General features: G+C 41.2%; 1 protein-coding gene, 3 long non-coding RNA genes, 1 other non-coding gene and 5 pseudogenes across 13 annotated transcripts, besides 14 other annotated features; 2 read left to right on the top strand and 8 right to left on the bottom strand.

Annotated features, from left to right (window-relative positions):
* Window positions 1-48,039: 48,039 nt before the first annotated feature.
* LOC124904392 (uncharacterized) lies at window positions 48,040-50,785 on the bottom strand. The gene is made up of 2 exons (XR_007066510.1): window positions 50,370-50,785; window positions 48,040-48,184 (listed from the first exon to the last, which is right to left on the bottom strand). It is a non-coding gene; the product is annotated as an uncharacterized LOC124904392 (long non-coding RNA).
* Window positions 50,670-246,478, top strand: PDE4DIPP2 (PDE4DIP pseudogene 2; annotated as a pseudogene). 2 transcript variants are annotated; one of them, NR_144516.1, is made up of 44 exons: window positions 50,670-51,043; window positions 69,178-69,233; window positions 72,342-72,433; window positions 74,347-74,498; window positions 95,641-95,751; window positions 136,912-137,035; window positions 137,225-137,400; window positions 142,917-143,034; window positions 165,830-165,961; window positions 167,014-167,133; window positions 167,373-167,465; window positions 167,605-167,817; window positions 170,667-170,825; window positions 171,726-171,839; window positions 172,022-172,159; window positions 172,910-173,089; window positions 174,020-174,214; window positions 177,371-177,535; window positions 177,702-177,783; window positions 179,704-179,795; window positions 184,017-184,228; window positions 185,722-185,810; window positions 191,980-192,212; window positions 195,437-195,872; window positions 196,696-196,888; window positions 197,457-197,576; window positions 198,754-199,282; window positions 201,046-201,281; window positions 202,289-202,340; window positions 203,413-203,636; window positions 204,288-204,440; window positions 206,436-206,621; window positions 210,144-210,395; window positions 211,593-211,724; window positions 212,387-212,506; window positions 213,989-214,178; window positions 214,872-214,996; window positions 218,685-218,924; window positions 220,960-221,076; window positions 221,646-221,872; window positions 222,805-222,948; window positions 224,033-224,524; window positions 226,190-226,295; window positions 245,073-246,478. The product of NR_144516.1 is annotated as a PDE4DIP pseudogene 2, transcript variant 1 (transcript). The 2 variants fall into 2 exon arrangements; NR_144517.1 differs by lacking the exons at window positions 72,342-72,433; window positions 206,436-206,621 and having other exon boundaries at window positions 196,285-196,888; window positions 224,033-224,171.
* LOC124904641 (uncharacterized) lies at window positions 144,842-144,986 on the bottom strand (annotated as a pseudogene).
* LOC107985524 (uncharacterized) lies at window positions 154,839-157,421 on the bottom strand. The gene is made up of 2 exons (NR_168400.1): window positions 157,190-157,421; window positions 154,839-155,531 (listed from the first exon to the last, which is right to left on the bottom strand). It is a non-coding gene; the product is annotated as an uncharacterized LOC107985524 (long non-coding RNA).
* Window positions 157,406-157,585: an enhancer, noted in NCBI's record as "active region_1601". NCBI's record gives its function as "activates an Ori minimal core promoter by ATAC-STARR-seq in GM12878 lymphoblastoid cells {active_cell/tissue: GM12878}" and the evidence as "EXISTENCE:reporter gene assay evidence [ECO:0000049][PMID:35858748]".
* Window positions 246,430-301,079, bottom strand: NBPF8 (NBPF member 8). 5 transcript variants are annotated; one of them, XM_047429836.1, is made up of 28 exons: window positions 298,295-299,514; window positions 295,988-296,256; window positions 288,259-288,400; window positions 279,409-279,618; window positions 277,460-277,562; window positions 276,416-276,630; window positions 275,292-275,364; window positions 274,617-274,828; window positions 273,056-273,265; window positions 271,107-271,209; window positions 270,063-270,277; window positions 268,940-269,012; window positions 268,265-268,476; window positions 266,704-266,913; window positions 264,824-264,926; window positions 263,775-263,989; window positions 262,662-262,734; window positions 261,992-262,197; window positions 260,646-260,697; window positions 256,576-256,739; window positions 255,482-255,533; window positions 254,680-254,852; window positions 253,909-253,960; window positions 253,140-253,312; window positions 252,379-252,430; window positions 251,558-251,730; window positions 250,735-250,843; window positions 248,367-250,128 (listed from the first exon to the last, which is right to left on the bottom strand). In XM_047429836.1, the coding sequence occupies exons 2-28, from the start codon at window positions 296,228-296,230 to the stop codon at window positions 249,885-249,887; spliced, it is 4,062 nt and encodes a 1,353-aa protein (XP_047285792.1). In that variant the 5' UTR covers window positions 296,231-296,256; window positions 298,295-299,514; the 3' UTR covers window positions 248,367-249,884. The 5 variants fall into 5 exon arrangements, 3 of the variants coding, with proteins under 3 accessions (NP_001032590.2, XP_047285792.1, XP_047285799.1); NR_102404.3 differs by lacking the exons at window positions 256,576-256,739; window positions 268,265-268,476; window positions 268,940-269,012; ... (1 more) ...; window positions 271,107-271,209; window positions 273,056-273,265 and adding exons at window positions 299,991-300,060; window positions 300,802-301,079 and having other exon boundaries at window positions 246,430-250,128; window positions 279,409-279,874; window positions 298,295-298,484; NM_001037501.5 differs by lacking the exons at window positions 268,265-268,476; window positions 268,940-269,012; window positions 270,063-270,277; ... (1 more) ...; window positions 273,056-273,265; window positions 298,295-299,514 and adding an exon at window positions 300,802-301,071 and having other exon boundaries at window positions 246,430-250,128; window positions 279,409-279,874.
* Window positions 281,997-283,902, top strand: PFN1P2 (profilin 1 pseudogene 2; annotated as a pseudogene). The gene has a single exon (NR_003242.3). The product of NR_003242.3 is annotated as a profilin 1 pseudogene 2 (transcript).
* Window positions 289,730-290,285: an enhancer, noted in NCBI's record as "NANOG-H3K27ac hESC enhancer chr1:144604484-144605039 (GRCh37/hg19 assembly coordinates)". NCBI's record gives its function as "activates a minimal SCP1, AML or CMV promoter by ChIP-STARR-seq in naive H9 embryonic stem cells {active_cell/tissue: H9 hESC(naive)}" and the evidence as "EXISTENCE:reporter gene assay evidence [ECO:0000049][PMID:30033119]".
* Window positions 290,286-290,842: an enhancer, noted in NCBI's record as "NANOG-H3K27ac hESC enhancer chr1:144603927-144604483 (GRCh37/hg19 assembly coordinates)". NCBI's record gives its function as "activates a minimal SCP1, AML or CMV promoter by ChIP-STARR-seq in naive H9 embryonic stem cells {active_cell/tissue: H9 hESC(naive)}" and the evidence as "EXISTENCE:reporter gene assay evidence [ECO:0000049][PMID:30033119]".
* Window positions 290,843-291,398: an enhancer, noted in NCBI's record as "OCT4-NANOG-H3K27ac hESC enhancer chr1:144603371-144603926 (GRCh37/hg19 assembly coordinates)". NCBI's record gives its function as "activates a minimal SCP1, AML or CMV promoter by ChIP-STARR-seq in naive H9 embryonic stem cells {active_cell/tissue: H9 hESC(naive)}" and the evidence as "EXISTENCE:reporter gene assay evidence [ECO:0000049][PMID:30033119]".
* Window positions 299,991-300,912: an enhancer, noted in NCBI's record as "H3K27ac-H3K4me1 hESC enhancer chr1:144593855-144594776 (GRCh37/hg19 assembly coordinates)". NCBI's record gives its function as "activates a minimal SCP1, AML or CMV promoter by ChIP-STARR-seq in primed H9 embryonic stem cells {active_cell/tissue: H9 hESC(primed)}" and the evidence as "EXISTENCE:reporter gene assay evidence [ECO:0000049][PMID:30033119]".
* Window positions 300,913-301,836: an enhancer, noted in NCBI's record as "H3K27ac-H3K4me1 hESC enhancer chr1:144592931-144593854 (GRCh37/hg19 assembly coordinates)". NCBI's record gives its function as "activates a minimal SCP1, AML or CMV promoter by ChIP-STARR-seq in naive and primed H9 embryonic stem cells {active_cell/tissue: H9 hESC(naive and primed)}" and the evidence as "EXISTENCE:reporter gene assay evidence [ECO:0000049][PMID:30033119]".
* On the bottom strand, window positions 304,750-322,561 carry LOC101929788 (uncharacterized). The gene is made up of 6 exons (XR_254376.2): window positions 322,472-322,561; window positions 319,627-319,787; window positions 318,748-318,804; window positions 311,011-311,247; window positions 308,836-309,049; window positions 304,750-305,269 (listed from the first exon to the last, which is right to left on the bottom strand). It is a non-coding gene; the product is annotated as an uncharacterized LOC101929788 (long non-coding RNA).
* Window positions 311,042-311,543: an enhancer, noted in NCBI's record as "H3K27ac-H3K4me1 hESC enhancer chr1:144583221-144583722 (GRCh37/hg19 assembly coordinates)". NCBI's record gives its function as "activates a minimal SCP1, AML or CMV promoter by ChIP-STARR-seq in primed H9 embryonic stem cells {active_cell/tissue: H9 hESC(primed)}" and the evidence as "EXISTENCE:reporter gene assay evidence [ECO:0000049][PMID:30033119]".
* Window positions 311,544-312,044: an enhancer, noted in NCBI's record as "H3K4me1 hESC enhancer chr1:144582720-144583220 (GRCh37/hg19 assembly coordinates)". NCBI's record gives its function as "activates a minimal SCP1, AML or CMV promoter by ChIP-STARR-seq in primed H9 embryonic stem cells {active_cell/tissue: H9 hESC(primed)}" and the evidence as "EXISTENCE:reporter gene assay evidence [ECO:0000049][PMID:30033119]".
* Window positions 355,340-355,901: an enhancer, noted in NCBI's record as "H3K4me1 hESC enhancer chr1:144539249-144539810 (GRCh37/hg19 assembly coordinates)". NCBI's record gives its function as "activates a minimal SCP1, AML or CMV promoter by ChIP-STARR-seq in naive H9 embryonic stem cells {active_cell/tissue: H9 hESC(naive)}" and the evidence as "EXISTENCE:reporter gene assay evidence [ECO:0000049][PMID:30033119]".
* Window positions 356,494-357,065: an enhancer, noted in NCBI's record as "H3K4me1 hESC enhancer chr1:144538085-144538656 (GRCh37/hg19 assembly coordinates)". NCBI's record gives its function as "activates a minimal SCP1, AML or CMV promoter by ChIP-STARR-seq in primed H9 embryonic stem cells {active_cell/tissue: H9 hESC(primed)}" and the evidence as "EXISTENCE:reporter gene assay evidence [ECO:0000049][PMID:30033119]".
* Window positions 360,242-361,246: an enhancer, noted in NCBI's record as "NANOG-H3K27ac hESC enhancer chr1:144533911-144534909 (GRCh37/hg19 assembly coordinates)". NCBI's record gives its function as "activates a minimal SCP1, AML or CMV promoter by ChIP-STARR-seq in naive H9 embryonic stem cells {active_cell/tissue: H9 hESC(naive)}" and the evidence as "EXISTENCE:reporter gene assay evidence [ECO:0000049][PMID:30033119]".
* Window positions 360,958-361,119, bottom strand: LOC124904631 (U1 spliceosomal RNA). Its single transcript, XR_007067132.1, has one exon. It is a non-coding gene; the product is annotated as a U1 spliceosomal RNA (small nuclear RNA).
* Window positions 361,240-361,570: a silencer, noted in NCBI's record as "fragment chr1:144533587-144533917 (GRCh37/hg19 assembly coordinates)". NCBI's record gives its function as "represses an EF-1alpha promoter that drives an FKBP-Casp9 reporter gene in an ReSE screen in HepG2 liver carcinoma cells {active_cell/tissue: HepG2}" and the evidence as "EXISTENCE:reporter gene assay evidence [ECO:0000049][PMID:32094911]".
* Window positions 373,466-396,529, bottom strand: LOC124904391 (uncharacterized; annotated as a pseudogene). The gene is made up of 2 exons (XR_007066509.1): window positions 396,427-396,529; window positions 373,466-389,081 (listed from the first exon to the last, which is right to left on the bottom strand). The product of XR_007066509.1 is annotated as an uncharacterized LOC124904391 (transcript).
* Window positions 390,005-390,549: an enhancer, noted in NCBI's record as "OCT4-NANOG hESC enhancer chr1:144504660-144505204 (GRCh37/hg19 assembly coordinates)". NCBI's record gives its function as "activates a minimal SCP1, AML or CMV promoter by ChIP-STARR-seq in naive H9 embryonic stem cells {active_cell/tissue: H9 hESC(naive)}" and the evidence as "EXISTENCE:reporter gene assay evidence [ECO:0000049][PMID:30033119]".
* Window positions 395,987-519,092, bottom strand: LOC100996723 (uncharacterized; annotated as a pseudogene).
* Window positions 408,492-408,993: an enhancer, noted in NCBI's record as "NANOG hESC enhancer chr1:144689698-144690199 (GRCh37/hg19 assembly coordinates)". NCBI's record gives its function as "activates a minimal SCP1, AML or CMV promoter by ChIP-STARR-seq in primed H9 embryonic stem cells {active_cell/tissue: H9 hESC(primed)}" and the evidence as "EXISTENCE:reporter gene assay evidence [ECO:0000049][PMID:30033119]".
* Window positions 519,093-520,098: the final 1,006 nt, after the last annotated feature.

Raw genomic sequence — 520,098 nt, 5'->3', positions numbered from 1 at the left:
TCGTGGCATCCAACCTCTTGCTTGTCAGCTTCCAACTCTGGTTCAACTTAAGGACTTCTTTTCCTGGCATCTGCCCCTTATATGGGAGGTGTTCATACAATTCTACTGATTGTTTTCACCTTACAACTTTTTATTTTGAAATACTCTCTTCTAAGTGTTCCTAGTAAATTTTTTAAAGCCAGCAAGGAAAAAAAATTCTATTTATTGCCAACTAATTATAAACATTAAAACATCAATTTAAAATTTAAAGGAAAAATGACCTATAATACCACCACTAATAGCATTTTCATGTGTTTTATTCATTTGTTCTTCATATGTATGTTCTTACAGAGTTGTAATCAAGACATACATATAGTTTTGTTTTGTTTTGTTTTGTTTTGTTTTTTTAAGATGGAGTCTTGCTCTGTCGCCCAGGCTGGAGTGCAGTGGTGCGATCTCGGCTCACTGCAACCCCCACCTCCCAGGTTCAAGTGACTCTCCTGCCTCAGCCTCCCTAGTAACTGGGATTACAGGCGCACGTGACTATGCCTGGCTAATTTTTGTATTTTTAGTAGAGACAGGGTTTCACCATGTTGACCAGGCTGGTCTCGAACTCCTGACCTTAGGTGATCCACCTGCCTTGGCCTCCCAAAGTGCTGGGATTACAGGCATGAGCCACCATACCTGGCCGACATACATATAGTTTTTATCCAGATTTCTTAGGCAATTCATATACCATAAATATTTTCCTTTGTTGTACATAGTTGCCATACATAGCATTGTTATTGTCTGCAAAATATTCCAGCCTTAATTAATATATAGAGCTAGAATACTTTCTATATTAGTATTGGGATCTGTATCCAGAAGTTGTCCATCTTATTTCAAAGACAGCCTTTGGGGACAATCCCTCCATACTTCTTTTATTGCCAATCACAATTGGATGAATAAGTGGACTCTTTCTTTGTCTTGAATCAGGGAGATGGATCAGCCCAAAAGAATCCCCTGCTGTTGTTCTCCAATCCCCTCCCTAGCATTTACAAGTCTTCACCTCTCTGCTGTAACCTCTTTCCTTCTTTCTGTTCCCCATTTTCTTCCCAGCAAAAGGCTTCACTTCCTACTTCACTAAAGACATCTCCTAGTTCAAATATCACCTCCCCTGCAAAACCTTCCCTAGCCCTCACCATTTCTACACTGACAGGCCATCTAAGGACTCCCTACCATCTCCCATCTCAACCTCACAACTCATCACTTATGTACCCACCTTTACTTCCTTGTGTTGTATCTCAGAAAAAAAGAGTCTTTCCTTCTTTCAATGCTAATTCTTCAGCATTGGCCATTGATTTAATTCCCTTCTGCCTTCTCCAGGACCATTTTGCATTCAATACCCACTGATTCCCACTGTCTCATCATTCATCTTTCCCTCTCTACTGGCTTAATCCCTCAGCCAACAGTTTTCTTCCAGACACACACACACACACACACACACACACACACACACACACACACACACATTTTCTATTGTATTTCTATTTCAAATTCATCTTTCACTTCCAAACCTCTTAAAACAGTGGTTTGTCCCTTGCTGTTTTTATTTCTGCAATTTATTACAGCTTCCTCTTCTTACATTTATTGAGCACTTAAGATGTAAAAACAATATGGAAATAGAGATCGATAAAGCAGTCCCTACTCCCGAAGAGCTTCTAGTTAGTAGGGAAGATAGTAAACCAAATCAACACAACAAATAAAATACATTTTATGACATAAATATGTGCACAAGTATCCATGGGGGGCTGCCTGGAGGAAATTGGAGAGACTTCCTAGGGAGGTGACATTTGAGTTAGGCCTTGAACAATGAGTTCAATATTACCAGGCAGAGACTGTACATATATTGCACATGACTGACAGGAACAATTTATGCAGATAACTGAGAAACCATATTAATGATTACTTAGGAAATATCAAATAATTCAGGTGTCATCAGAGTAAGGAACATCTGGGGAAGAGATGAAGAGTCATTTAGGCTAGTTGTTCTCAAACTTTAGCATTTATCAGAATCATCCAGAAGACTTGTAAAAATGCCAATTGCTAGGCTTCATTCCCAAAGTTTTGAAAGGGATGTGGGTTGAGCCAGATAATTTACATTTATAACATTCTCAAGTGATGCCAGTGCTGCTGATCTAGGGACCACACTTTGAGAACCACTGGCTTAGTAATCCAGCTTCTGCTTCAGTCGTTATAGTGAAATTACTTTTAGATGTCACCAAAGATCTCCAACTGTCAAATGCAATGAACTCATTCTCAGTCTTCATTTTCCTTGATGAGTTTGCAGCATTTGACATCATTGGCAATTTCAGTGAGCTCTTAACTGTCTCCCAGCTTTTAGCCTCTCTTTTAGTCCATTCAGTACTCTGAAGCCCACAGGATTGTCCAAAATACAAGTATAAACCCATCACTTCATACTTAAAACTCACCAATGGCTCCCCATTCTCTACAGTTACAGCCCAAACTGGACAGATGGCATGGAAAATCGTTGGCATTCTGACCACATTTACCTCTCCCCCTGCTGCTGCCCAGGATTGCATAGCCTTTGTTCCAGGCACATCAAGCTACCAGCCAGTCCCCAGACATGCTGGGGGCTCATGTCCTCTTCACCTTCATATGTGCACTTCCCTTTGCCTATAATGCCCTTGCTGCCTCCCCTCCCCTATCCCATCCTCCCCTGGATCCATAGTGATATAGTGGACCCATAGTGATATATGGTTTGGATGTGTGTCCCCTCCAAATCTCATGTTGAAATGTGATCCCCAATGTTGGAAGTGGGGCCCAATGGGAGGTGTTGGATCTTGAGGGCAGATCCCTCATGGATGGCTTAGCGCCATCCCCTTGGTGATAAGCAAGTTCTCACTCTTTTATTTCACAGTAGACCTGGTTGTTTACAAGGAGCCTGACACCCCCCCCCCCGTCTTGCTCCGTCTCTTGCCATATGACACACTGGCTCCCCTTTGCCTTCCAGCATGAATGTAAGCTTCCCAAGGCCCTCACCAGAAGCAGATGCCAGCACTCTGCTTCACCTACAGCCTGCAGAACTGTGAGCCAAACATACCTCTTTTTTTCTTTTTTTCTTTTTTTTCGTGACAAATTCTTGCTCTGTTTCCCAGTCTGGAGTGCCCTGGTGCAAGCTCCGCTCACTGCAACCTCTGCCTCCCAGGTTCAAACAATTCTCATCCCTCAGCCTCCTGGGTAAGTGGGATTACAGGCTTGTGCCACCACACCCAGCTAATTTTTCTATGTTTAGTAGAGACAGGCTCTTGCCATGTTGGGGAGGCTGGTCTCAAACTCCTGACCTCAAGTGATCCACCCGCTTCAGCCTCCCAAAGTTCTGGGATAATAGATGTGAGCCACCAGTCCTGGCCAAAATAAACCCCTTTTCCCCTTAAATTACCCAGTCTCAGGTATTCCTTTATAGCAATGCAAAATGGACCAACACCTATGGAATTTTGGGTGAAGGCCTAGCTCCAATGTCATCTTCTCTCCAAAGCCTTCCTCAGCTTCCTGGCTCCTTTCCCTGAGGTCCTCCACGGTTGGTTTCTATGTATTATATATACCACTTAACAACTAGTTGAACATGTGATTACTATATGGGGACTTGCTTCAGTCTCTGAATCTTACTCTGAATCTATCTTGTTATTTTTGTTATTCTCATAAAAGGCTTTCAATATAGGTGTATTGAATGAATGTTGGGAACATAGTACACATTTGATAAATAATGATTTGAATAGGCACTTGCTGCTTACCCAGTGGAACAGGCAAGCAGGCAAAGAGGAGGAGGAGGACACAAAGAGAAACTATGTTAATGAGCAAGAATCAAATGTGCCACCTCACAGCCTCCTGACTCCCTGCCTTAGAGGGTGAACCACAGGCTATTTCCCATGATTCCCTCTTCTTTGATGACACAGTGATTTGTTAGCTCTGTGGACTGGAGAGTTATGCAGCTGCCTTTCTCGCTTTCAACAAGGTACTTGCTGGAGGACTTATCCAAAGCTGAGAAGCAACACCTGTGGGGACTGGGCAGGAAACACTTTAGTAGTTTGTCTTGGTGCATGCACCACAAGCAGACAGCCATTTGCCTTCCATTTAGTTTCTGCAACTGAAGGAATACTGGGGGATTCTCTGCCGTCAGGAAGAAGAGAGCCGCCCCCCCCCACCATCCATTCTTCCTCTCTCTCTCTCTTCCTTAGTCTTACCCCTGCACATTCTGATTGTTGTGGTGACCAGATCCTGCGGAAATAAAACAGGCCTGAGTTCCTATGTGGCTGGGCTGTATCCTCCTCCTTCTCTAATAAAGCTATGACGTTAAGGAAGCCCTATCAACTGATGAGCTCAGAATGCCCATGCCTTTTGTCACCTAGCCTTTCCCCATCTCTGTGCAAATGGCTACTAGAACAGCCATTTATAAAGTGACAACTATGTGTTGGGTGTTTTGCATACATGATCTCATTAGATCCATACAACATTCCTGCAAGAAAGATATCTTTATCTCCATTTAACAAATAAAGATACTGATGCTCAAAGAAGTCAAATAACTTATCCAATGTTGACAAGCTAACAAGTGGTAGGGGTCAGATTTGAACCTATGTTGCAACCATTTTAGAGTCCTATATGTTTTCCATTATTTATATCATCTTGGAGAACTAAAAAAGGTGAAAGTTACAGAGTCAGCCAATGTCATAGCAGGAATTAAATTCAAGGTGTTCTGATTTCCAGGGCAGCTTACAAATATCCACCATATTGAAAGAACTGTTTGAATGGATATGTTTAATGTTCCAAGAATTTATGAAACTTAAAAATATATGTTGATACTACAGTTTGAAAAGGACCCAGAATTGGAAAAGCTGCTTGTTCATGAGTGTCCCTTGTCTCTACTGTCCTGTAGTCAGTGCCCCCTCAAAATTGGATGCATCTGAGTGGAGATGCTTTTCTGTCACCTAAAGTCACACATTTACCTTTGATCCAGACCCTCCCCAGAAGCAGTGCTTTTGAAATCTCTTCTCCTCTTCTTTTTGTTTGACAAAATATAAATGATAGTTTATTTCTAGAATGATGCCAAATTCAATAAAGCAATGATGGAGTTGTGTTTTGTTTTCTGGTCAAGTTGACACCATAAAGTGGGTTTTCCTGAATATTTCCCTGTTCCACTGGTGTTCTTGGCATTGTGAATAAACAGAGATGGTGATAACATCCATCATAGAGTTAAGCACATTGAGTGGGTGATAAAGTCAACAAGAAGCTGAAACAAGAATTACCACGGATAAGCTGCCAAGAGTTGGCTGTAGATTCTAAGTGGACACTGTGGCTCATTCATCTTCGCCCTTCAGCTTTCCACCCCAACATCATCCCTGCCTCAGCACTCATGACAAGAGTAGGAAAGTAGGAGAGAAGGAAAGCACAGGGATCAAGTACAGGGGACAAATACATAGCATTGATCTGCCTGAGATAAAATCTAAAGACGCAGTAGTAAATTCTTAATGAGTACTGAGAGAGAACAAAGAAAAATGTTGTGGGTTTTGTTGTTGTTGTTGTTGTTGTTGTTTTCTGAGACAGAGTCTCCCCCTGTCGCCCAGGTTGGAGTGCAGTGGAGCAATCTCGGCTCACTGCAAGCTCCGCCTCCCAGGTTCATGCCATTCTCCTGCCTCAGCCTCCCGAGTAGCTGGGACTACAGGCGCCCGTCAACACACCTGGCTAATTTTTTGTATTTTCAATAGAGGCGGGGTTTCACCATGTTAGCCAGGATGGTCTCGATCTCCTGACCTTGTGATCTGCCCACCTCGGCCTCCCAAAGTGCTGGTATTACAGGTGTGAGCCACCGCACCTGGCTGAAAAACACTTTTTAAGTCAAAATGAACCAACTAACAAACAAAAGTCATATTCCAGAAGTGCAAGTAGACACAAATGATCACTGGGCTTCTTTTAAGCAACATTCTGTTTTCTTGTCCTAACCTATCTCAAGCTAAGGAAATTCTAGGGTCTATTGTTCAAAGACTTGAAATGTTTTCCTTGGATTATTCCCACTCTTATATTTTTCTTGCCTCTTTCCAAAAGTGTGTTAAAAATGTCCAGGTTTTTTAACTCATTAAGATGCTCATCAAGCATCTTAATGAGTTAGTCACGATTACAACTGCATCTTTTAAATTACCCAAACTGTTGAAAGGCTGCCATGAAAGGAGCTTCTACAAACAAAATCTGGGCTGTATTTCTCATTATCTTATGTTGCAAAAAGTGAATGAGGAGTTACTTCCAAAACAGTAATTAGCATAAAGGCTGCTGAAGCAGAGGAGAGATAGGTGCGCTACTGTCTCAATGGAAAATGTCACTGTTTTTTCTGCAAGGAATATGTACATTACTACTAAAGGAGAAGCTCTTTGCTAACAAATGTGAAAGGGTTTCACACAGTTCATGGCACATAATAAGTGCTCATAATTTGTTTGCTTCATCGGAATTCTCTCTGTAGTCTACTTCTCAGTCAAATAACTGTGACTACCTCCATTTCCTCACAATCCATTCTCCTTATGTTCCTTCTGTTACAGGAATTGCAGCCTCATCACCTATCACAATATTTCTCAACCCTTTTCTTTTCATTATTGCCTTCCTAAGGAGGCTTTTCAGATGTTTTTAAAAATTGCTCTCCTCTATCAAATTTTGGTACCATAGTGTGATGGTTAATTTTGTGTGTCAACTTTAGCGGGCTACGGATTGCTGAGATCACTGGTAAAACATTATTTGTGGGTGTGTCTGGGAGGGTGTTCTTGGAAAAGGTTAGCATTTGAATTGGTAGAGTGAGTAAAAGATCACCCTTGGCAGTGTGAGTGGGCATCATGCAATCCCTTGAAGGCCTGAATAAAACAGAGAGGTGGAGGAAGCACAAGTTCACTCTCTCTTCTGGAGCTGGGACATCCATCTCCTCCTGCCCTTGGATATCAGTAGTGTTTCTGGTTTTGGGGCCTTTGGACTTGGACTGGGACTTACAGGATTGGCTCTCCTGGTTCTCAGGCCTTCTGGCTTGGACTGGAGTCATAATACACCACTAACTTTCCTGGGCTTCCAATTTGCAGACAGCTGATCATGGGACTTCACAGGTTCCATAATTGCATGAGCCAATCTCTCGTAATAAATCTATTTCTGTGTATCTATATATAATATATGCTATCAGTTCTGTTTCTCTGGAGAGCCCTAATACACGCAGATATATTGTGATATCAGTTTATGCATTGTATGTATATCTGCACTTTGTACATTTAAAAAATTAAGTTGTTTTTTATCCCCCAAGATCAATTCTCACTCCCATTGAGAATGTGCAACCTATCAGACCACAGCAGACTGATTCAGGACACAGCAGAAGCAGATCACAGAAATAGATGCTAGACAATTGATTTGGGCAAAAATCAGTGCAGATGTCCGGCATAGAAGTTTGTCTAGATCAGGCTTTGTAAAGGTAAAGACAGACAGTTGGCCATACAGGTTAGCCAAACAAGACACAGGTGGGAGAATACAGCTGACAGCAGTGTTGATGGAAGATAGGAGGGCAAGGTTCAAGGCAGGCAGAGATGTGAGAAATATTTGTCCACTGGGTCAGAGAATGCTTTATATAGAGAAATATCATCATCCAGAAAAGTTCCGTGAAAGAGAAATTATTCTCAGTTCTGAAGCCAGATTTAGACATTTTGCCTTTGTTCCTCAGGAGCCTGGACCACCCAGCCAACTGTGCCCTATTGATGAAAATCTCTGATTATTATAGGGGAATACATTATGTTGGCTTCTGTATTCCCTGAGAACCATCTACATCTCCTAGTACTTTGAAGTCGTGGTATCAGATGAAAGAACCAAGCCTTCCAAACTGACTTGGAGCTGTGCTGAGGTGTTCATGGCCTCAAGCATTCAAGCAGGTTGATCGGATATGAGGTGTGATATTCCTTTTCCTCAAGTCATTTATCCTCTGGAGATCCTAACCTAACCTAATCTCTCCTAACCTAAAAACAGGAGCAGACCCAGGGTCCTGACTGGGCATTCTCATTATGCTTCCTAAAACCATTAGGATCTCTTCGTGGTCACATCCAACAGCCTTTCTCTTTCTCAGGCCTGCAGCTCACTGCATGTGGTTCTGCCTCTCACATTCTCCTCTTTAATTAGAGGTCAGCCACTCTAACTCCAGCCTTCATCACACTCTGCCTCTAGGGTCTTCTGAATGCTGTCTTTGAGGGTCTTCTCAGTCTCTTCCTTCCTCTTTATCTTTTATCAAAGGCACTCTTTTAATCTTTTGGTTCCTTTCTGTTGCCCCTCCATTCTCATCTGTTTATATGTTCGCTTTAAGGTCATAAACATTATTGAGTGCTTGCTACATGCCTAGTACTGATATAAACAAGATATGGCTTTTGTGCATTCTTGTGATGGAACAGATATATATATAAAACCAAGCAAAACACAATGTGAAATATGTAATACAGATCTGTACAAAATGTCTTAGCAACTCAAAAGAGGAAGTGATGAATTCTGTCTTGAGAAAAATAAAAGGCATTGCAGAAGGAAAAAGTTTTGATTTGTGCTTTGAGAATGAATTAGGGATTTATGAAAAGAAAAGTTGGAGGAAGGGCATTACAGACAGAGAGATGAGGATGGGACAGGAACAGCATGACCAAGGAAGGTTAGAAAGGCCATGTGACTGGAGGGGAAGCAGACAAGCGTGGGCAGGGAGAGTGGTAGGCAACGACCCTGCAAAGTTAGGAATGCACCGCAACTGTAGTCACCATTTAAACCTACATGTCTAGTTAACATTCAAATGGATCATTGCACTGCCTGGGACATTCATTTTTAAAAAGTACAATTTAGCTCCTACTACTTGCTATATACCATGTAACATGCTTACTGCTGGTAATACAAAGATAAATAAGCTGTCCCCTCAAGAAATCAAAATATAATAGAGAGGTAGATGTGTTTTAAAAGTTATTATGTGCAATACAAGCCAACCCATGCAGTGAAGGTAGTATGTATATGACACAAAATAGAGAGTGATTAGCTCTGAGCAGAACATGTTTCAGAGAAAAAGTGATAGCAGAGCTTTAAGAGATTAATTGGGGTTGGGTGGTGCAGTAAGCAGAATAATGGCTTCTCAGAGATATCCACATCCCAAACTTGTAAATGTTACCGTACATGTCAATGAGGACTTTGCAGATATGACTACGTTTAAGGAAGATGGGAAGATTAGATTATTCAGACGAACCTGATGTAATCACAGGGGTCCCTATAGAAAAAGGAGGCAGGAGTGTCAGAGAAAGAGATGTGACAATGAGGGACCATCAGCCAAAACCAAAAACAAACAAAAAAAACAAAAACTGTGGTTAGAAGCTGGAAGAGGCAAAGAACAGTATCTCTCCTCCAGCTCCAGGAGGTATGAAGGTCTGCCAATGCTTTAATTTTAGCCTCATGAAATAGCCTCATTTCAGACTTCTGACCTCAAAAAGAGTAAGTTTGTGATAGTTTGTTATAGCAGCAACAGGAAATGAATACAGATGGAAAAGCAGCCAGGGTGTTGGGAGTGAGAGCATTTCAGGCAGAAGGAATAGCATAAGCAAAGGCACAGAGGCATGAAATAGCATGGCAAACCCTTGGGGCAGGGGTTACCAGTTGTTTAGTGTTGGTCTGGTTTAAGAACCACCAAGTAAGGAGCAGAAGAATGCACTGGCATGCAAAGCAAGTGCCAGATGACACAAGGCCTGGTAAGGAGCAGCCCTACCATGAAGCTTAGGTATGCTGAAGCTTAGAAGGTAAATCAGGAGCCATTTCATGGTTTCACACAAAAAAGGAAAAACACTGAATTTTCAATTTTGGAAGAAAAGCTTAATGGGGAAGAACCCAGGGCAGGGAGACCATTTAAGGAAGCTATAACAAAGTCCTGGAGGGACGTGGTGGGGCTTGAACTAAAGCAGTGTGAATAGCAGGAGAAGGCAGGGTAGCGATATTTAGGATTCAGAGAGTGACCAAATATGAGGAGCAAGAGAAAGAGAAGAGTCAAGGATGACCCCACATTTCTGATTTGGACTTTGGTGAATGTCCATGTGCTTACTGACATGGGAAAAAATGGAAGTTCCTCCCAATATTTCTTAGATTCATATTTTCTGAATCTCTGTATCCACTAGGCTAATCCACCCATCAACCTATGTCTAGACAGTCTTTAAAGTCTTCCTAGCCGCTTTTTCTGATTCTAGCCTTTACCCTTCTCAAGCTATTCTCCACGATGTTGTTAGAACAACTAATTCAATATTCATAAAATATTTATTTAGTGCCTGTCATGTTCCAGGTTCTGATATAGACTCTGTTCATATCATATGAACAAAACAATTTTAAGAATAAGTTAGCTTGCATTTAATCTAGAAGATCCTTATAGATGGTAATTTTGGGTAGTTCCATCTCCAATTCGTATCTTCTACAATGGCTTCAAATTTCCCGTCACTTTATATCTAAATTTTTTGGTGTATGCTCAAGCTCTCTTAGTGTTTAGTCATTTGGATTTGATCTTTTGCATGGCTCATAATTATTTTGTATTGGATCCCAGATATTGTATAAGACAAAATTGTAGACTCTGGATAATGTTACCTACCTCCATAGAGTTTCTACTTTCTACTCCTGGAAAGTAGAAAGAATAGTGGCAGATAACTTTGATCCTGAAAAGGCTTGGTTTCAAGCTTTGTTAGATCTATTTTATTTCAGTATTATATTGCTCTTACTCCAAGGATGTGCTGAGATCTCAACTGAAAACCCTGGGTATCTAGGTACCTTATCAAGGCTTGAAGTCCAACTTCTATTGGATGCTGAAATCTTCACTTACCTCATTAGACCCTAAACTGCTGTTTTCTGATTTTTTTTTTTTTTTTGGCATCTTTCTTTGTGCATGCTGAGTGTAGGAACTTAGATCACTATCATGATGGCAATTTGCATAGATTGTTGAGCTCCTCTGCAATTCTCCCCTCTTGGAGTTTGCCCTCAATCAGAGGCACTTTGGTAGCCCTCAACTTTGGCCTTTGATATGATTTGGCTCTGTGTTCCCACCCAAATCTCATGCTGTATTGTAATTCCCACTGCTGGGGGAGAGACCTGGTATTAGGTGATTGGATCATGGGGGCAGATTTCCCCCAGGCTATTCTCATGATAGTGAGAGTGAGTTCTCATGAGACCTGATGGTTTCAAAGTGTGTGGCACTTCCCGCCTCACTCTCTTTTTCCTGCTCCACCATGGTAAAACGTGCTTGCTTCCCCTTCACCTTCCACCATGCTTGTAAGTTTCCTGAGGCCTCCCAGTCATTCTTCCTGTTAAACCTGAAGAACTGTGAGTCAATTAAATCTCTTTTCTTCATAAATTATCCAATCTCAGGTAGTTCTTTATGGCAGTGTGAGAACAGACTAATACAGCCTCTTATTCCTCAGCCCAGAAAAACTGCTGTATTTTTTTTTTTTTGGCTTTTATTGTCTTGCACTTAGTTTTGAGCATTCCCTCAGGAGAAATATTCCAGGGTAAACACTGAGTTCACCTCATGTGCCTTCTCTCCAGGATCATAGCTTTAAGTTCCACCTGCTTTAGTTACTCTTCAATGCCTCCAAAGAATTATAGATATAGATATATAGATACTCCTAGGCTTATGATGGGGTTATATCCCAATAAACCTAAGTTGAAAATATTGTAAGTCAAAAATGCACTTAATACACCTAACCTACCAAACATCATAGCTTAACTTACCTTACCTTAAATGTGCTCAGAACACTTATGTTAGCCTACAGTTGGGCAAAATTATCTAATGCAAAGCCTATTTTACAATAAAGTGTTGATTATGTAATTTGTTGAATACTGTAGTGAAAATGAAAAATAGAGTGGTTGTATGGGTATTCAAAGTACAGTTTCTACTGAATGTTTATCACTTTCACACCATCATAAAGGCAAAAAAATTTAAGTCAAACTATTGTAAGTTGGGGACCATCCGTATATGTATAAAGTCATGTATTACTTAATGACAGGGATACATTCTGAGTAATGCATCATCAGACAATTTTATTGTTGTATGAACATTCAGAATATATTTACACAAACCTAGATGGTATAGCCTACTACACACCCAGCCTATTGCTCCTTGGCTGGAAACCTGTACAGCATGGTACTGTACTAAATATTGTGGGCAATTTTAACCTAATGGTAGGTATTTGTACATCTAAACTTGGAAAATGTATAGCAAGTCATATGCAACTGCATATGACCACCAGTTGCATATGCAGTCTGTCTTTGATCAAAACTTGGTTATGCATTGCATGACTATATATATATATATATATATATATATATACACACACACACATATAAATATATACAAATATGTAAATATTTATGTATATTTTATCCCACTTTCCCCCTGAAGTGGGAGGTTTAGTTTGATATATACTACTACATCTTGGCTGGAGTTGGAGGTCTCAGTACTTCATAGCAGTAATGAATGCTGTGGGTTTGCAGTAACTTCACTGAACTGTTTATCTGCCACAACTACAAAAGATGGCTTATTCTCTTTAAGTTATGGAGCCCTATTCCTTTTAATTTGTGTGTTAGATAAAATCTACCACGTATCTATGGGCAAAACCAAAGTCTGAATCTCTAAAATCTAAGGCCATAATCAAAACTAGGTAATTTATCAATCTAGAGTCATATAATGGGGATTCCTCTTCAGCCTGCGTTTGGATAAACTGCATGAACCCAAGAGTTTAGCCCTACCACTCAAGGCCATTGTTTTTAGTTGTGCAGGCTTCAGTGGGTAAGGTGCTATTTATGTAGGTTAAATGGTGGTTGAGTGCTCTGCAATGTGGTGGCCTTGATACCACAGGTTTTTTGTTTTTTTTTTTTCTTAGATCTGAATTCGTTTGTTGCGGGGAGAAAAACTAGGGGCAACTGATCTGGCATTGCCTACCTATGCCTGACATGAAATTCGCCAGGACCTCTGGGAGAATACCTCTAGTTAAGCAATAGGATTAGAAGCCTGATTGCAGAAAATTAGGAGGTAAAGAATGATTGGGAAGTCAGAAAGTGTGGACATCAAATGAACACAATATATTAAACAAATTGGATGTGAAGGGAAGTGAGAGATATGGTGATAGGTAGAGACGGAAGGACTTTGTTTTAAGAGTGAGGAGAGTTAAGCATGTTTGTGGGCTGGGGATGAAGCTAATGGAAAAGGAGAGGAAGAAGATACAAAACAATAAGAGATAATTAAGAATTTTCTGGTAGAGGTTGTTAGACAAAGAGCCCAGATAAGACAGATTGGACAAAGATAAGGAGAGGTAAAGATGAAGCTTAAGTTAGGAGGCTTAAAAGAAAGAATGGGCCAGGTGAGTGGCTCACGCCTGTAATCCTAGCAATTTGGGAGGCTGAGACGGGAGGATCACTTGAGGTCAGCAGTTCGAGACCAGCCTGGCCAACATGGCGAAACCCCATCTCTACTAAAAATACAAAAATTAGCCAGGCGTGGTGGCAGGTGCCTGTAATCCGAGCTGCTCAGGAGATTGAGGCAGGAGAATCGCTTGAACCCAGGAGGCAGAGCTTGCAGTAGGCCAAGATCATGCCACTGCACTCCAGCCTGCTGGGTGATAGAGTGAGAATCCGTCTCAAAAAAAAAAATCTATCTATCTATCTATCTATCTATAGAGAGAGAGAGAGAGGGAGAGAGTAAAAAAGTAGAATTAATGACTGGATGAGATGGGTAAAAGAGAAATAGGTCCCTGACAAATTCTAGGTTTGGGGATTGAGCAGCTGGGTAGATAGGGCTGGGGTTAAAACACAGAACTGAGCAACAGATTTGGAAGGATGAGCTGAGATGAATTCAGCTTTGTCTGCATTCAGTCAGTCAACAATAATAGCTGTTGCCTATGAACCTTGAGATCCACAGTGCCCAACTACAAAGACAAACATTGCTCCCCCTCCCCTGCTGAACTTATGCTATATGCAATAGTGTTGCAGAAACATTTTGCTTTGCTGGATACAAAAGCAAACTAGTCTCTGTTTTCAAGGACATATGTAGGATATAAGAACTGGATTTTCAGAATGAATATTTATGGGATAATTTATTTAACTGACCAACTTTAAAAAAAGGTTAAAACACTTTCTTGGTTTATGGTGGATACCAAGCTATATATGCTTTACTATGAGTTCATGGAAAACTGCAATCAGTCTCAACTGAAAGGAAAATGTAGGCTGTTTGGGAGAAAGTTTTTACAATTGAAAAACTCAAGGGAAAATTGAAAGGAAAAGATTTTAGGAAAGAGAAAGAAACAGGGAGAGGAAGAAAAGAGGCTAGCCAACAACCTGCAGTAGTGATTCTGAGGAACTAATAGGAGACGAAAAACTGGATAAATTATAAAAGGATGACTGATACGGGGGCGCGGGGAGGAGGATGAAACCGGGGAAAATATTGAGAGAGACAGAAAGAAAAGGAGAAACTTATCTGAGGTTGGAAATAAAGAGAAAGTGACATTGGAGCGGATAGAAAGGAAGAAACGGCGTGGGATCTGGGAATGAGGCAGTGGGTGGAGAGAGAATGGGGAGACGACAGAGGATGAAGGGCAGCTGAGTGTGTCTGCGAGAGAAGGACCAAAGCAATCTGGGCGGAGCAGGTGGCAGAGGCAGCCGCGGAGGAGGCCCAGGGAACTGACGGGGATGCTCAGCCAGGCCCAGAGGATGCGCCCTGGCAGTCCCGGAAGACACCAGGAAAACAAGCAGGAACCGTAGCTAGGACTGGGGTGGCCAGGCCCAGGAAATCCATGAAGGGGACAGACAGCGGGTCCTGCTGCCGCCGCCGATGCGACTTTGGCTGCTGCTGTCGCGCGTCCCGCCGGGCTCACTACACGTCTTACCGGTCCGGGGACGCGACGCGAACCCCTCAGTCCCCACGGCAGACCCCGAGCCGGGAAAGACGGCGCCCGGAGCCAGCCGGGAGCTGGGCAGCAGCGGCCGAGGAGGAAGAAGCAGCTGCGGCGGCCACACCCTGGATGAGGTGAGAGCATGGCCAGCTCCTGCCTCTGGAGCCCGGGAGGCTGAGGAACGCGATGGGGGTGGCAACGCACGGTGCGCTGGGCAGGAGAACCGCGCGGAGGGCTGGGGCCCCGGACTGAAGATCCCGACGCCTGAGAGGGGTTGGCGCTGAGTGACTACTGCTTGGAGAAGGGTAGGGAGGTAATGGGGCCCGTGGTGGAGGCAGGAGGAGGGACAGTGTTGAGTTGCCCAGAAATAAAGGTGTGCCCCTGGAAGGGTTAAAGCATAGGAAGCTCTATCTCGAGGTCTTTGAGACACAGACATTTGCTGTGTTGATGGAGGTGAGATTGCAGGCTGTGTCTGTTGGGTTGAGCCAAAGGAGAGATGAACACATGACTCAGAAGGCTATACCAGGATAGAAACATCAGAGATGGGCATGAAAGATGAAGGATCGGGAAGTGCACCCGGACGAAAGCACACACTGCCATCTCTTATAGCTCTTCTTTTCAGGGTTATTTCTCTTAGATACAGATCGCAGGGTGGGGTGGGTGGTGATTCCCTCTTCCTGGGCTATCTCTTTTTCCCCTGCAGAGCTGGAGCCCTGCCTGATGGCTGGATGGAGGCCATGCAGGACAAGTTCCTTCTAAAATCAATCCTTTGCTTTGGCCTGGAAGACTGAACATATTAGGCTCAATTTTCTTCGTGTAGCAGCAGTAACATAAAAATCTGTCATACATACGATTTTTGGGAGAAGAGATAGATTGTGCTGCAGGCTTTTTAGAAATAAACATGTCCTCATCACAGCATTTTTAGCTTTTTATCTCATGGAAGGTAGTACTCATAAATCAAACTACCAGGCCTAGTGATTCCAGCCTCTGAGCTAACGGGTCTGTAAAAAGTTACTTCATTTCTCTAGGCCTCAGTTTCCCATGCATAAAATTGGAATTTGGATTAAAACAGTGCTAATTATAAAACTAAATGTTCATTGGATCTGTATTCTATGTTCAGGATAGCTATATTTGTGAACTATGAAATTTAGCCTATTCACTGACAATTTTATTTTTTCATAACACTATCCACTGTTTATGTCAGAAAACAGACTCACATTCAGTTAATAGAGCTTAAATAAATCACATGTCTTCTAAGGAACCCATAAGAAATTACTGCTCCTAAGAAAGAATTAAGCAAAAAGTATTCATTGTTTGATTTTTTTATAAAGTAAAATTTTTATTGCCTTATACAAATTACTTTTATAGACATAATTACTTTTTTAAAAAAGCATATCTATGGGATGTTAATTATTTTATAAAATACTTTGAAATTTTATTTAAAGCTTAGAACAAAAAAATTAATCTGAATATGTATTTATAATTTCAAGGCTCCTTAAACACTTTACGCACACGGGGTGAATTCTTCTTATCTGGAAAGCAGCATTAATCCTGCAGAATTTAAAATGAATTATGACTCCTTATCACAAGAGTATGATTTTTCTTCCTGTCTTTGGTTAAAAAAAAGTTTGTAGGGTTAGAATTTGATCCTCTAAATTGTGGTTTAATTGTGAAAGTAGATACCAAACATTCATGGTTTCCTTAATAGTTACTCATCTGACAAACTACACCTATATTCATCTTCGTTGATGTAATGATAAGTCTTGAAATGTTTTTAAAAAATTTCACAATTCCCAAATGAAACACTTACAGCAACTTGACTGAGGTTAGTGCTACTTTGCCCTTTATTTAAAAATCAATTCCCCAGTTTAGCGTACTTTAAAAAATGTAACAACTTTAGCTATAGTGTTAGAGGTTTAATGAATGTTAGCGTATTAGAGGTTATACTTGGGGAGTGGTGTTTTTGGTACGATTTTCTAACTCTCAATCAACTAAAAAATGTAAAAAAGCAGCTTTGCACGTTATCCAAATTCAGTTCAGTTCAGTGTTACTTATTGAGCAATGATGGTGGAGGCCAGCACAAACTGGATACAAAACTACCCTCAGGTAACTCAGAATCTGTAGTTCTGTAATATGCTTCAGTAACTGGAGTATGGAGTAAGTGCTGTAACAGAAAGATGAACTGTAGACCTCTCTCTCTCTCTCTCTCTCTCTCTCTCTATCTATCTCTCCAAGGAAAGCTGACTTCCCTAACAGGCCATAGAAAGTGGCATTATCTTGGAAAATATGTTGAAATCTGGTCTTTAACTTGTTAAGTCTGTTTCTTTTCTTTTTCTTTCTTTCTTTTTTTTTTTTTTCAGAGATGGAGTCTCACTGTGTTGCCTAGGTTGGAGTGAAGTGGTGCAATCATAGCTCCCTGCAGTCTCCAACTCCTGGGCTCAAGGGATCCTCTTGCCTTGGCCTCCCAAGTAGCTGAGATCACAGTTGTGTACCATCATTTCCGGCTACTTTTAAAAAATTATTTTGTGTAGAGATGGAGTCTTGCTATGTTGCCTAGGCTGGTCTCAAACTCCCGGCTTCAAGCAATCCTACCACCCCACCCTCCCAAAGTGCTGAGACTATAGGCATGAGCCACTTCACCCAGCCAAGTCTGCTTCTTAAACTGATAAATCACAGGACTACTATATAAACCCAGAATAACAAATTACTAATTTATAATGAGAATTTTAACATCTTAGGGAACTAGACTCTCTTTTATGATCCCAGCAAAATATCTCTTGGTATATGTGCCACATTTGAGAGCCAAATTACAGCCAAAAGGTTGTTTTTGAAACTTGAATCTAGAGCAAGAGGAATTAATTAGTGGATTCTAAATTTCAAATAATTTGATAGCTTCAGAGCATCAAGGTGTACACATAGGTTCTTTTTTCCTGGACAGTAAGTGTCCACTGATGATTGTCCTCCCTTCTTAGGTACATCTCTTTTTCTATCTCTGATATGCTAATATTTTCAGTCAGATTATAATCTGGTTTGGGGATCCTTGTGACTGTTTCAAGTGTCTACATTTATTCTCTAAATCAGTTTATCTTAATTGTAAAGTTTAAATTCTAAGTGGCAAGCTTATTTTCTTTAAGAAAAAATAATGATGGGGTAGGGAGGTGGGGCTGGGGTACCATATTACAGCCCCTACATGCTGGCAATATAAACCAGGTGGTTAATGGCACCTCTCTATGGTGCTAAAAGGCAGATGAGGCCGGTCACGGTGGCTCATGCCTGTTAATCCCAGCAGTTTGGGAGGCCAAGGCCGGTGGATCACTTGAGGTCGGGAGTTTGAGATCAGTCTGGTCGACATTGTAAAACTCCATCACTAATGAAAATACAAAGAATTAGCTGGGTGTGGTGGTGCGCCTGTCATCCCAGCTACTCAGAAGGCTGAGGAAGGAGGATCACTTGAACCAGGGAGGCGGAGGTTGCAGTGAGCCGAGATTGCACCACTGCACTCCAACCTGGGTGGCAGAGTGAGACTCCATCTCAAAAAAGAAAAATTAAAAAATTTAAAAATTTAAAAAGGCAGATGATCAGAGACGGCTTTATACAGGAGGTGAATTTTTGTCTGGCTTGACAAGATAACAAAGCCAGGTTGAGTGGGAAGAAAATTTTGCCAAAAGAACACAAGCAGATTTATGACAGTGGGAAGATGCTTTATTGAAGTGAATCCCATGCTGTGATAGAAATTTTCTGTGAGGATTTAATTCAAACTCGATCCTTTTTCAAGTATATAACTATTTAAAAAGAGAAATTAAGTGAATTGTCAGCTGTTGGCCATCTGCCTCAATGTGTGCTTTTGAAGCCCAGCAGATTGCACATTCTGTGTAGGTGGATAGCTTGAAACCTGCAGACAACTGTCAGAGGACAATGACTTCAGAGAAGATTCAGTGAATTTCTAACATCAAACTTCAACTACTGTAATATGCTTGTCTAGCCATCTCTTTGTTGTTGCTGTTCTACAGCTTTATTGAGATATAACTGACATACAATAAACTGGGCAAATTTAAAGTGTGCAATTTGAAGTTTCAACGTATGTATATACCTGTGAAATCATCACCACAATCAAGATGACGAACTTATCCATGATCCCAAAAAGTTTCCTTCTGCCCTTTTTAAATTCCTCCTTCCCGCCCCTCTGCTTTTGTCATTATATATTACTTTGCATTTCCTAGAATTTCATATAAATGGAATCATACAGTATCTACTCTTTGTTGTTGTCTGGCTTCTTTCACTCAGCATAATTATTTTGAAACTTATCTATGCTGTTGTGGGTATCAGTAGCTCATTTCCTTTTGTTGCTGAGTAGTATTTCATCGTATGAATGTGCTACACGTTATTGATTCACCATTCTTTGAGTTGTTTCCAGTTTTATGGCTATTACAAATAAAGTTGCTATAATTATTTGTGCACATGTCTTTCATTTCTCTTGGGCACATTTCTCGAGGTATATAACACTAGGCACGCTTTTAAAGAAACTGCCAAATCGTTTTCCAAAAGGGTTGTACCTTTTACATTCCCACTAGCAATGTATGAAGGTTCTCATTTCTCCACATCCTTCTCAATACTTGTTACTGTACATCTTTTATATTATAGCCATTCTAGTGGGTGTGAAATCTTATTATGGTTTTTTGACTTAAATTTCCCTAATGATTAATGATATTGAGCTTTTTTTTCATGAGCTTGATTATTATCTACATATTTTTGGTAAAGTGTCTGTTGAAATATTTTGCCCATTTTCCATTGAGTTGTTTGGGTTTCACTGAGTTCATTGGGTTCATTTCATATTCTAAATGCAAGTTTTATTATATATGTTCTTTGCAAATATTTTCTCCCACTGTGCAGATTGTCTTTCCATTTTAGTAACAGTGTCTTTTGAAGACCAGACATTTTAAAATTTTGCTGTGGTAAATAAACATTATCAGTTTTTTCTTTTATGGTTCTGCTTTTAATGTCATATCTAAGAAATCATTACTTAATCCAGATTACAAAAATATTCTATTTTTTTCTAGAAGTTTTATAGTTTTGCATTTTTACATTTAGGCTTATGATCCATTTGAGTTAACTTTTGTATATTGTGATCAAGGTGTTTTTTTTTTCTTTTTTATCTTTTTTTTTTTTTTGCATGTAGATGTACAGTTGCTCTAACACTGTTTGTTAAGAGCACTATCCTTTTTCCATTTAATTGCCTTAGCACCTTTGTTCAAATCAATTGACCACATATATAATCGTCTGTATCTGGGTTTCTATTGTGTTTGACTGATTTATTTATCTGCCTTTTTTTTTTTCTTTTTCTTTTTTTGAGATGGAGTCTAACTCTGTTGCCCAGGCTGGAGTGCAGTGGCACGATCTTGGCTCACGGCAACCTTCGCCTCCTGGGTTCAAGCAATTCTACTGCCTCAGCCTCCCTTATCCATCTTTAGACTAATACCAAACTGATTTGGTTACAGTAGCTTTATACGTTTTGAAATCACGTAGTCAAATTCTTGAGCTTTGCTCTTCTTATTCAAAATTGTTTTCATTGTGTTAGGTTCTTTGAATTTCCATATACATTTCAGAATTCACTTGTAAATGTAGACAAAAAGCCAGTGGGGTATTTGATTGGGGTTACATTGAGTCTATAGATCAACTTATAGAGAATTGATATCTTAACAACATTGGGTCTTCTGATGCATGAACATGACATATTATTTCATTTATTTTGGTTAATGGTTCTCCGCTAAGGGCAATTGTGCATCACAAGGGACATTTGACAGTATCTAGACACAAACAACTAGAGCATCAGAGCCCTTTTGCTGTACCCACAGTCTTGTATTTACAGTCTATACTTCCATTCTTTCAGGAGGTTTGCTCCCAGAACTGGTGATATAAAGAAGGAAAGTAGCAGTATGAGCACTTTGAGGGCTAAGCAATGGGATAATATCTTTCTAAGGGAACAGTTAAATCAACTTCATTTGGTCTTCCATGGACATGAGTTTCAAGTGGCTTTCTGGCCTTTCTTCTGTTGGCCTCTTCGCTATTATGTGAAGACTTCATTTATACTCAATCTAATTCAGCTACCATGGGCCATATCACCAGTGCCCATTGTGTTCTATGCATCCTAATATTTTCATTAATCTGAAGGGGAGAGGGTTTTAACTTTGAAGGATACTCAAGAGGACTTTCTTATGAACTCAGATGGAAAGTGTCCTGAAATTTGTCCTTTTAAAAATATCTGTGCATTTTTTTGTGCTATGACATTCTTACATGTATCATTCTGTGATCAAATCTCCAGCTTACTATAAATGATACCTACATTCTAAAGAGCCAATTCTAGTTGTACCAGCATGGCCTTAGAGAAAAGTAAGGGAATACAATTTTTATTTATCTTCTATTTGGTTGGAGTTAAGTATTTAAAACAGTAAGGTAGATCTCAGATCCACCACCATTAAAAATAAATAAATAAATAAATAAATAAAATAGTAAAGTAGAAAGAAGAGACAAAGATCCAAACCTTTCAAAATGAAAAATGAATTTTAAATATAAGGTTATATTTTATTACCTACTGCTGAGACCATCATTGCATAAATGAATAAATAGAACTAAATAGTCCAGTCACAGTGGCTCACGCCTGTAATCCCAGCACTTTTGGAGGCCGAGGCACGCAGATCACGAGGTCAGGAGACAGAGACCATCCTGGCCAACATGGTGAAACCCTGTCTCTGTTAAAAATACAAAAGTTAGCTGGGCGTGGTGGCATGCGCCTGTAATCCCAGCTACTCGGGAGGCTGAGGCAGGAGAATCGCTTGAACCAGGGAGGCAGAGGTTGCAGTGAGCCAAGATCACACCACTGCACTCCAGCCTGGTGACACAGCGAGACTCTGTCTCAAAAAAAAAAAAAAGAACTAAATAAACTCTTCTTCCCCCACAAATTTACCAGTTTAGCCATTTTAAGTGTACAGGTCAGTAGTTGCATTAAGTACATTCACATTATTATGCAACAAGTACCACCATCCATCTCCAAAATTTTCTCTTTTTCCAAAACTGAAACTCTGTATCCATTAAACAGTAGCTACCCATTCTCCCTCCCCTACCTCCTGGTAACCACTATTCTACTTTCTGGCTCAATGAATTTGACTACTCTAGCCACCTTTTATAAGTGGGATCATATATTTGTTGTTTTGTCTCCAGCCTATTTCACTTGGCATAATCTCTTTTAGGGTCATCCGTGTTGTAGCATGTGTTGTAATTACGTACTTTTTTGTGTGTGAGATAGTCTTACTCTATCATTCAGGCTGGAGTGCACTGGCACAATCATGGTTCAATGCAGCTTTGACCTCCTGGGCTCAATCGATCCTCCCACATTGGCCTCCCAAATGGCTGGGATTACAAGCAATTTTTTTGATATTTTTGTAGAGATGGGGTCTCAGTTTGTTGCTCAGGCTTATAATGATGTACCTTTTAAAAGGCCAAATCATATTCCATTGTATGTTTATACAACATTTTATTAATCCATTCATCTGTTAATGGAAATTTCAGTTGTTTCCACCTTTTGCCACTGTGAATAATGCTGCAACAGATATGGATGTACAGATGTCTCTTTGTGTCCCTGTTTGCAATGCTTTTGGGTTGCAAAAGAAGAGGGATTTTTGCATATATGGTAATTCTATATTTAATTTTTTGGAACGACCATACTGTTCTCTACAGCAGCTGCACCATTTTACATTTCCATCAACAGTGTACAAGGGTTTCAGTTTCCCCATATCTTCATGAACACTGATATTTTCTGTTTTTGTTTTTTAAAATAATTGACATCCTAATGGGTATAAAGTGAAATATCATTGTGGTTTTGATTTGCATTTCCTTACTGATTAGTGATGTAAAAGATATTTTTAAAGTTTCATATTTACTGACATATTTACCATTTCCAATATTCTTCATTATTTTCATCTGGTATCATTTTCCTTCTGCCTGAAAGAATTTCTTTAATCCTTCTTATTCTTGTGCAGATTTGCTGGTGGGAAAATTCTTTCAGCTTTTGTATGTGAAAAAGTCTTTATTTCACCTTCATGTTTGAAAGATATTCTTGCTGGTTATCAGGACTGACTACATACTTTGTGGGGCTCAATGCAAAATAAAAATGTAGACCCCTCTGTTCAAATATTATTAAGAATTTCAAGTCATCAACAACAGAGCATTAAACCAAGCCCGTCCTTCTGAGTGCAAAGCCCTGTGTGACTACACGGGTTGTATGCACAAGAAACCTACTCTGCTGGTTGTAGAATTCCAGGTGACTGCTCTTTTTTTCCTTCAGCTCTTTAAAGATGTTGCTCTGTTGTCTTTTTTTTTTTTTCTGAGATGGAGTTTCGCTCTTGTTGCCCAGGCTAGAGTGCAATGATGCCATCTCGGCTCACCGCAACCTCGACCTCCCGGGTTCAAGTGATTCTCCTGCCTCAGCCTCCTGAGTAGCTGGGATTACAGGCATACGTCACCATGCCCAGCCAATTTTGTATTTTTAGTAGAGATGGGGTTTCTCCATGTTGGTCAGGCTGGTCTCGAACTGCTGACCTCAGGTGATCTGCCCTCCTCAGCCTCCCAAAGTGCTGGAATTACAGGCACGAGTCACTGCGCCTGGCTTCTCTGTTGTCTTTTAATTTTCAAGTTATGCTCTCATTCTTATCCTTGTTTCTCTCTATATAATGTTCTTTTTTCTCCTGAATACTTATAAATTTTTCTCTTTATCACTGATCTTAAGCAATTTGATTAAAATGTGCCTAGGTGTGGTTACTTTCATGTTTCTCGTGCTTTGGATTTGTTACACTTACCGGATCTGTGTGTTTACAGTTTTCATTATACTTGGACAATTTTCAGCCATTATTTTTTCAAAAATTTTTGTTGCCCTCTATAACTCCTTTCCTTTAGGGACTTCAGTTACATATATATTAGGTCATTTAAATTTTTCCCATTGATCACTGATGCTCTGTTCACTTTTTGTTTTCTTTTCCTTGTTTTATTTTTGGATCATTTTCATTGCTATGTCTTTAAGTTCACTAACTTTTTCTTCTACAGTGTCTAATCTGTTGTTAATTCCATCCAGTGTATTCTTCATCTCAGATATTGTCTTTTTCATCTCTAGAAGTTTGTAACTTTCATGTATTAATTTTTTTTCTTTTTTTTTGAGATGGAGTTTCACTCTTGTCAATGTTACGGTCTCAGCTCCTTGCAACCTGCAATCTCTGCCTCCCGGGTACAAGCAATTCTCCTGTCTCAGCCTCCTGAGTAGCTGGGATTACAGGCACCCACCACCACGCCTGGCTAATTTTTGTATTTTTAGTAGAGATGGGGTTTCACCATGTTGGCCAGGGTGGTCTCAAACTTCTGACCTCAGGTGATCTGCCCACCTCCTCCCAAAGTGCTGGGATTACAGGCGTGAGGCACTGTGCCCCGCCCATGTATTAATATTTTACTTCATTTTATCAATCTTTGTTCTACTTTCTTGAACATTTAAAATACTATAATAACAATTCTAACATTTGTTCAGTTCTGAGTATGTTTCTGGTAATTGATTTTTCTCTTCATTTTAAGTACTGTTTCCTGCTTCTTTGCACACCTGGCAATACTTTGATTTGATACCACACATTAAACATTTTACATATTGGGTGTTAGATAGTTTTGCATTCCCATAAACATTATTGAGCTTTATTCTGGGTCACAGTTAAGTTAGTTGGAAACAGATCCTTCTTGATCTTAAGCTTCATTATGGGGAACCCAAGCAACTTTTTAAAGATGATTAATTTTCCCCATTACTTGGGTGATACCCTTCTAAGTACTCTAGCCAATATCCTGTTAATTATGAGGCTTTTCCCACTTTAGTAGATGATGAAACAAACTACTTCCAGCCTTGTATGAGCCAAGAGGATTGTTTAATCTGATTCTCTTGTGTGGTTCTTACCCCAACCTTGGTAGTTTCCTGATATACCGATCAGTATTCAGCTGAATATTTAAGGAGACTCTCCACAGATCTCTGGAATTTTCTATTCTTTCTGGTACTCTTCCCCATGAACTCTACCTGCCTTGGCCTTCTCAAATCTCTGCATGATCTCTTCAACTCAGGCAGATCACCAGGCTCTGCCTGGATTCCCTCTCTGTGAGCTCTGGGGCAGTTAAGTAGGACAGTTGTATGGCTTACTTTGCTTGTTTCTCTCTTCTCTTGGATAACTTTCCTATGTTGTCTGATATCCAGTGTCTGAAAATAATTATTTTATATATCTTGTCCTATTTTTTAGTAATTTCTGTCAGGGGTGAAGGGGAATGAATACCAACCCTATTACCGCATGCTGTCTGGAAGTAGAAGTGTCTTTCTAGCCACGTTATAAATTAGTAGTTTTCAACCCTGACTACATATTAGAATTATTTGGGGGAGGTCTTTAAAAAGCTGATGTAAGGCTTCATTCCAGACCAATTAAATCAGACTTTTTCAGATTGAGGTCTTAGCATCAGTGTTCTTTAAATGCACTACAAGTTTTCTCATGTATACCAGGGTTAAAGAACCTCCATATTAAAGAAAAGGTTGCATTTATAGATCATTCTGAGAAACTTTTGTATTCTGTCATTTCAGCTAAGACACAGAGGCGGTTGGCTTTTATTTTTGTAGACAGTGTGGAATTATAGAAGCTTTTAAAGAAGAGTCTGGCAGACATAGATCTTTGTTTTAGAGTTGTAAGTGTGGCAATCGTGTGAGAGATGGGCTTAAGTGGATTGAGTGAAGATCACTGAGAAACTGTTGCAAGTGGTTCACGGCCAAAGGTAATAAGGGCCTGAACACAGGCACTGGTATTGGGAATGGCGAGGAAGAGATAGGTTGGAGAATTTGAGTTAGAACTGATAGGATTTTTTGATTAATTGAGTGTGGGAAATGAGGGAGATGGTGGAAACAAATGTTATTCTCCAGTTTATTACTCTAGACAAGTAAACTCTGTCTAAACAAATTCCTAGGCCAGTCAGAGAGTAAATAGTAATTTCATTAACTGAGATAGATAATATGGTATGAGAAGCAGATGTCAGGAAAAGGAGAGAATTAATTTAGTTTGGGATATCCAAAAGGATATCTCATGGAACTGTCTCCTGACCTCTAGTTTATTCTGAATCATAGGACAGAGAAGACATTTAAAAGCATATCTTTTTAGTATGCTGTATAATTTTGAACAGATTTATCTTTCTTCTTTTATTTGACTTAATATTGAAATCTGTTTATATCTTTTTTTTTTTTTTTTTTTTTTTGAGGCGGAGTCCTGCTCTGTTTCCCAGGCTGGCGTGCAGCGGCGCGATCTGGCTCACTGCAAGCTCCGCCTCCTGGGTTCACGCCACTCTCCTGCCTCAGCCTCCCGAATAGCTGAGACTACAGGCGCCCGCCACCACACCCGGCTAATTTTTTGTATTTTTTAGTAGAGATGGGGTTTCACCGTGTTAACCAGGATGGTCTCCATCTCCTGACCTCGTGATCCGCCCGCCTCGGCCTCCCAAAGTGCTGGGATTACAGGTGTGAGCCACTGAGCTCGGCCGAAATCTGTTTATATCTCTTAAACAAACATCAGTTAATACTGCAAGAAAGTAGATGTTGGCCGTGCGCGGTTGCTCACGCCTGTAATCCCAGCACTTTGGGAGGCCTAGCGGGGCAGATCACCTGAAGTCAGGAGTTTGAGACCAGCCTGGCCAAAATGGTGAAACCCCCTCTCTACTAAAAATACAAAAAATTAGCCAGGCGTGGTGGCAGGCGCCTGTAATCCCAGCTACTCAGGAGGCTGAGGCAGGAGAATCACTTGAACCCAGGAGGCGTAGGTTGCAGTGAGCCAGATCGCGCCACTGCACTCCAGCCTGGAAACTCCATCTCAAAAAAAAAAAAAAAAAAAAAAAAGAAAGAAAGTAGTTGTCTTCTAGATGACAAAATGTCAAGTCAGAGATTATTGCAGACTTTTGTTTTGTTTTGGGTTTTTGACTGTGGGTGTGTCCATTCCTCCCTTCTTTGGACAATAGCCCTACTTTTTTTGGGGGGGGGGGTGGCTAGAATTGTCTTCTTTGCCATGGTTTATAGTCTTGGTGGGAAGTTTGTTTAAGGTATCCCGAGCTAAATGATAATCTTGAGACCCACACGAGGATGATCTGATTTTTTATTTATTTATTTATTTATTTATTTTTGAGGCGGAGTCTCGCTGTTACCCAGGCTGGAGTGCAGTGGGGCGATCTCGGCTCACTGCAGGCTCCGCCCCCTGGGGTTCACGCCATTGTCTTGCCTCAGCCTCCAGAGTAACTGGGATTACAGGCACCCGACACCTCGCCCGGCTAATTTTTCGTATTTTTAGTAGAGACGGGGTTTCACCGTGTTAGCCAGGATGGTCTCGATCTCCTGACCTCGTGATCCGCCCGCCTCGGCCTCCCAATGATCTGATTTTTTGAGCATTGCATCATCAGTGGAACAACATGAGAGTAGAAAAAAGTGGCCAGAACCAATCGGCCCCTTCTTGCTACCTAGATCCTAATTGCTTCCCCTGTTCCTGCCGCTCCCTATTCCTGCCCCTTCTGAGCCTGTTCTTTTGAGTCTTCAACTGTTCCTTTGATTCTGTGGGTCTCCTCTTCCAGTAAATCCTATTTTAAAAAATAGTATAGCTGGAGTCTGTTCACTGATCTTTCCAAAAGGTATATATGGAATGGCAGGCACAATACTAGGTGCTAGAATAAAATGAGGAACAAGATTATTGGATAAAGGCTCAGTGAGGACGTAGACAGAAAACAAATAAATAAATATACAAATAAAGTGATTTCTGATATTAATAAAGTTTATTTTAAAAAAACTTCGTTAGAGAGGAATTAAAGCAGGAGGTGAAAGAACTGCAAAACCCCTAAGGTAGAAATAAGCTTAGTGTGTTTGAGGAAGAAAATGGCCAGTGCAGCTGGAGCATAATAAATAAGAGGAGGGGGCAGAGGTGAACCTGAGCCAGGTCACCTGAGACCTCATAGGCCGTGGTAAGAAGTGGATGTTATTCTAAGGACATGGGGAAGCCAATGAAGATTTAAAACAGGAACATCATATGATCTGAAAAATATTAAAAAGTCACTTTGCTATTGGAAAACAGACCTTAGGAGGCCAAGAGTGGAAGGAAGGGAGCTGCTTTGCTGGCTATTGCAGTAAGTAACACCAATGTGAGATCATAGCGATTTACATCATGGCGGTAGCAGCGGGGCTGGTAAGAAGAGAAGGACTGAGCCTTCTAGCAGATAACTTGGTACCCTGCAGATCCCGAAAACAAAACCAACAAAGAAGATAACTGGGGGATAAAAAGAGACAACTTCATGGTTGGAGTCTTTATATTAAGTTTTGTTTGAAGCCTCTGTTTGAGGTTTTTTGCTTCACCCTGGTGGAGGTTTTCTCCCCAGTCATTATGAGGGTGGGAGTTAGATGGTGGGACAAAGAGATAGAGGTCACTCAAATGAAAAGGACCCTGGATAGTATTAGGAATATCTTCACACAGGGTTGCATATGGTGACCAAATGGTGGTAGCGCCCACGGTGGGAGGGGTAGCAGACATGGTGATGGTATTTCCCTAGAACAGGGGTCCCCAGCCCCCAGAGCATGGACTGGTACTGGTCCTGGCCTGTTAGGACCCCGGCTGCATAGCAGGAGGTGAGTGGCAGGCCAGCGAGCATTACCCCTGAGCTCCACCTCCTGTCGATCAGCAGACCAGCAGCTGCATTCAATTCTCATAGGAACGGGAACCCTATTGTGAACTGGGCATATGAAGGATCTAGGTTGCCTGCTTCTTATGAGGATCTAATACCTGATGATCATTCCAAATCCATCCCCCACCCTGTCCATGGAAAAGTTGTCTTCCTTGAAAATGGTTCCTGGTACCAAAAGGGTTGGAGACCACTGCCCTAGGACACTTTAACCTCTTCATGAAGTTGCCTGTTCTCTTAGATTTATTTGCTAGAGCAGCCTCATAACTATAGGTGATTCATACTAGGTCTCACAGGAGTTCCAAACAGAATTCTGTAATGATTTTATATTGTGAAACCTGACATCTCATGGCAGCAACATTATCATTATCACCATAATTACATATATAATTACATGATTAATATTTATTGAGTAAATGATAAATGCTAGGCCCTATCTTAAACATTTCATAAGAATAATATTATTTAATTCTCACTATAATTCTGTGAGAAAGATGCTATCGTGATCCCGTTTTATAGAGAGGTTAAGTAATTTGACAAGATCACACAGTTATGAAATGGTAGAAGTTGTGTTTAATTGGCAGGTGTTGATTTTCTGTTTCATGTGTATTAGAGTAATTGTTTTTGTGCATCTTGTATGTTTTTAAAATTTTTTCCTAGGTTTGCTTTTTGTTAAAAAGTAAACCAAAACAAAACAAATGAAGACTGTAAAACGAAAACCTTTGGTAGAACTTGGGCAAAAATGGTCTGGTCTTCAAGTTAGCATACCAAGTATGAAAATGTCATCTGTTTAAAAATACTAAGCTGCATGATTAAAATTTGACCTTGTGAAAATTTGCTTTCTAATTTATATGGCACACCACCTGAAGGCCAGCACAGAGAAATATATGACCTGTTTAAAACGAAAGGAAGTGTACCTGGGCACGACCAAGAATCTATCAAAAAAGCATCAGAAAGCTCCATATTAAGGTTAATAAAAATAGGTGAACCGCACATTTCAAAGGAGAATCTGGGACACTATTCAAATAACAAAGACTTAAAGCAGGCTGGGTTCACTGCCCAGAATAATAGGCACATGCATTTACAGAATGGGGGGATTTTGTCCACTGTACGCATGCTCATTCACACTCACATCTAACCCTACAACACCAGCTCCGAGAAAGTGGATGCAATGAAGGAAATGTTAACATGAGCGGTGACCCTAGTGTACAAACAATATCAAATTTTAGATTCTTTTTGTTTCCATGATAGTCTAATCTGTATTATCTTTTGGCTATATCAACCTTGACTTTGAAATCTCCAAATAAACATTTCAACCAAAATGTACGGCTGTATTGTAATTTCAGCAAGAAGGGTTTTCATTGTTTGCACATATCTTCAAAAAGAAAAAAAAGTGTGCTTGGTAGTAATCAAAAGCACATTCTCGAGTGAGCATGCTTTGGTGGTATATTCTACAGACTGGGAAAGGTCCTACTTATCACTCTCAAATTTTCAGCATACATCTAGTTTCCTGATGTGCAGCGTTAAAAAACTGCTCTGACTTCTTTGTCTTTCTTTACTGTAGAGAGAATAATAGCTTCTTTGTGAATGGGAGAGCTGGGTCTCTAACTCCACAGAATGACCTTGGATTGGGGAAAGGTTCAGAAGTCTGTGTGTTTGTTACTATTACTATTGCTGCATAGCAAATCACCTCAGTGGCTGAAAACTGCAAGTATTTAGTACTCACAGTTTTGGAGGGTCAGAAATCTGGGAGCAGCTTAGCTGGTTAGAATTGCCTCAAGTTCTCTCATGAGGTTGCAGTCAAGCACTCAGCTGGGGCTGCTGTCATCTCAAGACTCGACAGGGGCTGAAAGGTCCGTTTTCAGACTCACGCACACGGTATTTGGCAGGCTTTAGTTCCTGTCCACACAATAGGTCTGCTTATAACACGGTAGCTTAGTTCCCCCAGCACAACTGATCTAAAAGAAAGAGAGCATGCATACTCCAAATGGAAGCCACAGTTGTTTTTGCTTTTTAAAAAATAATCTAATCTCGGAAGCAACATTCCATCACTGCTGCCCTACTGTATTCATTACAAATGAGTACTAGATCCATCCCAGACTCAAGGCGAGGGAATTACACAAGGGTTTGATGACCAGGGATCACTGGGGACCAACTTAGAGACTGCCTATTACAGTCTGCATCCATTACCTGAGCTCCTGGACACCAGAGGAGCAGCAGAATTAGTTCTCTCTTTCTTCTTCTGGAACAAGACTAGTACAAACTAAGCACAAAAGGGAAGGGGGAGTATAACCAGAGCTGAGGCTGAAGACTATGCCAAGCTATGTAAGCCTTATTAAAGATTTTTGTCTATATCCTCAGAACAATAACAAACTCAGACTCTGCTTGCCTCAGTCATCCCTTCAACCACCGCTGGAAGACATTGCTGGCAGTGACTGGCCCTGGGGACTTCAGTGTCTTCTTGCGTGCCTTAAAGGCTAAGGTTCACATCTATGGCTCCAGTGTCCTACCCGAGGGTAGGTTAAAAGAATGACATGGGTGACTCAAGACTAGAGAAGTGCCTGGCCCTGTGAGGCAGACATATTAATAGTTTGAGAGGCAAGAAGTCGGGTCCCAGGTTCCCACCATGAGGAACTAGGAAGCCATAGAAGGAAGATGCAAATGCCACACACCTGCAGGTGCCTGGCGGGTAGCATAAATAAGTGAACCTGCTTAGGTGTAAGGGCATAGGGAATAGTGTTGGTGACTGTGACTGTGACTTTCTGGACCATTGACCAAACAAAATACATCAGTGAAGGCAAGTCTCTAGGATAGTACCACCAGCAGGGGGCACCTGCAGATGGTTTTCATTGTCACAAAATTAGGTTTGGTACTTGGGGATGAGCAGCTATTCACAGTAGAGAAGCTCCAGTTTGAAGTATCCTACACTACTTGAATTCACTACAGGCTGCATGGAGGAAGCAGCATGGCCACTTTGATTTCCAGAACTACCCGTACACAATGTGAAAAGAAGAATAGAGGTGAGGTGGATTTGGTTTTGGAGGTGAGTGAGCAGGTGCCTCCAAATAAGAGTTGGGGCTCAAGGTTTTCTTTAAAAAGATAGACTCTTGAAAAATTGCACTCTAGTTACATTAGTGCCAACTCATGAGGTCACCTGTTCTTTTTTCCCTCTCCCATTATCTCCCCTTTCTACCCCATTCTACCCTCTCCCTGATGCCCTATACATCACAGAAACTTGCCCTTGAGATGTAAGACTGTTTGGAAGGAGGTTGGAAGAGCTGGCCTTGGCTCAGAGAGTTGCTTTTACCTTGTGGTATCTTAAAGGTGCCACCTGATGTCCAACCATTCATAACAGACAGAGAGCTGTTGCCAACAAGGTCAGCAGAACATAGCACTAGAGAGCACCAGAGGAGACACCTAAAGATGTGGCTTTTGGCACATCATCTGGGGATGAACAAGTTGGGCCTGGACTAGGACGAAGCAAGTAAGACACTCCCTGAATCATGAAAATGCAGGGTCAGATCCTGTCTTTATTTAAAGTTTTGATATTTTGTTCATTGTGGATTTTTTTTGCATTACTATTTTTCTAAAATATTGCATTAAAATATGATTTATCTTGATTACCAAGATTTTGGCACGCTTTAAACTTCGCACCTCAGGTGAGTGCCTTGCTCCTCTCATCCTAGTTCCAGCCCTGAATACCTTAACAGTTGAATCAAAGTTTGAACCAATTGATCTGGTCCATCAGCACCAGACCCTTCTGGTTTGGATTTTTTTTTCCCTCCCTCTATCTCCTAAGAATGTACCGAAGCCAGCAAATAAAGGATGCAATAATTCTCTTCTGTATACCACAAGCTCTGAGCCTGGGCCAGCTTGGGTATTTCTGTACCTCTCTGTCTGTTATTATTATATCACACGCATAGCCTAAAACTGGGATACTTTTATCTGAATAAAAGATTATTCTGGTCGAAAGGAATTGTGATGGTTAATGTTGGATGTGCTTGTTCTTTTACCAAACTGATATAATGTTTTGTTTTGGTTTTTGAGACGGCGTCTGGCTCTTTCACCCAGGCTGGAGCGCAGTGGCACAGTCTCCACTCACTGTGACCTCTGCCTCCCAGGCTCAAGCCACTTTCCTACCTCAGCCTCCTGAGTAGCTGGGACTACAGATGTGCACCAGCACGCCTGGCTAATTTTTGTTGTATTTTTTGTAGAGATGGGTTTCACATGTTGCCCAGGCTGGTCTCGAACTACTGTGCTCAAGCCATCTGCCTGCCTCACCTCTGACAGTGCTGGGATTACAGGCATGAGGCGTGGCACCCTACCCCTATGGCATTAACTCCTAAAGCCACTTGAACTTTGCAAAGATAAAGGACTGTTGAGTTTTGCTCACCTTTTGTCCAGAATTGCCAGATATTTGATACGGTACTCAACAGCTCAGTATTTTGACATTTTATATGCTAAAATAAAAATGAAAACAAAAGCGAATACAGAACATGAGATTTTTCTCATTAAAATTTCTTCCTCGTGTGAAGCTTTCTGAGGCTGTATCTTGATATTTTTGAACCTTTGCCAGCTGGAAGAAAGGACAAAACAGCTGTTCTAAACTGCCAAGAAATTGGCTGGTGCATAGAAGAGGGAATTTGTCTTTGTTGTATATTTTGCCTTTGTCCTGGGAGTGATTATTTTGATCAGCACTTTTGGTTGTACAGATGTGAGCCAAATATCTAGCAGAGGGTAGCTCCTGATTTTAGTTAAGTAATTCACTGCTGAGACTTCAGATTATGATGTAAAGTGTTCTGCTTAATAGTGATAAAAGCTGACCTGAAAAGGGTGTTATATTCTTTTTTTTTTTTTTTTTTTTGAGACAGAGTCTCACTCTGTCACCCAGGCTGTAGTGCAATGGGACGATCTCAGCTCACTGCAAGCTCTGCCTCCCGGATTCACGCCATTCTCCTGCCTCAGCCTCCCGAGTAGCTGGGACCACAGGCACCCGCCACCACGTCCAGCTAATTTTTTGTATTTTTAGTAGAGATGGGGTTTCACCGTGTTAGCCAGGATGGTCTCGATCTCCTGACCTTGTGATCCCCCCGCCTTGGCCTCCCAAAGTGCTGGGATTATAGGCGTGAGCCACCATGCCCGGCCAAGGGTGTTATATTCTTTTACATAATACAGTTATGCAACGATTTTAAATATTCTTCGGAGATACACATTAAATATTTAGGGGTGAAGAATCTACATCTTACTCTCAAATGGTTCATCAAAATAATACTAATGTTTGTGTCTGTGTGCTTGTGTGTGTGTGTGTGTGTGTGTAAAGAGAGAAAACAAATGTGGCAAAATGTGAACGATCTATGAAGCAATTGAAAGATTTACAGGACTTTATTGTGCTAGTTTTACAACTTTACTATATGTTGAAAATTTTAAATTTTTCAAGCTGGAAAGTTAAAAAAATCAGTGTTACTTTTCACTCATATGTGTGTATGAGTGAAAGTTATTATATATGGCTTCAGGGACCAGCTAGTAGATGGCATGATACAAGAAACAAAGGCAAGGACCATGGATATATATGGCTATCTTGTCCTTAGAGGTATTTTTTCTTTTTTTTAAGAGACAGGGTCTTGCTCACTGTCACCCAGGCTGGAGTGCAGTGGTGTGATTACAGTTCACTGTAGGCTCAACTCCTGGGCTCAAGTGATCCTCCCACCTCAGCCTCCAGAGTAACTGGGACTAGTGGTTTGCACTACCATCCCTAGATAATTTTTAAATTTTTTTTTGTAGAGACAAGATCTCGCTATGTTGCACAGGCTGGTTTCGAACTCCTGGCCTTAAGTGATCCTCCTGCCTCAGCCTCCTGAAGTGTTGAAATTATAGGCATGAGCCACTGAACGTGGCAGCAATATTTTTTTTTTCTAATTCAGAATCCAATCCAAGATCTGAACTAGGATCATGCATTCCATTTAGTTATTGTTATCACTATGGATTTTTAAAGCAGTCTGGATTGATTGACACATGCTCCTTTGACTTGTACTGGAACTACTTGCCCCATCCTGGAAAATGACTCGGATTTTAGCGATGGTGTGATTGTCATGAATGCCTTGAAAGCTATTTATGAATTTATTCCAGTATTGTTTCTGGTCCCAGAAATGTATTTATTGACCCCAACATCAGTCCCTTCAATTTTTGAGATCTGATATCTATGTTCAAATCAAGGAGAATTATTCATGTAATTCACACAAGTCTTCCCTCACTATTCCAACCCCCTTTCCAGAAATTTACATACCATATTTCTTGCATGATTTCCCCTCTCCCAACGTCAGATACAGATAAATAGTGGGTGTTGAAAGGATAAAGGGGATTGTGTGAGTAAATTACCACCAGCTATCTGAAGGCTTGGTTGTAATTTCTTTCCTTGAGGTTTGAGGTTTTTGTTATGGCTGACAGACAAGGCTAACCATTGAAAGGGATGGATCTGAATAAACACACACACACGGTTCACAGTAATCATTTATTGAATGAATGAATGAATGAACGAATGAATGAGATAATGCATCAGAAATACTGTGTACATTTTAAGGCATTGTCCCAGTTGTCTATTCCTGCATAAACACACACACACACACACACTCACACACACACACTTCCTCAAGACAGATACAAGATGGGGGAAATGTCCACCTTTTCTGCTCCCTAGACCTCCAGCCAGCAAGTGAGGAAATCCACTTATTCAGCTTCCTTGCCAATGCTTTGGTCTCACATGATAAATCAGAAAGATGAGAAATGGAAAATCTGGGTCACTGGCCTAGCCCTAGGGAGCACTTTGGAGCAGAACTGAAATTAAAATTCATGACTTCTACACAGTATTGGAGTCCTGCCTGGTATGCAAACATTAATGAAAAATAGCTATGATTTATAGAATGCTTAAAATGTGCTAGACAATGAATTAAAAACTTTTCATATATTAGCTCATTTTGTTCTTACAGTGGCCCTATTAGGTAGTTATTATCATTAACCTTGTTTTACAAATGAGGAAGCTAAAGCACAGAGTTTAAGTCATGTCCAAAATTGCATGGTTGGAAATTGACAGAGGAGGAGGATTGGAACCCATGTCCCTGACTGTAGAGCCAGTAATCTTAACTGCTCTGTTGTAATGCCTGCCAGCAACCTCAGCTGCGCTGCACCGCTCTTTCAGATGAATGGGACCTTAGGCACTCACTCACAGGAGACAGGGAATATTTTTCCTTCTACCAGAGAAAAATAAAATTGTTTTCATCAATACTGTTTTTAAGTTAATTTTTTAATTGACAAATAGTAATTGCATATATTTATGGGGTACAATGTTTTGATATATGCATATACTGTGGAATGATGAAAACAAGCTAATAATATTTTTTAATTTTAAATAAAAGCACTGTATTTTGCAATCCCAATGTATGATAAAATTTTATATTGCTAGCATACTTCAGTACTCTACTCAGATGCTACCTTCTTTAGAAAAACTTCTCTGGTGGAATTTAATTAATCACTCCCTCCTTCATGTTCTGCTTGGTGTAGCACTTTACCCGATCTGGTTTGTATTATGGTTTGATGAATGCTTGCCTGGCTTTCCACACTAGATTTTAACACTGGATTTCTACACTAGATTTTAGCAATGCCTAGCACATGCTCTGTGTTTGTTTAATTAAATGAATGAAGGTAACCACACTGTCCTTGAGTTTTACCAACTGTGGAAATAAAATTAAGTCCCGTGAGCATTAGCTGCCTCTGAACTCCTACCTGTTCACTTAGGAAATTAAGTCCCTTACAAATTCCCCTGTACCCCACAAATACTTCTGCTTTTTCCAAGAATTGTTTTCTCTTCTAAACTGCTCCTGGTCCTGATTTTGGTTGTTCCGAGTCACAGCTGGCACTTTGCCTACTATGTATAGTCTTCAGAGCCACACATCCTCCTCCAAACCCTCCTGCCCCATTCCACTCCAGCTACTGAAGGGCAGATCTTTTCATTCTTTTTTTTTTTTTTTATACTTTAAGTTCTAGGGTACATGTGCACAACATGCAGGTTAGTTACATATGTATACATGTGCCATGCTGGTGAGCTGCACCCATTAACTCGTTATTTACATTAGGTATATCTCCTAATGCTATCCCTCCCCCGCCCCCCAACCCCAAACAGGCCCCAGTGTGTGATGTTCCCCTTCCTGTGTCTATGTGTTCTCATTGTTCAATTCCCACCTATGAGTGAGAGCATGCAGTATTTGGTTTTTTTGTCCTTGTGATAGTTTGCTGAGAATGATGGTTTCCAGCTTCATCCATGTCCCTACAAAGGACATGAACTTATCATTTTTTATGGCTGCCTAGTATTCCATGGTGTATATGTGCTAGATTTTCTTAATCCAGTCTATTATTGATGGACATTTGACTTGGTTCCAAGTCTTTGCTATTGTGAATAGTCCCGCAATAAACATACGTGTGCATGTGTCTTTATAGCAGCATGATTTATAATCCTTTGGGTATATACCCAGTAATGGGATTGCTGGGTCAAATGGTATTTCTAGTTCTAGATCCCTGAGGAATCACCACACTGACTTCCACAATGGTTGAACTAGTTTATAGTCCCAACAATGTAAAAGTGTTCCTATTTCTCCACATCCTCTCCAGCACCTGTTTTTTCCTGACTTTTTAATGATCGCCATTCTAACTGGTGTGAGATGGTATCTCATTGTGGTTTTGATTTGCATTTCTCTGATGGCCGGTGATGATGAGCCTTTTTTCCTGTGTCTGTTGGCTGCATAAATGTCTTCTTTTGAGAAGTGTCTGCTCATATCCTTCGCCCACTTGTTGATGGGGTTGTTTGTTTTTTTCTTGTAAATTTGTTTGAGTTCATTGTAGATTCTGGATATTAGCCCTTTGTCAGATAAGTAGATTGCAAAAATTTTCTCCCATTCTGTAGGGCCTGTTCACTCTGATGGTAGTTTTCTTTGCTGTGCAGAAGCTCTTTAGTTTAATTAGATCCCATTTGTCAATTTTGGCTTTCCTTGCCATTGCTTTTGGTGTTTTAGACATGAAGTCCTTGCCCATGCCTATGTCCTGAATGGTATTGCCTAGGTTTTCTTCTAGGGTTTTTATGGTTTCAGGTCTAACATTTAAGTCTTTAATACATCTCGAATTAATTCTTGTATAAGGTGTAAGGAAGGGATCTAGTTTCAGCTTTCTACATATGGCTAGCCAGTTTTCCCAGCACCGTGTATTAAACAGGGAATCATTTCCCCATTGCTTGTTTTTATCAGGTTTGTCAAAGATCAGATGGTTATAGATATGTGGCATTATTTCTGAGGGCTCTGTTCTGTTCCATTGGTCTGTTTTGTTTACCAAAAATCTCTGTTTTGGTACCAGTACCATGCTGTTTTGGTTACTGTAGCCTTGTAGTATAGTTTGAAGTCAGGTAGCGTGATGCCTCCAGCTTTGTTCTTTTGGCTTAGGATTGACTTGGCAATGCGGGTTCTTTTTTGGTTCCATATGAACTTTAAAGTAGTTTTTTCCAATTCTGTGAAGAAAGTCACTGGTAGCTTGATGGGGATGGCATTGAATCTATAAATTACCTTGGGCAGCATGGCCATTTTCACGATATTGATTCTTCCTGTCCATGAGCATGGAATGTTCTTCCATTTCTTTGTATCCTCTTTTATTTCATTGAGCAGTGGTTTGCAGTTCTCCTTGAAGAGGTCCTTCACATCCCTTGTAAGTTGGATTCCTAGGTATTTTATTCTCTTTGAAGCAATTGTGAATGGGAGTTCACTCATGATTTGGCTGTTTGTCTTTTACTGGTGTATAAGAATGCTTGTGATTTTTGCACATTGATTTTGTATCATGAGACTTTGCTGAAGTTGCCAATCAGCTTAAGGAGATTTTGGGCTGAGATGATGGGGTTTTCTAGATATACAATCATGTCGTCTGCAAACGGACAATTTGACTTCCTCTTTTCCTAATTAAATGCCCTTTATTTCCTTCTCCTGCCTGATTGCCCTGGCCAGAACTTCCAACACTATGTTGAATAGGAGTGGTGAGAGAGGGCATCCCTGTCTTGTGCCAGTTTTCAAAGAGAATGCTTCCAGTTTTTGCCCATTCAGTATGATATTGCCTGTGGGTTTGTCATAGATAGCTCTTATTATTTTGAGATATGTCTCATCCATACCTAATTTATTGATAGTTTTTAGCATGAAGCGTTGTTGAATTTTGTCAAAGGCCTTTCTGCATCTATTGAGATAAACATATGGTTTTTGTCACTGGTTCTGTTTATATGCTGATTACGTTTATTGATTTGCATATGTTGAACCAGCCTTTGCATCCCAGGGATGAAGCCCACTTGATCATGGTGGATAAGCTTTTTGATGTGCTGCTGGATTCGGTTTGCCAGTATTTTATTGAGGATTTTTGCATCGATGTTCATCAGGGATATTGGTCTAAAATTCTCTTTTTTTTGTTGTATCTCTGCCAGGCTTTGGTATCAGGATGATGCTGGCCTCATAAAATAAGTTAGAGAGGATTCCCTCTTTTTCTATTGATTGGAATAGTTTCAGAAGGAATGGTACCAGCTCTTCCTTGTACCTCTGATAGAATTCGGCTGTGAATCCATCTGTTCCTGGACTTTTTTTGGTTGGTAAGCTGTTAATTATTGCCTCAATTTCAGAGCCTGTTATTGGTATATTCAGAGATTCAACTTCTTCCTGGTTTAGTCTTGGGAGGGTTCATGTGTCGAGGAATTTATCCATTTCTTCTAGATTTTCTAGTTTATTTGCATAGAGGTGTTTATAGTATTCTCTGATGTTAGTTTGTATTTCTGTGGGATCGGTGGTGATATCCCCTTTATCGTTTTTTATTGCATCTATTTGATTCTTCTCTCTTTTCTTCTGTATTAGTCTTGCTAGCGGTCTATCAATTTTGTTGATCCTTTCAAAAAACCAGCTCCTGGATTCATTGATTTTTTGAAGGGTTTTTTGTGTCTCTATTTCCTTCAGTTCTGCTCTGATCTTAGTTATTTCTTGCCTTCTGCTAGCTTTTGAATGTGTTTGCTCTTGCTTCTCTAGTTCTTTTAATTGTGATGTTAGGGTGTCAATTTTAGATCTTTCCTGCTTTCTCTTGTGGGCATTTAGTGCTATAAATTTTCCTCTACACACTGCTTTGAATGTGTCCCAGAGATTCTGGTACATTGTGTCTTTGTTCTCGTTGGTTTCAAAGAACATCTTCATTTCTGTCTTCATTTCATTATGTACCCAGTAGTCATTCAGGAGCAGGTTATTCAGTTTCCATGTAGTTGAGCGGTTTTGAGTGAGTTTCTTAATCCTGAGTTCTAGTTTGATTGCACTGTGGTCTGAGAGACAGTTTATTATAATTTCTGTTCTTTTACATTTGCTGAGGAGTGCTTTACTTCCAAATATGTGGTCAATTTTGGAATAAGTGCGGTGTGGTGCTGAGAAGAATGTATATTCTGTTGATTTGTGGTGGAGAGTTCTGTAGATGTCTATTAGGTCCACTTGGTGCAGAGCTGAGTTCAATTCCTGGATATCCTTGTTGAGTTTCTGTCTCGTTGATCTGTCTACTGTTGACAGTGGGGTGTTAAAGTCTCCCATTATTATTGTGTGGGAGTCTAAGTCTCTTTCTAGGTCTCTAAGGACTTGCTTTATCAATCTGGGTGCTCCTGTATTGGGTGCATATATATTTAGGATAGTTAGCTCTTCTTGTTGAATTGATCCCTTTACCATTATGTAATGGCCTTCTTTGTCTCTTTTGATCTTTGTTGGTTTAAAGTCTGTTTTATCAGAGACTAGGATTGCAACCCCTGCATTTTTTTGTTTTCCATTTTCTTGGTAGATCTTCCTCCATCCCTTTATTTTGAGCCTATGTGTGTCTCTGCATGTGAGACGGGTTTCTTGAATACAGCACACTGATGGGTCTTGACTCTTTATCCAATTTGCCATTCTGTGTCTTTTACTTGGAGCATTTAGCCCACTTACATTTAAGGTGAATATTGTTATGTTTGAATTTGATCCTGTCATTATGATGTTAGCTGGTTATTTTGCTTGTTAGTTGCTGCAGTTTCTTCCTAGCCTTGATGGTCTTTACAATTTGGCATGTTTTTGCAGTGGCTGGTACCGGTTGTTCCTTTCCATGTTTAGTGCTTCCTTCAGGAGCTCTTTTAGGGCAGGCCTGGTGGTGACAAAATCTCTCCGCATTTGCTTGTCTGTAAAGTATTTTATTTCTCCTTCACTTATGAAGCTTCATTTGGCTGGATATGATATTCTGGTTGAAAATTCTTTTCTTTAAGAATGTTGAATATTAGCCCCCACTCTCTTCTGGCTTGTAGAGTTTCTGCCAAGAGATCCGCTGTTAGTCTGATGGGCTTCCCTTTGAGGGTAACCCGACCTTTCTCTCTGGCTGCCCTTAACATTTTTTCCTTCATTTCAACTTCGGTGAATCTGACAATTATTTGTCTTGGAGTTGCTCTTCTCAAGGAGTATCTTTGTGGCATTCTCTGTATTTCCTGAATTTGAATGTTGGCCTGCCTTGCTAGATTGGGGAGGTTCTCCTGGATATTATCCTGCCGAGTGTTTTCCAACTTGGTTCCATTCTCCCCGTCACTTTCAGGTACACCAATCAGACGTAGATTTGGTCTTTTCACATAGCCCCATATTTCTTGAAGGCTTTGTTCATTTCGTTTTATTCTTTTTTCTTTAAACTTCTCTTCTTGCTTCATTTCATTCATTTCATCTTCCATCACTGATACCCTTTCTTCCAGTTGATGGAATCGGCTACTGAGGCTTGTGCATTTGTCACGTAGTTCTCGTGCCTTGGTTTTCAGCTCCATCAGGTCCTTTAAGGACTTCTCTGTATTGGTTATTCTAGTTAGCCATTCGTCTAATTTTTTTTCAAGGTTTTTAACTTCTTTGCCATGGGTTCGAACTTCCTCCTTTAGCTCAGAGTAGTTTGATCGTCTGAAGCCTTCTTCTCTCAACTTGTCAAAGTCATTCTCCATCCAGCTTTGTTCCATTGCTGGCGAGGAGCTGCATTCCTTTGGAGGAGGAAAGGCACTCTGATTTTTAGAGTTTCCAGTTTTTCTGCTCTATTTTTCCCCATCTTTGTGGTTTTATCTACCTTTGGTCTTTGATGATGGTGATGTACAGATGGGGTTTTGGTGTGGATGTCCTTTCTGTCTGTTAGTTTTCCTTCTAACAGTCAGGACCCTCAGCTGCAGGTCTGTTGGAGTTTGCTTGAGGTCACTCCAGACCTTGTTTGCCAGGGTATCAGCAGCGGAGGCTGCAGAACAGCAGATACTGGTGAGCAGCAAATGTTGCTGCCTGATCGTTCCTCTGGAAGTTTTGTCTCAGAGGAGTTCCCGGCCATGTGAGGTGTCTGTCTGCCCCTACTGGAGGGGGGGCCTCCCAGTTAGGCTACTTGGGAGTCAGGGACCAACCTAAGGAGGCAGTCTGTCCATTCTCAGATCTCAAGCTGTGTGCTGGGAGAACCACTACTCTCTTCAAAGCTGTCAGACAGGGACATTTAAGTCTGCAGAGGATTCTGCTGCCTTTTGTTTGACTATTCCCTGCCCCCAGAGGTGCAGTCTACAGAGGCAGGCAGGCCTCCTTGAGCTGCAGTGGGCTCCACCCAGTTCGAGCTTCCAGGCTGCTTTGTTTACCTACTCCAGCCTCGGCAATGGCAGGCGCCCCTCCCCCAGCCTCGCTGCCGCCTTGCAGTTCGATCTCAGTCTGCTGTGCCAGCAATGAGGGAGGCTCTATGGGCGTAGGACCCCCCGAGCCATGCACGGGATATAATCTCCTGGTGTGCCGTTTGCTAAGACTGTTGGAAAAGTGCATTATTAGGGTGGGAGTGACCCGATTTTCCAGGTGCCATCTGTCACCCCTTTCTTTGACTAGGAAAGGGAATTCCCTGACCTCTTGTGCCTCCCGGGTGAGGTGATGCTTCGCCCTCCTTTGGCTCATGCTGGGTGCAGTGCACCCACTGCCCTGCACCCACTTTCTGACACTCCCCAGTACCTCAGTTGGCAAGGCAGAAATCACCCGTCTTCTGCATCGCTCACGCTGGGAGCTCTAGACTGGAGCTGTTCCTATTTGGCCACCTTGGCTCCACCTCAGATCTTTTCATTCTTGTATATACAACAGTTTACTTGGACAGCCTGGGTAGTCAGGAACATCCATCCAAGCCACACTTCTGCCTATTAGGTTCCTCTGTTGTGCTAAACAACAATTTGAATTTATAAATTCTATTGAACAGTGTTTCATCAAGTGAAACTCCAGTTTCATTGTACCTAGGAACTTGCTTCTCTTACTGCCTATTATTTAATCTTTCTAAGACTCTGTTTTCTCTTCTATAAAAAGAGGGTTGTCTTGCTGGGATGCTCCCTTGACATGCTTCACTTATCTTTATCGCCCTTATCACCATCTGGCATATTGTAGTTATTCCTTTACTTATTATCTATCTAAACCAGTAGATTGTAAGCTCCATGAAAACAGGGTCTTTGCTGGCCTTTTTTTAAACTACTGTGTCTCTAGAATAAAGAGTAGTGCCTGACACATAATGGTTCACAGTAATTATTTATTGGATGAATGAATGAGATAATGCATCAGAAATACTGTGTCCATTTTAAGGCATGATCTCAGTTGTCTATTCCTGCATAAACAATCTACCCCACAATTCAGTAGCTCAAAACAACCATTTTATTGTATCTTATGATTTTGTGGGTCAGTAATTTGGACAGGTCTCAGCTGAGCAATTTGTTTTCCCCATGCAGTATTGACTGGGTCACTTGCTGGTATTCAGTGGAAGGCAGGGCTGCTCTGGAGGTCCCAGGTAACTTCACTTATATTGTGTGCCTGATGCCTTTGAGGACTGCTGGTGGCCTCAAGACCTCTCCTCTCTATAGCTCCAGCAAGGTAGTCGGATTTCTTTCATGGCAGCTCAGTATATCAAGAGGCCTACTGGAAACTGCAAGGTTTCTTATTGCCCAGGTTCAGGAGTTTATGGCCTAGAACTGCATTCTATTGGTCAAGCAAGTCATGAAGACCAGCTTAGATCCAAGGGAGGGGAATTAGATTCTACCTCTGAATAAGAGAAGTAGCAAAAAATTTGTAGCCATCTTGAATCTACCACATTCCTTTTCCTCTGGCCACAGACATTATTACCACAAGCAAAATAAACTCACACTCTCCTAAAGCCCTCAAAAGTTTCCTGACATTTACTGCATCAGCCTAGAAGTCCACTTTCTCACCATCTAACTCAAATTCAGGTGATGATGAGGCTCCTGGCACTCAGCTCCTTGAGTATAGTTCCCCTTGATCTGAAGTCACTGGGGCTCTCACACCCAAGAAACAATGGGACAGAGATAGGATAACCATAATAGGCACTCCCATTCGAAGAGTCAGAGAACAGAGGCATACAGCGGTCAGTAGTCCACAGCAATTTTGAAATCTAGCTGAGTACATATTACCAGTTCCTTGATTAGGGCCCAGTCCTGCTCCTGGGAGTGATTCCCTCTGGCTATCCATCAGTCCTCTGGGCTCTTGGTTCCATTCTTTGAGCCGTTCTTCTTTTTCCCTAAGAAGTAATCCTTGTTTTTGGCTGGGTAACTTTCTCAGCCTGCTTCTCTGAGGCAGGTTGAGGGTCCAAAGGCATCTTTTCACTTTGTACTCTCTTCATCCTTTTCAGTCAGTCCATGCTGGTATAATTCACTTAAAAATGTTAAGGCGTCTTATATACTAATTGATAATGAACTTTACTAGGCAAAAGCCACACCCACATTTCATTCTGAAGCCAGCTTTTTCACCTTGCTTGGACTAACTGTGAGTCCGACATGGGATAACAGAACCTTAAAATTCTTAGAAACTCTTTTGTCCAATGGAGAGGTGCATTGCCCAAGATTGTAGAAGGCTTTTTGTTTAACTGAAAGGATATATGAGGCACCACCTTAATTGAGGTCTTAATCATGGGTCTAGCTGTCACATCTTGGAATTTATTTTTGCCCTGGAGCCATTTCTTATTTTGAAAACTTTCCCTGTCTAGAGAGATTGAGGATGAGAAGTAGTTTGATGTTTGAACCCAGCAAAGTCTACGGCCATGCCACCCTGAATGCACCCGATCTCTTCTGAACCCAGCAAGTCCTGCCTCTTTATAATTCCTCTAAATTCTGCTTAAAAACCAAATGGCTCCTTTTTTAGCCCACTTTTTTTTCTTTTTTTTTTTAATCAATATCTGATAATAATGTGGCTAAAAGAAACCTCTTTGTAGTTTTGAAATTCTGCTGAAAATCTCCTTAGCCAGATCCTCCCATTCATTGGGCACCTTTTCTATTTTCCCACATTATCAAAGACGAAAACTTTCTGCCATTACATAACACAGGTCATTTCTTCAGCCACCCCCCATAGTATTTTCTTTACTGTCCTTCAGTCTCTCCAGCAGTCTCCTCGATGTCCTTCCAGTATTCACTAACATTTTTCTCGAGGCCTTTCTAACTTCTGTGGCAACCAGGTACAAAGTCATTGCCATTTGTTTTCAGTTTTTGTTATAGTGAAAGTCCACTTTCAGATACCAAATTTAGTTCCAGTTATCTATTGTTACTTAGTAAACTACTCCAAAACTTAGCACAATAAGCAATTTATTGTATCTCATCATTTTGGTAATCAATAATTCTAGCATGGTTCAGCAGGGCAAATTTATTCCATAGTGGCCACAGTTAGGGTTGCTCAGTTGTGTCCAGCTGATGGAAGACTGCTTCACACATAATGCCTGGCACCCTGATGGGAACTGCTGGTCGTTGTGCTCAGCTAGGCCCCTCCCCTTGTCATGTGGTCTCATGGCCTCTGCACGTGGTTTATCTAGCATGGTAGTTTGACTTATCCAGCAGCTTAGGCCTTAGAAGACATGTCCCAAGAGTCTCACATGGAAGCTACAAGGCTTCTTACTTACTTAGCCTGGCCAGTCAGACATCTCTTCTGCTGTATTCTATTAGTCAAGTAAGTCTCTAAGGGTAGCCCATATTAAAGGGAGGAGAATTAGATTCCACCTCTCAATGGGAGAAGTAGCAAGTAATTTGTGGTCATCTTTAATCTACTACAGACACTGTATCCTTGATCTCAGAATGATGCCTCTTTGTCTGGAAAGGGCATTTGTTTTTTAAGCCCAAGGTTAGAGAGACAGACATGGAGCTGTGACGGATCAAGAAGACATCATGTTCTGACTAACCAGGTGATCACAGGGATCACTGAAGTGACAGATGTTGCAGACATATTGTCCTCCTATCTAAGTCCCAGCCAATGTTACGTGTCAAAATTAGGGAAGCAGTACGCAAAATGGTTAGGCAGGCCATTCTGAAACAAAACTGATTGGTTTCAAATCTCAGCTTTGCCATCAATCAGCTTTGTGAATGTGGGCAGTATAATTTACCTCCCTGTGCTCCACATTAGTCATTTGTAAAGTGGGCATTAACTAGAGCCTACCTCAAAAGACTGCTGCGAGGATGAAAAGAGTTAGTACACACACAATTGTTAGAGGAGGATCTGGCAAAAATATATTAGACATAGCTATTTTTATTATTGATGTATAGATTATGCAGTAAACTATATCAACATCAATAATCCTTTTTACCCAGAAACAAGTTGGAGAGAAGAAAAGGAAAATGAATTTTAAAAACTGAATGAAAGGTAAAAGTATCATTGGAATATTTGGAGCTGACTGTAAAGACTGTGACACCTTCCGATTTTTTGTCCCTTATCATCAATTCAGGTATTCCCTGAAGCACAATCAGTTGACCAAACTAAGAGCAGTGCCCTCAGGAAAGAATAAAATGAATAGTTTAATTTATCAACATCATTTACCCAGGTTATTTGAGTTCTTTTTATTTATTTATTTATTTTTTGAGACGGAATCTCGCTGTCGCCCAGGTTGGAGTGCAGTGGCGCGATCTCGGCTCGCTGCAGGCTCCGCCTCCCAGGTTCACGCCATTCTCCTGCCTCAACCTCCCGTGTAGTTGGGACTATAGGCGCCCGCCACCTCGCCCGGCTAATTTTTTGTATTTTTAGTAGAGACGGGGTTTCACCGTGTTAGCCAGGATGGTCTCGATCTGCTGACCTCGTGATCCGCCCGCCTCGGCCTCCCAAAGTGCTGGGATTACAGGCGTGAGCCACCGCGCCCGGCCGGTTATTTGAGTTCTAAGCCAGAAAACTGAGAGCAGACACACACATAACAATACTTGGTTGCCAAATGGAAATAAAAAGCAATGTGTTAGGATAGGCTAGATTATGCTCCAGTAATAAATAATCTCCAAATCTCAGTAACTTAATACAACAAAAATGAATTTCTTGCTCATTCTACATGTTCAATTAGGGTTAGCAGGAAGGCTCTGACCATCACAGTAACTCAGGGACTTAGGTTGATGAAAGCTTCATCTTATTGATCTTCAAGGATCAATAAAACAGCAGAAACTGAAAAGGGCCAATTATGTACTAGCTCTTAAAAATGTCTGCGTTCTTCCCAGAAGTGACCACATGAGACTTCCTCTCACGTTTCAGCCAACGAAACAAGTTACATTTCACTGTTCAAAAGTCATAACTAAGTTAAAATGGGATGAGGAAGAATAAAGTTACCATGTATCTACAAGGAGAAAAGCTTAACAAAAAGCAAGAAAGCAGCACATACAGTGACTGGTGGATTGCATTATTGTTCCACAAATATTACTCTCCCCTCCTGCACTCTGTGGGCAGACTGTACTTTTCTGCACCAATGACTTTGGACTTGGCCATGTTACTTACTTTGGTGAACGGAAAATGGCAGAAGCGAGACTGTGCCAGTTCTGAGCAGAGACCAGTCATCATGAGTCTCTGCCAACTCTCTTGCACTCCTGCACTCTGCCATGAAAACGACAGACTTAAACCAATCCATACCTAAACTATAGATCCTTGAGGGAGAAATGGATGTGTGTTGTATAATACTGAGATTGGGGAGTTCTTTGTTGAGCAGCATTGTTTCAGCAAAAAGATGACTAATACAGTGACTCAACACAAGGATTTCATGAGACTGGCTACTACACATATGGTTTCCAAGAAAGGATATGAAATAAGACCTTACTAGCTAGTATTCTAAGAAATGTAAAGCAAAATGAGATGGTGTTACATTATTTGTATACTAGCTGGATATAGAACTAAAATATAACTATCCAATTATTTACAAATTAAATAAGAAAAAAAATAAAAGGAGAATTTCTAGTGCTTTTGAGGCTAAGATAATAAAATTAGAAAGTCCTTTTATCCCAGGAAAATCGTCTTTAGTCCATTCCTGCTGCTATAGCAAAATAGCTTAGACTGGGTAATTTGTGAATAATAGAAATTTATTTCTCACAGTTCTGAAGGCTGGACCAAGATCAAGGTGCTGGCAGATTCAGTGTCTGGAAGAGCTTGCTCTCTGCTCCCAAGATGGCTCCTTGTTGCCACAGATGCTGTGTCCTCACATGGCTGGAGGGACAGAGGACAAAAGGGACCAGAGCAATCCTTTCAACCTCTTTTTTAAGAGCACTAATCCCATTCATGAGAGTGGAGTGTTCATGCCTTATCACTTCCTAAGACATATTCCTAAAAGGCCCCACCCTGTAGTACTATAACACTCGGTATTAAGTACCAATGTATGAATTTTGAAGGCATACATACATTCAACCATAGCATAATTCAAAAAAGGAGAATGATAAAGGCAGAAAGCTCTTCATTAAGGCATTATTTATAACAGTCTAATATCAGAAACAGCATAACTATGCAATAGTAGAATATTTTAAGTAATCTATGGTCCTACTAATATTATAAAATATTGTACACTCATTAGAATAATAACTATGAACTTTCCCTAAAAACATGGACAAATATTTACTAAGTGAAAGAAGGAGAATATAAACATATACCTAAGCTGTAATCGTAATTATGTAAATAGATATTTAATATATATAGATAACGACTAAAGGGAATTTGGAGAAATTTAAACATTTGTGCTGTAGCAGTGGTTATATGGGTGAATATTTTTCTTCTGAAATCTAACGCAAAAAGATTGTTCTTTTGACAATAAGTATAATTTTTAAAACAACAAGGAAATTTCTCTTCTCAAGAATATACCCATGTGTGTAAGAAAGAGTTGGTGTTTGGATTAAAAGATGCATTTTTTAAAGAGTGGGAAAAAAATGCAACACATTTTTAATATTGAAGATCCCTGGGTATTCTGAGTAATCTATATAACTTTCTGTATTTTTCAAATGTTTTTACAATGAATGTGCTATAAACTTTTGAAAAAAGTTATTTTAAAAATACATGAACGTATTTTCTAGCGTCACTTCTGAGACCCCACAGCTCACCTAGTTAGTGCTATCATTTCTTGAATCCAGTGAGCTGCCTGTAGACAGAGTTCCTCTCCACAACTCGGTAGCCCATCATTTGATTTGAGACAAAGCTAAATATAGCCCCAACTTTGGTATGAAGGATGGGAATCTGACTCTCCCTGCCTTTTCTTCCCCCCCATCAGAGGCAACAGGATATTCTTTTCAAGACAGGTGGCCTGTGAGCCTTGTCTAAGATCAAACTGGACCTTGAAATTTTTCCTGGTAACATTTTGAGCTCTGGAGCAGTGTGGTCCTACCAATAAATCAAGTGTTGGAGGAGTCTAGACTAGGGGCTTTTTAGACAGTTCTGCTAAACCTTCAAATGTTTTGTTATCCTCCCCTCCCCACCCCTACTTTGTACTAGTATGTAGGGGAACCAATCCAAGAGATAACAGACAGATGACAGGTTCCCCCAAGAACACAGACTCCCCACAGTCTCACCAATACCCAGGCATGCCAGGTTCTTCCTGAGTTAAATGCCTAGGAGGCCTGAAAGAATAAATTCATCCTGGAGAAGTCTTGTGGGTCGTAGCTTTAGAAATTCAGGGAACATATCTCTGGGGCCACCCAATGGAGAACACAGCCTGTATCAGAACCTTAGCAGAGACTTTGGGCCTTTTGGGGTCTCAAATTTATCATCTCTGAAACAAGTACAACGAAATTAACATTGCCACATGTGGGCACTATAAAGCCTTTTTCAAATAAAAAAAAGGTCAGTGATAGTGCTAATAATAACAGTGATTATGTCATTTAATAAAACGGTCTTATTTGAAAGCTAAAAAGGAGCTTCAGGGTGGCAAGCACTCTAATTATAGTATGTCTGCCTTGTTTAAATCTTGATACATAAGTACATGGTACAGGGCCTGAGGCAATGCCATCTCCAAAGAGGCCTTTTCCATGATCTTAAAACAGTCACAAGGGAGTGTCTAGGTCCTGATGGCTACTGTCTTGAGGCTTTTCTAGTGTTCTGGGAGTCAGGAAGCTTCTCCCTCCTTGAAGCTATTGGTAGAGCCCAGTTGCTGGCGAAACTGAAAAACGAGGAGGTAGAATACCCTAAAACAGGAGATGTCTGGGATACAGGCAGCTAATAGGGCTGTAAGGTTTTGTTGGGATGCTTCCCTTCCTGATGAAGGGTCCTGTCCCTGGATTAATGGTGAAACTGTCATGTCACATCTCTAGGAAGACAACATCGTGTTCCATGACCACGTAGGGTATACGTCTGCATTCAGCCGGGATTGCTCCTAAACCTTCCTAGACTCCATCTCTGGCTCTGGGGTTACCTGTGGGTGGGGCGATGCAGACACACAAGAAAACCTCCTCTACAAATTCTTCCTGTAGTTGGTTGATTGTATTCTAAGACCTTCGTTGGGATGGGCGAGGGACGGGGCTTGGTACGGCGTCCTCTAAGCTCTCTGCCCTCTGCCGTCATCATTCATCTGAGCCAGCGAGAGAGGGGTCGGGGAGACGCGAGGGTGGTTCAGGGGGCGTGCAACCTGGGCCGATTGTGCCCCAGCACACTGGTTGTCGGGAGCCCCGCCTCCGCTCGCGGTTGACAGCTCAGCTGGTGCCGAGCAACTCGTGCCAGCCAGTCGTGTCTCAGCCTGGAGAGTGCGCGCACCGCCGCCCGGGCAGCCGCTGGCTCCAGCTCACGAAACAGCCCCGGGCGCCGCGCCGCTCCGAGTCCAGCCTCCTACTGAGAACAGTCCCTCCCTCGTGCGGGTCTCACGGCTAGCCGCAGGTTCGGCCACGTCAAATCCATTTTCTAAAAAAGCAGGGAGCAGAGCTCTCTCTTCGCCGCCGACGCAGAAAGGAGCTGGGGAGGAAAAAGCTGCTGCCTTTTGCGCTGGAGATTCGTGGGCAAGGCTTCTCATTTTCCCAGGCTGCTTCCCCTCCCGGGTGAGGAGCGTCCTGAGACTAAGGAAAGAGCCTGGAAAATGGAGCAGACCTGGACGAGGTAGGTGGGCTGTTTCCTTCTCGCCGCACTCCAGACTTGGTGGTCCTCCTCCCTCCCCTCCCCCAGAGCCCTTAGGGAGAGAGAGGTCGCCCCTCACCACCAGGGTCCCGTGACAGCTTCCCTTTTCTGTAGCCTCGCCCTGCCTGGTTCCCAGCCCACCTCTCTTGGTCATTTTCACATGTTCTGTTTTACGGGGTTTCCCTTGCTTAATGACTCTCCCCTCCACCGAGTCCTGATGTTAAAAATACCCAGGGAGGCCGCCTGGAACTTTCTGTAGAAATGGTTCTCTGTCGTTTCCTTGTTCGTGTGGCTAGAGGGATTCCAGTAGGTCTTCCTGAGAGATATGTTTGATGTCAGATGCTTTGAACAATATCAGGTTTATTCTCACCCTGCCACGTTTTCCTTCTCAGCCTCATCTGTCACTACTCACACAAAGGCAAAGGGACTGAGTGAGCAGAGCCCAGCAGCACTCATCTCCACAACCTCCAGTTGGAGCCCACTTGGGGGAGGAATGGAGAAGGAAAGAGATCAGGGCACCACACTGCTCAGGCTTTATTGAGGCCGGGCAACAGTTGGCTTTTAGGTCAGATTTTGGAGATGGCCTGTGAAACTGCGTTTTCTTCCAGTCCTTCCCCCAAACACACTTTAAAATGAAGCCCCATTCAAGGAAAGGGTAAGGATAAGAGACCATGTATTGAGACAAAGACTTCGTTTCTGTTTTTTAGTGGGTGGGAGGGTAGGGAGACTATTCCAGCGGTGTCTCTATAACAGATACGCTTCCATCTGTGGGATTTAGCTTTGGAGAATTGGGGTGGGGCCAAATGAGCGCTCTGACTCCTGAGAGAGTGAAGACCGTACAAACACAGAAGGTAAATTTGGGGCTTATGCAAAAGACTTGGGTGTTTTAGTTGATTGCTAAGCTCAACAGGAGTGAATGGTATAATGTGAATATTAAAGAAGGAGCAAATTGAAGCTTAGGGTTTGTTGACAGAAGAAGTAGGCTGTCTAGATTCTGTCTAGATCAAAAGTGATGATTTTACTTTTGGCTCCTTTCTGCTCCTCTTGGGCCTCTCCGAGAGGGCTGTGCTTAGTTCTGGGCATCATTAGATAAAATAAGTACAATCAAGAGACAGGAGGGAACTCAAAGCCATGCCTTGAGGGATGGCCAAAGGAAGGACCTGGGACTCCTGAGTCCGGAGAAATGACGACTGGGAGTGGGGAGGATGTGGTAGCTTCCTTCAAATTTCCGAAGAGCTATTGGTGGTAGAGGGATTGAATCACATTAGAATCTCTTAGGAGGACAGAACAACCGATGCAAGCGAGTTGTTGGGAGGCGAGTTATGGCTCAGTGTAAAGAAAAAGCTTTCTGGCCAGGTGCAGTGGCTCATGCCTGTAATCCCAGCACTTTGGGAGGCTGAGGCAGGCGGATCACCTGAGGTCGGGAGTTCGAGACCAGCCTGACCAACATGGAGAAACCCCATCTCTACTAAAATACAAAATTAGCCGGGCGTGGTCGCACATGCCTGTAATCCCAGCTACTCCGGAGGCTGAGGCAGGAGAATCGCTTGAACCCGGGAGGAGAAGTTTGTGGTGAGCCGAGATCACGCCATTGCACTCCAGCCTGGGCAACAAAAGCGAAACTCCGCCTCAAAAAAAAAAAAAAGACCGGGCGAGGTGGCTCATGCCTGTAATCGCAGTACTTTGGGAGGCTGAGGGGGGCGGATTACGAGGTCAGGAGATTGAGACCATCCTGGCTAACACAGTGAAGCCCCGTCTCTACTAAAAACACAAAAAAAATTAGCCGGGCGTGGTGGCGGGCACCTGTAGTCCCAGCTACTTGGGAGGCTGAGATAGGAGAATGGCGTGAACCCGGGAAGCGGAGCTTGCAGTGAGCCGAGATCGCGCCACTGCACTCCAGCCTGGGCTACAGAGCGAGACTCCGTCTCAAAAAAAAATTAAAAAAAAGCTTTCTAACAAGTTAGCTGCCTGGGCAGTATGGGCAGTAAAGAGATTGTTGACCCTGGAGTTACTCAGGCAAAGGCTAGATGACCACTTGATGGTGATGGGAGTGAGTGTATCAGGGCCTTTTGCTCTCTGCCAGTGTTTTTCACACTTGAAGAAAAAAGTATTATTTATTAAGTTTTAAAAATTTTATATTTACATGTAACAATTTCAGACAAATTCAGAAATGATTTGGAAAAATCGCAAATTATATATTTACAGTCCAATTAATTTGACAAACTGAGTATACTCATGGGATGGGCATTCAGATAGAGAAAGGGAACATTACCAGCATCCCTGAAGCCCTCCTGATGACTTCAAGGATAATCATTATCCTAATTTTTAACACCATAGAATAATTTTGCCTAGTTTTGAACTTTATGTAAATGAAATTATACACCATGTACTCTTTCGTACGTGGCTCCTTTCACTCAATCTTTTGCTTTTGGAGTTCTATACTGTTATATGGTACTGTAGTCCATTTATTCTTGCTTTTAAATAGGCTTCTATAGTGTATAAATATATCAAATTTATTTGTCCATTGTATTCTTAATAGGCACTTGGGCAATTTCCAGTTTGGAGCTATTATAAACAGTGTTGCTATGAACATTTCTGTACAGGTCTTTTGGTGAACATATGTACACATTTCTGTTGAGTAAATAAGTAGAAGTATGATTTCTGCGTAATAGGAAATGCATGTTCAGATTTAGTAAATACTGCCAGATTGTTTTTTTTTTAAACAGATTACAAAAGAGATTTCTAAAGCGGGTATCCAGGCCAGGCGCGGTGGCTCACGCCTGTAATCCCAGCACTTTGGGAGGCCGAGGCGGGCGGATCACGGGGTCAGGAGATCGAGATAGTCCTGGCTAACACGGTGAAACCCCGTCTCTACTAAAAATACAAAAAATTAGCCGGGCGTGGTTGCAGGCACCTGTAGTCCCAGCTACTCGGGAGGCTGAGGCAGGAGAATGGCCTGAACCTGAGAGGCGGAGCTTGCAGTGAGCCGAGATCGCGCCACTGCACTCCAGCCTGGGTGACAGAGCGAGCCTACATCTCAAAAAAAAAAAAAAAAAAAAAAAAAAAAAAAAAAAAAGAGGGTATCCAAAGGGAAGAACATAGTGAAAAGGTGCTCCACATCACTAGTTATCAGGGAAATGCAAATTAGAACCACAACACCATGCTGCTATATACATATCAGAATGGCTGAAATTAAAAAGATAGAAAGTAGCAAATGCTGGCAAGGTGGAACATTCAGAATGTTCACATATTTTTTAACCACTACTCACAATAAGTAATATATTTACATTGCCACCAAGTACACTTACATATGTAACAAAGTTTCTTGTAACAATACTTAACTTTACTATGTGTTTTGCACTCTGATATTTGCTATTCTATTCTTTTTCTTTAAAAATAAAATGTTGGCTCTGATTCACTGAATTTATTTCTCCACCTAATGGGTCACAGTTGGAAAAATCCTATAATCACAGATTATGGCTGACATCTCAGATCCTTCCTAACTCACAGATCAGATTTGTTCATAAACACTTATTAAAAATTTGAGGGCCGGATGAAATGGCTCACGCCTGTAGTCTCAACAGTTTGAGAGGCCAAGGCAGGTGGATGACTTGAGGTCAGAAGTTCGAGACCAGTCTGGCCAACGTGCTGAAACCCCATCTCCACTAAAAATACAAAAATTAGCCAGGTGTGGTGTCTGCACCTGTAGTCCCAGCTACTTAGGAGCCTGAGGCAGGAGAATCCCTTGAACCCGGGAGGCGGATGTTGCAGTGAGCTGAGATTATACCACTGCACTCCAGCCTGGGTGACACAGTGAGACTCTGTCTCAAAAATAAATAAATAAATAAATAAATTTTGAGAGCCCCAAACAGGTCAGACGCTGTGCTAGATGGTAAGAATAAAACAATGAATGCAATGAATGAGACTGGGTCTCTGCCTTTAATGGCTTTACATTCTCATCATCTCTAATTTTAATAGAGAGACACTAAGGCAGAGATACGCATTGGCTGCTCTGGGTACACAGTGGATAGGGGATTGAAAGAATAAAAATTAACCATAATTGATAACATTTATTAAGCTTTAATTGTGTGCTAATCTCTTTGAATACTTAATTCACCTAATCCTTACAACCCTATGAAGTAAATGTTATACTCATTTCTAAGAAAAGGAAATTGAGCTTCAGAAAGATTAAATAATTTTCCCAGAGTGACACACACAGCTGAGAAAGAAATATAGCCTTGAACCGTTTAATTCCAAAATCTATGCTTTTACTTTATTTTAGTAGAGTTTTGTAGGTGACTCAGTTTATGACTTGTTTCTGAAGCTAGCTACTTGCTCAATTTACCCACAAAGGACAAGGTGCTTGATATTTTAGTTCTCAAAGTTAGATATGCTCTACTCCCAGCTACACATCATCTGCCCCTCTACAGCTCAATGGAAAGGTTCCCCCTACCCGCTGGGGCTGTTACCTGACTGTTGCCAAACTCACTGGTTAAATCATTTGGACAGAGCATGGTTGGCTCTGGAATAGCAAATTTTCTATGAATATACTGGCATTACAAAAAGCTGATTTGGTCACCAGCTTTCAGATTTATTTCCGTGAACAGGGCGAGAGTTGTCAAAAGAATAAGCTCATGGAGCTGATGAAGAACTTGATGATGAGGGGAGGTTTTCTCACCCGGCAGGTCCAGTGTCAACCAGGCAAACAGCTTCTACTGCTCTAAATTTTTAACATCCACCTGTCTGGACTAGCAACTCCCTACACCTTCTGCTTTAAAGATTATCAGTACTTCAGGATTACTGTTTGTATTAATTTCCTATTGCTGGTGTAACAAATCACCACAAACTTTTTTTTTTTTTTTTTTTTGAGATGGAGTCTCACTCTGTTGCCCAGGCTAGCGTGCAGTGGTGCAATCTTGGCTCACTGCAACCTCCGCCTCCCAGGTTCAAGGGATTCTCCTGCCTCAGCCTCCCAAGTAGCTGGGATTACAGGCACATGGCACCACACTCAGCTAATTTTTGTATTTTTAGTAGAGACGGGGTTTCACCATGTTGGCCTGGCTGGTCTCAAACTCCTGACCTCAAGTGATCCACCCACCTTGGCCTCCCAAAGTGCTGGGATTACAGATGTGAGCCACTGCGCCCAGCCAAATCACCACAAACTTAGTGGCTTAAAACAGTACAAATGTATTGCCTTAAAGTTCTGGAGGTCAGAAGTCTGAAATTTGGTCTTCTAGGTTAAAACCAAGGTATCAGCAGGACTGTGCTCCTTCTAGAGGCTCTAAAGGAGAATTTGTTCCTTGCCCTTCATGGCTTCTAGAGACTGCCCACATTCTGGGTTCATAGCCCCTTCCAGCAATGCCATCACTGGCCTCTGCTTCTATCATCACATCTCCTTTGATCATTCTGACCCTCCAGTGTCCCTCTTACTAGGACCCTTATGATTACATTGGACCCAACCAGATAATCCAGGATAATCTCCTCATCTCAAAATCTTTAGTCACATCTGCAAAGCCCTCTCTTGCTATGGAAAGTGGCATATACACAGGATCTGGGGATTAGGAATGTGGACATTCTTATAAGGCCATTATTTTAGCCTACCACATCGTTCAATGCTGAAAAAGTCATTACTAATTATCTTCCCCATTTCAGTGGAAATGTTCTGGTTTCTAGCATATGAGAAAGCTGAGTAAACATCAGGTGAATCATATATGAACCTTATACAACTTCCCCGAACACATAACTCAAGAAAAGAGTGAACTAGAAATGTTTAAGGGCAAACTATAAGACTGAAGGTTAAAAAAGGAAAGCAAATTAGTCTGTTTTGTTTTGTTTTCTATTCCCCTGCAATTTGATTTAATAAAATGCAAGCATTAATTGCATTTGCTTGCTGTATCTGTGAAAATTTGGAAAATGGAAGTAACATTCAAGAAAATTAATGATCTGGTTTCAAAATTTAAGAATTTTTTTGACTTTGTTTCTTTTCTGGAGTACAGCCTTCAAGCAAGACAAGGTGTCCATTTACCACAGCTATATTGTACTTAACAGATCTCCATTGATAGCTTATTTGAATTTGTTTTTCTCTATATAAATGTTTAGCCTAGAGGAATCAGGGACATTTATTTTTCTCTGAATTTATGGTGAGTTAGTAGAGAGTCCTGTTTACAAAGACATAGTTACAACCAGAGATATATGGCCACTGAGGTTAAAGTGGTTAAATGATTTGCTGGCATTCACACAACTAGTATGTGTTGTATGAAGGCCTAGTTAATTCCAATACCTTTACTTATTATGGTGCTGGTGCTTTGCATGTAACACTTCATATTAGGAAAATGCTTGTTTTCAGAATTCTATTATTGAAACATCTTTGGAAGTTGAATTTCCTGTTTAATATTCAGCACTGCTAGCAACTAATTATCTGAATTTTAAGAAGGAAATTCTGCCTTGGCAACTCCAGTCTACTTTTAAATGGGCCTATACTTGGATTTCGGCTTGGGGAATTTGCCAGAATCAATGCTTTCACTCCTACTTGCTTATTTTCCACATACTAGATCAGTCTGGACCTGACTCCCCCAACCCCCATTTTTTCAGCTACATGCTAAGACTATGTTTAAAATACCTAAAGACTGGGAAGGGGTTGTTTTTGTCTCAGAAAGGATAAGTAACACCTCATGGTGCCCTCCCCATCCTGGGGGGCTCGCCTGACTGTGGCTGAGGGATCATATTTTCAAGGCTAAGTGGAGCATCCATCCATTCAGTGGATGCCCCAGGACACTACTTCTATTGAAATCTACCCCATTTTGTAAATAAAATTCCAAACTGGGCTCAGAACATTCCACAAGTTGTCTCTGGCAAAAATTCAAATAGCATTTAAAGTTAGAAGAAAGTCCAGAATACAAGAGATGTCATATTGACCCAAGGTGGCTCTATGTGATTCTATTTTAAAACACTCAAATGCACTGAGGACTTGTTTTCCTCTGCCTCAGAGCATTTTCTGAGTTCTGTGGCCAGCAAGACAAGCATGATCTGAATTTCTTTTTTCTGAACGCTTATGGCTAAAGTGCTAAATTAGTCATAGACTATTTATAATGAATTGTATAATAATACTGTTTTATTTTCATAGCAGTTTCACAGCCTGTGATTCATCTTTCCTTAATCTGTCTCATTATCTTCAGTCCTTTTCTGCTTGTTACATTCCACAGAAACGTCTTTCTTTCTTGTCTTTTCCAAGGCCAGTGAGGGAAGAGGTAACTTGCAACTAGTGTCTTCTTATCATGGTCATGGTGGAAAGGGTGGAAAGAAGCAATAACTTCTGACATACAGAAAGCATTCACTGGCCAGGCACAGTGGCTCTCGCCTGTAATCCCAGCACTTTGGGAGGCCAAGGCAGGAGGATCACTTGAGGTCAGGAGTTCGAGACCAGCCTGGCCAACATGTTGAAACCCCATCTCTACTAAAGATACAAAAATTAGTGGGCATGGTGGGGGGTGCCTGTAATCCCAGCTAATCGGGAGGCCGAGGAATGAGAATTGCTTGAACCCAGGAAGTGGAGGTTGCAGTGAGCCGAGATCACACCACTGCACTCCAGCCTGGGTGACAGAGCAAGACTCTGTCGGAAAAAAAAAAAAAAAAACAAAAAAAACAAAAAAACTAGAAAGCATTGACTCACAAAGAAAATTGAATAATTTCTAGCATTTCACACAATTTAAGAATGAATTTATTTTCCACTTCATAATGTGGTATATTATCATTCATAATGTAGAATAACATGCTGTGGATTTACAGTGTCTTTTAAATCATTACGCCTAACCCAAAGGATGTAGACTTCCAATTTTTAACTATTATAAATAATACTTGATAAATGTCTAGGTGCATAAAGCATCTTCTTCCACAGCATTATTTTTTGAATGAGAGATGTTCAGAAGTAGAATAACTACGTCAACATTTCCAGTTCTTGAAAGTACACTGCAAATTACTTAAAGTTATAGTCCCATAAGAAGGATATTGCATTCAATTTAAATATCTTTTTCAAGACCTGAATCCCTGTATTGTAAAGGGGAAAACTGAGGCACACTGACATTAAAGTGGCATAACCTAGGTGAATCAATAGCAACATTTCCAACTTTTACCCTTCTCTGGGGTAAAATGCTTCACTGTTGCTGTTAATCTCTATTACTATCCTGAAACGTTTCCTGAAATGATAATAAACAGAAAATTTTAACATAAGAAAGTAAAAGATAGGTGTAAATTACATCAAAACTATGTATACCTATTAGGATGTCTATTACAAGGACAGAGAAAAGAGAAAATAGATGCCGTGTTTGGTTAGGGGATTATGGGCAACATCCTTTATATGCTGCTTTTAAACTAAGTCAACATAGGTTTTTATTGCAGGAAGAAGTTCACATTTGTGTCTACCAAATGACAACATGTAAAGTTTGGAATTGAGTTGGTTTTAGGTTTTTCTGTGTATCACTTGGAGGTTTTCTGTGTATAACTTTCTTGTATTACTTGGAGATTTTCAGGTTATTGGCACCACAGGAGCAGCATTATTGCCAGCAGACCCGGGGAGCTGGTTGGAGAGTCATTGCGACTTAATTTACCCTGAGCTAAAATTATTATGAGTGGGCCTTAATATACCAGTTGTTCCCACCTACACATCTAGCCTTGCCTTTGCTGGGATAAATTTGTATACCCTTCAGAGGTTAGATTCAGAAGTACCTCCTTTAGGAATTATTTTTAGAACCTAGATCTGGGTGTAGCCAGAACACGCTCTGCCTACTCTGTTGTAGCATGTAGCTAGTTGGTTAACTTGATATTTTCCATACTCCAAGTTTATCGGCAGAATGAAACGTTTTTGTCTATAAGTCTTCAGCATCTAACATTGCCTCTAGCACTTAGAAGGTCATCTATTAAGAGCTTTCCAGAGAACATTCCCCAAAAGGCCGATGGGAATATCTGTTTGGTGGGTGTCTCCTTATTGTAGAATGGATACAACAGGTTATCAAACTTGACACCATTATACATTCAGATTGTATTTATCATTGTTTAAGAAATATGTGTCTTGTTTCCTCAGTTACGGGAAAAGAAAAAAAAAGAAATACGCATCAAATTCCTATGATCTAGACTTCTTTAATGCTGGACAGACGATAGTGAATGATCTAAAAACCCTCCCTTCCAGAGACTGACATTCTAGAGGGGTCACTAGGCATGGACATACATCACTGTTATACCTTGACCTGACATAGCCTTAACTCGAATTCACTTCAGTATGCTATCAGCACAGCCATCTTTTGTAGCTCATCTTTCTTCCAGATTTTCCACCCTTAGGATCCTTAATGCTGAAATTATACTTCTTGACCACAGGTCAAGTCCCCCACTTCCTCGTTCTTTCTGAATGTTGTTTACTGCGTCATGTATTCCAGTTCCTCAACTCTCTGTATCTTCCAGGCCATCTGCTGTTTATTCACCTCCATACTGAACCTAGACGTCAGAGTCAGCTCTTTGAATCGTGTTCTCAACGCTGCTTTAGAATCTCTAACTGCCTTAACCATCTCCCGGCTTGGTAACCCTTAGTCAATTTTATTTTAAAATCCTAGAGGATTCTATGAGTGTTGTTTTAGTATGTTATAAAACCGCACTGAGAAGAAAGACTCTAGATTCATTCTTGCTAATCCTCAACAGGTCTATAATGCTGCTGAGAAATTCTCCTCCTCCTCCCACCTGCCTCTTTCTCCTGCTCCTCCTTCCCTGACTCTTTCTCTTCCTCTAAAAATATATTCCTCACAACCTTTGATTTCCGTAGTGTAAATAAAAGCAAGATGCAGAACTGTTATATTCAATATTATTTCCATTTGCAGAATTCACACAGGCAAATAAACTGAAGAACAACTAAATACATAAAAATCTTTATCAATGTTGCCTTCAGGTGGTAGAATTTTAAAAATTATTTTTATTTTTCTCTGTACACTTTTCTCTTTTCCAAAATTTCTACGAGGCATGTACTTCTTTTAAAATCATCAAAAATAGACATTGTAAAGAAAAGAAACTGAAAGATTATGTGAATATAAAAGTAGGTGGAAAGGGGAAAAAATCACCTGTTTCTTAACATTCAGTCTAGGGCTCTAGAAAGATTGAGCCAACTGCAATATACTCCAGTGCCTTGTGGATATTAGTTGTTAATGAAAACTGAGGATTGTAGGGTGCATTGCCAGGACCAAAAGCAAAATGCAAAAGGTAAGTTTCAGAGGTGGGTGGAGAGACCATACACCATCCCTGGGGTAATGTGACTGAATCCAAAGCAGGTTATTTTCATGTCTTCTTTTGAAAGAGTGATACCTATGTCTTGGCTGATGCAGGGGAGGTAGAGGAAAATTTATTAGATATTTGGATATGTGATGACCTCAGAAGGTAAAGTGAGGAAAAATAACTACTTACTTATTAAGGGGTTTCTCTGAACCTTGATGATAGCATCAAGAAAGTAATGTTAGTTTCCTTATTTTCTTTAGGATGAAGACTTAGTGCTGGACCAAAAACAAAACAAAACAAAGATCCCGAAACTTAAAGAAATTGTTGTGGATGCACGATGATTTTGTAGCTCACTGTAGCTATTGGGGACTTAGCACTCCAGAAAACAGCCTCTCAGAGTGATGGTCACTGTCAGTGAATAGACTTTGAGTGAAGGGTGTAATTGCAGCCTATACTGGAATAAAGTGGATGTTTCTGTATCGGTGCCAAGTCGGCCCACACTTAGTCAGCATGCAGAAGGAGGCTCACCGTGATGCTCTCTCTCCTCTGGGAGCTTTGCCAATTAAGCATCCTCACTTGCAGAGGTTATAATGACAGATCTTGAGATGAGAAAAAATGATAATTTCACTGTATTATATAATAGTCTTAACGTTCTGCATCTGGGGCTTTTACCCTATTTGCATTTGAATATGTGCTTTTACAATTCGGGTGCCACATTGTGGGAGGGTATTTGGCAACATTTGGAACATAGAAAATATATCCAGTGTCTCTCCTTGGCAAGAGGAAAAAAAAACATCTGAGAAGTCTCAGAGCTTGTTCACTAATGCCTTTTCCACTTTGATTGTTTCTGTTTCCACCACCTTTCCCGCGTTTCAGTTTATTCCCTTGGGTAGGGACAATGCCAAGTGTTATCACGGGAGGGGTTGGAGAAAGATGTAAATATTCTGAAAAAAGTGGGTTAGAGATAGAGAAGTATAAAATGATGGATGACTCACTTTTCACGATAGGACCTATATAAAAAGTCACACTAGCCACTTCCGTTTTGGGATTTTAATTATTTTGTCACATGGCATCTGTTACACCAGTACTCAAATACTCAAGTGTAAGCTGTGCCCATCAGGGATAAGTTGATAGTCTAAGAAACAAATTTGTGTCAGGGTTTGAGACAAAAATCCCATCTCATTAGCACAGCAAACCGTCCACCCTTCCTTTCACCTCAGCTTCTCAGGGGTGAGTTCCCTGGAGTCAAGGCAGGTACAAAGGAGGTTCCCTGTAAATGTGTGGTTAGAAATAGGGCATATTGGGAAGAGTAAAAGTTTGGAGTCAAATAGACAGTTTTCAAGTTCAGGCTCTGACACCAACTAGCTGTGCGATCTTGGGCAAATTACTTTATCCTTCCAGGCCCCTTGTTTCCTCATCTGTAAACAGGGATTGTATGACGTACTTCACAGGATTCTATGATGACTGAATGAACTGATGCCTAGAAAGTATCAGGCATTCAGTAAATTGCAGAGGCAGCATTGGTGGTGAGTGGTGATGGTTGTCCATGATAATAATATGTTCATTTAATACAAGATTAGTATTGAGGAAAATTCCAGTGCAAGAAAACCTGTGGAATTATAAAATTATGCACCAGCAGTCCAGAAATTGTTAACTGTAGATGTCTTTGTTTTTAAGTTGACACTATTTCTAAAATCTTACCATTTATAAACTGTCAGGGCCAGAGCTTCCCATATTAAAAAATAGGCCACAGTTCTTCTCATTCTGACCCTTTTGTGTTTGCCACAGTTGAATATAGCTGTAAATTAAAAATAGGAAAAATGCATCTTGGAACGTTTGAAAAATTTATTTCATTTGAAACAGAAACCAGCAACTCATGTTAAATGAGCTCCAAGAATATGGGAATTGGAACAGAATCTGCATTTGGTTCAATGCCTACTCCTGTGAGGACCCCAAGAAAGAGCAAACTTCAGCAGTCTTGCTGTCATGCCACATGCCCCTCACTGTTTGAGAGGCCACACCGAGCCGAATCCTTTCCATAGTTCATCTTTTATCAAGGTCATTAATTAGGAAGAGCAATGTAAATTCAATAAAAATAGATTATTCAAACTTTTTAAAAATAAGAATTAGCCTTTTGGCAAAAATAGTAAGAAAAAAAGGGGGAGGATGCTCAGTATATTTTCCGCCACTCTAAACCTCCAGACTTTTCATTTCTCTGGGTTCTTTTCTAGTTTGTTTCTATGGGTATTTTCACAATAGTGCAAATCTTAGCCCCTTTCTTGCTGACATTATTTTAAATCATTTTGGGGGTTTCTAAGCTATAGTGTTTGAGGAGGGAGGTGCAAATGAAGAAACAATTTCACCCTTGGCTTCCCTTCATATTCCCACCTGAGGGTGAGCGCTTGGGGAGGAAGGCTTGAGGAGGGGGAAAGGTAAACAGGAAGTTGGAAGATGTCCTAGGAGGCAGTTTAGGGCTCCTCAGGGTGGGGGGAAGATGGAGCGGGGTGGTTGGGAAGGGGAAAACAAAATGAAAGCCCCCTGAACACACCGTTCATTTTCCTATAATTGGGTCTTTGCTATGTTTCCTTGTGTATTTACACCCATCCTTTAAGACCTAGATTCAGTGTTATCTGTTTTCTGTAAATGTCCTAGACCCCTCCACCAACCACCCTGTCCCAGCCCACTCCCCACCAGGACAAAATTAATTGCTATCTTATTTATGTTCTGAAATCTCTGTTAAATCTAATTTTTCTAATAATTATCTCTCTGAATCATGTGCCTGCTTCCCTCAATAGATTCTGAGTACTTTAACCACAGGGTATATATACTTTTTCACCTTTGTATTTCCAGTACCTGGCATAAAAGCAACTTCTCAATAAATGTTTACAAAATGGAATTATAAAAACCCTAAAAATAGCAATGAAGGCCCAGGTTTTCGCTCTAGGTATTGCTATAGCAGATTGTTTTTTCTCCTTCTGAATTTTTGTTCATAATAATAATATATATATATATATATATATATATATATATATATATATATATATATATAAAGAAGCTTGAAAGCTAGAAAATGCCTCTGGGAGATGGCCCTGGTCTTCAGGCTTAGAAATGTTAAGCAAGGGTGGTGGTTAGTGATGAAGTAGGAGGGCCAGACTATGTGGTTCTCAGAACAAACTAAATACATGTGATTGGCCTGAAGAGAGGGCCTGAAAATTACCATTCCTTTGGGAGTTTAGACACTCATATGGGAATAAATAACCTTAGGTTAATTATTTTAGTAGGTGAGACTGGAGAGAAGAAAGTATGGAGCCTAGACAGGCATCAGTACCTTAGAAATAGTTTTAGTGGTGATTTTGGTCCTACAATACAAATATCTCATACTGTTCAAAGACTCATAGAACCTGCTTTGTAATGATGATTACCATCTTGTCATTGCTTTTGAATGAGATGATTCATTCATATGATCTGTTGTTCCTCTCAGTCCACAAATTAGACAGACTAAAATACAAGAAAATAATACCAGAAATAACAGTTTACGGAGGAAGGTCTATACCTGCCTTATAGAAAATATCTCTCTCTGCAGGCTCCTAAGCAAGAAGAAACCCAAGTGTCTACCCCTCCCCACAATGTTATGAGAAACTAGACTAGTGGGACCAATGAGATGCTTGAATCTTGAAAGGAGCTATATCAGTGGCCAGTTTCAAGTAAAGCAAAACTGAGTGTTTTGGATAACCCTGGCCATAAATGAAACTACCATTCTTAGAAAATTACTGGAAGAAATCATCACAGGACAGTTTGAGAATGTCAGAATATCAGGGGGTGGCAGATGGCCTTCAGAGAAGCAATTATTTCCTGATCATTCTCAACTTAATCACCCTGGAAAGCCATAGAAAAACCAAGTAATATGGGATATTGAATGTTGATGTATTATTTGAGTCTAATATCTTAATAGCTACTTATCAGCAACTCAAGAAAATATGAGTGATATACCATGCAGAAATCAAGCAGGTGAACAGCTTGTGAGTAGGTTGTACTTGGAAAATGCTTGGTACTTCCAAAAGCAAAATAATGTCCTGGTGAGAATATTAATATATGTGGTTTTAGTGGAATTGGTATTGTCATTAGCAGATTGATGACGTAGGGAGAAAGACAAGGTAAGACACTGAGGAAAAATATAATTCATTTATACAGAAAAAGCAAAATTTTAAGTGAAAGCATCATGGGAGAAAGATTATATATGGAAATGCAGGAGAGCTAAAAGTGGCCTGGCGAACCACATATTAGCTGAGCATGAGTCATTCATGGATTGATATTTTAAAAAGCTAGAGACACTTGAATTTGAGAAACTAGGACAAGGATATAAAATTTTTTTCTGAACTTGGGTAATACGAAAGAATGTACCAACATATATTACCACTTTGTGTGTGTGTGTGTGTGTGTGTGTGTGTGTGTGTGTGTGTGTGTGTGTCCATGCTTGGAGTCTGTCTCTACCATACCCCAATTCTCCTTGCACTTTGGTTTATCAAATGTTGTCACAAATTGCAACCCCTTAGACTTATACTCTGTGTTTCTCCACTCTGAGCCCCTTCCCTTGGGGAGCGTCAGATTCCTTTGTAACTTGTGGAGCAGCTGAGTGAGCCCCTTTCTCTGGCAATAAGAGAGGGAACTTGAGCTGTTAATAGAGCTAAAGTGATTTCTTAAAAATCTCCTGAGACACTGCGAGTATGCTTATTAACTCAGTACCCATCTAAAGTGACCTCTCTATCCTTCCAGTTATTGATTCATATCAGGCAGGCAGTGTGCTCAGAGTGGGTGTGGGTGATGCGGGAAGGGTGAGGTGTCTGGTAGGGCTGATATGTATTGCTGTGTTGTAGCTTGCTCTTGACCTATAATGTGCAATCTGCAGAGCAGAGAAGATTGAGTGAGATCATGTCTGGAAGGTATCCTGGATCCTTGGACAGTATTAAAATGGGTTTTATGTTTAAGCATCTATTAGAATAGAGTTGCATAATTACTGCAAGGAACCTTAGAAAGTCATGTCCTTCTTTTATAAATATTAGAGAAAACTAATGCCCAGAGAGGTGAAAGTGACATGCAAGCCAATATAGTAGCTTGTTGCCACAAATTAATTAATTGTGTGTGAAGCCAATGGGTTTCTCAAGACTGTGTCTTAATAAAGCAGAAATGAAATTCTGTCTGCACTTGGTCTATACTGGGGTAACAGCATCAGAAACCTGCAAGATGCCAGGCAAGTATCATAATTAAGTGAATGAGGGACGACAAGGACAGGGAGTGGCAGGGACTGTGGCAAACTGGAAAACACATCCCTGTCCTGTGTAAAGGGGGCAAGTTCTCCCGCTGTGTGGGAAGGCAGGCCCAGTGTTGGCAGACCCACTCATTTCCCAAGAGCAGTTAGAAGTGGGTCAAACTTGTGTGGGCTAAATAAAACATGTCGGATGGGCTGAATTTGGCCCGAGGGTTGACCTTGCTCCTGACAGCAGATGCAGCCACCTTTGTCTGTGGACTAGGCAGAAATGCTCAGTGAATAGCAGCAGCTAAGTATAAATTTTTTCCCCACAGATTTTTTTAAGACATTGTTCTGGTTGATGGTTTTGACATCCTTCTCCTATTTTACCTCCACAGAGGGGAGTGCATACGTAGTACATTCCTCTTTGGCATTGTTTACTCTCAGGGAAAGCTTTTAAGGAGGAGAAGGGAAAGAGGCAGGGGGCCTGGAAGAATCACAAGCTGGTGATCTACTTTTGGATACGAAATAATTGTCAGGTGGCATGTGTAGCCCGATGTGCCCTGTCTGGTATTTTCATGTCCATCTGGGACTTAACAAAGTGAAGATTTCTGCCAAGATCCAGCCCTGAGGCAGGGAAGAAAAAACCACCAATTTCCAAGCAAATGCCAGGTCCTCCTCTGCCTCCCTGTGAATATCTTCTGGCTTTTAAAAAGAGAAGTCCTGTAGGCTTGGCACAGTGGCTCATGCCTGTAACCTCTGCACTTTGGGAGGCCGAGGCGGGCGGATCACCTGAGGTCAGGAGTTCGAGACCAGCCTGACCAACACGGAGAAACCCCGCCTCTACTAAAAATACAAAATTAGCTGGGCATGGTGGCAGGCACCTGTAATCCCAGCTACTGGGGAGGCTGGGGCAGGAGAATCGCTTGAACCTGGGAGGCGGAGGTTGTGGTGAGCCGAGATCGTGCCATGCACTCCAGCCTGGGCAACAAAAGCAAAACTCTGTCTCAAAAAAAAAAAAAAAAAAAAGAGAGAAAGAGAGAAGTCCTCTACATCTCTGTTTACAGAATTCTTGGGAGCCCCCAAGAGTTTAAAGAATAAGCTACCTATTGAAAGCATCTTTCTGTAGGTTTATTGAAATCATCTGTTTCTGACATCCCCATCAGACAGTCAGTTGTCAAGACAGTAGACAGTCCCCCTTTAAAATATTAGTCACTGAGTCCGTCTTTCTTTTTGATTCACAAGACTCTAGTGGCTAAATGCCTCTCCATGTCTTGAAAGGCTTCAAACAGTCTGCGCCCCCTGCCCAGTCTTCCCATTACTTCCCTGACCTCACCTCCTACTGCTCACCACGTGCTCACTGCACCCAGCCACTAACTAGTATGCTCCCTCTTATGGACCTTTGCATTTTATGTTCTCTGCTTAGAAGACTCTTTCCCTAGAGACCCCCATGCCTGTCCTTATGGCTTCATAGAGCAGCCTTGTCTACTGAAAATTGCAATCCCCTCTACCTCCTCCTACCTCCAGCTCTCCCTATCCACATTCCCCACTTTACTTTTTTTATAGCACTTGTTCCCAACTGCTACTATACAATTTATTTATTTGTCTCCCCTTACTGTAAAAATTCCATGAGTGCAGGGATTTTTGTCTGTTTTGCTCACTGCTACATTTGTGGAGCTTACAACAGTGCCTAAAAGCACTTGTCAAGCATGGGCTTGAGAAGTATTTGTTGAATACATTTTGAGATACTGTCCCCTCTCTGCTAGGGATGGTGGTATTTACTATGCTGAACAGATACACCTCTTGCTACTGAATCATGGTGTTATTAACATTTCCACTCATAAACTTTGTCTGTTTTTCAAGGTTTCTGTGTCAATTCTACTTTCTAAACATATCTCAAATTTTTAAAATTTCCCCTTTGTTAAACCATCACAACTTCCTATTTGGAATATAGATTCTCACCATCCATTTTTGCCCCTCCACAGTCTCACTGTGTAGAGCCAGAATGCAGCTGGAATGACCTATCTAAAATATAAATCTGATCATTACCATTCTTTCCTTAATTTAAAATCCTTCATTGATTTCCCATAGCTTTTCACATTAGACTCAGTGGCCTTACCCCATACCACAAGGTCCTGCGTGGCCTGGTTGCAACATTGGCTTTCTTTGTTCCTCTAACAGGCCAGAGTCCTTTCTGACTCAGGGCCTTTGCTGTTCTCTCATGATGGAACACTCTTCCACTCCCATTCTCCCATTCTACACCTGGTTGACATCCTCCCATCTACGTTTAAATGTTCCTTTCCCTGAGTTTCTCTGAGTCCCTGTGCTAGTTAAGTTCCCTCTGCATTTTCCTTCACAACATTTACTACAATAGTAGTTAATTCTTGTGAAATTATTTAATGGCTGGCTCTCATGTACTTATTGAGAATAGGAACTCTTCTGTGGTGTTTGCCTTTGTATCCCTAGCACTTGACACGGTCCCTGATACATAATAGAAGCTTAGTAAATACTTGCAGAGAGATAAATAGAAATGACAAATAGGTAGGTGTCTTCTCCTCGATCCCTGGGATGGGAGCCTTGTGGGGTAGTATCTCATTAATTAATGATGTGTTTGCCTCCACAGAGATTATTTTGCAGAGGATGATGGGGAGATGGTACCCAGAACGAGTCACACAGCAGGTAAGGATGCTGTGGGCCTTGCTTTGTTAAATTCTTTGTTTCTTTTGTTTATTCATTTGGTTTTCTTTTGAGACAGGGTCTCACTCTCTCACTATGGATGTAGTGCAGTGGTGTGATCATAGCTCACTGCAACCTCAAACTCCTGGGGTCAAGCTATCCTTTCACCTCAGCCTCCCGAGTAGCTGGGACTATAGACATATGCCTAATTTTTAATATTTTTTTTTAGAGGTGGGAGTCTTGCTATATTGCTCAGGCTGGTTTTGAATGTCTGACCTGAAGCAATACACCCACTCCAGCTTTCCAAAGTGTGTGAGAGAAATTGGCACTTGGCCAATTCTTGGTTTTCTATTGATCTTAATTCTCTTGAATTATGGCCTCTTTAAATTCATCATGGCAATATCTTCAAACTTTTGTGAATTTCCAAATTAGCACATACTACTGTAGCAATTTCACACGAGAATTATCAGCTAGCTATAATTCTATGTACTGAGAAGCAGCATAGTACAGTAAATCATTACAGATACTTATGTGAATTCTTCATACTTTTAACGATTCTGTAATTGCAAGGCTAAACTCACTTGTACAATGATTAAAATAAATTATGTTACTAAAATGAAATCTTTATCTTAATACACCATTAAAATGGGTATAATAGGCCGGGCATGGTGTCTCACGCCTGTAATCCCAGCACTTTAGGAGGCTGAGGCGGGCGTATCACCTGAGGTCAGGAGTTCAAGACCAGGCTAGCCAACATGGTGAAACCCCATCTCTACCAAAAATACAAAAATTAGCTAGGCATGGTGGCCCACGCCTGTAATCCCAGCTACACAGGAGGCTGAGGCAGGAGAATCTCTTGAACCCGGAAGGCAGGGGTTGCAGTGAGCTGAGATCGTGGCACTGTACTCCAGCCTGGGTGATAGAGCAGACTCAGTCTCAAAAAAAATAAAATAATAATAAAATAATAAATAAATAAAATGGGTACAATAATAATGTTAATCTCATAGGTGAGATTGAGAAAAGCTTTTAGTACAGAGGCTATCAAGGAATAAGCACTCTGTATCTTATCTATTGTTACTATTAATGTATTCCTAACAACAGCACAATTATTACTGCACTAACATTAGCCAGAGATCTACCTGAATTGCAAAACCAAAGGGAAGATAATATTCTTTGGGGGTCTATTTTCCACAAAACTTGTTCTCGACCTGAGGGTTTTACTTCCTTGCTAAGTTCTTTGCCTTTTTCATAACAGCCTGGAAGCACAGATTGTTTATATGCACAATTTGGAAAAAAGTTTTTAATTTGAATAAGTTAAGAATTTCAGAGTCACTTAAAATTAGTATTTGAAATGTGTGTTAAATCCACAAATTCCAAGGGTTACTGTGCTCAACATTTTAAATGTCAATATTCTACATTTTGAGGCAAAAATTGAAGGACTAGGGCAAAAATGTGAGGGGAATGGATAAAATGCTTACTACATATAATACATGTGGCAAGGTGCTTTTATTATTTTATTTAATCCATAGAACAGTTCTATAAAGCAGATATTATTACCCCTGTTTTACAGAGGCAATATATCAGCAAAATTAAGAGATTTGCCTAAATTCCCACAATTAGCAAGTGGTCAGGATTCAAATCCAAGCCTCAAGGCATTGCTCTTTCTATCATATCCACCAATCTAACTGTAATGTATTGTTATTCTGTTTTATCAGATTATCTTCCCCTTAGTAGTATATTTAATTTCACCTAAATGTGGAAGAAATCATTTTTTCTAATTACATTTATTTATTTATTTATTTTTGAGACAGAGTCTTGCTCTGTCACCCAGGCTGGAGTGCAGTGGTGCCGTCTCGGCTCACTGCAGCCTCCGCCTCCCAGGTTCAAGCAATTCTCCTGCCTCAGCCTCCCGAGTAGCTGGGATTACATGCGCTTGCCACCACGCCTGGCTAATTTTTGTAGTTTTGGTAGAGATGGGGTTTCGCCATGTTGGCCAGGCTGGTCTTGAGCTCCTGACCTCAAGTGATCCACCTGCCTCAACCACCCAAAAAACTGGGATTACAGGTGTGAGCCACCATGCCCAGCCTCTAATTACTTTTAATTAAAAATTTTGCATTTACGTATAAACATTCAGAATATCACCAAAACAGGGGCAATATCATCATAATTATTTTATTATTATTATTTGCTATCACAGAGTAGTGTACAACTAACAGAACAATTATATTGGGTAAGCTGCATGAAAAACAATTGAAGAGGGAAAAATAATATCTCCATATATATGTAATTGATTTGTACTATGCACTAATAAAGCCTGCCTTAGATTTCTGTTCTAGTTTAAACCCCGAAACAGTACCAGGCAAGGTTAGTGGCTATTGAAAATATCATTAAGGACAGGGTTATCTAAAGACACACTGGATACTACATTAATTTTGCAAAAATAAAAAGACAGTATACAGTGTTCAGTTTAAAAACAAATCATATGATCTTACATTTCAGCTTTTTTTCTTTGAAATCAGTGGTGTAATGGGGAGTTAAATACTTTTAGGCAAAAAACAAACACATACACACACACTCACACAAAAACAAATTAATAAAACAAAAGCCTCTTTTAAAACCACCCTATTGACTATCATCATTTTTTTCTTCACCCTTTTCATCTTTCTATTCACCAATGTCTTTCCAGTCCTTTTTTTCTTTTCTTCTTTTTTCTTTTTCCAGTTTTTCCAACTTCCCCTTTCCCTGCATCAGACTTTCTTTTATCCCAGAATACAGCAATAGCCTTTATATCTATAATCTTAAAAGCCTTTCTTTCCTCAAGGCTGTATATTATCTGCAACAGTAATTCTTCATTTCTTTCATTTCTCTCAGTTTTCTTACATCATCGCCAATGAATTAGCCAAGATGTTCTCCTGTGCTCTTTTGGTGAAATTTTCAGAACAAAACAAGAAAAAGGAGATCCCTTTGGTACATTAGAATCCTGGAACTTCTTTCTTCTCTCTCTTTCTCTCTCTCGTTTCCTTGTAGACAGAATATAGATTTTTGTTTCTTTCTTATAATGGGCCTGTTCACCTTCACCCTGTCTTCAAATTTTTTCTTTCTCTTTAGCAGAAATGAATTTCCATCTTTTCTGAACATAAAAAAAAGAAGAATTCTAAGAAGTTGACTGAAGCATCTGGGTGCTTTTTCTTGGGCTCCTTCTGGCAAGTTGGCAGAACGAAGGAAAGAAGGCAGGGAAGGAGGGAGAGAGGAGGGAGGGGAGGAAGGAAGGAAGGAAGGAAGGGAGGGAGGGAGGGAGGGGGAAGGGAGGGGAGGGGAGGGAAGGAAGGAGGCAGGCAGAGAGGTGGGGGAAAAGAGAAAAAAAAAGAAAGAGAAAGGAAGAAAGGAAGGAAGGGAGAGAGTGAGAAGGAGAGAAAGAAAAAGAGATCGGAAGAAAAGCATGCAAAGGCATTTTGCCTCTTACTCCCTTGGATCTCCTTTCCCCAAGTGTTTAGTTAACTTTTCCTCAGCCAGGCAGTCACCCAGTACCTGTTTTGCTCTTACTTGCCCTGACACTGTCTGTAGCGCTTAATGCTTTGCCATGACTGTCTTCTTATTTAAAAAATAGTTCCATAATAAAAGTTCATTATTTCCTTCTGTCAGCCAAGAAAGTATGTAGCTTTCTATGTTTTCTACCTGTCTGTAACTCCAACCCTGCCCCAACATGAGGCAGGGTTGATTTCTCATTCTTTAACAATGTTACTTCTCAAAAGCAAGCATAGGGTTAATTACAGCTTAGATTCCACTAGGTTCTCCCAAAGCAATGCTTCCATTGGTTAATGGAGTGATTGAGTCTCTGCCTCTTTACCTGTTTTCCCCACTCTCAGACCTATTGCAATCCCTTTAATTGCTAAAATAACACAGTAGTAGCATACTGCTAAGAAAGACAGATGGAGAAAATATGGCATTGGTTCTGCCACTTTTTAGCAATGTGATCTTGGTCAAGCAAACTTTCTGAATCTTTACTTATTCATCAGTAAAATGGACTTAATAATCACTTATGTCTATTTCACTGATTGCAGCGACTTCATAAATGAAATAATTCATGTGAAACTATTTTGTAACATGTAATGCCCTTTAAATATGTTGGCTGTTATAATTGTTACTATTACTAAATAGTAACCTGAAAAATTATCGGTAGAGATAGTTTGCTAGCAGCTTGGTTCTTTCCTTTAGACTGTTTTGGTTACCTTTTGTTATGTGACAAACCATCCCAAAACTTAGTGACTTAAAACAGGGGTCAGCAGCAAACTACAGCCCATGAGCCAACAGTCAGTTTTTATAAGTAAAGATTTATAGCCACACAGTGACACTCATTCATTTACACATGGTCTGTGTCTCCTCTGTGTTACAGGGTAGAGTTGAGTACCTGTGCCAGAGATGATATGACCCACAAGCCTAAAACACTGTCTGGTCCTTTAAGAAAATGTCTGCCCACACCTGGCTTAAAACAACAATGATTTATTATTTCTCACAATTCTGTTTTGGCAAACTGGGCATTATCGCTGCTGGTCTCACTTGGGATCACTCAACTGGCTGCAACTTTCTGATGACTTGACTGAGACTGAAGGTCTCAGACAGCCTTGCTCACATGTCTGGCAGGTGGTGACTGTCAGCTGGGGCATCTTCACTTCCCTGAACAGCCTTTCCTTCTCCAGTGGGGTAGACCGACTTCTTCACAGCATGGTTGTCTTGGGATGCTAATAAGGCAAGAGCAGAAATGCAAGGCCTCTCAAAGCTAGTCTCTGGAACTCATACAGTAGCATTTATATCATATTCTGCCAGTCAAGGCAAGCCACTTTGCCAACCCAGATTCAAGAGTTGGGGAAATAGGCTCTACTTCTTAATGGCAGGAGTATCACATTGCAAAGGCCTATGGACCCAAACTAGTTTGATTCACTGGGGATGGCTATTAATATGATCTACCACAGACTACTTTAAGTAAACTGTTTCTATGTGGCCTAGATTGAGTTTGTATTTTGCAGAAACTGAATTCTGCTGGAATGTGCCAGTTAGAATGATCCTAGTGCTGTTATTATATAAACCTTTTTTTTTTGTTGTTCTGTTTCATTGACAGCTTTTCTTAGTGACACTAAAGATCGAGGCCCTCCAGTGCAGTCACAGATCTGGAGAAGTGGTGAAAAGGTCCCGTTTGTGCAGACATATTCCTTGAGAGCATTTGAGAAACCCCCTCAGGTACAGACCCAGGCTCTTCGAGACTTTGAGAAGGTAAGTCATGTGAGTGGATAATTGTTATCCCAATTAGAAGCAGTACTATGGAATAGTGATGCCTGATAAAAATATGACCCATGGATTGGTCCGGATTATGGATGGTATTATCATTATGGTGTCTCTTTCAAGAGCATGTCCCAATAAACATATGCTCTGTCAGCTGTGTGCTGGGGGGTGTGGTTATGGACCCTTGCCTGTACAGCAGTCCCTCCTTTGGATGCCTCAAACTGCATAGTACTGAACCCTATATTTACTATGTCTTTTTCTATACATACATACTTAGGATAAAGTTTAATTTATAAATTAAATGTTAATGAGGCTAACAGTAGTTAATAATAACATAGAACAATTATAACAATATACCAGCATTACTACTCTTGCACTTTTACATTGTTAAGTAAAATAGGAGTTACTTGAACACAAGCGCTGTGATACTGCAACAATCTGATAACCCAGACAGTACTGAGTGACTAACTGGTGGGCGATATATACAGCCTGGATGTGCTGGACAAAGGGATGATTCAAGGGTGAGATAGAGTGGATGGCACGAGATTTCATCATGCTGCTCAGAACAATGTGCAATTTAAAATTTATGAGTTGTTCATTTCTAGAATTTTCTATTTAACATTTTCAGACTGTGGTTGACTGTGGGTAACTGACACCATGGAAAGCAAAACTGTGGATAAGGGGGGACTAACTGTACCAGTAAATGCTGCCTCATCACCTACACCCTTGGTTTACTTCTCAGATAAACTCAGGAAGTTTAAATGGCATTCTGAGAATCTGTAGCTGCAACATAGTGAGCCCAGGAGTCCCGGTCCAGCAGCTAGTATTAAATTCTCTGTTGCTAGCTTGGACCTCTCTCGATATCTAGGAATTGTCTGCAGTGTGCGGTGGCACAGTAACAACCATTTGTTTCTCAACAAGAATCTGATAATGTTGCTTGAACCTCCTGAACCAGTGCTGCATGCTCTGCTTCTTCATATGTTTGTCCTTAGATTTGACCAAAAACAATAACTGATAATGTAATACAGATTCCCCAGCTCCCTGTGAGCTGGGTTGAGCCCAGGAAGTCTGTACAAGAGAGCATGTCTACTGGGATTTAAATAGCCCAGAAACAGGCAGCCAGAATTTCTTACACGCTTGTGCTCTAAAAAAAAAAAAAAAAAGGAAGAAAGAAATAGCTCTTTGGTGCCCCCTCAGGGATACCCAGCAAGCAGGTCCCACATAAATAATGTGTAAATAGTCTGTGAGATACTGGGGTTTCTCTCATTCTGGAATTGGAATTGATAACTTTTGACAGAAAAAAAAAAGTAAAATTCTAATCTCAAAAAATTTTGTGTTGACATGGGTTTACCCCATCTTCCCTCAATTTGTAAGTAGAAATATTTCACCAATACTTTCTGTACATCTTACCAGATATTTCTGTGGGCAAAGGATATGCACCATATAACATGTGCCTAAGAATTAACAGCCTATTCTTCAAATTTTATGCTTAGCATTCTCATGTATACTGTGTGTATTTTTTTTTAAGACATGGAGAGTTTGCATGGTAATCAAGAGGCTTTTGAAGACTAAACCTCCAAACAGCTGTGTGGTGCTGGTGGGGGAAGCAAGGATGCTAACACCCCAACCCCCTCCTTTTTTTGTTTTTTTTTTTTTCACCTTTTGGATCTGCTGTGATGCAGAAAGGGCAAGCAGAGCTGCAGAGCTCCTCAAAACTGTGTGGGGTGCTCTCCAAAGGCGAGCCAGTCTGCATGTTCCTTTTCATTGAGAGATGACTGGAAATATAGAAATGAGGGGTGTCACCTCCATTGAAAGAATGGGTGGCAGATATAAGGCCCAAAGTCCTTTTCTTTTAGAGTTTAGATCTAATATGACAGATTAGTCCTTATTTCTCGATGCTGGGAAACACTGACAGAAACCAAGCTAAGACGCAGGGAAAAGGCCAATAAGAGATAGTTTAAATCTCTCTCTGCTATGTGTCAAATAAAAAGTAAATAAAGAGGCTACAACCCACTTCAGGCTTGATCAGAAAGTCATTGCCGGTAAATCATGCAGTGTTGTGTCACACGTTTGTTCATTTTCATATCCATTCATCCATCCTGTGGACTCTGAATGACAGCACCTAAAATACAAAACGCCTCCGTGAAAGGGTTTAAAAATTAGAGAAAACATTGGTTAGAAAAAATATAGGAGAGATAGGAACACATTACTATGCCCTACCCTAAAAATGGTAAAATACTAAATAACATGGTATTTTCTGTAAAGTTTAAAATATGCATTCGATAGCCTTGGGATATAGGATAGGTAGCAGTACTCAGAGAGAGGAAGGGACATGCTAAATGTTTTTTGCCAATGTAGGGTCGACTCCTCCAGGGCTTAAAGACAAAGGGATACAGGCCTGGAAGAAGCAGCCAGGAATCCCTTCTTATTTCATTTATCCATGCAACAAACACATGATCACATTAAATGAGATACTTTAGTTCCTGCCCTTAGATAGTTATAGTCTATTTGGAAGTACAGACATTGCATTAAATACAATATAGCATGGCAAGTGCTTTCATAGAGATAAGGACAGTACACTCTGAGATCTTGAGAGAAAATGTCTACTTTTATTAAAGGAGTAGGGAAAGGCCTCTTACCAGAGGACATTTCTCCTGGGGGCTTCACGTTGAGCAGGGTCTCCAAAGCTGAGTTAGATTTTACTAGTCAGAGAAGTAGAGTATAATATTCCAGACAGAGGGGAGATTTGGGGGAAGAAAGAGAGATATGTTCAAATAAGAGACTGGACTATAGAGAGGTAAGAAAAAGAGAGTTAGAACAGGAGAGAAGTAATATTAAAAGTACTCAATCTGTCAAAAGTAATTATAATTGTTCAGTAATGCAGTTACCTCTAAAATGTTTGCTGATGTAGGAAATTCTAGAGAAAAAAAGGCCCTTTGATTACAGGGAAAGAGATAACAGACTAAAAATGCAAATACTGGCACATTATGGAACCAAAACATAATTAGTCAATTAACAAGCGAAAATGACAATTATCTTTATGTTGGTGTAGAAAAAAGGGACAAAGAAAGCAACATTTCCAACATACAACAGTGTTTCTTTTCTTTCATTCTCCACCCACAACCAACAGCATGGTTGTATGTGTATACAAACTCCAATTGTATGTTTGTCAGGTTGAGGTCAATAGGTATTACACTCCATGATGAAAGGAGGGCATTGCTTAGCATATATGCTTCATTTGTATTTTTGAATGAGTGAGTGATTTAATTAATTTCCCAACCTTACCAACTTCGTTATGTAGGCGCTTTTCCCCACTCAGAGAATCCACTGATGAAGGGATTCTCTGTGGGTTTAGTGTATTGAGCAGTGGGTTTAGTGTATTGAGCAGTGGGTTAAGTGTATCTCATAAGTTGTTTTATTTTGTCTTTATAAGACACGGAACAAGCATCACTCTCCCCATTTTTTAAGTGAGGGAACCAGGACTCACAGAAATTGTGACTTTTTCAGGGCCATAAGTTTATGTACCATGATCATAAATCTGAACACATTATTGGATCAGAAATAAATTTTACCTACAAATGGTCACAATGATGTGTTGAGAAAAATCCCTTGCCCTATGCTTTCTCACTGATCACAGCACCCAGCTGCAGCATCTCTGGAATGAGCAAGACTTCAGCAGCACATACATAATACTGGCTAGCATTTGATGATCACTTTCTATGTGGCAGATATTGCTCTAAGTATGTGACAGCATGATCTCATTTACAACAACCTTGTGAAAAGGCATGTTCACCAGTTAGAATGACGATCATTAAAAATCAGGAAACAACAGGTGCTGGAGAGAATGTGGAGACATAGGAACGCTTTTACACTGCTGGTGGGAGTGTAAATTAGTTCAACCATTGTAAAAGACAGTGTGACAATTCTTCAAGGATCTAGAACTAGAAATACCATTTGACCCAGCAATCCCATTACTGGGTATATACCCAAAGGATTATAAATCATTCTACTATAAAGACACATGCACACGTATGTTTATTGCAGCACTATTAACAATGGCAAAGACTTGGAACCAACCCAAATGCCCATTAATGTTAGAATGGATAAAGAAAATGTGGCACATATACGCCATGGAATACTATGCAGCCATAAAAAAAGAATGAGTTCATGTCCTTTGCAGGGACGTGGATGAAGCTGGAAACCATCATTCTCAGCAAACTAACACAGGAACAGAAAACCAAACACCCTATGTTCTCACACATAAATGGGAGTTGACTAATGAGAACACATGGACACAGGGAGGGGATCATCACGCACAGGGGCCTGTCAGGGGCCGTGGGGCAAGGTGAGGGATAATATTAGGAGAAATACCTAATATAGATGACGGGTTGATGGGTGCGGCAAACCAACATGGCACACGTATACTGTGCAACAAACCTGCACGTTCTGCACATGTATCCCAGAATTTCAAATATAATAAAAAAAAGAAAAGCCATGATTATTATTCCAGTTTACAAATGATGAACTAATGGCAAAAAGAATAACAAAGGAACTTGCCCAATAACTCATGATTGAGCCTGAAAACACCTGATGTCTTTGTGACCTAAAGATAGTGGGCATGTCCTATGTTGGGGAACTCAGCTGGTGAAAGTTTGGTGCTAATGAAGGTGTTGGCTTATTTGGAAATGGAATCACTAGTTCCTCCTATTTAGATTGATGCAGATTGAAATTCTACCAGATTCCTGCCTCTCTAGGTAAACTGTAAATCCACTTTTTTCTTCCAATATTCTCTATTACATGATTTTTACTCTATTAATTCTGAACTGCTTGCAATTCAAAGCTGTTTCATACTTTCATTTATTTGTACCTGCTGTTCCCTCTGCCTTGAAAACCTTTTCTCTCCTATTGTTTATTTGGTTAAAGTTTACTCATCCTTCAAGATTCAGCTCAGGTGCCTTTTTAAATTTATTTATTTTTTAATTTTAGGATGCCTTCTCTTACTCTCTAATCCCAGAATATATACCAAGACTCTAAGCTCCTTGAGGGCAGAAAACACCTCTTGCCCATTCTTTTCTAGTCTCTAGAATATAGCATAATGTAGTACATAGTAAGTGCTCAGTAAATATTCATCAACTAAACTAGCTGAAAAGTATTAAAAATTAGATATCCTATTGGATTTGTATCTCTTCTGCCTCTACCTGGTATTCACAATAAGTTGAACAGTTTTAAGGAGGGTATTGGCGTGTTAATTGATTGGGTAGGATGGGAAACTAGGAAGTCAAGAAATGTACATTTCTTTTCCACTTTATTTTTTTATTGTTCATTTTTTTTGAGAAGGAGTCTTGCTGTGTCACCCAGGCTGGAGTGCAGTGGTGCAATCTCAGCTCACTGCAGCCTCTGCCTCCTGGATTCAAGCAGTTCTCCTGCCTGAGTAGCTGGGACTACAGGCTCCCGCCACCACACCCGGCTAATGTTTTGCATTTTTAGTAGAGATGGAGTTCCGCTATGTTGGTCAGGCTGGTCTCCAAATCCTGGCCTCAAGTGGTCCACCCTCCTTGGCCTCCCAAAGTGCTGGAATTTCAGGCGCGAACTACGCGCCTGGCCTCTTTTCCACTTTAAATGGAACGATAAAACTAAAAATGAAAAGGACGGGAGAGAAAGAGTCTTTTTGAAATAATATTTGACAGGATTTATTAAGAAGATCACAATAGTAGCTAATAACAATAAATACTATTTGAGTGCTCATTATGCACCAGGTACTTTTCTAGATATTTGACATATTTAATTTAGTGTATTTTCAGTTCATTTTCCTAACTTATGAGATAGATATTATTTTTACAACCATTATACTAGTGAAGAGATCAAGGTTCAAATAACTTGCCCAAAGTTATATAAGAATAAAGTAACGGAACCACTGTAACTCCAATGATTCCAAAGCTCTTGGGGAAATGAAAGGACTCTCAGAGAAGGAGAGCATTACATTGGTGGAATGCCTGCATTTGGGTTTTTTACATAGAATCAACATGGCAGACGGTACAGAAAAGCCACGGAAGGGTGGGAGTCTTTGGCTATAAAATCAAGAGGGGGCCTCCACTGCCCTGTCCTGTTTACACATTTTTCTAATAATGTTGTCTTTAACAAGAAAATATCATCAAAACCAGCTATAGTGTATGCCTAACTGTACTCTGCAGCTTTCCTTGGCAGTCTGAATCTAACCGCAGTGAGTCAGCCTGTTCAGGTCCCACCCATCCTGGTGAACTTTTCCACTTGAATCTTGAAGTCTTTGGGGAGAAAAAAGAAGAAAAAAAGTGCTAAAAGCAGAAGGCTTTTTCATTTTGGGGAGTTTCTGGAGCTCTGAGTTATCACAGTCTGGGTAACCTGTGCTAATTTAGGTTAATTGGGGTCCTGTCACTGCCCTCTTTATGTTCCACAATTTTGGTGCTTCTCGAGTGTTTCTCTCTAATTACAGCCTTGGAAAATGAATACTACTAGTGAAGTGCATTTTTATTTTAAAAAAATGCATTCATTCTTCCAAACCACAGTGTCCCAAACATACTGGTTTTGTTTTCACTGGTATCTTAAGACATTCAAAAAGTTACTAGGAGGCAGGGGGTAAATATTAAACTTTCAGCAATCACAAGTGCAGTTTGTTTTCCCTTTTCAATCTCATGTTTAAAAAGGGAAACAGAAGGCTTCCACACACAGGCATTCCACAGACTTTCCATGCAAAGTTTTCTTTCCTAAGCAACATTACCAAAGATATGAATCAAATCAATTACTTTTTTTCTTATAGAACTACAGAGTAAAAGGAATGCTTCTGAGTGCTGTAGAATATACAAAGATGGACATGAGATTCCATTCTCAAAGAATGTACAATCTGATTGGGGCATAAAAAAATTTAAATTATACAAGATTTAATTTAAATAACATCTAAGGCAATATTGAAAGAGATATTTCAAGATGGGAGTACTTGCCAAACTAATGTATGTTTTTAAAACTTAAATATGGCGAGGTGTGGTGATCATGCCTGTAATTGCAGCACTTTGGGAGGCTGAGGTGAGCGAATCACCTGAGGTCAGGAGTTCGAGACTAGCCTGGCTAACATGGTGAAACCCCATCTCCATTAAAAATACAAAAATTAGCTAGGCATGGTGGCACACGCCTGTAATCCCAGTTACTCAGGAGGCTGAGGGAGGAGAAGCGCTTGAACCCAGAGGGCAGAGGTTGCAGTAAGCCGAGATCGAGCCACCGCACTCCAGCCTGGGCGACAAAGCGAGACTCTGTCTCAAATAAATAAATAAATCTTAAATACTGGGATAGAACATTTTTTTCTAATTTGTGCACGCGCGTGTGCGTGTGTAAACTTTTCAAAGTTGTAAATATTAGCTTACATTTGGTCATGCAATTAATAAAGAAACTTTATCAAAAAGAATGAAATTACAAAAGTTGGAAAACCCTGAACATTCTGAAAGGTATGATTACCAACACAGAAAAGAGAGCAACCACTTTCACAGAGAATGTAGCACTTGAATTAGAATAATTCTTTTCGTAATTTTAAATTATCTCCTTTCTGTCTCCTCATTAAAACTTGTTTTCTTCTCTTCTCCCGTTGTTCAAAGAGAAGCCTTATCTTTCTTTCTGTGGACTTTGCAAAGTTTCCATTCTAATGATAATTTCCATTCCAATACTAAATTTAAAAAATAGCAACAAAGATCATGATACCAATTAATATTTGTAAGTGCTTACAGTGTGCCAAGTTCTGAGAATGCGCTTGACCTTATTATCTTATTCAGTTCTCCTAATAGTCTTTTGAGGTTGGTACAACCATTGTCTTTGTTTGTAGAGAGACACTGAAGCTAGGAAAACACTAGTAATTGATGGCAAGTGCTGGAGCTGGGATTTGGACATAAGTGTACTGGTTCTAGTGCCTAAACTCTTAGCCACAATTTTATTATGCTTACTGATAGCTGACCCCCTTATTCATTTGTTAATCCACTCATCCATTTATGAGTGCATCGTGTGTGCCAGGCCATGTTCTAGCTGTTAGTTGCACAATGATCAAGAATGAATGTATGAAAATATGTATTTTCGGCCGGGCGTGGTGGCTCACGCCTGTAATTCCAGCACTTTAGGAGGCTGAGGCAGGCGGATCACCTGAGGTCAGGAGTTCGAGACCAGCCTGGCCAACATGGTAAAACCCTGTCTCTCCTAAAAATACAAAAATTAGCCAGGTGTGGTGGTGCACACCTGTAATCCCAGCTACTCAGGAGGCTGAGGCAGGAGAATCGCTTGAACCCAGGAGGCAGAGGTTGCACTGAGCTGAGATTGCCACTGTACTCCAGCCTGGGTGACAGAGCTAGACTCCGTCTCAAAAAAAACAAAAAAAAGAAAATGTATGTTCAAGGATGAGTGTTTATATTTCAGTATTCTCTATACCAATACAATATTAGTACTCAAGGTGAGGATTATTTCAAGTGTGGAATATATATACAATAGAACATTATAGAGCAATGTACTGACTTGGGAGGATGTCCATTATAACAAATTTAAGATTAAACAAAACAACGGCAACAACAATTTGACTGAATATTACAAAAAATAAGATCTCATTTTTGAGGGAGAAAAGATGGAAATGTCTGGAAGGATACATACCAAAACATTGATATTGATTATGTCTGGATGATGGAATTAGCCTATTGCCTTCTTTATAACTGAGTATTATATTTATTTTAATTATCTATTCATTGAAAAAATATTCTAGTGCTTTTACTATGTGCAGCATACCTTAAGCATTGCAGATACAATATTGAATAGGCAAACATGGTTCCTGCCTTCATAGAGTCTACAGATTAGCAAATTCCAACAGAATGTAATTATTATTGTAATAGAAATAAAGAGTGCTATGGAATATATAACTGGGCACTTACTCAATCTGAAGAGATTGGGGGATTCAGGGAAAGTTTCCTAGAGGAAACTGCATCTAACCAGGGTCCTGAAGAAGGAATAAGAAGTAGCCACTAATAAGGGGGTGGTAGTGTGAGAATGAAGAAGGTTCCATGCATAGGAAATAGCTTGAATCAAGATCCCGATGAGAGAAAGAACCATAGTCAGTATTCCTAGAGAATGGGATGTAAGGAATGCAGAGAACTGAAACCAGAGAAAAGAGAGAGGAGTCATCATACAGAGTCTTGCAAGTTATGTAAAGGCTTTTAAATTTTATCTGAGCTCAAGGGAACTGCTGAAAGCTTTTAGACAGAGAGGTGACATGATCAGATTTTCCTCTTAGAAAGATCCTTTTGGCTTCCTTATGGCCTCTGCATAGGAGGAGTAGTCTAGAGGCAGAGAAAACAGTTGCAGTATTCCAGGCAAAGGTTGGTGGAGATGCCAGTATAAAAATTAGAGAAATGGACAGGTGAAAGAAATTTCAGAGGCAGAATTGATAGAGCTAAGCCATTGACTGGATGTAGAACCAGTGAGGCTGAAGAAACCCAAAGATGACAGATCACCAATTCATCTCTTCACTCACATCCTACCCACTGTCACCTTGTCGTAAACTTTCAGACTACCTTCACCTCTCTCTTCAATAACGTGAGTTATTTGTTCAAAGTCTGCCTTTTCTGTTAGAACATGAGCTCACTATAGCAGGGACAGTGGTTGTCTTTTCACTTCTAGATACAGTGATTAGCATAATGCCTGGTACATAGTAGGCATGCCCTTTTCTTTTCTTCTTTTTTGTTTGTTTTGAACGAATAAATGATGTCAAGTTTTCTTGCTTGGTCAACTACTAGGTTATGCCCTCCACTGAGAAAGAGAACAACTGGAACAGGCACATGTAGTACTTTTATGACCATTGAAGCAACAGCAACACAAACAAAAAACAGTAAAGCGATTTCTGTTTTTGGAAGAAAAGTAAAGAAGATTCTTCCTGTTGTTAAGGAACTCCAGATCTACTGGGGAGAGAGTCAAACAGATAATCCCAATATACTGTGAAATGGGCCACAATAAGAGTAGGTCCGCAGTGCTGTGGAAGCATTCAGGAGAAGCCCTTGCCCAGGCATTAAGGCCAGATAGGTTTCTTTTAGTAGGTAATATCTGACTTAGATCCTTATGGGTGAGTTGGGATTAGTTAAGTGAGAGATGGGTGGGAATTGAAGAGAAGTGAAATTCTAGGCTAATGCTGCTACCCATGCAAAGTCCTGGAGGCAGCATGAGCCTGGTGAATTCAGAAATAGGAGGCTTTCTGTCATGGATGGAGCAAGGGAGGGTCAATCGGGGTTCATGTTGGCTCTATCTTTTCCCTTATCCCCCTACTTCTGGTCAAGGCATTATTGTTGCAGCCATGTGCATTCATGGTATCACTGTGGACTCTTGGTTTTTGGTTTTGTTTATTATTTTTTTTTTTTTAGACATGGTCTTGCTCTGTCATCCAGACTTGAGTGCAGTGGCACAATCTTGGCTCACTGCAGCCTCGACCTCCCGGATTCAAGTGATCCCCCACCTCAGCTTCCTGAGTAGCTGGGACTACAAGAACATACCATCACGCCTGGATAATTTTGACTTTTTAAAACTTTATTTTATTTATTTATTTGAGATGGAGTTTCACTCTTGTTGCGCAGGCTGGAGTGCAATGGCGTGATCTCCACTCACTGCAACCTCTGCCTTTCGGGTTCAAGCGATTCTCCTGCCTCAGCCTCCTGAGTAGCTGGGATAACAGGCATGTGCCACCACACTGGCAAACTTTGTATTTTTTGTAGAGACGGGGTTTCTCCATGTTGGTCAGGCTGGTCTCGAACTCCTGACCTCAGGTGATCCACCCACCTTGGCCTCCCTAAGTGCCACTGCGCCTGGCCTGTTTTTTTATTTTTTGTAGAGATGGGGTCTCACTGTGTTGCCCAGGCTGGTTTCAAGCTCCTAGCCTCAAGCAATCCTCCTGCCTTGGCCTCTCAAAGTGTTGGGATTGGCATCTCAAAGTGTTTGAGCCACCACACCTGGCAACTCTTAGCTCTTGTGGCCAGAGCAGGTCGTAGTCATGCCTTCAAAATTGCCTTCACTCCTAGAAAAAAATGGAGAAAGGATTATTTAAAATCTAGAGAAAAAGGTGAGCCCATAAGTCACTCTCTCTGAATTCCAGAAGCTCAGCAAATAATCTGAGTTGGACCAATTGTGAACAAATACCAAGTCCTGCTGATGTTGATTGGACCAAAGTGATGGAGAATCTAGTTTGGAGTCTGGTAATCCTTGGGAGGCCCCAGCATCACTGCAGCTCAACTGTCATTCCTGCCTTGCAGCTCATTTAACTGCCTCTGGCAGCACTATTTCTGGCTGGGCCATCTATTTTTGGTGGCCAGGGAAGTTGTTATTTGTTTCATTTTGTTTTGATGTGGTTTACAGTGCTCTAGTGTGATGATGAAGCTAACATCTGGTTATTCCAGGATTGGGGGTGTTGTGGGTGTGTTTCTATGTTGGGGAAGGCAGCAGGAACATCATCTTAACTCCTTTTCTTTATCCACATGATGAGGCTGCCTAAGACGGGGTTTATTAATCAACCTGATGCAATAGCTCTGTCATTAGTGCTCTTGTTATCAGGCAAGAAAAGGCTGTGTACAGGATGGGTATCAGTATGCTTCTGAGTGTTAGGGGAAAAAATGGAATGGTATTGTTAATATTTTAGCATTTAAGAGACTCTGGAACTTCAGGAATTATGTTAAAATTTCAGAAACAGAGTTTTAGAAGGGTGACTTGTTTGTTGATTGTACAATCCAAAAGAAAAAAGCAGGACTTTGTGGAATTCATAGTCAGTTTTCTGAAGCAGGTATCAGTAGTTGGCTTCTGAGACAAGGGCAGAAACACCATGTTGGCATAAAAGAGTTGATGAGTGGAACACCAAGTTGGTTGGCTCTGGTTGACATTTTCCTTGGTAGAATGTGGTGTGTGAAAATTACACATATTTTTCAGAACAGGCCAAATACGTATGTTTTATGTCAAAACATAGGTCATGTGTTTCTGTTTTATCTGAGGGTTATCACAAAACTTTACCTTTTTGTAAAACTTAATCTGTGAATATTCAGTACTGAGAGCCACTTAGAGCATACTTTGTCTGACCCTTCTTTTAGGGCCCTATAATATAGGTAGGATTGGTATACAGAATATTTAGACATGATTCATTCTAAGCCATTTAGCTTTAACTGAACTGAATCAAATTGGACTTTAACTGAGTCTTTATCATTAAAAAAACTCTTATAAAAGATAAAGGATTGGGTTAGTTACTTCTCTCAGCTTTGGTTTATTTCTTTGTCTTCTTTTGAAAACAAAGCTTTATTCAAACGATTAACACGCTGTACAGCTCATCTTCTGAAATCTTACAATTCTATGATTTTAGTGTATTCACAGAGTTGTGCAACCATCACACTGTCTAATTCCAGTACCTGTTTCTCACTCCAATAGGAAACCTCATACTCATTAACACTCACTTCCCAGTTTCCCTCTCCCTGGTTCCTGGAAACCACTAATCTACTTTCTGCCTGGATTTGCCTATTCTGGACATTTCATATAAATGGAATTATACAGTATGTGACCTTTTGTGTCTGGCTTCTTTCACATTATCGTATAATGTTGTCAAGGTCATTTATGTTGTAGCATGTATCAGTACTTCATTCCTTTTTATGGCTGAGTAATATTCTATGATTTGGATATGCTAAATTTTGTTTATCCATTCATCAGTTGAAGGACATTTGAAATACTTCCAATTTTGGCTATTATGAGTAATGCTGCTATGAACATTTGTATATAAGATTTCACGTGGCCATATGTTTTCAATTTTCTTGGGTATATAACTAGGAAAGGAATTGCTAGGCCACATGGTAACTCTTTGTTTAACCCTTTGAGAGCCAACTTTAGTTTATTCATCTTGAAAATGAAGAAAACAATTTTTTTTTTTTTTTTACATAGATCCAGGTTGTCAGATCCTTTAGGGTCACCACCAGGAAGATTATTTACAGTGAAGGACACTTTTTGAAAAGGTATAGGGGGCCTGAGGTAGAAGAGGGAATACCCAGTTGCAAGTGAATCCCAGGCTCAGAAGGGTCATACAGTCTCATGATTAAGGCCCTGATGCGTATGCAGTATGGGGTCAAACTGTTGGAGTTATAGTCTGTGCTCCTCCGCTTTCTCAGTGAACAAGTCAGTTAACCTCCTGATGTCTCTCTGTCCTAGGCAGTAAAATGGGGATCATCATGTCTTCCTACTTCAAAGGTTGTGGTAAAGATAAACGAAATAATACACATGGAAGTACTTTGTACATTGTCAAAACCAATGTAGATGATTGTTGTTGTGAAGATAGCATAATTGTATCTGATTAATTTTGTAATACAGGCCCAAGTCATTCAAAACAGCCAGGAATTAAACTTTTTATTTGTATAATTCAGATTTTATGAGAACAGCATAGAGACGCCTAGACACAGAGATGTATTATAAATAAAATATGTGTATGTAAAATAAACCAGCCGTCTCTTCTTCCTGCCCCATCTCTTCTTGTCTATCCCCATCCCCAATCCAAAATAAGCTGGGCTCCTGGTTGTAGTTCCCTGGGTGCTAAAAAGCAGGAAATACTCCCCAGACATTTGTGTACCCTTCCCATAGGGCTGTTTTGAAAATATGACAATTAGCAAAGTTATAGGTTAAATCGTCTATTGGGCATCATCCTTGAGTCATTGTTACTGCTTTTGTCTTAGAAATATGGCGTCCTTTACATGCACTTACTGCTTCTGTAGCACAAGGCAGCCAGAGCTCTCAGTCTGAACAGGTAGACTCTCATTACCTTTTAGGGCTACAGGAGAGCTAGTGGGCATTCTGAAATTCTTCGCAAAGTGATAGTTCTCTCACTGGCCTTTGGTAGGAGCGTTTCTATGAGAAAATGTGTTTCAAGCATAGAATTTCGGGATGGCCAAAGATCTTAAAAGCCCTCTAGAGCTAACTCCTAGCTGATGTGGGAAAACTTTTAACAGTATCCCTGAAAGGCGATTCTTGAGTTTTGGTCAAGCACCTTTTGTGACAGGAAGTTTATTTTGTCTCATGATGTATGTACTCAGTAAAAATTTGATGTATAAACATATGGATAGAGTGTGGCAATATCTTTATTACATCTAACTCTACTAGAGAATTCATCCTTATATCTAATTGATAACTGCCTCCCTGTAATTCCTACTTTCATTCCCTTTAAAATAGTTTTAAAAATTATAAGCTGTTTTACAAACAACAGGAATATACAAAGAATAATTAAACACTTGTCCATGTGTTGAATATCTAAATGTTAGAAAACATTATTTTTAGTTTATTTTCCTCAGGTGAAAAAACAAAAGTTACCATTACAGATACAGTTGCAACCTTCTTAGTATCCTGCCCAGATCCCAGTCTTCTGACTGTCTTCCTATACTTAACTATTAAGTAGTTTCCCCAAAACGACCCAATGAGAAAAAAGGAGAGCCGGGATTTGAACGTTGGTCTTCATGGTTCAAAGCTATTGCTCTTTTCACAGTTCCACGCTACCCACCCTAGATAAATATGTATAATAGTGATCATATTTATTGTCTATGTGTAAATTGATGTAAAGTGTCAAGGGTTACTTAAAGCACTACTCTTCTGTTTTTCTATTTGCCATATTAACTTATTTTTAAAATATTTTTATTTTCAAGGAAGGTAAAGGTAAGAATTATCCACAGATATCAAATTAGTACAGTTAAAATTGTGGAAGTTTGATTATATTTGAAAAGAATGTGTCCATTAAGAAGATTAATCATTTTTTGTTAGTGAAGCTTTATTTTTAGGAGAAAGATTGGTAAACAATTAATATGTTTTCAAGTACGTACATTATATGAGCTAGCTGGGGGGTCTGAATATGATGAAGCAAATGTCAAGCTGGGTTTTTTAAAGGCAGACTTGACAGTTGGTTGTGTTAATGGGGCATGACAGGCAACAGCTGGGTGGTAATCCTCCTCCTACTGTTGGCATTGATTGAGTCTTTATTTACGTTGTATTTCTAGTCTGGACTAGAACGTTATTCCAGGGGTGGAATGAAGAAATTAAGGAAAAAGAAGGGGAGAGCCATTAAGGTTTGGAAGAAACATTCTGAGACCAGAGTAAAGATGTTATATGTACTAGGAGAAAAAGGAAGAACAAAGATAGAAGCACTTCCCCTTGCTCAAGAATCTGCAGTGTTTTATTTCCTAAGCAATGCAGAGGTTATCAACATATAGGCCTGTTTGCCATGAGCTAGTAGGTTGCTGTGTGCATCTCAGGTATGTGTGTTTTTGTTTGTTAAAGCTTTTTTTTTCTTTTCCAAGTTTCCACATGCAGCGCTGATGTTTGTTAAAGCTGCAAGAAAACAAATAAGTAAAACGAAACCTAAGCAATACACAAAGAAAATAATCTTCCCAGTCAGCAGTTCCTGGCCCTCCCCACCCCCACTGCCCTCCTCCCCACCTCCACTTCCCTTCCCCTCACTCTTATCCAGATTGAGAGCCAGGATCCTGGAGGGGCAAACTCCAGGCTTCTCACCCTGGCTTTCAAGATCTCCTTGAGATGGCTTTTTATTTCCCCTCATCTCTGTGGCCTATTTCAGGACAGTATGTGCCCTTTGCTTTGGCCTGGTGGGCACACTGCCCTTTCGCTTATGTTCCACCTGCCTGGACTGCCTTGTGTTCTCCCCACTGCCTATCCAAGCTCAACTCATCCTTTGAGACAAGCTAAAGTGCCAATTCTCTGTGGTACCTTCTCTGGCCACCTCTCCTTCCTAATTTTTATAGTTTTTACTTTTTTTTTTTTCTGAGACGGAGTCTTGCTCTGTCACCCAGGCTGGAGTGCAGTGGCATGATCTCCGCTCACTGCAACCTCTACTTTCCAGGTTCAAGCAATCATCATGCCTCAGCCACCTGAGTAGCTGGGACTACAGGCACATGCCACCACGCCCGGCTAATTTTTGTATTTTTAGTAGAGACGGAGTTTCACCATGTTGACCGGGCTGGTCTTGAACTCCTGACCTCATGCGATCTGCTCACCTGGGCCTCCCAAAGTGCTGGGATTACAGGCATAAGCCACCGTGCCTGGCCCAGTTTTTACTATTTGTACCGTTCATATTGTCCTTTATAATTTGTCATATACGATTCCATATTTGTTCGGAACTGTTGTAGAAAGTCCAGATTCTGCATGGTGTATTAAAATGAGTCTGTTAGAATAATTTATTTTACTTATAATCTTTTTATAAGGAGGAATGCTATTAGGTATGCTTTTTATCCTAAAACATCTACATAATCTTGTGTATCGATTAAGTTGTATTACTCCAATGAGAAATAAATCAGCAGGTTAATTACTCATCCATTGTTTAATTCAACAAATATTTATTGAGCACCAGCTATGTATCAGGCACCATTCTGGGCACTGGTGACACAGCAGTGAACAAACTAAGAAAACATCCCACTTTTCTCAGGAAGTTTACATGCTGGTGGGGAGAGACAGACAAGAAACAAAATAAATAAGAAAATGTATTTTAGAAGGTGATAGTGCTACGGAATAAAAAACAATGAAGGGGGATTCGGAGAGCTGGGATGAGGCATGGGGTGCCTAAAGAGTATTCACTTCATGAAGAAGGTGACATTCAATCAAAGATGAAGAAGGTGAGGAGAGAATCGTGCACCTCCCTAGAGAAAGGGCAGCCAGGCAGAAGGGTCAAGTTCAAAGGCCTCGGAAAAGAAAGCTTCTCTTGCTTCCTGTTTTTGAGAAATAACAAAGAGAAACAGTGTAGCTACAGCAGAGAACAGAGAGAGAGTGGTAGGAAGAAGTAGAGGAGGTAATAGGAGAGGCAAGAAGAGGGTGTAGGGCCTCAGGCCTTGCAGTCTGGTGAAGGGACATCACCTTTCACTCTAAGTTAGATGGGAAGCCAGGGGGCTCTCCAGCAGAGGAGTAATCTGACGTATTTTGAAAGGGTCACTGTGGCTGCTGTGCTGAGAATAGACTACAAGGGAACAAGAGTGGGAGCAGGAACACCAGTTAAGGGGCTATTCAGATCATGTAAGGAAAAGATGGCAGTACTGTGGGTCAGGGTGGTAGAAATACCAGTGGCAGTAGTGGTAGTATAACATATATATAAAATATATATATAGTAGTATAATAGTATATATAATATAGTATTATATATTACATACATAATACAACAGCTACAACATATATATTATACTACCATATATGTTATTAATATATATACTATAATGTATAATATACATAGTAAGATTTACAGACAGATGATATGTAGGAGAGAGAATGAATCAAGAAATGATTCAAAGGTTTGGGCTCAAAAATCTGAAAATATTGAGTTGTTACAAATTGAAAAAAGGTGTAGTGAGGGAGGAGCATGTTTACTGGGAAAGATCAGGAGTTCAGTTTTAGATATCACAAGTATGTGATGTCTAAATTCAAGCAGAGATTTCTACTAGACAGTCAGATATCAATTGGAGTTCAGGGAAAAGATCAGGGTGGGCATGTAAACTTAGAAATGTAAGTGAACAAAACGTCATTTTTCTACGTATTCTAGAATAAGTGTTCTACCAAATATAGTTTATTTAGGACTATTAAAACAAACTTTTTTCATATTATTGGAAATCTATGAGAATAATACAGGTGAGCCAGCCCATATATAACAAAGCAAAACGTACAATGTTTATGGAATATTTTCCTGTTCATTGATTCCACAGATATTTAGGGAGTGCTTCCTGAGTACTATGCAACAAGAATACAAGGACACAAAATATGCCTTGTCAGCTCTCAAAACACTCTAGCCAGGTTGAGGTCATCGTAAACAGACTGTGACAGCACAATGGGATGAATGCTGTTGGAGAGGTCTCAGGTTGTTATGGAAGCTGTAGGAGTTTATGAAGATGTATTAGTTAGTCATTGACTTTTTCCTTGGGCAGCTTCAGACTAGTTGGAAAGATCAAACACACAAAAAGTCGCATAACTCTAAAAGATGTAAATAACCCTTGAAGATAACAAAAGCCACGTCATAAGGCAGCATATGAACACTTGTTGAATGTTAATATCTGCCTTAGAGTTCAAAAGAGGAAGAAGTCTTTCCAGGCTAGGGTAAGAGGAAAGGCTTTGCTTGGGTGGAATTTGGGAACACTCAAGTTGAATGATCTAAGCCAAGAGTTGAATATGTACGGCTAGATCTTGGGTGAGAAGACTCGGTTGGAGATTTGGGAATTGTTTCGAAGGTGAAAGTATAGCCCTAAAAGTGGATAAAACCTCCATGGATAAAAATGTGAAGAGAAAAAAAAGTAGAAGGCTAAGGACTTACCATCATTTAAATACCCACTTTCAGGAGCTGGCAAAAAACACAGAAAAGGATCCAGAGAGATAGAAGAACAAGATATCATGGAGGAAATAAGCATAAATGTCCAACAGAAATCTAGGATGCATAAGAATACCCTGGATTCATACACAGTTTTACTTCCGGTAAAACTTTTATGAAATTATTTTACCTGATAAAGGAATCTAAGTAGACAGCCAAAGCATGATTAAACACTTATCTAAACTCTGGCAGCCTGGCTCCCCTTGAGCAAAATGGAGGTGATATTAACTGGGTTATCACCTTGAAGAGCTTAGACCAGGAAAGGGCCTTAAAAATCACTAATTTTGGCCAGACGCGGTGGCTCATGCCTGTAATCCCAGCACTTTGGGAGGCCAAGGCGGGCGGATCTCAAGGTCAGGAGATCGAGACCATCCTGGCTAACGCTGTGAAACCCTGTCTCTACTAAAACAATGAAAAATTAGCCGGGCGCGGTGGCGGGCACCTGTAGTCCCAGCTACTCAGGAGGCTGAAGCAGGAGAATGGCTTGAACCCGGGAGGCAGAGGTTGCAGTGAGTTGAGATTGCACCACTGCACTCCAGCCTAGGCAACAGAGCAAGACTCTGTCTCAAAAAAAAAAAAAAATCACCAATTTTTAAAGCCATTTCATTTTTTAAGTGAGGACAGTTAGGCTTCTAGAGAAATGGTCTATAACATAGCTATTTAGTAAGAGAACTGGGAATGGAAAAGGATATTTTGAGTTGTTTTAACTTAGACTTTTTTCTTCACTGTCTCTAACTAAGCCTAGTTGGCATTCTCAAATTCTAAGAATTCAGATTTAGTGAAAATAGTTAAATGGATTTTAAATGTGTAGTTTTTTTTTTTTCAAATGGTAAATATTTGGGCTTGCCTATTTTGCCTATTTATAATCTAAATCTATTTGGGAGAATGCTTCACTCTAATTATGTCCTCCTGAGGCCACTTTATCCACTCAAACATTTTTTATTTTTCAAGGCAAAGTGCAAATTCAACTCCTAATGAAGCTTTCTCTGATCACCCCAGTAAGAACTGACTACTCTTTCTTACGGGCTCCCCCAGAGTCAACGCTTTTTAAACTCAGGCTGAAACTTATTAGTGGGTCATGAAATCCGTCGGGTGGGTCACTGGCAGAAAAAGAAATAGGAAATATCAGAGGACATCACACATAGTGATGGTGACAATTACTTTTTGAAACATTTACTTCAGTTAAGAGTGTATGCATATGTACTAGATGGCAACGTAACATATAAAAGTTGAAAAACACAGGTTTGGAGGATCATAATGTAAAACACATATCTTAACATATCATGGCCAGCTGTATGGCCACGTAGCTCTTTGAGGGTTGGGACATTCTTGATCTATATATCCCTCATGCCCAATGTCCTACCTGGTGAGTACTCAGGAGTTGTTGACCGGAATGATTATGAAGGTTTGAGAAGGAATTGGAAGAATGAAAAGCAGGTAGGTTGGGGAGGAAATGAGGGCTTGAATTAAGTGTAAATTTTGTAGTTTCCTTTATCTTGAATGTTAATATATATTTTTTCAACCTAATATTATTGCCACAAAGAACCCGTGTTTGTTATCTGTGCTCTGGGGTTGTCTCCCATCACCTTCAATGTAATGTGGTATAAATAATACTTCCTGCTAATGTTGCAGCTGTCACTCAAGGATCTTAAATTACTTTAGGAGCAAGATCTGGTGATGAGTGCCCGGCTCCACTTGGCAGGTGCCAGAGTTAAGAACCAGTGACTGCCTGAAATCTTTGTGCTCCAGGATGACGGCTCCCTCTCTGTCATCCTCCCACACTCTCTTCTGCCCATCCCTTCTTCCATGGAGGGAGGATACCTTGACCCTGCCTCTTTCTGAGCTTTGTAACTGGTAAATAGAGTCTGCAAAGATTCCGCTGAGCTAGAAGATTTGCTCTTTCTTTGCGGGTAGCTATGGTGTGTTTCGGGGGAAGACTCATGGCAATAAAGGCTATTAGTTGAACTGCCTCAGAGCTCAAAAAGCTTGGGGCTGAAAACTGCAAAGGAACTCATTAGAAGTGAGCTCTGGATTATCAAAGGCAATTGAGACTCCTCTGGTTAGAAGCTCTTTAAGATTTGCACTGGACAGAAAGGGGATATTTGACATGCGGTTACCTTTGTGGGCCATTTTATGTACATGGTCTTTTCTATAGCAACCTTATTTCTTGCTTCTGGCCACACTCCTTTTGGTCTTATAGTCCAAATCAGCCACAAGTCATTTAAATACCCCCTCCCCACCCTCTATTTCCTTCTCTTCTTTGCAAACCCACTGTCACCTTGAATATCTCCCCTCCCCCTTTCCTGGAAGCTCTTGGGGGTCAGTCTCTCTTTTCCGAGAAGCTGTTAACTGCCTACAGTTGGGCCTGGGAGGCTCCAGGAGGGTGACAGCAGAGTCCTGGCTTGGAGTCGGGTTACACCACTTGTGTCTGAGTTCACGCAGCATGTTCCTCTGTCAGGGATTCCGCAAATATCTCCCTGAGGTAAAAAAGGAAAGTGTGCTGCGCTCCAGCACCCAGAGCAGTGAGCCCAGTCCCGAGTCCCGGAGAGAGCTCCAGCAATAGGGGCCATGTCGCCATAGCCCCAGCCTCTCGGTCCGCAGCCTCAGCAGCGTCCCAGCCGGCTGGCTTCATGCTGCGGTGCAGCTGCACCATGTTCCTGGGTTGAGGGGGCAATCGGGCACGCTCCTCCCCATGGGTTGCCCATCATGTCTAATGGATATCGCACTCTGTCCCAGCACCTCAATGACCTGAAGAAGGAGAACTTCAGCCTCAAGCTGCTCATCTACTTCCTGGAGGAGCGCATGCAACAGAAGTATGAGGCCAGCCGGGAGGACATCTACAAGCGGGTGAGTGCAGGGGCCCGCTTCTCCGAGGCAGGGGCAGGGGCAGGGGACGGTTTGGCCTGCCAGTTGGTCGCTATTCTAGGCTCTTCCTAGCTGGCGCTGTGCTAGTCAGCGAGAGAGGTGGGGTTTCGTCCAGCTCTGGTCACCTTAACAACCTGTGACCTTGGACAAGCTCATTTCACCTCTCTGGTGCCTGCTTTCTGCTTTCCTTCTCTGTAAAGAAAGAGGACTGGAATAAATCAGAGCCGCTCTCAAACACTGACGTGGAACTGTGCGGAACAATCACCTTGGGAGCTGGTTTAAAATGTAGATTCCATGCCTCACCCTAGGGATTCCGATGTAGTAATGTGGGGGAAGGTGGGGGGAGAGGGTGGGGCTGGGGTGGATATTTGCATTTTTAAAATTTATTTATTTTAGAAACAGGTCTTGCCCTTTGCTCAGGCTGGAGTGCAGTGTCACCATCATAGCACTGCAGCCACCAACTCTTGGGCTCAAGTGATGCCTTCTGGCTCAGCCTCCTGAGCAGCTGGGACCACAGGCACAGGACACCAGGCCCAGATAATTAAAAACAAAAAAAATTGGCAGGGCACAGTGGCTCATGCCTGTAATCCCAGCACTTTGGGAAGCCAAGGAAGACAGAAGGCTTGAGGTCAGGAGATCGAGACCAGCCTGGCCAACATGGTGAAACTCCATCTCTACTTAAAAAGTACAAAAATTAGCGGGTGTGGTGGCATATGCCTGTAGTCCAAGCTACTTGGGAGGCTGAGGCAGGAGAATTGCTTGAACCCAGGAGGCGGAGGTTGCGGTGAGACGGGATTGTGCCGCTACACTCCAGCCTAGGTGACAGAGCAAGAGTCTGTCTCAAAAAAAAAAAAAAAAATTCGTACCAAAGGGGTGGCACTATGTTGTCCAGGCTGGTCTCAAACTCCTGGCCTTTAGATCCTCCCACCTCAGCCTCCACTGTTGTTGGTATTATAGGCATGAGCCACTTTGCCTGGGAAAATATGCATTTTTAAGCAAGATCCCTGAGGTGGCTCTGAAGCAGATCATCTCCAGGTCATACCTCTCCTAGAGAAAGTGCCCTCCTAGCTCCGGCTTGGTGGGGCAGAGAATGATGCTATGGAGAAAAGGGCAGGGGCTAAGGGTGTTTCCGTTCCTTGAGAAATTCATGTTTGCTTTTGAAGATGACTATGCAGATAAGCTTTTAGGACAGAATCTTAGGCATTTTTAGTCTTTGGAATAGCTTGCCTTAAAATGAAGAAGAGAGTAACCTGTGGGATAGCAGTTGGCCTGGGTGGAGTGGGAGGGGAAATGGCCTCTTCCTTGGATGAGAGGGCTATCTTGATTGATGGGTCAGTGATCAGGGTGGGGAAGGAAGACCTACTGGATTGGCTGAGCTGTGGGTGAGATAGGACAGCACCTTGATAAGAGGACATTGGGCTATGGGTTATGAGGATTAAGCCTCGTAGCTGGTCACCACAATATTGGTTTCCTCAGCCCTCTCTGTGTCTGGACAAGCAGGACCTGAAGTGGCCCAAGTGACCGGGGACTGGTTGCCTCTGACCTTATCAGAGATTCTAACTCTCCAACTGTTTACCCCAGAGGACTATACAAATACCATTTTCTATGTGTGCTCTGTCCTGTCAAGAGGATGGATGACTGGGAAGCGATACAGGCTGCTAGATAACATCTTGGATCAGGGAAATAGCTGGTGTCTATGAGACCCAAATGATTATTTAGTTAATTCAATTAATGTGTATAGCTAAATCTGGGGGATTTAACTCTATTTCCTGTCTCTCCTGCATTTCCATGTTTTAAGTCCAAATTTTCCAGAAGTTGGTCCAGATTCACCTTTTATCTTTTACGTGGCTATGTAATGAGTGTGCCTCATTGGAGCTGCCACGTGTCAAGAAGGATATTGCCAAGTGAGGGTTGGTAACAGAGAGATGGCGAGAGACGGAGGATGAGTGGGAGGTTTTGCCTTAGGGTTAGGGTAGGAATAGTGGATGGATGTATTCACTGTGCAGAGGGAGGAACTTTCCCCATTAACTGTCTTCAGGGCAAAGAAGGAAAGGACAATTTCTTAGGTAATTTGAGGGAAAGGATTTTGTTGTTGTTGTTGTTGTTCTGAGACAGAGTCTCACTCTGTCGCCCAGGCTAGAGTGCAGTGGCACGATCTCAGCTCACTGCAACCTCCGCCTCCTGGGTTCAAGCGATTCTCTGGAGTAGCTGGGACTACAGACGCCTGCTACCACACCTGGCTAATTTTTGTATTTTTAATAGAGGCGGGGTTTTACCATGTTGGCCAGGCTGGTCTCAAACTCCTGACCTCAGGCGATCCACCCGCCTCAGCCTCCCAAAGTACTGGGATTACAGGCGTGAGCCACTGCGCCCCACCAGGATTTTTTTTTTTTTAAAGCTGAATCAGATGGCTGTCTGAATCATTTGGTCTCACTCTCTGCTCTGCCCTAGCGAAAGATCTTTAGGAAACAACTTTGGGTGGGGTGTGAGAAGGCACCATTTCTCACCTGGAGAAGTGTGATAAATGAGATTATAGGAGCTGCACAAGGTGTATGTGGGGGGAGTGGAACACAGCCTGTTGTCACATGCAGAGAGGACAACCCTTTTGCTAGACTCTAGTATTGCCATGGGTCCCATACAGGAAGTAGATATGGCCCTGTCTCTATCTAGTCTTACGTGTTAGCAGAGTTGTCAGGCAGCTACTGCATCATATGATTTGAGGGATCTCAAACTACTGTATCCCCTCCTCTTCCTTCTCACCAAATGTTTGTTCAATCTGCCTGTCATATTAATTTTCTCATTTGGCTATGATTATTTGAAAAGCGCTAAAGGCTTGTGCTAAAATGTTCTTATTACTTGGGAAACAGAACACATAAAGCCATTATCAATCATTCAGAGTTGAAATTAGTTTACCACACTATGTCATGATGAGTGATTGATAGGAACTAGAGCCGTTCTGGTTTATTTTATTTTTTGAGACAGGGTCTCGCTCTGTCACCCAGGCTAGAGTGCAGTGGCACCGTCACGACTCACTGCAGCCTTGACCTCCTGGGCTCAAATGATCCTCCCACCCCAGCCTCCCAAGTAGCTGGGACCACAGGTGTGCCACCACACCTGGCTAATTATTTATATATATATGTGTGTGTGTGTGTGTGTGTGTGTATGTATTTTTTTTTTTTTTTTTTTTTTGGCAGAGATTGAGGTCTCACTCACTATGTTGCCCAGGCTGGTCTCAAATTCCTGGGCTCAAGTGATCTTCCCACCTTGGCCTCCTAAATTGCTGGGATTACAGGCATGAGCCACCACACCCAGCCACAGTTCTGTTTTGATGTAAGAACGAGGGATTCGGAAAACACTGCATTAAGACCTATTGTCAACAAGGAGACTTAGTTAGGCAAGTTACTTAGCCTCTCTGAGCCTGTTCCAGCCTCTATAGGATTGACATTAACAATAATGCTACAGATACTGAGAATTATTTTTCTATGAATAAATAGCAGCCATGAAGATGAAATAAGAAACATATCAAAACACTTTATAAACTTAATAACATCACATATATATGAGAGGGTAGTAGTTATATTTCTACTAGTAGTTATAGTTATAAAATTTAAATATGGGGACAAGGTTTGACTCTTTATAATCTCCCCCTCATAATTCCCACAGATGTGTCTTATGTTCATTCTTGTTATTCATATTGTGATCCCACGAGATTAGGAAGATTAATTAGCAGCAATGTGCCCAGCATCACATGGTAAATCAGGTGGTTCAGAGGATAATTTAGAGTACTGTTCTGTTACCAAACTTAGTAACAGAAGTTTGATTTTTCTGTTGCTAAGAAACAGAATTTTCTTGATTCTGATTTTTTTCTTTAGCGTTGGAAGGACACTTCTTTAAAAAAAATATTGTAAAAACATTAAATCAAACTCTACTGAGTTAGAATCTGCAATAATTTGAGTGCTGTATGCGTGGTTCTTTTTAAGAAAACCAATGCTTGTGAAACATATGTAATGGAAAGTCTATTGTGAGTAGTAATTATTTTATTGATGTGCATATTTATGCTACCGGGAATTTTTGTTGAGCTGTTTGTACTTAAGAGTGAAAAATTACTCTTAGCGAGAAACAATAAAGTATTTGATTGGCTTCAGGGAAGGGAAATACGGGCAACTTTGGGAGAAGAGAACTGGAGAGTGGGTGCTATCTTTCTCTTTCCAAGTGGCAAGTCTTCTCCTAGGTAGCTGATTGAGGAGACTAAAATAGATATAATCCTTACTTGTAAATGGAAGCTATAAGGATTTTAAATTATAAGAGGAGTTGTCAAAGCTAGAGAGTTATGTTAAAAACCTAAGAGTATCAACCTCAAAGCAAGTAAATAAAAAAGAAGGAGTTTCTCTCTTTTAAGCTGTTCAGAGAATTAAGAAATAATCTTAAGAATCATCCTGGCCATGGATTAATAAAATAATATTAATTCATACATAAAAATTGGTTTCTTGAGACTGGCTACTTTTTTGTTGAGTGTTTATCCTGTAAGCTTCAATTTTTGTAAATCATCATAATAAATTTTTTAAAAAGGAAGAGGCTGCTTACCCTCTGTACCGACAGAGTGGGACATATGCCTACATGACCAGGCACTGCTACCCCCTTTTGGTAGCAAACATTAATTTTAAGTTCAGCTTTTAGGGAAGACAATTTTAAACATATAAAGCAAGCAAAGGAGAAATCATTGCAGTACACTGACTCTGAAGCAAAATAAAGTGAGAAAATGTTGTGAGTGGTCCACAGCTGAGTATGGCCCACTCCTAGGGAGACTGGCTTGTTAGCATTTCTGGACTGCAGCTGCTGTGGTAAGTAATTTTTGGGTGGCAACTTGGCTGACTTCCTCATTGTTGATTGCCTAATCCTGCATTTTCTCATATTAGTCAAGTGTGTCGCTACTGGAATCTTGTCTGACCCTGGAATTTATGAAATCCACTGCTGTGTGGTAAACACCCAGTCTCCAAACAGCACACAAAACCATCATCCACTGGGTTTTGCCCCCTGATGACTACTTGTTCAACTTGTGTGAATTAAGTTTCCATTCTAAGAATGAAATTGAAAAACTGACAAGGCCAGATCTGATAGCAAAAGGGTCAGGAGAAATAAAATGTTGTCGTCCTTGACCAGATAGAGTCAATGTTTAAATATGATGTAATGATATTGGAAGGTTAAAGTGGACTTAGCCCTTAGATATGAGTTGAGAGAGTTGTGTTGCGTTGTTTTATGACCCTTAAGCTGCCTGACTTCTTTGAGATTGAAACTTCTTTGGTTTTCTCATCTTTGAGATTGGATGATACTTTTCCTGCGCAATCTTTGAGGTTTATGCATAGCATACTTCTATAGCTATGGTAAACAGCCTACTGATTTTACTTGCCTACCAAATTGTCATTGTTTTTACTATTCTGTTATTGCTGGGCATAACGGCTAAGAGCTATAAATTGGCGAGACCTGGGGTGAAATCTTGATTTTTCTACTTACTATTTGTGTTGGGAAAAATACCATAATTTCTCTGAGCTAAAGCAAGGGCAGTAATAACACCTATCTTACAGGGTCTAGAGGAGGATGAAATGAGTCAATTAGCTGAACTCAGCATAATGCCTATCACATAGTAAGCTCTCAATAAATATTTGCCATTATTGTGACAAATTGAGAGACGGCAAACTTATCCGGATAAGTCTTAATTACTGACACATTCATGCTGGACTATTTTTTATTCCAAATCAGTTTCTTTTTCCTCAATAGTGGACTTGGGACCATTTGTCCTATTTGTCTCAATTCTCAATTGTTGTTTGCTTGTGTGTAAATAACATAATATAATCCAAGTGTCCCTATTGCATCAAATTTACCTTGGCATTCTCAGATACAAATGTTCATTCAAAGAAAATAAATAAGAAAGGCTGGGTTGATTAAATTTCTTTTTGGCTCATTGACTGATTTTCTTTGGTCCTAGCCTGATTTCTTTAGGCTTTGGGCAACATGATGAGGAACAATATACCTGCAGACTTACAAGGAAGCTCAGGAACTCCATCAGGCGGTAGGATTTAGGAAGCTGGACTTGAACCAAAGGAAGGCTATTAGAGAAGGATGAGTATCTTGGGGGGTTATCAAAAATGTTGTGATAAAAGTTTTGAACTCTAAGGAAACCTGAATTCTTAACCTGCCGTTTCTAGCTACATGATCTTGGGCAAGTCACTTAACTTCTGTGAACCTTAGTTTCCTAAATTAGAGTCATCAATTCCTGTCGTGCTCTCCTCCCCCATGGGTAAACATGTTTTAGTGTATTAGACGTTAGATAAATAGAAAGGATTGTGATTTCTATCCTGCATAGCTGGAGACACATACTAGAAAGCATGCACCTGCTCAGGTTATTGTCTAAAGTGGCTGTGTGGCTGCTGTTGCCAGAATTAATGCTTGTCTTCTTATATGTAGCAGAGTTTGCTCTTCTTTTACAGTTGGATGCCTTATTTAATTAGTGGCTATGTTTTTTTCTCCTATGTTTTACTTACACGAACTTTAAGAAATGTGGATGATGGGAAAGGAGGAACATAAGAGACAGACAAGATTACATTAGCCAAACTATTTTTAAATGGTTCTCTGGAAGCCTAGTATGAACATGGTCCATGTGTGTCTGTGTCTACGCACACTGTGTGTGCCAATTCCCCATTCTCAGCCTTCTGAGGTTCGTGAGGTCATGCTTACCTATTTCTTCTTTCAGGGAATGAAAGTTGGCAGAAATAGAGGGAATCCATCCATTAAATATTTGTAACCAATATTTATGATTTTGGTTAAATATTTTTTTAAACTTCACACTCATTAGGATGGCTATTATACTAAAAATCAAACAACCCAGAAAATAACAAATACTAGTAAAGATGTGGAGAAATTGGAACCCTTGCACATTGCTAGAAAGAATGTGAAATGGTGCAGGTGCTGTGAAAACCAGTATGGAGTTTCTCAAAAAATTAAACATAGACTTACCGTATAATCCAGCAATTCTACTCTGGGTATAACACAAAATAAATGAAAACAGGAACTCAAATAGATATTTGTATTTCTGTGTTCATAGGAGCATTGTTTACAGTAGCCAACAGGTGGAAGCAACTCAAGTGTTCATTGACAAATGAGTGGATAAACAAAATGTGGGCTATATAGACACTGGATATTATTTAGCCTTAGAAAGGTATGAAACTCTGACATGTGCTGTAACATGAGTGAACCTTAAAGATGTCATGCTAAGTAAAGTCAGTCCCTAAAGGACAAATATTTATTATTTCACTTAAATGAAGTACCTAGAGTAGTCAAATAATGAAGACAGAAAGTGGAACTATGGTTGCCAGGGGTTGTGGGGAGGAGGGAATGGGGAGTTAGTGGCTACAGTTTCATTTGGGAAAAAGTTCTGGAGATGGATAGTGATATTTGAACAACTATGTGAATGTACTTAATGCCATAGAACTATATACTTTAAAATAGTTAAAATGGCAAATTTTATTATATGTATATTTTAACACACACACACAAAATGTTTAGGCCTGGCATGTTGGCGCATGTCAGTAATCCCAGCACTTCGCAAGGCCAAGGTGGGAGGATCACTTGAGCCCAGGAGTTTGAGACCAGCCTGGGAAACATAGCAAGACTGCATCTCTGTAAATTTTTTTTTTTTTTAATTAGCTGACATAGTGGTGTGTGGCTGTGATACCAGCTACTTGGGAGGCTGAGGTGGGAGGATTGCTTGAGCCCAGAAGGTTGAGGCTGCAGTGAGCCATGATTGTGCTCCTGCATTCTAGCCTGGGTGACAGAGTGAGACCCCATCTCACACATACACACAGAAAAAAAAATGCTTAAAGCAACTTTCCCCAAAAAGTCAGTTGCTTATAAAAATAGTGGAACTCTTAACCAAAGGCAACTCTGTTTTCTGCTTTTCCTTAACACAACTTATCTCATTTTTTCAGAGCTTTTAATTAGAATTCATAATACTTGCCTGTTGAGAAATGCTTCTTCCCTTTGAATACTTAGGAATTTTTCTTTCAACCACTGGAAAACAAATCCCAGACTAAATTCTGGGCCCTAATTTAATTCTAATCCACTTTCAGTTATCCCCCTAACAATGTCTACATAATTTATACTTCTGCATGAACTTATTACAAGGCCACTTCTTTCTATAGTGTATGTACATTCAGGTTTATGCACTGATAGAAGTAGCATGTTACACTTGAAAAAAATAGACATTCTAAATTTCTGTCTCAAATGTTTCCCTTGTTTGCAATATCATTTTAGTCATTTTTTTGCTCATATTTGCACATATGCATTGGTATATTCAGTCGAATGTCTATTGATTATCTACTATATGCCAGCTACTGTGCTAGATTCTGGTGGAGAAGACATCAACAAATAAATAAAAATGGTATAATAAGGGCTACCATAGAGGTATGGACAGATTATGCTATAGTGCAATAAAATCCACCAGGAAAGGCCTTGCCAAGTGTTTGAAGTTTGCATTGAATCCTAAAAGGTAGTAACATAACAAGAAATGGGAAAAGGCATTTCTTTTTTCTTCTTTTTTTTTTTTTTTTTTTGAGATGGAGTCTCACTTTGTGGCCCAGGCTGGAGTGCAGTGGCGCCATCTTGGCTTGCTGCAATCTCCACCTCCCAGGTTCAAGCGATTCTCCTGCCCCAGCCTCCTGAGTAGCTGGGATTACAGATGCTGTGAAACATACGCTAATTTTTCATATTTTTAGTAGAGACGGGTTTTCACCACGTTAGCCAGGCTGGTCTCAATCTCTTGACCTCGTGATCCACCCACTTCGGCCTCCCAAAGTGCTGAGATTACAGGCATGAGCCACCATGCCTGGAAAATCCAGAAATTCTTTTTTTTTTTCTTTGAGACAGAGTCTTGCTCTGTCAGCCAGGCTGGAGTGCAGTGGCATGATCTCGGCTCACTGCAACCTCCGTCTCCTGGGCTCAAGCGATTCTCCTGCCTTAGCCTCCCAAGTAGCTGGGATTACAGGCGTGTGTCACCATGCCCGGCTAATTTTTGTATTTTTAGTAGAGATGGGGTTTCGCCATGCTGGCCAGGGTGGTCTCAAACTCCTTACCTCAGGTAATCCACCCACCTCGGCCTCCCAAAGTGCTGGGATTATACGTGTGAGCCACCGCGCCTGGTGGGAAAAGGCATTTCAAACAGAAGAAACAATATACAAAAGCAGAGGTGTACAAAAGCAATGTGCACTTGGCACACTGGAATCATTCTGTATGGCTAGATCATGTGGTTTGGAGGGCTTGTGGTGGTGGTAAGATGAGGCTGCAGGGGAGAAATCATGGAAAGCTTTGGACTTATCCATTCATTCATTAATAAACATTAATTAGGTACCTGCTATGTTCCAAGTACTAGAAGTTGGGACTTCAAAGATGAGCAAACCACAGGTGCTAGAGTATAGTAAAAGGCAGTAACAGAGCTGTGTACAAAGTGTAAGGAAACTCAAAGGGGGCACTTCTATCCCAAATGAATAGAGTGGATGGAAAGAAAATCTGCAAAGGATTATTCGTGATGACCCCTGAACTTCGTCTTCAAAGGGGAATAAGCACTAATCAGTCAATGGATGATGAAGTGGAAGGACAGAGTTTTTGTCACAAGCAAAAGCCTTGAGGCAAGAAACCATAGGGTGCTTGCACAGAATTAGAAGTGGTTTAGTGTTGGTGGATTTAAGTACTAGGCGAAGAATGAGACTGATATGACGGACACAGTCTTTTGTGCCATTTTAAAGATTGTAGACTTTATCCTGAGGAAGACAAGGCACCACTGATGGGCTTTAAGCTGCAGGGAACCTGCTAGATCCCTCTGATGCATGGGAAAGGTGGATTCAAGAGAGTCAAGGCAGGAAGTGAGTGAGAACAGACTTGCCAAGCCAAAGAAGATGAAGGCCCGAATGAGGGCTGTGGCAGTAGGAATAGAGGGGAGGCAACTCATCTTTAAAATATTTAAGAGGTAAAATATTTGTAGGACTTGATGATTGATCAGGATGGGAGAATTGAGGGAAAGGAATCAAGAGGAAGGCCAGGCTAAGGCAAGTCACTTTTTCTGGGCTTCTGGTTCTTTGTGTTTAAATGAGTGGGCTGGACCAGGATTGACGCACACATCCCTCCCAGTTCTGAAGTCCCGTGATTCTGGGCAGCCTTTCTCTGGGCGCAGAGAAAGGAAGCTCTATGATACATGGGTGTTCTCACCACAGCTTAGATAGTTGCTTAAAAGAGACTCATAGTTTCTCAGCTTCTCTGACAGCTTCTCAGGATGGGAGGTGGCAGGCAGAGCTGAGATGGCTTTAGAACTGCCAGCCAATGCAGGGAAATCTAGTGCGGTTACCAGGTAGCCGGAGTTATAATTAGCCTCGTTGCTAGGGCAAGGCTGAGATTCTGTAAGCATGGACTGCCAGCAACAGCTTTTCCCTGCTGGGTGAATTTACTTGTTTGAAAGAACAAAGTGGGTATGGATGGGGTGTTTTTAAATGTGTTTTAGATAATTTAAATTTTGCCCTAGGTATAGGATATGTTTAAAGCAGAAAACAGGTTTGTGTTGGGGCTGATCAACATCTTGCCTGGGGCAGAAGGAGTGAGGAAAAATTCCACTCTGTTATATGTTTGGATAGCTGGAAAGAGACTTACTTTCACCTGAAGGAAGATAAGTAAGAACATAAAATCATTATTCAGAGGTAGAGAGGATCTTGAAGATAATCTACATAATCCTTTCACTTTTTAAGAAAACCATTTATTTAAAAATAATTTTAGACTTATAGCAAAGTTATAAAAATAGTACAGAGTGTTCCCATATGCCATTCACTCAGCTTCCTCTAAAGAATAAACCCTTCATTTTAAAGATAAGATGACTAAAGCTCAGAATAGTAATTTGCCTAACGTCACACGGTAAATTAGTAGCCAAGCTGAGACTAGAATCCAGGAGCCCTAACTACCTGTTCAGGCTGCTTACAATGACCTCTGGGACCTTCAACAAAAATTCAAGAAATGTAAGTGCTTGTCAGAACTTAGTTTTTCTTTCTTTTTGCATTACTGGGCTAAAATAGAACTCACACAGCAGGAGCTAGAGTAATTACAGAGAGATGAATCTGCACTCTGTGCCTACTGCCAAAAGAAAAGGTTTAGTTCCTCAGCCTCCTCAGGAGTTTCATCCATATGTTTTCAAAAGTCACCGTGAACATATTTTTCTCTTTTGCCTTGCTCCCTGCTCTGGCTTTTGCCATCTCATCTGATCAAGTTCAACTGCACAGAGAGAGGAGGCTCTATGATACATGGAGTAGGCACAGAGCGAGGCTGGTGCAAACTGGAAAGGGGCCCGCCCTATCATGTTCAATAGCAGCTAATCCACCCACACACCGACAGCAGTGATCCGACTTGGTACATGCCGTTCTGTGGAGAGCTAAGTAATAGTCATGTGGCTTTTTGCCAAGCAACTTTAGAAGTGACATTGGGCCACAGTGGGCAGTTACTATCCCTGTTATTTAGAAACTTGGCTTGATGAAGTGGGGAGTGAATGCAAGGCACAAGCTGCATTGTAATGCCAGCTTTTCATATCCCAGCCTCATGTAAGCCCTGCTGCTGCAAAGGGCTACAAGCCACCTCTTCATGCACACAGGGCTTTAGAAAGCCCACCCAGAGGCTTGGGAAGAGGAAGCCCTTCTTTAAGGTGCCTGGATGAGCGGCAGGGAGGCTGCCAGCATGATGGCTATGATCTGGAGCTGCAGAAAGAGGGTCTAGGCACTGGTCAAGGGCCTGAAGTCAGCCAGTTCTTTCAGGTCACTTTTTCTTGGTAAGTCTCAGATCTTCTCCCTGAGACCACACAGGTAGCTTCCTCTATCAGAGTTACTCCGTGAGACCTCACACTCCAGATTCTTATCAGTCAAGCTCAGTATCTGCTCAACACAAAAGTAAATCTAGTCTTGCCCACTGTGAACTCCGAAAATTTGAGACAGGTCTCAGTAAATTTAGAAAGTTTATTTTGCCAAGGTTGAGGACACATGCCCCTGGCATAGCCTCAGGAAGTCTTTATGACATGTGACCAAGGTGTTTGGGGCACAGCTTGGTTTTGTACATTCTAGGGAGACATGAGACATCAATCAATGTATGTAAGAAGTACCTTGGTTCGGTCTGGAAAGGCGGGACAACTTGAAGCAAAGGCAGGAAAACTTGCAGTGGGGGAGGCGGCTTCTAGGTCACAGAAGAGAGACAAAAGGTTGCATTCTTTTGAGTTTCTAATTAGCCTTTCCAAAGGAGGCAATCAGATATGCATTTATCTCAGTGAGCAGAGAGATAACTTTGAATAGAATGGGAGGCAGGTTTGCCCTAAACAGTTTCCAGCTTGAGTTTTCCTTTTATTTTTTGTATTTTCATTTCCATAGGTTATTGGGGAACAGATGGTGTTTGGTTACATGAGTAATTTCTTTAGTGGTGATTTGTGAGATTTTGGTGCACCCATCACCCAAGCAGTATATACTGCACCCTATTTGTGATCTTTTATCCCTCACCCACTTCCCACCCTTTCCCCTTGAGTCCCCAAAGTCCACTGTGTCATTCTTATGCCTTTGTATCCTTATAGCTTAGCTCCCACTTATGAGTGAGAACATACAATGTTTGGTTTTCCTTTCCTGCCTTACTTCACTTAGAATGATAGTCTCCAATCTCATCCAGATCATTGTGAATGCGTTAATTTATTCCTTTTATTGGCTGAGTAGTATTCTATCTCATATATATATATATATATATATATATATATATATATATATATCCATCATATATATATATATGTGTGTGTATACACACCACAGTTACTTTATCCACTCATTGATTGGTGGGCACTTGGGTTGGTTCCACGTTTTTGCAGTTGTGAACTGTGCTGCTATACGTATGCGTGTTCAAGTATCTTTTTTGTATAATGACTTCTTTTCCTCTAGGTAGATACCCTGTAGTGGGATTGCTGGATCAAATGGTAGTTCTACTTTTAGTTTTTTAAGGAATCTCCACATTGTTTTCCATAGTGGCTGTACTAGTTTACATTCCCACAAGCAGTGTAGAAGTGTTCCCTGTTCACTGCATCCACATCCATATCTACTATTTTTTTATTTTTTTGATTATGGCCAGTCTTGCAGGAGTAAGGTGGTATCACATTGTGGTTTTGATTTGCATTTCCCTGATTATTAGCGATGTTGAGCCTTTTTTCATATGTTTGTTGGCCATTTGTATATCTTCTTTTGAGAACTGTCTATTCATGTCCTTAGCCCACTTTATGATGGGATTGTTTGTTTTTTCTTGCTGATTTGTTTGAGCTTGTTGTAGATTCTGGATGTTAGTCCTTTGTCAGATGTACAGACTGTGAAGATTTTCTCCCACTCTGTGGGTTGTCTGTTTACTCTGCTGACTGTTCCTTTTGCCGTGCAAAAGCTCTTTAGTTTAATTAAGTCCCAGCTGTTTGTCTTTGTTTTTATTGCATTTGCTTTTGGGTTCTTGGTCATGAAATCCTTGCCTAAGCCAATGTCTATAAGGGTTTTTTCGATGATACCTTCTAGAATTTTTATAGTTTCAGAACTTAGATTTAAATCCTTAATCCATCTTGAGCTGATTTCTGTGTAAGGTGAGAGATGAGGATCCAGTTTAGTTCTCTTACATGTGGCTAGCCAATTATCCCAGCACCATTTGTTGAAAAGGGTGTCCTTTCCCCACTTTATGTTTTTGTTTGCTTTGTCGAAGATCAGTTGGCTGTAAGTATTTGAGTTTATTTATGGGTTATCTATTCTGTTCCATTGGTCTCTGTGCCTATTTTTATGCCAGTATCATGCTGTTTTGGTGACTATGGCCTTATAGTATAGTTTGAAATCAGGTAATGTGATGCCTATAGATTTATTCTTTTTGCTTAGTCTTTCTTTGGCTATGCGGGCTCCTTTTTGGTTCCATATGAGTTTTAGAATTGTTTTTTCTAATTCTGTAAAGAATGATGGCGGTATTTTGAAGGGAATTGTGTTAAATTTGTAGATTGCTTTTGGCAGTATGGTCATTTTCACAATATTGATTCTACCCATCCATGAGCATGGGATGTGTTTCCATTCATTTGTGTCGTCTATGATTTCCTTCGGCAGTGTTTTGTAGTTTTCCTTGTAGAGGTCTTTCACCTCCTTGGTTAGGTATATTCCTAAGTATTTTATTTTATTTTATTTTTTGCAGCTGTTGTAAAAGGGGTTGAGTTCTTGATTTGATTCTCAGCTTGGTCGCTGTTGGTGTATAGAAGAGCTACTGATTCGCATGCATTAATTTTGTATCCAGAAATTTTGCTGAATTGTTTTATGAGTTCTAGGAGCTTTCTGGAGGACTCTAGGATTTTCTAAGTAAACAATAATATCATCAGCAAATAGTGACAGTTTGACTTCCTCTATAACAATTTGGATCCCCTTTATTTCTTTCTCTTGTCTTGCTCTGGCTAGGACTTCCAGAACTATGTTGAAGAGGAGTGGTGTGAGTGGGCATCCTTGTCTTGTTTCAGTTCTCAGAGGAAATGCTTTTAACTTTTCCCCCAGTCATTATTACGTTGGCCGTGGGTTTGTCATAGATGGCTTTTATTACATTGAGATATGTCCCTTGTATGCTGATTTTGCTGAGAGTTTTAATCATAAGGGGATGCTGGATTTTGTCAAATGCTTATTCTGCATCTATTGAGATGATCATGGTGATTTTTGTTTTTAATTTTGTTTATGTGGTGTACCACATTTATTGACTTGCGTATGTTAAACCTCCCTGCATCCCTGGTATGAAACCCACTTGATCACGGTGGATTATATTTTTGATATGTTGTTGGATTCGGTTAGCTAGTATTTTGTTAAGGATTTTAGTATCGATGTTCATCAAGGATATTGGTCTGCAGTTTTCTTTTTTGGTTATGTCCTTTTCTGGTTTTGGTATTAGGGTGATGCTGGCTTCATAGAATGATTTAGGGAGGGTTCCCTCTTTCTCAATCCTATGAAATAGTGTCAATAGGATTGGTACCAATTCTTTGAATGCCTGGTTACATTCTGCTGTGAATCCATCCGGTCCTGGACTATTTTTGTTGGTAATGTTTACATTACCATTTCAATCTTGTTGCTTGTTATTGGTCTGTTCAGAGTATCTAATTCTTCCTGATTTAAGCTAGGAGGGTTGTATCTTTCCAGGAATTTATCCATCTCTTCTAGGTTTTTTTTTTTTTTTTTTTTTTTTTTTTGAGATGGAGTCTTGCTCTGTCGCCTAGGCTGGAGTGCAGTGGTGTGATCTCGGCTCACTACAAGCTCCGCCTCCCGGGTTCATGCCATTCTCCTGCCTCAGCCTCCCGAGTAGCTGGGACTACAGGTGCCCACCATGGCGTCCGGCTAATTTTTTGTATTTTTATTTTTATTTTTTATTTTTTATTTATTTTATTTTATTATTATTATACTTTAAGTTTTAGGGTACATGTGCACAACGTGCAGGTTAGCTACATATGTATACATGTGCCATGCTGGTGTGCTGCACCCATTAACTCGTCATTTAGCATTAGGTATATCTCCTAATGCTATCCCTCCCCCCTCCCCCCACCCCACAACAGTCCCTAGAGTGTGATGTTCCCCCTCCTGTGTCCATGTGTTCTCATTGTTCAATTCCCACCTATAAATAATGCCGCATATCTACAACTATCTGATCTTTGACAAACCTGAGAAAAACAAGCAATGGGGAAAGGATTCCCTATTTAATAAATGGTGCTGGGAAAACTGGCTAGCCATATGTAGAAAGCTGAAACTGGATCCTTTCCTTACACCTTTTTTGTATTTTTAGTAGAGACGGGGCTTCACCATGTTAGCCAGAATGGTCTTGATCTCCTGACCTTGTGATCCACCCACCTTGGCCTCCCAAAGTGCTGGGATTACAGGCGTGAGCCACCACGCCCGGCAGCTTTATTTATCTTTTCAAAGAACCAGGTTTTCATTTCATTTATCTTTTGTATTTTTTGTTTGTTTGTTTCAGTTTCATTTAGTTCTGCTCTGATCTTGGTTATTTCCTTTCTTCTGCTGGTTTGGGTTTGGTTTGTTCTTGTTTCTCTAGTTCCTTGAAGTGTGACCTTTGATTGTCTGTTTGTGCTCTTTTAGACTTTTTGATGTAGGTGTTTAGGAATATGAACTTTCCTTTTAGCACTGACTTTGCTGTATTCCAGAAGTTTTGATAGGTTGTATCACTATTTTTGTTCAATTTGAAGATTTTTTTAATTTCCATCTCGATTTCATGATCATTCAGGAGCAGGTTAATTTCCATGTATTTGCATGGTTTTGAAAGCTCCTTTTGGAGTTGATTTCCAGTTTTATTCCACTGTGGTCTGAGAGAGTGCTTGATATAATTTCAATTTTCTTAAATTTATTGCGGCTTGTTTTGTGGCCTACCATGTGGTCTATCTTGGAGAAAGTTCCAGGCACTGTTGAATAGAATGTATATTCTGCAGTTGTTGGATGGAATGTTCTGTATATATGTCTTAAGTCCATGTGTTCCAGGGTATAGTTTAAATCCATTGTTTCTTTGTTGACTTTCTGTCTCATTGGCCTGTCTAGTGCTGTCAGTGACATATTGAAGTCCCCCACTATTATTGTGTTACTGTCTATCTCATTTCTTAGGTCTATTAGTGATGGTTTTATAAATTTGGGAGCTCCAGTGTTAGGTGCATATATGTTTAGGATTGTGATATTTTCCTGTTGGACAAGGCCTTTTATCATTATATAATGCCGCTCTTTGTCTTTTTTAACTGCAATTTCTTTAAAGTTTGTTTTGTCTGATATAAGAATAACTACTGCTGGGCCAGGCACGGTGGCTTATGCCTGTAATCCTAGCACTTTGGGAGGCCAAGGCAGGCAGATCACCCCTGCCTGTACTAAACCTATCTGTACTAAAAATACAAAAATTAGCTGGGCATGGTGGTGCACACCTGTAGTTCCAGCTACTTGGGAAGCTGACACAGGAGAATTGCTTGAACCTGGGAGGTGGAGGTTGCAGTGAGCCAAGATCGCGCCATTGCACTCCAGCCTGGACTACAAGAGTGAAACTCCATCTCAAAAAAACCAAAAAAACAATAGTTACTTCTGCTTGCTTTTGCTTTTGGTGTCCATTTGCATGAAATGTCTTTTTCCACCCCTTTACCTTAAGTTTATGTGAGTCCTTATGTGTCAGATAAGTCTCTTATGTGTTAGGTGAGTCTCTTAAAGGCAGCAGATAGTTGGTCGGTTAATTCTTATCCATTCTGCAATTCCGTATCTTTTAAGTGGCGCATTTCGGCCATTTACATTCAATGTTAGTATTGGGATGTGAGGTACCATTCCGTTCATTGTGCTTTTTGTTGCCTGTATACCTTGGTTTTTTGGGTTTTGTTTTTGTTTTTTTGAATTGTATTTTTGTTTTATAGGTCCTGTGAGATTTATATTTTAAAGAGGTTCTGTTTTGATGTGTTTCCAGGTTTTGTTTCAAGATTTGAAGCTTCTTTTAGCAATTCTTGTAGCGCTGGCATGGTAGTGGCAAATTCTCTCAGCATTTGTTTGTCTGAAAAATACTGTATCTTCTCTTCGTATATGAAGCTTAGTTTCACTGGATACAAAATTCTCAGCTAATAATTGTTTTGTTTTAGGATGCTGAAGATAGGGGCCCAATCCCTTCTGGCTTGTAGGATTCCTGCTGAGAAATCTGCTGTTAATCTGACAGGTTTTCCTTCATAGGTTACTGGGTTCTTTTGTCTCACAGCTCTTAAGATTCTTTCTTTTGTCTTAACTTTAGATAACCTGATGACAATGTGCCTAGGTGACGATCTCTTTGCAATAAATTTCCCAGGTGTTCTTTGTGCTTCTTGTATTTGTTTAGGTCTCTAGCAAGGTTGGGGAAATTTTCCTCAATTATTCCCCCAAATATGTTTTTCAAACTTTTAGATTTCTCTTCTTCCTCAGCAATGCCAATTATTCTTAGGTTTGGTCATTTAACATAATCCCAGAGTTTTTGGAGGCTTTGTTCATATTTTCTTATTTGTTTTTCTTTGTCTTTGTTGGATTGGGTCAAATTGAAGACTTTGTGTTCAAGCTCTGAATTTCTTTCTTCTACTTGTTTGATTCTATGGCTGAGACTTTCCAGACCATTTTGCATTTCTATAAGTAAATACTAACACAGTATTTGGTGTGTCTCCTGGGTCCTGCAGGAGCCATCTGCTTCCTTCAGGGGGCCTGTGGGTCCTCTGAGGTTTTGTAATTTATTCCTCCAGTCGTTCTGGAGCAAAAATTCATGATACGAGCCTCCACATGCTTCTCTGTCCATCCGAGTCGGAGCTGCAATCTAGTCCTGACTTCCATCCAGCATGATCCTGAGTTTTCCTTTTAGCTTAGTGATTTTGGGAGCCCAAGATATTTTCCTTTCCCACCCACCTAGCACAGTTGTATTGATGACAACAGGGTTGTCAACTCTCTACTTCAAAAATCAGGAAGTGCTGGGTCCAGAGCTGGATTCCCAGAGTCTTCCTGTAGCAGAAATCAAATGAAGGTGGTGAACTTCTGGGACTCAGAGGAGCAGATCCCTTAGAGGTGGGGAGCAGTATTGTACTAAGGCTTGTTCTTTCCAACCCCTTCTAGTCTGTGGGATTGTGGGGAAGCTCAGCTTGCTGACAAAACCATTTGGAGCCTCAGAAGACTAGGAGGCAGGTTAGTAATAACCAGTCCCTGCCATCTTCTGTGAAGCTGGGGTGAGAGCAGACAGGTTCCTTCAGCTGTGTGGAAGCTTGGTTCTGTAGGGAGCACATAAAAGGGCTGGAGAGAATTGCTGCAGTTAGAGGATGGTGATGTCAATTAGGAATGGAATTCCACCTGACGCTTTCTGAGTTGGCCTTCAACTGCTAGCTTCCAAATTTCTACCTCCCGTCTCCTTCCTCCTGTTTTCTCTACTGCTGCAAGGGGACAGGGTCTTAACCAGTGCCTAACGTTCTTGATGTAAGGTGCAGGAAAATAAATGGTTATAAGGAAAGCAGCCTGAGGACTCCTTCCCTATAATTTGCAGCTACTTTATCTGCAGAAGAGGTTTCTAGACCCAGGTCTTGTCCCATCTTCTGGTATTAAATTCTTCCTACTCTTAGGCCCTTTCTGTCCTTCTTTGCCCCATATCCTCCCCCCACTTTTCCCAAATTCACTCATGCACATGGCAAGTAAACGCTAAACACTTCCCATTTAAATGCTATAGAGGAAGAAATCTGTTTTGTGTTTACTGTGTGCCAGGCACCATGTTATGCATCTTACACATATTTAATTTCAACCATATAATAGTCCTATGAAGTGGGTGTCTTGTTCCCATTTTTCACAGGATGAAATTTGCCATCAATAGGCTCAGGGAGAGTACCTGGTATCCCAGCAGCCGTGTGGCCTCATTCTACAGTTAAGCAAGGCTTTGGTACATTCTTTAGAATTTAGTTAGTAACTCTTTCAAATGCAAATGATGTTTTCCAGTGAATAACTACATTGTGTTATTCACTGGAGAGAAAGAAAGGACTCTAGTAAAATGATATTTACTTTCGTAGTGACTTTTGCCAAGATTGTGGCAGGAAGGGGTGGCATTGTCTCATTGAGGTACCTGCAGTACAAGGTGGCATTGACCTCATTTTTACTCTTAAAACAGGTGCAACTTGCCGTGTGCAATGTGCCTGGGCTGTCCTTATCTGTATAGGTTGCCCTGTTAGGCTTGTGCTGAGTCTGGTTTGGAACTCTAGAATTCAGAGGAAATAGGAAATTCATTAAACCAAACTAAAAAGGTTAGAAAATGAGGCTTATGTGAAAAGGGCAATGGAATTGGGATTTTTACTTTGGGGGAAAACAGACTTACAGGTGACCTAATAGTGCCTTTTAGGTACTGAAGTCTCAATATGTGACAAGTGGTAATTAGTTATTCTCTGTCCCTGCCGAGGATAAGAATAGGTCAATCCTAGTTTAAACTAAACATTAGTCTTCATTCATTTAAAAATATGTACTAAGCCCCTACTGTGTTCTAGATTCTATTGGAGGTGACTGGAGTATATATCAATATATTCATGTATAAGTCTTTGTTTTATTTCTTTTGGGTAAATACCCAGTAGTGGAACTGTTAGGTCATATAATAAGCACATACAGGCATTCCCATCCTCATAGAACTTATAGTCTGTCATGAGTAGACAGAAAATAAACAATAAATATTATAAATAAAGTATGTAGAATGTTGGAAAGTGAAAGTCCTCTTGGGGCAAGGGAAGGAGAGCATTTAAATGCTTCCCATTTATTTCTGATCAGCTCTTGATAGAAAAAAAATTGCTCCCTATTTAAATCCTATGGAAGAAGAAATCCATTTAGTGTTTACTATAAGCCAGGCACCATGTTATGCATTTTACACATATTTAATCTCAATCAAGTAATAGTCCTACGAAGTGGGGGTCTTGCCCCACTTCAAAAATGAGCAAAGGTGTGGTGGCTCAAATCTGAAACTCCAGCACTTTGGGAGGCAGTGGTGGAAGGATTGCTAGAGCCTAGGAGGTCAAGGCTGCAGTGAGCTGTGTTTGCATCACTGAACTCCAGTGATCAGACTGCACTCCTGGGCAACAGATCGAGACCTTGTCCCAACTAAAAAATGGGCAAAGGACATGAACGGAAGACATACATGGGGCCAACAAATATTTGAAAAAATTCTCATGCTCAATATCACTAATCATTAGAGAAATGCAAGTCAAAACCACAATGAGACACCATTGCACACCAGTCAGAATGCCTACTGTGAAAAACAAAAAATAAGGTGTTGGCAAGGTTGTAGAGAAAAGTGCTTATACGCTGTTGGTGAGAATGTAAATTAGTTCAGTCACTGCGGAAAGCAGTTTGGTGATTTCTCAAAGAATTTAAAAGAAAACTACCATTTGACCCAGCAATCCCATTACTGGATATATACCCAAAGGAAAATAAATTGTTCTACCAAAAAGACACATGCACTTACATGTTCACTGCAGCACTATCCACAATAGCAAAGGCATGGAATCAACCTAGATACACATCAACAGTAGACTGGGGAGGAAAAATACGGTACATATAAAGCACGGAATACTATGCATCCATTAAAAGAATGAAATCATGTCTTCTGCAGCAAAAGAGATGCAGCTGGAGGCCATTATCCTAAGCTAATTAACACAGGCACAGAAAACCAAATACTGCATGTTCTCACTTATAAGTGAGAGCAAAACTTTGAGACATGGACACAAAGATGGGAACAATAAGCACTGGGGCCTACCCCAGTGGAAGGTAGAAGGGGGGAGAGGGTTGAAAAGCTAACTATTGGGTACTATACTTACTACCTGCGTGATGGGTTCATTCATACACCAAACCTCCGCAACATGCAAGTTACCCATGTAACAAACCTGCACATGTACCCCCTGAACCTAAAACAAATGTTGAAAAAAAAATTACAGGAGTGGAGAGCAGGTTGCAGTATTAAGGAGTGGCCAGGAGAGGCCGTGTTTAGAAAGTGATTTAAAACACCCTTCCATACCCAAATGCACAGCCACCCCTACCCCTATCCCTCCTTCACCCCCCAACACATTTATTATCTCACAGTGTGTGTGGGTCAGGAATCCAGGCACCGCTTAGCTGGGTTGTCTGCTTAGGGTCTCCCTAGGCTACAGCCAAGGTATTGGCCAGGCTGCATTCTCCTCTAGAGGCTTGACTGAGGAATCTGACTCAGAGCTCACTTGGGCTGTCAACAGAATCCATTTCTTTGTAGCAGTAGGACTGAGGGCCTTGACTTCTTGCCAGAGGTTGGCTAGAGGCTGTCCAGGGTTCCTTGAAGTCACCTAGTGTTCCTTGCCATGTGAGCTTTCCCCATATGGCCACTTCAAGTCAGCAAGGAGAGGCTCTAGAGCAAATCTGCAAGCAAGAGAGCCTTGAAATTTAATATAATCACAGGAGTGACATTCTTTCACCTTTGCCATATTCTATTGGTTAGAAGTAAGTCGCAGGGCCTGCTCATACCCAAAGAGAAGGAGTTACACAAGGGCACAAACACCAAGAGGCGGGGATCATGGGGAGCCACACTGTAGTTTGTGGACCACACTACCTTTTACTTTTTTTTTTTTGAAAGGATGGGATGGAAAGAGAAGCAAATAAACATGACAGTTACCAGTGCAGGAAGATTTGTTTCTAGGTTTACCTTCACAGCCTTTATGGCCTTCCAAGCTGACCTGAGGCAATGAAAGCATCCTAGACTGGTAGTCTCCATGCCAACCAAGCTCTTTACTCATTCTTTGCACTTGGCAGTTTGCATTGCCACTTGCTATGTCATTTTAGTTTTTCCTTTCATGTTTTGTTTAAATAAACTTTATTAAGTATGCAGTTAGATAAATTTTAACAAATGTATACCACTGTATAACAAACACCACACAATCAAGATAAAAAAATACTTCCATCACACCAAAAAAGTTTCCATATGTCCTACTGGTGCCACATGTTTCAAACCTTTCATACCTCTGGCTGCAGAAAACCACTGATCTGCTTTCTGTTGATAGATAGTTCTGTCTATTGTAGAATTTCATTGAAAGTGAATCATAAAATACAGACTATAGTATCTGGCTCTTAGAATAATGATTTTGAGTTTCATCCATGCTATTTGTATCAGTAGTACATTCATTTTTATTGCTGAGTAGTATTCCATTGTATGAATATAATACAATTTGTTTATTCATTCATTTGTTGATGAATGTATGAGTTGTGTTCAGTAACAGGCTATTATGGATTAAGCTGCTATGAATATTCATGTAACAAGTCTTTGTTTTATTTCTTTTGGGTAAATGCCCAGTAGTGGAACTGTTAGGTTATATAATAAGTATATATAGATTAAATATCTCTTATCTGAAATGCTTGAACCAGAAGATTTTCAGATGTGTTCAGATTTTGAAATATTTGCATATACATAATGAGATATCTTGGGGATGGGACCCAAGTCTAAACATGAAATTTATTTATGTTTCATATACACCTTGTACACATAGCCTGAAGGTAATTATGTTTTTCTCTTGGGGATGCTGAATAAACTGGGTGTTGTGCCTGCATTTTTGCTGCAACCTTTCATGAGGTCAGGTATGGAGCTTTCCACCTGAGGTATCATGTTGGTCCTCAAAAAGTTTTGGATTTTGGAACATGCTGGATTTTGAATTTTTAGATTAGGGATGCCCAGTCGGTATTTCTGCCTATTTTCTGAATAGATACTGTCTAACTATTTTTCAAAGTGGCTATGCCATAGAAAATAATTTTCAAATAGCAACTTGAAGGAGATGACGAAGTTGGTCAAACAGAGAACTGGGGGAAGAATATTCCAGGCAGAGAAACATCAGGAAAGCCACTGTGGCTGATGCAGCATAATCAAGATTAAGCATGCTGGAAGATGAGGCCCCAGAGGGTATGGGGCTTGTGTAGTAAGTCCCTGTAGATGATTTTAAAGACTTCAGCTTTTACTCAGAGTGACATGGGAACCTATTGAAGGGTTTTGAGCAGAGGAGGGGTCTAACAAATGCCAGTCCTGTCTGACTTGTTGAAATGATAAATCTGGTTACAGTATTGCAAATAGGCTGTAGAACAAAAGTAGACACCAGGAGGACTCTTAGGAAGACACTGCAGTAATGTATGTAGGGGCTGATAGTGATCAGACTTAGGTAATAGTGATGCATGTGGGAACAAGTGGTGAAGGTAGCAAATCTAAAAGGATTTTGTCAATGGATTGGATACAGAATGGGAGAGAAATAAAGGAATCAAGGAAAATTCCAGGGTTTTTGGAGTAAGCAACTGGAAGGATGGAGTTGCCATAACTGAGATAGGGAAGGCTATGGATGGAGCAGATTTGAAGGTGGAGAGTAGGGGTTCAGTTTTGGAAATTTGGTGTGTAAGCTATTTGCTAGACATTTTATGTGGCAGCATTAAGTAAGCAGTTGAATACATAAGTCTAAAGTTCAGGAAATAGAGTAGGGCTAGAGACATAAATTTGGGAGTTATCAGCAAATAGATCATTAAATATTAAATTTAAATATTTAAAGCCATGAAACCATAGGAGATCACCAAAGGAGTTGGAGTTAGACCTTTCCAGGTGGAAGAGAAAAGGACCAGAGACTGGTCCTGTATAGCTCCAACATTAGTAATTTGGAGAAAAGAGGAAGAATCAGAAAAGGAAGATAGAGAAGGTACAAACCAGTGAAGTAGGAGAAAAAGTCTGGAGTCCCGGAAGCCAAATGAAGAATGTGTGTAGTGAAGAGGACAGGATCCACCTTTTGAAATCCTGCTGAGAGCTTGAGTAATACGATGATTAAGAATTGACCTTTGGCCCGCCAGACGTGGTGGCTCACGCCTGTAATCCCAGCACTTTGGGAGGCCAAGGTGGGCCAATCACTTGAGGTCGGGAGTTTGAGACCAGCCTGACCAACATGGTGAAACCTGGTCTCTACTGAAAATACGAAAATTAGCTGGACATGGTGGCGCATGCCTGTAATCCCAGCTACTCAGGAGGCTGAGGCAAGAGAATCACTTGAACCCAGGAGGCGGAGGTTGCAGTGAGCCGAGATTGCACCACTGCACTCCAGCCTGGGCAACAGAGCAAGACTCTGTCTCAAAAAAGAATTGACCTTTGGATTTAACAACATGGATGTCATTAGTGATCTTGATTAAAGTAATTCTGGTGGAGTGGTGAAGACAAAAGCCTGCTTGCAGTGGGTTTAAGAAACAATGTGAGGAGAAGAATTGGAGTCAATGAGGATGAATAATTACTTTGAGTTTTGTTTCAAAGGAGAGCAAAGGAATGGGGCATACCTGATAAGGGTATGAGGTCCATAGGGGATTTCTAGAAAGATAAATGAATAATAGCATGTTCGTATGCCAACAGAATTTTCCATTAGAAAGTGAAATATTGATAAAGAGAAGCAGGGGAGACCTTCTAGGTGTTGCCTTTGAGAGGTAGGGGGAATAGGACTTAATTAATACATAAGTGGAAGGTTTGGCTTTAGATAGGAGCATGGATAGTTGATCTATGGTTATAAGTGGAAAGACAGAGAATGTAACCCGAGATGTGTAGATGGATTGATATGGCGGTAAGAGACTGCCAGTGCTTTCTTCTGGTTTTTTTGTTTGTTTGTTTGTTTGAGACGGAGTATGTCCCTGTTGCCCAGGCTGGAGTGCAGTGGTGCAATCTCAGCTCACTACAACCTCTGCCTCCTGGGTTCAAGCGATTCTCCTGCCTCAGCCTCCCAAGTAGCTGGGATTACAGGCACACACCACCACACCTGGCTAATTTTTTTGTATCTTTAGTAGAGACGGGGTTTCACCATGTTGACCAAGCTGGTCTCGAACTCCTGACCTCATGATCCGCCCACCTCGGCCTCCCAAAGTGCTGGGATTACAGGCGTGAGCCACCACACCTGACCCAGGTGGGCCTTTTCTTATCACCACTGCCTGAAATCTTTCCCTCTCTGTGCTCTTCCAGCAATTGCCTACCCAAACCCTAGGCCCAGCCGACTTTGGAGGTCTCCAGTTGAACCTTCACCTTTTACTGGAATGGAGCAGTCTCTGCAAGAGGGGTTGGTGGAAGTAGGAAGCAAAAAAATTGAGAAAAGAAACAGTAAGAAGAGGAAGTTCTTGCAGGGAGAATTGTTTTTCAAGAGAGCTATATTTTTATTTTGAACAGCATCCATTTGTTTGATAAATATATCATTATCTTCTGTGTGTGGGCATTGTGCTAGCAATGCTACAATGGTGAGAAGATAGAGGGAGTCCCTGCCCTCATGACACTTAGAGTTTAGTGTCTGAACATAGTCCGAGCAGCATTGTGATACGCTGACTCCTGTTAAGTACAGTGCCTGTTATCATCCCTGCCCAGTGGTTTTGCTTCACTTATAATTACCTAGAGTCATTTTGGTATTTTGTTGGTTGATGGATGCCAGCACCCCACAAAACTCTCCAAGATGCTATGAGACCACAGGATTAACTGTGATTCAGGTCAGACTATGTCTTAATGCAAAGTACTTAAAGCAAATACATCTTTTTCCTAACATCTTATAGAACAGTGCTGTCCAACGTAAATATAAGCCATACATGTAATTTAAATTTTTCTCATGGCCACATTAAAAAAAGTAAAAAGAAATATGTGAAATTAATGTTAATAATACATTTAAAACATTATCATTTCAACATGAAATCAACATTTTACAATTATTAATGAGATGTCACATTCTTTTGTTGTAGTTAGTCTTTGAACTCCTGTGCGTGCTAAGTCTGAAATCCTTACAGCACATTTCGATTTGGACTAGTCACATCTCAAGGGTTCAGTAGCCACATGTGGCTCATGCCTGCCATCCTGGATGGTACATCTGTAGAGTCTACAGGGTAAGTGCTGTCCCTAGTGGAAGCAGAGCTTCAGAAGAGTTGCCTGATCATAGGACCTGGCTTCAGGACACAGCCAGGCTTCCAGGGAAGGAGTGACTGCTAGATATTAGAACTTAGTTTCTAATATCTTGTCTGTTTATTGTGTGAGATTCTGTGTAGGAAAAATGGTCCCAGACTTTGCAAAACACCAGTGACTGGCTTTGTCCTTTTTAGAGAACAGATCAAAGTATGTTTCAATCCAGAATTGAAAGCTGAATTTGGGGATAAATGTCAGATTATGTTAGGTGTTACAGATAATTTAAAAATATTTAGCAAGTTTCCTATGCAACAATTTATCTGTAGAAAAATTAATATAGTTTTTATATTCCAAAGTAAGGTTTTACTTAGTTTCCAGTTCTATAGCTGCTGCCCAAAGAAAACATTTATGTGAGAAGTTAAGGAAGTAAAGGGTGGTTCCCGTGAGCTCCAGTTCCTAAATAGCTGAGAAAAACAAACATTCTGAACATCCCCTTTAGCTCCTTCGGCAGGGCTGGGCTCCTGTCTCCACACAAGGTGTCCTGGGGCATTACAGGGGCTCCAGACTTACCCCTGGCTTTTGCAGGGGGCCTGCCCTTTGCTAAATTAAGCCCAGCCAGGCCTATCTGTGAACAGAGAGGCTCCAGCCGAGTGAGAGAGATTGGTTCTGCTAAGGAATGTCCTGGGGAGGGGAGAGAATCGCTGAGATCATGGGTATTTATGTGTATGTTTTCTCACTTGCCAGCTCAGTTGGGCCACATCAACAGAGGCCTCTGGGACACGACCAAGATTCTAACAGAGTGACTATAGGGAATGAATAGCTCATGACACACTGAGAAGGGTTTAATTGGAGATCAGTGTGAATACCACAGCAGAATGTATCTTGGGAACTCTGTGCTCAGAGTCTAAATAAAACAAGCAGAACACCTCATTTTCCCTCATTTTTCTTTTTGTTTAAAAAAATGGATTTTGTTTTTTATTTTATTTTTTATTTTTTAGTTTTTTAAAATGAGATAGGGTCTTTCTATGTTGCCCGGGCTGGTCTCAAACTCCTGGGCTCGAGGGATCCTTCTGCTTCAGCCCCCCAAAGTGCTAGGATTACAAGTGTGAGCCACCAGGCCTGGTCAGATTTTGTTTTTTAGAGCAGTTTTAAGCTCACGGCAAAGTTAAGCAGAAGAGCCAGAGATTTCCCATTTACTCCCTGCCCCTACATACATACCTGTGTATATACAGCCTCCCCCACTATCCAAACCCAAAGATGTCTCATTTTGATATATCTTTTCTTGGATTCTTAAGCTTAGTGTTGACCAGAAATACCTCTTATTATGATTCATGCATCTGACTGTCTTTGGGAAAACTAACATTTATTGAACACCCACTATATGTCAGGTATTTTTTTTTTTTAACATCTTTTCATTTACAACCCTGAAAGGTAGGGGTATTAGCACCATTAAAAAAACTAACAACAGAAGGAAATGAAACTTAGGTTAAAATGATTTACCTCTAGAATACAGAGATGAACTACGTGAAACTGTAAAAAAATGATTGAATATCTCCATTTTTATATGGTTCAACCTAATAGAATGTAAGAGGGCTCATATTTGAACCCAGGCCAATTTAGTTCAAAAGCCTATACTTTGCATTGTACTGTACTACTGCCCTAAAATTACTAGAATAGCACTGGATTCTTTGTTTTCCCTTGGGGGTGCTGTAGTTTCACATAGATGTAGATTTATATTCCTGCTCCTTAGAAGACTAGAACAGCGATGCTTAGAGAAAGAGCAAACCAAGGTATGGTATATCTTGAGTTAGAGTAGGAGTTGAGTTGAGTGGGAGCCTAAGTTTAGAGACTAAAGCTAGGAGTTATATGATGGACCCGCACTGATTCGTGTATCTGCTGCTATTTATATCTGCCACCTGTGTGCATTTCCATACAGCTGATTCTGGGTTCTCTTTTGTTTGTTACATGCTATGATAATCATTGGTTTAATTAACCCCATAGGCTGTAAATTCTCTGAAGACTGTGATTCTGTCTGTCTTGCTCTTTCTAGTACCTATTAAAGTGTCGGCACATACCAAGTAGGTGCTTACTAAGTATTTTATGAAAAAGCAAATGAATAAACAAATGATACTATCTCAGCTACTCTGTCCTCTGCCCAATGAGCACTGTCTCTGTCTTTGCCTCTGTCTCTCTCTCTCTCTCTACACACACACACACACACACACACACACACACACACACACATATACACACACCCTAGCTGTGTCTATCCAAACACCTAATCTCCTTAGCACTCATCCATGGTCTCAGTGCTTACTCAGACATGGGTGTCTGTGTTTGTCTAATCAAGGTAAACCAGGCTGGGAAAGGACTGGTATTGCTTTGAAGCTTTTACTAAGGACTGACATAGGTTGGGCTTGAAATATGACCTGAACAGAGCAGTTTTGCCATTTGAATGTGGAGCCTTATATTGAATAAACTGAAACTTTTCCACTTGGTTTTTTCCATCTCTTTGGAGAACAGCACTGGACACTAAAGCAGGCTCTGGCAGGAGAATGTCCTGGTCTTGCAGAATCTTCTGGTTGCTAAGGCTGAGGACACAGCCCCACTGTCCTTTCTCTGGCAACAAAGGACATTTGTCACATGTTGGGGCGACTTATGTTTCTAATTTGGGACTTAACTGCACTAGTAAAAGACAGCAAATGTGGAATCAGTAGAAAGGTAGAGATTGTGCATTTGAATCAAGACTTTCTTCCACTTCACATTAAAGTGTAAAAACTTAATGCTTTGCATTTGAATACCTTCTGATAGGTGGCTAGGTGTCTCACATAAGCGTAAAAGATGAGTAATGCAGGTGGTATTATCATTCTTATGGGCAAGAAGGAGAGGCTGTAATTCAAGTTAATTGTATAAAAGCATAAAGCTCTGGGGACGACCAGTTTAAGGTCACACAGGGAGTTAATGTTAGCCAGATATCTAGACCCACTAAGGCTTCATTTTTGCTCTAAAACTTATGAATGGAGAGAAACTCCATTTACAAAAGAATTCACTTGGAAGCTACTAAAATGTATTTCTGGGGATCCTGCAATGACCAGTCCTTTGTCTTTTGGTCAAGACAGATAGAGTCCTTTCTGAAAATGCTCAGTGCTTCTCCCTGTTTTATAGAGTTATGACCTTGCCCCATTGATGTCAGAGAAGCCTGGAGAAGAAATTCACTCTGCATACAAAAAAGATGTATGTACTACACTTTTCCTAGAAGAGATAAGATTCTAAAAATGAAACGTTTTAAAATAAAACCCATTCACTAATAGTTACTTTTCACTTTGGGTGAATAATCAGGAGTTACATCAGGGTTTCCCTACAAGATTTTGAAACTCTTCCTCCTGCTAAATTATTTTTTAAAAATTCCTTTAGTTTACAGAATTGATTAGGATGGGATTTGGTCATATTGATTTTTGTCCCAAATAAAGACTCTTTTGTGGAATGCCAGCTCTTCTCTGGCTTGCTTCCTACTATCTTGCAAAGGTGCAGTACCCATTTCCTTCACTCACTGACCTTAACACAACTCTGATTACACTGAGAACTCCTTGAGGTCAAGGACAATGATGCCAAGAAAAGCACTTAGGTTTTGGCAATCTTTAATCTCCAATACTTTCTTGTCGACTTTATCAATGAATGTATGCTGGTATGCTGTCAAGATTTTTTAAAAACTATTTATTTCTTTTTTGTTTTTATTTATTTATTTATTTTTTTGAGACGGAATCTCACTCTTGCCCAGGCTGGAGTGCAGTGGCGCAATCTTCGCTCACCGAAACCTCCGCCTCCTGGGTTCAAGCAATTCTCCTGCCTCAGCCTCCTGAGTAGCTGAATAGCTGAGTAGCTGAGGAGCCCTGAGTAGCTGGGCTCCCACCACCACGCCCGGCTAATTTATGTATTTTTAGTAGAGATGAGGTTTCATCATGTTGGCCAGGCTGGTCTTGAACTCCTGACCTCAAGTGATCCACCAGCCTCAGCTTCCCAAAGCGCTGGGATTACAGGCGTGAGCCACTGCGCCTGGCCTATTATTATTTTTTGAGTGGCTGCTCTTAGCCCAGCAGCAAACTTTGAGGGATATAAGCTTGCAGATGAGTTGAAATGCATACACATGAATGCACAAATGTGAAGTTAAATGCCAAAACAAAAATGTAAGCCATCAATTCAAAAGTGATAACAAAGTGTTTATTTCAGAAACTTATACTAAGAGTTACTGTGAGCCAAGAACTTTTATAAAACCTAGAAGGGGAGGCAGACATTTTAAATAAGCAATGTAAGGCAGAGTCGGGTGAGTGCTATACTAGAGGTAAACATCAGATGACCTGGTATGAATCCTGGTTTACTAAGGACAATCTTGATTTTTGCCTGTTGCCCAGAGGTAATTATGATAGCACCTGTTTGTACTATCAGAAGAGTCTCAGTTATTAAATTATAGTCATATAAATTATAAACTAAGTACAGTTGAAGTGAAAAGAAATTATTAGTTCTGACTGGGAGGTTGGGGAAAGGTTTCTATAGGAGAGGATGTTTGAGCTGAACCTAGAAGAACAGGTTTAGAAAGAGAAACCATCATAGGCTGAGAACAGTTCAGGCAAAGCCTTGGTGGCCTCCAAGGACACTTGTATGATTGATTTCTCAATCAGCAAATGCCCTTGTCTTTAATGGAGAGTAGTACCACCAATGGCTAGCGAGGTCTTGGAAATTATCTCACCATGAACTATCATCACTCAGAACTCTAGTTATCAGAAAAAATGGCTGCTGGGTAATGACTGATGTCATTGTCATCCTGTGTCAGATCAGAGGGCACAGTTCAAGTTGGCTAAGGTGAGCAGGTGAAAGGGAGAGGAAGAGAGTGAGTGAAGCAATGTGAAAGTTGAAGAGACTAAAGGATAAGAGGTGAAGGGAGAGAACTGTGCTTTTATTGGTTCAATCTGCCCAATTAAAGAAGTTGCAGTTCCTCTTTAAACAAATCTTGTTTTTAATTTATTTCTGCATCTCTTCTTTCCTCCCTATATCCCATACTCTGTTGTATTCTGAGTCTCCCAAGTTTGAGACGTGCCTAGAGGCAGGTTTAATTTTCTTTATCCCTCAGTATTGGGAAACGGACTCTGCACCACTGAGTCTATGTAAGTCTGGTGGCTGAAAGAAGCTGCCACAGGGAGCCGAATTTTCATTGCTATCTATAACCTGAGTTTAGGTAATTCCAGAAATGAAAATGAAAAAATAAAAAAGAATATGGACATTTGCCTTTTTGGGATGAAAATGCCCCTTTTGACTTCTCATTATGTAAGTTTGAAAATTTTCAAATATAAACAAAGACTACGAAAATAGTACCTCCCGATGTATGTGTCCCATTTACCAGGGAGCCATGTTCCCATCACTCAGCTTTAACGGTTCCCAACATTTTGCTGTTCTTTTCAGTGATCTCCCTGCACTGTTCGTTCTCCATCTTGTCCTCTTCCACCCCTTACAGCAACTCTCTGACATCATATAATTTTATTTGGGAAGATATCAGAATATAACTCTCACAGAGAAGGCTTTGTTTTTAAACATAACCACAATACTATTATTGTACCCAAAAAGCTTAAAAATAATTCCATAATACCATCTAATACTGGGTCCATACTCAATCTTCCCTTTAAAAGTCCGTGTTAAGATCTGGAGATTTTAAGTCAGTATTTCTGAGCTCCAATGTAGTGCACAGGAGTAGGATGTTTAGCCCTTCTTACGGAGAGCATGAGCAGTAGAAGAGGAGGCTGGAATCCTAAAGTGTATTCAATCTTCTATTGTCAATGGGTCAATAATATACCTATTAGAGAATATTCTTAGCTTAAAACTGAAAAAGTCAGCCAGGCGCGGTGGCTCACGCCTGTAATCCCAACACTTTGGGAGGCCGAGGCGGGCGGATCACGAGGTCAGGAGATCGAGACCATCCTGCCTAACACGGTGAAACCCTGTCTCTACAAAAAATACAAAAAAATTATCCGGGCGTGGTGGCAGGCGCCTGTAGTCCCAGCTACTCGGAGACTGAGGCAGGAGAATGGCATGAACCCAGGAGGCAGAGCTTGCAGTGAGCCGAGATTGCGCCACTGTACTCCAGCCTGGGCGACAGAGCAAGACTGTCAAAAAAACAAAAACAAAACAAAAACCTGAGAAAGTCTTTATTTATCTACTTATTTGAGATGGAGTCTCGCTCTGTCACCCGGGCTGGAGTGCAGTGGCGCGATCTCAGCGCATTGCAAGCTCCGACTCCTGGGTTCACACCGTTCTCCTGCCTCAGCCTCCCGAGTAGCTGGGACTACAGGTGCCCGCCACCACACCCGGCTAATTTTTTGTATTTTTAGTAGAGACGGGGTTTCACCGTGTTAGCCAGGATGGTCTCATTTCCTGACCTTGTGATCCGCCTGCCTCAGCCTCCTAAAGTGCTGAGATTACAGGCGTGAGCCACCGTGCCCAGCCCTTATTTTTTATTTTTTTGAGGTGGAGTTTCTCTCTGTCACCCCAGCTGGAGTACATTTTTTATTTTTTCGAGATGGAGTTTCGCTCTGTCACCCCGGCTGGAGTACAGTGGCACAATCTCGGCCCACTGCAACCTCTGCCTCCTGGGTTCAAGCGATTATCCTGCCTTAGCCTCCCGAGTAGCTGGGATTACAGGCACCCACCACCACGCCTGGCTAATTTTTGTATTTTTAGTAGAGACAGCGTTTCACCAGTTTGTCCAGGCTGGTCTGGAACTCCTGACCTCAAGTGATCCGCCCACCTCAGCCTCCCAAAGTGCTGGAATTACAGGTGTGAGCCCCCGCGCCCAGCCAAAAGTGAGAATGTCTTTTAAAGACTTCAGATAAAAAGTTTTCCACATAATCTCACAGCATTATCTATTACCTTCTCACTCATTCAACAAACATATCATTGTTAGTCCACTTCCGCCTCTTGTCATCTATTCCTTCTTTGTTCTCTTGTTGGTTCACTCTTTCAATGCTTTTACTGCACCAAGAGGTGAGAGACACTGCGAGGACCTCAGATTAGTCACAGCTGTCGGTTATTTGTTTTTGTTGTTGTTGTTTTTGAGACGGAGTCTTACTCTGTCGCCCAGGCTGGAGTGCAGTGGCGCGATCTCGGCTCACTGCAAGCTCCGCCTCCGGGTTCACGCCATTCTCCTGCCTCAGCCTCCGAGTAGCTGGAACTACAGGCACCTGCCACCACGCTCGGCTAATTTTTTTTGTATTTTTAGTAGAGACGGGGTTTCACCGTGTTAAGCAGGATGGTCTCGATCTCCCGACCTCGTGATCCGCCCGCCTCGGCCTCCCGAAGTGCTGGGATTACAGGCGTGAGCCACCGCGCCCGAGCTGCGGTTATTTGTATCAGACATTGTGCTGGGTACTTTACATAAATTCATTTATTCCTCACTACAAACTTTGAGGTAATTTTTGCAACCCCTATTTTATAAATGAGGAAATTAGGTTGTAAAAGTTGAAGTAATTTACACAAAAAAGGTCCCCCAGTTAGGAAGTGGCAGAAAGGTATGTGAACCTAGGTTTACTTATCCTGAAATTCCTGCCCCAGCATGACAACGCTGAGAGGCAGTATCTTAATAACCAGCGCACCTGGGTAGTTCTGCCACACCATCATTTCCTCTGTCCTTAGGGAGTTTGCAATTTAAAAGGGTAAATAAGACAGGTGTAGAAATATGAAGCATTTACACAGGATGCCAATGTTGCAGTATGAAAAGAATATTTGAAAGCTCATAATGTCATCATGAGAAATTACTTTTAATTTGGAGAGATAAAGTAAGGCTTCACAGGGGACGTAGCATTTAACCATGAAGCTGAAGGGCACACAATGATGTGGCACCAAGAAGCATAGGGCATGTTTGGGAAATCCAGTTAGGCTAGCAGATAATAATGGAAGATAAAGCTGGATAGGTAGATTGAGGTCAAATTTTGAATAGACTCTATTATCAGGCCAGTTGTGTATAATTTAATCGCTGTACAGTTAAAAATCGTTAAAAGGTTTTTTCTTTCTTTCCTTTTTCTTCTTTAGCTGGACCTGCATCACATATTAAATGCTTTTTGGACAGACGGAATGAAATAACCAGAGCTATGCTTTAGGGAAAATTTAAGTAGTAGAGGGACTGAGGTTGGGGAAACCAGATATGAGACTATTCATGTACTCCAGTCCTGGGGAGAAGGAAGAAATACCTAATAGAAGTTTAATTTCAGCTTCATCATTGAAACTTTTTCTTGAGTTAGATGGGCGAACACTCCTTTGGAGGCATGAAGAAAGAGAAGTGCTTTCTTCCCATCTCCCCTTTCTTGAGTACATAAATTTCCTTAGATATCTTGACAAAGAGCCAAGAAGACTTGGTGATAAAATAAGCAAATGCAGTTAATTTGGAATCTACTGATGCTATAAAAGAATTTAACAATTTACACATGAATATTTAGTAATGGAGAATGAATAAATGTGATAAGCTATATGATGATTTTTCTACAGAAAGAAGGTGCAAGAAGGTTAGACTTTGATGTAAGATTATTGCTTTTACCTTGAAAACCCTTCTGGATTTCAGCCATCCTAGTTAGAGAGGGTAAATTGTTATTGTTTTTATAGTTAATAATAGTTATCATTTTCTGAATACTGACTGCATGCCAGGCACTGTGCGATGTGATTTTTGTGCATAATTTCATTTAGTCTCCCTAACATCCTTTGTAGATTGGTATCATTGTTATCTCCTTGATAGATGAGGTGAATGAGGCTCTTAGAGAGGGCAGGTGACTTGTCAAGCCCCCTTCTCGCCTTCAGAGCCTATGCTCTTGACCACTATACTTACTGCCTCCATATATTCTTTCAAGACTAAATGCAGCACATTCTCTAATTCTATAATTTACCACATTCTACAAAATCAGACAAAACTGGGCAGTGTTTGCTAAGCTGGTCTCTCTGATAAAAGGCTAAAGCAAGAGTGGAGTGTTGGTTTCAGTTACGGCTTTTACCTTGGAGGTAACCCTTCTGGATTTCAATTTCCTTGTCTTTAAACTAAGAGAACTAGAACACAGAAATGCTGAGGTCTTCAAATCTGTGAATCTTTGGGCAAATTGGTCAAAGCATTGACTTCATTTTCTTCAGTAGGATTTAGAACAGATAGAACGTACTAATTTATGTCCTCTGTTTTTCTTCCTTTTAGATCTAAGTATTTTTCCTGGTAAGGCTGAGGTCTCTGACTGGCACTAGTTAGCCTGGACATGAAGGGAAAGTGAATCAAGGTTGTTGCACAGCTGTGTGCAAGGCATTGTTCTATGCTTATCATGCACATTGTCTCATTCAATCCTCACAGAATCCCTCGTGAATACTTATCTTCATTAAAAAGCAAAGCAACCACACTATACTTATAAGAAAACTGAGGCTCATAGTGATTAGTTAACCTGCCCAAGGTCACCTAGCAGGAAAGTGATAGAGCCAGGATTTGAACCTAATTCTTTCTGGCTTTAGGTTGGTTTCATAGTGCCTCTCACTTTCCCTGTTGTTTGTTTATTTTTATTTGAATATTCAAAGATTCCTCATGCAAAAATAGTATTAATAGTAAGGGACTTTTCAGGGAACTTTCTGTTGATCAGTTTATACCTGATAGAGATTCCCTATGTCACATCATGAGACTAAGAACTAGGCAGAGGACATCCATATAGCTCCAGTCATTTGAGACCTCACGTATTTTTAGATATGAGATTTTTAAAAAATCTGCTCAAGCAGTTTTGGCTTATCTGAGGTGGTTTAGCATATCCAGACTTTTCTGATTTATATAAATTAGCCAGGCATAGGAATATCATTGATAATAACACTTCATAATTATAGATTCCATTTTCTTTCATATGAGATTTAAATAGCTTTTTGCCCAGTCTTTGTCATTTTCCAGGTGGAGAAGCCTTAGCAGAATTTTACCCAAGGTCACAGAAGTGAATCAATTGGTGGCAGAAATAATAATAAACTTAGGAGTCCTCTTTCTCAGCACCATATCCTGAACACTGAATCCACTTGAAACATTATGGTCTCATGGAAAGCAAACTGCTGTTCCAAATGATAATGCTGTTGTTCTTGATGATGATGGTGATAATAATATTATTATAATTAAAATTATAGTTATACCTGTGTTAGAAACACTGTCCTAAGTCCTTTACATGTATTGATTTATTTATGCCTCACGATCCTCTCAGTAGGTTTATGAATGAGGAAAATACAATTATCTGCCTATTACAGATTAGGAAATTGCTCCCTCTTTGCATTTCCCACATAATTGAATGCATATTCCTTCACCTCTATGAAGGGCCAGTAGCTTAGGGACCATTTTTTATGAAGACATTTGAATTCCTTTAAGTATTGACCACAAAGCTGGGGACATAGCAACTGTTTAGCAAATCTTCTATTTTACTGATTCATCAATTGGTACAGATGAATTATTCTTGCAGTGCCAGGCCATGGAACTGATATAGAGATCTTAGACTTGTTCTTCATACAAAATTGAAATATGCGTGTTTCCATTTGTTAATCTTTTGGTATTTGTATTGCAGAATAAAATACAGGGTACTCAATTCAATTTAAATTTCAGATAAACAACAAACAATGTTTTAGCGTTTAAGTTATGTCTCAAATATTGCAAAGGATATACTTCTAATGAAACAAATTATTTGTTGTTTATCTGAAATTTAAATTGAAGTAGATATCTTATATTTTTATTTGCTAAATCTGGTAATGCTATTTAGTGTTCATAAAATAATAACTTTAAAGGATATCCTGAAAAGACAGGGCTATCATTCCCTTCTTTTGAAGAAATTAGGATATTTTCATCTCACTGGATCTGAATCTATGTTCTAACCTTGGTCAAAAGGTACCTACTTATGAGGGGAATAAACATTCTTCTCAGTATGTCACTAAAAAAGTACTAGTAATATGATCTAAAATGCCTTGAGTCCAACTGCCTTCCAGCTCTAAAATTCTTTAATTCTAAGTAACTCTCAAATATCTAAACCAGGTTTCTACTTTTCCCAATTAGTATTTGTGTTTCAACCACCCTGCATGGAAACATGGGTTATGAAATGCCTTCACAAGTATGGTAGAAAATATGCTGCTATTGTGTGTTGCCTTGGACTTCTAGAAGTCTAGGTGTTGGTGGTTATTATATGGCGATAGTAAAGTAAAATCCTCCCTACTGTTCTAGTACCCACAATACTACTTTTCATACTTTAGCTACTTTACCTTCAGTCTCTCTGTCAACCTCTGATCTAAAGACTTCTTTACTAAATAACATTCTTCTTGCCTAATACTGTATTATGGACTTCATCAGGGAAGGGACTAATCCATCTTTGCATGCTAACATTTAAGCTGAAATAAAGTAATCCCACAATTAACATTTTGCAGAAACCTCCTTAGGTTCCCCTACAAACCTGCCCCTATTTTAGTTAATAGAATGCATTCCCACTGACATGCTGGAAATTTCAGCATTGTCTTTGGTCCTCCCTCCAGTCTAATCTGAATCTCACAAGTCATCAAGGCCTGTGGCTTCTGTCTCTGAAATGTCTTTTGAGTCTTTCTCCCTGTACCTCTTGTCCTTAGACAGTCCCCCTCCCTATTCTGGTTAGTTGCCCCTGACCCACCCACCTTCTTCATAATTCCTTCTTCAACATGGACCCGATCATGCCAATACTTTGCTTAAAGCTCCCTGATAAGTCTTTGATTTCTACTGATTATTATCCAGTTTTTTACTTTTTTAATTTTTTTTATTTTGAGACAGAGTCTCTCTCTGTCACCCAGGCTGGAGTGCAGCAGCATGATCTTGGCTGACTGCAACCTCCACCTCCTGGGTTCAAGCGATTCTCCTGTTTCAGCCTCCCAAGTAGCTGGGATTACAGGCGCATGTCACCACGCCCAGCTAATTTTTGTATTTTTAGCAGAGATGAGGTTTCACCATGTTGGTTAGGCTGGTCTCGAAAGCCTGACCTCAAGTGATCTGCCTGCCTTGGCCTCCCAAAGTGCTGGGACTATAGGTGTGAGCCACCGTGGCCGGCCTATCTAGTTGTCTTAGCAGGATTTTCACAAACTAGTTGCAAACTATTTTCTATACTCCTTACCACACACTAAGCCACTTAACCTGCACCAGACACACTTGGGATGTTTTTATTTCCTTATTTCTGTTTCCCCAAATCTTACTTGTTGCATCCTCACCTCAATAAAAATTAATTGTTCCCTGTATAACTTTACCATCAGAGTCCCCTCTCACCTTAAGCAAACCTAATTTATAAAATTCCAATTTTATGATAAAAGCATTGTTTTTAAAAATGTTTACAACCAAATTTCTTTAAATAATTGAATCCCCAGGCATTTAAAAGTATTGTTCTATTACTATAATTCTATTAAAAGTATTATTCTAGCAATTTCGTTTTCAGGAACAACCTGTATTAGATAGGAAAAATTTATTTTAATATATACTCTGTCCTGCAATGGTTTAGAGAACGAATAGACTTAAGCAGTGTTCATGATCCAGGGGTAATGATAAATAGGTTGGGAAAATTGATAAGTAGCTCAGGGGAAACCCTGAAGCTCTACAGTTTATTCTTCCTTGACTAGATTGCTGATCCAACTAAATCCCTAATTATGTCAAGGTTCACAAAGAGGGCAGAGATGAGGTGAGAGGCTGTGGACCAAGGCAAGACTCAATTGATTGAATAAATTTTGGTATTACTACACTGTGGACTATTATGCAGTTATTGAAGAATGAGTTAGCTCTATATTATTGTCCTAGTGGGAATTCCTTGATTAAAGTAAGGGGGAAAAGTTGCTGAGTGATATTTATAGTATACTGAGGAAGAGTGAGATCACAGTCCGTGATAGGGAGAAGACTTGATATTTTTCTTTATATACATTTATATTGCTAAAATGGTTACTTTTATAATTTACAGTTTTTTAAAAGCTTAGTGTTAAATGACAAGTATTGCTAAAATTATTAAAAATATTTTCAGACTTCAATAAAGTTTCAGAATACAAAAATTAATGTACAAAAATCAGTAGCATTTTACCAGGCACGGTGGCTCACGCCTGTAATCCCAGCACTTTGGGAGGCCGAGGTGGGTGGATCACGAGGTCAGGAGATCGAGACCATCCTGGCTAACACGGTGAACCCCGTCTCTTCTAAAAATAGAAAAAAAAAATTAGCCGGGTGTGGTGGCAGTCGCCTGTAGTCCCAGCTACTTGGGAGGCTGAGGCAGGAGAATGGCGTGAACCCGGGAGGCGGAGCTTGCAGTGAGCCGAGATCATGCCACTGCACTCCAGCCTGGGCGACAGAGCCAGACTCCGTCTCAAAAAAAAAAAAAAATCAGTAGCATTTCTACACACCAATAACATTCAAGCTGAGAGCCAAATCAAGAATGCAATCCCATTTACAATATCCGCTAAAAAAAAAAAATACCTTGGAATACATCTAACCAAGGAGGTGAAAGATCTCTACAAGGAGAACTATGAAACACTGCTTAAAGAAATCATAGATGACACAAACAAATGGAAAAACATTCCATGCTCATGGATTGGAAGAATCAATATCATTAAAATGGCCATATTGCCGAAGGCAATCTACAGATTCAACACTATTCCTATCAAACTACCAATGTCATTCATCAAATGACCAAGATCAAAGCCAGAGGCATCACACTATCCAACTTCAAACTATACTACAAGGCTACAGTTGCCAAAACAGCATGTTGCTGGAAAAAAAAAAAGACACATAGACCAATGGAAGCAAATAGAGAACCCAAAAATAAAGCTACACACCTACAGCAATCTGATCTTCGACAAAATCAACAAAAATAAGCAGTGGGGAAAGCACTCCCCTATTCGATGGTGGTGGGATAGATAACTGGCTAGCCATATGCAAAAGAATGAAACTGGGCCCCTACCTTTCAGCACATATAAAAATTAACTCAAGATGGAGTAAAGATGTAAATGTAAGACCTCAAACTATAAGAATCCTAGAAGAAAACCCAAGAAACACCATTCTGGACATTGGCCTCAGGAATTTATGACTAAATCCTCAAAAGCAATTGCAACAAAAACAAAAAGAGACAAGTCGGATTTATTTAAACTAAAGAGTTTTGCACAGCAAAAGAAACTATCAACAGAGTAAACAGACAACCTCTAGAATCTAAAAAAATTTGCAACTAGCATCTGAAAAGGGTCTAATATCCAGAATCCATAAGGAATTTAACAATTGAACAATGAAAAACAAATAACCCCGTTAAAAAAATGAGCAAAAGGCATGATCAAACACTTTTCAAAAGAAGACATACAAATGCCCACCAAATATATGAAAAATTGCTCCACATCACTAATCATCAGAGAAATATAAATCAAAACCACAATGAGATACCATCTCACACCAGTCAGAATGGCTACTATTAAAACGTCTAAAAACAACAGATGCCGGTGAGGCTGCATAGAAATGGGAATGCTTACACGCTGTTGGTGGAAATATAAACCAGTTCAGTCACTGCAGCAAGCAGTTTGGAGATTTATCAAAGAACAACTTTAATGGTTCCACTGGCTAAACTGCATGTCTGGCTCTGATTGGCTAATGCTCTGTGGTTTTAGGGGTGATGTGGAGAATCTCAACAGTCAGAATGAAGCTGAGCTCCGACGCCAGTTTGAGGAGCGACAGCAGGAGACGGAGCATGTTTATGAGCTCTTGGAGAATAAGATCCAGCTTCTGCAGGAGGTGAGGAGTTCCCAAAGTCCATAGGTAGGGGTTCTCTTTTATTAACACTCCTCTTCCTACTGCTCTGCCTTCTGGCATTCACCTTTTCCGTCTCTACTTTCCCTCTGAAATTCATCAATGTTCCTGGGTCTTAGGGCTCCTAATCTAGGTAGAAATTTTGCAGCCTCTCAGTTTTTGTTCTTTTTCCAGGAATCCAGGCTAGCAAAGAATGAAGCTGCGCGGATGGCAGCTCTGGTGGAAGCAGAGAAGGAGTGTAACCTGGAGCTCTCAGAGAAACTGAAGGGAGTCACCAAAAACTGGGAAGATGTACCAGGAGACCAGGTCAAGCCCGACCAATACACTGAGACCCTGGCCCAGAGGGACAAGTAGGTGCCTTCGGTGCTCTTTTTGTCGCTTGTCTTTTGCCCATTCTCAAGGCATACAGCAGCTGTCCTGTTCCCTTTCAAGGACTGACAGTAGGAGCTTCACTATTTCTAAGACTTTATGGTCCCACAACCGAAGACATTCTTTTCAGGGTTGAATTTTCAGTGGTATCCATTATGAAAACTCACTTCATGGATTCAGTGGGCAAATAGCGGCAAGCAAGAGACATGGATTCACTTATTCAGCAAACATTTACTGGGCATGCCACATGCCAGATACCGGGCTAAGTATCTGGCATGTGTTACAGAAACAAAAGACCTAATTCTTGTCACCAAGAAACATGTTACATGATTTTAATAAGTTCCCTGATAGAAGAGCATGGGGTGCTCTGGGGAAATATTGGAGGGTCATCCATTCCACATTAAAAGAGCAAGTTGTCTGCTGTGGTCTGAATGTTTGTGTCCCATCCCCACCTCCCTCCCCCACCAGTTTATATGTTGAAATCTTAACCCTTAAGGTTAATACTTCTGCCTCCAGAAGTATTATGAGGTGGAGCCATTAGGAGGTGATTAAATCATAGACATTGGAGATGGAGCCCTCATAAATGGGATTAATACGCTTGTAAAAGAGACCCCAGAGAGCTAGTTAGCCCCTTCTACTATGTGAGGATATAGTGGGAATGCACCGTTATGAGCCAGAGTGTGAACCTTCACCAGACATTGAACCTGTCAGTGACTTGATCTAGGACTTCCCAGCCTCCAAAACTGTGAGAAATACATTTCCGTTGTTTATAAGCCTCCCAGTTTATGGTGTTTTTTTATAGCAGCCCAAAAAGACTAAGATAATGCCATTGAAGGTTTCCTAGAGGAAGCGAAATCTGAGCTGAGCTTTGAAGGATGAATAGGAGGTAGAATAAATAGGTAGAAAGTGGATAGGGAAAGGAAATATTCTATGCAGAAGGAGAAACTATGGAGGGAAGACACAGGGAAAGGAATATTTCAAGAACTTTAAATAATTGTACATAACTGGAGCAAGTGAGAAGACAAGTGAGAGGTAAGCTGTTTTGAGAATAAGGGTCTGATTGTGCCAGCTTTGTATACCATTATAAGGAACTTGGACTTTGTCCTGAAGGTAACTGGGCAATTATTGAGGTCACCACCATCTACTGTCTGGATTACCGAGGAAACTTTCTAAATGTCCTCTCCACTTCCAGTCCTGCTCCTCTCATTCAATCTCAACCTAATAATTCAGAGTAGTTCTGAAATAGATAATTCAACCACAACAAATTGGCAAATAATTTAGCCTCTTAGGTGCATAAGACTGTGGTGGTATAAAAAGCTTTAAGGAGCTTTTAACTGAATAGGCAAAAACCACATGTGCATACCATGACCAATGTGATCTTTCCAAGACATAAATTTAATCGCACCATGGCAGAGCCATTTAAGAACTTTGCAATACCTTTAGGAGATAAGATCCATACTCCTAATGTGGCCATCAAAGCCTTTTATGATGTAACCTCTGATTTCTCCCACACTCATCACCCACCACCATTCCTTAACTTCATTCATGCCAGGCTAGTAATAATAATGATGGCTAAGCTTTGTTGAGCTCTTACCATACAGCTGAGTACTTTATGTTCTTGTTTAACAGCCCCATGAGATATGAATTATTATACTTTATTAATGAAAAAATTGGCATCTGGAGACTTGTGAAACATGGTTTCAGGGATTGCTGACATCCAAACCCTGAAGCCATACTGCCTCCAGAAGCATAAGAAGCTATGGCAAGTCTCCAGAATTTTGCTCATGCTTTTCCTTCTGTGGGAAACATCTGCCAACTTTTTCCCTTCTAGTGAACCTCACTAAGGCATCAATCGTCATTTCTTTGAAGGCTTTGTGATAGCAGAATGAAGTTTCTGTATTGTTTCTTTTATATATATATATATATATATATATATATATATATATATATATATATATATATATATATATATACATATTGTACAATTCTCAGTATGGTACTGTATTTGCTTTCAGATTTTCCCTACTAGGTTCCCCAAGACAGTGTCATATTTGAACCCCAATAAAAAAAAACTGAACTAAAAACCAAAACAAAGCCCCAAGTAAAGCACATGCACATCTGAAAATAAATTGAGGCCACTCATCAGATGACCTTGAACAATTTTGGAGAGTAGGAGAACAGATCCTCTGTAGAGACTAAGGGTCAAAGAGATGAGCAAAGTTTGAGGTTTAAGAAAAGTAGAGATGTTCTAGTGCAGATACCACGAGGGAATTTCATACGGAGTCCACATTCCTCCTTCTCGTCATCATTGCAGTTTACATTTGTATAATGTTTTTAATTTTTTGTTTCTGTTTTTGTTTTTGTTTTGAGATAGAGTCTCGCTCTGTTGCCCAGGGTGGAGTACAGTGGCAAGATCTCGGCTCACTGCAACCTCTGCCTCCCAGGTTCAACCGATTTTCCTGCCTCAGCCTCCCGAGTAGCTGGGATTACAGGCGTGCACCACCACGCCCAGCTAATTTTTGTATTTTTAGTAGAGACAGGGTTTCACTATGTTGGTCAGGCTGATCTCAAACTCCTGACCTCAGGTGATCCACCTGCCTCAGCCTCCCAAAGTGCTGGGATTACAGGGATTACAGGCATGAGCCACCATACCCAGCCCAATGTTTTTAAGTTTTAAAAGTTATTTCTCCTGGGAATCATGGCTCACACCTGTAATCCTAGCACTTTGGGAGGCCGAGGCAGGCGGATCACGAGATTAAGACCATCCTGGCCAACATGGTGAAACCCCATCTCAACTAAAAATACAAAAATTGGTTGGGCATGGTGGCGCATGCCTGTAGTCCCAGCTACTCAGGAGGCTGAGGCAGGAGAATCGCTTGAACCAGGGAGGTGGAGGTTGCAGTGAGCCAAGATTGCGCCACTGCACTCCAGTCTGGTGACAGAGCAAGACTCCATCTCAAAAAAAAAAGAATCACAACTGGAAACATTTCATTTAGTACCCAGCAGATTTTCAAGGACCTGGAAGGTTCATGTTCCAATATATACAAACAGAGAATATGCCTAGCACATAGATGATCAATAAGTTTATTTGAACCCATAGTTTGTATACCTCAGCACAGTATTTTACAACTTAACCCTAGTCTGAGGGTCTGAATTTTCAGTCTCTTCTCCAGCCATTGCCTCTTCCCTGGGCCTTTGTTCCAGTGACTCTTCCCAAATTGTACACTGGGTCTTCATGCCTTTGTTCCTTTGTTCAATCTCCTCCTTCTGAGCCTGGAAAACCACCCAAGTCTTTGCTATTGTAAATAGTGTGCAGTGAACATTTGCATGCATATGTCTTCATGGTAGAATGATTTATATTCCTCTGAGTATACCCAGAAATGGGATTGCTGGGTCGAATGGTAGTTCTGCTTTTTGTTCTTTGAGGAATCACCATACTGCTTTCTACAGTGGTTGAACTAATTTAACACTCCCACCAACAGTGTATAAGTGTTTCCTTTTCTCTGCAACCTCACTAACGTCTGTTATTTTTTGACTTTTTAACCATAGTCATTCTGACTGGTGTGAGATGGTATCACATGTGGTTTTGATTGCATTTCTCTAGTGATCAGTGTTATTGAGCTTTTTATCATATGCTTGTTGGCTGCAGGTACGTCTTTTGAAGTGTCTGTTTATGTCCTTTGCCCACTTTTTAATGGGGTTGCTTTTCTTTTGTATATTTGTTTACATTTCTTATAGATGCTGGATATTGGACCTTTGTCCAATGCATAGTTTTCAAATATTTTCCCCCATTCTGTAGGTTGTCTGTTTACTCTGAAACCACTCAATCTTTAAAATTTCTTCTCCTGAGCATCGCTATACTCCTTCAAGTCAAATGAATTATTTCTTTATCTTTCATCCTATAGCTCTATGGCAGCACTCAATGTACTATATGGTGCCTCTATTCTGGTAGCATTTATTATATTCTATTACTATTATTTGCTTATATACAATCATGCATCACAAACTACAGGGATATGTTCTGAGAAATGTATCTTTAGGCAATTTCATTCTTCATTGTGTGGCCATCACAGAGCATACTTACACAAACCTTGATGGGATAGGCTACTGCACACCTAGGCTATATGGTATAGCCTATGGCTTCTGGGCTACAAACCTGTATGACATATTACTGTACTGAATACTGTAGGCAATTGTAACACAATGGTAACCATTTGTGTATCTAAACATAGAAAAGATACAGTAAAAATACTGTATAAAAGATAACAAACAGTACACCTGTTTAGGGCACTGACCATAAATGGAACTTGCAGCACTGGAACATGCTGTGGGTGATTTAGCGAGTGAGTAGTGAAGTGAATGAATGTGAAGGCCTAAAACACATTTTGTAGTCATATAAAAATATTTTCCTTATATCCTTATTCTAGAAAAGGTTTATTCTGTTTTTAAATTTTTAATTTTTTTTTTTTTACTTTTTAAACTTTTTTGTTACAAACTAAGACACAAACATACACACAAGCCTAGGCCTACACAGTGTCAGGATCATCAGCTTCACTGTCTTCCACCTTTACATCTTGTCCGCTGGAAGGTCTTCAGGGACAATAACACACATGGAGCTGTCATCTCCTATGATAACAATGCCTTCTTCTGGAATAGCTCCTGAGGGACCTGCCTGAGGCTACTTTACAGTTATTTTGTTTAATAAGTAGAAAGAGTACACTCTAAAACGACAATGAAAGTATAGTATAGTAAATACATAAACCAGTAACATTTATTATCAAGTATTACATACTATACATATGTTATATTTGTATACAACTGCCAGCGCAGTAGGTTTGCTTTACACCAGCAACACCACAAACAAGTGAGAAATACATTGCACTATGATGTTACTGCAGCTAGGACTTTACTAGGTGATAGGAATTTTTCAGCTCCAGTATAATCTTATCGGACCATCATCATACATGCAGTATGATGACATAATGTTGACAGAAACAGTATATGGTACGTGACTGTAGCTGTGTGTCTTCTTACTCTCCAAATCACTAGCAAACACATGCTGGTGGAATTTAAATTTTTGCAAAACAGCGATTGTTTCTTTCCCAACTTCATATTTCCAGTACTTGGTAGAGTGCATTGAGTACACAAAATAGTTATCCAAGAACCGTTTATTGAATGGAACAGCCACTACCACCACCACCAAAAAATTCTAGGCCCTTATTCCAAGAGTTAAATTCCTATGGTCTAAAGATCCATGGATGAACTTCAGGAGGTCCATGAATGTGGTGAAAATGTAAGCAAAAAGTTGTTTGTGTATATATTTGGGGGCTGAGCAGAAAATACATGCTTTTCTAAAGAAATGTATCAAAAGGTTCAATGATCCAAAAGGATAAAAACCTGCTATACTAGACCATGCTATCTTTGGAATGGGCTGAAAAAATAAGGTAATAATAGTATCATGATCATAATTATTGTCCTTACTTTTCCTTTGCTTCAGGAGAATTGAAGAACTGAATCAGAGCCTGGCTGCCCAGGAGAGGCTTGTAGAACAGCTATCTCGGGAGAAACAACAACTGCTACATCTGTTGGAGGAGCCAACTAGCATGGAAGTGCAGGTAAGGTTTGGTCAGTACATCCAGAAGCACTTGCTTCATGCTTTCATAAGCCCTGCTTTTTAATATCTAAGTGTATTTGTTATCTATTGTTGTGTAACAGATTACTACAAACTTAGCAGTTTAAAACACCTTATTTTTGTTATCTCACAGTTTCTGTGAGTCAAGAGTCCAGATATGGCTTAGCTGAGATCTGTTTGGAGTCTCATAAGTGTGAAATCAAGGTGTAGACTGGGCTCTTTTCTCATCTGGAGGCATACCTAGGGAAGGATCGGCTTCTAAGCTCCTCAGGCTGTTGGAAGGATTTATTGCTGTGTAGCTGTAGAAGTTATGGCAGCTTCCTTCTTCATAGCCAGCAGCAGAAAGAGTCTGTTACTTTTCTCACTTCTAGACTTTCTTTTAAGGGGCTCATTAGGGCAGGCCCACCAGCATAATATCCCTTTTTGTTAACTTAAAATCAACTGATTAGCAGCCCTAATTACATCTATATGACCTCTTTACTTTTTTCATATAACATAGCATAACTATGCAGTGACATTTCATGACCTTTGCCATATTGGTTAGAAGTTACAGGTTCTACCCATCCTCAAGGGGTGAGGATAACACAAAGATGTGATGGCCAGTGGGTGAGAATTATAGGGACCACCTTAGAATTTGCCAGCCACATCAAGTGATTTATAATTATATAGAACATACAATGTTTTAGGGGTTTTTTTGAGGGTTAAGTTGTAAAATACTGTGCCGAAGTACACAAACTGTGGGTTCAAATAAACAGTTATTGATCATCTATGAGCTAGGCATATTCTCTGTTTGTATATATTGGAGTATGAACCTTCCAGGTCCTTGAAAATGTGCTGGGTACTAGTTGAAATGGTGATTACTATTTCCGTACAAGTGTATCAGATAATGATAGAAATTTGCCTCCAAAAAAAAATTTTTTTTTTGAGTTGGAGTCTCACTCTGTTGCCCAGGCTGAAGTGCAGTGGGATGATCTCGGCTAACTGCAACCTCTGCCTCAGCCTCCCGAGTAGCTGGGATTACAGGTGCATGCCACCACACCCAGCAATATTTGTATTTTTAGTAGAGATGGGGTTTCACCATGTTGGCCAGGCTGGTCTCGAACTCCTGACCTCAGGTGATCTGCCCGCCTTGGCCTCCCAAAGTGCTGGGATTACAGGCGTGAGCCACCACACCTGGCCATAATGTAGTTTTAATATTGAAAAGAGAACTCACTGTGGTAAAAAATAATTGCATTGATTTTCTGGGAAGTTACCTCGAAGGGAACTCCTCTCCTTCATTCAACTTTTAATTTACTAAAAAGATATTTTCTAAAAGAACTTTAGAATATACCTGCACCCAAACAACAAAAGCAATTACCTGGTATCCTTACATTCTTGCACTGGTCTTAGACTACTGATAAGACAAAATGTGGGTGGTTTACTTTACTGGTTCACATATGGAAAGGTTGGGGTCAAGATAAAAGAGCAATGATAAGAATTAGTTTAAACCATTGCTTCCCAACCTTTCCATTTCATGGCAAATGATAATATTTGTAAGGTATAGAGGTAAATGGATGAAGCTTCTCACTTGGAGGTGGCCAATTTGGGTGCTTAGGCCACTATGAGGGCAGGAAAAAATTACTATCTTGGCCACAATTACAAACTTCTTAGACTGCAGCTCCATTTTGGTTGGAAAGCATTGGTTAACAAACTCAAGAAATAATGTGTGAACATAATTTTACAAGTATGAATACAAATTGAAGTTCATAGGCTTTTTGCAAGATACATGTTGAAATATGTGGAAATTTTCTTAAGGGACTCTTGAAAATATTTCGTAATGCATTTAATTAGAAAAAGCTCAACTGAGAATAAGAAGAATTGAATTTCCATCCTGATTATTTAAGCTGATAAGAACAGATACTACACTTGATCTTAGCCAAAAGGCCGAGAAGCGATTCCATCCTGATTATTTATTAGCTGTATGACTATGGATATGTCACTTCTCAGCTTCCATATACATAAAATGAGAAGATTAGCTCAAATAATCTCCATAGTTTCCTATAATGCTAACATTCTATTTTTATCTTATTTCAGAATTTTATTTCATTCTATTTTAGTTCAGAATTTACATGAATATTATTTCTTTCAAAATGTTCACCTTCTGAAATGAAATCACTTTTATTGCTCCTTTTGTATTTACAGGCACATAAATACTAAAATATTTTGTACATATACTTATTTTCATCATCTTTGGTAAGCACTGAAATGAATATATTTAGTTCAGTATTTTCAATGCTAATTAAGGAATTGGTTTGGTACCAGTTTTCAGAACAGACTTAAAGAACCAAAAGATTATAATTTCAAAGAGACTAAATTATTTATATTCTACTCTAAAAGGATGCTTAGAACAAGAATAAGTACAGCATCCAGGGGATAATATTGCATGACCATTGGGCAGAAGAAATGCATCAAATCATATAAACTGTACTAAATTGATATGCTTTTTAAACATTGCCTAATGAAAATTTATTGTTGTTATTACCCAATACATTGTACATTTCAAAACCTGATACATTGCGCTGTTTGTTCTATAAGACAATGTTTCCTACCCTTTTTCATAGAAAATTCATTTTCATAGGAAATGAGTGTACATCTATGGTATTCTGAAATAAGTGCCCATGGCTGCTCATGGTTTGAGGCAATTGCTTATGGCCACCTCAGGACCCATGCACCACCCTGAGAGCTGAGGGGATCAGCGTCTTTGCACAGTGGTGGACCATGCTGAGGTACACTGTGCTGGAATACCCAAGTTGGAAAGCTCTGCCACAGGAGGCCGCTGATAGTTGGTCCTCTCAAGTGTGGAGAATAGAAAGCCTCCCATAGCATATTTCCTTGTTTCTCCCTTTGGGTCTACGTCTTATGGGAAAAAAAATTGGGCCCAAGGACTGGTAGTGTCTTCCCTCAATTTACATAGTAGTTTAATTCATGGAAAAATTTAGTGTAAATTAACATCATGCTCCTATATATATATTAAGTTCTAGGTTCAGATGATTGTAAACAGTTTTATCATCACCCAATGGAACATTCAAATTCCAAAAGTCATTTGGAATTTGGTACAATACTTTGTCCTGTAACATCCCTTGCCTCACTTATCATCGTGACAACATCAAAAACAAGAAACACCCCCACAAAATTTCAAAATGCTCTCTAGGAGATGAGACAGTTGCTCAGTGAGTACCACTAGTATAGGGAGTCCTAGCCTTCCAAAGGTTTATAGTCCAGTGAAAGACTGGTATGTAAACAAAGAACTAAAATACAGTGTGATAAATGAGGAGACAGAAATACACGCATGGTGCTAAAGGAACCCACAGCTGAAAGGAATTAACTCCAAGGAGGAACTCACCTGGAGGTCACCCTTCTGTTGGGCCTTAAAGACTGGATACACCAGGCAGAAAATAGGAAACGGAGCAATATATACAGTGATGTGGAACACAGCTAAGGAATTGGGAGTAATCGATGTTACCAAAAATAAGTATTGGAGAATGATAAAATATATAGCTGGAAAGTACCATAAATGTTGAGCTAAGGGCTTCATGTTGTAGGCACCAGAAAAAAAAAAGCAAGGGGAATAAAAGCATATGATTTGCATTTAGAAAGGTAATCCTAGTTGTCGTGGAAACTGAGGATTGCTTGAAGAGCATCTGAGATAATTGATGTCACCTCCTCAGAGAGCAAATCATAATCTGACACAGCTATGAACTGCTTTGTCAAGTCTGTTCTTTGAATTGGTTGGGGAAAAGAATATTATAAAACCAATTACAAAGCACTTTGTCTCTCCCCTCTGCATAGGTAATGTATGGTGAACCTTGCTATTTGTGACACTTGGAGCCTATGTTGTGGGTGTTATCCTTCTCTGCTAACAGTATACTTTCACTGTAACAGTTATAGTTCCACTGTATTCTACTCAAACCTTGTCTGCCATGCCAACTGTCACCACAGAAGAAAGACCCTTACAATGTGGAAGGTAAAAGTTCAATTTCTAAGCTCTGGGCCTGTTCTTCAGAGGCTAAAGAATCTCCTCATCTCCAGTGAAGCCATCCCTGGAATCCCTCACTGATTCAGCTGGAATATGGAGGAGCTTAAGTTCTAAAGACCTATTCACTTCCTTTAATTCCACCTATACTTCACAACTGAGAATACCACAAACAGTTGGGCCCTAGAAGAAAGAAGAGCTCACAGATCTTGCACTTCTAGGTCTGAATTGTCCAAGTGAAGAACGCTCATTTACTCCACATCCCACAGATAACTATCTCTCAAGTGATCCCAGTATGAAAGTCTGGAGTATGAGTATAATATACTCACTGTAATATCTGAGTACAGGAAGTTCACTTCAGAGTCTTCATTCTCTCAAATAAGACAGACACTTTTGATAAAGATTATTTTATTTAATTGATCTTACAGTCTTTCTAGCTGTTTTCCTTTTCCATTCTACCAAAACATTCTACAACATTCATTTTAGTGGGAGTGCACTTGCACAATATTTATGAACGTCTATAATTAACTTCTTGTAAAGCAAAAAAAGTACCACCAACTAGATATGCCATTGACTGACATCATTCCATATCTCCTTCCAATCCTTCTTGATGTCCATTCAGATCAATAGTATGTGTGATCAGAGTGTTGAGGAGCTTTTTGATGTGAGGCTGTGACATCTTGTCCACATCTTTTTCACTAGGGAGTCAGAAAATCTAATAAAGTTTACAAAGCATTTTTCTCTTCCTCAGTAAAGGTATCTACAAAGTTGCAGGGAAAAGCTAGCAATTGTTTCAGTTATTGATATTATTTCCTTCTACAGAATGTTAGAAGCTTCATCTCAATGAAGGTTTTAAATGAAACCAGACCTGGAGGGTGTGAAGGCAGAAAAAATGATGCCCTTGCAAAGGGAGGTCTGGAGGAATTCTTGTTTTGTTTGTCGCCTTTTTTCTCTCTCTGCATTTCTCCTTCAGTATAAGATGAGCAAAATTTATTAACATGTAATCTCACTGTGGTTGGCTTATAAAATGAAACAGGATAACACAATTAGGGAGAGGCCCACATTAAGTAAGTGAGACCTTCCCACTCACACAAATTAGCACAGTCAAGCTGTTGCATTTATGCCTTGTTTGGAACTTAATGTAAATAGTACTGCATGCAGTGAGGCATATTTCCTAAAATAGCAAACATTCCTGCGTTACCATGGAGAGATCTGACTTGGAGGTTAAGGCAAGAATGTGCTCTAAATGCTCAAGGCAGAGACTGAAAACCTTGCAGTGATTAGTAGCTCAGGCAGCTCCGGACAACTTCATATGAGATTTTTTTTTAGAGTAGCTTTTCAGTATCCCCTTCTTTTGCTGATGAATGTTGAAGCTGGAGACTCATTTACAAATCCCCGTTCAACATTACTGTCTCCCAGACAACCTTCATTAATAATGTGTCTCTGAAGCAGGCCTTAGCAGCTAAAGCAATCATTGCTCTAATCCTTTTGAGCAGCAAAGGAAGTGGAAAAATAGGCAGCTGCTTTACAACTTAATCAAAAATATTTACTGAGCACTTGTAATGCACAAGGTACTGTTAGGTGAAGGAAGAAGAACACAAAGATGTGCAGGATTTAGTCTCTACCTTCTAGAGATTACAATAGGAGAAAGTCACTGATGAAAAAAATACAAGGCAGTACAGAAAGGAAAAATCATCATGGACTGGGGTCAGAAGCAAAGATTTTGGTCTCTGAGGAATGAGTAGGATTTTACTAAGTAGATATGAAAAGGAAAGGCATTTCTTTATTCATTCATTCAATGATTATTGAGATCTAGAAAGATACTGTTCCAAATACTTCAGAAGCAGTCTTAGTCCACTCAGGCTGCTATAACAGAATACCATAGACTGAGTGGCTTATAAACAATAGAAATTCATTTCTCACAGTTCTGGAGGCTGGGAAGTCCAAGATCAAGGCACTGGCATTTTCAGTGTCTGGTGAGGGCCCACTTTCTGGTTTATGGATTTCCTGCTGTGTCTTCACATGGTAGAAGGGATTAGCTAACTCTCTGAGGTCTCTTTTTATAAGGACACTAATCTCTCCCAAATCCCCCACCTCCTAATACCATTATGTTGGGGGTTAGGATTTCAACATATGAATTTGGAGGGGAATACAAACTTTCAAACCATAGCAGATACCAAGATGAGAAAGCTGTGGTTCCTTTTCTTAAGTAGCTTACCAGTTAATGGGGAAAACGCAGTATGGAGAAATGACATACAAGTTACTATAGGTACAAAAAGTATTTTGGAAGATGGAAGAAGAGAAAGATGTCTTTTGGTGGTACTCAGAAAGGCAGCTTGGAGGAAATACTTGAAGGGTGGATAGGATTTTGACAGGTGGAGGTGGTAGTGATAGAAAAGAATATTCCAAGTGTATGAAGTATAGAGGTGGGGAAGTTCAGGGTAGAGAAGTAGTAGCAGGAATAGAATATAGGGGGACAGAAAAATAGAGTGGAGCCAGATTCAGAGAACTTTAAGAAGCAGGTAAAGAAGTTTAGGATTAATGGACAAGTCATTGGGTCTCCAGGTTTCTTTGAGGGAGAGTGATATCTGAGCTCTGTTTTAGAAAGATTAATCTGAAAGGAGGATAGAGTAGAGGGCAAAGAAATTGAGGGGACTCATTATTTTAGCACTCTTGTTACTTAAGATATGAAGTCATTAGGGCCAGGCATGGTGGCTCACACCTGTAATCCCAGCACTTTGGGAGGCCGAGGTGGGAGGATCATGAGGTCAAGAGTTTGAGACCAGCCTGGCCAACACGGTGAAACCCTGTCTCTACTAAGAATACAAAAATTAGCCAGGTGTGGTGACGCGTGCCTGTAATCCCAGCTACTGGGGAGGCTGAGGCAGAAGAATTGCTTGAACCCGGGAGGTGGAGGTTGTAGTGAGCCAAGATAGTGCCACTGCACTCCAGCCTGGGCAACACAGCAAGTCTCCGTCTCGGAAAAAAACAAAACAAAACAAAGATATGAAGTCATTGGAGGGTAAGGAAGGATGAAAGTTTTGTGCTAAGGCAAAAGACCAAAATAAAATTTTAATATATAATAGTTCATTTTCTCATTCATACATTCTATTCAATAACAATTGAGTGCCTACCATGACTAGGCAATGGTGCTGTCATGGTAGGCACTAGAGAATTACCTTCTATGGAAGGAGGCAGATAAATAAGCAGATAATGAAACAAATATATAACTTCAAATTGTGATAAATACATTGAAGAAAGCAAAGAGCAGGAATTGGTAGACTTTTTCTGTATAGGGCCAGATAGTAAATAAGCTTTGCAGGCTGTAAAGTTTCTGCCATTGTTGCATAAAAACAGTCACACACAACACATAAGAATGAACATGGCTGTGTTCCAACAAAACTGTATTTGCACAAACAGGTGGGGGCTGGATTTGGTCCACAGTCCATAGTTTTCTGACTCCTCATATAAAGTATTAGGAGGAAAGGGAGGCACTTTAAACAAGGGGAAGACAACAGTCAGGAGATCAGTCTTTCCTACGGTAATTTTGAGATGTCTATGACACATCCACATGCAGATATCAAATAGGTAACCAGGTATTTGAGAGTGGCACTCAGATGAGAATTCTACAATAAAAACATAAATTGGAAGCCACTGGTATAAAGATGGGAAAGGATGAGATGACACCAGAAGAGAATAGAGAGGTGAAAAGGGTCTAGGACTGAGCACCAACGAACAAAAGTTCATAGTGTATGACTCTTAGTTCATAAATCTAAGGTAGTCATCAATTTAAAGCCCCTGTCTGAATCAGGATGGTGAGAAATTCAATTTCATACGTTTGATATTTCCTCCTCTCCCTACTTTCTCAGCTATTTAAAGGTCCCTAGGTTTTACCTGGTACCAAAGCACCAAGGAGACTACTCTGATCGTTGATCTGCCACTAAACCACCCCTGCCTCAGTAAGCATGGTTTTGCCAACCCTAGAAGCTTGCTATATTTAACCTTTTATGGAGCCAGAATCCCCTGCTAAAGTGCAGCCTCTCCAAGTCACCCCATTACTTCCCTCTCTGAGGTCCTGCTGCTTCTCCAGGGCACTGATATGGAATGGAGGTGGGTACTTGTTACTCTTTGACCTCCAGTCTCTTTCCATCTGTGTGAAATGTCACTCTCTCCTCTTCGCTGACTTCAAAAACTTTTCTGTCTCCTCTCTTCCCCAATGGGACATCTGGCTCAATCTTCGCAGTGGGCTTAGAATTTCATAAAAGTCTAGAAATGCAGTTGGCTTCAAACAGCCTCTGCTCTTTGCTCTGCAAAAGTTCCAGAGTCAAGGGAATGCTAAGGGCTTAACCATCAGATTAGAAAAGAGGGAAGCAGAGGGCCAGGCGCGGTGGCTCACGCATATAATCCCAGCACTTTGGGAGGCCAGGAGTTCAAGGCCAGCCTGGCCAACACGGTGAAACCTCATCTCTATTGAAAAAAATAAATAAATAAATAACAAAATTAGCTGGGTGTGGTGGCGCATGCCTATAATCCCAGCTACTCAGGAAGCTGAGGCAGGAGAATCTCTTGAACCTGGGAGGCAGAGGTTGCAGTGAGTCGAGATTGTGCCATTGCACTCCAGCCTGGGGGACAAGAGCAAGACTTCATCTCAAAAAAAAAAAAAAAAAAAAAAAAGGAAGTACCATCCATCCTGTTGCCTGGGTAATCTTCCTAAAAAAAGGTTTTCATCATGTCATTGTCTGCTTAAATCCATAACATTAAGTCCAAATTCTTTTGCCTTTGTCAAAACATTAACCAAATTCTAATTGGCAAGGCACTCCATAGCATAGTGTCTGGCTTACAGTTGGCTCTTGATACATGTTCTTTGAATGAACAACTATAGAGGATTAGATGTATGGATGGATGAACCTGGTCATTCAAAAATCCCCAACATCTCTCTTTACCTACAGGCTAGCACTGTGTTTAACCCAAGTTCCGTGGCTTTTAATGAAGCTATTTTATTTTGCTGAGTCCCTTCCTTGGCCTTCTTCATCCTAACACCCATCTCAAGTGCCACTCTTGTCCCTTCAACTATACCAGCCCATACTAACCTCAACTTTTTCTGTATTCACACTAAATTTAATTCAGTACCATTTAGTTTACCAGTCAATTGTTCTAACTGTAGCGTGCACCTTTTCTCCCTTTTAACTAAACTGAAAGCTCATTGAAGAGATAAAAAAAGGTATGTTTGCATTCTTGCTCATTGATTGATTTAACAAATACTTTAAAATTTACTTAACAACCTATGCGTATTTAATAACTTGAAAGACTCTAATGTTTACTATTAGATGGATTTTGCTGAGAAGCATACTACTATAATCTGCAGATGAACCGGAAATCTCCTGGCTTTAAAACAAGCATTTCAAGATGCTGTGTTGTTAATTAATGGAAAGCATGATTGTTTCTGACTTCTTAAAGGTTTCCAAAGAGCACAGGGAAATCACGCAACTGCCTGTGTGTTACCACAAAGCCTAACTGGCTTTACTTTGACATTCTTGCATTTTCTCATCTGCCTTAGTTTCTCTGCCAGAATCACATTTTTCTTTTGGTGCATAGTTTTTAGTAATTAGAATAGCTATTTCCAATGTCATAACTAGGGCAGTGAAACCTAATACAACTGGTTTGGGACATGGGGATTTTCCACCTCTCCAATTCTTTTGGAAACTCCCTCTCAGCCCAGCAGTAGGTCTTAGAAACACTACAACCCAGTTGCCACACAGGGGGTGCAAAAGTGACTATGGTGACTGCAAAATTTAGAGGTCAAAACAGAGATAGTGCAAAACACCCCATACCACAGTAATATTTAGAAATCTTGTTCCACATGCGGATACAGTTCTCTAAATTCAACATAGATTTTGTAAGTAGTTCTTCATTGGTGTGCTTTTCTGTCTATCTGCAGAAGTTCTGATCTGTTGTCTGATACAGCTTAGGATAGTTCTCATTCAGTGGTTTTCAAAGTGTGATTCCCAGATAGCAGCATCAACATGATCTGGGAACTTGTCAGGAATGCAAATTCTTGGGCCCCACCCCAGACCTTATTGTGTCAGAAACTCAAGGGGGTAGGTCCCAACAATTTATGTTAACAAGCCCTCCAGGTGATTCTGATGCATGCTTAAGTTTGAAAACTGCTGTTTAAATTCAACATATTTCATTGTAGATTAGGAAATTAAAAGCCAGATATAAGTGACTTAACCTAGGCCATAAAGCAAGTAAGTGCTTGTAAATGTATTTATTAATCAATGTTCAGGGTGAACTGTTGATATATAAAATTAATAATTTGTTTAATCATAATATGAAGCTTATTCTCAAACTTTTCGTTATGTGCCTTCACTAGGTTTTAGAAGTAATAATTTTATACTACATCATTACAAAAGCCCTAAGTCTCACCTTAACAACATGCCTTGCTCCAATCATAAGTGTTTGGTGTACACATGCATATAAAATATTATCCTAAGGTGGGGCGCAGTGGAACCCGGGAGGCAGAGGTTGCAGTGAGCCGAGATTGTGCCACTGCACTCCAGCCTGGGTGACACAGTGAGTCTCCGTCTCAAAAAAAAAAAAAAAACTCATATGGATAGGCTTAAGTTTTTAATTTGCAATTGGGTCTTTTACAGAATTTCTTCTGGGCTATATTTTATAGCATTTCCCTAATTTTCAAAACTGTTCTTAAAGTGCGGGTGACTTTCTACCAAAGAAATCCCTCAAATTAAAATTTTGAGGGAAACACATAGTTTTAATTTATTTACTCCTTTTAATCTTTTTAATTGAAATATACTAATATGTATACAATCTACAGATCTAAGTGCCCAGTTCAATGAGCTTCAACAATTCTATACACCTATGTTATCTTCATCCAAAACAAGATACAGAACAGCTTCATCACCTCAGAAAATTTCTTTGTGCCCCTTTGCAATCACTTCTCACCCTGTCTCTCACCGTTCAACCACTTCCTGACTTATATCACAATAGATCTGTTTTTCCTATAGTCTGTTATTAGACTTCAGACAAGATCAGGTGCATTCAGGGTAGTACGGCTGTAGACCTGTTGTCAGACTTCAAATAAATGGAATCACACAGGATGTACTCATTTGCATATGGCTTGTTTCACTTAAAATGTTTTCAAGATGTATCCATGTTGCATGTATCTGAGTTCATTCTTTTTGATCGCTGGCTAGTACTGTATTGTATTGTATGAATACACCAAAATGTGTTTCATCTACCTTTTTCTTAGTAACAATTATATTTTTTCTTTTTATATACTTAAGTACAAAAGCAGTAAGTACTTAAAGTTATTTAAAGTATGTAATACATAATGTAAAAAATTATAGAAAATAAGGAAAAAAGAAAATAAATGTCCATAATTCCACTCTCTAGACATAACCATTACTAATAACTTGTGGATCCCCTTTGAACTTTTGTTTATATAAGTTATCTTCTTATATTATATATTTATCATAGGTAGTATAAAAATTCTTATTTTAGGTTCAAGTTTTACCACTTAGACCCTGACATTAGTGTGTTAAATTGGCAGCCCTTATTTTAACTATAAAATGTTTTCTAAATTAAATAAAATCTAAAATTAATACCTGAATAAACATTCATTGTCCAAAATTCAAATGATACACAGTATGTAGAATAAAAAGTAAATGTCCTTGTATAGCCCCACCATAGGTAACCAGTTCAACTGCAAACTCTTGACCACAAGATAATAATGATAAGGACCAAGGAGTGCAAAATTTATTATCACATAATTTTTGTTTTATTTTTAAATTTTTATTTTCACATTTTATTATCTACATACCAGTGATCTTTTCATTGGGAACATCTTATTTTATAATGCCAAATGCTCACACAGGGACTAATTCTAGTACAATAGCTTATATCCACTTTGAGATACAGTTTTGAACTATTTTCTCTGGAAGTGAACAGAGTGCCATCTTCGAATATTCTGATTGCTGAGTAGTTTATTCCCATCTGTTTTTGGAAGTCTAGATATGTATAGCTTTCTTAGTATATTGATCTTTACTTAAAGCAAACATATTCTTCAATGGCAAATTGCCTTTTCTCCATTTGTATTGACCTGTATGTCTACACCAAGCTATCTATATACTGTCATTACAATTTGGAGACTATCAGTTAGATGCAAAATCCTTTTGAGGAACAGAGAATAACCCAAAGTATAATTCAGGGTTTGCTCTTGAAGAGCACTTTGTTTCATTCACATTTTCCTAATAGGAAAATGTGGCTTGCATTGACAGTAAAAAATGAGATCTTTATTATACTTAAGACTGGGTACAGCAGGGTAGTGTCCTGGCAGGCAGTCTGTCTTTCCATCAGTCAGGGTGAGTCCAGAAACTTTGCCTTTCTATAGATCACCATAGATTCCAAAGCATGTTGCTTAATTTCTTCCAACTTTGAAGCTCACATACCTAGAGGCAGGCAAAAATGCAGCTGTGGTTTTACTTGAACTGCTTTTCTATTCTTGGTTTTTGAGACAGAATATACATAGTAGATGAAATTACATATGCAAAATTCTATAGCCTGATATTAGGCCATTCTTGCATTGCTATACATACTTGAGACCAGGTAATGTATAAAGAAAAGAGGTTTAATTGGCTCACAGTTCTGCAGGCTTTATAGGAAGCATGGTGCTGGTATCTGCTTGGCTTCTGGGGAGGCTTCAGGAAGGTGAAGGGGGAGCAAACAAGTCACATGGCCAGAGCAGGAGCAAGATGGAGCGGTGGAGGCACCACACACTTTTAAATGACCAGATCTCAGAAAAACTCACTCTCTATTGCAAAGGTAGCACAAACCCATGAGGGATCTGCCCCCCGCACCGCCCCAAACACCTCCCACCAGGCCCCACCTCCAACACTGGGGATTACAATTCAACATGAGATTTGGTGGGGCCATATATTCAAATCATATCACCTACTAAGCCCAAAGCTCTAAGAACTGTCCTTTTCTCTTACAATGGAGCTACAAGATTTTGCTTTGGTGATTAAGAGAACAATACAATCTTATGTAGGCAGGGCCCCATAATGTTTTAAAGTTACTGAAAATATTCCAATTCATAGTAAAATAATAATATTAGCTATTATTTAATGAGCGAAACACGGTTAAAGCATTTCCTCAAAATCATCTCATTTAGTCTTCAATAAGAAGTTTGGGGGCTTATTATGAACTCTCAGAGATGGCATTTGGATGTCTTCAGGCTTAGGACTATGGACTCTGTCCTGGGGATGAGGTTCAGAAAAACTTAGATGTTGCTGGCCTTAGCTTACAAGGTCAAGTTAGTAAAAATTTAGCATGATTAGAACTGGGAAATGTCCTGCTCTAGGGGACTGCAAGTGATTGCTGAGGTTGTTCCTCTTGTTACGTGTCTGAATGCCTCTCAAGCCAGGAAGATAATTCCTTATTAAAAATGGCCGGAGGTACCAGCATTCTACCTAGTCAGGGCTCCAGCTTCCCTCCTCTTTGTGTGCAATCTAAGTTTTGGACCCAAGGGTGGAGGACCTATCACTGTACAATGCTGAGTAAGACATGGTTTTCACCGAAGTCAGTGAAGTTCCCAGTCCTTTCTGGCGCGAGCTGCATTCCCAGACACTCGAGCTCTTACGGAAAGAAGCTCTGTCTTTTGCGCTAGTGTTTGTCTACCGTCCCCTGTCCTAAAATAATGACTGCCCTCTACCTGAGGGAAAGGGACTTCAATGGTGGTAATCTACTCGCGGCTGGCTGCATCCTTAAAAAAGCCCATTTCTCTTCTACTATCTTCAAGATCTTGGTTAACCAGATTCACATTGTATGTGCCGGACTCTTAGGTGACTGCTCTGTGCTTTTTTATCTAAAGAAGGGCAAGTCACCCACGGGTACTAACCCTCCCCCACCCACATCAAGGGAGAAACACTCCTCTACTCTTTTCTGGACATTCCTGTTCAGAGTCGAGGTAAGGGTTGCACGGCCCCGCCCCTCCGTTACCAAGCCTTCCCTCGCCTGCCTCGCAGCCTCAGGCCCTTAGAACCCAGGCGGGGCGGGGCCGGGAAAGGTGAGGCTGCTGGCGGGAAGCGGGGGCGGCGCGCAGCGGTACCTAGCGGCGCTGCCCCGCTGGCAGCCGGAGGACGTGGCACTGTCCGAGAATGCAGGGAGGGGATTCCGCTTTCTCCTCCCGGCGAGGAGGAGCCTCGACATCCTGCAGAGGCGGGAGGATCCTTGAGGGCACTGGTGCGCCTTTCAGGTGAGGTCTTAGCAGATGAAAGCGGCTGGCTGTGGCCCGCGCCAGTAGTGCTTTCTGCTCCGCACTCGCCGTGAGCCAGGTGTGCAACCGGATTTGGGGCGAGGGTCGCGCTGGCTACCTCGCATGCGCAGAGCCGGAAGCCCGCTGACCGGACTACAGCTCCCAGAAGAGCCTTGTGGAGGCCGCAGACGCGAAGCCGCTGGCGCCATCTTGAAATCTGATCCTCCATCCCCGAGGCTTTGCGTCTGGGCGGCCGGCCGCTGCTGCTCCGGGAGCCCAGTCTGCTAAAAGGGGAGGACGTTGAGGACGCGGCGGCTGGCGGGAGAGACAGCTGGGGAGAGACATGGCAGGGTCGGAGCGCGGCCTGCGCCTCTGTCACTCAGCATCCTCTTAGGCGTTTCCACGCCCGCCCCCTGCCCGAGGGGCGGGGCTGACGGCTCTGGTACCCGGAGTCGGCGCGCGGGACAGGGGCGCGCCCCTGCAGAGTGGGGACCCCACTGGGCTGTGCCATGCTGACCGGAGACCACCGAGGCGGGAGACAGAGCGCGGCGAAGAGCCATTGAGTGGTCACCCAGTAGCCGCCGCCGCCGCCGCCTCGGGAAGCTTGCCACCCGCTAGGAGGGAAGATGAAGGAGATTTGCAGGATCTGTGCCCGAGAGCTGTGTGGAAACCAGCGGCGCTGGATCTTCCACACGGCGTCCAAGCTCAATCTCCAGGTTCTGCTTTCGCACGTCTTGGGCAAGGATGTCCCCCGCGATGGCAAAGCCGAGTTCGCTTGCAGCAAGTGTGCTTTCATGCTTGATCGAATCTATCGATTCGACACAGTTATTGCCCGGATTGAAGCGCTTTCTATTGAGCGCTTGCAAAAGCTGCAACTGGAGAAGGATCGCCTCAAGTTCTGCATTGCCAGTATGTATCGGAAGAATAACGATGACTCTGGCGTGGAGATCAAGGCGGGGAATGGGACGGTTGACATGTCCGTCTTACCCGATGCGAGATACTCTACACTGCTCCAGGAGGACTTCGCCTATTCAGGGTTTGAGTGCTGGGTGGAGAATGAGGATCAGATCCAGGAGCCACACAGCTGCCATGGTTCAGAAGGCCCTGGAAACCGACCCAGGAGATGCCGTGGTTGTGCCGCTTTGCGGGTTGCTGATTCTGACTATGAAGCCATTTGTAAGGTACCTCGAAAGGTGGCCAGAAGTATCTCCTGCGGCCCTTCTAGCAGGTGGTCGACCAGCATTTGCGCTGAAGAACCAGCGTTGTCTGAGGTTGGGCCACCCGACTTAGCAAGCACAAAGGTACCCCCAGATGGAGAAAGCATGGAGGAAGAGACGCCTGGTTCCTCTGTGGAATCTTTGGATGCAAGCGTCCAGGCTAGCCCTCCACAACAGGAAGATGAGGAGACTGAGAGAAGTGCAAAGGAACTTGGAAAGTGTGACTGTTGTTCAGATGATCAGGCTCCGCAGCATGGGTGTAATCACAAGCTGGAATTAGCTCTTAGCATGATTAAAGGTCTTGATTATAAGCCCATCCAGAGCCCCCGAGGGAGCAGGCTTCCGATTCCAGTGAAATCCAGCCTACCTGGAGCCAAGCCTGGCCCTAGCATGACAGATGGAGTTAGTTCCGGTTTCCTTAACAGGTCTTTGAAACCCCTTTACAAGACACCTGTGAGTTATCCCTTGGAGCTTTCAGACCTGCAGGAGCTGTGGGATGATCTCTGTGAAGATTATTTGCCTCTCCGGGTCCAGGTATACAAAACGTCTACATAGTGCCTTTCTGATTATAGCTAGCTGGCCTCTGGCTTCACGTGATTTCGGTCTAGGTGGAGGTTAGAAATATTCTGGACTTGAGAAAATTAGTCATGACCCCATTTTTGCTGCACCTTTTGCTATGTCTCATTTAGTAAACGTGATTTGCACTCAATTTGATTTTCACAATCCTTTTTGTAAAATCTGTTGGCTTTCCCATTATCAAAATTGTATACCTTTTAAAACAAAAAGGTAAAAATTCCTACTTCACTTTTTTCCTATAAAAAGAAGACATTTAATCTCATTTCTGGCACTAGAACTTTTCCTCTTACCTCTTTTTTTTTCCAACTTTTAAGATTTGTTCTTGTTTTCAGATTTATAGACGTTTCCTCCCAATGGTTTTCTGTAAGGCAGTTAGTTCTCTAGTTAGTTCTTCCTGGAGCATTAAAGCCTTCATCCGCAAAATGCCTGTAAATGATTAGAGCATAAGGTAAAAGGTTTGGGGAAAGCCTATTAATCCACCAGTAAAGTATTATAACATCTGGACCATATTAATTAGAATTAATAGTTCATTTGAGGATTAGTGATGACTCATTCATAAAAGAGACAGGAATTCAAGTATTCAAGTACAGTATTGTCAGTCAAAAGGTTAAGGCATAAACTGTTCACAGCCAGAACTCTACTGAGTTCTACTGGAAGATATTTGATATTAAGAAAGGATTAACCCATTATTGGATCAGAGGAGAGTTTCATTCATTACAGTCTTGAATTCTTAATTGCTTAATTTGAGCTATTCGTGTCTGCCCAATTGATTCTGTACCAACCTTTTAAATTCAACTATGGTAGTTTGTTTCTATAGCAACAGTAAATGCTAGCTTCAATAAACTTTGTGAAACATTCTGGCATGTTCCACTTGATACAACTTATTTAACAATACTGTCACAAAGGTAGATGTGATCTAGAAGGCGTTTTTTAGAAAGCCTGCTACTGGTCAACGTCATTCCAGAAATTTAGAGCTTGATAAGTGACATTGTTGATGGCCACTTGAAATTTTTGGAAAGTAGTTCTATGGTATGTATACTGTCTATCACAATAAGAACCTAAGCAGAAAACAGGAGAAAAGTTTTTAAATTTACACAAAATTATGAGAAGCAGCATAGATGAGAAACAGCATAGATGAAAGTGTCATGAAAGGTAAAAAGTCAGTGCATTTTCATTTTGTATAAAATGTTAAGCACTGTATGCTTAACACTGTGTACTTCTTTTCTTTTGCTTTTTCTTTCAGTGGAGCCTCGCAGCTAAATTTGGGCTTTACAGTATTTCTGTGATTAGACATAGGTGTTACAAATTAAACATGGTGTTTTCATATTAGGGTCTAAAATTAGTTGGGCCAGGATGGATGGGAAATAAACTCGTCCCCCCAGCCCGCCACCAAATATGACCAATATTGTAGAACGTTACATAAAGACTGAGAAAATAACAGCCAAAACAAGATCTTTTTTTCTCCGTATTTAAATAAAATACTGTATTTTGGTGACTGGATTTTGGAGTGGAGAAGGATTTTAAAGATCATCTTCAGGCAGTCTCTCAATTTGGAGATATAGAAAGTTCCTTGTTTAACTAACGTAGCCCATGCAGAGACAAAGATTTCTGACCATTCTCAGGCAAGACACTTTAATTCTATACATTAAACCCCATTGTCTGAAGTATATTAATTTAAGTAAGTACTTATTTTAAACCAGGAGCCCTCTTTCTCTAACCTAAGGATGCTCGGAGGATTCTTTAGAGATTATGTGAAAAAAATTGTCATCTGAATGAACACATATAAACTATGGTAACTGTATCTTTAGGTCAAGTCCCTTTACTTCACTAAATTTGGACATTAGAGCTTTAAGATGGTAGTGTATGACCTTTCTGCTGTGACTTGACTTACATTGTTTACTGTTTCTAGAAAAACAAAAATTAGGAGGTGGGAGAAAATGTCATTCAGCTTCAAGAAATGTGGCATTTAATTATTATGCCATTTTCTCTAATAATTTAGGATGTCAGGGAAAATAGATGAATTGGGCCCAACATGTTTGTAAATAAAATGGGCAGTGTATCTATTGTTTAAATCTGGTTACTTTTAAGCTCCTTAAGAGCCTTATGACAAAACCAGTGCTAGATGGGACAATGGCAGACTGGTTTTTGTCTATTTCTCTGAACAAATATGGAAAGAATAGAAATAATGTAATTTTTTTTGGTAGTTCTCTTTTTTAGTTTGTAGAAACACGAAACCATGAAAGAAAAAAATGTTTCCTTTAGTTCAGTTCTGCCACAAATATGGAGAAAACCTTTTATCTTAAAGAGCAAGATTGTTCTGTAAGGTTATTTTGATTCCTTTGTTTAATCCTCCACTTACCATATTTTATGCACTATTAAATATTGACATCAGGATTCCTCCTGATTGCTTTTCCTCTTTTTTTCTTTCCTTCTTTCCGTCTTTTTCTTTGTTCCTTTCTTATTTATTAAAGAAAAATAGCAACAGTGTAGTTCTGCTTACTGATATTCTGATATTATACAAAGTAATTTATTTTCCTTCTACAGAATTTATGTATGAGGACCTAAGGCTGTTCAGATATCTAAAGAAAGGTTTGAAGCCTTCTTCTAGCTGGTAATTCCCTTCTTCATTGTCTGGCCCTGAACTAGAAAAGCTATGATGGGAGGGATGTGGTCCCTTAGTAAACAGCAATGAGCTCTGGCCCATGTGCAATTTCCCTTTCTATCTAAATTCAAAGAACAGAAGATCTTTGCCTTAAACCTTGCAATGCCAAGGTCTGCTCCTTTGTGACTATGGTAAATTTATCCCACTCTTATTTTAGTTATGTGAAGTGGATCAGGCCCTTTGGAAGATGTTGGCATTAGATGCTGGTAAAAGATTAGGCCTTTAATTTTATGGTAGTCAATGGTTCTTGTCTGTCTCCTATTATTAACAATAGGGTTGACAATTATAGCAGTTTGAGATCTATAACTCACTACTGTGAGGACTAGAAAGTGCCAAGAAAACTGCTGTTAACACAAAAAGTCTAAAAACTGGCCTTAGCCTAAAAAAAAGTCTCATATTGTGCAACACTAGGCCTGGAAGCGGTTCTCTTTTCTGATACTGGAAAGCCTTTGTCCTAATTCTGAGTCAAAAGTGACTTAATTTAAAATTATATTATCATTTCCACATGATTTTAGTACCTGAGTGTCTAGAGAGTAACACTGATTCTACCAAATCAGGTATTACTTATTTCATGGGCTACACTATCATTGTAGGAGTGACTGTTTTATGTACTTGATACTTCACAAGAATTCATTATGTTGTTGGCTTAGTGGGACTTGCTAAGTGCTCTTTCAGCAGACTGTTACCTGCAAGGACATTTTTCTGAGATGCAAAATAGTAAATTATTACAAATAAAGAAGAAACAAATATCTTCCAACTTTTAGGTCAGTACATTATTTATAGAAAAAGAGGTTTCTTATTATTATTCATGTCAAGATTGATTCATATGAGATTCAAATACATTATGTATTTTCCTGTGGCATTCTTTGGCTTTAAAGTTGCTGTTCGAATATATGTTATATACAGTCTTATTTCTAAGAGAGCCACTAAAGGCCCGTTTTTGTTTGTTTTTATTGTTCTTATTTGTTCATTAAACAAAAACTTTTGATCTCTGCAGTATTCCCGGCATTATGGTAGGCAATGGGTTTATAGAAATGAGAGATACATTCCCAACCTGAGTGGAAATCCAGTTCAGTTTAATTGGATCTTTTTCCTGATTTCCCATGAAACCTTGGACTAATTACTTCTCTAAGTTTCCATTTCCTTGTATGTAAAATAGGATTGGATCAGATGGTTAGTTTATAAAGTTTCCTTCACCACTGTAAGATTGTTTGGTTTAAAGTAAATAAATATGACCACCTTCCTTGCCATTTTAAACTTGAAGCTATTTTCTTTAATTCTGCCTGTTGTAGTTTGAATTTCAAAGTATCTTACTGTAGGTGTTACTGTTGTTTTACGCTGAAGAAGTAAGAAGCCAAATTTTATAGAGATGGTTTTATCATTAAGTAAATGATGAATTTATTTATTAGTTAGAATCATTGTAAACATCTGTTAATGTGGTTACTTTGCCCATGGTGTGACATAGTTCATATTGCCTCAGGTGAAGGCTTCCTGTTATACCCACAACAACAAATATCTCAAATAATTTTTCCAGAAGTCATTATCCTTGCTGCTTTTTTCCCTCTCCCTCTATCCAGTCCACCAGCAAGTCCTGTTAGCTATACTTTCAAAACATATCCATATCTATCCATTTATTTCCCCCTCCCTTTACTAACCACCAGGATCCAAGCTACTATTGTCTTTCACCTGCACTACCGCAGCAGCCTCCTACCTGGTCTCTCTGCTTCTCTTGGTGCTCCCCAATAATTCATTCACCATAGCATGATCTTTTCAAAACTTCTGTATGATTACCTGTTAAAAAACTGCAGTCTATTCTCATTTCAATTAAAATGAAATCCAGTTCATTAACTTTGTTGTCTGAAGCTGGATGTGACCTGGTGCCTGCCTGCCTCTCCATCTCATTGAGTTTCCCTGTCCCCTTTGCCCACTATGCTCTAGCCCTGTGCTATCCAGTAAGCTAGCCACTAGTCTTAGGAGCTGTTGAACCCTTGAAATGTGGCTAGTCCAAATTGAGATGTGCTGTGAGTATAAAATATACCTTGAATTTCAGACTTATGAAAAATCATGTAATATTATCTCAGATAATAATGTTATCTCATTAATAATTTTTATATTATTTACATGTTTATGATAACATTTTGGATATATTGGGTTAAATAAAATATTTTGTTAAAATTAAGTTTACCTATTTATTTTGTACTTTGTTCATTGAAGCTACTAGAAAATTAAAAATTACATACATGGCTCACATTATATTTCTATTGGAGAGTGCTATTCTAGCCACAGAGGCCTTTCTCTTTTCCAGGCTCATATTCCATTAGCTGTTCTTTCTGCCTGGATTGTTCTGCTGATCTTTGCAGGACTGATTCTTTTTCCTTCAGATATCTATTTAAATGCTGCCTCATAAAGACCTTTCTCTGATCAAACAATTTAGGGTAATTTAACCACCCACTCTGTATTATGCTTTCCTGTTTTGCCACACAGGGCTTGTCCATAATATTTTTTGCATTTCCTTGTTTGTTTATCATGTACTCCCCACTCCAACCCCTGCAAAATATAAGTTTCAAGAGCACAGGGACTTTGTCTTGCATGATACTCTATCTTCAAGACAGTGCCTAGCACATAGTTAGTGTGCAACAGATATATGTTATGTCAGCATTGTATTCCTCACAGTGCCTCACATGGTGCTTTGCTTATTATAGCATTTAGTAGGTGTTAGAAAAGTTGATAAATAGCACTGGAGGAATAGAAGAGATTTTTCTTCTGCAATTTTTATGCTTCCAGTCAGTTGCTGGCAGGAAGGGATTTAAGGTAAGCTGTAACTCCACTGCCTTGAAGGTGGTAATCAAGTCTGAAAGTGTGAGGGAAACAAAAAATGAATAGCAGTTGCCTTTTCTCTCTTAATGAGTTTATATTCCTAATTGGAATGGAAGCAGGTATGGAGGCGGGAAGATCAAATTTAATTGCCGCAGTAAATTTGTAGTTTTATTTTAACATCCTTAGCTTGTAATGATTACTAAGAATAGTTCAATAAGTTTATCTTATTGTCCCATATATAAATCATTGTTCCATATATAAATTATCCCATATATAAAATCATACTTTTTTCTCCTGAATCTTTTAAGTGAATTGATATTCCTATAAAATATATCTCTTTCCCATTTCACTATGGATTATTTATCTGTGCTTATGCTATAAATCTGCCTTTAGGCACATCTATTTTAAATTTATTTTAATTTTTCTCTTTTTATTTTGAAATAATTTCAAACGTACAGAGATGTTATAAGAGAAATACCAAGAACTCCCATATACCCTTTACCCAGATTTACCAGTTGCAAATATTTTGTCACATTTGCTTTATAAACTCTCCCACTGTCTGTATTTGCACAGTATTTTTTAAAAATTCTTGAACCATTTGAGAATTAGTTGTAGATAGTATACTCCTTTACCCTAAATACTTAAGCATTATTTCTTAAGGACAAGGACATCTCTTATATAATTACAGTACAACTATCAAATTTAGAAAATTAGACATTGATAAAATACTGTTACCTAATATATAATCCATATCAAAATCTGCCAATTTTTTCCAATAATGTGAAACAAGCATGTTGTAAGAAAGGTAGCCGGAATGTAACTTCTCTCAGGAAGTGTAAGTTTGATGAGTATGCCTTTTCAACTCCTTGATTAAAAATAGAATAAAGCAAATATTTGGTCATTGTAAGCATTTCCTTTATTAAATCCTCCCCTTCTCATTGAACTCTGAATTACTTGCTTTCGCTGAATAAACATGTAGTGTTTGTGTGAATTGGTACAGAAAAGTGGAGAGGGAAGCTGGGGAGCATAGTACAAATGGAGGTGAATCAGTGTTCTTAATAAGGAACAGACCTGTCTTTAGGAATTCATACTGATAATTTATGCAACAAATCTGATTCTCTAAATCTCTGGCAAAAGATGCAACAGACATTTTTGAAGACAAAAAAAAAATTTTGTTGGCCATGTTTAACTCACCTTACTCGTTTTGCCGTTTCTTCCTAGCCCATGACTGAAGAGTTGCTGAAACAACAAAAGCTGAATTCACATGAGACCACTATAACTCAGCAGTCTGTATCTGATTCCCACTTGGCAGAACTCCAGGAAAAAATCCAGCAAACAGAGGCCACCAACAAGGTATGATTAGTACTATGCCCTAGGAGATGACAAGGTTTTCCTGAGGATGTGACTGGCTCTAGCCTGAGTCTGTCAACCTTTGTAGGACTTGGGAGATGAATACTGTGTACTCCTTGTGCTCTAGGGAATATTTCATGTAAAAGTGTAGTTCTTCCCTTTATTCTTATGAAGATTTTAGCTTGTTCTATACAGATCATAATTTCTGGTGCTTTTCAGGTGTGTAATTAAAACTTGCATGCAGGCCGGCGCAGTGGCTCATGCCTGTAATGCCAGTGCTTTGGGAGGCCAAGGCAGGAGGATCACGAGGTCAGGAGTTCGAGACCAGCCTGGCCAACATGGTGAAACCCTGTCTCTACTAAAAAATAAAAAAAAAATTAGCCAGGCGTTGTGGCAGACGCCTGTAATCCCACCTACTTGGGAGGCTGAGGCAAGACAATCGCTTGAACCCAGGAGGTGGATGTTGCAGTGAGCCAGGACCATGCCACTGCACTCAGGCCTGGGCAACAGAGAGAGACTCTGTCTCAAAAAAACACTTGCATGCAATCTTCCACTGTAAAAGGCACTGAGATAGGAGGTCTGTGTTTTTTATTTTAGCTTAACTTGTTACTACTTTCTAGCCCATGAATTTTAATGTCTGGCTTAGAAGAAAATTGCTACAATTTGGGATGCTGAACTTGTGGCCTGGGTGCCCTTATAGTGCCCTCTCCTATGCTAGATAGCAGAAGCTCTTTGGTCCTTGTATAAGGGATCCATATTAGAAACCACTTGCCTACTTGGTCCATGTGGACAAGTTCCTAGTATGGCTACCATCATAGAGAGATCACAGTGCATGAAAATTGAGACAATTTAGTATTGAAGGAAGTATTTCATTTCTCCTGCTACTTTTTGTTGCTGATTGACTTACCACTTTAATGGTTACTCTATGTAGGAAAAATAACAAGGTAATATCCCCTAAGAAATTCTTTAAATCCTAGATTTGAGGAAAGGCTTTATTCATTTGAGGCTAAAAGACATCATTGACCTAAAAAACTGTTTTTCTTTGCTGAATTCAGATTCTTCAAGAGAAACTTAATGAAATGAGCTATGAACTAAAGTGTGCTCAGGAGTTGTCTCAAAAGCAAGATGGTACAATTCAGAACCTCAAGGAAACTCTGAAAAGCAGGGAACGTGAGGTAACATATTTACCAATCAAGGACCTGTGTGGAAACAATTGGTCCCTTCAAAGTAGACAAGTATTTTATATTTTGTCAAAATGGATATTGTCAGACTAGCATGTCTTAGCCTGGAGAAGTTGTAGCTTAATCTCAATTGATATTTTGGAATAGTCCTGTTACTAAAATGTGTACAGGTGATATAATGGAATTTATAATTAGTTTACTAACATATTTGATATTCCCTCTCTCATTTTCAGACTGAGGAGTTGTACCAGGTAATTGAAGGTCAAAATGACACAATGGCAAAGCTTCGAGAAATGCTGCACCAAAGCCAGCTTGGACAACTTCACGTATGTGAGGGTCACATAGGACAGGAGAGACTTCAGTTGGGGATGTGCCATTTTGGTTGCAGTCTTGATTTTATTTTCAGTCTTTGTGGGAGCTCAGTGCTTGCCCTCCTTGTGATTGTGATTTCTACTCTCTTTTCAGAGCTCAGAGGGTACTTCTCCAGCTCAGCAACAGGTAGCTCTGCTTGATCTTCAGAGTGCTTTATTCTGCAGCCAACTTGAAATACAGAAGCTCCAGAGGGTGGTACGACAGAAAGAGCGCCAACTGGCTGATGCCAAACAATGTGTGCAATTTGTAGAGGCTGCAGCACACGAGAGTGAACAGCAGAAAGAGGCTTCTTGGAAACATAACCAGGTAAATCATTAACTATTTTATTGCCCTAAATGCTGACTTTGCCCTGATCATAACTTTTTAGCAGGACAGTTTGTGTTGAACCCTTGAGTCAGTTGCATAATCTAAGTATTTCAGTTCAACACTTGCTGCCCTTGTACCATATGCTAGTTACAGTAGTCCCTCTTTATCCACAGTTTCACTTTCCATGGTTTCAGTTATCTGGGGTCAACCACAGACAAAAAACATTAAGATATTTTAAGAGAGACCACATTCACGTAACTTTTCTTTTTTGAGACAGAGTCTCGCTCTGTCGCCAAAGTTGGAGTGCAGTGGCGCGATCTCCGCTCACTGCAAGCTCCGCCTCCTGTATTCATGCCATTCTCCCACTTCAGCCTCCAGAGTAGCTGGGACTACAGGCGCCCGCCACCATGCCTGGCTAATGTTGTTTTTGTATTTTTGGTAGAGACAGGTTTTCATCGTGTTAGGATGGTCTCGATCTCCTGACCTCGTGATCTGCCCACCTCGGCCTCCCTCACGTAACTTTTGTTACAGCATGTTGTTATAATTCTTCTATTTTATTGTTATTGTTAATCTGTCAGTACGTGTAATTTGTATGTAAACCTTTATCATAGTTATCTATGCACAGGAAAAAACAGTATACACAGGCTTCAGTGCTATCTGGTTTCAGGCATCCACTGGGCGTCTTAGAATGTATCCCCTGTGGGTAAGGGGCGACTGCCGTATTGAGTTGTGCCCTGGAAATACAAGGATGAATAGCACAGGCTCCTTTCTTTTAAGTTACTTATAGTTCAGTAAGAGAGACAGTCACATAAGCTGAGTTTCAGTGTGGTAAATTCTGAAGGGGATGTATATATGGGGTCCTACAGGAATATCTAGGAAAGGAGTCAAGGAAAAGGAATCAAGGAAAACTTCATGAAGGAGGAGACATCTGAGGTTATTCTTGAAGGATGGGTAAAACCAGGCAGAAAAGTGGGGAAGAACCACTAAGGTCAGAGGAATGACATGCATAATAATCAGCCCTGTTTTTTATTTTTTATTTTTGAATAATAAATATACGATTCTTTTCTTTTCTTTTCTTTTCTTTCTTTCTTTCCTCTCTCTTTCTTTCCTTCTTTTTTTTTTTTTTTTTTTTTTTGAGACAGAGTCTCGCTCTGTCGCCCAGGCTGGAGTGCAGTGGTGCGATCTCGGCTCGCTGCAAGCTCCGCCTCTCGGGTTCACGCCATTCTCCTGCCTCAGCCTCCCAAGTAGCTGGGACTACAGGCACTGGCCACCACCATGCCCGGCTAATTTTTTTTGCATTTTTAGTAGAGACGGGGTTTCATCGTGTTAGCCAGGATGGTCTCGATGTCCTGACCTCGTGATCCTCCCGCCTCAGCCTCCCAAAGTGCTGAGATTACAGGCGTGAGCCACTGCACCCGGCCTCTTTCTTTCCTTCTTTCTCTCTCTCTCTTTCTTTTCTTTTCTTTCTTTCTTTCATTTTTTTTTTTTTTTTGAGACAGAGTTTTGCTCTTGTTGCCCAGGCTGGAGTGCAATGACACAATCTCGGCTCACTGCAACCTCCACCTCCCGGGTTCAAGCGATTCTCCTGCTTCAGCCTCCTGGTAGCTGGGATTACAGGCATGCGCCACCATGCCTGGCTAATTTTGTATTTTTAGTAGAGACAGGGTTTCTCCATGTTGGTCAGGCTGGTCTCAAACTCCCGACCTCTGGTGATCTGCCCACCTTGGCTTTCCAAAGTGGTGAGATTACAGGCGTGAGCCACCACGCTGGGCCAAAATACACAACTCTTAAATGGTTCCTTTATCTTGTTAGGTCAGAGTGTATGTGTTTGTTTAAGATTTAAAAGATTTTTTTGTGTGTGGTCTCTTCTTAAGCTCTTTAACACTCAGGTTTAAAAGTAATTTTTGAAGGATCTCCCTGGTTTAGTGGTTTGGAGATCAAATATTAGCCCTGAATTTCCTTTTGAAATATTAAAATTTTGGCTGGGCACAGTGGCTCACGCCTGTAATCCCAGCACTTTGGGAGGCCGAGGTGGGTGGATCATGTGGTCAGTAGTTCAAGACCAGCCTGGCCAAGATGGTGAAACCCCGTCTCTACTAAAAATACAAAAATTAGCCCAGTGTGGTGGCAGGAGCCTTTAATCCCAGCTACTTGGGAGGCTGAGGCACAGAAATGCTTGAACCCGGAAGGCGGAGGTTGCAGTGAGCCGAGATTGTACCACTGCACTTCAGCATGGGCAACAGAGTGAGACTCCATCTCAAAAAAAAGAAATATTAAAATTTCAGATGTCTGGGCAGGGTCGGGGAGTGGTGGAGGGATGGAGGTAGAAATAATTCTTAACTTTTTGTTATTTAGCTAAAGGAAACATTTCCCCAAGATTTGTTTAGTTGAGAATATGTATTTGGTAGCTTTCTAAAGTAACAGATGATTTAAAGATTACTGACTTTATTATTAGAAAAATAATTATGGCAAACTAAGAAAGAAGAGTGATGGTCTCTATGAGATCTTTAGAAAAAAGGATGATAGGAATAGTTTATCCTTGAGCTTATTGTAAATAATCCAGGTTTACCGTAGGACAGATTCTCACTTAATGGTTCTATAGATGTATTCTTTTTAAGCCAAAAAATAAGTATTGAACTATAATATCAAGCTTACTTCCTACCCCATTCACAACTTTTACAATTTTCCATATCCTATTCAATTCATGTATAATACTTCTATAGCAATTTTAATAATGGCACCCTCTACTCCTCTTTCAGTTTATATACCTTGAAAATTTTAAGGCCTCTGTATCTAATAACCATGTGACAATTTTAGATCTCTTTAAAAAGGTAATATGTTTAATTCAGGAATTGCGAAAAGCCTTGCAGCAGCTACAAGAAGTATTGCAGAATAAGAGCCAACAGCTTCGTGCCTGGGAGGCTGAAAAATACAATGAGATTCGAACCCAGGAACAAAACATCCAGCACCTAAACCATAGTCTGAGTCACAAGGAGCAGTTGCTTCAGGTGAGTTTACATGATTTCAATGAAAACTGGGCTCATAGAACTCTGAAATTTGTTTATATAATTTTAAGATATTAATCCACCTGTGCTGAGTCCCTGCCATATGGAAAACATTGAGAGAGGTGGGAATCAGGAGGATTTAAAATAAATAGAAAATATAATTTGTGAATTAAGATGCTTACTAACAAGTATAAGAAACAGTACATATAGCCCTGACTTAAGCAGTCTTTTATGAAGTCTTTTATAAAGACTTAATATTCAGAAAATAGTTATTAAGCACCTCTGTGAATCAAACACTTTTCTGGGTGTTGGGAAGACAAAAGATTTGGCTACTGATCTCAGTTTAATAGATGAAGACAAACTGTACAGAAACTTCCACAGAGTAATTTTGATGATAGAATAAAAGTTTGAGGGGAAGATGGAGCATTAAGAAGAGACTGATCTGTTCTGCCACCTACTCTAAGCTTCAGTCACATTGAATCCACTACATTTCACTGAATGTACAATTTTTTCATTGTATGCATAGTGTGCATATTTTTTTTTCTCTAACGTATCCTCCTCTCCCTTCTTCACTTAGGAAATCCTAGTCCTTTAATTAAGACTCACTGCAAATATTACCTCCTCTGTGAGGTCTTTACTGACACCTTCAGGCAGAGTTAGGCAGTGCATCCTGTGTTCCCCTGGTGGCTAGCGTATGTTGCAGAACAGTTAATTCTATGTGTTGTGTCTGTTGTATGTTGCAGAATAGTTTACAGTTTATATGTCTGTTATCTCTGCTAAACTTGTTACTTTTGAGGAGAGTGATCACATCTTGTTTTTTTTTTATCCTGAATAACTAGCAAATTACTTGGTAATTTAGTTAATATTGGATAAAAGAATAAAAGAAACTATTTTTGGTCTCAGGAATTTCGGGAGCTCCTACAGTATCGAGATAACTCAGACAAAACCCTTGAAGCAAATGAAATGTTGCTTGAGAAACTTCGCCAGCGAATACGTGATAAAGCTGTTGCTCTGGAGGTATGTATCATCATTTCGCCCACTATGCTATGGATTATTCTATCTACATAGGTATTATAGAAATTTGTGTTTGCTTAAATTTGCTGCTTTGGGATTTGGTTTTCTATTCTGCCATCTTGTTGAATAAGAGTGATCAGGATAGTAAATCTTACAGAGCTTTAGGAGTCTTCCTTTCCTTGCAGCGGGCTATAGATGAAAAATTCTCTGCTCTAGAAGAGAAAGAAAAAGAACTGCGCCAGCTTCGTCTTGCTGTGAGAGAGCGAGATCATGACCTAGAGAGACTGCGCGATGTCCTCTCCTCCAATGAAGCTACTATGCAAGTAAGAGCAAAACCTATCTCTGACTTGGTGTTCCTCTCCCACTTGTATCCTGAGCCTGAAGCATGACCCCCTTCCATCATTTTCTGAAAACCAGGGATTTTGCTTTATAAGGGGGAAGAAAACCAAAAAGAGCAGTTACTAGTTCCATCATTGTCAATTAGCAAGTGAGAGATTTTAGCGCTTCTACTTTTCTTTTGTAATATGAACTTTGTGAGGAGAGCCAGTAAATATTGATTTCTGTTTACATAGTTCTGATTTATTTCCAATTCTTGTTCATACATAAGTATACATACACACACACTCTTCTCTCTCTCTCTTACTTTTACTGAAGCATTACCAGGGTGCAATTATTAAATTGTGTCTTCTACATTAATATTATCTACATGTCCATGAATTGCCATAATTAGAACACTTGTTTATCTATATTTACTGTGGACTTTTTTGCATATTTATTTTAGAGCTTATGTATCTATCTGCCACTTTTTCGAGAAATCCTTTATAGCATAGTGCACTTCCTCCAAAATACTTCCTTTTATCATATATTCTATATTTAATCTCTCCACAAACTAGATAAAAGTTTCTAAAAACCAAAAAAAATAGATTAGTATGGCATTGTTAGATCAATGTTCTCATCTTGCAAATAAAAAAAAATTGATGGGAGATTATTTAAAAGTGGATCTAATTTCTTGTTTATCCTGAGGAGTATGGGGTAATCATTTTGACTGATTATTGCTCTCTTTATGGCTGTAGACTATGGAGAGTCTCCTGAGGGCCAAAGGCCTGGAAGTGGAACAGTTATCTACTACCTGTCAAAACCTCCAGTGGCTGAAAGAAGAAATGGAAACCAAATTTAGCCGTTGGCAGAAGGAACAAGAGAGTATCATTCAGCAGTTACAGACGTCTCTTCATGATAGGAACAAAGAAGTGGAGGCAAGACTTCAGTTAACTTTAAGGCAGTTGGTTCAGTGATTATGTAATCTCAGCCTTGGATTAGGACTCTTCAGATCGGGAGGCCTGTGACCCAAGTCTTTAATTTCATTCTGTGCCTGGGCAAGTCATTGACTTTCACTGGGATTTTTTTTTTCCCCACGTCTAGAAACTTAAGTTGGCAATTAACTTTCTCAAAGAACTTATGTGAGAATTAATGAGACCCAAAAATTGCATCTTTAACATGATAGCTAACCTTTATTAGTTATAGTCTTCATGCTGGGTCAGGTACTGTTTTAAGATCCTAATGGATATTAACTCATTGGATCCTCACAAGTCCATGAGGCACTTTCTATTATTCCTTTTTATAGAGGAGGAAACAGACTTCTGAAGCTAAGTAACTTGTCCAAGCTAACATAGCTAATAAGTAGCAGATCCAGTATCAACCTAGGCAGTATGGCTCCATTCCTCCACCATGTGCCATCAGTTAGTACAGAAATAGAAACCATCGCTATGATAGCAAATATAGTGTTTAGTATTCCTTTCAGCTTATCGTTTTATGCTTCCCCCTGTTAAGTTACACTGGGGAGAAAACAAATAAATGAACTGAGTGTCCATTTATCCTCATCTAACATTAATTGTTACATGCCCTGAACAAATAGGAAAAAGACTTATTTCAGAAAACAATATGTATGTAAGTGGCCACCAGAGATAGTTTTCTGTATGGTTTGTATTCATTCCTGGGACATGTATTTAGAGACTTCTGTGTAGCAGGCCTATGCTAGATCTGGTAAAACAAAAATGAGTAAAACATGATACTTATTCTCAAGAATCTCACACCTCCTTCTTCTATGATAGATTCTTATAAGCCCTTTGATATTTAGCAGAGGCATTTCTTTCCTCCAGAAGCTTACAGTGTCCTTTCTGCATTAGGATCTTAGTGCAACATTGCTCTGCAAACTTGGACCAGGGCAGAGTGAGATAGCAGAGGAGCTGTGCCAGCGTCTACAGTGAAAGGAAAGGATGCTGCAGGACCTTCTAAGTGATCGAAATAAACAAGTGCTGGAACATGAAATGGAGATTCAAGGCCTGCTTCAGTCTGTGAGCACCAGGGAGCAGGAAAGCCAAGTAAGGATTAATGCACAGATCAGACAAGTGTCGTGTAGTGCATTTATAGTCTGCAAATAGGAAGCATTTGCAGACTATAGATGTGTGTATATTTATATATTTTACCGTCAACTCTGTTAGTTTCTTTCCTTCTATTTATTACCTAAACCACAGTTTTATTTATTTACTTACTTATTTAGAGATGGGGGTTTCGCTGTGTTGCACAGGCTGGTCTCAAACTCCTGGGCTCAAGCAATCATCCTGCCTTGGCTTCCCAAAGTGCTGGGACTATACGTGTGAGCTGCTGCGCCTGGCCTTAGACCACAGTTTTACATTAATCATCAAAGTATGACACATTTCTTGAAAACCTTGCATTTGGAAGGGTGCCTAAACAATACATGTATCCATTAACTTCATTACATACATTTTCTTTTCCTTAATAATCTGATAATTTTGAGAGAAAGGAGTAGGGGTTGTGAGTGTTTCGATTTTGATTCTAAATTGTTAAGACTTGAGTAATATTTTGCATTTCCAGTCAAGGTATGGGAAAACTTACACTCAACATGTTTACTCTTAGTTTTTGTAAAATCTGAGTTAAGAGGGAAAAAAGATCGCATTTTTCAGAGGTCATGGTGAGAATAAACAATCTCATAATAGTACAGGGTATATTAATTTCACAATATTTAAGAAGTAAATTCTTTTTTTTTTTTTTTTTTTGAGATGGCATCTCCCTCTGTCACCCAGCTGGAGTGCGATGGCGCAATCTTGGCTCACTGCAACCTCTGCCTCCTGGGTTCAAGCAATTCTTCTGCCTCAGCCTCCCAAGTAGCTGGGATTACAGGCATGCACCACCATGCCCGCTAAGTTTTGTATTTTTAGTAGAGGTGGGGTTTCACCATGTTGGCCAGGCTGGCTTACGATTCCTGGCCTCAAGTGATCCACCCATCTCGGCCTCCCAAAGTGCTGGGATTACAGGCGTGAGCCACCATGCCCTGCCCATAGTAAATTGTTAATTTTTCCTCATTTCTATGTGTTTTCTCCTCAAGGCTAAAAACTCTTAGTTGACTTGTGCTGCATTTCAGATACCAGTAGCTCAGAATCCCCGTAGTCAGTTTTTAGAGGAAGATAGACTCTTTTTTGCCTATGTTATTTGACCCCATAATATTTTCTTATGTTTTCTTATGTTGTGAAAGGATTATACTCCACTATTCTAATTGTTAGGCCCACTGAAGTAAATACACATCTTTCTAGAAAGGTCCTGCTGTGTGCTTCAGAAATTGTTTCTAAAATAGACCTAACAAAATTATTCTAAATTATTTAAATCTTTGGCAAGAGGCTAGGATCTTTGAGTTTTCTTTTTAACTTCTTTGTGATTTGGGACAATTGGTCTTTATTATACCTCAGAAAAAAAAATTATGCACTGCTGGTAATAGAATAATGGAGATGATGGAAATTACAGGAGATTTTTCAACTCAAGAAGATTAATGGTTGTATTCTTCTAGATCTGCTTCTCTAAATTTACGTGCAAAAGAAATCACCTGAATAGCTTTTTAAAGATGTAGATTGTGGAGCTCAACTCCAGAGAAAGAAATTACGAGGTATAGGTGGGACTTAAGAATTTGCATTTCTAACAAGTTTCCAGGTGATAGTGATGCTGCAGGTTCGTGGACTGCATTGGAGGAGCACTGCTAAAAACTCTTAAATACTACGAGAAAAGGAGTGCCAAGGCAGATAGAGCACAGTATATATCTTGTATATTATTTATTATGTTTTTTCCCCACAGTTTTCACAGATATTTTTATTAAGGTACTTTAATAATATTCTGATACGTCTAAAATAGTTATATTCAAATCTCCAAAGAGCCCAAATTTTACTTACTGAAAAGTGGAAGGTTTTTTTCGTATTTCCCCTAGAAATTGTGACAAGAGCTCAGCTTCTGCCCTAAAACAATAGTACTTTTCCTCAGAGACAGTTGGTGTTATGATTCATCATCTTAGACCCTCAGTAATTTTAATATCAATTTATTATTTCCAGATTTTCTGTTTAAATGCAGACTTCCTGTGCATTAATAGTTAAAAATGTTCTAGATCTTTCCCTTATTGTGTCATCATCTGTCTTAGAAAACTGGGATTTGAAATGAAACAAGCTGAGTTGGGTGATTTTGAGGTTGAGATTATCCTAATCATGTGGTCTGATAAACATGTTTATGTGCGTAATTGATTCATTCAGTAAATATGTAGTGTGTGCCTATTATGTGCCAGACACCGTACTGGGTGCTTGAGATTCAGCACCAAATTGCCTTTAGGAAACTTACATTCCATGTAGGGGAAGCAGAGAGAGAGATCTATTAGATAATGGTAAGTGCATCGAAAAAAAATTAAGCACAGTAAGAAGTGTTGGAGATAGAGAAGAGATTGCTGGGTTTTAAAAAAATTTTTTTCCCAGCTTTATTAAAGTATAATTGACAAATATTGTATATACTCAAGGTGTACAGCATGATGTGTTGATATACATATACATTTTGAAGTGATTGCCACAATCAAATTAACACATCCGTCACTACACATTTTATGCGTGTATGGTGAAACCACTTAAGATCTACTCTCTTAGCAAATTTCAAGTAAATAATACAGTATTATTAACTAAAGTCACCATGCTATCATTGGATCCCCAAAACATATTCATCTTATACTTTGGCCAGCAAGATTGCTGTTTTGGATAGGATATGCAGGAAAGACCAACCTGATAAGGTGACATTTGGCAAAGACCTGAAGGGAGCAAACCACACAAATGTTTGAGTGAAAAGGAATCCACCCCTAAGAAGCAACTATCCGAGAATAAAGACATTTGTTATACTAATTCAAACCAGAATCTTAACACCTTAGCCTGATAGTTGTAGCAGAACCTATTTCAGATTCTCTTATCTGTTACAGATGTGTTAAATTCAGTTTTTTTTCCCAATATTCTGCCTATGAGACTTTCTTTCCATTCACTTAACTCTGTTTTTCCCTGTAAACTGAAAGCAAGGAAACTATTTCCTAAGGACCCACTGTTTTTTGTTGTTGTCATTGTTGTTTGTTTTTTACAAATGGTTGACTTTGAAGAAATAATACCAGAACAAAAAATTTGTTTTACTAGAATATCTTTATAATGTTATTTGTGATTTCCTCTTACTAGGCTGCTGCAGAGAAGTTGGTGCAAGCCTTAATGGAAAGAAATTCAGAATTACAGGCCCTGCACCAATATTTAGGAGGGAGAGACTCCCTGATGTCCCAAGCACCCATCTCTAACCAACAAGCTGAAGTTACCCCCACTGGCCGTCTTGGAAAACAGACTGATCAAGTAAGAACTATAGACTTACATAATTCATGCTGATTCCATTTCCTTTTTACATTTGAGGTGTAAGTTTGATAATTTTAATACCAAATTCTGAGAATATTCTCAGTACTGTCATTGTGATCATAGTTCCTGCATCTTCCTAAGTCCCCTGACTTTTGCAATTTTTTAGGGTTCAATGCAGATACCTTCCAGAGATGATAGCACTTCATTGACTGCCAAAGAGGATGTCAGCATACCCAGATCCACATTAGGTAAGTATCAAATTTCATTTCATTAAGGGACTTTGTTTTTCTCTTGTTTTTTCTTCTAGTAATCTCTGTATTATAGGTTTGGCCAAGACTCTTTTCTCTTCCTACCTTAATAGAACAAATAAGTTTGGAATTCCTCTGAAAGGCTGAAGAACTGTCCTTACCTTATGTTGAGTTGAGGTTATTGCTCTGGGTTCACAATTCGGCCCAGAGAAATTCTATCCTTACTCTCCTTTTCAGATAGCTTTGCAGGGATTCAGAAATGCAGGAGGTAATTGTTCCAATCCTGCACAGCAGGGCCATGAGCTGACACCTTTTCCTGGGTATCGTTTCAAGTCTGGGGCCACTCACTGTAACTTGACATCACCTACTAATGTTATATATATATATAATGTTAGCATAGTTTGATAGTTTCTGGCACAATAAGATGTTCTATGATTACCTTTTGCTTTACCTGCCTCAGTCCCAGAATCAGCCATTATCCTAAAGAGCTCCCTGGTTCCTTTTGGTGGGTAATGGCATTCAGAAACTATGATCTGGACACAAGATGTGTTCATTGCTACATGAATGCCTTTTGCTTCTAGGACCTTTTTTTTTTTTGAGACGGAGTCTCGCTCTGTCACCCAGGTGGGAGTGCAGTGGCACGATCTCTCTGCTCACCTCTCGAGTAGCTGGGACTACAGCGCCAGCCACCACACCCAGCTAATTTTTTTGTATTTTTAGTAGAGACGGGGTTTCACCGTGTTAGCCAGGATGGTCTCAATCTCCTGACCTCGTGATCCGCCCTCCTCGGCCTCCCAAAGTACTGAGATTACAGATGTGAGCCACTGCGCCCAGCCGCTTCTAGGCCCTTTTAAGAGAACAGAACTAGCAATGAATATTTTTAAGTATGTATGTGTGTATTTGTATACATGTGAAGATTTGATACTGATTTCCTTAATTCCAATTTAACAATATAGGTTCTTTTTTCCCTCATTTCATATTTGTATCTCCTTGAGAGCCCTGGTTACTTATAGCATCAATATATTTCAAAATATTTACACAGTTGCAGAATACTATAATATGCAAAAGTATTTTTGGAATTGTTACATAAATACCACCATCAACAATAAATGTATTAAGTAATGTTTAAGATTTTTTTGTAATTCTTTTTATCCTTAGGATATTTTGCACTGACAGTGTTCAGTTAGAGTAGTAGTGAGTTCAAAAATTATTTGGATTAATTTTTTTATTATCTTCTGGATGGTTTTGTTATCTATTTGCTATATAGATTTATTTATTTATATTAGTATTCAATTTTAGACCTTTTCTCTCTCATTCATTGTCAAACTGACTTACACATTAAAAATTAAACATTTACACAGTTCAAAACTCTAGTATATAAAATGATATACTCAGATGTCCAATATTTTCCTGTTCCTTCTCTCCTGTTTCCACTCATCTCCTGCAGGTAATCAGTTTCATTTCTGGGTTATTCTTCCTGTATATCTTTTTGCAAAAATAAGCAAATGAATCATCTGCGTATATGTAATGTATATATGTACATTCTTATTTCCCCTTTTTCCTAATAGAAAACCTACTACTTTAGATGTATTCTTAAGCACATAGCTTGTTTTTACTTAACATATTCTTAAAATCTCAAAATCACTCCATATAAATTCATAAAGATCATCCTTATTCTTTTTTTACATCAGTATATAGTGCCATCTGTGAATATACTATAGTTTATTCAATCTTTTCTTTATAGCATCTAGGATGATTGCAGTATTTTGCTATTATAAATAATGCTATAAAGAACAACCTGTGTGTATGTTTTCTTTTTTCTTATTATTGGAATGTGTCCTCTGTAAATTACTCAAAGGAGGCAGCAGATACCACATTATGTTAATAGCAATTAAAACTAGTGCTATATTTTCATTTTAGGAGACTTGGACACAGTTGCAGGGCTGGAAAAAGAACTGAGTAATGCCAAAGAGGAACTTGAACTCATGGCTAAAAAAGAAAGAGAAAGTCAGGTGAGTTTTTTAGTTAAGTCTTAATTCCAAAATCCCTATTATTTTTTTCTTTCAAAATAGTTTATATTTAAAAGCATATAATTCTCCATGTATAATATCTGAGTCCAAATGCCAGGTATGACTTTTTTCTTTTTGGAGAAAAATATAAGTTATTTTATATATACATTATCTCAAAAAGATGCTCCTGTTTTTAGATTGGGACCATTAAAACTTATTAAATGCTGGAAAAACGTAACCCTCTCTCCCCATTGCTAACTGGAATAAAATAATTGTAAAGGCCGGGTGCAGTGGCTCATGCCTGTAATCACAGCACTTTGGGAGGCCGAGGTGGGCGGATCACTTGATCCGCTCGAACAGGAGTTCGAGACCAGCCTGGCCAATATGATGAAACCCTGTCTTTACTAAAAATACAAAAATTAGCTAGGTGTAGTGGCGGGCGCCTGTAATCCCAGCTACTCGGGAGCCTCAGGCAGGAGAATCACTTGAACCCGGGAGGCAGAGGTTGCAGTGAGCTGAGATCGTGCCATCACACTCCAGCCTGGGCAACAAGAGCAAAACTCCGCCTCCAAGATAATAACAACAACAACAACAATAATAATAATAATTGTAAAGCACTGGTGAAAAAAGGAAGCGCTGTGTGATTGCTGCTTAGAGTTATGACATTAGATCCGTGAAATTAGATTTAGAAACATGAAACGAGAAATTTGAGTATAATCAGTGTTTATCAAGTATTCATGTGCAATGTACTGTGCTAGGTATTTAAATTAGCACTAATGCTCACAACTCTACACAAAGTAAGTGGTGTCGGCCCAATTATTATAGACGAAGAAGCTGAAACACTGATTTCTCTTTTAAAATGGGAGTGGAGAATAGTCATGTAACTAATAAATGCCAGAGCTATGATTCAAACTCAAGCCTTTTGTGACTTCACATACTTCCTAAGAAGATTCATTTCCTAGAGCACATTTTTCCCACCTTATGCTTTAACTCTCTCTAGCATAGAGTTCTCATCAATTTTTTTTGGAAGAGGCCTTTCAGCCTTAGAGATTCCCTTCCCCCTGCCTTTCCTCCACAGCTAGTTGCATATTCAACTATGATGTTGAAGAAATACTAGGACCACAGCGCAGAGTTACAGACTGAAACTAAAAGCTTGTTTGTTACTATGTTGGCATCTCTTTTAGAAGATCACTCAATGTCATGGCTTCCTAAATTCAGTTTAGCTAGCTAGTCCAAATAGCTCCTTAGTTTTTTTCTACCTTTTGCCATAGCTAGATCTATAATATAAAACCTGTGTTTGTATTTGTGACAGAATTATCATATTTTATCTTTTGATTTCATTGTCATATTTCTGCTTACAAACAGACTCATGTTTTATGACTCAATTAGTTTTCAGGATATGAGAATGTGTGGCATTTAAGAAATACCAGTTTTAAAAATCCCCTAGTCCCCCTTCCTTTTTGTGGTTCTACCTTAGCCGTTATCTGATTATTCATGTCAGATATTTTAGTTTCCACATCCTCTTCCTGTTTTTCTCACATTTATCAAATCTAGAGTAATGTTACTTTTTGGTTCTGTCCTGTTTTCAGGATCATGAAATTGTAATGCCTATGAATGGGTATTTTGGGTGATATTTAGCTATTGCTAAATTCCTTTAAAGGGTTTATTTAAAATAACTTGTCTTACCATAAAGATTGTATGGATATGTGGTATCTACAGGAAAGATATTATAGCCTAGTGGCTCTGAGTCAGCTTCCCTGAGTTCACGTTCTGGATTTACCACTTACTAGCCAGCCCTGTGATTTTTGAACAAGTTCCTTAATTTCTCTCAGACTCAGATCACCTTGTCTGTAAGTTGAAGAGTAGAAGAAGTCACCTTATGTATAAATAAAAGAGTAGTTATCTCATAGGATTGTTGTGAGGATTCACTCATTCATTCATTAGCTATATGGGGACCTTCTCTAAGCTTGGGCTAGTGCTGGGGATGAGGTAGGTAGTGAATGAAATCAGTAAGGTCTGTGGCTCTGTGTAGTTAATTTCTACTGGGGAGATACAGACAATAAATAAATAAACATTATAGTTATAGAGTATAGTAAGTGATATGAGGGAAATGATAGAAAGCAACATGGATGGAGACCATCTTAAATAGGGTGGCCAAAGAAGGCTTCTCTGAGCAGATGACACGTAAGCTGGGACCTAAGGATGAAAAGGAGGCAGCCCTGAGAAAGATATTTCAGGCAAAGGGAGTAGTTGTAAAGGCCAAGTCAAGAGAAAGTCTGGTGTTCCTGGAACAGAAAAAGTCTAATGTGCCTACAGAGTCATGAGTGAGCAGTAAAATGGCAGATATTAAAGTAGGAAAAGTAGGCAGGAGCCAGATCACTAGGTTTGTTAAAAGGATTAAATCTATACAAAGCATTTATTAGAGAGCCCAGGGCATAGTAAGTGTTAGCAGCTATGGTTGTTATCATGATTTTTTTTTTGAGATGGAGTCTCGCTCTGTTGCCAGGCTGGAGTGCAGTGGCACGATCTTGGCTCATTGCAACCTCTGCCTCCTGGGTTCAAGCGATTCTCTTGCCTCAGCCTCCTGAGTAGCTAGGATTACAGACACACACCACCACGCTCGGCTAGTTTTTGTATTTTTAGTAGAGATGGGTTTCACCATGTTGGTCAGGCTGGTCTCGAACTCCTGACCTCATGATCCGCCCACCTCAGCCTCCCAAAGTGCTGGGATTACAGGTGTGAGCTACCACGCCTGGCCTATTATGATTTTTAATGAAGTTTGTCATAACCAAGTACTTGTCATTTTCTGATGAGAACACTGAAAGTTTAGGGCATGTAGTGCCAACTTTTGGCAGTATTTCTTCACAGGTGGTGGCGTGTTCTTCCATCAGGAGTCATGTAATGTTTGGTGATCTCTCGTGATGTTAGCAGCTGTTGCTGTTTGATGCCTTATCCCTTAATTCATTAAGGGTTGCAAAATGGAGATATCCTAATGCTATCATTTTTTCATCTGTTAGGTGAAGTTTTACTTACATAAAAACTTCATCTCTTCTTGCTTCTGCTAATGGTAACCATCTTCTGAATCGCTAGTAAGATTCAGCTCTGGGTGTTTCTTCGTTTCTAATGGCTCATAGTGATTACAGTTTATGTTAATAATCACTCCTACTTCTGTCAACCTCCAGCAAGAGTAAATTGATAGCAGGATAAATCCTGTTACCATCAAGTATAAAACTTCCTTCTGCTGATGCTATTTAGGTTCTGTGGCCTTCAACTTTCTCAGTCTTCAACTTATAAGCCCATGGACTACTTCAGTTTACTTACAATAACAATAATAATATTGTTTAAGGATGGTATTTATTGAGTACACACTGTGTACCAAGCACTGTTCTAAGCACTTCAAAATCAGCAAACCCTTTAAAGTTCACAACAGTATGGAGTGGGTAACACTCTTAACCCTAATTATTAAATGAAGAAACTTAGTTATGGAAAGGTTATGACTTGCCTGAAGTGACATAACTAACAATAAAAGCACAATTCAAATCAAGACAGTCTATCTCCATAGTTCTTGTTCTTAATTATTATGCCATACTCAATTTAAAAAGTTCTACAAAAGTATGAATTTTTGCTTCAGTGATAAGAATACCTTATATTTGCATAACGCTTACATTTTCACCCAAGGATTTTATGGTCTTATGTTTTAGAGGTTTATTTTTGTGTACTTTGTAGAATTAGATAGCTGATAGAAAATACTTTTCTAAATAAGGGACATCTTGGTATCACCTCCATTTTGTATTGTTCAGAGCCTAGAAACTTCCAAGAACCACAAGTTGAGAACTTTTATTGAAGCCTCAAATAAAAGTTTTTTATAAAATTGCCAGTCTAACATGTAAAACTTAATCTCGAAGAAGCAAGTTAAATGAACAGATTCTTAGCTCCCAGAGAATCTAAAGGCGGCAGGCTATTTTATATTTTATCAAAAAATAAGCAGACGAGTCATCAATATAAAATCATAGGTACCTTAAATTAGAAATTCAAAATATTCCAAGTTAGTTCTAAAGACAGTGTTTCGTTGTGCAGTAAAAGTTTAGAAAAGGGTATCACACAAGAGAAGTTCTCTCATTTATTTAAAAAAATGGAAAATGGTAAAAGATGTCTAATGTCTTGTATGGACCTTGTATGAGATAACTTACTCTTTTATTCCCATATTTTCTATAAATTTTTTAGCTTTACCCCTCAAACATGGGAGAAAAAGTTTCAGCATTTTAATTCAAATTGGTAAAAGGCTGAGCAACCCTTAAAGCTGCCATAATGGAAGAAGACTGTGAGCTAGCTTAAAAAAGAGAGAATGAAGGGGAAGAAACAAAACCCCTGTGTGGCAGAGTGTCGAGATGAGATGAGCATTTATTTGTCTCCGTCGAATTCCTTACGGAGATAAGGTAAGCACCTTATCTGTATTGGGTAGTGAATGCTCATGATTCAAGCAGAGCCTTTCATGCCTGGATGTCTGAACTCAACAGAAGGTTCTTTGGTCTTGGAGGAAGAAGCAAAGATAAAGATCTGATTTGTCACCAGAAGGAAAAGTGAGTGGCTTCTGTCTAAGAGTCCAGAGTCTTGACTTACTGGCGCAGCTCTAGTGAGGGCTAGTTGTGTAACCTTGGACTCACCACGTAATCTCTTAGAGGTCCAGGTTAATCAGTGGTCAGAAGTGGAGTTGTAACTGGTTGGTTGCCGAGGCTAGGATCAGAACAAGATTTCAAGATTCTTAAGTTGGGGAGGTTCTATAAGACACAGTGAGTGTCACAGTAAATTTTCTTTGACAAATTAACCATAATAAATTTCTACACTTCCTGAAAAATACAGTATATAAAACATAGCTCTTGGTCTTAAAATGTATGAACAGTCTTAATTTTAATCAATATAAGGAGGAAGACACACCCTAGATTTGTGCTGTCCAATAGGGTAGCCACTAGCCACATGCAGTCATTTAAATATAAGTAAATTTAAATAAAATTTAAGATTCAATGCTTTGAAATGTGAGCCATACTACCCACATTTCAAAGCTCAATAGCCATATATGACTGTGTCCACTGTACTGGGCAACACTGGCACAGAACATTGCTGTCATTGCAGAAAGTCCTCTTGGTCAGTGCTGCCTTAGACCTTTGCCCATACCACAAACTGCAGCTACTTGTACCTTAGAGCAAGGTGTAGATGTTTGGGCCCTAGAGTGGCTGTGTCCATCTCTGGAGAATGAAAGGATGGGTTAAATCCCACGGGGATAAAGCAGTGCAAGAAACCCTTCAGACAAAGGGTGTCTGCATAGAATAAGAGTTTGAGAGAGGTGAGGAGGAAGGGAGGTTAGAGGAAGAAATTAGGGAACAACTGAATCCTTTGGTGTCTTGAATCTTGACTAGACCTGAACCTTACTAGGACACAGGACCCCCAGAGGGAAGTTCCTCAGAGAGATTGTCACCCTATGCACAACTGATCCCAACAATAGATACCTCTGAGAGATTCAGGGCAGCTCTAATCTCCAGGCACTCAGTGGTGGGGAAAGGGTTAAGCATATTGGACTCATATTATGGAAGAGAAAGTTTTTATGTAGCCAGGCAGTGGGGAATAATTCAGGCTTTCTTGACATTCGAGTGGGGTAACCAGTGCATCTGACAGTCGGCTCCTTAGAAATGGGTCTGTGCAGGCAAAGTCAGCTTATGTTGTGAGGCTCAGGCTTGAGTATGAGTAAGAAAGTGTCTGTGATACAAAAAGTTCTATTTTTCTTTCCAGCCCTGCTGGCTAGGGAGAATTTCTTCCCCATGTATATGGAGAAAGGAAGAAATCAGAGTCAGCGGGCAAAAAGAGTATAATTTAACCTGCTGTCTGGAAGCCATCTGTGAAGGGAATCACTTTTCTTTTCTGGACTTGTTTCCAGGTGCAGCTGCAGGGGATGACACCGAAGATACAAGCACTGAGTTCACTGACAGTATTGAGGAGGAGGCTGCACACCATAGTCACCAGCAAGTAAGTCAGTGTCAGGGTCTGGGACTTCCAGGGTGGACAGCACACAGCCCTTCTGAGGTCTGATAGTCTCCTGCAGCCCTTGCGGACTTAGTGAGAAGATATCTTTTTACATAAACTACTTCTCAGTCATCTACCTGTTCTCCTTGAACTTCCCAGCTGCCTTTCCAACCCATATCTTCACTCCATTTTTCTCTCCAATCCACCCTTTGGTTTGTATTGTATCTCTTTCTTCTGCTTCCTTCCCCCTCCTACCCACCTTTGCCCCTATTTATTCTCTGTAGCTATAGCTTCAGAAGCATTTTTACTTGCAAGACGATGGACACATTCCCCTTGGGCTTTTTGTAACTGAAATGCACCACAGAAGACAGGGAGTCATCGAAGGGCTGCTCGGGGAGGTGGCAGGGCGGAGGAACTGCTTGGGAAGAAACTCCAAGAAGATTGGAATGCTTCCAAAGCAAGAATCTTTCTCAGTGAAATCTCATTATACAAAGAGAACCTTATGCAACCTGACAAACCACTGAGGTCATGGTGACTCAGTGATCAGCAGATGGTACTTCAACAGCAATCCCCTGTCAAACCTCAGAACTTGAGGCTGAAACATTGCTTCCACCCACCATCAGTGAAGATGTAACTAGCATGTTACAAGAGTGAATAATCTGGACTTCAGAGATTAAGTCACCAATAGTGATCTCACAAGTACTCACCGGAACTCCTATAATGTCTCCACTTTGTCCATGCCATTTAGCAATCTCATCTCCTAAATGGACTGTGCCTATGATTCTTAAGGAGAAAGTGAATCATTGGTAGATATCCTGCACAAGCAGCTGGACTTTCCAGTAATAGCTTTCTTGGGGCTATTAGGAAAATTAAACAAGAAATGAGGCTTTCTGGGTCTGCCTGTATGTCTTCTGCATAAGAAAAAGAAGAGACATCGAATCAACCAATAAGAAGAGCCCAAATAAGCATCCTCAAATCTTTTGGGATTTGGCACTTGGGGACATGAGTAGTTGTCTGGGATACGTCATATTCTCAACAGTTTCTTTGTAGTAGTAGGATCACCTTCTTATAATAGGATCACCTTCTTGTTGCTATAGCTGTACCCGACCTTCCCTTCTCCCTTGAGTGCTTGCATGAGCTCCACTTTTCCTTTTGCTTGAACAGCTTCTCCTGAGTCCTCCTTACCGATGGTTGTGACTTTAATTATATACATCTCTGTCCCTCCAGACAGATCCCTCTGTCCTCACTCTCTGATTTCATTGAGGATCTTGGGTGAGAGAGAGGGACCTGCAGGATGAACAAATGTCTACTCTAAGACAGCTAGATTGGGAGGTTGGCTGGTCACTGATGGTTATAATGACTGTGGGACAGGATTAACTTCAGAATAAATGAACAGGAGACACAGATATGAAGAAAGTTTCTGATTGATATGGTCTGAAGTACTCCTGGTATTGCAAGTCATTTGCTCTAATTCTCAATTGTAGGCAAACTGATTTGTAAATTTGCTTCTTCAGCCTTCTTTCCTGTAGCCTAGCATGGAGAATCTGACCAGACCCCATTTTGAGAAGGTCAGCCTACACTGGAATGAACTTTTTACATTAGGGCATTTGTATTTCCCTCACAATACTTGCCACATTACTTGGCATAGGAGAGATGCTTAGTGTAATTATGAGTTAACAAGCCTTTGGATCAGGGCTTGACTCATGATAGACAAAGTATATGCCTGCTGGATGGAAGAATCTCTTGGGCGAGCACCATTTTTCTTTCCATCACCTTTCCTTGAAAATATATCTTCAGCTTTGGGTAGGAGGAATCTTGGTGTATGAAATCATTGCAAATTTACTTCATCTTTTCTGGAGTTTGAAGTTGTGACTCTCCTGCTACCAATTAAATAAAGCTTACTTTGCCATAACTGTTTTGTGTCCAGATTCTCAAAATTTGTTTGCTTGTTTCCAGGAAAATGGTCCCTTAAAGGTAGATTTTGAGCTTCTCCTTGTTATGTCCTTGGAAGGTAAATTTTTGCCTGACACCAAGTTCCCTTCCTACTCCAAGCATTCATATGCTTTTCCTAACAGACACATCCCACCTTGTCTTTCTTCCAAGGTGAGAATCACCTTTTGGCCAATACAAGTTGCTTGCTCCTTATGTTTTGGACTCAGCCACCTCAGGAAGCCTCAAGTCTGGCCATGATAGTAATTTTCCCTAGATTATCTCCCACAAAATTCTATTCTCAAGCAGATGTAAGATCTATAATAAATACCTATGAAATTGCTGTGAAAGAAACTAGAGTAACCAACCATTGCATTTTTTATGTGAAGTTTTGTAATGGAGAAAAAGTTAATCAAGAATAAAGATTCAGGCCCAGGTAGTGTGCATCTATAGTTGCAGCTACTCAGGAGGCTGAGGCAAGAGAATCTCTTGAGCCCAGGAGTTCAGGGCCAGCCTGGGCAACATAATGAGACCCCTACCTCTTAAAGAAAAAAAATCAAGATTCAAATATGAAGAACAGACGTTAGTAGACAAAGTGTGATAAACTTGAAAAAAGCTATTTTAAAAAAATAGTTATTTTTGATTGACAAATCGTAATTGTATACATTTATGGGGTATATGATTATATATATATATATACACACAATATGGAATGATTAAACCAAGCTAATTACATATTCATAAACTTGCCTACCTACCATTTTTGATGGTGAAACATTGAAAATTTACTCTTATTTTGAAATATACATTTTATTGGCTATAGTCACCCTGCTATGCAATATATCTTAAGACCTATTCTTTTTGTCAATACTTTTGATCAACAATTCCCCCTACTCTCCCTCCCCACTCCACCAGCCTCTAGTAACCACCATTCTACTCTTTGCTTCTATGAGTTCAACTTCATTAGATTCCACATATAGGTGAGCCTATGTGGTATGTGTGCCTGGCTTATTTCACTAAGCATAATGACCTTCAGATTCATTCATGTTGTCACAAATGACAGGAGCTCTCCCCCAACATTTTAAGGTTAAATAGTATTCCATTGTGTATTATCTGCCACATTTTCTTTACCCTTTTATCTACTGATGGACCTAGGTTGGCTCTACATCTTAACATAAATTATGAATAATGCTGTAATGAACATGAGAGTGCAGATATACCTTTAACATATTCATTTCAGTTCCCTTGGATATATACCCAGAAATGGGATTACTGGATCATAGGGTAGATTCTATTTTTAGGTTTTTGAGGAAACTCCATACTGTTTTCCACACCAGCTGTACTAATTTACATACCTATTCACAATGTCTGTGTTCCGTTTCCTCTGCATTATCTCTAACATATCATTCACCTTTTTGATAAATGCCACTCCAACAGGTGTGAGATGATATTCATTATGGTTGTAATTTGCATTTCCCTAATGATTAGTGATGCTGAGCATTTGAGAAAAGCTAATTTTTAATGCCTTAATGTTGAGAACTGACTTAACATTGGGACAGATACGAAGCAATAGGGTAAAAGCAAAACAATGTCATTCAAACAAGATATCAGATTTGCACAGAGGCCTTTGTGGGGCAGATGGGAACCCAGCACACAAAAAGTTGAATTATATGAAGCAATATCACAAGTGAGTTAGGAAATGTGGAAAAAAAAACCAATAAGACAGATATAATTAAAAATAGACCTAATGGATTCACACTATCACTACAAATACTGGAAGCCCTGGGGTTTCATTTGGGGGAAATAAATACTTGCTTTCATACATGATCAAAACTAATGAAAAGGCTAGATCCTGAGTTACTTTTCAGGCATTTACATTTAAAACTTAAAGTTACATATGTATACATGTGCCATGCTGTGCTGCACATTATGCACATGTACCCTAAAACTTAAAGTATAATAATAATAAAATAAAAAAATAAAAAATAAAAAAAGAAATAAAAAATAAAAGTTGTATATATGTAAAAAAAAAAAAAACCTTAAAGTTAGCCAACGAAAGTCCACTTTGAGATGGAAATATGAAAACCCAAATTAGCCTGGGGAAAAATGAGATCCCTAGGCAATGTTTGATTTTCTCACTTTAAAGTGGGAAATTAGATCAGATGTACCTTAAGGTTTTTCTGGTGTTAACATTCATGGTTCATAATTTTTTCTTTTTAAAGAAAATAGGTGTATTGAAACCAATAGAACAAGATAACATATATCCAGAAGGCACTTTAATAATGGGTAAACTTCATTAAAGTTAGACATTATTTTTAAGCAGAAGGAACCCTTAAGGCCTAGAAAAGAATAATGCTGTGCCCACACTCAAGACTAATGGCAAAGTGTGTTTTAGTTAAGTTACTCGGAAAGAGTTTATATAGAATGACAACATCACATAGTTTAAATAAGGGATGGGATCGTAAGCTTTCAGAAGTGGTTTTATTTGGTCCCCCTTCCTTTATTTTGTCACAAATGCTGGGGGGCACATATGGAGATGGCCACCAGCCTGATTAAGCCTGCCAGCAGAATCTTAGAGACAGACATTCCCAGGAGCCTCCCAAATCTCAGGCTCACAAAGTCCAAGTAAGATTGGGTGCCTGGGACTTGAGTGGCTTTGTCTAAGGATCTTTCTTCTTTGACCTGGGTGCGCATGTCTTCACAACCTCAACTGCTATGCTACTGAACACCATTGCACATGCATACTGTGAATCGACCCTACCACAAACCTGTGACCTACATTTGAACATACTTTGTTATGGGTAATAGCAAAAGTCAGTGGCTTTGCACCAACCCCAGCAGCTCTGTCAGTCGTTGATCCATATAAGCTGTTCTGGGCCCTGCTCTCTTCAATGTATTGGTGACCTGAATGGAGATATAAAGCATATAATTAATTCTACAAGTTATCCCCAATCACTTGTAGTGGGGGCCAGTACATGATTTGTGGAAATGCACATCAAATATTTGGATGACTCGGATAATTGGGGAATGATTCAGTATAGCCAGAATGAATTTATAAGTGACAATTACAAGTCACAATATTTGTAGAGATAAAAGAAAACAACATGACTCAGCAACAGCTGTAGGGGAGGGGTGGAAAATTCAGAGGCCAAAATTGACCCAAAGTTAAGTAAAAGCTCCAAATGCTGCCACTGAGAAGAAAAAGAAGCCAATGTGACATTGGGACATATTAAGATTAATATTGGACAGACAGGCAGGAACTCCTTGTACTAAAGTAATTAGTCATATGCTAAGTAGATTATCATACTCAGATTTTGATTTCTACACTTTTAAGAGCGTGGGAAAAGACCAAAGATAAGCCCAAAATGAACAATAACAAAGTCTAAAAGTTAACAAATTCCCATTTGAGCAAAGGCCATAAGATCTGCTTTAATTAAAACATTGATGAATAACTTCAAGAGTGTCCTCAAGAAATAGAAAGGTGCTGGGCAGTTGTTCCTGCCTCTGTTTCTTCCACATGCTGAGATTTGTAGAGAGAGTTTGTCTGGCAGCATCAGCACAAAGATAATAACCAAAAAGTGAGGTTGGCTGCTTGGCAGGATGGCTTCATCTCCATCTCCCAGTAGCTGCGGAGTGTGATTCTTCTGCTGCCAATGAAATAGTTGGTGTTGTCTTCCCTGTCGCTCCACCTTATTCTAATTCTGTAACTGTGTCTGCCGACTGTTTCCCCAGTGCCCTGAGTCCTCCCTCTCAGCTGTCCTTGAGGGAGTTGGAGTTACAGGCAGGGCCTTAGGCTTTGCGCCCTGATATCTTAAGCCATCATCTCCCGCCATCCAGGACTCAAGTGTTGCAGAGCTGATGAAGCTTCCTGACTTGTGAGAAAACTCGCAGGGCTCTGTCTCCTCAGGAAGAGAAAGAATCACCGTATTCACACCCTCCAGTCCTGTTTCAACCTCGTTTGTTTGCATTTGTTTTAATTTCTTACGTGCTTTTCTCCCTCACCATCTCTGGATTCTCCTCTTCTCCATGGGGAAATTCCTCCTGCTCATTTTGTGTGTCCTTCCCACCCAAACCAGTCCCCAGGGCCCTTATGCCTGACTAAGGAGGTTCTGGTTAGGGAGTTTATTTTAGATCTGCTTTTTTTGTTTGTTTTTGTTCTCATTGAAAACTGCCTTTGCAATCTCATGTTTCTCTTGGGTCCTCTTTAATGGCCTAACTTCTTCAAACCATGATTTTCTTTTAGCTTGTCAAGGTGGCTTTGGAGAAAAGTCTGGCAACTGTGGAGACCCAGAACCCATCTTTTTCCCCTCCTTCTCCGATGGGAGGGGACAGTAACAGGTGTCTTCAGGAAGAAATGCTCCACCTGAGGGCTGAGATCCACCAGCACTTAGAAGAGAAGAGGAAAGCTGAGGAGGAACTGAAGGAGCTAAAGGCTCAAATTGAGGAAGCAGGATTCTCCTCAGTGTCCCACATCAGGTAGAACATTCTTCCCAGGGAAGGGGAGCTTGCGGGTCATGAGGCACCACAGCCAAGGGGTGCCTATCCCAGGCTCCATGCATTAATATTTCTACAAATTCTTTAGATAAAAGTAAGTAATATTGGCTAATGGTAATCACTTTCTGTTATTCAAATAATCCTGGTCTTAATTCAGTATAACAGTGCCCACTATTATTGTGCATCTGCCAGTCATACATATGACAGTCATGGTGGAAACCTCCTTGTTACATGACCAGTATTGCTGTTTTTAATTGACCAAAACGTATAAGGAATCCCTGCTACCTAATATGTCTCACTGCTGTATACAGAACCAGAACAGTTCACGAAGGAGGAGGAATTTTTTTTTTTTTTTTCGTTGAGATAGAATCTCGCTCTGTCGCCCAGGCTGGAGTGCAGTGGCAAGATCTTGGCTCACTGACTGCAAGCTCCGCCTCTCGGGTTCATGCCATTCTCCTGCCTCAGCCTGCCGAGTAGCTGGGACTATGGGAGCCCGCCACCACGCCCGTCTAATTTTTTCTTTTTGTATTTTTAGTAGAGACGGGGTTTCACCATGTTAGCCAGGATGGTCTCAATCTCCTGAACTCGTGATCCCCCCGCCTCAGCCTCCCAAAGTGCTGGGATTACAGGAGTGAGCCACCGCACCCGGCTGGAGGGTTTGTGTAGAGGCCCCTCCCTCTCCTCTCAGCTCTCACTCATAAGTCCTTCAATCATAGAGTATCAATTTTAATCATCTCTGCTGCTTTAGTAATTTTACAAAAATAGCAGGTAGCTCATTGATTGGTTAGATTGGCCACTCTGTCTTTGATGGCTTTTTGTCAAAAGCTCCTTGGAGAACATGCTGATACTGTAGGGCTGATCCATTTATTCATTCACTCCCAGGACTATAATCATCACTGCCTGTTTAAAGTACAGCTGTATGACTTCTAAATCATGCCCTGTTTTTTCCCTGCATGTTACTTACCACTTAAATTTCCCTGAATAATGTTAGCACTTTGAAAAGGGCCCAGGCATCTAGCCTCATGTCGTTGTTTCATAGCTGAGGAAACTCAGGCCTAGAAAGTTTCAAGTGACTTGCTCAAGGTTGCATAATAGTCTGTGGCTCCCAATTTCTAACATCTAAACCTTGCTTCTATACTACATACTTTGTCAAACAATTTTTAAAAAATTCTTGTGATTGTTCTAAGTGCTGATTCTTTTGCTCTGAATTATCATAATAACTTTTTCCTTAAGTTCTACTTAAAGCATATTATTTTACTTAAATTTTTGTATGTGTAAACTTAATTGAGTTGTCATGGGTAAGAACAGTACATCTCTTTTGATTCTATTGTTGAACCTACAATCAAACCATCTATAGCTATCCCTGTGGATTATTTTCCTTTGTCCTCAGAGTTACTAACCTGAGACTCTGATTTGTTCAACCCTCCACCCAACCTACAGAATCACTTATACTGTAGAAGGTAGAATCTAATGCATTGTTCTTCCTTTCAAGAAGGTTTTGTTGAGTTTTTCTTTTATTTGTTTGTATTTAAAAATATCAGTTTTTTTTAATATGAAGTTAGAACATAATATTAAATATTCTTTTCCATATACACATGCGCCCTCTTTATCCCCTTTCCACATCCCAGTTTTGGTAAAATACCTATCCCCTTTTTCTTTATTGAGAAACTATCTCATAGATTGTCTGTATCCTATGTCCTATTTTCCTCCCAGAAACACACCAGACAAGCTCTGCTGTAGGTTCCAAGACTCCTGGATTCTGAGAAATTCAATCTAGGTGCATAGCCCACTGCTGATCCTTCAATTTGTGAATTACCCATTTCCTGTGCATCCTCTAGCTCAGGGGTTCTCAGTTTAGCATGCTTAAGAATCACCTGTGGACTGGGCGTGGTGGCTCATGCCTGTAATCTCAACACTTTGGGAGGCCAAGGCAGGCGGATCACCTGAGGTCAGGAGTTCGAGACCAGCCTGCCCAACATGGTGAAACCCCTTCACTGCTAAAAATACAAAAGTTAGCTGGGCGTGGTGGCACGTGCCTGTAGTCCCAGCTACTCGGGAGGCTGAGGCAGCAGAATTGCTTGAACCCAGGGGTGGAGGTTGCAGTGAGCCAAGATCTCACCACTGCACTCCAGCCTGGGTGACAGAGTGAGACTCTGTCTCAAAAAAAAAAAAAAAAATAAATAAATAAATAAAAATTAAAAAATCACCTGTGGAACTTAAGTAAAATGTGGATTCATAGGCCTTAGCTCTACAGCTTTTTAAACAAGCACCTTATGGGATTCTGGTGTTGGTATTTCTCAGGTCTGCAGCTAGTACAGCAGGGATTGAATGACTTCCCTGTTAGACCCTGAGCTAGCCATACCGTATATGCAATTTCATTTAAGCATCTGCTAACTCTACTAGGTAAGTGTTATCATCCTTATTTTATATAAAAGGAAACTGAGGCTCAAAAAAGTTAAGTGAATAGACTTGTTACAGCCATGTTTGCTTCCACTCAACCCTAGTATGAGTTTGTTGTTGTGGAAAGAATTTATCTGGAATGTCTTGGTGCAAATTAGCTGTTTTGGTCAATTTTATTTCTTCAACAAATATGAATGATTTATGTGGCAGGCACTTGTGTAGGCACTGGGGATATGGGATGAATAGGACAGACACAGTCCTGCTCTCAAGAAGGTTATCTCCATCACGTGAGCCAGACATAAAGCAAACAATTATCTAAGTACATTTTGATTATAGTAATAGTTCTGATTAGCGTTATTTATTTATTCTGTGTTCCTAAGTCCCAATGGTTTGAAACTGACTGATGATAAATAATAGAACTGTAAAATTTATAACAATAAATTTGTTACAGAAAAGGTCTTATTTTTTAACAGTGTAAGTACTCTGGTTTATTCCAGAGGCTACTAAAAATTAGAACATATGAGGCTATGGGGCACAAGTAAAGAAAACTAGCCTGCATGTCTTGAGTCCAAGGTTTCTAGTGATGGTGCTGCCACCAAGAAGCTGTGGAAGTTTGGGCAAGTCTCTTACTTTTCCTGAGCCTTGGCTTTCTTGTATATAAAATTAGGGGGCTGTGGTAGGTCTCAGGTTGCTTCATGCTCTGGGGTAAGTCTGAGTTAATTGCGGGCTGAGATGTTGGTAAGAGGTAGTATTAGGAACTGTTGTGAGGACCAGACCTAGCCCTCAATTAAGTGTGTTTCCTGCAGGAACACCATGCTGAGCCTTTGCCTTGAGAATGCGGAGCTGAAAGAGCAGATGGGAGAAACAATGTCTGATGGATGGGAGATCGAGGAAGACAAGGAGAAGGGCGAGGTGATGGTTGAGACTGTGGTAACCAAAGAGGGTCTGAGTGAGAGTAGCCTTCAGGCTGAGTTCAGAAAGCTCCAGGGAAAACTGAAGAATGCCCACAATATCATCAACCTCCTCAAAGAACAACTTGTGCTGAGTAGCAAGGAAGGGAATAGTAAACTTACTCCAGAGCTCCTTGTGCATCTGACCAGCACCATCGAAAGAATAAACACAGAACTGGTTGGTTCCCCTGGGAAGCACCAACACCAAGAGGAGGGGAATGTGACTGTGAGGCCTTTCCCCAGACCCCAGAGCCTTGACCTTGGGGCTACCTTCACAGTGGATGCCCACCAAGTAAGTGTGGGCTTAGATTGAGTGAAAAACAATTGGAGAAGGGCTTGAGATGACAGTGTTTACCTTAAAACATTCTCCCATATGAATCAGGAGGTACCAAGAGAAGGGTCTCTTTGTACCACAAACAATAATAGTAATATTCTGCCTACATTCAGCCTTTAGAAAGGCTTTTATAACATAAATATTTCTTGAGTACTTAATTTTTCAGATAACACACTAGGCATTGGCATGGGGCAATAAAACCAATGGCTGCCCCTGAGATACTTAATATTGTCGGGAAAGATGGCACACAAACAGGTAATTTTAACAGGATGTGGTAACTGCTGTAACATAGGGATGCATCAGGTTATGAGGCAGCCCAGACAAGTGGTATGTAATGACATCCCTTATCACTGCCATTTTTTTGTCACAGCTCATCACAGGTGTCTGTTCCTGGTCTTCAGATGGGTTACTGGGATCCTCTTTAGGGAAGGAGCCATGCTGAAGATTCAGTGAAATGGAGAATACAGGGATTCTGAGAGAATCAATGGGACAGAATGTGAGGGGAGATGAGTGGTCTCTTTTTGACCACTGAGAAAACATTTCCTGAGAGCTCCTCTGTAGACCTGATTGGTGCTGTGCTGTGTGCTGTGGATACAGATATGAAGAAAACATTATCCCAGCGCTCCAGGAGCTCCATCTGGAAAGCAAGTCACTGCCAAATGGCATGAGAAGTGCTGTGACAGACTTGAGTAAAGTCCACAGGGTTCAGAAGGGGCGGTGGTCGTCACTGCATGGGGGTGACCTCAGACTGTCCTGATCCCTGTATTGGCCCCTTTCACAGTTGGATAACCAGTCCCAGCCTCGTGACCCTGGGCCTCAGTCAGCGTTTAGCCTACCAGGGTCCACCCAGCACCTGCGCTCCCAGCTGTCACAATGCAAACAACGCTATCAAGATCTCCAGGAGAAGCTGCTGCTATCAGAAGCCACTGTCTTTGCTCAGGCTAACGAGCTGGAGAAATACAGAGTTATGCTTAGTAAGTAACTATGACTTACTAGTAAAGAAAACTAGCCTATGTGTCTTATAAGTTCTGTATGTTCTATACCGACATAACGTGGTTATTGAGCACACGAAGTGTGGCTAGTGCAACTTGGACATTTGGTTTTATTTAATTTTAGTTGATGTAGTATAAAGTGGCCATATGTGGCTGCTAACTACCTTATTGGACAGTACAGGTCTAGGGTCTTGGGACTCTAAATTAGTTCAGCTCCATTCAACATTTATTGAACCCCTGCGGATAAAGCACTTGCCAGCTTCAATGGGGCTGCTAGAGATGATAGTGTACAATCCCTGACTTACAGATATCTGGTCCCAACTAAAGCCTGGGTTATCTGAAGGGGAGATAATGGCAAATGCAGGCTCCTCCTTTGGAAAGAAATTCTGCTTCCTGGAGCTGGTGATCTCTTCTCCCACCAGTTCAGAGAAGCTTCTCTCCCACTGTGGATCTGCCTTCCGTGCCTCAAAAGGTTAGGGTATGTGCCATTGAGGCTGAGGGCATATGTGGGAAATTCAGACATTCTGTAACACCTGCTTCTCTTCCCAAGCAGGTGAATCCTTGGTGAAGCAGGACAGCGAGCAGATCCAGGTGGACCTCCAGGACCTGGGCTATGAGACTTGTGGCCGAAGCGAGAATGAGGCTGAACGGGAGGAAACCACCAGTCCTGGTAAGAGCACAGGGTGTGGGGCTCACCCCTCCCTGGAGTCAGCTGTCACATTTGGATGCTGTTGGCCAATTCCACACCTGACAAGTATTGGGGAAGAGGAGGACAGGAGGTTAATAGGAGAAATCTTACCCAAAATGAGGCTGAGTATAAGTTTGAATTTCTACAATTAGTTTTTGGCATACTGCTAATAACAATAATAATATAAAATTCTATCCAACTGATTATTATAGAAATACTAAGGCCTACTTAGAGACCAGATAAGGTTTTAGAAACATGCAAGCCATAAATTAAAAATAATTTTGTTTTGCATTATAAAAAGACTACAACTATAGGGCCACCCACCACATTGAAAACCAGAAGAGAAAAAAAACACAATCTCTCTCATTCTTGAGGCAGTGTAGTGTGGCAGTTAAGAGACAAGATCCTGGGGCCAGACTGGTTGGTTCAAATCCCAGTTTGAAAACTTTCCTATGTCCCAGTTTCTTCATGTGTTAAAATAGTAATAAAGGAACTACCTACCCCATCAGGTACTAAGTCAATTAAATGAGTAAATTCTTATAAAATGCTTTAGAACAGTGCCTGGCATCTGGTAAAATGCCATGGATTAGTTCTCATTCTGACTACCACTGCCCTAATACACTGATGTTAACATGCTGATATATTTATTTGAAGCCTTATTTTCCTATGCCTATTTTTCATACAGTTGTAACCCAATAAACTTTTAAATTATAGTAAAATTTAAAGAGCATTAAACTTTCAGCATGCAGTAATAGCTTGTCCTACATTCTTGTGGCCATCCTAAATAGATAAGGCCATGTTAATGTCTTAAGAAACACCAGTGTGTGTGGAATGAACACAGGACATTGGAGGATTTGAATTCTGGCTCTGCCATGTGCTAGTTTGAGTGATCTAGAACAAGCTAGTTTACCACCTCTCTTTAAGTTTTGGTTTCCCAGTCAGTAAAATAGAAAGTGATGAAACCTAACTTGTAGGTATAAGGAAGATAAGAAATATTGTATTTGAATGCCTAGTACAGTGTCAGGGTTGAATAAAGTACTACTTCAACTTTTTCCCTAGTAATTATTGTCCTCATGACCAAACCTGCCTCCTCTCAAAGGCAGTGGCCACAACAGCACATCCAACTTTTATTTAGGAAGACATCTTTGTCTTTTTTCAGAGTGTGAGGAGCACAACAGCCTCAAGGAAATGGTCCTGATGGAGGGGCTGTGCTCTGAGCAGGGACGCCGGGGCTCAACACTGGCTAGTTCCTCTGAGAGGAAGCCCTTGGAGAACCAGCTAGGGAAGCAGGAAGAGTTCCGGGTATATGGAAAGTCAGAAAACATCTTGGTCCTACGAAAGGACATCGAAGATCTGAAGGCCCAGCTGCAGAATGCCAACAAGATCATTCAAAACCTCAAGAGCCGGGTCCGGTCCCTCTCAGTTACAAGTGATTATTCGTCTAGTCTGGAAAGACCCCGGAAGCTGAGAGCTGTTGGCACCTTGGAGGGGTCTTCACCTCATAGTGTCCCTGATGAGGATGAGGGGTGGCTGTCTGATGGCACTGGGGCTTTCTACTCTCCAGGGCTTCAGGCCAAAAAGGACCTGGAGAGTCTCATCCAGAGAGTATCCCAGCTGGAGGCCCAGCTCCCAGAAAATGGACTAGAAGAGAAGCTGGCTGAGGAGCTGAGATCAGCCTCGTGGCCTGGGTAAGGATGGCACTGTTTGGGTACTTTCTTGATTGAAAATGTGTAAGTTCATGCTTGGCGTAGGGTAGCTCAGGCAGTTGGAAGAAAGAACATGTCTGGGTATTCAAAGGGACACTGATTTAAATGGTAGATACAGGTCTGCAGAAAAGACAGGTAGGCAACCAGGAGGGCATAGGATGATGTTCCAGTATCTGGGAGATACCGGGTCTCAGGGATTTCCTCTTAGGGATATATTAGTAAAGATGGTATAGTATAGTAGTAATACTGGAATCAGACTACCTACCTCTGGTGCTTACTACCCATGCAACCTTCTTAACCTTTCTGAGCCTTTGTCCTTACCTATTAAATGAGGATGATAAGAGAACCCATCTCAAAGGGTGGATATTAGGTTTAAATGAATTAATACAACTGCTGACCAGGCGTGGTGGCTCATGCCTGTAATCCCAGCACTTTGGGAGGCCAAGGCAGGTAGAACACCTGAGGTCAGGTGTTCGAGACCAGCCTACCCAACATGGTGAAACCCCATCTCTACTAAAAATACAAAGATTAGCTGGGCATGGTGGTGCACACCTGTAATCCCAGCTATTCGGGAGGCTGAGGCAGGAGAATCGCTTGAACCTGGCAGGTGGAGGTTGCAGTGAGCCAAGATGGCACCACTGCACTCCAGCCTGGGTGACAGAGCAAGAGTCTGTCTCGGAAAAAAAAAAAAAAGAATTAATACAAGTGCTTAGAATAGTGCCTAGCATATGTTAAGCTCTCAATGCTATTTGCCATAGTTATAAGTGTTATTGATACTTAGTGTTGAAAACACAGACATTCATCTTGGTGTGTCCTGGTTATCTATTGCTAAGTAATAACCACTCTAAAACTTAGTGACTTCAAACAACACTTTATTATGCTTCATGGTTCTATGGTTTGACTGGTCTCAGCTGGGTGGTTCTCACTTAGGGTCTCTTGTTTTGGGTCCCATCAGTTGATGGTATGAGTGTTTATGTGATGGCCATCATTGCAAAATATAGTCAGCCACAGTATCATAACATAGAAGAAATTCAGGCATCAGGTGGTGGTTAAAACAGAAGGCATGAAAGGTTCTATCCAGACTTAGGATGAAATGATGCTAATTATTCATTGAGTAACTGCTGTGAATCTATGTGATACTGGTGCTGTAAGGGATGTAAAATGCAGAACTATGTTTATTCTCACAGACCTTATGATTTATCTAGGGACATATAATTAACACATGTATAACAGTTGAAGAACAGTGACATACTAAATTTTTTTTTGATACGGAGTCACTCTGTCATCCAGGCTGGAGTGCAGTGGTGCCGTCTTGGCTAACTACAACCTCCACCTCCTAGGTTCAAGCAATTCTCCTGCCTCAGCCTCCCGAGTAGCTGGGATTACAGGCATGTGCCACTATGCTCAGCTCATTTTTTTTGTATTTTTAGTAGAGGCAGGGTTTCACCATATTGGCGAGGCTGGTCTCAAACTCCTGACCTTGTGATCTGCCTGCCTTGGCCTCCCAAAGTGCTGGGATTACAGGCGTGAGCTACCACGCCCGGCCCGTACTAAGTTTTTTAATGCAATACTTTATCAGGGTAGAATTTACTCTTAAATACCTCCTATGGCTTATGTGCCAGAATTTAGCTTGGGGGAGTTCCTTAGAGACGTTCTCATAGAAATCTCTACAGAAGCCCCCATAACTCCATAAGTTAGCTTCCACTCTTTCCATACTTACTCTTTCCTCTTCTGTCCTGCATTAGGAAATATGATTCCCTGATTCAGGATCAGGCCCGGGAACTGTCTTACCTACGGCAAAAAATACGAGAAGGGAGAGGTATTTGTTATCTTATCACCCAGCATGCAAAAGATACAGTAAAATCTTTTGAGGATCTCCTAAGGAGCAATGACATTGACTACTACCTGGGACAGAGCTTCCGGGAGCAACTCGCCCAGGGAAGCCAGCTGACAGAGAGGCTCACCAGCAAACTCAGCACCAGTAAGTTGGCCACAGGGCTTTGGAATACTCTCAGTCACCCCCACAGTTCCAGCCCCTGGTGGCCACCACATCTCCACTGCAACTTTTTATCCTAAGGTCCTGTTTCTATTTCATTTCCTGGGGCTAATACAGGATCAAGACTGCTCAGTGGGGAGCATGGAGAGGAAAACACAGGGCTGGAGATGCCATGGTTACAACTATAGAAACTTCACCACTAATGGAATGTGACCTGTGGGGCAGGGGCAGCATCTCTCTGATGCTAAGAGGGAGTAGGGGACATGAGATGGAAGGGCTTTGTTATAGGAGGAAGAGCCCTGAACCAAGAACTACAAGACTCAAGCTCTGGCCTGGATGCTGCCACCAACTCGCTAAATGCCTTATCCTTGTGGTGTCTCCATTTATGGCATGGTAATGTGCATGCAGGTACTCCACATATGGATAAAGCGCCATGCTCTTTTATACATGGTTTAGGCACTGGCTGCAGTAGTTCAAGGGCTACATTGGTTATTATTGGGGTCTTCTACTCAGAATTTCCAGCGACTATCCAAGGGAGTAAAGTAGGATCAGACTTGGGAGCCACCCAGCCCACCACCTGGTGGCAGATGCAGAGGTGGGGCAGGGCTTCTTGTCATCTCCTCAGAGACCAGTGCAGGTTCTGCATGAAAGCTGTGGTGGGGCATATGCATTGGGGAGCTAGTCTGCAGCAGGACATGGAGGCTGGAGTGTCCCGCAGGGCAGCTGGGCAAGGGCCTCATGATTAATGGAACAAAAGACATTATAAATGTTTTACCCTGATTTAGGGCAGAGGAAGTCATCATGGTGACCGGCAGGTCAGGGACAGTGGGGTCACTTCTCTAGAGACACAAGCTGAGGTATCCCAGAATAACTGTTCTGGATGCACACATGAAATGCTCACTACTCTGTCTCCAGATAGGCTCCTGCATTTGTAATGCGGGAAGTGGGACCAGCCTAATTTCTTATCGTCTCTTTCTAAATTTGGTTTACAGAGGATCATAAAAGTGAGAAAGATCAAGCTGGACTTGAGCCACTGGCCCTCAGGTAATTCAGAGGAGAATCTGGGAAAGAGATTGGGACCGAGGCCCAAAGGGTCAAGGGTGGCGGCAACTCCACAAATCAAGGGGAATAAAGCAAAGTGCTGAATGTATTGAATTCAGGCATTCATTGAACACCTCACTGTTGTTTTTAACTAAATTCTTTCTTCCCTTTTGGTTGAATTATATTGGCACATTAATTCTCCAGGCTTAGTAACCTAGAAACAGTCTGAGCTAAAAGTGAACTAACTAGGTTTCAAGAGTCTTCTGCCCCACTAAGGGTCCTGCTTTCCTGCTGTGTGTTTAATAAGCAGGATGAGCTTTTTCCAAAGTTGGGTTGACAGCTAATTTAATAGTCACTCAATTGCCCTGGGGGAAAAAAGGAATCATATAACAGGACCTGGTGAAAGAGGCCTAGATGGTGTAGATCACCAGGAGGCTGCAGTGCCTCAGGACCCAGTTCTCAGTGAGTTGCTTCATATAATGATCAATGAAATATGGGCTCAGAGTCCGTTGTAGCCACTAGTTGGGGTTCTTTGTGTCATGCTTGTGTCTCAGACTACATAAATGCTTCTGAAAGTATCTGTAGTGAAGGACACAGTGGTTTTTTTTGTTTTGTTTTGTTTTTATTTCTAATCTATCATAGAAACATATATGGTCTGAATTCAGTTAATTACATGATTCCACTTATCATGCTCTTGGATGTTGGGACAGTGGTTTGTTCTGTGTTTCTCAATGCTTGCTTTCAATTTTTATACTTGTCTTGTTGGAGATGGTAACAAACAGTTCGCAGGCTGCAACTGTTCCAGGGATCATACATTAAGCAGCAGTGCCTTAAAAGGAGGGCTAGCTATGTCTTTGCTTGTCCTCAGCATATTATGTGGCCAGAGCACTAGGTAGCTATTCTCTCTCCATCTACACCCCACCTACACTCCATCCCTAAGCAGAGGTGGGTTATTTCCATAATTATCTGCAGGCATGGTCCCCTTGGCTTACTTGGCTTTTCCTATGAGCCATAGTCAGGACAGGTTGGTTTCGGTGACCTTGGTTTTACCCGTTGTCCCCCTTCTCCCCACCAGGCTCAGCAGGGAGCTGCAGGAGAAGGAGAAAGTGATTGAAGTCCTGCAGGCCAAGCTGGATGCTCGGTCCCTCACACCCTCCAGCAGCCGTGCCTTGTCTGACTCCCACCGCTCTCCCAGCAGCACCTCTTTCCTGTCTGATGAGCTGGAAGCCTGCTCTGACATGGACATAGTCAGCGAGTACACACACTATGAAGAGAAGAAAGCTTCTCCCAGTCACTCAGGTAGCCTCCACTTTCTGGGTGGTACCATCTTTGTCTAGGGTGAGTGGAGAACTCAGGAAACAGGGCTTATAGCTCCACCATGGTGTGTATCAGGCTGAACATAGCTGTGGGGCCAAGTGCCATGCACAGGCACCAGTGGATCAGGATCTTTGCTCTGCTCCTGACTCTACAAGTTACCTCTGTCACCGTGGTCTCCATGGGCACGTACATGCTGTTGGGCACAAAGTGAGCCACTGTGGGGAGAGTGAGAAGATCACGGCAGACTCTTCTTCCTTGGTGACTCTGTCAGATAGATCTTCTTTAAGATGGAAAACCTCCTTCATCTCTCCTACAATGATCTTGCTACTTATTCCTGAGCAGTGGTCCCTAAGTATATGTGGGTGTCCACAGATGCTGCTAGTCTTGCCTGATATTTTTGGAGTTGCCATTTTCATGTTTCAGAGCTCAGAGCACCGCTGTCATCCCTAAGGTGGTTTGCCTCACTATAGGAGCTGTCTGCAAGCAAGAAAATGAACACTGCTAACAGTGCTTGTGCTTGGTTCTTTCCCTGAAAGCAAGACTCTAGCCCTGGTACCCCTGGGTAAACATAAGGGCAGGATTCCAGTTCTCTATAGAACATCATACGTTTTCTTTCATTCATGGGTTTTATAGATTCCATCCATCATTCGAGTCATTCTGCTGTGTTGTCTTCTAAACCATCATCAACCAGTGCATCTCAGGGGGCTAAGGCCGAATCCAACAGCAACCCCATCAGCTTGCCAACTCCCCAGAATACCCCCAAGGAGGCCAACCAAGCCCATTCAGGTATGCAACAGCCAATGGGGCAGAAGCTTCATCTCCCCTTTCTCTGCTGCCTGTTTGACTTTTCTTCAACGACAGAGGTTTGAACTGTTAGGGGCCTAAATGCATCAAAACCTAGACAGAATCGAGAAACCATCCTCATTTTCCAGTTGTGTCTGATTTAAGAAAATATTTTAGAAAATAAGTAATCCACATCAGGTTTTGATCTGCATACCAGTTCTGACCAGTAGTTGGCTAATCATTTAAAAAGAAACATTTTTATTGGTTTTCTCTCATTTTATCCTGGGAGCAAAGAGGCAAAATGTTTCTCCCAGGATTACAACAGCCATAGGATGAAAAGAAATTCACATCTATTGATCCACTGTATGTGTTACCCATTAAATCTGCATGGAGATCCTCTGCAAGAGGTAGTGCTACTTGTAGCCAAGGATGGTGAGAACAGCCTCAGACAAGGTTCTGTTCATAGTACGTTACCATTAATGGATGTATGAATGGATTGGCAGTCCTCCATATGTACATAGTGCATATCTTGGGGGCAGTTAAAGGGGTGCATTTCATTTACAAGTTCAGCTTAGTTGCCGGAGGGTACACTGCTCATTCACAGCCCTGTACCAGGGATGGCAAGAAAAGGCAAACCTTGTCTTCGCCTCCTACCTCCCACCATAGCTGGCTGGCTGCCTTCAGTGTGGTTTGTTGTGAGGTTTGACTTGAGTAGAGGTGCTCCCAGAAAGCACAGTGCTTTCTTCTGCTGCCCTCATTTCCCTGAAAGCAATTCAACTAAAATCTTAAGGAAGAGGAAGTGTTCCAATGCTTCCTGAGCCTGGTTTCAAAGTTTCTAGGCCAGAGTAGGCAGCAGCTGGACCAGAATCATGAGGAAAAGCTGTGCTTCCAGACTTATAGACATCTGCTTAAATGTTGTGGGTTCAAACAGAGCAGTAGGTAAAGAACAGAGGATTTTAAAATCAGAATGCCTCCTCAAAGAATGCCTGGGCTGTGTTACCTGGCAATTTGAGTATATTTGCAGTATTGATCTGAAATGGTGCCAGCACCATTGGGATGTGTTTTAGGATATAATCATTGTCTTCTACATTAGACATTCTCTATGGGTCAGCCTTGGTTTCTGCTCCCTCTCCATTGGCTACCTGCCCTTTAATTGCTTTTAGGGAAGAGGAAACAATTTTAAACATTGAACCTTGCCAGGGTTTCTAAAAACCTGTCTGTAGATGGGCTGCCTAAAGATCACCAGGGAAGACTTTTTTTAAATGTAAATTTCATGTTCCAAGAATTTATAATTCTGTAAGTCTACATTAAGGCCTAGACAGAATCAAGAAGGCCTAAAGAATCTACATATATTAGAAGTTTTTGCTATGTGATTTAAATGCCCAGAAGGATTTGCAAGCCATTTTGTCTAAGCCACTCTACCAAGGCATCTATTTTTAATTTGGTCAATGAACACGTTGATTTGGAATTCTGAAGTTTGTTTCCATCAGAGTCCTGAACTGCATGCACTAGTAATGAAAATTTCCCCACAGCCTTTGTTCACATCTCTCCTACTCAGGATGGGACCTGATGCTGTCAAAGAGGAGCTCTAGGTAGAGAAAGAGTCTTGTCCCAGGGCCAAGGACTGATACATGCTGGGAGCAGAGCCCCAGGGGCCCTTGAAAGCATTCAGGCTCTCTGACTTGTCCATGTCCAGGATTGCTGGGGTGGGGCTCAATAATGCCACCTTACCTTCTTTAGCCAATTGCTTTCAAGATGAACACAGAGGATATATGCAGGATAGCCCTGGCAGGGGAGAAGAGGGAAGGTCAGCCAGGCCAGCCTCTGGTAGCAATGGTCACCCTTGGCTGTCTTATCCTGTACCACACTAGATGATAGCCACTCCGCAGGGTGATGTCTGGTCAGGGAATGCTTTTACCTTCTCAATCTTTTACCCATTCTTTTCTCTCATTTTCTCTTGATGATGTGTCTCTTTTCTCCTTAACTTTCTGTTCCTAGGCTTTCATTTTCACTCCATACCCAAGCTGGCTAGCCTTCCTCAGGCACCATTGCCCTCAGCTCCATCCAGCTTCCTGCCTTTCAGCCCCACTGGCCCTCCCCTCCTTGGCTGCTGTGAGACACCAGAGGTCTCCTTGGCTGAGTCTCAGCAGGAGCTACAGATGCTGCAGAAGCAGTTGGGAGAAAGTGAGCACTTCTGCATTTGTGTGCTTGCGATTGGCAGCCCCACACTGTGTTGCTCTGCATGGCTCGGGCTGGATGGCAGAGTTTAAAAAAACAACACGGGTACACGTTACAAATGTAAGAGGGAGGGAAAGCTCTGTTTGCTTATTTTTTGGAAATGTATTTACTGTTATTTCTGTGGTGTGTATGTCTCATCAGTTAACAGGTAGATATGTTCACGAGGCTCTAGACCTGGTGCTCTCACACTGTAGACAGTGTTGGATACCACCAAGTATGCTGAATCCCTGACAGACTGGTGGACTGCTCATTGGTAGGGGGTGGGAGAGAGATGTTATGCTTTGCCTATGCAGGATGAAGTGGCCAAGAAAAAGATGGCCACATTCAGTGGGCTCCTTTGTGTGACTATTATATTTTTCTGCTGTGAAATGCTGTTAATCAAGTTCAGTTCCTGATATCATTAGGTTGGAGCAAAAAGGGTAATGATAGAGGGATTCAGAAGAGGAAATGATGAGCCCCTTTTCCTACTGCACAGGGTTGGTCCCTGCCCTGGGACAGGTGACACGTAGGCAGCTTAGAACCACAGCACCAGCTATGGCATCTGACTGTGAATCCCATCCTCTGACTCCCAAAGATAATTGATCTCATGTAGTTACGTAGACTGTGGACAGTCACCTTTTAGAAAGTGCTTTGATGTATTTGTAGGCTGGATGCTCATCATAAATTTAGTGTGCTGGTGGTCACTGATAGCTTAGAAAAAAATGACAACCTTCACATGAATTTGCTCTTTCATAGCACCTTAGGCACAACAGTTAAAAAGCAGTTTGAATGAACTTAAACTCATTTGTCAGGCACTTTCTGTGCCTGTAAAGAAGCTTAGGTGAGCCAGAGACTGATAGGGTCACCATGCCAGAAGTTTCTAGTGATGCAAGACAACAGCCAAGAATTTGCATCCCCCTCCCTACAGCCCCAAATGTCATGTGGACCAGCATATTTCTTTCCTTCTTCCTCTTTTTTTTTTTTTTTTTTTTTTTTGAGACAGGGTCTTACTTTGTCACGCAGACTGAAGTGCAGTGGCACGATCTCGGCTCACTGCAGCCTCTACCTCCTGGGCTCAAGCAACTATCCCACCTCAGCCCCCCAAGTAGCTGGGATTACAGGTGTGTGTCACCACACCTGGCTAATTTTTGTATTTTTTGTAGAGACAGGATTTCGCCATGTTGCCAAGACTGGTCTAGAGCTCCTGAGCTCAAGTGATCGGCCCACCTTGGTTTCTGAAAGTGCAGGGATTACAGGTATGAGCCACTGCACCCAGCTTAGCCTATTTATTTTGTCAACCCAGGAAATGGGTACTTTGTCTAATGCAGGGAACTGTAAAGCTCAGGGAAGTGAAGTTACTTGTTCAAGGTCACTGGTAAGTGGGAGAGATGGGGTTGAATCTGGTCTTCTGCTCCAGGTTTTATGTTTCTGTTATATCTTTTCTACTTAGGATGGCTTTGTCACCATCCTGCTTAGAGTATGGAGCTGAGCTCAGCTGATCAAACTCTGGGGACTCGTTGCAACAATTTTTTCCCTCTCTTTAGAGACCAGTAGGAAGTGCTGCTGTTTCTGACCTAAAACTTGTTATTTTAGCAGTTCTGGCACCAACAATGAATGGGCAACAAATGTGTCCCATGACAAATGGCAAGAGTATTTTCTAGCTTCCATTTCTTTATCTTGCCTCCTTTTCCTTTATCTTTCCACATTTGTCCATTTGTCTTTGCCCAAACGGAAGGATGGAAGGAGAGCACTGTCCATGAAAAAGGGTCTGTTGTTTTGGGTTAAATTGGAATTACATCAAGTCTGAGGCCATTGACCGGAGTTCAAATGGTCCCAGCCTAGATGAGGAAGATTGTAGCCCTTTCTTTCTCCACCTGAAGTCAAGGTCCTCTCCAAGGGACCATTGCTTATACATGCTCATTGTTTGCTTTGAGCCAAGTTTCCGTGTGGACAGTGGTGCATGGTGGCCTCTCAGGTCCCTGGGTTAAAATCTTGTGCAAGAGTCTGTATGGTATCTTTGCATGGTTTAGAGCATGTACTGTGTATTGTGTGGCTAAGGGACTGGAACATGAGAATACTGATCATAGTTACTGATAGACTTAAAACCTCACATGGCCTTGATTAAAAAGTAAGCTGACTATCTGCAACCACTGATTTCTCCCTTTGCCTTGTGTTCGGATGGGGTTGAAGGCAGTTTGAAAGAGGTAGGAAATCATGTATTTGTTGCATTCCTTCTAAAATGTAGGTGCTTAAATTTTTAACCTTCTTCCTCAACTAAGTGATCCTAATGAACATCTAGTATTTTGCAAATTAGAAGAGAGACTCATGACAAGACTTCCCAAACTTCTGCCTATTAGAATTACCTAAAATGAATTTAAAACATCCATTGTTCAAGATGTATCCCATATAGACTAAGGCAAAATCTCTGGAATCCAGGAATCAGTATATGTTTCCATACTTTCTCAGGTGATTCCAATATGTACCCACATTTGAGAACCAGCTACAAGTAGGGCTAAAAACTGGCAAGTGGCAATTACACTAACCCCTCCAAGGAGTTTGGCTTGGATGGAAGAAACAACGACCTCACTCCTGTTGCTTAGGAGGAGCTACCTGTCTATTCTGCTGCCCATGTTCATAATCCCTGAAAGAAAGCAGGCTTCTGAATTTTCTCCTAAACTGTGTCTCTGCCCACCTCTTTCCTCATCTCCCCCATGCTAGGCTTCTTTTTACAGAGAAGTGGAGATGACGGGGCTCAAGGGAAAGGCCTATGATTTCAAAGGATCTATGAAAGTATCAGCCTATTAAATGAAAGGTCCTACCTGCCTCTGTGGAATAGTATTCAATGATTCTTTAGACAGGAGTGATGACATTTTGCAGCTCCTTGAGTCATGTTGGATGGGATCCAAATAAATACTTGCCTTACATAGGCCCTTCCCCAGCCTCAGCAAAGAGTTCTTCAGTCTGGAGGAACTAGGGCCACCATATCCAGCTTGATTTCATGTCCCCTTTCTCTTCTGAAAAACTCCAACATGGAATGGACATATTGACTAGTTAGTTTCAGGGGAAGGCAAGTACATGTAGACAAACAGATGTTCGTGTTCACAGGTAAGCTCAATCCTGCATTCCACTGCACTCACAACTTCTAACTGTGGGAGTGAATCCTACTTTTAGAACTTTCCTTGGAGTCTGTCATGAAGGATTATAGTAGGATCCAGGAGTGGGGCCACTGGACTTTTCCATTGTATATACTGATGACTTTAAGATACTTTATTCTCTACCTCTTGTGTCTCCTGCTAGGAAATACAAAGGGTGAGAGTTACAACCTCTAGGTTACAAGCCTTAGTCTAATTAGTATACCAAAGTGAACTGGGATCTCTGACATTCCACATGTCTCCTTTTAGTCTCTATTCTTAGCAATCACACACTTCCTTGCAAATTCTTCCCTTCTGACACCCCAGTTGCTTCTTACTAATGTTTCTTTCTGCCCAGGTACCAGCACTGTTCCTCCTGCTTCCACAGCTACATTGCTGAGCAACGACTTGGAAGCCGACTCTTCCTACTACCTCAACTCTGCCCAGCCTCACTCTCCTCCAAGGGGCACCATAGAACTGGGAAGAATCCTAGAGCCTGGGTACCTGGGCAGCAGTGGCAAGTGGGATGTGATGAGGCCTCAGAAAGGGAGTGTATCTGGGGACCTATCCTCAGGCTCCTCTGTGTACCAGCTTAACTCCAAACCCACAGGTAAAGCACAAAGCAGAGATGGCAGCCTTTGAAAAGAAGTCTCATTTGGAGTCTACTCTTTTCCTACCCAGGCAGGACTATTTCATTCCTCCTCCATCCCTGGCTCACAGAGTGGATATAAAATGCAAGAGCTGTATCAGGGCTCAATCCTTTCCAAGTACATTTCTTCATTCTCCTGCCCAGGGCCTCAGTGCTCTGTAGGGATATGGGAAAGTCAGGGACCCACCTCTTGTGCTGTCACACTCATGTCCTTCCATCCCTCTGCAGCCTGGCCTCTTTGTAGCCCACTCTCTTAGACCCTTCCAGAATGCCAGGCATAGATGGGACTTTCTTCCATCAGTCAGGACTTGTCACAGGAAAGGGTGTAAGGGTGCAGCTCCCTGACCCTGCACATATATCCTGTGTACAAAATTCAGTCACAGCAAGTGGAGAGGTATAGCTAAGCTCATAAATGCTGAGATGCCGCGCAGTTCCAACAGTAAGACAATCGTAATTTTCAGGAAAAGACTGAGCCCAAAGCAAAATGGTGCAGTTAATGTCCGGTGTAAGCATCCGTCTGACTTTTCTGGATATTTTTGCTTTGTTTGGCAGGGGGAAGGGGGGTGTCATCCCCTCTCTAATTTGCCTTCAGATCTCTAGATCCTTCCAGGCTATTCTTTCATCTTCCATATTAAAAGTGATTTCAGGGAAGCATTCAGTGTCAGTCATTAACCGCATAGGGTGAGTGTAAGATCACGTACTTTTACTTTAGGCCTTCTTTCTAAGGGTGGGAGGAAGGGCTTTGTCCCTTGCTAAAGAATGCTCACTCACGTGTCAGTAAGAAGAAAGGTAGAGTGAGGTCTCACCTATCATCCTCTTAGTCACACCCAGGAGGTGGCCACACCTTTCCAGATGCTAGGCAGGCCTTGTCCAGAGCCCTCAGTTATTTTTCTAAAACGTGGAACTCTCACAAGACCCCTGTGTGGGAGGAGGCCCATGGAGATTTTTTAGCAAGTGACTGTCATGTGTTTGAAAGCACATTGACTGTTTAAACAAAACTACCATTCTTTTGGGTGTCCGTGTGAGAGGACACAGTTGGCAGAAGGCTAGTGATATTTACAGGTCTTGCTGCAGGTCCCCTAGCCGAGCCCCACCCCCATCAGTAACCAGGATTCTCCATCTCCCACCTCTCTTCATGTCCTGGTGGTTTGGCCGCAGGGGCTGACCTGCTGGAAGAGCATCTTGGTGAAATCCGGAACCTGCGCCAGCGCCTGGAGGAGTCCATCTGCATCAATGACTGCCTACGGGAGCAACTGGAACACCGGCTGACCTCTACTGCTCGTGGAAGGGGTAGGAGAGGCCCAGACCTTCCTGTTTCTGGCTCTATTTAGGGACTTTTAGGCAGAGCTTCACAGATATTCTTTACTTCACTTGCTCCTTATGAACAGTCCAGCAAGGGAGGTGGGCAAGTACTGTCATCCCTACTTTCTGAATATATCTGAGTTTAGAGAGTAACTCTCTTTAAGGCAGAACTACGTCTGGTGCCCAGAGTCACCTGACTTCTCACCCCATACTTAATCTGCTTATATACTGCTGATGTCTGTGCCTTTGTTGTGTGATTGATAAGTGGTGGAACCAGGTCTGTAAGGGTCCTCCCACCTCTACCCTCGCCTCTTTACCAAGGTGGCCTTTCTCCTTACACTCTCCTTCCAAGCTGCTGTCACGTGGAGGCCAGTCTTTCCATATGTTGTTGTCCTGCCTATACCACAGCAGCAGCTGTTTAGGGAGATCGAGCCTCCTGCACCATTGCAGTTACGGCATGTGATGATGCACGCAAAGAATCCACTGAGAAGAGGCACACAGAAAACATGTACCCAGCCCCCCACGCTTCATTCAGGGCCAGGCCTTCAGTCCTTGGGGTTTTCTGCTGGGTTGGGGCAGTATCTTTGAGAGATAACGAATGGGAAACTTTTGAAAGTTTCTGTTACCCAAATGTCTACTTTCTGGGACAGGATCCACTTCTAACTTCTACAGTCAGGGCCTGGAGTCCATACCTCAGCTCTGCAATGAGAACAGAGTCCTCAGGGAAGAAAATCGAAGACTTCAGGCTCAACTGAGTCATGTTTCCAGAGGTACGTGGTCAAAACCCACAAACTGTGGTCACTCTTAAGTTTCTTTCTTCCCTGGCCACACTAATCACCAACTGGAGAAGCAAACAGAAGAAGGTAGAGGTAACAGAGCTACTCAGATCCACCAACCCAAACTCACAGCTATTCTCAGTCTAGAGAAGGCTGCTTTCTAAGATGTTCCAACTATGGGCCCCTCAGACTCCTAGTCCCCAGAAGCGAAGAGCTCTAGGAAATCCATCATTTCTGTACAAGCCCACCTGCATATATCCAGAGTCACAAGCTATCAATTTGGATACCAGTCTGGTATCTGCTCTACCTCCCTTCACTCACAACTGACTTGGAACCAATAAAGGAGGGAGTGCGAATGCCTATCTTCCCTCTCAAGTTTCTCCAGACTTTACTGCAGCAGCATGTGTCGCTCCTGGCCCTGCTGTGCCATCCCTCTGCCTCCTCACCACATCTCTCACTCATAGACTCAGGGCTTCCCTCTGGTCAGTACTCCCATGACTCCATGCCGAGTGGCACTAGCAAATGCCCCCCAGCACTTTCCCAGCCCTAGCCAGGGGGCGCTCACAGGTGGGCATCATTTCTCGTGTGGCTGGGAGGCAGCTGACCTTGGTGTTAGTCTACTTGATCAGATCAATGTATTATCGATAACAAAGTATTTTTATTCACAAATATTTATGAACAGCCATGAAAAGACTGAGGGTAGTATCCAAAAGGATTAAGCCCAGAATGAAGGAATGCTTGTGGAAAAGGAAAAAGCCACCAAGAGATATTTCTAAATTAGCCACCCAAATTAATTAATTTAATTAATTGATTTCTGTATTAGCAAGAAGATTTGAGAGGAAAGGTCACTGCTGGGGGACGATAACAAAAGTTAACAGATAAGAAAGAGGGCAGAACTACTGAGCTACCATTGCATGCTTGGAGAGAATAGAACACCTCACAGGTGAGAAGACAGTAAGAGATTTAAACGAATACAATTTGCCAGGCTCAGGTGACTCTTTCCCCAGAGGACTTACTGAGCCTGCAGCTGTATTTTTAGAGTCCCTTCAATAATCTTTGACAACTTGTGAAGATCAGAGAAGTGCTGCAAGTTCAAAAACAAAAAATCCCAGTTTTCAAAATAATGAAAATGAGATCCAAAAAGAAATCTTGACGTTGATCTTTGTCAAAATTCAAGAATGGATTATTGAACAGACGATATGTGAGCACTTGGAAAGTGGTGATCATTAGAAAGCAGAATTTCTCTAAGAGCAAGGTAGGACAGATTAAATAAGTGGCATGAAGGGTTTTGCAAAGAGAGAGAGGCACCGTGCTCCAGGCTCTGGGGGATGTTGAGCCAGCATGCTTTTCCCACCAACATAGGGCCTTCCTTCCCTGCTCCTTAGCTCTGTCTGTCAGGGTGGATGTGCTTGGGGTCATCTTCCAGCTGAGCTCTGGCCCCATGATAATAAATCAATCCTGTGTTCCTCTCACCAGAGCACTCCCAGGAAACAGAAAGCCTGAGGGAGGCTCTGCTGTCCTCTCGATCCCACCTTCAAGAGCTGGAAAAGGAGCTGGAGCACCAGAAGGTGGAAAGGCAGCAGCTTTTGGAAGACTTGAGGGAGAAGCAGCAAGAGGTCTTGCATTTCAGGGAGGAACGTCTTTCCCTCCAGGAAAACGACTCCAGGTAAGAGGGGACCCATTGACAGAGAAGGTAGCATTCTTCATTCTTACATTCATTCTTACATTACAAGAGGAAGGGATATTGGCAAGACAATTGATGTCCTCTTTTGGAAACCTAAATGTTCCCTCTGCTATTCCTGATTTTTGTGTGTCAGTGGGGTGGGGGGAGGGGCGCTTTGAGCAGAAGAAAGGACTTCTCTGGGAATGCCTTGTCACTCCCAAGTTGAGAGAGTAAAACTCTGTTATAGAAGTCTTCAGTATATCAGAGACATGAAAAAAGAAGGGTTCCCATGCTTCCAATTAGATATAGGACATTAGTCTCACCATCACCTAGGAAGCTTCTATACTGGCTGTGATGCTTGGTCCCAGCATAAGCCCTGTAACTGCTTGTCAGAATGCAAACAGCACTGTAGGAACAGTAAGGAGACTGTGCTGGTGTGTCTGTTCTGCTCTGAACTAATGTAGGTAATGGTGTGTTTTCAAGCAAAGTTACTTGACCTCCCTCAGCCTCCATTTCCATATCTGCAAAATAAAAGTGATAGTCTTCATGACCCCCTGAGTTGACATCTGGGGCTCAGATGTAACCCTAACTGTAACCCTTTATGACCCTCTGAGTTGACATCTGGCTCTCAGCTTGTTGCTCTGGTGTGGCTGAGTAGCTCTGCCATCTCAGTGGGCCTTGCCTCTCCCTGGTCAGACTGCAGCACAAGCTGGTTCTCCTGCAGCAACAGTGTGAAGAGAAACAGCAGCTCTTTGAGTCCCTCCAGTCAGAGCTACAAATCTACGAGGCACTTTATGGCAATTCCAAGAAGGGGCTGAAAGGTATGTGTTCTTCTCCCCTCACCCCATGAGCTTTTTGCCCTTGCATAGGATGCTAGTGAGGTCTTTCCTTTGGGAGTTGTGGAGATCATGGGAAGCTACAGAGTTCTGTCGCAGAAACCCCCACCCGAGCCTGGGGCTCCCAGTAGGAGCTCTCAAACACAAAGCCCAACGGGACAGGTTGGTGGCATGAGCAAGATCCGGCCTGATCATTCCTAATTACTTTAAGAAAATCTAGACATTCCTATCAATGTCTAGATTGTAACATTTTTGAAAGCAAAAGAACTGTCCTAATGATATCATCATTTGAAAAGGCCTTTAATATTGTTGGTAATACATACTGACAACCCATTCAGCCCAATGTAGCAGGCAGTCTGCTCCCACCCTGACCCTTTCCGTAGTGACATCTGGCTCTCAGCTTATTGCCCTTTCATGTAATTTTCATAAATCCTGATTTAGTTTCCTGATTTTCTAAAGAGAAGGTGAACTGGAATTTGAAGAAATACAGGGGCTTACCAGGCTGGGCGAATAGCTTAAGTACAAAGTCATGGTGAGTGTTGAGTCAGTGGGGACCAGCCTGCCCACAGGAGAAAATTAAAAGACACAAAAACAAAAACAAAAAAACCTTATAGAAATACCACTAATAGGACCTAAATTTCAATCCTGGATTTAAATATTAAGGACATTTATTGAAGACTTTGCTGCCTGCTGAAATAATAATCTAATATTTGAGAATTTTGATATATTTCTTCATTCTTTAAATGGAGAAGGGTATTCAAAACATAATGTGAATAAGTCACAGCAGGCTGGAACAGAGGACGACATCAATGTCGTGAAATTTAGCAAAGATAAAAAGCAAAATCCTGAGCTCGATTAAAAATATCAGTGGTAGAAATATAGGTTGAGGGTAGAAATATAGGACAGGCAGCCATTCATGGACATGAGGGTTTGGGGTTTGGTAGAAACATGTTCACACAAGTAAGGTGTAGGACAAAGGTTGCTAGAAATGCCAGCTCAAACTGGAACTACAGTAGTGTAAGTGTGATGTTCGCCTGTGGAGACCATGTCTAAAATATTGTTAGATTAAGGGGCACCATCTTTGAAAAGGGCGTTGACACACTAGGGAACATAATGAAGACAGGGCGCACAATGGTGTGGACCAGAAATCTCCAACTAGTCAAAGAAACTAAAGAAATGTAGGCTTTCAAAAGATCTTGAGGACATGAGAACTGGCTTCGGATATTTGAAGAAGTGTCAGGTGAAAAAGAACTCATGTATTTTATGTCCCTCCAGAAGGCTAAACAAAGAGTGAAGGGCAGTGGAAGTTAGATTCGAATTATCATAAATCCTGATTTAGTTTCCTGATTTTCTAAAGAGAAGGTGAACTGGAACCTGAAGAAATAGAAGGGGCTCACCAGGCTGGGAGAATAATTTAAGTACACAGTCATGGTGAGTGTTGGGTCAGTGGGACCAGCCTGACCACAGGAGAAGCTTGAGGTTGGAGTGAGAAGTCAGGATGGTGGAGCAGAGTCACCAAATCTTGAAAGCTCACAGGTCAGGGTAAAAGTTGACATTCTGTATAGTAGATAATGAAACTAAGTCTGTTCTTTTTCAAAGAAGATAAGCATATGATGAAAACAGAACTTTAGGATGCTAAGTCTTAGGGGATGTCCTGGAATTGGGAGACATTAGAATCTGGGAAACGTATTGGATGGGTCTAGTGATATTCTGGCACATTAAGAGATGACAGTCTAATATAAGGTGCTATTGGGAAGATGAAAGGGTATAGATAGATTTTAAAACATCTCTTAAAAAATAAGCAAAATTTAGTGAGAAGTTGGGTTGAGAGAGAGAGGAACATCATAAAACTTTGGGCAAAATTCAAGAGTAGATTATTTACCAAAGTCCCTAAAATTGGTTCATCCTGAGCTCCCTTTCCTTTCATGCTTTTCTCCCTGCCTTTTAGGACTCATTTCAAAGCTACAACCACTAAAGCTCCATAATCTCTTATCTGTAATTTCAAAATCCAGTAAGATTTCCAAATTAAATTTTTCAAATACTCATTTAGTGACAAAATCTAGATGATCTGACATGAGGATATTCATAAGTCTTTATTTATCTATTTAGAATATTCACATAGCTCATTGCGGAAATAGTTATATGTTTGATAAAGGATTGTGGCTCACATGCAACTGGGTACATGTTATATATGATATATGCACCCTGTTGCCTTGCTAAAAACTAAAACAAATTTTACCTTTCGAAATACATTTGGCCTTAAGGTTTTCAGATAAGGGATTGTAGCCTCGTAGAATATTTCTTAGATCTCTTCATCCCCAGTACAAAGAAATAGCCATGTGGTGAATGGAGGTAAATATACATACATATATATATTTATATATATGTGTATGTATATATATGTGTGTACATGTCATATATATGTACATGTATATGTGTGTACATATATATGTACATGTATATGTGTGTACATACATATGTACATGTATATGTGTGTACATACATATGTACATGTATATGTGTGTACATACATATGTACATGTATATGTGTGTACATACATATGTACATGTATATGTGTGTACATACATATGTACATGTATATGTGTGTACATACATATGTACATGTATATGTGTGTACATACATATGTACATGTATATGTGTGTACATACATATGTACATGTATATGTGTGTACATACATATGTACATGTATATGTGTGTACATACATATGTACATGTATATGTGTGTACATACATATGTACATGTATATGTGTGTACATACATATGTACATGTATATGTGTGTACATACATATGTACATGTATATGTGTGTACATATATATGTACATGTATATGTGTGTACATATATATGTACATGTATATGTGTGTACATATATATGTACATGTATATGTGTGTACATATATATGTACATGTATATGTGTGTACATATATATGTACATGTATATGTGTGTACATATATATGTACATGTATATGTGTGTACATATATATGTACATGTATATGTGTGTACATATATATGTACATGTATATGTGTACATGTATATGTGTACATATATACACCTATATATAGTATGTATATAAACACACATATATAAACACACTATATGTAGGTGTATATATATGTACACACACACACACATATATAGAGAGAGAGAGAAAGAGAGAGAGAGAAATTGAAAAACTCAGTTATAATCCCTCGTCTAAGGTGCCCAACTCACATTCTCACATGCTACCAAAAGACCTCCTCCTTCTCTTTCATTTTTGAGAGTGAGGACTATGAAATCTCTTTCTTCCTCATCCCCTACCCTTCTCTAGCTCAGTGCTGACCTTCTACCTTGGAGTATCCTATACTTTAGCCTACAGGACTAAGGTTACTATGGAGATGAAATATGGACTTATCTTCATCTGCCAATCAAATGCTCTATAGGTGCATGTGTGTAACTTAAGCCGCAGGGAAGTTTCAGACTGGATGTGTGCCAGCTCAGTGCCATCCCCAGGCCACACACAGAAATGGTGACACCTCCATCACAGATGGGTTGCATGAGACTCAGATGATAGTGGGGTCCTTGGCAGAAAAGAATGTCACAGAGGAGGGTTCTGACAAGTGCTTGGAAATACTTGGGTGAATGTTACCAGACTCCTTCTCTCTCAGCTTACAGCCTGGATGCCTGTCACCAAATCCCTTTGAGCAGTGACCTGAGCCACCTGGTGGCAGAGGTACGAGCTCTGAGAGGGCAGCTGGAGCAGAGCATTCAGGGGAACAATTGTCTGCGACTGCAGCTGCAACAGCAGCTGGAGAGCGGTGCTGGCAAAGCCAGCCTCAGCCCCTCCTCCATTAACCAGAACTTCCCAGCCAGCACTGACCCTGGAAACAAGCAGCTGCTCCTCCAAGGTAGGAAGGAAAAGGGACTTAGAAAGCCCTTGGCCAGTGGGGAGATCACCAGGAAGTTCTGCGGCAGAAGGTGTAATCTGCCTGGTCCATGCTCCTTAGGGTCAGGTTGAAATCAGAGATGCTCTAGTCTAGCAGCCTGAGTGAAAGCGTGGGATTTAGGTCAGACTGGGCTCCAGATTCTGAGTTTACCACTTAGAGGTCGTTTGATTTGGGCAAGGTGTCTAAAGTCTCAGAGGTTTAAGCTTTAGTTTCCTTATATTTAAGATGAGGATAATGATCATATGTACCTTATATGATTTTGAGCATTAAATGAAATCATTTACAAGTGCTTGGCACACTAAGAATTACTCAATAATTAGCAGCTGTATATGTTCATATCTTTTTCTTGGATTTGCTTGGTGCTTTAGTTTTAGCCAAGTGTTTTCACATATATAATTTCATCTGAAGTAAAGCAGGTTTTGCTATCTCTGTATTTCACATAAGAAAACTTAGGTCCTGAGATATTAACAGACAAGCAGGGGTTTAGAGAAGTTATAGACAAAGCCAGAATCAGAACCAGATGTTGTGATTTTCAGTCTGTGTTCCTTCCAGTTCATTGTGCCCTGTCTCAGTATTGCCGACCTTCCCAGATTCTCTAGTCCCCCTTTCCCTCACAGGTGGGGAACTCAGTGTGTGGTAAAATGTTCCTGCCCCTAAGGAAACAGGGCTCTGGGGAAGTCCTGGATGGTGGGTGATTTATTTCGGGTGGCCATCATTCGCTTTCTCTACCCCACCCCTTGCCTGCCTTTTCAGATAGGCGTGTTTGACCAGGTCCCCCTTCTCTTCTCAATATCCTCTATCAATCTCACTTCTCCCAGTTTTCATTGAAATGTCAATGGTGTCCCCCTAGTCTCTTAAATCATTCAATTTCTACTTCCTCTGTCCTTTTCTCCTTTTGATACACCGTTTAGTACACCATCTCCACTCACCTCCATGGCCATACCTTCAATTTTATTCAAATCAGGAACCACTTCTGTTCAGTTTCTCTAAAGCTGAGCTTTCAAACTCTCCTGCCAGCTATTTCTGGGTCATGTTAATCTTTGTTTTTCTGTGGTTCTTGTAGATTCTCATTTATCTGACAGTAACCTTATTTGTCAAATGAAGGTGACAATAACATGATTATGCTGTTTTGGCAATTCAATAAAAAAACACATGTGGTCCACCAAGCAAACCGCCTGACCACCAGGAACTGCTCAGCTTACATTAGTTGGACATCTTGCCCTCCTCTGGGCTGCCCTGATGGTTGTGGTGTTCAGTTATGTCTCCAACTCTTCCTTCTAACCAGGCCTTCTTCTCTCACTGGCTTCCCATACAGCAGCCAAGACTCAGCCCCACTGATGCAGTCCCTGCCCCTCTTTCTCTAGCACCCCGGAGGCCTGAGCTGGAAAGCAGGCACTGGGCCACACTTGCCTGAGCAGGACCTTTTCTACCTTCTTTGTGATATTTTCCAATTCCTCCACCATAGGGTTGCTTTTTAGTCTCCAGCAAGACAATGTTAACCCACCAAGCCTTCTGTCTCCGTTCTTCTCATACAAGTCAATTTTTTTCAGTATTACCTCATCAGAATGATGACTAGAATGTTGAGTCCCCCATGAATCCATTCATTCCTTGATTCTTTGATTCTAGATTTTAATCTGTACTATGTATATTTATACATATTACATTTAGTTACAGGGCATCATATTAGATACCACACACAAATTATACTTAAGACTCGGTTTATAAAAATACACCTAATAATTTTTCAAACTAGAAGTTACGTTCTCATGGAACACCCCTCAATTACAGGAATATCTTTTTGTTCTGAAGAATGGAAACATTCTGAACTCAGTGACTCATAGGCTTTTGCTTTTGCTTTGGCTTGTGGGGTATGGATAATTCTGTAAGAGGAGAGTCCTGCCACCTTAGGTCTCAGTGGGGACAGCTAGGTGTGCATGTGCTTCATGTGCAGTGTGTTCCAGGGCTCCTGAAAACTGTGGTTGCCTTTACCCCCTAGATTCAGCTGTGTCCCCTCCAGTCCGGGATGTTGGTATGAATTCCCCAGCTCTGGTCTTCCCCAGCTCTGCTTCCTCTACTCCTGGCTCAGAAACGCCCATAATCAACAGAGCAAATGGTAAATATGGCAACTAAAGGGCCCAGGGACTGATGATGGAAAGTGATTAATGCAAACAACCTTTTGTTGTCTCTAAACATATTATCTGTATTTAGAGAGTTTTCTCTGCATGCCCCAAGGCCTTTAGCCCTACTCCCTGCACCTTCTGTGGCTGCCTTTCTTGCCATTGTTCATCTTCCTGTAGTTTTCCTACTGCTGTTTTTGCTTCATTGCACCATAATCTCTCTATTCTTGAAAATGCTGTCTGTATCCAGCTTGACTTCCTTGTCTGTGTCTTCTCTACTCAGAAACTTATTATTTATTATGATTCATCCTATTTCATTTGCCAATAAGGAAAAAATTGTCTCCTGGCAAATTTATCATTAAGAGATAATGTAAGAAAGATTATAAAAATATAGAAGCCAGAAGATCTCTATGGACTTTGCCCCACCCTTGTACATTCCCAGGCTTCCTTTCTTGTTCCCGGCCTCGTCCTTTTCTTGTTCCCTACCTCTTTTTTAGTTGGAGCAAACTGAGGATATCATTATGAATAACAGAAGATTCAGTTGTGTTGTCATTTTCTTTTTCAGGCTTGGGTTTGGATACTTCTCCAGTAATGAAGACCCCTCCCAAGCTAGAGGGTGATGCTACTGATGGCTCCTTTGCCAATAAGCATGGCCGCCATGTCATTGGCCACATTGATGACTACAGTGCCCTAAGACAGCAGATTGCGGAGGGCAAGCTGCTGGTCAAAAAGATAGTGTCTCTTGTGAGATCAGCGTGCAGCTTCCCTGGCCTTGAAGCCCAAGGCACAGAGGTAATCACACCTGAAGCTTTAGGTGCACTCTTTCCCTGTGCCCTTTCTTCCTTTGATGTTAACTCCTTCTCCCACCATTTTTGTTTTTTTCATGCTTTGCATCTCTCAACAGCTGAGACTTCCTCTTCCATGTATAGCAGCCAGGCCCTTTCTTCTCTATCTCCTATTTTCACTGTGAGTTCTGCTCTGTTCCAGATGTAGCTGACTGGATATTTCCCCTCAGCCCCACAGAAACATGTGGCATTGCCTAGCAGCCTTTGGTAGCTTATTATCTACCATAGTCATGCAGGCACATGACCATCTGTGGGCAGAGTCAACTCAATGGGATGGATAGAAACTGAAGGATTTGCAGGTGTATGGCCCCCACATGTGGAAGGGGTGAGAAGCCTGGCAGCCATGTCATTTCCTTGTGCAGACTGCATAGAGGGAGGGAAGGCAGTCAGCAAAGCTTCTGAGAGCACCTTGCCAGTGAGAGAGACCAGGAACCTGTGGCTGTGCTGTCTGAGCTGCTGGAGACCCATGGATGTGTAGGGACAGCCCTGCCTCCACGGAGCCCCCACACTAGAGGGCAAGACACACACCCAAGTAGATAAGCACAGTAAGGGGCTACAGGCACAGTATGAGAAGTCATCCTCTGTGCTGTGAGAGCGCCAATGCAAATGTGGTCATTTATCTCAGGCAAGGAAGGTAACAGGCTCATAGAGGACATAGCAAGGGGGGTGAGTTTTGAAAGCCTTGTGGGTTCTGCAGGTGGAGGAAGGCATTCCTGGTAAAGGGAGCAGCACCTTAGTTCTGAGAGCTGCAAATGGTTGTGTGAGGGCTTCACAGGTTCAAGCAGGCCCATGTTCTATGCCTCACTCACAAAGGAAGCTTGAGCCCACGCAGGGGGAAGAAAGTAATCTCTCCGCTCCTGTGGTGTTACCTTTCCCCAGGTGCTAGGCAGCAAAGGCATTCATGAGCTTCGGAGCAGCACCAGTGCCCTGCACCATGCCCTAGAGGAGTCGGCTTCCCTCCTCACCATGTTCTGGAGAGCGGCCCTGCCAAGCACCCACATCCCTGTGCTGCCTGGCAAAGTGGTAAGATGCCAGTGCCCTTTCTTGGTTCAAACCCAGTTCTCCTGCCCTCCAATACTGTTCTGTCTCCTCAATGTCACAGCTTTTCCAGAAAATCAGGAGCCACATAGTGAGTTGGGATAGACAGGAACTTAGAGGAGTGTCCCTGGAGGGACATCTCTGACCCATGGTGGCTGCTTTCATTGCAGCTCTGAATATATCCCATTCCCCGCCAGCCCCCTGTCCCCTGGTTAAGAAATCAAAGAAGATGAAGGGGTGTGAAGAAGGCGGAGACATCATAACCCTGGCCATCCATAAATGTTCAGTTTATTTACCTCTCTGAAGTTTGACTGAGCTGAAATTCAGTTAAAGCTTCAGCACCCATCTCCTACCCCTCAGGTCCCATGGTTAAATGATCACAGAATGCCCCCATGAGACTGAGCCTTTTTAGCGACTGCCTGGAATCCCAGCATATCACTTAAGCTGGCATCGCTGGACCAGGCCTGGGGAAAGTCAGCCTCCCCTCAGGATCTGCTCAGAGCTCAGGCTAACTCTGATTGGCAGACCCTCGTGTAGGCAGGTTTCAGGATCCCCTCCCCAGGGATTCTACTTCCAGGTCAATGGCACCAATACCTTTTGGATCCAACTATGCTAATTCCAGGGAGAGGGTGTTGTGCCATCTTCATGTTGGCACAAATATTTACAAACTTGCAGACTTCCCTGAGTCCAGATCTCTCTCCCCAGCATAACACTTCTGAACTCTCAATCTTACCTGTGAAGGGAGAGTGACAGAACTGATATCAGGACTAAAGCAAGGTCCTCTTCAGAGTTGGGAGTTTTAAACCAGCCTGAAGCAAGTTTCTCTTAAGCTACAGGTGTGTGGGCCTGTGCTAGTCTGCATGGGGAATTCCAGAGTCTCAATATTCCTACCTAATGGCCTCATCCTGAACTGTCCTCAGCTGGAGATATCCAAGGCTGTGAAGGAGGAAATCCAGTTCAAGAGAGTTGAGAAGACTGTAGAATCCTTCTTTGAATTGGAAAGAGCCACAAAGCACAGGGTGCTTTAGGCCTTCTGCCTGGTCAGTAAGAGTCTGTTCCTCTTATCCAGGGAGAATCAACAGAAAGGGAACTTCTGGAACTGAGAACCAAAGTATCCAAACAGGAGCAGCTCCTTCAGAGCACAACTGAGCATCTGAAGAATGCCAACCAGCAGAAGGAGAGCATGGAACAGTTCATTGTCAGCCAGCGTAGGTTCCCTGAGAGGGAACGGGGGCAGAAACAGGCAGTCTTCCCGATGCCCCACTTGTGCTTCAGATGAGAAGTGATCAGGGGGGCTTGGGGATGTTGGGAGTGGAGACTGATTTGATGTCCCCAAACCTCCTGTGCCAGGAGCAATTGTGGCTGCAGAGGGAGGGGAGGACAGGGGGTGGATAGAAGGAGACTCCAAGCTGAATAGCCAGAAAGAAATAAATGCTTTAGAATTCTCACGCTAAGCAAGTAGGGTTAATTTCTGCTGGTGGTTTCTACTCTGTGGTGCTCTTTTGTTGTTTCAGTAACCAGAACACATGATGTTTTAAAGAAGGCAAGGACTAACTTAGAGGTAAGGAAACTACTGCACCAGTCAGAGGCACCAAGCCTGTCCCCCACCCATCACCATCCGTTAGCAGATCTTGTAGGTGACTCTTGGCCTGCTTTGGCCTTCCAGGAGAAGATTTGGGGTCCACTTGCAAGATCACAGGTCCTCAGTGAGCATCCTGCTAGTTTCTGTCCCTATCACCCTCCCACCCCGTCAGCTCCTGCCCCTGTATCTTGGTTCACTCTCACATTGTCATCATCTCTCCTTTTTACTCCAATTTTTCTTCTTTGAGGCCAAGTTCAGAGACTGGAGAAATGCAATTCAGCTGACTCTTGAAGTCATTAGACATTCGGGAGTCTGCCTCTGAATGAGCTTCTAGTAGAGGGATCTTGAGGCCAGTTATGTGTTCTACTCTTCATGAAAAAGTAAAAGCAATTTGCAACCTAATAAACTGATTTCACTGCACATTCCCGGGTTAAGAACAGCGATTTGATTTTGCTGTATCTTTAAGTAACATGACAAAAGAGATCTGTTGGGTCTCATTGGTCTAAAAGCAAATTTGTTAATAAATAACAACTGAACCTTCAGGGAAAAAATGTTATATATGTACCAGACATTATCTACATTTACTTAAAACACTAAGTGTTAATCATTCCCTAGGAAGTGCTTTGAAGAAAAACTTGAGGTATATGAAATGGTTAAAAATCAGAAACTAAACCTTTTAACATGGACATCAAAGCTTTGCCATAAGCAATTCAGCATATTCCTAGAAATGTTTCTAATCCATAACCTGAGAGAATGTTGATCTCCATAGTGTGAAAATGACTTGGGCCAGTTTAACTTGCTCTTTTTTTTATTTTTTCACTAATTCCCTTTTGTTTTTCTCTGATAATTCTTCTCTTTCCTGAGCCTCTTTAGAGCAGCACTTACAGGATTGCCTCTGTAAAGCCTTATTCCTGTCCCAGAAAAGGTAACCCAAAAAGTCTCTAGTATCCACTAAAAGGTAACCCAAAAATCTCTAGTATCCACTGGCTTTCTCCAGTGTGGAAGCTTTCCCCTCCACCTCCCATAGATCACTGGAAAGGACCCGAGGCCTCGGTTCTAATCCCTGGCTTATCACTAACTGCTGTGTGGCTTTGGCTTGTCCCTTAGTCTCTGTGAGACTGCTGCACCCTCATCTGTCAAAGATGGAACTGAACTTAGTTGAGCTCTGAGGTCCCTGTGGACTTGGCCCCTCCACACCCTCATTATGGCAACTGGACATAAACTTAACAGAGGACTTCCCAGCAAAATGTCCTCTTCTTCCTACAAACAGGCTGTTTCTATATGTGCATGTTTCATGCTAAGCACTTCTTTCTTGGGTGGAGATGGCAAAGGCCTCTTTCTGCTGAGACAAAGTGATTTGGAGAGTCACCTGGCCCCTGAAGGGGGAGTGGTAGGATCCAGCCACCCAGTGTGCAGTGAATTGGAGCAGGGATCTCAGCACACAGGGAGGTGGGGAGGCTCCCCCTAACCTCGGGCACCTGTTGCTCCTCCAGACTGCAGCGCATGCTCTTAGCTCATCCTCTTAACTGGCTCTCACCGTGCTCCTGGCTTTGGTCACCACGTAGCTCTCACTCCAGCTTCAGGTAGCCATCAGTAGGACCTGGCAATATACACTGATTTGGTTTGTTTTATGTTTGTCTGCAGGTGAAATCCCTAAGGGCTCTGCCGTGTACTCCAGCCTTGTGACCCTTGCCTTCCAGGAACCATGCAAGAAGCGCAGCCACCAGAAGTCCTTAAAACAGCAGGAAAGGTGAGCCTGTCCCCATTTTGTGCAGCTACCTATCTGCTGAGGAGCATCTGGGCCTCATTCCTCCAAGTCCACTGGAGGGTCCAGAAGAGGGAGTCAGAGATGTATCCTGGTGGAGCTGGGAGAAAGGCAGAAAGCCTTTGTGACAGCTATGGAATACCGTTAGCCAAGGTCCACTTGGCCCAGCACTAAGCAAAAGATGCGTAGTTTGCACAGAAGGTTTTGTGATACTGCCTCTCAACAGCCCCAGCAGCTTGGGAACTAGCAAGAGCACATTTCTTGCCTCATCAGCTGTCCTGAGATGGAAAACTCAGTGGATATAGGACCCTGATTCCGATGAAAGGGGCACGTGGTCCCAATGCTGGAGCTCCTCTGGCAGGTTCTAAAAGCACACTACGGAGCAGCGGTGCCCTGCCGGACACTGCTGGCGGGGGCTCAGTGAGCACTACTCACAGATCCACACCTGACCCTGTTGGGTCGAGTCAGGCTGGGCTTTGGTCTGCACTGTAGCACCTGTGTTCTTTGAGTTCACATCATGAATGTGGTGATTTCCCAGATACCATCTCAGGCTTAACCTAGCACATCCTATTTCTTTTCTTCTATGATATCCAAATTGGACTGACCTCACTTCAAAGTTGCTGTCCCATTTTGTCACCCTATCTTATCTCGGGGAAATTGCAGACTGATGGCCAGACCAACTCTGTTGAAATTCTTGCATAGAGCAAACCTGTGCTCATTTTTAAGTGGCATGGGAGAGGCCCCAAGCCTAGTAAAGCCTAGTCTGTGTCTTCACAGTGCTGGTAGAATGTGTTTGTGTGTATAAATATATGATATAGATTTATATATGTTGCTAACGCCACATATTGAAGGCCAACATAACTGGTGGACAGGGTGGGTGACAGAAAATGAAAGTCTTTTTGGTGATTGTTTAAGCAAGATGTGTATAAAGAAATAAATAGTTTTTCTTTCACTGCTTTGTTTCCCATTTCTGCACCAATCCCTTGACAGTATAAAGAACTGGAAAGAGAAAATGGGAAAGACAAACTGTGTTTAAGAAGCATATAGTCTAATGCTTGAACTCTAACTTTAAAAGATTAAGGTTTTCCTTCTTTGTCATTTTGTAAGAATCCCCAGTCTGAAAATATGAAAGAATGGTTCTTAAACTTGGTGTGCCTGAGAAGCAGCTGTGGAGATTATAGGAGCTACCTCCTGGTCTCCAATCCCAGGAGATTTAGTTGGTGTGAGCCCTAGAATCTGCATTTTTTTAATATAAGCACCCCAGGTGATTCCATTACATGTGGGCTTCAGATCACAGTTTAAAAAAACAGTGTTCTATAACATTGAATCAAAACTAAAACTACATTTAAGAACCTTGAATCAAAAAGTATGTCATTCCATAAACATTGATATAAAAATTTTGAAATATTCCTTGGGAAAAGTTCTTAGCTACATGCTTTTGATTCCCAAGATTAAAATAAGCTATCACTTCACAATTATGTACTAGAAACATTTAAAAAATAAAAACAGGTAGAAGGTGGAGTACGATGGTAGAATAGAATTCTCCGGCAATGGTCTCTCTGAAGGAACATCAAATTAAACAACTATCTATGTAAGAAAACACTTTCACAAGGGCTAGCCAGGTGAGAGATCATAGCACCCGCTTTTAACATGCTAACAAGAAAAGATGCATTGAAGAAGGGAGGAAGGACAGTCTTGCATTGCCTATGACACCTCTCCCCCAACCATAGGAAATTCTCTGAGAGAGAATCTAATGGCTTGGGGACAAGGGGGAAAGTGTGAGACTTTATATTGAAACTTAGTACCAGTCTTGCCATAGTGACACACGGCACTGGGCAGAACCCCACAGCACTTGATTCCAGGCTGGTGCCCACAGAAGAAGCATTTAGACCCACCCTGGGCCACAAGGGAACCAGCTGCCCCAGCAGGAAGAACCCAGCAAAGTTCTGGCCGGCTTTATCACTGGAAATTTCTTGGGCTTCAAATAAATTTCAGTGGCAGGCAGGCTGTAGTGACCACAGTCCTTGGGCAAGCCCTGATGCTGCATAGGTCTGGAGCACCCTGGACTTGTGGTGTGAGCCAGTATGATGGCAGCAGCTGCAGCAGCTATGGGAATGCCTGTATCACCCCTCCCCACACTCCAGGCAGTGCAGCCTGAAGAGAGGTTCCTCTTGCTTGGGGGAAAGAAAGGGAAGTAAGCTAGGGGCTTTACCTGGGAATGCGGAGAACAATCCCTGATCTTCCCCCAAGTCCACAGGGCTGGGGACCTAGGAATCGGTAAGAATTGCAGTGTACCTGGGCCTAGGGTGCCCTGTAGTACAAAAATGGCTGCAGTGATCACTGGCTTAGGGAACTCGTCAGCCCACTTTGAATTCCTGGAAGGTCCTCTGAAGGACAGGTACAAACAAGACCTGACTGCAAAGGCTGGAATAAATACCTTATCCTTCAATGCCCAGATACTGACAAACATCAACAGTATCAATAACATTGAAGCCAATATGACCTCAACAAATGGACCAAGTAAGGCACTCAGTGACCAACCCTGGAGAGATGGAGACGTGTAACTCTCAGGGAATTCAGAATAGCTATTTTGAGAAAGCTCAATGAACTTCAAGAAAACACAGAGAAACAATTCAGAAATATATCAGAAATTTAACAAGATTACTGAAGTAAGAGAAAAAAATCAAATGCTGGAGCTGGAAAATGCATTAGTGGGTCTCAGTAGAATTGATCAAGCAGAAGAAAGAATTAGTGAGCATGCAAACAAGCTATTTGAAAATAGAGGAGAAAAAAGAAAAGAAGAATGAGCAGGAACACAGAATGCTTAAGAGATCTAGAAGAGGGCCTGAAAAGAGAAAATCAAAGATTCATTGGCCTTAAAGAGGGAGTTGAGAAGGAGCAAAGAGTAGAACACTTATTCAAAGAAATAATCTTTTTAAAAAAAAATACTTTAAGTTCTAGGGTATATGTGCACAACGTGCAGGTTTGTTATATATGTGTACGTGTGCCATGTTGGTTTGCTGCACCCATCAACTCATCATTTACATTAGGTATTTCTCCTAACGCTATCCCTCCCCCAGCCTCCTACCCCACAACAGGCCCCGGTGTGTGATGTTCCCCTCCCTGTGTCCATGTGTTCTCATTGGTCAACTCCCACTTAAGAGTGAGAACATGCGGAGTTTGGTTTTCTGTCCTTGTGATATTTTGCTGAGAATCACAATTTCTAGCTTCATGCATGTCCCTGCAAAAGACAAGAACTCATCCTTTTTTATGGCTGCATAGTATTCTTTGGTGTATATGTGCCACATTTTCTTTATCTAGTCTATTATTGATGGACATTTGGGTTAGTTCCAAGTCTTTGCTATTGTGAATAGTGCCTCAATAAACATAGGTGTGCACATGTCTTTATAGTAGCATGATTTATAATCCTTTGGGTATTCACCCGGTAATGAGATTGCTGGGTCAAATGGTATTTCTAGTTCTAGATCCTTGAGGAATTGCCACACTGTCTTCCACAATGGTTGAACTAATTTATACTCCCACCAAGAGTGTAAAAGCGTTCCTATTTCTCCACATCCTCTACAGCATCTGTTGTTTCCTGACTTTTTAATGATCGTCATTCTAACTGGCATGAGTGGTATCTCATTGTGGTTTTGATTTGCATTTCTCTGATGACCAGTGATGATGAGCATTTTTTCATATGTCTGTTGGCTGCATAAATGTCTTCTTTTGAGAAGTGTCTGTTCATATCCTTTGCCCTCTTTTTGATGGGGTTGTTTTTTTTTCCTGTAAATTTGTTTGAGTTCTTTGTAGATTCTGGATATTAGCCCTTTGTCAGATGAGTAGATTGCAAAAATTTTCTCCCATTCTGTAGGTTGCCTGTTCACTCTGATGGTAGTTTGTTTTGCTGTGCAGAAGCTTTTTAGTTTAATTAGATCCCATTTGTCAATTTTGGCTTTTGTTGCCATTGCTTTTGGTGTTTTAGACATGAAGTCCTTGCCCATGCCTATGTCCTGAATGGTATTGCCTAGGTTTTCTTCTAGGGTTTTTATGGTTTTACATCTAACATTTAAGTCTTTAATCCACCTTGAATTAATTTTTGTATAAGATGTAAGGAAGGGATCCAGTTTCAGCTTTCTGCATATGGCTAGCCAGTTTTCCCAGCACCATTTGTTAAATAGGGAATCCTTTCCCCATTTCTTGTTTTTGTCAGGTTTGTCAAAGATCAGATAGTTGTAGATGTGTGGTGTTATTTCTAAGGGCTCTGTTCTGTTCCATTGGTCTGTATCTCCGTTTTGGTACCAGTACCATGCTGTTTTGTTTACTGTAGCCTTGTAGTATAGTTTAAAGTCAGGTAGTGTGATGCCTCCAGCTTTGTTCTTTTGGCTTAGGATTGACTTGGCAATGCGGGCTCTTTTTTGGTTACATATGAACTTTAAAGTAGTTTTTTCTAATTCTGTGAAGAAAGTCATTGGTAGCTTGATGGGGATGGCATTGAATCTATAAATTACCTTGGGCAGTATGGCCATTTTCACGATATTGTTTATTCCTCTCCATGAGCATGGAATGTTCTTCCATTTGTTTGTGTCCTCTTTTATTTCCATGAACAGTGGTTTGTAGTCCTCCTTGAAGAGGTCCTTCACATCCCTTGTAAGTTGGATTCCCAGGTATTTTATTCTGTTTGAAGCAATTGTGAATGGGAGTTCACTCATGATTTGGCTCTCTGTTTGTCTGTTATTGGTGTATAAGAATGCTTGTGATTTTTGCACATTGATTTTGTATCCTGAGACTTTGCTGAAGTTGCTTATCAGCTTAAGGAGATTTTGGGCTGAGGTGATGGGGGGTTCTAGATAAACAATCATGTCATCTGCAAACAGGGACAATTTGACTTCCTCTTTTCCTAATTGAGGAAAAGACTCTCTATTTCTTTCTCCTGCCTGATTGCCCTGGCCAGAACTTCCAACACTATGTTGAATAGGAGTGGTGGGAGAGGGCATCCCTGTCTTGTGCCAGTTTTCAAAGGGAATGCTTCCAGTTTTTGCCCATTCAGTATGATATTGGCTGTGGGTTTGTCATAAATAGCTCTCATTATTTTTAGATACGTCCCATCAATACCTAATTTATTGAGAGTTTTTAGCATGAAGGGCTGTTGAATTTTGTCGAAGGCCTTTTCGGCCTCCATTGAAATACTCGTGGTTTTTGTCATTGGTTCTGTTTATATGCTGGATTACGTTTATTGATTTGTGTATGTTGAACCAGCCTTGCATCCCAGGGATGAAGCCCACTTGATCATGGTGGATAAGCTTTTTGATGTGTTGCTGGATTCGGTTTGCCAGTATTTTATTGAGGATTTTTGCATCAATGTTCATCAGGGATATTGGTCTAAAATTCTCCTTTTTTGTTTTGTCTCTGCCAGGCTTTGGTATCAGGATGATGCTGGCCTCATAAAATGAGTTAGGGAGGATTCTCTCTTTTTCTATTGATTGGAATAGTTTCAGAAGGAATGATATCAGCTCCTCCTTGTACCTCTGATAGAATTCGGCTGTGAATCCATCTGGTCCTGGACTTTTTTTGGTTGGTAAGCTATTAATTATTGCCCGAATTTCAGAGCCTGTTATTGGTCTATTCAGAGATTCAGCTTCTTCCTGGTTTAGTCTTGCGAGGGTGTATGTGTCAAGGAATTTATCCATTTCTTCTAGATTTTCTTGTTTATTTGCAGAGAGGTGTTTATAGTATTCTCTGAAGGTAGTTTGTATTTCTGTGGGATCAGTGGTGTTATCCCCTTTATCATTTTTTATTGCGTCTATGTGATTCTGCTCTCTTTTCTTCTTTATTAGTCTTGCTGGCAGTCTGTAAATTTTGTTGATCTTTTCAAAAAACCAGCTCCTGGATTCATTGATTTTTTGAAGGGATTTTTGTGTCTCTATATCCTTCAGCTCTGCTCTGATCTTAGTTATTTCTTGCTTTCTGCTAGCTTTTGAATGTGTTTTCTCTTGCTTCTCTACTTCTTTTAATGGTGATGTTAGGGTGTCGATTTTAGATCTTTCGTGCTTTCTCTTGTGGGCATTTATTGCTATAAATTTCCCTCTACACACTACTTTAAATGTGTCCCAGAGATTCTGATTTGTTGTGTCTTTGTTCCCGTGGATTCCAAAGAACCTCTTTATTTCTGCCTTCATTTCATTATTTACCCAGTAGTCATTCAGGAGCAGGTTGTTCAGTTTCCATGTAGTTGAGTGGTTTTGAGTGAGTTTCTTAATCCTGAGTTCTAGTTTGATTGCACTGTAGTCTGACAGACAGTTTGTTATAATTTCTGTTCTTTTACATTTTCTGAGGAGTGCTTTTCTTCCAACTATGTGGTCAATTTTGGAACAGGTGCAGTGCGGTGCTGAGAAGAATGTATATTCTGTTGACTTGGGGTGGAGAGTTCTGTAGATGTCTATTAGGTCCACTTGGTACAGAGCTGAATTCAATTCCTGGATATCCTTGTTAACTTTCTGTCTTGTTGATCTGTCTAATGTTGACAGTGGGGTGTTAAAGTCTCCCATTATTATTGTGTGGGAGTCTAAGCCTCTTTGTAGGTCTCTAAGGACTTGCATTATGAATCTGGGTGCTCCTGTATTGGGTCCATATATATTTAGGATAGTTAGCTCTTCTTGTTGAATTGTTCCCTTTACCATTATATAGTGGCCTTCTTTGTCTCTTTTGATCTTTGTTGGTTTAAAGTCTGTTTTTTCAGAGACTAGGATTGCAACCCCTGCCTTTTTTTGTTTTCCATTTGCTTGGTAGATCTTCCTCCATCCCTTTATTTTGGGCCTGTGTGTGTCTCTGCATGTGAGATGGTTTTCCTGAATGCAGCACACTGATGGGTCTTGACTCTTTATCCAATATGCCAGTCTGTGTCTTTTAATTGGAGCATTTAGCCCATTTACATTTAAGGTTAATATTGTTATGTGTGAATTTGATCCTGTCATTATGATGTTAGCTGGTTATTTTGTTCATTAGTTGATGCAGTTTCTTCCTAGCATCGATGGTCTTTACAATTTGGCATGTTTTTGCAGTGGCTGGTACTAGTTTTTCCTTTCCATATTTAGTGCTTCCTTCAGGAGCTCTTTTAGGGCAGGCCTGGTGGTGACAAAATCTCTCAGCATTTGCTTGTCTGTAAAGTATTTTATTTCTCCTTCACTTATGAAGCTTCATTTGGCTGGATATGAAATTCTGGGTTGAAAATTCTTTTCTTTAAGAATGTCGAATATTAGCCCCCACTCCCTCCTGGCTTGTAGAGTTTCTGCCAAGAGATCACCTGTTAGTCTGATGGGCTTCCCTTTGTGGGTATCCCGACCTTTCTCTCTGGCTGCCCTTAACATTTTTTCCTTCATTTCAACTTTGGTGAATCTGACAATTATGTGTCTTGGAGTTGCTCTTCTCGAGGAGTATCTTTGTGGCGTTCTCTGTATTTCCTGAATTTGAATGTTGGCCTGCCTTGCTAGGTTGGGGAAGTTCTCCTGGATAATATCCTGCAGAGTGTTTTCCAACTTGGTTCCATTCTCCCTGTCACTTTCAGGTACACCAATTAGACATAGATTTGGTCTTTTCACATAGTCCCATATTTCTTGGAGGCTTTGTTCATTTCTTTTTATTCTTTTTTCTCTAAACTTCTCTTCTCACTTCATTTCATTCATTTGATCTTGAATCACCAATACCCTTTCTTCCAGTTGATCGAATGGGCCACTGAAGCTTGTGCATTTATCATGTAGCTCTCATGCCATGGTTTTCAGCTCCACCTGGTCCTTTAAGGACTTATCTGCATTGGTTATTCTAGTTAGTCGTTCATCTAATCTTTTTTCAAGGTTTTTAACTTCTTTGCAATGGGTTCGAACTTCCTCCTTTAGTTCGGAGTAGTTTGATCTTCTGAAGCCGCCTTCTCTCAACTCATCAAAGTCATTCTCTGTCCAGCTTTGTTCCATTGCTGGTGCGGAGCTGCATTCCTTTGGAGGAGGAGAGGCACTCTGATTTTTAGAATTTTCAGTTTTTCTGTTCTTTTTTTCCCCCATCTTTGTGGTTTGATCTACCTGTAGTCTTTGATGATAGTGACATACAGATGGGGTTTTGGTGTGCGTGTCCTTTCTGTCTGTTAGTTTTCCTTTTAACAGTCAGGACCCTCAGCTGCAGGTCTGTTGGAGTTTGCTGGAGGTCCAATCCAGACCCTGTTTGCCTGGGTATCAGCAGTGGAGGCTGCAGAACAGCAAATATTGCTGAACAGCAAATGTTGCTGTCTGATCGTTCCTCTGGAGGTTTTGTCTCAGAGGGGTACCCGGCCGTGTGAGGTGTCAGTCTGCCCCTACTGGGGGATGCCTCCCAGATAGGCTACTTGGGAGTCAGGGACCCACTTGAGGAGGCAGTCTGTCCGTTCTCAGATCTCAAACTCTATGCTGGGAGAGCCACTACTCTCTTCAAAGCTGTCAGACAGGGACATTTAAGTCTGCAGAGGTTTCTGCTGCCTTTTGTTTGGCTATGCCCTGCCCCCAGAGGTGGAGTCTACGGAGGCAGGCAGGCCTCCTTGAGCTGCAGTGGGCTCCACCCAGTTTGAACTTCCCTGCAGCTTTTTTTTCCTACTCAAGCCTCAGCAATGGCGGGCACCCCTCCCCAAGCCTCACTGCCACCTTGCAGTTCGATCTCAGACTGCTGTGCTAGCAAGGAGTGAGGCTCAGTGGGTGTGTGACCCTCTGAGCCAGGCATGGGATATAATCTCCTAGTGTGCCGTTTGTTAAGAACATTGTAAAAGTGCTGTATTAGCATGGGAGTGACCCAATTTTCCAGGTGCCATCTGCCACAGCTTTGCTTGGCTATGAAAGGGAATTCCCTGACCCTTGGCACTTCCTGGGTGAGGCGATGCCTTGCCCTGCTTCAGCTCATGCTCAGTGAGCTGCACCCACTGTCCTGCACCCACTGTCTGACAAGCCCCAGTGAGAAGAACCCGGTACCTCAATTGGAAATGCAGAAATCACCCATCTTCCGCATCACTCATGCTGGGAGCTGTAGACTGGAGCTGTTCCTATTTAGCCATCTTGGAACAGCCCCTGGGTTTTGACTCTTTATCCAATTTGCCAGTCTGTGTTTTTTAATTGGGGAATTTATCCCATTTATGTTTCAGGTTAATATTGTTATGTGTGAATTTGATCTTGTCATTGTGATACTAGCTGGTTATTTCCCACCTTTTTTTTTTTTTTTTTTTTTTGAGATGGAGTCTCGCTCTGTCACCCAGGCTGGAGTGCAGTGGTGTGATCTCGGCTCACTGCAAGCTCCACCTTCCAGGTTCACACCATTCTCCTGCCTCAGCCTCTTGAATAGCTGGGACTACAGGCACCCACCACCATGCCCGGCTAGTTCTGTTTTTGTATTTTTAGTAGAGATGGGGTTTCACAGTGTTAGCCAGGGTGGTCTCAATCTCCTGACCTTGTGATCCGCCCGCCTCAGCCTCCCAAAGTTCTGGGATTACAGGCGTGAGCCACTGCGCCCGGCCTTATTTTACCTATTAATAGATGCAGTTTCTTCATAGCATAGATGGTCTTTACAATTTGGCATGTTTTTGCAGTGGCTGGTACTGGTTGTTCCTTTCCATGTTTAGTGCTTCCTTCAGGAGCTCTTGTAAGGCAGGTCTGGTAGTGACAAAGTCTCTCAGCATTTGCTTGTCTGTAACAGATTTTGTTTCTCCTTCACTTATGAAGCTTCGTTTGGCTGGATATGAAATTCTGGATTGAAAATTCTTTTCTTTAAGAATGTTGAATATTGGTCCCCACTCTCTTCTGGCTTGTAGTGTTTCTGCTGAGAGGTCCGCTCTCAGTCTGATGGGCTTCCCTTTGTGGGTAACCCGACCTTTCTCTCTGGCTGCCCTTAATATTTTTTCCTTCATTTCAACCTTGGTGAATCTGACAATTATGTGTCTTGGGGTTGCTCTTCTCAATGAGTATCTTTGTGGTGTTCTCTGTATTTCTTGAATTTGAATGTTGGCCTTCCTTGCTAGGATGGGGAAGTTCTCCTGAATAATATCGTGAAGAGTGTTTTCTAACTTGGTTCCATTCTCTCTGTCACTTTCAGGTACAGCTATCAAATGTAGATTTGGTCTTTTTACATAGTCCCATATTTATTGGAGTCTTTGTTCATTTCTTTTTACTCTTTTTTCTCTAATCTTGTCTTCTCACTTTATTTCATTAATTTGATCTTCAATCACTGATATCCTTTATTCCGCTTGATTGAATTGGCTATTGAATCTTGTTTATGCTTCATGAGGTTCTCATACTGTGGTTTTCAGCTCCTTCAGGTCACTTAAGCTCTTCTCTACACTGTTTATTCTAGTTAGCCATTCATCTAACCTTTTTTCAAGGTTTTCAGCTTCCTTGTGATGGGTTAGAACATGCTCCTTTAGCCCGGAGAAGTTTGTTATTACCGACCTTCTGAAGCCTGCTTCTGTCACCTCATCAAACTAATTCTCCATCCAGTTTTGTTCCCTTGCTGGTGAGGACTTGTGTTCCTTTGGAGGAGAAGAGGCGCTCTGGTTTTTGGAATTTTCAGCCTTTCTGCTCTGGTTTCTCCCCATCTTTGTGGTTTTATGTACTACTTTGGTCTTTGATGTTGGTGACCTACAGATGGGGTTTTAGTGTGGATGTCTTTTTGTTGATGTTGATGCTATTCCTTTCTGTTTGTTAATCCTTCTAACCAGGCAGGTCCCTCAGCTGCAGGTCTGTTGGAGTTTGCTGGAGGTCCACTCCAGACCCTGTTTGCCTGGGTGTCACCAGCAGAGGCTGCAGAATAGCAAATATTGCTGCCTGATCCTTCCTCTGGAAGCTTTGTCCCAGCGGGGCACCCACTTGTATGAGGTGTCTGTCGGCCCCTACTGGGAGGTGTCTCCCAGTTAGGCTACACGGTGGTCAGAGACCCACTTGAGGAGGCTGTCTGTCCATTATCAGAGCTCAAATGCCATGCTGGGAGAACTACTGCTGCCTTTAGGGCTGTCAGGCAGGGACATTTAAGTCTGCAGAAGCTGTCTGCTGCCTGTTATTCAGATATGCTCTGCCCCCAGAGGTGGAATCTAGAGGCAGCAGGCCTTGCTGAGCTGCAGTGGGCCCTGCCCAGTTCGAGCTTCCCTACCACTTTGTTTACACTGTGACCATGGAACCAAGTACTCGAGCCTCAGCAGTGGCAGAACCCCCTCTCCCTGCCATGCTCCAATGTCGCAGGTTGATCTCAGACTGCTGTGCTAGCAGCAAGCAAGGCTCCGTGGGCATGGGACTTGCCGAGGCAGGCACAAGAGGGAATCTCCTGGTCTGTCAGTTGCAAAGACAGTGGAAAAAAGCACAGTATTTGAGCAGGAGTGTACTGCTCCTCCAGGTGCAGTCACTCACAGCTTCCCTTGGCTAGGAAAAAGAAATCCCCCAACCCCTTGCGCTTCCCAGGTGAGGTGACACCCCACCCTGCTTTGGCTCATCCTCTATGGGCTGCACCCACTGTTCAACGAGTCCCAGTGAGATGAACCAGGTACCTCAGTTGGAAATGCAGAAATCACCTGTGTTCTGCGTCTATCTCACTGGAAGCTGTAGACCGGAGCTGTTCCTATTCAGCCATCTTGGAAGCAACCCTCTTTTTTTTTTTGTATTTTGGTAGAGACAGGGTTTCACCATATTGCCCAGACTGGTTTCAAACTCCTGAGGTCAAGCCATTCTATAAAAGAAAATTATATTTGTTTTATCTGAGTTCCTTCCTCAGGAAAGGACTCTCAGTCCTCTCAAAAAGCATCAGAGACCTGAAACTCAGCCAATCACAGCATCCAGACAATGAGATGCCAGTCCCCTCACTCATCACGAGTGCTTCCTCACCCCTCCCTAGTTCCTCTCTTCCCACACACAGTTACGTTTCTTCTGTGCTATATAAACCCCTAACTTGAGTCAATCAGAGAGACAGATTTGAGACTCATCTCCCGTCTACTCAGCTGCAGCACCCAATTAAAGCCTTCTTCCTCAGCAATACTCAATGTCTCAATGATTGTCTTTCTGTGTGCTGAGAACACTGAAGCCCTGGGGTTTTGGTAAAAATACATGTACACTTTTAAAAACCGCAATTAATGGGTTGTGGTATATTGAGAAATTGGAGTGGCATCAACTTGGCCAATTCTGAGGAAACACACTGTGCTTAAGTGTCAGGGCCCTGTCTCCTGACCTCGACAGTTTATGGTTGATTTTGAGGCACAGCAGGGGAGTATGGCCTGGTTTGAGTGTTTTATAGAAATGTAAAACATGGCTGATTACTTTTTATTTTAAATCCAACAAATCTCCATTTCTGGTGAGAAAATCTTGCCAAAACCAACCAAACAAATGCATAGAAGTATATGAAGAAGGAAATGAAAGATTCCCTGCCTCCCAATCCCACTTGCTTGGTGTCAGCCATTATTTATCACATGGAGGAAGGGGGAAAGGCACCCAGGAAGTCCCAAGTCCTGTTCTCACAATCATCTGGCCTCCCTGGGCAAAGGGAAAAGAGGGAAGGCAAAAAGAATATAGCACTACGGTTTGCGGAAATTTCCCCTTGGTACAGGAAACTCTGGTAAACTGAGAGAGTATGTTTTCCATGAGGGAGGCCTCAAGGGCTCTTCTCTGGCCCTAAGCCCAAGCTGGATTTTGACTCATTTTCTGAGGTGCAAATGAAATGATAAAAGTTGATCAAAGGAGAGGGCAGAGAGAAAGAGGATGACTCCTCTCTCGCAGGTCCACCTTCCTTGGTGTTGCTTGAGGGATCAGAAGAAATGCCTTAACATAGGTGTGTGGGAACTATGGCTGCTAAGTATGAACTCAGTTACCTCCAGTTATAAGCTAGTGTGAGGTTCCATGGTGTAATGGTGAGCACTTTGGACTCTGAATACAGTGATCAGAGTTCAAGTCTCACTGGGACCTTTCTGTATAATTCCAGTGAGGTTCTTCTCTATTGCTCCATAAGCAGAATGGGGGAAATTGCCCAATCGTGGTCACAGACCCTCCATGCCACTGGCTGTGTGCAATTGGAGTCCCGGACCCAGCGACCAGCAAGACCCCTCCCCTCTCAGGGTGACCCTGGGCCTCCAGGTCACAGGTCTCCACTAAAAAGGCTGCCTCCCCTCAATCCTAGACCCCGAGTTTTCTTTTGTTCACGTCATTGGGCCATTGCCCTATGTCTCTTTGGAAGAAATGACCTATATGAAAAGCTTTACTTCTGGGATTCCCTAATTCCTTCATCCCTTAGGACAGTGCAGTTTTTCATCTCCTGATCTTGGGTCCAGTACTAAAGCGCGCGTTTGATTTTGTTTTCATGGGATCCCCTCTGACCAGCTACCAGTGGATTCCTGTCCTTGGGGTCTCTGTGGACGGCAACTAGATGCTGCTCTTGTCCCAAATCCTGACACCTCCCTCCAGCCAATTGCCTCCCTTAGCCTCCTAAATCAGCCAATATTTAGATTTGAACTTGAGATCCCAGCATCTGTGGAGAACAGAGGTTCCTGATCCCTGGCCAGCCTCCCGCAGTGAAGGGGAGAGGAGCAGAGCAGCTGGGAGGGGCAAGTCCAGGGCCCTGGGCAACCCCCTTCTTCCTGCCCAGACTCTGCTCCAAGGAGAAGTTGCCTTAGGACCAGATCAGATGGAAACTCTTGTTCTCTTCTCATCAGCAGAAAAATTTAGGCAAGAGCTCTGGAGGACCTTCCTAGCTCATAAAAATGCTGTGGTCAAGTCTCTCCAGTTTTGGAAATGTCCAAGGTTACCAAGTGTTTTGAGGGCTCACTTTGGAGCCTCTGAAAAGGAGGGGTCAGGGCCCATGGAAGGTACCTGAGGGATGCAGGGGAGAGAGGGGAAAGAGCAGACAGGAGGGAGGAGAGAAGGAGGGAGGGGGAGAAAGGGTGTGTGAGGGCCAGGAGCCAGGATTCACCCTGACAGTTCAGTGACTGCTCCCTGACCCCAAGGTTCCCACTGTGGCACCTTCCAGCAGGTGGTTTCCATCTCTTATTGATGTCCTGAGAACTTGGCTCTACAGAATGGTCCCACCCTATTTGTCTGGCATGAGTCCTGCAAAGTTTCTTTTCATCGTTTGGGGGATGAAATGGGGGTATATAGGTTTGCAAGTGACTAGGAGCTAAGTCAGGACCTTGTGAAGCCACTCAGAGTTAACTGTCAGGTAGCCTCCTTTCCCCCTTCCCTTGCAGGATGATTGCCTGCAAGACAGGGCCTGGAGGAGGCCAGGGCACCCAAGGCCACAGAAATGCCCAGGGATGAGTCCCAGCTGGAGATGCCTTGGCTGAGCTGATTGTGCACTTCCAGGGCTCACAGGGGTCTGGCCAGGAGACTAAGGAAGGGGACCAGGGAGGTTGTGTAGCAGGCTTCTGCACAGCAAGGCAGACATTCTTCTTGGAGCCCCCAACCCAAAACAGGTCTTCCACCTCCTCTTCCTAAAGACCCTTTACTGCTGTCATTCTTTTACTAGAACTACAAGTTTATAGGACATGGATTTCAGTGCCCTCATCTGGCCAAGCATCTTCAGCTGCCAATGCCCAAGGTAACCTCTCTCCCTACTAAGACCTGACTCAGGACCTTTCCTTAAGGAGATGTCCTGTTCTTTCTTTCCCACCAGAACCGCCCTGGCCCAGACCCCATTTCTGTCTGGTGACCAGGACAGTCCCCTCACCAGTCTCCCAGGTTGGGGAGGGCAGATCCTCCTCAGCTCCCTGCCCCTGAAAGACCCCAACCGTCTTGTGTGGCTCCGGCCCACAGAGTGATATCCATGGCCCATATCTCTCAAAACTCTCCCCTCCCACTCTGAATCCACCCTCTACTGCATGCTCCCCTCACAGAACAGACTAATTTTTGTGTGTGTGTCCTTGTTTTGCCTACCTGTACCCCAGACAGACTTTTCTGTCTTAGAACTACCTGTCCCTCTTTGAACAGTGTCTTCCTGGTAGTACACATGAAGATGTCCCGCTCTCCCCTGCTCAAGGAGAGAGTGCCTGACCTGAGCTGGGCCCATCAGATCCAGTACTTACCTGGAATAGGAAAACGATGGGGAGGGTGACCAAAGATTGCAAAAATCTTTGAAGCTTATCTACTTGAGAGAGAGTCCCTGAAGATACTGGCCTCTCATTCCTGCTATGTATATCCAATGTGACTGAACTCTGAATAAAATATACAAGTTATAACAATGTAGCAATTGACCCAGCAAATGAGGACACAAACGTGTTGGAGGGTAAGGTGGTGAGAGGCGTGTTTGGGGGTGGTGGTGATGAGCAAGTATGTGAAGGAGAGGTAGTGCCTAAACTTGAAAATCAAAAAGTAATAATATCTATTTAGACATAAGGAGATAAATAACGAAATAATTGCTTCTATGTGATGAAACTCTGGGAGTACACAAGGGGACTGCTATTTTACTAAACAAATTTTCAAGTATATATAACTTTGATAAAGTATCCAAATAATTCCTTTCCCATATAAATATGTGCATATATGTATTCATTGTATTTTGAAGATAAATTTTTACACAGTCATGTTAATCGCTTTCATTTAAGGATTTGAGTTTGATGTCTTGCATACAATGTGATCTCACTGTATGACTACACAAATGTTGGCAAAAGTGAGTTCAGAGGAAATGGTAGGCAAGTACTTCCCAGTTTTGGCCAGAAGATGGAGAAAAAGAGAATTCTCAAAAAATGTTAAAAGTATGACATGTTATATCTTCTTTTCACAGTAATTTAGACAGAAATTAGCAAAATCAAAAATGTATAAATACTTTGGTCTGACAATTCCATCTCCAGGTGTCTACAGAGAAATAGACAAGCGATGCACGACAGATACATGTGTCAGTCTGGTCCCTGCAGTTGTATTTGTAATAATACACATTGGAGCAATTTCATGGCCATCAGTTAGAGAATGTTTGAGGAATGATCCATTCATATCAAGAAGGACATTTCAAAGATCAAAGCCTGATGGAAATGCTGGAGACCATGGCGCTGATAGGAGCTCATGCGTGTTGACCAATTACTACATGACAGGCATTGGCTCCAGGCTTTTCCTGCACTGCTCATTTAAACACTGGACAACCTAAGTGTTCTGATTTAGCCCATTGGACAGATAGAAATGGAGGCACAGAAGATTCATGTGTTTAACTTCAAACCCTGGCAGATTAGGTTTTTCATCCAGAGCCTGTGGCTTCACCATAGCTGTGATTCACGTTCTGTCATTTTCCACTTTAGGAATTTCCAGTATTCCAAATATGAGAAGCTGAGAAAACAAACAACAAACTCAAAACCCTAAAAACCAGGATACATAAGGGTAGATGTTTGTTGGGTGTGGATTTAAAATGGACTTTTTTTGCCCCAAGCAACAAAGAGGCACCTTAGAAAATAGACAAGAGACAAGAAGAAGAGAAGCTTTAAGAGATATTTGGTCCAAGGAAGAGACTCTTCAGATGGAAGGTCACATCAGCTAGAAACATTAATATGACTGGATGGGCTCAAACCACTGACTTTTCAGTCAACATCCGACAGCACTAACCCAGTGTTCCAGAGACACTGCTTGTTAAACAGTGAAAGCTGTTGCTCAATTGTGTCATCCGTAATTGTCAAATATTGCCATTTAGTAGCACAAGGAAGTATTCTCCGTTGCCAAGCTAGAGTACCCATAACTCTTCTGTTTTGTTGAACATTCTTCCCCACCACAAACCCTCTTTAGAAGACTGGGGGCCCCTAAAGCATTGAGGCCGAGAGTCCCGTCCTTGTGCATGTTTGGGCATTGACCCAGGGCCAAGTCAGTGGGAGACTCCTCCACGCCTACGCCAGGTCCCCAGGTGACAACTGCAGTCTCTGGATCTGAAGTCATCCACTTTCCCATTCCTAGCTCACCTCACCCATCGTGAAGCCTGGTTAGTATTGCCAGAGACCCGAGTGGGCAGATGCCCACACCAAAGACAGAACCTGCTGTGTGCCCACCTTGCTGATCCCTCCCTCCTTCTAGACAAAGGCTTCATAAGCCAGGGACCTTGGGTTTGCTCACAAGGCAGCCCCTCACCTAGTAGGCATTAGTTCATTATGTATATGTATATGTAGTCCTCAGATTGTATTCCTTAAATATATATAATTTAAGGATATGTATTTTATATATATAAATATATATGTAATTCCTTAAATATATAATTTTAATACAATTTTTTTTTTTTGAGACGGAGTCTCACTCTGTCTCCCAGGCTGGAGTGCAGTGGCACCATCTTGGCTCACTGCAAGCTCCACCTCCCAGGTTCACGCCATTCTCCTGCCTCAGCCTTCCAAGTACCTGGGACTACAGGCGCCCGCCATCACGCCAGGCTAATTTTTTTTTTTGTATTTTTAGTAGGAATGGGGTTTCACCATGTTAGCCAGGATGGTCTCGATCTTCTGACCTCATGATCCACCCACCTCGGCCTCCCAAAGTGCTAGGATTACAGGCGTGGACCACCGCACCTGGCCAAAACAAAGTTTTTAAAAGATTCCTTTAATAAACATTTACAATAACATCAAGAAATATAAACGACATAGCAAATATGTGAAAGCCAGCCAGACTCTCAATGGCATCCAGAAACATAAACTACATAGAAAAGACATGAAAGCCAGCCAGGCTTGGCTTCGAATCCCAGCACTTTGGAAGGCTGTGGCAGGAGGGTTGCTTGATCTCAGAAGCTTGAAACTAGCCTAGGCAACATAGTGAGCCCTCATCTCTACTGAAAATCAGAAAAATTATCCGGGTTTGGTGGTGTGAGCCTGTAGTCCCAGGAATCAGTGGATGAGGCCCTAGGATGTCATAGGCCTGAGAATTCCATGCTGCAGTGAGCTGTGATTGTGCCACTGTACTCCAGCCTGGGTGAAAGAGTGAGATCCTGTGCAGAAACAAAAGAAGAAAAAAAGAGATATGAAAGCCTATATATTGAAGACTACCAAGTACTGCTTAGAGCAGTTAAAGACCTTTGGAATAGAAAATGTTTCTTCTTGCATTTCAAGATTGCTTTTGTTTTGGGGGGACACACTATTTTTTAGGAATATGAAGTTCTTCTTAGGCATTCCTGTAAAAAAGGCCACTTCTTGATAGGATTGTATTGAATCTGTGGGTTGCTTTGAGTTGTATTTTTATCTTAACCATGTTACAACTTCCAACCCATGGACACAAGATGTCTGTCCATTGATTTAGGTCTTCCTGAATCTCCTCGAGCAATGTTCTGTAGTTGTCTGTGTACAAGTACGGCACCTTCTTGAACAAATTTATTCTCAGGCATATTATTCTTACAAGTGCTATTATAAATGAAATCATTGTGTCAATTTTCTTCTCAGATTGTTCATTGCTAACACAACTGATTGTTTGCTGAAAGTTTGCTGAATTCACTTATTAACTCTAGTAGTGTGTGTATGTGAGTGTGTGTGTGTGTGTGTGTGTGTGTGTGTGTCTGGCCTCTGTATGCATGTATGTGTGTTTGCATCTGTAGGTATTATTTGGGATTTTCTATGTATAGGATCACAACATCTGCAAATTGAGATCATTTTGTTTTCTGTTCAAAAATACTTTTTCTCATGTTTATTTTTAAAAGATAATTTGGCCAGGTGTAGAATTGTAGGTGACAGTTTTTCTTTTTTTAAGTTCTTTATTGCAAACTTCTTGTTTGTATGAGAAATCTTATGCCATCCTTATATTTAGTGCTCTGTATGTAACATGTTCTTTCCCTTTTTATTCCTTTTAGGATTTCCTTTTTATCACTGGTTTTGATGGATTTGATTAAGGCGTTCCTTGGTGAAGTTTTCTTCATGTTTCTTGTTCTTAGAATAATCATATTTCTGTAATATTTGAAGTTTATGGTTTCCATGGAGCTTCTAAATCTTTCATCCAGTATGTTTTAAATATCTTTGTCTCTCTTCTCCACTACACGCCCTTCAGGGATTCCATTTAGCCCTATACTGGGGGGTTTAAAGTTTTGATGCCAATGGTCTTTTTATGTTTTCAAGTCATTTGTTACTGTGTGTTTCATTTATGTTAGTTTCAACTTCTATTCCTTCTAGTTCAATAATCTTCTCTTCTGCAATGTTTAATCCACTGCCTTCTTCCATTTCAGACTGTAAATCATACTTTTTATCTACAGAATTTGATATTTAAAAAATCTTCAACCTCCCCATTTAATTAAAATACAATTATACTAACTGCTCTAATGTCCTTTTCTTCTATGTCCAACATGTCTGTCAATTTCAACTAGATTATTAGATTCTTCATTATGTGTCATGTTTTCCTGCTTCTTTGGCTGCTTCATATTCTTTTATTTTTTTTTTTTTTGCGGGGGGATAGAGTTTTGCTCTCATTGCCCAGGCTGGAGTGCAATGGTGTGATCTCAGCTCACTGCAACCTCCACCTCCCAGGTACACAAGCGATTCTCCTGTCTCAGCCTCCCAAGTAGCTCAGATTACAGGCATGCACAATCATGCCTGGCTAATTTTTTTGTATTTAGTAGATATGGGGTTTCACCATGTTAGTCAGGCTGGTCGTGAACTCCTGACCTCAGGTGATCCATCTGGCTGCTTGATATTCTAAGATTTGATGCTGGAACTTTGGTGTCAATGCTCAAAATGCCCAAAGACACCACTCAACCTCAGTGTCTATGCACACCCAAGCTTTTGCAGCAGGACAGGTAGAGCAGAGATGAGTGTGCTACAACATGCTGGTAGAGGGTACCCCCAATTGTGCTTGGGGATTTCCTATTCCTCATGGAAAAATGTGTCTTCCTTAATTTTTCCCATAAGAACCACCCTACTTCATGCCCTGTCTCTCTGTCCAAACACCAGGACAGTCCTCTCACCAGTCTCAACCACCCAATGGATTGACAAAGGTGCAAATATGATTCAGTGGAGAAGGCATTCTCTTGTCAACAAATTGTGTAGAAACAACTTTTTTTTACACAATTTTTTTTTTATCCCCAAAGGAAAAAAATTCACCTGAACCTCAATACTAACTCAAAAACTAACTCAAAATGGATTATGCAACTAAATATAAACTATAAAACTAGAAAAAGTATAGCAGAAAATATAAGACAAAATCTTCATGACACAGAGTTAGGTAAAGTGTTCTTTATTATCAATAAACACAAACCATTAAAGAAAACATTGATAAATTCGACTTTATAAAAATTAAGTTTTTGCTCAACAGTACTAAGAGAACAAATATAAGCTGCAGTTTGGGAGAAAAACAGTGGAAATCACCAATATGACAAAGGGCATGTGTGATAGTTACTTGTACTTGTCACTGTGACCGAGCACCAGGGTGCCAGGACATTTGGCCAAACATGATTCTGGTTGTGTTCCAGAGAGTCTTTCAGATACGATTAACATTGGGATGGGCAGACTAAGTGAAGCAGATTGCCCTCCTTAATAGGGGTGGGCCTCATGCAATCAATCAAGGGCCAGGAGAGAATTAAGAGGCCTAATGGGAAACAAATGCTTTCCTGGGTATCCAGCTTTCCTTCCATCTTGGGAATTTCAGCCTCCATAATCTCAGAAGCAAATTCATGTATATATATACACACACATATACATTTCATAGGTATGTGGCTAAGATTGTATTTTTACAAGTTCAGCCACGAGATTGGTGAAGCCAGCCAATGAATAAGGGTGTGTTCTATTATACGATTCAGTCTTCTTTTGTAAACGATTGAAGTTCTGCATTTGAAGTAGGAGGATAGGAGGGAGCAAGTCCACCTAGGATGATAACAGCTGAATTTCTCAACATACACTTCAGAGCCGTAGGGGTCAACTTAGAGACTCAAAAATCTCACCCATAATCCTGCCCCTAAACACCAGGGCTAGGGAACACTGTGGCCCTCAGGTGATTTTCTTTAGCCAGGTCTGGGAGCCACACGACGGCAGAGGGAGCAGGAAACACTATGCAAATAGAGGCCAGGACAGCAGGGAGGGCCTGTTCATGATAGAACCCAGGCAAAACTATCCTCAGAAAGCGAGTGTGGAGAAACATAGATCATGCCTGAGACCTGGTGGATTAGAGCACTGGCTACTGGGGAATTGAAAGGAAGGGGCTTCACCGTGCAGAGGACCAGAGGTGCCAATCTTGGAAATGCAGAATTACTGGGAGATGGGGAGGCACGGACCATGGAAGTATCCTCTGGAGACTCATGGTGAAGAGAACAAATGAGTGAAGTAACTGGCAGAAATTAGAGGTCCTGGTAGAACAAAATCGAATCCCACAATGAGAACATACACCATGTATGTCCCCCAAGGAGGACAATATCTCCTAAAAACTCCAGAAAAATCATTTTGGGCAAGCACCTTATATCTAGTAATGCGATCCATGTATCGAGACCGTGAGAAAAGATTATTAAACATGCTAAACTCAGCGAGACCTGATTCCCTCATGAGGACTCTGTTAAGGATGAGTACCACTCAGCAAGTGATGACTGTGACATTCACTTTTGAATAGCTCATGAGCGTTAATATATTTCATTGTGGATCTAAACCAAAAACCAAGGTAGGGGCAAGATGATAATCACAGAATGTCACCGGTATATGTTTAGGTTCAAATACTATTATGAGAAGTGGCAGGTAAAGGAGGTAGGAAAAAGAAAACACATCATGTAATTGACTGTTGTATGGAAATATTTGATGCTGAAAGTTATAATTTAAAACTATAAACCAAATATTAGAAGTGTGTCTAGTTCAAAGGGAGGAAAACCATCAAAAACATTTTTAGTGCAATATTTAACATGAGCTATACAACCCTTCCTAAATGCCAAAGGCACACACAGACACACACACGCACACACACACTCTCACACTCACGAAGAATACAAATGACTAGAACCAAGAAATGTAAACACATTCTGCTACGTATGGTAAACATAGCCTACAATGTGGAAGAGATTACAAAATAAACATGGAAATGAAATGTTTTTATTAATTCGCATCAGTACCCACCAAAACCAATCAGCATAATCAAATATTATAACACTGAATGTGAAAAACAATCCAAAAGTCCAGAGTGATAGGCAAAAGGTTTTAATTGTATAGATTAAAATTAACTTTGGACAAAAATTAAAACTCAGGCAGAGAATGTTTTCTTCTTTTTGCAACAGCAGACACTAGTAAAAACAAAGGCACAGTAAAAATTGAGACCCAAAATTTGCAGTGTAGAGATATGAATATAATAATAGACACAGGCAGGGAGGATTAATAAATGATAAAATGTTTAGAGGATGATCATTAGAATACAGGATATTTATACTCTTGAAAACTGCTTTCCCAAGTACTTCATTATAAGTAAGGTGTCTCTAAAAGGGACAGATCTCCTAGACCCCTCCTTAACCAAGTAACCAGTCCTGATATCATAATGGTGATGGACAAACTAGACCTTCTCTGCCCGCAGATGGGCTGAGGTTGGAAACTCACAGCATTGTCTCTGCAGTGTTCCCGGCAAAACGTTTAGGCTGAATTTAATCATGAAGACATTTTCAGACAACTTCAGAATGTAGATCATTGAGCCAGACAGCTGACCTGTCCTCTATAAACAAGTCCATGTCACCACCATCCATGACAACAACAAAAAGATGAGGAAATATTTGGGGTTCAAAATAACTAAAGAAATGCAGCTACATTATCTTTTTACTTTTTTTCAACCGAAAATATCTCTTCTCCTTTTTGTTGTGTGATTTGTGGTGATATGGACTATGTGAAGGAGACAGGTCAGTTGTCCTGCTCAGTGTTCTACATTCTGCAGTTGTCTGGTGATTACCTCCTATGAAACTCAGGTTAAGCGTTTTCTGCAAGAACATGGCATTGCTCATATTCTGCACCGGCAGAGTCCTGGGTGACATGCTGTCTCCTGCCAGCGGCTCCTGACTCCTGTTCTCTACAGGATGGAATTGAGAGGAGCAGGGCTAAGGCCTCCCAATGCTGTTTGTCCATCTAGCTGTGGTCTTCCTAAGTACTGACACCAATTGGAGGCTGAAGGACTGTGGCTTCTCTAACCAAAGGAGCCTAGCGGGTTAACAATTGTCAAGAGCAGTTGGTGGTTCTGAAATACAATCCTCAGCCAAGGATCCCTCCTGTGTTACAGATGGATCAGCTAAAACAAGCCAACACTGAAGACACAAAGAATGAGGTTAGGTTCATTGAAACCAGGGTAACACCTTTGGATGAGCTAAACACAAAGATGACAATGACCTTGAGCAGGTATAGAAGCTCAGAGACATGCCTGCAAAATGAAATCCCTGAGGAATTTTGTAGCTACCCAGAGATACGTGGTTCAAATTAAAATGTCCGACTGATCACTCCCGGCATGTGCTGCACAGTTATGTGAACGTGTCACACCTAACGTGGGTCCATTGTCTTCAGACTGAGCACAGGTTGCCACTGGCATGCTCTGAGAATAGGAATAGAGCCATGCCCACTGACCCATCCTATGTCTGGGCTTCCAAATGGAACTATAGTTTCATTCAAATCTTCAGGCGCCTATAGGTCCTGCCTGCAGGAATGACACCTCTCGGCTTAGTAAGGGCTGCTTATTGTGGGAATATGACTCCCATCTGGAAGACCAGATAGAGACTTGTCACCGTCAAAGTAAAGAACCTATTGTCCATGTCAAGGGCAAAGCTGATGTGCTGTTCCTCAAATGAGTAAAACACACTTCTGTAGTGCTGGAATGAGTCACGTAGTTCACAGTACATTGATGGAGTCGAATAACATCTATCCAGTGAGTCCTGTAAGACTTCAGGCTCTTCCACTTCCATCAGCACGCTGTTGAGCCTGGAAAAGGAGACAAAACTAAAGAAGCAGCCAGGGAAAATCAGACACCACAGAGCCCCACTAGATTTCAGAAGTAACATAAGGAAGTGGTTAGAAAAGAAAAAGGACAGATCCATTAATGAGGTAACAAATTATTGCCTTTATGTTGGGATAGAACAGGGCCAGGTAGAAAACAATGAAAGAGAAAGACAGAGAGAGAGAGACAGAGACAGAGACAGAGAGAAAGTGACCTAGTGAATTGGCCAGTTGACATACTGGTAAGGGAGTAAAAGGACACTCTGAGTTAGTGCCCTCATGACACACAGCAAACTGTGATCATGAAAAGAGTGAGCTCAATAGTTTTCCATAAAATATGCTCAAAATTCGATGCAGTGGCCATGAGAGTACAGCTTTTGAAGTATGGTCAACCTATGGTACGTTAGGAAATGATAAGGGGAGGAAGAAATGGAAACCTAAACATCTACTGCAATGAAAACCAACAGCAATGACAGTAGGAGTAATTCAGTCTTCGTTGAAAACGTGACATCAAACACACTCTGGTTTCCCTGAATCTGTTGCCTCCAGGTGTTAACACAGAATTAAGCATCCACAATTGCTGAAAGTTACCTGGGGCATGGTGGGTTTTGATCTTCTTCCCCTTCTTTTCTTCCCCTTCTTCTTTTCTTCTTTGATCTTCTTCCCCTTCTTATCTTCCCCTTCCCCTTCTTTTCAATTTCTGCAATAAATTCAGACATGGACAGACACATTAAGCTGATTCCCCTACACACATAACAATCCACTGTCTAATCCTCACACAGGGACCTCAGGCTCCTCAGCATAAGAATAGGACACTGTGAGAGATATATTTCAGGAGGCCTGAAGGCTGGTCATGATAGAAATTCCTCGGTTTTTCTCCCAGAAACTGTGGGTAAAATGTCCCTATTCTAGTAGATCGTTATCCCAATATCATTTGTCCCAAGTTTGTGCAAACAGTTATGCCATATTTTTCCAATCAACTTAAAGCAAATACCCTCAAATGATTTCTAGGAGAAAAACTGCAATATTTAGCCCTGTCTCATCAAATACTCAGATTGTTCATGGTTGTGAGGACTTTAGACACTGAAATTAGAGTGAAAAAGGAAATCTACAAACCCTTGAGTCAAAATCATAGTTCTCTGAATTTGTCACATCTGCCCAGGTCCAATGTCATGAGAGTAGGATCAGGGCGCCACAGGTATGGCCTGAGACTAGGAAGAGAGTCTTGCTCACTGACCCATCCCTTGTCTGGGCTTCCAGGTAGAACTAGAGTTTCATTCAACCTACATGTGCCTATAGGTCCTCCCTGTGGCAATGACATCTCTCAGCTCAGTAATGGCCACTTGGAGCAGGAACATGATCTTTATATGGAAGACTCAGTGGATCCTTATCACCTTCATAGAAAGGTACTCACCTCCCACGTCAAGAGAAAAGCCAACATGTTTTTCCTCCAATGCATAAAAGGAACTTCCATACGGCTGGCAGGAGTCAGGCTGTTCAAGACAACTGGAAGGAGTTGAATAACATCTATCCAGTGAGTCCTGCAAGACTTCAGGCTCTACTACCTCCAGCAGCTCCCTGCTGAGCCTGGAAAAGGAGGAAAAAGTAAAGAATACGCCAGGGGAAATCAGACACAACAGAACCCCAAATAGGTTTCATGGGTAGCATAAGGAAGTGGTTAAAAAAGTAAAAGGATAGATCCATTAATGAGGTAACAAATTATTGCCTTCATGTTGGGACAGAACAGGGCCAAATGGAAAAGAATGAAAGAGAAAGACAGACAGACACACACACACACACACACACACACACACACACACACACACACAGAGAGAGAGAGAGAGAGAACGAGCTCAGTGAATTGTCCAGGTGACACACTGATGAGGGAGTAACAGGACACTCTGAGTTAGTGCCCTCAGGACACACAGCATACAGGGATCATGAAAAGACTGTGCTCAATAATTTTCCATAAAATGTGCTCAAGTTTCCATGCAGTCGCCATGAGAATACAGTTTTTGAAGTCTGGTCCACCTACAGTAGGTTAGTAAATGAGAAGGGGAGGAAGAAATGGAAACCTAAATATCTACTGCAATGAAAACCAACAGCAATGTTAGTAGGAATAATTCAGGCTTGGTTGAAAAGATGTAATCGATAATGTCAGCCCGCTCTGTTTTCCCTGAACCAGGAGTCTCCAGATGTCAACACAGAAGTAGCTGTTCACAATTGCTCAGTTACCTGGGGCATGGTGGGCCTTGGTCTTCTTCCTCTTCTTGGTCCTTTTTAATTCCTGCAATACATTCAGACAGGGACAGACAAAATAAGCCAATTCACCTACACCCATAACAGTCCACTGTCTAATCCCCACACAGGGATCTCAGGCTCCTCAGCATGAGAACAGGACAATGTGAGAGATGTACTTCAGGAGGCCTGAAAGCTGGTCATGATATTCTTTGGTTTGCATCTCAGAACCAAGGGTGAAATATCCCCCTTCTGGTAGATCGTTATCCCAAAATCATTTATCCCAAGTTTGTGCAAACAGTTATGCCTTATTGTTCCCATCAGTTCAAAGAAAATGCCCCAGATGATTTCTAGGAGGAAAACTGCAGTATTCAGCCCTGTCTCATCAAATGCCCAGCTCGTTCATGGATGCAAGAATTTGAGACACTGAAATTAGAATGAAGGAGGAAATCTACAAACCCTTGAGTCCAAATCATACTTCTGTGAATTTTTTACATCTGCCTGGGTCCAATGTGCTGAGAGCGGGCTCAGGTTGCCACAGGCATGGCTGGAGACTAGGAATAGAGCCTTGCTCACTGACCCATTTCATGTCTAGGCTTCCAGCTGAGACTACAGTCTCATTACAACCTATATGCGCCCATAGGTCCTGCCTGCGGCAATGACATCTCTCGGGTCAGTAAGGGCCACTTGGAACAGGAATATCACCCCTATCTGGAAGACCAGGTGGAGGCTTATCACCTTCATAGTAAGGTACTCACTGTCCACGTCAAGAGCCAAGCCAAGGTACTGTTCCTCCAATGAGTAAACAGCACTGCTGTAGGGCTGGCCTAAGTCAGGCAGTTCAAGATAACCTGAAGGAGTCGAATAACATCTATCCAGTGAGTCCTGCAAGACTTCAGGCTCTTTCTCATCCAGCAGCTCCCTGCTGAGCCTGGAAAAGTAGGAAAAAGTAAAGAATAAGCCAGGGGGAATCAGAAACCACACAGCCCCAGCTAGATTTCATGGCTAACATAAGGAACTGTTTAAAAAGAAAAAGGACAGATCCATTAATGAGGTAATGAATTATTGCCTTTATGTTGGGATAGACCAGGGCCAGGTAGAAAAGAATGAAAGAGAAAGACAGGGAGAGGGAGAGAGAGAGAGAGGAGAAAGTGAGCTCAGCGAATTGGCCGGGTGACACACTGATGAAGGGGTCAAAGGACACTCTGAGTTAGTGCCCTCGGGACACACAGCGAACAGTGATCATGAAAAGAGTGGGCTCAATAATTTTCCATAAACTTGCTCAAGACTCCATGCAGTTGCCATACAGCCTTTGAGGTATGGTCAACCTATAGTAAGTTAGTAAATGATAAGGGGAGGAAGAAATGGAAACCTAAACATCTTCTGCAATGAAAACCAACAGCAATGTCAGGAGGAGTATTTCAACCTTCGTTGAAAACATGAAATTGAACACACTCTTGCTTTCCCTGGACCTGGCATCTCCAGGTGTCAACACAGAATTAAGCATCCATAATTGCTCAAAGTTACCTGGGGCATGATGGGTCTTGGTCTTCTTCCACTTCTTGGTACTTTTCAATTTCTGCAATAAGTTCAGACATGGACAGACATATTAAGCTGGTTCTCCTACACACATAACAATCCACTGTCTAATCCTCACACAGGGACTTCAGGCTCCTCAGCATGAGAATAGGACACTGTGAGAGATATTCTTCAGGAGGCCTGAAGGCTGATCACCATAGAGATTCCTTGGTTTTTGTCCCAGAAACTGTGGGTAAAATTCCCTATTCTGGTAGATCGTTGTCCCAATATCATTTGTCCCAAGTTTGTGCAAATGGTTATGCCATATTTTTCCAATCGATTTAAAGCAAATGCCCCCAAATGGTTGCTAGGAGAAAAACTGCACTATTCAGCCCTGTCTCATCAAATACTCAGATTGTTCATGGTAGCGAGGATTTTAGACGCTGAAATTAGAGTGAAGGATGAAATCTACAAGATCTACAAAATTGAGACAAAATCAGAGTTGTGTGAATTTGTCACATCTGCCCAGGTCCAATGTCATGAGAGTAGGATTAGGGCGCCACAGGCATGGCCTGAGACTAGGAAGAGAGCCTTGCTCACTGACCCATCCCTTGTCTGGGCTTCCAAGTGGAACTAGAGTTTCATTCAACCTACATGTGCCTATAGGTCCTCCCTGTGGCAATGACATCTCTCAGCTCAGTAAGGGCCACTTGCAGTAGGAATATGACCCTAACCAGAAGACTCAGTGGATCCTTATCACCTTCATAGAAAGGTACTCACCATCCATGTCAACAGCCAAGCCAACACGCTGTTGCTCCAATATGTAAAACGCACTTCTGTAGGGCTGGCATGAGTCAGTCAGTTCAAGGCAACCTGAAGGAGTTGAATAACATCTATCCAGTGAGTCCTGCAAGACTTCAGGCCCTTTCTCATCCAGCAGCTCCCTGCTGAGCCTGGAAAAGTGGGAAAAAGTAAAGAATAAGCCATGGGGAATCAGAAACCACACAGCCCCAGCTAGATTTCATGGCTAACATAAGGAAGAGTTTGAAAAGAAAAAGGACAGATCCATTAATGAGGTAACAAATTATTGCCTTTATGTTGGGATAGACTAGGGCCAGGTAGAAAAGGATGAAAGAGAAAGACACACACACACACACACACACACACACACACACACACACACACACACAGTTCGAGCTCAGTGAATTGGTCAGGTGACACACTGATGAGGGAGTCAAAGGACACTCTGTATTTGTGCTCTCAGGACACACAGTGAACAGTGATCATGAAAAGCCTGTCCTCAATAATTTTGCATAAAATGTGCTCAAGTTTCCCTGCAGTTACCATGAGAATACAGCTTTTGAGGTATGGTCAACTTTCACTAGGTTAGTAAATGATAAGGGTAGGAAGAAATGGAAACCTAAACATTTACTCTAATGAGAACCAAAAAGCAATGTAGTAGGCGTAATTCAGACTTGTCTGACAAGACAAAATCATTATTTTCAGCATGTACTGTTTTCCCTGGACTTGGCATCTCCAGGTGTCAACATCAAATTAACTGTCCACAATTTCTCAGACTCACCTGGGACCTGTTGCCTCTTGGTCCTCCTTTTTCACTTGATCCCACCGATGTCCTGCAAATAAATTCATATGGGCCCTCTTACATTAAGCAGTTCTTCCTTGCACACAGAAACATTCCTCTGTCCAATCCTAACACAGGGACATCAGTCTTGTCAATGTGAGAACAGGAGACTTTGAGAGAAATATTCCAGTAGGCCTGAGGTCAAGTCTTGAGAAAACTGGCTTGGGTTCTTTCATGAGCCTTGGGCAAAATTCCCCTGAGTTGGAATGTTATCTTCCCTATGTGCTCTGTCCTAGGTTTATGTACACAAATGAGCAATTTTTTCCCCAATAAATTGTAGGCAAATAGTTCTAACACCTCATAGGAGAGATACTTCAATATTAAGCTTTCTCTCATCAAATACCCAGAATTTGATAGTTTATGAGATTGTGGACACAGAGATTTGATGAGGGGGTGCAATGTACCAGCTCTTGAGTCAAAATGAAACTTGGTTCTACACAGAAGCATCAGCTATTATGGCTTTTGTGGGTGAAAAGTCAGCCATTTATCTAGAAAACATACCAGGAACATGACGGACAGATGAGCTAAAGCAAGCGAACTTAGAAGACACAGAAAATGGGAATAAATTCAGTGAAACCTGGGTCACATCTTTCACTGAGAGGTAGACAAGGGTGACACTGGCCTTGGGCAGGTAAAGAACCACACAGACATGCTTTGGGAACAAAACTCATAAGGAATTTTGTAGCTGGCAAGAGACATTTAATTCAGATGAGCTGAGCTGACAGACAACTCCTGGGCATGTGCTGCATAGTTTGGTGTGAGTTTGCCACACCTGCCTTGAGTTCAATATCGTGACAGTCAGTCCAGGTTGGCACGGGCATGGCGTGAGACTAGGAAGAGAGCAAAGCTCACTGACCCACCCCATGCCTGTGCTTCAGACTCGACTCCAGAGTGATTGAAATCTACATTGATATATAGGTTCAGCCCACAGTGATGGCAAATCTCAGCCCAACAAGCGGCACAAGGCCCAAAGATTATGGGGTCTACCTGGGCCATGAACTGGAGCTTTATCACCTTCACAATGGAGTACTCACTGCCTATGTCAACAGCCATGCAGACTTGCTGTTCCTCTAATGAGTGAAATGTGCTGCTGTAAGACTTGTACGAGGCCAACATTTCAGGAGGAATTGAGAGAGTCGAATAACCTTCATCCCAGGACTCCTGGGGGACTTCCTCCTCTTCAGACTCCTGCAGATTCCTGATGAGCCAGGCAGGACAGGGATGATAGAAGATTTAACCAACAGACATTAGACAACAAAACCTCCCAGATGATCTGATGGGAGACAGAATGGAGTGGTCACAGAAACCAAAGGCATTTTTCCTTCAAGAGAAATAAAACTATCCTTCTAAATACAGGGTGGAGGGTGACTGCTCTGGGGACAGAGCAAAAATGGGCAGCATGTGCTCAGTACATTTGCCACAGATGAGCCAACTCAGGGCACCCAGACTCTCCCTGTAAACTACCATCATGACTTGCAGCACAGAGAACTGACACAGGGCTTCAACTACTTTGCATAAATTGGGTTGAATTTTACATGCAGCATTCAAGTGAAGAGAGTTCTTGACGCAGTGCAGACACAGATCTTGTGTATTAAGGGCCCCATTTTCCCAATATTTTGATATAATATATTTACTTTTTCAATTTCTTTTCTTGCAAAAATACTAGCCAACATACTACCAACAAATAGGAAGAAAGCATATATACACCTCTCCCTGGATTTAAACACATGGGAGAGAATAGGCAACACCAAGAAATCCCTGTTTGAGGGTCTGGAGTGGACTTCCAGCAAACTCCAACAGACCTGAAGCTGAGGGACCTGACTGTTAGAAGGAAAACTAACACACAGAAAGGAATAGCATCAACATCAACAAAAAAGACATCCACCCCAAAACCCCATCTGTAGGTCGCCATCATCAAAGACCAAGGGTAGATAAAACCACAAAGGTGGGGAGAAACCAGAGCACAAAAGCTGAAAATTCCAAAAACCTGACATCCCTTCTCCTCCAAAGGATCGCAGCTCCTCGCCAGCAATGGAACAAAGCAGGATGGAGAATGACTTTGATGAGCTGACAGAAGTAGGCTTCAGAAAGTCGGTAATAACAAACTTCTCTGAGCTAAAGGAGGATGTGCGAACTCATCGCAAGGAAGCTAAAAACCTTGAAAAAAGATTAGACGAATGGCTAACCAGAATGAACAGTGTAGAGAAGACCTTAAATGACCTGATGGAGCTGAAAACCATGGCACGAGAACTATGTGATGCATGCACAAGCTTCAGTAGCCAATTCGATCAAGTGCAAGAAACGGTATCAGTGATTCAAGATCAAATTAGTGAAATGAAGCGAGAAGAGAAGTTTAGAGAAAAAAGAGTAAAAAGAAATGAACAAGCCTCCAATAAATATGGGACTATGTGGAAAGACCAAATCTACGTTTGATTGGTGTACTGAAAGTGACGGGGAGAATGGAACCAAGCTGGGAAACATTCTTCAGGATATTATCCAGGAGGACTTCCCCAACCTAGCAAGGAAGGCCAACATTCAAATTCAGGAAACACAGAGAACACCATAAAGATACTCCTCGAGAAGAGCAACCCCAAAACACGTAATTGTCAGATTCACCAAGGTTGAAATGAAGGAAAAAATGCTAAGGGCAGCCAGAGAGAAAGGTCGGATTACCCACAAAGGGAAACCCATCAGACTAGCAGCAGATCTCTTGGCACAAACCCTACAAGCCAGAAGAGAGTGGGAGCAATATTCAACATTCTTTTTTTTTTCCATATGTATAGTTTTCCTTTATTATTTTTTGTGTGTATGTATATATATATATATATTTTTTTTTTAATACTTTAAGTCTTAGGGTACATGTGCACAACGTGCAGGTTAGTTACATATGTATACATGTCCACATTGGTGTGCTTCACCCATTAACTCATCATTTAACATTAGGTATATCTCCTAATGCTACCCCTCCTCCCTCCCCCCACCCTACAACAGGCCCCAGTGTGTGATGTTCCCCTTTCTGTGTCCATGTGTTCTCATTGTTCAATTCCCACCTGTGAGTAAGAACATGCGGTATTTGGTTTTTTGTCCTTGCAATAGTTTGCTGAGAATGATGGTTTCCAGCTTCATCCATGCCCCTACAAAGGACATGAACTCATCATTTTTTATAGCTGCATAGTATTCCATGGTGTATATGTGCCACATTTTCTTAATCCAGTCTATCATTGCTGGATATTTGGCTTGGTTCCAAGTCTTTGCTATTGTGAATAGTGCCGCAATAAACATATGTGTGCATGTGTCTTTACAGCAGCATGATTTATAATCCTTTGGGTATACACCCAGTAATGGGATGGCTGGGTCAAATGGTATTTCTAGTTCTAGATCCCTGAGGAATTGCCACACTGCCTTCCACAATCGTTGAACTAGTTTACAGTCCCACCAACAGTGTAAAAGTGTTCCTATTTCTCCACATCCTCTCCAGCATCTTCAACATTCTTAAAGAAAAGAATTTTCAACCAAGAATTTCATATCCAGCCAAACAAAGCTTCATAAGTGAAGGAGAAATAAATCCTTTACAGAGAAGCAAATGCTGAGAGATTTTGTCACCACCAGGCCTGCCTTACAAGAGCTCCTAAAGGAAGCACTAAACATGGAAAGGAACAACCGGTACCAGCCACTGCAAAAACATGCCAAACTGTAAAGACCATTGACGCTAGGAAGAAATTGCATCAACTAACGGGCGAAATAACCAGCTAACATCATAACGACAGGATCAAATTCACACATAACAATATTAACCTTAAATGTAAATGGGCTAAATGCCCCAGTTAAAAAACACAGAATGGCAAATTGGATAAAGAGTCAAGACCCATCAGTGTGCTGTACTCAGGAAACCCATCTCACATGCAGAGACACACATAGGCTCAAAATAAAGGGATGGAGGAAGATCTACCAAGCAAATGGAAAACAAAAAAAGGCAGGGGTTGCAATCCTAGTCTCTGATAAAACAGACTTTCAAACAACAAAGATCAAAAGAGACAAGAAGGCCACTACATAATGGTAAAGGGATCAATTCAACAAGAAGAGTTAACTATCCTAAATATATATGCACCCTATACAGGAGCACCCAGATTTATAAAGCAAGTCCTGAGAGACCTACAAAGAGATTTAGACTCCACACAATCATAATGGGAGACTTTAACACCCCAGTGTCAATATTAGACAGATCAATGAGACAGAAGCTTAACAAGGATATCCAGGACTTGAACTCAGCTCTCCACCAAGCAGACCTAAAAGACATCTACAGAACCCTCCACCCCAAATCAACAGAATATACATTCTTCTCAGCACCACATCACACTTATTCCAAAATTGACCACATAGTTGGAGGTAAAGCACTCGTCAGCAAATGTAAAAGAATGGAAATCACAACAAACTGTCAGACCACAGTGCCATCAAATTAGAACTCAGGATTAAGAAACTCACTCAAAACCGCACAACTACATGGAAACTGAACAACCTGCTCCTGAATGACTACTGGGAAAATAACAAAATGAAGGCAGAAATAAAGATGTTCTTTGAAACCAATGAGAAAAAAGACACAACATACCAGAATCTCTGGGACACATTTAAAGCAATGTGTAGAGGGAAAATTATAGCACTAAATGCCCACAAGAGAAAGCAGAAAAGATCTAAAATTGACACCCTAACATCACAATTAAAATAACGAGAGAAGCAAAGCAAACAAATTCAAAAGCTAGCAGAAGACAAGAAGTAACTAAGATCAGAGCAGAACTAAAGGAGATAGAGACACAAAAAACCCTTCAAAAAATCAATGAATCCAGGGCTGGTTTTTTGAAAAGATCAACAAGAAAACCCTGTTTGGCTAGTTCACCTGGCTCATCTGATGGCAAGTTCCTATCTTGAGAGGACTATGAAATTAAAACCAATACAAGTGCCACAAATAACATACAACATTGTAAATCAGCACAATTTGTAGCTGGGTGAATGGAAGAAATAGTTCTATTCATCACTTCCTCATTTTCCCTAAATCTACAATCTCCAGATGTCACTACTGAATTAACAGCCAACAATTCCACAACATTACCTGGGAGACACTGGTCCTTTTTCTTCCTCTTCCTCATCATCACTTTCATTTTCTGTAAATAAATTCAGAGAAGCAGGTCACATTAAGCAATTCATACTTCACATATGAACAAATCACTGTCCAATCATAGCACAAGGACATAACTATTCTCAGTGCAAGAATAAGGATTCTGACAGGAATATTCTAGGTTGTCCTAGATTAACTTTGGTGAGAATTAGATGACCCTGCTTTCCAGACCCACAGGCCAAAATCTCCCTCTACATGTAGACCATAATGCCATATTCCCTGCTTGAGTCAAAGTTAAACAAAATTTTTTCCCCAAAAAAATCTCCAAAAATTGGTCAAACAATTTTCTAAGAGTGTTGCTGCGATATGGACTTATATCACCAGGTAACATGGACATTAAATGTTTAGAGGCATCTATACATGAAACACGACTGATAGATAAATTTGAACAACTCTTGCTTTAAAAAGAATCTGTGATTTGGGAGGCCAAGACAGGTGAATCATTTGAGGTCATGAGTTCAGGACTACCCTGGCCAACATGGGGAAACCCTGTCTCTACTAAAAATACAAAAATTAGCCAGATGTGATGTTGTGCACCTGTGGTCCCAGCAACTCAGGAGGCTGAGGCAGGAGAATCACTTGAATCTGGGAGGCAGAGGTTGCACCAAGCCAAGATGGTGCCACTGCACTCCAGCCTGGGTGACAGAGCAAGACTCCATCGCAAAAAAAAAAAAAAAAAAAAAAAAAAAAATCCACGATGCTACAAAGAAACATTGGATCAGCCATTGCATTGACAGGGTGGAGAACCAGGGTCCAGCCTTGCTTTATGGAAATATATCAGCAAAGTAAAGAAGAAAAGTTTCCGTACTGATTTCAGGGTGACTGTGCAGCTAAGCAAGCTGACTTAAAGGAGATCCAGATGAAAGCTGAGAGCAGTGAAGCCTGGGGAACAATAATTCCAAATACAAAGGCAAGGCTGCCAGCTTCCTTAAACAGGCATAGAAACTCCATGGACATTGTTCAGGGACAGATGACTTAATCACAGATGACAAGAGATACTGAATCGAAGCTAGGAGGCCTGACAGATACTGCCTGTGCACCTCCTGCACTCAGGTGACTATGAGATTGTCACACTTGCCTGGGGTTGAGTAACTTGATACTGGGGACTGGCAGACAAAGTCATGACATTAGCTGTGAAGGACAAAAAAACTCCCTGATATCTGTTTAGAAACCCATCACAGTTTTTTATTCAAATGAATTTGTGTTTATAGAGCCTGTCTTCAGAGTTTATCTTCCTCAGCCTAGAGAGAGGTATGAGACACAAGGAAAACAGAGGCTACCTGGAATAATGTGTACAGCATCCTCCCATTCAACATGAGAGGATGAGCCAATGAGAGCTGAGTCGACTTTGTCTTCCTCAAATGTGATTTTGGTTTTCCTATGTGGCTGGTTGGAGTCATAAGGGCCATGGCTATTTGAATAAGTGATGGCACATTCCTCCAGTGAGTCCTCAGGGACTTCCTTTTCTTCAGCCTTCTGCATCTCCCTGATGAGCCAGGTGGGACAGAGATGACAGAAGATTAAACACAGAGGGATTGGACCCCAGGGAGTCCTAGCTGGTTTTGACAGGCGGCATTAAGAGAGTGGTCCCAGAAAGCAAAATGGAGGTTCCCATTAAGAGGGAACATGCAATCCTGTTCTCTCTGCAACAGAGCATGGCTGCCATGGGAACCAGAGAGGAAGAGAGCAGCTGCTGTTCATTGCACTGGACAGATAGGAGCTGAGGAGGATGAAGACTCAGCTATCCCTGTACGGTACAGACATGACACTCGGCACACATAGAGAAACATGACAGCTACCGCACCCTGTGTCTAAGCTGGGTTATATTTCACATACTGTGGCTAAGCAAATGCGGGTTTTTGACCCATCATAGATGCCAGAGAGGGTGTGCCTCCTAGATATTCCTCATATGTTACCATCCATTAATTGTTCCTGAGTATTCAGTGTTACCTGGGGGCAGACGATTTCTGCACTTTCTCAGCCACCTCAACTTGAACATCTTCATCGTCATCGTTGTCATTTTCTGTAAATACAGAAGTGTTCGTTCAGATATTTCCCACTTCACAGTCTGCAAGCACAGTCAGCCCAATGTGCAACAGAGACATGAACATCTAGGCATGGGTCACCGTTCAACTGAAAACTCTCATGTTTTATCTTTAACAGAATGCCCTGGCATGGTTTCCTGATCCATCAGGCAATGCATTTCTGATCTGGAGGGCCACCATCAAGATGTGGCCAAATATTGAAAAGACCTTTTGCTTCCCATATCACTGGAGGCTTGTGCAGCCTCTCTCTGGACGTTGGCAGCTGTCTCCCCCATCCTGCCAGATCTGATTCCCAGGCACAGGCTTGGTGTCCTGTCACGGTTTGCATTTCAAACCTAATTCTTTCTCTTAGAAGCAGACAAACTTGTCCCACAGTCCTCTATGCATCAGAAGATTTCAAGCCTCCAAGTGGCTTCTGCTGTGTTCTTCAGGGACATTCTATCCATGGGGAGCGCTCCAGTCTGAAGCACTTCCTACCACAAAACGCCCCCACATAAAGTGCCTTCTCCAACATCACACGGCGAGGGCCTTCATCTCATTTTGGAAAGCAGTTGTAAGTGTTCCCACATTTGAATGCTTCGACCCTTGCAAGAGACAATTTGTCTGCCACGGAGAGAGAGAAACTCAGGAAGGACAAGTCATTCACTCTCTGACAGTTACTAAGAACATTGCCGAAAAGACAGCCTGGGAACCTTCATTCTTAGTCCAGAGCTCTTTTCACTCTAACAAGCCTGCTCCCATCGCAGCCTCCTTCCTGTCCTTTAAAACTAGACAGATGCTGCCTCTTGCTCCAGAGACCACCTTCCATCAAGGGAGGAGGGACACTTGCAATACTGTGACCTCCAACCCCATGGGTTTCCCATCTCCGTTCTTACCCAAGAAGTCCTGGTCATGTCATGGCCACATAAGCTTAGTGGAAAAAAACACCATTGATACAACTGTCATTGTGAAAGTATGGAGGTCTGGAGTCTCTCATAAGCCTGGGATTTTGGGTCATCAGGGCCTATGGCCACCTTACCTGGGCTGAGCTTTTGGACAAGGTGCTGTGCCAGTCTACACCCCTCAGCCAGCTGTTCTTGGAGGTCCTGCCCCTGGGACTTGTCCGGCTCATCCGGAGTGAGGAGGGCCTGGAGATGCTCATTCAATGAGAGGGAGGCATCTCTCCCTTCCCGCAACTTCTCCCTTAACTGGGTCAGCTCTCGTTCCTGAGTGTGAACCAGGACTTTATATTGCCTAAGGTGAGACGGTAGAGAAAATTTAAGAGTGGAAAGGGTTGAGTGATCCGCTCAAATATTGCAACAGAGACTTCTGAGACAATGTCCTCAAGGAGACCTTGAAACAGAAGGTCAGCACATGTTGAAAGGAATGTCTGTGGCCAAGAGAAAGAATAGAAAATGGTTTACAGGCTTCCTCTGTATCACAGAGAGCTCTTGCAAGATCCTCGATGATGTTCCATTCATCTTTCTCTTCTGTAAACAAAAGTAGGTGTCTTCCTAATTCCATTTCAAAAAGACATCCTTTCAGTTCCTCACTCTGGCCATGGACAATTCCATGTGAAAATACACATAGTGCATCTTGCGGCCACTAGATACAAAGCCATGTACAGAAATGAGGCCAGGTGCAGATGGGGCGAATTGAAAAGACGAAAGAAGAAAAGAATGACAGGGTCGAGAAGGCAACATTGATTGAGTGAAAGAATGAGAAGCCGCAGTCAGTCAGGAGGTGATTCTCACTAAGGGTAAGTGGGGTGGTGATGGCACACCATTTTGAGTATACTGAATGCTGCTGTGTGGTTCACACTCCTTTGGTTAATTTTGTGTTATGTAAATTTCACATCAACAATTACTTGTTTGAAAAAGAGAAAACAAGGCTCTGAGAAACAACTGCAACCCATACATTTTTACTATCCTCCTTCTCTGTTTGATAAATATTTGTGTGTAGCGAGCCTGCCATGGCAATTCCTGCCCTTCCCCTGGCCCAGCTTAGCTCTTACGTCTCCCCACCGAGCTGCTGTACTTCAGAGATTTACACACCTGCCCCCTGCCTGCCCCCATGGGGTCCCCTCACCTGAGCTCCTCAGCTTGCTTGAGCTGCTCTGCAAGCTTCTCCTCCTTGAACTGTCGCTCATTCCTCAGCATAGATTTTATGAGATCTTTGCACTCTTCATATTCTGAGAAAAGACAGACACGCCTGCCTCAGTGGAAGGCTGGACATGCTGCTGTGGTCATTGCCTACAGGACAGGAGCCAGGTCCATCCCAAGGACAAAACTCTCCCCAGTACCAGGGTCTAGACAGGGATTTCCACATCTTTACTCTTCAGTCTCCTGACTTTCTGGCATCTGATCCTCCAAAATTTAGAGATGAAGAAAGAGAACCTCAAGGGCACATCAAGGAAGTTGACAAGATGATTCAACCACAACGAAGTGGAGTCAGAATTCACAGTCCCTGAGGTCTGACTCTGAATGCGGGGCCACTTTCCCAAGCCTTGCAGCCTCTCCTCTAAAACACTGCACTGGGGCATGAAGTAGTGATTTCTTGTACAGTCGGGAAGGCCCCTAGGACTATGGGACTGATGGTTTCCCTTTCACTGGGAATTTCAAGGACAAGTATGCGAAAGATTTTTAAAATCTTTGATTTTTAAATCATATCTTCAGTTATGATTTTAAGAATCATATCTGAAGCATAAAGTGTGACACATAACACCATAAGGCCATGAAGGAAATATGCCCAAATGCTAATAAAGTTTGTGTTAATTTAGAAACAGCAGAATGAAGAACTAATAGATAGTGTTTACTGTGTGCCAATAAATGTTCTAGGAGACTGACAAGAAATAGCTCATGTAATTCACTGCAGCAATTTACAGAGGTAGGTATTATTGTAGTACCCTCTGAACAGGTGAGGAAACTGAGGGACAGACAAGACAAGCAACTTGGATGGATCCCAGGAGACAGGCCCACGGTCCCTGCTCTGTACACTGCACTGCTATCTCCACACATTCTCGGGTGGGATCTTTCTTCCTCTTTAGCAACAAGACTCTGTGCCCCAGGAAGCAGGACTTCACTCTCACCAAGCTACTCTCTGCTTTTTATTCTTATTTTTATTTATCATTATTATTATTATTATTTTTAACAGTCTTGCCCTGTCGCCCAGGCTGGAGTGCAATGGCAAAACCTTGGCTCACTGCAACCTCAGCCTCCTGGGTTCAAAGGATTCTCCTGCCTCAGCCTCCTGAGCAGGGGTGATTACAGTCACCTGCCACCACGCCCATCTACTTTTTGTATTTTTAGTGAAGATGGGGTTTCTCCATGTTGCCCAGGCTGGTCCCAAACTCCTGACCTGATGATCTGCCCGCCTCAGCCTCCCAAAGTGCTGGGATTACAGGAGTGAGCCACCATGCACGGCCCCTACTCCCTGCTCTTGATGCTGTCACTTATAGACAGCACAGGTTCTATTAGGAATAGACTCCTCTTGAAGCCCTCAGAGCAGGTACTGGCTACTATCACCAAGTTTCCCTCAGAGTCACTAGAACAGAGCTTTGTCTGTTGGGCCTCAACAGAAACTTGAACTGAATAAAAGTTCACTAGTCTCAGACATTTAGAACAACAGACTAGATGTTATTTGTCTGCAGGATCTTATATGGTAGAGAGGATTCTTGAAAACACGATTGAGCCTCTTGGAGAAAACAGGTCATTCTGTGCCTGTGTCAGAAATCAATAAATGGCAGTTTAACTCTAGTCCCACCCCCACCTGATTGAAAACATGGAAAGTTGCTAAATACTTTGGTACCTCTGTCTTCCAACTTTGACAAAATGTTAAAATACCCATTTCTGTTTTCCTAGAAGTACAGGAAGGATGAAATTATTTTTGATGGAGAGAGCATTTAGTGTCTCAGAGAGAAGACAGGATATCATTCATCACTTTCATGATGGTGAGCCTGTAGATCTTACTGTATTTGTTCTGTCGGTTGGCCAGGAAGCCGGCCAGTTGAGTTAGAAAACATTTCTCTTTGAGGTTTCTGAACTGCTGTTTCTTCTCTGCCAGCTGGGGGTGCAATTTCTCATTGATTTCTAGAATGTTCATCTCTGCCTTCTCGCTGGACAAAGGGCCGGCTGATACCACCATGCTGACGTTTGTGGCAGAAGAGGTGGGGCCAGGGACTGGGGAGAAGAAAGGCAAACACATGATGGGTTAAAAACTGGTGAAATCAAATAGGCTTAATCAGGACTGAGGGATGTCACTGGCAGCCTTGTTTACTTATTTGAAGATGATGTTTCCCTGGTTTCACTCTTGTCATCTCCAGTCTTGATCTCCTTTAAGTCAACTTGTCTCAGCTATGCAGTCACCTTGAAACCAGGACATAAACACTTCTACACTTTTCTTGCTTATAAGTTTCTATAAAGCAAGGCTTGGCCCTGAGATTTTTACCCCATGAGTGGCCAATGTTTCTGTGTAGCACAAAAGATTTCATTTTGCTTTTTTAATTTTTTTCTTTTTTGGTTTTTTGTTTTTTGTTTGAGACGGAGTCTCACTCTGTCGTGCAGGCTGCAGTGCAGAGGCACAATCTCAGCTCACTGCCACCTCTGCCGCCCGGGTTCAAGCGATTCTCATCCCTCAGCCTGCCAAGCATCTGGGATTACAAGCGCCAAGTAACATGCCAGCTAATTTTTGTATTTTTAGTAGAGATGGGGTTTCGCCATCTTGGACAGGCTGGTTTCGAACTCCTGACCTCAGGTGTTCTGCCCACCTCAGCCTCCCAAAGTGCTGGGATTAAGATGTGAGCCAGCGCCCCTGGTCAGAGACTTACTTTTTTTTTTGAGATGGAGTCTCGCTCTGTCTCCCAGGCTGGAGTGCAGTGGCACAATCTCGGCTCACTGCAAGCTCCGGTTCCTGGGTTCATGCCATTCTCCTGCCTCAGCCTCCTGAGTAGCTGGGACTACAGGCGCCCACCACCGCGCCCAGCTAATTTTTTTTTTTTTTTTGTATTTTTAGTAAAGACGGCGTTTCACCGTGTTAGCCAGGATGGTCTCGATCTCCTGACCTCGTGATCCACCCGCCCCGGCCTCCCAAAGTGCTCGGATTACATGTGTGAGCCACCGCGCCAGGCCGAGACTTCTTATTAATAGCTAAGACAAGCCAATGAAAAGGAGAGAGAGTCTAGCCTGAGAGGAGTGAACGAGCGTGGGAGGATCGTCTCAGCCGATCCTCCCACCTAAGTCTCCTGAGCAGTTGGGACTATAGGCATGCAGCACCATGCCTGCCTAATTTTTTGTATTCTTTGTAAAGATGGGTTTCACCATATTGTCCAGGCTGGTCTTCAACTCCTGAACTCAAGTCATCGTCCCACTTGGGCCTTCCAAAGTGCTGTGATTATATGTGTGAGTCACAGCACCTAGCTCCATCCTAGTTTCTGACTAAAACAATAACAATATGTGTATATACAGCCTGTCCTCAGAATTAATCTTCCATAGCCTAGACAGAGGTATGAGACACAAGGAAAATAGAGGCTACCTGAGAGAATGTTTAGAGCATCCTGACATTCATCATGAGAGGATTCTCTGTCTACAACCAGAGTTGAGTTGACTTCGTCTTCCTCAAATGTGATTTTGATGTTCTTGTGAGGCTGGTTGAAGTCACAAGGGCCGTGGCTATTTGAACAAGTGATGGCACATTCCTCCAGTGAGTCCTCAGGGACTTTGCTCTCTTCAGCCTTCTGCACCTCCCTGATGAGCCAGGTGGGACAGAGATGACAGAAGATTAAACACAGAGGGATTGGACCCCAGGGAGTCCTAGCTGGTTTTGACAGGTGGCATTAAGAGAGTGGTTCCAGAAAGCAAAATGGAGGTTCCCTTAAAGAGGAAACAGGCAATCCTCTTCTCTCTGCAACAGACCATGGCTGCCATGGGAGCCAGAGAGGAAGAGAGCAGCTGGTATTCAGTGCACTGGACAGATAGGAGCTGAGGAGGATGAAGACTCAGCTATCCCTGTATGGTACAGACATGACACTTGGCACACATAGAGAAACACGACAGCTGCCGCACCCTGTGTCTAAGCTGGGTTCAATTTCACATACTGTGGCCAAGGGGATGCGGGCTTTTGGTCCACCATAGATGCCAGAGAGGGTGTGCCTCCTAGACATTTTCATATGTTACCACCCATTACTTGCTCCTGAGTATTCAGTGTTACCTGGGGGCAGATGATTTCTGCACTTTCTCATCCTCCTCAACTTGAACATCTTCATCCTCATCTTCGTCATTTTTTATAAATACAAAATGTTCGTTCAGATATTTCCCACTTCACATTCTGCAAGCACAGTCAGCCCAACGTGCACAGAGACATGAACATCTATGTATGGTTCAGCATTGTACTGAAAACTCTCATGTTTTATCTTTCACAAAATGCCCTGGCATGGTTTCCTGGTCCATCGGGCAATGCATTTCTGATGTGGAGGGCCACCATCAAGATGTGGCCAAATACTGAAAAGACCTTTTGCTTCCCATATCACTGGAGGCTTGTGTAGCCTCTCTCTGGACTTTGGCAGCTGTCTCCCCCATCCTGCCACAGATCTGATTCCCAGGAACAGGCTTGGTGTCCTGTCACAGTTCGCATTTCAAACCTCATTCTTTCTCTTAGGAGAGGACAAACTTGTCCCACAGTCCTCTATGCGTCATGAGACTGCACAGGCCCTCCATGTGGCTTCTGCTGTGTTATTCAGGGACATTCTATCCATGGGGAGTGCTCCAGTCTGAAGCACTTCCTACCACCAAATGCCCCCACATCAAGTGCCTTCTCCAACACCACATGGAGAGGGGCTTCATCTCATTTTGAAAAGCATTCGTAAGTGTTCCCATATTTGGATGCTTCAGACCCTTGCAAGAGACAATTTGTCTGCCTTTGCAGATGGAGAGAGAGAAACTCTGGAAAGATAAATCACTCACTCACCGACACTTACTAAGAACATTGCCAAAAAGACAGCCTGGGAACCTTCATTCTTAGCCCAGAGCTCTTTTCACTCCAACAAGCGCCCTCCCATCACAGCCTCCTTCTTGTCCTTTAAAACTAGATAGATGCTGCCTCTTGCTCCAAAGACCACCTTCCATCAAGGAAGGAGGGACACTTGCAATACTGTGACCTCCAAACCATGGGTTTCCCATCTCTGTTCTTACCCAGGAAGTCCTGGTCATGTCATGGCCACATAGGTGTAGCAGAAAAAAACCCCACTGATACAACTGTCATTGTGAAAGTATGGAGGTCTGGAGCCTCTCATAAGCCTGGGGTTTTGGGTCATCAGGGCCTATGGCCACCTTACCTGGGCTGAGCTTTTGGACAAGGTGCTGTGCCAGTCTACACCCCTCAGCCAGCTGTTCTTGGAGGTCCTGCCCCTGGGACTTGTCCGGCTCATCCAGAGTGAGGAGGGCCTGGAGATGCTCATTCAATGAGCGGGAGGCATCTCTCCCTTCCTGTAACTTCTCCTTTAACTGCGTCAGCTCTCGTTCCTGAGAGTGAACCAGGACTTTATATTGCCTAAGGTGAGATGGTAGAGAAAATTTAAGAGTAGAAAGGGTTGAGTGATCCGTTCAAATATTGCAACAGAGATTTCTGAGACAATGTTCACAAGGAGACCTTCAAGCAGAAGGTCAGCACATGTTGAAAGGAATGTCTGTGGCCAAGAGAAAGAACAGAAAATGGTCTACAGGCTTTCCCTGTATCAGAGAGGGCTCCTGCAAGATCCTCGATGATGTTCCATTCATCTTTCTCTTCTGTAAACAAAAGTAGGTGTCTTCCTAATTCCATTTCAAAGACATCCTTTCAGTTCCTCACTCTGGCCATGGACATTTCCATGTGAAAATACACATAGTGCATCTTGCGGCCACTAGATACAAAGTCATGTACAGAAATGAGGCCAGGTGCAGATGGGGCGAATTGAAAAGATGAAAGAAGAAAAGAATGACAGGGTCAAGAAGGCAACATTGATTGAGTGAAAGAATGAGAAGACGCAGTCAGTCAGAAGGTGATTCTCACTAAGGGTAAGTGGGGTGGCGATAGCACACCATTTTGATTATACTGAATGCTGCTGGGTGGTTCCCACTCCTTTGGTGAATTTTGTGTTATGTAAATTTCACCTCAACAATTACTTGTTTGAAAAAGAGAAAACAAGGCTCTAAGAAACAACTGCAACACAGAACTTATTATTATCCTTGTTCTCTGATAAATATTTGTGTGTCATGAGCCTGCCATGGCAATTTCTGCCCTTCCCCTGGCCCAGCTTCATTCTTACTTCTCCCCGCCGAGCTGCTGTACTTCAGAGATCTACACACCTACCCGCCTGCCTCCCCCTACGGGTTCCCCTCACCTGAGCTCCTCAGCTTGCTTGAGCTGCTCTGCAAGCTTCTCCTCCTTGAACTGTCGCTCATTCCTCAGCATAAATCTTATGAGGTCTTTACACTCTTCATACTCTGAGAAAAGACAGACACGCCTGCCTCAGTGGAAGGCTGGACATGCTGCTGTGGTCACTGCCTACAGGGCAGGAGCCAGGTCCATCCCAAGGACAAAACTCTCCCCAGTACCAGGGTCTAGACAGGGATTTCCACATCTTTACTCTTCAGTCTCCTGACTTTCTGGCATCTGATCCTCCAAAATTTAAAGACGAAGAAAGAGAAACTCAAGGGCGCGTCAAGGAAGTTGACAAGATGATTCAACCACAACGAAGCGGAGTCAGAACTCACAGCCCCTGAGGTCTGACTCTGAATGCGGGGCCACTTTCCCAAGCCTTGCAGCCTCTCCTCTAAAACACTGCACTGGGGCATGAAGTAGTGATTTCTTGTACAGTCGGGAAGGTCCCTAGGACTATGGGACTGATGGTTTCCCTTTTACTGGGTATTTCAAGGACAAATATGTCAAGGACTTTAAAAATATTTCATTTTTAAATCAATATTCAGATATGGTTTTAAGAATCATATCTGAAGCATAAAGTGTGAGACATAAGACAATAAGGCCATGAAGGAAATATGCCCAAATACTTTATTAGTATGAGAGGCAGCATTAAGATTTAGATTCGTTGTGTTAATTTAGAAACAGCATAAGATTAGTTTGTGTTAATTTAGAAACATCAGAATGAAGAACTAATAGATAGTGTTTACACTGTGCCAATTAATGTTCAAGGAGATTGACAGGAAATGCCTCATGTAATTCATTGCAGCAATTTACAGAGGTAGGTATTATTGTAGTACCCTCTGAACAGATGAGGAAACTGAGGGACAGACAAGACAAGGAACTTGGATGGAGCCCAGGAGACAGGCTGAGGGTCCCTGCTTTGCACACTGCACTGCTGCTTCCACACATTCTCGGGTGTGATCTTTCTTCCTCTTTAGGAACAAGAGCCTGTGCACCAGGAAGCAGGACTTCACTCTCACCAAGCTACTCTCTGCTTTTTATTTTTATTTTTGATTTATTTATCTTTTTGTTTTGTTTGTTTTTTGACGAGTCTTGCCCTGTCACCCATGCTGGAGTGCAATAGTGCAATCTTGGCTCACTGCAACATCTGCCTGCTGGGTTCAAAGGATTCTTCTGCCTCAGCCTCCCGATTAGTGGTGATTACAGTTGCCCGCCACGATGCCCATCTACTTTTTGTATTTTTAGTGGAGATGGGGTTTCTCCATGTTGCCCAGGCTAGTCTCAAACTGCTGACCTTGTGCTCTGCCCGCCTCAGCCTCCCAAAGTGCTGAGATTACAGGAGTGAGCCATGTTGCACGGCCCCTACTCCCTGCTCTTGATGCTGTCACTTATAGATAGCACAGGTTCTATTAGGAGCAGACTCCTCTTGAAGCCCCTCAGAGCAGGTACTGGGTACTATCACCAAGTTCCCCTCAGAGTCACTAGAACAGAGCTTTGCCTGTTGGGCCTCAACAGAAACTTGAACTGAATAAAAGTTCACTAGTCCTAGACATTTAGAACAACAGACTACATGTTATTTGTCTGCAGGATCTTATATGGTACAGAGAGGATTCTTGAAAACATGATTGAGCCTCTTGGAGAAAACAGGTCGTTCTGTGCCTGTGTTAGAAATCAATAACTGTGAGTTTAACTCTAGTCCCACCCCCATCTGATTGCAAACATGGAAAGTTGCTAAATACTTTGGTACCTCTGTCTTCCAACTTTAACAAAATGTTAAAATACCCATTTCTGTTTTCCTAGAAGTACAGGAAGGATGAAATTATTTTTGATGGAGAGAGCATTTAGTGTCTCAGAGAGAAGACAGGACATCATTCATCACTTTCATGACGGTGAGCCTATAGATCTTACTGTATTTCTTCTGTCGGTTGGCCAGGAAGCCGGCCAGTTGAGTTAGAAAACATTTCTCTTTGAGGTTTACGAACTGCTGTTTCTTCTCTGCCAGCTGGGGGTGCAATTTCTCATTGATTTCTAGAATGTTCATCTCTGCCTTCTCGCTGGACAAAGGGCCGGCTGATACCACCATGCTGACGTTTGTGGCAGAAGAGGTGGGGCCAGGGACTGGGGAGAAGAAAGGCAAACACATGATGGGTTAAAAACTGGTGAAATCAAATAGGCTTAATCAGGACTGAGGGATGTCACTGGCAGCCTTGTTTACTTATTTGAAGATGATGTTTCCCTGGTTTCACTCTTGTCATCTCCAGTCTTGATCTCCTTTAAGTCAACTTGTCTCAGCTATGCAGTCACCTTGAAACCAGGACATAAACACTTCTACACTTTTCTTGCTTATAAGTTTCTATAAAGCAAGGCTTGGCCCTGAGATTTTTACCCCATGAGTGGCCAATGTTTCTGTGTAGCACAAAAGATTTCATTTTGCTTTTTTAATTTTTTTCTTTTTTGGTTTTTTGTTTTTTGTTTGAGACGGAGTCTCACTCTGTCGTGCAGGCTGCAGTGCAGAGGCACAATCTCAGCTCACTGCCACCTCTGCCGCCCGGGTTCAAGCGATTCTCATCCCTCAGCCTGCCAAGCATCTGGGATTACAAGCGCCAAGTAACATGCCAGCTAATTTTTGTATTTTTAGTAGAGATGGGGTTTCGCCATCTTGGACAGGCTGGTTTCGAACTCCTGACCTCAGGTGTTCTGCCCACCTCAGCCTCCCAAAGTGCTGGGATTAAGATGTGAGCCAGCGCCCCTGGTCAGAGACTTACTTTTTTTTTTGAGATGGAGTCTCGCTCTGTCTCCCAGGCTGGAGTGCAGTGGCACAATCTCGGCTCACTGCAAGCTCCGGTTCCTGGGTTCATGCCATTCTCCTGCCTCAGCCTCCTGAGTAGCTGGGACTACAGGCGCCCACCACCGCGCCCAGCTAATTTTTTTTTTTTTTTTGTATTTTTAGTAAAGACGGCGTTTCACCGTGTTAGCCAGGATGGTCTCGATCTCCTGACCTCGTGATCCACCCGCCCCGGCCTCCCAAAGTGCTCGGATTACATGTGTGAGCCACCGCGCCAGGCCGAGACTTCTTATTAATAGCTAAGACAAGCCAATGAAAAGGAGAGAGAGTCTAGCCTGAGAGGAGTGAACGAGCGTGGGAGGATCGTCTCAGCCGATCCTCCCACCTAAGTCTCCTGAGCAGTTGGGACTATAGGCATGCAGCACCATGCCTGCCTAATTTTTTGTATTCTTTGTAAAGATGGGTTTCACCATATTGTCCAGGCTGGTCTTCAACTCCTGAACTCAAGTCATCGTCCCACTTGGGCCTTCCAAAGTGCTGTGATTATATGTGTGAGTCACAGCACCTAGCTCCATCCTAGTTTCTGACTAAAACAATAACAATATGTGTATATACAGCCTGTCCTCAGAATTAATCTTCCATAGCCTAGACAGAGGTATGAGACACAAGGAAAATAGAGGCTACCTGAGAGAATGTTTAGAGCATCCTGACATTCATCATGAGAGGATTCTCTGTCTACAACCAGAGTTGAGTTGACTTCGTCTTCCTCAAATGTGATTTTGATGTTCTTGTGAGGCTGGTTGGAGTCACAAGGGCCGTGGCTATTTGAACAAGTGATGGCACATTCCTCCAGTGAGTCCTCAGGGACTTTGCTCTCTTCAGCCTTCTGCACCTCCCTGATGAGCCAGGTGGGACAGAGATGACAGAAGATTAAACACAGAGGGATTGGACCCCAGGGAGTCCTAGCTGGTTTTGACAGGTGGCATTAAGAGAGTGGTTCCAGAAAGCAAAATGGAGGTTCCCTTAAAGAGGAAACAGGCAATCCTCTTCTCTCTGCAACAGACCATGGCTGCCATGGGAGCCAGAGAGGAAGAGAGCAGCTGGTATTCAGTGCACTGGACAGATAGGAGCTGAGGAGGATGAAGACTCAGCTATCCCTGTATGGTACAGACATGACACTTGGCACACATAGAGAAACACGACAGCTGCCGCACCCTGTGTCTAAGCTGGGTTCAATTTCACATACTGTGGCCAAGGGGATGCGGGCTTTTGGTCCACCATAGATGCCAGAGAGGGTGTGCCTCCTAGACATTTTCATATGTTACCACCCATTACTTGCTCCTGAGTATTCAGTGTTACCTGGGGGCAGATGATTTCTGCACTTTCTCATCCTCCTCAACTTGAACATCTTCATCCTCATCTTCGTCATTTTTTATAAATACAAAATGTTCGTTCAGATATTTCCCACTTCACATTCTGCAAGCACAGTCAGCCCAACGTGCACAGAGACATGAACATCTATGTATGGTTCAGCATTGTACTGAAAACTCTCATGTTTTATCTTTCACAAAATGCCCTGGCATGGTTTCCTGGTCCATCGGGCAATGCATTTCTGATGTGGAGGGCCACCATCAAGATGTGGCCAAATACTGAAAAGACCTTTTGCTTCCCATATCACTGGAGGCTTGTGTAGCCTCTCTCTGGACTTTGGCAGCTGTCTCCCCCATCCTGCCACAGATCTGATTCCCAGGAACAGGCTTGGTGTCCTGTCACAGTTCGCATTTCAAACCTCATTCTTTCTCTTAGGAGAGGACAAACTTGTCCCACAGTCCTCTATGCGTCATGAGACTGCACAGGCCCTCCATGTGGCTTCTGCTGTGTTATTCAGGGACATTCTATCCATGGGGAGTGCTCCAGTCTGAAGCACTTCCTACCACCAAATGCCCCCACATCAAGTGCCTTCTCCAACACCACATGGAGAGGGGCTTCATCTCATTTTGAAAAGCATTCGTAAGTGTTCCCATATTTGGATGCTTCAGACCCTTGCAAGAGACAATTTGTCTGCCTTTGCAGATGGAGAGAGAGAAACTCTGGAAAGATAAATCACTCACTCACCGACACTTACTAAGAACATTGCCAAAAAGACAGCCTGGGAACCTTCATTCTTAGCCCAGAGCTCTTTTCACTCCAACAAGCGCCCTCCCATCACAGCCTCCTTCTTGTCCTTTAAAACTAGATAGATGCTGCCTCTTGCTCCAAAGACCACCTTCCATCAAGGAAGGAGGGACACTTGCAATACTGTGACCTCCAAACCATGGGTTTCCCATCTCTGTTCTTACCCAGGAAGTCCTGGTCATGTCATGGCCACATAGGTGTAGCAGAAAAAAAACCCCACTGATACAACTGTCATTGTGAAAGTATGGAGGTCTGGAGCCTCTCATAAGCCTGGGGTTTTGGGTCATCAGGGCCTATGGCCACCTTACCTGGGCTGAGCTTTTGGACAAGGTGCTGTGCCAGTCTACACCCCTCAGCCAGCTGTTCTTGGAGGTCCTGCCCCTGGGACTTGTCCGGCTCATCCAGAGTGAGGAGGGCCTGGAGATGCTCATTCAATGAGCGGGAGGCATCTCTCCCTTCCTGTAACTTCTCCTTTAACTGCGTCAGCTCTCGTTCCTGAGAGTGAACCAGGACTTTATATTGCCTAAGGTGAGATGGTAGAGAAAATTTAAGAGTAGAAAGGGTTGAGTGATCCGTTCAAATATTGCAACAGAGATTTCTGAGACAATGTTCACAAGGAGACCTTCAAGCAGAAGGTCAGCACATGTTGAAAGGAATGTCTGTGGCCAAGAGAAAGAACAGAAAATGGTCTACAGGCTTTCCCTGTATCAGAGAGGGCTCCTGCAAGATCCTCGATGATGTTCCATTCATCTTTCTCTTCTGTAAACAAAAGTAGGTGTCTTCCTAATTCCATTTCAAAGACATCCTTTCAGTTCCTCACTCTGGCCATGGACATTTCCATGTGAAAATACACATAGTGCATCTTGCGGCCACTAGATACAAAGTCATGTACAGAAATGAGGCCAGGTGCAGATGGGGCGAATTGAAAAGATGAAAGAAGAAAAGAATGACAGGGTCAAGAAGGCAACATTGATTGAGTGAAAGAATGAGAAGACGCAGTCAGTCAGAAGGTGATTCTCACTAAGGGTAAGTGGGGTGGCGATAGCACACCATTTTGATTATACTGAATGCTGCTGGGTGGTTCCCACTCCTTTGGTGAATTTTGTGTTATGTAAATTTCACCTCAACAATTACTTGTTTGAAAAAGAGAAAACAAGGCTCTAAGAAACAACTGCAACACAGAACTTATTATTATCCTTGTTCTCTGATAAATATTTGTGTGTCATGAGCCTGCCATGGCAATTTCTGCCCTTCCCCTGGCCCAGCTTCATTCTTACTTCTCCCCGCCGAGCTGCTGTACTTCAGAGATCTACACACCTACCCGCCTGCCTCCCCCTACGGGTTCCCCTCACCTGAGCTCCTCAGCTTGCTTGAGCTGCTCTGCAAGCTTCTCCTCCTTGAACTGTCGCTCATTCCTCAGCATAAATCTTATGAGGTCTTTACACTCTTCATACTCTGAGAAAAGACAGACACGCCTGCCTCAGTGGAAGGCTGGACATGCTGCTGTGGTCACTGCCTACAGGGCAGGAGCCAGGTCCATCCCAAGGACAAAACTCTCCCCAGTACCAGGGTCTAGACAGGGATTTCCACATCTTTACTCTTCAGTCTCCTGACTTTCTGGCATCTGATCCTCCAAAATTTAAAGACGAAGAAAGAGAAACTCAAGGGCGCGTCAAGGAAGTTGACAAGATGATTCAACCACAACGAAGCGGAGTCAGAACTCACAGCCCCTGAGGTCTGACTCTGAATGCGGGGCCACTTTCCCAAGCCTTGCAGCCTCTCCTCTAAAACACTGCACTGGGGCATGAAGTAGTGATTTCTTGTACAGTCGGGAAGGTCCCTAGGACTATGGGACTGATGGTTTCCCTTTTACTGGGTATTTCAAGGACAAATATGTCAAGGACTTTAAAAATATTTCATTTTTAAATCAATATTCAGATATGGTTTTAAGAATCATATCTGAAGCATAAAGTGTGAGACATAAGACAATAAGGCCATGAAGGAAATATGCCCAAATACTTTATTAGTATGAGAGGCAGCATTAAGATTTAGATTCGTTGTGTTAATTTAGAAACAGCATAAGATTAGTTTGTGTTAATTTAGAAACATCAGAATGAAGAACTAATAGATAGTGTTTACACTGTGCCAATTAATGTTCAAGGAGATTGACAGGAAATGCCTCATGTAATTCATTGCAGCAATTTACAGAGGTAGGTATTATTGTAGTACCCTCTGAACAGATGAGGAAACTGAGGGACAGACAAGACAAGGAACTTGGATGGAGCCCAGGAGACAGGCTGAGGGTCCCTGCTTTGCACACTGCACTGCTGCTTCCACACATTCTCGGGTGTGATCTTTCTTCCTCTTTAGGAACAAGAGCCTGTGCACCAGGAAGCAGGACTTCACTCTCACCAAGCTACTCTCTGCTTTTTATTTTTATTTTTGATTTATTTATCTTTTTGTTTTGTTTGTTTTTTGACGAGTCTTGCCCTGTCACCCATGCTGGAGTGCAATAGTGCAATCTTGGCTCACTGCAACATCTGCCTGCTGGGTTCAAAGGATTCTTCTGCCTCAGCCTCCCGATTAGTGGTGATTACAGTTGCCCGCCACGATGCCCATCTACTTTTTGTATTTTTAGTGGAGATGGGGTTTCTCCATGTTGCCCAGGCTAGTCTCAAACTGCTGACCTTGTGCTCTGCCCGCCTCAGCCTCCCAAAGTGCTGAGATTACAGGAGTGAGCCATGTTGCACGGCCCCTACTCCCTGCTCTTGATGCTGTCACTTATAGATAGCACAGGTTCTATTAGGAGCAGACTCCTCTTGAAGCCCCTCAGAGCAGGTACTGGGTACTATCACCAAGTTCCCCTCAGAGTCACTAGAACAGAGCTTTGCCTGTTGGGCCTCAACAGAAACTTGAACTGAATAAAAGTTCACTAGTCCTAGACATTTAGAACAACAGACTACATGTTATTTGTCTGCAGGATCTTATATGGTACAGAGAGGATTCTTGAAAACATGATTGAGCCTCTTGGAGAAAACAGGTCGTTCTGTGCCTGTGTTAGAAATCAATAACTGTGAGTTTAACTCTAGTCCCACCCCCATCTGATTGCAAACATGGAAAGTTGCTAAATACTTTGGTACCTCTGTCTTCCAACTTTAACAAAATGTTAAAATACCCATTTCTGTTTTCCTAGAAGTACAGGAAGGATGAAATTATTTTTGATGGAGAGAGCATTTAGTGTCTCAGAGAGAAGACAGGACATCATTCATCACTTTCATGACGGTGAGCCTATAGATCTTACTGTATTTCTTCTGTCGGTTGGCCAGGAAGCCGGCCAGTTGAGTTAGAAAACATCTCTCTTTGAGGTTTACGAACTGCTGTTTGTTCTCTGCCAACTGGGGGCGCAATTTCTCGTTGATTTCTAGAATGTTCATCTCTGCCTTCTCGCTGGACCAAGGGCCGGCTGATACCACCATGCTGACGTTTGTGGCAGAAGAGGTGGAGTCAGGGACTGGGGAGAAGAAACCCAAACATATGATGGGTTAAAAACTGGTGAAATCAAATAGGTTTAATCAGGACTGAGGGATGTCAGTAACTGAAATTCTTACCTTACTGTTGTGAAAAATGTGATCACTCCCACAGCACTTTAGGATCCTTCACCACAAAAACAAGGTTCGAGGTGCCTCAACTCAGAGCTGAAAGCACTGCCAGTAGCTCAGACTCTGATAAGAGTGAGGTAGATTGTGGCCAGCGTGCCAGGTAACCGTCTGCAGTTGCAATAACAGAATTAGAAGGTGGGGGTGTCATGGAATCTTAGGAGCCCTGCATTCCAATTGCCCAGGCTTTGCTGAAACACAGGCACCCTAGTCTCACCTGAGGGTCACCACCAATGGGGATCATTCCTTCAGCATTCACTCTCAGTATTCGTGTACCCTTGTGACAATGCCACAGACCCGTGTCTTTCCCAATACATCTAAGCACATTCCTCACTGTTTATCTCTTGTCTGTACAACATCATCAAGGCAGAAACAGTTTCCCAACAGGTTATATTTTCTTAATGGTAGTCATGAAGTCATAAATAAAAAAATGGAATCATTTAGTATGTTCTCTTGTTTTGACTTTTTTATTTTTTTGAGACAGAGTCTCACTCTGTCTCCCAGGCTGGAGTGCAGTGACGCGATCTAGGCTCACTGCAAGCTCTGCCTCCCAGGTTCACGCTATTCTCCTGCCTCAGACTCCCAAGTAGCTGGGAATACAGGCGCCCGCCACCACGCCTGGCTAATTTTTCTTTTCTTTTTTTTTTTCTTTTTTTGTATTTTTAGTAGAGACGGGGTTTCACTGTGTTAGCCACGATGGTCTCGATCTCCTGACCTCGTGATCTGCCGCCTCGGCCTCCCAAAGTACTGGGATTACAGGCGTGAGCCACCGCGCCCGGCCGACTTCTCTTTACTCAAGTGTGTATATATGCCACTAATTTGTTTGATTGTGTTTTTCCCTTGTTTCATTTTGTTTTGGCCAAGTAATATCCTATTGATTGTATGATTATCACACAATTTGATATCCATTTTTCTGATGGGAGACAGGTTTACTTGATAACTACTGTGCATAAGTAACTATGAATATTCTCATACAATTATTTCTGTGAAGATACATACTTATTTTCCTGGGTATCTATAGCTAGGGATGGAGTTGCTTGGTGAATGGGTAGAAAATGTTGGACAGAGTTTTGCAAAGTATTTGTATTGTTTTACATTTCTATGAAAGATGTAGGCCATTTCCAGTTGCTCTACATTCCCACACACTTAATATTTTCAGTCTTTTAAACTATGCCAGGTGTGTAGTGATATCCTAAAATTTGGTTTTCTCATGCCTAATGTGCATTTAGATATCTTCTTATGGAAAATATCTTCTCAAATTTTTATATTCATTGATATACTGGGCTGTTTGTCAATTTCTTTGTAATAGGAGTTCTTTATATATTTTGAATGAGTCCATTTATACATACATATTTTTTGCTGTATTATATAGCAAATAATTATTCCTGGTCTAGAGATAGCGTTTAAGTTGTTAAACAACAACATAATAAGGAGAAGCTTTTTAAAAATGAAGTGCAATTCGCTTGATTTCTTATTGTGGTGAGTGCTACAGTATCTAGTCTAAGAAATATTTTCCTGTGTCAAGTTCATGAAACTATTTCCTATTTTTCCTTTACAAGGTTTCTAATTTTAACTTTCACATCTTAAGATAATTTCAACATATGATGGAGAGTGGTTAATATTAACTTTTTAAAACAACAAATATTATTTCACTCAAAATCGTTTTACTTAAAAGTCTTTCATTTCCCCAATGAAGGGCATTGGTGTCTGTTTTTAAAACATTTAGAAGCGGCGGTGCAAGCATGTTCTCACTCATGGGTGGGAACTGAACAATGAGAACACTTGGACACAGGACGGGGAACATCACACACCAGGGCCTGTCATGGGGTGAGGGCTGGGGGAGGGATAGCATTAGGAGAAATACCTAATGTAAATGACGAGTTAATGGGTGCAGCAAACCAACATGGCACACGTATATATATATATAATATATATACACGTGTATATATATTATATATACATATATACCTGTATACACGTATATATAATATATACACACACATGAATATATATAATATATATACGTGTATATACATACGTGTATATATATATAATACGTGTATATACATAATATACAATATATATAACACGTGTATATATATTATATATATATATTTTTTTCTTTTTTAAGTGGCGGAGCGAGGGCTACTGCACAGCTAGCAGAGTCGTGGCGAGGAGGACAGCACCTGCATCGAGCTCTCCGCCTCCCCCACCCGCCAGCCCAGGCGGCCCCAGCAGCAGCGACCAGAGGAGCCCCTGCAGCAACGCAACGGCCAGGTGGACACCTCCATCTACAGCCTCGTGGCGGACGGGACCTGTTAGGACACTGCCATTGTGGGCAACAAGGACCCGCCTTCCATCTGGGCCGCCGTCCCAGGGAAAACCTTCCTCAACATCACGCCAGCTGAGGTTGGTGTCCTGGTTGGCAAAGACTGGTCAAGCTTTGTCATGAATGGGCTGACACTGGGGGGCCAGAAATATACTGTGGTCCTGGACTCACTGCTGCAGGATGGGGAATTGACCACGGATCTTCGTATGAAGAGCATCGGTGGAGCCCCCACCTTCAACGTCATTGTCACCATGACTGCCAAGACGCTAGGCCTGCTGATGGGCAAAGAAGGTATCCATGGCAATTTCATCGACAAGTAATGTTATGAAATGGCCTCCCACCTTCAGCGTTCCCAGTACTGACCTCCTTTGTTCCTTCCACTCCACCGCTCCCCACAGCTTTGCCCGCCTTTCCTTCACATACACACACCATTTTAATTTCAGGAGTCATTACTCCACACACCTTATTGCTGCCAAAACCACATGGGCTGGGGGCCAGGGATAGATGGACAGACACCTTCCCCCACCCATACCCCTCCTGTGTGTGGCTGGAAAACTTTTTTGTTTTGATGGATTTTTTATGAATAAAAAAGTTTCTACTAAAAAAAATCAATAACTGTACATATGTGGGCATATTGTTTGAGTCTGTATTCTTTCACTTTGATGTATTTATGAATACTGACACCATTACTACTGTTTTAAAATTACTGTAGCTTTAAAATCAGGTTTGAAATCTAGCAGAGTAAGTCCTCCAACTTATTGCTTCTTCAATACCGACTTGCTTATTCTAGGTTCTTTGATTTTCAAATACATTTTGAAACTAGCTTTCAAATTTCTCTAAAATCTCCTACTAGAAATATTAAGCAGAATTGTGTTGATGTAATATGCTAACAAAATTGAGTCTTCCAAGCAATGAACATGATATATATTTATTTAGCCTTCTTTAATTTTTCTCACCAATTGCTTTTAGGGGCCTTGTACCTGCTTCATTGCATGTATTGTTAAGCATGTAATGATTCTGGCTGTTAATCTCTATTATGTTTTATTGAATTTCATTTTCTAGCTGCTAATTGCTAGTATGGAGAAATTAAGATGATGAAATCAACTTTATAAAGGCATAATTTCGGTACAACAGACTGCACCACTTTAAAATGTGTAATTCAATGCACGTTTACAAATGGATACACTAACGGAACTACTGCCACAACCAAGATAGAGGAAATTCCCTATGCCCCAAAGTTTCTTGTACCCCTTTGCAGTTCATCAGCCTTTCAACCCTCAGCCCCAAGGAGCCACTGTCACTTCAGGTCCGTTTGCATTTTTAACCATTTTCTATAAATGAAATGATACCTGTGTTCTTTTGTGTCTGCCTTCTTTCATGCATCAATGTAATTTTAAAATCCATCTGTAATGTCTTGTAAATACTGAGTAGTATTCCTTCGTGTGGCTATACCATGTATGTTTGTACTTTCACTTATTATTGGACATTTCTATCATTCCACGTTTGGGCTATTATGAAGAAACTATCATGAGCATCCATACGTGGCAGGCCAGGTCTCACTAACACAGGCCTCCCTAACAACTGTTTCAGTACCGACTGAGTGGTTCAATTAAATATTAAGAGGAAAAAAAAAAAAAAAGAAGCCAGTGCCCTTATACAAAGGCTGGAATGTAACAAAAGCCCACCAAGAGTTTTGCCTAGGTTTTTCCTGGGCCTTAAAGCATGACGAAATAACGAAGGCATTCTTAACAGGAGCCATTTAGTATTAAACGAGTTTTATTGGGGGTCTGAAGAAACTCCCCAGGCCTCCACAAACAAGTTTATTGGAGATCTGAAGGGACTCTCCAAACCTCTGTGATTTAGCAGGAGACAAGATAAGGGACCCCAGCACCTAGACCCATTTAGATTAACTGAATTTAACTGAGGTTCCAGAGGAAGGTCTTCAGGACTCAGACTTAGTTATAGATTAAAAGAAGTTAATCATTTATGTGTTTAGATGAATGCACACTTCCACATACACATATAGCTTAGAAGGTACATTAGCTCAGGAAAACTTTCCAATTTTGAGTTGGTCTGGTGATAATTTCCAGGCCGTTTCCCTGTAACCAGTTGCAGAAGTCAAAACTCTCTTCCTCCCCAGTTCATCTGTGTCTCGTTACTGAGCCATGAGAAATAGCAGCCCGCCCCTCAGGTTGGTCTGGAAACACACATACAGATCACTGTGCAGACACAGTGTGTAAATTCCTAGGAATGGAATGACTGTCTATCTGATTTGTGTTATGTTTAACCTTTAAGAAACTGTTAGATTTTCAAAGGAGCCATACCATTTTTCATTCCTACAAGTATAAGACTTCCAAGTGCTTTATATCCTCACCAACAGGTGCTATTTTCAGCCTTTTTAATTTTAGCCATTCTTATGGATATGTAGTGGTATCTCATTGTTGCACTGATTGATCTCCCTGATGACTAAACAGTGGAGCATCTTTTCCTATGCTAATTGCCCATTCATGTATCTTCTTTTCTGAAGTATCTAAGTCTTTTGAGAAATTGTTTCAATGTGCTGTTTATCTTATCAGATTGCAATATATATATATGTGTGTGTGTGTGTCTGTATATATATATATATATATATATATATATATATATATATATATTCCCTATTTGGAGATGATAAATATATATATATATATATTCCCTATTTGGAGATGATAATCTTCAAAACGGTGAATATACACACACACACACACACACACACACACACGTTTGTGTGTGTATGTGTGTATACATATATATATGTCCTAAGAATCAATTAGACATACATGTGAGTATCTATTTCTGGATTCTCTCTTCTCTTCCACTGATATATATTCCATTTTTTTTTTCAACAAAACACATAATCTTGATTTTCATAGCTGTAGAGTAATTCTGGAAATAGGTAGTGAATTCATTCACCATTATTCTTTTATAATATTGCTATTTTATTATTCTTGATCATTGACATTACCATATAAATGGTAGAATCATCTTGTAAATTTCTACCAAAATGCCGGTTGGAATTTTTATTAGAATTGCATTGGATCTGGAGATCAATTTACGAAGAACTGACTTTTTAAACATAACAACTCTTCTGATCCATGACAAGGTTTATCTCCCCACTAATTTAGTTCTTTCATAATTTCTTAAAGCAATTTTTTATAGTTTTTGGTGTACTGGCCTTACATAAATTTTGTTGACTTTCCTTTTTTTTTTTTTTTTTTTTTTGAGACAGAGTCTTGCTCTGTTACCCAGGCTGGAGTGCAGTGATGCGATCTCGGCTCACTGTAACCTCTGCCTCCCAGGTTCAAGTGATCCTCCTGCCTCAGCCTCCCAAGTAGCTGGACTACAGGCACATGCCACCACGCCTAGCTAATTTTTTGTATTTTTAGTAGAGATGGGGTTTCACTGTGTTAGGCATGATGGTCTCCATCTCCTGACCTCATGATCTGCCCACCTCGGCCTCCCAAAGTGCTGAGATTACAGGTGTGAGCCACGGTGCCCCGTCTGTTGAATTTGTTTATAAGCACAACATGTATTTAGATGTTACTTTAAATGAAATTGTATTCTTATTTCATTTTCCAAATGCTCATTGCTAATATACAGAAATACAAAAGACCACTTATATTGAGAGCTTACATTCTGCAACACTACCAAACTCACTGATTAGTTCTGGTAGATTTTTGTAGATTTCTAGCATTGTTAACAAACACAGTCATTATCTGTGAATAAAGACAGCTTCAATTCTTTCTTTTCAATACTTTATTAATTTTTCTTACTTTATTGCATTGATTTAGACCTCTAGTATAATGCTGAATTAAAAGAGTAACAACAGGTATTCTACTTTTTTCTCTGATTTAATAGAAAAGCATTCAATCTTATGCCATTTAATATAATGTTACCTGTGGGTTCTTCAAATCTGCCCTTAATGGGGTTGGAAGTGTTGCCTTCTGTTCTCATCATGCTGAGCATTTTCTGGGGTTTGTTTTTATAAATCATGAAAAAAGTTTTCAATTTTGCCAAATGCTTTTACTGTGTATGACAAGGTAATCATACAGTTTTTCTCTTTTGCCCTGATAATATATAAAATGATATTTTTTAAATATAAAAAAGAGGCCGGGCATGGTGGCTCACGCCTGTAATCCCAGCACTTTGGGAGGCTGAGGCGGGCGGATCACACTTGTGGCAGCATTGAAGGCTTCACTCTTCCCCAAGGGATCCAATCTCCCCTCAGTCAAGAAGCTCCAGGTATCTGAACTGGATGCCAGGTCAAAAATTCCCACTATGGTGACTCCAACAGGTCTCTGTCCTCAGAACTAGAGCTTTTCTAATTATTACATAAGTTGACTTCTTAGTAGATTTCCCATCCATTACATCCCAGACACCTCACAATGATTAGTAACCACCACATGTCCCTGCCTCTCAAGGAAATCCCTCCCGCCATGTCTCTAGACAGCCAAGTCCCACGGCCTGTCCTCTACTCTTCCAGAACCCTGTTGTTCTGACAGCAGGGAGGGCAAATCCATGCAGCATCTCCCGCCATGACCTCCAGCCTGCAGAGGAGAGGTGCCACAGGACCTTTACACGCACGCCGCTGTTCCCCTCACCCATGCATTTCTTAATGCCTTGGTGAGGAGAATGCCTCTGGGTCTTCCTTGATGGGAGCTAAAGGAACAAAGGTAAATAATGCTATGGGACCCACTGAGAATTGGGGCTGTGGAAGAGTGGCCACTGAAGTAATAGACAGATGCAGCTATTGCCAGATACTCAGTGCCAGAGCAGGGAGGGAGAGGGAAGAAATACGGACCTCACCTTCCTCTCACTTCCAGGCTCCATCGGGTGCCCCCACTGCTAAACCTAACTACAAGTGTGCACACAGGGGAGCCAGGGATGCATTCTAGAAGGGACAAGCCCCAAGTGGCATAAGACAGGATGGAAATGAGTGGAGAGTGGATCTGTGGGAAGGAGGAGGGGATGTTATGGGGAAACAAAAGGAGAATACTAGCTAATAACGCTAGGTGACACTAATATCCCCAAGTCTGTGTTCATATTCGGAAAAGACAGCTCAGTGTAAAGCACTCAACCAGGAGTCAAGATATTGTTATTTTCAACTGTTGTTCCAACAGTTGTATTATAAAGGGTTAGTTTATTTCATGCCTTTCTAATTTGACATAAAGTGCTACATGGCATTGGGGCTGGTACAGCCTCGCTCAGTTATGGGTTGAAGAGTACACAGAGACTGACAGGCTGAGGGAACGTGCAAGAGAATAGAAGAGATGCTCACAGAGAACCACAGACCGCATGGCCCCAGAGTCAGGGGCAGCATCAGCCACTGTCGGCTGCTCATTTGTCCAGACATAGCCCACAAGCCTCAGCCATGCTTTGCTTCTGCAAGATGCTTCTTCACCTTTTCAATAAACCTGCCTGAATTAAAGCTGATGGGAGTTTATTTCTCCTTCATCATAAAAGAAATTCTTCACCACAACAATCTCCAATGAATTGTGGGCACAGAAGGCAGACCCATCCCTGCTTCTCTTCCACTATCTCCCCTGTAGGTTGAAAAGGAGGAGGTACTGAATTACCTCCAAATGTTCCTCTGGCTCTGATATTCTGTGACTCTGGTTTCTTTTTGGCTACTTTGTTTTTGCAAGCATGTATCCTAAGGCGTCCAGTTGAAAAACCTTTGTCTACTGTGTCCAGACATTCCTGGTGGTATTTCAGATAAGACACTCTTGGGTTGCTGCACTCACAACCACTGAACCAATTCTATGACCATCTGTTTCATGGCCACCTGTTTGCTCATTTTCTATGTACATAAAGGGAGGGGACAGACAACAAATTTGCATATTATAAACCGTATCATCTTAAAAAGGAAACAAGGCAATATTTTGCAATAAAACCTTAAGATGCATTAAAAAATTTAAGCCTAATGCAATAAAGAATGCCCATAAAATTATTATCTAAAGAATGTTTAGAAAATTGTTGAACAAGGGACATCATCATTTAAAGTGATACAAAGAAAACTCAGCTAAGCATATGGGCTAGATTAGAGAGAAAAATAAAGGACCCATCTCTGCCCTGGAAAAACTACTGGTAGCATCTTTCAGAAAGCTCTCTGTGTTTGAGTACGCACCTTGATCCATAGGCTCACATTTGATCCCAACTGGCGGCTGCTTCTTGGCATTAACTTTGGATTCCCAACCAGTAAATCTTAGCAAGATCTGAGTTTCTCCAGGTATGATATTATTTTGTTTGACCATCCTTATCTTCAAGGGCTACCAAGAAGAAACAAATCATTTATTTACCTCCCCAGAGGAAAAGGTTTTACCAATGAGACACTTTCTTACCATGACCCCAGGGCCCCCATGCCCTGTTCACTTGAGTGCCCTGTGTGGCCTGAGAGAAGCTCATACTGGTCACAGGATTCTTTATATGATTAACCTCCTTCCTGAATCCCAACTTTATGGTGGTGGTGATGACAGGTATCCCATGCTCATGTCCCTGAAGTCATCAGCCTGTCTCCAGTTAGAAAAAATTACATGTATATAGAGAGGCCTCTTTGGAAGTAGCAAAAGCTTTCTCACCTTCATACATTAATGGTTGGAATGTACAATAGTATAAACACTTTGGGAAAAAATGTCTGGCATATTCTTACAGAACTAAACAACTATCTATTCTATGACTCACTAATTCCTAAGCATTTATCCAAGAGAAATTAAAACATATGTCCAGAAAATGATTTATACAAGAATGTTCATAGCAGTTTTATTCATAATAGGAAAAACTGGAAACATTCAAATATCTATCAATACAAGAATGGATCAATAAACTGTGATACATTCATTCCATGGAATGGCTAAAGGAACAAACTTTTGACACACAAAACAACATGGATGAATCTCAAAAACATTTTGAGTGCAATAGGAGCCATACACAAAACAGTGTGAGAAAAATGATAAATAATAATGGTTTCAAGAAATGCAGAGCAGAGAGCCCAGAGGCAAAGACCCACAGGACAGAGGGTCAGTCCCAGGCTGTGGATCCTAACTAAGAAACTCCTGCTGGATTTTGCCCAGCTCCATTTCCAAACTATTTTGGGTTAGTGACTTCTTTATCCCCTCCATGTTCCCTCATTTTGAACTAGAATCACTGTAGTTGTTATTCTATGTCTGTCCCATCATTTCACATTAGAGGCAGATAAGCTGTTTGTTCAGTTTCACAGGTCGACAGAGGTAAGGGAATTATGTCAAGGATCTGCACTTAATGGACACTCTCGGAAGCCTCATTCACACCTGGTGTGGATGTTTTAGATGGGATTTTAAACTTTTGATCTGATGTGGTCTACATGACATTTTTCATGTTGAACTAATGCTTTAATGACATGAAATCTGGAAACCTCAGGGGAGAGGGTAAATGCACTTTGCAGATGGGGGAATGTGAGTGTCCTACTGTGGTAGATGGAATTTCTGAAATGGTCCCCAAACATGCCACACCCTTGTCTCTAAAGCCTCTTAAGGTGATGAGACACCATTCCTGTGACTATGTTGTTATATGCCAGTTATATGACTTTAAGATGGTGAGGTTACCGCATGAACTCGATCTAATCACATCACTCCATACATGACAGAGCTTTGTGTGGCTGGTTGGAGAAGATGAAGTCAGAGAAGGTGGGAGCTTGAGAAGGACTCCATGAGTTGTTATTGGTTGAAAGATGAAACAGACAGGTAAGGAGGAAAGCACGTGGCCTCTGGAGTCAGAGTAGACTGTCTCCCCGCTGACAGCCAGCACAGAAAAAGGGCCCTCAGTCCCCCACAAACAAGAATAGGAACTCTTTCATTATCTGTAGTGAACCTGGAAAAATAGCTTGAGCTCTAGGAAAAAAACACAGCCAGCCCATTCCCGGATTTTAGCCTCACATGACTCTGATCAGAGAACCCGGCCACTTCATTCCAGACTTCTGTGGTTTCAAACCACTGGTTTGTGGTAATGTGATAATAGGCAGCAAGAGAAAACTAGTACAGGTGCCTGTCTCTCCTCTTGAATTTCAATTTCAGATAAATGTATGCTAACCCTCTAAGAGAAAAAAATCAATCAACCAATCAATGAAAGAACTACAGTAAAAATATTGCCCTCACCTTTATGTGGCTGTTCCAGAGCCCTTGCCACCTGAAGAAGACAATGAGGGGTATTTCAGGCACTTGAGGAGTGTGGCTTTACTGTTATCAATCACATTTCTGGAAGAATAAAAATGGTTCAGTGAAGGGATGGGTTGCCCCTCCACACCTGTGGGCGTTTCTCATTAGGTGGAAGGAGAGACTTGGAAAAGAAAGAGACACAGAGACAAAGTACAGAGAAAGAAAAATGGGCCCAGGGGACCGGCGTTCAGCATACGGAGGACCCATGCTGGCACTGGCCTCTGAGTTCCCTTAGTATTTATTGATCATTATCGGGCATTTCCAGAGAGGGGGATGTGGCAGGACAATAGGATAATAGTGGAGACAAGATCAGCAGGTAAACACGTTAACAAATGTCTCTGCATCATAAACAAGGTAAAGAAAAAAGTGCTGTGCTTTTGATGTGCATATACAGAAACATCTCAATGCCTTAAAGAGCAGTATTGCTGCCAGCATGTCCCACCTCCAGTCCTAAGGCGGTTTTCTCCTATCTCAGTAAATGGAATATACAATCGGGCTTTACACCGAGACATTCCATTGCCCAGGGACGAGGAGGAGACAGATGCCTTCCTCTTATCTCAACTGCAAAGAGGCCTTCCTTCCTCTTTTACTAATCCTCCTCAGCACAGACCCTTTACGGGTGTCTGGCTGGGGGACAGTCAGGTCTTTCCCTTCCCACGAGGCTGTATTTCAGACTATCACATGGGGAGAAACCTTGGACAATACCTGGCTTTCCTAGGCAGAGGACCCTGCAGTCTTCCGCAGTGTAGTGTGCCTCTGGGTACTTGAGATTAGGGAGTGGTGATGACTCTTAACAAGCATGCTGCCTTCAAGCATTTGTTTAACAAAGCACACCCTGAACAGCCCTTAATCCATTTAACCCTGAGTTGACACAGCCCATGTCTTAGGGAGCACAGGGTTGGGGGTAGGGTTACAGATTAACAGCGTCTCAAGGCAAAAGAATTTTTCTTAGTACAGAACAAAATGGAGTCTCTTATGTCTACTTCTTCCTACACAGACACAGTAACAATCTGATCTCTCTTTCTTTTCCCCACAGTTCAGGTCAGGCCGTGGCTCGTGTCTGTAATCCTAGCACTTTGAGAGGCCAAGGCAGGTGGATCACTTGAGGTCAAGAGTTAGAGACCAACCTGGCCAACATGAAGAAACCCTGTCTCTACCAAAAATACAAACATTAGCCAGGTGTGGTGGCAGGCGCCTGTAATCCCAGCTATTCAGGATGCTGAGGCAGGAGAATCACTTGAACTCAGGAGGTGGAGGTTGCAGTGAGCTGAGATGGCGCCGTTGCATTTGAGCCCAAGGAAAAGAGAAATAACTCCATCTCCAAAAAAAAAGATAAAATAAAGACGGTTCACTACTTAACTCCAAATATTATTATGTGAAAATGTATCATCTCAATTTTAATAGCAGATTTTAAAAAATTCCTTTTCTTGTGCTCACCAGACAAGGTTTGGTAACAAATACCAGTCACCAGCACAGATGAACCAATTCAAGGAGAGCCATAAACAGGACTACTATTATGTTTCCCCAAAAACCATCCCTAGAATGCAATCTCTTCTCTACTTGTCACAAAACGAACACAATAGTCCACTATATAAAGTCCCAAACACAGGAAAATGTAAATATAATGAAATCTGCTTTCCAAATGTTTATTTTATTCAGACCCAGTCATGGGGACCAGGGATTAGGAAATGACTACAAACAGGTTCAAGGGAATTTGGGAAGTGACAAAATATGCTGAAGTAGAACTCTGCTGATGGCTGCACAATTCGATAAATCAACTTACATCATTGGGTTGTACATTAACAATGGGGGACTTTTATAACAAGTAATTCTTTAAACAAACTTTTGGGTTTCTATTTCAACATGGAAAGAGCTAGGCAGTCATCACTTGTCCTCACAGCTAGAAAAAAGCTGAACAAACTGAAAGTCAACCCTTCTAGGGTGGATCAGAGAATTGAGGTCACAGGGAAAACTGCCACCTTAAAAATGAGAAACACAGGCTAACACACAAGGAGTCACAGCTCACAGGGAAGAGAAGCTACTGGGGACAGCAAGTGGGAGGAGCACTTAAATGGTATTGACAGATTACTAGAAGCTGAGGGTAGCCTGGCTAGAACATTAAAAACTCCTTGAAGACCAGACTAAGGGGGAATCTCACACATTTCCAAGTGTTACTACAATGATCTCAACCAGGTTCTCATGATGAAGTTCAGAAAAACTCCCTGAGGTTTGGCACTACCAACTTCAGGACTTACATTAAGCTACAGTAACCCAAATAGTGTGAAGTTGGTGAAAAGAGAAAACACACACATATAGATGCATAGAAAAGAATACGGAGCCCAGAAGCAGGCCTACATACAGTCCACTGATCTTCCATGGAGGTTTAGAGACAATTTAAAGCAGCAAAGATAGCCTTTCCAACTAGTGGTGCTAGAACAGCTGGACAACCACATGCAAAAAAATAAATAAATCCAGGTATGCATGTTATATACCCTTTATAAAATAAATCTTACACGTAAATGTAAGGTGCAAAACCATAAGAATCCTAAGAGATAAAATAGGAGAAAATCTGAGGGATCCTGGGTTCAATGATGGCTTCTTAGATACAAAACCAAAAGCACAATCTACTAATGAAAAAAAATTAAGTTGAGCCTCATTAAAATTAAAAACTTCTGTTGTGTGAAAGACACTGTTAAGAGAATGGAAAAAGCAAGTCACAGACTGGGAGAAAATATTTACAAAATAATCTGATGGAAAAACTGCTGTCCAAAATATATGAAGAATTCTGAGAACTAAACAACACAAAGCAAAAAAAAAAAAAAAAAAGGTGAAAGATCTGAACACCTCATTAATAAGATATACAGATGGCAAATAAGCATATGAGAAAGATGCTCAAAATCATTTGTTGTGAGGGAATTGCACATTAAAACGAGATATCACTGTAAACCTATCAGAATGGCTAAAACACAAAACGGTGAACACACCAAATGCTGTCGAAGATGAGGAACAACCAGAACTCTCCATAGCTAGTGGAAATCAAAAGTGTACAGTCACTTTGGAAAACTTAAGTTCATTCAAAATCCTGCACATAAGTACTTGCAGCAATTTTATCATAATTGTCAAAACTTGGAAGTACCCAAGACATCTTTCACCAAGTGAATGAATAAACAAACTGTGTTGTAGCCATACAATGAAATCTGATTCAGTGATTTTACAAAACAAGCTGTCAAGTCATGAAAAGACGTGGAGGAACTTAAAAGTACACAATGCTAGAAAGAAGCCAGTCTGGAAACCTACATACTGTAATTCCAACTCTAGGACATTCTTGGAAAGTCAAAAAGATAGAAGTAGTAAAATGATGAGTGGTTGTCAGGGGTGGAGGAGAGGAGGAGGCACGAAATGGTGAAGTACAGGGAATTTTCAGCAGTGAAACTATTTTGCATGATGCTGTATTGGGGATTTAGGACATTACATAATTGCCAAAACCCATAATCTGTGAAACTCAAAGAATGAACTCTAGTGTAAACTATGGACTTTAGTTGATAATGATGTATCAATAGTGGTTCATCAATTGTAATGAATGGACCACACTAATACAACATACTAATAGGGGAAACTGTGTGCTGGAGGACAGGGGAGCCTAGGAGAACTCTCTGTACTATCCACTCCATTTTTCTGTAAACCTAGAACTTTTCTAAAAAATAACATCTATTACTTTTTTTTAATTAGGATGCAGCAGCCCCATACCAAGGTTTTGGTGGCATCCTGTTATTGTGTGGTTAGTACTTGGCATTGAAGTGCACCAACCTGGAGTCAGAGCAGTTGGAGATTTCAATGCCTGTGCCATTTACCTCTAACCCTGGGGTGCCCCCAGAACACAGATAGCAGATCAGTTAGGCAGAAGCAGCCTCAGTCATCTAGACAGTGCAGGGTTCTGGTAAGGACAGGTGCAAACCATCTAGGTGGGCAGAACTTGGTGATGACTAGGAACCACTGAGACTCAGCAGCTGCCCCAGTGGCACCCACAAATCAGAGGAGGAGGAGGCTGGGAGGACCTAAGGGCTACAGGACGAGCTCCCTGCCTACAAGACAGAAGCAGCTCCAGAGGTTTTGGTAAGTAATGTAGATTTCAGTGCAGTGTGGTCTATTTAAAAAAGTAGAACAAAAAGGAAAGAAAAAGAGAGAGCATGAGAGACAAAGAAAAAGAAAAGAAGAAAGGAAGAAAGGAAAGAATGGAGGGAGGGAAGGAAGGAGGAAGGGAGGAAGGAAGGAAGGAAGGGAGGGAGGGAGGAAGGCAGGGAGAGAGGGAGGAAGGGAGGAAGAAAGGAAGGGAGGGAAGGCAGAAGGGAAGGAGGGAGGGAAAGAATAAAGAGAGAGAGAAAAAGAGTGGGAGAGAAGTAGGGAGGGGAGAGAAGTAGGGAAGGAAGGAAGGAAGGAAATGAACAAACTTACATGAAGATGAGAACATCCAGGGGAACTTACACCACCAGTATTTTCCATTAACAGGAACACGCTAACTAGTTATTGGAGACAGACGCACTACTGTAAAACTATATACTGTTTCCATGGGGTACAACCCCTTCTTCCTTCTCTGAAACACATTATTCCTCTGGCCCACTGTTGCCAGAGACACTGAGTCTTGTCTTTGGATAAGTTCTGGTGCCCAAAAGAATGAGATGAGACAGTGGATCCCAGAACACCAGGCCGCAACCTTCCCTGCTGCTCCTTGTCCACTCCAGAAGCTGCCCAGCTGCAGGTGGGGACCTCAGCCCCTGGGTCTGACATCGTCCATTTGTCATTCTCACTGGACTTCCCTCCTTGCACTGGCTCCCACTCCCCCAGGACCTGGTGGACGGCCACGTGAGAAGGATACAAACAGGCCATGCCCCTTTCTTTCTCCCCCTCTCAATGCCTGCAGTGGTGGGTTCCATGGGGTAGTGACCTGAGATTTACTCGTTATGGGGTCTCTAGCCCAGAGCAGGGCATGGTGCCTAATAGTCACCCCATGAATGCTCAGTGAAAGAAGACATCCACCACAAGGTCCTGGGGAACCAAGAATTCCACTGTGGCCCATAAATTCTAAGTCCTACAGGATTCTGGAATGGGAGATGGGAACGGCCTTCAAAAGTGGCCTCTCTTTTAACCCATTATACTGGCAACTGAGCCATGTTTCCCCATCCTGGACACATCTAGAGGGCACTGCCTAAAACCACACACATCTCCCCACCCAGGACAGTGCAGGGCCTTAGCCTGGGGGATGCGGGTGGACAGGGAGGGGGTGAGCCATGAAAGCTGAAGAGAAGAAAGCAGGTGAAAGGGGACGGCAGGGTGGAAACAAGAGACGGAAATGGGGGCAGAGAATGGGGGGTAAGAGGGGAAGAGCAAGGAGTGGGATGTAGATCTAGCTACTAAGGAAAAGTCCTGGAGAGAACACTGTCCTCTCCTGAAGTAAAATCACTTCCACCTGACAACAGCACTGCAGGTCGAGGGTGGCACACGCTGTGAATATTTGTTCATTCACTTAACAAATATTAATTCAGTATCTGTTTCATGCCAGGCAAGGCCCTGCGATGTTTAGGGCCCTTGGCATCTTCCCTTCACATCTGAGTCATAATAGAAAAAGGACTCTCTGACTCCATCGAGCTGGCAATGCCTCAGGGTTTTTACCTGTGGGATCTGGCAGCTCTTCATTCGGCCCACACCGTGTGAGGTTGCTCTTGGTGCACCGAATGGGGAAGTTTCTACATCAGTACCTCGGAGAGTCCACTGGAAGCCCTGGACAGTGGGAGTTGGTGGCACCCCCAGCGTGGAGGCCAAGAACACACAGCACTGAAGCTCCAGGACACCCTCAGGAGGACGGTAAGGGACGGTAAGGTGAGAGCCTGGGTCACCAGGAACCTTCGCCTGCATCTAAACAGGATTTGCTTTCAGATTGCCTATGAGATAAAAGAGAGAAATCATGGTTAATATTGAGATTTGGGGCTTCGGCAACTTGAAGGATGGAGCTGCCGTTTACGGAGACTGGGAAGACCCAGGGAGGAGCAGGTTGAAAGGTGGTGGGGAACTAGAATTGTTTGGGTTCCTGTCATATGTAATCAACAGTCCTCACCAGCCTCGGCAACATAGTAAGACCCCATCTCTGAAAATAAAAAATGAAAAATTGGCCCAGCATGGTGGCACACACTTGTAGTCTCAGCTACTCTGAAGGTTGAGGCAGGAGGATTCCTTGAGCCTCGAATTAGAGGTTAGTGAGCTATGATGGCACCACTGAACTCCAGCCTGGGGGAAAAAAAAATAAAGAGTCCTGACTAAATACTTGAGTAGCCAGGGAAGTTTTCACCAAGTAATACTTGAGGCAGATCTTAGTGAACAAGAATTCGATTCTTTCTGTTAGGGAATTAAGAGTGTGTGGGTGTAGTTAATGCTTCTTTGGAATCTCATCTACTGGTCTATCTGGTCTATCTGTACACGTATATTCTACAGGCTGTCTCGCTGAGCTTTCGCTAGGTTATGCTACAGTAACAAAAGCCCCAAAATCTTAGCAGCAACACATACAAAGGTTTACTTTTCATTGACATTTCCTTTTATGTCAGGTTGACTGTGACTCTGCTGTATACAAGCTATTTTATTTGTTAGATGGTGAAAACTGTGACACTTGGAGATTGTTGAATATGGTATTAGTATGTTCATTCATTCATTCATTTAACAAATATTTATTCAATATCTGTTTCATGCCAGGCAAGGTCAAGTACTGAGAATACAGTGGTGAATAAGAGACAAAATCTCAAATTTCCAGGAGCTTATGTTGAAAATGAGATTGAACACATACAAAATAATCATAATAACAACAATGAATACTATATTCATAAATAATAGCTGTAAGAGATTTTAGTAAATCTTTTAAATTAGAAAAACATAAAAATTATTAAAACTAAAATGGCCAGCGGTGATGGCTTATGCCTGTAATCCCAACACTTTGAGATGCCAAGGTGGGAGGGTCATTTGAGCCCAGGAGTTTGAAACCAGTCTGGGCACTACAGGAAAACCCTATCTACAAAAAATAGAAAATTAGCCGGGCATAGTGGTGCATGCCTGTAGAACCAGCTACTAAGGAAGCTGAGGTGGGCAGACTGCTTGAGCCTGAGAGGTCAAGGCTGCAGAGACCCATGATCATACCACTCCACTCCAGCCTGGGCAACAGAGCGAGACACTGTCTCAAGAAAAAAAAAAAATTGTTCGATGTAGTCCTAAAACTATTATGTAGAATACTATTGTTTACATCATATCACGTCGGCCCTTTAAATGGCTTAACGCTTATTTAGGTACGATCCATAAAGTTTTCCTGGTAATTAAGTATACCTAAGAACAATGAAGTATAAAAGAGTTACTGCCTTGACAGGAAGATTGTAAAAATTGTAAAAAGATAAATAAATAAAGAGTCAAAACTGTAGCTCTGTGAGGCTCAAATAACATCTAATTCAAGTCACAATGAACATCTAGCAATCACTGTGAACACCACATACTTCCCTTAATACATTTTCCCTGAATGCCCAACACATCTGAATTACCAACACCCGTATGTAGCCAAGAAACTGACAATCATTTATAAATTATCACCTATGACTCCATCTGCTCTATGCACTTATTTTTTAAATTTTACTCATTTATTTATTATTTTTATTTTTTGTAGAGATGGGATCTCACTATATTGCCCAGGTTGGTCCAGAAACAGAAACAGACCCACACTAATTTCATAAATTGGATGACCATGCAGTCATCCAATTTAAGAAAAAAAGTGCCAAACAGTGAAGAAGGAAAAGGATAGTCTTTTCAATAAATGGTGCTGGATCAAGCAGACACATCCATGTAGTAAAAAGTGAATCACAGCCGGGTGGGGTGGCTCATGCCTGTAATCCCCACACTCTGGGAGGCTTAAGTGGGAAGATTACTTGAGCCCAAGAGTTTGAGACCAACCTGGGAAACATGTTGAATCCCCATCTCTACAAAAAATATGAAAATTAAGCCAGGCATGGTGGCACACTCCTATAGTCGCAGCTACTCAGGAGGCTGAGGTGGGAGGATCGCTTGAGCCAGGAGGTGGAGGTTGCAGTGAGCTGAGATCCTGCCACGGCACTCTAGCCTGGGCAATAGAGTGAGGCCCTGTCTGAAAAAAAAAAAGAAATGCAAAAACTAAAATAAAATTGCTATAAGGTTAACACAGAAAAATGTGTTCATACTCCTAGGTTAGGCATTGATTTCTTAAACAGGACACAAAAAGCAGTAACCATAAAGGAAAAGATTGATAAAGTATAATTTCATTAAAATTAAGAATCTCAGGCTGGGTGCAGTGGCTCATGCCTGTAATCCCAACACTTTGGGAGGCCGAGGCAGATGTCTCACCTGAGCCTAGGAATTCCAGACCAGCCTATGCAATGTGGCAAAACCCCATCTCTACTAAAAATATAGAAAAGAGCTGAGTGTGGTGGTGCTCACCTGTAGGTCCCAGCTACCTGGGGGCTGAGGCAGGAGGATCACCTGAGCCTTGGGAGGTCAAGGTTGCGGTCAGCTGTGATTGTGCCACTGCACTCCAGCCTGGGCAACAGAGTGAGATCTTGTCTCAAAAAGAAAAAAAAAAGTTAGAGAATCTCCATTCATGAATAAGCACCATTAAAAGAGCGAAAAGGCAAGCTACAGATTGAAAAAAGGGAAATGCAATACATATATATCGTAGAAAGGACACATATCCGGAAAAAAGTATTACAAATCAACAGAAAACCAAGCATATCAATGAAAACTGGATAAAAAGATTTAACAGGCACTTCACAAAAGAGGACACACAAATGACAATAAAAGATACTCAATCTCAATACCAGGAAAATGCAAAATGAAATCACACTGATACATTACTGCACCCCTACTAGAATGGCAAAATAATTTTTAACTGACAGGCATCAGCAAGGTTGTGGGGTAACCAGAATATCCCTGCTAAATGGTACAACCACTTTGGGAAAACGTTCAACAATATGTAATACTAAGTTTTATCATTCATATACCTCTAAAACCAACAATGTCACTCCTACAAATATACCCCAGTCTAGTAATGTTCTATTTCTTGATCTGTGGTGGTTCACTTGGTAAAAATTCATTACCTGTACTTTTTTTTTTTTTTTTTTTTTTTTTGGAGACAGGGTCTCACTCTGCCACCCAGGAGGGAGTGCACTGCCATGATCACGGCTCACTGCAATCTCAACCTCCTGGGCTCTGGTGATCCTCCCACCTCAGCCTACCAGGTAGCTGGGACTACAGGCACACACCACCACACACAGCTAACTTTTGTAATTTTAGTAGAGATAGGGTTTTGGCACGTTGCCCAGGCTGGTCTGGAAATCCTGGGCTCAAGTGATCCGCCCACCTTGGCGTCCCAAAGTGCTGGGATTACAGGTGTGATCTACCGCGCCCGGACCACCTGCACATTTAAAATTGTGAACCTCTCTGTATACTTCAGTAACTTTTCAAAGATTTCTTTGACACAAAGTTCTCAGAAATCTTAAAGCTAGCATTTCACAACAGAAAAAAAGAGCTTCTGGTTCACTGGTGAAATTTTACTAATAAAATTTAAAAACAAAAAGCTACTAACACATATCAGCTCAGAACAAAGACTAAACACTACCAGCAGATCTTTCCTTTAACTTCGTGAAGCACTGGGATTCATTCTTTCGGCAAAGAAAGGATGAACAACACTGTAACCCAAAGAAAAGGTATCACTGCAAGAAAAGACTTCTTTTTGAAAGCAGCTCTAGCAGCAAAAGATAGGAGGAAAGCAAGAAAACCACGCCAAACGTCTTGGTTAACTCTTCGGAGAAAGGACGCCAAATGAGAAGATCTAACAAGCCAGAAAGACAGATACAGGGAAATCACGCCAACTCTTTGGAGTGCAAACACCAACCCCACAATCCAACCTACCGGAAATCCTGCGGTGAATTAGAGGCCTGCCCCGCTAGTCATGAGGTGATTCAGTGATGGCTACAAACGCGCCTCATGTGTTGCCCATCACCAGCCTGGAGAAACCGCCAGGAGCAGAATCCCGGAGGCCAATAAAGACCCCAACTTTGCAAGTCAGGGGCGCGAGTGGTCTCGCCTCTCAGGTCCCCAGAGGCAACTGATTTCTGGCCTCGAGGGTGGGGTGCGGGGTCAGGGTCCTCCACAGGATACACGAGGACGTGCCCCCGAAGCTGCTCGTCCCTCCACCCCCTGGGATGCCACAGAACACCCGCCAGCGAGTTTCTTCCCCAGCGCCCAAGAGATGAGGGCTGCGGGCGGCAGCGGCAAGCGAGGAATCGAACGCATGGAACTTAAGCCCCGGCGGGGCCGGAACACACGCCCTCCCAACCCCCCACCCCGCCTCGCCCTCCGTCGCTCGCAACAAAACTTGCGACAGCCGCAGCTCGACCCAGCTGTGTACCCGCGGGTCCCGGACTCACCGCCCCCCGGCCTGGCGCGGCGCCTTCACCTCGGAAACGCTGGGTGGACTTCGCTGTAAACCGTAACTTCCCATCCAGATGGCATCCGTGCGCCGCGCCTCGGCCCGCTCCTGGCGCCACAGGTCGCCCGTCCCGCGTTCCCAAAAGCACCGCGTTCACTCAGATGCTCACGCAGCCTCGCGACCCTCACCTACCCCTCCCAATACCGCCGCTGTCTCAACCGCCGCCCAGCCCATAGCCTGAGCCAGCTGGCTCCTCAGGGTCCCGCTCGGCGCGTCAGGAGAGCCCAAGGCGCAGGCGCAGCGGGGCCTTAAAGGTACATGGCCGCCTCTGCAGCACAGCGGGTTCGCGCGGGCCAGGAAAAGGAGTAACCGAGCGGATAGACAGAGTGCAGCAGAGACCGGGAAATCCCTCTCTCCCCTCCGCCTCTCTTTTAAAGCACCAGCCCTTGACCCTACAAATCGCTGATTTCCAGGGCCACTTGAACCGCCCCTGCCAGGTTAAAGGGGCAGAAGACACACCCCCTCGGGGGCCCGGAGCGACCCCGCGCTTAGGACTGCAGGCCTGGTGCTGCAGCACCGCCCCCGAGTCTGACTTCCAGGCCCGGGCATGGGGTGCAGACGCGCAGACGTGGGAAGGCAACCCCCAGCTCCCCCGAGAAGTGGCCTTAGGTCACTCGCAAAAACAATAACCCATATGTCAGTGGGACTTGTAATGATTTTCTAATTTAAATTAATAACAGATTTTGCAGATGGGCTTCCACTGAAATAAGCCTTTGAGAAAAAGAAAAACTTTTTCAACAAGATTAGGAAATACCAAGAAATAGGAAGTAAAGCCATGCCGTCCACCCAGCTAACAACTTTGAAAACTTGAAATTTTATCTAAGGCAAATGCTTGCATAACTTTAGGTCGTGCCATTATTATTATTGTTATTATTATTATTATTATTATTTGAAACGGAGTCTTGCACTGTCGCATGCAGTGATGCAATCTCGGCTCACTGCAACCTCCGCCTCTTGGGTTCAAGTGATTCTCCTGTCTCAGCCTCCCGAGTAGCTGGGACCACAGGCCCTCGCCACCACGCTCGGCTAATTTTTGTATTTTTAGTAGAGACGGGGCTTCACCATGTTAGCCAGGCTGGTCTCGAACTCGTGACCTCAGGTGATCCACCAGGCTTACCCTCTCAAAGTGCTGGGATTACAAGCATGAGCCACCCACTGGGCAAGGCCTGCCTGGAAATAATCGTGAGAAATAAACTCACCCGTCCAAACCCAAAGAATGGACTCCAAGACCCGGAAAACAGCAGAAGTGCGACTTATTATTAATGACAGTCTTGCAAGATCGGGTGTCTGGTAGGCAGGCACACCCAGTAGGCTTACAACAAGCAATTTATCCCCTAGTGTGGAAGTGCCTCCCCCGGTTCCTCATAGGCTGAGTACTATGGGGTCACAGTATTCCCGGATGTCGCCTATTGGATCTTGGGTTGGGACTTTTAGGTTGTTGGTTTTTTTTTTAGGGTTGTCTCCCTGTATTTTGTTGCAGCCCATAATGCATTGCAATCATGGTCAGCTCGGGGGCTTTTCAAGTATTTGACTTATGACCTGGGCAGTCAGGCAAGCTGATAAGAATAGATGTAGTGAACTATTTTGCAGGCTAGTAAATGTCCATTCTAGACTAAACTCTTTGGTTTGGACAAGGCAGCTAAGGTGGGGGAGTGGGGGTGGGCGACAAGCAGGCACCAGCTATTAAAGCAGCGGCCTAGTATATTCTGTTCTTCCATAGTTTGCGGGCCCAAGCCTAACTTCCTACAATAATAATTATATACAAAAGTTTTTAAAAGGGATAAAAGAAAAGAGGGGATGTCTCAAATGAATACACTTAAGCTCCCCCATCAAGAAACAAGAAAAAAGCAAGTAAAAGAAACCTAAAGCAGGCCAGGCACGGTGGCTCACGCCAGTAATACGAGCACTTTGGGAGGCCAAGGTGGGTGGATCACCTGAGGTGAGGAGTTTGAAACGAGCCTGGCCAACAAGGCAAAACCCCGTCTCTACTAAAAATACAAAAAAATTAGCTGGGCATGGTAGCACCCGCCTGTAATCCCAGCTATTCTGGAGGCTGAGGAAGGAGAATCGCTTGAACCCGGGAGGTGGAGGTTGCAGTGAGCTGAGATCGCACCACTGCACTCCGGCCTGCGCCATGGGAATGAGACTGAATCTACAAAAAAAAAAAAAAACCTAAAGCAAATGGAAGGAAATAATACAGATAATAGCAGAAATCAATGGCATTGAAAACAGAAAAAAACAAAAGGGGAAACTAGTGAAAATAAAGCTGTCTCTTTGAAAAGATCAATAAACTTGACAAAGAAAAAAAGAAGTCAGCTTATGAACATCAGGATGAAACAGGGACTACACTCGTTACAGACTGCAGATATCAAAGGGATAATAATAAGGGAAAAACTATTTAAAATTCTGTACACACATATATTTGACAACCCAGATGAATTGGACAAATTTGTCGTAAGTATCAACTACCACAACTTACCTAAAGCAAAACAGGTCATCTGAGTAGCTCTGTAACTATGAAAATAATTGGATTCCTAATTTTAAAATTTCCAGAAAGAAAAGCTCCAGGTCCAGATGGTTTCACTGGAGAATTCTACCAAACGGTTGAAGAAAAATTAACATCAATTCTTTTTTTTTTTTTTTTTTTGAGGCGGAGTCTTGCTCTGTCTCCCAGGCTGGAGTGCAGTGGTGCAACCTTGGCTCACTGCAAGCTCCGCCCTCCGGGTTCACGCCATTCCCCTGCCTCAGCCTCCCGAGTAACTGGGACTACAGGTGCCCACCACCACGCCCGGCTGATTTTTTGTATTTTTGGTAGAGACGGGTTTTCACCGTGTTAGTCAGGATGGTCTCGATCCCCTGACTTCGTGATCAGCCCGCCTTGGCCTCCCAAAGTGCTGGGATTACAGGCGTGAGCCACCGCGCCCAGCCGAATTAACATCAATTCTGTACAATCTGTTCCAGAAAATAGAAGATGAAGGAACACCTCTCGACTATTTCTGTAAAGCTATGATTACCCCAACTCCAAAACCAGACCACAAAAATGTTTATCAGTCAATGAAGAAAAATCATTTGACAAATTCAACATCTATTCATGATAGAAATAAAGAAGGGAGGCCAGGCTCTTTGGCTCATGCCTGTAATCCCAGAACTTTGGGAGGCCAAGGTGGGTGGATCACCTGAGGTCAACAGTTCGAGACCAGCCTAGTCAACATGGCAAAACCCCATCTCCCTGTTAGGATTCTGTAATTTCTGTTTTCTCATCTGCAGTATATGGATTTGTTTGCTCCACACCATCCATTCTGCTGCTGAGCCTATCTGCTGGACTTTTTATTTTAGTTGCATTTTTCACTTCTAATACTTCCATTTGGTTCTTATTTATGTCTTGTATTTATTTGCTGAGTCTTTCAGGAATTAAGGGGTAGATCAAAACAGTTTCAGATTAAGAAAAGCTAAGGGAATCTCTGACCAGCAGTTCTGCCTTAAAAGAAAGATGTCCATAGAAAAAAGAACAAAGAAACTAATCAGAGAGAGAAAGGGATGTTATAAAATGATGAAAGGACCAATCCACCAACCCCTCCCCTGACAAAAGTCATAAATATCTATGCAAAATTTCAAGTCATAAATATCTATGCAACAACAACCTTAAATACTGAACAGATAGCTAGACTAATCCACAAATATAGCTGTACACTTCCATGTCCCCCCTGTCTCTTGTAGGACATTGAGCCAGACAGCTGACCTGTCCTCTACAAACAAGTCCATGTCCCTACCATCAATGACAACAACAAAAAGATGAGGAGATACTTTGGGTTCAAAATAACTAAAGAAATATAGCTACATTATCTTTTTAGTTTTTTTGAACCCAAAATGTCTTTTCTCCTTTTTATTGTGTGATTCGTGGTGACATGGACTGTCTGAAGGAGACAGGTTATTGTCCTGCTCAGTATTCTACATTCTGCAGTTGTCTATCTGGTGATTACCTCCTATGAAACTCAAGCTAAGCATTTTTAGCAAGAACATGGCATTGTTCGTATTCTGCACTGGCAGAGTCCCAAGTGACATGCTGTCTCCTGCCAGCAGCTCCTGACTCCTGTTCTCTACAGGATGGAAGCTGAGAGGAGTAGGGCTAAAGCCTCTCAATGCTGTTTGTCCATCTGGCTTTGGTCTTCCTAAGTATTGGTATCAAGTGGAGGCTGAAGGACTGTGGCTTCTCTAACCAAAGGAGCCTAGTGGGTTAACAATTGTCAAGAGCAGTCAGTGGTTCTGAAATACAATCCTCAGCCATGGATCCCTCCTGTGTTGTGTTGAGCTTTCAATTGCTTTGCTCTTTTAGTTCTATTCATCAAATGAAAATGCTTTTTGTGACATCCGTTCTTTCTTTTCATTGTTCCAGCAGCATTTAGTATCTGTAGGAGAGAGAGAAGGAAAGATCAAATGGGCATCTTTGTCAGGTCCTGCTGATGGCTGAGTCTAGAGGGACTGTTAAGTGGTGATAGCCCAGGGGCAAACTGAGCTCCTGCTAGGAGGATGAGCTGAAGGGTGAGCCTCAGGCTGAGTGAAGAGGCAAGTGCCATCCGCAAGTGAAAAATAAACACCCCTGAACTTCCAGTCAGCTTGAGGTGAAGGATATAGGGATCCTAGCTCTGCCCAACGAGCAGCCCCTTTCCTCCTGATCCCCAGTGTCTGGAGCAGAGTAATGGCTTTTCACACCCCTCAGTGAGGATGTTCTCAGCATCAACCATGAAAGCTCAGAAACAGAAGGCTGCAGAAGGAAAGGACCTTTTGCAGAGAAACCCACTCCCTTACAACTCCATGTCCCCGTCTCTTAGGGAAGGGTGCGCAGGGCCATGGGAAGAACCCTGGAGGTGAGATACAGGAAGGACCTCAGACCGCATCCACATCCAGTTCTGCCTTTTACAACAGAGGAGCAGTGATGCCACAGGGCTGACTTAACTAAAGCCACATGACTTGCAATGGACAACCCTGAAACTAGAACCCACGCACAAAGTCTCTTTCAATAAGTTAGAGAGAAGGGAGAGTCAATTCTCCAATCTGGAGTTCTCAACAGTCACTAGAGGTTGCTGGGTCACCTTGGCTAGGATAGGAATGAGCTTTTACAAAGAAATATGATGTCACTGCTGCTTGTTTTGTTGGTTAAAATAAAAAATGAGAAAAAGACAAAAGAAATATTATGTGTTCTTCCAAAAAGGATCAGAAGAAAAGGAAAGAGTCAAATGGAATTACAAAGGAAGGGTGGTGATTGCAACCATGGCCCGACTTATTATCCCTAATTCCCTGAAGTTGATTCCACACCTGGTTACACCTTAAGGCATTTCTAGAAACATGCTCAATATCTGATCAACAAAACTCTGAAGTAGAAAGTGAAAAGGATTAGTTTGTGTTTTATTACATTCTCCTCTCCCTGTTACATTTTTCCCAGAGTGGTTTGTTGGGAAAGATTTCTTTTTAGAATTTCATGCCAGCAGCAAGGGTAGCATAAAAAAGTATTCATATATCATCTCTTCCTGAGTTTCAGTTTTTTTATTATTATTATTTCTTTTCTTTTTTTTTTTTTTTTGAGATGGAGTCTCACTCTGTCACCCAGGCTGGAGTGTAATGGTGTGATCTCAGCTCACTGCAACCTCCGCCTTCCGGGTTCAAGTGATTCTCCTGCCTCAGCCTCCCGAGTAGCTGGGATTATAGGCACGTGCCATCATGCGTGGCTAATTTTTGTATTTTTAGTAGAGACAGTGTTTTGCCATGTTGGTCAGGCTGGTCTCGAACTCCTGACCTCAGGTGATCCACCCTCCTCAGCCTCCCAAAGTGTTGGAATTAGAAGCATGAGCCACCATGCCCGGCCAAGTTTCAGTTTTTACTTATTATTATATTCTGTCTAGTGGAGTGAGACCTACGAGTTCTCTTTGAGGATTTGGCTGAATGACAAGAATTGAGCAAAGCAGAATTTTTACATTGCAGTGCCGAACCCATTAATGGGCTGTGGAATCAGTGTGTGGAAATGTAAACTGCAGGATTTATTTTAAAATTGAAAAGAAGGCTGGGCATGATGGCTCATGCCTAAATCCCAGCTCTTTGGGAGGCAGAGGTGGATGGATCACTTGAGGCCAGAAGTTCGAGACCAGCCTTGCCAACATGGTGAAACCATGCCTCTACTAAAAAATACAAAAATTAGCCAAGTGTGGTGGCAGGCACCTGTAATCCCAGCTACCCAGAAGGCTGAGGCATGAGAATTGTTGAAGCCGCAAGACAGAGGTTGCAGTGAGCCGAGACTGCGCCACTGCATTCCAGCCTGGGTGACAGAGCGAGACTCTGTCTTAAAAATAAAATACAATAAAATAAAATTTAAAAGAAAATACTAAATCTGAATATGTGTAATATACGAGGTATTGTTTTCTGTATACTGGGTTTCAATATAATGACTATTTCTTATTTTACTTGTACTCAAAATTAAGCAAGTGTGCTTTAAGTAGAGAGACTACAGGTCTAATCCATCTATTTTCTTGTTTTTCTTTTTAATTTTTTTCTACGTTCTACAAATACTACTGTTGAGAGGTGAATACAGATCCCATCAATGTCTGATGGATATTCCGCCTTTTGTGTGGAGTAGCCACACAAGTGGTCATCTCCATGTTGAAAACCTGAGGTCAGAGTAGACCAGTGGTCCTTGTCATCTTCAGTTGTATATTAGAATATCATGGAAGTTTTTTAAAGGTACTGATGCTCACATCACACCCCAGACCATTTAAGTGAGAATCTCAAGATGTCAGTTCAAGGCATTCATCTTTATTGAAATCTCACCAGGTGCTTATTACATGGTAGCAGGATTTAGAGACAATGAATGAACCAACCTGATTTCCCATCATTTTCTTTCCTATCCTCATTTCTCTCGTGATTGCCTTCATTCTCTGTGGCTCTGTGGATTTTAGTCTTTCTTCTGACTATTTCAATTAAATCTCTCACTTGGGCTGGTCTGAGGCAAAGTCTGTCCTGTAGATAGGTTCTTGTCTATCATCTTGTGTAGACATAAAGCTGGCCCCTGGACTCACTTTTCTCAAAGTTAATTCATTAAATGCTCTCTTATTTCTCTGTCCTCAAGATTCACCTGAGTTGTGTTTTAGACTCTAACTGAGCTTGTAGAAGTAAATATGTGAATAAAAAGGACAGAGGTGAGAATGCACTTTGTGGTCTATGTAGGTTCAAAGTCCTGCCCTGCCCTCTGCATCTATCTTTGGATGAGGTCCCTTTGGAATATCATAAATGTTCTCCAGTTAATGTCAGCTAAGTGAGTCCATGAGGAGCAGACACAGTCCCTGGAAACTTCATCCACGCTGGCATAAGGTTGCCCATCTAGAGATGAAGACACACCTGACTCCAGGCTAGTAGGGAACTCTCATCTGTGACCCAGGTTCTAATTTAGTTTTTGATTTGGAGTTCTTAGTGCTCAGTTTTAACACTTCTCATTCCCATGTACAAGGTGAGGGTTACAGTTTGACTTAGTTGTGTTGCTCAAAAGCTGTCCCAAGAGAAAAATCTGTGTGTAAATGATGTATTAAAGCAATGCTCCTGGCAGAAAGGGGCAATGGAGTTTGGGATGCAGAAAGGAAAGGCAAATTACTCAAGCTGTGCAATTCCAGGCAAAGAACCCTGTGTTTAGCAGCTCACACCATGCACTTGGAGGGGGACAAGGAAGTTGGGCTCTCCTGCGGCCATGAGAGGGACTCTTAGGACAACAGCAGTGGGAACAGAGCAGAGTTCAGAGAGCAAACAGGGGATGGGGATCAGAAGGACCTGGCAGCATGGCAGCCCATGGGACACAGAGGTAATACCAGACAGAGGTGACAGCAGCTGCTGGAGAGAACAAATACAGAAGAAAAAAGCAGTGGGAGAAGGAGCTGTCATCATAGACAGAGAGGAATAAGGAGTGAGTGCAGCTAAGAGCCATAGATGTGATTACCTTCCTGCTCTAAGCTTGCAGGCCAGGGAATCTGCATGCCAGTCTCCACTTGCTGAACAGCAGTTTTCTTTTGATCATCTTCGGTTTTAGGACACTTGAGGCATGAATGTGGCCAATGACTTGATGCCCATGTATGTTGTCAGCTGAGCCTTCAATAGCATCACCTTCCAGCTGGGGAGGGTTCTTCATTCAAGGGAAGGCTCTAAACCCAGCTCTGAAAATGAAACCACACCCAACAGTGTTCACTGTCATCCATGATCTTACTGTGACTTTCTCTTCCACCCAAGAGGATCATCAGAGAAGGAAAGCGGCCTTGAATAAGAAAGTCCAACGGGTAAAGGGAAGCCAGGAAAGACATTTTGGTATTTTCTGTATTGTTGATTTTTCATGCATCACCCAGTAATGACAAGATTGCCAGGAGGAAAAGGTGATCCCAACTGACAAACATATTCAAAAAATTTAGGATTAATAAACACAAATAGTTTCCAGGTAGATAAGGCAAAGGCAAGGAAGTCAGACTGGATACAGGCTGTGTTTTGGGAGGGAGGAGATTCTAAAACTCAACATTAAATGAACATATGAGAGAAAAGAATTGGATAGACTAAACATGAGATATTGATGAAATGAGCATGCAGATATGTATATAGCATATATCTACATTTTATTAAAAATACATGCCAAATATGCATAATATATATATCCAATGACATAAATGCATATATTTATATATATAAATCTATTGGAAGAAATTATTACATAAGGATGTGGAAGATGTTGAATTAGCGTTATAATCACTAACATTATAATCTGGTCCACTGAAACTGGAAAAAATTTTAGAAAAATAAGATGAACGAGAGAGAGAAGACATGGTGAGAAACAAATGCCCTATTAGACAGCAAGGAGAAGTCACCAGGTAAAGGACAATGAAACAAAAGGCATTCACTCTGTCCTCTTGCCTGGAACCTGGTTAGTGATCCGGACTCCTGGGAAAGCCAGCAGGTAAGAGTGTTGGAGCCAGCGGGGTGAGTCCTGACTAGGGGTGCAGGAATCCATGGAGAAGCAAAAGAGACACCAGTGGGAAGAAATCAGTTTAAATACTCAAAGTTATCAGGGCACGTGTCAGGGACTACGCATCCCCCGACACTCACTGAGCGTTTTCCATGTGTCCTCTCCATGGACCCAGATGGTGCTCGTTATCTCACGTGACCCTCCCTCCTCCTGAGGACGTGGGTCTCCTTATTCCTCGGCTGGGGTCATCGATTGACAGATGAGCACCAGGCAGCCCCAGGGGCTCCAGGAGTAGATATTGAGTGGGACGGAGAGTAAGGATGAACACAACCCAGGGTTTTAAGGAAATCTGGGCAGAAGTGGATCCCTGTGAGAAGAAAACTGAGGACATGGCCGTGGGCATGAATGGAGATGATGAACTAAATGGAGTTTCATAAAAGAGACAGATTTATACCCTTTCCATGAGAAGGTTGCCCTTTCATTCTTTTATTTCAAAACGAGGGGAGAAAACAGAGCAAGAAGCTGGGTATGTCAGGAGACTGACTTGTGGGCCCAGGATTTGCACTTTTACTAATGTGCCTAATAGGTTGTTACTGAAGTGCATGACAGGGGGAAATTGACTTAAAAAGGGATGCTGAGGAAGAGAAAGAAAACTGGCAAAAGATACTTTCTAAGTAAACACAGGAAGGGAGTCTCTAGAAAGTAGAGATCCTAACAGTTACTCTTCCTCAGTTGAAACAATGCACGTGAAGTCATTTCCTGAGTGCTAACTTACCAGAAAGATAACAGAATTAGATAACATCTATTCATAGATTTATTAAGCAATTTTTACTGAATTAGCCCTTTGGAAATTATCATAATTAATGTTATCAACAATGATGGAATGTAGATATTATTTTTCAGGTCTCTCAGATGACAGGACTGAGATGTAAATGCCAACACCACAAATAACTTGGCCGAGATGAATAATGAGTAAGGGTTAAGCCCAGGACCTGAGAGCAGATTTGATCCTAAACCCCAGGCTCTTGCTCACCTCACTGGGTTGGAACATTGTGGATTTCTGCTTGACTCTGAGGGAGCACGAAGAGACCCCATTGCCTCCTCCCCTCACAGCACCATGACCAGGACACCCGGATGAGAGCTTCCTGGTCCCCTTTCCTTCCCTACCTTGGAAGGGCCATTGGTTCCCAGGATCACCGTTGGTTGTGAAGCTGCAGGTGGTGGAGGAAACATCCCGCCTGGCTAAGCCATAGCCACAGTCAAACCCTTGATCCAGTTGCAGTCACAGACAATTGGGCACCAGGGTTCTTGGCTCCAGCTGTGCCTGTGAAGTCTCCACCTCTGACAGGTGGTGGCTCAAGTCTCCACTCCAAGGCCCGTGAGGACAGGCCACCTGGGTGGGAGCTGAAAGGAGAAGGGGCTTCAGTAGGAACGCTCTCAGTTTTCCCTTTGTTAATCATGCCCAGAACACCCATCTCTGACATCTCCGCCTCTGAGGTAAGCCACCCAGTGGCCCAGGCCACAAAGACAGACATCATGTAAATGGGGTGATGTCACCTTCCTGTCTGTGCCTGGGGATGCTGAGATGGAAGGTACCCAGGCTGGATGACCCTGAAGTGAAAAACCCCCACTTCAGCCCAGAGGGCTTTGGATTGGCTAACAAGGCCATGCCAAATATTCTGTTATTATTAATCTCCATCCTGCTGCCTAGAAAGAATGTTCTGGAGAACCTTCAGAGCATAGGAAATGCTATTTTTCTCCACACACAGGAGTATAAGAACAGGGGAGGACTTTGAGCCTCCAGGCTTTGGGAAGGAACCATAGAAAAGGGTTTTGGGACACTGTAGACCAGCAGTCTCCAAACTTTTTTGCCTCGGGGACTGGTTTCGTGGAAGACAATTTTTCCTTGGACCAGGGGTGGGGGACGTGAAAAGAGGGAAGGATCATTTCGGAATGAAACTGTTCCACCTCAGATCATCAGGCATTAATTAGATTCTCGTAGGGAGCGCGCAACCTAGATCCCGTTCATGCACAGTTCACAATAGGGTTTGTGCTTCTATGAGAATCTAATGCCACCGCTGATCTGACAGGAGGCGGGGCTCAGGCTGGAATGCTCGCTTGCGGGCCACTCATATCCTGCTGTGCGGCCTGGTGCCTAACAGGCCCAGGACAGGTAGCTGACCACAGCCCCGGGGGCTTGGGTCCCCCTGCAAGAAACCAAATACTACATGAGGCGAACTTTTAAGAGTTCTGGAACATTTTGAATTTCCGTTGCCTATAATGGTTTTACCACCAACCCACACATATACATCTTGTTGCCACATAGTGGGTTTCCGCAGCCATACGCAATGTTGTAAAGGGACCAGTCCCTTCACGGACACTTAGGGGCCACAGGTATTACAGATCAGTATGTGTGGTTCTGTAGGGAGGCAACACCGAGCACAATCCTCATCTTACCCACTCCTCCAGTGGGGTCCGGGCAGCACCCCCTCATAAAAATTATTGCTGTTTCCACAGGAAGAGGAAATCACATTCTCAGAAAGTGGACAAAATGCATTATGATTTGCAGTGGTTTTCGTTTTCTTTTTTTTCTTTCTTTTTTTTTTTTTTTCCCTGAGACAGACTCTCGCTCCGTCTCCCAGGCTGGAGTGCAGTGGCGCCATCTCGGCTCACTGCAACGCGATTCTCCTGCCTCAGCCTCCCAAGTAGCTGGGATTACACGGAGGCACCGCCACCCCCGGTTAATTTTTGTATTTTTTTAGTAGAGACAGGGTTTTACTATGTTGATCAGGGTGGTCTCCAACTCCTGACCTCAGGTAATCTGCCCACCTTGGACTCCCGAAGTGCTGGGATTACAAGCGTGAGCCACCGCGCCCGGTTCTTTTTTGAATGTTTGGAAGAGTTGAGCTGTGAGGTCATTTGGTCCTGGGCTTCTCTTTGTTGGGAGGTTCTTCAGTCCTTTTATTTGTTATTGGTCGTTCAGGCTTTCGGTTTCTTCTTGATTCAATCCTGGTAGGTTGTGTGTTTCTAAGAATTTATCCATTTACTCTAGGTTATCCAATTTGTTGGTATAGAGCTGTTAATAACAGTTTCTTTTTTCTTTTTTTTTTTTTTTTTGAGACGGAGTCTCGCTCTGTCGCCCAGGCTGGAGTGCAGTGGCACGATCTCGGCTCACTGCAAGCTCCGCCTCCCGGGTTCATGTCATTCTCCTGCCTCAGCCTCTCGAGTAGCTGGGACTACACGCTACTGGGTAGCTAGCTGGGTAGCAGGCACCCGCCACCACGCCCGGCTAATTTTTTTGTATTTTTAGTAGAGACGGGGTTTCACCGTGTTAGCCAGGATGGTCTCGATCTCGTGACCTCGTGATCCGCCCGCCTTGGCCTCCCAAAGTGCTGGGATTGCAGACGTAGGAGCCACTGCGCCCGGCCTAATAATAGTTTCTTATGATACTTTTTACTTGTGAGGCTTCTGTTGTAATGCCTCCACTTTCATTTCGGATGTTATTTATTTGAGTCTTCTCTATTTTTTTCTTAGTTAGTTTAGCCAAGTGTTTGTTAATTTTACTTTTTCCAGAAAAACAACTCGGGTGCGAGAGGCCTACGTTGCATCACCACTGGAGGCCAGTAGTTCCCAATCAGCCTGGAAAGAATAGTAAGACGTTGTCTCTCCTAAAAAGAGAAAAAGAAAGAGAAAGGAAAAGGAAAAAAACAAAACAAAACAAAACAAAAAACCAACAACTCACTTTTATTATTTTTCTGTAGTATTTCTGTTCTTCAGTTGATTTACTTCTGCATTGATTTTTGTTTCCTTTTTTCAGTGAACTTTGGATTTATTTTGTTGTTTTTTTCCTGGTTTCTTGAGGTGTAATGTTTATTTGAAGTCTTTCTAATTTTTTTTTTTTTTTTTTTTTTTTTTTTTTTTTTTTTTTGAGACGGAGTCTCGCTGTCGCCCAGGCTGGAGTGCAGTGGCGCAATCTCGGCTCACTGCAGGCTCCGCCCCCTGGGGTTCACGCCATTCTCCTGCCTCAGCCTCCCGAGTAGCTGGGACTACAGGCGCCCGCCACCTCGCCCGGCTTTCACCGTGTTAGCCAGGATGGTCTCGATCTCCTGACCTCGTGATCCGCCCGCCTCGGCCTCCCAAAGTGCTGGGATTACAGGCGTGAGCCACCGCGCCCGGCCGAAGTCTTTCTAATTTTTTAATGTATGCATTTATGGTTATAAACTTGACTCTTAAGAGCTGTTTTTGCTGTTTCCAAAGATTTTGTTATGTTTGTTTTCACTTTTGTTGGCCTCAATATATTTTCAAATTTCCCTTTTGATTTGTTCTTTGATCAATCAGTTGTTCAAAGGCAAGTTGTTTAATTTCCATGTATTTTTTAATTTTCCAGTTTTCCTTATGTAGTTAATTTTTAGTTTCATACCGTTGTGGTCAGAAAAGATACTCGATGGGATTGGAATCATTGTTAATTTGTCTAAGATGTACTCTTCATTATTTTAATTGATGTATAATTGTTGCACACATTTTGGGGATACACATGATATTTTGATAAACATACACAATTTATAATGATCGAATCAGTGTAAGTAGTATATCTGTCACCTCAAAACTTTATCTTTTCTTTATGTTAGGAATATCCCAATTCCTCTCTTCTAGTTATTTTAAAATATACAAGAAGTTATTTTGAGTTATAGTCTCCCTAATATACTATCAAATACTAGAACTTATTCCTTCTATTTAACTATATTTTATATGCATTAACCAATATCTTTTCTTCCTTCTCCCCTATCTCCTTCCCATCCTCTTGTAACCACTAATTTTAATATGTGATATGACACATGAATTCAGTTTTTTCTACTTGTTTATTTTTATATGGTTACAAATATGTCACATCCATTGCTTAAAAAGAAAATCTTCAATCGTTTGTTGAAATATTATGCATTTTTAAATACATTGCTTTTTCAAGATTGTCAAAAATCTGTTCTCAATATATGTGTTCATTTATATTTGGACTCTATTTTCTTTTGATCCATTTAATTGATCACATACCAAAGCTCTGTTGTGGCCATTACAACTCTGTGATTGTTCTTTAAATCAGGTGGAGCTAGCCCTCCAATTTTGCACTTCGTTATACAGGCATTTTGGTTATGCTAGTTCATGTTAATTTTAGAATCAGCTGCCATTTTCTACCAACGATGCATGCTGAAATTTTGAGTCGGATTGCATTGAATTCATAGATCAAATTAGGGGAAATGAACATCTCAACAATATTCTTACACATGAGCAAACAATATCTTTCCAGTTATTAGGCCTGCACTATGTTCTCCGTGAAATGTGCTCTAATTTTCAGTCATATTCACATTTATGGATTTTATACACTTGACATTATTGTAAATGGTATTCCTTTTACATTTAAATTCTGCCGTGCAATTGCATAAACACAATTTATTTTTGCATATTGATCTTATATCCTGCTAGAAACAAATGCTTTTTGGATTCAGGTTTGATCGGCCAGTGGCAATATCTTTGGAAACTTGCGTATTTACCAGGCATGAAGAATCTTTCTCATTTCAATTGGAGCTTTATCACCAGCCCAAAGGAGAGGAATGTCCTAACGCATATCAAGTTCTGAGGTTGGGAAGAGTTTGTCCTTTGTAGACAAATGCATGTGAAATGTTCTGTATGTTCACCAATAAGTTTTCCTTAAGATTACTCATGCAGTTATAAGGCTGCCCATCTGCACTTGTGTTTAGCTGCAATACTATAGTTGTAAAATTTAGAAGCCAATGTTCTCCCTTAGTTTAAAATTTAATATTCAAGAATCTATTCCAACATTATGTAGTGCCAAAAACTTTGGGATGATATGCAATGATATGTCCAGCAAGTATGAGTTTGTACCTGATCCTTATTAGTCTTCCTTCTGATGTGATCTATTATAAAATGAGACCTTTAAGAGCTTTAAAATAATTAATAATGGCATGCTGAGGAGGTTAGTTTGTGGGATATTCAGTAGCCGTAGGAAACAGTAGTTCCTACTCTGTATCTCAAGTGGGAGTCCACTCTTCAGTATGTCAGCTTCAAGACCCTGATCTGCAGTGGAATTTGCAGCCCCCTGCTGTGTCAGCTTCATTACTTCAAGGGAGGGTGAATGCCTTCAGTTCTTTAGGTCACAATTGACACATGTAGCACATTTTGGTACCTCTTCAGTTACTGACCTTTATGCCCACTCATGTCAGGCTTGCTCACCTGAGTGATTCACAAGATCACATTCCCAATGCATCAGATCACAGTGTCACAAAAAAAAAAAAAGCATTTATTTTTCGTTATGTATCTCTCCTGAATTTCAACCTTGATAGGCTAACATGGCTCATGAACAGCTTTAAATTTGGTTTCTCAAACGTCTCTCTAATGGTTTACAAAAGTCCAGTTACTCAAATGAATTTATCTTACAGTCCGGTTTTCTATTGTTCCATGCTGTGCCTCAGTGACATAAACCAAGAGTCAGTATATAAAAAAGATTTATTCCCACTGGTTTATAACCAACCAATAACTAGTATGCCTGTTATATATAGTTCTGTGCATTGGGTTGCCAGTCTCCTTCCTTCTTTTGCCTGATTTTTGTTAGAAGTGGAGATGATGTAATGTTATGGGTCACTTCTATTAGTGTCCCTGGACTACAGTTCTACCATCTATTTTTTAAGCTATTTTACCTCGTTATTATAAGATCTGCATATTTGTGAGCATCATTTATGTTATTAATAGTTAACATCTGGGGGGGTGGCGGAGGGATAGCATTAGGAAATATACCTAATGTTAAATGATGAGTTAATGGGTGCAGCACACCAACATGGCACAGGTATACATATGTAACAAACCTGCACGTTGTGCACATGTACCCTAAAACTTAAAGTATAATAATAAAAAAAAAAAGTTAACATCTATGGTAGTCACTTCTTTGGTTATGTCAGAGACTAAAATCTGAAAATCAGAAATTCATTCTTTATTTCAGGTGTGTGCATGCTGTTGTGTTGATCCCTCTCCCCTCCCAGAAAAGTCATTGTAGGCCCAAGTCGATGAAGGGACAGACTGTGAAAGAAAGATGCAGAGCATGGACTAAGTATGCAGTGCCTACTGAATCAAAAACTTTGCTGAAGTTGCTTTTCTGCGATTGTCTAACATTCCTCTGAGTCACCTTATCTGCTGCTTAAAAGCCCCAAAGCATTTTCTTAACTGTCTTGTGGCCATTGTTATAAACTCTGCTCTGCTCTTCCTGTGTCAACTACCACACAGTCTGTTTCATTGCATGGCCCTAAAGGCAGAGCCATTTTTCCAACTTTAAGTGCACTAAGGGTATCCTGTTTCTACAAAACCAGTGGATGTTAGTGGTTCTCTTAGGGATTTTTTTTTCTTTTTTGTCATATAAGGCCATAATTGGAGTAATGTGAAAAATATTTTTTTCCTCCAGAAGTTATTAGATGCTGCTATATCCAATATTTGTTCTATCAGTACACTATAATGTATCCCAGCTATGCATTTTATATTTCCTAAAACTTCACTTCTGAGAAGGCCCTTCATGTGTTTTTAAAAATTCATGGCCCACCCAGCAGCATTACTAAGTCTTTTGGAGTCTAGCCTCATGGTCTTTCTGTTGATTTTCCTGCTGTCAACATGTAATCTGTGAAATGAAACAAAGGGAGGGGATCCAGGCCAAGACTTGGTGACATTCACTTATGACAGTCAGTAGTCAGACACTATGTGCAGAGATCCTCCAGATCCTGTTTGACCAGCATCTTTGGGAGGTTAAGAGCCCAGCCCTGTCAGAACCACTATTCATTATCATCGACCCTTTCACCAGAATGCACCTGTGGTTGTCGGCTACTGATTTTCTCACCTGCAGGCAACTCAGGCTGAGCTGAGAGCAGAAATCTTAAGCTCTTGTCACTAAGGACCCTTCTGTGCTTCCTCTGTATCACCCGCCGTAACTAGCATAATGCTTTACCCACAGGGGCTCAAGAGATGCATTTGTTGAGCTCAACAAATTGAGAATCCAAGTTGTCTTGATAAGCAGAGATGTTATGGTGTAGAGAATTGGATAGGGTAAGCAGAGGAACAAAACAGGTTGTCATTTTTTTGTTGTTGTTGTTGTTTCTAAGAGTACAAAAATTGTGACTGGCAACTGCTGGGGAATCCTAAGGCAGGACTTTAGTCCCTAACCCCCCTACATTCTCACTACATTCATGGAAGCTGCTTTACTCCTTTCCACCTTAGGTATTTCATCTATAATTAGAGGATAAAACACACAACTTCTAAATGCTAGTACTATGACTGATATAGAATTTATTTTGGACATGGGTGAATCTTGGAGTCTCCAAAGCATTTAAATTACCAGACAGAGGCTGGGAGTGGTGGCTCATGCCTGTAATCCCAGCACTTTGGGAGGCCGAGGTGGGTGGATCACCTGAAGTCAGGAGTTCAAAACCAGCCTGGCCGACATGGTGAAAACCCATCTCTACTAAAAATATAGGAAATTAGCCGGGCGTGGTGGTGCACACCTGTAATCCCAGCTACTCAGGAGGCTGAGGCAGGAGAATCGCTTGAACCCGGAGGCAGAGGTTGCAGTGAGCCGAGATCATGCCATTGAACTCCAGCCTGGGTAAAAAGAGCGAAACTCCATCACAAAAAAACAAAACAACAACAACAACAACAAAAACATATATATATATATATTACCAGACAGAAGATAGATAATCTGTGATTACTATGTCAAGGACAATTTTAGAATACTTGTTAAATTCACCCCTTTCTTTTCACAGCTGGCCAGGACATAGTCAGTAGCTACTGATACCTTGAATACCTTGGCTGTGTTAACTGTTTTGACCCATCATGGAGCCAAGATGTTGGTTGTACCTTGAGATGCTGATCTGGCTGAAGTCCAGGGTCACGGGCCCAGGATAGGTCATTCAGCTATTTGAAAAAAACAGAAGAGAGACCAGGCCATCCACTGAGGTCATCTCCATGCAGCATGGGCCACTGGTTCCAGTGAACCCACCATCACCATACTTCTCAGGAATCGCTGGTCACTAGACTGAGAGTTCTGTCAAAGCTGAGATCATATCTTGCTAATCTCTGTGTTCATGGTTCCCAGCTCAGGGTCTAGCACTGAGGGAGTTCTCAGGAGAGTGTTCATCAATTATTGAATAAAAGCGATTGCAAACCTCCTCTCACCTGCATTCCTGTCCCAAATATCCTGTCAGGGATGCTGAGATTTCTCCCAGGATGCAGCAAATCCCTTTCCTTAGACTGGCCCTTGCCTTACACCATTCATGCCCCAGGATCCCTCTCTGTGGGACATTGGAGGAAAATGAGTCTGTTCTGAAGAAGTCCTCTTATGGTTCCCCCTGTCATTAGGAGCAATGTCTTCACCTAAACTCCCACTCTATGGGTTGCCACAGCACCCCAATGTGGGGGAACTTTCATATTTTCTTAAAAAGCTATATTTCTGTTCTTTCTCTCATGGGCTTGAGTTCCTTTGGGGAGACATTAATATCTGAATCCCAAGTGTTTAACACAGCGTAAAGAAAATTAAACACCAATAAATATTTATGAGCTATCATTTGGAAACCTCCTTCAACTGTAAGTACAGAAGAATATTATAAGTATCACTGCTTTGTATACTAGCAAGGGACACTTACTCTAGCACCTGACCTAGGGCAGAGCTTTTTAACATAAGAATGGATGTCTCCAACCCTTCTCCCAGCATGGTTATTCCCTCTAACCCACACTGACCTGAAGAGCATCCACTGCTACGGCAGCCCCAAGGTCAAGCCTCCTGGGTCTGGGGCGGGGCTCATGGTCACATCTTCCCCCTCTTGGAGTTGCTGCTGCCCCTCACTATAAACCAGATGTCATCCAGCCTGTGGCTCTCCCTGGCCAGGGGCAGGAGACTCCTGTGGAGTAAATTTCTCTCTCAGTCCCCACTGCTCAGCTCGCACTGCTCCTTGAGAGTTTGGATGATGACAGGCATTGCCCATTTCCCCTGAGGCTTCTATCCCAACTTGTCCTTATTCCCCCCTTCTTTGGTTTTCATTTACCAATGGCTTGTCCTTTGTGAGTTGTTCTCATCCCCTAAACCTGCTGACTTTCTTTCTTTTATCTGTTCCCTCAGTTCTGGGCTTCCAGTGTGTGGACTCAGCTCAGGCTCCTGCAGGAGACACACAGAGTCAGGTCTCAGCTGCAGGTCCTGGGTGGCATTAAAAACCATCTCAGCAGAGTTTCACCATGTCTGTCAGGCTTGGCCGGTTGTGGTGGTTCACGTCTGTGATCCCTGCACTTTGGGAGGCTGATGCAGGTGGATCGCCTGAGATGGGGAGTTCAAGACCAGCCTGGCCAACATGGTGAGACCCCATCTCAACTGAAAATGCAAAGGATTGGCTGGGCGTGGTGGCGTGCGCCTGTAGTCCCAGCTACTCGGGAGGTTGAGATAGGAGAGTTGCTTGAACCCGGGAGGCGGAGGTTGCGGTGGGCCGGGATTGTGCCACTGCACTCCAGCCTGGGCAACGAGAACAAAACTCTGTCTCCACCAAGATGACATTTTCCACCCTGTGTCCTGTTCCCCAATAAAAACAAATTCACAAATTCACAAAAAAACTAAACTAAACTAAAACTGTCTCAAAAAAAAAAAAAAAAAAAAACCCCACCATGTTGGCCAGGCTGGCCTCCAACTCCTGTCCTCAAGGGATCCTGTAATCTCCCCATTTTGGGAGGCCGAGGCGGGCAGATCACTTGGGGCCAGGGGTTTGAGACCAGATTGGGCGACATGGCAAAGCCCCATCTCTACAAAACATATAAGAATCAGCCAGGCGTGGTGGCATGCACTGCCTGTGGTCCTGGCTACTTGGGAGGCTGAGGCTGGAGGATAGCTTGGGCCCGGAAGCTTGAGGTTGCAGTGAGCAGAGATCATACCATTGTACTCCAGCCTGGGTGACAGAGCAAGACTTTGTCTTTAAAAAAAAAAATAGAGGCTGGGCACAGTGGCTGACGCCTGTAATCCCAGCACTTTGGGAGGCCGAGGCGGGCGGATCACGAGGTCATGAGATCGAGACCATCCTGGCTAACATGGTGAAACCCCGTCTCCACTAAAAATACAAAAAATTAGCCGGGCGAGGTGGCGGGCGCCTGTAGTCCCAGCTGCTCGGGAGGCTGAGGCAAGAGAATGGCGTGAACCCGGAAAGCGGAGCTTGCAGTGAGCTAAGATCGCGCCACTGCACTCCAGCCTGGGCGACGGAGTGAGACTCTGTCTCAAAACAAAAAAAAAAAAAAAAAAAAAAAAAAAAAAAAAAAAAATTGACTTGAAGGAGTCAGGCCGGAAGGCCAAATAGGAGATGAATGGGGATAGCGGCTTGAATAAGGGCAGTGGCAAGGAAAATGGGCTAGGGGTTAGGGAAGGGGGCCGACTGGCTGTGCACCCAAATGCTAAAAAGGGTCCAGAAAGGAATGTGTTCAGCTATTTTTCAAGGACTTCTAAATTAAACTCTCTTAAATGATGTTTATATTAAGGCTGGTGGTGGAGTCTTTCAGAGGCAGTGTTGGTGCTAGAAGAGCTCTTGAGGATCATACAGCCTCCCCCCTCAATTTCACAGTGAAAGAAAACCTCAGAGAAGCAAAGCAACTTGCTCAAGGTCACACAGCATTTCAGTGGTAGAACATGACTCGTGGTTCTTAGATAGCATTACCCAGCCTCCACTGAGGCTAATGGCTGTAGGCGCTATGCCAACATGACTAGATCTAAGGCAACCCAAGCAATATTTTAAGGGACTGAACGCAGATTCCCTCTCTTCCCCTTCGCCACCCCTTCCTCCACGCGCGACTCCAGTGATCAATGAATAATTGTGGAAACAGTTCCTTTGTGCAGAACACTTCGTTAAAAGAGGTGCAGAGATACACGTCTGTGGTAGGATTCCTTATCCTGAGATCTGAGAGCACCTCGATGCTTCCCCAACCTGCTAGGTGAGGGTGGAAAGGGCATTCCTGAGGCAGCCGGTGCCCCTCCTCTGCCCCCCAACTCCCACGTGGTTTCTCCAGCCAAGTTCTCACGGAGTGGCCCCTCCCTCAGCGGCTCCACTGTTGCCATAGTAATTGGGTGGGTGGACAGCCCGTCCTATCTAGAGGCCACCCAGCCCTCGCGTGGGGAGTTACCATAACAACCCCCTAGTAATAGAGGGGGTTGGGTATCGCCCCCTTCCCCCGCAAATGGAAAGGTGGGTGGCTTGATTGGCAACTGGGCACAGGAAAGAAGGAGGGAAAGGGAAGGAAAAAAATAAATAAATAAAAACCTTCTCAGTTCCTCAGAGACTCAGAGAAAACACAGTAGGAAGGGACCTCAGAGAGGAACAATAAGCCCCTACCTCACTGAGGAGGAAAGTGAAGCCAAGAAAGACTAAGACTCTCCCAGGCTCCCTCACCACATGGTGGCAGCAGATCGACCACACAAGCCTTGGCCTCAGCCTCCAGGTCCAAAGCACCTAACTCACCCACCAGGAACTCACTGCTGCGTTTCAGAAAACTTTGGATCAAAAACAGCAATTTCCACTGTGAAAACAAATAAAGTAAAAGGGCTTTTCCTTGGACAAACCTTTTATCACGGTTCTGTAGTCCTAGTATTTCTACTCAGTCAGTTGTCATTCGCTGGCTGGTAGATTCAGGCAGGGAGCACATAAAGATTAAGTAATGCTTAACACAAGCCTGCTCTCCCAGCCTGGGATCTCAGCTCCTCCCTTCTTCAGGGAGTTTCCTCTGCTCTAACTGCTGGAGAGTCTCAGCCCTCATGTGGGTCATTTCTCCATGGTGATACCTATTATTTTCTTCCTCTCTTGGAGATAAGAGAGGGCAGAGATTGGTTCTGGGTCTCCACAATTCTAGGTTTTCTCCTAAACCAGCCAGGTCAGCTGAAAGCAATCATGACAGAGAGGTCAGGTCAGTGAAGAGGGTCCCAGGGGAGCAGGGGGTCACAAGGACAACCCCTCATGGAGATGGTCAGGACCGTGACGTGGGCAACATTTGACCAATTCTGCTGGGGATGATGTGCCAAGGATTAAGGGGAGGATGCTGCCATAAGGAGAAAGGGGAAGAACCAAGGGAGTAGGAGAGGAAGGAAAATAAAATGATTGCCATAAAGATAGAAAGAAATGCAGACTCCAGAGGCAAAGCCCCATGTCACAGAAGGTTAGTTCCAGGTTGTGGATCCTAACCACGCAATTCCTGCTGGACTCTGCTCAGCCCCATTTCAAAAAGGTTTTGGATCAGTGACTTCTTTGTTACTTCCACTTTCCCCGTTTGTGAACAAGAATCACTAGAATTGTTTTTCTAGGAGGGGGGAGGGATAGCATTAGGAGATATACCTAACGCTAAATGATGAGTTAATGGGTGCAGCACACCAGCATGGCACATGTATACATATGTAGCTAACCTGCACATTGTGCACATGTACCCTAAAACTTAAAGTATAATAAAAAAATTAAAAAAAAAAAGAATCGTTTTTCTATGTCTGTCCCACCATTGCACACTGAGGGCAGATAAGCTGTTTGTTCAGTTTCACAGGTTGATAGAGGGAAGGGAATTATGTCAAGGACACCCTCAGAAGCCTCATTCATACTTGGTGTGGATGATTAAGATAAGATTTTAAATTTTTGATCTGGTGTGGTCTACATACCATTTTTCACTTTGAACTAACGCTTTAATGACATGAAATTTGGAAACCTTAGGGGAGAGGGTGAATGTATTTTGCAGATGGGGGAATGTGAGTGTCCAACTGCGGTAGATGGAATTTCTGAAATGGTCCCCAAACATGCCACACCCTTGTCTCTAAAGCCTGTTAAGGTGCTGAGACATCATTCTGGTGATTATGTTGTTATAAGCCAGTTATACGACTTTAAGATGGTGAGGTTACCTGTGTAAACTGGATCTAATCACATCACTGCATACATGCCAGTGGTTTCTCTAGCTGTCAGAAGAAGGTAACGTCAGGAAGAATGGGAGCTTGAGAAGGACTCCATGAGCTGTTATTGGGACAGCCAGCACAGAAAAAGAAAACCCAGTCTTTCAACTCCCACAAAATGAATTCCTCCTACACCTGAAGTGAACTTGGAGAAGTAGCCTGAGCTCCACATAATTACATAGCCAGGCACACCTGGATTCAGCTTCCTAAAACCCTTATCAGAGAACCCAGCCTCTGTTCCAGACTTCTGTGGTTTCAATCCACTAGTTTGTTGCATGTGTTAATAGGCAGCAATAGAAAACTAGTACAAATGCCTATCTCTACTCTTGATTTATTATTTCAGATACATGGATGCTAATCCCTCTAAGAGAAAAAAATTAAAAAGCAAAGAACTACAGCAAAAATCTTGCACTCACGTTTACCTTTATGTCACTATTCTGGAGCCCTTGCAACCTGAAGAAGATAATGAGAGGCATTCCAACCATGTGAGGAGTATCTGTAATGTTACCAACCAAATTTCTGAAAGAATAAAGATGGTACAATACTAACTCCACATAATCTTATGTGCAAATTCATCATCTATCTCTATTTCTTATAGCAGATTTTTTTCTTTTTTTAGCTCATTCATTTAGGCTCGCCAGACCAGGTTTTGTAGCAACTATCAGTTATCAGTAAAAATGAAACAATTCACGAAGAGCAATGAACAGGACTATTATTAAGTTCATCAAAAAAGTCCCTAAAATGCAATATTTCCTCAAACGTCACAAAAGTAAGACAATGATTCACTACAAAAAATCCCAATCTAAGAAAATTTGAAATTTAATGATGTCGGATTTCCAAATTTTTATTTTGTTGGGGCCCAGTCATGGGCACCAGAGATTAGGAAATGACTGTGCAGAGGCTTTAGGGTATTTGGGGAAATGACAAAAATATTCTAAAACGTGACTCTGCTGATGGCTGCACAATTCTACAAACCTCCTTAGATGGTTACATCGTAGATTTAAAATTGGTGAGTTTTATTACAAGTAACTTTTTTTTTTTTTTTGAGACAGAGTTTCACTCTGCATTTTCCTCTCACCTGCCCCACACCTCTTCCAAATCTGTTCTTTCACTTCCAGGTCGTTGAGTTTTTCCATTTAAAAATATAAAAGATACAGAAAGAAGAAGATAACCAGTCATCCATATTCCCATCACCTGGAATTAAGTACTATTCACATATGTACATATTTTTTCTTCCAAATCATTTTGAAGTTACTCTCTTTTTTTTTAATTATACACGCTTAGCATAGACCATACCACCAATACAGAAAAAGTACAGATAGGTAAAATTTCTGATCACCTTAAGTTCAAAATAACTTTTGTTAACATTAGGGCAACACTGATCGAGTCATGTTCTTCTGGTATATCTACAGAGAGAAGAATGTATATTTTAGCTAGACTGTCCCCCCCGCACCCCCGCAAAAGAAAAAACAATAAATAAAGCTCTCTCTATATATACACACACATATATATGGGAGCTATATATTATATATACACATATATATATATGCTTTTGTAAAATTGAACTTAGACTCTATTTTTATTTTACAAATATTCCATTTAATAGTGCATGAATTTAACTGAAGACAAAGAGACAGAAACAGAAATGAAGGAATTCCTGAACTCTCAATCACATTTAGCGAGACGCTTTTCTAAAGGAATCCTCTAAAGCTAAACATACATTAAATTAAGTAGAATGCATTATGATTTGCTGTGTTTTTTTTTTTATTTTTTTTGAGACGGAGGTTTTTTTTTTTTTTTTTTTTTGGCTCTGTTGCCCAGGCTGAAGTGCAGTGGCTCGATCTCATCTCACTGCAACCTCCGCCTCCCATCCGCCTGCCTCAGCCTCCCAAAGTGCTAGGATTACAGGCGTGAGCCACCGCGTCCAGCCTGCAGTGGTTTTCTTACTACTTTTTACAATCAAATTGATTAAGGCATTGGTTGAATATGGTACAATGCATCCATTTCAAGTTTGATGACATGTCTACTACTCCAGAAGGTCCTCTTGTGCCCTTTGCAGTCAGTCCCCTCGACTCCCTGACCCCAGCAATTAATGATGTATTTTCTGCCACTATACAGGTTAGTTTCACCTGTTCTAGAAATTCACCTTGATGGCACCACATAGAATCCACTCTTTACATCACTCAGCATGAGGTTTTTGAGATTGGCCCATGCTATCTCATGTTTCCATAATTTGTCCCATCTTATTGAGGGTAGTACTCCGTTGGATGAATATATCACAATAGGTCCATTCACCTCTTGATGCATATGAACCTTTTCCAGTTTGGGGACTATTGTAAACAAAGCTGCTAAGAACAAGTTCTTTTTGTGAATATATGTTTTGTAAATTCCACTTGTCATTCTTTAGTATTAACTTATTTTGTAAAATGATGTCACCTTCACAAGTGCAAAATTCATTCAAATGTTACAGAGGCCTGAAGCATAAGTCTACACACTTTCCTTTGTTATATTTCATAATTAAGGGGAAAAAACTTTATCTGGGATGTTGTTTCCTATCAGCAAATCCTTAATGTAAGCCATACAGGATGCTAGCTGTACTATTAGACTATCTTCTGTAATCTGTGCAATAACTCTAAGAAGCACTTCGCATTATTATTTTCCTGTAACACTTTCCAACTTGAAGCCTAGCAAATTGAAGGACCTGGCCCCAGGTCAAACAGAAGGCAAGCGGCAGCGCCAGGACTGGAAGAAGGCCTTCCCAAAGGCAGACAGAAGCTCACGTCTTTGTCAGAACCTCGGTATTTCTGATGCGCCTGGAAGCCAATATCCAAGCCGTTCTCAGCCACTGGATTGGTGGGCTGCTTTGCTCAGAAACTCCTCGATCAGGAATCCCAAGCATACGTTAGTGATGACGGTCCCAAAACAAGGGACATTTCTTAACCATTCTAAAAACCCGTTTGCTCATCAGTAACGCAATAAGAGTTGCTTTCGGTCTTGGTTCATATATTTTATATTTGAGCAAGGCAATGTCCGCTGCTGGGGTTAGAAGTAAATGGCTCGTCTTCAGCAAACTAGATCAGTCCGTGGGACGTACGGCTTCCACTCGCAGTGTCCTGAACACTGGCTGGGCTTCCTGTGCGTTCTAGCCGGTTTTCTTTGGAGCCGCGGGTTTCTGCACGGCTCCGGGGTCGGGATGGCAGAGGCTTCTCGGAACACGCGGATCTATGAGTGCAGTCCCCGGGGTAGCCACCAGGGAACGCCATAGGCTTTCCCGCTGTGTTCCTCCTTGCCTTTTCCGTTTGGGCCCAGTAGTTTCTATTGACCATGACATTACAGATCAGAAGTGGGTGGGGTCAGAAAGCACACCCTGGGAGAAGCTGGCAAAATGCCCAGAACCGCCATCACTAGGCCTGGGGTTTTCTTCTGTAGTGGAATTCTCGTGCTTATGTAGTACAGGGAGGAGCGCAGCGCATTTCCGCCAAGACAGGTGAGACTGCAGTTCTGACCTGCGGGCCTCGATGAACTGCGTTAGGGCCCCTGGGCGCCGGCAGAGCCGATCTCCTACACAAAGCAAGCGTGTTATGTCTACAACCGAACGGGGACACTAAGAAAGAGCCCCAAAGGCCCTGCTTTCATCCCAAAGAACAGCGCCTGTCTGCGTAGTTTCTACCTTGCTCTATGAGGTGAGAACACCTTCACCGCTGGCACAGAAATCCTACAAACTCCTGTGGGGACCGCGGTTACAAGCAGACGCTGTGTGAAAGGTGACTCTGGGGGCTAGGGAAAAACACGAAGATTTTCACAGAGCGTGAGACCCCAAGAGACTGGAGACCATGGACCAAATTTCTGCGAACAGTAGCCTTATGTAGAAAGAGCTATGCAATCTTCGTGCTAGTTAGCTTGTGATACACATGCTCACAAAGGCTGGCGCTTCCTTCTCCAGCGAAAAGCAAGGCGATATATCACTTCCCGATTCAAAGCATCCAACTGTAAGAATAACAGTGTAGGGAGAAAGGTCTATAGTCATGGCAATATTGCCTAATGATATTTTTTTCTGTGATGGTCATTTTATAATATTATTTAAAAGTTTTTTTTAATTAAACAAGCAATGGAACTTTGAACAGAAAAATATGAAATTAAAACAATAAAAATTACCCATAATCACACTAGACTGTGATAACTAAACTGTGAATATTTTGGTTTCATAAGCTTTTAATCTTTTTCCTTAGGTATATAAAAATATTTAAGAACCAAAGAAAATTATATCACAATGGGTATATCAACTTAGTATCAGTTTTACTCATTTAATATGCCAAAGGTAACCTACTTATCCTTTGACTATAAGAGCTTTCTAAATGTCTGTATAATATTACATCAGATGAATGCAATATAATTTATTTTAAATATTTCTTTTTTTGTTGTTTTTTTTTTTTTTTTTTTTTTTTTGAGACGGAGTCTCGCTGTCGCCCAGGCTGGAGTGCAGTGGCGGGATCTCGGCTCACTGCAAGCTCCGCCTCCTGGGTTCACGCCATTCTCCTGCCTCAGCCTCCCAAGTAGCTGGGACTACAGGCGCCCGCCACTACGCCCGGCTAATTTTTTGTATTTTTAGTAGAGACGGGGTTTCACCGTTTTAGCCGGGATGGTCTCGATCTCCTGACCTCGTGATCCGCCCGCCTCGGCCTCCCAAAGTGCTGGGATTACAGGCGTGAGCCACCGCGCCCGGCCTAAATATTTCTTATTGCATATTTAGATTGTTTCTAATTTTTGAGTATGATCAACAACTCTTTGACCAGTATTCCTATAGCTAAGTGCTTATGTTGTAGGTCTGATTATTTCCTTAGTACAAATTTCTAACAGTGGAGTGTCAGTCAAAGGGTATGTACAATGTAAACATGTAGATGTGTATTGTCAAATTATCCCCCACCAAGTTCCTAAAATATGCATCTTTACTGTCATGGTGTAACTACCAAAGTCCTGTACCCTTGAAAACATAGATTCTTATTTCAGAACATCTTTATCAGTTTAAAAGATAAACTATGCCATCCTCTTGTTGTTAGTAAAGTGCATTTCTTTGATTACTCCCCTTTTACAGAAGAGTAAATGAAGATTCAGTAAGTTTGTGTGAGTTATGCATGGGTGCATAGGTAACGCGTGCAGAAAGCAATCACTTCAGTTTTCCATATTTGAGGTCCTCTCTGGGCCAGTACAGTTCGAGACACTAGAAATTCAAAACCACAGATAATGCCCTCCTGGGCCTGTAGGATGTACTTGTTAGGTGGCAGGGGCGAGGCCCAACCAGTGTGCACAACAATGTCATAGCCCCAGGTGAGTGTGGGAGGGGAAGTTGTAGAAATATTTTCCAGCCAAATAAATCAGTGAAGTAAAGATAGGCAGGAGGCAGGCAAAAAGGAGGCAGGACTGGCAGGTTGTGGGGGCAGGAGTGGCCACGGATGAGGAGCCAGGCTTGGCTACACAGGTGCAGGTGGCACGTGTCATAGGCACAGGCATGGAGATCTGAGGGCGTAGAGGGGAGAAGACCATGCACCGCCAATGTCAACTGTGTGGAAGCAAACCTGGGCTACATCTAAGAGTCCTGAGAGCAGGGGAGGAGAAGGGAGGAAGAGACAACAGAAGTCCTGGGTGGGAAGCAGAAATATTTCCTGAGTCAATGAAAGAGCCCCAAGCCTCCAGACCTGCCAGGGCTCAAGCAGGCAGCTCCAGATGCCAAGACCTATAATCCAGCAGTTCAGGTTGATTTTGCCAGAGTAGTGTGAAGAGGCCCTGATTTTCCCCTTTAATGTATACCCATACAAAAGGCAGAAGAGTTGTTTGAAAAGCAGGAGATTCACAGTTACAAGCACATAGGAAGCACAAGAAAAACTGGTAGAAGGGATCTGGGCCCTTCAATGTTGACAGCCTTCTCTAGGAGCCCTGGCTACAACAGAATGAGAAGGATCCTTGTGGGGTATAAAAAGGTGGGAAGGAGAACAAGCCAAACAAAACACCACCCTCAGGACTACAGAGAAGTTATTTCAGGCGATGCATTGATTCCATGTTTTTGTTTCCATAGGTTGCTGTTTTGTAACTTTTTTTTTCTTTGGTGAAGGAATTAAGTGTCCTCCCCCACTGTCTGAAGAAAGTTATGCCTGTCATGAAGCGTGCCCTTACTTACTTTGAAGGGGACAAGCCTTTTCTAGCTTCAATATTTATTTCCTATTTTGATGGGGAAACCTTTAGGGAAGTAGAAAGAGAGCTTAAAGCCTTGGGGGAGACATTTTACGTGCTTGCTAAAAAAATGCATTAAAATATTTAGTACATGTCCTGAATGTAACCCAGCCCTCCAGAGCTATTTTTTTCTCACTGTATTAGTCCATTTTCATACTGTAATAAAGAACTGCCTGAGACTGGGTAATTTATAAAAGAAAGAGATTTAATTGACTCACAGTTCAGCATGGCTGGGGAGGCCTCAGGAAACTTACAATCATGGTGGAAGGTGAAGGGGAAGCAAGGCACCTTCTACACAAGGTGGCAGAAAGGAGAAGTGCTAAGCAAAGGGGAAGAAGCCCCTTATAAAACCATCCGATCTTGGGAGAACTCACTCACTATCATGAGAACAGCATGGGGGAAACCATCCCCATGATTCAATTACCTCCACCTGGTCTCTCCTTTGACAAATAGGGATTATGGGGATTATGGGGATTACAATTCAAGATGAGATCTGGGTGGGGACGCGAAGCCTAACCATATCAGGGGAGGGGGCTCACAACTGAATATTTCAGATAATTTTAATATGTGCTGGTATCCACAAACAAGAGCCAACGTGGACTCAGCAGGAAATGTCATGGGCCTTCTGTTTCAAAAATGATTCAGATAGACTTTTATGCTTTTACATGTGCCATATGGGAGTGGGGCATTCTCATCTTGTTCCTTGTTTTACCCTCAGCATCTACCTTTCATAGCAGTAACTGATGATCATGAAATGTTTGTTGATTGAATGGCTGAAGTATAGACAGATGCAGCTTCTGTCCATGAAAGGCATCCTGCTTGCTCCTTGCACTGTGTCCAGTGAAAACTCTTGTTTCTCTGCGCAGCTGCAACACGTTTCACATCACAAGGAGCACAAGGCACTGGCTTCCATTTCCACCCTGAAGCTCAGCAGCCCCATTTGCGTCCCATCAGCTGCCTGCTCCGGAATAGAGGAGGGAAGGGCTGGGCTTCAGAGTTTGCTTTTTTTTCTTGGTTCTGTGAATGGAAAAGGATCCTGTGAAGGGATCCAGATTGATACCTTGGGGTCTGGTGTATGTAGGTCTGTTTGTGTTAACTCACCATTTAAAGACAGAAAAAAGGAAAACATACATATTTATAGCCTCCTAGAGAGAGCCTTGGTGCTAGTTTTGATGGCTTGCTGGGAACACAAGTGAAGTCAAGGGGGGTATTGTGGTTGGGAGCATTGATTTTGGGAGGAAAGTGGTGCTGGTATCATTTAGGGAGGGACAACAAGATGCTCCTGTGGACCACCACTGATTCTCTCACGCTGATGACATCTGGCAGTAGTGACAATGTGATGGGAGCCCAAAGAGGGGAGGGTCTTGTAGAAATTTCACGTGGTTGCATCAACTTCAGCTTTTGGTAACTGGTGGATAGCCAAGCAGCAGGAGTAGGGCAGAATACCATGAGTCCGTGAACCAGGCAGAGAGTTGAATGACATGAACTTGAGTCAGGGAGGAGAAAACTAGGGGCCGGGCACATCTTTGATTAGTGAGTAACCAACAAGGTGGACCCCCAGAGGGCTTAAGGCCCTTCGCTGGAGAACTAGATGGTTATCCCTGGGTCCTGTTATTGAGGCTAGCTTCTCTCAAGTTTCAACGCTAGTCAGACCACCATATCTAAATCATGGAAAGTGTACCACTGGTTATGTTAAGAGGTGATGTTTGAATATTTAGATGGAGATAATCAAAGTATTACAAAAATGACAAAGGATTCAATGCAGTAAACAAGTTAATTTACACACCAGAGTCAAAATTTCACAAATATTATTGCATAGAGTGAAGATAATTTTTTAAAATTTAAATTAATTTAACAAAATAAACATAGTACTTAAATGTGGCTTTTTTGGTTAGATTATTTTCTTATTCAAGATTTTTCCTTTCCTAGTTTATAAGTATTTTGTTGCTATTCTTTCACTCTCTGAAAATTGCAAAATGCATACTTAACTTTTCAAATACAAGTTTTTCCAAAAATTGTATACATCTCCTGAAAATGAGTGCCTTTGAAGATGGCAACTCCATTTCTGCTCCCTCTAATTCATGAGTTATTCTTGACTTGTTTTGTGGAATTAATTAGTTTCATCTTTTTCTTAATGGCAAAAACTACTTGTCATGATTTTTGCATGTTTCCTACCTTCTTGATCCTCATCTTTTTCTCTGATTTAATTACATCCTTTTCTGAGGATATGCTGCAGATAAACTCTCTTTTTTTGTTTGCCCAAGAATGTCTGCATTTCATCCTACTCTTAAAAAGTGGGTCCTAGAAATTCTAGATTGGCAATTATTTTTTATTAGCACTTTGGTGATCTGATTCTTCTGGCATCCGTCTTTCATCATTTCTGTTGAGTAGTTAGTGGTCAATGCCATTCTGCTGCCTTGAAAGTAAGCTGTTTTATTCACTACCTTGTGGATTTATGCATGTGTGTGGTTGTTCTTTGGTTTTACTATTGTTTTTGGTTCGTCCAACTCGCCATGACATGTTCAAGTGTAGTTTTATGTTTGTGTACCCTCTATAGATTTAGGAACTTCCCGTTGGCTTTCTTTTGATGTAGGGTATCAGTCATTATCTTAAAATATTACTTACAAAGGTTTTCTCTGTTCTATGTTCTTTCTCCTCTTTGTTTAGGAATCCAAGTAAAAATATGGTAAAATGTCTCACTGCCTCTGTTTTGCTGTGATGCATTCTGCATAATTTCTTCTGACTGATCTTTGGATTCACTAGTACCTACTTTAGCTACTACAAAATAGTGAACAGCCATTGCATTTAAAAATTTATTTTTTGCATCTTTCTATTTTAGAAATGTTCTTTGTTTCCTTTTTCACACATTCCAGTCATTTAAAAAATATTTATTTTATTTTAGATTCAAGGGGTCCATGTGAATGTTTGTTAAATGGGTATATTGCATACTGGTGGGGATTGGGCTTCTAGTTCACCCATTACCCAAATAATGAATATTGTACCTAATAGGTAGTTTTTCAACACTCACATCCTCTCCCCTTTGGGAAACCTCAGTGTCTATTATTTCCATCTTTATGTCCATGTGTACCAATTGTTTAGCTTCCACTTGTAGGTGAGAATATGCAGTATTTTATTTTCTGTTTCTGAGTTAATTCACTTAGAATAATGTTCTACACCTCCATCCATGTTGCTTCAAAGGACATGATTTCATTCTTTTTTATGGTGGTGTAGTATTACATGATGTGTATATATATCACATTTTCTTTATCCAATCAATTATTGATGGACCCATAGGTTAGACTTAGGTTGGTTCCGTGACTTTGCTATTGTCATGGTATTGTCCTATAATGATTTGTTTTCCTTTGGGTAGGTGTCCAGTTATGAATATTTCTGGGTCAAAGGGTAGTTCTGTTTTCAGTTCTTTGAGATATCTTCATACTGTTTTCCATAGAGCTTGAACTAATTTATATTCCCACCAATAGTGTATAAGCGTTCTCTCTTTGCTCTGCATCCAAGTCAACCTCTGTTTTTTTCTTTTTTCAACTTTTTAATAACAGCCATTCTGACTGATATAAGATGATATCTCATTGTGGTTTTAATGAGCATTTCTTTAATGATTAGTGATTCTGAGCATTTTTTCATGTGTTTGTTGGCTGCTTGCATTTTTTTTTTTTTTGAAAAATGTCTGTTCATGTCCTTTGCCCAGTTTTTAATGGGGTTGTTTCTTTTTCTCTTCTTGAATTCTTTGAGGTCCTTGTAGATTCTTGATATTAGTCCTTTGTCAGAGACATATTTTGCAATTCTGTTTTTTTTTTTTTCAAGCATGGCAAGAAAGATTTTATTCAGGACCAGAGCAATAGTTACAGGGACCACTGAAATGTTGTCTGACAGTGGGGAAGAGAGATTCTATGCTGGTCATTTTTAACAGCTTTCTTTTATTATTATTGTTATTATTATTATTATTATACTTTAAGTTCTAGGGTACATGTGCACAACGTGCAGATTTGTTACATATGTATACATGTGCCATGTTGTCGTGCTGCACCCATTAACTTGTCATTTACATTAGGTATATCTCCTAATGGTATCCCTCCCCCCTCCCCCTACCCAACGACAGCTCGTGGTGTGTGATGTTCCCCTTTCTGTGTCCAAGTGTTCTCATTGTTCAGTACCCACCTATGAGTAAGAACATGCCGTGTTTGGTTTTCTGTCCTTGCGATAGTTTGCTGAGAATGATGGTTTCCAGCTTCATCTATGTCCCTACAAAGGACATGAACTCATCCTTTTTTATGGCTGCATATTTGACAGCTTTCTTTTGCTGAGATTGTTTCAAGTGTGTTCTAGCTTTGGACGTTATGAGAAGAGTTGTTTTACAACATTTTTCTCTGATTATTTTTAAATCTAGGGTCTTTGTAGAACTGTTTCTTTCTCCACTATTTCTTCTAGTTCTCTGTAATGGTTATATGTATATATATATATGATACATATGTACTTATCTATCAGCTATATTCATCATATAGGTGATACATACATACGCTGTGAGTGCATTATTTTCCTTGGAATATTATTGTGGAGATTCTTTCAGGATGAGGAAGAACTGCACATTTGTTTCTATTAGGTATTGTGAACTGTTTTAAACTAAATTTATAGCTTGAGTTTTTGAGATTGTAATTTATGCAACAGCAGCATTTTCCCCATGCTTTGTTTAGCACCAACGAACACTTCCTTGCCGACACATGGAAGAAGGAGTGAGGTAGTGTGGGTTTACTTTTGGTTTATGCTTATTGTGAAATTATAGCTCTTTGGAGGTCTTGTTTCATAGGGGGAAAGTCTTCTATTATCACATGCATGTTGCTGGGGACTTGAGATTTTTTCCTTCTTCCATATCACTCCACAGAGACTGAAAAACTGAAGCTCAAATTCACTGCTTTCATGAATTCTCCAAGGGCCAAATGGAATTCAACATTTAGCTTTCTTTTCTGAGATCAAGACATCACTTAGATTTTGGTCTTGTAATTCCTTACCATCTTGTATGCTCTTTGTTGCTCCAAAATCTTCTTTTTCTTCTATCTTATGCAGAATTTCTAGTTGTTTTTATCAAGAATGTGGGTTTGAACAACTGAGCATATTATTTTATTGGAAAAGTGCAATTGCTTTTTACTACCGATTCCTAATTATCCAGAGGATCTAGAAAAAATGGATTTAACTCTTTGGCCAATTAAAACACAAATTCCAAAAATGGATTATCTGTTCTTATAAAGCTATAGTATATTAAAAGATATTTAATACATAAATAACAGTAAACAAAGTATCCTCTACTATGGTTTGAAAATTATTTAGAATCTTGCGATTGTCCTGGGTCTCTCTAGATGCTAATGATCACCAATGAGTTTGACAAATAGAGATGTTACAAGTGATTGGTTTAAATCTTTGATGCACCTTAAATGTATTTTAAAATGTGCCCCTAACTCTTTATTTTACCTGACTGTATTTCAGTGCATCAGTTTAAGGGTAGACATGAGATCATGGGTTTAAGTGAGGCTTCATCATACTAAGACAACGTGATCAGGTAAGTACTTGCCCCTCTACATGTCAGCATTCTCACCTGTAACATAGTACAAACAAGACTTTGTCTGAGTCCCTTGCAACATTTTGTGGAGCATCAAATACAATAAAGACCGTGGATATGCTTTGTAAACCTTGAGTTTCTACACATATGCAAATATAAGTACTGGTAAGATATAGAATGAACAAGGGAAATAGAATCCTATTTTTATGTTTCAATTTTATGGATTGCTGGAAAATTGAAGTGTATAGGAGTCTTCCTGTGTTGCTCACTAGAATGCCTTTGGCTGGGTTTACTGGTATTGCACGAAAACAGCTGTTAGCAAAGACAAGACTTAGGCACCCAACAAGACCTTTTATTTTCACATGACTGAGCCTCTGACTTCAATATGCGTTCCGTGTTTTTCCCAGAAGTTCTTTTGTGTTATGTACAATTACTCTGCTGAACAGATTGTATTTGTTTTTTTCTTTGTTTTTTTTTGTTTTTTTGTTTTGTTTTGTTTTGTTTTACTGTGAGACAGTGATGCCAATGCTTGTGTATTTAGGATGGGGGTCGCAGACTCTGTACTTCCAGGAGAAGCCCCCGGAAGGTCTTAGCTGGCTCCTGAGGGGGCACATTTGCTGTGCTCATTGCACTTTACCTGGTGTCATGAAGCATAAAGAGCACAAACGTGGACACCAAGAGTCTACATTAAAGTCCCACTCCTTTATGTTTGTAAATATGGGATATTGGGAAGTTGCTGCACCTTTTTTGCTCATTTTCTTCACTGAACAGCAGAAATAGAAAAATTTCTTCTTAATAGGGCTTAAGGGAGACTCAAATACAACACTGTATATGATGTTCTTTTGCAAATTGTAAAGCAAAGTACAAAGTTTCAAATATATTCATTATACGTATATATCTAGCTTTTTATTCCATTTGGTTCAAAAAATTTATGTGTTCCAAAAAATTATGGAGGTGATACATATCTAAGTAGAGGATTTGTCAGATATAAATATCATGATGTACTAACAAGGCTGGACAGCTTTTATTAACACATTGTCTGCAGCACAAAAAAACAATGCCTGGGCCTGAATAGGAACCATAAGAAAATATTTCTTAAATCAATGAAAGATTATTTAATAATTAAGAAAAACTGGCCAGGCGTGGTGGCTCATGCCTGTAGTCCCAGCACTTTGGGAGGCCGAGGCGGGCGGATCACGAGGTCAGCAGATTGAGACCATCCTGGCTAACACGGTGAAACCCCATCTCTACTAAAAATATAAATATTAAAAAAAAAAAACTAGTCAGGCGTGGTGGCGGGCGCCTGTAGTCCCAGCTACTCGGGACGCTCAGGCAGGAGAATGGCGTGAACCCGAGAGGCGGAGCTTGCAGTGAGCCGAGATCGCGCCACTGCACTCCAGCCTGGGCGATAGAGTGAGACTCCGTCGCAAAAAAAAAAAAAAAAGGCGAAGACAAGGGTGAGTTTAGAAGGTGAAATCTGTGCTGTATATACTGAGAAATTGCTTGGGATGACTCATTTGATTCTGAATATCTGCATTAGCCAGTGCAGGCTGGCGTAACTAAATGCCACAGACTGGATGGCATAAGCAGCAGAATTTCATTCTCTTACAGTTTTGGGGGCAGTGAAGTCCAAGATCATGAAGCTGGAAGGGTTTGGCGTCTGTTGGGGCCTCTTACCGGCTTGGGCTGCTTTTTCCTTATGTGACCTTTATACATGTGAGGTCGAGGGGAGAGACATCTGTCTCTTTCTTTCAGTATAAAGCCACCAGTCCTAGTAGACTGAGGTCCCACCCGTATGACCTAATTTGACCTTAAGTGCCTACTAAAGGCCCTGCCTGTCTTCAAAAACAGTCACATCAGGGATCAGAACTTTTATACATAAGATTTTTGCAGGGACACAATTCAATCCAAAGCAATATCTTATCAAGATAACGATATGTTTGGCTACGTCTCCACCCAAATCTCATCTTGAGCTGTAGTTCCCATAATCCCCACCTGACATGGGAGGGACCTGGTGGAAGGTGATTTTATCATGGGAGCAGTTACCTCCATGCTGTTCTCCTGATAGTAAGTGAGTTTTCATGAGATCTGATGGTTTTATAAGGGGCTTTTCCCTCCTTTTTCCCACCTCTCTTTGCTGCCGCCATGTGAAGAAGGACATATTTGCTTCCCCTTCTACCATGATTGTAAGTGTCCTGAGGCCTCCACAGCCATGCCGAACTGTGAGTCAATTCAACCTTTTTCCTTTATAAATGTCCCAGTCTTGGGTATGTCTTTATTAGCAGCTTGAGAAGAGACAAATACGGATAATATGATTGGTTAGACAATTTGAGAATCTTTATAATATTTTTCAAAAGAAACATAAATATTGTAATTTTTGTCAATAACTGTTTGGTGAGCAAGGAAGTTAATTTCTTTGAATGTGTTTTTGTACTTGTGAAATAGGGATTATAATTCGTGCATTGACTTAATGTTATTATAACAGTCAAAGAATGTATTGTGCACTAGTCCTTGCAAACCCAAGCAAAGCCCTTGGGTTACACATGTGAGCTGTCATCATTCAGTATTCCCCTTGCCATGGGAGGGGAAAGAAGCATGTATGATCTGCACTGCGATGCACACATGGGCCCCCTGGAGATGTGGAGCAGGTGATGGATCTTCAGTCTCCATTAGAACCTTATTATTGGACATTTAGAAAAAGGCAGAAAAAGTTAGCAGCTCCAGAACTGCTGGATCGTGATTGTGCTTCTGTTTTGTAAATATCTCCATTGACTTCAAGTTACTGCCCACTCGGACCTACGATTCCAATCCCCCTCCCCATTCACCTACAGAATAATGAGACTGTGATTTAAACTAGAAAGCCAGTAGCTTTTCTTCTTTATTTTCTTTGAGTGATAGCCACAAAGGGGAGAGTTTAAGAAATAAGTCGTTGCTTGCATAAAGACTGCAGAGAAAAACCTTCATTTGTTTATTTTTTTCCTTTCTTCTATTTTCTATTCTAAAGCTGCATGTGGTCTCCTCCTAAAAGGAGTTTACTGGTAGCATGTTAAACATGTCTAAGACATTTCTGAATATTTGAATATAAATTATTTACATAACTTGTTAATTTATTTGCTTATGTAAAAGATATGGTGGGTCAATTGGGTAAATAGCTAGCACACTGCAGACTACCTTGGCCTTTTTTTCTACCTGAATGCCTTGTGGCAATGAAAGAGTTGTGAAAAGGAGCAAAGAAGAAAAAGCAATTTATAGTCAAATTTTGAGAATTTTTAAAAGAGGAGGAAGAGGAAAACAATTTGACAGAGAGAGGAGGAAGGGAGGAAAGTAAGAAGAAAATAAAGGATCATATGTTAAAATCAGAAAGAAATATACAAAAACCTAAAGATGACATTGGAATCAATGAAAGCAAATATACTAGGGTCAGATTTTTGCCTCTCATCTCTAATCTAACACAGTCTATGTCAAATAGTTACAGCATCATAACTTCTGTCCCCTTTATTCAGAATTAGCAAAGTCTGAACTGACTTACCTGAACAGGAAGAACTAGTTGAGTAATTTCTTTTAGTAGCATGGTAGTGGAAAATTTTAGAATCATATAAACTTAGGTTGAAAATTCTGCTCCTTTACTCTCCCGCCCTGTGACTTCAGGTAAGCTTGTTGATCTTTCCAACTTCAGTTTCTTCTTCTGTAAAATAGAGATAGTAGGACCTGCCTTATATATTAAATATACATATAAACCATAGAGATGCCTCTGAAATTAGCATAAGCTCCTTTGGAAATTGAAAATGGCAATGTTTGGGATAACTTTCACCGTTTATGTGTTTGCTGAAGGTAAAAATATCAGTTAAAAATATCTTTCACTGAAACAAGAGGAAATTTACTCTTAAGTAGGAATACTTTACGCATCGAGCAGAGATAAAGAGAATTTACATGTGTCTCTAGGTTCCTTGGCTTCCAATAGTATCTTTATTTGTGCAAGTTTTGTGTTTTGTAAAAGCTAGAAGGTCAATAATCAAAATGGCATTTGATTGCTTATTCATTATTTGGTGGTGCAAACATGTAGAACATTTTCTGTTTCTATTTCTGGCAAACGGAAGGGATGGTAAAACTAGACGCAATATTGGATGAACATTAGCGGCCCAGGACTGGCCTCAGTCATTGAAACTTTGATTAAGAACTCTGGGTATGATGGATAATTTTTGTGTCAAATTCACTTAGACATGAGGTGCCCAGACTAAACATGGGTCCTGGTTATGGCTGTGAGGCTGTTTCTGTATGAGATTAGCGTTTGAATCAGCAGACTGAGTAAAGCAGGTGGCCCTCCACCATGTGAATGGGCATTATCCGATTCATTGAGACCCGAATAGAACAGAAAGCACAGGAAGGGTGACTTCACCCTCTGCCTAACTGCTTGAGCTGACACATCAGCCCCCTGTGCTGTTCTTGACTGGGTCTTATACCATCGATACTTTGGTTCTCTCAACTACATCACTGCCTTTCCTGGGTCTCCAGCTGCAGATGGCAGATTGTGAGACTTTCAGCCCCCATAATCACATGAGCCAATTTCTTATAATAAACTCCCTCTCTCTCCTTCTTTCCCTCTCTCTCTGTCTATATATATATATATACACACACACACACGTATTAAATATATATGTGTATATATATACACACACACACACACATGCGCGCACACGCACACACATACTCTTGATTCTGTTTCTATAAAGAACCCTGATTAATACAAAGGGCAATTTCAAGGATTTGATTATATATATAAAATATTAAATCACTTATACATATAACATTGTGTGTGTGTGTGTGTCTCCTTTTACTGAGTTACCTCCTGATTTTTATGACTTTAGGATGAGAACCAGGGCTATTTTTCTAATAACACAGATACCTTTCCTGAGAAAAATCATCCTAGCCATCCACAATGGCAAAGATCACATATGTGTATGCATGTTCATGTGGTCACATATGTGTGCATGCATGTATACATGTCTGCATGACCACATGTGTGTATGCATGTGTATTAGTCAGGGTTCTCTAGAGGGACAGAACTGATAGAATAGATGTACATATAAAAGGGGGTTTATTAAAGAGAATCAACTCACATGATTACAAGATAAATTCCCATGATAGGCCATCTGCACGTTGAGGAGCAAGGAAGCCAGTGGTGCATCAGTCTGAGTCCCAAAACCTCGAAAGTTGGGAAGTAAACAATGCAGTCTTCAGTCTGTGGCCAAAGGCCCGAGAGCCCCTGAAAAATCACTGGTGTAAGTCCAAGAGTCTAAAAGCTGAAGAATTTGGAGTCTGATGTTCGAGACCAGGATGCTTCCAGCACAGGAGAAAGATGAAAGCCAGAAGACTCAGCAAGTCTGTTCTTCCATCTTCTTCTGCCTGCTTTATTCTAGCTGTGCTGACAGCTGATTAGATGGTGCCCACCCAGATAGAAGGAGGGTCTGCCTCTCCCAATCCACTGACTTAAATGTTAATCTCCTTTGGCAACACCCTCACAGATATGCCCAGGAACAATACTTTGCATCCTTCAATCCAATCAGGTTGACACTCAACATCAGCTATCACAGCATATATGTATATATGTTTGTTTAAAAACACAGCAAGATATAGGAATAAGCTTTGTACACTAGGACTATTTGCAAAGTTATTGTGTGAATATAAATAACTAATATATATCTTAAAATTTTCTGTAGAGGTAGTTGTATACACAGGCTGTAAAAGTCAGCATTTTTCCTCATATTATTCCAGAACACATAAAAAAGCAACAAGGAAAATGGAGAAAAAAAGAACCAAATATATCCTTAGTGAAACTAGAAAAAGTTAGAATCCAAAGATTTCAAAACATATGTAGGGATGACTAAATCTAGTTGGAATCAGGCACAAGCCACATGGGAGTAAATGAAGTATGGAGGTAGTGAGGCCAATGGCTGATAATCTCAGAAAACACCAACAAAATGTACTCCCTGAAAATTTGGGAGTTCACTTCCATGTTCAAAACTTATACCCCTTTTTTTTAACCACAGGAGTGGGAACCAGGGTACACAGTCTACCAGAAAAAGTCCCCTCCTGGACCCAGTTTTGTTCAAGGGAGGAACAAGGGAGATTCAACCACACAGAGAATCACCAGAGGAGCCATACTTGCAGGAAGCAGTCTGTCTCTGTGACAGCCCAGTAGGAAAGAGCCATTCTGGTGTGAGGCCCAGAAGGTTGTCTTAATTCTCTCTCTGAACCTCTGTAGTTATCTAGGAAAACGCAAACCATTTAGTAGTATATTACAAAAATAAAAGGAAATGGAGACCCATTTATACAAAAATTATCTAAGCAAACATCTGAAAAGCAAAACTCAAGTATTACAGAGAAAATGAGAACTATGGAAGACCTACAAATGGATTGAACATATACATTACTGGAACATCCAAAGAAGAAACCAAAAGAGACAGAACGAATACTTCAAAATTATAATTCAAGAACACTTCCGTGCAATGCATGAAGACTTGAATCTACCTTTCAAAAGGGCACATCAGAAGCAAGGTATATCCATTCATGACAGGCAAAAAGTGAACCACATCTTAATGAAGGTATTGGACTTAAAAAAAATAAGGTATCTATTGGGCAGCCAGAAAAAAAGAATAAGTCACTCACAGGAGAAATGAAGAAGGCTGTCCTGGCTCCCCTAGCTGTACTGAAGCTGGATGGTCATGAGGGAAGACCAACAAGATTCTCAATGCCAACCAAGGATTTTTATGTGCAGCCAAGCTAGTCTTACTATGCAGACATGATATATTACAATTTGTTGCGGTTTTTATCAAGCAAGAATTCAGGAAAAAATATTTTCATTAATGTTTTTGAGAGAACAAAAACATGGGTATGTGGAGAAAAAGGGCAATACATTTGGTTACAGAAGGAAGGAAAACAATAACAACCAATTAAAGGAAGATGCTTTGGTAAAATACAGCCAAAAAAAAAAAGTTGTAAGTATTGAATGTATTTTACTGTAGACTGAAACCAAATGTGGATTGGGGTTACAGAATAGGCTGGAAATGTCATATGCCCCAATAACATAGAAATAATAAACTTTACCATGTCAAAGGTGAAGAAAGATAGTGAAGGTAAGGAAGCCTCATTAATTACCTCACTTGTTATGACTACGATGCGAAGGATAAATTTTAAAGGTGGCAAATACAGCAAAATAAAAGCCTACTTAGCAGTGCAATGGTAGAGTAAGGAGGATAACATTTACTATCCTCCTTACTTACAAAGGGCACCTGCCACTGTATGGTGGTGGGCTGGTATCAACTCAGTCATACCACTACCTGGAACCTAGGTTGTAATGTTAGTTCCACCAGTACTCTTCAGATCAGACAGCATGATAAAGGGAAGGAAGGCATTAATCAGCACAAGTAAACAATAGCTGATATAGGTTCTGCCTCTGCTGTTGGTCTATGTTCTATGTTGATAGTCAGCTCCTCTTTTTCATTTTTTCAAATCACCTATCAATGCTCCCTTTACCTTCTACCAACACCTTTCCCTATCAGAAATTTTAAACTAGTAGTATGACCAAAATTTTCATTCCAATAGACTGCAAATCCTTTACAGCTACAGTTTCCCACTAACCATTATCTTTGGACACTAGTGAATTAAGGAGCTCCAGTAAATTGCCCATGTTCTAGATGTAATCTTCTTTGCTCCCATTGTATACAAACACTCCAACATCCTTTCGGCACTGTAAAATGCCAGTTCAAAATAGGAATTCTCTATCTCATAACATGAAAAGCCCAACATGATTATAGAACAGTCTCAGGTTCTCATTGAACGAAACCAGGACTATGTTTCTTGATGCAAAATTCTTCCCTTGGCCCTAGGACTTCACAACACACTGAGTATAAGGAATTAAGAATGAAAAATACAGATCCCATCAGTGTAAGACTGAGGGAGGTCATACCCAATTTCACCCTTTTGTTTTCTGACCGTGTGTTCTAGTATTCTGGCTTTGTGGAAAAGGTGGAGTGAACTTACAATTCAGTTATCTAAGTCAGGTCACTTTTGACGGTGAAAGGGGTTGTTGTTAATAATTATGTTAGAAATTATTATTATTATGTCCTGGGAAAACTGGAGCACATGGTCACACAAGAGACAGAGTCATACATTGGTCATTGCTCCACAGTCATTCTGCATGCTGGAGAGGAGTGCTCCAGGCCTGCAGCACGCCATCTCTCAGCTCGCACTGTGTGAGAACCTCCAGGAAGCCACCTCCCCTTCTGTAAAGCCACTGGGTATCTGCAAGACAGGCTACCAGCAGCAAAGGTGGGCAAAGAGGGCACTGGTCAATGCCCAAACTGTGGGATGTCTTAATCTGTTTGTTCTGCATTAATAGAACATGGACATGGAGGCTATGTAGTCTATTGAGAAAAACATATTTCTCACAGTTGTGGGTCCAAGATCAAGGTGCCAGCAGATCTGGGGGCTGGAGAGGGTTGCTTTCTGCTTCCAAGATGGCGACTCTTGCTGTGTCCTCACATTGCAGAAGGAATATAAAAGCAAACAGGATCTAGCTAGTCCCCTAGAGTGCTGTTATAAGGGTATATGATCACCTCCTCAAGGCCTCACATCTTAATCCTGTCACACTGAGGATGAAGTTTCAACATGAATTTTGGAGGGACACAAATATTGAAACCATAGCAGGAGGCAGGGAGTGTTTTCATGGAGAGAATACTGTTGCCATCACTGCAGTTCCCACTGCAGAAAAGGAGTGGGAGAAAATTACCCCCAACTCTCTGTCTTCTGAGCATCCCATCACCTTACATTGATCTCCGTCAGCCAAATCCACATGGAAGTTCAAGCCCAGGAAAGCCAGAGTCATGCTATTTATAGAGATATTGGCAGTTTTGGGGTGCATAAAGAGGGGTAGAGAATAAAGAGGGGTTGAAAGACAAGTGAAGATAAGCCATCACTGATATCTGTCAGATACTGTGCAGCAGGGGTTTTGGGGGAACTGGCTGGTTTTCGTCAATGCTGTCTGTGAACACAGCCTTGGGAATGGAGAGACAGGGCTTGCTGGCTGGATTACAAGTGGGGAGCATCAGGGCAGGTTATTTGCTCCATGTGTAGCTGGCAGACTACCATGTGGTTTTAGAATTTGGAAACTTTAGTAACTTTGCAAAAACTGCGACACAAAATTCGAAAACTATCCTCCATCATATTTTAAAATTAAAGAACACTATCATTTTAAACGTGTTCTAGGAACACATCTCCTTCCTCATGGTACTGGCCTTTTCTATAAATATCTCAAGCTCCGTTAAGCTTTTCTTAATAAAAGTATGGATGCACAAAAGAGGAATATTTTCTGCTTGTTCCAATATCTCTTGAGGTTATTAACATGTTTGACTTCTTAGTCATGATAAAATGGCTTTCAGTTATGACCCCTCCTCTCCTTTTTTTTTTTTTTTGAACTTTCCCAAGACCACCATCCAAACTCAAGCCTTCATTGCAACTGATCAAATCCAGTGCAAAAGCTTTATGGTCTTATACGTAGCATCTGCCTTCAATCTGCTTGCTTCAGTGCCTTTTCCACATTGCTACCCAAGTATCTTCCTAAAACATCACATTAAGTTGGGTGATTTTTCTGCTCAAAAAGCGATCATGGATCCTCTTTGCATATATAATAGAACACAGTTCTTAGCCTAGCATTAAACATGTTCCGTAATCTGAGCCTAGTATGTTTTTTCTGGCTCTACTTCATTCTTAAGCTATCTATGCAATACAGATACGAATTTGAACATGCCCAACCTCTCTTGCCTCAGTTATTTCATTTGTCCAATTCCTTTCATCTAGCATGCAGTCACCAGGATTTGCCTGTGCTGTAAACCCCACTGTAGATCAAGGCTCCATTCAGATTCACCCTCCTCCATCAAGCCTACTCTTGACGGTTACATTTAATCCTTCCTGATAGATTAAGTCCTTATCTTCATGGTGGACCTTCTGTTCTGGGTGCTATTATTCACCTTGTGGTTTCTGGGCTGTCTTGGCCAAGTCTTCCCCCATAATGTTAGCCATCTCCCAGACTTAAAGTTTACAAAGCGTACATTGTCCTTTTTTTTTTTTTTTTTTTTTTTTGTTGTTTTTTTGGTTTCTTTTTTTGAGATGAAGTGACGCTCTGTCGCCAGGCTGGAGTGCAGTGGCGTGATCTTGGCTCACTGCAACCTCCACCTCCCAGGTTCAAGTGAGTCTCCTGCCTCAGCCTCCCAAGTAGCTGGGACTATAGGCACCCGCCACCACACCCAGCTAATTTTTGTACTTTCAGTAGAGACAGGGTTTCACCATGTTGGCCAGAATGGTCACAATCTCTTGGCCTCACGATCTACCTGCCTCGGCCTCCCAAAGTGCTGGGATTAGAGGCGTGAGCCACCATGCCCAGCCAAAGCATACATTTTCTCATTTATCTTTACTTGTGATGTGCTACAGTCATAGATATTAACATGTTTCCAATTTAGCAAAACTAGGAAACTGAAGCCCGTAGATTTTAGTCACAAAGCTAAGTAGTATACACCTCGGAAAGGAATTAATTCCCAGATACAAGGATGTATCCTGCACCACCACTGTCTCTGTTCTACAGCTGCCAAAGTGTAGAAGTAAAGTGGGTGCACATGCTTCATTCTTCAGCAGTCCACCAAGGATCCCCTGAATCCTTCTGCTCACATAGGTGATGGTAGTCAAGAGACCTGAAATGGGTCTTTCTGGAAAAGCAACTGATGAATTTAACTTTCTACATAGTTAGAAAACAAAAATCAACTCACTTGACAAGTACCTGGAAGAATTTGTGTATGATTTAGCATCTTTGTGCTTTATGGACAAAATGAATACTACAGAAAAGCATTTATAAATGATAAATCTATCAATCCAAATAAAATACCATCTACTTTGTGATGTATTTCTTTTTCTTTTTTTTATCTGAGATGGAGTCTTGCTCTGTTGCCCAGGCTGGAGTGCAGAGGCATGATCTCAATTCACTGCAAGCTCCGCCTCCTGGGTTCATGCCATTCTCCTGCCTCAGCCTCCAGAGTAGCTGGGGCTACAGGTGCCCACCACCATGCCTAGCTAATTTTTTGTATTTTTTAGTAGAGACTGGGTTTCACCATGTTAGCCAGGAAGGTCTCCATCTCCTGACCTCATGATCTGCCCGCCTCGGCCTTCCAAAGTGCTGGGATTACAGGTGTGAGCCACTATGCCCGGCCTTTTTGATGTATTTCATAAATAACTAGAGTGGCATTACTTTAATCAGTTAAAAGCTTGTTATATGCAAAAATTTTAAAAGTTTGCTGCATGTAAAGAGCAGGCTTTCTAAGTTTGTGACCGATCACAAGGATCCAAACTATTTTATATTTGTTTCAGATAACTGTAAATACATAGAAATTCATGTTAAAATAAGTAACACACCATATTTTTGCATGTTTTATTTATTAAGCTTGTTATTATACGTTTTCATATATTTTTTCTTCTGTTTTGATCAAAATGATGGGAAAATAAGCTTGCATATTATAAGGAACACATTTCCCCCAATAGTAAGTGGCTTTTGTCTTTTGCTCTTTGATAAGATCTTTCAGAGAGACTTTTAATTTTCATCATTAAGTTTAATTAAATTTTGTAAAGTGGCTGGTTCAATAACACATGGCTTTGAGCATGAGTAATCAAATCGTACGTGTTTCCTGAATACTATCATCAACTTCAAATCTTGAGTTAGAATATGCACTTAGAGTGAGTTGACATTGATGACAATGGATATAACCTATGTTTCAAAATGCTTTCCTGATGATAATGTAGAATTTTTTGGCTGACTCCTTGCCATTGTTTTCAACTTTGCTACGTGGTTGACAAGAGTATATACAACTAATTGAAGAAATGTAGCTCTGATATTTTATTGTTCTTGAATTATCATATTATCTAAATTTGGTATTTCTTTGTAGGAAATTTTTTAACCCACTTAACCTTTTGTGAAGTTAGTTTAGTCAAAAGTAGACAATTTAATCCTTGAATTCACTTGCCATGGTTAAGATGGCTGTGCCATTTAACAATAGCTGCAAGAGATCCTGTGAGTGGGGCTGTGGGAACTCCTCTGCCCTCTGCAGGGCCCACATTTCTCAGGAAACCAGTGACTTCACTTGCTATGCAAATCTCTGACATGCAGCCTGAGTGGGGAGTCCAGAATCAGTCTACATGTTCAATATTAGTAACACTTAGATATTTGCCAACTTTTTAAGATAATAGAAATAGATACAGAAATTCTCACAATTTATTTCCAGAACCAAATTGACTATTTTTTAAAGCCAATTTTGAATACTTTTCATCTTGTAGATCAGATAAGTCCATATTGCTTCTTGGTCCATACTGAGGGTTTGATTCTCTTGGATTCCTGAGGAAAATAGGCTCCCTGGCCCAGTAACTGCTGATGACCTCAAACTCTTTCCATCGTTGGAGTGCGGTCAACATCAGCAGTTGATGAAACTGAAAGTCAACATTTCACTTTAGCTTGTCCTGGAACTAAACTGAGAAGACGTCTTTGGAACTGGTCACACAGAGAGAAGTATCCCGGTGTGAGGTCAGATGCATGCACATTTCTCAGTGATGTGACTACACACTGTGAACTCTGAGACTGACGCTTTCTCCATAGTGAGGAAAAAGACCTTGTTGAAAAATGCCAGAGTACTATCTTGGAACCCCAGAGTATTCGCATGACTCAAATATCAAGGGCTGTTTTTTTTTTCTCCCCAAAATGGCTTAGAAAACAAAATGTATGGATCTGATTGTCTCGTATACAAAGGCATGTTAGAGTTTGTAACCTGTGTAAATGCTGTAATTAAACCCTTGTTTTTACATGGATTCATTATGTTAAATTCTTCAGTAATTACTGACATTTTCTTTAATGTGTACATGTGGCGAACATAAGAATATGATTAGATTGAGTTAAAAGTGTAAGCAGTAATGAGCATATTATGGGTCTCCCTTTGCCTTTGGTCACTCTAAGCTTCTTGACAATAAAGCTTGACTTTTTATAGATTTGCTGCACTATGCAATTTTCTGTAAGCAAATAAATGCATGTAAAGTAAAAATGACAACATTCATATACATATGTTGAATGGTACAGCTTCTCTTTACATTAGCTCCCCGAGTTACAACCTCTCCCCTTGTGTAGGTACAAGTCAGTGATTAAAGTGCAGAACAACTTCCCCAATACAGGAATCCAGCTTCGGAAAATATCTGTGCTGGAAAACTTGCAATGGAGGAATGGAAGACTTGAGAAAGGGAGGGCTGGGAAACAAGAGCTGTGACTCACCCTGAAGACATTCGTAAATATCTATTTTAATATCTATTACAATACAGCAATAAAGGCAAACTAAAAAAGGCTATACAAGGCATTTTGCACATCTTCATGTACTGGGTTCTCTGAAGCCCATTTCCTGTTAATATCTTTTGCTGGAAGAATCTTCTCAGGATCTCCCCTTCTGTCTGTTCCAACCAGACTCCCGTACATTCATTTTCGTTCCTCGTGGGTAATACACCCACTGAGAGACATGTTCCTTTGCTTTTTTTTTTTCTTCTTAGGGGGTTTCTCCACAAGATTCCTGGTTGAGTTGATGGAGTGAAGGTCTGTCTGTCCCCCAATTTTTTTTTTTTTTTTTTGGAGACAGAGTCTCACTCTATCCCGCAGGCTGGAGTGCAGTGGCGCTATCTCAGCTTACTGCAACTTCCGGCTCTTGGGTTCAAGCAATTCTCATACCTCAGCCTCCCGAGTAGCTGGGATTACAGACATGCACCACCATGCCTGGCTAATTTTTGTATTTTTAGTAGAGACATGGTTTCACCATGTTGGCCAGGCTGGTCTCGAACTCCTGACCTCAGGTGATCCGCCTGCCTTGGGCTCCCAAAGTGCTGGGATTACAGGCGTGAGCCACTGTGCCTGGCCTGTCTGCCACCTTTGATGGACAGTGTGACTACAGGGACAGAGGAAGATTCCCCAAAGGCCTGCACTCACCCCCTCTAATGCATGTCCAGACATCGTCTGGCTCTCAGCACTCCCCTCCATTGCCCAAAGCCCTTTTGCAGGACCTCTTCCTGTTCTGTCTGCTTTGTGCTTTGTTTTGTTGCATTTTATTTCCTTTTCTTTCCTGTTTCTAACCCAGTCATCTCTTTTTCTAATTATTCCCAACCTATATAACTCACATACACTGGAGGAAATATCTTCATGGAATTAAAACCACATGGAGTAACATTTCACGTAAGCAGAATTCAGGAAGGATTTCAGTAATTCCATCCCAAACACACACAGGCAAAGGGAGTGAAGATTTCTTCAGCAACATGGTGGCAGAAAGATCATGAAAAGATCTAGGCCAGGCAAGTATGCAAACAAGACTGACTCTTCCTTTCCACTGGAGCTTTGGGTAATTGCTCTGATAATTCTATGATTTGCTGAAGCCACAGAAAATCAGTTTTAAAACAGGATTTCTACCCCTGGCTCACTACATGACAAATAATTTTATCCTGTAATCTTCTGATGTTAAACAAAGATGGCCCTCAATGTAATTGTTACAGTGCCTCCTCCCCACTTCTGTTAGCTGTTGCTTCTCTGCCTCCCACGAGTTTAGTGTAATCCCAGAACTTTGGGAGACCAAGGAGGGCAGATCACTTGAGGTCAGGAGTCAGAGACCAGCCTGGCCAACACGGCGAAACCCCATCTCTACTGAAAATACAAAAATTAGCCAGGCATGGTGGCTTGCGTCTATAATCCCAGCTACTTGAGAGGCTGAGACACAAGAATCACTTGAATCCGGGAGGCAGAGGTTGCAGTGAGCTGAGATGGTGCCACTACACTCCAGCCTTGGAGACAGAGCGAGACCCTGTCTCAAAACAACAAAAAACAAAAACCGAACAAACAAAAACTGTAATTGCTGAAACGCTCTTTTTCATCAATCATATATATTGAACCAGGGTCACAAAAACATGGGAAAAGTGTAATTTCTGCCTCTGAGGAACTCACAGTCTAGTGGGAGACAGCATTTATTCATCCATTCTTTCATGAAATACACATTGAGAATGTAACACACCCTGGGCAAAGGAGAGGTCATTTGACTATGACACAAGACAATAGTCATAGTCTTTGCCCTCATGGAATTCACAGCCTAGCCATGGAGATTAAAAATAAAAAGATCTAATAGAATAAAGAGTAGTAGATTTAAAAACACTGGAAACCCATTGTGCAGTAAAACTAAAAAAGAGGGCTACCTAACCTAGTGTGAGAGGTGAGGTAGAGGTTAGGGTGAGAAAGGATGGTATAGGAAGGCTTTCTGGAAAATTTCAAGATAAATCTTGAGGATAAGTCAGAATTCTACAGGTGAAAAGTAGAATAGTGCCTGCTACCTTGCAATTGTTCAGCAAACATCTGCAATGATTACTAACTGTCTGTCAGTTTTTGGCTCTGCTTCAATCCTCACAGTCCAAGCTCACTGCAGTTAAATCTTCAGTCTCCAGCACTGCACTTGGGAAAGCGTCAAGGAGTTGAATGTATATGTAATTGGAGTGCCAGAAGAAGAGAACCGAGAGAGAGGGGCAGAACAGCTCATGAGGGGAAAACCCACTACATACAATCAAGAATACTGCAGACTCCTCATCGGAATCTATGTAAGTAAGAAAAAAATGGCCAGGAACTATAGAGCTGTTCTTTAAAGTACTTAAAAACATTTTTGCCAACCTAGAAGTCTTTAACCAGCAAAAATGTCTTCCAAAAAGAAAAAGACTTTTCAGAACAAATACTGAGCTGATTCATTATTAGCACATTTGCACTACATAAGTGTTAAAGAAAATTTCTTTAGTAAAAGAAATATAATACCAGAAGGAAAATTTGATCTATAAAAAAAGAAATTAAGAGTCCCAGAAATATATAAAAATTATGTAAAAATTTTTTGTTTTTTCTCCTTAAAAGATAATTGATTATTTAAAGCAAAAACAATAAAGTGTTATAGGATTTGTGGCACATGTTAAATGTATGCATTTGAAGTAAAATGTATGATAACGGTAGTGCAAAGACAGAAGAGAAAAACTGACTTCTCCTGCTGTACATTCTTTATACTCTACATAGAGCTGTGATAAGTTAAAGATGTGTATTGTAAACTCTAGATGAAATAAAAATTTAAAAAATAAAAATAAAATTAAGAAGCAAGATGGAACAAGTAGAAAACAAATGGAAAGATGGTGGATTTGATTTTAGTTTTATCAATAATTATATAAATTCAAATAATCTAAACCCCCAGAATTTTTAAAAATGGGAGATAAAAAAACAATAAATATTATGTATTATTTGTTATCATCATTATTTTATAAAGGGACAGGGCATAGATTTGGACAGAAATGGTAAGTTTTACAATAAGAAATGTTACCAGAATTGCATAACATTTCATGATGTTAGAAGGGTCAATTCAACAAGAAGACACAACAATACCAAATATTGCCCAACAATAGATCTTTAAAATATACAAAGAAGAAATATACAACAGAAAAAAGAAATGGATATATCCCGTTATTGTTGGAGATTGTAGATTCTAACCCATTTTTTTCAGTAACTAATAGAATGAGATAAGAAACCAGCAAAAGGATAGAAGAAAAACAATACTCTTAATCAGATTTACCTGATTGACTTTTCTAAAACAGTCCACTAAACAGCAATATAAAAGACATTGTTAGCAACTGCACATTTAAAACATTCACTAAAATTGATGATAATCTGGGCTATATAAACATGTCTCAGTACATTAAAAAGAATAGAAATCATACACAGTATGATCTCTAAGCACAACTAAATGAAACTAGAAATAAATAATTTCCAAATGTTCTGAAATGAAACAACACACTTCTAAAAATTCCTGAGTCAAGGAGGAAGTCACAGATGAACTTAGAAAGTATTTCAAAGAGAACAAAGATGAAAACAAAAACAGAATATATCACAATTTGTAGGATGCACTTAAAGTAGCCATTTGGGGAAATGTGATAGTATTACATGCTTATATTACAATGGGAAAAATTCTGAAATTTGTAAATTTCAAATCATTCATGATATGTCAAGTCTTCTCAACTTGTTTTTCTTAAGGACTGTTTTGGCCTTTATTGTGTAGTTTATAAGTTCCACAAAATGTATTGGGAATTTATTGGAATTTTGTCAAACGTATATAATTTTGTCAAACTCAAGCATAATATAAATATGTTTGAGAATTAACATTATTATAAAAGTGAGACATTTAACCTATGAACATAGTACATATCACCCCTCATTTTGATGTTATTATTGTACAAAAGTTTTATATTATTGTATATAAAGACTTCGTACACTATTTTTAAATTTATTCTTAAATTTTACACTTTTCATGAAATATGAAGTTAATCTTATAAATTATTATTTTTAACATTATTGCTGGTGTAAAGAAATACAATTCCTTTGGACAATGAATTTTGTATCTAGTAAACTCATTGAATTTGTTTATTAATTTAATTCATGTACAAATTTTTGGATTTTCTATTTAAATAATCATATTGAATGAAACTACTGCATTTTAATAGTTTCTCATTATTACATTTACATATTTACTCATCTTATTCCTAAACTCAAAGATAATATAGTTCACTCTTTAGTATAAGTACATTATAGATTTAGTGTAGTACAGGTACATTATGAAGTGTAATGTTTACTAAAGCTTTTCTGTAAAATCTTTCTCAGGCTAAGAACATTTTTTGTTTTTACTAGAATATAATAGTAACAAAACATATTCTAGAAAAGCGTAAAATTTACCAAATATTTAGATTTTTAATTTAAGCATCATGGAGAGAAATGACGCTCTCATGGTTGAAATGCAGAGGCTGGAGGCACAGATGTTCTTAGAGCTGCTATATTGTTTGAATCAACAGTGACGTATATAAGCAAAATTCCACAAAACCACAGATTTAACTGCCATTATTATTCAGAAGTATCTGGTGTTACTTCTGGTGTAACAAATGGACTATTGTTAGGATAAAGAATATCCATATGAAAAAGTGCTTTACATAAAGTAGAAACTTAAATAGTAACATAATCTGGGTACAATCCAACAATAATAATTAGAGCTTTGCTTTCCTGGAATACTATGTGCTAACCCTATTCTAAGGGATTTAGATAGAGATTTCACTGATTTCAAGAGAAACGTTTGTCTACTTGTTCAAATTTTAGTATCTGAAACTGCAATGTATCTTACATTAGATAAGCATAACTTAATTTCAGCATTATTTAATATTAGTGCATTAAAAAGTGTATGTCATTACCAATGGCATTTTAGATTTAGTGACATTTTGTATAATTTCATGAAACACTAGACACTATGGAATCAACTATAGTGTAAGGTCTACAAAAGCAGGAAATTCTATTTTAGTTACTCTTATAGGAGTCACTTGATAAATATATGTTGAATGAGTTGTCCAATGAAATAAATAAAGGCACAGCATTCTAGCATCATTCGGGGGGCAGTAGTTCATCCTGTGGCCTCATAACACTTGAGCAATGATGTGGACATCACTTGGAAATGCTCAATTTAATCAGGTATGTTCATAATGAGGGCTTCTCATTTTTCTGTGAAAATACTAAAATATACTGTCTTTAGGGAGGAAGCAAACAATGTAATAAAATATAGAAAAATAGTTAAGCATGATTCAAATTAAAAGCCCTGGAATTTATAAAAATAAGCTTCATTTGTTAGGGAAAAAATTACATTGTGTAACACTCTATTCCCCATGATTCCTAGTAAATAAGACAATAAACCCTTTAAGAAGAACTTTGTCAGAAACAAAGGATCACTATTTCCCGAAGAGCTGCAAAATACCATAGGCCAGAATTAATACAGGTGATAACTGAGGTCTTAAAAGCCATTTAGACAAGTTGAGTTGACAATGATCTAAGAAGGGCCAGGCCACTCTCCTGTGCCCCCTCCCTAAGCAGCTGCGCATTGCTTTGCTTTGACAACCTCCTTCCCATGCACCCCATCCCACACCCACAGCCCTGCTTGGAACTCTCCTAAGTTCCAGACTCACGTACTCAGCTGCCTCCTAGAGCCCTCTACCTGGAGACGTCCAGAACACTTTGAGTTCAGTATGCTCACAAGTGAAGTCATAAAGAGCCAAGAGTGCAGGATTGGGGTCAGGCAGCCCCACTTCTTAGTTATGCGTAGACTTCTTAGTTTACTTGACCCTCTTCATTTTCAGATTTCATTTCTGTAAAATAGCAATGGGCTTTGTAGAATTGCTTTTAGAGTATTGTAAGATAACTTAGGTAATACCTCTAACAAAGAGTCAAACAGATATTGGACATATAACCAATGTCTGGTACCGGCTTTCCCCTCCTTTCACAAGCTTAATGGCAATGCAGTTAAGTCAAGGACCTGGATCAGAATTACGGCATGAGGAACACACTCCATGTTTGTGCACACCCATTCCTGGATGACTTTTCAAGGGTCTTCTCTTTTCTTCCACCTGACAACAAGTTCTCCAACTTCCCTACTTGGAAGTGGCTGCCTGCCATGAGATAATCCCCTTTCTAATTTGTCCTCCCATGAACAATGCACCCAAGGAGTCCTTCCTCTTACTCCATGTCTCCTTGAGCCTGCAGAATGGAGCTCAAGTTTGCTAGAGCAGCCACGGTTCCCGCACCACCTCCCCTTCTGCCTTGCGGGCTGCCAAGCCTGCGTCCACCGTGCGCATGAACTCCAGCATCAGGAAGTTTCCTGCGTGTGCCCCGTGCTCCTATCTGGGCTCACGTGAACGTGCTCTTCTCTCTTTCTGAAATGCCCCTTTCCTTCGAGCGATTGTGGAAATCCTCCTCATCTTTTACAACTAGTCTCAGATGCACCCTCCTTCCCGAAGCCTCCTCCGAATGGCCTGTCTACACATGGCCCAAACTTGGTTTCAGATCATTAAAATAGAAGGACAAAAATGAATGGTGTGCAGGGAACACACAGACAGCCTGTGGCATGGTTGGAAGCTGTGGTCTGATCTATGGCGAGTCCTGAGACCACGACTGTTCTTTGATTTTTGCTGCAGCCCTGAGAACCCTGTGGGTCTGCTCAGGCATCTTGCTGCTCTTGCGATCGAGCCCTTTGTTTCTCTGCCTATCTTGTTTCCTGCTTTTCACTTTCTTGTTCTCACCTGGCTGATTTGTAAATAATAAAGTAACCGAAGTTAGACAATTCCAGCTACTTAAGATAACTGTGTTTCCAGGGAATCTGTTTCATGTGTAGAGAGGAAAAAATAAGTAGTCACAATCCTGGATTTTCTATGTGAATCAGTTTGCTTAGAGAGCAGCAGCTGTTAAAATATACATGTGATATTTGAGTTCAAACGGGAGCAGAAATTATACTTAGTGTGGGCCAAAGAAAGGCATTTCAACGACAGGGCTCTTTCATCTGGAGTGGCGTGCCTAATTCTGATTTAGAGAAAAGCAGGTCTGATCTTGTGCGGTGGAAAAGGAGGCCTGGGGCTGGGCATCAGAAAATCAGCTTTCAGACACTTCCTCCAGGTTGTAGCTGAGAAACTTGAGGCTCTTTAGTGAGATGAAAAAATAGTAGGCGTCTCATCCAGCACAGAACCATATTGTCACAGTGTACACACAGATGGCTGAAGGCAGAAAACACCACACCAGTTCAGTTCCCCCCAGTGAAACCTATCTTGCCTTGGTGGAAAGAAGTCACCAAATCTGAAGGTTTATCATGAACAGGCAAAAGAGTTTCACTTGTTTTCATGACTCAAAACATTTGGCTTAAACTGCATATCTCTCCATTTTAAATGTAAATTATAATAGGGAAACAGGAGGGAAATATGCAAGATTCTGGAAAACCTGAAGTTTCCATGTTTATCTTTTCTTTAGTTCCTTGCTCTTTAGAGTCAACCAACCCATTCCCTAGATATAGTTATAAAAAATGGCTGGGGTAAGAAAAACAAGTTCGGTGATATTTTTAAAACTGTATGCACAGTCACTTGGAGACCCTTGAATGATGTTAGGAGACTGAGCTTCCCATACTCACTGGGACACACACAGTTGCTCTTGTTTGTAAGAGAGGACGCTTCTGAAGTGTCATTTCCTCTGTTGCTAGTATCGGCCTGCCTTCCCCTTGACCCCTGCCTTGTGGCCACCACTGTATCACATGTCCACACCCTTCCTTGGCTGGGGCCCTGGAAGCCAGGGCATACTGAGTGGGACAGCTGGCAGGGGCTCGGGCTGGTGCGGTCACTGACAAAGAATCCTCCTCCGGCCTGTCAGTGGCAACTCTGCAGCTGTTGGCCCACATACCTGGCATACCTCCATCTCCAGGCAACTGCTGGGTGTGGGCAGGGATCCCAGCAGCACCCACTGGCGTCGGCTGCCTCCCACAATGCCAGCCCCCAGGTAGCCAAGAGGAGTCATCCAGGTGTCAGGGAGAGAAGCTGAGAGAAGCAGCGAGGGCGGTGGTTGTGGGAGAGAGGAGGAAGTTGGGAGGGTCACCCACACACTTACGGAAAGCTTGGTGCAAAGAGAAAGAGACCGCCTTTCAAAAACAGCCCTGCTCTACCATCCTGAACCTAGTCCCGATCATGCCTTGAAAAAATAGATTCCCAAGTGGGTCTTGCCTAAATAATGTAAGTGGACGTGGGAAAAGCACGGACTTGTCAGAGTTTCAGAAGGTTCCTTGCTGCTGGTGACTTTGGAAAACTCCCTTAACCAGCGTGAGCCTCCATGTCCTCCTCCAGAGCAGGGGACTGTGTACCTTCCCCCAGGGAGGCCTGGAAGGATTTTGTTGGGTTTTCCTGATAAACTCACTCAGTGGATGAAAGGGGGGATGTTTGTAAAGTTGTCATATTTATGTTGAATGTAAGATCACTGAACTCTCACTGATATGCAGAAATCAACCTTAACGAGCGCTATCTGCAACACAAGAGATTTGTTTTCATGAGTACACACCTAGACGATGAACCTGTGCACACGACTTCACACTCTAAAAATGTCTCTTTTTTATCTTGCAGTTCTTTAAATACTAACAAGAATGGTTTTTAAAAGTGTTTTCAAATGTGAAAAAATACATATGACATAAAATTGATCATTAACCACTTAAGATGTGCGCAGGTCAGTGGCATCATGCACGTTGACAGTGCTGTGAAGCCATGACCACCATCCAGCCACAGAACCCTTTCATCTTGCAAAATTCAAACCCTGCACCCACTGAACAACAACCCCATTTCTCCTTCCCTCCAGCCCCTGGCAAGCACCATTCTATTTTCTCTTGCTATACATTTGACTATTCCAGGTACTTTATATTACTTTTAATGGCAAAAACCACAATAACTTCGCACCAACCTAAAATGAGTTGAATCATGTAGTATTTATTTGTTTGTTTGTTTGTTTATTTTTTTGACTGGCTCACTTCGCTTAGCATAATGTCCATTGTTTATTATCAGCAATTACATTTTAAAATTTCTAATCTTAGAAAAAGAGGCATACTGTTGTCAATGAGAGGTCAGCAGTTTCAGAATATATGAATAGATGACAGACACAATAGACTTAAAAATTATTACCATTCGTTGTGCCAAGAAAACTTGCAAAAGTGTTCTTTCTCTGATGTAAGCATGCCAAAGGTCTGAATGTGTACACATGTGTGTTACTTCCCCCACTCCTCTTTTCTTTCATTTTTATCTTTACTTTTTTCTAGGTAAGGACCGATTTTATTGTGGGGTGAAAAGTAACATAGAACTGTACATTTTAAAGTGACTTGTATTCTCTATGTTAAGCTCAGTAAGTTGCCTCTGCTGCAGGTTGTAGGTATCTGTGTTTAGCCCTGCATTCTATCTGCCCATTTCCCCTGTCTTTAGCACAGCTTGCCTCTCCCCATCCCCACAACCCTGCCTAATTCTACTTGCTTTCTTTGACTCACTCATGAAGATTAAGTAGGTACTAAGTAAAATACAAGTATTTTACTTATATCTAAATCTCATGCCTTTTTAACAATATCAATATTACTTTTCTCACTTCAGAGATAAGGAAACTGAGGCTCGAAGATCTTATGTAACTGCCTATAACCTAGCATCCATCTCAATGGGCGTCAAGAACTAGATCGAGTGTGTTTTGAGACAAATCCCAGAGGCTGCCCCGCACAGGATGTGGCAATCATCACTGCCTTAGTCATCTGACTTTTGTTTTTGGTTTGTGTGCTTGTTTGAGACAAGAGTCTTGCTCTGTCACCCAGGCTGGAGTGCAGTGGCACAATCACTGCCTCCTGCAACCCTTGCCTCCTTGGTTCAAGTGATTCTCCTCCCTCAGCCTCCCAAGTAGCTGGGATTATAGGTATATCCCACCACACCCAGCTAATGTGTGTGTGTGTGTGTGTGTGTGTGTGTGTGTGTGTGTGTGTGTGTTTAGTAGAGATGGGGTTTCACCATGTTGGCCATGCTGGTCTCGAACTCCTGACCTCAAGTTATCTGCCCACCTCGGCCTCCTAAAGTGTTGGGAATACAGGCATAAGCCACCATGCCCGGCCCTGACTTTTGCTTTCTATTGGGCTTACCTGTGTATTCTCACACTCTCGGGAGAACTCAACACTCCTGAAGAACACAGCCCATGACTCCTCATTTCTGTCTCCTGGCAAAGGCTAGCACAATATTTTGTGCAAAGGTTTTGCTTTCTTAATGATAAGTGAATGAAATATGGAAAAGTTTTAACATAAAAATATATTCAAGTTAGCATTTTGCCTGAAATTTATACTTAATTACATCTAGGAAATTAAGTGTACATGATCAACATATATGTATATATCATTTTCCTATTTGAGTACTGACAAGATGGAGGAAAGGCAAGGAAAAGCTGGAGAATTTGAAATATGCACGAGGTCATTTCCGTTCCAGAAATAGGAGACATAAAGTAGAGGTCGAGATCATTGACAGTGGGCTTTCTCGAGTCGGGTAGAGAAGGGGTCAGTCCTTCCAGAGCTGGATCCAACCATGTGTGGCTCTCTACCCAAGGGTATCCACCTGCTCTCCATTCCCTCATCTGTCCACTGGGGTGCACACAGCACCTCTCATGGGAATTAAAAACGGTGGTGCCTAAGCAGCTTTCAAGGAGCCAGTGGCACTCGCTGCTCAGTGCACATGAGCTAGAGAGGAGTGGAGGCCTCAGCACAGGGCCTGGTACTAACTCGAGAGATATTTGTTGTGCCCTATACCCAGCAGATACTGAGTACATGCTCAATGTTGTCATTATTTTGATAGATATTTTCTTAAATCTGGATTATCATCCTTCAGTTTGGATAAGACAGACAATATTGATGGGTTGGGGTACTTTGTCAAAGAATGTAAAGAAAGATAATGTGAAGAAAGGCAATTTTGTGATTAAAAAGGAAGCTTTATTCTTAGATTTGTTAATAAGTGTCTCTTACTGAATTATTTGCTTATTAGGCAAAACAGTGATATCATTGAATCATTCTAAAATTCCTTCCCTTTTATGTCTTGAGGTTATGAACACAGGTAAGGCACCTCACCTGGCATGTGACAAACTCAACGAGACAATGAATGAAACAGAATAAATAATCATCTATTTTTTTTTCCCCCTGAACATTTCTACAGTTGAGACAGTCTTAGAATTTCTCTCTTGCATGCCAGGATATTAGACTGTTGAAATTGAATTCTTTTTTTTTTTTTTTTTTTTTTTTTTTTGAGACGGAGTCTCGCTCTGTCCCCCAGGCTAGAGTGCAGTGGTGCGATCTCGGCTCACTGCAACCTCCGCCTCCAAGGTTCACGCCATTCTCCTGCCTCAGCTTCCCGAGTAACTGGGACTACAGGCACCCGCCACGACACCTAACTAATTTTTTTGTATTTTTTAGTAGAGACGGGGTTTCACCGTGTTAGCCACGATGGTCTTGATCTCCTGACCTCGTGATCCGCCTGCCTCGGCCTCCCAAAGTGCTGGAATTACAGGTGTCAACCACCGCGCCCGGCTGAAATTGAATTTCTTTCTTTTCACCAACTCGAATTTCTTCTTCTCATGTAAGGTCATCTTACATAAGTGAGACTCCTTTGTTCCCTTTCCCTTAATAACAAGCCTACACGGAGGTGAAGGTGGTGAACGCACCTCTTCTCATCTCAAAACATCCACGTGCTCTTCCATTTTTTTCTAACAAAGAAGGGAGAGGAGGTGACATGAAAACACACCACGGATATTGTTCAGCATTTGTAAAAGCTGAAAGTATCACTTGGTAGACAAACTGCTTTTTGCACTACAACCTCCAGAAGAAAGCGCGAACGCAATTCCCCACCACCACAAATTACAGTCCAGTTTCCCCACATGTGGAAGTAACAGGAGTCAGTCAGCACATACTGAGTACAATGGAAAAACCGCCCCCGAAAAACACCAACTTCATGGCCGTATTTTCTCCTGTTACATAAGTATGAATGAACGCACCTCCGCCCTGCCACAGCTCCATACGCCTCACCCCTTACACGTACGGTCACTTGCCCCGCGCATTCCCCCACCCCGCCCCCATGCCGCCTCAAGTCCTCCTAGCCCTGACACACAGCTGGGACTATCACGTCCAACCGGAAGTCCTGGACTAGCTCCCACAGCACGAGAAATCTTTCCTGGCGAAGCAGCAGCCCCTGAGCTGCCTCCTCTGCATAGGAATCGCCCTATCTGTGATGTCACCGACAGCGCCTTTCCCGTCCCCGTCTGCTCTTCCGCCCCACCCTCTGCCACTCGGCCGACCAACCAGCTGCGGGAGCGGGCGGAGGAAGTGACACCTGACTCTACCTCCTTTCCCTCCCATCCCCGTCCCTGGTCTCTCCCAAAGAAGTAGGTTCTTAGCCTGTGATGCAAAGGACCCCTTTGGCGGCCAGCTGGAGCCTGTGCGCTTTTCTTCAAATAATGGCTTTTAAAGCTCAGACTAGAAAGTTTAGGATTACAAAGAAAAACGGTTCTTTTCACATACGGTTATCCTTGTGATGTAGCATTTCGCTTGACATTTGGAAGTCGTTCAATATCAGAGAGAAACCGTATCTATGAAACTAGAGAGGCTGCTCAGATGACTGCAAACCAGCCATCCTTACTTGTTTTATCACTAGGAGTATTATAAAGACGGTCGTCCAGTTTCATGAATCTTGTAGGGTTTTTTTCAGATACAGCAATGTACAAAAATGTGCTGCCCCAGCAGAGCACACTGGACATTCAGGCATGGTGCTGGAGTTTGTCATCTCTTCACTGCCTTCTCTAGACCTTAGCGCTTACCTCATGTTAACACTTTATATGCTGCGAAGACAGAAACACAGTCATCCAAATTTGGCAAAAATATTTGGGAGAAGTTTTATTTCAGGTGTTTAACTGATTACTTTTAATATGTAGACTACAACACCAAACTCTGAGAATACTCCACAGACTTATTAATGGTTTCCACCCCCGTCTCTGCAAATCTACCAGGCAAGTTTTTCCTGCCCTTTACTTTCATATAAGCTGAGTCACAGTCTGTAGTGGGTTTTGGGGGGAGTGTTACTGCCCAACAGGTACACCCTGCCTGCTGCCTAGACAGAGCCAATTTTTCGACACAGGGGAATTGCAATAAAGAGCTGCACTCTTTATTTGGTGATTGGGGGCCGGTGAATTGAGAGTTCTGCTTGGCCAGGTCGGAGATGAAATCACAGGGAGCTGAAGCTGTGGTCTTGTTGCTGGGTCAGTTCCTGCTTGGGGGCCACAAGACCAGCTGAGCCAGGTTATCAGTCTAGCTGGTGCCAGCTGATCCACTGAGTGCAGGGTCGGCAAAATATCTCAAGCACTGATCTTAGGTTTTCCAATAACGATGTGATCTCCAGGAACAATTTGGGGAGGTTTAGAATCTTGCAGCCAGAGGCTACATGACTCCTAAACCATAATTTCTAATCTCGTGGCTAATTTGTTAGTCCGGCAAAGGCAGTCTAGTCCCCAGGCAGGAAGGGGGTTTGCTTCGGGACAGAGATATTATCATCTTTGTTTCACAGCTAAACCATAAACTAATTTCCTCCCAAAGTTATTTCGGCCTGTGCCCAGCAATCAACAAGGACAGCTTGTACGTTAGAAGCAAGATGGAATCAGTTAGATCAGATCTCTTTCACTGTGGTAATTGTCCCAGTTGTAATTTTTGCAAAGGCGGTTGCAGAAGCAGAGGCATAGGTCTGACTTCTTTCACTCAGTCCTATGTCTATGAATTTTTCATGTTATTCATATGGTTATTTGGTTCTACGTGTATTCCTTTGTAGGAATATACATTAACTTATGTATTTATTCTACTGTTGTTGAACATGTTGACCTAAAAGAAGGAGGCTGAAGCACAAAATATAATTTAGAGTTTACTTGAGTCAACATGAAGACAACTGCCTGGAAGACTCACACCAAGGAAGCTTGGATCTGAGCTCCCTTTGGCCTTTGTCACAAGCAGGTTTTTATTTTTTATTTTTTATTTATTTATTTATTTTGAGACGGAGTCTCACTCTGTCGCCCAGGCTGGAGTGCAGTGGCGCGAACTCTGCTCCGCCTCCCGGGTTCTCGCCATTCTCCTGCCTCAGCCTCCCTAGTAGCTGGGATTACAGGCACCCGCCACCACGCCCAGCTAATTTTTTTTGTATTTTTTTAATAGAGACGGGGTTTCACCGTGTTAGCCAGGATGGTCTCGATCTCCTGACCTCATGATCCGCCTGCCTCGGCCTCCCAAAGTGCTGGGATTACAGGCGTGAGCCACCGCACCCTGCCCACAAGCAGGTTTTTAAAGTTCAAAAGCAGGGACAGACAGTGGGCTGATAGGTGCCTATCAGGAATTCTCATTGGTTTACAGAAATAACATTGCTTGGTGATTGGCTATATGTTGTTAAGTTATAGGGTATGGGGGTATAGGGATTGGTGTGGCATTATTAGGTTAATTTACAGCTACTTGAGGCAATAGCAAGCAGTTTCAACGGATGAATACATAGCTCAGCGCAGCTCAAAAGGAAGGAGCGGAAAGTGGTTGCTGTCTCGATTTAACGTCTCTCTGGGCCTGATCATTTGAAAGGGCTCACATTCCTCAGATAAAAAGTTTTTTTAATCTTTCTTCTTGAAAGCATCGATGATCAAAAGCTAAGTCAAGGGTGTCCCTCTTTGCCAGAAAGGCTCATTCCCGGATAGTCCTGTCCCAAGCAGGGGACAGGGGAGGAAAGAAGCCACCTCACTGAGGAATTTTTAAGAATGCCCAAAAGTCCAATTGAAAGGGCATTACAGCCAGGCATGGTGGCTCACACCTGTAGTCCCAGCACTTCAGGAGGCCAAGATACGTGGATTGCCTGAGTCCAGGAGTTCAAAACCAGCCTGGGCAACATGGTGAAACCCCATCTCTACAAAAAATACAAAGTTAGCCAGGTGTAGTGGCACACACCTTAGTCCCAGCTATTCAGGAGGCTGAGGTAGGAGGACGGCTTGAGCCTGGGAGTTTGAGGCTGCACTGAGCTAATATCACACCACTGCACTCCAGCCTGGGTGACAGAGTGAGACTCGGTCTTAAAAAAAAAAAGGGCATCATAGAGTGGCAAAAAAAAAAAAAGAGAGAGAGAGAGAGAGGGGCCTCAGTTAAGTCTACAGCTGCTGTCACTTATTGAATCATCTCTACTCTTCAGAATACCATGAAATTAGTTTTCCCAGAAGTAAAACGATGAGAGATACATAACAATAATGACATTGCACTTCATCATTCCATGCCCTTCGACATTTATAGGGCCATGGATGGTGATCTTTTCAAGAGACAAAAATAAACGCCGAACAAGTAAGTGCGCTATAATTTGAGTACATCAGCTTTTGGGCATTTAAACCATGGGTCAGAAATTTAGAGCAAGAGGGCAGGTTGGATCCTGATAGCAGGAGGGAGTGTTTTTCTTTTAACTTTCCAGTGGCATCATGGTGTTAACCACTGTTATTTCAGAGTGAAGAAACAATTTTTTGTTTGGTTGGTTTTGTACTTTTTATTTTTATTATAATTACTTTTTAAGACAAGGACTCTGTCTCCCAGGCTGGAATTCAGTGACAAGATCACAGCTCAGTACAGCCTTGACCTCTTGACCTCCAAGGCTCAATGGCTCATCCTCCCAAGCAGCTGGGACTACAGGCACACACCACCACACGCAGCTTATTTATTTATTTTTTGAGACAGGGTCTCACTCTGTTGCCCAGGCTGGAGTGCAGTGGCGTCATCAGGGTTCGCTGCAGGCTTGAACTCCTTAGCTCAAGTCATCCTCTCACCTCATGCTCCTGAGTAGCTGGGACTACAGGTGGGCACCACCACACCCAGCTAATTTGTATATATTTTATAGAGTCAGTGTTTCACCATTTTGCCCAGGCTAGTCTCAAACCCCTGTGCTCAAGTGATCCTTCTGCCTTGGCCTCCCAAAGTGCTGGGATTACAGGCAGTTATTTTGACAATACGATTACGATGGGTTAAACTGAGACGTGCGGCAGGAAGGTTAGGGTGAGTCAGACAGATTAGATAAACAGGTTTTGCTTGATATGACCCTGAGTTGCATCGTGAGTGCAATCAGGAGGAATACAGGTGAAATTTAGCACAGGATGTACCAATGGGTCATTATGGTCAAAAGTGGTTTGTGGTTTTGAGTGGCAAACCTGGAACCTTGTCAAATTTCCCACAGAGGTAATGGTTTGTGAGATTCTAATCAGAGAATTATCCCTCCCTGCTGTAATCAAATTAATTAGGGACAGTAAAACAGAAATCTGATCACAGGTATTCTGCTATGTATGTATGTATGTATATGTATATACACATACACGCAACAGGAGTAGTGTGTCATATCTTAAGAGAATATGCATATAGGGTGATTTTGCCAAAACCACCAAGAGACAACCCCTACAACTTAAAGGAGCCCTAATGGTGTATGTATTCCAGTCAGCAAAAAAGAGACTAACTCTCTCAGGCACGGTCAGCACTGGAATTGTAACTGATTATACAGGCCAGTATCTTGGGTGAAAGTGGACTACACCAGATGTCAGCTACTTGCCATCTCTGTCAGGAAGATTGTGAGTTACCTTTAAGTGAAAATCTCCACTGACAGATGTCCACTCTGGTAGGGTTGCCTTTTACAAGAGAAACATGAATCCATGTGTCAACGCCCTTAAGTTTACTGGCACAGATTGGTCAGTAATACCTGTCGTCAGTTAGGTGCAGTGGCCTATGCCTGTGGTCCCAAATATTTGGAAGGTTGAGGCAGAAGGGTGGCTTGAGCCCAGGAGTTCAAGGCTACAGTGAGTCATGATTGTGCCACTGCATTCTGGCTTGGGGAATAGAATGAGATCCCATCTCAAAAAAATATATAAAGTAATAATAATAGCTGATGTGGTCCCTTCCAACAGTCTTGGGGAGAATATTTTATTTGATGTTGTTTCCAGTAAACAACAACATCTCCAGGTTATAGGCCAAGATTTTTGATATTTTCATCTCCCAGGAGTTCATTATGAATGGAATTCTTTGTTAACGTTGAGTTCTTAGTAAGTTCTGTGAGATCTTAGCAGTAATGGAGAATGTCACCTTTAAGAAGTGCAGATTCATAAGCGCCTTCATCTAACCACTGCAAGGGTCTTCCTGTTATTATTTCAAAGAGGGAGAGTGTGGACATTTTCCACAACCAGTGGGAGATCCTTGTCCAAGAAAGGTTAAAAACTTCTGTTAGCTTTGCCAATTGAGTTTTTATTGTATCATTAGTGCATTCCATCGGCCCAGAGGATTAGGGGTGACAGGCACAATGGAAATGTTGGGACTTAGGCAAAAATGTTACAAATGGATCAAATTACCTGACCAACGAAGTGTGTTCCTCGGTTTCTATGGAGTTCAGATGGCACCCCCCATGAGGAATTACCTTTTCTAATCACAATCTACCTACTACTTGGGCTGTGGCTCATCAGCATGGAAATGCTCACCCCAGTGAGCATATACAAATTAGCACCAGAAAGTATCTGTGACCCTGAGATGGAGACAGCTGGATAAAGTCTAACTGCCATGTCTCGAAGGGTCCCAAAGGCAAAATGTCCCTGTGACCCATGAAGGGGTTTTCCAGGATTATGTTTGGGACAGACAGTATGGCAAGACTAAACATTTTCTGCAATCATAGGCAATGATTTTCAATACCATTGCTTTCCCCATGCCAACATTTTGTCTGAATTCCAATGAGTCAGCTTATGAAGTACTGTAAAAGGGTAATTGAAGCCTAAGGGATAGATCAGTGTATCATTGGGCCCATACCATATGACTGTTTCTGGAAGAAATTTGTTCCCTTTATCCTTCCAGAGATCCCTCTCCTGCTTGGGAGCTCCCACTTATGCTTCTTTTTTTTTTTTTTTTGCCAGAGTCTTGCTCTGTCACCCAGGCTGGAGTGCAGTGGTGCAATCTCACCTCACTGCAACCTCCGCCTCCCAGGTTCAAGCAATTCTCATGCCTCTGCCTCCCAAGTAGCAGGGATTATAGACATGTGTCACCACACCAGCTAATTTTTGTATTTTTAGTAGAGACAGGATTTCACCATGTTGGCCAGGCTGGTCTCAAACTCCTGACCTCAGGTGATCCGCCAGCCTTGGCCTCCCAAAGTGCTGGGATTACAGGCATGAGCCACCATGCCCAGCCCACTTGTACTTCTAATGAAGTCTTCAATGGGTCATAAGTCAGCAAGGTCATTTCGAGGAGTTCTGTGTCTGATGTCAACTTCAGAGCTGCATTCTTAGCTGCAGCATCAGCAAAATGATTGTCCTTGCTCTCCAGAATGTCTAATTTTGAATGAACACGAATTTTGATGATGGCCAAAATTTGGGTCTTCAAATTGCTTCTAAGAGGTCAGAGATTTATTGGTCATTTTTGATGGCTTGACCTGATGAAATCAGATACCTATGTTGCTTCTAAAGCATTCCAAAATCATCACCTACTCCAAATGCATCTCTGCTCCCAGTGTAAATGTTAGGCTGAGGTGGAAGGATTGATTGAGCCCAGAAGTTCATTCAGGTCCAGCCTGGAAAACACAGCAAGATGTCCTCTCTACAAAAAAAAAAAAAACAAGAATTAGCTGGGCATTGTGGCATGCACCTGTGGTCCCAGCTACTCGGGAGGCTGAGGTGGGAGGATTGCTAGAGCTGAGAGGTTGAGGATGTGGTGGGCCATGATGGAGCCACTGCACTCCAGCCTGGGTGACAGAGTGAGGCCCTGTCTCAATCAATCAATCAATAAATCTTAACCACTTAAAATACCAAAGACAGATTTGCTTGGCCTTTTAAGTGCATTGCTGAATTCTCCAATCTACATTTTTGGGAACAACCTGGGGAATGGCAACATGGAGGTATTTGGCCAAAATGCAGACCCTTTCATTGTCTGCTTTACTCTGTTTTTAAAAATCCTCTAAAGAATTATTCCAATTCGCCCTTTTCAACCATTTAGTGGCCCTGCCTTCTTACACCACATGTGAATTAATTGATAAAAATCATAATATTCGGGCTAAAAGTTTGGACAATTAAGTCAAATTTTCTCCCAAACCCTATAGGATCTTGGAGGCTGCTTTAGAATTAGAAGGGGAAATTGATTTAAATTTCGATCAGGGAAGTCTTTTTTATTTTTTATTTATTTATTTATGTATTTTGATACAAAGTCTTGCTCTGTCACCCAGGCTGGAGTGCAATGGTGCAATCTTGGCTCACTGCAACCTCCACTTCCCGAGTTAAAGCGATTCTCCTGCATCAGCCTCCCGAGTTGCTGGGATTGCAGTCATGTACCACCATGACCGGCTAATTTTTGTATTTTTAGTAGAGACGGGGTTATGCCATGTTGGCCAGGCTGGTCTCGAACTCCTGACCTCGGGTGATCCACCCACCTCAGCCTCCCAAAGTGCTGGGATTACAGGCATGAGCCACTGCACCTGGCCTGGTTAAAATTTTTTAAATGAGAAGTCATAAGATCTGGTTACATCAGTCTATATGTTTGTGTATGTGTACATGTGTGTATCTATGTTATTATGTTATGTATATGTGATATTTTTCTACCTCCAACGTTATTACCAAACTAAAATACCCAAATTGGCTAGGGATAAATGAGCACTCAAACAAATAAGAATGTATAAAATTTTCAGAAAAGTAGAAACTGACCCAATTTTTTTTAAGTTCACATAATCTGGGATATTCTTTAGTAAATAAAAACTAGTTTAAAAAATATTGGTAAAATAAAAATAGAAACATTTTCAGAATTGTCAGCATACACTTGTTTTACCTGGCTTTGCTGATTAGACAAGTTTGTGTTGTTACTGTTAGATGTTTAAGGCCATAAAACCATAAATTCAACCTAAGAGTAGAATATGTAGTAAAAGTAAATTGCTTAATTGTCTGGTGTATGTCTGTTGCAAAAGTAAATAAGAAAAGATGTCTAGAAGGATTGTGAAAATCTTATCTTGTATGGTCTAAGCTGACTGAGATTGGATAGATTTATTTATAAGGTTTTATTAAAACTTAGTTTTAGTAATACATTGATTCAAAAGTAGAATTTGATCTTCTCCGTTAAAATGGTAAAGTTTTCTTGGAATGTTGGTCTGAGAATGTAAAGGGTATTTTTTTCCTTTTAAGTAATTGGCCTCAGAAACAGAGACTGTTTCATCAAGATAATTTCTTGAGTTTCATATTGTTTTATTAGGTTTTTGGTTACTTAAGAAAAGTGAGTCTTCTCAATATTAAAGGAGCTAAGTTCTTGTTCACAACTATGTAATCTGAATTTGCCTTTAAAATCTTTTAATGGAGCTTTTATTAAATAGATAACTATGGTCATATTTGTTTTAAATGTTTTAAACTTTTTGACATTTTTGACAATCTTCCCAAAATCACATTCTAAGTTAAGTCTTTTTGACCTCAAATTAACTTAGGATTATCCATATTGGACCCTCAGAAAGCCACAAAGAATATTTTTTTTTGTATGAAAGAGAGATTAAACCAATTAGATTCATTTAATATGCTAAATTATATGTGTAGCATTCAAATAAAAAGTGATGCTAAGCCATCTTTAAGTTATATTTATGGATATATTATTGGGATAAGTGTACAAAAGTTGTATGAGATTCCTAGAAATCTAGTATGTTATCAGTCATAATTTTGGTTATTATGTTAAAATGCTGTATGCCATGCTAACCAAATTTTCTTATAAATTGTATCATTGCAATGAACTCTCATTAGATTTTCTAACCATGGACATTTTAAGTCCTTGTCATCTGTAGACAGTCATTGTTTTAATTTAATTGTTCTCTAAAAGCATTTGAAATTAGCTACAGTCCAAAATGGCTTCTTCTTCAAGGAGATTTATGGAAAATACTCTTATGAGTATTCTGGAATACAGGTTTCTGAACAACTTTAATGTCATACAATTGGACTGGTAAGAATTTCCAGAACTCTAATAAAACTGATGGGTTCATGTAACTACTAACCCAAGATCAAGCAAAACAAGAATGAACTGATGAGAATAATTTTTAAAATGACTTTTTGTTGGAAACATTGCTAGTTCTTTAAATGTTTTGTTTTCCAGATTTCAGAGAACTTTCTTTTAAGCTATCTCTAGCTTACACCAATTCAGTAAAGAATACTTTTGTGCAAAATGGAAATATTTACTTTTTCACCCTAACTTATCCCTCCAGAATTTGGAAACTATTTGTGCATATTCTTATTTTTATGGCAATGTATTTATTTGCATAAGTTTAATAAGAATCTGTTGTCTTTGTAACAGGACAAACTGGAAACACAGGTTATATCACCAAGGCTTTGACTGAAACATCATGTTTTCAGATATGACCAGAAGGCTTTGGGGGACTAAGGTTGGCTTTATGGAACCAATAAAGTACCATCTTGGAAAAACTGGCTCTAGGGTTCCCAGACTTACAGGTAAGTAAAGAATGTCACTGCTTGGTGGGTCTGGAAACCTTGGGATATTTTAGGGACCTCAAGAAGAGAGAAATTTATCTAAATCTATAAATGTAACAGGTGCAGACTAATGACAAGTTTTGGGCTTGTATCCCAGCCTCAAGTGGCTTTTAAAAGTTTAATCTGACTGGAGACAGTGGCTCACCCCTGTAATCCCAGCACTTTGGGAGGCCAAGTCAGGTGGATGACGAGGTCAGGAGTTCAAGACCAGCCTGACCAATATGGTGAAAGCCCTGTCTCTACTAAAAATACAAAAAATGAGCCAGGCATAGTGGCACGCACCTATAATCCCAGCTACTAGGGAGGCTGAGCAGAAGAATCGCTTGAAACCAGGAGGCGGAGGTTGCAGTGAGCCAAGATCGCACCACTGCACTCCAGCCTGAGAGACAGAGGGAGACTCTGTCTAAAAAAACAAAAACAAAAAGTTTAATCTGAGATTTCTTATCTGACAAACGCAACTTTTAAAAGAGCCTAAATGGTCAATCACTACTCTTAACTGCACTTGTGTACATAACCAGTACAAGTTTAATGAGATTAAACTTATTTAGCAAACAAATCAATCTGACATTGATTATCTTTGACAGAAATGAGAGTGAATATAGAGAGAAAAGTTATGTTTCGGGAGAAAACTGCAGTGCACCCAATATTAGATTCTAGCTGTTTTTTTTTTTTTTTTCTGAGGTTTTATTATCTGCCTGCAATCTGCAATAGATCCTCAATTTTTCTAGTTTACTACAATATTTAGCTACAACACTCCAAATTAATATTTCATTTTTTTCCTGCTATTCTGGCTTGGAATCACTAAAATTATAAACTTTTCATTTCTTGAAGTCCTTCAAACTGAAACTGGATGACTTGACATAAGCTTCAGAAAAATTACCACAACAGCTTGTGTGTGGCCCATCTTTATGGCATTCAAACTGCAAACTAATCCAATGCCTCTTCTCACACCAGCTGAAGATACTACAAGCCCAGCATCTAGAAATCTTATTGATCAGCTGCCCTCTGGGCTCAGAAACTGTCTTTATAGTTCGTTCCAACTATTAATCTTTTTTAATTTTATTTTTATAGAAACTAAACTTCCCACATTAAAGGCCTGATAGCTCACACTATCCAGGAAATATCCTCTGCTACCAAGTCCCAACAGATGATTCAACTGGTCCTTAATGAATAAAAGGTGATCAAACAAGAAAAGAGACTTATATTGTTTGAAGGAAAGATGAATGTCTCTTCTTTCCTTAAACAAGAAGTAGTACTAACAAAGATTCCTTGCTTGGCCAAACTTTAGTCAGATGTCTATCTTCCTTGCAAAATCCAACTTTTTTTTTTTTATGTGGTACAATGTGATGTTTTGTTCTTTTTTTTAAATTTATTATTATTATACTTTAAGTTTTAGGGTACATGTGCACATTGTGCAGGTTAGTTACATATGCATACATGTGCCATGCTGGTGCGCTGCACCCACTAACTCGTCATCTAGCATTAGGTATATCTCCCAGTGATATCCCTCCCCCCTCCCCCCAACCCACAACAGTCCCCAGAGTGTGATGTTCCCCTTCCTGTGTCCATGTGTTCTCATTGTTCAATTCCCACCTATAAGTGAGAATATGCGGTGTTTGGTTTTTTTGTTCTTGCGATAGTTTACTGAGAATGATGATTTCCAATTTCATCTATGTCTCTACAAAGGACATGAACTCATCATTTTTTATGGCTGCATAGTATTCCATGGTGTATATGTGCCGCATTTTCTTAATCCAGTCTATCATTGTTGGACATTTGGGTTGGTTCCAAGTCTTTGCTATTGTGAATAGTGCCGCAATAAACATACGTGTGCATGTGTCTTTATAGCAGCATGATTTATAGTCCTTTGGGTAAATACCCAGTAATGGGATGGCTGGGTCAAATGGTATTTCTAATTCTAGATAGAATGTTTCCTCTTATAACTCATAGTGAATATGACTGGACAATGAAACTATTTTGTAATTTCTTTCCTGAAAGATAAAGGCGTTAGAACATAGAATCTTTCATTGATTCTACAGAATCTTAAGACTCCTTCAGAGATGGCAGTCATTCGTACCGTGCTGAACATCATGTTGTCACGGTCAGAATCAGAACTAAATTGATTAAGGTTCTGAAACAGTTTGGCACTCTTGGGCACTTATTCTGATAAGAAAGCTGATGAGACAGGGTAATGAAAAGAGGCTGCAAGAAATGACCATTCATGCATTCAGCCAACATTTAGGCCACCCTCCTGTATTCCAGGCACTGTACGTGGCACTGAGAATGCAAAGCAAAACGAGTCATGGTCTACTGGCGGGAGCCTTCTCAGCGGAGAAAAGATCAACAAGAAAAGTGCCTGCTGGAGACCTCTCCTAGGGCATAAACCAATATAGAGGTGGGGCAGCTACGTCAGCCTGAGGTGTCCTTAGGCAGAACAGAAAGTGAGAATCAGAGCAGTATCTCATTTCTGAACACCTGGATTGTAGCTTTCCCTGGACTGACTGTCAAAGGAGGTGGTTTTAAAAAGCAAGCCAAACAGGTTTCCGTCCTTTAGGAAGACCCTGGAACGTGCCAGTTGATTCTGACAATTTCTCATGAACAGAAACACCTAGGAAGGGAGAACTGGTGAGTCTTTTCAAGAAGAGGAAGTCCCTCAAAAGGGGCTGTGTTTCGCAAACGGCACCCCAAAAGGGCTGAAATACTTCGATCTGGAGGAAAAAGACTCAGGCACTGAGGGAAGGGGAGGGTGCACATCTGGGGTAATTTCAAGGCTTTTTCCGTGTTATCTGAGGTGGCAACAAGTAAAGATTTGTTCGTTTTATTATTTTTTTAATTTTTAAAGGTGTTCTTTTCCCCCCTTTTCCCCCTCCCGGCCACTCCGGTTTGTGTTTGCCACAAGACTCATAATTCCTTTAGAAAGTGGAGTCGAATTCATAAAAGTGATGGGGGGAGAGCGCGGAGAGGGAAGGCTGGGAGCCCCAGGGAGTCTTCACTACCTACACTGCCGCTCAGCTCCCGGCGCGAGTGGAGGTCGGTGTGGGGAGACGCGACTCCTGCCCGGGATGGCTGACACTCTGCGAGCCCCGGCGGCCCGCGGCCGGGCCGGGTGACTAGGCGGAGGGCGCGGAGGGTCCGCGGCGGGCGGGTGGCGCTGCAGCAGCCTGGGCACGGCTGCCGCCGCCCGCGGGCGAGAGTGTGCACGGGTGTGGAAGGCCGGAGTGCGGGCCGTGAGGGGTGTGCGCGCTTGAGCCGGAGCGGGGCTCGCCCCTCGTCGGCTCCCGCCGCCCAGCCGGTGATCGCTCTCCGGCCGTCCCCGGCACCCTCGGCCCCCCACGGCGGTTGGTCCGGGCGGGGGAAGGAGAAAGTGAGACTCGGTGTCATCACCAATCCATCGCCAGAAGGGGAGGTAATTGGAATCCAGCAGCGGCGAGCAGCAGCTGGGCAGTCACATCTGGAAATGGAAAGCCGACCTCCACCTCCTCCTCCTCCTTCTCCTCCTCTCACCCAGGATCACTTCCGAAACCAGTTGGCCTTCAGCCCCTGCCTCGGCCAGAGGTTTCATTTTTAACTGAATATTTACGAAAGCTGAAAGCGTGCGAGGGGGGTGGGGTGGAAATAGCGGCTGCTTCTTTTCCAAGGACTTATTTAATGGGGATGTGTTCAAGGCAAGACCGAATTCAGAAGGATATCGACGTCGTGATCCAGAAGTCCAGAGCTGAGGACTGCCTGTTTGCAGGTGAGTTCTTGCTTTTCCAGAACCTCGGACCCCGCGCCCCCTTCCCAGTTCTCTGACCGCGACGTGTGTGGCTGGGGGTGGGGTGGAGGGTTTGCACGTCCGCATTCCGGGGTTCATTTGGCAACAGCTGCTGCAACGAACACGGGAGCCAAAAGCCAGAGGGGGTGCCAGCCTCGCCCCTTCCCCTCCCCCCACCCCCAAGTCTGGGGCAGCTACCAGCTTTGAGGGCAGAACCCGCGTGGCCCGAGCGGGGGTCTAGGCGAAGGGGCAGTGCGTGGTATTTCCAGCCCCGCGTAGTGCCCGAAGCCTGCAAGCACGCCTCCTGGGTTCCAGCAGCGGCGGCAGAGCGGGGTTGGTTGGACCCGCCAGGTTTGCGTAATGGGCTGAGCGGCGGCGGCCGGGAATGGAGCTTGCTGCGCTGCGCTCGTAAGCTGCGCCCGGCGCCGAAGACCCCCGGGGGGCAGCGCTCGGCCCATCTCCGGCCCCTTCGGCTCCATCTAGTCCCCTCCGACTGGCAAAGAGAAGGGATTCCTCGGATTCCCAAGGCACCCAGCGCCCCTGCCTGGGGGGTCGCCTTTCGTCCATTTTGCTCCCCCGGGAGAGAGATCGGATTTTGCGTTCGCTGCCGCGAGCCCGGCGGGGCTGCTTCCGGCCTCCCCGACCGGGAAATTCCCGCCGTTGCCATGGCACCCGGCACTTGCTGCCGGGGGCGGCCTGCCGCTGCACCCAGTCGGGGGCGCGCCGCATCCCCTGGGACGCTGCGCGGAGAGACCTCGCCGCCCTCTAGCCCTCGCCTCCCGCCCGGCCAGGCCTCCCCTGACTCCACCAAATGGAGGGCCCAAGTCCTGATCGGGGTTAAAACAAATCCACTCCAGGGGTAGCTTTTGACAGGACTTTCTGTTTCAGATTTCAGATACTCAGACTCCACCTTTACTTTTACCTATGTTGGCGGCCCCAGAAGGTATTTATGGGTGTAGAGTTGCTTCATTTCCTGTTCACACTCTTGTGTTTCCTTTGTTCTTAGCGTGTTCCGTGTTCGGGTATTTTGGTTGCTTGTTTGATTACTGTGGCTTTTCTTTACCTACAACCCAAGCCTGACGTCCCTCGGTTTTAAATAGCAGGGGGAGGGGAATCAATGTTTGATTCAGGTGTTTCGAAGACCACGCCACAGGCGATGAGCAGAACTCTTCATGTTGAAACGGTTCTGCTACAGTACTAGATTGCTCTCAGGCGATTTGGGGTTGATACAGGCAAGCCGGTGCAAAACTGGAATACTGGATATGAAGTGAAATGTATAAAAGACATAAAATGTCACAAAATAGTTTGATCACAAGTGTTGATTTTCCTGGTGAGTTGGGGCTGCGTGTTTCCATGTTTTCTGAAGGTTCACATAAACATGCAGCCTGCCAATTCTCTGTATATTTTTTTTTTCAATGAGTGGTATTTCGGTTTTCACGTTTAGTTGTAAGACAGAAATTGGAGACTTATATGTAGCTGGAGTGGATGACTTCTTTCTTTTGGGGGAAGAATGAGAGATGCACATTTCGTTAGTAAATTGTGAACAACTTGAAACAAACCCAAATCCAATTGTGAATTTAAGAAGTAGAGTTAAAATGAAAGGTAGCCATTCAAATACTATGCCTTGCTGCCTTCACTTATTAAGTTAGGATTTTCTTCCTTTTAGCCCTTTAGGGATACAGTAGTTTAAAAGAGCAGTAGCCACATATGAAAGGATCAGATTTAGCTTAGAGGGAATTCCTTAGACCAGCCCTGCTGTTAAGACTTGACATTCAATATTGTTTGATCACATTCCAAAATATAGCTTAGCTAATGGCAACATTTGTAAACATATAAATTGCAAAAGAAGCTTTCTTGTGTACATACATTTTTAAAAGCTTGAAATTGATGTGAACTTTTAAAAACACGTAGGATCTGTATTACATTCTACATCTCAAAACAAATTTAATTAAAGTGAATATCATTCCAGTATATACAATATGCCTAAGACCCAGAATTGGCACACTGATTTACTAGTTGAAAATATAACAGTATTCACCAAACTTCAATGTATACTTTTTGGAGAGAATGAAATTACAGTATTTCTTAATTTACTGTAATGTCATCTTTGTAATTATGAATTAACAATTCAATGAGAGGAGACTTGGTTGATTAAATTAATGCTGGTCCTACACATTATATCTAAAGGATCTTCGTATATGACTACTATCTTCTTGGATTATTTTAACAGTTAAAATATACAAAGTGGCCCATTAAAAACAGAGTTGACTTTTCACCATTGCTGTTTTTCTGGTGAGACATGTGGAAAGGAAGGACAGGTGGACTTTTCAACTAACTAGCTCTCTGATTTTTAATAAGATACCTCAGTTCTTTTGGCCTCAGTTTACTTATCTGTACAAAGGGTAAGTCATATGCTTAATCACTAAGATCTGTTAGATACTGCAGTTAAGATTCTTTATCAACAAATTACTGAACTCTAGTGTTAACATAGCTAGAGGTGGAAAAGGAAGCAAGACCAGGTGTTGGGATGAATAATTAACTAATCGAGATAACATCAGTTTTCACCATAGGAACAAGTACCATCGTTGCTCTTAAAGTAAGAGATGTTTCCTATTTTATGTAATTTTACTAAGGGATAATGTTTTCTTTTGTCACTGATTTAAATGTACCTGGATGTTTCTCAGCCATGTGGCTAAGATCGAACACAAGTAATACCTGGGCCTTTTATATCTAATCTAATGTAGACCAGCCTGTTAAAAGAGAAAGACAATTGGTTAAACTGCTGATGTGTTGCTTTGTCTTCTCAAAAGCTTGTTCTATAATACAATATGTAAAAAGTTGTTACAGTGTAGTAACCGTAGATAATCCCTTTATGATTTGTACCTAATGACGAAGACCTTTTATTTTCTGAAAATAACGTGTTTGTTTTCATTACCGACATTAGAAGCCAATATTTATTAATCTATTTCTCATCCTGACATTTCAGTCAGACTCTTAAAATAATCTTGCTGTGTTTTGATTTAATGTGCTTATCAACTTATAATATTGAATTAATGTTAATAGTGTCATTTTAGGTGAACTAGACTTCATTGAAGGAGGTGGGAGCCTTATGGAGAGAGAGTATATGATTATCTCTATTTGTATTTAATTACCATTTCATCTAACCATTCAGAACATATTTCAAGAATAATTTTAATTCAAGTTGTAGATAAAACTTACTATACCATTTTCATTTTGACGCTTTCCGAGAATGAGATACACGGTATTTTAAAGACAAAGATTGATCTTACATGTTACTATTAAAAAAAACACGATAATTTTGTTCTATATTTATACTTTTAATTTTTCTGTGGATAATAAGAAATGCCAAGAGTCGATTGTGTCCATGCTGGCAAGTGGCCTAATAAATTGTCCTTTTATTTGGTGGTCCTCAGAGTGGCAGTTAACATCTTGCTATTCTGCCTTGTGGACTTGAGGTGGAAAGGTTCATGGAATTATATCCTTGCTTTTGGATGTGCAAACTGAGGCTCAGAGAGTTTAAGACACATAGTCACTTTCACCAATTAAATGATGAAGCTGCCATGTAAACGTATTTCATCACACTCCCGAGACCTTCTTCTCCAGTAGTGTTTTCAAGCTTTTTGAGCATGCAGACACTACCAATCAAAAAATTATGTAGAGACATACTTGAGAGTTACAGTTTAAAGAAAAACAAGGTGTAATTATTTGGTTATTAGTAGCATTTACATATGCTTGAAAACTTCTGCTATATATACAGTAAGATTAATTTATTCTAACAATGATCTTGATAATCCCCCTGATTCCCAGACTCCTTGGAATAGCTCCACAGCTATCAGTGGTTCTGCCACAGGTTCAGAGCCTTCCCAGTACTGCCTTCTTATTTGAGAGGTGTGCTAAGAGCTATAAAGCAGAGGCTTCAATTGTACACAATTGGGAAGTTTAGGCAAAAGTCATTTCTTCCCTATATTTTGTCATGCTTATCTCCTGTCTCTTTCTGTTTTACAGATTAGCAATAAACTCCTTAAAACCCAAAGGTTTGGGCTTCTGTTCCTTTCACTTGCAGTCAGACATGGAGTTAGTGGTAGAAGAAACAGAAGGGGTAACCTGCATGGTGACAGCTACTGAGGGGATGGATAGGAAAGCAGGCTGAGTCCCTGGGGCCAGTGGTTACCAAAGCCAAGGAGAGAGCAAGGGGAGCCCAGTGGGCCTGGCCATGGACTGCTCTGGAATTCCGAGTGTGAACTTTCAGCCAAGAAGGTAGTGTGAAAATATTACTGTGAGGTTTTAAAAGTACACAAATAACAATTGTTTTTTGTAAAAAGAAAAAAAAAAGTTAGAAAAAGAGATATGCCAAAAAGAAGAAAGTAAAAAATACATGACTTCTGTCTTCTGTTAACATATTAAAATTTATGCTTTTAGATTTTTATGTGTCTATATACATGTAAAATATATATGCATCCCCAAATTGTATTATACTCTTTTGAGACCTCACATTTTTTTCACCCAAGAATATAACATTAATTTCTTTCCTTTAGAAAAGACATGAGACTAAAGAATGTTTATTGAGTTGAGAGTTTCCCAATCAAGGAGTATGACTCTGTATAATAATAAATCTAATGTTTTATTAGAAATTATAATAAAATTAGAAATTTAATATTTGGCAGGATGTGAGTTGCCTGCATATGTACACCCTTTATTATATGACTAGACACTCTTTTGTGTGGTCATGGATATATTGGCATCTTTTGAAGTGTATCCTTTTTGTTTCAGGAGCTTCTGTCTAGATGAATAGCAAGTGTGACACTGATAATAGTAATCGAATATTCCTCCAAGTACAGGCTCCTTCCTCTTTCTCCTGGACCTTTGCACATGCTGCCTGGAAAACTCACCCACAACCTACTTTCCATCCTCTCCTTCGGCTCATCCCTGCTCAGCCCTCTTTGTTGAGATATTTGCCAAGCCAGATTCTCTGAGAAGCCTTTCCTGGCATCTTCGTCTATATAATTCTGCTAGTTGTTTCTAAAACTATGTTGTTAGTGTGTATTGTAATCACCTATTTATGTCTGTTTGACTGTGAGCCTCTTGGAGATGGGAATTCTCTCCTATGCATTGCGGTTTCCCCAGCCCCTAGCACACTGTCTAGCCCAGTATTCCTTCTCAGTAAGTAGGTGTTGAATGACTTACAAAATGAATGCTAAAAGACCTGGTAGACAAGAAGGAATTTCTTAGCCTAAATGACCAGATGTGGAGAAGATACTCAAACACTTCAGGGTCCCCAATCTGGTGATGTCACTTGCAGTGGAATTTCATATGAATCCAGTGTGACAGAAGTTGCCTAGTCAAGTTGTAAGTCCTCTTCTCTGGGTCACATGTTCAAATACTTTTAGGGGACAGATAATGCAATATTTAAGATACAGGAAGTGATGAGGACTGTGGCACACTGGAGAGTTTGGACTCCAAGAGTAATTAATTCAGTTGAAAAAATCAACAGCACTCTGTTGATCAAGCAAACTTTCTAGGGGCCCTAATCCACCTGGGCCTGCAGTATGTAATTCCATAACTCATGGGATGCCATCAAGAGAGACAATCTACTTGATTGCTAAAGGGCCTTTGTTTTCTTTGGAGTTCCCCAGGAAGGAGAAATGTATGTGTGTGCAGGGGTGAGGAGGGGGGGAGAGTGAAGAAACAATACTATGCCCTTAAAAATGTTTGTCAGTTTTCATTATGAAAGAAGATCAAACGTGCCCACTCCAGAAATCTTGGCATATGCAGTTATTTTGAAGCCATTCAGCGTTCTTCAAGATGTCACAATGAAAAGAGTGATGATTTTTTAAATAAAAAATTAACATGTTTCTCTTGGCAATGGGACTTTCTCACCATACTTTTAAGTTACATCACTTATTATATATTCAAAATACTGATTTTTTAAAAGTATGTTCCTTGGAGCCCTGGGAACCTGCCTCAGGAGCTGAGGTGGCTGTGGGGAGGGAGTATGAAGGGAGCTGAATGAGTGAGAATCTGGGTCTTCATATCTTTTTTAAAATTGTGGCTGCTTTTTTCTGTTCTGTATAACAACTCTTTTTGAAAACAGTTTCATTGTTGAGTTTTAAAACCACTGACCTAAAATAACCACCAATTTAACGTAAGTATAACTTCATTGAGTTTTTTTGTATTAAAAAAATTAAACTCCATTTTCTTCATGGATTAAGGTGATCCTACTAGGATATTTATTAAGCATTGTCTCTGCTGTTCTTTTTGCTTGCCTTGCTTTATCCCGTGTTTCCAAAAAATACAAATAGGTATTTTGTCAGCTATTTTACATTTTATAGCAGGGAAAACAGAGGCTTGGGTGATTTAAGTAAGTTACAGTTAGTAAGAGCCATAGGATACATTTCGGTGTAAGTCAATGTTTATGTAAGGCTTAAGAGACATTGGTTGAATTGGCATGACTAGAATAGTTGAGAATGTTTGGGAATGGGGAGAGATTGCTAATGGGATGTCTGCCAGGGGCAATACTGAAAATCTACTGGTTGGCAAAGGTAGTGCCTGAGCCCAGTGCTAACCATAGTAGTTGGAAAATTGTGTACGTTGGCTGTGGAATCCTTATGCAAATATTTGTCCAATCCATCTAAATTTCTCTCTGCAGCATTTTTAAAAAGACATATAGCTGAAATTTTGTCAGTCCTAAAAATATTTTGTATTTCTCTGCCCAGATTTGCATTTGGGTAGATCGTGCTGTAGAAGATATATCTTGCTTTAAGATAGCTGCCACTGAATAGTTTAGTCTATTTTAATCAACTTATTGCCTTGTAATCTTTCCTTTTTCATTCTCTAAATTTCTGAAATTCTATCTTTCATGTTCCCCAGGAAAGACTAGTAAGACGTGTTTTTATTAATAAGACATTATCCTCATTTCACCACGACATAATTTGGGCTTTCTGTTCCAAGTTATCCTACTTGAATGCTGGACACTTCCACCTGAATATTTGTCATTTTCACCTCAACCCAGCACATCAAAACAATCCCTTATTACCTCTTTAAAAGAAGCTTCTCTCTCCAGCCTTTTCCTAGTCAGTATCACATCTTTTGAGCCAGGTATGGGGATTGCAGTTTCAGATTTCACCTCAAGTCTTCCTCTTCTGGTTCCTGAAGCTCCGGCAACCTCTGCTTTGAAACATTGTTGGCCTCTTCATCCCATCCCATGTCAATATTTAGCCCATGCCCTGTTGGCTTTGACTTAGCTCAATCACCTTAACCCAGTGTCTTAAAATTCTTGATTTTGAGTTTCTCATCCATCCAGTTTATTTACACCTGAACTCTTTAAGCATGAAATTAATCATTCTTCTGTTCAGAAGCCTTCGAATGTGACCACAGCTTTTTCCATATAGACCTAAAACTTATATTCTTGGCCTTTGAGAGCTGCCTTCCCTACCCACTGATATATGTTTCTCGTGCTTCCTAACACCTGCATGCTTCTGTTTGCTTAGTGACCACTCCCCACCCACTCATCAGCAGTTTGTATTAATTTAGTGTAAAGCTGTGTAAAGTTTATTGATTGATAACATCTGTGTCAAGATCATGATTTTTATTATAAAGAGCAGTTCATTGTGTTTTTTCCTTGCCCACGAATGGTATCTCTGTTCATTAGGATACATAATATTTTATGCGTAGGAGGATAGTGTGAGAATATGAGTAGAACAAAGTAAGAATGAGAGGAGAGAATAGTGAAATTTGAGGATAGGATGAGAATGTGAATAGATTTATGTCCATCCATTACAAGATTAATAACCACAACGATAAAAGTCTTGAATGTTATTTATTTGCATATGAGTGATATTTCAGTTTGTGGCTGATACCCTTTTGGTATTAAATGGAAGATGACAAATCATTCAATATTAATTTTAGAGGGAGACATCTATTGAAACCTTTGTGCAGTCAGGTCAAGTTTCTGTGTACAAAAATTAGCAGAGAGGTTGCTGCTGGTTGACTTCCCCTAGGATGGTGTCTTTCTGAACATTTTGAAATGTAGATTGAAAAGGTGGATTTGTCAACTAACTCTGAAGTGCTGTAGTTATTTGTGTTTTCATCGTTTTATTGTTTATTTTATTTTTAAGGTGGAGTTTTCGCTCTTGTTGCCCAGGCTGGAGTGCAGTTGGTGCGATCTTGGCTCACTGCAACTTCTGCCCCCCGGGTTCAAGCGATTCTCTCGTCTCAGTCTCTCAAGTAACTGGGATTACAGGCACACACCACCACGGCCAGCTAATTATTTTGTATTTTTAGTCGAGACGAGAACTCACCATATTGGCCAGGTTGGTCTCGAACTCACCATATTGGCCTCAGGTGATCCGCCCGCCTCGGCCTCCCAAAGTGTTGGGATTATGGGCGTGAGCCAGCCACGGTGCCCGGCCTGTTTTATTGTTTGAAAAACAAGTACAGGTTGTTATTATCCAAGAATTGTTGATAGAGTATATACTGTATTTGAAGTGTAGAACTGAGGCAGAGGCTGATTAATATAACTAGTTTACATTTGTTAGCCTTTCACATCTGTGAAGGAATAAAGTACAGACAAAAGTGGAAAACAAACCAGGAAAAAAAAAAATTGTGAAGCACAGAGCTGCTTAAAAGAGTGATGTCACATTAAAAGAAAAAAGTCACAGAAATAAGTCAGTATTTTGTTTAGAGACTAGAACTCCAACTGCTAGCCAACTGCCTAGAATATAGTAAATATTTTCTAGTTTCTTAAATGACTAGTAATATTCCTACATTATGTGATGGCATTTCCCAGACTGTTTAATTAGATGTTAGATTTGTAGCCAAATATGTCTAGGAAATGCTTAAACAATATAAAACAGTTTTAATGATTGGCTTTTTAGAACGTTATATATTAGTGTGCTTTATGCATATCCAAGAGGTGTGTGAGGTATTTGGGGTTTTTCAGACTTACTTGATTACAGATCTGGAGTATCTCAAAACAGTTGTTTTGTGGAAAACACTCTGGCAAACTCTGAGTCTTAGTCATTAAAAATAGTTTTTAGGTAAACAACAGTGTAATAGAAATGGAAATTACTGATTCACATTGAGCCATGAAGAATTTATTTTCAGCAATTTTTATAGAAGTTGCTTTATGACAAAGAAAGCTTTGGTTAACTGGCATTTGGCATTTCACACCACTAAATTTTCTACATGTGGATTTATTTCTCTGGTTCTCTCACTTTCTCACTCAGTTATACTGAATTCATTTATGATGAGCGCTCTCAACCATTCTTATTCATCAAAGCCCTGAAGTTGGCAGAGCCCTCTCTGGTACCTGATTAGAAGTCCGTCTTCTGTCTCATAGGGAAGTGTTAGAGATGGATAATGTTTCTGTGTAGCAGAAGTAGTCATTATGTCCCCTTAAATTCGGTCACTTTGACTGCAGTAAAGCTTCTTAGTGAGCAGTCTGTGATGGAGTATACTTTCGGAGAAGCTCATGGTGGGGGAAACCTGGAATTTATCTAAATATTTCATTTCTTTGATAAATTACATTAAAAAATTAATGAGAGTATCTGTTTGGTGAAATCATTTTCCTCCACGTGACCAAATGAGAAATTTAGTGAAAGATTTAAAATCATTTTTCAGACTTTTTCCACATTAGTCGGGAAGCAAACCCCTTTTTTAAGGCAATGTCAGTTATTAAGCTTTAGGGAACCACATGCCACTTTAGGTAACACGTGATTGGAGAGATTGAAGAGTGAAGTCCCTGCTTTAAAGTGTACTCCTGTGGACACAGTAATACATATATTTAAACTGGTTCATGTTAAGAGTAGGTATATTTCTATCTAAATACTCTGTAGCTTTTGTGATTCAGGGAAATGAGTGGAGCCTCACAGGCACAAGAATCTAGTAAATTCTAGGTTTCTTGTGTGGAAATCAGTGGGCAAAATCTTAACTGAGTGAATTCTTGATTATTGGTATCACATTTGTTAGTCTGTATGTATCTGTGTCATCGATCTCCTTAAGAAGAGACTCGTAGATATTGACTGGGAGACCCAAGCTGAATGCTAAAATCTGCTCCATGGATATAAGCTGATGCAGTCATCATTTCACATTAAAATGTACCACAGCTATATATGCAGCAAAAAAAAAAAAGAAGTTAGTCCCTCCAGCTGAAAAGCGGTCATTACTTTATTATCACCACAGAATTTGAAATGATTTCTGTAGTTAACAGTCAGATTTTATTTTTACTTAACTAAGACAAAGTGAATAATTCACTGTGAGCCAAATTCTTTCTTGATTCCTCTTTTTGGAGCAGTCCATCTTTATGGGAAAACCAGCCTAGAATGGTGATTTCAGTTTCAGGTGATTTCGATAGAATTGTATTTGGCTCAGAAATGATAAGACTGGGGCCAAGAAAAATTTTAAACTTTTTTTTTTTGTAATCATATTACTAGTTTGATTTCATATGAACTTCCTTTGTTGACTTTCTTTGCCATTAATTTAAAAGTTCCAGTATCCTCAATATTTGATGTCTTATATATACAGAATCCTTTCCAGCTGTAAGTCATCAGCAAGTAAAAAATTTAGTATGGCAATAGTTTTCATAAGAGGTTTTTTAAAACAGAAAAATGTTGACATTGCCAGCCTCTGGGTTGCATTTTGGGATATGCTACATTTCAAAGGTATCTTTTAAATCTGAAGGCAAAGACTTTTTCAACATCTGAATATTCTGATTTACAGAAATTAAAAAAAAAAAACCCCGGAACATTACACAGGCATATAAATTTGAATCAGGAAAATATAAAATTAGCTGATTATTTTTATTCAGTAAAAGTGCCTTGGCACAGAACTAAAATTGATAACTTATGGTTTTAGCATGTAGATAAGTACATGAGAGTAAATCACATTTCTATATGAATAAAAATATCCACTTTATTCATGTATAGATTATAAAACTATACTAAACAAAAAGTAATCATTTACTATTACAAAAATTATTAAGAACCATTACAAAAATTCTCTGCCTACTAATTTTCAATCACCATAGAAATACAGTATTTAATAATGCTGCTGCTGTACTTACATAAAACATATTAAGAATAGATGTTATATTTCTGTGTTTGAATATTGAGCTTAAACATAAAACATGTTTGAAATGTGTTTGTGTGTGTCTCTCACACACACACATAACATGTACATACCTGAAACTCATACTGCAATTGCAACACATCTTAAGTTTTTCCTTTTAAACATACCAAGATAACATTCTAAAATGAAGAATAATATCTATGTCTCTCTTCATACTACATATTATCTCTCTACGTATATACAATTGCTATAAACATATCTTTATATTTGATATATATAGGTACATATATATGGATAGATAAATATAGATATATGAGAGAGAAATGGAGATTAGAGATCTATGTTTGCCATAAATCATAGTTGTTAACATAAACCATCTGATTAAACTGATATTTTGTGGCCCAAGACCTGAGACATGCAAAACTATTCTTAGCAGATAGAATTTTCTAAAAGCTGAGAGCTCATTCTCCAGGAGCTGGCCAAGGACCAGTCCTAAAGGCAGACCTTTCTTGGAAATGTACAGAGTCTGGGCAAACAAGACCTGCTGAGTTAACCCTTTCCTATACATATGCAGACGGTATTCAGCACAGGGCCTGACAGAAGGCAGTGTTTGTTATTATTATTCATAGCATTAGCCCATTTCTTGTTGTGAGCAACATGAACAAGGAGACTAAGGGGAAAAAATGCCCTTTTTTAGGGTGACCACTCTAACTGATTTGAAAGTCTACAATTTTTTCAGTTTAAAATGGTATTTATTTGTAACATGTACTATTGTTGAATAACAATTTCTAATAAAAAAACTACGCTAGTTTTCTGCCTATGGAGAAGCCACCTTTTTATTCTTTTACTTTCTTAATAAGCTTGCTTTCACTTAAAAAAAAAATCTACCCTACATATACACAAAAGTTAAAAAGCAGCAATAGTGTACATTGGTCAGTATAAATGCATGCAGTTTTCTTTTCTTCAGTGTACAAAGCCCAAGTCTAAACCTTTATAATTTTTAGAGTCTAGCGATTCTCCAGACTCCATACTTTTCGTTGTTATCAGATGCCAGTGTTAATTGCTTTTCCTTTCTTCTGTTTTGGGTTCCTGATCTTCATCTGTGTCTTTAAAACAGATTATTTTCTTTAGATTTGAAAGGTTGGGTTTTTGTCTTCATTTCTTATTTGTTTAGCCTTGTACTTCCCTTTCTTTAATTGAATTGTGTTATTGAAAATTAAATAATTTATCTGTGAAGTCAAAAATCCTGTTTCAGGGTGGGCTCTAGAGCCTTCCTCTTGGGCCATATCCTTAGAAAGCCTGTGTGTATTCTGATACATTTGGCAATTTCTACTGGCTTTTCTTGTATTGTCTGACCCCTTTTTATTTCAGTGGTGCATCCTGGTCTTACCCAACAGGCAAGTGGTGACTCCAGTGCAGGTGATGCAGAGGTGACACTAGAATGAAGTGAAATATTCTGTTGAGGGCTAAGTTCATGTTTTTGCTGACAGTGGTAGATAAATGTCATGGCTTCCCCCTGCATAGTGCTTAGGACATTTCTTTTGATATGTGTTTTAGAGAAAACATAAAACTTGTAATCAGGAAAATGCAATAACGGAAGAAATGCTTACTTGAGTAACTAATGTGAGTTAGGCAAAGAAGATACAAATACTTCCCATTTCCTACTTCTAAATTACAGTCAAATTGTCCTAAGCAAATCTCTCATTGTCTCCATGTAAAAGATACAGAGAAGCCGTTAGAAAAAGGTGGCTGGAACAGCTTTATACATACAGCCTGAATGAACTGCCTCATCATTTATATGTTTGAGGAAAGTGTCTGTTTGATAATTTAAATTAAGTTTAAACTGTCATAAACGGAGAGCTGTACAGATTCTGTGGGAGAGGATACTGGGGTACCAGATACTCATTACTAGGCTCTCCACTCTGCCTTCTTCAATACTCTGGATCGGTGCCCTTTATTCATTTTTTTCACAACTTCCTCCCCTTTGCTCACATTCTTTACAAGCTTCCAGGATTTTTTAATTTTATTTTATTTCTTTCCACAATGACTCTCATGGCTGTTGCTATAGTTGCTATAAAAGGCAAGGTGGGGAACAGACAGGTGAATGAGCACAGAGGTCATTTGTAAACCGTTTGTGGTTAGTGCTCCTCTGTTTACTGTCTGTCTGTCTCTCTCAGTGTCTCTGGGTATGTGTCTGTTTACAACATAAAATATATGCACACAAATCTCCAATTTTTCTAGAGTAACTATTAACACAGTTAAAATCTGGAAGAACTCTATCTTTTAAAGGAAATACCAATTAGCAAATAAAACAGTTGATTCCCCCCAACTCTCATTCCCCAGAGCTTGCTTAAGTGTGTGGTTTGCACACATTCCATAAATAAAAACATTGCTGGCTCATAACTATGCTTCACTTTCATAAGCCTTCCAAATGTTAGTAACTTAGCCTTCTCCTTTTGAAGGGTTAGTCTGTAAGTGATACTGGAAGCCATGTGGTAAGAAAGAGGACAGAAGTATAAAATCAGACTCAGAAAGTAAAATCTGGCATATTTGGCATAGATCCATTCAGCTTCGTATACTTTGTTAGGACCCGAGGGCATGCCTGATTTTCATAAAATCGATGCACTGTTATTAAAACAAACAGGTGAAAATCACTTTTGTTAAACTACTTGACAAGGCATCTGACTACCTTAAGTGTGTTATAAATTTTGCAAGTGGTTAAAATTTTATGCTTATGAATTCAAAAGATAGACTTTAGTTAAATTAAAAACTAATTTATGTAGATATTTTCCCTAATAATATAGCACAAATGGGTTTTATTTCCAACTGAAAAGAGTATTTATTACCATGGATATAACTAGAAGAATCATATAAATATATGTAATTCCATTAGAAAATATTTTTCTTAAAATTTGAAATGACAAGAACTTAATGAATCTTAAATATCTCTTGTTTTATTTTGAAAAATTGTTTTCATAAGATACAATTGAGCAATTGAGATTTGTTCTCCCAGTATCTGAAGATTTTTTTGGTCTTGTTTTGTTTTTTGGGTTTTTGGCCCTAAAATTAGGTGAATTCAGCTTTGGGTCTATTTCATCCATTCTGGAAGGTTCCTTGGGTCACTGATCTGAGGCATTCTTGATGTGGTTAGGACTTCCCAGCATTATTTTTTTTAGATCCTGTTTATTTAAAATGAAAAGGATTAGCATGAGGGATGGTAACATTCCTTTTTGATATCTGTAGCAGCAAGTTTTCTTATGATTCATTATTCTTCTTCTTACAGCTTTAAATCATCTAGGAACTTCATATAAAATTTAATTCCAGTTTCAACTAGTTGTGGAGCATTTGATCCAAAATAAAATGAAAGTCCTCTCTGAAGCTGTAGAGGAGGCTCAAGAATCAGAACAACCTGAAGTTCTTTAAGCTGTCAGTTGAAAGACTAGGTAAAAAACAAATATCATTTAGTGTGATCATTAATGCACATGAGTCATTATTCCATGTGGTTGCTGTCGACTGGTCAGGGGCACTTCAAGCCCTAATCTGTACTTTGTCCTGTCTCTCTACACCCCGTTCTACTTTTTCAGCTTGCCTGTAATATGTGAATGGAAATAAAATAATCAAGCTTGTTAGAATTGTGTTCATAATGACACAAAAGACCTGAGAGAACGTAAGAACATATAGAACATCCAAAATAAGACATATTTTTGGTTGGTTTAAAACCTTTTTGTTTGTTTCATTTTCTTCTGTGCTTAATGTATAGTTACTATTATTTCATATCCTTTGACTTACAGGTTTGACTGCAATGCAGTGTGAATATCGCACATGGGACCATTTGTCATACTGTCAGATGGCAATACATAGATGGATAGAATTTTGCTGTTTGATCAAAGCTGTGCCATCGGAAACTTGTTTTCCCAAGTATGGGTACATTCTCCTCTTTTCCTGAGTGGAGAAACCTAGATCTGAGCAAAAAGCATGAATCAATACACCTTGGGAGGCAGGGTGTGAAATATTTGATGCCATTTCCTTTGCTTGTAAATTGTTCATTTCATTTGAATATAAATATAAAAGGACTTCTACCAAGAACATGAAACTAACATTTTGCCAAGCTAAATTTTAATGAATTTATTTGGACGTTTTTATAATCACTTAATATTTTCAGTTCATGTGCTAATATTAACTCTACTTACTGGAGAGAAAGAAATGGTATTCAATATGATAACTGCCTTGTTACTGCAGAAATGTAGAAGTTTGGCATTTTAAGTATCAAATATTTTAAGTCAAAAAATTACTAGTGTCCCACAGCACAGAGAGAGAATATATGTTTGCTTGTGTCCCTTTAATCTTTCCCCTGTAAAATTAAGCCTAGGGGCTTTACACTATTTTAAATTTTCAAAATTAGGTCATGTAAATGTTGTGTCAGATTTCCAATTCATAAGTAGTATACTTATGAATACTGAATAGTGAACATAGGGTACATTTATATCCTACTGATTGCTTAGCTGTGGACCAGAGGTAAACAGAGAATGAATGGTATTTTCACAGGTTAGTAAACTGTTTTTCTATGATCTCTTATATACAAGTGTGATTAACATTTTTTCCCCCTTCCTGAACTAATATAGGAACATATGGTCTAATAAGTGTGAGTTCATTTGGGGAGGGCAGGATAGAATGCTTGAAATTAGGACTGACCCAAAAAATGCCTTGGTCTCAGTATTTGTGGATTACGAGGAGGAAGGGCTGAAAAGGAACCTTAAAAGCATTAGAATGGTAGAGTACAGATTAGCAGCAACACTCAGGGCTCCATCATGAAGAGAGTGAGATGAGTTCCCATGATTAATGCAGCAGGGGCTCTAATTGAAAGCCCTCTACCTAGGAAATGATTTAAATCCTTTTATCCTAGCTGGATTGTGAACATTTTATTTACTTTGAGGAAGTTGTTTAACACTTTTTGTAGATTGCATCAATATTTAGAGTAATGTAAATACATTTTCCCTTTGGCTATTTTACAAGGACATGGAGGATTAATTAAATTTAAAAGAAAGTAGTGCAGTTAACTCCCAGGAGACAGAGGGAGATGTTTATCATTTTTCTCATCATTCATTCCTTATTCATTCATTTTACAAATGTTTGTTGAATAGTAATTATAATGAAGATACTATACCAGCTTCCTGAATTGGGAATACAAAGATGAAGGATGAGAGTGACTTCTGCCTTCATTATGTTATGTGTTCATATTTTCTTTTTAAAATTCTCATTATAATATGAGTAATTGTGCAGGGATTTAATATTGCTGGTCTCAGCAATAGTTGATCTTTGATTAACATCTCACTGACACATATTTTCACTGTGTATATTTATTTTTCCTTTCTAAATTTAGAACTACTCTTTATCTTCTACTGTAAGAGATATACAACATACTTTTGTTTTTTTCTATGTTGTAATCTGCAGTTTTTTTAACCAAGAATAAACACTAGTTCTAATAGCAAACAGAAATAAACTCCCTACACATTACCTTCTCCATTAAAATATGTTTTATGCCACATGCAGAATTTTAATATTATATAGTTATTTGTGAAAGTATAACTAAATAGAAATTTTAAGAAAGAATGCCTCTAATATTCATATCTTAGCACTAAAGAAGCATATATTATTCTGCAGATTGAATTAAAATGTTAGTTACCAAGATATGAACTTAGACATTTTCAGTAAGCATTTATAGGCTATTCTAGTGGAAAACTGTACACAATTTCCCATGAGGCTGGTGAAGGTTTCTTAGCTTAAGCGACTTTTTAGCTGGTTCTTGGATTTTATTAAATAATATTTGAATGAACAGTTTTGACTAACAGCCTGAAAATATTAATCTTTCCTCTCAGTCTGAGCAAGTGAAAGTAGATAAATTCATATTGTATGTCTGATTCTCTTTGGGTTTGAAAAGAAATAAAGACTCCACTTCTAAATTAGCATAGAAAAAAGGAGAATTTCTCTTGATTTATTTCTCAGTTTGGGTTTGTGCTTTTGAAAAAGGAAAATAATGATTCTGAAATCAGTAGGCTTTGTCTTTGCCAAAAAATGTGGACATGTTGATCTTAGGGGGGCTGATTATATAAAACAGTAGAAATGTAGTCTTAGATGAAAATCTGTAAAGATGTAAGAATGCTGAACTAACATGAAAATCAGGGGCTGGGAAAATGCTGGATTGAGAATAATGTGATAATGAAGGTTTTATATATATTCATATATTCTCTTCAACATACATAATGTCATAAAAAGGATAAAACGCCTAAGTCTAGTCTTGACAGAGCACCAGCTTAAATCACATGCGCCTATCAGAGAACTTATGACAATATTTAGGGCTAAACTGATGTTACTGGTGAACCAGTATCTGGAATGATTTCCATAACTCACTTAACTTGCACATTTATAATGTGGACTTTAAATAATAATTATCAGGATGGCTACTCTGAAGCCAGGAGCTTAGGAAGTGTCACAGATGGTATATATTTGTATTCCTGCCTCATGTCCCTTTCCCTGAAGTGGCGTGTGGAGTATGAGGGATTACGGTGTATTTGTAGGTGGTGTCCCTGAAAGGCTATCAGGGGACTTCTGGTTCTGCTTCAGTTCTGTTTTGTGAAGACGGTCAAGTGATTTAAGGTCTCTTGCTTCAGCCATCCCACTTAGAAAGCAGTTGCTTTATAGTCCTTTGGGTATATACCCAGTAATGGGATGGCTGGCTCAAATGGTATTTCTAGTTCTAGATCCCTGAGGAATCGCCACACTGACTTCCACAATGGTTGAACTAGTTTACAGTCCCACCAACAGTGTAAAAGTGTTCCTATTTCTCCACATCCTCTCCAGAACCTGTTGTTTCCTGACTTTTTAATGATTGCCATTCTAACCGGTGTGAGATGGTATCTCATTGTGGTTTTGATTTGCATTTCTCTGATGGCCAGTGATGATGAGCATTTTTTCATGTGTTTTTTGGCTGCATAAATGTCTTCTTTTGCGAAGTATATACCCAAAGGACTATAAATCATGCTGCTATAAAGACACATGCACACGTATGTTTATTGCGGCACTATTCACAATAGCAAAGACTTGGAACCAACCCAAATGTCCAACAATGATAGACTGGATTAAGAAAATGTGGCACATATACCCCGTGGAATACTATGCAGCCATAAAAAATGATGAGTTCATGTCCTTTGTAGGGACGTGGATGAAATTGGAAATCATTCTCAGTAAACTATCGCAAGAACAAAAAACCAAACACCACATATTCTCACTCATAGGTGGGAATTGAACAATGAGATCACATGGACACAGGAAGGGGAACATCACACTCTGGGGACGGTTGTGGGGTGGGGAGAGGGGGGAGGGATAGCATTGGGAGATATACCTAATGCTAGATGATGAGTTAGTGGGTGCAACGCACCAGCATGGCACATGTATACATATGTAACTAACCTGCACAATGTGCACATGTACCCTAAAACTTAAAGTATAATAATAAAAGAAAAAAAAGAAAAAATAAATAAACTTATTGATCATCTATGTGCTAGGCATATTCTCTGTTTGTATATATTGGAACATGAACCTTCCAGGTCCTTGAAAATGTGGTGGGTACTAAATGAAATGTTTCCAGTTGTGATTCTTTTTTTTTTGAGACGGAGTCTTGCTCTGTCACCAGACTGGAGTGCAGTGGCACAATCTTGGCTCACTGCAACCTCCACCTCCCTGGTTCAAGCGATTCTCCTGCCTCAGCCTCCCGAGTAGCTGGGACTACAGGCATGCGCCACCACGCCCAACCAATTTTTGTATTTTTAGTTGAGATGGGGTTTCACCATGTTGGCCAGGATGGTCTTAATCTCGTTATCCGCCCGCCTCGGCCTCCCAAAGTGCTAGGATTACAGGTGTGAGCCATGACTCCCAGGAGAAATAACTTTAAAAACTTAAAAACATTGGGCTGGGTATGGTGGCTCATGCCTGTAATCCCTGTAATCCCAGCACTTTGGGAGGCTGAGGCAGGCGGATCACCTGAGGTCAGGAGTTTGAGATCAGCCTGACCAACATAGTGAAACCCTGTCTCTACTAAAAATACAAAAATCAGCTGGGCGTGTTGGTGCATGCCTGTAATCCCAGCTACTCGGGAGGCTGAGGCAGGAAAATCGGTTGAACCCAGGAGGCAGAGGTTGCAGTGAGCCGAGATCTTGCCACTGTACTCCACCCTGGGCAACAGAGCGAGACTCCATCTCAAAACAAAAACAAAAACAGAAACAAAAAATTAAAAACATTATACAAATGTAAACTGCAATGATGACAAGAAAGAAGAATGTGGACTCCATATGAAATTCCCTCTTGGTATCTGCACTAGAACATCTCTACTTTTCTTAAGCCTCAAACTTTGCTCATCTCTTTGACCCTTAGTCTCTACAGAGGATCTGTTCTCCTACTCTCCAAAATTGTTCAAGGTCATCTGATGAGTGGCCTCAATTTATTTTCAGATGTGCATGTGCTTTACTTGGGGTTTTGTTTTGTTTTGGTTTTTAGTTCAGTTTTTTTTATTGGGGTTCAAATATGAGACAGTCTTGGGGAACCTAGTAGGGAAAATCTGAAAGCAAATACAGTGCCATACTGAGAATTGTACAATATGTGTGTGTGTGTGTATATATATATATATATAAAAGAAACAATACAGAAACTTCATTCTGCTATCACAAAGCCTTCAAAGAAATGACGATTGATGCCTTAGTGAGGTTCACTAGAAGGGAAAAAGTTGGCAGATGTTTCCCACAGAAGGAAAAGCATGAGCAAAATTCTGGAGACTTGCCATAGCTTCTTATGCTTCTGGAGGCAGTATGGCTTCAGGGTTTGGATGTCAGCAATCCCTGAAACCATGTTTCACAAGTCTCCAGATGCCAATTTTTTCATTAATAAAGTATAATAATTCATATCTCATGGGGCTGTTAAACAAGAACATAAAGTACTCAGCTGTATGGTAAGAGCTCAACAAAGCTTAGCCATCATTATTATTACTAGCCTGGCATGAATGAAGTTAAGGAATGGTGGTGGGTGATGAGTGTGGGAGAAATCAGAGGTTACATCATAAAAGGCTTTGATGGCCACATTAGGAGTATGGATCTTATCTCCTAAAGGTATTGCAAAGTTCTTAAATGGCTCTGCCATGGTGCGATTAAATTTATGTCTTGGAAAGATCACATTGGTCATGGTATGCACATGTGGTTTTTGCCTATTCAGTTAAAAGCTCCTTAAAGCTTTTTATACCACCACAGTCTTATGCACCTAAGAGGCTAAATTATTTGCCAATTTGTTGTGGTTGAATTATCTATTTCAGAACTACTCTGAATTATTAGGTTGAGATTGAATGAGAGGAGCAGGACTGGAAGTGGAGAGGACATTTAGAAAGTTTCCTCGGTGGCCGGGCGCGGTGGCTCACGCCTGTAATCCCAGCACTTTGGGAGGCCGAGGCGGATGGATCACGAGGTCAGGAGATCGAGACCATCCTGGCTAACACGGTGAAACCCCGTCTCTACTAAAAATACAAAAAATTAGCCGGGCGTAGTGGCGGGCGCCTGTAGTCCCAGCTACTTGGGAGGCTGAGGCAGGAGAATGGTGTGAACCCGGGAGGCGGAGCTTGCAGTGAGCCGAGATCCCGCCACTGCACTCCAGCCTGGGCGACAGAGCGAGACTCCGTCTCAAAAAAAAAAAAAAAAAAAAAAAAAAAGAAAGTTTCCTCGGTAATCCAGACAGTAGATGGTGGTGACCTCAATAATTGCCCAGTTACCTTCAGGACAAAGTCCAAGTTCCTTATAATGGTATACAAAGCTGGCACAATCAGACCCCTATTCTCAAAACAGCTTACCTCTCACTTGTCTTCTCACTTGCTCCAGTTATGTACAATTATTTAAAGTTCTTGAAATATTCCTTTCCCTGTGTCTTCCCTCCATAGTTTCTCCTTCTGCATAGAATATTTCCTTTCCCTATCCACTTTCTACCTATTTATTCTACCTCCTATTCATCCTTCAAAGCTCAGCTCAGATTTCGCTTCCTCTAGGAAACCTTCAATGGCATTATCTTAGTCTTTTTGGGCTGCTATAAAAAAACACCATAAACTGGGAGGCTTATAAACAACGGAAATGTATTTCTCACAGTTTTGGAGGCTGGGAAGTCCTAGATCAAGTCACTGACAGGTTCAATGTCTGGTGAAGGTTCACACTCTGGCTCATAACGGTGCATTCCCACTATATCCTCACATAGTAGAAGGGGCTAACTAGCTCTCTGGGGTCTCTTTTACAAGCGTATTAATCCCATTTATGAGGGCTCCATCTCCAATGTCTATGATTTAATCACCTCCTAATGGCTCCACCTCATAATACTTCTGGAGGCAGAAGTATTAACCTTAAGGGTTAAGATTTCAACATATAAACTGGTGGGGGAGGGAGGTGGGGATGGGACACAAACATTCAGACCACAGCAGACAACTTGCTCTTTTAATGTGGAATGGATGACCCTCCAATATTTCCCCAGAGCACCCCATGCTCTTCTATCAGGGAACTTATTAAAATCATGTAACATGTTTCTTGGTGACAAGAATTAGGTCTTTTGTTTCTGTAACACATGCCAGATACTTAGCCCGGTATCTGGCATGTGGCATGCCCAGTAAATGTTTGCTGAATAAGTGAATCCATGTCTCTTGCTTGCCGCTATTTGCCCACTGAATCCATGAAGTGAGTTTTCATAATGGATACCACTGAAAATTCAACCCTGAAAAGAATGTCTTCGGTTGTGGGACCATAAAGTCTTAGAAATAGTGAAGCTCCTACTGTCAGTCCTTGAAAGGGAACAGGACAGCTGCTGTATGCCTTGAGAATGGGCAAAAGACAAGCGACAAAAAGAGCACCGAAGGCACCTACTTGTCCTTCTGGGCCAGGGTCTCAGTGTATTGGTCGGGCTTGACCTGGTCTCCTCGTACATCTTCCCAGTTTTTGGTGACTCCCTTCAGTTTCTCTGAGAGCTCCAGGTTACACTCCTTCTCTGCTTCCACCAGAGCTGCCATCCGCGCAGCTTCATTCTTTGCTAGCCTGGATTCCTGGAAAAAGAACAAAAACTGAGAGGCTGCAAAATTTCTACCTAGATTAGGAGCCCTAAGACCCAGGAACATTGATGAATTTCAGAGGGAAAGTAGAGACGGAAAAGGTGAATGCCAGAAGGCAGAGCAGTAGGAAGAGGAGTGTTAATAAAAGAGAACCCCTACCTATGGACTTTGGGAACTCCTCACCTCCTGCAGAAGCTGGATCTTATTCTCCAAGAGCTCATAAACATGCTCCGTCTCCTGCTGTCGCTCCTCAAACTGGCGTCGGAGCTCAGCTTCATTCTGACTGTTGAGATTCTCCACATCACCCCTAAAACCACAGAGCATTAGCCAATCAGAGCCAGACATGCAGTTTAGCCAGTGGAACCATTAAAGTTGTTCTTTGATAAATCTCCAAACTGCTTGCTGCAGTGACTGAACTGGTTTATATTTCCACCAACAGCGTGTAAGCATTCCCATTTCTATGCAGCCTCACCGGCATCTGTTGTTTTTAGACGTTTTAATAGTAGCCATTCTGACTGGTGTGAGATGGTATCTCATTGTGGTTTTGATTTATATTTCTCTGATGATTAGTGATGTGGAGCAATTTTTCATATATTTGGTGGGCATTTGTATGTCTTCTTTTGAAAAGTGTTTGATCATGCCTTTTGCTCATTTTTTTAACGGGGTTATTTGTTTTTCATTGTTCAATTGTTAAATTCCTTATGGATTCTGGATATTAGACCCTTTTCAGATGCTAGTTGCAAATTTTTTTAGATTCTAGAGGTTGTCTGTTTACTCTGTTGATAGTTTCTTTTGCTGTGCAAAACTCTTTAGTTTAAATAAATCCGACTTGTCTCTTTTTGTTTTTGTTGCAATTGCTTTTGAGGACTTAGTCATAAATTCCTGAGGCCAATGTCCAGAATGGTGTTTCTTGGGTTTTCTTCTAGGATTCTTATAGTTTGAGGTCTTACATTTACATCTTTACTCCATCTTGAGTTAATTTTTATATGTGCTGAAAGGTAGGGGCCCAGTTTCATTCTTTTGCATATGGCTAGCCAGTTATCTATCCCACCACCATCGAATAGGGGAGTGCTTTCCCCACTGCTTATTTTTGTTGATTTTGTCGAAGATCAGATTGCTGTAGGTGTGTAGCTTTATTTTTGGGTTCTCTATTTGCTTCCATTGGTCTATGTGTCTTTTTTTTTTTCCAGCAACATGCTGTTTTGGCAACTGTAGCCTTGTAGTATAGTTTGAAGTTGGATAGTGTGATGCCTCTGGCTTTGATCTTGGTCATTTGATGAATGACATTGGTAGTTTGATAGGAATAGTGTTGAATCTGTAGATTACCTTCGGCAATATGGCCATTTTAATGATATTGATTCTTCCAATCCATGAGCATGGAATGTTTTTCCATTTGTTTGTGTCATCTATGATTTCTTTAAGCAGTGTTTCGTAGTTCTCCTTGTAGAGATCTTTCACCTCCTTGGTTAGATGTATTCCAAGGTATTTTTTTTTTTAGCGGATATTGTAAATGGGATTGCATTCTTGATTTGGCTCTCAGCTTGAATGTTATTGGTGTGTAGAAATGCTACTGATTTTTTTTTTTTTTTGAGACGGAGTCTGGCTCTGTCGCCCAGGCTGGAGTGCAGTGGCATGATCTCGGCTCACTGCAAGCTCCGCCTCCCGGGTTCACGCCATTCTCCTGCCTCAGCCTCCCAAGTAGCTGGGACTACAGGCGACTGCCACCACACCCGGCTAATTTTTTTTTTCTATTTTTAGAAGAGACGGGGTTCACCGTGTTAGCCAGGATGGTCTCGATCTCCTGACCTCATGATCCACCCACCTCGGCCTCCCAAAGTGCTGGGATTACAGGCGTGAGCCACCGTGCCTGGTGAAATGCTACTGATTTTTGTACATTAATTTTTGTATTCTGAAACTTTATTGAAGTCTGAAAATATTTTTAATAATTTTAGTAATACTTGTCATTTAACACTAAGCTTTTAAAAAACTGTAAATTATAAAAGTAACCATTTTAGCAATATAAATGTATATAAAGAAAAATATCAAGTCTTCTCCCTATCACGGACTGTGATCTCACTCTTCCTCAGTATACTATAAATATCACTCAGCAACTTTTCCCCCTTACTTTAATCAAGGAATTCCCACTAGGACAATAATATAGAGCTAACTCATTCTTCAATAACTGCATAATAGTCCACAGTGTAGTAATACCAAAATTTATTCAATCAATTGAGTCTTGCCTTGGTCCACAGCCTCTCACCTCATCTCTGCCCTCTTTGTGACCCTTGACATAATTAGGGATTTAGTTGGATCAGCAATCTAGTCAAGGAAGAATAAGCTGTACAGCTTCAGGGTTTCCCCTGAGCTACTTATCAATTTTCCCAACCTATTTATCATTACCCCTGGATCATGAACACTGCTTAAGTCTATTCGTTCTCTAAACCATTGCAGGACAGAGTATATATTAAAATAAATTTTTCCTATCTAATACAGGTTGTTCCCGAAAACGAAATTGCTAGAATAATACTTTTAATAGAATTATAGTAATAGAACAATACTTTTAAATGCCTGGGGATTCAATTATTTAAAGAAATTTGGTTGTAAACATTTTTAAAAACAATGCTTTTATCATAAAATTGGAATTTTATAAATTAGGTTTGCTTAAGGTGAGAGGGGACTCTGATGGTAAAGTTATACAGGGAACAATTAATTTTTATTGAGGTGAGGATGCAACAAGTAAGATTTGGGGAAACAGAAATAAGGAAATAAAAACATCCCAAGTGTGTCTGGTGCAGGTTAAGTGGCTTAGTGTGTGGTAAGGAGTATAGAAAATAGTTTGCAACTAGTTTGTGAAAATCCTGCTAAGACAACTAGATAGGCCGGCCACAGTGGCTCACACCTATAGTCCCAGCACTTTGGGAGGCCAAGGCAGGCAGATCACTTGAGGTCAGGCTTTCGAGACCAGCCTAACCAACATGGTGAAACCTCATCTCTGCTAAAAATACAAAAATTAGCTGGGCGTGGTGACATGCGCCTGTAATCCCAGCTACTTGGGAGGCTGAAACAGGAGAATCGCTTGAACCCAGGAGGTGGAGGTTGCAGTCAGCCAAGATCATGCTGCTGCACTCCAGCCTGGGTGACAGAGAGAGACTCTGTCTCAAAATAAAAAAAATTAAAAAAGTAAAAAACTGGATAATAATCAGTAGAAATCAAAGACTTATCAGGGAGCTTTAAGCAAAGCATTGGCATGATCGGGTCCATGTTGAAGAAGGAATTATGAAGAAGGTGGGTGGGTCAGGGGCAACTAACCAGAATAGGGAGGGGGACTGTCTAAGGACAAGAGGTACAGGGAGAAAGACTCAAAAGACATTTCAGAGACAGAAGCCACAGGCCTTGATGACTTGTGAGATTCAGATTAGACTGGAGGGAGGACCAAAGACTGCTGAAATTTCCAGCATGTCAGTGGGAATGCATTCTATTAACTAAAATAGGGGCAGGTTTGTAGGGGAACCTAAGGAGGTTTCTGCAAAATGTTAATTGAGGGATTACTTTATTTCAGCTTAAACGTTAGCATGCAAAGATGGATTAGTCCCTTCCCTGATGAAGTCCATAATACAGTATTAGGCAAGAAGAATGTTATTTAGTAAAGAAGTCTTTAGATCAGAGGTTGACAGAGAGACTGAAGGTAAAGTAGCTAAAGTGTGAAAAGTAGTATTGTGGGTACTAGAACAGTAGGGAGGATTTTACTTTACTATCGCCATATAATAACCACCAACACCTAGACTTCTAGAAGTCCAAGGCAACACACAATAGCAGCATATTTTCTACCATACTTGTGAAGGCATTTCATAACCCATGTTTCCATGCAGGGTGGTTGAAACACAAATACTAATTGGGAAAAGTAGAAACCTGGTTTAGATATTTGAGAGTTACTTAGAATTAAAGAATTTTAGAGCTGGAAGGCAGTTGGACTCAAGGCATTTTAGATCATATTACTAGTACGTTTTTAGTGACATACTGAGAAGAATGTTTGTTCCCCTCATAAGTAGGTACCTTTTGACCAAGGTTAGAACATAGATTCAGATCCAGTGAGATGAAAATGTCCTAATTTCTTCAAAAGAAGGGAATGATAGCCCTGTCTTTTCAGGATATCCTTTAAAGTTATTATTTTATGAACACTAAATAGCATTACCAGATTTAGCAAATAAAAATATAAGATATCTACTTCAATTTAAATTTCAGATAAACAACAAATAATTTGTTTCATTAGAAGTATATCCTTTGCAATATTTGAGACATAACTTAAACGCTAAAACATTGTTTGTTGTTTATCTGAAATTTAAATTGAATTGAGTACCCTGTATTTTATTCTGCAATACAAATACCAAAAGATTAACAAATGGAAACACGCATATTTCAATTTTGTATGAAGAACAAGTCTAAGATCTCTATATCAGTTCCATGGCCTGGCACTGCAAGAATAATTCATCTGTACCAATTGATGAATCAGTAAAATAGAAGATTTGCTAAACAGTTGCTATGTCCCCAGCTTTGTGGTCAATACTTAAAGGAATTCAAATGTCTTCATAAAAAATGGTCCCTAAGCTACTGGCCCTTCATAGAGGTGAAGGAATATGCATTCAATTATGTGGGAAATGCAAAGAGGGAGCAATTTCCTAATCTGTAATAGGCAGATAATTGTATTTTCCTCATTCATAAACCTACTGAGAGGATCGTGAGGCATAAATAAATCAATACATGTAAAGGACTTAGGACAGTGTTTCTAACACAGGTATAACTATAATTTTAATTATAATAATATTATTATCACCATCATCATCAAGAACAACAGCATTATCATTTGGAACAGCAGTTTGCTTTCCATGAGACCATAATGTTTCAAGTGGATTCAGTGTTCAGGATATGGTGCTGAGAAAGAGGACTCCTAAGTTTATTATTATTTCTGCCACCAATTGATTCACTTCTGTGACCTTGGGTAAAATTCTGCTAAGGCTTCTCCACCTGGAAAATGACAAAGACTGGGCAAAAAGCTATTTAAATCTCATATGAAAGAAAATGGAATCTATAATTATGAAGTGTTATTATCAATGATATTCCTATGCCTGGCTAATTTATATAAATCAGAAAAGTCTGGATATGCTAAACCACCTCAGATAAGCCAAAACTGCTTGAGCAGATTTTTTAAAAATCTCATATCTAAAAATACGTGAGGTCTCAAATGACTGGAGCTATATGGATGTCCTCTGCCTAGTTCTTAGTCTCATGATGTGACATAGGGAATCTCTATCAGGTATAAACTGATCAACAGAAAGTTCCCTGAAAAGTCCCTTACTATTAATACTATTTTTGCATGAGGAATCTTTGAATATTCAAATAAAAATAAACAAACAACAGGGAAAGTGAGAGGCACTATGAAACCAACCTAAAGCCAGAAAGAATTAGGTTCAAATCCTGGCTCTATCACTTTCCTGCTAGGTGACCTTGGGCAGGTTAACTAATCACTATGAGCCTCAGTTTTCTTATAAGTATAGTGTGGTTGCTTTGCTTTTTAATGAAGATAAGTATTCACGAGGGATTCTGTGAGGATTGAATGAGACAATGTGCATGATAAGCATAGAACAATGCCTTGCACACAGCTGTGCAACAACCTTGATTCACTTTCCCTTCATGTCCAGGCTAACTAGTGCCAGTCAGAGACCTCAGCCTTACCAGGAAAAATACTTAGATCTAAAAGGAAGAAAAACAGAGGACATAAATTAGTACGTTCTATCTGTTCTAAATCCTACTGAAGAAAATGAAGTCAATGCTTTGACCAATTTGCCCAAAGATTCACAGATTTGAAGACCTCAGCATTTCTGTGTTCTAGTTCTCTTAGTTTAAAGACAAGGAAATTGAAATCCAGAAGGGTTACCTCCAAGGTAAAAGCCGTAACTGAAACCAACACTCCACTCTTGCTTTAGCCTTTTATCAGAGAGACCAGCTTAGCAAACACTGCCCAGTTTTGTCTGATTTTGTAGAATGTGGTAAATTATAGAATTAGAGAATGTGCTGCATTTAGTCTTGAAAGAATATATGGAGGCAGTAAGTATAGTGGTCAAGAGCATAGGCTCTGAAGGCGAGAAGGGGGCTTGACAAGTCACCTGCCCTCTCTAAGAGCCTCATTCACCTCATCTATCAAGGAGATAACAATGATACCAATCTACAAAGGATGTTAGGGAGACTAAATGAAATTATGCACAAAAATCACATCGCACAGTGCCTGGCATGCAGTCAGTATTCAGAAAATGATAACTATTATTAACTATAAAAACAATAACAATTTACCCTCTCTAACTAGGATGGCTGAAATCCAGAAGGGTTTTCAAGGTAAAAGCAATAATCTTACATCAAAGTCTAACCTTCTTGCACCTTCTTTCTGTAGAAAAATCATCATATAGCTTATCACATTTATTCATTCTCCATTACTAAATATTCATGTGTAAATTGTTAAATTCTTTTATAGCATCAGTAGATTCCAAATTAACTGCATTTGCTTATTTTATCACCAAGTCTTCTTGGCTCTTTGTCAAGATATCTAAGGAAATTTATGTACTCAAGAAAGGGGAGATGGGAAGAAAGCACTTCTCTTTCTTCATGCCTCCAAAGGAGTGTTCGCCCATCTAACTCAAGAAAAAGTTTCAATGATGAAGCTGAAATTAAACTTCTATTAGGTATTTCTTCCTTCTCCCCAGGACTGGAGTACATGAATAGTCTCATATCTGGTTTCCCCAACCTCAGTCCCTCTACTACTTAAATTTTCCCTAAAGCATAGCTCTGGTTATTTCATTCCGTCTGTCCAAAAAGCATTTAATATGTGATGCAGGTCCAGCTAAAGAAGAAAAAGGAAAGAAAGAAAAAACCTTTTAACGATTTTTAACTGTACAGCGATTAAATTATACACAACTGGCCTGATAATAGAGTCTATTCAAAATTTGACCTCAATCTACCTATCCAGCTTTATCTTCCATTATTATCTGCTAGCCTAACTGGATTTCCCAAACATGCCCTATGCTTCTTGGTGCCACATCATTGTGTGCCCTTCAGCTTCATGGTTAAATGCTACGTCCCCTGTGAAGCCTTACTTTATCTCTCCAAATTAAAAGTAATTTCTCATGATGACATTATGAGCTTTCAAATATTCTTTTCATACTGCAACATTGGCATCCTGTGTAAATGCTTCATATTTCTACACCTGTCTTATTTACCCTTTTAAATTGCAAACTCCCTAAGGACAGAGGAAATGATGGTGTGGCAGAACTACCCAGGTGCGCTGGTTATTAAGATACTGCCTCTCAGCGTTGTCATGCTGGGGCAGGAATTTCAGGATAAGTAAACCTAGGTTCACATACCTTTCTGCCACTTCCTAACTGGGGGACCTTTTTTGTGTAAATTACTTCAACTTTTACAACCTAATTTCCTCATTTATAAAATAGGGGTTGCAAAAATTACCTCAAAGTTTGTAGTGAGGAATAAATGAATTTATGTAAAGTACCCAGCACAATGTCTGATACAAATAACCGCAGCTCGGGCGCGGTGGCTCACGCCTGTAATCCCAGCACTTCGGGAGGCCGAGGCGGGCGGATCACGAGGTCGGGAGATCGAGACCATCCTGCTTAACACGGTGAAACCCCGTCTCTACTAAAAATACAAAAAAAATTAGCCGAGCGTGGTGGCAGGTGCCTGTAGTTCCAGCTACTCGGAGGCTGAGGCAGGAGAATGGCGTGAACCCGGAGGCGGAGCTTGCAGTGAGCCGAGATCGCGCCACTGCACTCCAGCCTGGGCGACAGAGTAAGACTCCGTCTCAAAAACAACAACAACAAAAACAAATAACCGACAGCTGTGACTAATCTGAGGTCCTCGCAGTGTCTCTCACCTCTTGGTGCAGTAAAAGCATTGAAAGAGTGAACCAACAAGAGAACAAAGAAGGAATAGATGACAAGAGGCGGAAGTGGACTAACAATGATATGTTTGTTGAATGAGTGAGAAGGTAATAGATAATGCTGTGAGATTATGTGGAAAACTTTTTATCTGAAGTCTTTAAAAGACATTCTCACTTTTGGCTGGGCGCGGGGGCTCACACCTGTAATTCCAGCACTTTGGGAGGCTGAGGTGGGCGGATCACTTGAGGTCAGGAGTTCCAGACCAGCCTGGACAAACTGGTGAAACGCTGTCTCTACTAAAAATACAAAAATTAGCCAGGCGTGGTGGTGGGTGCCTGTAATCCCAGCTACTCGGGAGGCTAAGGCAGGATAATCGCTTGAACCCAGGAGGCAGAGGTTGCAGTGGGCCGAGATTGTGCCACTGTACTCCAGCCGGGGTGACAGAGCGAAACTCCATCTCGAAAAAATAAAAAATGTACTCCAGCTGGGGTGACAGAGAGAAACTCCACCTCAAAAAAATAAAAAATAAGGGCTGGGCACGGTGGCTCACGCCTGTAATCTCAGCACTTTAGGAGGCTGAGGCAGGCGGATCACAAGGTCAGGAAATGAGACCATCCTGGCTAACACGGTGAAACCCCGTCTCTACTAAAAATACAAAAAATTAGCCGGGTGTGGTGGCGGGCACCTGTAGTCCCAGCTACTCGGGAGGCTGAGGCAGGAGAACGGTGTGAACCCAGGAGTCGGAGCTTGCAATGCGCTGAGATCGCGCCACTGCACTCCAGCCCGGGTGACAGAGCGAGACTCCATCTCAAATAAGTAGATAAATAAAGACTTTCTCAGGTTTTTGTTTTGTTTTTGTTTTTTTGACAGTCTTGCTCTGTCGCCCAGGCTGGAGTACAGTGGCGCAATCTCGGCTCACTGCAAGCTCTGCCTCCTGGGTTCATGCCATTCTCCTGCCTCAGTCTCCGAGTAGCTGGGACTACAGGCGCCTGCCACCACGCCCGGATAATTTTTTTGTATTTTTTGTAGAGACAGGGTTTCACCGTGTTAGGCAGGATGGTCTCGATCTCCTGACCTCGTGATCCGCCCGCCTCGGCCTCCCAAAGTGTTGGGATTACAGGCGTGAGCCACCGCGCCTGGCTGACTTTTTCAGTTTTAAGCTAAGAATATTCTCTAATAGGTATATTATTGACCCATTGACAATAGAAGATTGAATACACTTTAGGATTCCAGCCTCCTCTTCTACTGCTCATGCTCTCCGTAAGAAAGGCTAAACATCCTACTCCTGTGCACTACATTGGAGCTCAGAAATACTGACTTAAAATCTCCAGATCTTAACACGGACTTTTAAAGGGAAGATTGAGTATGGACCCAGTATTAGATGGTATTATGGAATTATTTTTAAGCTTTTTGGGTACAATAATAGTATTGTGGTTATGTTTAAAAACAAAGCCTTCTCTGTGAGAGTTATATTCTGATATCTTCCCAAATAAAATTATATGATGTCAGAGAGTTGCTGTAAGGGGTGGAAGAGGACAAGATGGAGAACGAACAGTGCAGGGAGATCACTGAAAAGAACAGCAAAATGTTGGGAACCGTTAAAGCTGAGTGATGGGAACATGGCTCCCTGGTAAATGGGACACATACATCGGGAGGTACTATTTTCGTAGTCTTTGTTTATATTTGAAAATTTTCAAACTTACATAATGAGAAGTCAAAAGGGGCATTTTCATCCCAAAAAGGCAAATGTCCATATTCTTTTTTATTTTTTCATTTTCATTTCTGGAATTACCTAAACTCAGGTTATAGATAGCAATGAAAATTCGGCTCCCTGTGGCAGCTTCTTTCAGCCACCAGACTTACATAGACTCAGTGGTGCAGAGTCCGTTTCCCAATACTGAGGGATAAAGAAAATTAAACCTGCCTCTAGGCACGTCTCAAACTTGGGAGACTCAGAATACAACAGAGTATGGGATATAGGGAGGAAAGAAGAGATGCAGAAATAAATTAAAAACAAGATTTGTTTAAAGAGGAACTGCAACTTCTTTAATTGGGCAGATTGAACCAATAAAAGCACAGTTCTCTCCCTTCACCTCTTATCCTTTAGTCTCTTCAACTTTCACATTGCTTCACTCACTCTCTTCCTCTCCCTTTCACCTGCTCACCTTAGCCAACTTGAACTGTGCCCTCTGATCTGACACAGGATGACAATGACATCAGTCATTACCCAGCAGCCATTTTTTCTGATAACTAGAGTTCTGAGTGATGATAGTTCATGGTGAGATAATTTCCAAGACCTCGCTAGCCATTGGTGGTACTACTCTCCATTAAAGACAAGGGCATTTGCTGATTGAGAAATCAATCATACAAGTGTCCTTGGAGGCCACCAAGGCTTTGCCTGAACTGTTCTCAGCCTATGATGGTTTCTCTTTCTAAACCTGTTCTTCTAGGTTCAGCTCAAACATCCTCTCCTATAGAAACCTTTCCCCAACCTCCCAGTCAGAACTAATAATTTCTTTTCACTTCAACTGTACTTAGTTTATAATTTATATGACTATAATTTAATAACTGAGACTCTTCTGATAGTACAAACAGGTGCTATCATAATTACCTCTGGGCAACAGGCAAAAATCAAGATTGTCCTTAGTAAACCAGGATTCATACCAGGTCATCTGATGTTTACCTCTAGTATAGCACTCACCCGACTCTGCCTTACATTGCTTATTTAAAATGTCTGCCTCCCCTTCTAGGTTTTATAAAAGTTCTTGGCTCACAGTAACTCTTAGTATAAGTTTCTGAAATAAACACTTTGTTATCACTTTTGAATTGATGGCTTACATTTTTGTTTTGGCATTTAACTTCACATTTGTGCATTCATGTGTATGCATTTCAACTCATCTGCAAGCTTATATCCCTCAAAGTTTGCTGCTGGGCTAAGAGCAGCCACTCAAAAAATAATAATAGGCCAGGCGCAGTGGCTCACGCCTGTAATCCCAGCGCTTTGGGAAGCTGAGGCTGGTGGATCACTTGAGGTCAGGAGTTCAAGACCAGCCTGGCCAACATGATGAAACCTCATCTCTACTAAAAATACATAAATTAGCCGGGCGTGGTGGTGGGAGCCCAGCTACTCAGGGCTCCTCAGCTACTCAGCTATTCAGCTACTCAGGAGGCTGAGGCAGGAGAATTGCTTGAACCCAGGAGGCGGAGGTTTCGGTGAGCGAAGATTGCGCCACTGCACTCCAGCCTGGGCAAGAGTGAGATTCCGTCTCAAAAAAATAAATAAATAAATAAAAACAAAAAAGAAATAAATAGTTTTTAAAAAATCTTGACAGCATACCAGCATACATTCATTGATAAAGTCGACAAGAAAGTATTGGAGATTAAAGATTGCCAAAACCTAAGTGCTTTTCTTGGCATCATTGTCCTTGACCTCAAGGAGTTCTCAGTGTAATCAGAGTTGTGTTAAGGTCAGTGAGTGAAGGAAATGGGTACTGCACCTTTGCAAGATAGTAGGAAGCAAGCCCGAGAAGAGCTGGCATTCCACAAAAGAGTCTTTATTTGGGACAAAAATCAATATGACCAAATCCCATCCTAATCAATTCTGTAAACTAAAGGAATTTTTAAAAAATAATTTAGCAGGAGGAAGAGTTTCAAAATCTTGTAGGGAAACCCTGATGTAACTCCTGATTATTCACCCAAAGTGAAAAGTAACTATTAGTGAATGGGTTTTATTTTAAAACGTTTCATTTTTAGAATCTTATCTCTTCTAGGAAAAGTGTAGTACATACATCTTTTTTGTATGCAGAGTGAATTTCTTCTCCAGGCTTCTCTGACATCAATGGGGCAAGGTCATAACTCTATAAAACAGGGAGAAGCACTGAGCATTTTCAGAAAGGACTCTATCTGTCTTGACCAAAAGACAAAGGACTGGTCATTGCAGGATCCCCAGAAATACATTTTAGTAGCTTCCAAGTGAATTCTTTTGTAAATGGAGTTTCACTCCATTCATAAGTTTTAGAGCAAAAATGAAGCCTTAGTGGGTCTAGATATCTGGCTAACATTAACTCCCTGTGTGACCTTAAACTGGTCGTCCCCAGAGCTTTATGCTTTTATACAATTAACTTGAATTACAGCCTCTCCTTCTTGCCCATAAGAATGATAATACCACCTGCATTACTCATCTTTTACGCTTATGTGAGACACCTAGCCACCTATCAGAAGGTATTCAAATGCAAAGCATTAAGTTTTTACACTTTAATGTGAAGTGGAAGAAAGTCTTGATTCAAATGCACAATCTCTACCTTTCTACTGATTCCACATTTGCTGTCTTTTACTAGTGCAGTTAAGTCCCAAATTAGAAACATAAGTCGCCCCAACATGTGACAAATGTCCTTTGTTGCCAGAGAAAGGACAGTGGGGCTGTGTCCTCAGCCTTAGCAACCAGAAGATTCTGCAAGACCAGGACATTCTCCTGCCAGAGCCTGCTTTAGTGTCCAGTCCTGTTCTCCAAAGAGATGGAAAAAACCAAGTGGAAAAGTTTCAGTTTATTCAATATAAGGCTCCACATTCAAATGGCAAAACTGCTCTGTTCAGGTCATATTTCAAGCCCAACCTATGTCAGTCCTTAGTAAAAGCTTCAAAGCAATACCAGTCCTTTCCCAGCCTGGTTTACCTTGATTAGACAAACACAGACACCCATGTCTGAGTAAGCACTGAGACCATGGATGAGTGCTAAGGAGATTAGGTGTTTGGATAGACACAGCTAGGGTGTGTGTATGTGTGTGTGTGTGTGTGTGTGTGTGTGTGTGTGTGTGTGTAGAGAGAGAGAGAGAGACAGAGGCAAAGACAGAGACAGTGCTCATTGGGCAGAGGACAGAGTAGCTGAGATAGTATCATTTGTTTATTCATTTGCTTTTTCATAAAATACTTAGTAAGCACCTACTTGGTATGTGCCGACACTTTAATAGGTACTAGAAAGAGCAAGACAGACAGAATCACAGTCTTCAGAGAATTTACAGCCTATGGGGTTAATTAAACCAATGATTATCATAGCATGTAACAAACAAAAGAGAACCCAGAATCAGCTGTATGGAAATGCACACAGGTGGCAGATATAAATAGCAGCAGATACACGAATCAGTGCGGGTGCATCATATAACTCCTAGCTTTAGTCTCTAAACTTAGGCTCCCACTCAACTCAACTCCTACTCTAACTCAAGATATACCATACCTTGGTTTGCTCTTTCTCTAAGCATCACTGTTCTAGTCTTCTAAGGAACAGGAATATAAATCTACATCTATGTGAAACTACAGCACCCCCAAGGGAAAATAAAGAATCCAGTGCTATTCTAGTAATTTTAGGGTATAGTACAGTACAATGCAAAGTATAGGCTTTTGAACTAAATTGGCCTGGGTTCAAATATGAGCCCTCTTAACATTCTATTAGGTTGAACCATATAAAAATGGAGACATTCAATCATTTTTTTACAGTTTCACGTAGTTCATCTCTGTATTCTAGAGGTAAATCATTTTAACCTAAGTTTCATTTCCTTCTGTTGTTAGTTTTTTTAATGGTGCTAATACCCCTACCTTTCAGGGTTGTAAATGAAAAGATGTTAAAAAAAAAAATACCTGACATATAGTGGGTGTTCAATAAATGTTAGTTTTCCCAAAGACAGTCAGATGCATGAATCATAATAAGAGGTATTTCTGGTCAACACTAAGCTTAAGAATCCAAGAAAAGATATATCAAAATGAGACATCTTTGGGTTTGGATAGTGGGGGAGGCTGTATATACACAGGTATGTATGTAGGGGCAGGGAGTAAATGGGAAATCTCTGGCTCTTCTGCTTAACTTTGCCGTGAGCTTAAAACTGCTCTAAAAAACAAAATCTGACCAGGCCTGGTGGCTCACACTTGTAATCCTAGCACTTTGGGGGGCTGAAGCAGAAGGATCCCTCGAGCCCAGGAGTTTGAGACCAGCCCGGGCAACATAGAAAGACCCTATCTCATTTTAAAAAACTAAAAAATAAAAAATAAAATAAAAAACAAAATCCATTTTTTTAAACAAAAAGAAAAATGAGGGAAAATGAGGTGTTCTGCTTGTTTTATTTAGACTCTGAGCACAGAGTTCCCAAGATACATTCTGCTGTGGTATTCACACTGATCTCCAATTAAACCCTTCTCAGTGTGTCATGAGCTATTCATTCCCTATAGTCACTCTGTTAGAATCTTGGTCGTGTCCCAGAGGCCTCTGTTGATGTGGCCCAACTGAGCTGGCAAGTGAGAAAACATACACATAAATACCCATGATCTCAGCGATTCTCTCCCCTCCCCAGGACATTCCTTAGCAGAACCAATCTCTCTCACTCGGCTGGAGCCTCTCTGTTCACAGATAGGCCTGGCTGGGCTTAATTTAGCAAAGGGCAGGCCCCCTGCAAAAGCCAGGGGTAAGTCTGGAGCCCCTGTAATGCCCCAGGACACCTTGTGTGGAGACAGGAGCCCAGCCCTGCCGAAGGAGCTAAAGGGGATGTTCAGAATGTTTGTTTTTCTCAGCTATTTAGGAACTGGAGCTCACGGGAACCACCCTTTACTTCCTTAACTTCTCACATAAATGTTTTCTTTGGGCAGCAGCTATAGAACTGGAAACTAAGTAAAACCTTACTTTGGAATATAAAAACTATATTAATTTTTCTACAGATAAATTGTTGCATAGGAAACTTGCTAAATATTTTTAAATTATCTGTAACACCTAACATAATCTGACATTTATCCCCAAATTCAGCTTTCAATTCTGGATTGAAACATACTTTGATCTGTTCTCTAAAAAGGACAAAGCCAGTCACTGGTGTTTTGCAAAGTCTGGGACCATTTTTCCTACACAGAATCTCACACAATAAACAGACAAGATATTAGAAACTAAGTTCTAATATCTAGCAGTCACTCCTTCCCTGGAAGCCTGGCTGTGTCCTGAAGCCAGGTCCTATGATCAGGCAACTCTTCTGAAGCTCTGCTTCCACTAGGGACAGCACTTACCCTGTAGACTCTACAGATGTACCATCCAGGATGGCAGGCATGAGCCACATGTGGCTACTGAACCCTTGAGATGTGACTAGTCCAAATCGAAATGTGCTGTAAGGATTTCAGACTTAGCACGCACAGGAGTTCAAAGACTAACTACAACAAAAGAATGTGACATCTCATTAATAATTGTAAAATGTTGATTTCATGTTGAAATGATAATGTTTTAAATGTATTATTAACATTAATTTCACATATTTCTTTTTACTTTTTTTAATGTGGCCATGAGAAAAATTTAAATTACATGTATGGCTTATATTTACGTTGGACAGCACTGTTCTATAAGATGTTAGGAAAAAGATGTATTTGCTTTAAGTACTTTGCATTAAGACATAGTCTGACCTGAATCACAGTTAATCCTGTGGTCTCATAGCATCTTGGAGAGTTTTGTGGGGTGCTGGCATCCATCAACCAACAAAATACCAAAATGACTCTAGGTAATTATAAGTGAAGCAAAACCACTGGGCAGGGATGATAACAGGCACTGTACTTAACAGGAGTCAGCGTATCACAATGCTGCTCGGACTATGTTCAGACACTAAACTCTAAGTGTCATGAGGGCAGGGACTCCCTCTATCTTCTCACCATTGTAGCATTGCTAGCACAATGCCCACACACAGAAGATAATGATATATTTATCAAACAAATGGATGCTGTTCAAAATAAAAATATAGCTCTCTTGAAAAACAATTCTCCCTGCAAGAACTTCCTCTTCTTACTGTTTCTTTTCTCAATTTTTTTGCTTCCTACTTCCACCAACCCCTCTTGCAGAGACTGCTCCATTCCAGTAAAAGGTGAAGGTTCAACTGGAGACCTCCAAAGTCGGCTGGGCCTAGGGTTTGGGTAGGCAATTGCTGGAAGAGCACAGAGAGGGAAAGATTTCAGGCAGTGGTGATAAGAAAAGGCCCACCTGGGTCAGGTGTGGTGGCTCACGCCTGTAATCCCAGCACTTTGGGAGGCCGAGGTGGGCGGATCATGAGGTCAGGAGTTCGAGACCAGCTTGGTCAACATGGTGAAACCCCGTCTCTACTAAAGATACAAAAAAATTAGCCAGGTGTGGTGGTGTGTGCCTGTAATCCCAGCTACTTGGGAGGCTGAGGCAGGAGAATCGCTTGAACCCAGGAGGCAGAGGTTGTAGTGAGCTGAGATTGCACCACTGCACTCCAGCCTGGGCAACAGGGACATACTCCGTCTCAAACAAACAAACAAACAAAAAAACCAGAAGAAAGCACTGGCAGTCTCTTACCGCCATATCAATCCATCTACACATCTCGGGTTACATTCTCTGTCTTTCCACTTATAACCATAGATCAACTATCCATGCTCCTATCTAAAGCCAAACCTTCCACTTATGTATTAATTAAGTCCTATTCCCCCTACCTCTCAAAGGCAACACCTAGAAGGTCTCCCCTGCTTCTCTTTATCAATATTTCACTTTCTAATGGAAAATTCTGTTGGCATACGAACATGCTATTATTCATTTATCTTTCTAGAAATCCCCTATGGACCTCATACCCTTATCAGGTATGCCCCATTCCTTTGCTCTCCTTTGAAACAAAACTCAAAGTAATTATTCATCCTCATTGACTCCAATTCTTCTCCTCACATTGTTTCTTAAACCCACTGCAAGCAGGCTTTTGTCTTCACCACTCCACCAGAATTACTTTAATCAAGATCACTAATGACATCCATGTTGTTAAATCCAAAGGTCAATTCTTTTTTGAGACAGAGTCTTGCTCTGTTGCCCAGGCTGGAGTGCAGTGGTGCAATCTCGGCTCACTGCAACCTCCGCCTCCTGGGTTCAAGTGATTCTCTTGCCTCAGCCTCCTGAGTAGCTGGGATTACAGGCATGCGCCACCATGTCCAGCTAATTTTCGTATTTTCAGTAGAGACCAGGTTTCACCATGTTGGTCAGGCTGGTCTCAAACTCCCGACCTCAAGTGATTGGCCCACCTTGGCCTCCCAAAGTGCTGGGATTACAGGCGTGAGCCACCACGTCTGGCGGGCCAAAGGTCAATTCTTAATCATCGTATTACTCAAGCTCTCAGCAGGATTTCAAAAGGTGGATCCTGTCCTCTTCACTACACACATTCTTCATTTGGCTTCCGGGACTCCAGACTTTTTCTCCTACTTCACTGGTTTGTACCTTCTCTATCTTCCTTTTCTGATTCTTCCTCTTTTCTCCAAATTACTAATGTTGGAGCTATACAGGACCAGTCTCTGGTCCTTTTCTCTTCCACCTGGAAAGGTCTAACTCCAACTCCTTTGGTGATCTCCTATGGTTTCATGGCTTTAAATATTTAAATTTAATATTTAATGATCTATTTGCTGATAACTCCCAAATTTATGTCTCTAGCCCTACTCTATTTCCTGAACTTTAGACTTATGTATTCAACTGCTTACTTAATGCTGCCACATAAAATGTCTAGCAAATAGCTTACACACCAAATTTCCAAAACTGAACCCCTACTCTCCACCTTCAAATCTGCTCCATCCATAGCCTTCCCTATCTCAGTTATGGCAACTCCATCCTTCCAGTTGCTTACTCCAAAAACCCTGGAATTTTCCTTGATTCCTTTATTTCTCTCCCATTCTGTATCCAATCCATTGACAAAATCCTTTTAGATTTGCTACCTTCACCACTTGTTCCCACATGCATCACTATTACCTAAGTCTGATCACTATCAGCCCCTACATACATTACTGCAGTGTCTTCCTAAGAGTCCTCCTGGTGTCTACTTTTGTTCTACAGCCTATTTGCAATACTGTAACCAGATTTATCATTTCAACAAGTCAGACAGGACTGGCATTTGTTAGACCCCTCCTCTGCTCAAAACCCTTCAATAGGTTCCCATGTCACTCTGAGTAAAAGCTGAAGTCTTTAAAATCATCTACAGGGACTTACTACACAAGCCCCATACCCTCTGGGGCCTCATCTTCCAGCATGCTTAATCTTGATTATGCTGCATCAGCCACAGTGGCTTTCCTGATGTTTCTCTGCCTGGAATATTCTTCCCCCAGTTCTCTGTTTGACCAACTTCGTCATCTCCTTCAAGTTGCTATTTGAAAATTATTTTCTATGGCATAGCCACTTTGAAAAATAGTTAGACAGTATCTATTCAGAAAATAGGCAGAAATACCGACTGGGCATCCCTAATCTAAAAATTCAAAATCCAGCATGTTCCAAAATCCAAAACTTTTTGAGGACCAACATGATACCTCAGGTGGAAAGCTCCATACCTGACCTCATGAAAGGTTGCAGCAAAAATGCAGGCACAACACCCAGTTTATTCAGCATCCCCAAGAGAAAAACATAATTACCTTCAGGCTATGTGTACAAGGTGTATATGAAACATAAATAAATTTCATGTTTAGACTTGGGTCCCATCCCCAAGATATCTCATTATGTATATGCAAATATTTCAAAATCTGAACACATCTGAAAATCTTCTGGTTCAAGCATTTCAGATAAGAGATATTTAATCTATATATACTTATTATATAACCTAACAGTTCCACTACTGGGCATTTACCCAAAAGAAATAAAACAAAGACTTGTTACATGAATATTCATAGCAGCTTAATCCATAATAGCCTGTTACTGAACACAACTCATACATTCATCAACAAATGAATGAATAAACAAATTGTATTATATTCATACAATGGAATACTACTCAGCAATAAAAATGAATGTACTACTGATACAAATAGCATGGATGAAACTCAAAATCATTATTCTAAGAGCCAGATACTATAGTCTGTATTTTATGATTCACTTTCAATGAAATTCTACAATAGACAGAACTATCTATCAACAGAAAGCAGATCAGTGGTTTTCTGCAGCCAGAGGTATGAAAGGTTTGAAACATGTGGCACCAGTAGGACATATGGAAACTTTTTTGGTGTGATGGAAGTATTTTTTTATCTTGATTGTGTGGTGTTTGTTATACAGTGGTATACATTTGTTAAAATTTATCTAACTGCATACTTAATAAAGTTTATTTAAACAAAACATGAAAGGAAAAACTAAAATGACATAGCAAGTGGCAATGCAAACTGCCAAGTGCAAAGAATGAGTAAAGAGCTTGGTTGGCATGGAGACTACCAGTCTAGGATGCTTTCATTGCCTCAGGTCAGCTTGGAAGGCCATAAAGGCTGTGAAGGTAAACCTAGAAACAAATCTTCCTGCACTGGTAACTGTCATGTTTATTTGCTTCTCTTTCCATCCCATCCTTTCAAAAAAAAAAAAGTAAAAGGTAGTGTGGTCCACAAACTACAGTGTGGCTCCCCATGATCCCCGCCTCTTGGTGTTTGTGCCCTTGTGTAACTCCTTCTCTTTGGGTATGAGCAGGCCCTGCGACTTACTTCTAACCAATAGAATATGGCAAAGGTGAAAGAATGTCACTCCTGTGATTATATTAAATTTCAAGGCTCTCTTGCTTGCAGATTTGCTCTAGAGCCTCTCCTTGCTGACTTGAAGTGGCCATATGGGGAAAGCTCACATGGCAAGGAACACTAGGTGACTTCAAGGAACCCTGGACAGCCTCTAGCCAACCTCTGGCAAGAAGTCAAGGCCCTCAGTCCTACTGCTACAAAGAAATGGATTCTGTTGACAGCCCAAGTGAGCTCTGAGTCAGATTCCTCAGTCAAGCCTCTAGAGGAGAATGCAGCCTGGCCAATACCTTGGCTGTAGCCTAGGGAGACCCTAAGCAGACAACCCAGCTAAGCGGTGCCTGGATTCCTGACCCACACACACTGTGAGATAATAAATGTGTTGGGGGGTGAAGGAGGGATAGGGGTAGGGGTGGCTGTGCATTTGGGTATGGAAGGGTGTTTTAAATCACTTTCTAAACACGGCCTCTCCTGGCCACTCCTTAATACTGCAACCTGCTCTCCACTCCTGTAATTTTTTTCTCAACATTTGTTTTAGGTTCAGGGGGTACATGTGCAGGTTTGTTACATGGGTAACTTGCATGTTGCGGAGGTTTGGTGTATGAATGAACCCATCACGCAGGTAGTAAGTATAGTACCCAATAGTTAGCTTTTCAACCCTCTCCCCCCTTCTACCTTCCACTGGGGTAGGCCCCAGTGCTTATTGTTCCCATCTTTGTGTCCATGTCTCAAAGTTTTGCTCTCACTTATAAGTGAGAACATGCAGTATTTGGTTTTCTGTGCCTGTGTTAATTAGCTTAGGATAATGGCCTCCAGCTGCATCTCTTTTGCTGCAGAAGACATGATTTCATTCTTTTAATGGATGCATAGTATTCCGTGCTTTATATGTACCGTATTTTTCCTCCCCAGTCTACTGTTGATGTGTATCTAGGTTGATTCCATGCCTTTGCTATTGTGGATAGTGCTGCAGTGAACATGTAAGTGCATGTGTCTTTTTGGTAGAACAATTTATTTTCCTTTGGGTATATATCCAGTAATGGGATTGCTGGGTCAAATGGTAGTTTTCTTTTAAATTCTTTGAGAAATCACCAAACTGCTTTCCGCAGTGACTGAACTAATTTACATTCTCACCAACAGCGTATAAGCACTTTTCTCTACAACCTTGCCAACACCTTATTTTTTGTTTTTCACAGTAGGCATTCTGACTGGTGTGCAATGGTGTCTCATTGTGGTTTTGACTTGCATTTCTCTAATGATTAGTGATATTGAGCATGAGAATTTTTTCAAATATTTGTTGGCCCCATGTATGTCTTCCGTTCATGTCCTTTGCCCATTTTTTAGTTGGGACAAGGTCTCGATCTGTTGCCCAGGAGTGCAGTCTGATCACTGGAGTTCAGTGATGCAAACACAGCTCACTGCAGCCTTGACCTCCTAGGCTCTAGCAATCCTTCCACCACTGCCTCCCAAAGTGCTGGAGTTTCAGATTTGAGCCACCACACCTTTGCTCATTTTTGAAGTGGGGCAAGACCCCCACTTCGTAGGACTATTACTTGATTGAGATTAAATATGTGTAAAATGCATAACATGGTGCCTGGCTTATAGTAAACACTAAATGGATTTCTTCTTCCATAGGATTTAAATAGGGAGCAATTTTTTTTCTATCAAGAGCTGATCAGAAATAAATGGGAAGCATTTAAATGCTCTCCTTCCCTTGCCCCAAGAGGACTTTCACTTTCCAACATTCTACATACTTTATTTATAATATTTATTGTTTATTTTCTGTCTACTCATGACAGACTATAAGTTCTATGAGGATGGGAATGCCTGTATGTGCTTATTATATGACCTAACAGTTCCACTACTGGGTATTTACCCAAAAGAAATAAAACAAAGACTTATACATGAATATATTGATATATACTCCAGTCACCTCCAATAGAATCTAGAACACAGTAGGGGCTTAGTACATATTTTTAAATGAATGAAGACTAATGTTTAGTTTAAACTAGGATTGACCTATTCTTATCCTCGGCAGGGACAGAGAATAACTAATTACCACTTGTCACATATTGAGACTTCAGTACCTAAAAGGCACTATTAGGTCACCTGTAAGTCTGTTTTCCCCCAAAGTAAAAATCCCAATTCCATTGCCCTTTTCACATAAGCCTCATTTTCTAACCTTTTTAGTTTGGTTTAATGAATTTCCTATTTCCTCTGAATTCTAGAGTTCCAAACCAGACTCAGCACAAGCCTAACAGGGCAACCTATACAGATAAGGACAGCCCAGGCACATTGCACACGGCAAGTTGCACCTGTTTTAAGAGTAAAAATGAGGTCAATGCCACCTTGTACTGCAGGTACCTCAATGAGACAATGCCACCCCTTCCTGCCACAATCTTGGCAAAAGTCACTACGAAAGTAAATATCATTTTACTAGAGTCCTTTCTTTCTCTCCAGTGAATAACACAATGTAGTTATTCACTGGAAAACATCATTTGCATTTGAAAGAGTTACTAACTAAATTCTAAAGAATGTACCAAAGCCTTGCTTAACTGTAGAATGAGGCCACACGGCTGCTGGGATACCAGGTACTCTCCCTGAGCCTATTGATGGCAAATTTCATCCTGTGAAAAATGGGAACAAGACACCCACTTCATAGGACTATTATATGGTTGAAATTAAATATGTGTAAGATGCATAACATGGTGCCTGGCACACAGTAAACACAAAACAGATTTCTTCCTCTATAGCATTTAAATGGGAAGTGTTTAGCGTTTACTTGCCATGTGCATGAGTGAATTTGGGAAAAGTGGGGGGAGGATATGGGGCAAAGAAGGACAGAAAGGGCCTAAGAGTAGGAAGAATTTAATACCAGAAGATGGGACAAGACCTGGGTCTAGAAACCTCTTCTGCAGATAAAGTAGCTGCAAATTATAGGGAAGGAGTCCTCAGGCTGCTTTCCTTATAACCATTTATTTTCCTGCACCTTACATCAAGAACGTTAGGCACTGGTTAAGACCCTGTCCCCTTGCAGCAGTAGAGAAAACAGGAGGAAGGAGACGGGAGGTAGAAATTTGGAAGCTAGCAGTTGAAGGCCAACTCAGAAAGCGTCAGGTGGAATTCCATTCCTAATTGACATCACCATCCTCTAACTGCAGCAATTCTCTCCAGCCCTTTTATGTGCTCCCTACAGAACCAAGCTTCCACACAGCTGAAGGAACCTGTCTGCTCTCACCCCAGCTTCACAGAAGATGGCAGGGACTGGTTATTACTAACCTGCCTCCTAGTCTTCTGAGGCTCCAAATGGTTTTGTCAGCAAGCTGAGCTTCCCCACAATCCCACAGACTAGAAGGGGTTGGAAAGAACAAGCCTTAGTACAATACTGCTCCCCACCTCTAAGGGATCTGCTCCTCTGAGTCCCAGAAGTTCACCACCTTCATTTGATTTCTGCTACAGGAAGACTCTGGGAATCCAGCTCTGGACCCAGCACTTCCTGATTTTTGAAGTAGAGAGTTGACAACCCTGTTGTCATCAATACAACTGTGCTAGGTGGGTGGGAAAGGAAAATATCTTGGGCTCCCAAAATCACTAAGCTAAAAGGAAAACTCAGGATCATGCTGGATGGAAGTCAGGACTAGATTGCAGCTCCGACTCGGATGGACAGAGAAGCATGTGGAGGCTCGTATCATGAATTTTTGCTCCAGAACGACTGGAGGAATAAATTACAAAACCTCAGAGGACCCACAGGCCCCCTGAAGGAAGCAGATGGCTCCTGCAGGACCCAGGAGACACACCAAATACTGTGTTAGTATTTACTTATAGAAATGCAAAATGGTCTGGAAAGTCTCAGCCATAGAATCAAACAAGTAGAAGAAAGAAATTCAGAGCTTGAACACAAAGTCTTCAATTTGACCCAATCCAACAAAGACAAAGAAAAACAAATAAGAAAATATGAACAAAGCCTCCAAAAACTCTGGGATTATGTTAAATGACCAAACCTAAGAATAATTGGCATTGCTGAGGAAGAAGAGAAATCTAAAAGTTTGAAAAACATATTTGGGGGAATAATTGAGGAAAATTTCCCCAACCTTGCTAGAGACCTAAACAAATACAAGAAGCACAAAGAACACCTGGGAAATTTATTGCAAAGAGATCGTCACCTAGGCACATTGTCATCAGGTTATCTAAAGTTAAGACAAAAGAAAGAATCTTAAGAGCTGTGAGACAAAAGAACCCAGTAACCTATGAAGGAAAACCTGTCAGATTAACAGCAGATTTCTCAGCAGGAATCCTACAAGCCAGAAGGGATTGGGCCCCTATCTTCAGCATCCTAAAACAAAACAATTATTAGCTGAGAATTTTGTATCCAGTGAAACTAAGCTTCATATACGAAGAGAAGATACAGTATTTTTCAGACAAACAAATGCTGAGAGAATTTGCCACTACCATGCCAGCGCTACAAGAATTGCTAAAAGAAGCTTCAAATCTTGAAACAAAACCTGGAAACACATCAAAACAGAACCTCTTTAAAATATAAATCTCACAGGACCTATAAAACAAAAATACAATTCAAAAAAACAAAAACAAAACCCAAAAAACCAAGGTATACAGGCAACAAAAAGCACAATGAACGGAATGGTACCTCACATCCCAATACTAACATTGAATGTAAATGGCCGAAATGCGCCACTTAAAAGATACGGAATTGCAGAATGGATAAGAATTAACCGACCAACTATCTGCTGCCTTTAAGAGACTCACCTAACACATAAGAGACTTATCTGACACATAAGGACTCACATAAACTTAAGGTAAAGGGGTGGAAAAAGACATTTCATGCAAATGGACACCAAAAGCAAAAGCAAGCAGAAGTAACTATTGTTTTTTTGGTTTTTTTGAGATGGAGTTTCACTCTTGTAGTCCAGGCTGGAGTGCAATGGCGCGATCTTGGCTCACTGCAACCTCCACCTCCCAGGTTCAAGCAATTCTCCTGTGTCAGCTTCCCAAGTAGCTGGAACTACAGGTGTGCACCACCATGCCCAGCTAATTTTTGTATTTTTAGTACAGATAGGTTTAGTACAGGCAGGGGTGATCTGCCTGCCTTGGCCTCCCAAAGTGCTAGGATTACAGGCATAAGCCACCGTGCCTGGCCCAGCAGTAGTTATTCTTATATCAGACAAAACAAACTTTAAAGAAATTGCAGTTAAAAAAGACAAAGAGCGGCATTATATAATGATAAAAGGCCTTGTCCAACAGGAAAATATCACAATCCTAAACATATATGCACCTAACACTGGAGCTCCCAAATTTATAAAACCATCACTAATAGACCTAAGAAATGAGATAGACAGTAACACAATAATAGTGGGGGACTTCAATATGTCACTGACAGCACTAGACAGGCCAATGAGACAGAAAGTCAACAAAGAAACAATGGATTTAAACTATACCCTGGAACACATGGACTTAAGACATATATACAGAACATTCCATCCAACAACTGCAGAATATACATTCTATTCAACAGTGCCTGGAACTTTCTCCAAGATAGACCACATGGTAGGCCACAAAACAAGCCGCAATAAATTTAAGAAAATTGAAATTATATCAAGCACTCTCTCAGACCACAGTGGAATAAAACTGGAAATCAACTCCAAAAGGAGCTTTCAAAACCATGCAAATACATGGAAATTAACCTGCTCCTGAATGATCATGAAATCGAGATGGAAATTAAAAAAATCTTCAAATTGAACAAAAATAGTGATACAACCTATCAAAACTTCTGGAATACAGCAAAGTCAGTGCTAAAAGGAAAGTTCATATTCCTAAACACCTACATCAAAAAGTCTAAAAGAGCACAAACAGACAATCAAAGGTCACACTTCAAGGAACTAGAGAAACAAGAACAAACCAAACCCAAACCAGCAGAAGAAAGGAAATAACCAAGATCAGAGCAGAACTAAATGAAACTGAAACAAACAAACAAAAAATACAAAAGATAAATGAAATGAAAACCTGGTTCTTTGAAAAGATAAATAAAGCTGCCGGGCGTGGTGGCTCACGCCTGTAATCCCAGCACTTTGGGAGGCCAAGGTGGGTGGATCACAAGGTCAGGAGATCAAGACCATTCTGGCTAACATGGTGAAGCCCCGTCTCTACTAAAAATACAAAAAAGGTGTAAGGAAAGGATCCAGTTTCAGCTTTCTACATATGGCTAGCCAGTTTTCCCAGCACCATTTATTAAATAGGGAATCCTTTCCCCATTGCTTGTTTTTCTCAGGTTTGTCAAAGATCAGATAGTTGTAGATATGCGGCATTATTTATAGGTGGGAATTGAACAATGAGAACACATGGACACAGGAGGGGGAACATCACACTCTAGGGACTGTTGTGGGGTGGGGGGAGGGGGGAGGGATAGCATTAGGAGATATACCTAATGCTAAATGACGAGTTAATGGGTGCAGCACACCAGCATGGCACATGTATACATATGTAGCTAACCTGCACGTTGTGCACATGTACCCTAAAACTTAAAGTATAATAATAATAAAATAAAATAAATAAAAAATAAAAAATAAAAATAAAAATACAAAAAATTAGCCGGACGCCATGGTGGGCACCTGTAGTCCCAGCTACTCGGGAGGCTGAGGCAGGAGAATGGCATGAACCCGGGAGGCGGAGCTTGTAGTGAGCCGAGATCACACCACTGCACTCCAGCCTAGGCGACAGAGCAAGACTCCATCTCAAAAAAAAAAAAAAAAAAAAAAAAAAAACCTAGAAGAGATGGATAAATTCCTGGAAAGATACAACCCTCCTAGCTTAAATCAGGAAGAATTAGATACTCTGAACAGACCAATAACAAGCAACAAGATTGAAATGGTAATGTAAACATTACCAACAAAAATAGTCCAGGACCGGATGGATTCACAGCAGAATGTAACCAGGCATTCAAAGAATTGGTACCAATCCTATTGACACTATTTCATAGGATTGAGAAAGAGGGAACCCTCCCTAAATCATTCTATGAAGCCAGCATCACCCTAATACCAAAACCAGAAAAGGACATAACCAAAAAAGAAAACTGCAGACCAATATCCTTGATGAACATCGATACTAAAATCCTTAACAAAATACTAGCTAACCGAATCCAACAACATATCAAAAATATAATCCACCGTGATCAAGTGGGTTTCATACCAGGGATGCAGGGAGGTTTAACATACGCAAGTCAATAAATGTGGTACACCACATAAACAAAATTAAAAACAAAAATCACCATGATCATCTCAATAGATGCAGAATAAGCATTTGACAAAATCCAGCATCCCCTTATGATTAAAACTCTCAGCAAAATCAGCATACAAGGGACATATCTCAATGTAATAAAAGCCATCTATGACAAACCCACGGCCAACGTAATAATGACTGGGGGAAAAGTTAAAAGCATTTCCTCTGAGAACTGAAACAAGACAAGGATGCCCACTCACACCACTCCTCTTCAACATAGTTCTGGAAGTCCTAGCCAGAGCAAGACAAGAGAAAGAAATAAAGGGGATCCAAATTGTTATAGAGGAAGTCAAACTGTCACTATTTGCTGATGATATTATTGTTTACTTAGAAAATCCTAGAGTCCTCCAGAAAGCTCCTAGAACTCATAAAACAATTCAGCAAAATTTCTGGATACAAAATTAATGCATGCGAATCAGTAGCTCTTCTATACACCAACAGCGACCAAGCTGAGAATCAAATCAAGAACTCAACCCCTTTTACAACAGCTGCAAAAAATAAAATAAAATAAAATACTTAGGAATATACCTAACCAAGGAGGTGAAAGACCTCTACAAGGAAAACTACAAAACACTGCCGAAGGAAATCATAGACGACACAAATGAATGGAAACACATCCCATGCTCATGGATGGGTAGAATCAATATTGTGAAAATGACCATACTGCCAAAAGCAATCTACAAATTTAACACAATTCCCTTCAAAATACCGCCATCATTCTTTACAGAATTAGAAAAAACAATTCTAAAACTCATATGGAACCAAAAAGGAGCCCGCATAGCCAAAGAAAGACTAAGCAAAAAGAATAAATCTATAGGCATCACATTACCTGATTTCAAACTATACTATAAGGCCATAGTCACCAAAACAGCATGATACTGGCATAAAAATAGGCACAGAGACCAATGGAACAGAATAGATAACCCATAAATAAACTCAAATACTTACAGCCAACTGATCTTCGACAAAGCAAACAAAAACATAAAGTGGGGAAAGGACACCCTTTTCAACAAATGGTGCTGGGATAATTGGCTAGCCACATGTAAGAGAACTAAACTGGATCCTCATCTCTCACCTTACACAGAAATCAGCTCAAGATGGATTAAGGATTTAAATCTAAGTTCTGAAACTATAAAAATTCTAGAAGGTATCATCGAAAAAACCCTTATAGACATTGGCTTAGGCAAGGATTTCATGACCAAGAACCCAAAAGCAAATGCAATAAAAACAAAGACAAACAGCTGGGACTTAATTAAACTAAAGAGCTTTTGCACGGCAAAAGGAACAGTCAGCAGAGTAAACAGACAACCCACAGAGTGGGAGAAAATCTTCACAGTCTGTACATCTGACAAAGGACTAACATCCAGAATCTACAACAAGCTCAAACAAATCAGCAAGAAAAAACAAACAATCCCATCATAAAGTGGGCTAAGGACATGAATAGACAGTTCTCAAAAGAAGATATACAAATGGCCAACAAACATATGAAAAAAGGCTCAACATCGCTAATAATCAGGGAAATGCAAATCAAAACCACAATGTGATACCACCTTACTCCTGCAAGACTGGCCATAATCAAAAAAATAAAAAAATAGTAGATATGGATGTGGATGCAGTGAACAGGGAACACTTCTACACTGCTTGTGGGAATGTAAACTAGTACAGCCACTATGGAAAACAATGTGGAGATTCCTTAAAAAACTAAAAGTAGAACTACCATTTGATCCAGCAATCCCACTACAGGGTATCTACCTAGAGGAAAAGAAGTCATTATACAAAAAAGATACTTGAACACGCATACGTATAGCAGCACAGTTCACAACTGCAAAAACGTGGAACCAACCCAAGTGCCCACCAATCAATGAGTGGATAAAGTAACTGTGGTGTGTATACACACACATATATATATATATGATGGATATATATATATATATATATATATATATATATATATATATATGAGATAGAATACTACTCAGCCAATAAAAGGAATAAATTAACGCATTCACAATGATCTGGATGAGATTGGAGACTATCATTCTAAGTGAAGTAAGGCAGGAAAGGAAAACCAAACATTGTATGTTCTCACTCATAAGTGGGAGCTAAGCTATAAGGATACAAAGGCATAAGAATGACACAGTGGACTTTGGGGACTCAAGGGGAAAGGGTGGGAAGTGGGTGAGGGATAAAAGATCACAAATAGGGTGCAGTATATACTGCTTGGGTGATGGGTGCACCAAAATCTCACAAATCACCACTAAAGAAATTACTCATGTAACCAAACACCATCTGTTCCCCAATAACCTATGGAAATGAAAATACAAAAAATAAAAGGAAAACTCAAGCTGGAAACTGTTTAGGGCAAACCTGCCTCCCATTCTATTCAAAGTTATCTCTCTGCTCACTGAGATAAATGCATATCTGATTGCCTCCTTTGGAAAGGCTAATTAGAAACTCAAAAGAATGCAACCTTTTGTCTCTCTTCTGTGACCTAGAAGCCGCCTCCCCCACTGCAAGTTTTCCTGCCTTTGCTTCAAGTTGTCCCGCCTTTCCAGACCGAACCAAGGTACTTCTTACATACATTGATTGATGTCTCATGTCTCCCTAGAATGTACAAAACCAAGCTGTGCCCCAAACACCTTGGTCACATGTCATAAAGACTTCCTGAGGCTATGCCAGGGGCATGTGTCCTCAACCTTGGCAAAATAAACTTTCTAAATTTACTGAGACCTGTCTCAAATTTTCGGAGTTCACAGTGGGCAAGACTAGATTTACTTTTGTGTTGAGCAGATACTGAGCTTGACTGATAAGAATCTGGAGTGTGAGGTCTCACGGAGTAACTCTGATAGAGGAAGCTACCTGTGTGGTCTCAGGGAGAAGATCTGAGACTTACCAAGAAAAAGTGACCTGAAAGAACTGGCTGACTTCAGGCCCTTGACCAGTGCCTAGACCCTCTTTCTGCAGCTCCAGATCATAGCCATCATGCTGGCAGCCTCCCTGCCGCTCATCCAGGCACCTTAAAGAAGGGCTTCCTCTTCCCAAGCCTCTGGGTGGGCTTTCTAAAGCCCTGTGTGCATGAAGAGGTGGCTTGTAGCCCTTTGCAGCAGCAGGGCTTACATGAGGCTGGGATATGAAAAGCTGGCATTACAATGCAGCTTGTGCCTTGCATTCACTCCCCACTTCATCAAGCCAAGTTTCTAAATAACAGGGATAGTAACTGCCCACTGTGGCCCAATGTCACTTCTAAAGTTGCTTGGCAAAAAGCCACATGACTATTACTTAGCTCTCCACAGAACGGCATGTACCAAGTCGGATCACTGCTGTCGGTGTGTGGGTGGATTAGCTGCTATTGAACATGATAGGGCGGGCCCCTTTCCAGTTTGCACCAGCCTCGCTCTGTGCCTACTCCATGTATCATAGAGCCTCCTCTCTCTGTGCAGTTGAACTTGATCAGATGAGATGGCAAAAGCCAGAGCAGGGAGCAAGGCAAAAGAGAAAAATATGTTCACGGTGACTTTTGAAAACATATGGATGAAACTCCTGAGGAGGCTGAGGAACTAAACCTTTTCTTTTGGCAGTAGGCACAGAGTGCAGATTCATCTCTCTGTAATTACTCTAGCTCCTGCTGTGTGAGTTCTATTTTAGCCCAGTAATGCAAAAAGAAAGAAAAACTAAGTTCTGACAAGCACTTACATTTCTTGAATTTTTGTTGAAGGTCCCAGAGGTCATTGTAAGCAGCCTGAACAGGTAGTTAGGGCTCCTGGATTCTAGTCTCAGCTTGGCTACTAATTTACCGTGTGACGTTAGGCAAATTACTATTCTGAGCTTTAGTCATCTTATCTTTAAAATGAAGGGTTTATTCTTTAGAGGAAGCTGAGTGAATGGCATATGGGAACACTCTGTACTATTTTTATAACTTTGCTATAAGTCTAAAATTATTTTTAAATAAATGGTTTTCTTAAAAAGTGAAAGGATTATGTAGATTATCTTCAAGATCCTCTCTACCTCTGAATAATGATTTTATGTTCTTACTTATCTTCCTTCAGGTGAAAGTAAGTCTCTTTCCAGCTATCCAAACATATAACAGAGTGGAATTTTTCCTCACTCCTTCTGCCCCAGGCAAGATGTTGATCAGCCCCAACACAAACCTGTTTTCTGCTTTAAACATATCCTATACCTAGGGCAAAATTTAAATTATCTAAAACACATTTAAAAACACCCCATCCATACCCACTTTGTTCTTTCAAACAAGTAAATTCACCCAGCAGGGAAAAGCTGTTGCTGGCAGTCCATGCTTACAGAATCTCAGCCTTGCCCTAGCAACGAGGCTAATTATAACTCCGGCTACCTGGTAACCGCACTAGATTTCCCTGCATTGGCTGGCAGTTCTAAAGCCATCTCAGCTCTGCCTGCCACCTCCCATCCTGAGAAGCTGTCAGAGAAGCTGAGAAACTATGAGTCTCTTTTAAGCAACTATCTAAGCTGTGGTGAGAACACCCATGTATCATAGAGCTTCCTTTCTCTGCGCCCAGAGAAAGGCTGCCCAGAATCACGGGACTTCAGAACTGGGAGGGATGTGTGCGTCAATCCTGGTCCAGCCCACTCATTTAAACACAAAGAACCAGAAGCCCAGAAAAAGTGACTTGCCTTAGCCTGGCCTTCCTCTTGATTCCTTTCCCTCAATTCTCCCATCCTGATCAATCATCAAGTCCTACAAATATTTTACCTCTTAAATATTTTAAAGATGAGTTGCCTCCCCTCTATTCCTACTGCCACAGCCCTCATTCGGGCCTTCATCTTCTTTGGCTTGGCAAGTCTGTTCTCACTCACTTCCTGCCTTGACTCTCTTGAATCCACCTTTCCCATGCATCAGAGGGATCTAGCAGGTTCCCTGCAGCTTAAAGCCCATCAGTGGTGCCTTGTCTTCCTCAGGATAAAGTCTACAATCTTTAAAATGGCACAAAAGACTGTGTCCGTCATATCAGTCTCATTCTTCGCCTAGTACTTAAATCCACCAACACTAAACCACTTCTAATTCTGTGCAAGCACCCTATGGTTTCTTGCCTCAAGGCTTTTGCTTGTGACAAAAACTCTGTCCTTCCACTTCATCATCCATTGACTGATTAGTGCTTATTCCCCTTTGAAGACGAAGTTCAGGGGTCATCACGAATAATCCTTTGCAGATTTTCTTTCCATCCACTCTATTCATTTGGGATAGAAGTGCCCCCTTTGAGTTTCCTTACACTTTGTACACAGCTCTGTTACTGCCTTTTACTATACTCTAGCACCTGTGGTTTGCTCATCTTTGAAGTCCCAACTTCTAGTACTTGGAACATAGCAGGTACCTAATTAATGTTTATTAATGAATGAATGGATAAGTCCAAAGCTTTCCATGATTTCTCCCCTGCAGCCTCATCTTACCACCACCACAAGCCCTCCAAACCACATGATCTAGCCATACAGAATGATTCCAGTGTGCCAAGTGCACATTGCTTTTGTACACCTCTGCTTTTGTATATTGTTTCTTCTGTTTGAAATGCCTTTTCCCACCAGGCGCGGTGGCTCACACGTATAATCCCAGCACTTTGGGAGGCCGAGGTGGGTGGATTACCTGAGGTAAGGAGTTTGAGACCACCCTGGCCAGCATGGCGAAACCCCATCTCTACTAAAAATACAAAAATTAGCCGGGCATGGTGACACACGCCTGTAATCCCAGCTACTTGGGAGGCTAAGGCAGGAGAATCGCTTGAGCCCAGGAGACGGAGGTTGCAGTGAGCCGAGATCATGCCACTGCACTCCAGCCTGGCTGACAGAGCAAGACTCTGTCTCAAAGAAAAAAAAAAAGAATTTCTGGATTTTCCAGGCATGGTGGCTCATGCCTGTAATCTCAGCACTTTGGGAGGCCGAAGTGGGTGGATCACGAGGTCAAGAGATTGAGACCAGCCTGGCTAACGTGGTGAAAACCCGTCTCTACTAAAAATATGAAAAATTAGCGTATGTTTCACAGCATCTGTAATCCCAGCTACTCAGGAGGCTGGGGCAGGAGAATCGCTTGAACCTGGGAGGTGGAGATTGCAGCAAGCCAAGATGGCGCCACTGCACTCCAGCCTGGGCCACAAAGTGAGACTCCATCTCAAAAAAAAAAAAAAAAAAGAAGAAAAAAGAAATGCCTTTTCCCATTTCTTGTTATGTTACTACCTTTTAGGATTCAATGCAAACTTCAAACACTTGGCAAGGCCTTTCCTGGTGGATTTTATTGCACTATAGCATAATCTGTCCATACCTCTATGGTAGCCCTTATTATACCATTTTTATTTATTTGTTGATGTCTTCTCCACCAGAATCTAGCACAGTAGCTGGCATATAGTAGATAATCAATAGACATTCGACTGAATATACCAATGCATATGTGCAAATATGAGCAAAAAAATGACTAAAATGATATTGCAAACAAGGGAAACATTTGAGACAGAAATTTAGAATGTCTATTTTTTTCAAGTGTAACATGCTACTTCTATCAGTGCATAAACCTGAATGTACATACACTATAGAAAGAAGTGGCCTTGTAATAAGTTCATGCAGAAGTATAAATTATGTAGACATTGTTAGGGGGATAACTGAAAGTGGATTAGAATTAAATTAGGGCCCAGAATTTAGTCTGGGATTTGTTTTCCAGTGGTTGAAAGAAAAATTCCTAAGTATTCAAAGGGAAGAAGCATTTCTCAACAGGCAAGTATTATGAATTCTAATTAAAAGCTCTGAAAAAATGAGATAAGTTGTGTTAAGGAAAAGCAGAAAACAGAGTTGCCTTTGGTTAAGAGTTCCACTATTTTTATAAGCAACTGACTTTTTGGGGAAAGTTGCTTTAAGCATTTTTTTTTCTGTGTGTATGTGTGAGATGGGGTCTCACTCTGTCACCCAGGCTAGAATGCAGGAGCACAATCATGGCTCACTGCAGCCTCAACCTTCTGGGCTCAAGCAATCCTCCCACCTCAGCCTCCCAAGTAGCTGGTATCACAGCCACACACCACTATGTCAGCTAATTAAAAAAAAAAAAAATTTACAGAGATGCAGTCTTGCTATGTTTCCCAGGCTGGTCTCAAACTCCTGGGCTCAAGTGATCCTCCCACCTTGGCCTTGCGAAGTGCTGGGATTACTGACATGCGCCAACATGCCAGGCCTAAACATTTTGTGTGTGTGTGTTAAAATATACATATAATAAAATTTGCCATTTTAACTATTTTAAAGTATATAGTTCTATGGCATTAAGTACATTCACATAGTTGTTCAAATATCACTATCCATCTCCAGAACTTTTTCCCAAATGAAACTGTAGCCACTAACTCCCCATTCCCTCCTCCCCACAACCCCTGGCAACCATAGTTCCACTTTCTGTCTTCATTATTTGACTACTCTAGGTACTTCATTTAAGTGAAATAATAAATATTTGTCCTTTAGGGACTGACTTTACTTAGCATGACATCTTTAAGGTTCACTCATGTTACAGCACATGTCAGAGTTTCATACCTTTCTAAGGCTAAATAATATCCAGTGTCTATATAGCCCACATTTTGTTTATCCACTCATTTGTCAATGAACACTTGAGTTGCTTCCACCTGTTGGCTACTGTAAACAATGCTCCTATGAACACAGAAATACAAATATCTATTTGAGTTCCTGTTTTCATTTATTTTGTGTTATACCCAGAGTAGAATTGCTGGATTATACGGTAAGTCTATGTTTAATTTTTTGAGAAACTCCATACTGGTTTTCACAGCACCTGCACCATTTCACATTCTTTCTAGCAATGTGCAAGGGTTCCAATTTCTCCACATCTTTACTAGTATTTGTTATTTTCTGGGTTGTTTGATTTTTAGTATAATAGCCATCCTAATGAGTGTGAAGTTTAAAAAAATATTTAACCAAAATCATAAATATTGGTTACAAATATTTAATGGATGGATTCCCTCTATTTCTGCCAACTTTCATTCCCTGAAAGAAGAAATAGGTAAGCATGACCTCACGAACCTCAGAAGGCTGAGAATGGGGAATTGGCACACACAGTGTGCGTAGACACAGACACACATGGACCATGTTCATACTAGGCTTCCAGAGAACCATTTAAAAATAGTTTGGCTAATGTAATCTTGTCTGTCTCTTATGTTCCTCCTTTCCCATCATCCACATTTCTTAAAGTTCGTGTAAGTAAAACATAGGAGAAAAAAACATAGCCACTAATTAAATAAGGCATCCAACTGTAAAAGAAGAGCAAACTCTGCTACATATAAGAAGACAAGCATTAATTCTGGCAACAGCAGCCACACAGCCACTTTAGACAATAACCTGAGCAGGTGCATGCTTTCTAGTATGTGTCTCCAGCTATGCAGGATAGAAATCACAATCCTTTCTATTTATCTAACGTCTAATACACTAAAACATGTTTACCCATGGGGGAGAAGAGCACGACAGGAATTGATGACTCTAATTTAGGAAACTAAGGTTCACAGAAGTTAAGTGACTTGGCCAAGATCATGTAGCTAGAAAAGGCAGGTTAAGAATTCAGGTTTCCTTAGAGTTCAAAACTTTTATCACAACATTTTTGATAACCCCCCAAGATACTCATCCTTCTCTAATAGCCTTCCTTTGGTTCAAGTCCAGCTTCCTAAATCCTACCGCCTGATGGAGTTCCTGAGCTTCCTTGTAAGTCTGCAGGTATATTGTTCCTCATCATGTTGCCCAAAGCCTAAAGAAATCAGGCTAGGACCAAAGAAAATCAGTCAATGAGCCAAAAAGAAATTTAATCAACCCAGCCTTTCTTATTTATTTTCTTTGAATGAACATTTGTATCTGAGAATGCCAAGGTAAATTTGATGCAATAGGGACACTTGGATTATATTATGTTATTTACACACAAGCAAACAACAATTGAGAATTGAGACAAATAGGACAAATGGTCCCAAGTCCACTATTGAGGAAAAAGAAACTGATTTGGAATAAAAAATAGTCCAGCATGAATGTGTCAGTAATTAAGACTTATCCGGATAAGTTTGCCGTCTCTCAATTTGTCACAATAATGGCAAATATTTATTGAGAGCTTACTATGTGATAGGCATTATGCTGAGTTCAGCTAATTGACTCATTTCATCCTCCTCTAGACCCTGTAAGATAGGTGTTATTACTGCCCTTGCTTTAGCTCAGAGAAATTATGGTATTTTTCCCAACACAAATAGTAAGTAGAAAAATCAAGATTTCACCCCAGGTCTCGCCAATTTATAGCTCTTAGCCGTTATGCCCAGCAATAACAGAATAGTAAAAACAATGACAATTTGGTAGGCAAGTAAAATCAGTAGGCTGTTTACCATAGCTATAGAAGTATGCTATGCATAAACCTCAAAGATTGCGCAGGAAAAGTATCATCCAATCTCAAAGATGAGAAAACCAAAGAAGTTTCAATCTCAAAGAAGTCAGGCAGCTTAAGGGTCATAAAACAACGCAACACAACTCTCTCAACTCATATCTAAGGGCTAAGTCCACTTTAACCTTCCAATATCATTACATCATATTTAAACATTGACTCTATCTGGTCAAGGACGACAACATTTTATTTCTCCTGACCCTTTTGCTATCAGATCTGGCCTTGTCAGTTTTTCAATTTCATTCTTAGAATGGAAACTTAATTCACACAAGTTGAACAAGTAGTCATCAGGGGGCAAAACCCAGTGGATGATGGTTTTGTGTGCTGTTTGGAGACTGGGTGTTTACCACACAGCAGTGGATTTCATAAATTCCAGGGTCAGACAAGATTCCAGTAGCGACACACTTGACTAATATGAGAAAATGCAGGATTAGGCAATCAACAATGAGGAAGTCAGCCAAGTTGCCACCCAAAAATTACTTACCACAGCAGCTGCAGTCCAGAAATGCTAACAAGCCAGTCTCCCTAGGAGTGGGCCATACTCAGCTGTGGACCACTCACAACATTTTCTCACTTTATTTTGCTTCAGAGTCAGTGTACTGCAATGATTTCTCCTTTGCTTGCTTTATATGTTTAAAATTGTCTTCCCTAAAAGCTGAACTTAAAATTAATGTTTGCTACCAAAAGGGGGTAGCAGTGCCTGGTCATGTAGGCATATGTCCCACTCTGTCGGTACAGAGGGTAAGCAGCCTCTTCCTTTTTAAAAAATTTATTATGATGATTTACAAAAATTGAAGCTTACAGGATAAACACTCAACAAAAAAGTAGCCAGTCTCAAGAAACCAATTTTTATGTATGAATTAATATTATTTTATTAATCCATGGCCAGGATGATTCTTAAGATTATTTCTTAATTCTCTGAACAGCTTAAAAGAGAGAAACTCCTTCTTTTTTATTTACTTGCTTTGAGGTTGATACTCTTAGGTTTTTAACATAACTCTCTAGCTTTGACAACTCCTCTTATAATTTAAAATCCTTATAGCTTCCATTTACAAGTAAGGATTATATCTATTTTAGTCTCCTCAATCAGCTACCTAGGAGAAGACTTGCCACTTGGAAAGAGAAAGATAGCACCCACTCTCCAGTTCTCTTCTCCCAAAGTTGCCCGTATTTCCCTTCCCTGAAGCCAATCAAATACTTTATTGTTTCTCGCTAAGAGTAATTTTTCACTCTTAAGTACAAACAGCTCAACAAAAATTCCCGGTAGCATAAATATGCACATCAATAAAATAATTACTACTCACAATAGACTTTCCATTACATATGTTTCACAAGCATTGGTTTTCTTAAAAAGAACCACGCATACAGCACTCAAATTATTGCAGATTCTAACTCAGTAGAGTTTGATTTAATGTTTTTACAATATTTTTTTTAAAGAAGTGTCCTTCCAACGCTAAAGAAAAAAATCAGAATCAAGAAAATTCTGTTTCTTAGCAACAGAAAAATCAAACTTCTGTTACTAAGTTTGGTAACAGAACAGTACTCTAAATTATCCTCTGAACCACCTGATTTACCATGTGATGCTGGGCACATTGCTGCTAATTAATCTTCCTAATCTCGTGGGATCACAATATGAATAACAAGAATGAACATAAGACACATCTGTGGGAATTATGAGGGGGAGATTATAAAGAGTCAAACCTTGTCCCCATATTTAAATTTTATAACTATAACTACTAGTAGAAATATAACTACTACCCTCTCATATATATGTGATGTTATTAAGTTTATAAAGTGTTTTGATATGTTTCTTATTTCATCTTCATGGCTGCTATTTATTCATAGAAAAATAATTCTCAGTATCTGTAGCATTATTGTTAATGTCAATCCTATAGAGGCTGGAACAGGCTCAGAGAGGCTAAGTAACTTGCCTAACTAAGTCTCCTTGTTGACAATAGGTCTTAATGCAGTGTTTTCCGAATCCCTCGTTCTTACATCAAAACAGAACTGTGGCTGGGTGTGGTGGCTCATGCCTGTAATCCCAGCAATTTAGGAGGCCAAGGTGGGAAGATCACTTGAGCCCAGGAATTTGAGACCAGCCTGGGCAACATAGTGAGTGAGACCTCAATCTCTGCCAAAAAAAAAAAAAAAAAAAATACATACACACACACACACACACACACACACATATATATATAAATAATTAGCCAGGTGTGGTGGCACACCTGTGGTCCCAGCTACTTGGGAGGCTGGGGTGGGAGGATCATTTGAGCCCAGGAGGTCAAGGCTGCAGTGAGTCGTGACGGTGCCACTGCACTCTAGCCTGGGTGACAGAGCGAGACCCTGTCTCAAAAAATAAAATAAACCAGAACGGCTCTAGTTCCTATCAATCACTCATCATGACATAGTGTGGTAAACTAATTTCAACTCTGAATGATTGATAATGGCTTTATGTGTTCTGTTTCCCAAGTAATAAGAACATTTTAGCACAAGCCTTTAGCGCTTTTCAAATAATCATAGCCAAATGAGAAAATTAATATGACAGGCAGATTGAACAAACATTTGGTGAGAAGGAAGAGGAGGGGATACAGTAGTTTGAGATCCCTCAAATCATATGATGCAGTAGCTGCCTGACAACTCTGCTAACACGTAAGACTAGATAGAGACAGGGCCATATCTACTTCCTGTATGGGACCCATGGCAATACTAGAGTCTAGCAAAAGGGTTGTCCTCTCTGCATGTGACAACAGGCTGTGTTCCACTCCCCCCACATACACCTTGTGCAGCTCCTATAATCTCATTTATCACACTTCTCCAGGTGAGAAATGGTGCCTTCTCACACCCCACCCAAAGTTGTTTCCTAAAGATCTTTCGCTAGGGCAGAGCAGAGAGTGAGACCAAATGATTCAGACAGCCATCTGATTCAGCTTTAAAAAAAAAAAAATCCTGGTGGGGCGCAGTGGCTCACGCCTGTAATCCCAGTACTTTGGGAGGCTGAGGCGGGTGGATCGCCTGAGGTCAGGAGTTTGAGACCAGCCTGGCCAACATGGTAAAACCCCGCCTCTATTAAAAATACAAAAATTAGCCAGGTGTGGTAGCAGGCGTCTGTAGTCCCAGCTACTCCAGAGAATCGCTTGAACCCAGGAGGCGGAGGTTGCAGTGAGCTGAGATCGTGCCACTGCACTCTAGCCTGGGCGACAGAGTGAGACTCTGTCTCAGAACAACAACAACAACAACAAAATCCTTTCCCTCAAATTACCTAAGAAATTGTCCTTTCCTTCTTTGCCCTGAAGACAGTTAATGGGGAAAGTTCCTCCCTCTGCACAGTGAATACATCCATCCACTATTCCTACCCTAACCCTAAGGCAAAACCTCCCACTCATCCTCCGTCTCTCGCCATCTCTCTGTTACCAACCCTCACTTGGCAATATCCTTCTTGACACGTGGCAGCTCCAATGAGGCACACTCATTACATAGCCACGTAAAAGATAAAAGGTGAATCTGGACCAACTTCTGGAAAATTTGGACTTAAAACATGGAAATGCAGGAGAGACAGGAAATAGAGTTAAATCCCCCAGATTTAGCTATACACATTAATTGAATTAACTAAATAATCATTTGGGTCTCATAGACACCAGCTATTTCCCTGATCCAAGATGTTATCTAGCAGCCTGTATCGCTTCCCAGTCATCCATCCTCTTGACAGGACAGAGCACACATAGAAAATGGTATTTGTATAGTCCTCTGGGGTAAACAGTTGGAGAGTTAGAATCTCTGATAAGGTCAGAGGCAACCAGTCCCCGGTCACTTGGGCCACTTCAGGTCCTGCTTGTCCAGACACAGAGAGGGCTGAGGAAACCAATATTGTGGTGACCAGCTACGAGGCTTAATCCTCATAACCCATAGCCCAATGTCCTCTTATCAAGGTGCTGTCCTATCTCACCCACAGCTCAGCCAATCCAGTAGGTCTTCCTTCCCCACCCTGATCACTGACCCATCAATCAAGATAGCCCTCTCATCCAAGGAAGAGGCCATTTCCCCTCCCACTCCACCCAGGCCAACTGCTATCCCACAGGTTACTCTCTTCTTCATTTTAAGGCAAGCTATTCCAAAGACTAAAAATGCCTAAGATTCTGTCCTAAAAGCTTATCTGCATAGTCATCTTCAAAAGCAAACATGAATTTCTCAAGGAACGGAAACACCCTTAGCCCCTGCCCTTTTCTCCATAGCATCATTCTCTGCCCCACCAAGCCGGAGCTAGGAGGGCACTTTCTCTAGGAGAGGTATGACCTGGAGATGATCTGCTTCAGAGCCACCTCAGGGATCTTGCTTAAAAATGCATATTTTCCCAGGCAAAGTGGCTCATGCCTATAATACCAACAACAGTGGAGGCTGAGGTGGGAGGATCTAAAGGCCAGGAGTTTGAGACCAGCCTGGACAACATAGTGCCACCCCTTTGGTACGAATTTTTTTTTTTTTTTTTGAGACAGACTCTTGCTCTGTCACCTAGGCTGGAGTGTAGCGGCACAATCCCGTCTCACCGCAACCTCCGCCTCCTGGGTTCAAGCAATTCTCCTGCCTCAGCCTCCCAAGTAGCTTGGACTACAGGCATATGCCACCACACCCGCTAATTTTTGTACTTTTTAAGTAGAGATGGAGTTTCACCATGTTGGCCAGGCTGGTCTCGATCTCCTGACCTCAAGCCTTCTGTCTTCCTTGGCTTCCCAAAGTGCTGGGATTACAGGCATGAGCCACTGTGCCCTGCCAATTTTTTTTGTTTTTAATTATCTGGGCCTGGTGTCCTGTGCCTGTGGTCCCAGCTGCTCAGGAGGCTGAGCCAGAAGGCATCACTTGAGCCCAAGAGTTGGTGGCTGCAGTGCTATGATGGTGACACTGCACTCCAGCCTGAGCAACAGGGCAAGACCTGTTTCTAAAATAAATAAATTTTAAAAATGCAAATATCCACCCCAGCCCCACCCTCTCCCCCCACCTTCCCCCACATTACTACATCGGAATCCCTAGGGTGAGGCATGGAATCTACATTTTAAACCAGCTCCCAAGGTGATTGTTCCGCACAGTTCCACGTCAGTGTTTGAGAGCGGCTCTGATTTATTCCAGTCCTCTTTCTTTACAGAGAAGGAAAGCAGAAAGCAGGCACCAGAGAGGTGAAATGAGCTTGTCCAAGGTCACAGGTTGTTAAGGTGACCAGAGCTGGACGAAACCCCACCTCTCTCGCTGACTAGCACAGCGCCAGCTAGGAAGAGCCTAGAATAGCGACCAACTGGCAGGCCAAACCGTCCCCTGCCCCTGCCCCTGCCTCGGAGAAGCGGGCCCCTGCACTCACCCGCTTGTAGATGTCCTCCCGGCTGGCCTCATACTTCTGTTGCATGCGCTCCTCCAGGAAGTAGATGAGCAGCTTGAGGCTGAAGTTCTCCTTCTTCAGGTCATTGAGGTGCTGGGACAGAGTGCGATATCCATTAGACATGATGGGCAACCCATGGGGAGGAGCGTGCCCGATTGCCCCCTCAACCCAGGAACATGGTGCAGCTGCACCGCAGCATGAAGCCAGCCGGCTGGGACGCTGCTGAGGCTGCGGACCGAGAGGCTGGGGCTATGGCGACATGGCCCCTATTGCTGGAGCTCTCTCCGGGACTCGGGACTGGGCTCACTGCTCTGGGTGCTGGAGCGCAGCACACTTTCCTTTTTTACCTCAGGGAGATATTTGCGGAATCCCTGACAGAGGAACATGCTGCGTGAACTCAGACACAAGTGGTGTAACCCGACTCCAAGCCAGGACTCTGCTGTCACCCTCCTGGAGCCTCCCAGGCCCAACTGTAGGCAGTTAACAGCTTCTCGGAAAAGAGAGACTGACCCCCAAGAGCTTCCAGGAAAGGGGGAGGGGAGATATTCAAGGTGACAGTGGGTTTGCAAAGAAGAGAAGGAAATAGAGGGTGGGGAGGGGGTATTTAAATGACTTGTGGCTGATTTGGACTATAAGACCAAAAGGAGTGTGGCCAGAAGCAAGAAATAAGGTTGCTATAGAAAAGACCATGTACATAAAATGGCCCACAAAGGTAACCGCATGTCAAATATCCCCTTTCTGTCCAGTGCAAATCTTAAAGAGCTTCTAACCAGAGGAGTCTCAATTGCCTTTGATAATCCAGAGCTCACTTCTAATGAGTTCCTTTGCAGTTTTCAGCCCCAAGCTTTTTGAGCTCTGAGGCAGTTCAACTAATAGCCTTTATTGCCATGAGCCTTCCCCCGAAACACACCATAGCTACCCGCAAAGAAAGAGCAAATCTTCTAGCTCAGCGGAATCTTTGCAGACTCTATTTACCAGTTACAAAGCTCAGAAAGAGGCAGGGTCAAGGTATCCTCCCTCCATGGAAGAAGGGATGGGCAGAAGAGAGTGTGGGAGGATGACAGAGAGGGAGCCGTCATCCTGGAGCACAAAGATTTCAGGCAGTCACTGGTTCTTAACTCTGGCACCTGCCAAGTGGAGCCGGGCACTCATCACCAGATCTTGCTCCTAAAGTAATTTAAGATCCTTGAGTGACAGCTGCAACATTAGCAGGAAGTATTATTTATACCACATTACATTGAAGGTGATGGGAGACAACCCCAGAGCACAGATAACAAACACGGGTTCTTTGTGGCAATAATATTAGGTTGAAAAAATATATATTAACATTCAAGATAAAGGAAACTACAAAATTTACACTTAATTCAAGCCCTCATTTCCTCCCCAACCTACCTGCTTTTCATTCTTCCAATTCCTTCTCAAACCTTCATAATCATTCCGGTCAACAACTCCTGAGTACTCACCAGGTAGGACATTGGGCATGAGGGATATATAGATCAAGAATGTCCCAACCCTCAAAGAGCTACGTGGCCATACAGCTGGCCATGATATGTTAAGATATGTGTTTTACATTATGATCCTCCAAACCTGTGTTTTTCAACTTTTATATGTTACGTTGCCATCTAGTACATATGCATACACTCTTAACTGAAGTAAATGTTTCAAAAAGTAATTGTCACCATCACTATGTGTGATGTCCTCTGATATTTCCTATTTCTTTTTCTGCCAGTGACCCACCCGACGGATTTCATGACCCACTAATAAGTTTCAGCCTGAGTTTAAAAAGCGTTGACTCTGGGGGAGCCCGTAAGAAAGAGTAGTCAGTTCTTACTGGGGTGATCAGAGAAAGCTTCATTAGGAGTTGAATTTGCACTTTGCCTTGAAAAATAAAAAATGTTTGAGTGGATAAAGTGGCCTCAGGAGGACATAATTAGAGTGAAGCATTCTCCCAAATAGATTTAGATTATAAATAGGCAAAATAGGCAAGCCCAAATATTTACCATTTGAAAAAAAAAAAACTACACATTTAAAATCCATTTAACTATTTTCACTAAATCTGAATTCTTAGAATTTGAGAATGCCAACTAGGCTTAGTTAGAGACAGTGAAGAAAAAAGTCTAAGTTAAAACAACTCAAAATATCCTTTTCCATTCCCAGTTCTCTTACTAAATAGCTATGTTATAGACCATTTCTCTAGAAGCCTAACTGTCCTCACTTAAAAAATGAAATGGCTTTAAAAATTGGTGATTTTTTTTTTTTTTTGAGACAGAGTCTTGCTCTGTTGCCTAGGCTGGAGTGCAGTGGTGCAATCTCAACTCACTGCAACCTCTGCCTCCCGGGTTCAAGCCATTCTCCTGCTTCAGCCTCCTGAGTAGCTGGGACTACAGGTGCCCGCCACCGCGCCCGGCTAATTTTTCATTGTTTTAGTAGAGACAGGGTTTCACAGCGTTAGCCAGGATGGTCTCGATCTCCTGACCTTGAGATCCGCCCGCCTTGGCCTCCCAAAGTGCTGGGATTACAGGCATGAGCCACCGCGTCTGGCCAAAATTAGTGATTTTTAAGGCCCTTTCCTGGTCTAAGCTCTTCAAGGTGATAACCCAGTTAATATCACCTCCATTTTGCTCAAGGGGAGCCAGGCTGCCAGAGTTTAGATAAGTGTTTAATCATGCTTTGGCTGTCTACTTAGATTCCTTTATCAGGTAAAATAATTTCATAAAAGTTTTACCGGAAGTAAAACTGTGTATGAATCCAGGGTATTCTTATGCATCCTAGATTTCTGTTGGACATTTATGCTTATTTCCTCCATGATATCTTGTTCTTCTATCTCTCTGGATCCTTTTCTGTGTTTTTTGCCAGCTCCTGAAAGTGGGTATTTAAATGATGGTAAGTCCTTAGCCTTCTACTTTTTTTTCTCTTCACATTTTTATCCATGGAGGTTTTATCCACTTTTAGGGCTATACTTTCACCTTCGAAACAATTCCCAAATCTCCAACCGAGTCTTCTCACCCAAGATCTAGCCGTACATATTCAACTCTTGGCTTAGATCATTCAACTTGAGTGTTCCCAAATTCCACCCAAGCAAAGCCTTTCCTCTTACCCTAGCCTGGAAAGACTTCTTCCTCTTTTGAACTCTAAGGCAGATATTAACATTCAACAAGTGTTCATATGCTGCCTTATGACGTGGCTTTTGTTATCTTCAAGGGTTATTTACATCTTTTAGAGTTATGCGACTTTTTGTGTGTTTGATCTTTCCAACTAGTCTGAAGCTGCCCAAGGAAAAAGTCAATGACTAACTAATACATCTTCATAAACTCCTACAGCTTCCATAACAACCTGAGACCTCTCCAACAGCATTCATCCCATTGTGCTGTCACAGTCTGTTTACGATGACCTCAACCTGGCTAGAGTGTTTTGAGAGCTGACAAGGCATATTTTGTGTCCTTGTATTCTTGTTGCATAGTACTCAGGAAGCACTCCCTAAATATCTGTGGAATCAATGAACAGGAAAATATTCCATAAACATTGTACGTTTTGCTTTGTTATATATGGGCTGGCTCACCTGTATTATTCTCATAGATTTCCAATAATATGAAAAAAGTTTGTTTTAATAGTCCTAAATAAACTATATTTGGTAGAACACTTATTCTAGAATACGTAGAAAAATGACGTTTTGTTCACTTACATTTCTAAGTTTACATGCCCACCCTGATCTTTTCCCTGAACTCCAATTGATATCTGACTGTCTAGTAGAAATCTCTGCTTGAATTTAGACATCACATACTTGTGATATCTAAAACTGAACTCCTGATCTTTCCCAGTAAACATGCTCCTCCCTCACTACACCTTTTTTCAATTTGTAACAACTCAATATTTTCAGATTTTTGAGCCCAAACCTTTGAATCATTTCTTGATTCATTCTCTCTCCTACATATCATCTGTCTGTAAATCTTACTATGTATATTATACATTATAGTATATATATTAATAACATATATGGTAGTATAATATATATGTTGTAGCTGTTGTATTATGTATATAATATATAATACTATATTATATATACTATTATACTACTATATATATATTTTATATATATGTTATACTACCACTACTGCCACTGGTATTTCTACCACCCTGACCCACAGTACTGCCATCTTTTCCTTACATGATCTGAATAGCCCCTTAACTGGTGTTCCTGCTCCCACTCTTGTTCCCTTGTAGTCTATTCTCAGCACAGCAGCCACAGTGACCCTTTCAAAATACGTCAGATTACTCCTCTGCTGGAGAGCCCCCTGGCTTCCCATCTAACTTAGAGTGAAAGGTGATGTCCCTTCACCAGACTGCAAGGCCTGAGGCCCTACACCCTCTTCTTGCCTCTCCTATTACCTCCTCTACTTCTTCCTACCACTCTCTCCCTGTTCTCTGCTGTAGCTACACTGTTTCTCTTTGTTATTTCTCAAAAACAGGAAGCAAGAGAAGCTTTCTTTTCCGAGGCCTTTGAACTTGTTGACCCTTCTGCCTGGCTGCCCTTTCTCTAGGGAGGTGCACGATTCTCTCCTCACCTTCTTCATCTTTGATTGAATGTCACCTTCTTGGTGAAGTGAATACTCTTTAGGCACCCCATGCCTCATCCCAGCTCTCCGAATCCCCCTTCATTGTTTTTTATTCCGTAGCACTATCACCTTCTAAAATACATTTTCTTATTTATTTTGTTTCTTGTCTGTCTCTCCCCACCAGCATGTAAACTTCCTGAGAAAAGTGGGATGTTTTCTTAGTTTGTTCACTGCTGTGTCACCAGTGCCCAGAACGGTGCCTGATACATAGCTGGTGCTCAATAAATATTTGTTGAATTAAAGAATGGATGAGTAATTAACCTGCTGATTTATTTCTCATTGGAGTAATACAACTTAATCGATACACAAGATTATGTAGATGTTTTAGGATAAAAAGCATACCTAATAGCATTCCTCCTTATAAAAAGATTATAAGTAAAATAAATTATTCTAACAGACTCATTTTAATACACCATGCAGAATCTGGACTTTCTACAACAGTTCTGAACAAATATGCAATCGTATATGACAAATTATAAAGGACAATATGAACGGTACAAATAGTAAAAACTGGGCCAGGCACGGTGGCTTATGCCTGTAATCCCAGCACTTTGGGAGGCCCAGGTGAGCAGATCGCATGAGGTCAGGAGTTCAAGACCAGCCCGGTCAACATGGTGAAACTCCGTCTCTACTAAAAATACAAAAATTAGCCGGGCGTGGTGGCATGTGCCTGTAGTCCCAGCTACTCAGGTGGCTGAGGCATGATGATTGCTTGAACCTGGAAAGTAGAGGTTGCAGTGAGCGGAGATCATGCCACTGCACTCCAGCCTGGGTGACAGAGCAAGACTCCGTCTCAGAAAAAAAAAAAGTAAAAACTATAAAAATTAGGAAGGAGAGGTGGCCAGAGAAGGTACCACAGAGAATTGGCACTTTAGCTTGTCTCAAAGGATGAGTTGAGCTTGGATAGGCAGTGGGGAGAACACAAGGCAGTCCAGGCAGGTGGAACATAAGCGAAAGGGCAGTGTGCCCACCAGGCCAAAGCAAAGGGCACATACTGTCCTGAAATAGGCCACAGAGATGAGGGGAAATAAAAAGCCGTCTCAAGGAGATCTTGAAAGCCAGGGTGAGAAGCCTGGAGTTTGCCCCTCCAGGATCCTGGCTCTCAATCTGGATAAGAGTGAGGGGAAGGGAAGTGGAGGTGGGGAGGAGGGCAGTGGGGGTGGGGAGGGCCAGGAACTGCTGACTGGGAAGATTATTTTCTTTGTGTATTGCTTAGGTTTCGTTTTACTTATTTGTTTTCTTGCAGCTTTAACAAACATCAGCGCTGCATGTGGAAACTTGGAAAAGAAAAAAAAAGCTTTAACAAACAAAAACACACATACCTGAGATGCACACGGCAACCTACTAGCTCATGGCAAACAGGCCTATATGTTGATAACCTCTGCATTGCTTAGGAAATAAAACACTGCAGATTCTTGAGCAAGGGGAAGTGCTTCTATCTTTGTTCTTCCTTTTTCTCCTAGTACATATAACATCTTTACTCTGGTCTCAGAATGTTTCTTCCAAACCTTAATGGCTCTCCCCTTCTTTTTCCTTAATTTCTTCATTCCACCCCTGGAATAACGTTCTAGTCCAGACTAGAAATACAACGTAAATAAAGACTCAATCAATGCCAACAGTAGGAGGAGGATTACCACCCAGCTGTTGCCTGTCATGCCCCATTAACACAACCAACTGTCAAGTCTGCCTTTAAAAAACCCAGCTTGACATTTGCTTCATCATATTCAGACCCCCCAGCTAGCTCATATAATGTATGTACTTGAAAACATATTAATTGTTTACCAATCTTTCTCCTAAAAATAAAGCTTCACTAACAAAAAATGATTAATCTTCTTAATGGACACATTCTTTTCAAATATAATCAAACTTCCACAATTTTAACTGTACTAATTTGATATCTGTGGATAATTCTTACCTTTACCTTCCTTGAAAATAAAAATATTTTAAAAATAAGTTAATATGGCAAATAGAAAAACAGAAGAGTAGTGCTTTAAGTAACCCTTGACACTTTACATCAATTTACACATAGACAATAAATATGATCACTATTATACATATTTATCTAGGGTGGGTAGCGTGGAACTGTGAAAAGAGCAATAGCTTTGAACCATGAAGACCAACGTTCAAATCCCGGCTCTCCTTTTTTCTCATTGGGTCATTTTGGGGAAACTACTTAATAGTTAAGTATAGGAAGACAGTCAGAAGACTGGGATCTGGGCAGGATACTAAGAAGGTTGCAACTGTATCTGTAATGGTAACTTTTGTTTTTTCACCTGAGGAAAATAAACTAAAAATAATGTTTTCTAACATTTAGATATTCAACACATGGACAAGTGTTTAATTATTCTTTGTATATTCCTGTTGTTTGTAAAACAGCTTATAATTTTTAAAACTATTTTAAAGGGAATGAAAGTAGGAATTACAGGGAGACAGTTATCAATTAGATATAAGGATGAATTCTCTAGTAGAGTTAGATGTAATAAAGATATTGCCACACTCTATCCATATGTTTATACATCAAATTTTTACTGAGTACATACATCATGAGACAAAATAAACTTCCTGTCACAAAAGGTGCTTGACCAAAACTCAAGAATCGCCTTTCAGGGATACTGTTAAAAGTTTTCCCACATCAGCTAGGAGTTAGCTCTAGAGGGCTTTTAAGATCTTTGGCCATCCCGAAATTCTATGCTTGAAACACATTTTCTCATAGAAACGCTCCTACCAAAGGCCAGTGAGAGAACTATCACTTTGCGAAGAATTTCAGAATGCCCACTAGCTCTCCTGTAGCCCTAAAAGGTAATGAGAGTCTACCTGCTCAGACTGAGAGCTCCGGCTGCCTTGTGCTACAGAAGCAGTAAGTGCATGTAAAGGACGCCATATTTCTAAGACAAAAGCAGTAACAATGACTCAAGGATGATGCCCAATAGACGATTTAACCTATAACTTTGCTAATTGTCATATTTTCAAAACAGCCCTATGGGAAGGGTACACAAATGTCTGGGGAGTATTTCCTGCTTTTTAGCACCCAGGGAACTACAACCAGGAGCCCAGCTTATTTTGGATTGGGGATGGGGATAGACAAGAAGAGATGGGGCAGGAAGAAGAGACGGCTGGTTTATTTTACATACACATATTTTATTTATAATACATCTCTGTGTCTAGGCGTCTCTATGCTGTTCTCATAAAATCTGAATTATACAAATAAAAAGTTTAATTCCTGGCTGTTTTGAATGACTTGGGCCTGTATTACAAAATTAATCAGATACAATTATACTATCTTCACAACAACAATCATCTACATTGGTTTTGACAATGTACAAAGTACTTCCATGTGTATTATTTCGTTTATCTTTACCACAACCTTTGAAGTAGGAAGACATGATGATCCCCATTTTACTGCCTAGGACAGAGAGACATCAGGAGGTTAACTGACTTGTTCACTGAGAAAGCGGAGGAGCACAGACTATAACTCCAACAGTTCGACCCCATACTGCATACGCATCAGGGCCTTAATCATGAGACTGTATGACCCTTCTGAGCCTGGGATTCACTTGCAACTGGGTATTCCCTCTTCTAACTCAGGCCCCCTATACCTTTTCAAAAAGTGTCCTTCACTGTAAATAATCTTCCTGGTGGTGACCCTAAAGGATCTGACAACCTGGATCTATGTAAAAAAAAAAAAAAAAAAAAATTGTTTTCTTCATTTTCAAGATGAATAAACTAAAGTTGGCTCTCAAAGGGTTAAACAAAGAGTTACCATGTGGCCTAGCAATTCCTTTCCTAGTTATATACCCAAGAAAATTGAAAACATATGGCCACGTGAAATCTTATATACAAATGTTCATAGCAGCATTACTCATAATAGCCAAAATTGGAAGTATTTCAAATGTCCTTCAACTGATGAATGGATAAACAAAATTTAGCATATCCAAATCATAGAATATTACTCAGCCATAAAAAGGAATGAAGTACTGATACATGCTACAACATAAATGACCTTGACAACATTATACGATAATGTGAAAGAAGCCAGACACAAAAGGTCACATACTGTATAATTCCATTTATATGAAATGTCCAGAATAGGCAAATCCAGGCAGAAAGTAGATTAGTGGTTTCCAGGAACCAGGGAGAGGGAAACTGGGAAGTGAGTGTTAATGAGTATGAGGTTTCCTATTGGAGTGAGAAACACGTACTGGAATTAGACAGTGTGATGGTTGCACAACTCTGTGAATACACTAAAATCATAGAATTGTAAGATTTCAGAAGATGAGCTGTACAGCGTGTTAATCGTTTGAATAAAGCTTTGTTTTTAAAAGAAGACAAAGAAATAAACCAAAGCTGAGAGAAGTAACTAACCCAATCCTTTATCTTTTATAAGAGTTTTTTTAATGATAAAGACTCAGTTAAAGTCCAATTTGATTCAGTTCAGTTAAAGCTAAATGGCTTAGAATGAATCATGTCTAAATATTCTGTATACCAATCCTACCTATATTATAGGGCCCTAAAAGAAGGGTCAGACGAAGTATGCTCTAAGTGGCTCTCAGTACTGAATATTCACAGATTAAGTTTTACAAAAAGGTAAAGTTTTGTGATAACCCTCAGATAAAACAGAAACACATGACCTATGTTTTGACATAAAACATACGTATTTGGCCTGTTCTGAAAAATATGTATAATTTTCACACACCATATTCTACCAAGGAAAATGTCAACCAGAGCCAACCAACTTGGTGTTCCACTCATCAACTCTTTTATGCCAACATGGTGTTTCTGCCCTTGTCTCAGAAGCCAACTACTGATACCTGCTTCAGAAAACTGACTATGAATTCCACAAAGTCCTGCTTTTTTCTTTTGGATTGTACAATCAACAAACAAGTCACCCTTCTAAAACTCTGTTTCTGAAATTTTAACATAATTCCTGAAGTTCCAGAGTCTCTTAAATGCTAAAATATTAACAATACCATTCCATTTTTTCCCCTAACACTCAGAAGCATACTGATACCCATCCTGTACACAGCCTTTTCTTGCCTGATAACAAGAGCACTAATGACAGAGCTATTGCATCAGGTTGATTAATAAACCCCGTCTTAGGCAGCCTCATCATGTGGATAAAGAAAAGGAGTTAAGATGATGTTCCTGCTGCCTTCCCCAACATAGAAACACACCCACAACACCCCCAATCCTGGAATAACCAGATGTTAGCTTCATCATCACACTAGAGCACTGTAAACCACATCAAAACAAAATGAAACAAATAACAACTTCCCTGGCCACCAAAAATAGATGGCCCAGCCAGAAACAGTGCTGCCAGAGGCAGTTAAATGAGCTGCAAGGCAGGAATGACAGTTGAGCTGCAGTGATGCTGGGGCCTCCCAAGGATTACCAGACTCCAAACTAGATTCTCCATCACTTTGGTCCAATCAACATCAGCAGGACTTGGTATTTGTTCACAATTGGTCCAACTCAGATTATTTGCTGAGCTTCTGGAATTCAGAGAGAGTGACTTATGGGCTCACCTTTTTCTCTAGATTTTAAATAATCCTTTCTCCATTTTTTTCTAGGAGTGAAGGCAATTTTGAAGGCATGACTACGACCTGCTCTGGCCACAAGAGCTAAGAGTTGCCAGGTGTGGTGGCTCAAACACTTTGAGATGCCAATCCCAACACTTTGAGAGGCCAAGGCAGGAGGATTGCTTGAGGCTAGGAGCTTGAAACCAGCCTGGGCAACACAGTGAGACCCCATCTCTACAAAAAATAAAAAAACAGGCCAGGCGCAGTGGCACTTAGGGAGGCCAAGGTGGGTGGATCACCTGAGGTCAGGAGTTCGAGACCAGCCTGACCAACATGGAGAAACCCCGTCTCTACAAAAAATACAAAGTTTGCCAGTGTGGTGGCACATGCCTGTTATCCCAGCTACTCAGGAGGCTGAGGCAGGAGAATCGCTTGAACCCGAAAGGCAGAGGTTGCAGTGAGTGGAGATCACGCCATTGCACTCCAGCCTGCGCAACAAGAGTGAAACTCCATCTCAAATAAATAAATAAAATAAAGTTTTAAAAAGTCAAAATTATCCAGGCGTGATGGTATGTTCTTGTAGTCCCAGCTACTCAGGAAGCTGAGGTGGGGGATCACTTGAATCCGGGAGGTCGAGGCTGCAGTGAGCCAAGATTGTGCCACTGCACTCAAGTCTGGATGACAGAGCAAGACCATGTCTAAAAAAAAAAAAATAATAAACAAAACCAAAAACCAAGAGTCCACAGTGATACCATGAATGCCCATGGCTGCAACAATAATGCCTTGACCAGAAGTAGGGGGATAAGGGAAAAGATAGAGCCAACATGAACCCCGATTGACCCTCCCTTGCTCCATCCATGACAGAAAGCCTCCTATTTCTGAATTCACCAGGCTCATGCTGCCTCCAGGACTTTGCATGGGTAGCAGCATTAGCCTAGAATTTCACTTCTCTTTAATTCCCACCCATCTCTCACTTAACTAATCCCAACTCACCCATAAGGATCTAAGTCAGATATTACCTACTAAAAGAAACCTATCTGGCCCTAATGCCTGGGCAAGGGCTTCTCCTGAATGCTTCCACAGCACTGCGGACCTACTCTTATTGTGGCCCATTTCACAGTATATTGGGATTATCTGTTTGACTCTCTCCCCAGTAGATCTGGAGTTCCTTAACAACAGGAAGAATCTTCTTTACTTTTCTTCCAAAAACAGAAATCGCTTTACTGTTTTTTGTTTGTGTTGCTGTTGCTTCAATGGTCATAAAAGTACTACATGTGCCTGTTCCAGTTGTTCTCTTTCTCAGTGGAGGGCATAACCTAGTAGTTGACCAAGCAAGAAAACTTGACATCATTTATTCGTTCAAAACAAACAAAAAAGAAGAAAAGAAAAGGGCATGCCTACTATGTACCAGGCATTATGCTAATCACTGTATCTAGAAGTGAAAAGACAACCACTGTCCCTGCTATAGTGAGCTCATGTTCTAACAGAAAAGGCAGACTTTGAACAAATAACTCACGTTATTGAAGAGAGAGGTGAAGGTAGTCTGGAAGTTTACGACAAGGTGACAGTGGGTAGGATGTGAGTGAAGAGATGAATTGGTGATCAGTCATCTTTGGGTTTCTTCAGCCTCACTGGTTCTACATCCAGTCAATGGCTTAGCTCTATCAATTCTGCCTCTGAAATTTCTTTCACCTGTCCATTTCTCTAATTTTTATACTGGCATCTCCAGCAACCTTTGCCTGGAATACTGCAACTGTTTTCTCTGCCTCTAGACTACTCCTCCTATGCAGAGGCCATAAGGAAGCCAAAAGGATCTTTCTAAGAGGAAAATCTGATCATGTCACCTCTCTGTCTAAAAGCTTTCAGCAGTTCCCTTGAGCTCAGATAAAATTTAAAAGCCTTTACATAACTTGCAAGACTCTGTATGATGACTCCTCTCTCTTTTCTCTGGTTTCAGTTCTCTGCATTCCTTACATCCCATTCTCTAGGAATACTGACTATGGTTCTTTCTCTCATCGGGATCTTGATTCAAGCTATTTCCTATGCATGGAACATTCTTCATTCTCACACTACCACCCCCTTATTAGTGGCTACTTCTTATTCCTTCTTCAGGACCCTGGTTAGATGCAGTTTCCTCTAGGAAACTTTCCCTGAATCCCCCAATCTCTTCAGATTGAGTAAGTGCCCAGTTATATATTCCATAGCACTCTTTACTTCTATTACAATAATAATTACATTCTGTTGGAATTTGCTAATCTGTAGACTCTATGAAGGCAGGAACCATGTTTGCCTATTCAATATTGTATCTGCAATGCTTAAGGTATGCTGCACATAGTAAACACACTAGAATATTTTTTCAATGAATAGATAATTAAAATAAATATAATACTCAGTTATAAAGAAGGCAATAGGCTAATTCCATCATCCAGACATAATCAATATCAATGTTTTGGTATGTATCCTTCCAGACATTTCCATCTTTTCTCCCTCAAAAATGAGATCTTATTTTTTGTAATATTCAGTCAAATTGTTGTTGCCGTTGTTTTGTTTAATCTTAAATTTGTTATAATGGACATCCTCCCAAGTCAGTACATTGCTCTATAATGTTCTATTGTATATATATTCCACACTTGAAATAATCCTCACCTTGAGTACTAATATTGTATTGGTATAGAGAATACTGAAATATAAACACTCATCCTTGAACATACATTTTCTTTTTTTTGTTTTTTTTGAGACGGAGTCTAGCTCTGTCACCCAGGCTGGAGTACAGTGGCAATCTCGGCTCAGTGCAACCTCTGCCTCCTGGGTTCAAGCGATTCTCCTGCCTCAGCCTCCTGAGTAGCTGGGATTACAGGTGTGCACCACCACACCTGGCTAATTTTTGTATTTTTAGGAGAGACAGGGTTTTACCATGTTGGCCAGGCTGGTCTCGAACTCCTGACCTCAGGTGATCCGCCTGCCTCAGCCTCCTAAAGTGCTGGAATTACAGGTGTGAGCCACCACGCCCGGCCGAAAATACATATTTTCATACATTCATTCTTGATCATTGTGCAACTAACAGCTAGAACATGGCCTGGCACACACGATGCACTCATAAATGGATGAGTGGATTAACAAACAAATGAATAAGGGGGTCAGCTATCAGTAAGCATAATAAAATTGTGGCTAAGAGTTTAGGCACTAGAACCAGTACACTTATGTCCAAATCCCAGCTCCAGCACTTGCCATCAATTACTAGTGTTTTCCTAGCTTCAGTGTCTCTCTACAAACAAAGACAATGGTTGTACCAACCTCAAAAGACTATTAGGAGAACTGAATAAGATAATAAGGTCAAGCGCATTCTCAGAACTTGGCACACTGTAAGCACTTACAAATATTAATTGGTATCATGATCTTTGTTGCTATTTTTTAAATTTAGTATTGGAATGGAAATTATCATTAGAATGGAAACTTTGCAAAGTCCACAGAAAGAAAGATAAGGCTTCTCTTCGAACAACGGGAGAAGAGAAGAAAACAAGTTTTAATGAGGAGACAGAAAGGAGATAATTTAAAATTACGAAAAGAATTATTCTAATTCAAGTGCTACATTCTCTGTGAAAGTGGTTGCTCTCTTTTCTGTGTTGGTAATCATACCTTTCAGAATGTTCAGGGTTGTCCAACTTTTGTAATTTCATTCTTTTTGATAAAGTTTCTTTATTAATTGCATGACCAAATGTAAGCTAATATTTACAACTTTGAAAAGTTTACACACGCACACACGCGTGCACAAATTAGAAAAAATGTTCTATCCCAGTATTTAAGATTTATTTATTTATTTGAGGCAGAGTCTCGCTTTGTCGCCCAGGCTGGAGTGCAGTGGCTCGATCTCGGCTTACTGCAACCTCTGACCTCTGGGTTCAAGCGCTTCTCCTCCCTCAGCCTCCTGAGTAACTGGGATTACAGGCGTGTGCCACCATGCCTAGCTAATTTTTGTATTTTTAATGGAGATGGGGTTTCACCATGTTAGCCAGGCTAGTCTCGAACTCCTGACCTCAGGTGATTCGCTCACCTCAGCCTCCCAAAGTGCTGCAATTACAGGCATGATCACCACACCTCGCCATATTTAAGTTTTAAAAACATACATTAGTTTGGCAAGTACTCCCATCTTGAAATATCTCTTTCAATATTGCCTTAGATGTTATTTAAATTAAATCTTGTATAATTTAAATTTTTTTATGCCCCAATCAGATTGTACATTCTTTGAGAATGGAATCTCATGTCCATCTTTGTATATTCTACAGCACTCAGAAGCATTCCTTTTACTCTGTAGTTCTATAAGAAAAAAAGTAATTGATTTGATTCATATCTTTGGTAATGTTGCTTAGGAAAGAAAACTTTGCATGGAAAGTCTGTGGAATGCCTGTGTGTGGAAGCCTTCTGTTTCCCTTTTTAAACATGAGATTGAAAAGGGAAAACAAACTGCACTTGTGATTGCTGAAAGTTTAATATTTACCCCCTGCCTCCTAGTAACTTTTTGAATGTCTTAAGATACCAGTGAAAACAAAACCAGTATGTTTGGGACACTGTGGTTTGGAAGAATGAATGCATTTTTTTAAAATAAAAATGCACTTCACTAGTAGTATTCATTTTCCAAGGCTGTAATTAGAGAGAAACACTCGAGAAGCACCAAAATTGTGGAACATAAAGAGGGCAGTGACAGGACCCCAATTAACCTAAATTAGCACAGGTTACCCAGACTGTGATAACTCAGAGCTCCAGAAACTCCCCAAAATGAAAAAGCCTTCTGCTTTTAGCACTTTTTTTCTTCTTTTTTCTCCCCAAAGACTTCAAGATTCAAGTGGAAAAGTTCACCAGGATGGGTGGGACCTGAACAGGCTGACTCACTGCGGTTAGATTCAGACTGCCAAGGAAAGCTGCAGAGTACAGTTAGGCATACACTATAGCTGGTTTTGATGATATTTTCTTGTTAAAGACAACATTATTAGAAAAATGTGTAAACAGGACAGGGCAGTGGAGGCCCCCTCTTGATTTTATAGCCAAAGACTCCCACCCTTCCGTGGCTTTTCTGTACCGTCTGCCATGTTGATTCTATGTAAAAAACCCAAATGCAGGCATTCCACCAATGTAATGCTCTCCTTCTCTGAGAGTCCTTTCATTTCCCCAAGAGCTTTGGAATCATTGGAGTTACAGTGGTTCCGTTACTTTATTCTTATATAACTTTGGGCAAGTTATTTGAACCTTGATCTCTTCACTAGTATAATGGTTGTAAAAATAATATCTATCTCATAAGTTAGGAAAATGAACTGAAAATACACTAAATTAAATATGTCAAATATCTAGAAAAGTACCTGGTGCATAATGAGCACTCAAATAGTATTTATTGTTATTAGCTACTATTGTGATCTTCTTAATAAATCCTGTCAAATATTATTTCAAAAAGACTCTTTCTCTCCCGTCCTTTTCATTTTTAGTTTTATCGTTCCATTTAAAGTGGAAAAGAGGCCAGGCGCGTAGTTCGCGCCTGAAATTCCAGCACTTTGGGAGGCCAAGGAGGGTGGACCACTTGAGGCCAGGATTTGGAGACCAGCCTGACCAACATAGCGGAACTCCATCTCTACTAAAAATGCAAAACATTAGCCGGGTGTGGTGGCGGGAGCCTGTAGTCCCAGCTACTCAGGCAGGAGAACTGCTTGAATCCAGGAGGCAGAGGCTGCAGTGAGCTGAGATTGCACCACTGCACTCCAGCCTGGGTGACACAGCAAGACTCCTTCTCAAAAAAAATGAACAATAAAAAAATAAAGTGGAAAAGAAATGTACATTTCTTGACTTCCTAGTTTCCCATCCTACCCAATCAATTAACACACCAATACCCTCCTTAAAACTGTTCAACTTATTGTGAATACCAGGTAGAGGCAGAAGAGATACAAATCCAATAGGATATCTAATTTTTAATACTTTTCAGCTAGTTTAGTTGATGAATATTTACTGAGCACTTACTATGTACTACATCATGCTATATTCTAGAGACTAGAAAAGAATGGGCAAGAGGTGTTTTCTGCCCTCAAGGAGCTTAGAGTCTTGGTATATATTCTGGGATTAGAGAGTAAGAGAAGGCATCCTAAAATTAAAAAATAAATAAATTTAAAAAGGCACCTGAGCTGAATCTTGAAGGATGAGTAAACTTTAACCAAATAAACAATAGGAGAGAAAAGGTTTTCAAGGCAGAGGGAACAGCAGGTACAAATAAATGAAAGTATGAAACAGCTTTGAATTGCAAGCAGTTCAGAATTAATAGAGTAAAAATCATGTAATAGAGAATATTGGAAGACAAAAGTGGATTTACAGTTTACCTAGAGAGGCAGGAATCTGGTAGAATTTCAATCTGCATCAATCTAAATAGGAGGAACTAGTGATTCCATTTCCAAATAAGCCAACACCTTCATTAGCACCAAACTTTCACCAGCTGAGTTCCCCAACATAGGACATGCCCACTATCTTTAGGTCACAAAGACATCAGGTGTTTTCAGGCTCAATCATGAGTTATTGGGCAAGTTCCTTTGTTATTCTTTTTGCCATTAGTTCATCATTTGTAAACTGGAATAATAATCATGGCTTTTCTTTTTTTTATTATATTTGAAGTTCTGGGATACATGTGCAGAACGTGCAGGTTTGTTGCACAGTATACGTGTGCCATGTTGGTTTGCCGCACCCATCAACCCGTCATCTATATTAGGTATTTCTCCTAATATTATCCCTCACCTTGCCCCACAGCCCCTGACAGGCCCCTGTGCGTGATGATCCCCTCCCTGTGTCCATGTGTTCTCATTAGTCAACTCCCATTTATGTGTGAGAACATAGGGTGTTTGGTTTTCTGTTCCTGTGTTAGTTTGCTGAGAATGATGGTTTTCAGCTTCATCCACGTCCCTGCAAAGGACATGAACTCATTCTTTTTTTATGGCTGCATAGTATTCCATGGCGTATATGTGCCACATTTTCTTTATCCATTCTAACATTAATGGGCATTTGGGTTGGTTCCAAGTCTTTGCCATTGTTAATAGTGCTGCAATAAACATACGTGTGCATGTGTCTTTATAGTAGAATGATTTATAATCCTTTGGGTATATACCCAGTAATGGGATTGCTGGGTCAAATGGTATTTCTAGTTCTAGATCCTTGAAGAATTGTCACACTGTCTTTTATAATGGTTGAACTAATTTACACTCCCACCAGCAGTGTAAAAGCGTTCCTATGTCTCCACATCCTCTCCAGCACCTGTTGTTTCCTGATTTTTAATGATCGCCATTCTAACTGGTGAACATGCCTTTTCACAAGGTTGTTGTAAATGAGATCATGCTGTCACATACTTAGAGCAATATCTGCCACATAGAAAGTGATCATCAAATGCTAGCCAGTATTAAGTATGTGCTGCTGAAGTCTTGCTCATTCCAGAGATGCTGCAGCTGGGTGCTGTGATCAGTGAGAAAGCATAGGGCAAGGGATTTTTCTCAACACATCATTGTGACCATTTGTAGGTAAAATTTATTTCTGATCCAATAATGTGTTCAGATTTGTGATCATGGTACATAAACTTATGGCCCTGAAAAAGTCACAATTTCCGTGAGTCCTGGTTCCCTCACTTAAAAAATGGGGAGAGTGATGCTTGTTCTGTGTCTTATAAAGACAAAATAAAACAACTTATGAGATACACTTAACCCACTGCTCAATACACTAAACCCACTGCTCAATACACTAAACCCACTGCTCAATACACTAAACCCACAGAGAATCCCTTCATCAGTGGATTCTCTGAGTGGGGAAAAGCGCCTACATAACGAAGTTGGTAAGGTTGGGAAATTAATTAAATCACTCACTCATTCAAAAATACAAATGAAGCATATATGCTAAGCAATGCCCTCCTTTCATCATGGAGTGTAATACCTATTGACCTCAACCTGACAAACATACAATTGGAGTTTGTATACACATACAACCATGCTGTTGGTTGTGGGTGGAGAATGAAAGAAAAGAAACACTGTTGTATGTTGGAAATGTTGCTTTCTTTGTCCCTTTTTTCTACACCAACATAAATGATAATTGTCATTTTCGCTTGTTAATTGACTAATTATGTTTTGGTTCCATAATGTGCCAGTATTTGCATTTTTAGTCTGTTATCTCTTTCCCTGTAATCAAAGGGCCTTTTTTCTCTAGAATTTCCTACATCAGCAAACATTTTAGAGGTAACTGCATTACTGAACAATTATAATTACTTTTGACAGATTGAGTACTTTTAATATTACTTCTCTCCTGTTCTAACTCTCTTTTTCTTACCTCTCTATAGTCCAGTCTCTTATTTGAACATATCTCTCTTTCTTCCCCCAAATCTCCCCTCTGTCTGGAATATTATACTCTACTTCTCTGACTAGTAAAATCTAACTCAGCTTTGGAGACCCTGCTCAACGTGAAGCCCCCAGGAGAAATGTCCTCTGGTAAGAGGCCTTTCCCTACTCCTTTAATAAAAGTAGACATTTTCTCTCAAGATCTCAGAGTGTACTGTCCTTATCTCTATGAAAGCACTTGCCATGCTATATTGTATTTAATGCAATGTCTGTACTTCCAAATAGACTATAACTATCTAAGGGCAGGAACTAAAGTATCTCATTTAATGTGATCATGTGTTTGTTGCATGGATAAATGAAATAAGAAGGGATTCCTGGCTGCTTCTTCCAGGCCTGTATCCCTTTGTCTTTAAGCCCTGGAGGAGTCGACCCTACTTTGGCAAAAAACATTTAGCATGTCCCTTCCTCTCTCTGAGTACTGCTACCTATCCTATATCCCAAGGCTATCGAATGCATATTTTAAACTTTACAGAAAATACCATGTTATTTAGTATTTTACCATTTTTAGGGTAGGGCATAGGAATGTGTTCCTATCTCTCCTATATTTTTTCTAACCAATGTTTTCTCTAATTTTTAAACCCTTTCATGGAGGCGTTTTGTATTTTAGGTGCTGTCATTCAGAGTCCACAGGATGGATGAATGGATATGAAAATGAACAAACGTGTGACACAACACTGCATGATTTACCGGCAATGACTTTCTGATCAAGCCTGAAGTGGGTTGTAGCCTCTTTATTTACTTTTTATTTGACACATAGCAGAGAGAGATTTAAACTATCTCTTATTGGCCTTTTCCCTGCGTCTTAGCTTGGTTTCTGTCAGTGTTTCCCAGCATCGAGAAATAAGGACTAATCTGTCATATTAGATCTAAACTCTAAAAGAAAAGGACTTTGGGCCTTATATCTGCCACCCATTCTTTCAATGGAGGTGACACCCCTCATTTCTATATTTCCAGTCATCTCTCAATGAAAAGGAACATGCAGGCTGGCTCGCCTTTGGAGAGCACCCCACACAGTTTTGAGGAGCTCTGCAGCTCTGCTTGCCCTTTCTGCATCACAGCAGATCCAAAAGGTGAAAAAAAAAACAAAAAAAGGAAGGGGTTGAGGTGTTAGCATCCTTGCTTCCCCCACCAGCACCACACAGCTGTTTGGAGGTTTAGTCTTCAAAAGCCTCTTGATTACCATGCAAACTCTCCATGTCTTAAAAAAAACATACACACAGTATACATGAGAATGCTAAGCATAAAATTTGAAGAATAGGCTGTTAATTCTTAGGCACATGTTATATGGTGCATATCCTTTGCCCACAGAAATATCTGGTAGGATGTACAGAAAGTATTGGTGAAATATTTCTACTTACAAATTGAGGGAAGATGGGGTAAACCCATGTCAACACAAAATTTTTTGAGATTAGAATTTTACTTTTTTTTTTCTGTCAAAAGTTATCAATTCCAATTCCAGAATGAGAGAAACCCCAGTATCTCACAGACTATTTACACATTATTTATGTGGGACCTGCTTGCTGGGTATCCCTGAGGGGGCACCAAAGAGCTATTTCTTTCTTCCTTTTTTTTTTTTTTTTTAGAGCACAAGCGTGTAAGAAATTCCGGCTGCCTGTTTCTGGGCTATTTAAATCCCAGTAGACATGCTCTCTTGTACAGACTTCCTGGGCTCAACCCAGCTCACAGGGAGCTGGGGAATCTGTATTACATTATCAGTTATTGTTTTTGGTCAAATCTAAGGACAAACATATGAAGAAGCAGAGCATGCAGCACTGGTTCAGGAGGTTCAAGCAACATTATCAGATTCTTGTTGAGAAACAAATGGTTGTTACTGTGCCACCGCACACTGCAGACAATTCCTAGATATCGAGAGAGGTCCAAGCTAGCAACAGAGAATTTAATACTAGCTGCTGGACCGGGACTCCTGGGCTCACTATGTTGCAGCTACAGATTCTCAGAATGCCATTTAAACTTCCTGAGTTTATCTGAGAAGTAAACCAAGGGTGTAGGTGATGAGGCAGCATTTACTGGTACAGTTAGTCCCCCCTTATCCACAGTTTTGCTTTCCATGGTGTCAGTTACCCACAGTCAACCACAGTCTGAAAATGTTAAATAGAAAATTCTAGAAATGAACAACTCATAAATTTTAAATTGCACATTGTTCTGAGCAGCATGATGAAATCTCGTGCCATCCACTCTATCTCACCCTTGAATCATCCCTTTGTCCAGCACATCCAGGCTGTATATATCGCCCACCAGTTAGTCACTCAGTACTGTCTGGGTTATCAGATTGTTGCAGTATCACAGCGCTTGTGTTCAAGTAACTCCTATTTTACTTAACAATGTAAAAGTGCAAGAGTAGTAATGCTGGTATATTGTTATAATTGTTCTATGTTATTATTAACTACTGTTAGCCTCATTAACATTTAATTTATAAATTAAACTTTATCCTAAGTATGTATGTATAGAAAAAGACATAGTAAATATAGGGTTCAGTACTATGCAGTTTGAGGCATCCAAAGGAGGGACTGCTGTACAGGCAAGGGTCCATAACCACACCCCCCAGCACACAGCTGACAGAGCATATGTTTATTGGGACATGCTCTTGAAAGAGACACCATAATGATAATACCATCCATAATCCGGACCAATCCATGGGTCATATTTTTATCAGGCATCACTATTCCATAGTACTGCTTCTAATTGGGATAACAATTATCCACTCACATGACTTACCTTCTCAAAGTCTCGAATAGCCTGGGTCTGTACCTGAGGGGGTTTCTCAAATGCTCTCAAGGAATATGTCTGCACAAACGGGACCTTTTCACCACTTCTCCAGATCTGTGACTGCACTGGAGGGCCTCGATCTTTAGTGTCACTAAGAAAAGCTGTCAATGAAACAGAACAACAACAAAAAAGGTTTATATAATAACAGCACTAGGATCATTCTAACTGGCACATTCCAGCAGAATTCAGTTTCTGCAAAATACAAACTCAATCTAGGCCACATAGAAACAGTTTACTTAAAGTAGTCTGTGGTAGATCATATTAATAGCCATCCCCAGTGAATCAAACTAGTTTGGGTCCATAGGCCTTTGCAATGTGATACTCCTGCCATTAAGAAGTAGAGCCTATTTCCCCAACTCTTGAATCTGGGTTGGCAAAGTGGCTTGCCTTGACTGGCAGAATATGATATAAATGCTACTGTATGAGTTCCAGAGACTAGCTTTGAGAGGCCTTGCATTTCTGCTCTTGCCTTATTAGCATCCCAAGACAACCATGCTGTGAAGAAGTCAGTCTACCCCACTGGAGAAGGAAAGGCTGTTCAGGGAAGTGAAGATGCCCCAGCTGACAGTCACCACCTGCCAGACATGTGAGCAAGGCTGTCTGAGACCTTCAGTCTCAGTCAAGTCATCAGAAAGTTGCAGCCAGTTGAGTGATCCCAAGTGAGACCAGCAGCGATAATGCCCAGTTTGCCAAAACAGAATTGTGAGAAATAATAAATCATTGTTGTTTTAAGCCAGGTGTGGGCAGACATTTTCTTAAAGGACCAGACAGTGTTTTAGGCTTGTGGGTCATATCATCTCTGGCACAGGTACTCAACTCTACCCTGTAACACAGAGGAGACACAGACCATGTGTAAATGAATGAGTGTCACTGTGTGGCTATAAATCTTTACTTATAAAAACTGACTGTTGGCTCATGGGCTGTAGTTTGCTGCTGACCCCTGTTTTAAGTCACTAAGTTTTGGGATGGTTTGTCACATAACAAAAGGTAACCAAAACAGTCTAAAGGAAAGAACCAAGCTGCTAGCAAACTATCTCTACCGATAATTTTTCAGGTTACTATTTAGTAATAGTAACAATTATAACAGCCAACATATTTAAAGGGCATTACATGTTACAAAATAGTTTCACATGAATTATTTCATTTATGAAGTCGCTGCAATCAGTGAAATAGACATAAGTGATTATTAAGTCCATTTTACTGATGAATAAGTAAAGATTCAGAAAGTTTGCTTGACCAAGATCACATTGCTAAAAAGTGGCAGAACCAATGCCATATTTTCTCCATCTGTCTTTCTTAGCAGTATGCTACTACTGTGTTATTTTAGCAATTAAAGGGATTGCAATAGGTCTGAGAGTGGGGAAAACAGGTAAAGAGGCAGAGACTCAATCACTCCATTAACCAATGGAAGCATTGCTTTGGGAGAACCTAGTGGAATCTAAGCTGTAATTAACCCTATGCTTGCTTTTGAGAAGTAACATTGTTAAAGAATGAGAAATCAACCCTGCCTCATGTTGGGGCAGGGTTGGAGTTACAGACAGGTAGAAAACATAGAAAGCTACATACTTTCTTGGCTGACAGAAGGAAATAATGAACTTTTATTATGGAACTATTTTTTAAATAAGAAGACAGTCATGGCAAAGCATTAAGCGCTACAGACAGTGTCAGGGCAAGTAAGAGCAAAACAGGTACTGGGTGACTGCCTGGCTGAGGAAAAGTTAACTAGACACTTGGGGAAAGGAGATCCAAGGGAGTAAGAGGCAAAATGCCTTTGCATGCTTTTCTTCCGATCTCTTTTTCTTTCTCTCCTTCTCACTCTCTCCCTTCCTTCCTTTCTTCCTTTCTCTTTCTTTTTTTTTTCTCTTTTCCCCCACCTCTCTGCCTGCCTCCTTCCTTCCCTCCCCTCCCCTCCCTTCCCCCTCCCTCCCTCCCTCCCTTCCTCCCTCCCTCCCTCCCTTCCTTCCTTCCTTCCTTCCTCCCCTCCCTCCTCTCTCCCTCCTTCCCTGCCTTCTTTCCTTCGTTCTGCCAACTTGCCAGAAGGAGCCCAAGAAAAAGCACCCAGATGCTTCAGTCAACTTCTTAGAATTCTTCTTTTTTTTATGTTCAGAAAAGATGGAAATTCATTTCTGCTAAAGAGAAAGAAAAAATTTGAAGACAGGGTGAAGGTGAACAGGCCCATTATAAGAAAGAAACAAAAATCTATATTCTGTCTACAAGGAAACGAGAGAGAGAAAGAGAGAGAAGAAAGAAGTTCCAGGATTCTAATGTACCAAAGGGATCTCCTTTTTCTTGTTTTGTTCTGAAAATTTCACCAAAAGAGCACAGGAGAACATCTTGGCTAATTCATTGGCGATGATGTAAGAAAACTGAGAGAAATGAAAGAAATGAAGAATTACTGCTGCAGATAATATACAGCCTCGAGGAAAGAAAGGCTTTTAAGATTATAGATATAAAGGCTATTGCTGTATTCTGGGATAAAAGAAAGTCTGATGCAGGGAAAGGGGAAGTTGGAAAAACTGGAAAAAGAAAAAAGAAGAAAAGAAAAAAAGGACTGGAAAGACATTGGTGAATAGAAAGATGAAAAGGGTGAAGAAAAAAATGATGATAGTCAATAGGATGGTTTTAAAAGAGGCTTTTGTTTTATTAATTTGTTTTTGTGTGAGTGTGTGTGTATGTGTTTGTTTTTTGCCTAAAAGTATTTAACTCCCCATTACACCACTGATTTCAAAGAAAAAAAGCTGAAATGTAAGATCATATGATTTGTTTTTAAACTGAACACTGTATACTGTCTTTTTATTTTTGCAAAATTAATGTAGTATCCAGTGTGTCTTTAGATAACCCTGTCCTTAATGATATTTTCAATAGCCACTAACCTTGCCTGGTACTGTTTCGGGGTTTAAACTAGAACAGAAATCTAAGGCAGGCTTTATTAATGCATAGTACAAATCAATTACATATATATGGAGATATTATTTTTCCCTCTTCAATTGTTTTTCATGCAGCTTACCCAATATAATTGTTCTGTTAGTTGTACACTACTCTGTGATAGCAAATAATAATAATAAAATAATTATGATGATATTGCCCCTGTTTTGGTGATATTCTGAATGTTTATACGTAAATGCAAAATTTTTAATTAAAAGTAATTAGAGGCTGGGCATGGTGGCTCACACCTGTAATCCCAGTTTTTTGGGTGGTTGAGGCAGGTGGATCACTTGAGGTTAGGAGCTCAAGACCAGCCTGGCCAACATGGCGAAACCCCATCTCTACCAAAACTACAAAAATTAGCCAGGCGTGGTGGCAAGCGCATGTAATCCCAGCTACTCGGGAGGCTGAGGCAGGAGAATTGCTTGAACCTGGGAGGTGGAGGTTGCAGTGAGCCGAGACGGCACCACTGCACTCCAGCCTGGGTGACAGAGCAAGACTCTGTCTCAAAAATAAACAAATAAATAAATGTAATTAGAAAAAATGATTTCTTCCACATTTAGGTGAAATTAAATATACTACTAAGGGGAAGATAATCTGATAAAACAGAATAACAATACATTACAGTTAGATTGGTGGATATGATAGAAAGAGCAATGCCTTGAGGCTTGGATTTGAATCCTGACCACTTGCTAATTGTGGGAATTTAGGCAAATCTCTTAATTTTGCTGATATATTGCCTCTGTAAAACAGGGGTAATAATATCTGCTTTATAGAACTGTTCTATGGATTAAATAAAATAATAAAAGCACCTTGCCACATGTATTATATGTAGTAAGCATTTTATCCATTCCCCTCACATTTTTGCCCTAGTCCTTCAATTTTTGCCTCAAAATGTAGAATATTGACATTTAAAATGTTGAGCACAGTAACCCTTGGAATTTGTGGATTTAACACACATTTCAAATACTAATTTTAAGTGACTCTGAAATTCTTAACTTATTCAAATTAAAAACTTTTTTCCAAATTGTGCATATAAACAATCTGTGCTTCCAGGCTGTTATGAAAAAGGCAAAGAACTTAGCAAGGAAGTAAAACCCTCAGGTCGAGAACAAGTTTTGTGGAAAATAGACCCCAAAAGAATATTATCTTCCCTTTGGTTTTGCAATTCAGGTAGATCTCTGGCTAATGTTAGTGTAGTAATAATTGTGCTGTTGTTAGGAATACATTAATAGTAACAATAGATAAGATACAGAGTGCTTATTCCTTGATAGCCTCTGTACTAAAAGCTTTTCTCAATCTCACCTATGAGATTAACATTATTATTGTACCCATTTTATTTATTTATTATTTTATTATTATTTTATTTTTTTTGAGACTGAGTCTGCTCTATCACCCAGGCTGGAGTACAGTGCCACGATCTCAGCTCACTGCAACCTCTGCCTTCTGGGTTCAAGAGATTCTCCTGCCTCAGCCTCCTGTGTAGCTGGGATTACAGGCGTGGGCCACCATGCCTAGCTAATTTTTGTATTTTTGGTAGAGATGGGGTTTCACCATGTTGGCTAGCCTGGTCTTGAACTCCTGACCTCAGGTGATACGCCCGCCTCAGCCTCCTAAAGTGCTGGGATTACAGGCGTGAGACACCATGCCCGGCCTATTATACCCATTTTAATGGTGTATTAAGATAAAGATTTCATTTTAGTAACATAATTTATTTTAATCATTGTACAAGTGAGTTTAGCCTTGCAATTACAGAATCGTTAAAAGTATGAAGAATTCACATAAGTATCTGTAATGATTTACTGTACTATGCTGCTTCTCAGTACATAGAATTATAGCTAGCTGATAATTCTCGTGTGAAATTGCTACAGTAGTATGTGCTAATTTGGAAATTCACAAAAGTTTGAAGATATTGCCATGATGAATTTAAAGAGGCCATAATTCAAGAGAATTAAGATCAATAGAAAACCAAGAATTGGCCAAGTGCCAATTTCTCTCACACACTTTGGAAAGCTGGAGTGGGTGTATTGCTTCAGGTCAGACATTCAAAACCAGCCTGAGCAATATAGCAAGACTCCCACCTCTAAAAAAAAATATTAAAAATTAGGCATATGTCTATAGTCCCAGCTACTCGGGAGGCTGAGGTGAAAGGATAGCTTGACCCCAGGAGTTTGAGGTTGCAGTGAGCTATGATCACACCACTGCACTACATCCATAGTGAGAGAGTGAGACCCTGTCTCAAAAGAAAACCAAATGAATAAACAAAAGAAACAAAGAATTTAACAAGGCAAGGCCCACAGCATCCTTACCTGCTGTGTGACTCGTTCTGGGTACCATCTCCCCATCATCCTCTGCAAAATAATCTCTGTGGAGGCAAACACATCATTAATTAATGAGATACTACCCCACAAGGCTCCCATCCCAGGGATCGAGGAGAAGACACCTACCTATTTGTCATTTCTATTTATCTCTCTGCAAGTATTTACTAAGCTTCTATTATGTATCAGGGACCGTGTCAAGTGCTAGGGATACAAAGGCAAACACCACAGAAGAGTTCCTATTCTCAATAAGTACATGAGAGCCAGCCATTAAATAATTTCACAAGAATTAACTACTATTGTAGTAAATGTTGTGAAGGAAAATGCAGAGGGAACTTAACTAGCACAGGGACTCAGAGAAACTCAGGGAAAGGAACATTTAAACGTAGATGGGAGGATGTCAACCAGGTGTAGAATGGGAGAATGGGAGTGGAAGAGTGTTCCATCATGAGAGAACAGCAAAGGCCCTGAGTCAGAAAGGACTCTGGCCTGTTAGAGGAACAAAGAAAGCCAATGTTGCAACCAGGCCACGCAGGACCTTGTGGTATGGGGTAAGGCCACTGAGTCTAATGTGAAAAGCTATGGGAAATCAATGAAGGATTTTAAATTAAGGAAAGAATGGTAATGATCAGATTTATATTTTAGATAGGTCATTCCAGCTGCATTCTGGCTCTACACAGTGAGACTGTGGAGGGGCAAAAATGGATGGTGAGAATCTATATTCCAAATAGGAAGTTGTGATGGTTTAACAAAGGGGAAATTTTAAAAATTTGAGATATGTTTAGAAAGTAGAATTGACACAGAAACCTTGAAAAACAGACAAAGTTTATGAGTGGAAATGTTAATAACACCATGATTCAGTAGCAAGAGGTGTATCTGTTCAGCATAGTAAATACCACCATCCCTAGCAGAGAGGGGACAGTATCTCAAAATGTATTCAACAAATACTTCTCAAGCCCATGCTTGACAAGTGCTTTTAGGCACTGTTGTAAGCTCCACAAATGTAGCAGTGAGCAAAACAGACAAAAATCCCTGCACTCATGGAATTTTTACAGTAAGGGGAGACAAATAAATAAATTGTATAGTAGCAGTTGGGAACAAGTGCTATAAAAAAAAGTAAAGTGGGGAATGTGGATAGGGAGAGCTGGAGGTAGGAGGAGGTAGAGGGGATTGCAATTTTCAGTAGACAAGGCTGCTCTATGAAGCCATAAGGACAGGCATGGGGGTCTCTAGGGAAAGAGTCTTCTAAGCAGAGAACATAAAATGCAAAGGCCCATAAGAGGGAGCATGCTAGTTAGTGGCTGGGTGCAGTGAGCACGTGGTGAGCAGTAGGAGGTGAGGTCAGGGAAGTAATGGGAAGACTGGGCAGGGGGCGCAGACTGTTTGAAGCCTTTCAAGACATGGAGAGGCATTTAGCCACTAGAGTCTTGTGAATCAAAAAGAAAGACGGACTCAGTGACTAATGTTTTAAAGGGGGACTGTCTACTGTCTTGACAACTGACTGTCTGATGGGGATGTCAGAAACAGATGATTTCAATAACCCTACAGAAAGATGCTTTCAATAGGTAGCTTATTCTTTAAACTCTTGGGGGCTCCCAAGAATTCTGTAAACAGAGATGTAGAGGACTTCTCTCTTTCTCTCTTTTTTTTTTTTTTTTTGAGACAGAGTTTTGCTTTTGTTGCCCAGGCTGGAGTGCATGGCACGATCTCGGCTCACCACAACCTCCGCCTCCCAGGTTCAAGCGATTCTCCTGCCCCAGCCTCCCCAGTAGCTGGGATTACAGGTGCCTGCCACCATGCCCGGCTAATTTTGTATTTTTAGTAGAGGCGGGGTTTCTCCGTGTTGGTCAGGCTGGTCTCGAACTCCTGACCTCAGGTGATCCGCCCGCCTCGGCCTCCCAAAGTGCAGAGGTTACAGGCATGAGCCACTGCGCCCAGCCTACAGGACTTCTCTTTTTAAAAGCCAGAAGATATTCACAGGGAGGCAGAGGAGGACCTGGCATTTGCTTGGAAATTGGTGGTTTTTTCTTCCCTGCCTCAGGGCTGGATCTTGGCAGAAATCTTCACTTTGTTAAGTCCCAGATGGACATGAAAATACCAGACAGGGCACATCGGGCTACACATGCCACCTGACAATTATTTCGTATCCAAAAGTAGATCACCAGCTTGTGATTCTTCCAGGCCCCCTGCCTCTTTCCCTTCTCCTCCTTAAAAGCTTTCCCTGAGAGTAAACAATGCCAAAGAGGAATGTACTACGTATGCACTCCCCTCTGTGGAGGTAAAATAGGAGAAGGATGTCAAAACCATCAACCAGAACAATGTCTTAAAAAAATCTGTGGGGAAAAAATTTATACTTAGCTGCTGCTATTCACTGAGCATTTCTGCCTAGTCCACAGACAAAGGTGGCTGCATCTGCTGTCAGGAGCAAGGTCAACCCTCGGGCCAAATTCAGCCCATCCGACATGTTTTATTTAGCCCACACAAGTTTGACCCACTTCTAACTGCTCTTGGGAAATGAGTGGGTCTGCCAACACTGGGCCTGCCTTCCCACACAGCGGGAGAACTTGCCCCCTTTACACAGGACAGGGATGTGTTTTCCAGTTTGCCACAGTCCCTGCCACTCCCTGTCCTTGTCGTCCCTCATTCACTTAATTATGATACTTGCCTGGCATCTTGCAGGTTTCTGATGCTGTTACCCCAGTATAGACCAAGTGCAGACAGAATTTCATTTCTGCTTTATTAAGACACAGTCTTGAGAAACCCATTGGCTTCACACACAATTAATTAATTTGTGGCAACAAGCTACTATATTGGCTTGCATGTCACTTTCACCTCTCTGGGCATTAGTTTTCTCTAATATTTATAAAAGAAGGACATGACTTTCTAAGGTTCCTTGCAGTAATTATGCAACTCTATTCTAATAGATGCTTAAACATAAAACCCATTTTAATACTGTCCAAGGATCCAGGATACCTTCCAGACATGATCTCACTCAATCTTCTCTGCTCTGCAGATTGCACATTATAGGTCAAGAGCAAGCTACAACACAGCAATACATATCAGCCCTACCAGACACCTCACCCTTCCCGCATCACCCACACCCACTCTGAGCACACTGCCTGCCTGATATGAATCAATAACTGGAAGGATAGAGAGGTCACTTTAGATGGGTACTGAGTTAATAAGCATACTCGCAGTGTCTCAGGAGATTTTTAAGAAATCACTTTAGCTCTATTAACAGCTCAAGTTCCCTCTCTTATTGCCAGAGAAAGGGGCTCACTCAGCTGCTCCACAAGTTACAAAGGAATCTGACGCTCCCCAAGGGAAGGGGCTCAGAGTGAGGAAACACAGAGTATAAGTCTAAGGGGTTGCAATTTGTGACAACATTTGATAAACCAAAGTGCAAGGAGAATTGGGGTATGGTAGAGACAGACTCCAAGCATGGACACACACACACACACACACACATACACACACACACACACAAAGTGGTAATATATGTTGGTACATTCTTTCGTATTACCCAAGTTCAGAAAAAAATTTTATATCCTTGTCCTAGTTTCTCAAATTCAAGTGTCTCTAGCTTTTTAAAATATCAATCCATGAATGACTCATGCTCAGCTAATATGTGGTTCACCAGGCCACTTTTAGCTCTCCTGCATTTCCATATATAATCTTTCTCCCATGATGCTTTCACTTAAAATTTTGCTTTTTCTGTATAAATGAACTATATTTTTCCTCAGTGTCTTACCTTGTCTTTCTCCCTACGTCATCAATCTGCTAATGACAATACCAATTCCACTAAAACCACATATATTAATATTCTCACCAGGACATTATTTTGCTTTTGGAAGTACCAAGCATTTTCCAAGTACAACCTACTCACAAGCTGTTCACCTGCTTGATTTCTGCATGGTATATCACTCATATTTTCTTGAGTTGCTGATAAGTAGCTATTAAGATATTAGACTCAAATAATACATCAACATTCAATATCCCATATTACTTGGTTTTTCTATGGCTTTCCAGGGTGATTATGTTGAGAATGATCAGGAAATAATTGCTTCTCTGAAGGCCATCTGCCACCCCCTGATATTCTGACATTCTCAAACTGTCCTGTGATGATTTCTTCCAGTAATTTTCTAAGAATGGTAGTTTCATTTATGGCCAGGGTTATCCAAAACACTCAGTTTTGCTTTACTTGAAACTGGCCACTGATATAGCTCCTTTCAAGATTCAAGCATCTCATTGGTCCCACTAGTCTAGTTTCTCATAACATTGTGGGGAGGGGTAGACACTTGGGTTTCTTCTTGCTTAGGAGCCTGCAGAGAGAGATATTTTCTATAAGGCAGGTATAGACCTTCCTCCGTAAACTGTTATTTCTGGTATTATTTTCTTGTATTTTAGTCTGTCTAATTTGTGGACTGAGAGGAACAACAGATCATATGAATGAATCATCTCATTCAAAAGCAATGACAAGATGGTAATCATCATTACAAAGCAGGTTCTATGAGTCTTTGAACAGTATGAGATATTTGTATTCTAGGACCAAAATCACCACTAAAACTATTTCTAAGGTACTGATGCCTGTCTAGGCTCCATACTTTCTTCTCTCCAGTCTCACCTACTAAAATAATTAACCTAAGGTTATTTATTCCCATATGAGTGTCTAAACTCCCAAAGGAATGGTGATTTTCAGGCCCTCTCTTCAGGCCAATCACATGTATTTAGTTTGTTCTGAGAACCACATAGTCTGGCCCTCCTACTTCATCACTAACCACCACCCTTGCTTAACATTTCTAAGCCTGAAGACCAGGGCCATCTCCCAGAGGCATTTTCTAGCTTTCAAGCTTCTTTATATATATATATATATATTTTATTATTATGAACAAAAATTCAGAAGGAGAAAAAACAATCTGCTATAGCAATACCTAGAGCGAAAACCTGGGCCTTCATTGCTATTTTTAGGGTTTTTATAATTCCATTTTGTAAACATTTATTGAGAAGTTGCTTTTATGCCAGGTACTGGAAATACAAAGGTGAAAAAGTATATATACCCTGTGGTTAAAGTACTCAGAATCTATTGAGGGAAGCAGGCACATGATTCAGAGAGATAATTATTAGAAAAATTAGATTTAACAGAGATTTCAGAACATAAATAAGATAGCAATTAATTTTGTCCTGGTGGGGAGTGGGCTGGGACAGGGTGGTTGGCGGAGGGGTCTAGGACATTTACAGAAAACAGATAACACTGAATCTAGGTCTTAAAGGATGGGTGTAAATACACAAGGAAACATAACAAAGACCCAATTATAGGAAAATGAACGGTGTGTTCAGGGGGCTTTCATTTTGTTTTCCCCTTCCCAACCACCCCGCTCCATCTTCCCCCCACCCTGAGGAGCCCTAAACTGCCTCCTAGGACATCTTCCAACTTCCTGTTTACCTTTCCCCCTCCTCAAGCCTTCCTCCCCAAGCGCTCACCCTCAGGTGGGAATATGAAGGGAAGCCAAGGGTGAAAATGTTTCTTCATTTGCACCTCCCTCCTCAAACACTATAGCTTAGAAGCCCCCAAAATGATTTAAAATAATGTCAGCAAGAAAGGGGCTAAGATTTGCACTATTGTGAAAATACCCATAGAAACAAACTAGAAAAGAACCCAGAGAAATGAAAAGTCTGGAGGTTTAGAGTGGCGGAAAATATACTGAGCATCCTCCCCCTTTTTTTCTTACTATTTTTGCCAAAAGGCTAATTCTTATTTTTAAAAAGTTTGAATAATCTATTTTTATTGAATTTACATTGCTCTTCCTAATTAATGACCTTGATAAAAGATGAACTATGGAAAGGATTCGGCTCGGTGTGGCCTCTCAAACAGTGAGGGGCATGTGGCATGACAGCAAGACTGCTGAAGTTTGCTCTTTCTTGGGGTCCTCACAGGAGTAGGCATTGAACCAAATGCAGATTCTGTTCCAATTCCCATATTCTTGGAGCTCATTTAACATGAGTTGCTGGTTTCTGTTTCAAATGAAATAAATTTTTCAAACGTTCCAAGATGCATCTTTCCTATTTTTAATTTACAGCTATATTCAACTGTGGCAAACACAAAAGGGTCAGAATGAGAAGAACTGTGGCCTATTTTTTAATATGGGAAGCTCTGGCCCTGACAGTTTATAAATGGTAAGATTTTAGAAATAGTGTCAACTTAAAAACAAAGACATCTACAGTTAACAATTTCTGGACTGCTGGTGCATAATTTTATAATTCCACAGGTTTTCTTGCACTGGAATTTTCCTCAATACTAATCTTGTATTAAATGAACATATTATTATCATGGACAACCATCACCACTCACCACCAATGCTGCCTCTGCAATTTACTGAATGCCTGATACTTTCTAGGCATCAGTTCATTCAGTCATCATAGAATCCTGTGAAGTACGTCATACAATCCCTGTTTACAGATGAGGAAACAAGGGGCCTGGAAGGATAAAGTAATTTGCCCAAGATCGCACAGCTAGTTGGTGTCAGAGCCTGAACTTGAAAACTGTCTATTTGACTCCAAACTTTTACTCTTCCCAATATGCCCTATTTCTAACCACACATTTACAGGGAACCTCCTTTGTACCTGCCTTGACTCCAGGGAACTCACCCCTGAGAAGCTGAGGCGAAAGGAAGGGTGGACGGTTTGCTGTGCTAATGAGATGGGAATTTTGTCTCAAACCCTGACACAAATTTGTTTCTTAGACTATCAACTTATCCCTGATGGGCACAGCTTACACTTGAGTATTTGAGTACTGGTGTAACAGATGCCATGTGACAAAATAATTAAAATCCCAAAACGGAAGTGGCTAGTGTGACTTTTTATATAGGTCCTATCGTGAAAAGTGAGTCATCCATCATTTTATACTTCTCTATCTCTAACCCACTTTTTTCAGAATATTTACATCTTTCTCCAACCCCTCCCGTGATAACACTTGGCATTGTCCCTACCCAAGGGAATAAACTGAAACGCGGGAAAGGTGGTGGAAACAGAAACAATCAAAGTGGAAAAGGCATTAGTGAACAAGCTCTGAGACTTCTCAGATGTTTTTTTTTCCTCTTGCCAAGGAGAGACACTGGTTATATTTTCTATGTTCCAAATGTTGCCAAATACCCTCCCACAATGTGGCACCCGAATTGTAAAAACACATATTCAAATGCAAATAGGGTAAAAGCCCCAGATGCAGAACGTTAAGACTATTATATAATACAGTGAAATTATCATTTTTTCTCATCTCAAGATCTGTCATTATAACCTCTGCAAGTGAGGATGCTTAATTGGCAAAGCTCCCAGAGGAGAGAGAGCATCACGGTGAGCCTCCTTCTGCATGCTGACTAAGTGTGGGCCGACTTGGCACCGATACAGAAACATCCACTTTATTCCAGTATAGGCTGCAATTACACCCTTCACTCAAAGTCTATTCACTGACAGTGACCATCACTCTGAGAGGCTGTTTTCTGGAGTGCTAAGTCCCCAATAGCTACAGTGAGCTACAAAATCATCGTGCATCCACAACAATTTCTTTAAGTTTCGGGATCTTTGTTTTGTTTTGTTTTTGGTCCAGCACTAAGTCTTCATCCTAAAGAAAATAAGGAAACTAACATTACTTTCTTGATGCTATCATCAAGGTTCAGAGAAACCCCTTAATAAGTAAGTAGTTATTTTTCCTCACTTTACCTTCTGAGGTCATCACATATCCAAATATCTAATAAATTTTCCTCTACCTCCCCTGCATCAGCCAAGACATAGGTATCACTCTTTCAAAAGAAGACATGAAAATAACCTGCTTTGGATTCAGTCACATTACCCCAGGGATGGTGTATGGTCTCTCCACCCACCTCTGAAACTTACCTTTTGCATTTTGCTTTTGGTCCTGGCAATGCACCCTACAATCCTCAGTTTTCATTAACAACTAATATCCACAATGCACTGGAGTATATTGCAGTTGGCTCAATCTTTCTAGAGCCCTAGACTGAATGTTAAGAAACAGGTGATTTTTTCCCCTTTCCACCTACTTTTATATTCACATAATCTTTCAGTTTCTTTTCTTTACAATGTCTATTTTTGATGATTTTAAAAGAAGTACATGCCTCGTAGAAATTTTGGAAAAGAGAAAAGTGTACAGAGAAACATAAAAATAATTTTTAAAATTCTACCACCTGAAGGCAACATTGATAAAGATTTTTATGTATTTAGTTGTTCTTCAGTTTATTTGCCTGTGTGAATTCTGCAAATGGAAATAATATTGAATATAACAGTTCTGCATCTTGCTTTTATTTACACTACGGAAATCAAAGGTTGTGAGGAATATATTTTTAGAGGAAGAGAAAGAGTCAGGGAAGGAGGAGCAGGAGAAAGAGGCAGGTGGGAGGAGGAGGAGAATTTCTCAGCAGCATTATAGACCTGTTGAGGATTAGCAAGAATGAATCTAGAGTCTTTCTTCTCAGTGCGGTTTTATAACATACTAAAACAACACTCATAGAATCCTCTAGGATTTTAAAATAAAATTGACTAAGGGTTACCAAGCCGGGAGATGGTTAAGGCAGTTAGAGATTCTAAAGCAGCGTTGAGAACACGATTCAAAGAGCTGACTCTGACGTCTAGGTTCAGTATGGAGGTGAATAAACAGCAGATGGCCTGGAAGATACAGAGAGTTGAGGAACTGGAATACATGACGCAGTAAACAACATTCAGAAAGAACGAGGAAGTGGGGGACTTGACCTGTGGTCAAGAAGTATAATTTCAGCATTAAGGATCCTAAGGGTGGAAAATCTGGAAGAAAGATGAGCTACAAAAGATGGCTGTGCTGATAGCATACTGAAGTGAATTCGAGTTAAGGCTATGTCAGGTCAAGGTATAACAGTGATGTATGTCCATGCCTAGTGACCCCTCTAGAATGTCAGTCTCTGGAAGGGAGGGTTTTTAGATCATTCACTATCGTCTGTCCAGCATTAAAGAAGTCTAGATCATAGGAATTTGATGCGTATTTCTTTTTTTTTCTTTTCCCGTAACTGAGGAAACAAGACACATATTTCTTAAACAATGATAAATACAATCTGAATGTATAATGGTGTCAAGTTTGATAACCTGTTGTATCCATTCTACAATAAGGAGACACCCACCAAACAGATATTCCCATCGGCCTTTTGGGGAATGTTCTCTGGAAAGCTCTTAATAGATGACCTTCTAAGTGCTAGAGGCAATGTTAGATGCTGAAGACTTATAGACAAAAACGTTTCATTCTGCCGATAAACTTGGAGTATGGAAAATATCAAGTTAACCAACTAGCTACATGCTACAACAGAGTAGGCAGAGCGTGTTCTGGCTACACCCAGATCTAGGTTCTAAAAATAATTCCTAAAGGAGGTACTTCTGAATCTAACCTCTGAAGGGTATACAAATTTATCCCAGCAAAGGCAAGGCTAGATGTGTAGGTGGGAACAACTGGTATATTAAGGCCCACTCATAATAATTTTAGCTCAGGGTAAATTAAGTCGCAATGACTCTCCAACCAGCTCCCCGGGTCTGCTGGCAATAATGCTGCTCCTGTGGTGCCAATAACCTGAAAATCTCCAAGTAATACAAGAAAGTTATACACAGAAAACCTCCAAGTGATACACAGAAAAACCTAAAACCAACTCAATTCCAAACTTTACATGTTGTCATTTGGTAGACACAAATGTGAACTTCTTCCTGCAATAAAAACCTATGTTGACTTAGTTTAAAAGCAGCATATAAAGGATGTTGCCCATAATCCCCTAACCAAACACGGCATCTATTTTCTCTTTTCTCTGTCCTTGTAATAGACATCCTAATAGGTATACATAGTTTTGATGTAATTTACACCTATCTTTTACTTTCTTATGTTAAAATTTTCTGTTTATTATCATTTCAGGAAACGTTTCAGGATAGTAATAGAGATTAACAGCAACAGTGAAGCATTTTACCCCAGAGAAGGGTAAAAGTTGGAAATGTTGCTATTGATTCACCTAGGTTATGCCACTTTAATGTCAGTGTGCCTCAGTTTTCCCCTTTACAATACAGGGATTCAGGTCTTGAAAAAGATATTTAAATTGAATGCAATATCCTTCTTATGGGACTATAACTTTAAGTAATTTGCAGTGTACTTTCAAGAACTGGAAATGTTGACGTAGTTATTCTACTTCTGAACATCTCTCATTCAAAAAATAATGCTGTGGAAGAAGATGCTTTATGCACCTAGACATTTATCAAGTATTATTTATAATAGTTAAAAATTGGAAGTCTACATCCTTTGGGTTAGGCGTAATGATTTAAAAGACACTGTAAATCCACAGCATGTTATTCTACATTATGAATGATAATATACCACATTATGAAGTGGAAAATAAATTCATTCTTAAATTGTGTGAAATGCTAGAAATTATTCAATTTTCTTTGTGAGTCAATGCTTTCTAGTTTTTTTGTTTTTTTTGTTTTTTTTTTTTTTTTCCGACAGAGTCTTGCTCTGTCACCCAGGCTGGAGTGCAGTGGTGTGATCTCGGCTCACTGCAACCTCCACTTCCTGGGTTCAAGCAATTCTCATTCCTCGGCCTCCCGATTAGCTGGGATTACAGGCACCCCCCACCATGCCCACTAATTTTTGTATCTTTAGTAGAGATGGGGTTTCAACATGTTGGCCAGGCTGGTCTCGAACTCCTGACCTCAAGTGATCCTCCTGCCTTGGCCTCCCAAAGTGCTGGGATTACAGGCGAGAGCCACTGTGCCTGGCCAGTGAATGCTTTCTGTATGTCAGAAGTTATTGCTTCTTTCCACCCTTTCCACCATGACCATGATAAGAAGACACTAGTTGCAAGTTACCTCTTCCCTCACTGGCCTTGGAAAAGACAAGAAAGAAAGACGTTTCTGTGGAATGTAACAAGCAGAAAAGGACTGAAGATAATGAGACAGATTAAGGAAAGATGAATCACAGGCTGTGAAACTGCTATGAAAATAAAACAGTATTATTATACAATTCATTATAAATAGTCTATGACTAATTTAGCACTTTAGCCATAAGCATTCAGAAAAAAGAAATTCAGATCATGCTTGTCTTGCTGGCCACAGAACTCAGAAAATGCTCTGAGGCAGAGGAAAACAAGTCCTCAGTGCATTTGAGTGTTTTAAAATAGAATCACATAGAGCCACCTTGGGTCAATATGACATCTCTTGTATTCTGGACTTTCTTCTAACTTTAAATGCTATTTGAATTTTTGCCAGAGACAACTTGTGGAATGTTCTGAGCCCAGTTTGGAATTTTATTTACAAAATGGGGTAGATTTCAATAGAAGTAGTGTCCTGGGGCATCCACTGAATGGATGGATGCTCCACTTAGCCTTGAAAATATGATCCCTCAGCCACAGTCAGGCGAGCCCCCCAGGATGGGGAGGGCACCATGAGGTGTTACTTATCCTTTCTGAGACAAAAACAACCCCTTCCCAGTCTTTAGGTATTTTAAACATAGTCTTAGCATGTAGCTGAAAAAATGGGGGTTGGGGGAGTCAGGTCCAGACTGATCTAGTATGTGGAAAATAAGCAAGTAGGAGTGAAAGCATTGATTCTGGCAAATTCCCCAAGCCGAAATCCAAGTATAGGCCCATTTAAAAGTAGACTGGAGTTGCCAAGGCAGAATTTCCTTCTTAAAATTCAGATAATTAGTTGCTAGCAGTGCTGAATATTAAACAGGAAATTCAACTTCCAAAGATGTTTCAATAATAGAATTCTGAAAACAAGCATTTTCCTAATATGAAGTGTTACATGCAAAGCACCAGCACCATAATAAGTAAAGGTATTGGAATTAACTAGGCCTTCATACAACACATACTAGTTGTGTGAATGCCAGCAAATCATTTAACCACTTTAACCTCAGTGGCCATATATCTCTGGTTGTAACTATGTCTTTGTAAACAGGACTCTCTACTAACTCACCATAAATTCAGAGAAAAATAAATGTCCCTGATTCCTCTAGGCTAAACATTTATATAGAGAAAAACAAATTCAAATAAGCTATCAATGGAGATCTGTTAAGTACAATATAGCTGTGGTAAATGGACACCTTGTCTTGCTTGAAGGCTGTACTCCAGAAAAGAAACAAAGTCAAAAAAATTCTTAAATTTTGAAACCAGATCATTAATTTTCTTGAATGTTACTTCCATTTTCCAAATTTTCACAGATACAGCAAGCAAATTAAATCAAATTGCAGGGGAATAGAAAACAAAACAAAACAGACTAATTTGCTTTCCTTTTTTAACCTTCAGTCTTATAGTTTGCCCTTAAACATTTCTAGTTCACTCTTTTCTTGAGTTATGTGTTCGGGGAAGTTGTATAAGGTTCATATATGATTCACCTGATGTTTACTCAGCTTTCTCATATGCTAGAAACCAGAACATTTCCACTGAAATGGGGAAGATAATTAGTAATGACTTTTTCAGCATTGAACGATGTGGTAGGCTAAAATAATGGCCTTATAAGAATGTCCACATTCCTAATCCCCAGATCCTGTGTATATGCCACTTTCCATAGCAAGAGAGGGCTTTGCAGATGTGACTAAAGATTTTGAGATGAGGAGATTATCCTGGATTATCTGGTTGGGTCCAGTGTAATCATAAGGGTCCTAGTAAGAGGGACACTGGAGGGTCAGAATGATCAAAGGAGATGTGATGATAGAAGCAGAGGCCAGTGATGGCATTGCTGGAAGGGGCTATGAACCCAGAATGTGGGCAGTCTCTAGAAGCCATGAAGGGCAAGGAACAAATTCTCCTTTAGAGCCTCTAGAAGGAGCACAGTCCTGCTGATACCTTGGTTTTAACCTAGAAGACCAAATTTCAGACTTCTGACCTCCAGAACTTTAAGGCAATACATTTGTACTGTTTTAAGCCACTAAGTTTGTGGTGATTTGGCTGGGTGCAGTGGCTCACATCTGTAATCCCAGCATTTTGGGAGGCCAAGGCAGGTGGATCACTTGAGGTCAGGAGTTTGAGACCAGCCAGGCCAACATGGTGAAACCCCGTCTCTACTAAAAATACAAAAATTAGCTGAGTGTGGTGCCATGTGCCTGTAATCCCAGCTACTTGGGAGGCTGAGGCAGGAGAATCCCTTGAAACTGGGAGGCGGAGGTTGCAGTGAGCCAAGATTGCACCACTGCACGCTAGCCTGGGCAACAGAGTGAGACTCCATCTCAAAAAAAAAAAAAAAAAATGTTTGTGGTGATTTGTTACACCAGCAATAGGAAATTAATACAAACAGTAATCCTGAAGTACTGATAATCTTTAAAGCAGAAGGTGTAGGGAGTTGCTAGTCCAGACAGGTGGATGTTAAAAATTTAGAGCAGTAGAAGCTGTTTGCCTGGTTGACACTGGACCTGCCGGGTGAGAAAACCTCCCCTCATCATCAAGTTCTTCATCAGCTCCATGAGCTTATTCTTTTGACAACTCTCGCCCTGTTCACGGAAATAAATCTGAAAGCTGGTGACCAAATCAGCTTTTTGTAATGCCAGTATATTCATAGAAAATTTGCTATTCCAGAGCCAACCATGCTCTGTCCAAATGATTTAACCAGTGAGTTTGGCAACAGTCAGGTAACAGCCCCAGCGGGTAGGGGGAACCTTTCCATTGAGCTGTAGAGGGGCAGATGATGTGTAGCTGGGAGTAGAGCATATCTAACTTTGAGAACTAAAATATCAAGCACCTTGTCCTTTGTGGGTAAATTGAGCAAGTAGCTAGCTTCAGAAACAAGTCATAAACTGAGTCACCTACAAAACTCTACTAAAATAAAGTAAAAGCATAGATTTTGGAATTAAACGGTTCAAGGCTATATTTCTTTCTCAGCTGTGTGTGTCACTCTGGGAAAATTATTTAATCTTTCTGAAGCTCAATTTCCTTTTCTTAAAAATGAGTATAACATTTACTTCATAGGGTTGTAAGGATTAGGTGAATTAAGTATTCAAAGAGATTAGCACACAATTAAAGCTTAATAAATGTTATCAATTATGGTTAATTTTTATTCTTTCAATCCCCTATCCACTGTGTACCCAGAGCAGCCACTGCGTATCTCTGCCTTAGTGTCTCTCTATTAAAATTAGAGATGATGAGAATGTAAAGCCATTAAAGGCAGAGACCCAGTCTCATTCATTGCATTCATTGTTTTATTCTTACCATCTAGCACAGCGTCTGACCTGTTTGGGGCTCTCAAAATTTATTTATTTATTTATTTATTTTTGAGACAGAGTCTCACTGTGTCACCCAGGCTGGAGTGCAGTGGTATAATCTCAGCTCACTGCAACATCCGCCTCCCGGGTTCAAGGGATTCTCCTGCCTCAGGCTCCTAAGTAGCTGGGACTACAGGTGCAGGCACCACACCTGGCTAATTTTTGTATTTTTAGTGGAGATGGGGTTTCAGCACGTTGGCCAGACTGGTCTCGAACTTCTGACCTCAAGTCATCCACCTGCCTTGGCCTCTCAAACTGTTGAGACTACAGGCGTGAGCCATTTCATCCGGCCCTCAAAGTTTTAATAAGTGTTTATGAACAAATCTGATCTGTGAGTTAGGAAGGATCTGAGATGTCAGCCATAATCTGTGATTATAGGATTTTTCCAACTGTGACCCATTAGGTGGAGAAATAAATTCAGTGAATCAGAGCCAACATTTTATTTTTAAATAAAAAGAATAGAATAGCAAATATCAGAGTGCAAAACACATAGTAAAGTTAAGTATTGTTACAAGAAACTTTGTTACATATGTAAGTGTACTTGGTGGCAATGTAAATATATTACTTATTGTGAGTAGTGGTTAAAAAATATGTGAACATTCTGAATGTTCCACCTTGCCAGCATTTGCTACTTTCTATCTTTTTAATTTCAGCCATTCTGATATGTATATAGCAGCATGGTGTTGTGGTTCTAATTTGCATTTCCCTGATAACTAGTGATGTGGAGCACCTTTTCACTATGTTCTTCCCTTTGGATACCCTCTTTTTTTTTTTTTTTTTTTTTTTTTTTTTTGAGATGTAGGCTCGCTCTGTCACCCAGGCTGGAGTGCAGTGGCGCGATCTCGGCTCACTGCAAGCTCCGCCTCTCAGGTTCAGGCCATTCTCCTGCCTCAGCCTCCCGAGTAGCTGGGACTACAGGTGCCTGCAACCACGCCCGGCTAATTTTTTGTATTTTTAGTAGAGACGGGGTTTCACCGTGTTAGCCAGGACTATCTCGATCTCCTGACCCCGTGATCCGCCCGCCTCGGCCTCCCAAAGTGCTGGGATTACAGGCGTGAGCCACCGCGCCTGGCCTGGATACCCGCTTTAGAAATCTCTTTTGTAATCTGTTTAAAAAAAAAACAATCTGGCAGTATTTACTAAATCTGAACATGCATTTCCTATTACGCAGAAATCATACTTCTACTTATTTACTCAACAGAAATGTGTACATATGTTCACCAAAAGACCTGTACAGAAATGTTCATAGCAACACTGTTTATAATAGCTCCAAACTGGAAATTGCCCAAGTGCCTATTAAGAATACAATGGACAAATAAATTTGATATATTTATACACTATAGAAGCCTATTTAAAAGCAAGAATAAATGGACTACAGTACCATATAACAGTATAGAACTCCAAAAGCAAAAGATTGAGTGAAAGGAGCCACGTACGAAAGAGTACATGGTGTATAATTTCATTTACATAAAGTTCAAAACTAGGCAAAATTATTCTATGGTGTTAAAAATTAGGATAATGATTATCCTTGAAGTCATCAGGAGGGCTTCAGGGATGCTGGTAATGTTCCCTTTCTCTATCTGAATGCCCATCCCATGAGTATACTCAGTTTGTCAAATTAATTGGACTGTAAATATATAATTTGCGATTTTTCCAAATCATTTCTGAATTTGTCTGAAATTGTTACATGTAAATATAAAATTTTTAAAACTTAATAAATAATACTTTTTTCTTCAAGTGTGAAAAACACTGGCAGAGAGCAAAAGGCCCTGATACACTCACTCCCATCACCATCAAGTGGTCATCTAGCCTTTGCCTGAGTAACTCCAGGGTCAACAATCTCTTTACTGCCCATACTGCCCAGGCAGCTAACTTGTTAGAAAGCTTTTTTTTAATTTTTTTTTGAGACGGAGTCTCGCTCTGTAGCCCAGGCTGGAGTGCAGTGGCGCGATCTCGGCTCACTGCAAGCTCCGCTTCCCGGGTTCACGCCATTCTCCTATCTCAGCCTCCCAAGTAGCTGGGACTACAGGTGCCCGCCACCACGCCCGGCTAATTTTTTTTGTGTTTTTAGTAGAGACGGGGCTTCACTGTGTTAGCCAGGATGGTCTCAATCTCCTGACCTCGTAATCCGCCCCCCTCAGCCTCCCAAAGTACTGCGATTACAGGCATGAGCCACCTCGCCCGGTCTTTTTTTTTTTTTTTTGAGGCGGAGTTTCGCTTTTGTTGCCCAGGCTGGAGTGCAATGGCGTGATCTCGGCTCACCACAAACTTCTCCTCCCGGGTTCAAGCGATTCTCCTGCCTCAGCCTCCGGAGTAGCTGGGATTACAGGCATGTGCGACCACGCCCGGCTAATTTTGTATTTTAGTAGAGATGGGGTTTCTCCATGTTGGTCAGTCTGGTCTTGAACTCCCGACCTCAGGTGATCCGCCTGCCTCAGCCTCCCAAAGTGCTGGGATTACAGGCATGAGCCACTGCACCTGGCCAGAAAGCTTTTTCTTTACACTGAGCCATAACTCGCCTCCCAACAACTCGCTTGCATCGGTTGTTCTGTCCTCCTAAGAGATTCTAATGTGATTCAATCCCTCTACCACCAATAGCTCTTCGGAAATTTGAAGGAAGCTACCACATCCTCCCCACTCCCAGTCGTCATTTCTCCGGACTCAGGAGTCCCAGGTCCTTCCTTTGGCCATCCCTCAAGGCATGGCTTTGAGTTCCCTCCTGTCTCTTGATTGTACTTATTTTATCTAATGATGCCCAGAACTAAGCACAGCCCTCTCGGAGAGGCCCAAGAGGAGCAGAAAGGAGCCAAAAGTAAAATCATCACTTTTGATCTAAACAGAATCTAGACAGCCTACTTCTTCTGTCAACAAACCCTAAGCTTCAATTTGCTCCTTCTTTAATATTCACATTATACCATTCACTCCTGTTGAGCTTAGCAATCAACTAAAAGCACCCAAGTCTTTTGCATAAGCCCCAAATTTACCTTCTGTGTTTGTACGGTCTTCACTCTCTCAGGAGTCAGAGCGCTCATTTGGCCCCACCCCAATTCTCCAAAGCTAAATCCCACAGATGGAAGCGTATCTGTTATAGAGACACCGCTGGAATAGTCTCCCTACCCTCCCACCCACTAAAAAACAGAAACGAAGTCTTTGTCTCAATACATGGTCTCTTATCCTTACCCTTTCCTTGAATGGGGCTTCATTTTAAAGTGTGTTTGGGGGAAGGACTGGAAGAAAACGCAGTTTCACAGGCCATCTCCAAAATCTGACCTAAAAGCCAACTGTTGCCTGGCCTCAATAAAGCCTGAGCAGTGTGGTGCCCTGATCTCTTTCCTTCTCCATTCCTCCCCCAAGTGGGCTCCAACTGGAGGTTGTGGAGATGAGTGCTGCTGGGCTCTGCTCACTCAGTCCCTTTGCCTTTGTGTGAGTAGTGACAGATGAGGCTGAGAAGGAAAACGTGGCAGGGTGAGAATAAACCTGATATTGTTCAAAGCATCTGACATCAAACATATCTCTCAAGAAGACCTACTGGAATCCCTCTAGCCACACGAACAAGGAAACGACAGAGAACCATTTCTACAGAAAGTTCCAGGCGGCCTCCCTGGGTATTTTTAACATCAGGACTCGGTGGAGGGGAGAGTCATTAAGCAAGGGAAACCCCGTAAAACAGAACATGTGAAAATGACCAAGAGAGGTGGGCTGGGAACCAGGCAGGGCGAGGCTACAGAAAAGGGAAGCTGTCACGGGACCCTGGTGGTGAGGGGCGACCTCTCTCTCCCTAAGGGCGCTGGGGGAGGGGAGGGAGGAGGACCACCAAGTCTGGAGTGCGGCGAGAAGGAAACAGCCCACCTACCTCGTCCAGGTCTGCTCCATTTTCCAGGCTCTTTCCTTAGTCTTAGGACGCTCCTCACCCGGGAGGGGAAGCAGCCTGGGAAAATGAGAAGCCTTGCCCACGAATCTCCAGCGCAAAAGGCAGCAGCTTTTTCCTCCCCAGCTCCTTTCTGCGTCGGCGGCGAAGAGAGAGCTCTGCTCCCTGCTTTTTTAGAAAATGGATTTGACGTGGCCGAACCTGCGGCTAGCCGTGCGACCCGCACAAGGGAGGGACTGTTCTCAGTAGGAGGCTGGACTCGGAGCGGCGCGGCGCCCGGGGCTGTTTCGTGAGCTGGAGCCAGCGGCTGCCCGGGCGGCGGTGCGCGCACTCTCCAGGCTGAGACACGACTGGCTGGCACGAGTTGCTCGGCACCAGCTGAGCTGTCAACCGCGAGCGGAGGCGGGGCTCCCGACAACCAGTGTGCTGGGGCACAATCGGCCCAGGTTGCACGCCCCCTGAACCACCCTCGCGTCTCCCCGACCCCTCTCTCGCTGGCTCAGATGAATGATGACGGCAGAGGGCAGAGAGCTTAGAGGACGCCGTACCAAGCCCCGTCCCTCGCCCATCCCAACGAAGGTCTTAGAATACAATCAACCAACTACAGGAAGAATTTGTAGAGGAGGTTTTCTTGTGTGTCTGCATCGCCCCACCCACAGGTAACCCCAGAGCCAGAGATGGAGTCTAGGAAGGTTTAGGAGCAATCCCGGCTGAATGCAGACGTATACCCTACGTGGTCATGGAACACGATGTTGTCTTCCTAGAGATGTGACATGCCAGTTTCACCATTAATCCAGGGACAGGACCCTTCATCAGGAAGGGAAGCATCCCAACAAAACCTTACAGCCCTATTAGCTGCCTGTATCCCAGACATCTCCTGTTTTAGGGTATTCTACCTCCTCGTTTTTCAGTTTCGCCAGCAACTGGGCTCTACCAATAGCTTCAAGGAGGGAGAAGCTTCCTGACTCCCAGAACACTAGAAAAGCCTCAAGACAGTAGCCATCAGGACCTAGACACTCCCTTGTGACTGTTTTAAGATCATGGAAAAGGCCTCTTTGGAGATGGCATTGCCTCAGGCCCTGTACCATGTACTTATGTATCAAGATTTAAACAAGGCAGACATACTATAATTAGAGTGCTTGCCACCCTGAAGCTCCTTTTTAGCTTTCAAATAAGACCGTTTTATTAAATGACATAATCACTGTTATTATTAGCACTATCACTGACCTTTTTTTTATTTGAAAAAGGCTTTATAGTGCCCACATGTGGCAATGTTAATTTCGTTGTACTTGTTTCAGAGATGATAAATTTGAGACCCCAAAAGGCCCAAAGTCTCTGCTAAGGTTCTGATACAGGCTGTGTTCTCCATTGGGTGGCCCCAGAGATATGTTCCCTGAATTTCTAAAGCTACAACCCACAAGACTTCTCCAGGATGAATTTATTCTTTCAGGCCTCCTAGGCATTTAACTCAGGAAGAACCTGGCATGCCTGGGTATTGGTGAGACTGTGGGGAGTCTGTGTTCTTGGGGGAACCTGTCATCTGTCTGTTATCTCTTGGATTGGTTCCCCTACATACTAGTACAAAGTAGGGGTGGGGAGGGGAGGATAACAAAACATTTGAAGGTTTAGCAGAACTATCTAAAAAGCCCCTAGTCTAGACTCCTCCAACACTTGATTTATTGGTAGGACCACACTGCTCCAGAGCTCAAAATGTTACCAGGAAAAATTTCAAGGTCCAGTTTGATCTTAGACAAGGCTCACAGGCCACCTGTCTTGAAAAGAATATCCTGTTGCCTCTGATGGGGGGGAAGAAAAGGCAGGGAGAGTCAGATTCCCATCCTTCATACCAAAGTTGGGGCTATATTTAGCTTTGTCTCAAATCAAATGATGGGCTACCGAGTTGTGGAGAGGAACTCTGTCTACAGGCAGCTCACTGGATTCAAGAAATGATAGCACTAACTAGGTGAGCTGTGGGGTCTCAGAAGTGACGCTAGAAAATACGTTCATGTATTTTTAAAATAACTTTTTTCAAAAGTTTATAGCACATTCATTGTAAAAACATTTGAAAAATACAGAGTTATATAGATTACTCAGAATACCCAGGGATCTTCAATATTAAAAATGTGTTGCATTTTTTCCCACTCTTTAAAAAATGCATCTTTTAATCCAAACACCAACTCTTTCTTACACACATGGGTATATTCTTGAGAAGAGAAATTTCCTTGTTGTTTTAAAAATTATACTTATTGTCAAAAGAACAATTTTTTTGCGTTAGATTTCAGAAGAAAAATATTCACCCATATAACCACTGCTACAGCACAAATGTTTAAATTTCTCCAAATTCCCTTTAGTCGTTATCTATATATATTAAATATCTATTTACATAATTACGATTACAGCTTAGGTATATGTTTATATTCTCCTTCTTTCACTTAGTAAATATTTGTCCATGTTTTTAGGGAAAGTTCATAGTTATTATTCTAATGAGTGTACAATATTTTATAATATTAGTAGGACCATAGATTACTTAAAATATTCTACTATTGCATAGTTATGCTGTTTCTGATATTAGACTGTTATAAATAATGCCTTAATGAAGAGCTTTCTGCCTTTATCATTCTCCTTTTTTGAATTATGCTATGGTTGAATGTATGTATGCCTTCAAAATTCATACATTGGTACTTAATACCGAGTGTTATAGTACTACAGGGTGGGGCCTTTTAGGAATATGTCTTAGGAAGTGATAAGGCATGAACACTCCACTCTCATGAATGGGATTAGTGCTCTTAAAAAAGAGGTTGAAAGGATTGCTCTGGTCCCTTTTGTCCTCTGTCCCTCCAGCCATGTGAGGACACAGCATCTGTGGCAACAAGGAGCCATCTTGGGAGCAGAGAGCAAGCTCTTCCAGACACTGAATCTGCCAGCACCTTGATCTTGGTCCAGCCTTCAGAACTGTGAGAAATAAATTTCTATTATTTACAAATTACCCAGTCTAAGCTATTTTGCTATAGCAGCAGGAATGGCGATTTTCCTGGGATAAAAGGACTTTCTAATTTTATTATCTTAGCCTCAAAAGCACTAGAAATTCTCCTTTTATTTTTTTCTTATTTAATTTGTAAATAATTGGATAGTTATATTTTAGTTCTATATCTAGCTAGTATACAAATAATGTAACACCATCTCATTTTGCTTTACATTTCTTAGAATACTAGCTAGTAAGGTCTTATTTCATATCCTTTCTTGGAAACCATATGTGTAGTAGCCAGTCTCATGAAATCCTTGTGTTGAGTCACTGTATTAGTCATCTTTTTGCTGAAACAATGCTGCTCAACAAAGAACTCCCCAATCTCAGTATTATACAACACACATCCATTTCTCCCTCAAGGATCTATAGTTTAGGTATGGATTGGTTTAAGTCTGTCGTTTTCATGGCAGAGTGCAGGAGTGCAAGAGAGTTGGCAGAGACTCATGATGACTGGTCTCTGCTCAGAACTGGCACAGTCTCGCTTCTGCCATTTTCCGTTCACCAAAGTAAGTAACATGGCCAAGTCCAAAGTCATTGGTGCAGAAAAGTACAGTCTGCCCACAGAGTGCAGGAGGGGAGAGTAATATTTGTGGAACAATAATGCAATCCACCAGTCACTGTATGTGCTGCTTTCTTGCTTTTTGTTAAGCTTTTCTCCTTGTAGATACATGGTAACTTTATTCTTCCTCATCCCATTTTAACTTAGCTATGACTTTTGAACAGTGAAATGTAACTTGTTTCGTTGGCTGAAACGTGAGAGGAAGTCTCATGTGGTCACTTCTGGGAAGAACGCAGACATTTTTAAGAGCTAGTACATAATTGGCCCTTTTCAGTTTCTGCTGTTTTATTGATCCTTGAAGATCAATAAGATGAAGCTTTCATCAACCTAAGTCCCTGAGTTACTGTGATGGTCAGAGCCTTCCTGCTAACCCTAATTGAACATGTAGAATGAGCAAGAAATTCATTTTTGTTGTATTAAGTTACTGAGATTTGGAGATTATTTATTACTGGAGCATAATCTAGCCTATCCTAACACATTGCTTTTTATTTCCATTTGGCAACCAAGTATTGTTATGTGTGTGTCTGCTCTCAGTTTTCTGGCTTAGAACTCAAATAACCGGCCGGGCGCGGTGGCTCACGCCTGTAATCCCAGCACTTTGGGAGGCCGAGGCGGGCGGATCACGAGGTCAGCAGATCGAGACCATCCTGGCTAACACGGTGAAACCCCGTCTCTACTAAAAATACAAAAAATTAGCCGGGCGAGGTGGCGGGCGCCTATAGTCCCAACTACACGGGAGGTTGAGGCAGGAGAATGGCGTGAACCTGGGAGGCGGAGCCTGCAGCAAGCCGAGATCGCGCCACTGCACTCCAACCTGGGCGACAGCGAGATTCCGTCTCAAAAAAAAAATAAATAAATAAAAAGAACTCAAATAACCTGGGTAAATGATGTTGATAAATTAAACTATTCATTTTATTCTTTCCTGAGGGCACTGCTCTTAGTTTGGTCAACTGATTGTGCTTCAGGGAATACCTGAATTGATGATAAGGGACAAAAAATCGGAAGGTGTCACAGTCTTTACAGTCAGCTCCAAATATTCCAATGATACTTTTACCTTTCATTCAGTTTTTAAAATTCATTTTCCTTTTCTTCTCTCCAACTTGTTTCTGGGTAAAAAGGATTATTGATGTTGATATAGTTTACTGCATAATCTATACATCAATAATAAAAATAGCTATGTCTAATATATTTTTGCCAGATCCTCCTCTAACAATTGTGTGTGTACTAACTCTTTTCATCCTCGCAGCAGTCTTTTGAGGTAGGCTCTAGTTAATGCCCACTTTACAAATGACTAATGTGGAGCACAGGGAGGTAAATTATACTGCCCACATTCACAAAGCTGATTGATGGCAAAGCTGAGATTTGAAACCAATCAGTTTTGTTTCAGAATGGCCTGCCTAACCATTTTGCGTACTGCTTCCCTAATTTTGACACGTAACATTGGCTGGGACTTAGATAGGAGGACAATATGTCTGCAACATCTGTCACTTCAGTGATCCCTGTGATCACCTGGTTAGTCAGAACATGATGTCTTCTTGATCCATCACAGCTCCATGTCTGTCTCTCTAACCTTGGGCTTAAAAAACAAATGCCCTTTCCAGACAAAGAGGCATCATTCTGAGATCAAGGATACAGTGTCTGTAGTAGATTAAAGATGACCACAAATTACTTGCTACTTCTCCCATTGAGAGGTGGAATCTAATTCTCCTCCCTTTAATATGGGCTACCCTTAGAGACTTACTTGACTAATAGAATACAGCAGAAGAGATGTCTGACTGGCCAGGCTAGGTAAGTAAGAAGCCTTGTAGCTTCCATGTGAGACTCTTGGGACATGTCTTCTAAGGCCTAAGCTGCTGGATAAGTCAAACTACCATGCTAGATAAACCACGTGCAGAGGCCATGAGACCACATGACAAGGGGAGGGGCCTAGCTGAGCACAACGACCAGCAGTTCCCATCAGGGTGCCAGGCATTATGTGTGAAGCAGTCTTCCATCAGCTGGACACAACTGAGCAACCCTAACTGTGGCCACTATGGAATAAATTTGCCCTGCTGAACCATGCTAGAATTATTGATTACCAAAATGATGAGATACAATAAATTGCTTATTGTGCTAAGTTTTGGAGTAGTTTACTAAGTAACAATAGATAACTGGAACTAAATTTGGTATCTGAAAGTGGACTTTCACTATAACAAAAACTGAAAACAAATGGCAATGACTTTGAACCTGGTTGCCACAGAAGTTAGAAAGGCCTCGAGAAAAATGTTAGTGAATACTGGAAGGACATCGAGGAGACTGCTGGAGAGACTGAAGGACAGTAAAGAAAATACTATGGGGGGTGGCTGAAGAAATGACCTGTGTTATGTAATGGCAGAAAGTTTTCGTCTTTGATAATGTGGGAAAATAGAAAAGGTGCCCAATGAATGGGAGGATCTGGCTAAGGAGATTTTCAGCAGAATTTCAAAACTACAAAGAGGTTTATTTTAGCCACATTATTATAAGATATTGATTAAAAAAAAAAAAGAAAAAAAGTGGGCTAAAAAAGGAGCCATTTGGTTTTTAAGCAGAATTTAGAGGAATTATAAAGAGGCAGGACTTGCTGGGTTCAGAAGAGATCGGGTGCATTCAGGGTGGCATGGCCGTAGACTTTGCTGGGTTCAAACATCAAACTACTTCTCATCCTCAATCTCTCTAGACAGGGAAAGTTTTCAAAATAAGAAATGGCTTCAGGGCAAAAATAAATTCCAAGATGTGACAGCTAGACCCATGATTAAGACCTCAATTAAGGTGGTGCCTCATATATCCTTTCAGTTAAACAAAAAGCCTTCTACAATCTTAGGCAATGCACCTCTCCATTGGACAAAAGAGTTTCTAAGAATTTTAAGGTTCTGTTATCCCATGTCAGACTCACCGTTAGTCCAAGCAAGGTGAAAAAGCTGGCTTCAGAATGAAATGTGGGTGTGGCTTTTGCCTAGTAAAGTTCATTATCAATTAGTATATAAGATGCCTTAACATTTTTAAGTGAATTATACCAGCATGGACTGACTGAAAAGGATGAAGAGAGTACAAAGTGAAAAGATGCCTTTGGACCCTCAACCTGCCTCAGAGAAGCAGGCTGAGAAAGTTACCCAGCCAAAAACAAGGATTACTTCTTAGGGAAAAAGAAGAACGGCTCAAAGAATGGAACCAAGAGCCCAGAGGACTGATGGATAGCCAGAGGGAATCATTCCCAGGAGCAGGACTGGGCCCTAATCAAGGAACTGGTAATATGTACTCAGCTAGATTTCAAAATTGCTGTGGACTACTGACCACTGTATGCCTCTGTTCTCTGACTCTTCGAATGGGAGTGCCTATTATGGTTATCCTATCTCTGTCCCATTGTTTCTTGGGTGTGAGAGCCCCAGTGACTTCAGATCAAGGGGAACTATACTCAAGGAGCTGAGTGCCAGGAGCCTCATCATCACCTGAATTTGAGTTAGATGGTGAGAAAGTGGACTTCTAGGCTGATGCAGTAAATGTCAGGAAACTTTTGAGGGCTTTAGGAGAGTGTGAGTTTATTTTGCTTGTGGTAATAATGTCTGTGGTCAGAGGAAAAGGAATGTGGTTGATTCAAGATGGCTACAAATTTTTTTGCTACTTCTCTTATTCAGAGGTAGAGTCTAATTCCCCTCCCTTGGATCTAAGCTGGTCTTCATGACTTGCTTGACCAATAGAATGCAGTTCTAGGCCACAAACTCCTGAACCTGGGCAATAAGAAACCTTGCAGTTTCCAGTAGGCCTCTTGATATACTGAGCTGCCATGAAAGAAATCCGACTACCTTGCTGGAGCTATAGAGAGGAGAGGTCTTGAGGCCACCAGCAGTCCTCAAAGGCATCAGGCACACAATATAAGTGAAGTTACCTGGGACCTCCAGAGCAGCCCTGCCTTCCACTGAATACCAGCAAGTGACCCAGTCAATACTGCATGGGGAAAACAAATTGCTCAGCTGAGACCTGTCCAAATTACTGACCCACAAAATCATAAGATACAATAAAATGGTTGTTTTGAGCTACTGAATTGTGGGGTAGATTGTTTATGCAGGAATAGACAACTGAGATCATGCCTTAAAATGGACACAGTATTTCTGATGCATTATCTCATTCATTCATCCAATAAATAATTACTGTGAACCATTATGTGTCAGGCACTACTCTTTATTGTAGAGACACAGTAGTTTAAAAAAAGGCCAGCAAAGACCCTGTTTTCATGGAGCTTACAATCTACTGGTTTAGATAGATAATAAGTAAAGGAATAACTACAATATGCCAGATGGTGATAAGGGCGATAAAGATAAGTGAAGCATGTCAAGGGAGCATCCCAGCAAGACAACCCTCTTTTTATAGAAGAGAAAACAGAGTCTTAGAAAGATTAAATAATAGGCAGTAAGAGAGGCAAGTTCCTAGGTACAATGAAACTGGAGTTTCACTTGATGAAACACTGTTCAATAGAATTTATAAATTCAAATTGTTGTTTAGCACAACAGAGGAACCTAATAGGCAGAAGTGTGGCTTGGATGGATGTTCCTGACTACCCAGGCTGTCCAAGTAAACTGTTGTATATACAAGAATGAAAAGATCTGAGGTGGAGCCAAGGTGGCCAAATAGGAACAGCTCCAGTCTAGAGCTCCCAGCGTGAGCGATGCAGAAGACGGGTGATTTCTGCCTTGCCAACTGAGGTACTGGGGAGTGTCAGAAAGTGGGTGCAGGGCAGTGGGTGCACTGCACCCAGCATGAGCCAAAGGAGGGCGAAGCATCACCTCACCCGGGAGGCACAAGAGGTCAGGGAATTCCCTTTCCTAGTCAAAGAAAGGGGTGACAGATGGCACCTGGAAAATCGGGTCACTCCCACCCTAATAATGCACTTTTCCAACAGTCTTAGCAAACGACACACCAGGAGATTATATCCCGTGCTTGGCTTGGGGGGTCCTACGCCCATAGAGCCTCCCTCATTGCTGGCACAGCAGACTGAGATCGAACTGCAAGGCGGCAGCGAGGCTGGGGGAGGGGCGCCTGCCATTGCCGAGGCTGGAGTAGGTAAACAAAGCAGCCTGGAAGCTCGAACTGGGTGGAGCCCACTGCAGCTCAAGGAGGCCTGCCTGCCTCTGTAGACTGCACCTCTGGGGGCAGGGAATAGTCAAACAAAAGGCAGCAGAATCCTCTGCAGACTTAAATGTCCCTGTCTGACAGCTTTGAAGAGAGTAGTGGTTCTCCCAGCACACAGCTTGAGATCTGAGAATGGACAGACTGCCTCCTTAGGTTGGTCCCTGACTCCCAAGTAGCCTAACTGGGAGGCCCCCCCCCCCCAGTAGGGGCAGACAGACACCTCACATGGCCGGGAACTCTTCTGAGACAAAACTTCCAGAGGAACGATCAGGCAGCAACATTTGCTGCTCACCAGTATCTGCTGTTCTGCAGCCTCCGCTGCTGATACCCTGGCAAACAGAGTCTGGAGTGACCTCAAGCAAACTCCAACAGACCTGCAGCTGAGGGTCCTGACTGTTAGAAGGAAAACTAACAGACAGAAAGGACATCCACACCAAAACCCCATCTGTACATCACCATCATCAAAGACCAAAGGTAGATAAAACCACAAAGATGGGGAAAAATAGAGCAGAAAAACTGGAAACTCTAAAAATCAGAGTGCCTTTCCTCCTCCAAAGGAATGCAGCTCCTCGCCAGCAATGGAACAAAGCTGGATGGAGAATGACTTTGACAAGTTGAGAGAAGAAGGCTTCAGATGATCAAACTACTCTGAGCTAAAGGAGGAAGTTCGAACCCATGGCAAAGAAGTTAAAAACCTTGAAAAAAAATTAGACGAATGGCTAACTAGAATAACCAATACAGAGAAGTCCTTAAAGGACCTGATGGAGCTGAAAACCAAGGCACGAGAACTACGTGACAAATGCACAAGCCTCAGTAGCCGATTCGATCAACTGGAAGAAAGGGTATCAGTGATGGAAGATGAAATGAATGAAATGAAGCAAGAAGAGAAGTTTAAAGAAAAAAGAATAAAACGAAATGAACAAAGCCTTCAAGAAATATGGGGCTATGTGAAAAGACCAAATCTACGTCTGATTGGTGTACCTGAAAGTGACGGGGAGAATGGAACCAAGTTGGAAAACACTCGGCAGGATAATATCCAGGAGAACCTCCCCAATCTAGCAAGGCAGGCCAACATTCAAATTCAGGAAATACAGAGAATGCCACAAAGATACTCCTTGAGAAGAGCAACTCCAAGACAAATAATTGTCAGATTCACCGAAGTTGAAATGAAGGAAAAAATGTTAAGGGCAGCCAGAGAGAAAGGTCGGGTTACCCTCAAAGGGAAGCCCATCAGACTAACATCGGATCTCTTGGCAGAAACTCTACAAGCCAGAAGAGAGTGGGGGCTAATATTCAACATTCTTAAAGAAAAGAATTTTCAACCAGAATTTCATATCCAGCCAAATGAAGCTTCATAAGTGAAGGAGAAATAAAATACTTTACAGACAAGCAAATGCGGAGAGATTTTGTCACCACCAGGCCTGCCCTAAAAGAGCTCCTGAAGGAAGCACTAAACATGGAAAGGAACAACCGGTACCAGCCACTGCAAAAACATGCCAAATTGTAAAGACCATCAAGGCTAGGAAGAAACTGCAGCAACTAACAAGCAAAATAACCAGCTAACATCATAATGACAGGATCAAATTCAAACATAACAATATTCACCTTAAATGTAAGTGGGCTAAATGCTCCAAGTAAAAGACACAGAATGGCAAATTGGATAAAGAGTCAAGACCCATCAGTGTGCTGTATTCAAGAAACCCATCTCACATGCAGAGACACACATAGGCTCAAAATAAAGGGATGGAGGAAGATCTACCAAGAAAATGGAAAACAAAAAAATGCAGGGGTTGCAATCCTAGTCTCTGATAAAACAGACTTTAAACCAACAAAGATCAAAAGAGACAAAGAAGGCCATTACATAATGGTAAAGGGATCAATTCAACAAGAAGAGCTAACTATCCTAAATATATATGCACCCAATACAGGAGCACCCAGATTGATAAAGCAAGTCCTTAGAGACCTAGAAAGAGACTTAGACTCCCACACAATAATAATGGGAGACTTTAACACCCCACTGTCAACAGTAGACAGATCAACGAGACAGAAACTCAACAAGGATATCCAGGAATTGAACTCAGCTCTGCACCAAGTGGACCTAATAGACATCTACAGAACTCTCCACCACAAATCAACAGAATATACATTCTTCTCAGCACCACACCGCACTTATTCCAAAATTGACCACATAGTTGGAAGTAAAGCACTCCTCAGCAAATGTAAAAGAACAGAAATTATAATAAACTGTCTCTCAGACCACAGTGCAATCAAACTAGAACTCAGGATTAAGAAACTCACTCAAAACCGCTCAACTACATGGAAACTGAATAACCTGCTCCTGAATGACTACTGGGTACATAATGAAATGAAGACAGAAATGAAGATGTTCTTTGAAACCAACGAGAACAAAGACACAATGTACCAGAATCTCTGGGACACATTCAAAGCAGTGTGTAGAGGAAAATTTATAGCACTAAATGCCCACAAGAGAAAGCAGGAAAGATCTAAAATTGACACCCTAACATCACAATTAAAAGAACTAGAGAAGCAAGAGCAAACACATTCAAAAGCTAGCAGAAGGCAAGAAATAACTAAGATCAGAGCAGAACTGAAGGAAATAGAGACACAAAAACCCTTCAAAAAATCAATGAATCCAGGAGCTGGTTTTTTGAAAAGATCAACAAAATTGATAGACAGCTAGCAAGACTAATACAGAAGAAAAGAGAGAAGAATCAAATAGATGCAATAAAAAATGATAAAGGGGATATCACCACCGATCCCACAGAAATACAAACTAACATCAGAGAATACTATAAACACCTCTACGCAAATAAACTAGAAAATCTAGAAGAAATGGATAAATTCCTCGACACATGAACCCTCCCAAGACTAAACTAGGAAGAAGTTGAATCTCTGAATATACCAATAACAGGCTCTGAAATTGAGGCAATAATTAACAGCTTACCAACCAAAAAAAGTCCAGGAACAGATGGATTCACAGCCGAATTCTATCAGAGGTACAAGGAAGAGCTGGTACCATTCCTTCTGAAACTATTCCAATCAATAGAAAAAGAGGGAATCCTCTCTAACTTATTTTATGAGGCCAGCATCATCCTGATACCAAAGCCTGGCAGAGATACAACAAAAAAAAAGAGAATTTTAGACCAATATCCCTGATGAACATCGATGCAAAAATCCTCAATAAAATACTGGCAAACCGAATCCAGCAGCACATCAAAAAGCTTATCCACCATGATCAAGTGGGCTTCATCCCTGGGATGCAAAGGCTGGTTCAACATATGCAAATCAATAAACGTAATCAGCATATAAACAGAACCAGTGACAAAAACCATATGATTATCTCAATAGATGCAGAAAGGCCTTTGACAAAATTCAACAACGCTTCATGCTAAAAACATCAATAAATTAGGTATGGATGAGACATATCTCAAAATAATAAGAGCTATCTATGACAAACCCACAGGCAATATCATACTGAATGGGCAAAAACTGGAAGCATTCTCTTTGAAAACTGGCACAAGACAGGGATGCCCTCTCTCACCACTCCCATTCAACATAGTGTTGGAAGTTCTGGCCAGGGCAATCAGGCAGGAGAAGGAAATAAAGGGCATTTAATTAGGAAAAGAGGAAGTCAAATTGTCCGTTTGCAGATGACATGATTGTATATCTAGAAAACCCCATCATCTCAGCCCAAAATCTCCTTAAGCTGATTGGCAACTTCAGCAAAGTCTCATGATACAAAATCAATGTGCAAAAATCACAAGCATTCTTATACACCAGTAAAAGACAAACAGCCAAATCATGAGTGAACTCCCATTCACAATTGCTTCAAAGAGAATAAAATACCTAGGAATCCAACTTACAAGGGATGTGAAGGACCTCTTCAAGGAGAACTGCAAACCACTGCTCAATGAAATAAAAGAGGATACAAAGAAATGGAAGAACATTCCATGCTCATGGACAGGAAGAATCAATATCGTGAAAATGGCCATGCTGCCCAAGGTACTTTATAGATTCAATGCCATCCCCATGAAGCTACCAGTGACTTTCTTCACAGAATTGGAAAAAACTACTTTAAAGTTCATATGGAACCAAAAAAGAACCCGCATTGCCAAGTCAATCCTAAGCCAAAAGAACAAAGCTGGAGGCATCACGCTACCTGACTTCAAACTATACTACAAGGCTACAGTAACCAAAACAGCATGGTACTGGTACCAAAACAGAGATTTTTGGTAAACAAAACAGACCAATGGAACAGAACAGAGCCCTCAGAAATAATGCCACATATCTATAACCATCTGATCTTTGACAAACCTGATAAAAACAAGCAATGGGGAAATGATTCCCTATTTAATACACGGTGCTGGGAAAACTGGCTAGCCATATGTAGAAAGCTGAAACTAGATCCCTTCCTTACACCTTATACAAGAATTAATTCGAGATGTATTAAAGACTTAAATGTTAGACCTGAAACCATAAAAACCCGAGAAGAAAACCTAGGCAATACCATTCAGGACATAGGCATGGGCAAGGACTTCATGTCTAAAACACCAAAAGCAATGGCAAGGAAAGCCAAAATTGACAAATGGGATCTAATTAAACTAAAGAGCTTCTGCACAGCAAAGAAAACTACCATCAGAGTGAACAGGCAACCTACAGAATGGGAGAACATTTTTGCAATCTACTTATCTGACAAAGGGCTAATATCCAGAATCTACAATGAACTCAAAGAAATTTACAAGAAAAAAACAAACAACCCCATCAACAAGTGGGCGAAGGATATGAGCAGACACTTCTCAAAAGAAGACATTTATGCAGCCAACAGACACAGGAAAAAAGGCTCATCATCACCGGCCATCAGAGAAATGCAAATCAAAACCACAATGAGATACCATCTCACACCAGTTAGAATGGCGATCATTAAAAAGTCAGGAAAAAACAGGTGCTGGAGAGAATGTGGAGAAATAGGAACACCTTTACATTGTTGGGACTGTAAACTAGTTCAACCATTGTGGAAGTCAGTGTGGTGATTCCTCAGGGATCTAGAACTAGAAATACCATTTGACCCAGCAATCCCATTACTGGGTATATACCCAAAGGATTATAAATCGTGCTGCTATAAAGACACATGCACACGTATGTTTATTGCGGGACTATTCACAATAGCAAAGACTTGGAACCAAGCCAAATGTCCATCAATAATAGACTGGATTAAGAAAATGTGGCACATATACACCATGGAATACTAGGCAGCCATAAAAAATGATAAGTTCATGTCCTTTGTAGGGACATGGATGAAGCTGGAAACCATCATTCTCAGCAAACTATCACAAGGACAAAAAAACCAAATACCGCATGTTCTCACTCATAGGTGGGAATTGAACAATGAGAACACATAGACACAGGAAGGGGAACATCACACACTGGGGCCTGTTGTGGGGTGGGGGGGCCGGGGAGGGATAGCATTAGGAGATATACCTAATGTAAATAACGAGTTAATGGGTGCAGCTCACCAGCATGGCACATGTATACATATGTAACTAACCTGCATGTTGTGCACATGTACCCTGGAACTTAAAGTATAAAAAAAAAAAAAAAAAGAATGAAAAGATCTGCCCTTCAGTAGCTGGAGTGGAATGGGGCAGGAGGGTTTGGAGGAGGATGTGTGGCTCTGAAGACTATACATAGTAGGCAAAGTGCCAGCTGTGACTCGGAACAACCAAAATCAGGACCAGGAGCAGTTTAGAAGAGAAAACAATTCTTGGAAAAAGCAGAAGTATTTGTGGGGTACAGGGGAATTTGTAAGGGACTTAATTTCCTAAGTGAACAGGTAGGAGTTCAGAGGCAGCTAATGCTCACGGGACATAATTTTATTTCCACAGTTGGTAAAACTCAAGGACAGTGTGGTTACCTGTCCTTCATTTAATTAAACAAACACAGAGCATGTGCTAGGCATTGCTAAAATCTAGTGTAGAAATCCAGTGTTAAAATCTAGTGTGGAAAGCCAGGCAAGCATTCATCAAACCATAATACAAACCAGATCGGGTAAAGTGCTACACAAGCAGAACATGAAGGAGGGAGTGATTAATTAAATTCCACCAGAGAAGTTTTTCTAAAGAAGGTAGTATCTGAGTAGAGTACTGAAGTATCTAGCAATATAAAATTTTATCATACATTGGGATTGCAAAATACAGTGCTTTTATTTAAAATTAAAAAATATTATTAGCTTGTTTTCATCATTCCACAGTATATGCATATATCAAAACATTGTACCCCATAAATATATGCAATTACTATTTGTCAATTAAAAAATTAACTTAAAAACAGTATTGATGAAAACAATTTTATTTTTCTCTGGTAGAAGGAAAAATATTCCCGGTCTCCTGTGAGTGAGTGCCTAGGGTCCCATTCATCTGAAAGAGCGGTGCAGTGCAGCTGAGGTTGCTGGCAGGCATTACAACAGAGCAGTTAAGATTACTGGCTCTACAGTCAGGGACATGGGTTCCAATCCTCCTCCTCTGTCAATTTCCAACCATGCAATTTTGGACATGACTTAAACTCTGTGCTTTAGCTTCCTCATTTGTAAAACAAGGTTAATGATAATAACTACCTAATAGGGCCACTGTAAGAACAAAATGAGCTAATATATGAAAAGTTTTTAATTCATTGTCTAGCACATTTTAAGCATTCTATAAATCATAGCTATTTTTCATTAATGTTTGCATACCAGGCAGGACTCCAATACTGTGTAGAAGTCATGAATTTTAATTTCAGTTCTGCTCCAAAGTGCTCCCTAGGGCTAGGCCAGTGACCCAGATTTTCCATTTCTCATCTTTCTGATTTATCATGTGAGACCAAAGCATTGGCAAGGAAGCTGAATAATTGGATTTCCTCACTTGCTGGCTGGAGGTCTAGGGAGCAGAAAAGGTGGACATTTCCCCCATCTTGTATCTGTCTTGAGGAAGTGTGTGTGTGAGTGTGTGTGTGTGTGTGTGTGTGTTTATGCAGGAATAGACAACTGGGACAATGCCTTAAAATGTACACAGTATTTCTGATGCATTATCTCATTCATTCGTTCATTCATTCATTCATTCAATAAATAATTACTGTCAACCGTGTGTGTGTGTTTATTCAGATCCATCCCTTTCAATGGTTAGCCTTGTCTGTCAGCCATAACAAAAACCTCAAACCTCAAGGAAAGAAATTACAACCAAGCCTTCAGACAGCTGGTGGTAATTTACTCACACAATCCCCTTTATCCTTTCAACACCCACTATTTATCTGTATCTGACGTTGGGAGAGGGGAAATCATGCAAGAAATATGGTATGTAAATTTCTGGAAAGGGGGTTGGAATAGTGAGGGAAGACTTGTGTGAATTACATGAATAATTCTCCTTGATTTGAACATAGATATCAGATCTCAAAAATTGAAGGGACTGATGTTGGGGTCAATAAATACATTTCTGGGACCAGAAACAATACTGGAATAAATTCATAAATAGCTTTCAAGGCATTCATGACAATCACACCATCGCTAAAATCCGAGTCATTTTCCAGGATGGGGCAAGTAGTTCCAGTACAAGTCAAAGGAGCATGTGTCAATCAATCCAGACTGCTTTAAAAATCCATAGTGATAACAATAACTAAATGGAATGCATGATCCTAGTTCAGATCTTGGATTGGATTCTGAATTAGAAAAAAAAAATATTGCTGCCACGTTCAGTGGCTCATGCCTATAATTTCAACACTTCAGGAGGCTGAGGCAGGAGGATCACTTAAGGCCAGGAGTTCGAAACCAGCCTGTGCAACATAGCGAGATCTTGTCTCTACAAAAAAAAATTTAAAAATTATCTAGGGATGGTAGTGCAAACCACTAGTTCCAGCTACTCTGGAGGCTGAGGTGGGAGGATCACTTGAGCCCAGGAGTTGAGCCTACAGTGAACTGTAATCACACCACTGCACTCCAGCCTGGGTGACAGTGAGCAAGACCCTGTCTCTTAAAAAAAAGAAAAAATACCTCTAAGGACAAGATAGCCATATATATCCATGGTCCTTGCCTTTGTTTCTTGTATCATGCCATCTACTAGCTGGTCCCTGAAGCCATATATAATAACTTTCACTCATACACACATATGAGTGAAAAGTAACACTGATTTTTTTAACTTTCCAGCTTGAAAAATTTAAAATTTTCAACATATAGTAAAGTTGTAAAACTAGCACAATAAAGTCCTGTAAATCTTTCAATTGCTTCATAGATCGTTCACATTTTGCCACATTTGTTTTCTCTCTTTACACACACACACACACACACACAAGCACACAGACACAAACATTAGTATTATTTTGATGAACTATTTGAGAGTAAGATGTAGATTCTTCACCCCTAAATATTTAATGTGTATCTCCGAAGAATATTTAAAATCGTTGCATAACTGTATTATGTAAAAGAATATAACACCCTTGGCCGGGCATGGTGGCTCACGCCTATAATCCCAGCACTTTGGGAGGCCAAGGCGGGGGGATCACAAGGTCAGGAGATCGAGACCATCCTGGCTAACACGGTGAAACCCCATCTCTACTAGAAATACAAAAAATTAGCTGGACGTGGTGGCGGGTGCCTGTGGTCCCAGCTACTCGGGAGGCTGAGGCAGGAGAATGGCGTGAATCCGGGAGGCAGAGCTTGCAGTGAGCTGAGATCGTCCCATTGCACTCCAGCCTGGGTGACAGAGTGAGACTCTGTCTCAAAAAAAAAAAAAAAAAAAAAGAATATAACACCCTTTTCAGGTCAGCTTTTATCACTATTAAGCAGAAGAACACTTTACATCATAATCTGAAGTCTCAGCAGTGAATTACTTAACTAAAATCAGGAGCTACCCTCTGCTAGATATTTGGCTCACATCTGTACAACCAAAAGTGCTGATCAAAATAATCACTCCCAGGACAAAGGCAAAATATACAACAAAGACAAATTCCCTCTTCTATGCACCAGCCAATTTCTTGGCAGTTTAGAACAGCTGTTTTGTCCTTTCTTCCAGCTGGCAAAGGTTCAAAAATATCAAGATACAGCCTCAGAAAGCTTCACACGAGGAAGAAATTTTAATGAGAAAAATCTCACGTTCTGTATTCGCTTTTGTTTTCATTTTTATTTTAGCATATAAAATGTCAAAATACTGAGCTGTTGAGTACCGTATCAAACATCTGGCAATTCTGGACAAAAGGTGAGCAAAACTCAACAGTCCTTTATCTTTGCAAAGTTCAAGTGGCTTTAGGAGTTAATGCCATAGGGGTAGGGTGCCACGCCTCATGCCTGTAATCCCAGCACTGTCGGAGGTGAGGCAGGCAGATGGCTTGAGCACAGTAGTTCGAGACCAGCCTGGGCAACATGTGAAACCCATCTCTACAAAAAATACAACAAAAATTAGCCAGGCGTGCTGGTGCACATCTGTAGTCCCAGCTACTCAGGAGGCTGAGGTAGGAAAGTGGCTTGAGCCTGGGAGGCAGAGGTCACAGTGAGTGGAGACTGTGCCACTGCGCTCCAGCCTGGGTGAAAGAGCCAGACGCCGTCTCAAAAACCAAAACAAAACATTATATCAGTTTGGTAAAAGAACAAGCACATCCAACATTAACCATCACAATTCCTTTCGACCAGAATAATCTTTTATTCAGATAAAAGTATCCCAGTTTTAGGCTATGCGTGTGATATAATAATAACAGACAGAGAGGTACAGAAATACCCAAGCTGGCCCAGGCTCAGAGCTTGTGGTATACAGAAGAGAATTATTGCATCCTTTATTTGCTGGCTTCGGTACATTCTTAGGAGATAGAGGGAGGGAAAAAAAAATCCAAACCAGAAGGGTCTGGTGCTGATGGACCAGATCAATTGGTTCAAACTTTGATTCAACTGTTAAGGTATTCAGGGCTGGAACTAGGATGAGAGGAGCAAGGCACTCACCTGAGGTGCGAAGTTTAAAGCGTGCCAAAATCTCGGTAATCAAGATAAATCATATTTTAATGCAATATTTTAGAAAAATAGTAATGCAAAACAAATCCACAATGAACAAAATATCAAAACTTTAAATAAAGACAGGATCTGACCCTGCATTTTCATGATTCAGGGAGTGTCTTACTTGCTTCGTCCTAGTCCAGGCCCAACTTGTTCATCCCCAGATGATGTGCCAAAAGCCACATCTTTAGGTGTCTCCTCTGGTGCTCTCTAGTGCTATGTTCTGCTGACCTTGTTGGCAACAGCTCTCTGTCTGTTATGAATGGTTGGACATCAGGTGGCACCTTTAAGATACCACAAGGTAAAAGCAACTCTCTGAGCCAAGGCCAGCTCTTCCAACCTCCTTCCAAACAGTCTTACATCTCAAGGGCAAGTTTCTGTGATGTATAGGGCATCAGGGAGAGGGTAGAATGGGGTAGAAAGGGGAGATAATGGGAGAGGGAAAAAAGAACAGGTGACCTCATGAGTTGGCACTAATGTAACTAGAGTGCAATTTTTCAAGAGTCTATCTTTTTAAAGAAAACCTTGAGCCCCAACTCTTATTTGGAGGCACCTGCTCACTCACCTCCAAAACCAAATCCACCTCACCTCTATTCTTCTTTTCACATTGTGTACGGGTAGTTCTGGAAATCAAAGTGGCCATGCTGCTTCCTCCATGCAGCCTGTAGTGAATTCAAGTAGTGTAGGATACTTCAAACTGGAGCTTCTCTACTGTGAATAGCTGCTCATCCCCAAGTACCAAACCTAATTTTGTGACAATGAAAACCATCTGCAGGTGCCCCCTGCTGGTGGTACTATCCTAGAGACTTGCCTTCACTGATGTATTTTGTTTGGTCAATGGTCCAGAAAGTCACAGTCACAGTCACCAACACTATTCCCTATGCCCTTACACCTAAGCAGGTTCACTTATTTATGCTACCCGCCAGGCACCTGCAGGTGTGTGGCATTTGCATTTTCCTTCTATGGCTTCCTAGTTCCTCATGGTGGGAACCTGGGGCCCGACTTCTTGCCTCTCAAACTATTAATATGTCTGCCTCACAGGGCCAGGCACTTCTCTAGTCTTGAGTCACCCATGTCATTCTTTTAACCTACCCTCGGGTAGGACACTGGAGCCATAGATGTGAACCTTAGCCTTTAAGGCACGCAAGAAGACACTGAAGTCCCCAGGGCCAGTCACTGCCAGCAATGTCTTCCAGCGGTGGTTGAAGGGATGACTGAGGCAAGCAGAGTCTGAGTTTGTTATTGTTCTGAGGATATAGACAAAAATCTTTAATAAGGCTTACATAGCTTGGCATAGTCTTCAGCCTCAGCTCTGGTTATACTCCCCCTTCCCTTTTGTGCTTAGTTTGTACTAGTCTTGTTCCAGAAGAAGAAAGAGAGAACTAATTCTGCTGCTCCTCTGGTGTCCAGGAGCTCAGGTAATGGATGCAGACTGTAATAGGCAGTCTCTAAGTTGGTCCCCAGTGATCCCTGGTCATCAAACCCTTGTGTAATTCCCTCGCCTTGAGTCTGGGATGGATCTAGTACTCATTTGTAATGAATACAGTAGGGCAGCAGTGACGGAATGTTGCTTCCGAGATTAGATTATTTTTTAAAAAGCAAAAACAACTGTGGCTTCCATTTGGAGTATGCATGCTCTCTTTCTTTTAGATCAGTTGTGCTGGGGGAACTAAGCTACCGTGTTATAAGCAGACCTATTGTGTGGACAGGAACTAAAGCCTGCCAAATACCGTGTGCGTGAGTCTGAAAACGGACCTTTCAGCCCCTGTCGAGTCTTGAGATGACAGCAGCCCCAGCTGAGTGCTTGACTGCAACCTCATGAGAGAACTTGAGGCAATTCTAACCAGCTAAGCTGCTCCCAGATTTCTGACCCTCCAAAACTGTGAGTACTAAATACTTGCAGTTTTCAGCCACTGAGGTGATTTGCTATGCAGCAATAGTAATAGTAACAAACACACAGACTTCTGAACCTTTCCCCAATCCAAGGTCATTCTGTGGAGTTAGAGACCCAGCTCTCCCATTCACAAAGAAGCTATTATTCTCTCTACAGTAAAGAAAGACAAAGAAGTCAGAGCAGTTTTTTAACGCTGCACATCAGGAAACTAGATGTATGCTGAAAATTTGAGAGTGATAAGTAGGACCTTTCCCAGTCTGTAGAATATACCACCAAAGCATGCTCACTCGAGAATGTGCTTTTGATTACTACCAAGCACACTTTTTTTTCTTTTTGAAGATATGTGCAAACAATGAAAACCCTTCTTGCTGAAATTACAATACAGCCGTACATTTTGGTTGAAATGTTTATTTGGAGATTTCAAAGTCAAGGTTGATATAGCCAAAAGATAATACAGATTAGACTATCATGGAAACAAAAAGAATCTAAAATTTGATATTGTTTGTACACTAGGGTCACCGCTCATGTTAACATTTCCTTCATTGCATCCACTTTCTCGGAGCTGGTGTTGTAGGGTTAGATGTGAGTGTGAATGAGCATGCGTACAGTGGACAAAATCCCCCCATTCTGTAAATGCATGTGCCTATTATTCTGGGCAGTGAACCCAGCCTGCTTTAAGTCTTTGTTATTTGAATAGTGTCCCAGATTCTCCTTTGAAATGTGCGGTTCACCTATTTTTATTAACCTTAATATGGAGCTTTCTGATGCTTTTTTGATAGATTCTTGGTCGTGCCCAGGTACACTTCCTTTCGTTTTAAACAGGTCATATATTTCTCTGTGCTGGCCTTCAGGTGGTGTGCCATATAAATTAGAAAGCAAATTTTCACAAGGTCAAATTTTAATCATGCAGCTTAGTATTTTTAAACAGATGACATTTTCATACTTGGTATGCTAACTTGAAGACCAGACCATTTTTGCCCAAGTTCTACCAAAGGTTTTCGTTTTATAGTCTTCATTTGTTTTGTTTTGGTTTACTTTTTAACAAAAAGCAAACCTAGGAAAAAATTTTAAAAACATACAAGATGCACAAAAACAATTACTCTAATACACATGAAACAGAAAATCAACACCTGCCAATTAAACACAACTTCTACCATTTCATAACTGTGTGATCTTGTCAAATTACCTAACCTCTCTATAAAACGGGATCACGATAGCATCTTTCTCACAGAATTATAGTGAGAATTAAATAATATTATTCTTATGAAATGTTTAAGATAGGGCCTAGCATTTATCATTTACTCAATAAATATTAATCATGTAATTATATATGTAATTATGGTGATAATGATAATGTTGCTGCCATGAGATGTCAGGTTTCACAATATAAAATCATTACAGAATTCTGTTTGGAACTCCTGTGAGACCTAGTATGAATCACCTATAGTTATGAGGCTGCTCTAGCAAATAAATCTAAGAGAACAGGCAACTTCATGAAGAGGTTAAAGTGTCCTAGGGCAGTGGTCTCCAACCCTTTTGGTACCAGGAACCATTTTCAAGGAAGACAACTTTTCCATGGACAGGGTGGGGGATGGATTTGGAATGATCATCAGGTATTAGATCCTCATAAGAAGCAGGCAACCTAGATCCTTCATATGCCCAGTTCACAATAGGGTTCCCGTTCCTATGAGAATTGAATGCAGCTGCTGGTCTGCTGATCGACAGGAGGTGGAGCTCAGGGGTAATGCTCGCTGGCCTGCCACTCACCTCCTGCTATGCAGCCGGGGTCCTAACAGGCCAGGACCAGTACCAGTCCATGCTCTGGGGGCTGGGGACCCCTGTTCTAGGGAAATACCATCACCATGTCTGCTACCCCTCCCACCGTGGGCGCTACCACCATTTGGTCACCATATGCAACCCTGTGTGAAGATATTCCTAATACTATCCAGGGTCCTTTTCATTTGAGTGACCTCTATCTCTTTGTCCCACCATCTAACTCCCACCCTCATAATGACTGGGGAGAAAACCTCCACCAGGGTGAAGCAAAAAACCTCAAACAGAGGCTTCAAACAAAACTTAATATAAAGACTCCAACCATGAAGTTGTCTTTTTTTATCCCCCAGTTATCTTCTTTGTTGGTTTTGTTTTCGGGATCTGCAGGGTACCAAGTTATCTGCTAGAAGGCTCAGTCCTTCTCTTCTTACCAGCCCCGCTGCTACCGCCATGATGTAAATCGCTATGATCTCACATTGGTGTTACTTACTGCAATAGCCAGCAAAGCAGCTCCCTTCCTTCCACTCTTGGCCTCCTAAGGTCTGTTTTCCAATAGCAAAGTGACTTTTTAATATTTTTCAGATCATATGATGTTCCTGTTTTAAATCTTCATTGGCTTCCCCATGTCCTTAGAATAACATCCACTTCTTACCACGGCCTATGAGGTCTCAGGTGACCTGGCTCAGGTTCACCTCTGCCCCCTCCTCTTATTTATTATGCTCCAGCTGCACTGGCCATTTTCTTCCTCAAACACACTAAGCTTATTTCTACCTTAGGGGTTTTGCAGTTCTTTCACCTCCTGCTTTAATTCCTCTCTAACGAAGTTTTTTTAAAATAAACTTTATTAATATCAGAAATCACTTTATTTGTATATTTATTTATTTGTTTTCTGTCTACGTCCTCACTGAGCCTTTATCCAATAATCTTGTTCCTCATTTTATTCTAGCACCTAGTATTGTGCCTGCCATTCCATATATACCTTTTGGAAAGATCAGTGAACAGACTCCAGCTATACTATTTTTTAAAATAGGATTTACTGGAAGAGGAGACCCACAGAATCAAAGGAACAGTTGAAGACTCAAAAGAACAGGCTCAGAAGGGGCAGGAATAGGGAGCGGCAGGAACAGGGGAAGCAATTAGGATCTAGGTAGCAAGAAGGGGCCGATTGGTTCTGGCCACTTTTTTCTACTCTTATGTTGTTCCACTGATGATGCAATGCTCAAAAAATCAGATCATTGGGAGGCCGAGGCGGGCGGATCACGAGGTCAGGAGATCGAGACCATCCTGGCTAACACGGTGAAACCCCGTCTCTACTAAAAATACGAAAAATTAGCCGGGCGAGGTGTCGGGTGCCTGTAATCCCAGTTAACTCTGGAGGCTGAGTCAAGACAATGGCGTGAACCCCAGGGGGCGGAGCCTGCAGTGAGCCGAGATCGCCCCACTGCACTCCAGCCTGGGCAACAGCGAGACTCCGCCTCAAAAATAAATAAATAAATAAATAAATAAATAAATAAATAAATAAATAAAAAATCAGATCATCCTCGTGTGGGTCTCAAGATTATCATTTAGCTCGGGATACCTTAAACAAACTTCCCACCAAGACTATAAACCATGGCAAAGAAGACAATTCTAGCCACCCCCCCCCCCAAAAAAAAGTAGGGCTATTGTCCAAAGAAGGGAGGAATGGACACACCCACAGTCAAAAACCCAAAACAAAACAAAAGTCTGCAATAATCTCTGACTTGACATTTTGTCATCTAGAAGACAACTACTTTCTTTCTTTTTTTTTTTTTTTTTTTTTTTGAGATGGAGTTTCCAGGCTGGAGTGCAGTGGCGCGATCTGGCTCACTGCAACCTACGCCTCCTGGGTTCAAGTGATTCTCCTGCCTCAGCCTCCTGAGTAGCTGGGATTACAGGCGCCTGCCACCACGCCTGGCTAATTTTTTGTATTTTTAGTAGAGAGGGGGTTTCACCATTTTGGCCAGGCTGGTCTCAAACTCCTGACTTCAGGTGATCTGCCCCGCTAGGCCTCCCAAAGTGCTGGGATTACAGGCGTGAGCAACCGCGCACGGCCAACATCTACTTTCTTGCAGTATTAACTGATGTTTGTTTAAGAGATATAAACAGATTTCGGCCGAGCTCAGTGGCTCACACCTGTAATCCCAGCACTTTGGGAGGCCGAGGCGGGCGGATCACGAGGTCAGGAGATGGAGACCATCCTGGTTAACACGGTGAAACCCCATCTCTACTAAAAAATACAAAAAATTAGCCGGGTGTGGTGGCGGGCGCCTGTAGTCTCAGCTATTCGGGAGGCTGAGGCAGGAGAGTGGCGTGAACCCAGGAGGCGGAGCTTGCAGTGAGCCAGATCGCGCCGCTGCACGCCAGCGTGGGAAACAGAGCAGGACTCCGCCTCAAAAAAAAAAAAAAAAAAAAAGATATAAACAGATTTCAATATTAAGTCAAATAAAAGAAGAAAGATAAATCTGTTCAAAATTATACAGCATACTAAAAAGATATGCTTTTAAATGTCTTCTCTGTCCTATGATTCAGAATAAACTAGAGGTCAGGAGACAGTTCCATGAGATATCTTTTTGGATATCCCAAACTAAATTAATTCTCTCCTTTCCCTGACATCTGCTTCTCATACCATATTATCTATCTCAGTTAATGAAATTACTATTTACTCTCTGACTGGCCTAGGAATTTGTTTAGACAGAGTTTACTTGTCTAGAGTAATAAACTGGAGAATAACATTTGTTTCCACCATCTCCCTCATTTCCCACACTCAATTAATCAAAAAACCCTATCAGTTCTAACTCAAATTCTCCAACCTATCTCTTCCTCGCCATTCCCAATACCAGTGCCTGTGTTCAGGCCCTTATTACCTTTGGCCGTGAACCACTTGCAACAGTTTCTCAGTGATCTTCACTCAATCCACTTAAGCCCATCTCTCACACGATTGCCACACTTACAACTCTAAAACAAAGATCTATGTCTGCCAGACTCTTCTTTAAAAGCTTCTATAATTCCACACTGTCTACAAAAATAAAAGCCAACCGCCTCTGTGTCTTAGCTGAAATGACAGAATACAAAAGTTTCTCAGAATGATCTATAAATGCAACCTTTTCTTTAATATGGAGGTTCTTTAACCCTGGTATACATGAGAAAACTTGTAGTGCATTTAAAGAACACTGATGCTAAGACCTCAATCTGAAAAAGTCTGATTTAATTGGTCTGGAATGAAGCCTTACATCAGCTTTTTAAAGACCTCCCCCAAATAATTCTAATATGTAGTCAGGGTTGAAAACTACTAATTTATAACGTGGCTAGAAAGACACTTCTACTTCCAGACAGCATGCGGTAATAGGGTTGGTATTCATTCCCCTTCACCCCTGACAGAAATTACTAAAAAATAGGACAAGATATATAAAATAATTATTTTCAGACACTGGATATCAGACAACATAGGAAAGTTATCCAAGAGAAGAGAGAAACAAGCAAAGTAAGCCATACAACTGTCCTACTTAACTGCCCCAGAGCTCACAGAGAGGGAATCCAGGCAGAGCCTGGTGATCTGCCTGAGTTGAAGAGATCATGCAGAGATTTGAGAAGGCCAAGGCAGGTAGAGTTCATGGGGAAGAGTACCAGAAAGAATAGAAAATTCCAGAGATCTGTGGAGAGTCTCCTTAAATATTCAGCTGAATACTGATCGGTATATCAGGAAACTACCAAGGTTGGGGTAAGAACCACACAAGAGAATCAGATTAAACAATCCTCTTGGCTCATACAAGGCTGGAAGTAGTTTGTTTCATCATCTACTAAAGTGGGAAAAGCCTCATAATTAACAGGATATTGGCTAGAGTACTTAGAAGGGTATCACCCAAGTAATGGGGAAAATTAATCATCTTTAAAAAGTTGCTTGGGTTCCCCATAATGAAGCTTAAGATCAAGAAGGATCTGTTTCCAACTAACTTAACTGTGACCCAGAATAAAGCTCAATAATGTTTATGGGAATGCAAAACTATCTAACACCCAATATGTAAAATGTTTAATGTGTGGTATCAAATCAAAGTATTGCCAGGTGTGCAAAGAAGCAGGAAACAGTACTTAAAATGAAGAGAAAAATCAATTACCAGAAACATACTCAGAACTGAACAAATGTTAGAATTGTTATTATAGTATTTTAAATGTTCAAGAAAGTAGAACAAAGATTGATAAAATGAAGTAAAATATTAATACATGGGCGGGGCACAGTGCCTCACGCCTGTAATCCCAGCACTTTGGGAGGAGGTGGGCAGATCACCTGAGGTCAGAAGTTTGAGACCACCCTGGCCAACATGGTGAAACCCCATCTCTACTAAAAATACAAAAATTAGCCAGGCGTGGTGGTGGGTGCCTGTAATCCCAGCTACTCAGGAGGCTGAGACAGGAGAATTGCTTGTACCCAGGAGGCAGAGATTGCAGGTTGCAAGGAGCTGAGACCGTAACATTGACAAGAGTGAAACTCCATCTCAAAAAAAAAGAAAAAAAATTAATACATGAAAGTTACAAACTTCTAGAGATGAAAAAGACAATATCTGAGATGAAGAATACACTGGATGGAATTAACAACAGATTAGACACTGTAGAAGAAAAAGTTAGTGAACTTAAAGACATAGCAATGAAAATGATCCAAAAATAAAACAAGGAAAAGAAAACAAAAAGTGAACAGAGCATCAGTGATCAATGGGAAAAATTTAAATGACCTAATATATATGTAACTGAAGTCCCTAAAGGAAAGGAGTTATAGAGGGCAACAAAAATTTTTGAAAAAATAATGGCTGAAAATTGTCCAAGTATAATGAAAACTGTAAACACACAGATCCGGTAAGTGTAACAAATCCAAAGCACGAGAAACATGAAAGTAACCACACCTAGGCACATTTTAATCAAATTGCTTAAGATCAGTGATAAAGAGAAAAATTTATAAGTATTCAGGAGAAAAAAGAACATTATATAGAGAGAAACAAGGATAAGAATGAGAGCATAACTTGAAAATTAAAAGACAACAGAGAAGCCAGGCGCAGTGACTCGTGCCTGTAATTCCAGCACTTTGGGAGGCTGAGGAGGGCAGATCACCTGAGGTCAGCAGTTCGAGACCAGCCTGACCAACATGGAGAAACCCCATCTCTACTAAAAATACAAAATTGGCTGGGCATGGTGACGTATGCCTGTAATCCCAGCTACTCAGGAGGCTGAGGCAGGAGAATCACTTGAACCCGGGAGGTCGAGGTTGCGGTGAGCCGAGATGGCATCATTGCACTCTAGCCTGGGCAACAAGAGCGAAACTCCATCTCAGAAAAAAAAAAAAAGACAACAGAGCAACATCTTTAAAGAGCTGAAGGAAAAAAAGAGCAGTCACCTGGAATTCTACAACCAGCAGAGTAGGTTTCTTGTGCATACAACCCGTGTAGTCACACAGGGCTTTGCACTCAGAAGGACGGGCTTGGTTTAATGCTCTGTTGTTGATGACTTGAAATTCTTAATAATATTTGAACAGAGGGGTCTACATTTTTATTTTGCATTGAGCCCCACAAAGTATGTAGTCAGTCCTGATAACCAGCAAGAATATCTTTCAAACATGAAGGTGAAATAAAGACTTTTTCACATACAAAAGCTGAAAGAATTTTCCCACCAGCAAATCTGCACAAGAATAAGAAGGATTAAAGAAATTCTTTCAGGCAGAAGGAAAATGATACCAGATGAAAATAATGAAGAATATTGGAAATGGTAAATATGTCAGTAAATATGAAACTTTAAAAATATCTTTTACATCACTAATCAGTAAGGAAATGCAAATCAAAACCACAATGATATTTCACTTTATACCCATTAGGATGGCAATTATTTTAAAAAACAAAAACAGAAAATATCAGTGTTCATGAAGATATGGGGAAACTGAAACCCTTGTACACTGTTGATGGAAATGTAAAATGGTGCAGCTGCTGTAGAGAACAGTATGGTCGTTCCAAAAAATTAAATATAAAATTACCATATATGCAAAAATCCCTCTTCTTTTGCAACCCAAAAGCATTGAAAACAGGGACACAAAGAGACATCTGTACATCCATATCTGTTGCAGCATTATTCACAGTGGCAAAAGGTGGAAACAACTGAAATTTCCATTAACAGATGAATGGATTAATAAAATGTTGTATAAACATACAATGGAATATGATTTGGCCTTTTAAAAGGTACATCATTATAAGCCTGAGCAACAAACTGAGACCCCATCTCTACAAAAATATCAAAAAAATTGCTTGTAATCCCAGCCATTTGGGAGGCCAATGTGGGAGGATCGATTGAGCCCAGGAGGTCAAAGCTGCATTGAACCATGATTGTGCCAGTGCACTCCAGCCTGAATGATAGAGTAAGACTATCTCACACACAAAAAAGTACGTAATTACAACACATGCTACAACACGGATGACCCTAAAAGAGATTATGCCAAGTGAAATAGGCTGGAGACAAAACAACAAATATATGATCCCACTTATAAAAGGTGGCTAGAGTAGTCAAATTCATAGAGCCAGAAAGTAGAATAGTGGTTACCAGGAGGTAGGGGAGGGAGAATGGGTAGCTACTGTTTAATGGATACAGAGTTTCAGTTTTGGAAAAAGAGAAAATTTTGGAGATGGATGGTGGTACTTGTTGCACAATAATGTGAATGTACTTAATGCAGCTACTGACCTGTACACTTAAAATGGCTAAACTGGTAAATTTGTGGGGGAAGAAGAGTTTATTTAGTTCTTTTTTTTTTTTTTTTTTTTTTGAGACAGAGTCTCGCTGTGTCACCAGGCTGGAGTGCAGTGGTGTGATCTTGGCTCACTGCAACCTCTGCCTCCCTGGTTCAAGCGATTCTCCTGCCTCAGCCTCCCGAGTAGCTGGGATTACAGGCGCATGCCACCACGCCCAGCTAACTTTTGTATTTTTAACAGAGACAGGGTTTCACCATGTTGGCCAGGATGGTCTCTGTCTCCTGACCTCGTGATCTGCGTGCCTCGGCCTCCAAAAGTGCTGGGATTACAGGCGTGAGCCACTGTGACTGGACTATTTAGTTCTATTTATTCATTTATGCAATGATGGTCTCAGCAGTAGGTAATAAAATATAACCTTATATTTAAAATTCATTTTTCATTTTGAAAGGTTTGGATCTTTGTCTCTTCTTTCTACTTTACTATTTTATTTATTTATTTATTTATTTATTTATTTATTTTTAATGGTGGTGGATCTGAGATCTACCTTACTGTTTTAAATACTTAACTCCAACCAAATAGAAGATAAATAAAAATTGTATTCCCTTACTTTTCTCTAAGGCCATGCTGGTACAACTAGAATTGGCTCTTTAGAATGTAGGTATCATTTATAGTAAGCTGGAGATTTGATCACAGAATGATACATGTAAGAATGTCATAGCACAAAAAAATGCACAGATATTTTTAAAAGGACAAATTTCAGGACACTTTCCATCTGAGTTCATAAGAAAGTCCTCTTGAGTATCCTTCAAAGTTAAAACCCTCTCCCCTTCAGATTAATGAAAATATTAGGATGCATAGAACACAATGGGCACTGGTGATATGGCCCATGGTAGCTGAATTAGATTGAGTATAAATGAAGTCTTCACATAATAGCGAAGAGGCCAACAGAAGAAAGGCCAGAAAGCCACTTGAAACTCATGTCCATGGAAGACCAAATGAAGTTGATTTAACTGTTCTCTTAGAAAGATATTATCCCATTGCTTAGCCCTCAAAGTGCTCATACTGCTACTTTCCTTCTTTATATCACCAGTTCTGGGAGCAAACCTCCTGAAAGAATGGAAGTATAGACTGTAAATACAAGACTGTGGGTACAGCAAAGGGGTTCTGATGCTCTAGTTGTTTGTGTCTAGATACTGTCAAATGTCCCTTGTGATGCACAATTGCCCTTAGCGGAGAACCATTAACCAAAATAAATGAAATAATATGTCATGTTCATGCATCAGAAGACCCAATGTTGTTAAGATATCAATTCTCTATAAGTTGATCTATAGACTCAATGTAACCCCAATCAAATACCCCACTGGCTTTTTGTCTACATTTACAAGTGAATTCTGAAATGTATATGGAAATTCAAAGAACCTAACACAATGAAAACAATTTTGAATAAGAAGAGCAAAGCTCAAGCATTTGACTACGTGATTTCAAAACGTATAAAGCTACTGTAACCAAATCAGTTTGGTATTAGTCTAAAGATGGATAAGGGAGGCTGAGGCAGTAGAATTGCTTGAACCCAGGAGGCGAAGGTTGCCGTGAGCCAAGATCGTGCCACTGCACTCCAGCCTGGGCAACAGAGTTAGACTCCATCTCAAAAAAAGAAAAAGAAAAAAATAAAGGCAGATAAATAAATCAGTCAAACACAATAGAAACCCAGATACAGACGATTATATATGTGGTCAATTGATTTGAACAAAGGTGCTAAGGCAATTAAATGGAAAAAGGATAGTGCTCTTAACAAACAGTGTTAGAACAACTGTACATCTACATGCAAAAAAAAAAAAAAAAGATAAAAAAGAAAAAAAAAACACCTTGATCACCATATACAAAAGTTAACTCAAATGGATCATAGGCCTAAATGTAAAAATGCAAAACTATAAAACTTCTAGAAAAAAATAGAATATTTTTGTAATCTGGATTAAGTAATGATTTCTTAGATATGACATTAAAAGCAGAACCATAAAAGAAAAAACTGATAATGTTTATTTACCACAGCAAAATTTTAAAATGTCTGGTCTTCAAAAGACACTGTTACTAAAATGGAAAGACAATCTGCACAGTGGGAGAAAATATTTGCAAAGAACATATATAATAAAACTTGCATTTAGAATATGAAATGAACCCAATGAACTCAGTGAAACCCAAACAACTCAATGGAAAATGGGCAAAATATTTCAACAGACACTTTACCAAAAATATGTAGATAATAATCAAGCTCATGAAAAAAAAGCTCAATATCATTAATCATTAGGGAAATTTAAGTCAAAAAACCATAATAAGATTTCACACCCACTAGAATGGCTATAATATAAAAGATGTACAGTAACAAGTATTGAGAAGGATGTGGAGAAATGAGAACCTTCATACATTGCTAGTGGGAATGTAAAAGGTACAACCCTTTTGGAAAACGATTTGGCAGTTTCTTTAAAAGCGTGCCTAGTGTTATATACCTCGAGAAATGTGCCCAAGAGAAATGAAAGACATGTGCACAAATAATTATAGCAACTTTATTTGTAATAGCCATAAAACTGGAAACAACTCAACGAATGGTGAATCAATAACGTGTAGCACATTCATACAATGAAATACTACTCAGCAACAAAAGGAAATGAGCTACTGATACCCACAACAGCATAGATAAGTTTCAAAATAATTATGCTGAGTGAAAGAAGCCAGACAACAACAAAGAGTAGATACTGTATGATTCCATTTATATGAAATTCTAGGAAATGCAAAGTAATATATAATGACAAAAGCAGAGGGGCGGGAAGGAGGAATTTAAAAAGGGCAGAAGGAAACTTTTTGGGATCATGGATAAGTTCGTCATCTTGATTGTGGTGATGATTTCACAGGTATATACATACGTTGAAACTTCAAATTGCACACTTTAAATTTGCCCAGTTTATTGTATGTCAGTTATATCTCAATAAAGCTGTAGAACAGCAACAACAAAGAGATGGCTAGACAAGCATATTACAGTAGTTGAAGTTTGATGTTAGAAATTCACTGAATCTTCTCTGAAGTCATTGTCCTCTGACAGTTGTCTGCAGGTTTCAAGCTATCCACCTACACAGAATGTGCAATCTGCTGGGCTTCAAAAGCACACATTGAGGCAGATGGCCAACAGCTGACAATTCACTTAATTTCTCTTTTTAAATAGTTATATACTTGAAAAAGGATCGAGTTTGAATTAAATCCTCACAGAAAATTTCTATCACAGCATGGGATTCACTTCAATAAAGCATCTTCCCACTGTCATAAATCTGCTTGTGTTCTTTTGGCAAAATTTTCTTCCCACTCAACCTGGCTTTGTTATCTTGTCAAGCCAGACAAAAATTCACCTCCTGTATAAAGCCATCTCTGATCATCTGCCTTTTTAAATTTTTTAATTTTTTAATTTTTCTTTTTTGAGATGGAGTCTCACTCTGCCACCCAGGTTGGAGTGCAGTGGTGCAATCTCGGCTCACTGCAACCTCCGCCTCCCTGGTTCAAGTGATCCTCCTTCCTCAGCCTTCTGAGTAGCTGGGATGACAGGCACACCACCACACCCAGCTAATTCTTTGTATTTTCATTAGTGATGGAGTTTTACAATGTCGACCAGACTGATCTCAAACTCCCGACCTCAAGTGATCCACCGGCCTTGGCCTCCCAAAGTGCTGGGATTAACAGGCATGAGCCACCGTGACCGGCCTCATCTGCCTTTTAGCACCATAGAGAGGTGCCATTAACCACCTGGTTTATATTGCCAGCATGTAGGGGCTGTAATATGGTACCCCAGCCCCACCTCCCTACCCCATCATTATTTTTTCTTAAAGAAAATAAGCTTGCCACTTAGAATTTAAACTTTACAATTAAGATAAACTGATTTAGAGAATAAATGTAGACACTTGAAACAGTCACAAGGATCCCCAAACCAGATTATAATCTGACTGAAAATATTAGCATATCAGAGATAGAAAAAGAGATGTACCTAAGAAGGGAGGACAATCATCAGTGGACACTTACTGTCCAGGAAAAAAGAACCTATGTGTACACCTTGATGCTCTGAAGCTATCAAATTATTTGAAATTTAGAATCCACTAATTAATTCCTCTTGCTCTAGATTCAAGTTTCAAAAACAACCTTTTGGCTGTAATTTGGCTCTCAAATGTGGCACATATACCAAGAGATATTTTGCTGGGATCATAAAAGAGAGTCTAGTTCCCTAAGATGTTAAAATTCTCATTATAAATTAGTAATTTGTTATTCTGGGTTTATATAGTAGTCCTGTGATTTATCAGTTTAAGAAGCAGACTTGGCTGGGTGCAGTGGCTCATGCCTATAGTCTCAGCACTTTGGGAGGGTGGGGTGGTAGGATTGCTTGAAGCCAGGAGTTTGAGACCAGCCTAGGCAACATAGCAAGACTCCATCTCTACACAAAATAATTTTTTAAAAGTAGCCGGAAATGGTGGTACACAACTGTGATCTCAGCTACTTGGGAGGCCAAGGCAAGAGGATCCCTTGAGCCCAGGAGTTGGAGACTGCAGGGAGCTATGATTGCACCACTTCACTCCAACCTAGGCAACACAGTGAGACTCCATCTCTGAAAAAAAAAAAAAAAAAGAAAGAAAGAAAAAGAAAAGAAACAGACTTAACAAGTTAAAGACCAGATTTCAACATATTTTCCAAGATAATGCCACTTTCTATGGCCTGTTAGGGAAGTCAGCTTTCCTTGGAGAGATAGAGAGAGAGAGAGAGAGAGAGAGGTCTACAGTTCATCTTTCTGTTACAGCACTTACTCCATACTCCAGTTACTGAAGCATATTATAGAACTACAGATTCTGAGTTACCTGAGGGTAGTTTTGTATCCAGTTTGTGCTGGCCTCCACCATCATTGCTCAATAAGTAACACTGAACTGAACTGAATTTGGATAACGTGCAAAGCTGCTTTTTTACATTTTTTAGTTGATTGAGAGTTAGAAAATCGTACCAAAAACACCACTCCCCAAGTATAACCTCTAATACGCTAACATTCATTAAACCTCTAACACTATAGCTAAAGTTGTTACATTTTTTAAAGTACGCTAAACTGCGGAATTGATTTTTAAATAAAGGGCAAAGTAGTACTAACCTCAGTCAAGTTGCTGTAAGTGTTTCATTTGGGAATTGTGAAATTTTTTAAAAACATTTCAAGACTTATCATTACATCAACGAAGATGAATATAGGTGTAGTTTGTCAGATGAGTAACTATTAAGGAAACCATGAATGTTTGCTATCTACTTTCACAATTAAACCACAATTTAGAGGATCAAATTCTAACCCTACAAACTTTTTTTTAACCAAAGACAGGGAGAAAAATCATACTCTTGTGATAAGGAGTCATAATTCATTTCAAATTCTGCAGGATTAATGCTGCTTTCCAGATAAGAAGAATTCACCCCGTGTGCGTAAAGTGATTAAGGAGCCTTGGAATTATAAATACACATTCAGATTAATTTTTTTGTTCTAAGCTTTAAATAAAATTTCAAAGTATTTTATAAAATAATTAACATCCCATAGATATGCTTTTTTAAAAAAGTAATTATGTCTATAAAAGTAATTTGTATAAGGCAATAAAAATTTTACTTTATAAAAAAATCAAACAATGAATACTTTTTGCTTAATTCTTTCTTAGGAGCAGTAATTTCTTATGGGTTCCTTAGAAGACATGTGATTTATTTAAGCTCTATTAACTGAATGTGAGTCTGTTTTCTGACATAAACAGTGGATAGTGTTATGAAAAAATAAAATTGTCAGTGAATAGGCTAAATTTCATAGTTCACAAATATAGCTATCCTGAACATAGAATACAGATCCAATGAACATTTAGTTTTATAATTAGCACTGTTTTAATCCAAATTCCAATTTTATGCATGGGAAACTGAGGCCTAGAGAAATGAAGTAACTTTTTACAGACCCGTTAGCTCAGAGGCTGGAATCACTAGGCCTGGTAGTTTGATTTATGAGTACTACCTTCCATGAGATAAAAAGCTAAAAATGCTGTGATGAGGACATGTTTATTTCTAAAAAGCCTGCAGCACAATCTATCTCTTCTCCCAAAAATCGTATGTATGACAGATTTTTATGTTACCGCTGCTACACGAAGAAAATTGAGCCTAATATGTTCGGTCTTCCAGGCCAAAGCAAAGGATTGATTTTAGAAGGAACTTGTCCTGCATGGCCTCCATCCAGCCATCAGGCAGGGCTCCAGCTCTGCAGGGGAAAAAGAGATAGCCCAGGAAGAGGGAATCACCACCCACCCCACCCTGCGATCTGTATCTAAGAGAAATAACCCTGAAAAGAAGAGCTATAAGAGATGGCAGTGTGTGCTTTCGTCCGGGTGCACTTCCCGATCCTTCATCTTTCATGCCCATCTCTGATGTTTCCATCCTGGTATAGCCTTCTGAGTCATGTGTTCATCTCTCCTTTGGCTCAACCCAACAGACACAGCCTGCAATCTCACCTCCATCAACACAGCAAATGTCTGTGTCTCAAAGACCTCGAGATAGAGACCGAGCTTCCTATGCTTTAACCCTTCCAGGGGCACACCTTTATTTCTGGGCAACTCAACACTGTCCCTCCTCCTGCCTCCACCACAGGCCCCATTACCTCCCTACCCTTCTCCAAGCAGTAGTCACTCAGCGCCAACCCCTCTCAGGCGTCGGGATCTTCAGTCCCGGGCCCCAGCCCTCCGCGCGGTTCTCCTGCCCAGCGCACCGTGCGTTGCCACCCCCATCGCGTTCCTCAGCCTCCCGGGCTCCAGAGGCAGGAGCTGGCCATGCTCTCACCTCATCCAGGGTGTGGCCGCCGCAGCTGCTTCTTCCTCCTCGGCCGCTGCTGCTCAGCTCCCGGCTGGCTCCGGGCGCCGTCTTTCCCGGCTCGGGGTCTGCCGTGGGGACTGAGGGGTTCGCGTCGCGTCCCCGGACCGGTAAGGCGTGTAGTGAGCCCGGCGGGACGCGCGACAGCAGCAGCCAAAGTCGCATCGGCGGCGGCAGCAGGACCCGCTGTCTGTCCCCTTCATGGATTTCCTGGGCCTGGCCACCCCAGTCCTAGCTACGGTTTCTGCTTGTTTTCCTGGTGTCTTCCGGGACTGCCAGGGCGCATCCTCTGGGCCTGGCTGAGCATCCCCGTCAGTTCCCTGGGCCTCCTCCGCGGCTGCCTCTGCCACCTGCTCCGCCCAGATTGCTTTGGTCCTTCTCCCGCAGACACACTCAGCTGCCCTTCATCCTCTGTCGTCTCCCCATTCTCTCTCCACCCACTGCCTCATTCCCAGATCCCACGCCGTTTCTTCCTTTCTATCCGCTCCAATGTCACCTTCTCTTTATTTCCAACCTCAGATAAGTTTCTCCTTTTCTTTCTGTCTCTCTCAATATTTTCCCCGGTTTCATCCTCCTCCCCGCGCCCCCGTATCAGTCATCCTTTTATAATTTATCCAGTTTTTCGTCTCCTATTAGTTCCTCAGAATCACTACTGCAGGTTGTTGGCTAGCCTCTTTTCTTCCTCTCCCTGTTTCTTTCTCTTTCCTAAAATCTTTTCCTTTCAATTTTCCCTTGAGTTTTTCAATTGTAAAAACTTTCTCCCAAACAGCCTACATTTTCCTTTCAGTTGAGACTGATTGCAGTTTTCCATAAACTCATAGTAAAGCATATATAGCTTGGTATCCACCATAAACCAAGAAAGTGTTTTAACCTTTTTTTAAAGTTGGTCAGTTAAATAAATTATCCCATAAATATTCATTCTGAAAATCCAGTTCTTATATCCTACATATGTCCTTGAAAACAGAGACTAGTTTGCTTTTGTATCCAGCAAAGCAAAATGTTTCTGCAACACTATTGCATATAGCATAAGTTCAGCAGGGGAGGGGGAGCAATGTTTGTCTTTGTAGTTGGGCACTGTGGATCTCAAGGTTCATAGGCAACAGCTATTATTGTTGACTGACTGAATGCAGACAAAGCTGAATTCATCTCAGCTCATCCTTCCAAATCTGTTGCTCAGTTCTGTGTTTTAACCCCAGCCCTATCTACCCAGCTGCTCAATCCCCAAACCTAGAATTTGTCAGGGACCTATTTCTCTTTTACCCATCTCATCCAGTCATTAA

This window comes from Homo sapiens, chromosome 1 (genome assembly GCF_000001405.40).
Source record: "Homo sapiens chromosome 1, GRCh38.p14 Primary Assembly".
NCBI lineage: Eukaryota > Metazoa > Chordata > Mammalia > Primates > Hominidae > Homo > Homo sapiens.
The sequence above is the reverse complement of the archived record's forward strand: the minus strand, read 5'-3'. Positions and strand labels throughout refer to the sequence as shown.

Coding starts and splice junctions, on each gene's coding strand:
- NBPF8 (XM_047429836.1), bottom strand. CDS start 296,230: ATGCAGGCGAAGGTTCCTGGTGACCCAGGCTCTCACCTTACCGTCCCT. Junction 270,278..271,106: donor AAGCAAGCTGAGGAGCTCAG/GTGAGGGGAACC, acceptor ATCTCACCTTAG/GCAATATAAAGTCCTGGTTC. Junction 256,740..260,645: donor AAAGGACCAGTGTCTCCCAG/GTAATGTTGTGG, acceptor CTGGCTCATCAG/GAATCTGCAGGAGTCTGAAG.